The sequence below is a fragment of the Excalfactoria chinensis genome, chromosome 22 (assembly GCF_039878825.1).
Source record: "Excalfactoria chinensis isolate bCotChi1 chromosome 22, bCotChi1.hap2, whole genome shotgun sequence".
Classification (NCBI taxonomy): Eukaryota; Metazoa; Chordata; class Aves; order Galliformes; family Phasianidae; genus Excalfactoria; species Excalfactoria chinensis.
Genome location: NC_092846.1, coordinates 4244986 through 4792155, shown reverse-complemented (window position 1 = coordinate 4792155; position 547170 = coordinate 4244986). Strand labels below are relative to the sequence as shown.

The following is a 547170-nucleotide window of genomic DNA, read 5'->3' as shown; positions in this document are numbered from 1 at the left end:
ACTCCTGCTGGATATGGATGGGGCAGGAATCCCACTGCACGTGGATGGGGCAGAGATCCCGCTGGACGCAGTCAGGGCAGGGATCCCATTGGCCATGGACACGGATGGGGCAGGAATCCCGCCGGGCGCAGCGGGGACGGGGGTCCCACAGGACATGGACGCGGAGGGGGCGGGAACCCCGCAGGCCACAGAGGGCACGGAGCGGCCGTGCCTCAGCCTGGAGGAGCTGGGCGAGTACTTCCAGGAGTGCATCGAGGCGGTGGAGCAGCTGGAGAAGGAGCGCGATGCTCTGATCGAGGAGCTGACGCAGCTGCGCGAGCCGGCACTGCAGGACATCCGCCATGCGCACCAGGAGATCCAGGCCGCCTGCCGGCTGCTGGCCAAGGTGGAGCTGGAGCGGGACAACCTGAGGGACGAGATCCGTCAGATCAAGCAGAAGCTCTTCAAGGTGACCAAGGAGTGCGTGGCCTGCCAGTACCAGCTGGAGAGCCGCCGCCACGACCTCTCGCAGCACGCGGCGTATCGGGATGAGCTGGAGAGCCAGGCCGGGCGGCTGTCGGGAGAGCTGAGCCGCCTGCGGGAGAGCTGTGAGAAGGAGAAGGAGGCCCTGAGGCAGCGCCTGGAGGCCCCGCCGTGCCGCCAGGACCCGCAGTACCTGCAGGAGAGCCGGCGGCTGTCGGCCGAGTTCGAGAGTTTGGTGACGCGGAGCCGCCGCGGGCTGGAGGAGCACTACGAGCCACAGCTGCTGCGGCTGCTGGAGAGGCGCGAGGCGGGGACACGGGCACTGCAGGAGCTGCAGGGAGAGGTGCAGGGCATGAAGGAGGCCCTGCGGCCCTTGCAGGGGGAGGTGAGCCGGCTGCGGCTGCAGAACCGGAGCCTGGAGGAGCAGATCGTGCTGGTCAAGCAGAAGCGCGATGAGGAGGTCGGGCAGTACAGGGTACGTGCATGGTGGTCCCTATCTGTGGGTGCTGCCAACATGGGGGCGGAGGTCTGGTCCGTAGGGCCCAGGTGGAGCAGGGAGAGCAGGGAGGTGACATCGCTCTGCGGGTTCTGTTGAAGGCGCTTTTCTCCCTGAGGATTTACTCTGTGCCTCCGGATGAGCCCCGAAGGCTGAAGCTCAGTGACTCAGCAGCGCTGCGCCCTGCAGGGATGCTCACTGAGCAGCCCCCTGTGCAGAGTGAGCTTCGGGAAGGGCTCCACGCAGCAGCTGCTGCCTCCAGCCAGCAACACGCAGAGGCACCAAGGAACCCCAGGGACAGAGAGGAGGTGCAGTGCTGCACCGGCCCCGCGGCTCCACATCAGACGGAGCAGAGCTCAGGTGCTGGAACAGAGCTGTGGGGCCGTGCCAGGCCTCCCCGTGGCACCTCATGCAGGGAGAAAGCACAATTCAATATCCACAAGAGCCCTTTTGGCAGGGCAGCCCCACCATCCATCTCCAGCATTCCCGGCTGTTGTTGCCTCTGCCCACAGCCAACATCATCCCTGCGGGCACTGCTCTGCCACAGCCAGCACCTCGCAGGCACTGCTGTGCTGCACCACTGGGACTGGGACCCTCCCCGGCTGCCATGGTGCTGCTCAGGGGGCTCAGAGCCCCACCTCGCCCAGACCCGCAGAGCCCGCAGTGTGTCTCTCCATTCCCTTGTTTATCCACTAAAGTATTTTAGACCGTACAGTGCTGACAGCATTTCAAACGCACACCCAGCAGTGTGAGGGACAAACCCCGCCAGCAGGGAAGGTGAAGCACAACTGCACACAGCCCTGGCTGCCGCCCCGGTGGGGAAGCAGAGGTTTTCTGCAGGGGTTTCTTAAGACCAGCGCTGAGTGGGGCAAAGCTTCCCACATAACCGGGTTCTGTCTTCACCCCAGGAGCAGGTGGAGGAGCTGGAGGACAGGCTGAAGGAGCTGAAGAACAGCGTCCAGCTCCAGCAGCGCAAGAACCAGGAGCTGGAGGAGCTGCGGAGCAGCTTGCACCACGAGCTGTCCATCTACAAGTCAGTGTCTGCTCCGTGCACGTTGTCCTGCCCGGGCTCAGGCTGCAGTTTTAGCACTGTGGAAACTGCAGAGCTTTTGCCATGCTGCTGTGTCATGGAAAGTTGTGCACAGAGTGGAAGCTGGGGCTGCCTTCCAAGGGGCAGGCACAGCTACTTGAAAAAATAGGCACTATTTCTTTAGGAACAGCGGAGGGGAGTTGGGTTCTCAGTGTGAGAAGCTCTGCTGCAGGTCTTTATCAGAGGGAACAACCTTCTGCTCCCCACTCTGTGCTGCTGCTTCCACTCGGGGCTTCTCTCCCCCCTTTTAAAGCTCCAGAGCACACCCACGAGGCTGTGGACTATTTTACTTGCCAAACTTTGTGCTGCTGCATCAGTCCACTTCCCGGCAGTTTGTGCTCCTAAATATCTTCTGCAGCTTTAATGCTACCATAGAGTTCCATCTCCACCTTCCCCACTCAGACTCCCCTGTGTCTGCCCTGTGGGAGGACATTCCCCACCCCAACAGCTGCAGCTCTTCTCCCCACGAAGCACCGCAGTGAGGAGCCCAGGGAAGAGCCAACCTTCCCCTGCTGGTGCCACACCTCGTTGTTGCAAGTTTATTAATGAGAGTCGCTGCAGCATCTCTGCTGCGTGGGGTCCGCGTGAAGCAGGGGGTGCAGAGGCTGACGTTGACCCCCAGGTGCGGCCGCGGCCTCTTCACACGCTACAAATCGCCATCGCTGGGAGCAGAGCGCTGCGGGCTTCTGAAATGTCAGCTCAGCTTCTCGGGTTTCACTTTCGAACCGGGAGGCGGAGCGCGGTTGGGCTCCGAGCTGCCTCCTCGTGCGCCCCGCAGCACAATCACAGCCGCCTCCTGCCACGGCTGCGATCACGTTCCCGGCTGTCAGAGCCGCTGCTCGTGCCAAGCGCTGGCCGCGGTCTGTGCGCTCGGTGCCACGCACGGGGCCAGTTTGAGCACCGCCTAATTGCTTTTCCTTCACACCGGGAAAAGGGTTTTTTTTTTCACCGTTTTGTTCCACGCGTCCCATATTTAGTATCTTAAATTCACTTTCTACCCATACAGGGGCTGCTTAGAAATCTACGGCCACCTTTGCAAACCAGAGGAGAAGCCGGACCAGGAATGTTGAGATTTCCTGCTCACCAAAGGGCAGCGATGGAACCTGATGGAACCTGCAGGGACGGCTCCTGGGCTGCAGCTCTTGTACTGAACTGCTTTTCCACACACGAGCAGACAAAATGGTGCTGGTGCTGCACAGACACGGCTGGAGAACCACACGTGTGTGCTGTGCTGTGTTTGGAAAAGCACAGATAGAGCATATAAACCTGCCCGGGAAGGACCGTGATGGGGCTGAATGCTGACGTTTGCCTACAGAAGCGTTTCCTTTGGTAGCTCAGTGCCTGCTGTATTGCCATCCGCTCCCCGTGGCCACAGAAACTGAAGTCTGTGGATAAAAGGTTTCCACTTTATAGTCTCACACTGAAAATAAAGGTCAGTTGAAGGATCTTTTTATTTCTCAAAGCCGTTGTGTCAAAGGAAAATAAGCTCGTGTGTCAAACAGGGGCTGGGGAGGCACCCAAACGTTCACACTTAACAATATACAGAGAACAAACAGTCACTGCTGCTGTTCTGTGTGAGGGCTGGAGGCAGACCCAGAATGGAGGCAGACCCAGAACGGGGGCAGCAGTGCAGGAGGAAGGTACCCCCCCACTGCACCCGCCATCCCCAAACTGCTCAGTACTTGTTTCACAGAGCACACAGCAGAAATGAGGCTGCCCTGGAGAAGCGAGCCCTGCAGCCCCAATCTCTCCTCCTTCTCTTTGCTTCCTCAAAGGCTACGGCTGACCCTCATGGAAACAGTTAACGCAGAAGGAAAACGCCAGCACAGAATCACACATACGTAGAAAAAATTTATTCCATCTGAAGCACTTACACGCAGTTAGTGATGAGGAACGTGAGGAGGAACGGGCGGCTGGTGGCAATGGGCAGGAAGCAGCGGCCGAGGACTGACTCCCACAAAGGCGGTTTGCCCACATTCTGTTGGCTTTATGTGCACCAGCTGGCAGTGCTGCTGCAGGTGAGCGGGCTGTGCCGGCCGTGCTGCGTGGCTGGGAAAAGCAGACACCTTCACAACGATGTGGGCCCAGTTTTAAAAACCATTTCACAGAAAGGAAAGGTGTGAAAACACAGCTCAGGAAACACAGTAGGACAAGATGCATGAAGGGGAGTGACTGCAGGAACAGCTGCTGTCTCCAAAGCACCACCATGCAGGGATGGAAGGGGAAGGACAGAAGGAAGAACTGAAAAACCCAGGGTTACCAGTGAAGACAAAAAGGAAGTATAGGAACAAATACAACTCAGAATCTGCAGGTCTCTTTTATGTATCTGCGGAGGCAGACAGAGCCACGCAGGTACAGATTAACAGAGGGAAGCCCGAAGCTTCTGAGCTGCACTGAAAAGGATGAGACCCTCCCCCCTCATTTCTGATCCGCCGGTGGATTAACCCTGCACCATCTCCACTGGGTCAAGAATTCTCTGGCAGCTCTGCTGATTTCACTTCTGTTTAAATGAGGCAGGAGCCCGCAGCCGCAGCAAGATAAGGACAGAAAGACAGCAACAAAAAAGTTTGCTCTGCATGAGGAAGGCAGCTAAGATGGGCCGGCCGGCTCTGCACACAGGAGGCTGCTGTGGGAAATCTGACGGGGGAGCTGCAGCACAGCACTGGCTGAGCTGGACTAGAAGCCCTTTCTTTGGGGAGCACTGCCTGGGGTAAAAAGCACCGCTGATGGCTCTACAGAAAGATGGCTGAACACAAAGTCTACGTGTGTCTCGAAACCAGTGTTAAGTCAGTATCAGGGCTGAGAGGGAAGAGAAGGAAAAGGACTAGAAACAGGAAGGACCGTCATCTAAGATCCTTGACCTTCGGGATCCACGCTTCCTTCTGGGTCTTCATCATTGTATATGTTCTCTGCCTGCAAGTCAAAGCACAGGAGCTGTAGAAGCACCTCCCCTCACGTTTACCAGGACAGCACAGCGTGTCAAAATGTCCTGGCACATTTTCACCTGCAGATACATGTCACCAAAACCCCGGGGCTTTTCATCACTTCAACACACGCTGCCTTGCTTTGAAGTAGTGATGGACATCCAGAAGTGCTCTGATACTGCAGCTTATGGGCATGCGACTTCTTAAAGCAGCGACCACAGCAGGGCTTGTTTTGATTAAGACTACTGTGCATACATTTAATAGATCCTCCACTTTGCAGCATTGCTTGTCCTAAGCACTGTACAGATACGCTGCCAAGACAAAGCCTCCGTGAACCAAACCATAAATAAACCAAAATTAGAAGCACGGTCTTTTCAAAGGTTATTTGAGCTGTTGGGGATCGTTCTCCAGAACTTTCAGCAGCTGGGAATTAAACCAGCTCCTATTCACCACCACAGCGCCCCTCTGCAGCCACAGGGCACATCTGTGTCACACACAAAGAACTCAGCCAGTATGACAGCAACTAAGAGAAACCTCAGCTTCACGTTTGCAGTTGCTGTGGTTGGTGGTGGCTGGCTGGAGTTTTGCTGCTTGTTTATGAGCTGATTTCTGTTTGGTTGGCTGCTGTTTTGTCTGTTTTCATTCAAACATAGATGGGAAAATGTCCCTTCTACTCCACACACCACCACTTGGAGAGACACAAAACAGCTTCTCAGGATTTGTAAGCCAATTTCTACCCAATCTAAAACACATTTCACTGCCCGTTTGAGATTTAGGCAGTGCTACGTAGCAAACCCTTCTGGGACCTGTCAATAAAACCTGGAATGCTGACGTTCAGGCAGTTCAATGCTGTGTCTTATCCACCACTTCCTGCACTTCCCAACTTACCATTTGCCAGACTTGCATGATATTGTCTTCTGATACAGAACAGATAACCCAGGGCTCATTGGGATTCCAGGAGAAGTCAGATATCTTTGCAGTGTGACCGCCATGAATAAACTAGGAATGAAGGAAAAAAAAGGGTGGAGGGGTAGTAACACTTTCAAATCCACATTGCAGAGATGAGTAAATTGGACCAAACGATTAATGAGGCTCAGAATTTCTTACCAACAGCTCTGGGGGACCATCCTCAGCATCCTCGGGGGACTGCTCCTCTCCAATTTTACTTAAAAAAAACAGTAATAATAATTGTGGGTTTGGTTGTTGCTGCTCGTGATGCAACTCATCAATATTATTTCATTGGGACAACACAACTGATCTGGGATTTACCTCAGGTCCCAGACGTTCAGCCGGCGGTCAGTGCCACTGGAGGCCAATATAGTTTCATTGTGGGGAGACCACTGAACCTACAGACAAGAATGAATTTAGAAATGAAGTTAGTCTGAAGAACCCGTAACACGGCACTTTCGCAACATACAGTGCTGTACTTCATAGCGTGACAGCCTTATGAAAGCTCAAATCGTTATCACCTGGAAACAGAAACATTCCCAATAACAACATCCTAAGGATGCAAGTAGTTCTGTGTAAGCCCGTGTGCCAACAAAGCATCTGAGCACCAAAAATGGCTCACGTGCAGCTTCTCCTCTAACAGAGACCACATGTTACGGAGAATAAACAGCCCTGAAGACTATTAGGGCTATTCTCCTCCAAGAGAACTGCACGAATATAAACTCTGGATGCCTGAAATGGTAGGTATGGCTTACACATGAAAAGAAATCGCTGTAATTAAAGCTTAACTGCCCCAAAGCTCTCATTTACCATGACTGCTGGAGATAAATCTCTCCAAAACAGACCACTTAATAGGATCACAGGATTAGAAAATAAGACAATTCTTCACATTAGGCTGACACTTCAAGATTCTGAGCATGACTGCATTTAGAATTAACCAGCTTTTACGAAGCAATCCTTCGACAAAAAAAACCCTTCCACATATTTTTGTTCTGACTCCTGCATGAGCTGGAGATGGAAATATTCTTTCTGCTAAGCACATGCTACCAGTGATGCTCACTTTCTATATTTACACCAGCAAAAATCAGCTATTCTTTTTTGTCACAGGATGGTCCAGCAATCCCTTTTTTAGGGGCTGCCACCTCAAGCCTTCCTGCAGGACCAAGCTGGGAAGATGAAAACACTGCAGCCATTTCACTGTGCCTTGCTGCTTCAAATCTGCTGCCATGAATAATTCACATGCGCTGCATACTGCTAGTATTTCACCCCTAACACCGTGGATGAAGCTCTCAGCCATTCCCTTGTTACCTTCTGCCCCTGCTCTTATCTGCGCTGGAATTCCCCCTCACACACACAAAGCTCCACAACAATAAAGCAGAAAATTATAAGCAGATGAGAGACAGGAATGAGGTTTTTAAGCACAAGTACACTTCATGAACACACTGAAATTGACTGCCTCCCACTTTACCAGCTAAGTAGAACTAAGCTTACGTGCAGGGAAGATGCAGACATTGTGTTATACCTGAAATATTTCATCTTTATGTGACTCGAAGGAGTGCAGCTTCAGCTTTAGGTTCCTCAAGTCCCACAACGCGACAGTCTGTCAAAGAAAGAAAACCGTTTTTCCCCTCAAGTAACCAACACAACACACCGACTCCTACTCCAAATTCAATAAAAACATTTACCTTATCAGCTGATCCTGTAGCCAGGATAAACTCACTGTAGGGATTGAAAGAGAGGCAGTTGACTTCAGCTGTGTGAGCATCCACGGAATGGCTGGGTTTGGAGGTGTTGTTTGACCGCGTATCCCAGCTGGAAGGAGAAGGAACAGACTTGGAATGAAGGCTTACACCCCGTGGTACGGGCAGACCAGGGAGCAGCTGGGAAGACAAAATGGACTGAGATGTTCAGCCTCTAAAGAAAGCACCCCCCTTACATCATGAGCTTCTGATCATCAGCAACAGATCCAAAAAGAGATTCGTGCAGCAGGTGCCAGGAGACATCTTCCACTACAGCTGTGTGCCCTGTGAAGATGGTCTTTGCATCCACCACTTTACCTTCTTTTGGAACAGCACTTATATCCCACAAGCAAATGGTCTTTAAAAAAAGGAAAAACAAAACAAATAAAAATTGTATCTTTAGACAGGAATTCTCTGCGCTCCCCCACCTCCATCCCCTCAAACACAGAAACATTCCTGACCTTTGTCAAGGGACACAAAGTGCAGACTGCACCCCAGCTATACTTAAAAGCACTCACATGATCATCAGAAGCACTGAGCAAATGCCCACTCAGGTTTGGGTTCCATGACAGCCCGTAGCCTTCTTTCTGGTGTCCACGAAGACGCAGATCAGGGTTACACTCTCCAGAAGGGTCTGTAAAAAGGCAGTGTAAGAACTCCGATGCCTAGAATCGCTATCACGGATTAAAGTTACATACTATGCAACCCACAAAACTTTTCAGCCTCTTTTGTACCCCATCAACCTTAAGAAAAGGCTGTTGTGGATATTTTTGCAGCTCTGAAGCACAAAGGTGACAAAGCTCCAACCACCTGGTTTAGAAGGATGTTTGGTGTAATCGAAGACGAGGACATCACTGGATGGAGTCTTTGTAGCAATGATGCATGGGTTCTGTGGCATGTAACGAGCTCTGTTCACTTCTCCCTCATGGTTTATCTTGATTTCAATTTCAATTTTTCCGCTAACGGACCCAAAGCCTCCAAACTCTGAGGGAGAAAAATAATAGTTGTCAATAATTGGCCACGTTCATATCAAGACACAAAGACCCAGAGGCAGTTACCGGTAATATCAGGCATTTATCTGGGGGAGAACAGTCATAAGAGCAGGCAGACGGGATTCTTTTACTTACACATGGCACGTTGTTTTAAATCTATGCACTTTCAACATAAAATATCCACACTGTGGCTTAGCTCAGACATGATTAAAGACTGTTTCCTGCTGAAATAACACCAGACCAACATCGTTGCTTCCTTACCTCCTTTCTCACTATCGTAGTGTGAGGCATCAAACTGTGCATCATCATTAGGCAGCTGCACACTTGCTATCACGAGATGATTTTGTTCATCTGAAGTATGAGTCCCCAGGACCAACCGGTGAATGCTGAAATCCTTGCCCTCAGGCCTGGAAAAGAAGAAACTCAGGTGAGAAACACATGGAGTTTACACAAACATTGAGCTGAATATGGAATCTTTTGCTAACAGCTGCCAACACCAGTAACATCCTTAGAAGCTACCATTGCTCTCCTGCCCTGACACGGTATTTCTTCCTCCAGAGGAATATTTCCTCCCAACTCAAGATCTCAAATCGGAATTCTTGGAGCACAACAGCACCTACCCCCAGATACCTCCACCAGTTCCCTGCCCTCCTTTAAGAGGCTCTAACAGCCTCCCCAGTGCACAGTTTGAGATGCGTGAACATTCTTTGGAAGCAGAACGTTGTTGTGGAAGATTAGGATGAAAGAGCGCTTAAAGTGAAACTATATTTGGTTCTCTGTGGGGAGGAGGGCTTTGCATTTCAAACAGGAGAACGAAGCTGGAAGAAGAAAAGCATCAAAATCAAAGACGTGAAGCATTTTCTTGGTGATAAGCAGCACTTTCCCCAAATTAAAGGCGTCTCTGGGATTTGCAGACCCAACTTGCTGCTGGCGAGACAAGGAGGAGTCACACGGAGCCTTACTTCAGCAAGGAGCAGATTCAGTTTGCACCCTTACCTCGTCACATCAGGAAGCCACTGAGCAGTCAGGCTGGGCCACTCCAGAGCATGGGTCATTACCAAGTCATATAAGAAGGGTGTGTTCTTTTTCCATATTTTATACTCCTCGTTGATCACGCGTTCTTCCACCGCGTCATCAAAGGCTGCTGCAGGGTTATTCGAAAGCAATGCGGGATGTTAGCCTTTATCAGGACAGCCACCACGTACACAGAGCGGGCACTCAACAACGGGGCCCACCGCACGCAGCTGTTTACCATCAAACGGCGCTGCGGGGACACGCAGCCCCCACCGCCCGCGCTGCCCCTCGCTTCTTTAGTAACGACCGCCCGCAGTGTCAACGGAGCGGCCGGTGGAGGCCGTGCCCGGTAACCCACAGCCAGGGCCGATCCCGCGGCCTCCCGCTTTCCTCCACCACCCCCCGCTGATCCCAGCGCTTCGCCCCGGCCCCGCAGGCCCCACGGGACGCCCGCCGCCCCCCGCCCCCGTAGCGCGGCCCGCGTAGCGCCCCCTGCCGGAGCCCCCCCGCCAGCACTCCTCACGGCGCCGGCCGATGGAGGCGGGGGGGGGGGGCGGGGAGTGCGGCCTACCGCCTCGCGGAGCGCCGAGAGAAGGCCGCGGCGCCGAGGCCGGGCCGCCAGGCCTACCTTCCTTGTCCGCCATGACGGGAGCGGGGCGGCGGGATGGGGCTGGGCTGCGCGAGGCGGGCGGCCGCTGCTCGGCTCCTCTCCGGCCACGGCTCTATTGTTTCCTGCCCCCGCTGCGTGCCGCTCCGGCGCCGCGCACCCCTTCCGCGCGCACGCTGCAATCCGCACGCAGCCGGGCGCTTCCGCAATTGGAGAGGGCCACGCGAGGGGTCCGGCGAGCGCGCCACCGCCGGTCCGGCCCGGGAGTGAGGTGGCGGCTCCCAGCGGAGCTCCGGCCCGCGGGGCGGAGCTCCGCTGGGAGCCGCCATCTTCCGGGCGGAAGGGGTGGGCGGCGCGCGACCCTCGCGTGGCCCTTAAAGGGACAGCGCCCGGTGAGTGCGGGCCGGGCGGGGGGAAGGATTGTGGGGTGGCGTTGTGTGCGGGCAGCGCTGCGTGGAGCGGTGTGCTGGGATACCGGCCCGGAGCTCCCCCTGAGCGCGGTCCGGTTACCGGTTGCTAATGGGGCTCTGTGACCTGCCTCGTTCCCGGGTCTGTGGCTCCGTTCCCGTTCAGTCCGGTGCTCCTTCGGCGTTATTCCCTCCCAGGAGCGTTTTGGGCTTGCAGCCTGCACATCTCCGTGCTTATCTGGAAGCAGAGCCCGCAAATCCCACGTGGAGTCATTACATGGCAGCGGGAACCGCTCTGCTGGGAAAAGGCATGGTGGATTCACGGGGGATCTCGGGAAATAATCAGCCTGAAGTTAATGGGGCGCTGCAGCCTGTGTTACCTTTACAAGGGAACGGCGGTGTGGAATCGGCTAGTGGGTTCCACTGGGTGGGACTGAAGTGCCCCATAACGACGTGCTGTGCCCCATAACGACGTGCTGTGCCCCATAACGACGTGCTGTGCCCCATAACGACGTGCTGTGCCCCATAACGACGTGCTGTGCCCCATAACGACGTGCTGTGCCCCATAACGACGTGCTGTGCCCCATAACGACGTGCTGTGCCCCATAACGACGTGCTGTGCCCCATAACGACGTGCTGTGCCCCGTCGTGTGCAGTGACACCCAGCAGGCTGTGTACCCTGTGCAGTGAAGCTCTGAAGCCGAGGTTACCCGTGTAACTTACTGCAGAGCTGTTAGGATTATTTTCCTGTAGCTGCAGTATTTTCTTGCTGGGGGGTGATTCACACGGAAGGGTCGGGGTTCCTCCCTGCAGAGGCGGAGGTGCAAACTGTTGGTGCACTGCACGCTGTCAGTGCACTGCACGCTGTCGGCACAGCGCTGGGCGTCACTGCTGTGTGCCAGCAGGGTGAGCAGCACAGAACTGAACTCTGCCCTTCTAATCTTGTTTTCATGCACAGCCTGTTTGTAGCTGCTCCCCGCCGGCTGCTGGTGAGACCCCCAGCTGGAAGCAGCCCTCCTGCTCAGCCCAGCAGTGCAGCAGTGCAGGAGGCAGCGGCGGTGGCCATGTTCAGTGTGAGCAGGAAGTGAGCGCAGCCATGGCGGGCGAGGAGCGGGACTACAACCTGACGGAGGAGCAGAAGGCTGTGAAGGCCAAATACCCACCGCTCACCAGGAAGTACGAGTGTGAGTGACTGGAACAGCACTGATACACTGTGTGTGTGTATGTGTGTGTGTGTGTGTGTGTGTGTGTCGGGGCAGGAGGAGAAGAAGGAAACAGGAGGAGCTTTTTGGGTGCTCGTGGGGTTTTGTACTGTGCCAGTGGGGGCTTCTGCTGAGCAGAAATAATCCAAGATTTCATCTGTGCTGCTGTTCCTATGGTACTAGGAAATAGACACGCAGTTTTATGTCTCCAGATGAACCCAGTACGTTATTGTTGTAACATCAGTATCCAACGCTTTTAATCCTCTTTTGAAGCTCTGTTTGTTGATGTTGTGCCTTTCTTTTCTTTCACTCCTCAGATCTGGATCACACAGCTGACGTGCAGTAAGTATGGGCAGCCACCTCTGCTGCTCCCACTGCTGGGGGTGCACGGAACCACACAGCTCATTTCTGATGCACTATTCTTGTGCTGCTTCTGCTTAACCCTCTGTTGTTTGAAATCTCCTCAACTCCTGCCCTTATGGCGTTTCATCCCAGCAGCACTCCGTCATAGACATGCATTCGCATTACAAAGGGCATTCCTGTTGTCTGGTAAAAGGAGAATTTCCCTTTTTCTCCTAAGAAATTCTTCTCACATCCTGTAAGAAGAAAAATCTCCGTAATCTCCCCAAACATGGAAGTGTAGACAGGCATTTCTGTGCAGTAACCTCCTTTGCATTTGTTCTTACATTCATACTTCTCTCCTGTGTAGTACATTGGGATTGTGTGGTTAAGAGCAGTGAGTTACCCCGTGTCTCTCTAGGCTACACGCATGGGGAGACACTTTGGAAGAAGCATTTGAGCAGTGCGCCATGGCCATGTTTGGGTACATGACTGATACGGGGACTGTGGAGCCTCTGGACACCATCGAAGTAGAAGCAGAAGGTAAAAACTGCTCATAAACATGTTAAACGTTTGGGTGTTCTGGCTGGGACCATCAGCTGATTACCTTCTCTGCTTCAACCATGCAGGACATGATATGTTGTCCCTTCTCTTCCACTTCTTGGATGAGTGGCTGTATAAGTTCAGTGCTAATGAGTTCTTTATACCCAGGGTAAGTGCCGTGTTTTGTTCTATTTCCATTTGGCAGGACAAGCCTTTTCTCTGATAAGCCACTTTTGAATGCAGTGTCCTTTTAGGAAGAAAAGGGGACTCAGCAGATCACTTTGAAGCAGGAGAATAAGACACAAAGAGCTGAGAAGCAAACACTTAGCTTTGTTTCCAAGACTGCCAGTCATTAGGTGCCGTCATTAGTAGTAGTTCCTGGCTTTGAGATGCTCCAGTTCTCTGGGTTTAGATTTCATATAAACAGTGGAATATTCTTGCTAATGAGATTCAGTGCCCTAAGACAGAAGTGTTGGTGACGGGTTTTTGCACTTGTTTTCTCTGCAGGAGGTGAAAGTGCTTTACATCGACCGAATGCGATTCAAAATAAGATCTATTGGGTGAGTTTCAATGACCCATCGAGTAATTAATATCTTCCATGATGACAAAAACTGCCCTCCAGTCACCACTGTGAAATACCGTGAGGTGCAGAAGGTCACGGTTACTTTATACAAAGGAGCTCCTGCCCTTCCTTTGAGGTTTTAATTTGAGCCTAACCATCCAATGCTCACCAATGAAACCGGCTGTAACATTTGATTAGATGTTAACAATACAACCTTTTCTTTTTGCCTTTAAAGGTGGGGAGAAGAGTTCTCTTTACAAAAACACCCCCAGGTACGTCTGTATATTGCTTATGTTTTAGAGTAGGATGGGAAGGGTTGGGTTCTTCAAAATCAAACCTATCACAGGCACTACTGACTTCAGGTCTCACTTTCTGCCACGCTTTTTGAATGCATTTCTGAACTGTTGAGCTGATGCTTTCTCCACCATGGCAAACTATGCAGGTTTTGTGATGCACAGTAAAAAAGAGCCGCTCTGCAGTCAGAGTGCTCACATAGGTTTGTTTCTCACACTGTTATCACTGTTGTTATTGCTTGTCCAAACAGTATGTTTGGAACAAATACACTTACAACATATGGGGGAGAAAAACTGCCCTTTGTAGAAAGTGGTAAATATTATGTATCACTATGAAGTGCTACAAGGTGTCATGTAGAAAATCCATGCCTTGTGTCTTTCCTCTCTAGGGCACAGAGGTCAAAGCCATAACTTACTCAGCCATGCAGATCTGTGAAGAAGAGAAGCCAGAGGTCTTTGTCATCATTGATATTTAAAGCAAGTTTAACACGGTGGATACTTGCCAGTGGCTGGCAAAGTCCCTTCAGAACTGTGAGCCCTGGGAAGTGACTAAGGAATTAGCTAGTTCAAATCATAAGGTGGAGGGGGTTGTGGGGAATGTTATCCCGTGCTTTGGTGTGAAGGTGCTGAGCCAAACCAACACCAGCCTTGCCAGGACAGAACTGGTTGGGTCTGGGGGGGATGTGAGATGAGTCGTAGGGGATGGAAGTCCCTCCGATGCTGGTGGTTGGCTCTGAAGGCAATGAATGAAGTAAATAAGGAAATCAATGGAGCTGCCAAAGCGCTGCCCTTTGGTTGGGCAGCTGGGAAGTGTTCATCTATGTCATTTCATGTGACAGTTTAACAACTGTGAGCCGACGTCCCTCTTCACATACTCTGAAGTTTCCAGAATGCCTGCGGGGGGTCAGACCCGACGTGGGGCAGTTCCTGTTTAAATTATACCGATTATTAAACAAAGAATCACCTTCCTCAGGCCGCCAGGTGGGGCTGCTTTACTATAAATACGTTTCCAAGGGCTCCCTGTGCCTGGTCCCAGCAGCAGCCCATGGGATGAGGGAAGCTCTGCCCTGTGGTAAACCTATGGCTGCCTCATCTCTGATTTGCTGTAAAGGTGTTTTAAATCGGGTTTTAAAGGGATAAAATATAATTTTTTTTTTTTTAATTAGAAAGTTTTAGTGTTGAAATAAAGCGTTGACTGGTAGAACTTCTGTGTGAGTCATTATTGTTGGTGATGTTTGAGGTTAATCAATTGCATTCATGCTTTGTTCTCCACAACGGTGTGCAAACCCTCCTGTAAATGAGGCTGGAGATGGATTCGTTTGCCGAACATACAGAACTGAGTGGGGTTTTCACTCAGGACGAACCCGGGCGCCCCGCTGTGCTGCTGTGGGGACGGAGCGAGGCCCGGCCCTGCGCCGCCATGGCCAAGTCCTCAGAGTTGGGCGGGAATGTGCTCCGCCACCTCATTGGCTGGCTGGGTCAGGTGACTGGGAGCAGCCAATCAGGCGTCGAGTGTGAGGCTGCCTTCCACAGAGCCTGAGGCGGGAGCGCTGCTGTGGGTAAGGAGCAGCGCCGGGGCGGGCCGACCCTTTACAATGGGAGGGGAGGGTTTCTTAACTTCCTAGGTGTCAATTAGTGTCAACAAAAAGCTTTTATGCTTCTTAGATGCTTGCTTTTGTAAGACCTTTCCAAAGCAAATTATCCATTATCCACAGCCGTTTGTTCTTGTTTGTTTTTAATCTGTATGCTTTATAACCTTCCTTGTGGAAAAGCTTATTTATATATTCATTATGAACAGAAGCTCTGAGCAAAACTTGGTCAAAATGCAAAACAATTCTTCTAAATAGTTTCCAGACAGTAAATTCTGGGTATTTGCAGAAGTTACACTGCTGGATGTTTATAAGCACAAACCAATTTCTTTGGAGTCCATATTTTGCTTCTTGCAACAGAACTTTAACAGCACTTAATGAAGCTAATAAGCCAGTATTAGCTGGTAGAACACGAGTAATTTAATCTTGAATACAGCAGTAACAAATATACAAAACTATCTACCTAAGGTTTGGCTTCACCTTTTCGTCTGTCTCATCTGCAGCGCCGTCCGCAACACGTCGGACAACCAAATTATACGGCTCTTCCTCCGCTGTGTCGTCATCCGACTTCTGATCCTCCTCCAGAGCCCACCTGCAATGTTTGCTTCCCACGGAGCTGACAGGGCAGCGCTCAGCATCCATCCCCGCGGGGCTGCCCTGCAGGTTGGTCTCAGTCAGACACTTGTGGCACAGCCTGTAGCGCCGCGTTCCCTGCTGCACAACGCAGCCCGTCTGCTCGCTCACCTGGCGCTTGCACTTCCTGCAGACGAGCTTGCCAGCTTGATGTATCTAAAGGGGTTTAGAATTGGACGTGTCAGTGTTCATCCAATAACACTACGGTCAAAAACAAACACATCACTGAGTCACTCAAAGAAGCAAAGTCTGCCAACTTCAGTGAGTGAAGCTGTGCTGGTTGCAGCAGTGGCTGAGCAGCGGCACCAACAGACCCTCGTGCTTCTTTCCCCAGGCCCCCCGCGCTGCCGTACCGTCATGAAGTGGTTCCGCAGGTGCTCCAGCCGGGTGAACCTCTTCCCACACGCCTCACACGGGTACGGCCGCTCCCCGGTGTGGCACCGCAGGTGACGCTTCAGGTCCGCGCGGCGCTTCACGGTGTGTGTGCAGAACGGGCACTTGAACCGCATGCGAGGTAAGTCTGCAATGAGGAGCACAGGTCATGCATCAAACCACAGCGGCTTCTCAGAGCAGTTTTGTTATTTCTGAGCTTAAATGAGCAGCAGTTTGTTTGTCCTTTGGGTTGTCACTCAACAGGAAAAATCCAAACCTATAATCCCCCCCACACCCCAACACTACTAATTGTTCACTGAATATATTCGGTATTTGATGGTGCATTCTTTCTTACTCTGTGTACTTTTTAGATATAGTATGATCATAAACATGTAAGTGCATCATACATTGTCACCAGCCTCTTTCAGCAGCTAGTGCTTCATAACTATTGACCATCCCTGTGGTATATTAGGATGTGTATCATCATAAACTTGTGCTGTTATAATGAGCTCCGTTCAGCTCTGTTTGGGGCCAAATCATCAGGCAGGTCTTATTTGAAGCTCACACAGCACCTGGGTCAGGCTCGGATTCTAATCCTCATGCCTCGTTCTGGCTTTAGAGCCTCACGCTCTGTTAGGCACTACAGCAGAGCAGACCAAGGGAACAACAAACATCATGGAGAGCCTTAGGAAATTCTCCCATCTCGCTTCCTCTAAATAACAACAAACTGTGCAAAATCAAATGTACTTTTTACCTTCATTCCAACTACTCATTACACCTAAAACTGTGGGCACTGAGCTGTACAGTTCTTCTGCCTTTAATTCCATGAGCTCAGAAGTTTGTGACAGTTCTTCCAGTTGAGCAACAGACCACCTCTTGGGTGTCCCTTCTGATTCGGGATTATAGCCATCATCACCGTGACCAACGTCATTCTCGGCATCAAATTCAGCCTCCTCTTTAGCTCGAGAGCTGTGGTTGCAGTCTGATGCATTACAACCCTCAGCCCGCTCAGCTTTGTTTGCTTTGCACTGCACAAACTCACGTGTCTGGGACAGCCCTAAGTGCTTTCGGCGCTTCCTGGCCGAGCCCTGCTTTCTGCCCCTCTTTGAGAGCTGCGTTTCCGCCCGCTGAAGGATCACCTGTGAGGACAGATAAGTGCTGTAACTGCTCCAGGAATTTTCGCTCACCACATTGGCCTTTTCATCTGGAACGCAATAGGAGCGCCTTGGGTTGCTCTTTGCTTTCCTCCTTGAGCGATAAAGCGAAGCGTGAGCAGGCTCACCGGCTGTGCTTTTGGCCGACAGGCTCAGGTAGTGATCCTTCTCCTTCTCATTAATATCCAGAGACGACTTAATGAATGTCTTGCAGACGTTAAGAATGTCTGTCATCTGCAGGTAGCTGGCTGCAGACATCACTTCTATCACGTTCTGACCCGTTAAGGGCAATATTCCCGAGTACACGAAGTCCAGGATAACCATAAACGTCTCTGGAGAGAAGACCTCGAAAGTCGCGACAGTCGGCTGGCTCGTGTCCTTGGAGCTCTGCGAAAGGAGCATCTTGAAGTACCCGCTGCTGGCAAACAGCACATTGCGGTGCGCCCTGAACACCTGCCCCTCCACCAGGATGCTGCAGTCACAGAACAGGTCCTGCTTCCGCTGCTCGTTCAGCTGCTCCAGGAGGTGAAACTGGTGGGACGAAATCTCCATCCCAATAGGGGATCAGCGGGGAGTCCTCCTCTACAGCAAAAAACAAACACGATTGTGACGACGAAAAATGAAACAAATGGTACTGAATCCTATTTTAATGGATGAGCCCCGTGTTTAAGGATCCGAAAGCTCTGCATGTTGTAACATACCTAACATAGCTAAGACTCTATACACATCTCAGCGCCATACAGTAACAGACCACAGGAAATTAACTGTGAAAGAGCTGAAATGATTCTTCCGCACGAATACCGGGTGCTATAATACAGGACTGCAGCCTCGAACGGTAACGGTTCAGAGACCAGCACAGGGGAACGCGGAGCAGCGCCCTCGGCCGCCGTCCCGAGCCGCGCGCTGCCTTCGGCTCGGCTCGGCTACAGGCAGGGCGCGCCGCCCGCTCCGCCCGCCGTCCCGGAGCCCCGGCTCCGCTCTCCCCGCCCCGCCGCCCGCTGCCGGGCGCTCGGCGTGGCCCGAGCCGCCCCCGGTCCCGCCGCCCGCGCCGGCTCCGCTCGGCGGAGTCCCCCGCGCGCCCCTCCGCGGCCCCGCTCTCCGCGCACCCGCCGCCCGCTCCCGCGCAGCCCTTTGTTGCCGCGCCCGGCTTCTCGCCGCCGCGCCCGGGGCTGCAAATGGCGCCCGCGCGGCGCTGCCGGGGCTCCGCGGCCCGCCCGGCTCCCGGCGGCGGCTCCCGGCACGGCCGGCCCGCGGGCTGCGGATCCCGGCGGTGTCCCGCCTGCAGCCCCAAGCACGGGCTCCCTCCGCCCCGGCCGTCACTCACCGCCGGGGTTCCGCGGGCGGCTGCCGCTCGCTCGGCCGCGATGGACGGGCAGGCGGAGGATGCGGGGTTCCCGGCTCCAGTCGGGGCACACTCCGAAGCCCGAGCGGGAGAGAAACAAAAGGTATTTATTTGCTGACGTGGGCGTTGGACAGAGACGCCCGAGGGCTGGGGACACAATTAAAGGGGCAACGCACCGATTGCAGGCACAGCCCAGCAGCTTCCTCCGCCTGACCGCCCTGCAGCCTTCGCTGCCTTCCTCTCTCACGCCCACACGCCGTGCGGGAGGCCGCTATCTTAGCGCATATACACTGCACCGCTATTGTTAGCGGCTGGATAGCTTTCGTATATGGAAGGAAGGCGCCACCTGAATGGGAAATATTTGTAGTTCTGTAGAGTAGGATATATTTCTTTATTCAATAGGAGCATTTTTGTAACAGGAAAGTCTTGTATTCAAACAGCGGAGGACATCCAAAACCAAAGGACTGCAAATGGGTGTGCGCTGTTATGCTCAGGCATGCAAATTGAAAGTGATCCCGGCATCCAGACACTGACACCCATTCGGCTGTAGTTGCAGCTGGTCAGGCATTTTTGAGCTTTGGAAAGGTCAAATTGAATAATAAGTGGAGCTGAAGATCTGGTGCTGTTTGCCCCATTCAGAATATCTGAAGTTCAAAGGCAGGTGCTTTTGCCAACTACAAAACCAAAGCACGAGAAATGATGACACTGTCATGGCTGAGGCATGGAAGGCTTTGACAGTGACCAAATGCTTCAGGGAAGAAATGCTGTCATGTATTCCGTAACAGGTTTATACGTAACAGAAAAGGGTTTTGTACAAGCCTTTAGTGAAAATGAAGAAATCAATGAGAAGGATCCCAAAGTCCTGGAGGATGGAATGTTTAAGAGCCAGGAGGAAAGAAAGAATCCAGCGTGTAACAGGGTCGGTACCTGACAGCCCCCTTCTGCAGGGACTTGTGGTGCTCGTAACTATTTTCACAGCTCACAATAAATGGATGGTTTTGCCTTTTTTTCTCCTATCTGGAGCAGCGTATATCCCAAACGGGACAATGATACGTACAGAGTTTGAAAGGTTTGTTCATTTGGAGCTTTTTTTGTGGGGTTTATATGGTTTATATTAGCCAATGTTAGCAGAATTCAAAGCAGTTCTGTACAGCCTTCTTCAGCATCTAAGGATACAATGAAGTGTCTTTTGTGTGAGTTGGCAGAGTTCTAAAAGCAATATTCAGATCCATTCCGGGACAGTGAATTAAGTTCTTGGTAACAGCCCATTATGGTCTTTGCTTTCCCTTTTTGGAAAAAAAACTGTTATTTCTGCTAATGAATGGCAGGTGGTCCTTACAGGAGCGTGAAGGCGGCGATCACAAGATGCAATGCAAGGAGATTAAAAGAAAATAAAACAGCGTTATTTTAATTTAGAGGAAAACAAACAAAATATATGATTGGATACGTAAAATGAAGAGCATGGAAGATATAAGGCACTTAACATTCATCTTGTTTTGTAATACAAAAACAAGGAAACAACAACTTAAAGTAAAGCGGGAGATGTAAAATGGTCATCTTTTTAAATACAAAACGTAACTGAGCTGTGGGCTCTGCTCCAGGCTTATAAGATACTTTAAAAATGACTACAAGCATTCAGGGATGGCGTTGAGAATAATAAAGATGTATAAGAGCAATGAAACCCTGCTTCACCAGGGCAAGTCCGTCATTCTTTTGCCTGTACTTAATGTCTTCTTATGGGCAGATTGTTCCATTTGCCCCTTGTAGCCACTTCATGTCTTTTTTTTCCCCTAAAGAATCCAGTCCCACTATTCTTAGATGTACAATACCTAATTAAATTGGGTATTGATCCAGAAATCCCTTTGCTTCTAGAAACTCCCTGAAGTATACAGGAATTAATAGTGTCATCTTTGCTGTTCGCAGTTAAGGTTTCAGGCCTGGATTGGCACAGTTTTCCCCTTCATCCAGGCCAAATACAAGCAGGGATTTCCTATGCAGCTTTCCAGCCGTGCTGCCCCAGGCCTGTGGCAATACGAGGCGTTTTTGTCACTGAAATGCTGCACTCGGTCGTGTCAAAGCTCATCCCAATGGCCTCAGCTCAGCAATGCAGCCCATCCACATCCCTCCGTCAGACTCCATCTCCTTGTCCACGTCATCAGTAAAGGTACTAAACAGGGCTGGCCTCAACACCAACCCCTGGGGAGCACTGCTGGCTGCCAGCTGGATGGCACTCCATTCACCACCACTCTAGGCCTGGCCATCCAGGCAGCTTTTCACCCAGTGAAGAGTGCACCTCTCCCAGCCACGGGCTGCAGCTCCTCCGCAGTGCTGTGGGAGATGGAGCCAAAGGCTTTGCTGAAGTCCAGGTAGATTACATCCACAGATATTTGTATTAAGACAAAGTACTGTACAAATGGCTATAAAAACACATCTCAGACTGAATTCCCTGTTTTCAGAGGGAATAAATTTTACAAGAAAATGCTTTTCCAGTTACATGCTAAACATTTTTATATGCTTTTTCTTAATTCTTTGCCTAGCTTTCCTAATCACAATATAATATGAAGACTTAATGAAATTTCATGGAAAATTATCTTTATTTCTGAATGCTGAAGAGTAATTTACACCGGTGTGCAGCTTTTTTAAGCATTTAGACCTTACCTCTTTGAAAGAGGTTTTGAGAAGAGACTCACTGTACCGTAAAACCTCGTCCTTGTACTTCAGCCTCTGGGATCAGCCGTTACTCCATCGAAGGGCGCATTATTTCTAATGAAGCAAAGTATGGGTATTTCGATAGCAAAACTCAGGATGGACTCAATGATATGTCCATGAACACATGCAAGTCTGGGCCTGTCCAAGAGAAACCAGCAGGTCTCTGCAGGCTGGTGGAGGGCTCACGGGCAAGACAGGATTTCCACGTAAAAGGAATTCCATGCACTCGTGTTTGTCTCACAACTACCTAATATTTGGCTTTACTTCCTTCTCCTCTGCTTCATCCTCACTGTCATCAACCTGCTGGATGACCAGGTCAGACGACCCGTCCTCCACGATCTCCACATCGGATTTGTTGTCTTCCCCATAGTGCCACCTGGAATCCTTATCTCCGTCTGCTGGAAATTCAAGGGGCGCTTCAGCCTCCAAGTCAATGCGGATGCTGTCAATGCCAGCTTCAGCCAGGCACTCGTTGCAGAGCCTGTAGCGCCTGGTCCCCTCCTGCACCACCTGTCCCGTCAGCTCAGTCACGTGGCGTTTACACTTCCTGCAGATAAGCTTACAGGCCTGATGAATCTGGAAAATTGAGAGGAATCCATGTATATGGTATCAGAGAGGAAGCGTTTTATGATAAAAAGTAAAGCTAGAGTGACATCAAATGTTGGCATTAACTCATTCTGAGCAGCAGTCAGACATTAATCATGAAACATCCACAGGAGCTCCAGGTGTGCACTTCATCCCTATTGCAGAACTCACGCAGTGCAATGCCTTTGTGAGCCAACAAAGAAACTCATCCTCTTTCATTGGAATTATGCTCCAAATGGACTTAAGCAAAACCAAGTTAATTATCTACTCCCTCTTCTTTGCGGGAGTCAATGCATCAACCAGACAGGCTGGCACTGTGTTTAATCACACTGAGACAGATTCACACATCAAGTGAAGCTCACAGTTACCAACAATACGTACAGTGCGGAAATGGCTGCTGAGGTGATCCAGCCTGCTGAACCTCTTCCCACACGCCTCACACGGGTACGGCCGCTCTCCTGTGTGGCACCGGAGGTGACGCTTCAGGTCTGCTTTTCTTTTCACCATGTGGGTGCAGAATGGGCACTTGAACCTCATCCTGGGTAGATCATCTGCTAGGAAACAGTTTGATTTTTAAAAGAAGTCGTAACATACCCCTCATTTAGTTACTCCAGTTACAGAAAGCAACAGAAACAGAATAGAAAATCGCTTCTATTTAATAAACACTGTAGGTCTTTTCAGATACAGCTCTTGTGTAAATTACAACATCGAGGGAAAAGGAGCGGGCTATCAGCAACATTAAAGTGAGCATAAGAAACCAAACTGATCGTGACTGTGTAGCTCTTAGACACAGAGAATATGTACTTTGAAAAGCTAAACTTCACTTATTCATCATTCTCCAGGAGCTGATCTCAGCTTTCCAAGCCTACAGCTCAGGAAAACACAAAGCCCTTCCGGTAAATGCTCGCTCCTTCAGCACTGTGTGTTTCTCACTGACACAGCAGGCAGCATGGAGACTCCCTCCTACCTTCAGCCCAGCCGCCCATCACACCTACAATGGAGGGCATGCTGGGGTACTGCTCGTCCGCTTTGGGAGACTTGGATTTGCTGGAAGGACGGGGCGAGTCGCGCTCCTGCTGCGACACGGCTGAGCGCCTGGAGATCACGTCGGAGCCCTGGCCGTACTGAAACCCCACGTGAGGAGATTCCGCTTCTGTCTCAATCTGAACCTGGTCCTCAGACTGAGGAATGTGGCCAGCAGGCTCAGCAGCCCTGTCCTCGAGTTTGCTCGATTTATAGTGAGGAATGTCAGCAGGTTGCTGCAGTCCCGGGTGCCGGGATTTCTTTATGGAATCCTGCCTTTGGTCATGCTTGGACAGCTGCTGCTGCGTGCTTCTTTGGGAAGCTGGATAGTAGTTGAAGTTGCTCCAAGCGTTTCCCCTCATACACGTCCCTTGGTCTGGGTTTAGGTGTGGATGTGGGGGGCTGCTTTCTGCCCTCCAGCCCGCGCCGTACAGGCACGGCTGCTCCCCGCCATTGGAATTCACCTCCTTGTCTGAGAGGCTGAAGTAGCGATCCTTCTCCTTCTCACTGATGTCCAGGGACGACTTGATGAACGTTTTACACACACTGATAACGTCGGTCATCTGCAGGTAGCTGGCGGCCGACATGACCTCGATGACGTTCTGACCGGTGAGAGACAGTTTGCCCGAATACACAAAGTCCAGAATAACTGTAAAAGTGTCCGGAGAAAATGCCTGGAAGGTGGCAGTGGTGGGTTGAGTCATTTCCTTGGAGCTCTGCGAAAGGAGCATCTTGAAGTACCCGCTGCTGGCAAACAGCACATTGCGGTGCGCCTTGAACACCTGCCCCTCCACCAGGATGCTGCAGTCACAGAACAGGTCCTGTCTGCGCTGCTCATTGAGCTGCTCCAGGAGGTGAAACTGGTGGGACGAAATCTCCATCCCAAACCAGATGTGCTGTGCTCTATGAAACAAAGGAATTAAAACAAATTACAATCTTGACTTCCATGCTGAGCAACTCGCCAAGGATGGCAGACCCGATTTTACGGATATGCTGAAAAATAATCTTATGTAAACACACAAATATATTTAAATTACAAAACCCAAATATCCACAACTGCGCGTTGCAGTTCGAAAAGGATGCAATGAGTCCAGCTAAGGCTGTATCTGCTATTTGGCAGCGATGTCAGAGCTCCAACTGGGAGCAACCGCATCCTCAGGATGGGGGGGTGAGAGACGCGCCGGCAGCCGTTCAGCCCTCAGCCGTTCACCGTCACGGCGAGGAGACCGCCAGCAGCTGCAGCCTCTTTCCGTGCACGGGCTGCCGTTACCGCACCGCCCGGCTCCGGCAGGGCTCGAATCCATCCCCGCCCGAGGGACCACAAATGGGAACTCGGCGACCGGGCGGCTCCGGCCGCATCCCTCCCGGCCCGGGCTGCCCCGGCATTGGCCGCCGCCGCCGCCACTCGACGCGCCCCGCCCGCATTGGCCGCTCGGCCGCCGGCAGCCCGGTTCGCCCGGCGGCGCTGGGCCCGCCCGCCAAGGCGCGGAGCCGCCGCCCGGGATGCCGCGCTGTCGCCCCGGGGGCCGCCGCCACCGCTCCCGGCGCGGGGAACGCGGAGCAGCGCCCTCGGCCGCCGTCCCGAGCCGCGCGCTGCCTTCGGCTCGGCTCGGCTACAGGCAGGGCGCGCCGCCCGCTCCGCCCGCCGTCCCGGAGCCCCGGCTCCGCTCTCCCCGCCCCGCCGCCCGCTGCCGGGCGCTCGGCGTGGCCCGAGCCGCTCCCGGTCCCGCCGCCCGCGCCGGCTCCGCTCGGCGGAGTCCCCCGCGCGCCCCTCCGCGGCCCCGCTCTCCGCGCACCCGCCGCCCGCTCCCGCGCAGCCCTTTGTTGCCGCGCCCGGCTTCTCGCCGCCGCGCCCGGGGCTGCAAATGGCGCCCGCGCGGCGCTGCCGGGGCTCCGCGGCCCGCCCGGCTCCCGGCGGCGGCTCCCGGCACGGCCGGCCCGCGGGCTGCGGATCCCGGCGGTGTCCCGCCTGCAGCCCCGCGCACGGGCTCCCTCCGCCCCGGCCGTCACTCACCGCCGGGGTTCCGCGGGCGGCTGCCGCTCGCTCGGCCGCGATGGACGGGCAGGCGGAGGATGCGGGGTTCCCAGCTCCAGTCGGGACACGCTCCGCGCCCCGTTCCCGCAGCCCCGAGCCCTGGAAGCCCGAGCGGGAGAGAAACAAAAGGTATTTGCTGACGTGGGCGTTGGACAGAGACGCCCGAGGGCTGGGGACACAATTAAAGGGGCAACGCACCGATTGCAGGCACAGCCCAGCAGCTTCCTCCGCCTGACCGCCCTGCAGCCTTCGCCGCCTTCCTCTCTCACGCCCACACGCCGTCCGGGAGGGGGTGCGATGCCCCGGTTGTTTCCTTCTCACACCTTTATGTATAACACGGGCCCAGATGACCCAAATCCTTCCTTAACGTATCTGCAGCTTCCCTAGGAGGAGATGAAGTATCTTTTCTTCACATCTCGGTTGTCTTTGGAAAAAAAAGCATAACTCCCACAATCCTGCTACCTCAGCCTCTCGCCTTCTCTCGCTCGAAGTTTGATATCCTTCGCCATCCTCTTCTTACCACCAGCGTCTTTTCTCTCTAGACACTCCACTTACTTGTTAAAAGCATTCCTTCTCCCGTGGGAGCCGCTCTGCCTTAGCTCTATCCTCGCTGTCCTTTTAGCCTTCCCTTGCATAAACTTCAGACATTCCATCTTGAAACAATTTACGTTCCTTTCCCCGCCATAGCAAAAGCAGGAAGGTATCGAAAGGCTTTTTCCTCCCACAGTTACACTCTCACAGTCTCTCCTGTCTTCACATTCAATTTACGTCCATTTATGTCGGATCATTGTATTTCCCCAGTTTCATTCCCCTTTTTAATAAACTTCTGTAGTTTTCTCAGTTCTGCCTCCTTTCAAATTTTGCTGTTCAGGCCACACTTAAAACCCTTCATTCTGCCTATTGTGAAATACTGCTCTGTTCCTGACTGGCTCACATGGATCGTTCTGGAACATGAGAAAGTGTCTCAAATTTACCCAGCATTTCACATGGATTTCTTCACCATTCAGGACAATGGTGTTAATTATCGACCAGAAACATTTGAATCTGATGCATCCACAGCTGACCAGCTCCTTCCAGCCCTCCAACACTGCATCACCTGTGAGTGCCACACAGTTTATTTTGATGTACATCCAAGTCAGCACGGTGTGTCGGCTGAAGCACTAACAAGGCCAGCCCAGCAGTCGGTAGCAGCCCTCTTCACCCTCACCATTCCCCTTCCACGGGAATCCAACACTACTACTTAGTTCAACTAAGCAGCACCACTTTTGTATATGACATCCTACATGATGTTTTTCTCCCCACTTCCATGTCCCAAATATTTCTTGTACTGAAAAATTCCTTCTATAAGGAACAGATTGTGGGTATTTGTTCTGCACGACCCAGCTGACACTGCACAAACCAGGTGCTTTCCTGGCGTACCAGAGGGCCCTGAGCTCAGCGGTTTTATCAGTGCAAGCAGGAGTTTAAGGGTTCTCCACCTGCCAGAAAGAGGTAATAGAATTTTAAAACTAGGAGAAAAATGCAGTGATATCTCGAGTAAACGAATCAGCTTTTTAAACCTGTTACGAGTGCTCAGAATACTCAGAATACTTCAGGAAACGCCCAGAAATTCACCCAGTTCAGCTGGGAACAGCCGTGGAACAGACTGTGGGTTTGCTCAGGCACCAGGACTGGTTTCACCCTGTGCTGCACAGCAGCACATCACAGACATTATGCTCTGCACTTCTACATTCCAGTTACTGTTCCCAGCCAAGAAAGTTCCACTTGAAGTTGAGATACAGCTTGGAGAGTTTATCCAATGGAAGTAAACTTAGCAGCTGTGTGGAGGAGGTGCTTCCAGCAGCCACAGGAGGGCTGCTGCAGATGCAAGGCTGAGTCTGCTTTATAGAGAATGACTTTTAGAAGTCACTGCTAGTGCTGATACAAACGCTGCTAACACCTGTACTGCTGTCACCAGGTTTGGGCAGGAAATCCGAATTTGGAGCAGCCCACCTGGGTTACTGGGCCGATGTGCTGCCGGGCACAGCAGGGAACGGAACTGCTGGGAGCACATTAGAGGGCGCTGTGAAGTTAGACCAAAAAATCTTTAATGTCAATAAAACATTTTAATGATTAAAAATCCCCATTGCAGCGGCTTTGGAAACGTGAATAATTTTCAGGCTTCTCCGAAAGAAAAAATGTATAAAAGTAAAGAACCTGATAAAATAAAAGTGACCATATTTCACTGTAAGAAACAAGAGGGGAAGAAGGAAGGACGGCGCTGTGCTGTCAGTTGACAGCATGCTTTGAATTCTTCCTGAGAATCTCATCCTTCCTGGAGTGTGTCAGCAGAAATGGATGTGTTCACAATTGCAACACACCTGAATCTCAATCCGGATCCCCTCCGACTCATTGGGTTACCTTTCCAATGCTTACAAAGTAATAACAATAATAAAAGCCAAAGCAACCCTCTGAGAGTTTTATTTTCTAGACAATCAGAACGCTCCAGAATGCTCCAAGATCCACAAATATACTTCAGTCACTTCTACAGGTAAGATTTATGAGAATTCGTCACTTAAAGTAGGCCAAAGGACTCCAGTTATGAAACTGCCGTACAAAACATCAGTGATGACATGACCACATCTGCAAGATTTACAAGGTCTTGCACCAACAGGCAGAACGCACTATGGAGAGCAGTGCAGCACGTATTCCTTCAGTGACAGTGCAATTGTGTGCCAAGGATGCTAAAACGTGCTCCCAAACAAAGCCCTGACATGGAGCTACAGCTGGGAAATCTGCAGTCTGCGTGGCCTTTAAAAACTTTGAGATTACAGTAGAAATGAGTTTTGTAGAACCATTTTTCATTAAGCACCACATGAATGTTTTATAACAGCTACATCGCTTCCGCAGAGCTTGTGCAGGCTGCAATTACAGCGGAAGGTTTCAGGAAAACACCAAAAATCGGGGTGGGAAGCACAGCAAACACTGACATGAACATTTGGGCACAAGAACGTGGATCAACTCCATCCGCTTCCACTGAATACAAGAGCTGAAGGACTCAGCTGAAAACAAAGCAGCACAACATGACAGATCAACAGGAAACATCGATTCTGGTGCTCACTTTCGATCTGGAACGCAAACAGCACAGCCCCACCCCTACTCAGAGTCACACAAACCATAGCACAGCTCCGTTCTCTACGCACAAGACACAAGAACAACCTCTAAGACCAAAGAAAGCAGATAGCAGTAAAATTGCTGAAGGTCTCTGCAGTTATTCCCGCAGCTTTTACTACAGACTTTCACAAGAGCTTCACTTTCCCTCCTCTGAACACCTTTCAGTTTCAGAGTTGGCCGCGCTGCTGCTCAGCACAGCTCAGTGGGACAGGATCACCTCCTGACAGCTCCACCGCAGCGCAGCAGCCACACCACGCTCAGCTGATCCCAGCTCTCGTTGCCTCTACCAATATTTACAATGACTTGGCGTCGTCGTGCTAGAAGGACCAGTCTGGCTGCGCTGGGATGCCTGGTCACTACGTGTCATTGCAGGTCCCTATTTACATTCTCATCTCACTTTCATTAGTGAGCTAATCTCCTAACAAACACAGATAATGTCCCTTTTTGGGTGTCCGTACTCACAGAAATCCTTCCAATATCAGATAATCAGATATCAAAAGAATACGTTGTATGTACTTAACAAAAACAGAACAGCAATTCAAAATGCTGGTGCTCATAGGCTGCAGGTGGCATTTCCAAATATGCTGTCACCATTTACAAGGCAACGTTTTGTTCTGATTTCCAGAAGTGCTTCAGACCTAAAACTCCAGCCAAATTGTCAGAGGAGCTCAGCTCCAAGTTATAGAAAATAAATGTAGAACCTTCACGTAGAGGTGGGAGGAATTGCTGTTCATCAGCCATGTCTGGTTACAGCCTTCTGATCTTCAGCTAGAAAGACTCGTGTGCAAATTTGCCTTTTCCTTTGACATGAACAAAACTACCTGTGCTCGGAACAGCTTAAGCCAAAACTGCTCGTGACTAAGTGACATCAAGGACACACCTGAAGAGCTGCAGTCTGAGCTCTTGAAAGACAGATGGAGTAAAAACAATTTGGAAAGAGAAACTTGTTCTCTAAATACTTGTAAGTTAAGGATATGTGAAATGTGTTTATTCTTATTTTATGCTTTCATCAGCAGCATATTTTTGTTATCCTGACACACCTGCCCTGGTTTCCTGGTCACAGTAAGTCTATGAAAAGACGCAAGGTTTACAGTTTAGATAATGCTGTCCTAATGCAGAGAGATCACAACTTTGTTTAGAAAAGTCCAAAGTAAGGATGAAAGCCACATTTCTTCTAATTGAATCTTCAGAGAGACGATGGTGCCCCTTTCAGACCAGGGGTTAAGGAACACGACGTCATTATTTGAAGAAACCCGTGATCAAAACAACAGCGGTTCTGCCGACAGAACACCGCCTCCTCCTCCAACCCAGGAGGCAGAGACACAGCCAGAGACTGCTCAGATAAAACCCCTGTGAACCTCAGGCAGATCCTTCACAGAATTCTGGTGCACAGCACTGAAAACTTAAATGTGTTAAGAATTTGAATTCTTCCCATTCTTCTAATAAAAAAAAGAATAATAATTTAAAAAAAAAACAAAACCAAAACCAAACCAGCTCAGTGTCACCAGCTGGATAAATACAAAGTTTTCTGCTGCAGACCAACCACTGTCAGAGAGAGACTTTCAGTCCTCCCCACCTCCTCCCATTGCTACGTAAGTGTTTCTCGGTCTGCTAAGCTCCTGTGGACTTCCTGCTTGTCCTCAGCATCATCATCTTCAGCGGGATCGTTCTCCTCCCCAGACTCCACGTATATGGGCCAGTCATTATCCGTATCACCCTTCTCCTGGCCCTCTGATGGTGGCTCCATCAGACTGAGGTTAATGGGCATCGAGTCCTCATGCGTGGTGGTCACACAAGTGCAGCTGTCACACAAGCCGAAGCGCCGTAATCCTTGAGACAGGCTGCTTGTGAATGTTCTCCTGCAACCCTTACAGATAATTGGCTTGTTGGATCGATGCACCTGAAGTTAAAAATAAAACACTGTGGTAACAAAAGCAATCCGTAGCTTTGGCTATTTCTAGGGTGCTGGATTGCCCCTGTTCCTAAAACAAACATCTCAAGTTAAGCTACGGGGCAGCAACTCTACCACATCTCCAGCAACAGAAATCTGGGGCTACGTAAGGACTAACAAATCAAATATTAGTTCCTTAAACTTCTCATTAACAAAGCTTACCTCACATTGGCAACAATCTTTGTCCAAGATGTTCTGGGAAACGTGCTCAGGGAACAACAAACTCGGTCTGCCTTAAGAATTCCCCAATAATCCTCCACACTTACACTCAAAGCGTGACTGCGGAGGTGCTCCTGCCGAGTGAAGCGCTTCCCACACGTCTCACAGGGGTAGGGCCGCTCGCCCGTGTGGGAGCGGATGTGTCGCTTCAGGATTCCCTTCTGTTTAGCCGTGTAGGGACAGAACGGGCATTTGTGAAGCTTGATGGGCACAACCAACACATCACCTTTAGGAAAAGAACAAGGCATTGCATTAGGCAGCTCAGCAACGGTAGCTACGTTGGCTTCTTGTCCCCGCCGTAACTCTGAGTCAGGACAGTTCACTTTCCACTCTTTTTGTACTTGGTTTACCTGGAATTTCTGTGTTGTGCAATTGCAAAAACCTCTGATCCAAAGACTTAAGGGATGGGAAATAAGTAAGCAAACTGTGATAGAAGCTCTCACCTCACAACACGCCACAAACCACAGGCATGATGTTGTGGCTGCACGCTGGTCTGTAACTTTACTCTTTTGTTGACACTAAGACTGGATTTGTGACCACCAGAGTTATGACCTAAAAGCATTGGGAGAATATAATGCTTTTTTGGTTTTAAGATCATACTTGAATACTTGAACCAGAAACAACACGAAAGGGAGAGCTTGCTATCCAGAACAGAACATTCCATGAAAGATCATGGACCATTCAACAAGGTCCCAACTGAGACCATTTAGAGGGTCGCCAACACTGCGCTCCGGAACCTGTTTCAAAGAGACTGCGGAACCTATTCCAAATACTTACCTTCCAAGTGCTGCACTGAACAAATGAGTACAGCTTTCATTTGAAGTCCAGAACAACAGTTTATTTCACTATGGCATAACATTCAGCAACGCATTCCTGAACAAGAGAGAGTAACAGAGGTCACACGACCAAGCGGTTTCCTCACCAATCACGACTGACCCTCAGTCCTCTCACCTGTGTCCTCACCGTACCAGTCGCTGTGAATGTCCATCATGGAGCTCATGGCCACCCCTGCGTCCTCTGGCCTGCCCTCAAAGCCCCGAACAAAGTGATGAACGACGTCATCCTTCCTCTGAGCCGAGCTGTTGCGCAACAAAGCCTCCAGGAACTGCTTCATGTGGAAGTTATTGCAAGCCAGGTCCATCGCCTGCCCGCCGTGCAGCCCCTCGTCCGCCTGTTCCAGAGACAACGCAGTCGGGAACTGCTGCAGCCGCCCACCCACGTCCACCTCCACCTCGTCAAACTCCACCTTGGGTTGCACCCCCTTGGGCAGGGAGGAGTTGGCGTCATCCGGGGAGACGCTGCCCCCGAGCTCCCTCACCCCCAGCTCCAGGGGGTGGCAGCTGCTGCACTCCCCGCACGGAGGGTCGCTCTGGCATTCCTGCATCCTCTCCTTCTCCCGCAGGGCCGAGCTGCAGCTCTGCTCCTTGCTGCTGTGCGAGGGGCCTTCCCTGGCCGCGCCTCCGCTGCCGCTGTCGGCCTGGTAGAAGGCGGCCTCCCTCTCGATCTTCCTGCAGATGTCCAGGGAGGACCTGATGTAGGTCTTGCAGAAGTTGACCACGTCCGTCATCTGCAGGTAGCTGGCTGCAGACATCACCTCGATGACGTTCTCCCCGCAGAGATCCAGCTTCCCGGAGTAAAGGAAATCCAGGATGACGGAGAAGGCCTCCGACGTGACGATGTCCAGGGAGGCGGTGCTGTGCCGCCCGCTGTCCTGTATGTAATGGATCAGCAGGGCCCTGAAGTAGCCGCTGTTGGCGAACAGGATGTTTTTGTGCGCTTTGAAGATCCTGCCCTCCACGATGATGCTGCAGTCGCAGAAGAAGTCCCGCTTGCGCTGCTCGTTGAGCTCCCCCAGGAGCTTCGCGTAGTACGACTGCATCTCCATGGCCGCGGCTGCTGCGGGCGGAGGGAACCGTCAGAAGGAACCGAACGCGGAACCGCAGAGCGGATCCCTCCCAGCACGACACGACACGACACGACACGACACGACACGACCGGCAGCCCAGCCCAGCCCAGCCCAGCCCAGCCCAGCCCAGCCCAGCCCCGCTCGCCGCCCCGCTCACCGCCCCACGCCGCTCGCCGCCCCGCCGGGCCCTCCCGGAAACAGGAAGTGGCGCTCCCGGAAGTCCGCCCCTCCGCGGAAGGCAGGACAGAGGTGAGGGGTCGGTAAATATTGGTGACGTCACGCCGCCAAGATGGCGGAAGGGTGAGAGCGGCGTTACGGCGCAGGGAGCGCGCCGGGCCGGGCGGGGTCGGGCCGTGGGGGCGGAGGGTGGGGAGCGGGGCTGGGGTCAGTCCCGGGGTCAGTCCCGGCTGATGTGCGCGTCCCTTGGCAGGGAGGACGCGGGCTGGTGGCGGAGCTGGCTGCAGCAGAGCTACCAGGCCGTCAAGGAGAAGGTAAAGCGGCCCCGGGGAACGGCCGGGAGCGGGGCGGGGGCGGCTGCGGCGGGGGAGCCGGGATCGGCAGCTCCCGGAGCCGGGCGGTTTGTGCCCACAGCGTCGCGTCCTGATGTGCAACTTCTGCGTGTGACGGCGCTGCTCATGTTAATGATACGGGGCTCGTTGTGGGGCTTCTCCACACCTGTTTTTCTTCCGCTGCTTTTCAATTTTTGACTTAAAAATCCTCTGACCTGTTTTGGTTGTGGCTGTTTCCCGTTGTTCTGATCGCTGCAGTTTTACCCCTTGCACATTTGGGGTAAAGGCGCCTTGTGCTTCATTTCTGTGAGTGTGAGACGTTCCCAGAGCTACCACAGCCTTCATAGAGACCAAAAGGTCAGTCGGGCTGTTCGTTGTCTTCCTGCAGTCCACAGAAGCTTTAGAATTCATGAAGCGGGACCTGGCTGAGTTCACTCAAGTTGTGCAGCATGACACGGCCTGCACGATCGCTGCTACGGCCAGCGTGGTCAAGGACAGACTGGCAGTGAGTATCGAAGCAGTTCAGGGTTGCTGCTGTAGAAAGCAGAACGGGGTGAATAAAAGACGTACCTGAATCTGGCACATCCCTCCTGCCCCTGAGGACACAATCCTCCCTTGTAGGTTTAATGCTGAATGGGATTTTCACACTGTAATGTTGAAGAAGCTTTGGGGATCAGTGAGGGAAGCTCACCAGTGCTTTCTTGCTGCCTGCGTGCTGTGCAGGCAGGTTATTGGCAGCGTCACCAAGGTGTGACGTCAGACCCTTGCACAAGGTGTCAGCTTTGCTGTTTCTGTGCCAGGCTCTGAGCTCCCCTCAGTGCCCAGGCTCTGTTTCCAAACAACCCACTGTGAAGGACAACCTGCCCCACCACCACCTGGGGACAGTGGCTGCCACCACACCCTTTGCCCAGCCCTGGCCATAAGTCGTCTCAGCACATTTTTAGAGGGAGAGAAATCCTGCTTCAGGCACTGCTCCTTACAACTGTGTCACTGTGCTTCTTCAAGAGGACAGAAGCTTCTGGTGCGACTGAAAAGGTGAGGAAGGGGATCTCTGACTTCCTGGGTGTCATCTCGGACACTTTTGCTCCCTCACCAGACAAGACCATCGACTGCGATGTCATAACATTGATGGCAACGCCCACAGGTAGCACAGAGCCCTATGACAGTGTGAAGGTGAGCGTCCCCGCTCTGAGCTTCCCCTTAGCACTGATCCTTAAGCCTGTCCTGCTGTTACCCCTCTACTGACGGCTCTTCCACACATGTGTTCTCCAGGCTCGCCTCTACAGCCTCCAGTCAGACCCAGCCACCTACTGCAATGAACCTGATGGTACGGAGCCCTGGCAGCTCTGCTGAGGAAAGCTGGCCTGGTGTGGGGTTTCTCTGCTTTGACTGCACAGTGCTTGTGAATCCCCTTCCACTTGTGTGGGGTTTGATGCCACACGAAGGAGGTGTTCTCATCTCAGGGCTGCATGTCTTGTTGTCCTCCTGCCTTTCCTTGCCTGATGGTTGCTCACCTCATCTCGCCTGGAGCATCTTTCCAAAGAAGCTTCCTGAAACTCTGTGCCTTGTTTATGCCAAAGGTTGTTGTCTCTCTTGTCCTGTGCAGGCCCTACTGAGCTTCTTGAAGCCTGGCTTTCCCAGTTTAGCTTGGAAGAGAAGAAAGGGGAGATCGCAGAACTGCTGGCAACCAGCCCTTCCATCCGAGCTCTCTACACTAAAATGGTACAACCTTTATTACTGTAGCAGAAAAAAGTTCTGACCTGGGATGATCCCCACCTGAGGAGCTGGTGGCAGAAAGGAGAGTAGTTGCACGGCAGTGTTGTGTTCTGCCCCTGCTTGTTTTTCATGGTCCTGGATCTGTTCCTCTGTAGCTGTGTGTGTCTGAGCATCTGTTGGTGTGAGCCTCGTGCTTTGTTCCAGGTCTGTGTGCCTGGTGATGCTGGTGCCTTGTGCAGGTTGCAGTGGTTCCTGGAAGGCTCATGGCCTTACCCTTCTGTGCTGTTCCCAGGTCCCTGCGGCTGTCTCCCATTTGGAGTTCTGGCAACGCTACTTCTATAAAGTGCATCGCCTGCAGCAGGTAGGTTGGGTTTCTCTCACTGTGTGGGCACTCCAGCCAGAGCAAACTGAAGAGGGAGAAGGTTCTTTTGTGGGGCAGCAGGGCTGGGCTGCCTTCTGTGTCCCTGATGGTGCTGATGTTCCTGGGGAAAGAAAGGTCTGGGACATGAGCAGCTGCTGATGCTGAGTTCCCTGCAGGATGAAGTCCGGAGGGAGGCTCTGAAGCAGCGCGCGGAGCAGAGCATTCACCAAGAGGAGCCAGGCTGGGAAGAGGATGAAGGTGGGTCAGATGGAGGAGGGGGTGTGTGGGCAGCCTTGTGCAGATGTCAGCAGTCTGTGTTAGAGAAGGTGGCAGCTCCTCCTTGCTCCCACCAGGTCGGCTCCTGGCCCAGCTTTATCCAAAACTGTTGTGCTGTCAGTTGCTGCCGCACTTGCTGAAACATCTCTCGCTTCTCTTCTGCCTTCTTACAGAGGAATTCTTGGGGATGTCACCCCTGCCTTGTGCAAACGTGAAGTTTCCACAGGCAGCAGAGAAAGCACCGGCTCCTGCAGCCCTGGAGGGAAGCCACCCCTCTGTTCACAAGGGACCCTCAGAGGAAAGCTGGGCCATCCTCCCTCCTGAGCTGGCCCCAGCAGAGAGAAGCCCCTCTGAGAGCAGCGAGAGCGTCTCCCTTGTGACTCAGATTGCAAACCCTGCCTCTGTGCCTGCTGTGCAGCTACAGACTGGAGCGCAGCCGTCTGGGGACAGGGAGCTCTCCCAGAGGCTGCTGGAGGCCACCTCAGAGGAGCAGAGCCAGCTGCCAAAGCCCCCTGAGCCGGGGCGTCCCTCTGTGCCTGCCCAGGAGCCAGCAGCGTGCTCAGAGCAACCGGCTGTGACCGGGCACAAAGAGGTGGAGAGCAAAGCCCAAGGCAGGACAGAGACTCTGAAGGAAGAAGGACCAACAGATCTCCGGATCTTTGAGCTGAACTCTGACAGTGGGAAATCCACCCCTTCCAACAACGGCAAGAAAGGTGTGTGTGCACCAGAGCCAGGCCTGGAAACCTGCTGTGTGGCAGCTTGTGGGGAAGGGGCTCAGAGTCGGAATGGAAAGCAGGTGTGGGCTCTTGGGCTTGGAGCTCTGATGCTGGGCATGCAGACAATGGGGTCAGTTGGGCGTTTCTGACAAAACATTAAGGCTGGGGAACAGCCATCATTGACCTATGGAGAGATTTTCTGCTGTGCAGATCTCTGTCCTGGCCCATCGCTCCCTGAATTGCTGCCTAGAACGTATCAAAAGTCAAGTGCAGATTCTTTGCTTTTGTGACAGTGAAGGGAAGAGAAATCAGTGTGTCTGCTGAGCAGGGCAGCTTTTGCTTTGGCCAGAATGCCTGGAGAGCAAATGCAGCCCGGGTGACTCAGCTGCAGTGTTTGTGGTTCCAGGTTCCAGCACCGATATCAGCGAGGACTGGGAAAAGGACTTTGATTTGGATATGACTGAAGAGGAGGTGCAGCTGGCGCTGTCGAAGGTGGAGGTGTCTGGGGAGGTGAGTTGGAGGCGGCGATCCCAGGGAGCACCAACGTTTCATCAGCTCTGAGGGGACGGGGGCAGGATCAGCTGGAGCAGAGTGGCTCCGAGATGAGCTCGGTGAGGAAGGGCTGGCTGACATCCCTGTTGTGCGGATGTGGAGCTGGTGGTTGTGCCAGACGTGTGTGCCCCGGGCAGGAGGATTTCTCAGCAGATGGCTGCTGAGTCGCAGAATGTATTGAGGGATGTTATGCTTGTTTGCAGCTGGAAGATGAAGAGTGGGAAGACTGGGAATAAAGCAACAGCTTCCAGCTTACCACAGGCCCGTTTCCACCATCGAATGTGAATTAAACCACAGACCGGCTGTTCCTTTGTGTGTAACTGTGCTGGGGATCGCAGCGCGTGGCTGGAGGAGTTTGGCTCCTGCTGAATCCTGCGGGCAACTCAAACGACCCCTTCGGAGCCGGAGGAGGGGGGAAGAAGCAGGAATTTGCTCGTACACTTAAAGCTACTGGGGAGCTCGTCTGCTCAGGAGGTCTGAGAGAGCGGCGAGGCCAAAACTGGCAGCCCCAGCAGTGCCTGGTGGTGGCAGATGCGGTGCGGGCTGAGTGGGCGCTTGGGCAGCTGGTGTGTGTGTGTGTGTATCTGTGTGCAGCAGCTCGGAGCTTCCCGGGTGCTGCTCCCACTCGCTCTCTGAGCTGCTGGCCCATTATCCCCAATGCGGGTTGTGGCTGGGCCGGGGGTGCTGAGCAGAGATCCCACCTGCTGTCACACTTGTTGCTGCAATGGAAGGTGGTTGGCTTTTGGCTTTGGCCCGAAGCTGGGCTGCGCTGGAAGGAGCTGAACTCCCTGCCAAACCCTGCGCTTCTGCCTGGCTTTTTGTCTCGGAAGCTTCTTCTAATGGGAACTCCTGTCTCCTGCAGCAAGAGCAGCGGCTCCTCTAAGAGCAAAGGTCCCTCCGCAGCTTCCACAGCTGCGCTGCCTTTCTCTGCTGCGTTTTGTTTTGTGTACTTTGGTTACGTTCTCCAAGCTGAGCGCTCCTGGCTTGCTGCTCCCTGAGCTCTTCCTGGGTGGGCGCTGCTTTGGCTCAGCCTGGAGCAGCACCGAGCTGTAATGGTGCCCTTTGCAGAGCTGCAGCCCTCGGGCTGCCCTCAGCTCCTTTGGTTTCCTTCACTCGAGCTCCTGCAGCTGCTTGCAATGCTTCCTTCGGCCCCATTGCCCCTTTCTGGGGCAGTTCACTCTTAATGCCATGGATTGGAGGTTGCCCTAACGGGGCCGTTTGGCCTTTTGGGAGGTGGTTTGATACCTTTGCTCTTCTGCCCCTTCCTTGGCTGCTTCATCGGAGCTGTGGGTTTCGTTTCTGGGTTGCATTAGTGTAGGTGCTCTTGGAAAACTTGATATTCCCCCCCCCCATCTGGGGACATTTAAATGCAGCCACGTGTGTGTGGGTTGGTGGCGCTGACCCGAGGCCCATGAGAGCTTGTCTGTGCTGCAGCCCCGTGAGGCGCAGGGAGCAGCTCAGCCCCCACTGAGCACCCAGCAGAGCCTTGAAGGCTGCTCAGCGCTGCCCTCCCTGGGCTCAGGGTGACCCAGGCTGGATGTGGAGCTCTGGGCCGCGCTGCTCTCGTGTCTATTTTCCTTTAGTCCAACTGACCGTCTGGTTGTCTGTGCAATATTGTTTATTCCGCGTCTCCCGGAGCCTTTTCTAGCAGGGGTGGAAAACCAGGAACAATTTAACAGCTGGTAGTTTTGTAACAACGACTTTCTCCAAACCTTTTACAGACTTGCAGTTAACAGCAATTAAAGGAATTCCGCACTCACCACCCGCCTCCTCCTTTCTTTTGCCTGCCCTGGGCTGGGGGCAGCTGCCTCAAGTGAGGAGCAACTGCTTCACGTTTCTGCTTTCCTCCCCTCATCTCAAGGGAAGTTTGCTTATGGGGGGGGGGGATTTGGGGGTGGGTGACACAGGCCTCAGCCCTGGAACGACACGTGAGGCTGAAATGTGGGAAACATCCAAATTTATTGGCATCCTCGAAGCAATCCGTCCCCGCGGGGGGGAGGGGGCCGAGCGCTGCTCAGGGTCCGGCCAGCCAGGGGTGTCTGCTGAGCCGCTCCACCGACGGCCGCAGCACCATGTCCGGCTCCAGCAGCCTCTTCAGGAGGTCCTGGCACGTCCTGGAGACCTCCAGGTGTCCGGGCGGGGAGACGCCTTTCTGCTGCTGGCACAGCATCTGCGGGATGTTGGTGTCGTCGAAGGGCAGGTGGGCGCACAGCAGCACGTAGAGGATGACGCCCAGGCTCCAGATGTCGCCCTTGCGGCTGTCGTGGGGCACCCCCTGCAGCACCTCGGGCGCCGCGTAGGCCACGCTGCCGCAGAAGGTGCGGCTCAGCTCCCGGCTGCCGGCGGGGACCTGCTTGGCGAAGCTGAAGTCCGTCAGCTTCACGGTGCGTCCCTGCAGCAGCGCGTTCTCGCATTTGAGGTCGCGATGAGCCACCCCGCAGCCGTGGCAGTACCGGATGGCCTCCACCAGCTGGCGGAAGAGCTCCCTGGCGCAGTGCTCGGGCAGGGGACCCCGGTGTGCCACGTAGTCAAAGATGTCCCCGTTTTCGGCCAGCTCCATCACGAGGCAGATCTTCCCCTCTGCAGACTCCAGCACCTCGTACACGTGGATGATGTTCTTGTGGTCCAGCCGCTCGATGATCTGCAGCTCCCGGGGCAGGAACTTCTGGATGAACTCTGCCAAGGGGACGAAAATTCGCCCTCAGTTCCTGGGCCGCTCAGCCCCGGCATCTGCCCGGCTGCGGCCACAGGGTGGGAGCGAGGACGGGTTGTGCCAGGGTTGTGCCGGGGGTGCCCGGCTCCTCGCAGGGTCCTTGTCTGGGGGGGATCTGAGCTCTGCTGCTTTCGGCCACCTCGCGGCTGGAGGAGCCAGATGGACACCAACTGGGTTATGGCCCGGCTGGACACCAACTGGGTTACGGCCCGGCTGGACACCAACTGGGTTATGGCCCGGCTGCTCCGTGCTGCCCCCAGCAGCTCCCTGCCCTGCCTGCCCTGGGGTGGAAGGTTTGGGAAACTCATTTTCTGGCAGGAACCAAAAGCTTCCAAGGGGGGGTCGGTGCCTCGGCCTGGGAGCTCTTTGGGGGCAACTTCTTACCTTCCGGACTTGCCCTTTTATCAATTATTTTAATTGCTACTTTCTTCTGGTGCTTGTGGGAAAAGGCCTCCTTCACTTTGGAGTACGTTCCCTCCCCAATGGTTTGGCCGAGCTGGTAACCGCTGGCGAGCAAAAACTCCTCCATGTCCTCTCACAAGCCGGGCCGTTCAATCTCAGGTTTACCCCCAGCGACTCGACAACAGCATCGCAGCAGCCGGGGGATCCCCGTGCTCTGTTGGCACGCGTAGAGCCGCCAGGCCCTGCTCCTGCCCTGCTGGGAAGGGGCATCGAGGCGCCTGTTGTAGCACGGGCGTGTTATTGTGATGCAGCCGATGCTGCGTGAATCCCAGATGACGGAGCTGCATCAAAGTGGGCGACAGCTCGGCCGGGCAGGGGGCGACTGGGCTGTGCTGGGCAGGACCCGCTCAGTGGGCACCGTGAGCAGGGGGGGCTCTCGGGGTGGTGGAACGCGGGGCTGCCGGGCTCCTTCTGTTACCCTCCCATTTCCCCCGGGGCGGGTCGGGGTGCGGCAGGGGGGTTTTGGAGCTGCTGCTCACAGAACACTTTGCTGCTGCAGGGAGGGGACCCAGGCTGTGCCCATGAGCCCAGCGCAGGGCTGCGCTCCCACCGTCCCGCCGCGGCCTCACGTCTGAGCTGAGTGTCCAGCAGCTCCGGCGCCTGCAGCCCAACCAGGCCGGGCTGCTCCACACCAGGAGGGCGACGCGTGGCTCCACAGCCGGGATCGCAGCTGGGCCCCGCTGCAGCTCGCCTCGCTCTCATCTCCCCGCGCAGACACAGCCGGGCCGGCCATGAGCTCCCAGGAAGCGCCGCAGGCCCGGAGGTTCCCCATTGAGGCGGGCGACTGTTGCAGCGCGGCCGCAGCTTTGGAGGCACAGCAGCGGGTGGGCACGGCGTGGACTGCGGGCAGGTGAGGGTCCTGGGGGGCTCCCCGTGGTGCCGTGCTGTGCCGTGTCATGCTGTGTCATGCAGTGCCGTGCCGTGTCATGCTGTGCTGTGTCATGCTGTGCCGTGCCGTGCTGTGCCATGCTGTGCTGTGCCGTCCGTCTCTCACCCCGCTCTCCCTGCAGGCAGCTGCGGCGATGCCCGGCCAACCACTGCCTGACGCTGCCGCACATCCCCATTGATGTCTTCATCGCCATGGGAGGGAACTGCCGCCCACGCAGCACCTGATGCCGCCCCGGAGCAGCGCGGATCCTTTATGCACTTTGTAAAGAAAGGCCGTCCTACAGCGTTTCCCCGCCTGCTGTCCTCTCTGCTCACCGATCCACGCGTGGGGATCCGGCCCGGGCCCGGAGCGCAGCGCTGGGGATGGGGGAGTGGAGCTGCGGGCGGAGGGTCGGTGCTGAGGGAACCGGAGCGGGCGGGGCCGGAGGGGCCGGGACGGCGCTCGGGGCACGTGGAGGGAGACGAGGATCCACGCGGGAACCGCGGCCGCGGGAACCAGCTCGGCCCCGCCCCCTCGGCATCGCCCCGCCCCTTTTCCTCCCGAAGGGGGCGTGGCCTCCGCGCGCGGCTCGGCGCGGTCCCTCCCGGCCGCCGTCGGCCGCCCGCTCCCCGCCCTCCCGCTCCCGCCGCCATATTGTGGCCGCCGCCGCTCGGAGCCGCCGCCGGAGGAGCGTCCGTGCCGGGATCCGCGATGGGTGAGAGCGGCGGGGCCGGGCGCGGGGCGGTGGGGTTCGGCCGGGCGGGGCCGGGCCGTCGTGTCCTCACGCGGGCGCTGCCGGGCGCTCCGTCGGCGTCGCCGCGCACTGAGTCATCCCGGCGGGCCGTTGGGCTCCGAGCCGGACGGGGCTCATCGTGTGTGTGTGTGTGTGTGTGTGTGTGTGTGTGTGTGTGTGTGTGTGGTGCCGCTCACCGTGCCGCGCTCCGGGCTGTTGGCGCCGCTCCGCGGTTCCGCTCGCAGCCGTTTGTGCCGCTGCCGGTTCTCGGCTCCGGCCGCGTCCCGCGAGGCTTCACGGGTTGGAGGTCGGCGGAGGCTCCGCTCCGTGTCCGTCCGGTTCCGTCCCGCTCTGCGCCCCTTGTGCGGCTCCGGCGGCGTCCGGGACCTCCCGGTGTCCGCGTTGTGTCCGCGTTGTTCCCGCGCTGTCTCCGTGCCGCCCCGCCGTGTCTCGTTTCGTTCTGTAACTTTCCGCCGACTTTCACGACAATCCGGTTCTATTTCCTTTCCCCGCTCCCTCGTTGCACGGTGCTGCCGTCCCGGTCCCGCCGCGCTCCGGTCTCTGGCGGCTGAACGGCCCCGCTCGGCCGGCGGGTCCCGGCGGTTGTTTGTCGGTCTCACGCCGTTCGCTGCCGGCGAGGTGAGCAAACACCAACTGTGTGCGGGAGCCGCGCTGTCAGCGCCGCTCGGAGGCGGAGCAGCAACTTCCCGCCGTGCTGCGATCCGGGTCCATCACACCTGGGAGCTGCGGGCCCGGCGGTGCGTACAGCGGGCAGAAAGCCGGGCAGGAGGTGGAGATGGACGGTGAGCGGGGCACACGGCCGGCACACGGCCGGTACACAGCACACAGCCAGCACACAGCTCGCTGCTGGGTGCAGCAAACACAGTGTGCAGGGGGACGGAGCACACCCACAGCACACGGTGGGCTCGAGGGAGGCAGCAGGGCTGACACAGCTGGGGGAACGGCCTCACCTTGCTGCTCGTTTGCTGGAGCTGCTTGTTGTCCTGCAAGCAGAGCTGCCCACTTTTCCTTTCCCCTCCGCCATCTGAGCAGTTCTGGGGCTTTTCCTGGTCCTTTTCACTGCAGAACTATGGGAATTGCAGGGAGGCAAAACAAGGAGCTCCCAAGAACAAGTTTGTGTTCCTGGCTGGTGTCTGTTGGCTGTGACTGCGGCTGTTCAACTGCTTGGATGTATTTGCTGCTGCCGACTGGGTTTGCTCTGTGTTCGAGGAGCACCCATTAGTTGGGCTTTGCTTTCTGCAGCGTCAGCTGAATTGACTGCGATGCTGCGGGCGCAGCCCAGAGGGGAAGCAGGGAATCCCCGGTCAGTTACCGGGTCTGTGGCTGCTGTTGTGCAGAACCTTCATGGAACCTCAGTGTTGCCTTAAGAAGCAACTGAAGAAAGCAGTGATGTAACTGTGCTGTAACCTTCAGGAGCAGGTGAAGAGGTGAACCAGAAGTGCCCAGGAGGATCGCCTCCATCGGGGCGTTCTGGCTTTACAAAGAAGGGCCGTGGTGAAGCTCAGTGTAACTGTTTCTGTTCTGCCCCTCCGGTCTGACTCAGCAGCACCAGTCCTGATTTAGGCATGCGAGTTCCTGCAGTGACTCAGCTGGGAGCTTTAATCAGCAGCTGAAAAAGTCTTTGAAGCGAATTCTGTGATGCAGGGAGGTGGGAGGATCCTCATGGCAGGGAAGTGAGGTCGGGTTTCTGATTCCGTAGTGCAAAGGAGCCGGGATTTGCCCTATGGCCGAATGCTGCAGCTGGTGCTGGCTTGCAGACTGAGCCCAGCTCCCATCCAGCTCCCATCCAGCTCCCATCCAGCTCCCATCCAGCTCCCATCCAGCTCCCATCCAGCTCCCATCCAGCTCCCATCCAGCTCCCATCCTGCTGTTTCCTTCCATCCCTCAGGCAGTGAATACATCCGTGGAAAGGAGGAATCCCTGTGAGGGAAGTCTCAGCTCACGGGGCACTTGAGATCATTCCCAACATGAATTACTTCCATTAACGCCCGGCTTTGATTTAAGTGCGCTGTTTTTATCCATGATTTGATCCCAGAGGTGTCAGCACGCAGGACTTGCTGGCTGCAGCCCTTGTCCAGCAGTGCTGCTGTGCAGGCAGGTTGGGCTCAGCTCTTTGCCTGCAGCTCTGGGGCTGCAAATAGACTTTTCTGCTCCTGTGAAGGGGCGCTGCAGGGTGGGCGGCTCTGTGGATGCACAGACATTTGGTGCCGAAATGCTGCAGGTCAAGGCTCTGCACGTGCTTGCTGTGCTGTTCTGCCTGTTTGCACTTGCTACAGTGTGGTGCCTACAGCATCTGCTGAGCTCCCATAGCTGCAGTCTGGCGTCTGTGACATTCACCGGTTGCCATAGAAGTAGAATGGAGTGAAACAAACTGTTGTGTTGACGCCGTCGGAGCGTTGAGGTGGATGGTGGGCTGGAAAATGTCCATGGGAAGAACCTGAAGGCTGAGAGCTCGGGGCATGTTGGAACATAGTGGCTGTAGGGGTGGCGTGCACACCAGCCTTTATTGGGGATCACGTTGTAGCCTTTCCAAGTCAAGCTCTCCGCTGTTCTGTGTGTTGGCTGCAGGGTAAGTGCCCAAAGGAACTTGATTTGCAGTGTTCCTTTATCCGTTGTTTGTCACAGCAACGTCCCTGAGATTTTAGCTAAGGAATGAAGTCCCTCTTAGAAAACCACCACTGTGGAACGAAGGGTCTCCTCCGTGTTCAGTGTCTCTAGATCTCGGAATCCCGAAGGTGTTTCCTCATCATTCATCTCCATCACCTCTAGCATCCCCAGCTGAGCTTGGCAGGGCTCCGGCCTGGCTGGAGGCAGCTGATAAGTCAGGCTTGGACTCTGTGTAAGCAGTGTGGGTGGCTGGGCTGCTTCGGACTCAAAGGAGGAGACACTGATGAGGTTGGCCACAAACTTTCATGGGAAACTTCTTGCAGCAGCTGCGGGCAGGTGGAAGAAGATAAAGGTGCTGGTGTCCAGCTGGATGTCAGGGAGGAGGCGTTTGGTCTCAGGGTTAATTGGCAGTTTGCTGTGGATCATCATTGCTTCCTTCCTGTCCTGTGAAGGGCGTGGAACTGAAGTCAAGCAGCCTTTGTCATGAATGGGAGAGAGGGAGCGTTGGGGAAGCTGCGTGCCCAGAACAGGGGAGTGCAGCTGGATGCAGCTGGATGCAGCCGAGCAGTTGGTGTCTGCTGTGCAGGGCTGGTGCTGGCTGCTCCGTGTCACTGCCCTGGGGAGGAGGTTGGTGCTGGGAGTCAAGTCTGCAGCTCTGCCTTAGTGAGATACGGAGCAGCAGAAGTAGGTCAGGTGCTGAACACTTGCAGTAATCTGGCAGGACAAACACAGCCTGCGATACATGCAGCTCATCTTTCTGCAATGTTTTTAACTGGAATTGTAAGATAAAGGCCTGTTTACTGCGCGCTCGGTTGGATCTCTGCCACGTGTATATTTCTGTGTGTTGGTGCTCTCACAGCCTGCTCTGAAGCACCGCAGTTAGTGCAGTTACTGAGCGACTGTCTGCTTGTGCCCACAGCAGCCTGTGGTCGGTGTCTGAGTGCAGGGAAGGTGCTGAGGTGTGGGTTATGGTGAGATGAGGGAGATGGTGCTGGAAGCTGAACTGGAACTTGGCCTCCTGGGGACAGCAAAGCTGTTTGGGCAGAAGCTTTTCACATTGGTGATGTGCTTTAGTGCCGTCAAGTTGGATCCAGGTTCCTTTCAGAACAGTGAGTCTGCTCTGCTTCCTATAAACTCAATATATTAGTCATGGCAACACACCATTGGAGCTGATGTCAGGATCCCATTCCAACACAGTGTTTTAATTGGGAGAGGCACTGCTTCACCCGCCTGTCCTGCACCTCTGCTTGAAGGGGACACCTGAGCAGAGGAGTGGAGTGTGACCAGAAGCCTGGGGCTTCTTTTTCCTCTTCACAGACAACATGGCGAGTCCTGCGAAGGACAACTATCGAATGAAGTGCTACAAAAACAAAGCCCTCAACCCTGAGGAAATGCGTCGGAGGAGAGAAGAGGAAGGAATTCAACTGCGCAAACAGAAACGAGAGCAACAGGTAACTCTCACCTTGACTAGCTTGTGTACAGCCTTAACGCAATCAAGACTGTGCTGCTGCCTAACTGGAACCTTCAGGGATCTGTGCATTAAGGTTTGTTGGCAGTCCTTTTGTTTATTGCTGTCCTAAGATCTCTTTTCTTCTGTACGTGGTACAGAGCGTGGCTCACGTGAACAGCTCTCCAAGCACTTTGGGGTTCTAAAGGGTTTTGTTCACAGATCTTTGGTTTGAATTTCAGTTTTTGGTTTTGTTCATTAGTAAATGGAGCTCTTGCTCCAAGAAGCGCGACAAGCAGATGGATGGAGGTGTGGGCTGCACTTATTTCTGGACACTGAGCTGCTATTTTTTTTGGCTTGGAGGTCTATGAAAGTGAGAGGTGATTCCCGGGTGATGCACGTGGCTCAGGCTGAGTGGTTGCATCACCCACAAGCTGCTCTTTTCTTGCTGTTCCCAACTTGTTAGGCCAAATTCTGCACTTGCAAATGCCAGTGTTTCACTGAGCTGGGATTTGCATATCTGAGGGCAAGACTTAGCATGTTTTATTATTGGGGCTTGTGTGCCAAGCCAGTCCTCCGTGTGTGGGGCTGTTATGAATGGCTCCTTGTTTCTGATTTGGATTGCACTTAGTTCATGGCTGACGGTATCTCGTTTGAGGAGCAGGAACATCTAGTTATGAAGACTGTTAAACAAATACTGCTTTCTAATAACTCTTGTGCTGTTTCTCCACCAGCTCTTTAAAAGAAGAAACGTGGAATTAATCAATGAAGATGCCTCCATGTTCGATAGCCTCCTTATGGATTCCTATGTCAGTTCCACGACATGTGGGGTAAGGTGCCTTTCCCTGTTGCAATCATGCCTTCAGACCTCGTGCTGTGGACTGCATAGAGCTGACAAACCTTCACCTGTTTGTTTTCCCTGCTGTTGAATACGTTGCAAATGTTACTGCAACCAACTGGAGAAGTGTGCCAGGATCCAAACAGTGTGTGCTAACCTCAAATAGTGCATCTTTGGATTACGAGCTAAGAACAGAACTGTGGTAGGCTGTCTTGACTGTGATACTGAAATGTGACACGGAACCACTGTTCTGTTTCCTTTCCACCCTTTAAGGAGGGAGTGATCACAAGAGAGATGGTAGAGATGCTTTTCTCGGATGACCCCGATCTGCAGCTAGCAACCACACAGAAATTCAGGAAGTTACTTTCTAAAGGTAACGATACCATCCCTGCCGTGGGGTCTGACACAGCCTTGTCTTTAAGTGTTTGTGTACTTGCAGTGTTGTACAGAAGCGTCGCGTTTGAGGCAGGCTATAATCTAGAAACTTGCTCTAAGTTTGGATGAATTTTACTGGGAGCTGTTCTGGGGAGCTGCTGTGCCGTGCTCAGTACGGCTTGAGACCGCTCGGGTCAATAGTAGACTGTGCTTGTTATTCACCTGCATGAGACCTGTGCACTGTTCTGACACTGCGTTGCTATTTCAGAGCCAAATCCTCCAATAGACGAAGTGATAAACACTCAAGGAGTGGTGGACAGATTTGTTGAGTTCCTGAAGAGAAGTGAAAATTGCACACTACAGGTAAAGGGGACTGTTAAACCCTGACAGCTGAGCAGTGCGAACCTGTGGGTGCTATGGGAGATGGGTGATGTGTGGAACCCAACACATGTGGATTGTGTGATGTATGGTGAAGCATCTTCAATGCTGGGAAGGGGGGAAAAAGAAAAAGGCGGTTATAATTTAGGCTAAATTCAGCTCTTGGAAGTTGCAGCAGAGGGAAATGTAGCTTTTCCATGTCTGATGTTTTATGTGGAGCCACGGGATAAATGTGCTGGAACTGGTTGCACTGAATAGAACTTTTCATTCTGCGTATTTATGGGCTGTGCATCTTTGCTCTTCATACTAGAAAATGGTCACATGAGTATGGGGTTGCTTGCTTTCTCAACGTTTTTAATAGCAGATAAGGGAGCTTGTGGTGAAACTTAGTGGCAGATATCCTGCTGCATCTGGGTTGCTTTATTCATGCTCCTCTCATTTCTGCTTTTCTCAGTTTGAAGCAGCGTGGGCACTGACGAATATTGCATCAGGAACTTCCCAACAGACAAAAATAGTAATCGAGGCCGGGGCAGTTCCTATCTTTATAAAGCTGTTAAACTCTGACTTTGAGGACGTTCAAGAACAGGTAAGGTTCACTTCGTACACTGGGGTTAGGGGACTGACAGTGTTTAAAATGAGGGACTAGTGTGGCAGCTGGCTGCAGCCCGCAAGCTGAAGCCTGTTTCTTGGAGTCACAGGGAAGTGCTTTCTTAGCGTACCACCTTTTTTCTTCCTCTGTTCAGGAACTGTGTGAATGCTAAAACTGTTGCTATTTCCTTTCAGGCTGTCTGGGCATTGGGGAACATTGCTGGAGACAGCTCTGTGTGTAGAGATTATGTCCTTAACTGCGCTATTCTTCCTCCCTTGTTAATGTGAGTAGCCATGAATACTTGCCAATACAGTTCTTGAAGTCCCATTGTACTGCAGCAGAGCAACATTCGAGTTGGGCAAATAGATTCCCTAGCAAAGTGATAACGGGAATCCAACTATTGGTACCAGATGATAAACTGGCAGCTCAGACAAGTCTGATTCATAGTGGGACTTGGTAGATAACATGCCTTCTCACAAACCTTTACACTGCTCTGAATCTGAAGCGGGTGCTGTTGCAGTGTGCTTGGCTCTCTGAAGTCACAGGGCTTGCCATTTGTGTCCCTCAAACTGCCTGCTCTTTGTGCTTGTGCTGTGGATTTCACGTGCTGGTCTGAATGGACTTGTCTAGCACTGAGGAAAGGGAGCAGGTCTGCACATCACTGAGCTCTCAGGTGTGGTACGTTCTCACCAGTCAGATATGGCTGCTAAGAGCGTACTCTCACTGCTCTGGAAATAATTGCTTATTGTAGCTCATCCTTGGCAAGATGTTGCTTTGTCACAATTGATCTGGTCTGCAACTTGTACTCCTGTCAGTCCCTTTTTGGCAATAATTGCCTTTCTCAGCCCACAGGATGTATCACAGTATATGTGCTGTCCTCATTGCAGAGTAGAGGGACGGCGGTTTGTGTCAGTTGGTCACTGAGAACCATCTGACCTCAGATTGGGGTGCGAGTGTCTGGGCTGAATTTGAGTGTGGAACTGCATTTGATTCTCTTGCACTTCCTTCTGCAACTTATCTCACATAGTTTGCCTTCCTGCTCTGTGTCACTGAGCGTTAGGAAATGAGCCGGTTATTCTAGGAGCAGCTGCATTTTGCTTCTCTCCGTGCTTTAACTGGGAGCCTCAGGTGGCAAACAGTGCAGCAAATGGAACAGTGGTGTGACTTCCTTACAATTGTTAGGGTTTTTTTCTCTTGTTTCCTTTGCTGATTTCCAGCAACTTTATGCTCTGTGCTGAGGATATAATTCATGGTAATTGTCTCTTCAGGCTCCTTACCAAGTCCACCAGGTTGACAATGACACGAAATGCTGTTTGGGCCTTGTCAAACTTGTGCAGAGGGAAGAGTCCGCCACCTGAATTTGATAAGGTGAGAGCAGGTGCCTTGTTGGCAGAGGGGAAGGAGAGGCACCCAGTCAAGGTTTGTCTCAATTATTTTTGGCCATTGGACTTCTGCAGGGCGTTCTGGGAGGCAGAAGGGCCAGGTTCTTCCTGCTGAGGTTGATCTTACTGTTCAGCAGATGTTTGAGTGCCTGTGTAATATTCTGCCAGCCTGTATGCATGGCTCTGCTGGCAGCCCATCAGCTTAGCCCGGGTGAGGGGCAAACCTGAACTTCCATGCAGTACTGTGGGCTTCCCTTCTTGTTATGGACTGTGGAAGTCTGCAACTGTGCTCAAATTGCGACTGCAAGTTCAATTCTGAGCTGCCTGGATACTGCAGGATAAGGCCTCTGTAGCTACATAGCAGCTTTCCCCTTCCATGGTGCTCCAGTGGTGCTGACAAAAGATTCTGGCTCTTCAATTGCAAGTGAGCTCATCAGAGCTGGGAAGCCTACAGGGAAGGGGAAAATATTGAGTGTAAACATCAATACACTGACAGTACTTGGAAGTGTAACTGTTGGTGGCTTCTGCTCTGAATGGCTTTCCAGCCAGCACAGCCACGTGGTGTTTGTGAAGGTGCTGGTGGGGAACAGAGTGTGACTAACCTTGTGGGGTGGTACTGTTGTAGGTATCTCCCTGCCTGCCAGTGTTGTCCCGACTATTATTCAACAGTGACTCTGACCTGCTGGCAGATGCGTGCTGGGCTCTTTCCTATTTATCAGATGGTCCCAATGAGAAAATTCAAGCAGTTATTGACTCGGGGGTGTGTCGGCGACTGGTCGAGTTGTTAATGTAAGTATCTTGTCTTGCTGCCTCAGCCCAGCAGGTGACTGAGCTCATATCAAAACACATGAGTGTTCCCTGCCCTGTGGCTGTGGGACTCAGGTCCTGGGAGCCTTAACTGACTGCTGGAGCAGTTACCTAAGAGGGTCTGAAGTGGGTTGAGAGCTGCAGTTATTGGCCTTAGAGAAGGCAGATCTGTTCACTAGGAAGAACCAAACAGGCTCAGGCTGATAGTTAGACTGGACTGTAAATAGAGAGAGATCTGAGTACTGCACCAATGAACACAGTCTGTGATCAGGAGTGGGATGTAAATACTGAGATCTGTAATTATGCTTTAGATAAGCTGGGATGTAAAGGATAGCACTGCCTGTATTGTAAGTTAGTTTTAAGCCGAGGGCGCAATCCAACGTAAATAATGCAGATGGGAGACTGCAGGGCAGGTCTCATAAGCACCCAGACTCATGTGATCTGATCTGTTGGTTCTGCTTGTGCCATCTTTCATGCAGGCACAACGACTACAAAGTGGCCTCCCCAGCGCTGCGAGCGGTCGGCAACATCGTGACAGGAGACGACATCCAGACCCAGGTGAGGGCCGGGGCGGCCTTACAGGTGCAGCTGAAGGGAACACAACTCCTGATAATGATTTGTGGAAGCTGGGCGTTATGTCTCTTATGTATCTGCAGCAAGTTCTTAAAACCAAGGTTTACCAGAACGCTCGCTCATCCCGGGTTTTTGATACTGTAAACAATGTTGTTTTGGTGCAAAGAAGAGTGTGGTTTTGAGATGCAAAGGAGATGGAGCAGTATATGTTTCTTTATTGCACAGTGCTGCCTTTCCTTCCCTCTTCCCTAAAAGGTTAGGGAGAGAAACGCGGTGCCCGTACAGCAAACCCAGTGTGTGAAAGCAGAATATTTAGCTCTACCGGACATGGGTGGCTTAATTCCTGTTTTCTTTCTGAAAAGGTGATTCTGAACTGTTCAGCCCTGCCTTGCCTCCTGCATTTATTAAGTAGTCCCAAGGAGTCAATCAGGAAAGAAGCCTGCTGGACCATATCTAACATCACAGCAGGAAACAGAGCACAGATACAGGTACAGCATCGAGTCTGCCCTCGGTCACCTATAATAATCCTAGATTCTGAGTTCACCCTTGATAACGAGATCTTTTCAGCTACTTTTTCCCTTATCTGATGCTCTGGGGTGGTTTCTTGTGCATTCTTTGCTCTGACATTATTGCAGACTTGCTGTTTCTATCCATCTGCCAAATGAGCTTAAAAAAAGAAGCTAACTGTACTTACAAAGGCTGGGCTGGAACGAGTCTGTCAGGTTGGGTCATTATAAGAGATACAGCCCCGATTTCTCCATCCTCAATTAGAAGTATTCCTTTGAAAGGCTTTAGTTGTTGAGTTTTAATTATCCTTTTAATGACCAATGTACAAAGGCAGATAAATGATGAAAGCATTCCTGCAGTATTGATGCAGTAATAGGGATCATCTGCTGTGCTGGTTATGGACTCGATTGTGGTGTGTTAATGGGATTTGGCTGAGGGTTGTAATGGAGGAATCGCTGCAGGTAATAGCTTGAAGTACTTGCTGAATTGGAGAATGGAAGTAGAGGTTCCTTTCAGGTGCTCAACAGCCTTTTTAGAAACCACGGTGCCTGTTCAAACACTTGTTGCTGTTCTCTCTCCTCAGGCAGTCATAGATGCAAACATCTTCCCAGTGCTGATAGAAATCTTACAGAAGGCAGAGTTCCGTACAAGGAAGGAGGCAGCGTGGGCTATCACAAATGCAACGTCAGGAGGAACTCCTGAACAGATCAGGTACTCCCTGTGGCTCTGAGAGCTGCCATGCATGCAGACATTTCCCTTTCCTTCATAGGACCTGCTGAAGTAGTGAGGAACTCATTTGGGGAACCCCAGGGGAGAGATGCGTACCAAGCCAATTAGATCCTTGCTGCTCTTAATTTCAGTATCGCCTGGATGTCAGAAGGAGCTACTTATTTATTTTAGCTTGAACCACTTGCCCTGTTCTTTATAACTGAGCAGTGGTGGTACTTGCTGTCCTGAAAGGCAAATGTTCCCGGTCATCTCTTTTAGATACCTGGTCAACCTGGGTTGCATCAAGCCTCTTTGTGACCTCCTTACTGTCATGGACTCCAAGATTGTTCAGGTGGCGTTGAACGGCCTGGAGAACATCCTGAGGCTTGGAGAGCAGGAGGCCAACCAGGGCGGGACAGGCATCAACCCGTACTGCAGCATGATAGAAGAGGCCTATGGTAGGTTCTGTTGCCCTCGGTGCCACTGACTTTGAAAACAGTAGAATATACTGGAAGGTGTCTGCTAGTTTTGTTTGCTTTTCTGATGAGTGAAGGGGCTGCGTGTGCTCCAGATGAGCTGGTATTTGTTCCAATAATAGATCACACTTTGTAGAGGTTACAATACAGCATAAGATAATGTCAGGAAGTGAACACTACTGTACTTGTGATCCAGGTTTCTTAGACCCAGAGGCCAGGCTGATAATTGCGGCTCACACTGTTGGGAATATTAATCAATGTAAGCGGAGCTGAGTAAGACCCACTTCTTGGGTCTTTGATTTGTCTAATTGTCCCCAGCTGTGCACTGCAAATGCATGACAGAAATCCAGAGAGACGTAGCTTTTCCCTGGAGAGACCTAATTTGGTGCCTTTGTCCTGTTCCTAATGCTGTGAGGAACAGCTCCTATTTTGGTCTGAAATGCCCCGTATACCGTCAGTGTCTTTTTTAATGGTTTTTTCCTTTCCCTCTCACTGACTGTTACATTGTGTGTCCTGGTTCCTCCCGTAAGAATAATTCCTGACATTCCTCAGTGCGCAGTGCTTGGATTCTTCCCGTTCAGCAGTGGATTTAATTAGGGCAGCTAAAGCTGTTGCTGCCCTTCTGCTGGAGGCTGCTGGGACGGGCCCTGCTTCCTTCCCCTGCAGCTGCTGGATTGTTCACAGCCAGTGGTACAGATTTCACTGACCAGTTCAGTGCTTGCAGTCCTTTGCTGGAGACTTCCTGCTTAACTGCATCAGCTGAACCTACAACTGCAAAGATTAATGGTTGCTGATAGAGATAAAATCCACAGGCAGCTCTGGAGAAACGGGAATAGTTAGCTTTAGCTGTCGGTGCTGCTCACACAATGCTCACGTAACACAGACAAGCAATGAATAGAGGGAAGGGTGGAGGATGGATTGGGACAGCCTGAACGTTAGCATCTCCTGTCTCATCACATTGCGCTTCTGTCTTTTCTAAGGCTTGGATAAGATAGAGTTCCTGCAGAGCCACGAGAACCAAGAGATCTACCAGAAAGCCTTCGACCTGATTGAGCACTACTTTGGAGTAGAGGATGACTCTGCTTTAGCTCCCCAGGTAGATGAGAACCAGCAGCAATTCATCTTCCAGCAACCAGAGGCCCCTATGGAAGGCTTCCAGCTATAATGCGCCGCGGGCAAAAAGACCACCACAAATTTGCCAGAAAGCAACTGGGAGAAGCTGCTTATCCCGTTCCTCCTTGCAGACGGAAGGCTGGACGCTCACTCCACCTGTTAGGAAACAATTCTTCCTTCCAACAACTAGAAAGAGTGCTTTATCCTCATGAAGAAATGGGATGTCTTGCACGTTTTTTTTTCTTTTTGCTGCTGCATACGTGTCTTTAAAGCAGGCATCTGGGTGGAGGAAGGACACTGAGGTGACACACTGCACCTCTTGGGTTTTGTTTTTCTTTGTGGTGATCTCTCCCAAATGTCACTTCTTACCTCGGGTACTTAATTGAGGTTTCAGCATCGGGTTGGGTAAGAACAGAGATAGAAAGCGAGTATTCTGACAGGAATCATTCTGGAAACCTGGGTTGATCTATTTAATTTTTTTGCACATGTTACTCTTATTAAAGACTCTAATTTGCCAAGAGCAAAGTTTAGCCCTGGCCTTTCTGCGCTCCTCTCGCAGCGGACAGTCCCGGCAGAGCTGGGCTGGATTCCCCAGGCCGCGCTGAACGTGGTGTTAATGCCGACAGCAACATGGACAAAGAGGGGAGAGGTTCAGTGGGAAGGATCCTTCCCGTGTCAGATATTGGTTTTGTTTGCTTCCTGAAGAACGGCTTTAGTCATTTACAAGGATAAAAGCACCCGGACCCCAGAGCTGTGACGAGGGGCGGGATGCCGGGCTGTGGTGGAGCTGCGGGTCTGCCCAGCACCGACAGCCGCCTCCAGCTCTACTTGGATCCCACCCGGCTGTGCTGGATGAACCCGGCGGTGCCAGGCCTGAGTTTTCAGGTTGCCCCCCCGCTCACAGTCGGAACGTGTAAATTTCCCTTGGAGAAAAGAACCAAATCTCTGTATTTTTATACGACCTGTAGGTAGTTATTTGTGTAATGGGGCTCCAGAGGAAACTATGGATCGCGCTTCTGTACCGTGTGTAAATAGAGCAAATGGGCCGGTGACCTGGAAACCACGGCCGAGCTCAGCCCGTCCGTTAACGCGGGGCCGGCTGCTCCGCTGGTCCGTTCTCACACCGAGGCCGGGAATGGCGGGGCGGGTCGGGCCTGCGCGCCCGTCGCGTCGGGTTTGGGCCGCGTCCGGTTTGTGCCGCGACCGTGACCGGACGGAATAAAAGCTGCGAGTAACGGCCGCGCTGTGCGGAGCGTCTGTGTGCGGGGCGGGCGGCGCTGTGGGGTCGGGCCGTACCGGGAGTTGTAGTCCCGCGGCTCTTGCCGCTCTTCGTCGCCGTCTCCCGGCGGCCCCCGCGGCTGCTCGTCGCCCATTGGTCGGCGGCGCGGGGCGGCGCCTGCGCGATGCGCGCACGCCGCTCGGCCCGGTCCGGAGCCGCTTCCTTCCGCGCGGGGCGGCGGGGCCGGCGGGGGGTGCGGCGCCGCTCTGCCCTCCCCGCCGCTTCTCCGCCGCGCTGCCGGACCGACCCGCGCCGCCCGGACCGGGGGAGGCGGCCGCCTACGTCAGAGCGTACGTCAGAGCGCCGACGCTGACGCCACGGGGGTACGCGCGTGACGTCACGGCGGGGCCGCGGGAGGAAGGGAGGCGTTGCTGACGTCACGGCGGTCACGTGGGATGTCGGGGGCTCCGGCTCGTACCGGGGGGCGGCGCGGGGCGGTTCGGGGCCGCGCGATGCCGTTCCCGGCCCGGGGCGGCGCGGCGGGTTCCGCTCCCCCGGCTCCGCGCTCTGCCCCATCCCGGGGCGGCTCCGCCACGCGCGGCTTCAGCTGCGGCTTCAGCTGCGGCTTCTCTTGCAGCGCGGAGCGGCGCGGCGATGAAGAACCAGAGCGGAGACGGCAAAGCGGCCCCGCGGCACGCGGCCATGGGAGGCGCCACGGGGGACGAGGCTGAGCCGGCAGAGCGCGCCGCGGCCATGGGAGGTGCGACACCGGGCGGTGTTGGGCGGCATTGGGCACCATTGGGCACCATTGGTTGGCATTGGGCACCATTGGTTGGCACTGGGCACGGGGCGGCCGTGCCGGCACCGTTTCTGTATCAGGCCGGCCCGCTCTGCCCGCTGTTTGACTCGCACGGCGCTCCAGCAGCACGCAATGCCGGCCTGTCGCTGCTCCCACGTGCAAATGGTTCCAAAGGCGTCGCTGCTTCTCTGCAGCGCGGAGTCGTTTCTGACCTGGAAAGGCCGGGATCCTCGTTGCTCGGCCCTTCAGCCCCCCCTGAGCGATCGGCTCCTTTATCGGTGCTGTGTGACATTCATTCTCTGTAAGACAAGAATGGATAACCAGGTCGGCGTGGTTCAAGTCAACCTCGCCTTGTGCTCTTGTAACCGTGGAACGCAGGGGATGCACAGCAAGGGAGTGAGTTCAATAAGTGATGCTGTACGGCTCCACTTGGGAGGGATTCTGGATGCAGAGGAGTGCTGAAGGGCTGCTGCGGATGGGATGCACCCGGTCTGAGCCGCTACAGCTGCTGATATATGCGAGGAAAGAAGCAAACTCCGATTATAAAACCTATTGTTGTGCAGAAAGGCCGGCCCTGGGGATATTAACAGGCTGCTGCTCTGAGGGAAGGCTCGAGCACAACCTGCTTTCGTTAGAGGGTGGTGGGGAGGGGGCAGTTCTTGCTCTTGACAGATGTCAGGGGCTTGGTCATGCTCTTGTGATCAAAAGAGAGGCTGTTAGCAATGCACCTCCATTGTCAGAGCAGCTGGCTGGAGGCACAGCCTGAACAAAGCGGCTTGTGTGCTGCGAGTTTAGCCTGCTCTGGTGCACCGAGGTGCTCGGGGAAACCTTCCCCTCGCTGCGTGTTCGTGGAGAGCAGAGAATAGGCGGCGCGGGGAAGCATCACGCTTTTGTGCTTGTATCTCCAGCAGCTCCCCTTGCACAGGAGGACACAAAGTCCAACCGACCTGCCGTGCGGGATGTCTCTGAAGAGCTCAGCCGGCAGCTGGAGGACATCTTGAACACGTACTGCGTGGACGCCAGCCAGGAGGGTCCGGGTGAGGACAGTGGGCAGAGTGAGCCCGTGGAGCCGGAGGAAGTGGAGAAGGGCCTCAGTGAGTCCCCGAGGAACGGAGATCAGGAGTCAGGCAGCCCCGAGATGAATGGCGAGAAGGAAGGCACGAAGGGGACGGAAGAGTTTCGACCCGGAGAGGAGTGTGGAGAGCGGGATCAGAAGAAGGCTCAGGAAAAGAAGAAAGCCAAGGGCCTAGGTGAGGGGTTTCCTGCTGTGGTTGTGCTGCCAGCCTGAGAACTTTGGTGCAGAGGTGGATTTTATACTGCACTAAGTGCTGTTAGAGAAATGAATGCCTTAGGTGCGTGTTTGGAAATAGCACAGATCTTATTCTTGTGGTATGGGAGGAAACGTAGAGTGTTGCAAAGACACTCACCAGTCCTGAGTGCTGCTGCAGCCTCTGAACTGTGCAGATTTCCCCTCTGCTGGACACAGCGTTGTCTCGTTAGCCCCTTGGTGCTTCCCTACTCTGATAACCAGGTTTCTCCTCAGCTGCTTCAGTTGTTCACTGCTGCATGCAGTGAAATCTGGGGGACAAACCCCCAAATAGGCACTGGAGATGGGAACTCTGGGCTGGGGCGGTTACAGATGCGAGACCTGGTTTGTCTCTCCTGTCCTTACCTTTATAAGCCACAACTCTGTGTAACTGATGTCACCTTTCTGTTTAATCCTGTGTCTCACTCCAGGCAAAGAAATCACTTTGTTGATGCAGACCCTGAACACCCTGAGCACGCCAGAGGAGAAACTGGCAGCACTGTGCAAGAAATACGCTGAGCTGGTGAGTCCTCGTTTCTTCATTCCAGGCTCTGGGGCAGTGGGAGGACGCTGCTGCATCGAGCACTGGGACAGCTGGCCACGTGCTCAGAGCTCTGCTGTGTTTAAGCAGTGTATGTATGGAGGTCCTGAAGGAATGTGCACTTCTCACCAGTTCCAGTAGGATGCTAATTCAGGAAGGAGAAAGGCTGTGTGTGGGAGACCTTGGGTCCTGTATTCATCTGCCTTTGCTTTTTATTATAAAGCTCCTGTCCTTCTTTCAGATTAGTCAGAACACCTATTTGATCCCTGTGTGCCCTTATATGGGCACAGCATTGCCCTGGTCTGTTTTGCTGCATCTCTGCCCTGTGCTCTCCTACCCTAGCTGGAAGAGCACCGAAACTCCCAGAAACAGATGAAGATTTTGCAGAAGAAGCAGACACAGCTGGTGCAGGAGAAGGACCACCTGCAGAGTGAGCACAGCAAGGCCATCCTGGCCCGCAGCAAGCTGGAGAGCCTGTGTCGTGAGCTCCAGAGACACAACCGTACCCTCAAGGCAAGTGTCTCCTGGGATTGCTGCAGGAGCTGCTTCCTCCCAGACTCTCAGGTCACCTGCTGCAAGGCTGGTTTTTAAGAGGGGTTGCCCGCAGTCTGATGTCCAGTGCAGGACTTGAGTTGTGCTGTTAATCTGTTATCTTGCAAGGGATAGCAGGGGAGGGAGCTGACCCTTGTGGTCTTATTTGGAGGGAAGCGATGGTTTGTGGGCTTGCTCAGCTCTCGGGAGTGAAGGAGCTGCCATGCAGTGGCCTGCAGTGCCTTCCTGATTGATACCAGCAGCAGTGGGAAGTTGGGTGGGTCCAGATCATCACGGCCCAGGGAGGTTTGTTCATCGGCCTGCCCAGCACAGCGGCTGATGTGATGCAACGTTGCTGTCTGCCCTTCTGATACAGGAGGAGGGTGTCCAGCGAGCACGAGAGGAAGAAGAGAAACGGAAGGAGGTGACATCCCATTTCCAGGTGACACTGAATGACATCCAGCTGCAGATGGAGCAGCACAACGAGAGGAACTCCAAGCTGCGCCAGGAGAACATGGAGCTGGCAGAGCGGCTCAAGAAGCTCATTGAGCAGTACGAGCTGCGGGAGGAGGTGAGTCGGGCCTGGCATGGCCTGCTGTGGTGCACCCATTCTGCCCTGTGGAGAATGATTCCAGGGAAGAAACTGCTGCTGGAGGGGAGACAGAGCCCTTGGGCTTTGAGGTCGTTCCTTGGGATCTGTGCCACGTGGGTAGCAGGGCCCTGGCCTCGCATGTCAGTGACTGGTGGCATTTCCTTTGGCAGCACATTGATAAGGTATTCAAACACAAGGACCTGCAGCAGCAGCTCGTGGATGCCAAGCTCCAGCAGGCACAGGAAATGCTGAAGGAGGCAGAAGAAAGACATCAACGGGAAAAGGACTTCGTAAGTCTTACTGATTCTCTACTGGTTATAAGCACTTAGCTGTTTGCCCTGTTTCTTTGTGGAGGTTGGGTTCCTGAGTGCAGAGCCCTTAAGAGATCAGGCCATTCCAGCTATGTACGCAGCAGTGACCATTCCCCCAGCTGCTTCAGAAGCAAGGCTGGAGCCCTGTGCTGTTGGTGGTGTTTCTCCCAGCCAAGCACCAGCAGCGTATGGCACATTGAAAGCTTTCCCTGGCGGCAGTGAGGTAACTGCTTTTGCTCTTCCCTAGCTGCTGAAGGAAGCTGTGGAATCACAGAGGATGTGTGAGCTGATGAAGCAGCAGGAGACTCATCTCAAGCAGCAGGTGAGTTACCTGCTCTGTGTGTGCTCAGCCTGGTCATTCATTTTTTCCCTTCCTCCTTCAGCAGGGAATAACCTGCATTTCCTTCATTAGAAAAACACGGAGGCAGGATTGCTCTGGAGTATGATATCTTTGTGCCTGCGTGAAGCACAGTGTGAGATGAAACCTCCCCCAGTCTCCTTGTGAAAGGAAAGAGCTCTGGTTTTACCGGCGTGTTTCCCAGTGCTCAGAGCAGTTGTGTGATCACACTTTGCTGAATCAGACCCAGCAAGTGGTTCGTGCCAAGGCCAGGAGATGTCTGGAGAACACATTGCTCTCTCAGGGTGTTTCCCTAAGAAAGAAGAAATATCGTTCCACAATCTGCAGTACCCAGTGCTGGCAAAGCAGCCCCATGCTGCCAGTTTGTTAGTCATAAAGTCCGGTCACAAGATGACTAGCTCATTTCTTGGCTGACATCTCCCTGCTCCTGGGAAAGGCCATCAGGAGGTGCCATGGTGACGAGCTGTAATCATGTCTCTCCCTACAGCTGGCTCTCTACACAGAGAAGTTTGAAGAATTCCAGAACACCCTTTCCAAAAGCAGTGAAGTGTTCACAACATTTAAGCAGGAGATGGAGAAGGTAGGTATTGCCGTCACTGCCTGCAGCGTGTGCACGGGCCACCGGGCTGGGTACTGCCTTTCTCCTCACTTACACTGTGAGCTGGATAAGCGGCAGCTGTATTGATTTGCTGAGTTATGCTGGCATTAAAATCAGGCACAAACTGATTGCTGATAAAAGGTGGATGCTGGACTCGTGGGGTGATGGCTGTACCCCTGCTGGATCAGAGAAAGCAGTGCTACCACCATCTCCTGGGTTACTGTTGGTGTTTCCCACTGATGCAGCTGACTGCAGGAGGGCAAGGAGACATTTCCCACGACAGCAGGACATTGCTGTCTGCCCTGGGAAAGCACCTGTCCATTTGAGTATACACGAGATGCACCTGACTGCATTATTCTGGCTTATTTGTTCCCTTTTTGCCGCGGTTCTGCAGATGACAAAGAAGATTAAGAAGCTGGAGAAGGAGACCACAATGTACCGTTCTCGCTGGGAGAGCAGCAACAAGGCGCTCTTGGAAATGGCTGAAGAGGTGAGGAGGCTGCGGCTGTTCTGTGCTGAGGCGGGCAACTGAGTGGTCCTTCCACTCGAGCTTCCCTCCGAAGTTTCATCTCTCTTCCCTTCTGCCTTTATCCCCAGCGTGGTAGGTCTGAACTGCTTCTCTATTTGCAGAAAACCCTTCGGGATAAAGAGCTAGAGGGGCTGCAGGTGAAAATCCAGCGCCTGGAGAAACTGTGCCGAGCCCTGCAAACAGAGCGCAACGACCTCAACAAGAAGGTGCAGGACCTGTGTGCTCACGTGCCCCGGGCAGACGTGGACCTGACGGAGCCTCTGAAGGACCCATCCCGGGAGGGCTCCGAAGCAGCAGCCGGAGGTGCCCCAGCAGAGCAGCGTCTGGCTGAGGATTGCCTTCACTTGGGAAAGCCGACACACAGCACAGATCCTGAGGAAAGCCTTGGAGAACTGAGCATAGGAGCCCTGGGGCAGAGTGGGACTGAGGAAGGCACTCAGGGCGCTGACTGAGCCTGCTGTGTGGTAGGCAGAAGTAGGGTGAGGGAGGGTAGCATGAATGTTTCCAGGCTCCATCTGAAACCCCTCTCCTGGTCCTTGGACAGGTGCAAGAGGACGGCCCTCCTTGGGCTATGAAATTTCCTAGCTTAGGTTTTTGGAGGGTTTTTAAAATTTTATATATATATATACACATAGATGATGTGTGTGCGTGTGTGTATATATATATGATCTATAAAATACGTGCAGGGCAACATACACTTTATATATGAATATATATGAAACCTAGAATGACCCACCTCCCTGCGTGTGCGTGAATAACTAATATATGAAGACTCAACTGATTGTCCCTTTCACTGAAAGACCTTGTCATCGGCCAGCTGCGACTCCCCCAAGATGTAGTGCAGCACAGCAAAGCGAGGGCATGGATCAGCCCGAGCCCTCCAGCTCAGGGCAGTGGGACACGTCGCTTCCTCCACCTGCACGGCGATGTTCTCACATTGAGTGAGAGCAAAAGAGCTGAGCAAGGGAGAACGTCCGCATTTCCCAGCGCTGGATTCTGATCTGCATCAGGCAGGAGGTAGCTCCTGGATTGCTGTTGCTTTCTCACGCTCTGGCTGGCAGCTCTCTCTCGAGCAAAGCAGTCCGGTTCCCCTCTTGTATGGGTTTTGTGTACTGAATGGGGACAGAAAAGCAGAGAAACTGGGGACACCTGATTTGTCCAGGCCTCCTGCAGGGCCTTTGCTCTTCCTAGAACCTGCCAATGTTTCAATAGCCTTATGATTCACAGTTGCCTCTTTGCTATACGCACATGTGCACAAGTATATTAAACAGTTAATCCAAAGGTCTAATCCCGGAGTGTTTTGCACAAGCACGTGTGATTAGTTGTGCAAGGGGATAGGGATGTCCTTGTGACTGAACTCTGCCCTGTCTCAGGGCCAACCCTTGGTGTTGAACGGGGCGGTCTTGGAGGTATTCATGGAGCTGGGGCTCCACGAGGATCAAACTTGTGGCTGCTCCATGACCTGCTGAAGCTGAATCGCTGGGACCAGCTCGAGGATGGTGCCGTGGGCTGATTCCCTCTGCAGCATCAGACCCTGCAGACAGACTGTGCTGCTGCTGCCGGGGCCTCTCCTTCCCCTTTGCTTTTTCAGAACAGCATCTCCCAGGTGCTGGCAGTCACCAACACTGAGCTGCTGCCGCTGTGTCCGGGGGGTATCTTCGTATCCAATAGAAACACCCACAAACTCACTGCTGCTGCTTGTGTTATTTCTCGTTCGTTAAGGATCACGTTTGGGAGTGAAATTTGGGGTGCTGAGTCATGGAGAGGCTGGAGGAACCTTAAGTTGCAAAGGCGATGGCACATCTGTGCCTACAGGGAGGAGGATTGTGGCTGGGATGCCCAGCACTGGGCAGTTTGTTGCTCTTCCCTCCCTGTGATCTGGGGGTCCCACCAAGGGCCCACACTGCCCCCAGCCCCGTGGTTCTGAGTGCCAGAGGACTGCAGCCTTGGTCTTGCAAAGGCAACTCCTGCGCTCACACAAGTCTGGTGATGCTGAGGAGACTCATGGTGAACTCTGGGCGGTTTAAGGGGTGGCAGGCAGTGACATCCCCCCATTTCTACCAGGATGTTGGCAGGGAAGGTGCCCGGGTGCAGACCCCACTGCCTACCCCAAACCCTGTGTGCACACAGCTGCTGCATCTGCCCCAGCTGTGCAGAACGAAGGGCCGGATCCCACCTTCCCCATGCGATGCTGGTGCTGCGGTCCGGGGCCGTCTGCACGCTGTGGCCACCCCAGTGGGCAGCGTTTGGCGCTGCAAGGCAGTGTCCAGCAGCGTCCGTCCAGCAGGGGCCGGAGCTGCGCTGAGGCCGGAGGAAGGTCCCTTTCCCTTTAAATGCAAATCACAGCCCGAGGGCTCCGGGAGCACTGTCGGTCCGGCGGTCTCGGGGACGCAGCCGGGTGGCACCGAAGGCTGGATCAGGCTGTGGCACAGGTCAGTGTTTGCGTGCCGCTGCGGGGCCAGAGCCCGTAGACAAATGGGCTCCCGCAGCACCCATCGCAGCGCCCCGTCCTGCCACCGCCAAGGGTCCAGCGGGCAGGGGAGCTCGGTGGGGGGGGCTGAAATACACTGGGGAGGGTTTAAGGGTGTCGGGTCCCTCCTGTAGGCTCTGCCCTGGCTCTGGGTTAGGTAACAGGAATCCTTGAATCCTTCCCTGCCCCCTGGGGGCTGAAATCCTTTTTTCTGCAACTCTGGGAGAAAACACTGTAGAGTAAATCCCAGCGGGGAGCTCCACGGGTGTTTTTCAGAGCCCAGGCTCTGCTCCGTGCCTCATGTCTCTGTGCAGGCCGGGATAACGCAGCCTGAGCCCGGCTGCTGACCCCAGTGAGTGCGGGCTGAGCTCCGTCTGTGACTTCCCAGCTGCCGTGAGGACCAGGAGGCCCCATATGGGGAAGTGCTGCCCAGAGCTTTGTGTCCATCCTGTCCTGCTCAGGTGCTTCCCACGTGGCTCTGGGATTCCTTCTGGGATGGAGGAGCGGAGGAAGAAGCGCAGCCCCAGGGGTCAGCCGGCACCCACCAGGGCGTCACGGCTTCTGCCCACCAGCAAGAGCGCATCCTTCGCCCTGCCACTGCCCGCACTGCCCTCACAGCAGGCCAGGCCCCGGCGGTCAGTGCTGGGTTGGGTGAGACCATCCCTCGTGTCCCCTCTGGAACCGGGGGGATGGTTTGGAGTCACATTGTCCACGTCCTCCACGCAGGACAAGCAAGGAGAGGCTGAGGGCGGGGGCGGCACGGGGGGCTCCGCTGCAGCACAGCTTCCTCACCGAGGTGTCCGACGTGTGTGAGATGGAGGGCGGGCTGCTCGGCCTGCTCAGCGACTTCCACTCGGGCAAGCTGCAGGCCTTTGGTGAGGGGCCGGGAGCCGGGGGGAGCGGGGGGCGCGTCAGGGGTGGTGACGGCTCTGGCTGCAGGGAAGGAGTGCTCCTTCGAGCAGCTGGAGCACGTGCGGGAGATGCAGGAGAAGCTGGCACGGCTGCACTTCAGCCTGGATGTGTGCGTGGAGGAGCTGCCCGAGGAGCAGAAGAAGGTGGTGGCTGACAGGAACCTGGACCAGCTGCTGGCACACGTGAGTGGCGGCTCCTCACCACGAGCCCGGCCATGGAGCGCTGATGGGCGTCCTCGGCCTCCCTGACAGCGCCTCAACCTCTGCCTTTGCCTCCTGCAGCTGGAGGAGCTCAGCAGCTCCATGTATCCTGCACGGCGTGGGGGGGGATGGGGATGGTGATGGTGATCGTGATGATGGTGATGGTGGTGGTGGTGGTGATGGTGATGGTGATGGTGGTGGTGATGGTGGTGGTGCCGCAGGACACGTCCCGTCCCGCCTTGCTTTCCCTTGACACCAGCCCAGTCAGAAGCTGCACCTGGCGGAGAGCCCCAGCCCTGAGGAGGCCGCGGCCTGACGCACGGCCGGCTGCGGGGAGGCGGCCCCGCGGGATGGGAGAGGACAGGACCCTGCGGGGCCGATGGCGGTAACGCGGGGTCACCGAGCCGCCCCCCCCAACAACCCGCAGCCATTTTGGTCGTCCGCACGCAGCGGGGCTATGACATCATCAGAGTGCGCCGTGACGTCATCGGACGGCGCCCCTCGTCGCTACGGCAGCGATGGCGGCGGTCTCGGGTCCGAGGGAGGAGGCCGAGGAGCGGCGGCTCCGCGCGGTGACCCGGCTGCAGGTGGGGCCGCGGGAGGGCCGGGCCGCGCTTCATTAAAGCCGCACCTCGCTCCGTAGCCGGCCGTGCTTCTTCTTTCCCGCGGGGCCGCGATCCGGGCGCTCAGGGGCTCCCCCCGCTGCTCTGCCCGCAGGCCGGAGTCCGGGGCTTCCTGCTGCGGAGGAGACTGCGCGACGTGCGGGCGGAGTACGAGCAGCTGGTGACGGAGATCGAGGGGGACCGGAGCCGGCTGCGCTGGACCGGCCGTTATCTGCGCACGCCCGTCTTCCGCCCCGAGGTTCGTGCTGCCGCCGCTGTGCGGGCTGGGATGGGGCTGCGCTCCGTGGGGACGCTGTGTGCGGTGTGTCCGTGTGGCAGCGCCCTCACGGCACCGAACAGGACGGGGCGCTCACACAGCCAAGGCCCGCTGTGCTGCTCTGTAGCACGTTCCCATCCTCAGAGAAGGACCCGGGGCACGCAGTGGTTCAAAGCAGAGCGTGCCAGGTGCTGCGGTTGGGCTGCAGTAATGGCAGATCTCTGGGCAGGACAAAGCGCTGCCCCGCAGCACAGCTGCCTTACGGATCCTACTGTGCTTTGTTTATGTCTGTCTGTTCAGTTTCTCACATTTGTCTCCTAGGAGCCAATGAAGGAGAAGTGCTCAGCCTTGCAAGAGGCTGCATCAAGTGACAAGGGCAGCACAGAGAAGACGCAGCAGGAGCTGGATGTTTCTAAACCAGAACAGGACTGGGGCTCCAACAGTAGCATGAAACCAATGGCCCAGCTGCAGAGTGAGAAAGACCTGAGCTCCATGGGTGAATGCAATGTAGCAAGTCCCCCAGATCTAGGGGCTGTCAAAGGTAAAAGCACTGAAAAAAGGTGCAGTGCCCCAGCACAGAGCAAGGAGTGGCAGAACAGCAGCAGCATTTCATCTGTATGGGACAGCACTGACCTGGAACCAGGCTCCCTCAAAGCTTGCATGGGTAAGAGATAGCAGCCCCTGCAGGTGTGGTACTCTGCCATGTGGTTTGAATAACCAGGTGCAGGTGGTGAAGTAGGTCCTTGGAGAATCAAACCCTTGAGAATGTACTGGAGAGCTCAGAATAACTCATTGGAGGACAGAGAGATGCAATTTAGGAATTCTAGCAGTAGCTTCTTCCAATTCTTTGCAGAAATTCCACATGTGGATGTGAAGGAGCTTCCCCGAACTCGGCCTGGCCTCCAGTCCTTCAGAAATCACTTGATCATGGAACTGCTGTGGTTGCAACAAGCTATTGACAGCCGTAAAAATGTAAGGGCTTGTCTCTGCCTCTTGGTCAGGGGGTTCCTTCTCTGATGGGATGAGAGCTGGGGTGGTGACAGTCCAGTTTTCTCTGGGTTAAATGAAGAAGGAAAGCAGAGGTTGTTTAGATTGGGCTGTAAGCTTAGCTTCTGTCCTGCTACAGAGACGTTGCTATTTGATAAGCATTGTGTCTGTATAATACACTAACATACACCTAGGAGCCATCTAATGTAGCAAGCTCCTGTTTGCATTAAGGTGCAGTTCATGTGAATCTTGTGGCCAAATGTGATGACTTTGGCTAAACTGCAGGTGCTTTCCTGCTTCTGGGTCTCTGAGATTTAATTGTTAATATTTGGTTTTCTTTCTCTTATAGTACCTGAAGCTGAAACAGAGGCTGGAGTCTCCTGACAGCTAGGAAGGCATTCCTGAGCACATGGGATGTTTTTGGTCAAAGCAGGGACGAAGTGACTCTGTGACACTGAGGAGGTTCTGTGTCTTGGGGGGGAGTCTTCCCTCCATAAGAACCCATTCTGAGGGTAAATGGAGGCTGGGAAAATTGTCACAGAAGTCCCACTTTGACTGGCCTGTTGCTTGTGCTGGAGGTAAAATGCCTGAAGGCCACAGGTGCTTTGAATCTGTAGGATTAACTTCTCCACTCAACTGGCCCCGGAAGTTAGCATGGGGTGAGGTTTAAAGAGCTGTGTGGTTCCTGGTTGTTCTCAGATGGCAGTATTTGTTTGATGTGGCCTGGCCCACAAGTTCCTCCTGCTGCAGCCGTGGTGACGGACAGGAGGGGCAGCAGAACACAAAGGCAGCTGGTCAGAAAGGCGTAGGCTCAGTGGGAGATCTGCTGGAGCTCTCCTCTGTGCTCTGTGTCGGTCTGTCTGCATTCTGGTCAGTGAGGCTTGCCTGTCTCATGGGGAATGAGCTCCCGAGGCTTAGCTCTGGCTTGTCCAGCCAAGAACGTGGTGGTGTATCGCAACGGTGACCCCTTCTTCCGCGGGAGGAAGTTTGTAGTGAATCAGCGGCAGTTCCTGACCTTTGAGGCATTTCTGAATGAGGTGACCAGGAGCATTCATGCACCCTTGGCTGTGAGGAATCTCTACACACCCAAGCATGGCCATCGTGTTGCTGAGCTGGCTGACCTGCAGGATGGGTGCCAGTACGTGGCTGCAGGCTTTGAAAAGTTCAAGAGGCTTGAGTGAGTAGATGGTCCCTTTTGTCTCTGGGTTTGGTAGGCAGCTCTAGGTATTCTGAGGCGTAAATGTGTGTGTGTGAGTAAATAGATTAAAAGGATGCAAGAAAAATGTAGTGAGATTAGTTTCTTTTCCTAGTGGGATTTACTGGATGTATTTCAGGTTGCTTGGAAATGCACATCTTCCTGAGAAGGTCACCGACTCAAAAGAAAAAATGCTGGGGGAGATGTGCAGTCTCCAGCTGTCTGTGATTGGTGCTGCTTTGCCTGCCGTGCACCTTGTTGTGTGATGGGTGGGAGGTTCTAGCTGAGTTGCCAGCCACAGTTTCCGCTCTGATAAGTACTGTTTCTTTGGTTTAGTGGAGGTTTCTTTTGTTTTCTAATCCTGCATGAAGTAGAGCTGTTTAGGGTAGAGCTGTTTGGGTCCATCCTGAAATGTAGAGGGCTGAGAGATTCGTGGCATCACTTCAGTCTTGAGGGAATGTGTGAGGTGTGTGTGTTGGAGGAATTTGGCTCCTTGACCACATATTGCATCCTGTTGAGGTGGTCCAGGCTGGATTTAGCAGGAGTCGGTCCTTGTAACAGCAGTCAGTCCTTGGAGCCTTGAACATCGCTTAGCTCATAACAATAAAATGTTCTGGATGTCTTTACTATGGATATTTGAAATGGTCTGTGCTTGACTGGGAGTTTCTTAAATAGGCTTTAATCTGAAATTGTGGAAGCTTATGAGGTGGGAGTACATGGAGGGTTTCAAACGTGACCCGAATAATAAACACGCATACTGGCAATGAATCAAGACAAAGCAGTTAGTCATTTTCTCACTGCTCTTAAGTCATGGCCTAGTTGGTACACTGCAATGTCATCTCTTGTTCTCATAGCTATTTAAATCATGGAAGGAAGGAGTTCCATGGGACAGGCAAGAGCAATGGTGTGCAGGTGAGTCCTGAGCTGGGTGTGGGCAGGCAAGAACAGACTGAGCTAGGAGGTACGGCTGAGAGCTGGCACTGATGTAACAATAGTTGAGATTTAGGACTGCAGTGTGTCCAGCATGACACAGAAAATGACACAGCAATCAATAGGGTGATGTGTGAAACGACGCAGGGGCTGCTTAACAGTGAAGGGAAGAAGGATCTGCTCAGAGGTTCTGGAATGCATTGAAGTATGTGAAGAACCTCCCCAGGCCTTCATGTTGCTGACAACAAACCCCTCCTAGCAGCAGCGAGCTGAAGGCAGGGTGGGCACCTCCTGGTGGAGAAAATGGAACAGCTCTGGGAAGCTTTGTGCCAGAGCTGTCTGTTTTTTGTGCACTGAACTTGTCTCTAGACCTGTGCCGTAGCCCCCTGGAAGCCAAACACTGCGGTGCGACAGCAGAAGCCCACCCACCTTACAATACAGTAAGTGCCTCAGTGTTTTCTCCTGGGAAGGTATTTGGGAACATTTTGGAAGCTGAAGTAGGGAATTTCTGTGTGAGATCCTGAGAGTCATAGAATCATTAAGGTTGGAAAAGACTTCTAAGATCATCTGGTCCAACCATTTACTTACCACCAGTATTTCCTTCTACCAGAGCTATTTGTGGTAAATACTGTGTGAACGCCTGCTTTTTTCCTCTCTCTTCCACATACCACCTCATCAGAGGAAACTGCACAGAACTGCCTGTGGCTCAGTTACAGATTTCAAGGTGTCCGGTGATGCTGGAAAGCTGCCGGGGGCAGAGAGTTGATGATTTCACAACTGTTAGTAAACCATCTCTGCCCACACTCTCATGGCACGCTCTGGATTCTTTCTGCTGTAGTGTTTTTCGGAATGGGGATTTGTTGAGCCCTCCTTTCCAACTGATCATCTCCAAGAGCACTTTATGGCAGTGGGACACACTCCTGGCTATGCTGACAGAGAAGGCTGATCTGTGCAGTGGGGCTGTTAACAGGTGGGTATCTGGACAAGGCATTGCTGGGTCTGCTTTCATTATGCTCAGGAACACAGGCAGCACTTACTAGTGAGCAGGACCAAAAGTTTAGCTGCTTCTAGCATGTTTTGACTATTTCATTTGTTTTTCAGTTTTCCCATCTTTAAATGAATGAGAACACCAACATTCTTAGCTCTTATCTTGGTCTCATTTACTGCTTTGCACTTGTTTTCTTCCACACTGAGGGTCTGTTCTCTGTCTCGTGACTTCCCCTTGTTTTGCTCTGAACCTTTTGCTGTCTCCTTCCCGAGGCTCTGCAGGCTGGATGGCACAGTGGTGTCCAGAGGGGAGGAACTGGTGAATGGCAGCTACTATGTGGCAGTGGGACCCGAGGAGTACAAAAAGCTGCCGTACTTGGAGCTGCTGGTGCCCTCTGTGTGCAGGACGCTCTGGTACGTAGGCTATGGCTGAGAGGTTTAAAGAATCATCTCAGAGGTGGTCTTCAGCTGAAACCATCCTTCCCAAAGCCTTCCCATTCATTGCTGTCTGCATCAAGGGTTGAATTCTGCTTAATGAGATAGAAGTTTAGGAAGAAAGAATGCTTTGAAGCATTTCAGTGTAAGTGCCTGGGAGGTAAAAGCAGATAAACGCACAAAGGTGGAGGCACCCATTGATCTGGTGTGATAAATAATTTTCTGCCCTGTTCAGAGTCTCTCTAGTAGGGACTAGAGAACACAGCAAACAATAGTTGATAGCAATTGCTTGGGCAAGTCGTTTAGCTTTCTTGCTCACAGTTCAGAAATCACCGTGCTTCCCCATAGTCTATAAAGTTGAAAGTAACCACCAGGGGGAGCGTCAGAAACCAAAGCAGAGGGTGTAACTGCAGGGCTCGGCATTTTAGTAAGTCGAGAGGCTGTTTTCTGAGTCATGAACGTTTCCCTTCTTCTGGATTGTGAGAGTAGCAGCTCCCCACTACAGTAAGCATAAAAGACTTCCCTGGGTTTTGTTGTGTTTTTTTCTGGAGGGGTTCCTACTTCTACCTGTGCTCTGTAGAGACTGCAAAAGAACTTATACCAAAAGGCAAAATGATACACCACCGTATTTATTCCATGTAATGGTTCAGTGAGATGTGTAAGATCCTTCCTGGCTGTGTTTAGATCTCTTATGCTAACGTTCCTAGTTGTGACTTGATAGGCAGGACTTGCCTGTAGCCAGGTGAAGCTTTGAAGCTGACTTGTAATAAATGTGTTTTTTCTTCTCACTGCCCAAAGGCACGGACTGCAGGCAAATCACAAAGCTCAGGGAAAAGGGATGACAACAGTTCTGAAGATGAAGAGCACTGAATGATGTTTTCCTTGGCAGCAAAACTACTCTGAAGAGTTAAAAGGGCTGTGATGGCTTTTTGTATTTCCCTCCCCAGTGTTGCTGATTAATTACAAGAGTAACAAAGATTTTTTTATTTCTTTCTGTGTTCTTTCTCTTATTCCTTGAGGCAGCTGAGCCAAACGTGCTGCTGCTGAGCCAGAAGCTCCCCTCTTCAGCCATGAGTTACCTTTGAACAGGTCTCCTCTGCTCGCTGTGCCTTGGTCATGAACCAGCTACGCAGAGGGTGACTCCCAGAAGGGTGAGCAGCATCCCTGCCACAGCCCCTGCAGCAATACAGAATTGTGTTGGGAACATACACAGCTCAACCCCTGTCAGTCAGCCCCCATCACTGCTAAATACATGATTCTCAGCTGTAAGGAAAAAAGATAGCCTAAATCGATGTGAGCCAAGCTGGTACTTATTGTTAAGGTTCTATGCCTGGTCTCTTTCAGTTTTCAAGTTTCCTGTTATTTTCCAACTTTCTAGGCAGGATAGTGTTAGTGTATGAACATTTCTCTTATGGTTAAATACATCATTAGGTGAAGGCTCAGGCCTGTAAGTTCTGCTAGCTTAAAATAGCCAGTTCCATCCAATTTAAATTCACTAGCTCTACCCTCTTACAAGTCAGTTTCACTTCCTTTTCAGCTTCCTCGCACAAACTACTGCCTAAGCAGTTACCAGAAGGGAGCACACAGCATTAAAACAGCAAACAGATGCAGAATACAATGTGCCAAACGTTTTAAGTGTAACTTACTTTTACCACCAATATCTTCTCCCAGAATCCATCCAGTCACCAGCGTGACTATCAGAGCCAGGGAGTTACAGAGTGGCACTGCCAGGGACAGCTCTGAAATTGAACAATTGTGATACAGTTTGAAATGGATAATCCTATAAAGATTGTAAGACATGTCCTTCATTCGAAGACATCTGCTTGGTGTTTAGGGAGAACACAACATGAATCAGTAACACAGCTCCTCCCCAAATCCTGATCAACCCACTCGACAAAGCAGTGAGAGCTGACCTGCAGATGCCAAGGTGAGGTAGAAGAGGAGTGATCCACATTGGTTCAGCAGAAATGGCACCATGTACTGCAGAAAGAATACAGGCCCGTTGGCCACTGCATGGAAAACCATTGCGCTACCTCCAGCAAGCAGACCAAGGCTTCACAGCCTTGGATCCCCTCTGCAGAAGGCAGACAGGTCTTCATGTGAAACATGAGGGTTAATTACCTCCTTTATACAAGAGAGAAGAGCTCTGTAAGAAGAGCAGAACTACAAGTGAGTCAATGAAACGTTAGAGCATAAATAATAGTTCTGACAGATGGAAGGAACTGAGTGCAGAAAGCAGCAGAAAGGAACGGCCCCATGGCACCTCCCGAGCCCAGAACCCAGCTGGGGTCACACCTTGTAGTTGAGGCCCAGGAAGCTGATCTCGGCCAGCAGCTGCTGTAGGCGGCCCCGGCGCTGCACATCCTCCAGCCCCGCCGCTCCCGTCCGCAGGAATGGCCCGGAGCAGCCCCATAACGCAGCCACCAGCACCAGCGCCGCCGCCTCTCCTGCAGCACAGCGTCAGCTCAGCCCTGGGGCTGCAGGCCCGGCCCGTCCCACCCCAAAAGGCCCCGGCCGTGCACAGCCCTCGTACCGCCCCGCCAACAGCCCCGTTCCCACGGAGGACACCGCAGCCCACGGCCACGCTCCCTCAGCCAGGAAGGCCCGACCCGTGGCCAAGCGTTCCCTTCAGGGAACACCCCAAGGCAGAGCCCGGCCCACGTTCCCCCTCAGGGCCGCGTCCTTCCAGCCCCCCCGGGCACCGCAGCGAGGGCCGAACCCCCCGCCCGCCTCCCTTTTTCCCCAAACCCGGAAGCTCACCCGCGGTCGCCATAGCGACGGCGACAGACTTCCGCCTTGCCGCTCCCTCTGACCCGGAAGTGGTGCTCAGCGCCTCTTCTCTCTCGCACCGGTTCCGGCAGCGCCGTCGCCGCCATGGTGAGGGGGGGTTGGTGAGGGGGGGTTGGTTTGGGCCCGGGCGGGTGGGCGATGCGGGCCGCGATCGGGGCTCCCGGGCTGACGGCGGTTGGCAGCCTGCAGCCACACAGCGGGAGCCCCTGCCGGGCCCGAGGCCTTCCTCGGCACGAGCGTTAAATGGCGGCTTCCTTCACCCCGCGTGCAGAAGCCGATCCTGCTGCAGGGCCACGAGCGATCCATCACGCAGATCAAGTACAACCGCGAGGGAGACCTGCTGTTCACTGTGGCCAAAGATCCCGTGAGTGCGGCCGGGCCGGGGGGGGGGCACCGGGAAACCGGAGTGTGCGAGTGGGGGGGTAACGTGCGGAGATCGAGGAGTGGGGGATGAAGGAGCACAGTGAGCGGTGAGATGGTGAGAGGGTGAGAGGGTGTTCAGCTTCGGGTCTGATTGCAGATCGTCAATGTCTGGTACTCGGTGAACGGGGAGAGGCTGGGCACCTACAACGGGCACACGGGAGCCGTGTGGTGTGTGGATGCAGACTGTATCCTTCCAGCGGCCAGACCGGCCTGTCCTCTCTCGTTCCTTGCGGTGATTCAGCACGGGTGGGTTCTTTCAGCTGCTGTGCTGAGCACAACCTGCTGCCTGTGCAGTAATTGTTCCATTGCTGCTCCTGCAATGGAAGTTTCCCAAGTCATCTCTCGATGTAACACGGCTTCTTAATCTTGTGTACAAATACTCCCTGGGTATCTAATAATTGGTTTCTGGGGCTGCAAACATGCTGATATTCCTTAACTGCTGATCAAGGGGACACGCGACATGTGCTCACTGGCTCTGCAGATAACAGCTGTCGGCTCTGGGACTGTGAAACAGGTAAGGCTCTTCTCTTCCACATGGCTGCGTCTGACTCACAGCTCTGGCCTGTTCTGGAGTCTGTGTGCAGCGTGTGCCTGTTTGTGCCTGAAAGAGGCCTGAGTCCTTTCTTGGCTGTTTGGGTATTTGCCTCATTTCCAGTTTGCTCACCAAACACACATTTAGTGCTTTCCAGTCACAGAATCACAGAATCACAGAATTATAGGGGTTGGAAGGGACCTCTAGAGATCATCGAGTCCAACCCCCCTGCCAAAGCAGGCTCCCTACACCACGTCGCACAGGTAGGCGTCCAGGCGAGTCTTGAATATCTCCAGAGAAGGAGACTCCACCACCTCCCTGGGCAGCCTGTTCCAGTGCTCCGTCACCCTCACTGTAAAGAAGTTCTTGCGCACATTCGTGCGGAACTTCCTATGCTGGAGTTTCAGCCCATTGCCCCTAGTCCTGTCCCCACGCACTACTGAAAAGAGACCAGCCTCGCCACTATAGCTCCCACACCTCAGGTATTTATAAACCTGGATCAAGTCCCCTCTCAGCCTTCTTTTCTCAAGGCTAAACAGACCCAGTTCCCTAAGTCTCTCCTCGTAGGGGAGATGGTCCAGGCCCTTCACCATCTTTGTGGCCCTCCGCTGGACTCTTTCCAAGAGATCCCTAACCTGTTTGTCAGCTCTGCCTGATGCTCCTGTCCTTGCTGTGACTGGACTTTTATTTGATCACTCCCATTAATTTTTGCAATGCAAGACCAAGTGAAATGCTGGTTTCTGCACCGTGTTCAGGAAAGCAGCTTGCTCTGGTGAAGACCAGCTCAGCAGTGAGGACGTGCGGCTTTGACTTTGGAGGAAACATCATCATGTTTTCCACGGACAAGCAGATGGGTTATCAGTGTTTTGTGAGCTTCTTTGACCTGCGCGACCCCAGCCAGATTGGTGAGGAATCCGGGCCTGTGCCTGAAACTGGGAATAAGGGGAAGCGTTGGCTGCCAAGAACTGGTGCCACTCAGTCTGTTTGTCTCCATCCTTCCTTCCTGCAGAGAACAACGAGCCTTACATGAAAATCCCCTGCAGCGACTCTAAAATCACTAGTGCTGTGTGGGGCCCTTTGGGAGAATTCATCATTGCAGGACACGAGAGCGGGGAGCTAAACCAGTTCAGTGCCAAGGTCAGTGTGATAAGGAGGAGCATCACCCTCAGGCAGCAGCTCTTGGGAGAGGATGTTGCAATGTTCCTGTTGTGATCATGTGGCAGAATATGGGTTTTTTGGCTCAAACCAGTGGCCTTGAGGAAGGATTGTTAAAGTATGTGGCTCACTCCAGCAAAGCTGAACATATGTATGCCTGCCTTTCTGCTGACAGCAACACTTAAAGCTGTTTTTAGCAGAGAAGTTGTTTGTACACTCTCTTTGCTTGCCAGTGCACTGAAACTGCCTTGTTTACCCTTCAGTCAGGGGAGCAGCTTTCAAACATCAAGGAGCACACCAAGCAAATCAATGATATTCAGACCTCCAGGGACATGACCATGTTCATCACTGCCTCCAAGGATAACACTGCCAAGGTGAGGCCTCCTGGAGGGACTGCGGTGCATTGCTGACATCCACTTGCGGGACCCCTGCTCAAAGAAGACATGGCTGCTCAAAGAAGACATGGCTGCCTCGGTGGTTTCCTCTTTGGGGATTTGAGCAGGCGTAGAGCCAAGGCTTAGTGGGAGGGCTGATGTTTTGGGATTGTGGAGAAATGGCTTTGGGATTTGGATGCCCAGGAATGACTTTAGAGGTAACACCTGCTCATGTGAGGACTGGCAGCAAGGGGCTGGGATTTGCATGAGATACTTGGACTGCCACTCTCTTCCTTTTGCATTTTAGCTGTTTGACTGCACAACGCTGGAACATCTGAAGACATTCCGGACAGAGCGACCGGTGAACTCTGCTGCACTCTCCCCCATTTTTGATCACGTAAGCATGAGCCCACTCATATTAACAGTCTTAGTGCAGTTCCTGCATTGTCTTAGGCAGCTGGAAGGCACAGTGTCACCAGTTCAGCCTGAGCTAAACAATCACTGTGGGATGGGGCCAGGGGTCTTGACTGCTGTCATGGGCTGTGCTGGGTTAGTGGGAGGCTTCCCCAAGGCTGGGCTCCCTCCTACCCTGGCTGTTGTTCCACATATGGTGTAAGCAGCACGGCAGTGTTGTGACTTTCCTCCTTTGCAGGTCGTGCTTGGTGGTGGGCAGGAGGCCATGGATGTGACCACAACCTCCACCAGGATTGGCAAATTTGAGGCAAGGTTGGTGCTCTTCTCTGGCAGGGCTGAGTCTGCACTTGGAGTTCTGTGCTGCTCTCAGAGCATCTTGCTCTTGGCAGTGATTGGAGAGCTACTAGAATTGCAGAGCTTCTCTCAGGAAACCCTGATTGTGTCCCTAACCCGCCTCCTCACTTCTCTCTTCTCCCAGGTTCTTCCACTTGGCTTTTGAAGAAGAGTTTGGCAGAGTGAAGGGTCATTTTGGTCCGATAAATAGTGTTGCTTTTCACCCTGATGGGAAGAGGTGAGGATCTTTGTGGCTCTTCCGGCACGTTCCCACCAAACATGGTCTGTTTTGGTGAGGATATGGCTGGATTCACTCTGAATTGCAGTAGGGATGGAGCCTGCTCCTTCCTGAATTCTGCCACTCCACCCCTTTTGCCCCCCATCGCACTGTGTGTTGGCTGATGTTTTCATTAGCTTTTGGATTCCATCTCTTGCTAGTTTGAATCTGTACATGGTGAGTTCCTGACAAGATCGGTGACTGTCTTGTCTTTTCTCCCATGCAGTTACAGCAGTGGTGGTGAAGATGGCTACGTTCGCATCCATTATTTTGATCCCCAGTACTTTGAGTTTGAGTTTGAAGCTTAAAGGAGGATGAATTCTCTCCTTTCCTCTTCCAATCCATTGCTCAGTCCATTGGCTCCAGAACTCTTGTAAGGCCTGAAGTTAATCTGCTCCACAGGAGGCAGCAGGAAGCAGCACCAAACTCAGGGGTTGTATGAAGGTGGGAATCTGGAAACCCAACCAGCTCAAAATGGCACGAGTGGCCTGAAAGGAGCTGAGTTGGCTGCCTGCCTGCCCCTGTGGGTGCAGCTTCCTGACCTGCTGGACATATTTATACATCGGTGGAGGAAAAAAACATCAAGAAATAAATAGAAATCTTTTCTGAACGCAAGGAAAAGTGCCTCTGTTCTTTTGCTCTGGGACAACATTAACATGGCTGTTTGCTTCCCCTGCTCTGTTGGCAGTGTCTTGCTCTCCAGCTGGCAGCAGACTGCAGTGCTGGTGCTCCCTGTGCCTCTGTCCTCATGCACACGTTAACTCCTTCCCAGTGCTGAGGTGCAGCTGTTGTTGAAGTGCAGACGTAGCAGTGCTGGATGTGCAAACAGCCTGGAAGTTGCCAGTCATTGTTTTCCAGATGACACGCGCCCCGTTCGAGTGCTTTGTTTATTGGCTGGACTGACCCTGAGCCAACTTTCCTCACGGAACAGTTATTTCCTGCACTAGGAGGGAGGGTTGTGTTGCAAATCCTCATCCTTCCAGACCCCATCCCTCTGTCTTGCTGGCTGCCTGGCTGGAGGGCTGGTTTCTGTCCCTTTCCTTCCTTGAAACTGGGTTCAAGGGCAGATCTCCCAGGCTGGCTTCCAGCTTGGAGCAACTGACGTAACAACCTGCAGCCAGTGTGCACTTTATGGAGAGGCTGGTGTGAGCTGAGTGTGTCCTGCTGCTTAGATTTTGCTGTGCCAACCGTACCTTGGGCACAGGGCAGGGCCCACGAGCCAGATACACTGCAGCAAGAGCTGCCGGGCACGTGGATGTCCTGCTGCCGGGTCCAGGTATGAGAGCTGCTGCAATCCTACTGCAGAGCAAGAACAGCCCAGCTCTGACCAGAGAACACACATGGAAAGTAGGAGCAGAGGGAGATCACTTTACTGGGATGTGCTCAGGCTGCGTGGCTGACAGGAAGCTCAGTTGAGTCTGTCCCCTGTTCCCAGGGATGTCCCTACAGTTCTGGTGCTCGCAGGCTCCTCTGGGCTCTGCAGGGTGTGTGTCCTGCACGGCGCTTCCTGCAGAGCTGCAGCACTGCGTTGCCTTGGAGCACGAGCCCCTGGTGCTGGGGATGATCTCCAGGACGTGGTGCTCGTGCTGCTGCTCATCTTTCATTCTCCATCCGGGCAGTGGGGTCAGACAGTGAGTGGCTCAGCCTGTTCTCCGTGCTCGCCTTGACAGCTGTGTTGCTGCCCTCCACCAACCGCCATATCTCTGCCCACGCCTCATCCAGGTACTGGGATGAGCGGATCCAGCGGAAGAACAAGCCTAGGGGACAAGGGGCTGCGTCACCTGGGCCGTGTGCTGCTGCAGGAGCGACAAGCAGAGCTACTGCGTGCAACCCAGATGGGTTGGGAAAGCCTGAGGGTTGCACCCGCCGTACCCTGCCACAGCTGGATGCTCTGGGGCTCCACCGAGGGCCAGATGACCAGTGGGTTGGGTGAGTAGAGGGGGTTCAGGTATTTCTTCCTCTCCTCGGGCTGGTCCAGCCAGGCCCAGAGGGAGTGCGTGCTCTCCTTCACTTTGCACAAACACCTACAGGAGAACCGAGATGTGCTTCAGTCCCGGCACTGACCCGGGATGGTGACTGACCCAGGAGGGGTCTGTGCCTGTGGGTCAGGGTCTGCTCTGGGGCACAATGACGTTGCTCACGGGGCACTGCTGTCCCCACGTCCCAGCCACTTGCCTCTCCTTCTCATTGTTGCAGAGGAAAGTGCCGTAGTCGGAGGCGTAGGCGTTGTCGAAGAGGGTGAGGAGCAGCCCCTCACTGAACTCCAGCGAGAAGGGGAACTGCCGGCTCAGCTGCCACACGCAGTCCAGGAAGAGGAGGAAGAGTGGAGCCTCCTGCTTCAGCCGAGCGTGTGAGTAGGCAGAGTGGGCACAGCGCAGATGGAAGGGATGGCCAGCCTGCAGGACCCCATGGTAGCGGTAACGGGGCTGCAGGGGACCACAGGACCCCCCACCTCAGCTCCTGCTGCCCCTCACCTGGATCCACTCCCTCTCCAGCAGCCCCTGGAAGCCCTTCAGTGTGCGGCAGCCTGGCTCCAGGATCACCTGTGCCAGCGCTGTCACCAGCAGCGTGGTGTCTGTGCCCTCTGCCCCGTGCACCAGCACGCTGCTCTCCTCCCTGCAGGCACAGCCAAGGCGCTGCCAGCTGCACCCTGTGCACTGATCTCGGGGGGAGGGGCAGGATGCTGGGCCCCCTACCTGTCCAGGCACTGTGCAGCCACGCAGGCTGTACTGAGGGCTGCCTTCACGTGGCTCAGCCAGCGGCAGCTCTCCAGCCGGCCCAGCCAGCGGTCCATGCCCAGCGAAGCATCATTGCAGGCCTCCACCAGCTTGATGAAGCTCTCCTGCAGCGGGCGGCCTCTGGGGAGGGAAGGAGGAGAAGGGGAGGCAGCCTGGTGAGGGGCTCTCTGTGGCTCTCTGTGCTTTTGTGGGCTGGAGCTGAGAAGTTCAGCGCAGCCCTCACCGCTCCAGTGGCCGATGCAGCCTCTTCCACTGCGGGTACGAGGATTTGGGCTCCGTGCCCCCCCCCGTCATCCGTGCCTGTTTGGCCGCCTGTGCTGAGCGCGTGTCGATGATGAAGCCCCGCTCGCCCTCATCCAGCACCGACCCCAGCAGCATCTCATCCTCTGGGCAGCGCTTGCGGTTGGGGCCGGTCAGCGGCTGCCCGCTGCGGAGCATCACCTGTGGGGAGGGGGCTGCGGGCATCACCAGCGGGCATGGGGGTGGGAGGAGAGGGAAGGGGGGGGGATGTGGACTCACGGTGCCGTTCCTGGTGTGGTAGTAGCTGAGGACGGGGAAGCGCCCGCCCTGCCGGAACCGGGCCGCCCTCCGCAGGGTCTCTTCACTCACAGCCGCCGGCACGATGACGGCAGGAGGGTACGTGGGGCAGATGGAGAAGTCCTGGTTCACGTCACTCAGCCGCCACTGGTTGGTCTGGGGGTGATGTGAAGGTGGGACCCCCAGCCAGGAGTAAAGGACCAATCCAGTCACCCCTTCCCTCTCCTTAAGGGTGGGATGTGACACCCCCCCTCCCCCCAAGGCCAACCTGCGTGGCAATGTGCTGGAAGTGCTGCTCCATGGAGAGCAGCGGCCACCCCTCCTCCAGCCGCAGGCTCTGGGGCCGGTGGAAGAAGGGGTACATCATCATCACAGAGTCCACCGAGGAGAGGGCCTGCAGCACAGCACAGCAGAGCTGGGGGAAGGCTGGCAATGTCCTCCCTGCAAACCCTATCCGTGTTCCCTCCTGCAAGGCCTGGCAGCGCGGGTGCCCCATGCAAACACAGCTCCAGCAGCTGAGTGTTTACCCACGTTAATGGCAGACCCAGAGCAAACACCGTGGGCAGCCACCTGCTCCTGCCAACCCTTTGCAGCCCGGCACGGCTCACCTCGATGGAGCTGGCGATGTTCAGGCACTCCTCCATGCCCGGGATCTCCAGCTGCAGCACCTTCAGGTCCTTGCAGCGCAGCGTGATGGTGCCGGAGGAGCCGGCCAGCCTGGGGAGGGCAGCGGGGTCAGGGCAGGAGGGGCTGCACGTGCAGACAGCACAGAGCTGCCCCCTGCCTGGGGGGGCTGAGAAGGGCACAGCACTGAGCGGGGCTCCCGGTGGATCCCGCTGTGCCTGAAGCTGTGACTCCCACCAGCTCCCCTCTGAGCAGCCAGCCTTGCCCCACGGAGCTGCGTGAGGCCGGGCACTGCCGGGCAAGCTGGAGGAGCCGAGAGCACCTAAAGCCAAACCTGTTGTCCCGCGGGGAGCCGCTGCTGTGGGGGGGCTGATACCAGCCTACATTCTGCACTCTGGGGCACGGAGGAGAAGAGGAGGTCAATGGCCACTGCCGCAGGCCACGGGGAAGAGGAGAGAGGAGGCTCTGCGGTGCCGGGAGGGCGGCCGGGAATCACCCCCATCCAGGACGGGACAAAGAGGGGGCACAGGGTGCGAAAGGACCGACCTCTTCTCCACGGCGTCCACGTTGCGGATGAGCAGCCAGAGCTCCACGGCGCTGGGCTGCCCGTCGCCGCCGGGGCAGGAGGAGAGCAGCAGGTGGTGGCTGGTGATGCACAGGGTGCCCTTCACCGCCGGCTGCCCCGCGCACGACAGCAGCACGCTCTCCACCGTGGCCGTTTTGATCAGCTCGGAGAACTCCATGGCGGTGCTGGAGGGAGAAAGGGGAAATCCTGAGCGGCACAACCCGGCTGGAATCCCCCCACCCTCCCGTCCGTCCCCGCAGTGCAGCCTCCCCCGTCCCGTTCGTATCGTCACCTAAAGCCGATGCCGCTTCCTCCCTGCAGAGCTGCGCTGGTTTCCTCCCCGGCGCTGCTGTCACCGCAGTGGGGAAACTGAGGCAGAGACCCTCGGGGGGCTGTGGGTGCAGGGACGCTGAGCCCGGCGCGGGTTGGGGGGCACCTGGGGGGAGTTGGGCCGGCTGCCGCCTCACATCGGCTCCGCTCTGCGGGGCGGGAGGAGGAGGAGGAAGAGGGGAGAAAGAGGAGGAAGAAGGGAGGAGGAGGAGGAGGGGGCGGCGATCGGCTCGCACAGTGCACCCCAACAACCCCAACACCCGCCCATGGATCCACTGCTCCGGGGGTGACGGCCGGGGTGCACACGGGGGACACGCGGGGTGCGCGGCTGCGCAGGAACGGAGCCGCGGGGGGGGGGTTAAGGTGGACCCGCCGGTGGATGCGGGGCGGGGGAGTAAGGGGACGAGGGGAGGGGTCGCACCGGGGGTGCACGCGGGTTTGCAGCCCCGCAACGGGAGGAAGCGGGGCCGTGTGGGGTCAGGTGACGGCTGCGGGGGTCGAGGGGCTCCGGGCCGAACTCTGCCCGCCGGACCGCCGCACCCACCTTAAGGCCCCGCAGCGCACAGCTGTCCCGCAGCTGCCCGGCGCCCACGGCCACCGCGCGGCCCCGCACCCCGCCCCGTCGGCACGTGGAGCTGCTCGCTTCCCTTCCTTCGCCCTTTTTTAGCGGCCCCGGGCCCGGACGGGAAGTCGGTGTGTCACGCAGCGGAGCGGGAGGGCTCTGCCCGGCACCGCATCGCCGCGTCCTCCCCGCGCTTCCTCCGGGAGGACGAGGAGCCGCTTCCCAACCGGAGACAGCGGTGCTCAAATAGGAAAGAAAAGGGACAAAACAACAACAACAAAAAGCAACTTCTTTGCACGCCTTTGGATTAGCCAAGTTCCTGCCCGTTATAATTATCCCCAACCTTTATTGTTCCGGGGGTAGATAAATAGGCGGCACTGGGCGCAGCTGCAGTGGCTGCTCCTCGTCCTGCTGGGTGTGCTGGGCTCTGGGAGCTGCAGTTGGAGATTTGGGACCGTTTGGGGTCTGGGCTGCAGCCATGGCCCTGGGCCAGGTGACGTTCTCTGAGCTGGGCGCAGAGGAGCCGGCTGCAGGTGAGGAGAGCCTGGCTGGGGTCAAGGCGCTGACGGCCAAACTGAAGCTGCAGACCCGCCGCCCTTCATACCTGGAGTGGGAGGCGCGGGTGCGGGGGCAGCCCTGGGGCAGGCCGACCCCATGGGGGGCGAAGGGGACCTCAGGGCAGCCCAGGGCTGAGCAGGACGGCAGCATCTGTGGCTTCCCTGGTATGGAGGAGGCTCTGGAGTGGCTCAGGACGGAGCTGGTGAGTAATGCTGGGGGTGAGGGGCACGGAGGGGTGGTGCCTGACCCCACAAAGCAGCCGCCGGGGCTGCTCCTGCTGCAGCTCACGGCCCTGCTCCTGCACCAAGCACAGCCACTGTCTGTGGGGTTTTGCCCGGTGCTGCAGCTCTGCCCTCCTGCCCTGCCCAGCGCTGCGGGTTGTGGCTCTGCACTTGTCACCCCTCCCTGCTGCTTTGTGCAGACAGCAACAGCCTCACGGGTGCAAACCTACCCGGGCAGATCCCAGTCCCTGTGCCCAGACTGCGCTGCACACGTGGGCTCTGCGCTGATCCCAGCACCGTGTATTCCTGATTCCCCGAGGCTTTGTCACCAAGCCGTGCTGTTACAGCAGCCCTGCGGGCGCTGAGCCCCTGCCGGCTGCCCACAGCTCCATTCCCCCACAGCAGGAGCTGCAGGCTGCGGATCAACGCCTGGCACAGCAGCTGATGCGCCTGCGGGCACAGCTGAACTGGCTGAAGGTGGAGCAGGTCTGTCACCGGCACAAGGAGATGCTGGACGACGCCACCTTCGGCCTCGAGGGCTGCGAGGAGGACTCGGATCTGCTCTGCACCATCCCCCCCAAGGCCGCCTTCCTGCTCTCCATGCCGCTCAGGCACATCGGTGTCACCCGCATGAACATCAACTCCCGGCGCTTCTCCCTCTGCTGAGTGCAGCGGGGCCCTGCGGGCACCCATGGGTGCAGCCGGGGGTTGAGAGAGGCTCATAGGTGCCCCAAAGCACTGCAGGGACACCTGGCTCAGGGCTGAGCTCCATCTTGTTTGTGCTACTGGAGACGTGCCACCCGTGGATGTGCTGTGTGCGGTGGGGGGCGGCCGCAGGGAGGATGTGGGGAGCAGCGCTCGGAGGAGGAATAAAAGCAGGCGATGGTGAGAAGGAGCACTTCCTGCTGCGCACAGCACGGCGCTGCCAACCCCTTGGGGTGCCAGGAGGGGACCCGCTCCCAACGCTGCCCCGTGGGCTGGTTTTCTCAATGGTTTCTGCTTTGGGATGGATCCACACTGGGGAAAAAGGGTCTCTGCTGTGAGGACCCCCCTGCCAGCCCCTCCCCATGCACCCAGCTGCGATGGGTGTTGGGGCTGCAGTGCTGCAGGAAGTGCTCATTGCCAACAGCTGCCTGTCGTGGGGCCTGGAGGTGCTGGGGGCTGCGCTCAGTGCTGGGCAGCCCTGTGTTACCCCATGGCCACCCCAGGCGCTGTGGGCTCTGCCTGTGGCTGTCCTTGCTGCAGGGCTTTGCTTTTCCATTTATAGCCCCTCCCCTGTTCACACCAAGCCCTTTGCCAAAGGAGCTGCCACTCTTAGCATGTGATAGCACACATTTTGCAAACGCTGCCCCGGGGTGATACGGGCTGACCCAGGAAGTGGTGGTTTGGCTCAAGGGACCATCTGGGTACCAGGAGGAAACAGGGAGAGCTGCACGAGCTCCTGAGGCAGCAGCACATGGCAGGGCTGGCAGTGAGCCCTTGCCCAGGGGCACCCACGGTGCTGGGTAACGCGCTGGGTGTGGGGCTGAGGAATGTCCCCATAAAGGTGGCTGCAGCGCTCGGTGCCCCCCGGCACAGCTCGGTGGTTCTGCCTGCACTGCTGCAAAGCAGCTGGTGGGAACCTGCGGCTTTGCCTTTGATGGTGGAAGCCAAGACAATAGCGTTGTGGTTGCTCTGCTCAGAGCTGTCTCTGAAAACCCAGGGCTGGCGGCGTGGCACAGCCTGGGCACGAGGCGTCCCCTCCGGTCTGTCCCCATTTCAGCTGTCAGTGCAGCTCTTGGGGGACTGAGGCTTGGGGGGCGTGATGGTGATGGCCAAAGTGGGGCTGTGGGTGCAGGAGGTGTCTCACGGCCCAGCAGGGTCTGGTGGGGGTACGGCACAACCGGAGTTGCCACTGTGATCCCACAGCACTGAGCTTTGGGAAGGAGGCTCTAAAGGGACCGGGGGGCTTTAAAGGGACTGGGGGGCTTTAAAGGGACCGGGGGGCTCTGCAGCCTTTTGGGTGACAGCATCGCACCCATCACTGCCCCCCCACACCATGTGGCCTATTGTGTACCCCCACTCCACCCCAACCAAGGGGCTCGGTGCCCCCAAACCCACCCGATCCCAGGGCCGAGGGCACCTGGAGCAGGACCCCGACACACAGCCCAGCTGGGGATGGCAGGAAGCCTCGGGGTTTGTCACCAGTGCTTGCGGTTGTGCGCGAGCTGCGAAGCAGCTCCTCTAGAGTTTGCTCAGGAGGCAGGAAACCGGGGCAGGCGGCGAGCAAGAGAGAACGGCGGCGGTGGGGAGCGCACCCGAGTGTGGGGGGCTCAGCTGCACTGCCAGGGGTCAGCGTGAGCCCGCGGCCATGGGGAGGACGTGAGAAGGGACCATCACTGCTGCGCGGCCATGGGAGTCTGAGAGAGCTGGTCCTCGTTGTGCTGCCCACAGGTAACGGAGTCGGGATGGAGCTCTGCAGCAAGCGGTGCTGGGCAGGTGCACGTTGTGCTCACTGATGGTGCTCTGCAGATGGGTGGGAGTGGGGGCTCACTGCAGCGGGGCTGGGAGTGATGGCACTTGGGCAGCTGGGAGGCACGGATGGGAGCTCCCCATGCCAGGGGATAGCAGCCACTCTGATGTCAGGGCAGCCAGTCCCTGTTTGTAAGGCAAAGCGGGAGAACTGTGCCAGGCCCTGGCCCACCTGGGGATGAGAGCAGCAGTTCGGTGCCGGTCCATCAGCATCCCATCACGGATGGTTTCAAGCACTGAGGTGTGTCCGGTTTCGGTGCAGTTTTGGTGCAGACATCTCCGTGCCGTGATGGCGGCGTGGGGCGGCTCTGCCCTGCTGGCTCTGCACAGCATCCAGCGGGATCACATGGGGACAGGAACGGGGTCAGCCCAACCTCAGCCCCGCTCACGCTGACCAACCACCATCAGCCAGAGCTGCTCACACGGAAGGGCCTGCAGAGCAGCGAGAGCAAGTGACGGCCGTGCACTGGGGCAGTGGGGACACTGCGGGATGTGTGTGCACTGTTTGCATGCAGCCTTCGTGCAGAAATTCGTTTGCACAGATGCAGTCACAAAACCTGACTTCAAACGCCCCGACGCAGCGCGGCCCTCGCACTGAGCAGGTGGAACGGTTGCTCAGTGGAAATTATGCTGTGGCTTGAGTACATCAGAGAAAAAGACACAATAGCAGCACCTCCCTCTGCACCTCGGCTTCTCGCAGAGAGGAAAAAACACCTCCCAGGTCCCTCTGCTGTGGTGGAGCATGGGGGCTCCGTGTCCATGGGCTTGGGTTTGTGCTCAGCTCTGAGCTTTGTCCCCAGGGCCGTGGTGGAGCTGCTCCAGGACTGTTCTCAAAGCAGAGTGGGCAGAAGGGGGCAGCGGGGCCTGAATCATGGTGCAGGGGGCCCAGCTGCCCTCCCCTCCCCACAGCCTCCTCTCCCATCTGCCGCAGTGTTGTGGGCACTCCGAGGTGGCGCCCTGGGCACAGCAGGAGGGCGGCCCTGCCATTGCGCTGCCGTCTCCACTGTGGGGTGATGAGCGTGGGGTGCTCCCAGTTCCTGTGCATGGGTTCAGGGTGTGCTCAGTGACTGAGGGATCTGGTGGCACCCAGGGACACCACATCCCCCCTGAGATGAAGGTGACAGAGGAGAAAAGAGTGACACCGATGTAGAGATAATCACTGGCAGCAAGGCAGAAACTGCGCGGGGCACTGCCAGCACCGGCTGGGGACACGGGTTGGGGTTGTACCTGCGTGGGGACGAATCCTGGTGGCGTGGGTGTGGGGATTCTGCAGAAAAGCATTTTCCAGGGCTGTGGGCCACTGCTTGCGTGTGTCACTGCACCGGGGCTCCGACAGCTTCTGTGGGAAGGTGAGAGTCAAGCAGTGCAAAGAAGGCTCCCTCCATCCACTCGTGGCACCAGGGCTGGTGCTTGAGGTGGGTGTCTGGCACTCATCACCTGCTGTGCCAGGACAAAGGCAAGAGGAAATATGGCTGGTGACGGAGTCAGGGGATACCCTGCAGAGTGTGCAGGAAGGGCTGTGTGATGGGGCAAGTAGGAGAGACGGATGCAGGGATGGGATGGATGGATGTGGTAAATGGGATGAATGAATGGCTGCAGAGATGAGATGGGTAAATGTGGGGATGGGGATGATGGGGCCGGGGGGGGATGAAGGCTTTTCTCACTACTCTCCATAGCCACCATGGGCTGCTGCTGCAGCTCGGACTATGATGAGGACTGGATTGAGAACATCGACATCTGTGAGCACTGCAACTACCCCATTGACCCCGACAGCAAGCGCCAGGTGAGGGGGCAGCCACAGGACAGTCGGGGTGGTGTGGGATGGCCAAGCCCTTGGTGGCACGAGGGGACGCGGGGCCTGCATTCATGGGACCCCCCTGCTCCCTCACAGCAGCTCATCCGCAATGGCTCTGAGGTGCGGGATCCCCTGGTGTCCTACGAGGCCATGTCTCCGCCATGCTCCCCACTGCAAGGTACAGCACGGGGGGGGCCGCTGGGTGTACCCCATGGCCACCTCCATCCCAACACTGTGCTCTGCCCAGACAAGCTCGTGGTGGCCCTGTATGACTATGAACCCACCCATGATGGGGACCTGGGACTTAAGCAGGGCGAGAAGCTGCGCGTCCTGGAAGAGTGAGTGAGCTCCAACTGTCCCCATGTTCCCTTGTCCCCCAGCCAGGGGGCCGGGCTCAGAGGGGCTCACAGGGCTGTGTCCTTGCAGGAGCGGGGAGTGGTGGAAGGCGCAGTCGCTCACCACGGGTCAGGAGGGTTTGATCCCCCACAACTTCGTGGCCATGGTGAACAGCCTGGAGCCAGAGCCGTGAGTGGGGCCGAGGGGCTGCATGGAGCCGGGCCAGAGCAGCAGGGAGATATGAGAGCCCCCATCTCACCCTGCCCTTGTCCTCAGGTGGTTCTTCAAGAACCTCAGCCGCAAGGATGCGGAGCGGCAGCTGCTGGCATCAGGAAACACGCACGGCTCCTTCCTCATCCGGGAGAGCGAGACCTCCAAAGGTATCACTGCCAGCCCAGCAGCTCCTCCTGCACTGCAGTGTGAGGAGAGCCGGGACCCCAGCAACCCCGTGCACCTTCCCCAGGCTCCTACTCACTGTCAGTGAGGGACTTCGACCAGAACCAGGGCGAGACAGTGAAGCACTACAAGATTCGCAACATGGACAACGGGGGGTACTACATCTCTCCACGGGTCACCTTCAGCAGCCTGCACGAGCTGGTGGAGTATTACTCGAGTACGTGCTGTCTGCAGCCAGTGCTGCCTGCAGGGTGGATGTGGGGATGGGATGGGGTGGGATGGGATGGGATGGGATGGGATGGGATGAGGTGTGATGGGGTGGGATGGGGTGGGGTGGGATGGGGTGGGAGGAGGAGGACACCCCGCTACCTGCACCCAGGTGCAGTTCATGCCGGGCTCCCCACGCACACTGACACGGGCTCTGCCTCCCCCGTGCTGCAGAAAGCTCGGATGGGCTGTGCACCCGCCTCGGCAAGCCCTGCAGGACGCAGAAGCCGCAGAAGCCGTGGTGGCAGGACGAGTGGGAGGTGCCACGAGAGTCACTGAAGCTGGTGGAGAAGCTGGGAGCCGGGCAGTTCGGAGAAGTCTGGATGGGTGAGTCAGGGTGAAAGCGGGGTGCTGCCTCCTGTGAGGGCACTGCGGCATCCTCGGGTCCAGCACAAGTCCTGTGCAACTTTGGCTTTATACAAGGATCTTCCTCGTGCAGTTTTAGACCCCTCCCCTGCTTCCTCCACCACCCCACCACGTTACTGCCGCCTGCCTCCATACGTGCTCACTGTGGGTCCTTCTCTTCCATCACACGCTGCCCCATCTCCCCGTAGGCTTCTACAATGGCCACACCAAAGTAGCCATCAAGAACCTGAAGCAGGGCAGCATGTCCCCCAGCGCCTTCCTGGCAGAGGCCAACCTGATGAAGAACCTGCAGCACCCGCGGCTGGTGCGGCTCTACGCCGTGGTGACCAAGGAGCCCATCTACATCATCACAGAGTACATGGAGAAGGGTGAGGACACCCGGGTAGGATAACTGAGTCACTCAGGCTAGAGAATACCTCTAGGACAACCTCTGAGACTTGCTGCCTTCACTGCAGGCAGCCTGGTGGACTTCCTCAAGACCTCAGAGGGCATCAAGCTCAGCATCAACAAACTGCTGGACATGGCTGCACAGGTGAGGGGCACAGGGACACGGCGGGGGGCTGCCAGGGCTTTCGCTGCTCCACCTAATGGTGATTGTGATGGTTATTTTGACCTGCAGATTGCTGAAGGAATGGCCTTCATCGAAGCCAAGAACTACATCCACCGTGACCTGCGGGCTGCCAACATCCTTGTGTCGGAGGCTCTGTGCTGCAAAATCGCTGACTTTGGGCTGGCTCGTCTCATTGAGGACAATGAGTACACAGCACGGGAAGGTGCGCCCAGCCTGCTGCCAGCCTGCGTGCCCCATCCGCCCCACATCACTGCCCCCAGCCTCGGGGGGGCTGCCAGAGCCACCCGGCCCTGCTGCTGGGGGCTCACAGCCCTACCTGGTGGCCGCAGCAGGAACAGGCAACTGCGCCAAACCCGGCTCCTTCCCAGCGTGCAGCAGGACAAAGGCTGGCTGTGCTGCCACATCAGGTCCAACAGAGGGATGTCCCGTAATGCTCATTCTTCCCCCCCCCTGCTGTTTTTCAGGGGCAAAATTCCCCATTAAGTGGACGGCACCGGAGGCCATTAATTACGGCACGTTCACCATCAAGTCTGACGTCTGGTCCTTCGGCATCCTGCTCACCGAGATCGTTACCTACGGCCGGATCCCGTATCCAGGTCAGGATTTCCCAGCAGCTGCAGGGCAGCGGGGCTCGCACACACGCAGGCGCACACCCGCCATGTGTGCATGCACTCCTGCACGCACACGGCTCCGCCTGGCCCCACTGCCTGCAACGGTTCCGAGCTCTTCTCATTGCACGTGGCCAGCCAGGCCCAAAACCCACCGTGGGGGGGGGCTCAGAGGTTCACAAAGGTCACGTGCTCCCTGCAAGACAGGCTGATGCAGATTCAGCGCCGCTCACACTGTCCCCTTGCAGGGATGACCAACCCCGAGGTGATCCAGAACCTGGAGCGCGGTTACCGCATGCCACAGCCAGACAACTGCCCGCGGGAGCTGTACGAACTGATGCGGCAGTGCTGGAAGGAGCAGCCCGAGGAGCGGCCCACCTTCGAGTACATGAAGAGCGTGCTGGAGGACTTCTTCACCGCCACCGAGGGGCAATACCAGCAGCAGCCGTGAGGCCCCGCGCCGTGCTGGGGGCACGCTGGGACCCCCCGACTGCACGAGCCTCCATTGAGCACGGCCCGGCAGTGGAGATTTGTGCGTCCCACTGAGCTTTGCCCTGAGCGGTGACAGGCTGAGTGCGCTGTGGCCGTGTCACATTGCCGTGCCCATGATGTCCCCTCCTTGCCTTGCAGCCCCGCACAGCACGGAGCCCCCATTGTGGGGCAGCCCCTCGCGGCCTGGGCCGGGCTGCAGCACAGGCCTCGGGCCCCTGGTGGCTCAGGCAGGGCCTCAGGCAGGACCCGTGGTGCCCCTCAGATGGAGGCCTGAGGCCCACGGGGTTGGGGTCGCTGCCGACCGGGCTCTCCCTGCTGCCACTCCGGTACTCGGCTGGGCCGCATTCCCTTGGCTCTGCCCGCCGTGGGCTCCAGGCCCGGCTGCTGCCACCGCCAGGCGCTCACCGCCCCGCGCCGTGCCCCCCCACCCGGTCGGGAATGGTTCGGCCCCACCTGCTCCCCCCTCCGCGCAGAATGGTTCCGCCCCGCCCACCTGGCCCCGCGCCCCGCGGTGGTGCATCCCGCCGCGCCGCCTAGCCTGCTGGCTCCGCCGCGCCGCCGCCTCGACTCCTCATTGGCCGTCGGGCTGGAAGGGGTGGAGCGCTGCTTTTCGATTGGCCGCCGGGCCGCGGGGGGCGGGGCGGTGGGGCCCCGGCCGGTGGGGCGGGTTGCGTTGCGCTGCGCGGCGGTAGGGTCTGCGGCCGTGGGGAGGCAGGAAAATGGCGCTGACGCAGGGGACCAAGCGGAAAGTCTGCTACTACTACGATGGTGCGGGGCGGGGGGGAACGGGATGAGGGGGAGGGGGAGGAGCTTGGGGTAATGGTTTGTGTGAGATGGGGGCTGGGCTGGGGGGCTATAGGGGCGGGGGGGGGTCTGTTTGAGGGGGGGTCTGTGAGGGGTGGTCTGCAGGCCGTGCTGGGCCGGGATGTGCGGGGTGGGGGAGGGGCAGAGCCGGGGGCTGCGGGGGGGGGGGGGGGAGGGGCAGAGCTCGGAGGGGTTTGGGGGGGTCCGGGGTCCAGCGGGGCGGGGGGTACTGGGGGGAATCGGGGGGAGGGGGGCGGGGGGAGCCGGGGGGGCTTTGGGGCTGGGAAGGAAACAGGGGCGGCTCTGAGGGGTGGGGGGGGGCGGCGAGGGGAGGAAGGAGCTGTGCTGGGGTCAGCGCTGTGCCCGTGGAGGTGGGACGGAACGGGGGGCGACGGGGCAGAGCGGTGGTGCGGCCCTGGGCGGGCTGCCTGTGCTGTTCTGCCCTTCAGGAAGCTGGGAGCTTTCTGGCCTTTTAATCTTCCCTCTGGGGTGGGGGAGTAGCGGGGCGTTACAGCCTGATGCCTCGGGCACCACAGCTCAGCCCTCTGGACACAGCCCCCTCCCCTTTGGAGGGTGACCTCAGTGATGGATGGGTTTTTGTTGGGCTCTGGGATTGCTTTGTGCAAAAGGTATCGTGCAGTTCTCTGTTTCATTCTAGTTTTCCGTCTATGAAGTAAAATAAAAACTTTATTCCTTTTATTTCCCCCCCGGTAAGTGGATTTGTTCCACGCTCAAACAATAAAGTGAGCTCTTCTGAACTGCTTTCTGTGTTGGGCAGGTAGTGAGAGAAGCAAACACGAGCAGTAGGATTGCGTCCTGTGGTGATGGCCCTGTGTCTTCAGGCAGGCGGGGTGAGGAAGAAGGGATCAGAGCAGCAGAACTGCCTGAATTCAGCACACAGCCTGCCTCTGGAGCGCCCATCATCTCACAGTGCAGTGCGGTGCTGGAGTGCTGGGCTCAGTCAGGCCCAGTTTAAACTCAGAGTGCTGGCAGGAAATGGCAGGGTGCTGATTATGCACAAGCAACCCAGGTGTGGGAGATCTATATCCAAACGTCTCCCTCCGTAGAACCTTAACATGTTCACAAGGATACTTTCCAGTCTGTAAACAAACTAACAGCCTTCAAGGCATGAGATGGTGTGTTAAACACAGAATAAGTGATCGTATTGCTGTGAGTGCTGAGCAGAATTATATCCTTATGGTCCTTATTGCATGGTAACAGAATGAAGTCAGTGTTATTCCCCCTTGCCTGTAGCTGCCCTCACCCATTTACTCTGTGGGGAGGTTTTAGTGGCTGGTTTCCACTGCTCTTTTATGAGGGGCTGGCAAACATTCACAGGGGGGAAGTGTGCTTTATTTGTCACAGAAGGCATAATGTGCACTTGTGGGTGGGTGGTTCCTTAGGGCCTTTGTCACGCAGAGAGGTGAGAGCAGAGCAGTCTCTGGTTCCTGGAGGGAGGACTTGGCGTACAGTTCAGAGAGCTGAAGAAGAAAACGGCAGTGGAGATCATTGCCTGAGCTGTGGGGAAGGGTCTCTCTCTGAGCTGAGGTGTGCTGGGGCTGCGCATGAGGGTTTGAACTGCAAGAAGGGGAAATTCTCTTTTGTTCCAACATGGGGCTCTGCTTAACCCCAGCAGACAGGAAGAGGTCTCTGTTGAATTCTCACACTTACTATGCACCCATCAGCACTGCTGTGCGGCAGGACTTGTGGTGAGACACGTCTGGGGTCTCGCTGGCAGCCCGAGGGAAAGAAGGGAGGCAATCCATTTCCAAAGCTTTGTGTAGCTTTGTGTGTGTGTTTCCTAGATATGGTTTTGAACATCCCTAATGGTTCCCCAAAGCTTAACATACCCTGGGTTTGCCGTAAGGGGTGTTTTGGTGCAGGCAGAACCCACCGCCTTTCACTGTAGCATCACACAGGTAAACTCCAGCAGCAGAGTGGTTTGGGTGCGGGGTTTGCATCTCTTTTACATGGAAGCTCATGGCCACTGGAGGAGGCATCACAGCTGTGTGCTACGAGGAAGTAGCAGTTTCTCCTGTATGTTAAGATTGGTGATGAAATATTAATGCTCCCAGCTGAGTCACTGGTCAGACCGGGTTGAGTCTCTTGCTTCGTAAGCTGATGGGGAGCTGTAAAACTGTGCAAATGACTTGGTTTGATTTCTCAACAAAATGAGGCTTGTGCAGCGTTGCTGCTGCGTGTGGCTCAGTGCGTTCCCTGCTGTTGGCAGTGCTTCTCATGGCCACGTCAGGCAGGGGACAGAAAGTGAAATTGTGTGGGAAACACCACGGAAATTTGTGCCCTGGGAGAGGAGGGAATAAACTGGGAGACAGCAGCAGCAGCAGGTCAGCTTTTACTGGGTGGAGGAATATCTGCATGGGGAGCTGACCTGTGGGATGTAACTGCAAGGTGCTGACTTAAATGGACCTGTGTGAAGGATTTCCAAAGGGTTTCGGGCAGTAATAAGGGATGGGAATAGTCGGAGCTGTAAAGCTATAGCTGTGCTGTGATTTGCTTATTGACAGAATTGGCAGCTTGTATCTCATGTCTGCTGGGTAAATAGTAGTAAACTGAGGCAAAGCGGCTACGTGTGCTGGCTGATGAGTCATTGTCTGAGCTGGGATTAAACTCGTGTGCCTCCTGGCTTGCAGGTTTCTGCTCAGAGAGCTCCGAGTTTCTCAGGGAAGCTCTGTGAATGTGAGGTCCCATCATGGAGCTGAACCTGCAGGGAGGACATTGGAGAGCTATGCTTTGCTATGTGAGGACCAGCAGATGCGGTGCCCAACATCCTCCTGCTAGGAAGGCTGGAGCTCCTCCAGCTTCACCGCCTCGTGTCAGTCGCTCAGTGTTTAGCTGGGTTGCCTTCCCCAGAACTGCTGTTGAAATCCCCCATGCTCGGCCATACCCTGTTGTCCATAAGGCAGTCTTGTTTGGGTCTGGGATAAAGCTTTCTGATGGTGCAGATGCATGTGCAGCCCCTTCCCCCTGTGAACAGATGGGCTGCTGATGGGCACATGAGATGACAGATGTGGTTTGAGTGTGGTTGTATTTGAAGCAGTTTGTGTTTTTCTCTGCTGAAACAAAATCCTTTCTGTTCCCAGGTGATGTTGGAAACTATTATTATGGCCAGGGACACCCCATGAAGCCCCACAGGATCCGGATGACCCACAACCTACTGCTGAACTACGGCCTTTACAGGAAGATGGAGATATATGTAAGTGTGATGAAAAAACAAGTGTGTTGTCAGTTGTAATTTTGGCGCTTCAAGCTCTTAAATTCTCTTTGACAAGCCAAAGAGGAAAGTGAAAAGGGATTAAATGGTTGTGTTGACATATTTCTGCCGCATTCTGATTTCTTGCAGTGAGATGTTCTTTGCTTCAGATAAGCTTTGGAGTCTGGAAAATTGGTTTACTCTCTGTAGCTTAAATATTTTCTTTACCTAGATATGTAGTATGTTCCGGTCTCTGGTAATGGCTTTTTTGCCTTTGAAAATAAGTTTCTCTTACCCAGTGCTGCTGCTTCATTTACTTATTTTATTATTTTTGCTGTTTCTGGGAGTCAATCTGAGACTGGAAATGGGATGTGGGGAGGGCAGTGTTCCCAACCAAACCCTCTGTCCTTGCAGCGCCCTCACAAGGCGAACGCGGAGGAGATGACCAAGTACCACAGTGATGACTACATCAAATTCCTGAGATCCATCCGCCCAGACAACATGTCTGAGTACAGCAAGCAGATGCAGAGATGTAAGCTGTGTGTGTGGTGCTGTGTTCCTGTCGGTGCTGAGTGTTGTGCTTCTAGGGATCCTAGGCAAGCTGTAGGAGCTCGGGATGAAAAGAGCAGGAGAAGCCCTCAGGAGCTGCACTTCTCCAGACTTTGTGTTCTGTTTACCTGGTAAATCAAGGGTTTGGTAAATGGGTCCCTCTCAAGTCAGAGTGCTGAATGAGCTCAGGAGAACCATTTGACCCAATGGTCTTTAGCGGAAGTTCTCCTGAATTATCCTCCTGGGTTGAACTGCTCCTTTTATGAGCTGCATGTATTTGCTGTGATTGCTTAACTTAGAGCCAACTCCTTTAACCTCTGCAGTCCATGAAGGTGCTGAGGATCTCTTGGCAGCTTTAATGCTACAGAAACCTTTCTTTTTTTTTGGTCTGTCTTAAACTCTGAGGTGATGTTTTGTATCAGGTCATAAAGGCAAATAGAAGGGGAAGGCTCAAGTCTCTTTTAAACATTAGTTTGATCATTTGTACTGCATTCCTTGAGAGCAGGAAAAAAGAAAAGCCCACAGGATTCATTTATGTCAAATGTGATTTCCAAATTAAAAGAAATACAAGTCCTGAGCCTGCAGTAAGGGCACTTGAAAACCCGGTATTAGCTGAAAGGGACAGATGTTTAGGCACAAGCACATAATAGGAATGAATAGTATGGTTCACAAGTAATATACATTGAAAGACCTCCTACAGTAAATAATTTGACTTAATATACCAAAGAATATATTTACACAAACTGAACTGTTTACCCCTCGAGCTGATATGGCTCACAGACACCCACTCTCTATTCTATTTCCACAGAACTGTTTTTAACTGAAGGAGGCAAAATATGAAAATTAATGTTAAACACACAGGGCAGATCTTTTATTCAGCAGGGAGTAGAAACCCCTGCCTTTGTTTTCTTGGGAAGAACAAGCTTCTGCCTGGCTGAAAAACTGGCACCAGAGGCTCAGGGCAGAGGAGAAGGAGATTCGTTTCTTGTAATGGGAAGCATGCAGAAATTGAGGGCTTCGGTTCTCCTCACTTAACATGGAAATCTTGGATTAGTTATTCAGAGATTGCAGTTTTCTGCTGCAGCCATCACAATCTGGAACAGTTACTTCCTTCTGGGACTCCTGCTGGGCATTGTCCTTTTCAGAAGTCTCTGTCCTATGCTGGGAGTTCCCTTATCACACCTTCCTTGTGAAGGCTGTGTGTTGTTGAGTATCTCATGCTCCAAGAAAAAAAAAAGAGAGGAAAAAAAAGGGCCAAAATAGACCCCCAGAATGAACACCTTCCAGATGTTGTTACAAAAATACACGTTCTCTTTTTGCTGCTAACAGCCAAATGTTTTAAAATGTAGATTTAACACAAGCCTGCTGTTAGTGTGTTTAATGGTGGGGGGTGCTGCCTCCTTCCTGCACAGTGTGTGCATGGCCCTGCTGAGCAGCACCAGCTGCCAAATTGAGCCCAGCACAGTAAATGTGCCAAACGTGAGGGCCTGTGCAGCTCTCATGGATAGCATCTCCCTGCACGCTCCTTTCTGGGATGATTGACTGGTTCCTGCCTCCCTCTGAGCCTTCACCCGGTAGGTGGCGTGCCTGTCCCGCTGCAGCTCCTGGCACCTGCTGAGCTGGGAGCATCCTTCCATAGCAGCAACCTTCCTGCCGTGCAGGCAGTGTTGGTGGGACCACCTTCGTGTCCCTTCATTTGTGTGTGGTAGCTTTTCGGTTGATTAAAGTGCTTATCAGGCTAGTGTTTTTTAATCAGACAGGTAGTGCAAGCTTTACCAGTTCTTTGTGACTTGGTCTTACTAATCCTTCTGTATTCTTTTCAAGTTAACGTCGGGGAGGACTGCCCTGTGTTCGATGGGCTGTTTGAGTTCTGTCAGCTCTCTGCTGGAGGCTCAGTTGGTAAGCTCAGCCGTCATACGGTCTTTTCCTAAGCAGATGTACATCAAGTTGTTCTGCCTGAGAATGCTTTGTTGTAGGTGGGGGTGGGGGAGCCCTATGAGCCCATTTCTGACTTCCTTAGGTTGAGATTTCTCCCCATGCTGGAATTCCAGCTTTGCATTTTGACAGATCCCTCTGCGTTTGTTAAGCGTATCTTTATTACTCTGAGCTACTTCTTGGATGACTCCACAAAGGTGACAGACCGAACCCCGGCAGCAGTGGGGCTTTACCAGTAATAATTAAAAAATAAATGATGTGAGCTGCACAGAAAAGCAAAGGCACAGAAGCTGCTCGGTGTAGGTGCCAGCTAAAAAGCAAGAAAGGGTTACTTTTATTGTTCTTAGCAGAAAGCCAATGTCTCTGGCCCTGAGGCAAAAGCTGGAACGTTTAAAATACTTTGTTGCAAGGAGATGTGGTACTTCAGGACTGTGTTACTGTGCATCTACAGTAGGGCTTTGTGGCTGCTACTCCCACGGTGACATCTAGCAATCTTCGCTTCCTGTCTCAGAGTCCAGCAGTACCTACGAGTGCTGACTGCAGCGTTCTGGTGTTGTTTCTTTAGTAGCTGTGCTTTGTGATCCCGAGATTGTGCGTCCCCAGAATGTATCGCTTCTGTTAATCCTTGGAGACTTGCGAAACTGCAGAAAGTTTACAAAGGAGATGGGGGGAGAGAATGTTCCTTGTCTAAATGCGTATTCAGTGGCTGACCTAAATATATATTGGGTAAAACCTTTCCTTAAAGTCCGTTGTTTGGCACACTGGGAATTCTAGGCTGTCTTTGCGTGTGAGCTGGGCTAGAAAGCTGTGCACTTGTTTGTGCAGATCTCGTGCTCTGAGGTGTAGGTGGGGAAGCAGTCAAAAGTGTGTGCATGCGAAACAGAGGCTGCGTTTCTCTTCCATTTCCTTTGTTTGTTTGTTGAGACATCCAGTGTTTAAGCCCTTGGACTTGGGCTTGTGCCCAAAGCACACACAAACAGTGATGTGATGACAAGAGACCTGTGCTTCACCCCTGAAGCTCTGCCGTTGGTCCTTTGCCCTTGTGCTAACATTCTGTAATTCTTCTCCCAACAGCCAGCGCTGTGAAGCTGAACAAGCAGCAGACAGATATTGCTGTGAATTGGGCAGGAGGCCTTCACCACGCTAAGAAGTCAGAGGCTTCTGGCTTCTGTTATGTCAACGATATTGTCCTGGCTATCCTGGAGCTCTTAAAGTAGGTGCAGTCCTCCGAGTCTTTACTACTTCCCAATCTGCCGTTGTTGCTTTTTTTAGCTGTATTTCCAGGGAGGTCTTAATCATCCATATTTTGGGCTTGTAGTACTCTCTGTGCAGAAGGGGTGTGCCTAACTGTGACACTGTGCAGGAAGCAGAAGCTCGGAGCATGGTGTAGTTGCTCTTAGGCCCTTCTCCTCCCTCAAGAGAAGGGTGCACAGCTGTAAGATGTGTCTGTCTGCTGCTTACCACCCTGGCGGCTGTTGGCTCAAGGCTGAGCTCTGTCAGAGCTCAGCTGCAGCAGCAAAAGCCACTTTGTGGCTCAGGGATTCTGTTCCACTGCTCTGAAGAAATGCAGCATCTTGACTCCTTTCTGATCCTAGGTATCACCAGAGGGTCCTGTATATTGACATTGATATTCACCACGGAGATGGTGTGGAGGAAGCCTTCTATACCACAGACCGTGTGATGACCGTGTCCTTTCACAAGTATGGAGAGTACTTCCCAGGAACGGGAGACCTGCGGGTGAGAATGGAACCTTAGCAGAAAATTCCTCTGAAATGTGATCGCTTTCTTCTATTTGCCATCATACTGACTGGGCTAAAACCAGCACTCTGTTAGACTTTCCTGCTTTAAATGCCCTCAAAGTAGCATCCTTTTAGTGTGGATGGAAGTATATGTATGTGGCAACTGGCTTGGCACTTAGAGAGTGCTGTGGTGACCTTGTGCTCTGTCCTGTCTTTCTCTCTAACAGGACATTGGTGCAGGCAAAGGCAAGTACTATGCTGTCAACTATCCCCTCCGAGATGGGATTGATGATGAGTCCTATGAGGCAATATTCAAGCCGGTAAGTGTGCTGAGTGATTCTTTGTGCATCATGCTTTGTCACTGGGAGGCTCATGGAGCCATTCTTTAAGGAGACTCAGACTGCTGTTGTAAGATTCCTCAGTGGCTGTGTTCCTAACAATTGCAGCCTGTCTTCATTTAGCTTTTCTTGGTAAGAGCCCCAGTGTTCCCAGTATGTGGGAGTCAACAGCTGTGGGAACACTAGGGATGTCTTCACGTCACTTGCTGACATGGACATTACTGTGTTGCTGTGACACTGTCCTGTGGAGAAAGTGTAACAATGGGTTTCTTGTTTAGGTGATATCTAAAGTGATGGAGACATTCCAGCCTAGTGCAGTTGTCCTGCAGTGCGGGTCGGATTCTCTGTCTGGGGACAGGCTGGGTTGTTTTAATCTGACCATCAAAGGTAAGAATACAGCGTTTCCATCAAAATAGTGAGGCTGGGTTTGTGATGCCAAGAAGCCAGAACTGTGCAGCACAGTGCCTGGGCTAAATTGGCATAAGTAATCTTATTACTTTTCACTGCAAAATGGGTCTTTGTGCCATGGAGTTATCGCCTTTTTCCCTGCTGCCTTTGCTGCAGGTCATGCCAAGTGTGTGGAGTTTGTCAAAAGCTTTAATTTGCCTATGCTGATGCTGGGAGGAGGTGGCTACACGATCCGCAACGTGGCCAGATGCTGGACCTATGAGACTGCTGTGGCTTTGGACACTGAGATCCCAAATGGTAATTTTCCCCTGGAACCTTTGAGGCAAAACAAGGGACAGTGACTGCCTACCTGGTGACAGAGCACAGGGAGGAAGTGTTGCTGCAGGGAGGCAGGAACCGTGAGATGTTTCGTTAGCTCTTAATTGTTCCTGTGGAAGAGCTTTTTGGGTCCGTGGTTTGCAGTAGTTGCTCTTGTTTGCATTACAACCTTCTAGTTTTCCCCTCCATTGGGAGATACCCAGCAGTCTTGCTGTTGTGCTGAAACGAGATGACCTTCTACTGCAAGCTTTTGTGCACACTGATAGCATGTAACTGCCAAGTGAGCTTAGACTGCCCTGTTGCTAAGCCGTCTGTTTTGATCTGAGTTTGGGCTATGAAATGGTCAACTCCTACCCCTGGGAAAGTGCAGTTGTGCTCTTACTTAGCACTGAAATCTGCTGTATATGAGGGATGTCATTACTGGTCCAGAGGTGATTTGATTTTTGTTCTTTTTTAACTCTTCTGCAGAACTCCCATATAACGACTATTTTGAGTATTTCGGACCAGACTTTAAGCTGCACATCAGTCCCTCAAACATGACTAACCAGAATACCAATGAGTACCTCGAGAAGATCAAGTAAGTGTTTGCCCTTCTTCAAATGGCTGACAGCTTTTGCTGGTAAATACAAACGTGTTCCTTTGCTGGCTGTCTGTAGGCAGCGTCTCTTTGAGAATCTGCGCATGCTGCCTCATGCCCCTGGTGTCCAGATGCAGCCAATTCCTGAGGATGCTGTTCAGGAAGACAGTGGAGATGAAGAGGAGGAAGATCCTGAGAAGCGCATTTCAAGTAGGTGCTTGCCTCTGGCATGGCTGCATTGCCCTGCTGGGAAGTGCACTGCACACAGCCCGTGGGTGCCAAAGCTGGATGGGATCAGATTGCTGGGGAAGCATGAAGGCACCAAACTGAATTACCTCACTAAAGAGAGGATATATGATTTGGACTGACCTCAGTTTAGGAGTTCTTCAGTCTGAAGCCCGCTGTTCTGATGGGTTTTATAAGATAAAGCAATGATGCTGAGCTGCAGCACTGGCAGTTCTTCTCCTTGGGAGCACTTTTGTCAGACAGTTTCCATGAAGGAAGAATGCAGGCATCTGTGTGAGAATTTGAGCAGTTCCTGTGGCACGGGTGCTGTAGCAGATTTCTTACAGGGAGGCTGTTGGGTTGTCCCAGAAGTTGCCTGCCCCAGTGACAACGCTGGTTGTTATCCGGATCGGCCGATGGCCTTTAGATCTGGTGGCCAGATTTTCTCAGTGTGAGGCTGGTTAACCTGCTTATGCTGTCAAGTCTAAACGTCACCCTGCGTCTAATCCACGTCCCACACGTGATCTTAGATTAAGCAGGAACAGTCAGTTAAAAGACATGGCAGGAAGATGAAGTGTTTTCATTGTGGTCTCTCTGTGAGTTGTGTAGGTTTATTGGTTCTTTCCCATGTGTGTAGATGTGCACAGAGCGGTACATCTCCAGGCATTAGTGCGCAGTATCTTCTGACCTCTTCTCCCCTTCACTCTCAGTCCGCAATTCTGATAAGAGAATATCCTGTGATGAAGAATTCTCTGACTCCGAAGATGAAGGGGAAGGAGGGCGCAAAAATGTTGCCAACTTTAAGAAGGCCAAACGTGTGAAAACAGAAGAGGAAAAGGAGGAGGAGGAGAAGAAGGGTGAGCATGAGGGCTATGGCTGGAAGCCCTCCCAGCTGTGTAGAGCGCTGCCTGATGTGCGCTTCCCTGCTGCCCTCCCATGCCTTTTTTTTTCCTCCTAGATGAGAAAGAAGAGGAAAAAGCAAAAGAGGAGAAAGTTGAACCCAAGGGGTGAGCCCGGTGTCTCTTGGCTTGGCACTTCTCTGCCTGAGTTTGTATTTCCCCGTGCATTTCCCCATCCCCCTGTTGGGATGTTCCATGGCTTCTGGGGTTGGAGTAGAGTCATGGTGCTTTGGATGGCTTTGTCATGGGCTCTTAACAGGGGGAAGTTAGCATGGGAGGGATGGAATGCCTGGTAAAGCTCTGAGAGCCCTCGAAGAATAGGGCTAAGAAATACCGTGTGCTCTGTAAGGTGTCACTGCTTTTAAAGGGAGGTCGACATCAGAGCACGTTAAGGTGGAGCATCGCAGTGGCATTTTGATGGCTGCAGCTCTGGCTTGTTGCTGGATCGTGGTGCAGCCTGAGATTCCTGTTTAAACCAGATTTTCCACTGCTTCCTTCCACAGGGTGAAGGAAGAGGCAAAATCCACCTAAGATGGCTGCAGCTGGACGGCGCCCGTCAGTGCGTGGTTGTCATAGGTTAGCTTCTCCGGTTGCCTCCCATTCCACAGGATTTATATTTTATATATGTTTCTGTATATATTTCTATATAAATATATAAATGACTTGAGAACTGTAAATTATTCCTCGCTGCGCTCCGCTGGGAGTAAGGCAGGGAGGACTGCAGAGTAGAGAGACCCGCAGTGCCCAGCATCGAACTGGGAAGTTTCACTCTTTGCCTCCCACCGCCTCCTCAGCGTCTTTAAGAAAGAATCACTTCCTTTCTTTGCTGTCCTCTGAAGTAACCGCCCCTGAGAATGAGTAATTTAAGTAGAAGTAGCATCTGCATTTCAGGTTAGGTGGGAAGATGGCCATGAAGCTTCTGCTTTTTTCTGCTTCTTTTCCTTTCTCTCTTTTGTTTTTTGTTTTGTTTTTGTGGGAGACGTGAATTCCCAAACGAAGCCTGTGAGAGACGGAGCGTCCTTTGGTCTTCAGTCTGATTCCACCATGGCAAGTAACTGCAAACCGGTGCCGCTTCTCAGGGTCAAATAATGCAGTTCCTGGACAGAGTTGGCTACTTCCCTGCAGCAAACTTGTGGAGAGGTGAAGCAGCTGGCAGGTAGATCAGGAGTGAATCTGCCTGAGAGCCCTGCAGGTAGAGCTGGAAAATCCCCTGCTGTGGGGTCGGACGCTTCCTGGATGTGGCAGATCCCATTGGCACGGCAGCGCTGTGTGTCTTTGCACACTCGTTTCCTAGAGCTGTGCCCCTCTTTGCAGGGGGGAGGTGAGTTACTGCCCACCTGGCTGCCTGCTTTGCTCTGCTGCCGCCCTCAGCTACACGTGCTGTATTTGCTTCAGTGCTGATCCGTGTCCTTGCTGAAACCACAGCAGGACAGGACAGAGGGCAGGGCCCAGCTGGTGCCTCAGCTCCGCGTGTCACTCCCTGAGAAGCTCCTCCTGAAGCAGGCACGTTTTCAATGGAACCTTTCCTCTCTTTGCTCTCAAGGCCAGTAAAGCAGAGAGCTTTTTATCAGCGGGCTGCGCTGTTATCTGTACGAGGGAACAGCAGATGGGGCTCTGTGCGTTTCTAGTACTCCTCCTCTTCCTACTCCCACCCGTTATCTCACACCCAAAGGTCTTTTGTGCTCAGAGCTGCCCTTTCTCACACCTTGCTTTGTACAATGAGATGAACGTTCCACCAGGTGCTTCGCCGAGCTCCAGCTTTGCAGAAGTTTTGCAGGCAGCTCCGACTCGCTGCTCTCCTTTCTCAGGGGGATCCCTCTGTCCATAAGAGGGGCTGTACCTCCCGCGAGCTGCTGCTGCTGGTTTCAACTCTGATGATGCTGATAATGCTGCTAACTGAACACAGGTTATTTGTGAAATGTTTTATTTTTTTACGTGCTTTTCCTCCCCTTTTCCACCACGAGTTTTTTGTAGCCTCTTGGAACCCGAGTGACGTCTCACTCCCGCTCTGCAGTGTTTGTATGTGAAGCGAGAGGGATGGGAGCATCTGTGTGTCCTGGGGAGGGGGGGGGAATATATTGTGGTTTTTTAAAGATGCTTTTATTTTAAATTTGGAGAAACCTTTGTAATAAAACGTCCATTTCTATGGTTGGTCTGAGCTGGCGCCGCTTCATTGGGGTGGAGTCACAGGCTGCTGCAAGAGGAGCCTCCCCTTGGATGGGAGGAGGGCGGCGGATGTGGATGTGTTGGTTGAGTGCTGAGGGCCAGAGCGGTGTGTGGGAGCGTGCAGCAGATGGCTGCAGAGCCTGATGAAATAGCCTTTATTTCCCTCAATTTTATAGCACAGCCTTCAGCCCCCCAACACACACACACACACACACACACACACACACACACACACATTGCAATCACACGCGCTCTCTGCTCACTCCCATCGCAGCCCTTTGTGTGCTGTTAATGCTGCACTGCTCTGAAGGCAGCCACGTTCACCCAGAGAGGAGATGCTGGTCAAAGGATGCTTTAAAGCAGTTGGGTGTTTTTTCTCTTGCATGAGTCCCTGGGCTGTTGGGTTTATTTGCAATCTGCTGTTCGATTAATTAGAAAAATAACGATTAAATGAGCCGGGTGGTTTTGCATCGTGTGCTGAACCAGGCGTGAGGGGCTCATACGTCCTCATAAGGAGAGGAGGAAAAGCCTTGAGTGCCGCAGCCCTTCATTGCTGCAGCGATGCCCCAGGAGCTGCAGCTCACACTTAGAGCCCTCCCCTGTGAGCAGCCATGTGTCCCCATTGCACTCACAGCTCCGTTGCTGTCCTACACACCGACGTGCAGCTGCAGCCCTTTTCCCTCCTGGGCTGCCTTAAAATGGCTGCCACGTCTGCACGGCCGCTGCGCTCTGCTGGAGCTGCTTCAGCCCCGCGGCTCATTTGGGTGCACGGAGCCCAGAAGGAGCAACACCCTGACAAAGCACAGCGCCCACATTGCAAGCACTGGGCTTTTATCCCTCCCTCCACCATCAATGGGGATGGATCCCTCCTGTGTGTGGCCTTCTGTCCATAGGAGGATGTGCTGCACGCAGACATTTTGGCTCTTCTCTTCGCTCGAGGGCTGCAGCTCAGCACTGCAATCCCTTCCCTGTTGGGGGCTCTGAGCAAGCCCTGCTCCTCACCTCCCCCCACGCTGCCCCCAACCCCTCACCCTGCTTCCCCCCATGCAGCAGGGCAGCTGGCTGGGCAGGGTTTGGACCAGGCCTTGCTGTAGGATGCAGAGCAGGGAGCACAGCTCCACGGCACGGAGATGGCAGCACTCATGGAGATGGCAGCACCCGCTGTGCCCCCACGTCCCCTGGGGCAGGAAACCTCAGCACGTCCCTCCTGTCACCATCAGGCACAGAGCAGGACCTCACAGCACTGGGAGAGCACCCCAATTCCACCCAGCAGATCTGGGTCCCCCCCCGGAGCCCCCTCCATCCCCAGCTCCCAGCAGGAGGGATGAGCCCCCAGCAGCAGCATTCCATGCTGAGATCCTTTGTAGCCACAGCTCTGCGTCTGCTGTGAGTCAATTAGCAGGAGTGGGGCAATTAATGCAGCAGCTGCTCAGCTCCATAAGCAGCCGCTGCCCTCCCCGCACGGGACAAGAAGGACTCGAGCTCCCCGTGAAGGGATCACCATTTATTCCTTTCAAACGTTACAATAGAACCCAGACAGCCTTATTTGTTTCCTTCTTTTCTCTTCCTCCAGGAGTTAGAAAACTGCGGATCCTGTTGTGGCCATTAAAAAAATTATTTACAGAGGAGACAGCATCGCTTCACATCGTACAGCGGGCAGCACCACGACCCCCCCAGCCCCCACCGCAGCAGAATGAAACACAGCACTTACAGAGCGTTACGGTTTTTAAGCCAGGAGTGAAGAGTTGATCATAAAACCAACCGACCAACCCCAGCCACCAACCAGCCCGGGCGGATCAGCTCGAAAAGCACTCGGGTTCTATAAAAAAAAGAGCGAAATACTTGGAATGAACGACGGCAGAACCGGGGGGTGTCGATGGAGGATCCGAGCGGTGCGGGGCTCCGGGCTCCCACCGACTGTAAATCCCAGCTCTGGCCGCGGGCCGGGATGTGGCTGCAGCTGTCGGGGCTCGGCGGCTCCGAGCGGTGCCGGGGGGTTGGGGAGGAGGCCCCGAGGTGGGGGGTGGGCTCAGGGAGCGCCGTCAGTTCTGCGTCGGATGGGCGGTGTGGGAACGGCAGAGTCCGTGCGCGGGGTCACGGGGCTGAAGGGGCAATTAGTCTTAGGGCGGCGCGGGGCTCTACTCCTCCTTCTGCTCCGCCGCCGCCGTGGGCTCGGCCGCCGTGGGCTCGGGGGGCTGCTGGGCGGCGGCCGCGTCCCCCCGGGTCTCCGCGGGCGGCTTCTCCTCCTCCTCGCCCTGCCCTCCGTCGGCCCCTTTGGGCTCGGCCCCGCTCTGCCCCTCGCCGCTCCGCTCCTCCTGGGGGGCGGTTCCGCTGCCGGGGTCCTCCTCCGCTTTGGGCTCCGCTTTGCTCTGCTCCTCCGTGGGTGAGGACGCGGCCGAGTCTCCGTCGTCCTTCTTGTTCTTCCGGAAGGAGATCCCGCTCAGCTTGAAGGATTTCTTGAAGGAGAACTTCTTCTTCTTCTTGGGGGTCTCTTTGGGGGCCGCGGCGCCTTCGGGCTTCGCTTCCCCGCCGTCTGCGGGCGGTGCCGGCTCGATGGTGTCCTCACCGCCCGCCCCGCCCGTGCCGTCCTCGCGGGGGGGTTCGGCGGAGCCGGCGCCGTTGAGGGGGGGCGTCGGGTCACCCCCCGCTTTAGGCGTCATGTCCCCGTTGAGCCGCACGTGGCCGTTCTCCTGCGGGAGCAGCGCAGCGTTAAGCGCGGCCGAGACCCCCAGCCCGCATCCCTCAGCCGCGGGGCCGCCGAACCGAGGCGCGGGGGAGGAGGGGGGTCCCACCGGGAGGGGGGTCGTCGCGCGGCCACCGGGGGGCGCCCGCGCTCCGTCCCCGCTCCATCCCACCCCAGGGGCGCGGCCGCGGACGGAACCCCGCGCGGTACCGGGGCGCGGCTCGGGGGCGGCGGGCGGTGCCGCATCGCTCGGTGCCCCCCGGCCTCACTGCCTCAGCCTCCCCTCCTCTCCATCCATCCATCCATCCATTCTTCCTTTCCTTCCTCCCTCCCCCCTTCCCCACCGCCGCCTTTGTCCGCCCGCCCCCACGGGGCCCCCGCCTCTCCCTACCTGCCCGTTGGCTTTGGAGGGCTCAGCGACGGCTGCGTTCTCCCCCGGTGGGTCGCTGCCCTCCGCCTTGGCCGCCTTAGAGCCCTGGCTGCCCATGGTGCGGCGCGGACCCCCCACCCCCCCGCCGCGGCGGTGCGAGCGGCGCCGAGAGGCAGTGGGCAGAGCCCCCCACCGCCGCCGTAATAAGGAGCGGGGAGGGGGCGGGACGTTGTACCGAGACCGCCCCTGGGGCGGGGGGACAGGGCTGAGCCACCGCCCCGGTGGGGTCGGGGGTGTGAGACGGCCGTCGGCCACCTCGACGGCGGGGGGGCGGTGGGGAGGGGGAGCAGAGGGTGACTCCTGGAGGGTCCTCTCTCTTCACGGCTCCGTCGCTCCCCAGGACGGTCCCGTCACCCTTTTGTCGCTGCCCCACCGCCCCTGGGAGCCGCTTCCACCCCCCCGCCCCATCTGCCCCTCCGGAAGTTCCCTCAGGGACAGAACCAGAAGTTACACCCCAACCCCCCCCCGATACGACCCCGTGGTTTTATTTGTTGCTTTCTTTCTCTTTTCTCGCTTCCCGGAAAGGGGGAATTTAGGAGAAGGGTGACGAAGGTGATGGCCGCGCTGAGGGTCCGTGCTCTGCAGTGCGGCCCCATTTCCAGCACAGAACGGGGCCGGCTCAGAGTGGAGCCCTGCGGTGCTTTGGGCCGCGTTCAGCTCACCTGGCACCCAGGTACCACGGCTCTGAGCCCAAAGGTGAAAGGTTCGGGGTCCCCAAAGTGTGCTCGTTGGGGCCACGCGGGGTGGTGAACCAAAGCTGCAGCAGAGCCCCCAGAGAGGGCACCAACATGCAAGAAACACACCCAGCACCCAACCCCAGCCCCAACCCCAGCCCCAGCCCAAACCTAGCCCCCCACCTGCAACACCCAGCACCCATTTCCAGCCCCCAACCCCAGCTGCACCCCGCAGCATCAAGGCCGGCATCTCCAGGGGGTGGAAAAAACAACAACAAAGTGCTGCTGTGTGCGCTCCGCCAACAAGGTCATGTTTTGTCTCCAGCCTTCCTCCTCCCCCCGGCGCTCATCAGCTCAGCCCTGCTGGAGCAAAATCCCTCTGTTCATTAAAACAGGCGGCATCTTCCTCAATGACTTTTGGGTGCCAATTGATGAAGCCTTTGGCCGGTTGTCGGGCAGCTGCTGCTGCTGGAGCCATTCAGGAGCTGTGGGGAAGGCAGGAAGGGGGATGAGGGGATGCAGAGTGTTCCCCAAGTTGATCCACTCTTGGTTTTCGAGCACAGCGAAGCTGCCTGCTTCGGCCCAACTGAGCCCATTGAATCGGTCCCTGGAGGCACTGAGCCTCACGTATTTGATCTCAAGCTCCAGCCCATTGGGGAGCAAAGCCCCCAGACGGAGCGCCCCGGTTCTGACCCACCTGATCCCACCCAGTGCTCACCGTGGGGATGCTGCGCTCAGTGCTGTGATGGAGGAGTCGTGGGGCCGTTCCAGGGGTTACCAGGAGGGATCCTGGGGTTGGGGCTGCTGCCCATCTCTGCTGTGTGTTGGTGGAGGGGAGAAAGTGCTTCTCAGCGCTGCTGCCCTGCGATCAGAGCACGGAGCTGAAGGGACGGAGGTGACACTCCGTGTGGGTGCAGGTCGTGGTGCAGCCCCCACCAGAAGAAAGGCAGAAAATCCCACGTGTGCTTTCCTGGCACCTTTCATCTCACAGCACGCGCTGCTCTCAGCCCCATCTTCCCTTGAGATCCTCCTCCTGCAAAGCTGTGGCACAAACTGAGCCCAAGGGCTCCGTGCCACCTCCTGGGCTCTGGGAAGCGGTGGGGATTTGCAGATTATGGGGCTGTTTGCTCCCCAGCAGATGGACAGGCAGCCAAATCTGTCTGCTCCTGCCCAGAGGGCCCCGGGAGGAGAGATCTTCACTGATGTTGTTTTCCACTTTCCAGACCTACTTGAACCTCTTACTGATTATTCATTTACTGGGTGCTAAGAGCTGACAGCCTGCAGGACACGGCTGTGCTGCCCCAGCAGGAGGGGGTACCCCCACCCCACCCAGCGCCCCCCTGCCCACCCCAACACCGACTGTCACAGACTGCTGGATCAGGGAGCAATTGCCATACAGCCCTTAATGGGCCCCCCCAGCAGGGACAGCCAGCAGTGCTGGGAATCAAGCAGAGGGATTTCCATATTGATTTATAAATAGTGAAGGAATTGGCTAATTAGAGCTCTTCTGGGGAGAGAATTCCAGCAGGGAGAGTGCAGAGGGACGGGGAGGGCTGCTGGCAGAGCTGTGCATCCCATGGTGGAACGAGTCCATGGGGTGGGCTGGGGGCTGCGCTGCATTTCACCACGTGTCACCACGTGTCACCAAGTGCCACCAAGTGTCACCAGGTCCGTGTGCTCCCCAGCTCAGACTGCCCGGCCCGTGGGGATGTATCCAGATACAGGAGGAAAAGCTGCCTGGTGTGGTACCAGGGAACGTCAGGGGGAAGGGGTCAGCACGGACAGGAGGGGGAGGTGGTGACGAGGGCTTTTCTGTCCCTCCTAAGAGCAGACATCTGCCACCTCCAAACCTGTGACCAACTGCTGAGCCCCCGCTGAGCCCCCCCCTGCTGCCTGCAACTGGGAAGGGAGGTCCTGGGCCCCAGCGGGGTCTGCTCAGGTCCTTCCATCACTCTCATCCTACCCTGGGTTACCCCATCCCCTGTTGTGTGCTGGGGCGCTGCTGTGGGGCCGGGTCCCTGCTGCTCTCCCAGAGCTGGTTTTGAATCTGTCCTGCCCTGGGAAAGGCTCCAGCCCGGGAGGCTGCAGCGAGGTGCTGACTTCCCATAGAAACACATAAAAGGGCCCGTTCTTGTATTTGCCAGAGGCCTGTCATTTTTGGTTGTGAAGATCCCATGGCAACCGGTGCCTTGTGTAACTGCGTCTTCTATTTCTGGGGTTGCTTTTCACTTTGCTAACATCCTCCTCTCATCCCCCTGTCCTGCCCATACCCCATTTCCCACACCCCATATCCTGGGAGCACAGCTCTGTGCAGGCTGTGCCCCTTTGCCATGCACATCCCCAGAGCCACCTCTCTCATGTCCCAACCATTCAGGGCTGATTAACTGACCCTGGGCTGTGTGTGCCCACTTTGGCCAGGCAATGAGCGCAGGGTGCTGCCAGCTTTGTGTGGAGGGGAAAGGCTGTGTCCTGCCAGAGGGTGGCTGAGCACAGGGACTGAGCTGAGAGTGTGCTTTGGAGCTCCATCCTCGCTGGAAGGGAAGTTTATAATGGAAACAAAAGCCTCTCTCTGTCCAAGCACAGCTTTTCCCATCCCGTTTCCTCCGGAGGTGCCAGGAGTGCATGCCCACAGCTGCCAGTGAGGAAGCTGGAGGTGGTGCTGGGTCCAACCCCACCATGGGGACCAGAGCGGGGTTGTGGTGCAGTCCCTGGGTGGGCTCAGCCCCCATCATCTCTCCCCACTTTTGCCCCAAAGGACCTTGGAGTGGGGTTGTGATGCCCACAGTGCCATCATCCCTATGGGGTCCTGTGTGTAACTGGCACGGGCTGAGCACAGGCACGGCGACACAAGTCCCGTGCATCCCACACCAACGCAGCCCCCTGTCCCAGGCGGCCACCACCAGTGCAGACCCCAAGGCCAACCCTCGGTCCTGGTGCTGCACCCCCGGAGATGGACGGCGGTGACCGGGCCGGGGACAGGAAAGCAGCGCTGGGATGCTGCAGTCCCTGCCCCCAGCGCTGGCGATGTATGGGCCCCTTTCTCCCGGGCAGTCAATGTGTCTTTTTGTTGCGCTGCTGGGTTTTGATGCCTGCGAGCAGGGACAGACAATACGTCGCATTGTTCCCTTTCAGCAACATCTGACGGCCGGGCAGAGAGAGGCCAGCGAGGAGTGGGGGAAGGGCAGCGGGGCCGCGGGGCTGCGAGCTGCGGGGCTGCGAGATGTGGGGCTGCGGGGGACGGGAGGCGCAGTGCCGAGATGCCGATGTCGGTGCATTTCTGGGTGCAGCCCTGGGTGCGATTCCCAGCGCAGCGGCTCCGGGGCCGGACGGGAGCTCGATCCTCTGGGCAGCCGCGGGAGGAGCGGTGGGAAATCACACGGCTGGAATCGGCAGCAACTTTCCATCAGAAATCCCCTCCTTCCCCGATCCCCGCCTGGATTGCTTCACTGCCATTAGCAGAATTCCCCTCCGCCACAGAGCAGAACCGGTCGCGTTCCCGAGGCCACGGATCGGGCTCTGCCTGCGGGCCGGGGGAGCTCGGAGACCCCGCTGTGGGCCGAGGGGGGGGGGCCAGGAGCCCATCGTGGCGCTCGGTCTGTCGGCCCCCCACGCGCCCCCCGCCCACCTCCACGGCTCCGGACAATGGAGCCGGGTTGGGGTCGGCAGCCGCGAGTCGGGGTCGGGTGGCGGGTGGGGGCCGCGGCGGCGTGGGGGGGCTGCGGGGCCTCCCCACCCCCACCCGCGCGTTGCACCGCAGATGCATTTCGCCCAGACTTGCATGGCCGTAACCATGGCAACCGCTGCTCGGCGGCGGCATCCCAACGGGGATGGGGGCGGAGGGCTGAGAGGGGACGGGGGGGGGGGGAGGAGAACGGGGACGGGGTTGTGGCGCTGTGCCGGGGCTGCCGCTGCTGCGGGGCGGGCGTCACACTGGGACGGGATCGGGGGGCGCAGAGCTGGGCACGGGGCGGGTTCAGCCCGTGGTTGGGTTCGCCCCATCCCAGCTGCGCTGTTGGCGCTCATCCCACTGCAAACCCCGCGTGTCCGTGCCGTGGCACAGCTGTGCAAAGCGCTGCTGTGCAGGTGTGTGCGCCATCGGAGCAGCAGCGCGGTGGGAAGCGGCTCCGTTCCCCCCCCCCCCTTATCAGCCCGGGCTGTTTGCAGTCTCGCTGCCGTCCCATCCCACCTTTGTCCCCGCGTTAACCTTTAACCACGCGGCCCTCCTGCAGCCGCACCCGCAGCCCCGCACGCCGCCATCCCGCAGCTCGGCGCCGCACGGAGCCGTGCCCTCAAACACGGCGCGGGGCTGCCCGCATCCCTCCGCGTTCGGCTGCAACCGGCTCCCGGAGCTGCCGGGGATGGAGCAGTCGCTGCCGCAGGGTTCGGCCCCTGGCGCTGCTCCACACCCCGAACGGCACCAGCAGCCCCACGGCTTTGGCAGCGGAGCGGCTCAGCTGGAGAGAAGCCTCCAGCGCTGGAGTGACCCACTAACCCCCTTCTCCTGAAAAATGCATGAAATGCAGCTCGCTGCCTCCAGGGACACGCGCACACCCACGTGCACTGGGGCGCATTCGCGGCACGGCAGAGCTCGGCGTGTGCACCGGGGAGGGCTGAGCAGTGAGCAGTGAGCAGTGAGCAGTGAGCAGTGAGCAGTGAGCATTGAGCAGTGAGCAGTGAGCAGTGAGCAGTGAGCATTGAGCAGTGAGCAGTGAGCAGTGAGCAGCAGTGAGCAGTGAGCAGTGAGCAGTGAGCAGCAGTGAGCAGTGAGCAGTGAGCAGCGCACGGCCCCGCTCCGGATCTGGGGTACCATGAGGTGTCTGCTCACCCCCCCTTCACTGCCGCCGGGCATCCCGAGCACCCCCACCCTGCAGACGGCCCTGCAGGATGGCTGCCGTGCTCGGGATGGAGCTGCCTGAACCCAGATCCCACCCTGCCGTCCCCAGCAGCCGTGCCTGGAGCGGAGCTGTGCCGGATCCCTCAGCTGACAGCAGAGCGCTGCGCCCACCGCCCAGCCACCAGTGCAGCCCTGACCTCATTTCTTCTCCTCTGCATTAATACAGCACGACCAGATGGCTGCGAGCCCCAGCGTGTGGGAGCTGGGGCTGCAGGGTGGGGGGCAGCTCGGGGGGTGCCCTTGGTCCCATTGCTGTGGGCGCTGCGGGGTCAGCAGATTCCTGCTTCGTTTGGCTGGTTTGAATCTGGTGCATTTGCACGGCTGACGTGGTGGTGCATTAAAGGACTGGACTGTGTGCGGCTCTGCTCCATTGCGGGTGCAGCTCAAGCAGCAGCAGCCGTGCCCCACAGAGCTGTGCCTGCCAGTGTGTGCAGCTCCATGTGCCGGAGGGGTCTGGGGGGGATGGAAGGCCGAGCAAAACGAGGAGCTGTGTGTGTGGCTGCAGCAGCACAGGGTGGTGTTCGTGGCTCCACGTGGGGCTGCAGATGTGGGTGGGGGCCGTGGGAATGCAGCCGAGGTGCAGAGTGGTGGTGGTGGTGGTGGTGGTGGTGGTGGGGAGGGCAGGAGGGGGGTCTCTTTGGGTGTGGAAGGGGGAGAGGAAGCAGCAGCGGGACCAGAACATTTCTGAGTCCTTTTGGAAATCCCTGCGGCTTCCTGTGTGGTGCAGCTCATGGTTGTAGGGCAGCAAAGTGGAGGAAGAGCTTGAATCATCCGCAGGAAACCTCATGGCTGCACTCCAGCGTGGCTGCCCTGCACCGTGCCCCCGTCCTGCTCACCCCTCCCACGTCATCCCCCCCCCCCCCCCCGGGGCTCACAGCATTACGGTGAGCTCGGCTTCCTGCAGCTGTGTGTGCACGGGGACACGGCTGCACCTTCTGCTTGGCTGCACAGCTGCACGAGTGCACACGGGTGGGTGAGAAAGGGACGTCTGCGTTTCCAGCACGGCCTCTCCCAGCAATGGGCACACGGAGCCCCGGGGCAGCACTGCAGCCTTCTTAGCCCGATTCCTGGTTCTGTTTCACATCAGCCCGGTGCTCCGGTGCCAGCCAGGTGGCAGAGGAATCGGTCTCTCCGGCTAATTAACATAAATTGACACTGACTAATTAACCATCCCAGCTCATTAGAGCCCGCATTGCTGCGGCGCTGGGAGCAGCAGAGCCCTCGTTGCCCCGGGGGTGGGTGGAAGCTGCACAGCCGCGCTCTGCCCCGCGCTGAACAGCAGCGCCCCCGCCCCATCCCCTCGGAGCACGGCAGCCCCCCATCCCACTGCCCTCAGCGGGGCAGCAGCAACGAGCTCAGCCCTGATCTCTTTATTCCCGGCTGGAACCAGCCTGGTGCTGTCACCTGGGGATGGGGGCACAGGTGGGGTCGTGCTTTGGAACGGTGGGAGGGTGGCCGGCTCATGAGCTGTGGGATCACTGCACCCCGCCTGGGAACGCAGCGCTGCGACCCCCGGGGAGGGCTGAGCCTGCAGTGGGAGGTGACACCACAAATGACACCAGCGGTGACACCGCCAGCGTCACCTGCACGGCGATGGGCGGCCCCGGTGAGCAAAGCCTGCGTCAGCACGGTGTGACACAGAGCCGTGCCCTGGGACGGGGCTGCAGGCAGCGCCCTGAGCAGAGCCGGAGCGGGGGGGGGGGCTCCGTGCTGCGCTGACACCCACAGCGGGAAGGAAAAGGAAATTCCGAGCTTCCCTCCTCGCTCGGGGTTTTGGCTGCCCGGGAAGTGGGGCCCCGGGCAGGTCCCATCCTGCCCTGCAGTGTCACGGCCCCCCCCCGGGCCACCCCCACCCTCACCCCCACCCCCCCCTCTTCCCAGCGGCTGAATCACAGCGCTGCGCCCGACCGGTTGATGGGAACGGCCCCGTGGGGCGGCGGTGCCATCCCAGCACTGCGCAGCACAAGGGGGGATGGATGGGGCTGTGCTGGTGCCCCCACCTCGCTCACTGCTCCCCCCCCCCCAGCGCCAGTCCGTGCTCAGTGGATTGACAACTGGGTCAGCGGGAGATCCCCCAAAGTGGCCGCAATCAGGAGCTGCCGCTGATCGGCCGCACGCCCGGGGGGGACGCGCTCCGGTCGATCTGTGAAGCGCTGAAATGGAAGGAAGCTGGGAATGCTGGAACGTGGGGACCCGGCTCCATCCAGCTGAGCTGTGCGCTCCTGTGCAGGGTGAGCCCGGCTCCTGGTGGGGACCGACCGTCCACCCATCCGTCCGTCCGTCCCTCCATCCACGTCTCCTCTGTTTGATCCATCTCTCGGCCCACTCATCCCTCAACACAGCCACCCATCCTCGGGACAGGATGGAGGACAGCAGCACGTCGGGGACGGGCAGCAATGGGGAATGTGGATAAATGGAACGTGCCCAGGAGTGGGGTGGGATCCAGGGGGAAGGAGCTGCCACACGCCGGGCCGTGGGCTCAGCAGCAGCACAGAGGATGGAGCTGTTAAATATTTATAGGTAGCTGGGCAAAATGGCAGCGGAACGGAGCTGGAGGGGGCGGGGGGAGGGAGCGCGTCGCTGCTCTCCCTGTGGCCCATCTGGCCCCACAGAGCTGCAAATCACCATCTGCTCCCAGGGCGGCCCCGAGCCGTGACCAGCTCCATCCCACCGCTCGGGGCCGGGCTGGTGGCGCTGCTCCCTCGGCTGCGCCCATCTCGCTCCGGAGCTCCCCGCTCACCCATCGTCAGTCCCGGTGCGGGGCTCGGGGAGCGCAGCATCCATCCCCGCTCCTCCCCACGCTCTCCGCTCCCCGGTGTGAGCTCGTTCAGATGTGAAAATGAGGGCGTATGTCTGCGTGTGTTTAATTGCTAACGGGGACCCACACGCGAATTCAGGGCTGCCAATTAAGGCAGGTCCCGCTGGCTCAGGACGGCGCCTCGTGGGCCGCGTCCTGCCCCGCTTTCGGCCGGTTGAGCCCTGGGCAAGGTCGGGTGTGAGGGCCGCAGCTGTTATTGCTGCGCCTGGACGCCCGCAGCCGCTCCCCGAGGGATCCTCGTTACCTGCGGCAAAGCTGCCCCTGCAGCCGGCCCTAATCCCGGGATTAGGGGGCGGCAGACGGAGCCCCGACCCGCGGCTCACCGGGACCCGGGGGGCAAAGTCCCCGCCCGGGGCCGGCGACGCTCCGGCTGCTCCCAGGGGAATTCCCGGCCGGGATCTCCCCGGGGACGCGCTGGGGAAAGGAAAGCCCCGCAGCTCGAGGCGTGATTCAGAGGGAAGGAGAAGCGCTCCCCGTGTTCCCCACTCTCCCCACGCTCCCCGCGCTCCCCGCGCTCGGAACGACCCGGCCCCGCCGCTCCCGCTCGGTGAAGGCGGTCGGGGCGCAGCGCAGCGGCCCGTCGTGGTGCGGGTGTCGCGTTGGCGGCTCCGCGGTGCTCGGGACGCAAATCGCGGTTCGGCTCCGCTCGGGCCGAGCAGAGGGCGGCGGGCGGCCCCATCCCCCACCCGTAGGGCGGCTCCGGGGGTCGCGGCCGGGCCGGGGGATGAGGGGGGGGTCCGGGAGGAGCCGAACGACGGGGGGAGGGGAGGGGGAGGGACGCGTCTGCACGGCGAGAGCCCCACGGCTGCGTGCTAACCCCAGGGCAGCGCTCAATGGGAGGAAGGAAATCCTCATCCTCGGGAAAGGCCGAGCGCGGCCGCTTCCGCGCCGTGGGGAGAGGAGGGGGCTGCGGGCACCGAGAGCCGAGCCGGGCTCAGCCCCGCGCCCTTCTCCTTTCCTTTCCTTTCCTTTCCCCGCTCCCTCCTCCTCCTCCCGCCGCCCTTCGCCCCCCAGCGGCTCCCGGCGCCGCCCCCCGCCCCGCACACGCTGCCGCAGCTCCGCGCTCTCCGAGCGCCCCCTGGCGGCGGCTCCTAAAGGCACCGAGCTGGGACGTGCGGCTGCATCCGATCCCCGTCCCCATCCGGCACAGCTGCAGCTCTGCCGGGAGCAGCACCCCCACATCCCACAACGCAGCACTGGTATCACGGGCTCCTCACACCCCCCGGGACTCCATGAAACAAACACACCGACAGCTGCTGGGAGTAAAAAAATATGGTTTTTCCTTTTAATTACATCAGTTATCAAAGAAAAAAAAAAACAAAACACCAAAAAGCAGTGGTAACAAAAATACAAAGCTCTGAGGGCTCCTCGTTTGTTCTGCAATCAGTCAGTTTAGCTTCTGCTCTGAGTCCCTGCTGGCAGAGTACGAGTAGGCCTTGCCCAGCACCAGCCGGTCCCGCAGCAGCTTGAAGAAGGCGTAGTAATTGCTGAAGAGGATCAGAGCCAACGAGATGGTCTGGTGCCACTTCTCGGAGGAGATCAGCGAGTAAAGCTGGTAGAAGATGACGGCTCCTTCCAGCAGGATCAGGATGTTGAGGATCCTCAGAGGTTTGCTGAAAAAGAACTGGAGGAGAAGCTGCAGTGAGGCTGCAGTGAGGCTGCAGTGAGGCTGCAGTGAGGCTGCAGTGAGGCTGCAGTGAGGCACAGAGCAACAGCAGACCCTCCCAGCTCTGCTTTAGGGCAGGCACAGCTCGGAGTGCTGCCCTGCCAGGACCAGCCCCACACACAGCCCTGGGATGGGGCAGAGCCTCCCTCCTGCCAGCACTGAAGGCAGAGCAGCACTGACGTGTCCCCGCACACCTGCAGGCAGCTCTGCTGCTCACAACTCAGCTCCCAGAAGGAAATGGGATCTTACGTGGAAGCGGAAGTGCGAGACGTCCGACGGCACCGCCACGTTGTAGTGACCCACAGCCTTGTACACGTTCTTGCTGTGTTTCACCAGCACTCCCTGCGGCCACATGCACTCCTCCGTCCACCTGCAGTGAGACAAGCAGAGGGCTCTAATGTCTGCCCACAGAGCGGGACACAGCCTGAGGGGGATCTGCTGCCTTCAGCTGGGGGACACCCAGCTTTGTGCTGCAGTGAGCTGCGGCCATTTGTTAAGCAAAAAGAAGAGAGAGACACAGCTGGAATGCAAAGCTCCCTGCCCAGCCTCCAGACAAGGAAGGGGATAAAAGCAAAGCTCCAGCCCTCGTCCCAGGGGAGCTCCTTACTGGTGCTGCAGCACGTTGGAGCAGAGGGCCGGATCCACCTTCTGCCAGCAGCCCAGGTGTGCTGCAGCTTTGTGCAGCAGGTCGCAGTAGCGCGCAGGTAAGAGGTACTGCATCAGAATCACTGATGTGCTGATGGAAACCAGCAGGAAGAGCTCGCAGGACCAACGTTTGTCGTAGTACTGAGTGTTCTGCGGGGGGACCAGAAGGATGCGTGACAGTGTTTGGACAGGCTCACCCAACGCAGCCATCAAAACACGGCAGGTAAAGGAAGGGCTTTTCACACTGCTAGCAATTCTGCTCCTACAAGAGGCGCCCACATAACATGGCTGCTGTGCAGCTCCTGCACACACCGTGCTTCCCACCACCCAACATGGGGAGGTTGTTCCTAAGGTGCACACAGCCCTCTAACCCTCCCACGTCCCAGCCAAACAAGAGCCACACATCCCTAACCCAGCACCCCCCAGTCCTCCCCAACTGGTCTCATACTGGGAGGGGTTGGGGTGACACCCCGACCCACCTTCACGAACCAGACTGGCACAAAGGCCACGTAGTAGGCACTGAGCATGGAGCTCACCAGCACCTCTTTCATCCGCCAGTTAAAGTCCATCTTCAGGTATTCCACTTCATTTCGGATGAGATCTGGGGAGAGGCAGCAGGCGTGAGTGGGCATCGCCTCCATGCCGTACATCTGCCGTGTGTGCTGCTTCCAGGTTTCCTTCAGGACTGTCAGGTAGTCTCTGCCCCTGAAGTTCACCTCGCTGGTGTCTCTGGGGCCAATGTTGGCCACCTGGGAGAAGAGGTTTGTCTTCCGAAAGTCACAGTTCAGCTGGAGGAAGGGAATGTACATGCCAAACCTGCAGCAGCGGAGCACAGAAACGTGGTTACTTCCTACCAGCACTGCAGGCAAAACCTGAGTGTGCTACGTGCACACCAGCAGCACAGTGACTGCAGCCCACACTGACCCCAGGAAGGAGCTTCATCAATACAACCTCAACCACGGGGCAACCCAGGGCAGCCTCACCCACGTAACACCAAATCTCACATCGTTATGAAGCCTTTCCTCTCTTGTTGTGTCACCATGTGCTTATTTACACTCAAGCTTCACGTCACCCCAGTGACACCCACAGCACTGCAGCACTGTTAGAACTCACACACAAACGTCCAAAGAGATACTTACGGGTAGCAGAGGAACAGGAGATTAAGGAAGGAGTAGGTTCTGAAGAGGTGAATTATTGACCGACACAAACTCCAGCCTGTGCCAGTGAGAACAGCAAAGCGAGTGACCACCAGGAACACGGAGCGGGGCAGGGAGACTTTGCCACTCTGGGAAGCCTGCAGGGAGAGCAGAAAGAGCAGGGCAGAAGGAAGGCATCCGATCCTCCTCCAGCAGCACACAGAGATGGGCGGCACTCCATCTGTAAAGTCAGCATCACACTCATGAAGGGCGAAGGGAAAGGCTTCGTGTGACCCCCACCAGGGCCCTGATCTACAGCACCATCCTGCCCAGCACAACATGCCTCTGCAGCCAGCAGAAACCAAACTACGGCAGCTCCTCCTTGCAGAAAGCTGGAGTCAATAAGAGAACAGGAAAAGAGCCAAACCCGGTTCTTTGCAAGGAATCCAGCAGAAGCTGAGCAGCCTCATTGAGGGAGTAATTCAGAAACGCCTACAGAAGGGCAGTGAGAGCCACGAGCATTGATCCGAGCTGCTCACTTCTGGTCTTCCAATTAGAAAACATGTCCAAGTTTCTGGCTCAGACAGAGCCTGAAATTGAGTGGAACAGGACAGAAAGGCTCCGACCTGCCACAGGGACATTGAGCTCCACGTTCCAGCCAGGAGGGAAGAACGGCTCTGAGATCTGCATGCAGGCTTTACCTCCTTCACAATAGCAACTATCAGGCGACGCGCCAGGACGATCGTAGTCACCGTCAGCACGTTGAAGTCGATAAGGTGAAAATTCTGCAGCAATAAGGAGAAAATGGTTTCACTTCCCACCGGGCAGCAGAAATCCACATTACACAGAGAAGCTCCCAAGACACTCTGCTCCCTTTGGACTCTCTTCCAAGGTCAGGAAGAGAACGCCAAGCAGTGCAGTGCCAGGTGAAAGCCAGGTGAGCAAAACCTCCCGGGCTGTGGAGTCGTGTGCAGTTTGCACACAGCAGAGACAGAAAACATCACGTCTCACAACCCCAAAGCCCTGCAACCATCACAGGCAGCAGCTGCACTTACCAAAGATGTGTGTGAAGGCGGGTGGGACGGCGGGTACCACCACACGGTTTTGTAGATGTTGATGTAGTGGACAAACAGAGCGACCAGATGGCAGAAGAAGAGCTGGAGTTCAAACAACACGCTCCTCTCCACAGGCAGCTCGGGGATCTTACAGTGCCGCAGGGGAATGACAGCCTGAGTTGCCAGAGGTGGGCTGGAAAGCCCTGTACCTGAACCGCTCCTACGAGGCAAAGAGAAGGCAGCGTCACTCCATGAGACACAGCACTGCCCTCCTGCATGCACAGCACGCTGCAAAAGCAGGCAGGGTCAATAGCCACAAACTAGAGGTGTCAGCACCCCAAGGGTTCCTAGAACTGCTGCTACAGCGCAGGGAGAGCAGGAATTTCCCCAGGGAAAGCGAGATTTGGAGCCAGGCCAGTCTACAGCACCAGCTCATTCCATATTGAATCCCTCCTTGAGAGTCAGGTTGAAAAGCTGTGGCTGTGCTGTTCAACCAGAAGCCATTTAATTAACTGCAAGTGTTCAGACCTTGAGTTGCTATTTACATTTCTAAGTGCTTGAACATGAAACACAGAGCAATTAAACAGGAGCCCTTTCTCATTCTTTAACTTCTATTCCACTAATTGTGGAGGAAAAACAAGTTTAGTCAGAGCTGCGTATTCCTGTGGGAGCACGCACACAACCCCAGACACCAGCCCTTTCAATCAGAGGGAAGGGAACTAAGATACACTGATACATCTCTCCTGCTCTGCAGGCTCCACATAACAGCTCACAGGAATCTGGGTGTGGGTTCCAAAGGAATCAGAGCACGAGGTGCCAATCTCCTTCTGAAAACCCCAAATACAAACCCCGGTGGTGTCGGTGTGACTGCAGACTTCTGGCCCAGGGTTAACACTGATCAGTCCATGCTGACTGAGGCTGAGAGCACGAAGTGTGTGAGGGTAACTTCAGGAGCCGAAGCTGCGTGTCCAAAAGCTCCAGATTCTCCACTTGACAAAACGGATTCAGCTCCTCAGGACTGAGGAATCCAGCAATAACCTCCACTGCTGTACCCAGAGCAAGCGCTCCCTTTTCTGTTCCTCTTTAGCTACAGACACGAGGCCTCTTCCACAGCCACATGAAACCAAAGGCTGATTCTGCGAAGCAGCAGCACTGGGTGCATACACACAGATCAGCTCTTAGGTATTCAGAGCACAGGGCTGCACGGACTAATTACCCGGGGTGTGGCTTTGTGCTTCATTACCTACTTAGCGATAAGGCCCGTTGTGCTCTCACAGCACTGGAGGCTCATGCTGGATTGCTCCACTTTCGGTGGCCTTGCAATAACTTGTTTGAATAACTGTATCCACACGCATTCCTTGCCTAAGGTCATAAGCAGGGAGTACGTTAAGATGGGTCTAACATTTGCTCAGCAGTTATAAGGAACCTCCTGCTTACGTAGTTCTGTTTGCTTCTCTTTCCACCTCTCTCCCTCAGAAGCAGAAAGGCAACAAACCAGTCGGGCCAGAACCTGAACCCCCCTCAATGCAGCTGCACATCGGACCGAGCTGATCTCAGCCCTACAAATACCCCACCTGGCACCGGAGACACAACAAGCAGAACTCCGCAGACAGGCGCTGGATGCCCCATTGCTGCTCTCTTCCCTCCCCCGGGCGGTCCCTACACGCTCTGAACGCTCCTGTGGTCTGACAAGGCACCGGGGCACAGCGGAGCCCAGGGGAGGCAGCGGTGTGTGCCAGGAGGCTCGGGAGGCCTCACGTCTCCGTCCGGCCGGGCCGTACCTGGTGCGGGATCGCACGCCCGTGACGGAGGAGCCGGAGGAGTGTCCGGAGCCGGCGGCAGCGCCGGGTTCACAGAGCGGATTCCGGCAGTAGGAGGCGCGGTTGGGGCCCCGCCTTCCCCCGGCCATAACAACGCAGGGCGCGGATGGGCCGCTCCGTGGGGCTTCTCGGCTGCTCACTGCGCCGTCGCGCCTTCAGTCCTTACAACTGAAAGAGAAAAGCTCGTCAGCGGGGATGGGCCCAGGGAAGCGGCTCCGCCCGGCGCTTCTCACCGCGGAGCAGCCCCGCTCATCGCCAGAGCTGGGCCTGGGCTACGGACCCGGACAGACCCGGACAGACCCGGACAGCTCACACAGCTCACACAGCTCACACAGCTCACATTGCTCACACAGCTCACACAGCTCGCACAGCTCGCACAGCTCAGCTCTCACACAGCTCACATTGCTCACAGCTCAGTGTGAGCAGCAGCACGGAGCGGCTCCCCCCGCCCCGCCGCGCTGTCATCCCGCTGCACCGGCACCGCCTCCATTGCTGTCGGTCACTCGGCGGCACGGCGGGCAGCGAACGGAGGAGCTGCGGGGCAGGGCCGGGCAGGGCCGGGGGCTGCGGAGGCCGCGGGCAGCGACCCAGGCCCGGAGCGGCCCCTCAGCGCGTGGGGGCGGGGCTAACAGCGCCTCCCGGCCCCGCCCGCCCCCGGCCTCCTCCTCGCCCCGCTCCGTTCCGTCCCGTTCCGTTCCGCTCCGCCCCGCCCCGTCCCGCCGCCCGCCCTCACCCATCTCCGGCCGCCGCTCAGCCCGCGCAGGGGCACAATATGGCGGGCGGGGCCGGCGGTGGACGGCGGCCGTTAGCGGACAATCCTCCTCAGCGCCGCGCCGCCCGCCCCCCTCAGGCCCCGCCCCCCTCAGGCCCCGCCCCCCTCCGGTCTGGCCCCGCCCCCCCGCCATTCATTCGGGCACGGCGCCGCGGGAACCGGCACCGCGAGGCTCCGCCGCCACATCCGGTGCGCTGGGAAAGCCGTCCGCCGCCCCTGTGCTGCCCTGAGCCCCCCCCACGGCTCCCCGGTAACACCGTAACGAGCAGCAGCCCCGCGGTGGGAGAGAAACTGCACCGACTCACGTGTCTGGAAGCCAAAAGATCCGAGTTCAGCCTTTATTAGGATTATTAACATTTCCAACGCCAGCCACAGCCGGCTGTGTCACAGCGGGCCGCTCTCCTGCACAGCTCCTCCCAACACCATGCACCCCAATCTTAGCGTCCTCCATCACCGCCGCCTGCAGCGCATTGCACTGTGTACCCAAGCCGTGTGCAGCTCCGGCTGTGCTCCACATGGAGCAGTTCACAGTCCTTCGCTCGTGCTTGGTTCCATAGCCAGCTCCATGGGAAGGCTGCGCTTCGATGCCGCCCCTCTGCAGCTTTGGAGGCAGCTGGAGGAGCAGAGCTGGCACTTGGCTTCTTCCAACTGGCAGTAAAGCAAAGGGCTCCTGGAGCTCGTTCTGCAATGCATCCAATCTCCGTCCCGCATCACAAAAGGAGCAAAGTGAGCGTGGAAACAAACATCTCTATTGGAACATATGGCTCCGCTGAGCAACGACAGCAAAGGGTTCTGCTCTGCGCTCCCGGGATCTGAGCTTCCTGAGAAGAGGAATAACATCTACATTGGAGATGGCAGATCCCCACAGCCCCGACTGGCTGCAGAAATCCCTCCCCCTCCGAGCTTACCAGCAGGGCTCGTGTCCAACATCTCACCCGACATGCTGGAGGTTTCTCAGTTACGGCGGCATTTCCCTACGCTGTGCCTCACTCCCCAAAAGCACCATCTGCACTCACAGCCCTGTTGGAAGGGCTCTGCTATCGGCACCTCCTGCTCAGCTCCCAGCAGACGGGCACAGCTGCTGCCCTCCCCCGGGGTCTGTGCCAGCTGCCCCCTGCCCACGTGGGCTCCTCAGGAGCTGCGATGTGGGGCAAGGAAGGAAGAGGAGCACGTCTCAATGGCTCTTCTTGGCTCTGTCCGTGGTAGATGCTCTCATACAAATTTGAAAGCTCAGTTCTGTACAAAAAGAATCATCTGCTCCAAGAGCCGCGCAGGGGATGCAGCTGTGCTTCTAAACCTCAGCTGGACCCAACTTGCCAAATACGGAGTTTAAAATGACCAACAGTGAACTGTAAAATAAAGCTTGCAGTCATTTGCTTTATCGAATCATCTAAAGAGCAACGTGAAAGCAGCAGGTATGAAAGTTGTGCCTATTAAGAGAGAAATGGCCCTAGATTGGAACAGCCCCCATCTAAGCTGACGTTTCAGTCGCGTTGTAATGGAGATGCATCACACAAACAGGCCCCTGGATTCCAGATGCGATGCCTTTCCCTAACGGAATTACAGCTCCAGTTTTCAAGTTAAAGGCAAAGAATTGCGGGTAATCTCACTCTGCTGCACCATTCCCACACATAACCATTTTCTTGTTCCTAACGCTCTCAAGAGAAGCTGGTTGGGTAGCTCTGCATTTCCATATCAAATAAGTCTTATGCCCTTCTCTGTCCCGCTCCCAGCGCTTTGCACAGCGCTCTTTTGAAGCCGTTACACTTCTCCAGCAGCACAAAGGTTGGTTTCTTTGTTCTCTGCTTTCTGGAGCTCAGGCTTGCAGTGATCTCAAGATAACAGAGATCCCCAGAGGACGCGCTCGGGGCTGCTGCCTTTGGGGCCGCAGGGGAGACACGTCCTTGCTGCGTGAACGGGTCAGTGCCGCGTGATGCCGGAGCTCAGCACCCAAGCACAGCTCAGCACCCCAGGCACAGCTCAGCACCCCAAGCGCAGCCCCGCATGGCCTGCGAGCACGTGCTGCATTTCCAAAGGCGCACACAGAACGAATCGCTGCGGCCACCAGAGGGAGCCCCATCACCAGCGCTGCTGGAGGATGAAAATCTCTCCCCAAAGGGCAGCGAGAGCCCAGCAGTGCTGCCCAGAGCCCAGCAGTGCTGCCCAGAGCCCAGCAGTGCTGCTCAGAGCCCAGCAATGCTGCCCAGAGCTGGGGGGCAGCCAGTCCACGGCAGGGGTTGGGGCTGCACGGGCTGTAAGGTCCCTTCCAACCCAGCCATTCCATGGTTCTGCATTTCTGCAGGTTCCTCCTCGGGCTGCTCTGTTTTAGAGCAACAACTTCAGCGCTACCTTGCAGCTGTAAGAGCTCACATGAAAGCCAGCATCTCAGCCAGCAAGCAGCTCTAACCGTGACCTCTGCAGGAGCATCACTGATGGAGCTGGCCTTCCCAGCACTGATTTATCTGTGGGTACGTAAGGAACGTCTCCAATGTAACAGCTCAGATGGTGCCGCCCTCTCAGCCCACACAGAAGGTGTTCAAAGCTTGCTGTAAGTGGCACAAAGAAGCAGACACACTCACCCTCTGCGCGCTGCCCCTCCTCATCTTCACCCCTCGGTCCGCCGCGAGCCGCTCCGCGCTCCTGCAAATTGAAGGCATCCATCAGTCTCCTCAACACGAGCACAAACAGCAGCATAGAGTCCTGCATGCAATTACACAGGAAGGAAAACATGCAACTTAAGCTGAGCTCGGACCATTTCGCAGCCGGTGTCAATAGTGGGGTCTACAAAGGGCCATCGCGGTAGGTTCTGAACAGCTGAGCAGGATGCTTTGGCAGCAGCAGCACTATCTACGTTCATTTTACATCCCTTGGTATTTAAGCTCGCCGGTTCCTTTTTGCCCACGTTACATTACAGTGCGTTTCCAAAGGGCACGCTATTAAAGTTAGCGCTAATTATGCGTTACCAGGTGGTTGGTTGGTTGGTTGGTTTTTTAATGGTTATTTTAAACATTTTTTTTTCTTTCTTTTTTTTTTTTTACATGAAAATTAACACTTGGCGAATTGTCTCGATAAAGTTTATGCGAGTTGCCGTCACGGTTTAATGTAAAAGAGAAATGTGCTATTAAAATCAGACATTTAGGTTACCTTTTGGGCTTTGCGATGCATGTTAGCTTTACACATCCTGATTCTCCTGCGATAACTTTCCTTTAAAAGGGGGGCATAGGGTGATCTTTTCATCAAGCAAGACATTATGCCCTGAAAGCTGACTCCAAACCAGTGTTGAAAATGCAGTTATTTACACTTTAATAACAATCTACAAATACAACTGTTTGTTTTAAAGCACTCCCCTCAGTCATGCACTGCTACCAGCAGTTTGCTTCCTGATGCTCTATTTTTCACCCCCGAGCAGTTTTGTTCTCTTCCCCCTACGATGCCAGATCACTTTGCATTGGGAAACGCAAACAGTTTGTCGTGTCTCCCTGAGAAGGTTTAGATGTTTGGTTGTTTATATGCACACGCAGCCTTGGGAAGGATACGAGGAGTGACTGCAGCACCCTTCTCCAACAGGGATACGTTTGTAAGTGGCTCTCTGAGTAAATAAAGGCTGCCTCCGGGTAGGAAGGGCATCATCCCAGCCAAGGGGACGGGGGGGTTTACATGCACAGACAGCGAGCTCCCTCCTCGGATTTCTCAGCATTCACTTTGTCACATTACTTTTATAGGGGCCAATTCAGACCCAGCCTGCCTTACTCTGAGGCCACCTGCAATCCGAATCAGTAACTCAGCAGAGCATCAAAACCACTTTCCAGCAGACAGAAGCCGGCTTGTGGCCACAGCCCAGCACCAAACTGCCTTCAAACAACTTCCAGGGGGTGAAAAACAGGATTTTACTTCTTTTTTTTTCCCTTTTTTTTTTTTTCTTTTTCTTTTTCTTTTTTTTTTTCCCTTTAAATTAAACTGATTCGATGAACTTGATCAAACTTTGGGAAAGAATTGCAAAAAAATCAAAATAAAACCAAAAACCGCCACGTTTAGAAAGTCTCCACGTTTTAAAAAGACAATGAGCTTTAGCATTAATTTAAACTGATTGGAGGAAAAAAAAACCCAAAGAACGGCTGTTTTACTGCTCAACCAGAAAAATGACAATTCATCACATTTACTTTGATTAAAAAAGGACTAAACTTTATTGACAAACTGCGGCAGACATGTTGACAAGTTTTAGCTACCTATTTAGGCAGACTTACACATGTAGCATTTAATCTTCGAGAACAGGGTGGGAGGACCGTCTACGAATCCCATTAGGACTTTAACCTATGTACAAAGGGAAAATCGTCCTCATTTTTTTCAGCTGCAGCGTCCCTTTTTACGCAGAGCTGGTGTTGAGATGCACTTGTTCCAGTCAGTGGGATTGCTAACACTGAGCGCTTTGGCAGCTTAAAGCTCGCGCTGCATTACGCGCCCCCAGAGCTGGAGAAAGGAGAAGACTGTAATTTTAGAGAATTCAGGCCTATTCGCTTCATGCTGTGTTTTCTAATATCAAACACTGGGCAATCAGAGCCGCGCTTTAATTGGTTGCCCTCTCGTAAGTTCTCCACCCAGGACCGTCACAGTGGGACATCCCCTTCCCAAGCATCTCTCAACACCGCGTGGTTGGGGCTAGATTTCAAAACCCACTTCAGGAAAGTCAATTTTACAAACCTAATTTCTTGGTTTTTTTTGTTTTTTTGTTTGTTTGTTTTTTCCTTTTAGGTCAATTATCTTTTTGTTTTTCTTTTAAAAAAAGAAAGCTATTTAATTTGCTCGAGGATCCTTCGTATTAAAATTTAAACTGAAGATTCACCAGCCATCTGCTTTTAAGGAAAGTTGGAGGTCTGAGGTTACTCCTAAACGGTGGCAACCACTACCGTTACATTATCATTTTAGTGCTTAAAAACAGCCCTGAATTTTGAAATGTAGCCTACTTTGGGATTCTGCAACTACAGCTTTTATGGGTTCCTTAAAACCGAACTGAAAGGTTAACAAAACCTTCGTTTCATATCTGCTAAGCACGCCAGGTCACTTTTGAAACTAACATTTTAAACTGGTTTGTTTGTTTGTTTTTGTTTTTGTTTATGAAAAAAAAAAGGTACAGTTTTATTTATCTAAACAACAAGGAAAGAAAAGCAATCTACACACTCAAAAAAAAAAAGAAAATAAAATTAAAACCGGTGCTCTACGTCTATTTAACTCAGTTTAAAATACTACGTACAGAAGCCAGAATGCAGGGTGAGGATGGAGTGGGAGAAAAAGGGCCACGAAGAAAAACAGTTAGACAATTACTTGTCTGGTGTGGGCAAAGCAACAGGAATCCCGGGAGATACAAGAATCAGTAACAACTGTTTGCTCATAACTGCTATTTTTCCCTCATTTTGTTTTTAGTAACGTCCGTATGGGTGCTCTCTGTAGGCGCCCTTCACCGGCCGGGCTGGCGGGGCCTTCAGGGAGGGCCTGGTACCATTCCAGTCATCTTGGCCTGCAGAAAAGAGAGCGATAAATCAACGCTGGCAGCGAGCTAAGGGCCTGGCATGGCTGGTCCCAACAGGGATCTGCATGGGGCTGATGCGATGCACCCCTCGTCCCCCCCAGTTCTACATAGATCTCTTTTGCAGAACAGTGTTTTGGGAAGAGCTGTTAGGCCAGGATTCCCCACTCAGCCTCGGCTTGGACAAACCCAGTGCCTTTATGAGTAATTAATTTCAGCAGAGCCGCAGCCAGCTCTCAAGGCAGCCTTGGCAGCCAGCCCCATGCAGGCCCTGCAGTCGCAGCCTCTCGGCCGTCAGCACGGACCTCCAGGCCCAACATGGCTGCAGGTCGTGTTCCTCCTCCTGGAGCACCAGCCCAGCCTGTTCTCGTGCCAAAACACACCCAAACCAGGGGCCTGTTTGCAGCCATAGGGAGTGCAGCATCTGCTTGGCTGCAGACCTGCATTCTTGTGCCAGCGCTGCACCAGCACTGCACCAGCACCACTGGGACAATGCACCGAGCAGGACAGCCACGAACTTCTGCCACGCACAACTGCTACCGAAGCAAACAGAGTTTGCATCCCACTGTCCCCAAGCTGCCTCAAGCCCCAAACAACTAAGCTCAGCTTTCAGTTTGGTGCTTGCATTATCCATACTGCTGTGCCCGCCGCTCGCTGCAGTCCCCCCTTCACCAAAGCAACCTTCCAAACCCCAAGGCAGCCGGCTGCTATTCCTGCTGCCATGGAACATGCTCTGATTTTCACAGGTCTCCAGCCTGGTTTGACAATTTATTCTTCTGATTTTGTTTTCATGAAAGCAGAGACCAAAGGAAATGACTGTGGATAAACAGATTAACTGTGGCAACTTCATGCCAAGCGTACAACGAGCGTTTTGGCCTTCATACCCCAGACAACACTGCTCTCCTACCACGCAGGAGGTACAAAAGCCTCTTTGTGCTGCGTGACTGACACAGGCAGCAACCCAAGCCATCCCAGAGCCATTCTGCACAGAGGCACGAGATACCCAGCACTGCCGACAGCAGCTGCCTATTCACACCCACCTCAGACTGGAAAAGCAGCCCCGATAAGCACCTGAATTTGCCCTTCTCACAGCTCACGCCCAGGGTGCACCCAGAGGCAGGTCTGTCTCTGCTCACAGCTCCCCATAACAGCAGGGCAGAGGGATTCCCTGTTTCTGAGAATACCGGAATCCTCTCCATGCTGGTCATCACGGCTGCCAGCTCAGTTCGCTCACACCCTCAGGCGACTGACGGATGCTTTGCTGCAGGCACTGCCTTCAATACAGCATATTTCCACACCACTGAGCAGCTCACTGTGAGCCTTTCACTGCTTACGGAGGAAGGAAAATGAGTCTTTCTTATTGCCGTATGCAGATGCCACTCATAAGCTCAGATACTTAAACTAGCTTAAAAAAACAATGCAGTCACCTAATCCTTTATTGCCAACACCTCAAACAGAAGGCCCATGGCTTTCAACAGCCTGTGATTTACATAGCTGTGCTCAAATTGGCCTCCCACACTCCTCGGTCTAGCCTAAGTTGATGGCCTTAGGTAATGCACATTAGCCAGACTACACAGACTACCTGCAAGTCATATCGAACAACATTTTCCCACCTAGTCAAGGGAGAGGCCTTCATATGACATTTTAAACCATTTCTAAAGCAAATGCGTAGTGCAGGCAGTGTCAGCTGGAAGGGTTCTGAGGATAAGGAAGCAGATGGAGCCATGCATTCATGCAGCTCAACAAAACATAATTCATGAAACCAGACTGCAGCAAAAGTAGTGCTGTGGGTGGAAATCCATAGCTCTTAAAGTACTCTAAAGCTACCAGGAAATGGAAAGATATTTCCATAGTTAAAAATGGAATTTTTCATCACCTTTGAGACAACTGAGCTAGATAAGAACCTCAAAACCACATCGTGCCTTCAGCTTCTGATCTGCGTAATCCATAGAGTAAAAATATTCTACCATGAAAACTATTTGAGGTCTTCCTCAGTGTCAGAAGCTTCTGCTCAGAGCGTGGAGCAGCACTGGAGACCAGCTGACCTCTACAAGCAATTCCCAACCACATACAGCTGCTACGCGCAGGCAACTCCCAGCTACGTGCAGCCCCTTCCCTACAAAAAGAACAGGATTCCCAGACATACCATAAGCTTCATAGGTTTCCTGTGCCTCCCCGTGTCCATAATCATAGTATTCTGTGTCCCTGGAAGAGTAATTACGCTGGTTACACACGGCGCTGAGATCGTATTCCTGAGCTGACACAACCTGCACAAACACCTGAACAAGACGGGGCATCTTTGCTCTCCATGGCCATGGTGTGCATTCGCTGCTTCAATACATCTGTCAGCAACACGGGGACACTCCCCAAGGGTATTTCCCAGGGACTCCAGGATTACAGCAGAAGAGGGCATTTCCTTACAGCTCACACTCAGAAATAAGCGCTTCTATGCTCTTAAAAGAGAAAAGATCACGCATCACTTTCCCAGTAACAGGTGGGAGACTTACCCTTGGCCCTGGCTGTAGTAGCCTTCGTAGCCCTCATAGCTCTGGTCTGCATATGCATCATCATAACCCTGAAATGGATGACACAAATGGTGTTAACGGAAAGATGGAAGGTTAACGACTGACCAAAGGGAGCAGCAAAAGTGAATTCAGGTTACAGGAGTTTTTGGAGCAGCTCATGAGTCCCTGCCTGCCGCAGGGAAGGGATTAAGCAGGAAAATGAGTGGGCAGCTAAAAGCTGCTTGTGTGCTGTGTGTGGCAAGGAATGAACCACACTGATCTTTACAATTAATGGATTAGAAAGTGACTTACATGTCCAAGGCTACAGCTTGTCTACAGTGCAAATCCATGCACTGGGAAGTCTGTAGCTGTGATATCCCATACACAGATTTAGAGACAGACAAAAGCCAGTCCTGGCATCAGAAGTTCTGCTGGGATGGAGGACAGGAATTTTTAAAGTTGCCTTATTTGTGATGGTTCCCCGAAATGCTGCTGTGCACATTTCACTTTTATGCTATTTCTGACACTAGCAGCTCCTTTTGGAGCAGGCAGTCGCCCAGCACCACACCGGCGTTTGCACTACTGCTCCCTGCTTCAGTGCAGTACTCATGGCTGTAGCCTTTAGGTCCAGAAGGTTCAATAACTAAATACAAGACCAGCCATGTGGAATAACACCCAAGGATAGACAGAATCCTTACGTATTCCTCGTAGGTTTCTGGCGCGGGAGGAGGAGGAAGCGGTATCCGCTGGATGCCGGACGCACGTGCTCTGGGTGCAGGAGCACCCCGGACTGCTGGGGGGGGAGGCACTCCACGGGCTACAGCTGCTCCCCGGGCAATGGCGCCCCGCACCGGGGCTCCTCGCACCAGGGCTCCCCGGGGAGGAGGCGGCGGAGGGGGAGGACCAACACCGCGCCCCCTGGAAGGAGAGAACGGCTGTGAGCTGCTATTGCTGTACAGCTGCTTACAGCAACCCTAGAACACAACTGCTTGATAAATACATTTGGTTACCATTCGTTAAGCTATGGATTATTTGTCAAGAATCAATTGTTAATCTTGTATTGCATCACTTCATAAAAAAACACCCACTCTTCTGGGATGGGAACACCGGTGCATTACGTGCTGTGCAGGAATAAATCCAACACACAGCATTGGCTGAGGAGTTTCTCAGAGCTCCTTTCCAGCTGCCCTCTGCCATTGACCAGCAATGACTGCCACATCTACAGCACTGCGAAACCATCGCTGAGGGGAGCAGGGACACTTCTGGGATGAACGGTCAGACAGAAGTAAAGGCCACCCCTGTGAAATACGCAGTGAAGCAACTACAGCGACGGAGCGTTACCACCAATTCATCTCAACGCCTCGACAGCAGTGGCAGAATAAAACCACCCTGTGACTTTCACGGGAAGGTCAGTTTGAACTGAAAATACGTATTCTGCTGGAGGTTGCAGAAGCAAACAGAAACACAAACACAAACCATCTGCACGGCATTCTGTGGCAGACTTTCTGTTTAAAAAACAATCTTCTAGCTATTCTTTCCATTTTTAATGGTTACTTTACGATGCTGATGATTTCAGACAGCAAAAGTAATAAAGAAGACATCCACTGAGCTAGATTATAACTACCTTAACTCCAAACATGCAGAATATTTGATAGCAGCTTGCTAGAGCAAGCCTGCAAAACAAGGCTAGAAAGCTCTGGCCAAAAGCCAAGGTCAAAGTCAACAGCTGATGTACAAGAATAAGCAGCTTAACCTGATCTCGCAGCACCACTCTGAGCAAGATGCAGCATTTCCAGGTCCATGCTTTTGGGAAAGGTACCTTGGAACAGGTGGAGGTGGTGGTGGAGCTGCTCCCCTTCCCCGCACAGGGCCTCCTCGGCCACGAGTTGGCTCTGGTACACCGTTCAGGTAGGAGAGCTCCAAGAATTGCTCCTGACAGATATCATCCATCATATCCTAAAGAGGGGAGAGAGTCAGCTCCAAAGAGCAGCTAACTAGAGTCTCTGCTTCAGGGTACCACAAGCCACCGTGCTGGAATAAACACGACCTAACGGCCCTACATGAAAACCTGCTGGCTGGTTTCCCTGGGATCTTCTCAGCAGGCAGCAGCACACCAATGCCAGCTTACTCCAAAACAGCTGAGAAGAGCACAGTACGTTGTGTGTGTGCTGCAGATGGTCCATGGGAAGAGGACCTGCTTGTGGGAGCTCTGGAGGCATCCGACACTCAGCACCCCAGGGACACTGGCAAGATTTGTTTGCAAATGTTGGAGAGCTCAGAGGTTACGTCAGGCAAGATATATCTCCCCACAAGCACCTTACACTCCCATTTAGAGGCAGACAGGTGGCAATGAGTCCACATAATGTATCAGCATACTGCTGTGTTCCTGACACGCTAAAGGAACAGGAGAGGATGCAGCCTGACGAAGAGTAAATACCAGTTTGCAAATGCAGCCTGTCTTCTCGCAGTCTCATGAACACAGAAAGCTTCTGCTCTGTGTGTTTTTATCACCCCAGGGGATCCAGCTTCAGGAATTAGCTGAGTCCCTGGTGAGCCATCAGAGGTCCTTGCAGCCCACCCCTCCCTGAGCACACAGAGGGGATCTTCATGCTGCCATGGCAACTCCACAAGGCAAGGAGTCTCCTACCAGCTGCGTCTTCACAGCACTGCTGGCTTCCATAGTGACTGCTCTGACAATTTTCACAAGTTTAACACATTGTTTGAAGGCACTGATAGATAAGACTCTTTAAATAGCAAGGCTGCACGCTTGCCTTCGCAAGGCAGAGTTCTGTACATCCAAGGGTCTCCTTGAAGATGACCTCTTTGCTTCAAAGGCTCTTCACACATTCATCTCTCTGTGTCAGACTCATGGAAACCACCCAGCCACCATAAGCTCTGCCACACTTCCCCATTACCTTCAGCTCTTGGATTCCACCCGCCCTTTTTGTTTCAGACTGAACATCTGAGCTCTCCCATCTCAGCCGAGCTCAGCACAGCACGGTGCTGGTGTGCACTCAGCTCTGCCTGCTGGAGCTCTGAGTCACAGGCTGGGCCAGCCAGAAGCTGGGAGCTCTGTGCGCTTCATCCCCATCTTGTTTTCTCCCCAATTTGGTGAGCAATACCTCCATTTCAATAATGCATGTGAGACTCCTCCAGGCTCTGCAATTCTAGCTTTGTTGCATTACATAATGTAAGACTAACACCAAGTTGAACGTGAAGGTCTCAGAAACTTCACCAGCAGAAGAAATCCCCCAAAAGACAAGAAATGTCAGCCCTCACAACACAGCACACACCTCTGTGTACAGAGCTTCTGATCTGACCAGCTCTATGGAAATCTCTTCCATGCCAGACATAGACAATTATTCACCTGCTAACATTGACATACGAAGCTGGACAAGCTCTCCATCCCACGTTCATAGTTAATACTGCAGAGAACTACCTACTTCAGGTTTGTTGTGCTACTGCCCTGGTAGTGTTCCACTTTAAGACTCATAGTGCACATCTATCTCCTTAAATAAGCAAAGAGCAGCAGTATACATACTGGGACAAGGAACTTCTTGACTTCTTCCATGGCATGAGCCATCAGAGCATATGCTTCACAAGGGGGCCCAAACACTTCAATGAAGACATGCAAATCCATATTTAGATGAGCATATTTAGGATCTCCCCCTTTACGCAGCTCTTCCTCCTGAAAAAAAGCATATCAGAGAGTCCGAAATTAAACAAGACGTAGAAAAACTGCTTTTCTTTTCCTGTTTCCTAAGCCTTAGTAGGCTGAAAAAGCATTTTAACCGTGTCTGCTCATATCGATCATGTTCACACCCTATGCACATGACTGTACAGTTTAACAAAAAGCCACCAGCACACCCTGCAGGCCTCCTCCAGCTTTTTACAGCTGCCTTTCCAGGTGACTGCAATGTCAGGGTAAACGCAATGATGCCAGGAACTTTTCCCACTAAGCACGTGGAAGCGATGTTCTGTTCTACACCCCCTACTGCCTGAGGTGTTCTTCGCAGTGGAAGCGAAGTCTAACATCTCAAACACTCGTGCTCTAATTCTGCTCTTGGATACCTGTTATTCAGCTGGCTTTAAGAAGCTATAAATAAACCGGAGTGCGAAAACTTCTCAGGCTGCTGAAGTAAAAGCAGAAGGAAGTTACAGCCCCACTGACTGATTGTGAGCTCAATTTTAGGAGCAAGCAAATAAAAAATAAATCCATTATTTTTCCTGCCCTGAAAACCTTCTGGCTGTTTGTGATTCACTGAAGATCACCAGCAATGCACCGCTCCAAAGTCTTCCGTAAACCATGAGAATTTACAGACCTCAGAGGGGACTGCTGGAAATGGGAAATGGTGGGTGTTTTTCTGAAGGGGAAACTTATTACTTCAGCAAATGACATTTCAACAAGTAGGTAGAATTGGTTCTTACTTTAAAGACCTTGTTTATCACCTTCCATATAAGCTATCTGTACACCCGAGGTACAGTACATCAAAAGATGACGGGTTTCTGCAAGTATTGCTTATGGAGAAAGCATCCATCACACTGCTCTCTCAATTGAGAATGCTCCCAACAAGCACAGACCAATTTCAGAGAGGTGACTTCCTACCGCCTTCGCTTTTCAATTCTGGTTTATAAAACGCTTTGGGAACATCTGCTTTTCACATCACAGTGAAAGGCATTAATGTATGCGTATGGCTTCAAAGGGGGAGCATTACCTTTGCCTTATCTCGCATTGAACCCTTCCCGAGCACAGAGATCTTAGCACCAGTTTCTTCCTGAAGCCTCTTGATGGTGTTACCTTGAGGTCCCAAAATCTTTCCAACAAAGTTGAACTGTAAACAAAGAAGAAATATTTAGCTCCAAAACTCAGTAACCTCAATGAAAGCTTCTCTCAACGTTAACCCGGATTACAAATTCAGTCACACCAAAAGTAATTAGGCCAAAAACACACAGGAAAAATTAAATTCCAAATTAAAATGCTCCCCCGGAATATCAAGCTAAATGAACTCACAGAAAACGAGCTTAATTCTACCTTCTATTCTAGCAGATTTACAGGCAGTCTTAAGAGTTAAACGTGGCCTTAACTGTAAAACACAGAGTCTATTCTTGTAAAGAAACATCACAACTGCGCGTCACCATTTAGCTTTATCCCTAGACATTCTGGAAACGTAATACATGTAATATATTAGAAATAAGATCCTGCAGGCTCGCACAGGAAAAATTCCACAGCGATAGCGGCACACTGGCATAAGTCCTGCTGACACACCGACGGCCACTATCTCTAACATTCAGCCATAAAATCCATAGAAAACAAGCAAATCACAGAGATTCCGTAAGCTGTTTTCTGGCCCTCACCTTGGGGTACTGTTTGACAGGTATCAGAACTCGTTCTTTCAGTTTCATATTCTTGTGAGAAAATAAATCCAGGTAGTTCTCTTCCTCATCCTTCTTTGTTGTTTCACCCTTCTGAATTTTTTCAATTTCTAAACAAGATAAAAATAGGGCTGCTTATATTCCTCAGACAAGCATCATTTTAGCGTTGGAATCGTACCAGGATGTACCACCCTCATCCTCTGTCAACACAGGAACATCGATCAGATTAATTTGTACGAATGGGATCTGGACAGACAGGACAGCCTATGTGCTGGCCCAGCTCACCTCTCCTTCCCTTCACACCTAAGGATTCCAGAAGGCCAAATGCAGGACAATGAATGGGATACCAGAGCAGCAGGGAATGCCCTACGATAACCTCATCACTCAGGGGAGGAAACTTAAGCAGCTGAGTGCATCACTTGTGCTGTGCCTCCTGCTGTCCGGCCCTCCCTCCAGGAATGCACCTTCATCACCACCAGTTCTCAGCTTGCAGCAGGGAGCCCTGAGCACACGAGCCATTGAGATGCCCCAACTTGATTCAGCCAACATAACCACAAATGCTGACTGTCAAAGTAAGAGGCTGACTTTTAATTGTAAGCTAAGAGTTGTGGGGGCCTGGAAAAGGAAAGGCATGGGGCTGGGCTGAGTGATGTGGAGGCCCATTGCAACCTTGGGGGGTCTGAGGAAAGGCCTCCTCACCTTCTGGCAGCGGGTCATTAAGGGAGATCAATTAGGAGGCAGCATGCAGCACCTCTGCTGATCTGACTGCAAATTAAACTTGCTCTGAGATGGCAGGAGGTGAAACCTCAGCAGACTGAGGACCACCCTCAAGGCTCCCACAGCCACCCCCGCTGTGACACACCTGCCTTCAGGGAGGCAAACACCCAGAGCTCTGCCAAAGCCCCCAGGCTGCAGTGGAGCTTTTTCTCTTCCAGGCTGTCTGCTCACCACTGAGTTTTATTTAATGGCCAACAACAAGATCTCAAGTGCCCCCAGATTCAGAGTCAGCGCCTCAGCATCAACCCCAACTGAATGACTGCTATGCACTCCTTGATCCAGCCCCCCCCAAATGGATGAGTGAGGACCCCTCCTTAAAGCTGAAGCTCGCCATTTCACCAGCAAACCCAGGAGCTATAAATATCTCTTCTGAGTCCAGAAGTGCTCCAAATACGATTTCCCACAGCTCAGGGGGGAAGGAGCCACTTTCACAAGATCACACACAATTGGATTAGAGCTGCAGGGCAGCCTGCTCCGTTACCAGGATCTGCAGAGGGCAGCCGCGCTATCTCACGTTTCCTGCTATTCCTGCCCATGCATCATCTACATGCTCTGCATTAAACGCTCATGTTTCCAGCTCTCAAAGGCTGGGTACCGTCAGATGTTTGGCACATTGTCCACCCAGTAACAGTCTCAGACCCCAAACCCAGTCAGGACAGCGGGTTACAGCCATGCAGCCTGCATGGAGGCAGCTGGCACCTTCCAGCAGCCCCAGGGATGGGGGCTTCATACACACATATTTAGAGATCTAAGCACATAACTTAGTTATTACATTGCAGGATCAAGAAAAAAAAGCCTAATTTCTCAAAGTTCTCCTTGGAGCAGCTCCTTGGATCACTCCTAAGTGTGTCACCAGGACTCCTCATAAAAAACAATACAGACAGAACACAATTGGCTTTGAGGAAGATGGGTTGATTTTTACTCTGCAAAGAAATGATCTCCTGAGGACAGAACACAAATGCAGCTGTGTCAGATCTGTAAAACAGACCAAGGAGATGCCTGGGTCAGCTTCACACACAGCCTTGTCACTGCAGCTGTAGGAGCACATCAGAGAACTGGGATGTGGAACAAGAGGAGCATGCTGCTGGGCTCAGCGTTGGGTAAGCACAGCTTTAAATCCTACAGTACAGTGGGACTCTCTCTTCAATACTTGGACTCTCCAAAAGCAGTAAGAATATTTGTAAGAGCATTCTGCATATGAACAAAAAGGACTTTCTACGCACACACAAGAATAAAAGCACCCTTGGGCTGCCTTGCCAATGTGATCAGACACCAGCCTCTGAAAAGCAGAGAATCGCACCCACAACACACAGCAAAACCTGATGCAACAGCAGCAGCGCCCGGGAATGAGGCTGGGGGAGCAGCAAACAGTTAAAGCTGTGCTGAGAAAAGCCTCAGGTCCAGCATCACCGATACTGCAAGTGAAACCCAAAACCAGAGAGAAGAAAAATCCCTGACCCAAAAAGCAACCCGCAAAGCTCTCCGGCTTTCATTTGTGGGTCAGTGCAGGTGGCCTCATGGTCTCCTTCACAGCACAGAAGGAACCCAAAAGCCTCAAACAGGTGTGAGGAAGGAGCAGCCCCACACTACCCGTGGTGTGTCCCGCTGCTCCGGGTCTGCCTTGCCCCTTAAGCTATGAACTGGAAGCAGCACTGAAGGAGCCGATGAGCGGAAGCAGTTTGTCGGACCACTTACTGATATGCAGCAGAAGCGTACGTACACCTCGAGGGGTTAAGCATGCCTCATTTCAGTGCTGATTTTTTAAGGCCGTGTCAGAGGTGCAGCAGAAGGTTACCTTCTTGCCACGGGGAATGTCAGCAGGTTGGCAGCATGCGTGGCAGTGGCTTCTCGGACTTCATGGGGGCAGTGATTGCTTTGTCTCAGAAGAAATCCTATGGGGCAGGTAAAGGGGGGTTGGTAATGCTGCTGCATCGCATGAAGGAGGCTCAGCAGCCACAGTGCCACTCCTGAGCTCAGCCCAAGCTCTTCCCTAGCAAAACCATACCAAGTGTGGACCTGCAGCACACTGTGCTCTGCCCTCCTCACCATCCCGCGTTCCTGGGAACATGAAGGACCTCCAAGATGCTACAGGTAAGGTGCGAGCGGAGCACAGGCAGCTCACTCACACAGCACAGGAAGCTCAGAGATTAAATGCCAGCTCTGCTCAAGGAGAGCATCTCCATGAAATGAAAACAGCCCAATTAATGCAAGAACCTGGAAAACACCTCCAGCTGACTGACACGGCACCAGATGCCTCCTGACTTTCCCCAGTGCCTGGAAGCAGAGGACTGTGCCCCATTGGGATGTCAGCACCTCCAGCCCTGCAACCACAGCAGCCAGAGCATGAATCAAAGCAAGGAAAAGGAAGCTCGTGTAGATCCTGAATCACGGCAGTGAGGAACCTCAAATTCCAAGGGGCAAAAATCCCCGTTTGCAACGTCTGATCAGGGCGCTGTGTAACAGAACCCCACAATCGACACACTTCACTGCTTTATATCACACAGTGCATTGTCTGAGGATCAGCGTTACGTCACTGTGTGGCCTTTCAGCTCAATCCCAAACAATGCTGATTTTTCTTTAGAAACACTCAACAGCTCCAGAATTCCAAAGGTACTTTAAGGCTACTTTGAGACACCATTTGAAACTCCCCAAAGCCCCAGTTCTCAATATACCTGAAGCAAGCACTTCTTCCAGTGCGACATCTCACAGAGCTGCAGTTTACTATTAGCAAATTTCAAGTTAATGAGTTAACCTCATAAATCCTTGTTAGAGAGCTCAGCAAACAAAGCTGGGCAAAGTGGGCTGAGAATGCTGCTCCTTCTTTGGGAATTAACACACTCCTCACTCCTCAGGTTCCGTGTCACTGGAAGCCATTACCACAGAGCTGTGAGCGTCAGCCGGCTAAATGCTTTTATTAATGAAAAACATTAAACTGATGGCAAATTGGATTATAAAACTGATTTATTTAGATCGAGATGTCCACAAATGATGCCAAGTTACCCGTGACGACGTACCTCAGCTATCTGCATAACAGGAGACAGCAATTCTTAAGAATTATTTCCCACGTTAAAGGAGGAACCAAAAAAGCCTCGAGCACTGCGACAATTATGGCAATATCCAGCAGTATAAAGACCTGAAGAATCATTTGGAAGCAGAATGACAAAGGGCAGAGCACGGAGCACTGTGCTGGTTCAGTCTGCTGCTATCCCTGTGCTGGCACCACCTGCTCAGCACTGCACGCATATTAAGCTCAAAGCGGCAGCCAAGGTTTTAAGCTGTTCCTGTTTTAAGCTGCCTGTGGGCTCTGCAGGTGGCACTGAGATTCGGGAACGAAACTCGCCAACCTCGATGACAGGTCAGACAGCTGACATCGCTCTACTGCAGCGCTGGGTGCAAGGAGGATGGCACCTCCAAGTGTGCACATCCAGGAGTTAAAGCACATTGATTTCACGTGTTTTAGACATGCAAATGTTGATGCGTAACCACAACGTGAGCGCCTCTTCCTAAAACTGCTGTATTTATTACAGACAGCTGCTGACTACATTCCTAATTAGTACTTCAATCTTGTTATGGTGCCTATACTCTCAGCCCCTGCAGGGCACAGCGTACCTCCCCACAGCTCATGGAATGTTCAGGCTCTGCTGTTAGGCTCCAGCTGTCCTGCTTATCTGGGAAAAACAACCTTCCCGAGACAGAAGGTCAGTTTGCTGAAGGGTCTGTATGAAATGCTGAAGGCTCCGATTTTATTGCCAGGTATCAGAGGCAGCTGAGCCCACCCCACTCGGCACCGAGAGCGGAGCAGCAGCTGCACGGGGAGGGAGATGGGGAGGAATGAGAGCCGGCAGGCGATTGGACAGCGGCGGTGTGGAAGGAGAAGGCTGCTCCGGGCACAGAACAAAGACTGCCATTTCCATTCCCTATTGAGGTTCATCAGCAACACGGAACAAGCTCTCTACGTGTTACCCGAGTGCAAAATCAGACAGATCGCAGACCCCGATCTGGCCGCTCAGCTCGGACCGCCCCCTGGGGACCCCCCCCCCCCCCATGGATGACAGCGGCCAACCTCACCACGCCTCGCTTTAAAACGAACCTTTGGCTCCGAGCTTCCCCTGCCCCGTATCTCACATTAGACGCGAGCCCACCGCTCCAAAGAGCCATTCCCGCAGCGGGGCCGCCCCCGTTCCCCCCCCCCGGATCCGCCCCACCGAGCCCCGCGGGCCGTTCGGTACCTGCGCTGAGGAGCTGCATGGCGTGCGTGAAGGACGGGTCCAGGCTGTCCTTCTCGGCCATCAGCTCCGGCAGGTATTTGTTCTCGGGCTCCATCTTGGCGCCCCCGGGCAGCAGCGGGGCGGGGGAGGCAGCAGCGGGGCCCTGCGCGCCCGAGGAGCCGGCGGCCGCCCCGCCGGTCAGCAGCGGCTGCGGCTGCTGGGCCCCGGCCCCGCGCCCCCCCCCGCCTCGGGGAGACCGCCGCGGATTGGGACCCCCTTGGCGGGCGCCTCCGGGACCCCCCGGCCCCCGGCCCACGCGGGCGGAGGAGTCGTCGCGGCGCTGCATGCGGGCGGACGGGCGGGCGCGGAGCGGAACGGGCCCGAACGGCGCTGCCACACCGACCGCCGCAGCGCTGGGGCCGGAAGTGAGGGGCCGGAAGGACCGCCCCATCCCTCACAGCCCCCCCCAGCCGTTCCCGCGCGACCACCCCACGCGCTTCTGCGCCTGCGCCGTCAAGCCGCCTCGCTGCTGGCGGCACGCCGCCCGCCGCCCCGCAGAGCGCATGCGCGGAGCGCCGTGGGCGGGCTGAGAAAGAAACGGTCTCCTTGTGCGCATGCGCAGTGCCGGGCGTGCGATACGGAGAGCAGCACGTGCGCGGGAGGGGCCAAAGCGCTATCCGTCGTGAGTGCGCATGCGCAAAGCCTCGAGTCTGGCGCCGCTGCGCATGCGCTCTGCGCAGTCCTAGTGAGGTGGCGCGGTGCGAAGGGCCTCGACGGCTCGAAGCGGCGGGTGCGGTGCGGGGCCATGCGGGGCCCGCTGGGAGATGGGTCCGCTCCGGGGCTGTGCGGGACCGGACCGGACCCTGGTGTCTTCGTGCTGCTCTGCTCGGAGGACTGTGCGGTGTGGGCCGGCTGCGGCCTACTGCTGAAGTAAGAGGAAGAAGGCGGGTGGGCCGGGCTGTGTGAGGATCCGCTGGGTTCTATATCCAGCAATAAAATCAGTTCATTCAGACCCTCCAGCGCTGCCTGGGGTGGTTGTTTTCTCCTGCTGAGCTGGACAGCTGGAGGCTGTAAGCCGAGGCCTCGTGCCATGAGAGCTGTGGGAGCTGTGCTGTGCTGTGCTGTGCTGTGCGCTGCTGAGCTGCTCGTGGTGCAGAGGTTGAGACGTTCCAATGAGACGTTCCAATGTTACAACCTGCGGAGCCCGCAGAGCAGCTCGGCGCAGTGCTGGGCTGGGCCGGATCCTCCAGGTGCCAGCAGAACAGTTCCTGGGTGCTCACATGGAGGTGCCGGGTGATGGGCAGCGGAGTGACGGGCTTTTCTCTGTCTGGATGTAGGAGCTGCGCTGCTTTGGGGCTGGGTTTGCTGCCATCCCTGCTCCCAGCATTTACAGGAGCACCGGCTGTGGATGTGACCATCCCCACTCGCTCCCTGCTGAGACAACGGGGTGTCAGTCGGCGAGCTCTGATGAGCAGCTTTTGTTCAGCCGCAGAAGAGGCTGCAGAGCTCCGCGCTGTGCGGCGGCTCCATCGCGGCTCCGAACCGCGGCAGCCGTGGGAACCGTCGGGGATGGGGGGGGGAGGAGGACTGTTCCACCGCCCCTCCGCGCGGGGGGGTGCAGGCGTGGAAGGCGCTTCGCACGTGGTGCGGGAGGACCGGTCCAAGTGCGGCGGGGGGAGGCGGGGCGTTTCGAGGCGGCTCGGCCGCCCTGGGACGGGGAGAGGCGGGCCGTACCAATGCCGGCTGTCCTGTGGGGGGGGTGCGGGGCGTTCCGACGGCGGAGGGATGGAAGCGGCGGCTCCTCGCGGTTCGGGGACGAGGCTCAGCCCGCACCTCGCGTGGACCCGCGGCGGCGGAAAGCGGCTGCGCTGCTCGCACGGCCCGGCCGGGAGCGGGACGCCCCCCGCGAGGGCACCGAGTGAGCGCTGCCGGGGGGGGGGGTTGGGGGCGGAGCGGACCGTACCAATGCCGGGCGCGGGTGTGCGGCGCGCCGTGCCAATCGGCGCCGGGCGGGCCGTACCACGGGGCAGGGCGGGGAGGGAGCGGCCTGTGCGCGGGGAGCCGAGTGGCGGCGCGGCGGCTCTCGGGTGTCTCCGCCGGTCGGGCCGCAGCGGGTGTCGCGCAGCCCAGCCCCGTCACGGGCCCCGCCGCTCCGCGCCGCCGCCGCCGCCCCTTCCTGCCCCCCTCGCGCCCCCCGGCCCGCGGTGTGGGAGGCGCCGGGTCCGCTCGGAAGAACGGCGCCGCGCTCAATGCCCGGGGTGAGGAGCCGGGGGGGCTCCGGGTGAGGAGGAGGCCGCGTGTGAACCGAGACCCGCCCCGGGGCGGGCCTGGACCGGGGGGCGGCTGTGGGGCGGGCTGGGGGAGGGTGGGGGGCTTCGTCGGGGCGCCCCTGGCCGGTGTGGGGCTGCCCGGGGGGCGGGGGCTGCTGGGGGCCTCGAGGAACGCGGCCTTTGTGCTCGGTGGGACCCCGCCCGGCCGGGGGCTGTTCGCCGTTCCGGGGGCTCCGCTGCCCGGACTGCGCCTCGGCCGTCCCGTGCGGCCCTTCCTGGCGGTGCTGCTGCGGTCCGTGGCGCAGGGAGGTGCGTGGGGCCGGGGAGGGCCGGCCCGTGGGACGCGGCGCTCTGCGGCCTCCTCTCCCCGTTCCCAGCGCCGTGGGGCTGCGTTGGGGGGATATCGGCCGTTGCCGGAGTGTTGGGGGGGGTCTCTGGGTGAGGGTGACCCGACCTGGGCTCGGGGGGTGCTTGGTATCTGTGGGGTGGCGTTTATTGGGGAGGTGGGGGTGTGGGTGGATGGGGGGTCTTGGCCTGGGACAGGAGCGTCCCAGGGGAGGGGGGTTTGTGTTTACTTTTGTGTTTGCGCACGGGTGGGAGAGGGTTTGGTTGAGAGAGGGAAGGAGGCCCCAGATGGTGGCGGAAGGGGCTGCCCGGTGTTTGGCCTGGAGGTGGGCTGTAAAGGATGGGGAGATTTTCCGGGATCCGGGCTGGAAGTGAAGAGGAGAAAGCTGGGAGCGGTGCTGGGGGGCTCCCTGCAGGCTGGGGGTGGAGCTGGGGAGGAAGGGTGTCCAGGATGTAGTGGCTTTCCTGGGGCCTGGCAGAGGGCAGGACCTTCTGGGTAATAGAGGGACAACCCTGCGAGGCCCGGGGAGGGGGGACGGGGCAGGGGCTGCAGGGAGCGCTGAGGGGGACTGTGGGGTGCTCTGAAGCAGGGAACGCTGTCCTGTAGGGGCTGCTGCTTGGGGCACGCTTTGGGGGGGATAGGAAGCGTGGTGATGGAGGGGGGAGGTGGTGGTGGTTGTGGGGGTGTCACCACGTGGGGACATCGCAGGGGTGGCCCCTGCTGGGCGGTGGCTGTGGCTCCTTGGCCATGAGCTGTGTCCTCCCGGGGCAGCTGTGTGCTCATTGCCTGCAGCGTGAGGAGGCAGAAAGTTGGCTTTTAAAGGCTGCTGTATAAATGGAAACCGGCTTCAAAACTCCCCAAATGAGCCAGTCAGGTTCTGACTCAGAGCTGCAGTTAGTATTTAAAGGAGGAAAAAAAAAATGATAAAAGCACCACTGGCAACAGCCAAAAAACTCTATCTGCTCATGACTCAACGTATAGAAATACTTTGGTTTAGTGAACTCAGTTGTTGGAAAGAAATGATCAGCCTTACTCTGAGTTCAAGTAGCAGGCGGTGGATGCTCTGAGGATGCAGCCCTTGCCCTCGGGCTCTTACCTGCCCTGCACCCCTCGCTGTGCCCCGCACAGGGCTGAGCTGTGGGTGCAGCTGTGATGCCGCACTTTGCCCCGTGAGCAGCGCGGTGCTGGCTGGCCTTGGCCCGAGGCCGACTGGGCCCTGCCTGCCCTTGGCTGCCAGGCACGGCTGAAGGCAGCTCCTGGGATGCTGCTGTGCGAGCGGAGCAGTGCTGAGAGCGGCACAGATCGTGGGTTTTGATAATATCTTTGGAGGAGACTTGTCAGCGATACACCCTGCTGAGCCAGCAGCGCGGGGCCGTCTGTTGGGCTCGGATTAATGAGCAGCGTGTTTGCCCATTAGAGAGCTGGAGGTGTAGAACGGCTCTGTCTGAGCGCTGAGGAGCAGAGCCATGGGGCAGTTCGGTGTGACCGCTGTAAGTCCTGTGGCCCTGGGCTAGTTGTGGAGGCTGAATGCGGTCTTAGGTCTCTTGATCCCTTCTCAGTGCTAACACTTGAGATGCCGATCTGCTGCCTCTATTCAGGTCACTTTCAGCTGTGCCTTTGTTTTGTTACCCCTCCTTTCTCCTTTCTGTGCTACAGAGTTACATTCCTTCTGGTGACTGCACTGAAAGTCCAGCACCGCTTGGAATAATGGCCCCTGGATTTTAACAATTGCAACCTTGTGTGCATGCGCTGAAATTCATCAGCTTAAGTTTCAGTTGTGGGGCCGAATGTAGCTGCTGCGGGAGCGGGGAGGCTCTGTGCTGTCCTTCTGCCTGCAGAGGTGGGTGGCAAATTCAAAGCAGCGAGATGAGTAAGGTGCAAGTAATTCAACTCTGGAGCTCCACGGGATGCTCTCCCTGCTGCCGTGCGGTTTGAAGTTGCTTTCAAGTCCTGCTCGACTCGTTAATGCTTTCTTTTTTTGTTTGAGATGCTTCATCCCAAAGTGTGAGAACGTTCCCTTGGCTGCCGGGTTTGCTGACGTTCAGGTGGGACTCGGTTCAAACCCAGCAGGTGCTGCACCTGAACTCACTGAGTTGGAGCGATGGCTTTGACGTCACATAATCACGGGGTGTTGTCTGCAGTTGCTCTTGACTGTGTGTACTTGAAGTTAAATGGGCTTTGACGGCTGGAAGGGTAGAGCAGCAGGTTTGAATCCCTTCTGTTTGGGGGAGGGGACACCTCTGGTTTTCACTTCGCTTTCAGGAACTTTTTGGGCGTGCTGTGCAAATAATATTCAAAGCTCTTCGGAAGTTTTGGGTTTTTTTTTAAGCTCGCTGGTGGGTGGGGAAGGAGCTGAGAAAGTCCCAAGTGGCAGAGCTGTGCTGTGAGCTGCAGGAAGGGGCAGCGTGGAGGGCTGTGTGCTGGCTGCTGTTGGGGTGGTGGTGAAGCTCTGCGTGGCACCCAGCTTTGGGTTCTGGTATGGAACTGTCCTCTTGCTGAGCAGCAGTACATGCCAGAGGTGGCAGCTCTCGCTGTTTCCTGATGTGTCGCTTCTAAATGGAGGATTTTGTTTTGTTTTTTCTCTTTTAATCTCTCTGGGGCACACTGATATCTGCTGCTGCTCGGCACGGCTCGCAGCGCCTGCGTTTGAGCAAAGGAAATGCATGAGTCAGTGCAGAGCGGGGCTGGGAGCGAGCTGCAGGGTGTGCTGCATTGGAGCGCAGCCCTCGGGCACGTGTCTGCCCCAGCAGCTCCTCCAGCACAGGGACCTCATCCAGGAGTGCTGCCTCCGGAGTCTGTATGCAGCAGAGTGTGTGAGAGCTGGTGGCCGTGTCACTGATGTGCCTTTCTGCTGCGGGAAGGCCGACGGATCTGGGGGTCTCACTGAAGTTTTGCGCTTTGAAGCAGCTCATGCTTGGAAGAAGCCAATCTTGAGGATGCTTCCCAGCGTCTGTTGGTGGGATGTGGGTCGTTCAGAGGGACAGTGTGGGACGAAGAAGTGGATCATAGCGGGTGGAATGGCAGGAAAAGGTTCATGGGGCTGCAGTGTTGTTCAGAACAGAGATCTTCCTGGAGCTGAGCTCTGTGCTGGCAGTGCTGTGGCTGTGAGTGCTCAGCGCCAGGACGGCTTTAGGAAGAGGAAAATAAAGCAGCAGCAGTTACCGACTCATTAACAGCCAACATGAATTCCCACTTACGGGGACGAAGTGAGTTTGAGGCAGTTTCAACATGCAGACCTTCAGTATCCTCACACAGTGACAGATGAGCTTTGCACCACATCCTGTGCTCCGGCTCATGCTGGAAGGCGATCCCGGTGACCTTTTGGAGGTATCTGTGTTTTGCAATGGGTGGGAGCTGCAGCTGTTGAGCTGTTTCTGTGCAGAGAAGGAAGCGCTTCCAACGGCGCACTTTGCAGTGAGGGATTCCTGGTGCTGTGTGTCCCATCAGCTGTCTCCTGTGCAATACAGAGCAGTGAGCTGCTTGCTGCTTTAGGAGTCACTCTGCTGCTGGTCGGGACAGCTGCTGGATGTGGTTTTGTTGGTGCCTCTGTTTTACTCAAGGTGATCTGGAATGAAATGACTTTCAAGTCGGGAATCCATTTAAGCATTCTTTCTCAGTTAGTTAACTAGCCTAAATAAACAAGCAGAGGTGATGACTAGGCCTGCCCCGTGCTTACATTTTAATCATATTTGTGCATGTTTGTAGTATTTTGAAAGGCATTCCTGTCCTACTGGCCTCATTAGGGCTTTCTCAAGCTTGTTGAGCTGAGTGTGAGGGGTGGGAGCTCAGGGTGCTTCAGCTGTAACTCAGGTTAGTCATGTCTGTAGGTGCAGAGACTGCGACAGCTCACCCAGCCTGGCCATGGAGACAGGCATCTCGATGCCTTGTTGTTCCCTGCTATTTAAGTTAAATGACCATTGGAGCTCACTGACTTGCCAGGCATGTCCAGTGCTTCTCAGATGTATGAACTGCTGCTGGCTGTGCTGGTCCTGCTGGATCCCACTGGGCTGCAGCTCTCCATTCACAGCATCTACACCGGCTGCTCCCATGGCCATGTAAGACATGTCATCGTTCTTTGGTTTCCATCCCTGTTCTGTCTCACTTCCCAAGTACAAAAAGCTGAAGGTTAATTGGCTGAAAAACTGTCCCTTGTTTTCTTTATGTTGTAGATAGACTTTGGTGCTGTTTACTGTCATCAGTTGGGTAGTGCTCAGGTCTTTGAAGTGCAAATTGCTGACAGGAGGAGGAAGAAATCCGACAGCACTTACCTGGGGAGTTCAGGAGGTTCAGATAGGGGGTTTTCCCTGGGCTTTCTAATTAGAATCCCAGTCTTCCTTACTGAACTTCAGCGATACAGTTTGCAGTTGGAAGTCACAGGAGGAAGGGAAGTGTCAGAAATGAAGCTGTTTTAAAAACAGGAGCGGATGCTGCATAAACTACTTACCCTTCTGGAAATCAGTGTTCAGACTTAAATACAGCACTTACGTTTTTAATCACTCCTGAGCCATCATTAGCTAATTAAACAGTGTACGCCGTGCCTTGGGGAGGCGCGGTGCTGTCACTGCAGTGCAGGCCGTGTGCTCCAGGTCAGGGCTGTGCAGGCTGGGGCTGCTGGCGTCCTGTGGGTGCTGAGGTTACAGGAGGTGCCGCCTCAGTGCCTCGGTAAATAGTGATTCTAAAGCACCTTCCAAGTAATTGTGTTGAAGTTCCCTCACTGATTTGCTCAGGGGAGGAGAAGTGTAGCTGCAGCGACCTGATGTGTTGGGACACACGGCTCCGGTAGCGCTGGGTGAGGCTCTTCCAACAACATTATTGGTGCTGCAGAGAAAAATGTCTGACGGATTTGTTTTAAGATGCCATTCTTTGCCTTGGGACGGCGTACTTTGTAACGCTGTGAGCCTCTGGTACTCCAGTCCAATCCTGATCTCCCATGCCAAGGTCTGCTGACGCTGTTTGTGCTTTGAATGACCCTGCTGGGGCCTCAGGGTGAGTTTTGGAACTGTTCCTTTGATGTAAGGCTTCAGGCTGCTATCCAGGGTGCATCGGGTGATGTCAGGGTGTGCTGAGCTGGGGGACCCATTGCAGTGCCTATCAGTAAGACCTTGCATGGCATCCTGCAGCACTTGGACACGTGTGGGTGCTTGGCTCAGTGTGCCATGGCTGGAGCAGGCTGTGCTTCGAGAAGGCTGAGCTTTGGTGGTGTGCATGACAAAGTTATGACAAAGAACTGGCACTTATAGGACTGGAGTCTTACCCGTTCAGAGGGGCCCTTCCAGCTGGGCTGAGCCCTGATCCCAGTCACCGTGCTGGTAAATTATCCCTGGATTCCTCTGAAATGGGTATTTGAGTCACTCAGAGGAAGAACTGCTTTGAGGTTGGGGGTGGTTATTGAAACCATCTTTGTTCTTGCCTCTGGCAACCTAATTAATGCATTTTTTTGGCACTGAGAGCTGTTCTTTAAGGAAATAATTGCTGTTCTTTGGGTGATTTTTGACTTCATGTCAGTGAAAGAGGTAATTCGGCAGTCCTTAATTTGACTGTTTTGAAACGAGGGTCTCATTAAAGCGCTGAGTGCTGCTGAGGTTTGGGGTGGGAACTTGCAGGCGTGTTCCTAATTGCGCCCATGGCAGTGTGCTGTGCTGACCTCCACGCGGGGCACAGTGCAGCTCCTGGGCGCAGCTCTGCATGGCGCTCTGCTGTTCACTGCTGTCTTTAACAGGAGTCTCGCAGTGATTCTCTGGCTTCACACTTACTTTAAGGCTCTGTTCCGGTATTCCAAAATAGCTGATGCCGTTTGATGAAGTTTTTTTCCTGCACAGCAAAGCTGTTTTCCTTCTCTTTTGGCCAACCTGCGGTGCTCTGTGTCGTCTTTGTACCCCCGGGAGGTGACGGAGCTCTTTGTTCCAACGCCTTTGGATGTGACACATTGCTGACCTACTTAGGTTTGCTGTCACCAGATCCAGGAGGGCTGCGTTGCGAAACAGCAGGAAGTGAGACGTGGACGTCCTGTCTGCAGTTAAACTTCAACCTGCTGTGATGTCACATCGGAGCGGCACCTCCTGGGCTGTGCTGCATGCAGAGCTCCATCCCACGCGGCTGCGGCCTCACCTGTGTGCAGGGAAAGCTGCTCTGCGTGCGGGGTCAGCTCTGGGTTCCCAGTGTTGTGTTGGCATCGGTTCGCTCTGCTCCCGTTCCCCCAAAGGCTGTGGGAGAGCTGTGCTCTTGTGGCTTTTCTCGTTGCTAAACCAGCTGTGCTTTGAATCCGCCGTGTTAAGGTTGGGAGCTGCTGGCTCCATTGCGTTTGGGATGGCAGATTCTGGGGGTTCGGGGTGCTGCGGGGAGGCTGGAGGTGCAAGGCTGGAGGTGCTTCTGTGCCAGCAGCAGCTCCCACACGTGGCACTCACACCCTCCTCTCTTTTCTCATTCCAAAAGAAGCTGTAGCACAGCGTGGTTCCCAACATGTGTTTGGTTAACGACGTGCAGCAGAGAGCTGGGAAGGAGCTGGAACTGTCACCGCATCAGTGATTAAAGTCAGGGCTGGGGAGCAGCACTAACAGCAGCTGCTGGTTCTGCCTCCGTGGCTGCACCTCTGCTCCTCTGTCCCTGTACAAAGCGTTGGCTCCTGTTTGCTTCCTGCTGGTTGTTGCCTTGCTGGGGGTGGCAGTCACTGGTTGGTCGGGTTGTTTTTTTTATGGGGGCAGTTGTAGTCATCCTTGTTTTCATAAATAGCTATAAATGGTACAAGCTTGATTCAGAGGTACGGTTTGTTTGGGGAGGATTGGTCTGCTATTTTCTCTTATGAAATGTTTATGAGCCTCAGTCGCATGGAGGCTTCTTCCGAACTGTTTATTTTCGGGGCTCTGGGGGCAATGGTTGATCAAAGTCTAAAACTGCATTTGATCCGAATCCTCCGCAGGCGGGGAAGGAGCCCTGTGTTGTGCTGCACCAACACAGCGATGATGTTTGCATCCTCCCATCTCCCCCCATACTGTTTGGTGCCCTGGGTTTGCATCCTCTCATCTCCCTCCGTGTTTGGTGCCCTGGGAAGCTGCCCCTGCTCTAACACACTGTCCTTCTTCTCTCCCAGGTGTTCTGGTGGGATTCACGTCGCACATTTATGGCGATACTGAGCGTGAGGGCAGAGTTCTGCCAGGCCCAGCACAGCGCCCTGGCCGACAAGTGAGCGCAGGGCCTTTGTGTTCCACACCTACATTGCCTTGAGGACACAGCGAGCACACTCAAATATATGGGATATCTCCTGCACTTTGGAAGCATATTCCTGTTACTGACTCTAGCAAAACTAAGCGTCAAGAAGACAAAGTGGAGAGAAAACCTGCCCTTACTTTTTTGCCTCACCAGTGCCTAAATGTAGAACGGGCTGCCTAGTCTTGCACACCGAGCTGTGGAGCCTGAAGGAAACCACATGCAGTAACCGAGGCCGAAGTTGAATTCAAGTGGATTCTGAAAGCAAACCTGCTTTTGTAGAAGCGAGATCTTTAAGGAACAAACACGTCAACGCAAGCTCTGATCAATCCCAGCCATTTTCGTGGTCTTTTAATGTTTTCTGCTGTGAAACGTTTCCAAGGTTATTGATCTTTTTCTTTTCTCATTTTTTTTTTTTAATTTTTTGGCCCCTCACACTTTTTGTTGCCATTATGAACCGTCCGGCCCCCGTGGAGATCAGCTATGACGGTATGCGTTTCCTCATCACTCACAACCCAACCAATGCAACCCTCTGCAGGTTCATCGAGGTAAGGCGTCCCATCAGCCTCATCCTTCCCCCCTCACCTGCTCCTGCACCACTGAGCAGCCCAGAAGCACTGTGCTGCCTTCACACCTCCTGCTCACAAAGCTCTGCTATGCGTTACTCACAGGTGTTGTTTCCTTACTATATAACTGGTATTCCCTTAACTGTACAAGAACTCACACGAGTGCAGCATTTAGAAAAGAGTAATCAGTAATTGAGAGATTGGAGGAGTTTCCATTTTAGAATGCAGACCTGAATCTTTGCCACTGTTGTTGTCCTGCCTTGGAAAGGACTGCATGTTCTCTGACTCAAAGTGTTATTTTTCGTTAAATAATACATTGCTTCTAACATGTTGCTGGTCTTTTGGCTTTGCAATTAGCAGTTGATGGGATTATAACTGGTTTATGATCTTTGCTGTCCCTAAAATAGGGTTCGGTGCAGTACTTAGGCAGGTGTTTTGGCTCACAGGATGTTTACTCCAAACTCTCCTGCTCCCACAGCTGTCAGGCATTTCAGGTACCAGAATTTATCCCTGAGAAGTGGCTTCAGGAGGCTTCGGTCTGAACAGATATTGTTGCTCACTGGCCCAAGTTGCAGGGGTTCGGTGCAAACACAAGAGGAGATTCTGCTTGCTTTATGAACCTTCAAAGTGAACTGGAACAGCCTTTGTTTGATCTTCTGATGATTTATCAGGCACAGTGTGCTGCTTACGGTGTGTTTCAAGGAAGCTGGAGCACAGTGGTGTGTTCTGCTCCTCCCTGCCTTAAAATGTCAGCGCTGGCTGAAGCCAACAGTCCCAGGCTTCTATTTAAAGAGAAAAAGAAGCTGTGTGCAGAGGATACGCGGCTGTTTGAATTTTGTTCTCACACTCATTCTTTTTTTCCACCCTGACTTTCCATTGGAGAGGAACAGTTCTGAGGTGTTTCACACTTAACTCCTGTCACTTGTAACCATTCTGCGGGTCACAGCTGTTCCTGGCTGGCCCTCCTTTGCAGCGCAGTCACCTTCTGTCCATGTGATAATGTTTGTTTTTGGAGCTGTTGTTTTGTTTCTCCCCCTCCTGGTGCACTCATTTGTATTTCCTTCTTAAAGGAGCTGAAGAAGTACGGAGTGACAACCTTGGTGCGAGTCTGTGATGCCACCTACGATAAAGCTCCTATCGAAAAAGAAGGAATCCAAGTTCTAGTGAGTTGCCTTTTAAAACTGTCTAAGGTTGGAAACCACTTGTGGATGAGGGGTGGGGATGGCCTTTGTGTTCTGGGAGGAGCTGGCTGTCTCAGACTGGCCAAAAGCTGTGTGATCCCTGCAGCAGACAGAGCTGGCTTTGAGATGCTCACTGTGCCTCTCTGAAATATACTTGCTGATTCATTTCTACGGCTTCACTTGGAATAGAAATGTCTATTCCTGGGTTCGTTGAGATATTTTGGGTTGTGTTTTAGTGACTGGGTTGATACTAATCCAGTGTGAACTCGCAGTCTGTGGTCTATTCAGCCTTGTGTTTTATGCAGTTCAGCTCAGTCCTTTTCCCCTGATACAGCACTTGGCACGGCTGTTGGCCTTCTCAGGATGAAGATAAAGCTCCCTGCTCTCACACGTTTGGTCCGCTGCCCTATGAGACCACAGCTGACACGTTGAGAGGCTGCTGTATGTGTAAGCATGAGGCTCCAGCAGCTCCCAGGAGCTGGGTGCTGGTGGGCAGTGCTTCCCTGCTCACCTCCACGTGCAGTGCTGCCCTGAGTTGCTGCTCTCACAGTGAGCATTGCACAGTGGCTGTGCTGTCTGCTCCTGTTTGGTGTTTGGGGCAGGAGTTTTGGACAGCTGTGTGCTCACACTGTGCTTACAGGAGGTATTTTTCTAGGCAGTACTTCTGAATTATTACAGGGCATTAGATATAATCAGTTTATTTTACTGGAGTAACACTGTTGTGAGGCCAGAAATTGCACCTAACCTTCTTGCAGGTATTCCTATTGGTTGTGTGTGCTGGTGTTTTGCTTTTTTGTTTTTAATGGCTCCATTGGAGGAAAAACTTCACAGTTTTCCATTAGGAGAGAAACTTGTACCCTGGCACAGCTGCAAAAGCTGGAAGCTCCACGTGCAGGTCAGTCAGGTTTCCTGGCTCCAGGTCCTCAAGCACATTTACTCCAGTTCCAGGCAGCCACGTGTGTCTGTGTTGTTGGAAAGATCAGCCATTCAGGTTCCATTGGCTGGATAGTGGAATAGCATTTCTGCTCACTGCAGAGCTGCCCTGCATTTAGGCAGCGCTGTGTGTTCAGGCACTCCAGCTGTGATACTCCTGGGGTTGCCAGAAAATGGAAGGATTAAACGCGTGGTGTGTAAGCCATCAGAGCCCTCCCCGTTCTGCTAAGCAAAATTCTCTTGAAGGTCCCCTCACTTTGAGTAACGCACGCAGTCATGTGCCTGCGCACGTTTGCCTTCCCACGTTCAGTACAGCGCAGCTCTTCTGAGTGTTCCTCTGCTGCAGAACGGGAGGGTGTAAATCCAGCAGACATCTGTTGTGTGCAGCAGAAGGCAGGAGGCGATGGGAGGGTTTGCTGCCAGTGTCATCGCTGCTGATCCCAGTCACGATGCTGTTAGCAACTCGCTGTACTGCAGCGGTGTTTTGGTATGTGAGAGAAGTTCAGCTGGCTGCTGACATGGCCACCTCCTGCTTTTCCTTCCTGTTAATGCGTGCTTCTCCATAACTGAGTCCTGTTGCTGTTCAGCAGCAGTGTTGAATTACCGACCGGCTGAAAATGTAACACGTTGCTACTTAGAGCTGATGCGCTCATAGAAACAACACGGATTAAAAGCGGAGCCTGAGAAATTAGAGTCTGTTTTGAAACTGTTGAGGTCGGAAGCAAAGGGAAACCCCAGAAAATGAGAGCATTTCAGCAAGGCCTGCTCTCGTGCCGTGGTACAGTGCTGTGTGCTGGCAGGAGGGTGGAGCAGGGAGATGCTTTGGCAGATGGCACAGTGAGAAAGTGGAGAGTGAAAGGCTCTGTGCTTGGTGTAGAACTATTGCACACGTGTGTTTATCAACAGAGATGAAATCCAGGAGGTGGGGATGGGTTTAGTTCCTGTGGGTTCCTGTGCGGTTCTTACAGTTGTGCTCATGTGTGAGGTTGCAGTGTAGAAATGTTACACCAGTAAAACTTGCTGTTGTTTCCTGAAACAGGGGAGCTCAGGGGAGGTGGGTTCCTGCCCAGCAGCTGCACGCAGCATGGCCCTGGGGCTGCAGTTGGAGGTGGGCAGGTTCCACATCAGCAGCACAGCCTGGTCCTGTCCTGGGAGCACTTGGGAAAAGGGATCTTTGTTGCTGAAATCCTGCTGCAGCTCCTCAGTCATCTCCATTCTGTATTAGTGGTGCTGCGGGCTGGCAGAGCCGTGCTGCTCAGCAGAGTGCTCCAAAGGGGGCACCAAACCTAACCACCCCTTTCTTTCCTACCTTCCTTCCCAACTGCTGCAGGGTGGCACAGCCGAGCTGCGTTTTCTGTTTGTGCAAACCTGATGCATCATCCTGGTTACTAATGATTGTTTTGGTCGTGGAGCCTAGCAATTTGTTTTCTGTGCTGACTGACAGGAATTCAAAGGGGCTGCTGGCAGAACTCATAATTAGCAGAGGAAAAACTCGCACAACTTTGTTGCTATTACTCCTGTGGTCCCAGCATTATGCGTGTTTCTCATTCTGGGCAGCATCCTTTCAGTGCTAATTTGCTGTTGGTGCTGTGCGAAGGCGATGCTCTGTGAGGAAACGAGGGCTGTCATTAATTCAGAGCAGCAGAAGCCGCGTGTGGACGTGAGGATTGACACGTAAACAAAAGCAAAATCGTAATAGGAACATCCTGGATTTGGGCTGCAGGATTTCAGACCGACCCAGAGCCGGTGTGAGTGTGTGAGCAATGCTCCATCTCTTGGCTGCCCACACACCTCTTCCTGGGGCTGTGGGTGACACTGGGCTGGACTAACACCGCTCACAGCGTGTGATGGAGTGGAACTTCTTGTAAAAGCCTTTTATTGGGACAAACAAGATTCACTTCTCTGGTTTCTGTAACCTTTTATCTTGCCGTGTTGTCCCAGGTAATTGCATTTGCTTCCTTCCTCCGTGAAGGAGTTTGCAGCACAGACTCCTCAGACTGTGTATCTTTCAGCATTAATCACATACAAAGTTATTTCAGTAACTTGGAGCTTCTGTGTTTGTAGCTGTAAGAGGCAGAGCTGCTCCTCACGGCTTCTCATTGCCGTGTGTCTGTGATGCACTCCTGGGCTGCGATCCTCCATGCTGCACAGCCATGTCTGCTCTATTAGGGTGGCAATAAGTGCATTCCAAGCTGAGAAACATAACGATTTTTAGGCCCTCGTGTGTGTTCAGTTTCCCTGTGTTCTTGCAGCCTTCAGAGAGCGTGTCTCAGTGTTAACCTGTTCTTAAGAAGCTCTGGTTATGAGTCTCTTTGGTAAGATTGCCTTGCAGGCTGCTTATGAAGGTGCCAAACAACTGCAGAGTCTTCCTTCCCCTGCGTGGAGGAAAGTGGGCAGTTGTTGTGGAGGACCTTCTCCATACAGAGGCTGCGGTACAAATAGTGTTATAAAAGGTTGTCACAATCACAGGCAGCGGTCTGTTCTCATGTGTGTGCATCTGCTGCAGGTGCATCAGGAGCTGACGTGTTCTTCCCTTCCAGGACTGGCCGTTCGATGACGGAGCGCCGCCCCCCAGTCAGGTCGTTGACGACTGGCTCAACCTGCTGAAAACCAAATTCCGTGAAGAGAGTGGATGTTGTGTTGCTGTTCACTGTGTTGCAGGGTTGGGAAGGTTGGTGTCCTGTAGCGGAGCATTAAACCTCAGCTGTGGGAGGTTGATGTATCTGTATCTTTAAAATGACTTCTGAGATTTCAGATCGGTCCCCTTGGAGAACGAATTGCTACTTATGCATGTGCAGGTCTGCAGTGAGTTTTCTCCTGAGCCACTTTTTGTGTAGCTGTACAAGCCATCCGAGTGCTGACACCTGCTTAATCCTTCACTACTCTTGTGCCTGCAGCACCTGTGTGTGCTCAGCAGAGTGAGATCCATCCAGGAGCTTGTCAGTGTGCTCTGTGACTTCAGCTTGTTTGGAAAGCTGGCTCCTTGCACTTAACTGATACCCAGAAATGAGGATCCCAAAGTAGGAAACTCTTACTTCATTGCTGCTGGAGCACCCAGTTATGTGTACAGCATACGTTAAAGGTTTATCTCTGGAAGCCATCCGCTGAATGCTTTGTGCATCCACCTCATGCACAGCTAAACCTGCTGTGTTGTACGAAGCAAAGTGCATCCAAGAGGTATTGCAGACTCCTCTGAGCAAAGTAGAGAATTAGGTTACAGTGAGATGAGAGAGCATAGAAATGTAGGGTTATTCTTTCATGCCCCAAACACTTAAAGGAGCTGTGGATTTCTGTGTGCACACTGCAGGCAGAGCTGTCTGCTAAAAGGTTCTGCGTTAAATACTCAGCAGGCAAATGTCTTCCTGTAGATAACATTCAAAGGGAGGATGTTTAAGCTATTTGTTTATGGCTAGATTTATGTATTTGGAGGGATTCGGTGTAGTGTTTCTTTGGGTGTTCATTACATACTGATTTCTCCTGCAGGGCTCCTGTCCTGGTTGCACTTGCTCTCCTTGAATGTGGAATGAAGTACGAAGATGCAGTTCAGTTTATAAGGCAGTAAGTTGAACTTCCTTTTCTCAGTTTGTGGTATTTGGACAACATGCATCTTCAGCAAAGTTCATGCGATTTCTGACTCATTTTCTTGTTATGAACTAACAGTAACAGACATGAACTCGATGCGATTGCTGAGGCTTTGGCCCTTTCTGTCTGTTTGAAGATGAGGTGATGTCCCCCATCTCTTTTTTTTCTTTCTGATTTATTTTAAATCTTGGCTTAGACATTAAGCCGTTGTACTTAAGACCCCAAAGCTCCTGAAGCTGGGGGAGGGCTGGGGCTGTAAGCTCTGTGGTTGGAGCTGGATGTGGATTGATTGCTCCTTGCTCAAATAAACAGGGATGGTTTGGGCCCCAAGCAGGGCGGTTTTCCCAGTGAGTGCCAGCCCTCCTGCGGGTGTTGTGCACAAGTGCCGTATCCACTCAGGAAATGTCAGCAGCCCCTTATCTGGGAAATAGCAGAACTGGTAAAGGATGAGGCTGCAGAGCTCTGCTGGTCACCGATAACATCGGATCTTGAAATGAAGCCCAGCGGGTATGATGATGTTGAATGAGCTTTGCCCAGAAAGCAATTTGTCTCTTTATGGATTCCCAGGGTCTTTGGTTATCTTTGTAAACTATATTGCTGTCAACAGATTTTTCTGAACTTTGCCCTTCCTTAAATTCCTTTTTTCCCTCTTCCTACATACAGCACCTTTCACACTGAGAAGTTCTTTTCTGAGTATCAATCCTATATTTCTATCTGGCTGTCACGGGCTTGCCCAGCTCATATAAGTAGCACATGCATCTGCAGGGAGAGGGTGACCTTGTGGTGCTCAGCGGCTGCTGCTGCTGATGGAAATAAACTCTCCCAATGCAAGAAAATATCCCGAAACCTGCTAACAGGATTTTGGTTTTAACATTGGCACGTAGGTAATGAATGTAGGCATGTGCTGGTGCAGCTCCTTCCCTCAGGTTGCCAGTGGGTGCACAGCTTCTCCCAAACACTATTTTATGGATACAGAAAAGCTTTGAATTGTATGAATTTGAGTAGGTGTGTATATCAGTGATTGAAGCGGTACCTTTGCCATTGACATCAGCTTTTGTTCTGTTTGTTTTAGGAAAAGGAGGGGAGCTTTCAATTCCAAACAACTGCTTTACCTTGAGAAATACCGACCCAAGATGCGATTACGCTTCAAAGATGCCAACAGTCACTGCTGTGTTCAGTAGGAAACCTCAGACCAAGATGGCACTGCTTTCTGGACTCTTGGCACCTGGAAATGTGAATCTGGAATCAAACTGCGTCATCCAATTAGCGGTGGAGTCGGTGCTCCCCAGCCCCTGTCCTAATGATGGTGATGATTAGGAAAAATAAAGTAAACAAAAAAATTAAGAGAAGCATTTCAGTGAAGGATTATTTTCTCCTTAAGCTGCAGTTCAAACACCTGCAAGGAGAAAATCAGTTTCCGAACCCTCTGTATTTTTAACTTTTTAAGAAAAGAAATAAAGTAAATTTTATGTCTAAGGAAAACCAGCAGAGCGTTGGCTTGTGCAGAAACTGTGTTCTTGGTCTGAGGAACGTACCCCGCGGTTGGGGCCTGCTGCATTACTGCCAGTAGGGCTCTTCTACATAGCGCTGCCTTTCTTTAGCAGCAGGCAGATGTGAGAAGCCTTCACAGTGCTGGGGAGGGACCTGCTGCCTTCAGCCCCATCTGGGCACCCTTGGGATTCCCGGCTGGTTGTGTTGGGTGTCTGTGCGGCGTTCAGAGCTGCGGGGGGAACCAAACTGACCCGTGTCCAGCACAGTGTTGGTTCAGCACTTGAACGTAGTGCAATAAAGTTCTTGCAGTAAAACGTCGCTTCCCTCTGGCTCTTAATAAATTTATCGCAGGTCATTAACGTTAAATGCTCTTCTAAGGTCTGTAAAGGCCTCTGGACAAGTTTGTCTGTGCCCCATGTGTTCCTAATCATCCATCAGTGTGACGTGCCTTGCTCTTGGTGGTGGCTTTGCAGCTATTGGGAACTGCTGTGCTGCCTCGGAGGGAGCAGTGCTGCAGGAGATAACGGCTTGCTTTCTTCCAAACGACTTGTTTGAAAACAACAAGAACGCTACTAATATCTTTGGCAGGATGTCTGGGAACGGTCAGGCTGCAAACCTTTCTGTTGTGCACTGGACAAAACCAGACCCTGTGCTGCCTGCAGGTGCTGGGTCAGGCCGTTGCCTTGGGGTGACTGTGAGTCAGTTTGCAGCGCTGCATCCCGGCCGGTTCCTCCCTCAGCTCCTCTCAGCTGAGATGCATTATGGATTGAAATGGCATTAAGGTGCTATTTTCTGCCGTCGTAGATATCAATCCAATCAGCTTTGCTTTGCTGCCATCAAAGAAACACGTTACTAGCAGATCAGTGTCGCCTTCCTGGCGTTGGTCAGATTTTCCCACCAGTGTGCGAGAACGAATTTCTGGTCCCTGTTGGCAAGGAGATAATAAAGTGCTTTGACCACGAGGCTGGAAGCAGCGGCTGTCGGGCTGCGTCTCCTCTTGCAGTGAGGACGGTTTTGTGCAGCCAGGTGGGGTTTTGTTGTTCCCTTGGGGATTTTAACACCAGGCTCTTGCTTTGTCTTGTCAAGTTCCTACCTTTGCAGTTACTGTGCAGTGAAGGAGCATTTTCTTAACCAAGGGCTCGTTGGTATCAAAATGCCTCCGTTCCAATTACGCTTGTGGTGTCTCCATATTATGATGGGAGCTGCTCGTTTCTCTTGGTAATTCTTTTCACTCCTATCCAGGTAACTTCAGTTACTGATACTTCCTTTTAGTGGGGATAACTCACTCCCATGCCTGTTTCTATTGGTAAGGTGGTCCTTCTGCTGAGCATAAGCAGAAGTGGGGTGACTGCGTGGGTCGGAAACCTGGGCTCACTCCTGTAATAGTGCAGTTCTAACAAACTAGAGACCATTCCCCGTATCTCCAGGTTGTGCCGCTTGTGGCTGGTGGGACAGAACAAAGGAAGGTGTCTCATGGAGCTGCTGCTCAGCCGGCAGTTGGTGCAGGTGCTGCTCACTGCCTGCACTCTGCTGCCTGGGGAGCACAGGGCACAGCCTGGCTGGGGTGGCACTGTGTGAGCACAGCCTGCAGTGTGAGGGGCAGCGCTGGGCCAGGCGGGGGGCTTCTGTCCTGGAGGGGTGGCTGTGGGTGAAGCACGGAGCTCGGGGGGCTTTATTTGGGCAGGGCAGCTGGGGTTTGAGGTGGCTGTGACTGTGCGCTTTCTTACAGGGCTTAACTTTGTAGATGGACGCAAATGAGGGAAACCGAGAGGCAGCGCTGGGAAAAAATCCTGATCCAAACCTGTGGAGGGATAAGAACATCTCCAGGGGGAAAGGAAACAGGTAAGGAGCTGCTTCTTCTCTGCCAACCAAGAGCTGAGTAATGCTGTGACTCCTTTAGGGCTGTGCTCTGAGTCAGCAGTGGGGACAAAGCAGGTCCAGGCCGTTCTCCTGTGCTTCTTGGTGCCGCTTGGTGGGGAGGCTTTGCTGAATGCAGAGCTGGAGCCCGTCATAGAAAGGCCTGTCCCCATGCTGAGCACCCTGCAGGGATGTGCATGTTGGAGGCTGTGGTGCTGGGAGGGCCCTGTGCTGCTGCTGCTGGTTGTTGTGCTCTGGAGTGGGGCGCAGCGTGATGCCCTGCCTGGCACCGTGCTCAGAAGGACATTGCATGATCCTTGGCAAGGCCGCTGTGCCGAGCTGCTGACCTTCCTGGGCTACTGTTTTGTCTCTGCTTTGTGTTGGCCTTGCTGTCATCCCGTGGGCTTGCTGAATGATGTGGTCCTGCTGGTTATTCCAACTGGCCAGACTCGGTGCTTTGGGGTTCGTTGTGCTGCAGTGATTCTCCACGCAGCCTGAGTCTTGTGCCACTTTGTTCTGTGATTTATTGCCATTTCAGGTTTCAATTTACAGCAGTAAAAGGGCAGAGGACGCTCTTGCGTGAAATATAAACAGCTTTAGGGCCGAAATAAGGGCATTTTCCTAGAGAAAAGGACAGCAAAACCCATCAAGGCTGGCGCAGACGGGGCTGGAGGAGATGTTTGTGCAGCACCGGAGGGCTTCTGATCTCACTGCTGTCTGTGAGCTCAGGTAGAAGAGCAAAGTGCTGGGAGAGCAGCAGCCTCCTGCTTTTCTGAGGCTGACGCAGGGATCGATTTGTTCCTGCAGAACGCTTCAATCCCGTCCTTGCAGCGTTTGGCAGGGAAGGGAGCGTCTGTTTGGCTGGAGGGTATTTCAGCAGTCCTGACACGTGCTTTTCGTGTTGCTCGGGGGCAGCAAACCAGTTGTGGGCATGGGGAGCTGGGTGCAGGTCTGTGGAGCCAGGGGGGGCTGCCTGGAGGGCTGGAGCAGTCATCTGCAGTGCTGTGTGGCAGGGATGGGGACGGCTGGCGGGGTCTGTGTGAGCCGTAGGATTCCTCCCTTCTCTCCTTGGGCACTGAAAATGAATTGACCGGTTGTGAAACGCAGTCGGGCTAATAGGGAGAAAATCCTGGAGGAAGAGCTGCAGGATGCACTTCGTTCTGATTGCTGTTAGTGAGCTGCTCTGCTGCCCTGTTTGCAGTGCCTGAGACAGGGACCCGACGGGCACTTCTTTGTGTGATGCTCGTTCCTATTGGCGCTATCTTTGCAACTGGGATTCCGAGTCAGGATTCCGAGCGAGGCCTCGTGGTGCAGCCCCAGAGCGGGGAAGGGAGGGGAAAAGAAAAGATTCCATTAAAAAAAAGAATGTTGTCAAGGAAACTGCTTTCACAGCCCCACTCCGAGCAGCCAATAAGGCACAAAGAAAAGTCTCACCACGCAGAGCTGCGTGCAGCACGGGCTGGGCTCCACAAACGTAATTGAGACAGCAGGAATTCGGTGCTAACTACAAAGCCTTGTTTTGATTACCGTGTGGACTCCATCCCAACCTACTGTAGTTGTTCTTTGTGCCTCCCTTAATGAGCCAGCCTTGCTTTCCTTTCTGCAAAGCTAGCCAGAAATTTTAAGTAGGAGAGGGGTCAGGGGGAAGGTGTCGGAACTGACTGCATCTCTCCTTTGGTAGCAGTGTTCTCCCTGCAAGGATAATTACTTAAAGCCAGACGAATGCTCCGCGTTTCAGTTAACTCCTCTCCAGCCTCCATTAAATCCATTACGGGATGCCTCACGTCTGACATTTGCGTCTTTGTCCTTAATGATGACAGTAAATCTAAACACCCCAGGAGGGCTGCGCCGCGCTGCCAAGGCTCAGTGTGCTGCTGCTGCTCAGCCCTGCCGTCGCCCCACGGCTGTGAGCTGCTGTGCTGGGAGCAGGAGGGAGCTGGTGTCTCCCACACGCTCACATCAGAGGTGGAAGCTGCTCCTGCAGAGCTAGGAGTGACGCTGATAAGGCACGGTTGCTTCCTGGTTGCCGGGTAATTGCACTGTCCCAGGTGAATCCTTCGTGCCTGCAAAGAGGTGATTTATCACACGGCTTTCGTCTTTGTGTTCTGCTGAGCTGGATCCAAGCCTTCCATTTATTTTGGGACCTCAGTAAGAAATGAAAGCAGGGTTGCCAAAGGGTGGCAGAATTCAACTGTTTGCCTTCGCTTGGAGATGGCTCGAAGTGATGCTCACAGCACTGAGTCTTCTAGCAGGAGCTGGGCTGGGAGGCAGCTCTGGGTGGTCGTGCTGCAAACAGCACTCGTGTCTGCCGGCCCTTCTGCCCCATGGCTGTGACAGCTGACAGCCCCAGTGCTCCATAGTGCAGCCGTGTGTTAAGCTGTTCCAGCTCCGAAGTCCCAACCAGCTCTATAGTTCTGGGGCACTTCCCTTCTGCCCCCATTGCTGCTGAGGTTCCTGCCTGAGCTCGGCTGTCTGCAGATCTGCTGCAAAGAGGAGCTTTGCTGTGGGCCTGGCTGCTGGCACTGCTGAACCGAGCAGGTCTCCCAGCTGGGGATGAAATGCCACCTTTCCTCCTCCTCTCATGTTTATGTATATGTACTATATGCGCTGCCATTACTCCACCTGTTTGATGATGGTGTGTGTTTGGGATGGAGCAGCTGCTAAAGTGGCACGCGGGGCGGATCGCATCAGCAGGTGACATTTTTCACTGGGTTTATCTTCGCCAACAAGCTGGGCCTGCAATAAAGTGGCTGCTCCTTCATTTACTGGAGGACAAAGCTGCCATTATTCAGGGGCAGAAGAAAGCGAAGCCCCAGGAGATGAGCGGGGTGTGTGTGTGATATCCTGCCCGCCTGTGTGCAGGCATTAATGCGAGAACTCAAGGTCAAAGGCTGCCCAGCTCGGAGAGGCAGGAGGGGCCTCCAGAAGGAAGAAGGGTTTATTTCTTTGTCTCGTGGAGTCATGCATCAATTATCCGTGGCGTCTGGAAGCCTGCGGAGGGAAAAGCTGTGCTGCTCTTTCAGGGAGTTCTGCGTGTGCCGCTCGTTTGCTGGGCAGCAGCTTCAGACCGCATGGCTCAGACCGGGGCCTGAAGGCAGAGATGCGATGCAGCCCATGAGAGGGGGAAGGTGGAGGGCAGCAGCTTTGCTTTGGGTCCCGGGTGGTCCCTCTGTCTTTCATGAGGCAAATGGTGCCGATAATGTGGATCAGGGCAATCTGCTGCGCGCTGCTCTGCAGGGAATGCTGAGAAATTGAAGAAGAAATTCCCAGCCCCGTGTGACAGAGCTGTGACGGGCTTTAAATATCAGACCGGCTCCGGTCTCTGAGATTTAAAAAGCAATTTCCTTGTGCTTTTATGTTTAAAAGAACAAAACCCAAACCTGCTCGTCCCTGTGTCCTATCAGGACACGACAGCTTTCAGCCTCCAGCCCCTCTGCTCCGAGGGGAGGGAGCTCTGTGCTGTGTGTGAACGCTGCTGCACCCACTGTGATAAACCTGGGGGATGAGCCCGCACACCACCCAGCAAAGCAGCAGTGGCAGCAGGAAGGCACAGCGATGGGAGTTGGAATGGAAGCAGCTTAACGGCTTTCTGCTGAGCACAGCAAGTGCTGAACATCATCTCAGCCCCATCCCTCGGGGGATCCCGTGGTGATGTGCTGAGCAGGAGCACAGCTGTGCAGTGCAGGTGGACCTGGGCTGCACTGCAGGTGTCGCAGCCTGGCTGGGGCTCTGTGGGAACAGGGCAGAGGCTGGGGGATGGAGGGATGCTGAGGCAGCTCCCTGGCCTTGTTGGGGATAACTCAGGGCTGTTTCCATTTCCAGATCAATTGCAATCAGCTCTTTGTTTTGAGGAGAAAACATGTTCTGTTGTCGGAGTCCTCAGCGGTGAGCTGATTAGAGGAAGCAGTTGTGCAGCATGAAGGGAACTGCCTCTCAGCTAGACAGCACATGGGTTTGCTTTGCTGCCTGCAGTCCGTGTGCATGCTGCTCACCTCGCTCCACCACAGCATCAGAGCACACTGCTTTCCTCCCTGCCCCGTCCAGCTGAGCGCATGGAGCCCAGCCATCCGCGGTGCCCTCGCTGCCCTCCATCCAGTTAGCAAGTTTTGGCAAGGAGGATAAACAGAGATCGGCCTCATTTTGGACGTGCAACAACACAGAAAGCAAGTCGTGCTTGGAGGCCCTTGAGGGCTTGTGCCTGCTGTCTGCTGGGCTTAATGCAGCAGGGAGCATCTCCTAATAGATGGCAGCACTGCTGCCCCAGAACAGTGACAGTGAGCGCCCGCAGCCATCGGTACGTGCTGCAAATGGAGCAGGATTAAACCTGTTGCTCCTCAGAACCTCCCCGACAAGTGGGAGGGATGTGACTGCAGGCTTGGGAGGCGATTTCCCAGCTGGGCAGTGCTCCTGCACTGAGCAATGAGTGCCGTCCCATTACCGCGCTGCCACCGTCGTGCCGTGTCTCCACGCTTCATAAAGCTTCTGTCATCAACTCCAGGCTCCCTCATGGCTGAAAACAGATGAGAGCAGCTGTGGGAGCTGAAGGCTGAGGGAGATCCTGCAACGTGGAACCCGGCGCTGCTTTCCAGTGGGCAGAGGGCAATAAAGCACCGCAGCGTCGGTTCAATGCACGATTGCAGCCAATGTGAGACAGAGGGGATTCCGGGTGGCTGCATGGGCAGAAGGCAGGAAACGATTCTTATTCCCTCGAACCCAGCACTGCAATGGTGAGCTCCGCCAAGGTGGAAATCTCCCATTTCTGGAGCCTTTCCTACCCTCTCTGCCTGCTGTGGGACGGGAGCTGCTCCCCGGGCAGTGCCCTGCAGGATGGGTCCCAGCGCTGCAGGAAGGTCGGGCTTCTTCTGTTTGTTTTTTTCCTGGGAAGCAGCCGATCGCCCTTTAATTAACAGCAGGCAATGCGTGTTTGTTCGGTTTGGGAAGTGTCCAGACCAGCTCCGTTCCAGGCTGCTTTGCCCCAGGGCTCTGGTGCTGTGTGTGAGGATCCAGGCGCTGCCTCTGTGTGCGCATCGCGCTGCCTTTGGTAGCAAGCTCTGAAGGTTGGCCTCGATAATCCATAAATAAAGAGGGAGCTTCAGCAGGGTCAGAAACAAATCCGTGACACTTTGCATCAGCGGGGAGAAAACAGAATTCCATCCAAGGTTTTATTCAATAGAGAAACTGATAATAAACCTTCCAGCCTCCAAACCGGCCGTTGCCGTGGCAACCAACGTGCTGGGATGCAGGGATGGATGCGGAGCCGCTCGGTGGCTTTGCTGGGGCGGCAGAGGGGTGTAATGCTGGGACACGGGGATGCTTTGCTCTTGGACAGCCCGGGTTCAGCCCAGCCTGGGGAAGGGGAGATGTGGGCAGTGCTGGTGGGGGTCTGAGCTGGATGTGTCGGGTGGGCTGTCACTGTGCACGGCCCATCCTGGCAGACAAGGGGAGGAGGAAGGTCCTTTGGGTCAGCAGGCAGCCCACGTTGGTTCTGTTGCTTTCTGTTTGTTTTTTCCCCCCACTATTGGCAGGAGGGTGCTCACTTATACATCTCCTGGTTGTTCCTCTGGAGGTGATCGCAGGGACCAGGAAGGCAGAGGTGCTGTCTTTACTTAACACCTGTTTGGTGCTTTACACCACGCACCAGCATGGACATAGGGCAGGGCATTAGAGCTCCACATCCAGCAGGTTGGTTTCCTGCCTTGCAGAGGCCGTTGCAGCTCTCCCATCTCCTGGGGGTGCAGATGGATGCGGCGGGTTTTCCTGGTCATTATTTCATAGCCTGCGGGGCTCCCTGTGATGGCTGTCACTGCTGTCCTCATTGGAGAGGAGATCTCTGAGCTCCCCAACCTGTGGCAGGGAAAGCAGGCTGCTCTGTGTCCTGCAGAGGCAGTGCTGTCATCCAGAGTCGGGAGGGAGAGCAGATGGTGACCCGCTTTTGCCAGTGAAAGAATGAAGCTGGGAAAACACCGTGGAAGGGAGGACGTGGGGAAGGAGCCTGGCAGTGCTGTAGGTGAAGGAGGCATCGCTTTAGCTGGGCCCAGCATGAGGCTCAGCCCAGCCTGGGGAGGAAGGCTCCCACCACAAGGGGGTGATGGTTGAGCGCAGGTCTCCACCGTCCTTTATTTTAACCCACGATGCTCCGTGTGTGTGGTGGGATGGGGAGCACGTGGCCATTGTGCATCTCCAGTTGTCCACCCCACCAACAACAAGACAGCAACCAGACAGAGCTCCCTGCTGACCTCCCAGCCCCATCCCTGATGGGGATTTGCCCAAAGCCTGGGATGAAGATGTTTTCCCCCTTTTTTTCCCTGCCCGCTGTTAACTATTGTGAGATGATGCAGTGTTATGCGTACCAACATATGCTTCTTCTTGGAGTGCTGCTGATTTCTTGGCTTCAGCTGCTTCTTCTGGGAGTTTGGCCGCGGTTGGTTCGTGTCGAGTGAACAAGTGCTGTTAGTGCCTGTTGCTTTGTGCGGGGTTGTGCTGCGGGGGGATGGCGGTTGGGGCGGTTCGTTGCAGGCTGGAGAAGCTACAAAGCAGGTTGGGGTGAACGGATGTGCAGCCCGGCTGTGCAGGGAGGTGGGATTCACGAGAGGCTCCAGTAATTAGGATGGGATACAGGCAGGAGGGTGAGTCACCCGGAGATTAGGTAAATCTCCACGGGATTATTATTATTATAAGGGAAAATCCTGCAGATGCTGGATTTCAGCAGCTTGAGAATCACCTTCAAAGGGGAACTTTCCAGGGCACTGACCTTGGAAAAAATGGCTCTTGGTTTAATGGGGATTTGGGTTCAATGCTGGGCCAGGGTGCCAAGCAGCTGAGAGCCACGGTGAGCGCCCCGGAAGCTTTGGGTGCAGGGCTGGGAGGTGACCCCAAGCCTTCAGATTCACATCCCATATATTTCTCTGGTTAATGTCTGCTGTGACACGAGGGAACAACTGACGGTGATGCTGTGGGTGCTGCTCTGCTCCCTGGGATGCTCCTCATCCCTGCTCCTTCTGGCTGGGCTGTTAACTTTCAGGACATGAAATGGCAGCTCATTGGGCAGCAGTATGGGGTGGTAGCTCCAAGGCACAAGAACTGCCTCTGTGTTCTTTATGCTGGCAAGCTGTCGGGATCCTCCGTGCCTTTTGATGAGCACAGGCAGGGAAGAAGGAGGCAATTGGATTACAGTGATACCCACAGCCTCTACAGAGGGGCTGCGCTGTGATGGATTTTGCCACGCAGGCGGATGTTGGAGGAGTGCTGCACTTCAGCCCTCTGCTGTTAACCCTTCTCCTTGTCCCTGCAAGGCTGTGCATTAGCCGGGTTTAGCCTGGCGGGGCAGGGAATGCCCCTTGCTGTTCTCCTGCTGGTTCCCAGCCCTGTGCTGGGTGGGCTGAAGGCACTGCTGAGCAGCAGCCATCACTGAGGTCTGCAACCCCGGCCCAGCGCTGCCTTCCTGGCAGTGATCCTCTGGTGCTGAGATGCTGCAGCAAATCACGGAGCATCCTCAGGCAGCCGTCGACCTCTGCCCACCGCTCCTGTCCCTCCCAATTAGTAGGGCCTCGTTAGCGCTGCTGCGCTGGTGTGAGTGCATCAGTGCTGCTGTGCTCCAGGTCCATCGCAGCACAGACTGCTGCCCTGAGCACGGGGCTTCTCAGTGCAGCTCTGCAGCAGCACAGGGGTTGGGGAGGGGGCTTCTCTGGATCTCAGCCCCACACCGCCCTGCCCCACCATCAGGAAGCTGACTGGTGCTTCTCTCCTGCTCTGCCCCCAATTCCCCCTGCGGTGGGTGAGCAGCAGTCCCATTCCCAGCGTGGGCCCTGGGCTCACTCTGAGCAGATTAGACCTTAATCCTAAAAAGATAAGGCAGCACTGAGGGATGCTGCGGGGAGTTCTCCAGCCTGGGGAAGGGAAGAGCTCACCCACAACAGCAGCCAGGGCTTGGGCAGCAGCTGATGGTGCCAGCCCTGCTCACAGTGAGCGTGGTCACTGCGTGGTCACTGTGTGCGCCGTGCTGCCTCTGTGCTGTTAATGAGCCGGCAGTGTGAGCCGTGGCTGCGCCTCTCCAGCAGTAATGATTTTCCTCCGCTGCCCACACCGATGTGGAAGGAAGGTTTGGGGAGGTAAAGATTTTAATTGGATGCTCACACTCTGAAATGCCTTCAGCAGGAGATCAGAGCAGCGCTGGCCCCGTGCTCCTGCTCAGAGCCTTCTGCGTTACAGGGAGGGGAGCTGAGGTCTGTGTCTCCGTGTTTGTTGGGGTCGTGGCAGAGGTGCATTCAAAGGGAGCCCGGTGCAGGGCAGGGCAGAGCTGGAGTGGGGTTATGTGCTGTGCTGGGGGGGGCAGAGCAGCGCACGGGCAGTAACAGTGCACAGCTTGCTGCTTCGTGAGAGCTGCGTGCAATTAGCGGGCAAAGCCCCACGTCTGATGATGCTCTCCTTAAACGTGAAGGCAGTGAGACCTTGTTTGGGCTGTGATTGCCATCCTGTAGCACGGAGCTGCTGCTCTGCAATGCACACAGCAAAGCTGCTGCTCGCTCCAGGGGAGGTTGGTGTGCCTGGAACAAACCCAGAGCTTCAGTGCCGTCCCTCCCCAGGTGGGAGCTCTGATGGGACCCCTGAGCAGGGCTCTCAGTGGGCAGGCTGTGGATGTTCTGCTTCCCACTGTTTGTTTCTGGTCTGAGAAATGCGAAGCGCGTGGCCCAGCCTGCAGGAAGGCCACTTAATAAACGTCAGAGCTAAATAATAGAGATTAATAGCAATAACAACCTTGGTGCTGCGTTGCTTGCATCGGCCTTGGGTAAGCCTGAAGGGCACCACATGAATAATAGTGATAATCTCGTGTAGTTTTGCTCCTCCGGCTTTAAAAGCTGGAACTCGGGAGGTGCTCGGGGTGGGCTCTGAGGAGGTGGAGCTGTGAGCAAGGGGGCAGCGTGGGGGACCCCAAGGGAGAAGTGGCCGCAGGGTGCCCCGTGTCACAGCCCTGGGAACGGCAGCAGTTTGCTGCCCTCTAGTGAAGCCCAACCGCCTGCCTCCTTCTGGGGACCCCATGGCACCGCCGTGTCCCTTTGTGGGGCCATCAGGCCTGGGCACATCCCTTGGGATCCCCAGGGCAGGGCACGTCCCCTTGCAGCCATACAGTGGGTTCTGCTGCACCGTGTCCGCTGCAGGCTTACCCAAAGCAGCCGGCATTGCCTGCAGCACGGCGGGACCCTGCCCTGTGCCCCTTGCCCTGTGCTATGGGCTGCAGCCCCACGTTGCCCCCCGCCCTGGAGATGCACTCCTGGTGCCACACAGTGATGAGACGTTTGCTCCGACCTCTGCCCGGGCAGCTGTTGCTGTGTGTAAATAATACAAATCAATTAGCAGGAAAATCAAAGCTAGGCACACTTATAATTAGATAATCCACCAGCCCCTGATCTAATTAATTACGTTAATAGGGCTGCCCGCAGTGTGGAATCGGGCTCGCTGTCCTGCCGCGGGGGATCTGTGTGCATCCCTGGGGGGCTCAGCCCCATCCTGACCACCCTGGGGTGTCCCAGAGCCCACCACGTGCTGTTCTGGCTGCCCGGGTGCGTTGGATCCCACGTTGTGTCTGGCTGTGCTGGGGGCAGAGCTCGGGGTGGCAGCGGGGCTGGGAGCAGCACCTGGGACTGCAGCACTTTGAGGGTCTGCACGGCCTCCGGGGTCCCAGCCCCGCTGCCCGGCCGATGCTGCTCTAATCCCAGGTAATTGGATTTACAGGCAGCGCTGTATCCAATTACAGAATCCTAATTAACGGACCAAAGTTACAAGTGCGGTGTGCCTTGCTTTCAGCAATTATGATTAATTTTGCCAGAATACACACGCAGACGTTGATTACAGGATCTGCGGGCAGGCGGGAGCTGAATGCTGATAATTGAGCCATCAGCGAGGAGGAGCTCGGTGGCGCACGGGGTGATGCCGCGACCCCAGGAAGGGAGGAACCACGAAGCAGAGCCGGGTTCCCGTGGGGACCGTTCTCTCCCTGCTTCCTTTTCCTATGGGGCTGCACGGGGAGGTGGGGCTGCTCCAACTGGGGAGGGGGCTGTGGGGGCTGCCGTACTGCTGGCCATCAGACCGGGTGCTTGCAGCAGGGCTGGGGCTGCTCCTCACCTTGCCAGGTGTGCACGGGGACGTTGCATTCACTGCACGGCACAGCAGAGCTGGGGAACACCGTGAGTGTGTCAGCAGGAAGCTGCGTGCTGCACTGAGCCAGGTGTGTGCCCTGCAGCGCAGATGGGCTCTGCTGGGTTTCCCTCCTTTGGAATCAAAGGGATCCCTCCCACCATCCCCAGCTGAGCAGTGCTGGGCTCTGTGCTGCCCTGCACGATGGGGTTCGCTGTGCCATCACGTGCTGCTGTTGCTCTCCCCTCTTGGGACGTGGATCCAGCACAAGGCCGAGGCTCATCCAGTGGGGAATCTTCCTTGATCTTAAACAAAACACGATAAATCCTCTGCAAAAGAAGAGGGGCTTTCATCTCCAAAGGGCCCATTTTGGTGCTGTTGAGTGATAAAGGCTCTGGCGCTACGTCTTCGTTTGCTCCACGTTTGCTCTGCAGGAGCCCGAGCTGAGCACCTTCACTCTGCTCTCCTTCCTTTAAGGCTGCAGATCAGTGGGGAGACCCCGGTGTGGGGAATGGCTGTTGGGTGCGAGCCCGGCCCTACTGCTGCTCACAGGTGGGAGCTGGGGGCTGGAGACGTGCTGAGGAGCGGAGAGAGCTGTCCCTATGGGACACAGCCGTGCTATGGGGTGTGAAGGGATCTGGGCACACACCTCACCGCCTCCTTCCTCCTTCCTCCCTCCTCTTCCTCACCCCTGAGCCCTCCGCTTCTGTTCCTGCGCTTTGATCTCCTCTGGAAAGCCCCTTCCTCGCACGGAGCCGCGCGGAGCCTTATTAAAATAGATGAAGAGCCGCCTTTGATCCGCCGCGCCGCTCCGAAGACCTTTCCCCACTGCGAGGCTTCAAGCGAAGCCGGCCTCCTTTCATCCCCAAACCACGTGGAGCTGCTGCCCGGCCCGGTGTGGGCGGTGGGACCCGGTGCTGTCCGAGGGGGGCTGTGCTGTGGGGATGGGGGCACCCAGCGGGGCTGTGGGCTCTCAGGGGGTGTTGCTGAAACGCTGGGGATGGCAGAAAGGCAACGGGAAGGTGAAGATGGAGACAATGCCGGGGGAAAATAGAGAGGAAGCGAGTGTTGCTGCCCCCCTGGGCAAAGAGCTCGTCAGACCTTTAGAGCAACGTGTCTGAATTGGATAAAATGTGAATAATTAATCCCCCCCCGTGTGGGTTGGGCTCTGTGTGCACGTGAACTTGGTGCGGGCGCAGAGCAGTGGGGGAGATGTGCTGCAGGGATGGGGCACAGAGGGGTGGGGAGATGTGGATGGAAGCGCAGGGATGGGGATAACCCGGAGCATTGGGGATGTGGGGCTGCATCCTTCCCACCTCCATCCCCACCAGCGCTCTCTGGACAAATATTTGCCCGAATGGTTCGAACGAAGCAAAGCCAACCAATCGCAGCAGGTTGCCTGGCAGGCATTGCCCGTCACCCCGTGGCTGCTGCTGTCCCAGCAGGGTCTGGGGACCCCCGAGCCCCCTCCCCGCCAGGCGCCATGCCCCCCTCCTGTCCCAGCCGTGGATACGGGCCCTTAACAGGCCGTGATTCACACACGGTGCTTAATTAGCAATTCAGTTAACGGTTTGTAATTCAGGCACGACCCTGATTGCATCCGAATGCTACTTTATTTCTTCTCTGCCGCTTGCATTCTGAGCACTAATTATGCCTCTTTGGATGCTAATTGCTTCCCAGCCCTCTGCCGCTGTCTTTCCCGAGCAACATTTATTTTTCATGCGTCCATGTGTTTAAACTAATAAAAGCCGGAGGGGAGGAGGAGGGAGCAGCAGCGGTGCGAAGCTTCGCGGAGATCAAACATCCCGGGAAGGTGAGCGGGGACACGCTGCCATTGCCATCGCATTGGCTCCTGCAGCCCCTGCGTCCTTCTCCTGGGACTGGGATGCTTTGCACACCCGGATGCTTTGCTGTAAGAGATGCTTTCCCTCTCCTGGGCTGACACAGGGCTCCATTCTGCCCCTCCCCGGTCCAAAGCACTTCGTGTCTGTTTCCCCCCCCCCCGGGGCAGCGGGTGCTGTGGGGCTGATGGGCACATCCTGGGGTACAGCTGAGTTCCTGCCGGACCCCCCCGAGGGTTTTGGTGGCCTCAGAGCTCGGGGAGCAGTTGGGGCAGTGGCGGTGGGTACCCGAACTCCACGTGGCACACGCCTGATCCCAGCTCCCTCCCTCCGGTGCTGGCTGCGCAGCCAATTAAGCTGCAATTACTCCGCAATCAGCGCTGCCGACGCCACGAGGAGGAGCGGAGGCGCTGACCCATTCTGGCCCTGCGCGGAGGGCTGCGCTCGGGGCTCACACCGCGGTCCTGAGCCGGGCGGTAGGGAGCCCAGAGGCTGCTTTTATTGCCCTCGGTAATGACTGTATCGCTAACAGGTCTTTAATTATCGCAGTCGCTCTCGTTAATGGCCCTGTGAGCTGCGCTTATGGCACCGAGCGCGGAGCAGGCGGCGTTCTGGGGCTCTGTGCCCCCACTGTTGGCTCTGTCCCGCTCTGTGCCTCAGCTCCCCACATTTGGGGTCCAGCTGCTGCTTAAGGGGTCACAGCCGTGTGCCTGCCATAATGCAGCCTCCCCCCCCCCCCCCCCACGGTCCATCGGAGTGGGAGGAGCCGCTTGCCACGGGCTGAACCCATCAGCCCATCATGTGCAGTGAGTGGTGGGCGATGGGGAAAGGCCTCCACAGCACCGCAGTGCCTGGGTGTCCGTGCTGGGGATGCAGTGTGAGGGTGGGAGGTAACGTGGGGACAGCAGCAGCAGGGCTGTCTGTGCTGGAGCTGGTTGTGGCCTGGGGGCACCATCCCGGCCCCCCTCCTTTCCCTGCGCCGTTCCGGAGCTGAGCCCCATTTCCCAGGATTTTCTCGTGGTTCCGATGAATGATGATTCCCGATCGCTTAAGGGAGGGAAGCGGAGCTCTCTGATATGCAGAGAATCTGAACCGCGCTTTGAGTGTCACAATGGAGTATTATTAGAGCGGGGCGGGTGGGGACGGCGCAATGAAAGCGGAGCGGAGCCCTGAAAGCCGCCCCGAGCTGTGAGCTGAGCGCGGCTCTGCAGCCCCCAGCGCTCCGAGCGGGGATATTTTGGGAAGGAGACAAAGATTTCCATTATTTGGGGGTGTTTTTTATCCGGTGGATGAACTCGATCCGCTGCGTCTGGGCCAGAATGAAAAGCTCTGCGGGGGCTGAGACCACCCCTCTCCGCAACCTTCGCCCCCCGCCCAGCAGGGCCCGGCATGGGGGGAGTGCTTTTAATTGCCCTTAACGAGACGAGCGGCGTTAGCTCTGCTCTGCTATGGAGCTCCGGAGCTCCGCCGTCTCGTTCTGCAGCGCTTTGGGGAGGAGGGTGCAGCTGTGCGCCGAGACCAGCCCTCAGCCTGCAGCTCCCAGCCCCCCATGCTCCCACCTCTCCCCATTTCCAGGCTCTGGATCCTGGATGTTGCCGTCTCCATCCCCGCTGGTGTTTTGTGCCCCAGCCCGGGGCTGCTGAGCGGGGATTGTGCCGGAGGGGAGAGACGAATTGGAATTATTCTTAATAAAATGGGGATCGTTTTTAATCACCTTTAAGTTATTTTTCTTCCGCCGCTTTGCGCCGCGCGGATTTCCCTGAGAAATGGGGATCTTTCATCTCTCACCACTTGGAAATTAATTCCTCTCTGACAGCCGTGGTGCTTAATGGAGATAACAGCTATTAGTTCTGCCCGGACAGCGCAGCCAGGACGGGGTTCTGCCCCACAGCAATGTGGGGCTCCAGGCTGAGTGCTGTGCTCAGTGCCCCCTTGTGGCACTGGGGTGGGCACATGGGGGTCCCTCAGCAGCAGGTGATACTGAGCACCACCTCTCACCCGTCTTTGTGTCCCTGTCCCTTCTGCTGGGGGGTGGCTGTGATGCCCCCCCGGTGCTTGCATTGCTCTCAGTGTTGATGTGTGGGTTCAGGCCCTGCAGGACCGGTTCCTACATCACCCCCAGCTGAACACATTGGCACCTCTATCCCCCAGGGCTCCGGATGGGGGCGGGTGCTGCAGGTGGGGGCTCAGCATGGTGAAGCAGCTCTACCCACCCACTGCTGGGGCTGCAAAAGGTTCTTTTAATCAGAGGCAATTTGATGCGTCGTTAATATCAGGGCTGATTATAGGGAGTGAAAGTTCATCTCCCCTCCCCCCTGTGATGTGCAGCACACGGGGCTGTGGGGGTGGGGAGTGCATCTGTGGGGTGAGGGAGCATCGCAGCCCCATCTGTGGGATTTGGGGGCTCCTTGCACTCCAGGTTTGTGTGTGAGGATTATTCACCTCCTGTGCTATGACTGCTCTGTGTGTGATTTGCTTTTGGAGCCTTTCTATATCCACGGTATCTATGTCATGATGGGTCCCGGTGCCCATCGGTGCCACCAGTGCTGCCCTGGGAGCAGCTCATCCCGGGGGGCCGCAGCTCCATGGGCTCAGAGGAGCTGTGTGTCCCCCCGTGGGTGCTGCTGATGAGCGTGCAATAAATTACGGCTAATTGGATCCGAGTGTCTCAGCGGCTTTGTTCCCTCGCTGCCATTCGCTGGGTGGGAGTGTGAGCACAGCTGCAGCCCCAGCTGATGGCTGGGGGGGGCCGAGGGGATGGGGTGGCAGTGGGGATGGGGGGATGTGGGGGGACATGGGGGGGCAGTTCTGTGTCCGTGTGACCTCGGGCCTGCTCAGCACAGCACCACAAGGTCTCATTAGTCCCCTGAGCGTTAACGAGGTGTGTGTTTAATTAAAGTCTTCTTATTCCCCTCCCATTTTCCCTGTGCAGGAGGCTGTGATTCAGCTCTGTTTGTAACTGCCAGCCCCGAATTTTACAGTAAAGCCTGAAAAGTGCAAAGTTCTCCTCTAATATCAGCTGTAACGAGATCAGCGTAATTGAACGATTTGACGACGCCGTCCTCATTTCCCTTTTTAATTAGGCCCTTCTTCCATCGCAATGCCAAACCGTATCACTGTGAGCCTCCAGGATTGCAGGGCTGGGAGTCCGTGCTGCAGGGGAAGCAGCGCTGCAAGGCCGGGGGAGCGCTCAGCCCTGCGCTGCCCACCCGTGATGCTCTGCAGTTGCGTCGCTCCCACTGGGCTGAGCGGGAGGAGGGCAGGGATTGTGCACGGGGAGCACTGAGTGCATTAGCAGCCCTTCCCGGTGCGCAGCCTGCCTCGCAATTAATCATTCATACGGCTCAGGGCGCTGGCGGTAATTACACCTCTCGTGCTCCTCTTTCTCACCGCAGCCCCGGCCCAGCAGAGAGCAAAGTTTGGACAAGTTGATCAATGAGGGCGGCGGTGCTGGCTGGGAAGGAAGGAATTAGAGCAGAAAAAGGGGCCTGAAGGATGCGGGCCTCCCTAATGGAGCGGGTAGCTCCGTGCTGGTGGGAGATGGGGATAAAAGCCGGAGCGCGGCGCAGCATCGCATCAGCACGGCAGAGCTGCGCCCGCGGCCACGAGTGGGGTTGGTGCCCCATCCTTCCCATTGCATCGCTGCGCTGGGCGGGCAGCAGAGCAATAGCGAGGGAAGGAGCACCACGAGCACCGCTTGGGGTCCCGTTTGCTTCCCCCGGCCCCGCGGGGCGGGCAGCACGGCTCGGACGTGGACGGCATCCAGCCGTCAGCCCCAGACCCAAACATCGTTAGGCGACAGCCGAGCGGTGAAAAACCCTCGGTCCTTAAAAATGCAAATGATGCCGAACGTCCTCGTTTGTCTGTAATTGCAAAATTCTTCGCCTCAATCAGCCAAAGATAAACTGTGTTATTTAGCGGCAATTTGGAAGCAGACGCATTGAAAACAATGGGGCGGATTCGGCTCTCGGCACCGAGCGGTCCCGGGATGCATTTTATAGCCCACCGTTTTCCTGGGCTGTTACCGAGCTGCTGCTCGTCAGCCTGAATGAGGGGAGGGGGCTGCGGTGGGAGCCCCGCACAGCAGGGGGGTAATTCTGTTACAGCGATCGCGTTTCCCTCCGTGCTCAGACCTACAGGGTCCCCTTCGGCCGCCTCCTTCCCCGCCATCCATCACCGCATCCAGACTTTATTATGCTCTACTCTATATGTTATAAATTACGTTTTAATGATAAATGACGCACTCCCGATGCAAACTGCGGCCTCCCGTCGTCGTTAAAAACAATAATAGATTTGTAGAAAGCGGAAAGAGGGAAATGCATATTTATGAGGTCGGGCAGTTTGGGGGGAAAAAAAGGCAATTGTGATGGGAAATATTGGGATTTATGAGTCGCTTCCTGCTCTAAAAGGGCTTTGAGGCTCCTCGCCTCCAAACATCAGTCAGTCCCGGTGAGGGCTGGGTGCTCCGTGCTGGGCAATGCTGGGAGCTGTTGGGACAGGGACACTCTGATGTGCAGGGATGGGAAAAGCAAGGAGCAAATGGGGTGAGCGATGGGCTGGGGAGCAGGGAGCCCCCAGGAGGTGAATTTAACCCCGCAGTGCTGCTGTAATTAGGGTGAGTGCTGGCGGGGAGGGTGCCCTGCAGTCTGTGGGCTCACAGGGATGGCTGCAATGGTGTGCTGTCCATATTAGTGTGTGTCGGGACAGGGCTGTACGCAGAGCAGTGTTGGGATGGGGCTGCCCCATAGAAACCAGCACCACGTCAGAATGGGGCTCTCGGGGACAGCATGGAGCGGGGTGGGTTCATGGGGCAGGCAGGGTGGGGATGTGCCATCAGCTGCCAACTCAGTGCTTTTGTCTGCAAACCCATTACTGGAGCAGCTTTGGACTGCAGCACAGATCGCATCTCTGGCCTTCAGCAAATGGCTTTTTCAAGGTGAACAGCAGCTTTCTGCCGGAGCTGGGGCGAAGGGGAGCTTTTAAAAGAGCATCTTTTATTCGGCAGCAGCGTCCGGAGGCCCTAAATGGGATCAGGGCTCCATGCCATGAACCCCCCACAGAAACTCCCAGGGAGGGGGGAGCTGAGGGCAGGAGCACGTGGAGAGGAGTGAGGCGGGGGGGCAGACACGAGGCTGGGCCATGCAGAGTGCCATGCTGTGCTGTGCCATACTGTGCCATGCTGTGCTGTGCCATACTGTGCCATACCATGCTGTGCTGTGCCATACTGTGCCATACCATGCTATGCTGTGCCATACTGCGCCATACCATGCTATGCTGTGCCATACTGCGCCATACCATGCTATGCTGTGCCATACTGTGCCATACCGTGCTGTGCTGTGCCATACTGTGCCATACCATGCTGTGCTGTGCCACTCTGTGCCATTCTGTTCTCTGTTCCATCCCACACTGTGTTGTGCCATCCCACCCCCCGTTGCCTTGCCCTGTGTTGCACTGGCACAGGGGGGGGCATGCAGGAGCACAGCAGGCTCACATGTGAGCACCTGAATAATTGATGGCGGAGTGCTGTTCAGCTCATGCACGAGTGCCCAATGCATTTCTGCATGGGCACCCTGGGGGCGAGCGCATGATTGCACACTGGGTTGGTGTCGTGGATCCCCTCAGCCCCCCCAGCAGCCGTGGAGCTGCCCCAGCAGTGCAGGATGGGACAAGTGCAGCCGTGTGGGCTTCAGGAGCACAGCACATGGCCGGGCTGCTGCACTGCACTGAGGGCGATCATCCCGAGCAGGGCTGGAGCACAGAGCTGCTCTGATGGGGGTTCAGGTTCTGTGCAGGTGAGAGCTACTTCCAGGCAGGGAAAAATCCTGGCTGAGGGGATCGGATCCGTGTCAGTGTGGGGCTGAATGGGGGCAGCGCCTGGGGGGCGGGATGGGCAGTTTAGGACCCCTACATCCCCGGCACCTCCTGCCCCATGCTTGGGGTGTGTGGATGCAAGGATGGGGACGGGACTGAACGAGATTGAATGGAACGGGGTGGTGTGGGATGGGGCAGGTAAGGGCTGAGCACCGCGGGATGAGGCCAGCAGGACCGGGTGATTCCCCCCACCCCTCCCCGCCGGGCAAAGCAGCAGCACCTGGCCGGCTATATTTAGGAGGAATGTAGGGCAGCCCGGAGCATCCGAGGCGATCGCCTTCCCCCTCTCATCCTGCACGGAGCGGAGCACGTGGGGCCGGGCGAGCGCTGCCCTCGGGCTGTGGCTGCTGGGGGGGTTGTGGGGGGCTGTGGGGGTATCCGTGCGCTCAGCTCCTTCCAGCCGCATCAGAGCTCGGGAAATTTCCTCCCAAGGCGTTTTCTGCGGCTGGGGCTGCTGTGCCGGGGGCGGCACGTGGCGCTCGTGGCCGATGAGCCCCAGTTCTGGTGATGCTGCGGCCGTGTTGGGGGGGGGGGATAGGGATGCTCCCCACCCCACACACAGTGAGAGCTCTTTGTCTGGCTGCCGTGCCGCCAGCTGTCAGCGCGGTCACACTGATCTCCTCTCAATAGAAGCCTTTGTTCCGCCGCACAGGAGATGTTTAATTCTTCTTATTGCCATTAGCATAAAAGTACAAAGAAAGGTGAAGAGAGAAAAATCACCCCCCATCCGATTCCCCTGCGGCGTAGTGAGCAGTGGGGGGCCGAGCTGCTGTATGGGGGTTGGTGCTGGGGGGGAGGAAGCCCACAGCAGGAAGTGGGGTGCACTGAGGAACAGAGCCCCCCCACCACGAGGCCTTGGGGCCCCCCAGCCCCATGAGGCCGCTCCGTCCCCGTTGCCATGCTGCTCCCCAGCAGCACCACGTTCAGCCCACATGGGATCGGCACAAGCTGCCTTTGCAGCCCCCAAATCACCCCACGTCCCTCACTCCCATTGCTTTGCACGTGCTCTGGTGGGGCAGAACCCCACGTCCCTCTCCCTGCAGCAGTGGCCATGCAGCTCTGTGCTGCCCAACTGTCACTGCTCCCTGCAGCAACTTGGCAGCTGCCGCCCGCCTCGCTGTGCTGCCCTGCTCCCAGCACGGCTTTCTTCCTCCTGCTTTTAGGCCTCGCTGGCACAGCCTGGCCTGGCAGCTTTGCTGCTCCCTCCTCCTGCCGCCATCCCTGCTGCTTTGCTGCAGGGTCACCTCAGTCTGCTGTCCCCACAATGCTGCTGGGGTCCTCTCCTTGACCACCATCATCTCGGGGGATTCATTGCCCCTCTATGGGAGCCGTGCATTGGGACATTTCTCCTTTTAGGCCCACAGGAACTCGGCAGCCCCCTGGCAGCTGGAGACAGCACTTGTGGAGCACGGCCATGCAGCTGTGTCAGAGCACTGGGAGCTGTTGCTGCCCTGCACATTGCAGGCCGTGCTGCAGGGCTGTGACTGCTGGTGTCTGCTGAATTCCCCAGGAAGGAGCAGCAGTGCTGCATAGGGCTGCAGTGTGCTCACACCGTGAGGCTGCAGCAGACAGGGGTGGGGGCAGCAGCAGAAGGGGGGGATGTCACCAGGGCCATGTGCTCAGCTGGGTGATGGACATCTTCCAGCACAGGGATGGATGGGGCCGGTGGGTGCTGGATGCAGCTTCCCTCCCTCCCCCCCTCTCCAGCTCCACCACCCTGGTTTGGGAATGCAGATGCTGCCGATTGGGGCATTACATTTAAAGAGCTGATTAAGTGCAATGAAAACCGTGTCAGCCGGTTGTCAGCGAGGAGAATGCAGCAAGGCTGAGGATTAGAGGCTGAGTGACATGCAGGGATTGCGGGCAGACAGGCGATCAATCACTGCCCGGCTGGAGGGGGGCTGGGGGTGCAAGGCACGGAGCTGTGGGTGCCATTGCAGCTGGTGGGGGCTGTGCCTGAGGCTTTGCCCTCATAGCTCTGTTCTGCCCGGGGTGCTGGGGGTCGGCAGTGGGAAGCACCGGGCGGGTGGGCGATCCCTTCCTTTGGTATAAATAAGAGTGAAATGATTGTCTGCTCTTTGGGGAGCATCCCGCCTTCCCTTCCTTCCCCCTGGTTAATTAATTTAATGGTTTTATGATTGCGAGGAGATCCGTTAGGAGATATATCATCTATATATAGAGGCGTAGAGGGGGCTATAGATAGTGCATAAAGGAAGAGAGCAGCCCCCACACAGCCAGTGCTGGCAGCGTGGGGAGCATTGCAAGGCCTGGGGCACTGTGCCATCCTGCAGCACGTGGCCATGGGTGTCACATGGGGGGGGGACACACCACGCTGCCATCCCCGCTCAGCCCGCGTGCTGCCATCGTGCTCCAGTCTCTGGAGGCAGCGAGCTGCAGATTGACTTTGACAAACACAGCCCAGGAGCTGCGTCTCAGTGGATGCAAATTATTCAGCAGCTCCGGGGAAACGCTGCCGACACCGCAACGGGGGGAGCTGTGCTGCAGCACCCAGACATGTCCCCTCCCCGGGGACAGCTGAACAGCATCCCTGCTGCCACCACCACCCCTGCAGGCTGCTGGGGGAGGGCTGCAGCTGGGCAGCTCCAGATGTGCATCAGGCATGTGGCTGTGTGTGCACCCAGTGCTGTGCGTGCACCCAGTGCTGTGTGTGCATCCAGTGCTGTGTGTGCACCCAGTGCTGTGTGTGCACCCCCTGCACACAGCATAGTCGGTGTCCCACCCGTCACACAACGGCATCTCATCCCCAAGGCTTTGCTGGAGCAGGAGATGAAGCTGTAAGTGTGGCTGTGGGCTCTGCCAGGAGCTGATAATGAAGGAGATGAAGATCTGGAGATGTCTCCGGGGCTGTTTTACAGATCTGATTTGCCAGGCACTGGGCAGGTAGATCGTGCAGAAAAGCCTTTGGCAGCTGAGATTCAATTTGCACTCAGAGATGAGCAGCAGTGGCTGCGGGCAGGGCTGTGCTCCATGCAGGGTGGTGGTGTCTGTGGGTCTGATGGTGCCACTGCCCATGGGGGCTTTGAGCCCACTCCCTGCCCATCACGGTCCGGACCCTGAGAGATGAATTCTGCCCTGTTTCTGGGCTCTGCAAAGCCCAAATCTTCTCCAACAGACAAATGCTTAAGGGGAGATGGGGCACAAGTGGCAAAGGGAGAGGACACCTGGAGCCAATCCCTTCTGGAGGTGGCATTTAAGCAGACGGAGGAGCGGAGCCGGCGGTGCAGCCGTGGCTGTCTGAGGAGGATGTGATAGAAATGTGTATATGGAGAGGATGCTGCAGCTCCCACAGCCACACAGAGATGGTGCCCCCCGAGATCTGGGTGACAGCAGCTCCCAGCAGCCCCTAGTAGCCCCCATTGCTCCTCATTGCCCGGCGTTGGGGAGGCTGAGCGGCTGCGTTGGCTCCTCTGCCTGGAATGTGCTCACACCGCGCTGAGCCCTCGAAGCACAGAGCTGTATTTTTATTCCTGGAGTTTTGGCATTAATATTTATCTATCAGCAGCTTGTAATTAGGCCTTTCAATGATGCTCTTGTAGCTGGTTGAAGGAGATAAATGCGGATGATCTGTGAGTGGGGTGGCGGGTTTGCCTGGATGTGCTTCACGTCCAAATCGATAGCGTGGCTGCATGAACACCTTCCACGATGTTCTTCATGGTGCTGCTCCTCCAGGGATGCAACGCAATGGCAACGGCTGGAGAAGGACATTTCCATCCCCATCATCCCCATCATCCCCATCATCCCCATCATCTCCATCATCTCCTCCCCATCCCTGCTCACCTCTCCATCCCCATCCCATCCCCATTTGTCCCCATCTCCCCATCCCTGGGTACCACCCTCCTGCTGCTCACCATTCCTGCTGCACATCACACCGGTACACAGCAGCTGTAGGGAACATCCCCCCCTCTTCCTACGGCGATGCTGGAGCAGCGCGTGGCTCTGAGCTGACTTCCTGGCCTCATGCAGCTGCTGCTGTGCCAGGGGCCGTTTGGGTTCCTCTCAGCCCTGTGGTCTCTCTCCTCTCCGCTTCCCATCTGCCGTATTATTTCAGCATTTAATTATTTACCTCGGGCTGTGTGGGCGGTTGTGCAGAGGCAGTTATTGCTTAATTGAGCTACTTGACTCCGGCACTGCCAAAATAATAACACACACAAAACTGCACCCCTGGCCTGGGGGACGTCACCCACCCTGTGCTCAGCTCCGTCCTGCTGGGCTCTCTCAGCATCCCAGGCTGGGAATGGGGAGGTGTGCGGCGTTTCCCTGCTCCTCAGTGGGACTCATCCTCAGGCTCTGCCAACCCTTCTGCCACCCATTCTCCACGCCATCCCATCTGCTGCCAGCACTCGGCATCCCCAGCACTGCTGTGCGGGACCCCTGCCCCTCTGCTGGCGGGGAGGAGGCTCCATCCATCCCAATTTGCCGAGCTCCACGGATGAGTGCTCGGGGTAATTGATATTATGATGGGATCCAGCAGGACGCAGATTGTCACAGAGCAAACATCTGCCTGCTCCTCTTCAGGGAGCCCCGCGGTGTGGCCGCTGGGGGGGCTGGGATGTGGAAGGAGGAAGCAGGGGAGGTCCTGAAGCTGTGCTGGGTGCACGTTGTGGTGTGCATGGCCGCGTGGGTTTGCACATGCGTTTGCACACTTGCATGCAGACAGGTGCATGCAGCTGGGGGAATGCTTGCACCTCCAAGCGATTTGGCTGCCTCTGCAGGCTGCTGTGCTGCGTGTGCCAGGAGGGAATGGCTTCTGGTGGGGAAAGGGTGGCAGCCACAAATGTGCCCCCCAGTGCTCCATGGTGAAGTGACGAGTGGGGACCTCCATTGGCTGGGTGCATCCATCACCAGACCCCACACTGCAACCTTGTCCTGGGCTGGGGGGGATAGAGGGGGCAGAGGGGGCAGCAGAGGGAATGGGGAGCTGTGCTGCAGTTGGGGACAGCTGGGGGCTGCCACCAAGGTCACTGAGCCCACCATGTGGCTGCGGAGCCCCAGCTGAGAAGGACGCAGTCAAGTGCGTGTTTGCCACTGGTCAGCAAGTGGTTGTGTGCAGGGAAATAAATTAATTAAAGCCATCAAATAAAGCAGCACAACAGCCCCAGTGGGATCCCCGCTAATGCATTCACTGCCTGCACCGAGGTACGAATACCCTGACAGGAGGCCTTTCATTATGGCCCTTCAGCCCAGCTTTCTCCCCACAGGGAGGCTGGCAGCGTCCCCAGTGCCGCCCGTCACCTCATGTCACCGCGGTGGCACCTGAGCTCTGCTGTGTGTCCCCATGACTGACATCACGTCCCCATCCCAGTGCTCCCAGTGACGCCGGAGCTGCGGGGAGCGGGCTGGATGCTCTGTGGGTTTTGATAAGCTGTTGGTAATCGCGGATGGCGGAGCAGCTCGTGGGATTTCTTCTTTATTCAGGAAAAGAGGCGAATGCAAATGTGTGAACTTCAGAAGCCTCAGTCAGCTCGGCACCACGGAGCAGAGATCTCTGCCCTGCACGGAGCGCTGCGCTCCTGGGGGTGGGGATGGAGCGAGTCTGTGCCAGCACTGGGGCTCTCGGGGGGTGGATGCGTTGGTTAGTGCTGCAGGGGGTGCTGATGGGGGGGTCCAATGCATGGCGTGACCCGGCACATCTCCCTTGAGCTCCATTGGTGTGCATTCCCAAAAAGGCTTCTCCCATCCCTGCTGCTGCTCTGTTGCTGTTCCAGGGTTGCCCTGCCAGCGGCTCTGCCTCCTTGGGACTGGGTCTGGCAGCAGTACATGCACAGCTGAACCACCTGTTGGGGGTCAGTACTGCGGCTGATGGGTGCTCGGAAATGGAAAGAGGAAAGATAAGCGAGCGCCATTCGTGGGGCTGTTATTTTCAGCATCCTTCAAAGCACCAAAGAGCGGCTCCGCAAAGAGCCCAACTCGGCGCTTTCTCTCCGTTTCCCATCGCTGAGCTGGCTGGAACAGATCTGTGTGTAAATCACATTCAGTCCCTCCTGCCGCCCGCGGAGCCGCGCAGGGCTCAGTCTGACTCAGGCATCATCGCGGTGCTGAGGAGCCGGTGCCGGAGCTCCGTTGGCGGCTCGATGGTGATGCACGAAGCGGAGCGCGGTGCTGCCGGCTGCCAGGGACACAGAGCTGCTTCCCACTGCCCCAGTGCACCAAGAGATTCTTACTGCAGTCGCTGTACTTCCTTGGGACACGCTGATGGATTCTTGTTGCAGCCTTCCCACGGGATGCACCAACCCCAACGTCACAGCACCACGGCACGGGACCGGGGGCACCATGGTGCCAGAGTGCAGCCCATGCAGCTCCTTCTCTTTCTGGACGTGGTGCATCACTGAGCAAGCAGCTGGCCTGGTTGCTCTGGGTGGTTTCCATGCCCTGTGCTCTGCCAGCTGCAGCGTTGTTTGCATGCTGTTTGTGTGCAGGATTCCTTTTACCTGCAGGCTGCCAGTTGCATGCAAGACCTCAATAGCATGCAGTGTCCTGGTTGCGTGCATTAATGCCAGTTGCTCACAGGGTCCCCGCTGCATGCAGCTTGCTGGTTGCATCCAGGTGCTGGTTGCATGCTGTGCGCTGCCTGCACCAGCCCCGTCCCACTTCAGGCTCTCACAGCCCCTGTTTCCATCCTGCCCCTCCACGAGCCACGTGGTTTTTGCATTGGATTCCTGCACTCAGAACCATCTCTGTGCCCCCAGCCCCATCCTGCCGCCACCAGCACCACAGCAGCCTTATGGGTGTGGGTGCAGAAAGGAGTGATTGATGCTCGTGGGTCCCTCCGTGCCGCAGATCTGCCCAAAAAACAGCTGTCAGCGCCGCGCTGCGCGTATTTCCCCACCAATAAACTTCTGCCACAATTACCCCATTTTTTATCTTTATGGCCTTCGACGCTGCGGGAGATATTGGATCCATATCAGAGCAAAAGAGGACATGAAAAAAGCTACTAAAAGCGGAGAGGGAATCTGTCACGCCGACGGGTGAAATACGCTCTTTTGATGAAGCATTCAGCAGGTATCCCAAACAGAACGAGTGGCAACGGAGCTGCTGCAGGGAGCAGTGGGCAGCCCCGGGGGAAGGGATTTAGTGCAGCCCCGTGGGGTCTCCAGCACAAGCACAGCTCCACTGCTCAGCCCCCTTCCCCGGGCAGGGCTGGTGCAGCACTGAACCCCTGCAGGCAGTGCTGGGCCTTGGAGCAGGGAGAGGTGCCTGAGCTGTCATGGAGCATCAGTTAATGAGCTCTCCCAGTGTTATGTAAATTTGCTCTTCTCTTTCACTCCGATGAATCAAATAAGATCAGGTGCCCTTTATTTTATCATCGTTCTCCTTTTTACCCTTTCTCTTTCAATCTCAGCGCAGATCCTCTTGTCTTTTCTCCCTTACCCTTTCATTGAGCAGCACAGTGGCGGGGATATTGCCAAAGCAAGGCACAGATGGGTGCCAGCCGCACCTCAGCCCTTTCACATTTGCCTCCTTTCTGTGGTTCTTCACCCATTCCTAAAGAGGAAGAGCTGCAGCACGTGGGAGCATGTTTGGTTCTAAGCTCTGTGATACATGAGAAGGTTCTTTGGGGTCTTTGAGGCCTCTGGCTGTGGGGCTCTGGTGCCCACCCATCTCATGGCAGCATCTCTCCATCCCTTCTCTTGCTAATTGTTCTTGCTATGAGGAAGCAGCTCGGCAGCTCTGAGGCCTGGGAGGAAACGTGTCAGTCATGGAATGATTTTGCTGCTGTTTCTCCCCCTTCCAATGAAATTTGGCTGATGGTTCATTTCAGAAAAAAAAAAAAATAATTGCCACTGATTTCTCCAAATTGCAGAAAATGTATTAATGACACTTTTCAAGACAGAAATAACACAATTTGCATTTAAATGTGCCCAAGCTTTGCAAACTCCACTTGGTATTTTCTTGTAGACGTACAAAATACCCGGCGCTGCTGCACGTGGGACTATGGAGGAGCATCGGTGGTTGGCAATGGGGCACAGGTGGTGTGGGGCTGGGGGGCTGTTGGGTGTTGGGGTGGAATTGGGTGTCATTGTGCTGGTGCTGGGTGTCATTGTGCTGGTGCTGGGTGTCACAGCGGCCTATAGGGGCAGGGGTTGTTCCCATCTCCACAGTGCAGCTCCAGCTCCGGTCCCAGCTCTGCACGGCAGCGACGTTTAAGCTCATCTGTAGGGATTTACCTCTCTGCGGGGTGGTTTAATTCTGCATTAGGTATAAATGCGTTTAGTTTTACAAGATTAGAACGGGCTCAGAGCTGTTGGAGTTGGACTTCCCCTGGCTTTGACTGGGCAGAACCGCTGTGCTGAGCTGAGAGCAAAATCCCCGCAGCGGATCCATCAGGGGATCAAGGGGAGCAAAGACATCACGGCGATCGGATCTCGCTTTTCCCCATGCTGATGTTGTGGGGCTGCTGGGCCCATCCTGGCCGGGTTCTGGAGGTGCTGTGCCCTCCCCAGAAGTGCACTGTGGTAGTGGGCGCAGAGTGCTGAGGGCAGTGGGGTTGTTGGGATGCAGGTGCAGTGCAGCCATAACACACCGTGCTTTATGTGCAATGCGCTGCCATCCTCCCCGGGCCTCAGACTCCATAAAAAGCAAACGATTGCCTTAAAAAATAAAAGGAGGAGGGAAAAGCTGTCTGCTCTTCTCCCCGCTCTGCTCTCTCCTCTCCAGCTCCACATCTCCACTCTCTTCTCCCCCTTCCCCAGGGACAGACCCTTTACACTCACCCTGCAGAGGCCTTGGGATGGCAGTGACACACTGAGCACCCCGTGCTGTGCCATGGGGTCAGGACTCATCCCCACGTGCCCCATATGCTGCCATTCCCCTCCGATCCCCACGTGCTGACCTGCAGCTCAGGGACCCCCTCCAGAAGCTCATCTTCTGTTTCCCTTGCAAACAGCTTGCCTTTGAAATTCAAATGTTGCTTTAGCCCTTTCTTCACCCGTTCCAGGAATATCTCCCTTTTCATCTGAAAATAATTAACAAATGAGAAAAATTCCTGTGTGAAATTAAAATTCATGCCCAGATGTGACCTTTGAAGCCCGGCACTCGCTGCTGCTGAGCCGGCTCAGGTGTTTTCTGCCCTGCCCCAGAGGGGTTTGTTTACACATCCTGTCCTCTCTCTTCTTCATTGCATTAAATGCAGATCCCCCAGAGATGCTCTTCCTGCTGCCTGGGGCTCCCCAGCCCTGTCCTGCCCCACATCCCAGTGCCAGCACAGCGCAGTGCTCACAGTCCCTGCTGTGGCCACGATGCAGCCCTGTTTGGCCATATGGCAGCTCGAGGTGAGCACAGTGGAGGGTAATTGCTGGTAATTGGTAACGAGGATCCTCCAGTGGCTCTACTGCTGCCTTCACAACATCCCACAGGGCTGCAGACATCGCACTGCTCCTTTTGAGCCCACCCTCGGTTGCTCCAGGCTGTGCAGGAGTCCCAAACACCCTCCCATTGGGGTGGGAAGCCCCAGCAGCACCCAAAAGCACAGGCCCGTTATTCTGGTCTTCCTTTGGATGATGTCGTGTTTGAGGAGTGGTGATGTACAAGTGAGCAGGGCTGCTGGGTGCGCCCACCCTGGGGGCTGTGCCAAAGGGAGGAGAGGAATGCCCATTCCCTGCATGGGCTCAGCTGGTGTTGTGTCTGGGTGGATGCCATCCCCATGCATTGGGTGCTCGGCTATGGGCTGCTTGGCTGCAGGTCTGCAAGAGTGAATCAGCACACGGGAGCACTCCTGCAGCCCCTGCCCTGCAGCATGGCTCTGGGAACGGCCCCCCCTCCAAGGCAGCAACCGCCCGTAATTAAACCAAGTGGGAAAGGTTGCCATGGTACCAACAGCAAAGAAATGAAGCTGCACCTTTATGTTGCTCCGGAGCCTCTGGGTGGTGTGAGCCACTTTGCCGGGTGTGGTGAGGCGCTGTGGGGGGGGGGGACCCCTCCATCTGCCCCCATCCTCTCCCCATGTCTGCAGTGTTGGGGTGGGACACACTTCTCCCTGTACCTGTGGTCCCCGATGGAGCCGACTCCATCACATCCCGTTGTCCTGGCAACGCGCAGGGATGCAGCCGATGCTGGGCACCGGATGGCTCAGGGGGCTCTGGGAGGTCCAGCATTTCCCATGGGCCCCCCCCAGCAGGAAGGCTGCTCTTGGTGCTGCTCTTGGTGCTGCTCTTGGTGCTGCTCTTGGTGCTGTGCCCAGGTTGGGTGTTATTATACTTTAGTTTTTGCCTGTGCCCCATATTTTGAGCTCATTCCTCGCCCTTTCTCTGGCCTTGTCCTCCTGTTGTGTCTCTGCTGCAGTAAAAATAGCCCAAGAGGTGTTAAAATAGCATTAAGGCACTTCAACATGCAAATGCTATTTGCGGCTGCCCCACTGTCTCCTTATATACTCAGCAAGAGGGATGCAATCCCTGCCATTCCCACCCTGGGGGCTGTTTTGGGTCAGGGTGAGGAGCAGAATAGAGGGGTGACCTGGTGGACCTCCCCCAGCTGCCCCGCTCAGTGCTGCCTTCTGGTCCCAAAGCAGTGCCAGCCCATGGCAGTGCTGTGAGCTCCCGGCTGTCACCTCTCTGCATGGCTCTGAGCACTGTGAGCACCACCAGCCCCGGTGCAACAAGAGCTGCTGGTGCCAATTGTCACCTTGTGGGTGATGGGAGCTCCGGGTGGAGCTGCACCCAATGGAGCTCCCACACACAGCAAACATTTACGTGGGGATATTTAAAGCCTGGCCGGGTGGGAAGTGAGGGAATGCGTTTCCCAGGCTGGGGGGGCGGGGTGTTATTTATGTATATGATTGGATGTGCCGCTTAAATCTGGCCCTGGGAAGTGAAGGGGAAGAGGGTGGGGAGTGGGAATCACATCCTGGTGTTGTCATTCAGTGCTGTGGGGCAGCGGGAGGGCAGGGGGTGGCTGTGGCTGTGCTGCGGTGCCCATAGGGCAGCAGAGCGGCTGATCCCTCTCCATCCCTCCTGCCCCTGCCAAAGGAGCAAGCAGCCGGGGACTCGCGCTCTCCCCACTCCTGAGCCGTCTCCTGTACTTAATTAATTAGTGTTTGTAAAGCTCCGGGATCCTTGGCTGAAAGGCACTATTAGAAGTGTGAAGCCTTATTATTAATCATTTACATAAGCCGTGCCTGGCTGCGGCCGCTCAGCGCCCAGCGGGACCAGCGTGTGATGCTCCTCAGTGCCACGGGGTGGGCTGCCCTGGGAACCCCTCAGGTCTGGGGTTCCACCCGTGTTGTGCTGCTCGTGGGCTCCCTGTTCACTCGTGCTCCTGGTGCTGGAGCAGGGGCTCCTTCTGCACTGCTTGTTAATTAAGTGGATCATTCAGAGCCACTAGTAATGTAGTGTGTTGTCTTATAATGGCTGAGATTCTGTCCCCGTGCCAGCTTCCATTAGCAACAAAACCCACTTATCTTGTTCCTTCCTATCTCTTCCCTTTATATTTTTATCCTTCCCTTTCCCTGCAAGTCTCTCTCTCCTCTGTTTTCAGTCCCAGCACTGCAGTAATAATTCTACCAGTCGTCATCTTGGTTGACAAAACACTGTTGATGTGACAGCTCCGAGCTATGAAATCTCCGTTACCGCTCGATAATTAATTTACTAATTGCGTGCGCTGCCTCGCCACGCGGCTCAGAGCCAGCCCTGTGGTTGGCTGTGCCATCCTGCCCTCGTTCTGCCGGCATGGCAGAGAGATGGGGGTCTGTGCCAGCAGGGAGGGACGTGGGGTGGGATGGGGATGGGAAGTGGGAAGCCTTTCTGCCCCGGTGTGCTGCCCTCATGCCTGGCTGTGCTCTAATGCACTCAGGCAGCCGCCTGCATCCTCGTGCATCACATCAGTGAGAAGGTTCCCAACTTGGTCCAGCATTTCGATGGACAGACCCTACATGCTTTGTCCCATTGGGGATCTGATGCTCCCTTCTCCTCTTGCAGAGAGCAGGAGGTGCATCCGGCCTTGCTTTGCCCCCAAAGCCACCACGGCATCACCTTGAGCACACCACAGCCAGCCAGTGACCTCCCCAAGTCAAAGCCCCAGCGCCCAGCATGCAATGGAGAGCTGACAGAAGGGGGAGAGGAGCCATTTCTCCTCCTGCCAATTAGTTTCTAAGTGAAGTGGAAGGCGCCGTGAGCACAGTGCCCGGCCGTGCAGCAACACGCAGCCAGCGAGTCGGGGCTCAGCAAAGTGGCTGTTTGCTGCGTGGGGATTTCTGTAGCTGTGAAATGTTTTGATTTTCCTTGATTGTGAGAGTCAGGAGGAACAAAGCCTTCTGGAGCCGGCGGAACCAAGCGGCATCTCTCACTTTGACACCACAACTTGTTTCATTTCTGGAGGGAAGCGGCGCGTTTTGCTCCGTTTTGTTGCGTGTTTGTTTTATCCCTTTGACGTCTCCAGCCCCAAACGATGCGTTTCCATCTGCACAAAAGCTTCTCCTCCCTCAGCCCCACTTGCAGTCTGCATGCAGCGCTGCTCAGCGTTGCCCGGTGCTGCAGCCATGGTCTGTTCTCATCACGGAGCAGCACCAGGATGGATTTCCTTCACTCTCCCATAGGAAATAACAACATACAGAGGATGAAGTGGTTCAGAAGCTGATTCAGGCCCAAACCATCCCAGCACTCACACAGCTCTGCCCAGTTGGGTGCTCACAGGACGAGAGTCCCCGCGGTCCCGGTGCCAGCAGCCCCCCATGTCCTCACCCCACAAATAACTGACAGCTGGGTTGGAGCTGAGCTCAGAGCCCCCCCTGTGCTGCCCTCCCGGGCTCGGTGCTGGGTGGAAGTTTGGGTAGGAGCCGTGGGAAGCCCGGGCTGCTTGGATCAATGAGCGATGGGCTCTGAGTGCGGAGCTGTGGCTCTCAGCAGCTTTGGATGCTTTGGGAAATCCGTCTTTTTGACTCGGCGAGGTGCTCACGCGGGGTGGGAAATGCATTACAAGTCAGAATGCTTGGAGAGCAGAAAGGAAACGTGATGCTATTCCAGCCTCGTTCCTCCCAGCGAGACGAGCCTGATGAATACAATATATGGCATTCCTCGCATCCCTTCACCTCTCAGCACTGTGTTTATAAATATACTCATATCCCCGTGCTCTCCAGCAGCCCCAGCTGCAGGGCACTGGCTGGGAATGGGGCTGGAGGTCCCCTGTATTGCCCCAACCATTGGGCCCCATGTCCCCATCCCCGCTGTCCCCAGGGAGATGCCAACCCGGGAGCTCAGCACGATGCTCCAGGACTGGAAAATAGAATCAGCGCTTGTTTGTTCATGATAATAAATGGGAGCAAATTGCAAACAGTGGGTAAGCGGCTGACAAGCGCTGGTGTTTTAATGTCCTCACAAAAGACCCGTGTGTAAGTGGGACTTTGCATGAGTAATTCCATACATTTTTCATGGCGGACCCTAGGGGAGAATCAATCACGCTGCGCATTTGAGTTTCCCCGATGCAAAGGACGGCACAACGCGATCAGTTCGGGAGGGTTGGGAGGCTGTGAGCTGCAGCAGCCCGCACTGCTCCCCTCAGCAAAGCCTTTCTGGGGTCCCCTCCATAGGAACACCCTTTGGCACAGCCTCCTGTCCCCAGTGGTGCTGTGGGCTGTGCATGGAAGCGGTGCACACAGCTCAGCTCCAGCACAGAGGTGCTCTCCCTGCTGGTTCACTTGGGCTGGGAGCTGCATGAGGGCTCCTGGCTACTGGGCTCAGGCATGCTGGTGCTGTGCATCGCTCCCTGACCTTGCAGGGGGAGAGCTGGGTGACAGGTACAGCTCAGAATAGCTCACAGGGAAAAACACCCTCATTGGTATTCTGGACAACAGCGGTGCCATTCATCTCCAGTGCCAGGACGCTTCATAAATATTAGTGGAGCCTCCCCACTGTGAGCAGGAGGGAGTGGTGGCTGTGTGGGCAGCAGCACCCATGGGGGGCACATAGCAGGGGGCAGCCCACCCCCCTCTGTGACCACAGTGACCCAGGGATGTGGGTTAGGGTTGTGGTTGTGCCTGTGGTTATGATTAGGGTTATGGTTATGGTTAAGGTTAGGGTTATGATTCAGGTTATGGTTAAGGCTGTGGTTATGCTTAAGGTTAAGGTGATGGTTAGGGTTAAGGCTAGGGTTAGGTGGCCATTGCCACACGCTGCCAGAGATGGCTCCGATCTCTTCTACCAGAGCACACGGCAGCCTCGGCTCTTTGTGATGGAAATGCAGCCCTGCGGGAGCAAAAGGCTGAAGAGCTCCGGGTGCTGCTCCAACTTGTGCCGGGGATATAGAGCACCTCATTGACAATGATATTTCTTATGCTGAAATGGAAGAAAGCAGCCACTATCTGTACAAACAAAATTAGGCCAGAGGAGGAAAGTAATTTTGTAAAAGAAATAGGGAGATGCAGGGAGAGATGGATGGGAGACAGATGAATAAACACAATCTACATAGAAACTGATAAAAATTCCATTTCTGCTCACACTCGTCCCGCTCTCACTCTCTCCCTTCCTCTCCTCTTCTCCGGCGCTGCCTGCAGCCCTGCTGCATCCATCTGTGCTGTGGGAGGCACGGAGCCCGCTCTGCCTTCAGCACTGCGCAGCCTTCCCTTCTCACCATCACGCTCTCATCCCTCCGCTTTCAGCCTCAATATCTTCCCCTTCTGAGGGCTGGGTGGGAAAGGCTGAGAGCTCACCCTGCGCCCATGGGACCCCGGGGGGGATCGATGGGTTCAGCTCACCCTGGTTCCTGCTGTCCCCATGAAGCCGGGGCTGTGGGAGCGCTGGGCTCTTCCTTTGCTTTTAGAGCACGCTGAGCTCTGGTGGCTCCAGGTTACTAAAAACACCTCCCAAATTCCTCCACATTATTCATGGGGGCAGCAGCTCCGTGCACCCCACCCCGGTGTTGGTGTCGTGGCACTGGGAGGGCTGTGCTCACTGTGACCATCCCCACCAAGCACTGACAGCCCAGATTGATGGACCCAATGTGTGGATCCACTCAGAGGGCAGAAGAGTGTGTGTGGGGGGCTGCCCTGTGCTGAGCATCCCGTCTGGGAGCATCCTCATGGCACAGCATCAGGGGGTGGGCAGCGTGGGGGGAGCAAAGGTAAAAAGGCACTTGAGGACAGATGGGTTGGGAATAAACAGGAGAGGCTTTGGAGCTGCATTCCAGGAGGCTTCCAGCAGCAGCGCAATGGTGGAGCTCATCAGGGGCCAACCCTGCAGCGTTCATTGGGGTGAGGCTGTGTGCATGCCATGGGGCCCCTCCTTGCTGTGCCCCCCCATGTCCCCAGGGCACACACAGACCCCTGCATGCCCACATCCCCACATCCACGCCCACATCCCCAGAGCACCCCCATGTCTCTAAATGCACACCCACATCCCCGTGCACACCCACATGCGCAGAGGCTGAGCTGAGCTGGGGGTTGGTTTCCATAGGAAGTGGAGCAGAGCCCCAGTTAATGCTGGGAGGTGCTGGGAGGTGCTGGGGAGCTCTGAGTCGTGGTGCACCCAGGGAGCTGCACTGCCCCAGCTGTGCTCAGGGGGCACCAAGTGATGGAGGTGGCAGCTCTGGAGCAGCCCGAACTCCCAGGCTCACACAGGGCAATAGGACAATGCATTTTAGGGCTGATGGCAGTGACCTCAGCTGCTCTCACACCGTGCAATGACATGCAAGGGAAGAGAGCGGCTCCTCAGCCTCACCCTGCGTGCTGCCAGCGTGCCAGCCCTCCTCCGCCTCTTCCTCCTCCTCCTCTTCTCCCTACACCTCCTCCTCCTCTTCTCCTTCTCTTCCTACACCTCCTCCTCCTCCCCCTCCTCCACAGCCCACCAAGCCAAGAAGCTGCGTGCTCCCAAAGTTGATGGTTCCCCTTCAGGCAATTAAAAGGCAGCCATTGCTCCTCAATCAGCCGTATTTGAATATGGAAATGATTTTTAATTACTCAGAGTCAATATCGTTTTATCACCGAAATGTGTTTGAACGAGGTTTGCTGTGTTTGCAGGGAGTCCAATAAGCTGAACTCAAATTCGCCCCGATTCAGTTTTTAAGTGTTGTTCTTAGAGGGGGGTGCTGCCCTTTGGGGGGCTCTGCAGGAAGTGCGGTGCCCACCGTGCTGTGGGACATGGAGATAAGGGGACCTGGGGATGCGGGGTATGGGGTTATGGGGACAGACGGCCACCTGCCCAGCGCTCCTGGCCCTGAACATGCCCGGTGTTACGGGGTCAGCTCCAGACGGAGCAGTGACAGCTCTGCGGTGTGACATCCCCAGCTATTGTCTCCTGATTAATTTGCTAATTATGTTCTGCTTTTATCCAGGGGCCCGGCGGCACCGCAGAAATGTCAGCCGCTTGTTTATGCCCCGGGTTGCTGGCACAGTGACAGGAGGAAGGTCCTGCAGGGCTGCCCTGTGCCGGAGCCACACGCTGAATGTCCCATGTTCCCATATCCCTCCCATCAGCTCCCCCCATGGCTGGGGTGGGGATCCCCCACTGCACCCCCAGAGCGGTAGGGCTGCCATGCCCCCTGTTGCCTGCCGTGCCCCAGGAGATGCCGTCCTGCTGATGAAGGACTGGGGAAACCATCCCAGCAGCCAATCTTCGGGCTCTCCTGCTGTGCAAACCCATCGTGTGCCTGCATTCAGCTCCGGCGATGCTGAGCAGCGGCGGTACCCTCCCTGCTGAAGGCTTAAGCCGGGCTTTCTGCAGCCTCATGTTTATTAATCGAGATGAATATTGATGCAAAGTTTGCTGCTCAGGAGCGGCTGTTGGTGTGCAATACTCTGAGTGCTGCTTGGGGACAAAGCGGCTCCGATGGCCACAAAATGAGCTCAGCCCCTGGGTGGGTATTCTCCCATTTGCCCCCATTTCTCCCAGGTTCCCCATGAAACTCTCCTTGCTGTGCCCAGCCCAGCATGCCAAGTCCTGTGCCCTGCCCTGGTGACACAGACACACAGCTGGTCCAGATCCAGCCTTCAGCACACAGAGCACTTGGAAGCAAACACAGTGATGATGCTGAGCTCAGAACTCCTGGGCAGGAGGGCAGTGCTGGGGGGGTCGGGGCGTTCTGGGGTCAGCTGGTGGCTCAGCCCTGCAGCAGCACAAACCCCAACGTGGCATTTATCACAGAGCATCCTCACATCCCGATCACACACACGGGCTTCCCCTGCTTCTTTCTCTTTGCTTTCTCACCACCACTTGCATAGGACCTCCATGTTATACTGCCTGGGGGTGGGCAGAGGGCACAGGGCTGAGCCGTCCACCCCAATGATGGGCATCTCCCCGCTCCTCCCTTTCCTGAGTGCTGCCTGGTCCTGAAAGGGAGAGATTTGAGGTCAGGGGGGTCTGGTGACCCCCGTGCTTTGCTGGGAGCTGTGGGCACAGCTGGCGGTGCAGCGGCAGGGGGAGGTTTGCAGGGATGCAGCAGCAAAAAGCAGCTATGGAGAGAGCACCCAGTTGTCCTGGTAACAGTGGGTGCCTCCAGCTCCTGCAGCTTGGGCCCCTTGCAGCACGTGGATCTCTGTAGGATGGGTGCTGGGAGCCAGGCTGGGCCACGGCAATGGCACCCAGAGACCCACAGCGCTCACAGGGCGCCTGGAGCTGATGATGTGGGGATTTGGAAGCATATCAAGTGTGCAGCCCCAGTCAGTGCGGGAGCAAACACCCAGCGGGAAGCAGAGAGTGTGACCTGGAGAGCTGTGGGCTCAGGATCGCCCTTCTGCTCCCATCTGCACTGATGTGTATTTACAGAGACGGGCGGGGAATATCCTCCAGTGATGTCTGAGCCGCCACTGCTGCTCTCCCTGGTGTAACCAGCAGCCCGAGAGCTGCTGTGCTTCCCTTCAGCCTCCACCCGGAGGGGAAGAGCGTCTGTCTGGGGCCGTGGGGTCAAGCACCAGCAGGCTGCAGGGAAGGGATGAGGGAGGGCTGGAGGGAGCTGCTGGGCACAGTGTGGGCACGGCCCTGCGTGCAGCTGCACAGTGCTGGGCTGGATGCTGCCAGCAGTGGTGGGTGATGGGATGGTGCTGGGTCAGTGCTTGGTGGGCACAGTGCTGCTCTCAGACCCCCATGGGCCACTGAGATGTTGAGATTCACCCACAGAGCACAGAGCCGGGGGGGCACACGGAGCTCCTGCATCTCCTGCATGTGTGCGGCTGCAGCTCTGCAGCTCCCTGCCATCCTCCTGCAGGACGTCCTCGTGCCACACACACTTGTTGTACATTCGTGCACACACGGTGTGCTCCAATCACACTGCTCACCTGACGAGGTGCTCCCTGTAACCCATCCCATGCAGATCGTGCTCATGCTGAGCTTCGCACACACATGCAACACATCTGCTGCACAAGCACCCTGCACAGGGCCACGCTGTGCACGCACAGCACCCACGCAGCAGCGTGCTGAGCACCCAGCTGTGCACACTCATGCACACAGCCCACGCCGGTGCGCTCACAAACCCAATCCATGCGTGTGCACGTTGCAACCCGTGCCCGTGCGTGCACGGAGCAATCCCCACCTGTGCACACTGCACATCTGCACATTGCACGCTCCTGGTTTGCACAACAACCGTTTGCACAACAACCGTTTGCACATGTGCACTACCCACCCCCCAAGCTCCGCGTGCACGCGCACCCCCCCCACCCCCGCACTCCCTGCACCATCCCAGCGGCCGCCCCCTCCCTTCCAGCACCGATAGGGGGGGACACCCCCTCCTCTCCCCCCTCCCCCTCCCCTCCTCCCACCGCCCGCGGTCTCCTTAAGGCGGCGGCGGGGCCGCGCACTCCGCCATGCCCGCTGCTGTCACACCGCCCCGCATGCAGCAAGTGCCCGAGCCGCGCGCGCCGCCGCGTTCCTCCGCCACCACCGCCGGGGCCCGGCGCTCCGCGTGCCCGCTGCCGGCCCTGCGCGCCGCCGCTTCCTTCGCCGCGCTCCCCCGGGCGCTCCCGGGCACCGGCAGCCGCCGCCGCCGCTCGGGGATGGCCATCCCGCTCTACGCCGCGCCGCGCCGGGGCTCCACGCGCTGCTGACGGAGCGCAGGTAAGGGCGGCACCGAGAGCCCCCCCCTCGCCCCCCACCCCCCCCCAACCGCTGCACCGAAACCCCCCTCCCGGTGCGCCGACCCCCCCCTCCCGGTGCACCGAAGCCGTTCGCTCCGTTTCACCCCGCCGTGCTCAGCCCCGGGCTGCGCTGCGCTCGGCGGGGGCGGCAGCTCTGCGGGCTGCGGTTCCCGTTCTGCCGCTTGGCACAGCCCCCGCTCCGCCGCGCTGCGGGAGCTCCGGCCCCGGGGAACTTTCCCGCACCGGCGCCGGGTTGCGGTGGCCCCGAGGCGGCCCCGGCCCTGCTGGAAGTTCCGGGGCTGCGGCGCTCGGTTCTCACCGGGCACGCCCGGGGTGCGGGTCCACGGCGCTGCCCCTATGGCACAGAGGTGCCCACGCGTGGGTGGGCGCTGCGTGGCACTGTGGCATCGCATCCGTGGGGGTTCGGTTGCTTGAGTGGTGTCCTCGCCAGCCCCGGTGTGGGCACACGCGTGCTGCCAGCCTGGCACCCGTGGGTGTGTGGCGTGTGCCTGTCCCCACGCCGGCACCGCGGTGAATGGGCAGCGTGGGCACGGCGCTGGCACCGCACCAGGGACAGCGTGCGGCCCTCCCTGCGCCGGGAGTTGTTTGGTCAGGGGGCAACAGAGCCCCCAGTGCAGCGCTGTGGGGTGAGCGGTGCCTGGGGAGCGTGGGCATGCAGTGAGGGCACACACGTGGGCACCGAGAGTGTGCTGGCATGGGCACGTGCAGCGTGCAGGTGGCAGGAGGATCTGGGGGAGAACAGGGGGAGATCTTCCCTTCCCTTCCCTTCCCTTCCCTTCCCTTCCCTTCCCTTCCCTTCCCTTCCCTTCCCTTCCCTTCCCTTCCCTTCCCTTCCCTTCCCTTCCCTTCCCTTCCCTTCCCTTCCCTTCCCTTCCCTTCCCTTCCCTTCCCTTCCCTTCCCTTCCCTTCCCTTCCCTTCCCTTCCCTTCCCTTCCCTTCCCTTCCCTTCCCTTCCCTTCCCTTCCCTTCCCTTCCCTTCCCTTCCCTTGGGACCTATGGGCTCAGAGATGTGAGGATGGAACGATGCCACATGTGTCCCTGTGTCACTTGTTGAAGCTCAGGAGGATCAGTGCAGCCCCATTCTGGCAGTGTGTGCTGTGGCTCGCGGTGTGTGAGCAGCCCTTTGCTTTTCTAGGTCATGGCACTGCTGCCTGTGCTGGATGGCGCCTGGCACTGCTGACGTGGGGATTTGGCCCCAAGGAGGTGGCCCTGGGGTGGCCAAGCTGTGCAGTGCTGAGCGTCTGGCCGTGGTTTTGGGGGGTGATGCTGATCGATGGGGCGCATGGTGTGGGACTGGTGCTGAGTGATGCTCAGGGATTGCACTGGGGGCAGTGGGGGCTGATCCCTGCCCTGCGATGGCTCGGTTTGGAGCCAGGCTGTGGGGAGCCAGTGTTGCTGTTGATGTGGTCCCAGCACGGAGGCGGTGGGGAGGAGCGGGGCGGCCACGGCTGTCGTCACTGTCACTGTGGCTCTCGCTTGGCTGCCCCCTGGCCGCCCTCATCGGGTTGCTCAGAGCCCCATTCCCCAGTGGGGTTTGGCACCGCCAACACTGGAGGCAGCTGCGAGGCAGCGTCAGCCCCTCTGTGCTGGAGCCTGGCAGCAGTTCCTCCTCGAGGCCTCTCCTTCCCACACACCGCTTTTGATCTAAGGAGTTCGCCAGGAGCTGGGATGCTACAAACCTCAGTCTGAGCTGGAGAGAAAATGGACACAGAGCTGTGGGTGCTGCCATCATCGCCTGCATCCAGGCTGGTTCTGTATGGAGCCGTGGGAATAGATGTGTTTTTCTTCACCTGGGCTGCCCCCATTGCTGCTGAGTGACGGATATGGGGCAGGACAGCCCCATCCCCACAGGCTCCCTGTGCTTTCCCTGCCCCACAGGAGGGGATGAAGCAGCCCCGCACTCGGATGGACGCACGGACCTTTTGGGACCTGCCTGCTTTGACGCCTTAATGCTTCTCCAAGGGAATTTGGACCAAGGCCCTGCAAATTCACTTCCTACCACACTGCCATCCTCTAATGGGGACAAAGCTGGCCCGGAGCCACCCGACTCGGTTGCCAAACATCAAGGCTCCGTCTTTCCTCCTTGCTTGCGGGGGCCACCGCGTCCCTCTGCTCTCAGCCCATCTATTCATTCTCAGTGTCTGCTGAGAGCAGGATGGATCCAAGCCCTTCTCCTCCCCAGAGAGCAGCACCTCGGAGGCTCCTGACACGTCCATCTCCAGACGAGACCAGGGGCTACTGAACCTCCCCCCCCCCCAGCATGCATCCACTTACTGCTGCTGCCTGAAGGTCTGGAACCCCAATTTATCACCTCCTGGAGCCCCCACCCCTTTTTTATTGTGGGGGATTGAAGGAGGCAGGAGGGGTCTGTGCAGTAAGAGCAGCATTCAGTGGCATTCGGATGGCAGAGGGAGCAGCCCAGTGCCGGACTGAGGGGACCCCACTGCCGATGGGGTGTGTGTGCACCATTCCCTAGCAGAGCGTAATCCCTAATCCCGGTGGAGATCCCACCACGCCGTCTCCTGGCCTTGCTTCTGGAGTGGAGTTTTACCAACAGCAGTTAAGTAGAATAAATAAAAAGGCCTGTGCTTGCCAGTGGTAGCGCGGCGCGGCCACTGATTGGCAAAGCGGCCCCATTAATTACGGCTCCGCGTCGCTGCCAGCCTGCGAGCTTCAGGAACGGCCGTGGCTGAGAGCCGGGAGGCAGCGAGCCGGGGGGAGGGGGCAAAGGGGGGGAGTGAGCGGGGAGAGGGGCGGCAGTGGGGGCGGGGGGGGGGGGGGGCTGTGCCGCAAAGCCGACCCCGCGCTGAGCGCACACGTGTCCGTGTTCGCGGCGGCTCCAGCACGCACACGGCTGGGCGCACACGTGTGCACGTGCGTGCTTTGCAGGGGGCTGCGATCCGGGGGCTGCGGGGGGAAGGCTGCGCGTTCCGTGCCCCGCTCTTTCATCTGGCGGAGCTCAGAGCGTTAAAGAGGGATGGAGAGGCCGCGCCGGCGCTGGGTGCGGGCGGCAGCTGGAGGTGAGCGCGGGGGCGGCTCTGCGGCTCCGGCTGCCTTTGAAGCAGAAGGGAAGATCCCGGGAGTGGGAAATGGGCAGCTCACCTCGAAGGGGAAGAGCTCGTTAGAGAGCTCTGAGAGCTTTGTTCGCCAAAGGGCAGCTGTGATGTGCGGTGATGGAGATGGCAGCCGCGTGGGTGCGCGTCCCACTCCTCCTGCCGTCGCTTTGCAGCCCAGTGTCCCGCTGTCCGGTGCCGCAGCGCTGCCCCAGTTCATGCCCTGCCCTGGTCCCTCACCTCCCCCAGTCCCACAGACCATGCGTCTCATTCAGCCTATTAACAGAACACTGCCTGGCTAAAAAGCGTGTCACCTAAAACCCAAATCTCCTTTACTTCGCTATTAATCGTTTCTCAGATTATTACTGCCAGCAGGGTTTGGTGACGCCCGTTTGTCACTTCTGGGGTGGTGTCTTTGTTTCTGCCATTGCGTGGCACAGAGAAGCTTCTGCTCCCAGCAGCGAGGCTGCACACCGGGCAGGTGGAGCTGTGTGGGGTCCCCCAAAGAGCCATCATTAATGTGAAGATGTTAAGGGAGGCAGCCTAAAAGCACAGCTGGGCTGTCATGGTGCCGGGCGGTGCCTCCTCCTGCTGCTGGAGCCTGGAGCAATGCAGGATGCTGGCAGCAGTGGAGAGATGTGGGATCCTGGTGGTGATGGAGGGATGTGGGATCCCGGTGGTGATGGAGTGCTGCCCACTCCCCGACGGAGCTGCTGCTCCTCCCTTTGTGGCACAGCGCTGTCATTTCCATGCAGTCGTTTCCCGGCTCTGTAATGGTTCTTTAAAAGCTTTAATTAAAAACCCAGCCCTCCCCTCAGCCCGGGAGGGGAACAAAGGGAGATGAGAGGGGCTGGAGCAGGCTGCAGTGTTCCAGCAGTGCCAGCGATGCCAGCAGTGCCAGCAGCAGCCTGTGAGGTGCTGGGATGCAGCGGATCTTTGTGGAGCAGCGGGGACCCCCAGCTCCCAGCATGGCGAGGTGTGTGCTGGGCTCTCCCCTGCACGAGGGATGGGGCAGTTTTGGAGCACTGGGACGGCGATGCTGCATGGTGCGACGTCCCCACGGCGGCACCAGGTCGGGCTGGTGACAGCCTCCATGTCCCCGAGCTGCTCTGCAGCGCTGTGTCCCCGCGGGTCACTCGGTGCCCCAGCTGTTCAATATCTTCTCGGGCTCAGCGTGCGGCCCAATGAAATATTTTCACTGCAGCAGCAGCAGCACTCGCTGCGGGGAGCAGGGCTGGTGCTTAACAAGGCCCTCGGCAGCGGCTGTGCGCCGGAGCTGGGAGCATCCTGGCTGTGCTGCAGGGATGGGGTGTGGGATGCTCCCGCAGGGCAGCGAGGTTGGGATGTGGGGAGCTGTGCCGGCTGTGGGGCTGGAGCGTTCCCTGCTCGCTGCTGCCGGGTGAGGGAAGCAAGCACCATCTTGTGTCCCTGCCAGGCTGCGGGAGCCCCGCGCTCAGCTCGCTGCAGAGTGGAGTGTGTCCCCATCTGACCTCCTCCCCCCCTTCCTCCTTCTCCTCCTCCTTGCCAGCCCCAGAGCTGCACATGGTGGGATCCTCCAGGGGACCCGCTGTCCCTGATGGTGTCTGTAATGCCTGCTGAGCTCTGGCAGGAGCACGGTGCAGCTCGCTGCTTGCGGGGTCTCCTGTTGAATGGGGCTGGAGCAAAGCAGTGCTTCTATTCATTCCCCCCCATTTTACACCTCGGGGTCCCACCTCCATCCTGCCCATCCGCTGCCCGCCGTGCCTTCCTCCCCGCACACGTGCTGCCGGCACTGAGCCCCTGTGCCTGTTGCATGTGAGCTGGATTATTTTTAGCTCCCTAATGTGCCCTGCACCGCTTCAGCGCAGCCTCAGCAGCAGCTCAGGCTCCTGCCCTGTGCAAGGGATGCCCAACTGCCAGCAATAAGGGCAGGATTTGGAACGTGGAAGAACCTGAGGGCAAAGGGGCACCCCTCGACCCTCCCCAGTTGTCCCCTTGCCCCACAGAGAGGTGCTGATGAGCGTTCGGTGCCCTTGGCCACTGTAAAGCTGCACTTCGCTCCTGCTTAAAAAGGCCATTGCGTGCATTATTTTGTTAATGAGTAATTAAAAAGCCATCGACAGTGATGCTCTGCATACTTGGTGTGATTCCCAAGAAATAGGTGTTGGAAAGATAGCTTGTCCAGTGCTGGGGTCTCAGTGTGGGAGGAGGGGATGCCATGACAGTGGGGTGTCCCACTGAGCTGAGGGTTACAGGGGGGGGCTGCAGGATGAGGCCAGAATGCTGTGCCTGCTGGGCAGTGCTGGGCAGGATGGATCCCTGCAGAGGTTGTCACTCTCAGTGATGTGCATGGAAATGGGATGGCAGTGGGTGGAGGGTCCTGGGTGCTGGGGTCTGGTTCAGTGCCATGTGCTGCCATCATGGAGGTCACCACAGTACAGGGGGCTGGGGCAGCACTGGGTGAAGACTGTCCCCTGGGGTTGAGGACACCCAATGTGCTGACCCTCCCCATGCATCAGCTCCGCACCCCTGGTGCAGCTCCCAGTGAGCATCCATCTGCCTTCCCATTTGTCTCCTCTGCTTATCCACCCATCCATCTCTCCCACAGGGCAAATGCCATAGGATGACCGCTGCTGGTCCCCTCTTACTGGCTGTGATATCGTCTGTCCTGTGGCTCACGCGGGGCTTTGACCCGGCTCCCAGCGCCTGCTCCGCTCTGGCCTCTGGTGTCCTCTACGGCTCCTTCTCTCTCAAGGACCTCTTTCCCACCATCTCCTCCGGCTGCTCCTGGACCCTGGAGAACCCCGACCCCACCAAGTACTCTCTGTACCTCCGCTTCAACCGTGAGGAGCAGGTCTGCACCCACTTCTCGCCCATGGTGCTGCCGCTCGACCATTACTTGGCCAACTACACCTGCGAGCCGCGCGCGGAGCCCGCCAGCCCCCCACCCTCCCCACACCCAGAGGAGGAAGAGGAGGAGGAGGAGGGGGAGGAAGCTGAGCTGGAGCTGTGCGAGGCCGCGGGGCCCTTCACCTTCCTGCACTTCGACAAGAACTTTGTGCAGCTGTGCCTGGCAGCGGAACCCGAGGCTGCCCCGCGGCTGCTGGCCCCGCAAGCGCTGGAGTTCCGCTTTGTGGAGGTGCTGCTTATCAACAACAACAACTCCAGCCAGTTCACCTGCAGCGTGCTGTGCCGCTGGCTGGAGGAGTGCCTGCAAGCCCCCGGCGTCCGGCGCTGTGGCCTCACCCATGCGGGTTGCAGCTGCCAAGCGGAGACCCCCCCGGCACCCCGGCACAACGGCACGCGGCACCCCACCACCCGCACGCCCGCCCCGCCGCCCGCTGCCACCCCCCAGTGCTGCCCCCAACCTGAGCTGCATTCTGCCAGTGGCAATGAGTTCGAGCTGCCTGAGATCCCCCACGGTGAGTGGGGTGTGCTGGGGGTGGTGGGATGGGGCTGGGGGCTGGAGGCAGAGTGGGGGCAGTGCAAAGGGTGAGTCTTGTTCATGCACACTCCTGCTCCTAATTGTGTGCTGAGCAGGGAGAATGTGCTGTGGATGGAGCCTGACCATGCATGCTCCTCGGGAATGGAAGTGCAAATCCACGTCTGGGTGTGGAGCAGGGAGATACGCAAAGGATGGATGCTCGTGCTACACCCTGAGATGCGGGGGATACAAAATGGGCATTGCACTGAGCAGGGACACCACGCAAGGGATAAATCCTTCTGTGTACGCTCCCTGAGACAGGAGGGTGCACACCATGTGCTGCACATGGAGCCATGAACCCCTATGAGGGGTAAATCCCTCCCTCACCCGCTCCCAGCTCTGGGTGCATCTCTGAGCAACAACACTCTGAGCTCCCAGAGCTGCAGCTCGCTCTGCCCAGCCCAGCCCCTGCGCTTTGCCACGGCTCTTTGAGCACAGCCTGTGCAGCCCCAGGGCCTCGCTCTCCTCCTGCGCGGTCGCGCTGCTGCTCGCCTGACCGCGAGCCCGGAGCAGGAGCGCTGTCACTCTGCATTGGTGCAGACGTGGAAAACAATTTGCAGGTAAAATGACCCTTTCCCATGGCAAATTACCCTTGACTGCTGCAGCCCGTGCTCTTGTTATTCCAGGCAGGATGGCACGGCCGGGCTGTTAACCAGGCGCAGCGAAGCCATTTGCTCAGGACGGAATTGCGGCAACAAATTGCAAGCAAAGCAGCCGTGCTCCCCCCTGCTCTGAGCAATGGGGCCAGGCTGCTGAGGGGCCGCCCGCTCCCTTTGCACGTGGGGCCGTCCCTGGTGCTCTGGGAGCACATCTGGCCAGATGTTCCCCTGTGCCAGCCCCAGGCGACGCAATGAGGAGCTTAGCTGCTCGCGCTCTCTATCCAGGGCACTGCTGCTCCCAGCAGATTAGGTGGTGGTGATGGGCTGTATGTATATATATAATTTCATTGGGCTTTAGCATTTATTTCAGGAGCTAAATGTCATTACGGGCAGATCCCCCAAAGAAATCCCCAGTCCGTTTCAGCTGCGTGGCTATAAATCGCCTCATCCCGAGGGGAGCTCCTTGATCTGATCTTTTTTTCTTCTCCCCCCCATCCCTCCCCACTTTAAATGCAGCTCTGCATGGGAGGATTAAGAGCTCAGTGCCGGCTCCAGGTGCCATCTCACTGCACTGCATCCCCGTTGCATTGCATCCCCGCGCACACCGGGCGCTCACGTGCGTCACTGTGCCCGGAGCACAGAGCATCCTTCATGGCAGAGAGGGGTGCTCCCACCTGGCCTCCCCTGCGCCCCCCGGGGGGAGAATGGGCTCCTTTCAGGGCAGCAGTGGGGCTGGGGCTGAATGGCGCCTGTGAGCAGAGCTTGGCGGGTGCCCAGCACTGATCTCACCGGCTCTCCTCCTCCGAGAGCCGCAGCCGCTCAGGGCTGGCATTGGCCCAGCAGCTCCTGGGGCCTCCCCGTTCCCAGCCACGGTGGTGCCATGGGGTCCCCGTCCCCGGCGCTGTCCCCTTTACACTGTGGGAGCCAAAGAGATGCAGCCCCGTTCCCAGCTGTGATGGTGCCATGGAGTCCCCATCCCCAGCACCATCCCCTGTGCACCACACACCCAAAGGGATGCAGCCCCTGGAGCGCAGCATCGTGTGGGTGCACAGAACTCCCCCACCAGGAGGGTGGAGGGTTGGGGGCATGGTGAAGTGACTGCATGTGTCACAGCTGTGCTGTCCATGTTCCTGACAGTGTGGTCTCAGCCCTCCAGCTGTGCAGCTTATGGGGCTGCAGTGCCCTGCCCGCTGAAACCACTGCCCCACAGCAGCCACCACCACCACAGTGATAATGGGATGGGGCTGTGGGCTCCCGACCTGCGGGAACACGGCTGCCATGGGGGGATGAACTGAAGGACCCTCCCCTTGCAGCTGTGGTGTTATGGGGAATCCCAGGTCAGGTGCTATGGGGGCAGCAGGGCTGGGCACGGCTGCAGTGAGAACTGGGGATTTAGTGCTCTCCAAAGGAAATTGAATTTGGTGTCTCTGTCGAACACAGCTGGGCAGAGCGCCCTCGTATATCCTCAGGATTTATGGCTTCCCCAGACTCTCACGGGGATGTGTGTGATTGTGCCGCGCTGTTCTCAGGGCCGGGTGGCCCTATGGCTGAGCAGCACATGGTGGTCCTGTATCCCCATGTGCCACGGAGCGGTGCACGCAGAGAGGGGCTGCATCCCAGCGCAGGGCAGAGCCCGGCAGGGTCACACACCGAGCTAAAGGCGAGTCAGTAAATTGGAGTGTTTGCTGGCACTGCTAAGTGTCAGCACAGGAGGTGCTCCCCGCCTGTGGCTGTATATCACCTGTGTGCATCACACTTGGAGCACGGCTGGGAGCTCCACGTCCCCATGTCACCTCCCATCCATCCTGCAGGGACGTTGCTGTGCTGAGGCAGTCATGCCATCCCAGCATGGCAATGGGGTGCCATGGGGCTCTGGGCTCTGTGTGCCACCTGCATCCAGCTCTGCCCAGGAACATCAGCAGCAGCTCCATCCCAATGGCACCTCATCACTCCCACTGCCTGGATCCGATCAGGGTGTGGGGACACAGCGGGGTCCCAGGAGGGTCTGGATGGGGAGATGGGGTAGGGCTGCCCCTGTGCCTCTCTGCTGAGCCCTCTGTGTGCCAGTTAATTTCACGCCAAACGCTCTTGATGGATCTCTTGTTATTTTTGGTGAGCTGAGCCATAAATTTGTGCCACCTCACTGCAGCAATCTGTTCGGTGGGGAAAGGAGAGCAACCGCTGCTCGCTGCCATTTGGGTACCCAGGGGTGCACTGGGGACATCAGTGCCCCGGGATGCATGGACTGATTTCAGCCCGCATGACCAAAACACAGGGGCTGGCAGAGGTGTGTTGCATTTTGGAGCTCTGGGTGTGCTCAGCCATCTGTGGCCCTCAGGAAGCCACGCAGCACTCAGCACGGGGCTGGGCATCCTCATCCCACTTCACAGTGTCCCTACAACATCCCATCCCCATGCCTGTCCCCTACCTGCCCTCAATGCAGCCCTTCTCTCTTCCAGGCAATGCTGTTGAGGAGAACCAGAAGGTGAAGACGCAATGGCCACGGTCAGCAGATGAGCCGGGGGTGTACATGGCCCAGACAGGTAGGGGTGCTGTGCAGCACTGTGCTGGGTGCTGGCTGATGCAGACGGAGTGACTTCCTTTGCTTCCAGCCCACAGACTGACTTCATTTGTTCCATTTATACATTTTCGCTGCGTCTTCCTCCCAGGGTTGGAAAGCACATAAAAAAAAAAGAAAGAAAGAAAGAAAGAAAAATCTATTAATTGTTCCGTTCATATGTATTTATTTGGCAAATTCATCTGGGTAATTGGAGCGCTGCGCTCCCCCTCCCCAGCACCTCCTGATTGATGGGTCTGGAGTCAAGTGGGGAGATGGATGGGCCCCAGCACTGCTCTGTGTGCCCAGCATGCAGATCTCCCACAGCCGGCTCCTACCCCATGGATCTGCTGGGTGCAGCATGGAGCACAGGAGCACCCACTGTGGGGGGCACCCAGCCCCACTGCCAGCCCCAAGTGGGACCCCGTGGGGGGGACGGCCCCATCCCCCCATGATGCAGCAGCTCGGTGGGAGCAGAGCCTGCCTGCAGCACGAATTGTCCCCTTCAGAGCCCTCCCCCATGTATTCCTTTTTAATTTAAACTGATGGCCTTTTCTTCTGGCCTGTCCGATAGCTTCAGATGGATCATCAAGCTTCATCAGAGCCGGGTGCTCGCAAATGTCAGCAGTGTAGCTGTGCGGGGAGGGCGGGCGGTGCTGCGTGTGCCACAGCTCCCCCAGGGCACCCAGAGCTCGTGTGGGGCTGGGACTCCAAACAGGGTCAGATCCGTGCCAGGGACTCCTAGAGGTGTCCGATCCTGCGCCCTGGCCCAGGTTTGGGAGCAGCAGTTCTATGGTGGGGGCTCCTTCACCCCCCTTGCATCCTTGATGTGCTCACACTCACTGTGCCTGTGGGTGCTGCCCATCTCCAACCCCATCCCCACCCCCAGGGGGTCCGCATAGCTCTCCCCATCCCTCACACCCCGTCTCCCCCCAGGGGACCCCGCAGCAGAGGAGTGGTCGCAGTGGAGCGTCTGCTCTCTGACATGCGGGCAGGGCTCCCAGGTGCGGACGCGCTCCTGTGTCTCCTCTCCATACGGGACGCTGTGCAGTGGGCTGCTGCGGGAGACACGCACCTGCAACAACACGGCCACCTGCCCAGGTATGGAGCACGGGGGGTGGGGGGATGGCAGGGGGTGGGGACAGCAGTGTTGTGCATTTGTGGGATGGGGGGGAAGCGAGGATGTGGCTTTGTGCAGCTGGTTTCCCAGTCATGTCGCCTTCCCTATGGCAGTGGCTCCTGGGGAGCACTGTGCCTGGGGAGCAGTGCAGTGTGTGTGCCCCATGGTGTGGGGCTGAGGTCAGGAAGCCACCCACTGTGGCTGATCCCAATCTGCACATGGCAGGAGGTGGCCAAGCTGCCCAGTTCTCTGCTATGGATCGTGGGCAGGAGCAGCAGGATGGATACTTGCTGTGCCCTGAATGGCGAGGGGTACATGCATCTTCTGCAGGGAGCAATGCAGCTGCAGCAGGCAGGCTGTGCACTCCATGACATGTGGGTGCTCCCCTGGGTGCAGGGGCTGATGGGGACATTTCAGCTCACAGAGCATCCTTTAGGATGCCTGGGGAGTTCGTGGTCCTTGGCTGCTTCCATGAACTGAGCTTGTGTAATGTGATTTGTGCAAGGGAGGGGCTGTGCACATGTTTTGGTGCCAGGGTAAGCGGGCACGGTGTGCACACACCATTGGGAACCCAGCAGGGAGGATGGAGCCAAGCAAAGAGCCACATGGCATCACTGCTGCCTGCTTAGGGCCAGTAGGGCACAGAGGTGGGGAAGGTAGAGCTGTGCCATGGGGCTGTGCCCAGCGGTGCCCCCGGGCACAAGGGGTCTGCAATGTCCAGGACCCCTCAGTGCCAGGAGGAGGGGACTCAGGGAGGCTGCAGCCCAGGGGCAGGTGTGCCGTGACGGCCTTGTGCTGTGTTGCAGTTCACGGTGCGTGGGAGGACTGGTCCCCGTGGAGCCTGTGCTCGGTGACCTGCGGGCGAGGGGCCAGGACCAGGACGCGGCGGTGTGTGGCCCCGCAGCACGGAGGGAAAGCCTGCGAGGGCCCCGAGCTGCAGGCCAAGCCCTGCAGTATCGCGACCTGCCTGGGTCAGTACCACTCCCCTCTCCCCCTGCTCCGTGTCCCCAGCCCTGGTACAGCCAGGAAAAGAGCTGAGGGCGAGAGCTGTGCTCCCAGTGCAGGGGCTGCAGTGATTCGAGGTTCAGGCATTGCAGCCATGGGGACATGGGACAGTGTGGGGACACAGGGCTGCGTCCCATTCAGGGGTCCCCATGGAGAGCCAGCCGTGCTGCAGGGCCCAGAGCCCCCACCACAGGCATGAGGAGCCATCCCTGGAGTGTGATGGCACCTGGGGTGGCACGGGGACATTGTGGGGCACTGAGGAGGTGCTGCTGAGGGCAGTGAAGGGCTCTGGCTGTTGGCGTTTGCCCAGATGTTGTGTTGGGACCGTGGGCTGCAGGGACACCCCATGTGAGGCGCAGTGATGCAGGAGGAGCACGAGGTGCACAGAGTGCACCCAACATCCCCACCATGCAGGGCTGCATCCCCACTGCACATTGTGGCTTTTGTCACTCGGAGTGCTGGCATCTGTTGGAGTTGGTGGTGCAGAGCAGTGCTGGGGCATTGCTGTGCTGTAGCAGCAGTGCTGTGTGGGCAGGGTCGGTCCCAGTGACCAGACCCAGGTCAGATCATAGCTCGGTGCTGCCAGCTCAGCTTTGGCACACAGAGCGGCATGTTGCTAGGTTGGACCCGTTGCACTCAAAGCGTGGTGCGGGTGGTGGGCAGCCGGGGCTGGCACTGTGTGGGCACTGACCCCTTTCTGTCTCTCTGTCCCTGCAGTGGAAGGGCAGTGGTTGGAGTGGGGCGCCTGGAGCCGCTGCTCTGTCACCTGCGCCAACGGCACACAGCAGCGCACGCGGAAGTGCAGCGTCTCAGCCCATGGCTGGGCAGAGTGCCGGGGGGCCCATGCTGACGCCCGCGAGTGCTCCAACCCCGTGTGTCCCAGTAAGGCTCCGTGTGCTTGGGAGGGTCCGGGAGGGATGTGGTATGATTCTGCCTTAATGCTGCTGCGGTGTCGGTGTTGTGAAGCTGCTGGCATGCTTGCGGGGTCACCGCTGTGAATGTGGGTGCATGGGGAGCGGGACCAGAGCACAGTGCTGGGGTGCAGCAGCCGCCCACCTCGCACTGGTTGCACCCTCCAGACGTGTCCTGTCTCTGTGCTGTGCATCCCTGCTGCTCCTTGCGCCGTGCTGAGTACCCATTGGTACCTGATGGCTGCAGGTCCTGGTGCACAGGGCACTACGGTGGGACCAAGATCTCACCCCGTCCCACTGCCCCACAGGGTCCTTGGAATCAGGAATAGGGATGTGGGGCTAAAGGGTGCGTCCTGCCCTCCACCTGTCCTTCATCTCCTCCTGCATCAGCTGCAGGTGTGGAGGGAGGTGGGTGTAGGGTGAGGTGGGTCTGCAATGCACCTGAGTGCCCCTGGGCTGCCAGCAGCAAGCAATGGGCCTGCAGGGTGGGGATGTTTCTTTTGTTGGAAAGAGGTTTAAGTTATTGATTCTGGACATTGAATACCCCACGGGGCTTTCAGTCAGCAGCGCAGCAGGAGCGCGCCAGCCCTGCCCTGTCCCCATCCCCACATGGCACTGGGTGTCGCTTGCCGCGCTCAGCAGCCCGGGGACCCCACGGTGTCCCTGTCCCCACAGCTGACAGCAAGTGGGGCCCCTGGAACCACTGGAGCCTCTGCTCCAAGACGTGCGACACGGGCTGGCAGCGCCGCTTCCGCATGTGTGAGGGCACCGGCGTGCAGGGCTACCCCTGCGAGGGCACGGGCGAGGAGGTGAAGACCTGCAATGAGAAGAAGTGCCCAGGTACGGGGCAGCCCCCAGCGCCCGCCCAGGGGCCGGGGCTGTGTCTGACTGCCTTCCTTTCCCACAGCCTACCACGAGATGTGCAAGGATGAGTACGTCATGCTGATGACCTGGAAGAAAACCGCTGCGGGGGACATCATCTACAACAAGTGTCCCCCCAACGCCACAGGTGAGGGGTGTGGGGTGAGCATCTCTCCCAGCCCTGGGGCTGCTGCCATTGAGCCCCCAGCCCTTGTTTCCCCCGCAGGGTCCGCCAGCCGCCGGTGCCTGCTGAACCCCCACGGGGTCGCATACTGGGGTGTGCCCAGCTTCGCCCGCTGCATCTCCCACGAGTACCGATACTTGCATCTCTCAGTAGGTGCACGCTCCGTCCCCTGTCCCTGTGGGTCCTCAGCCCCTGTCCCCTGCTGTCCCCATGCACCATCCCCCTAGCACTCTTCCTGCTCCTCAGGGAGGTTATTTCATTGCCCTGTGGGTAACCATGTGGGGAAACTGAGGCAGGATGGGGAAGGAGGTCACCGTCCCACAGCCAGGAGATCCCGCGCTCACTGTGTCCTCACAAAGTGACTCTTGGGATGTAAAGACCCTCCGGGCCCCCTTTTCCTGCTGCTTCCATAATTAGTCTGATTAGTTCTGGGCATGGCGAGGGATGATGGCACGGTGCTGCCCACCAGGTGACACCTCCCTCACCCTGATCCAGCTGCGGGAGCACCTGGCCAAGGGGCAGCGAGTGCTGGCTGGTGAGGGCATGTCGCAGGTGGTGCGCAGCCTGCTGGAGCTGATGGCCCGCAAGACTTACTACAGTGGGGACCTGCTCTTCTCCGTCGAGATCCTGCGCAACGTCACCGACACCTTCAAGAGGGCCACCTACATCCCATCCTCCGAGGACGTGCAGGTAGTGGGATGAGGATACGCGGGACGCTGTGGGGAGGTGCTGGTGGTCCATCCCCGGTGCCACTGAGCCCCGTCCCCGCAGCGCTTCTTCCAGGTGGTGAGCTACATGGTGGATGCGGAGAACAGGGACAAGTGGGAGGATGCACAGCAGGTGAGCACTGTGGCCGTGTGTCCCCACTGTATCCCCACAGTGTCCCCAAGGTGCCCCTGTGGTGTCCCATGGAGGGATGTACCCAGAGCTGCCTGCTGCCCGCAGGTCTCTCCTGGCTCCGTGCACCTGATGAAGGTGGTGGAGGACTTCATCCACCTGGTGGGGGATGCTCTGAAGGCGTTCCAGAGCTCACTCATCGTCACCGACAACCTGGGTGAGCAGCGGGGGGGCAGGTGGGGGTGCTGGGGTGGAGGTCCCGGGGGTGACACCCGCTGTGCCCGCAGTGATCAGCATCCAGCGGGAGCCCGTCTCTGCCGTGTCCAGCGACATCAACTTCCCCATGAAGGGCCGCCGGGGCATGAAGGACTGGGCACGCAGCTCTGAGGACAAGCTCTTCATCCCCAGGGAGGTGCTGAGCCTCGCCTCCGCCGGTACGGGGCTGGGAACGGGAGTGAGTGTGCACACGTGTGAGTGTGTGACAGTGCACATCTGGAAGTGTGCATGAGTGTGTATGTGTGTGTTGCATGCCCATGTGCAGGAGGTCGGTGTGTGCCTGTGCTGCAGGGCTGCGTGTTCCCTCCTGTGTGTCCCAGCAGCTGCGTGTACCTGCTGGGTGCGTGTGTGCAAGGTGTGCACGTGTGTGCCGGGCAATGGCTCTGCACCCCCTGCACTGCAGCACCACTCTCCATCCCCCCTGCAGAACTGGATGAGTCGTCCCACTTTGTCATCGGGGCCGTGCTGTACCGCACGCTGGGACTCATCCTGCCGCCCCCCAGGTCAGTGGGGCTGCCCCATGTCCCCATGTCCCCATGTCCCCCTGCCCCTGTGTCCCCCCGTCCCCACCGCAGCTGCCTCCTCCCCACAGGAGCCCACTGGCTGTCACCTCCAAAGTGCTGATGGTGACGGTGCGCCCACCCACCAGGCCCTCTGAGCCCCTCGTGCTGGTGGAGCTCTCCCACATCATCAACGTGAGTTTCCCCTCAGCCCCTCTCCTTCCCCATCGCTCCGTGCCCCATGTGGGGATGGACACCCCATGGGGCCAGGACCAACCAGTCTGTCTATGTGTCCGCAGGGCACATCCCACCCGCAGTGTGTCAGCTGGGACTACTCGAGGACGTGAGTGGGGTGCAGGGATGGGGTGGGGGGGGGAGGTGCTGTCCCCATGGCCCCAGTGATCCCACGCTGAGCCCCTCTGGCTGTGGGATAATTTTGCCGGTGCGGGTATCGATTTGCTTCAGCGTGATGCTGGAGACAGATGCCTACAGCCTGCCAGATGCAATTTGTTAGCACAGTGCTCACCGCTGTGGCAGGAGAGAGGAAAAGTAGGGCACGGTGAAGGGGGGGCTGCGTTGTGGGGTTGGGAACAGCACCCCCGGGCACCCTGCACCTTGGTGTTCCTGGTGCCAGGAGAGCCTTGCTGTGGGGACAGGTGCTGGGGGACTGGTGCTGGCTGGAGGTGTGCCGTGGTGATGGCTGTGGCTGTGATGGGTGTGATGGGTGTTCCCAGCTGTGCCATATAGACCCACAGCTCAGTCCCCTCTGCCCTATGAAAGCAGCACAGCGTCCCCATGGGCTCCCCATCCCAGCACTGCCCCTCCCCCTGGCTCCCCCCCCCCACTCCAGCCTGGGTGGGATGATTGCAGACTGAGGCTCCAGGGGGAGATCAGCACTTTGTGCCATGCTATGCATGCCAGGCACTCACCCTGCAGGGGCGAGCGAAGGGTTAATGCGGAGCTGCGAGGGGCTGTGCGGTGTTTGATCAAATTGCTCTCTCCCTCTTGTGCTTGTCCCATTAATCAGCGATGCTGGCTTGGGAAACTGGGACACAGAGAGCTGCCAAACCCTGGAGACCCTCCCGGCTCACACCAAATGCCAGTGCCGCCGGCTCGCCACCTTCGCCATCCTTGCACAGCTGCCCAGAGACCTGGTAGGGGACGGTGGGTGGGAATGGGGACAGCAGGTGGGGATGGGAGTGTTGCAGGGCATGGCCAGGTGGGTGTCCTGGGGTGGAGATGGGGAGGTGTTGCAGCCGTGGCACTGAGGGGGGCGTGTGTGCAATGGGGGATGTCAGAGCTTGGGGGGCGGGTTTCCCACTCTTTGGGGTCCTGGAGCCTCAGGGTGTTTAGAGGAGGGGTCTCAACCCTCGTGGCATAGGGCCCCCGCTCTATTGCTATTCTGCCCACATCCCTCGTTGGTATGGAGATGGGCTCTGGTCCCCAGGAAGGTGTTTGGCTGCACCATTGCCACCGCCCACCCACTCAGGGGGTCCCCAGTGGGAGCAGAGGGGTCCAGCAGGGAGCTGCCACGGGGGGCTGGGCTCAGCTTCTCCCTCCTTTCCACTTCAGGCCATGGACCCCTCAGGCAGCCCATCGGTGCCGCTGATGATCGGCTGCGCTGTGTCCTGCATGGCCCTGCTGACACTGCTGGTGATCTATGCTGCGTTCTGGAGGTGAGCATCCAGGCGGGTGGGGATGGTGAGGGGCTGGGGGGCACCCAAGGTGTGAGAGAGGTGGGGAATGGGGTGGGAAGGGGGGCACAGCGTGAGCTATGGGATCAGCTCAGTGTGATGCCGTGCAGGGAAGGGGCTGACACTTCGGAGACGTGGGATGGGGAGGGGATGGGGAGGTTACAGTCCAACCCCCAGCGCCATGCCTGTCTGCCCCCAGGTTCATCAAGTCGGAGCGCTCCATTATTCTGCTCAACTTCTGCGTCTCCATCCTGGCCTCCAACATCCTCATCCTGGTGGGGCAGTCCCAGATGCTCAGCAAGGTGGGCACAGCGCCGTACCCCCCGTGCGCTGCGTCCCACCCCCAGCCCCCAGATTGGATTTGGATTAACTCAATCTCGGGATTAAACGCTTTGTGTGACGGCTTTGGCACAGCCCTCACCGCGGGCACAGGATGTTAACCGCCGCCGTGCCGTGTCCCCTAAAGCTCCCCGTGTCCCCGCAGGGGGTGTGCACCATGACGGCCGCCTTCCTCCACTTCTTCTTCCTCTCGTCCTTCTGCTGGGTGCTGACGGAGGCCTGGCAGTCCTACCTGGCGGTGATCGGCCGCATCCGGACACGCCTGGTCAGGAAGCGCTTCCTGTGCTTGGGATGGGGTAAGGGCTGGGGGGAACAGAGGGGTGGGCACCATGCACCTTTCCCATTCCCCACGGGGTTGTTGGAGCCCTTGTAGGGAATGGAGGCACGGTGCAGAGCAGCGTGGCCCCACTCTCTGGCTTGTGGTCCCCTAGCTGTGGCCGCAGTCCCTGTCCCCATCCATTGGGGCTCTCATGGAGGGGGTGCCTGGGGGCACAGTGCTGCCTCCCCCAGCTGGGCCCTCCCTCCATCCTCTAGGTTTGCCAGCCCTCGTGGTCGCCGTCTCTGTTGGCTTCACACGGACCAAAGGCTACGGGACGGCGAGCTAGTACGTGGGGATGGGGGACACATCAGGCTGGGGATGAGGAGTGGGAGGGCCATCCCCTCCCCACACCCCTGACCCCCCCGGTCCTTACAGCTGCTGGCTCTCACTGGAGGGCGGTCTGCTCTACGCCTTCGTGGGACCCGCAGCCGTCATTGTGCTGGTAGGACAGACCCTCACGGACCCCAGACCCTTCCTGTGTGTTGTGGGGGCTGTGATGCCCTAATGCCAGCTCCGCTCCCCCCAAGGTGAACATGCTGGTGGGCATCATTGTCTTCAACAAGCTCATGTCCCGCGATGGCATTTCAGATAAGTCCAAAAAGCAGCGAGCTGGGTAAGTGCCCTGCGCCTGGCGGGGCTGTGCAGGGCCGGCATGGAGCCCCCTGCCCTGCTGTGGGGCTGGGGGCTGCGGGGGCTCATGGGCGTGGGGTGAGCATGGGGCAGAATTTATCACAGCGGTGGGAGGTGGGACTGAGGCTGGAGCAGCCCTTTTGTTGGGGGCAGTGCATGGGGAGGGGGCTGTCACCCCAGGGAGAGGGGCTGCGGGCCCCCCTTGCTGCCGCTTGGCCACCGCTGCAAATCATTAACAGCCGTGCTGCCCCAACTAACCCTCTTTCTCTTTCTTTTTCTCCTTCCATTTGCTTTCTGCCCGTGTCTGTCCATCCATCCGTCCATCTATCTATCCCTCCCGCTGTCCCCTTGTCTTGTTGTCCCCGCCTGCTCCCCCACGTGGCCCGGTCCTGGCCGCGGGGTGCCGGGGGGGTGGTGGGCACGTAGCTCGAAGCCCCCCCCCTGCGGCAGCCTGCTGCTGAAATGCACCAAGTGCGGCGTGGTGTCCAGCGCGGCCATGACCTCCGCCACCGCCAGCAGTGCCATGTTAGTGCCCGCCACGCGCCCGCTGCGCCCCCACCCCGAGCACAGCCTGTACCGGGGTGGGAGGAGGGGGGGTCGGTATGTGGGGTGGGTGCTGGGCACCCCCGTGGGGTCGGGAATGGGGCATGGGACAAGGCTGTGTGCTCGGGGCGGCCCCGGGCGCGGGGTTGCGTGCCCCCCCACAGCCATCCTCCTGCATGGCATGGCTTCTGCCATCACCTCATCGCCGGGGTTGGGGCATGGGGGCTCCGCTCCTCCTGCTTGCAGTGTGGGGATTGGGTTGGGCAGCATGGGAGCCCTTTCCTGGCACTGAGACCCCAGGCGCTGGTGGGACCCTCATCCACCTGACGTCCCTGTTGCAGGGGATGCAGCCCCAAAAGGCAGCGCCAAAAACCTCCCTTTGTTCTGCGGGAGGCTGAGGGCCACCCCGCGTCCCCCGGCACGCTGGGACTGATGGGGGGGACAAGGAGCTCCCATGACCCTCACCCTCACATGGGTGATGCCACCGGCACTCACCCAGCACCGGACTGGGGACAATGGGCCAAGAAGAGGGGAGCCAGGGGAGTGCTCGGATGCTGCACGTGTGGGCAGCCCTGGGGGCAGTGGGGGGGGCTCGGGGCTGTGTCAGTGCACCCCAGCGGTGGGCTCACCCCCTGCCCTCTCTCCCTGCCCCAGGGCATCGCTGTGGAGCTCCTGCGTGGTCCTTCCCCTGCTGGCGCTGACCTGGATGTCGGCCGTGCTCGCCATGACCGACCGGCGCTCCATCCTCTTCCAGGTCCTCTTCGCCGTCTTCAACTCCGTCCAGGGCTTCGTCATCATCACCGTGCATGGCTTCCTGCGCCGAGAGGTGGGCCGGGGGCGCGGGGGCACCCCACTGCCTGCAGGGGACCCCCATCACCGGCTGTGTCCCCGCAGGTCCAGGACGTGGTGAAGTGTCAGATAGGGGTGTGCAGGAGCGAGGAGAATGAAAACTCGCCCGACTCCTGCAAGAATGGGCAGGTGCAGATCCTGGTGAGCGCGGCAGCGCTGGCGCGGAACAGGCAGGGACCCCCATGTGCCCCGCAGGTCCCCAAGATGCATTCACTTCCCCACCTCTCCCTCTCTTCTCTCTTTCTCTTTTCCCTTTCCCCCTCTTTCTGTGTTTTTATAGACAGACTTTGAAAAGGACGTTGACCTGGCGTGTCAGACAGGTGAGGGCTCCCCTGTGCCGTGTGCTGGGGTTGGGGACATCACCGCTCCCTGCCATGGGGTGGGCATGGTGCTGCTCTGATGCCAGCATGCAGGGCCTTGCTCCTTGTCCTCCACCCACCCGGAGGAACCCCTCCAACCTTCCGCCTGCCCGCAGTGCTCTTCAAGGAGGTGAACACTTGCAACCCTGCCACCATCACCGGCACTTTGTCGCGCATTTCGCTGGATGGCGACGAGGACCCCAAACTCAACACCAGCTCGGAGGGCAATTTGGGCTTCTCCAGCCTGCCGGGCAACATCCCCACCGCCAGCATCCTGGTGCAGGTGCCCAAGATGACGCCCAACGTGGTGGCGGGTTTGGAGCTGGGCGAGCCGCCGGCACAGCTGGAGGCACAGGGTCCTGTCTACCTGTGCACCGAGAGCAGCCTGCGGCCCCTGGAGTACGGCTGGCTGCGGGCACCGGAGCCACCGAGGGAGAGCGATTATATGGTGCTGCCGCGCCGCAGCCTGCAGCCCTTCCAGCACGAGGAGGGTCCCAGCACTGAAGAAGGGACCCCCCATCCCACTGGGGCAGGAGAGGGGGATTCCTACCCTGGCTTTGTCTCGGTGGAGCACGTCAATGTGAACCTGAGCCAGCCCTACGGGACGGTGAAGCACCCCTATGGGCTGCAGTTCAAGCAGCACCCCACGGTGCGGCAGATCCTGGCGTCGGAGCTGTCGGAGTGCAGCCGCACCATGCCACGCACCGTGCCCGGCTCTGCCATGAAAGTGGGGTCCCTGGAGGTGAGCAGGGAGTGAGGGGAGGGTACAGGGCTGGGTGTGCAGGGGGATGTGTGTGCATGGGGAGGGAAGCAGCTGGGAGAGGGTTGGTGAGCGTGTATGTGCACATCCGTGTGTGCCAAGGGCTGCAGTGCTGCCCTGTTCCCGTGTTCCCTGCCTGGCACTCTGTGTGCTGTGTGGCTCCCAAGGCTCTGCCTTGGCCTGCAAAGACCTTTCCCTCTTCTTGTCCCTCTCCTCCCCGCTGCTCTGTGCATCCCCCACCAGAGGAAGAGGTTGCGGTACTCCGACCTGGATTTTGAGGTGAGCAGTGGCAGTGGGCTGTGATGGGGTGGGGACCCTCAGCTGTGCCATGTGGGGCTGATGGGGCAGAGCCAGGCTGCAAGAGCATCACAGTGGGCACTGCAGAACACTGACTGCCCATCAGATCTCCAGCATTTTGCTTTGGTGAGAGGGGATGGCGCTCACAGCCGGGCTGTCCCTGGGTGTCCCCACATGGCCTGGGCACGGGCAGCTGTGCACCCATGGGTGTGGGTGGGTGTGCTGAGGGCTCTGCTTTCCCCTACAGAAGGTGATGCACACACGGAAGCGTCACTCTGAGCTCTACCACGAGCTCAACCAGAAGTTCCACACGCTGGACCGGTACCGGGCACCGGCTGCCGGCACCATCAAGGTGAGCTCTGGGCTCCAGTGAGGTGGGACACTGGGGGACGTGGGATCTTGTGCTGTGGGGTGGCTGTGGGGTTGAGTGCTGCCTCTTTCTGCAGCGAGAAAAGCGATGGAGCGTCTCATCAGGTGGTGGGGAGAAGAGCGTGGCCACTGTAAGTGCAGGGACTGCGTGGGGACAGGGACGCGTGGGTATGGGTGGCTGTGCCCCCTATGGGGCTGGAGCTGTGCAGTGCCGCACGCTGCAGCCCCGCTCACCCTGCAGGACACAGCCGGCCCCGAGGACCCGCAGCCTCCAGCCGCACCACCCAAACCCTGGAGCACATTCAAGGCAATGACTCTGGGCTCACTGCCCAGCGCCCACCGGGACCGTCTGGAGCTGCGCTGTGCAGACTGGGAGGGTCCCTGCGCTGGTCTGGATGCGGCTGATGGGGACTTCCAGACGGAGGTGTGAGCCCCGAGCAGGACCAGCTCGGACGCTGCGTTACTCCGTCCTCCTCTGCCCCTTGGGATGGGGTCCCATCCGTCAGAGCCATCCCTGCGGGGGGGACCGCGCACCCCACACTCACCCACCGATCACTTGCGCACCCACCCGGCCCCCCCCACTGGGCAGGACCGGCCATCCAGGCCCTGGCATCTCCGTTCTTTTCTACCAGGATGTTTCTTCACGCAGTGCACCGTGTGCACGCGCGCGGCGGCCCCGGGCACCCCACGCACCCCACGTCGGGTGGTGGAACCGTGGCCGGGTGCCCTCGCCCCGTGGCCGCCCCCTCCCAGCCGTCCCCACCGTCCCCACCCCACGGGGCAGGTGCTGTCGTTGTTGGAAATAAAAGTTCACTCTCTGTGGTGCCGTGGGGCCGCCATGTGCTGCTTCATGTGCCACCGGAGGGGTCTGGGGATGGCACCCAATGGGGACACGTCTGTCCCAGCTCTGCTGTCCCCCACGCCTCCACGTGCTGCTGGCTGTCACCCACGTGGCACAGTGGGAAGGGATTGGTGCCCAAGGGAGAGGGGGACCCTGTGCTGGAGCTGGCATGGAGAGACCTTCATTTTGACCCCATGAGAGTGTCCAAAGTGCAGAACCCAGTGCCTCTCCAGCAGCTCATTGTTTCCTGCTGGTGTGGGACTGCAGTGGTGGGGGATGACTGCAGGCACAGGAGATGCACAGGCAAGGGGAGCTGCACAGAGGCACGTGGGCAGGATGCAGACCCCCAGAGCCCAGGTCTCTCCCCTGGCCATCCCACTGAGCACTGACTGCATGGCCCAGCTTATCCCAGTGCTGACTGGTTTGGGGTTGGGGCTGCAGGCTGCGTGCTGGGAGTGAGGCAGTGCTGGGCTGGGGCCAGCTCCAGTTGTGCAACACGAGGGGACCAAAGCTTCAATGCAGGGATTGCAGCTGGGGTTTCCAGGGCACTGCTGCAGGATGGGGGCATGCAGCCACCCCGATGCTATTTGCTGCTCCCTGGGACACAGGGCTCATTGCTGAGAACAGCAGCCATGTCCTCACGCTCTGCTTGCTTGGAGTCCTCTCCACCACCCCACATCCAACCTGGCCCAAACTTTGGGGCTGGCTCCGGGTCCCGTCTTTCCCTTCCCAACCCCAGGCAGCAACAAGCAGCAGCGGCAGGCAGTCCTGGGGCATCTGGTGGCAATTAGCAGCTTTTATTACTCATGGAGACGCCATATGGGTGAGGGAATGGAGCCCGCCCTGGCGGTGCAGGATTGCAGGGGGATGGGGGGGGGATGCATAGGGGAGAGCACAGGGGTCTTCAGCCCCAAATCCCAATGGTGGGTTCACAGTGTGTGAGCAGCGTGTGGGGGCTGGAGAGCCCCGCAATCGTTTTCCATCTGAGCTGCTGTGCGCTGCAAAGAGCTGGGCCAAAAATGTTTGGTTTTGGGGGGCGGAAAAGATGGAGCAAACAGTCAGATGCTGAGCAGCCGGCACGGAAAGTTCCTCCGCTTGGGTTCCAGTGCCTCCGCCTTTCTCTGGCAAAGCACTTCCACCAGAAGAGACAAAGCTGCTGCTCCAGCACCACAAACCCGGAATCCACACCGCAGGAATTCCGGGTTGGCACGAGATGGGGCTGGAGGCGGGGAGCCCCGCGGTGATGATGCTGCGCCGCATGACGCTCCATCACAGGCAAATTGTCTCCAGCTTGCAAACTGCGGCGCTCTGCTCGGGGTCGGGTTTCTTGGCTGCCAGTGCTGCTGTTTCTTGGAAATCCAGCTTGCCTCGGCGCTTCCTGGGGCCTGTGGTCTCGTCCCATCCTCGCTCCAAGGGGATGCTGGGGGGATATTTGCTCTCTCGGTGGAGCTCGAGGCCATCGGCCCAATGGAGTCTTAGGCAAAATGGGGTAGAAAGCCATCCCTGAGCCTGCCCAATAGCTGGAGGAGCAGGAAGCAGGATGCAGCCTTGTGCCCCACGTGCTGGCATGAAATGGCACAGAGCTGCACTTATCTCCGTGCTGTGGCTGCCCCCAAGCTCTCGATGCCAGCAGGGTCACTTTGTGCCACCGCACCGGGAACAACCAACCGGAATGGGGGGAATTGAGGCACAGTGGGAGCAGTGTGGGGGATGGCTGCTACCCTCAACACAACCCACAGCTGTGCCAGCACCACCAAAGGGCGAGAGGAACGTGCCCAGGCTGCAGCGAGGTGCCCAAGCCCTGCTTGAACCCGCACAGAGCAGCCGGGAGGAGAAGAGAAGAGAACAGCTCGGGGTGAATAATCACCCACTAAAAAGGAATGATGAAAGTTTCGTGATGTTTCGTACCCACTTGCTTTAATTAGCCTTAATTGCTACAGTAGGCAAGACTCAGATGAACTGAGCGCTCCGTCACCGCATCTCGGGGGCTGTCGGGTGGATAAACGGCAGCGCACAGCACTCCAGCAGCAGCACTGCCTGCTCTGCCCCAGACAGCTTATTTACTGCGGGCTGAATAAATATCAGTTGTTAATTAGAGCGCGTTTATTGAGATGCATGCGTCCCTAACACACATTTGTAAAGCTTCAGTGTAAATAGATTCATTCTAATTTGGGAGGGAAGCGCTGGAGCAGAGTTGCGGCGGTGCCGCGTTGCAGTGGGGGCAGAGGGGATGCAGGGGATGCGTGGGGCTGATTTGCAGCCCTCGGCTCGTGTGGGGCAGCGGCTGAACTGTGGGTTCAGGGAGGGGGCGATGTGCTGCTGCCCGGCCTGGAGGGAGAGGAAGAGGAGGAGGAGGGGGGCGAAGGAGGGCGGTGGTTCTGCCCCATCCCCCCGCCCCGTGCAGGGGAGGAGGAGGGCGGGCAGCGGCCGGGGGCGGCTCGGGCCCCCCCGGAGGGAGGCGGGGAAGGCGGGGGCGGACGGACGGAGCGCAGCGCTCGGAGCTCAGAGCCCGGCCCGAGCCGCACCGAGCCCGGCAGGTGAGCTCCGGGCAGCGGGCGGTGCTTCGAACGGGGATTTGCCCTCATAGAGGGAACGGGGAGCGGAGACCGGGACAGGACGGGGCACGGCAGAAGCCGGGCTGCTGGGCTATGAAGTCGGAGTGCAGGGGGATGATGTTGGGGAAGCGGTAGTACAGAGTTGGACTGGAGCGGTATGAAGTCGGAGTTTAGGGGTATAAAGTGGGGATAGAGGGGTATAAAATCGGGGTGCGGGGGTAGAGGGTTGGAACGCAGCGTGATAATGTTGGGATGCAGGGTTATGAAGTCGGGGTAGAAGGGCAGCAAACCGAGACGCGGCGGTGTCGGGTCGGGCTGCAGCGCTGTGAGGTTGGAGCGCAGGGCTACAAGGGAGAGTGCGGCACCAGCAGAGCCGAGGGTGTAAAGTCGCAGCGTATGAAGTGGGGCTGTGGGGAGTCCTGTGTGTGTCCCATCCGGCAATGGGGAGCAGTGGGGAGGGGGGGCTGTGGTGTCCTGCTGTCTCACAGCCTTGCTTCGTGGCAGGAAGCGGGCGGAGGGGGGGGGGTCAGGTCAGAGTGACCCAAAGGGCTTTGGACCAGTCCAGGGAAGCACGTGGGTCCGGGAGGTAAAAGAGGATGAACTGAGAGTTCCTTTGGGGTCCTCAGCAGGAAGCACGTGGAACTCCGGGGCACCTCAACCTGATTTTGGGGTGCATCTGTGTGTTGGGGTTGGTGAGGGGGGGGAGGGGTCCAGCAATGGGTGGGGGGCCTCAGTGCAGCCCCAAAGGCTGTGGGAGCTGTGGCTGAGTGGCTCCTCCATGCTGGTGGCTTGCAGGTGGCTTCCCAGTGTGGGGAATGGCCGGGGCCTACCACCCACCCACCTGACTGCCCATCTCCCACCTGCAGGCAGCTGAGTTGGCCCCAAGCTGCTGCCATGGGCACCATGAGGGGTCTCTGGGCCTTCATCCTGGTGGGCCTCATCAGTGCCTGCGACGGGATGGAGATGACAGCAGAGGAAGGTAAGGGGCACGGGGAGTTGGGGAGCATGGGGTCTGCGCCCCCCAGGATGCTCCCATCCCTCCTTACCTGTCCCTGGGTGTTCAAGGAGGAGATGAGGGAGCAATGCTGGAGCCATGAAGCGTGGGGCAGAGGTGGCTGGGGGTCACCATGAGCCATGCTGGGTCCCCACGTGCCGGCAGCAGGGCTGGCTGTGTGCTCCCTGCTCTGACTGCACGGGATGTGGGGCTTTGCTCAGCATCCCAGGCAGGCTCAGGGCCAGTGAGAGCAGCGCCAGCACCGTCGTGGGGAGCCAGACCGGGGACACCCCTCTTCCACCCACGTCACCCCTGCAGCACTGGAAACACCCTGCAGGGAGGGAGTGGGCTTGGCCATGCTTTGTTTGCAGGTGCTGGTTGCCAGCTGGCTGCTCTGTCCTGTAGTGGGGCTGCTCAGAGCTCATGGGGCAGTGTGGCTCTGGGTGCAAGGTGGGAAGGGGTCTGGACACAGTGCATGGAAGGAATGGAGGCATACGGAGCTGTGTCCCTGCTCTGGGGAGCAGTGGGCATTGGTGGAGCTCTGAGGGTCCCCTTTGCAGTGTCCTTGGCTGTGTGTGGGGCACGGTGTGGGGCTGGCTGTGGGGTGAGCTGCATGCGGATGGTGGGGAGGAGCTGCTGGCAGCAAGGCTGTGGTTGCATCAGTCCTTGTGGGGGTGGAGCTCGTCCTGGTGGGGGGTGCAGGGGCTGCAGCCTCTTGGCACATCCAGGGCATCCAGAGGGCAGAGCACCATTGTTGGCATGGCACCGTGAGGTCCTGGAGCAGTGAGTGGGACCCCATGGCCGGCACTGGCAGTGCTGCTGCGGGCTGTTCATTAGGGAAACGAGGGCTGGGATGGCCTCAAAGCAAGCAGCGCCCAGGGTGAGGTGTTCCCCCTGCCCTGAGTGATGATCTCAGCACTGCCTGCACATGGAGCTGTGCTCCAGCAGCACAATGTGCTCCAGGGCCAGCGCCAGCCCCACAGTGTGAGTGAGTGGGCAGTGATGGGGAGAAGCTGTGGGGCGGAGGATGACCCGGCGCTGCTGCCTGCACTGAGGCACAACAAATCCCTCTTTCAATATCCCCTCGTTTCCTCCTCTGTCTCGCACCTCCCAACATCTGGCAGCATCCAGCGGAGGTGGATGAATGACGTTGGAGGGGTGATCTGTCAGCACTGGCTTTGATGCAGTGTTTCCTGCCTGCCCCCCGTCCCCTCGGTGCTGCTCACCCCTCACCTGGCAGCCCTCATGCCCACCCCACGTGTTGCCAGCTCTGGGGACGCAGCAGGGCAATGGGACGCCGTCTCCCCACACTGGGTGGCCGCGGCGCCGGGCCCATCTCCTGATGGTGATTCCAGGCATGGGGCTGCTCCAGACAAAGCACGGCTGGGGAAGGCATCGCATGCAGTGACCTCGCCGTGGGGAGCCAGGGCTGGGCTGGCCGTGTTCCCCCTCACAGCACGTGGCTCTGCTCCTAGTGGGTGCTGTGCTGGAGCTGCCGTGGGTGCGGGGCTGTGTGTGCTTCTGCTTGTGTGTGCGGTTGGGTGGTGGTGATGCTCTGCTTTGCCTTTGCAGGGACGCCGTGCCCACGGCTCTGGGATGAGGACCTGGTTGGGAACAAATATGAGAACGTGACGGGTAAGGAAATGGTGACAGGGCCCGGCTCTGCAGGAATGGGCTGTGTGCCCACAGCGGTGCCCACAGCGGTGCCCTCACCCCCTCCATCCCCCAGGCTTTAACCTCATTAAGCGCTTCGACCTGCTGAAGATCTCCTCCATCAAGAAAGTACGTGGCTCCCGGGGCACGCTGCTGCTGCGGCTGGGGGCCGTGCCGCTGGTGCAGCCCACACGGTGAGTGCAGCCCCCCACTCCCAGCCTGCTCCCACCCACCCCTGCGGCAGCCCCATGCGTGGACCTGGCCCTTCCAGCCCTGTCAGCGAATGCAGCAGGACTGTGGCACCCATGGGGACGTGGAGGTGCCAGTGCTGTGTGCTGCCTGCTTTCCTCCTCGAAAGTAAATCACTCTGGGCAGTGGGGACGCAGCCAGCCCTTACGTAACCGCTGTGCTGTGGATGCGCTGCCTTTGCTCTCCTGAACTTGGCAGGCTCTGCTCGGCGTCAAGCTGAGCCCAAAGCGCTACACAGCTCTGGGTGCAGGTTTGCCGTGCAGAGCCCAGCCCTGATGTCTGCATCACATCCTGTCTGCCTGTGCCCCAGGCTCTGCTCCGGCTGTGCCAACCCATGGTGTCAGGGCCAGCAGCTTCACTGAGCCGCCACGCTGGCATGGGAACATCATGGGGTGGGAGAGCATCCACGTGCTGGGGTGCAGTGTAGGAAGGGGATGTGCTTTGCGCTCCCTGAGTTTGGCAGTGGGGAGAATGTTCAGGGTTTGGGGGTACCTTAGGGTGAAAGGAGAGCCAGCTCCTGGCCTGGCCGGCTGAGTCCTTAGTTGGCTTTTGGAGGCTGTAGGCTGGTGTTGCTCTTGGCTGGGTGCCTGTTGCAGCCTGGATGCAGTTCTTGGGAACGCTCAGCACGGTGGTGGCACCGGCACCAGGCACCCGTGGTTGTTCCTCTGCCATGGCCTTGCTCCACGGTGCCCAGCGATGACAGCCCTGCACCCTGCAGCTGGGACAGCCACCCTGGTCCTGTTCCAAAGCGGTGGTTGGAAAATTGCTGCTGTGGTGGAGGCTGGGAGCTGAGTGCATCCCAAAGCAAATAGCTGCAGTGATGGAGCGGATGGAGAGTGGGGCACTGCGGCTGCCTCAGCACATCGCCTCCGTGGGAGCATCCATCCTGCACAGCCTTCAGTGTGGGGATGGGCTCCTGGCTGCAGCAATAAACGTTCCTGGGTGCTGCACCAGTAGGGGATAGGCCAGTGCTTGGGGTGTGAGGTGGGGTTGTGCCATGGGGCAGGGCTGGGGACAGAGCCCCTGCTACAGGCTGGGCTGTGTGTGGGCACGAGGATGCTCTGTCCTCATCTCTACGTGCACTTCTGGGTGCTGTAAGAGCTGTGGGGCTGAGATACGGGGCTGCGGGGTTGTGCTTTGGGAAGAGTAGCACTGAGGTCTGTGCCCCACCAGGCAAGGAGGGAGCAGCTCTGATGTTTATCTCCTGTTCAGCTCCTTGTTGCACAAGTGCTGGCATCTCCCAGCCAGAGCCCATTTGTGTTCCAGCAGAGATATAAACAGCTCCTGGTCCAGCCTTGTCCTGGGGCTGTACTTCCCAGCCCAGCCCTGCTGCATGGCACTGGGACCAGATCTGTTCCCGTCCCTGTGAGGAGCAGCTTTGTGGGGCTTTTGTGGCTGCTGGTGGTGATGTGGGGGCTCAGGGTTGGTGTGGATGGAGCTCACATGGGCCTTGCTGACGCCTTTTCCTGCAGGCAGGTGTTCCCCCACGGGCTGCCCCCTGAGTTCACCCTCATCCTCACCTTGCTGCTGAAGAAGAACAGCACCGGGGAGCACTGGTACCTCTTCCAGGTCACCGACCGCCACGGCTACCCCCAGGTACGGCTGTGGGACCGCGGGCTGTGGGGACAGGGGACCTCCAGCCGCCGTCCCTGAGCGCGGTGTCCCCTCTCTGCCAGCTCTCCCTGTCAGTGCACGGCCCTGAGAAGAGCCTGGAGTTCCAGGCCAAGGCGCCGGGAGCCACGTTTGTCAGCTCGGTCTTTATGGGGAAGGCCGTCTCGTCGCTGTTTGACGGGCGGTGGCACAAAGTGGTGCTGGCGGTGCAGAGCCAAGCTGTGTCCCTGCACGTGGATTGTGGCTCCATCTCCTCCAAACCGCTGTCACCACGGCGGGCGCTGATCCCTGAGGGCAATGCCTTCATGGGGCTGGATGCCGTGCACGGGACCCCGGTGCGGGTGAGTCCTTGTGGGGCTGCGGGTGCAGGGTTTGGCATAGGGGCCATCATCCCTCACCTTGCATCCCCGTGGTGCCGCAGTTCGACCTGCAGCAGGCGCACATCTACTGCGACGCAGAGCTGGCCCGGCATGAGGGGTGCTGCGAGATCTCAGCCAGCGGGGTGAGTGCTGCAGGCAGCGCCTCCATGGGGCACGCTGCAGGAGGTCGGGGATGCATCATGAGCACCACGGTGCAGGGCGCATCGCTGTCTCCAGTTGCATCAGCTCACAGCCCCCCGCGCCCTCTTCTCTCCCATCAGTGCCAACCCGAAGTGCCCAAAACGCGGCGTCAGGCAGAGCTGATGCAGAGCAGCAACTTGATCGAGATCTCACCGCAGCCGCAGGGCCGGCTGTTCACACGCTGCTTCTGCCTGGAGGAGCCGCTGGGTCCGGTGAGGCGGTGCTGGCAGCCACAGTGTGCAGCCACGTGGATTCGGCCCCTGGAAAAGCCCTGCCTCACTTTTTCCACTGCCTGCAGAGCTGGGATGGAGCTCCACACAGGAGCCGGCAGCACTGAGTGCTGGGGGGGGTGGGAGGATGGGGGGGCTGCTGGTCCTGTGGGGAGGGTACATGTGTGGGGTGGCATTGCCCTGGGGTGCAGCTGTGGGGTAACCCAGGGGGGGCACGGAGCAGCATCACCCCAGGGTACAATGTCAGGGTACCTCGGGGATGCACACAGAGGCATCACCACGGGGCGCTCTGCTCTCTCCCCAGGAGCCAGTGAGAGAGAAGAGCAGCCTGAAGGGAGATCGTGGGGAGAAGGTGAGATGAGGGTGGGCAGGAGCCCCCCGTCCTGCTCCCACATGCCCTGTGCTGCTCTTCCTCCTCCTCCTCTGCCTTGGGGCCGTTCTGCCAGAGCTGCAGCACTGCAGTCAGGAAGTGGTGTGTCTGCTCCCCCGAGCAGGAATGAAGGCCCCATTTGCTCTCTGCTGCTGCTGGAGCAATCCCAACCGCAGCTCAGGGCCTCTTTGTTCCTTCCAAGCAGCCGCAGAGCTGGGAAACATCTCCAGCACAGCCCGTGCCCCGTCCCTGCACCGCCCTGTCTGGCTCAATGGGATCCCATTGGGCATCCCTGGGGGCACAGGGACCCCTTGGCATGGGCTGTGGGGTTCAGGGGGCTCTGAGCCTGCCCGATGCTCCTTCTCACCTCTGCGCCGTGTTGCTTCCCACAGGGCTACAAGGGGATGCCCAGCGAGGAGGTGAGGCTGGGGGTTGTGGGCAGGGGGGACCCCTGGGAGCCCTCAGCCATGTGTTCCTCAGTCCCATGGCAACGGGTTTAAGTGGCTGCTTTGGCTCCGAGGAGCTGTGGTCAGCCACAAAGCCGCAGGGACAGCCTGTGCCAGGCCACGTGCCTGCCCCCTCAGGGCTGGAACTCTTCCCTCCATTTCCCCTTTCCCACTCCACGCATCCCCATGGCTCTGTGGGTACAGCTGCCCTCTCCATCTCTTGCAGTGCCCGCCCTGCCCGCCGCAGATGGCTCCGACAAATGTGAGTGTCCTGGGGCTGCACGGGGCTCTGGGTCCACGTTCAGTGTCACCTGTGGCTGTGCCAGGCACTGTGACACTTCTGTCTCCTCTCCATAGGTGACACTCGGTCCCCCAGGTCCCAAGGTAGGTTTGTCCCATCAGGACAGCTCCAGCAGGGTTTGGCTGTGGAGACCCCCAGCTGTGCCCCAGGCAGGGTGGTGAGGGGTGTACATGGGCACAGGGACAGTGGTGTCACCTCTTGTCACCCATTCTCTTGCAGGGTTTGAAGGGAGAGCGTGGCCTGCCCGGTACCCACGGCACCAAGGGGGAGAAAGGCGACCGTGTGAGTGTCCCCAGTGGGGACCCCACTGTCCCCCCGTGCCATGGGGCTGCAGAGCTGTGTCCCACTCTAAGCCACCTCCTCCCCTCTGCAGGGTGCTGACTGTGTGCGCACAGACCCCAGTGGCCCTGTGCAGGTGAGACCCCCCCCCCCCCATCCCACACACCCCTTTGCCCCATATCCAACCCCATCTCATCCTCATCCCCATCCCCTTCTGTCCCCAGTGTGCCGAGGGGCCGCGGGGCGAGCAGGGGCAGCGTGGAGAGCGGGTGAGTGGGGCTGGAGCTCCTGTGGGTACCAGTGTTGGCACACACACATCCTGTGTGCGATGTAATTCTATGTGTGCCTGGGGGTCCCGCTCACACTGCCCTCTCTCCCACACAGGGGCTGCCAGGGGTGGCCGGTGCTGATGGGCAGAAGGTGAGGATGTGGGCTGAGGATGTCTGGGCACAGCGTGGTGACAGAGTGCTGGGAGCTGGGGGTGCCAGTGTGGGGTTGGATGCATACAGAGCACACGGGGACCATGAGGGTTTTGTTGGGGGGATGTGGGGAGGTGGTACTGGGAGCAAAGAGCAGCCGTGCTGGGGAGGTGAGGAGATGATATTGCAGACATGGGGAGGCAAAACTGCCCTCTCATCCCTGAAGTGTCCCCAGTGTCTGCCCAAGGGAGGTGATGCTGGTGACGTCTGTCTGTCTGTCTGTCCCACAGGGCCAGAAAGGCGAGAAGGGTGATGGGGGACTTCAGGGCAAGCCGGGCCGCCCGGGTCGTGATGTGAGTAGTGCTGACTGCGGGGCAGGCTGTGGGGCACCAGCATCTCCAGACCTGCCCATCCTGTGCCATGCACGGCACTCACCGTGCGCCCATCCCATCAGGGCCGGCCTGGAGAGATCTGTGTGGTGGGTCCCAAGGGCCAGAAGGTAAGTGGGGTCTTGGGGGCATCTGAGAGCACCCAGGAGCGATGCCATGGACACCCCTCCTTCCCTCGCAGGGTGACCCAGGCCTTGTGGGACCTGAGGGGCTGGCAGGAGAGCCGGGGCCACCAGGGAAACCAGGAGCACCAGGGATAGGCTTTCCAGGGAAGCCGGTATGGATGCTGTGCTGTGGGCATTGCTGCAGGAGGGGCAGTGAGGGGATGCTGCCCCACGGGGTCCCATGGCTGCCACGCAGCTGATGCCATCCTCTGCTTTTCAGGGTGATCCTGGCGGACCCCCAGGTCCAAAGGGAGAAAAGGTGAGTGGGGGGGGATAGGGGGTGTCCACCACCTCCTCCTACCTGAAAGGTCAGTGCGGGGCTCATGGGATCCACTTGGATTGTGTCATGGTGCCGTGGCTTCATTGGAGGCTCATTCTGAGGAGGGGCTGCTCAGGAGGTGCTGAGAGCCCTCCATGGGGGCTTGGCAGCTGCTGGGGTCTCCTGTAATAACTGGGGACATGGGGGAGGGGCTGATTCCAATCCCTGATTTATGGAGCTGGAGGGGGGCGCTGGGGCGGGGGGAGGATGCTGGGTTGGGGGCAGGGGGCTGAGGGGCTGCAGCTCCCACTGTGCCAGGCTCACACTGCCACCTCTGGCTCCAGGGCAGCTCAGGAGCTCCTGGACCGGGCGGATCTCCTGGGACACCCGTGAGTACCAAATGCTGCTCTTGGAGCCAAACCGGGGTCACTGACGGGTTCCTTGGCTCAGGGTTGGGGCTGCTTGGCCTGAGCCACAATGGGATCCAAGCCCAGGCGTAAAAAGGGCTTGGGATGGCCGGCAGCCTTGCTGGGGGCTGGGATGGAACCTGATGGAGGTGCTGAGTGCAGGCAGACAGAGGAACCCAGTGCCCTGTTGCCATCCCCTGCCTTCCTCCTGCAGGGACCACGCGGTGTCCTGGGGCCCAAAGGAGACAAGGTGGGTGTAGGGTGCTGGGCGCAGGGCTGTGCCTTTCCCAGGGCTTGGGCTGCTCGGGGCCCCTTGGGGAGCCCCCACTGTGGGGCTGTGCCTCACTGTCCTTGTTTGCAGGGTGAGCCGTGCCAGCCATGCCCAGCTCTGCCTGCGGGGATGCTCAGCACTGCGGGGCTTCCTGGGAAGCCTGGACCCAGGGGGGAGCCTGGGACACCAGGCAAGGATGGAGTGTCGGTGAGTCGGGCTGTGAGCTTGTGGGAGGGGGTGAGGAGGGCTCGTCTCTGCAGCTCTAAATACTGCCTCCCCATCTCTCCACCTCCAGGACAGACCCGGCCCTGTAGGACCCAAAGGGGACAGGGTAGGTAACGCAGGGCTGAGCACGCTGGGGTGGGATGGTGCTGATAGTGTCAGCTCCTCTCCTTCCTTCCCAGGGAGACCCCGGCATCAATGGGATCAAAGGGGAGAAGGTGAGTGTCCGTCCTGCCATCCCCCATCCCACCGTCCCTTTCACCTGCTGTGGGGCCAGCCCTCTCCTTGCCCCATAGACAGTCCCACAGCCCCCCATGCCCCTTGCAGGGAGATTCCTGCCTGTCCTGTGACCCACATGTCCTCGCTGCACTGCTGCGGGAACCCCCCGAGGGGCGTGAGAGTGAACTGGGATCACTGGTGAGTGCATGGGGCTGAGACCCCCAGCCCCACTGAGACCCCATCCCCATGCTGGCACGGCTGTGTGTGTGACCACATGTGCTGACAAGCAGGACAAAGGAATCCTCCCTGGGCTGGCTGGCATCAAGGGCGAGAAGGTGGGTGACTCCACATCCCCCTTTCTGCCCACCCCATGGGCTCACAGAGGCTGCCTAACCCAGACCCTGACCCTGACCCTGACCCTGACCCTGACCCTGACCCTGACCCTGACCCTGCTGTCTTGCAGGGAGCTGGCGGCCAGGAGGGACCTGCAGGCAGACCGGTGAAGCAGGGTGTGGGTTGGGGGCTCGTGGGGGTCTGTGAGCTCTGCAGGCTCATCTCTGCCATCACAGGGGCTCCCTGGGAGCAAGGGTGATCCAGGCGTGCGGGGGCTCAAAGGAGAGAAGGTGAGTGCTGCGCTGTGTCCCCAACCTCACAGCCCCATCCCTGAAGTGTCCCCATGCAGGTGGGCGCTGGGATGAGGCTGGGGGTCAGTCCCCCTGCCCAGCTCTAAGTGCTCTGTGCCCCGCAGGGTGAGCCATGTGGGCAGTGTCCCTCAGCTCCGCAGGCACTGGAAGGAGCAGCAACGATGGTGGCTGTGCCTGGAGCACCAGGACCACAGGGCAGGGATGGTCCCCCCGGCAAAGCAGTGAGTGCCCCCATGTCTGAGGGATGCCTGTCTGGGGGCCCAGGGATGCTCTGGCCTCATCAGTTCCTCCATTCCCACAGGGCAAGCCTGGTGATGCTGGTCAGAAAGGGCAGAAGGTGAGAGGGTATGGGGTGGGGATGCAGAGGGAGCTATGGACACCTCAGTCCGAGGGGCTGGGCAGTGCTCCCTGCCCTGTGCCAGACATTGCCTTCTTTGCCAGGGGGATATGGGCAGCCCTGGGGACCCGGGCATACCGGGCACAGATGGACTGCCAGGGCTGTCGGGTGAGCCAGGCATCAGGGGTCCGGCCGGCCCCAAAGGCGAGAAGGTGAGGACCCTGCACTGGAGTGGCTCAGGAGGAGACCCTCATCCTGTCACCTCGTCCCAACCTCCCCTCTCCGCTCCATCCTCCGCAGGGAGACGCCTGTGAATCCTGCCCCCCACTGCAGGGGAACTTCTCAGACGTGATCGGCATCCCAGGAAAGCCCGGTGCCAAAGGGGAGCAGGGAGAGCCGGGCATCGGCCAGCCGGGCAGAGCCGTGAGTGCCCCAACCCACGGCAACCCGCCAGCACTGAGCCATGGGGTGACCAAGCTGTGTTGTAGGGGAAGCCGGGGCTGCCGGGGATCCGAGGTCCTGCTGGGCTGAAGGGGCTGCAGGTGAGTGGGGCCATGGGGGTGGGCACTGGGGGGTTCTCAATGCCTCTCACTGCTTCTTGTGTCTGCAGGGTGAGCCAGGACCGCCGGGCATTGGCAAGCCGGGACCACAGGTGGGTGCCTGGTGTGCCGTGCCGTAATGTGCCGTGCTGTGCTGTGCTGTGCCAGGCAACTCTGCCACCTTTCTGCCTCTGTTTTCCCAGGGAGAGCCCGGGAGCACTGGGCAGCCTGGGACCCCCGTAAGTGTCATTCTGGGCTCCCAGCACTGAGATGCAGCAGCCTCCAGCCCCACAATTCCTACACATCCCCCGTGCAACTCCCCTGTGCTACTGGTGACAGCACAGTCCTGGCTCTGGAGTGGCCTTGGGGACAGTGCTGTCACTACTGCTGGCTGAGTGGGATGGGTGGGGAGAGCTAACAGCAGCTCCTGCCCCCAGGGACCCCCCGGACCCCAGGGACCTCCAGGACTGGCAGCAGAGAAGGGAGACAAGGTATAGGAACATGGCACTGAGCCGTGTCCCCCTGTGCTGCCTCATGTTCCCATGCTCTGGCAGGGGTCTGCCACCGTGCACCCCCAGCCATGGTGCTCCCCAGCTCTCTCTGCCCACCTTTGCCCTCAGCTCCTGCTGTCCTTTCTCTGCAGGGATCTCCAGGGCTCAAAGGTGCCATGGGCCCCCCTGGGCCACCGGGGACCAGCGTCACTGGGCCACCAGTAAGTGCAGCCCTGAGGGGGACATCACCGTCACTGTCCTCTTGGTGCTGAGCTCTGAGCTTCCTCGTGCTCCTCTTCCTCGCAGGGCCCTGAAGGGCAGCAGGGGCTCCCTGGGGTTCCTGGCTCCATTGGGATGCCGGTAGGTGTGTGGGATGTGGTGGGGGCACAGTGGGGCTGGGGGCCACCTGCTGACATCCATCTGTGCCTTTCTGCAGGGAGAGAAGGGAGCCCGGGGTGAGAAGGTGAGTGGGTGCTGGGGTGAGGATGGGGATCCACCTCTGCTGCCATCCATCACTCTGCTCTCATTCTCTCTTTCTGCAGGGAGACCCCGGGGAATGTGCCTGCCCCCCCAGCCCACGCCAGGACCCCAACCACTCTGGGATGCCAGTGAGTGCCATGGGTCCCATCCCCATTCCCACAGCTCGGTGCCATCCCACTGAGCATCCCTCCTTCCTCTCGGCCCCAGGGAGCTCCAGGACTCTGGACCGGGACATCCTGGCAGCCCCAGCCAGGTCCCCAGGTGGGTGCTGTCCCTGCATGTGGCACAGCTTCCAGCTCACACCACTCACTGCTCATTTCCCTGTTCTGTTTTGGGGTGCTGTAGGGTCCCCCTGGAGCGCCTGGTCCCCCCGGTCCTCCTGGTGCCCCAGGACGCCAGGTGAGCAATGGAGAATGGAAACAAGGGAGTGCCCAGCAGGGTTGGATCCTGGCCCTCGTTGAGCAAAGGGTTTCAATAGTCAGAGCTCTCTCCTTGGCTTTAGGGGGTCCCAGGACACAACGGATTGCCAGGGCTGCCTGGGCCGGCAGGAGACCTGGTAGGTGGTGGCTGTGCTGGGCAGCATGGGTGGCCTGTGGGCATCCATCGTGCATCCCTCCCACGTCCCCTCCGCATCCCTGTGCATCCCTCCCTCACCCCTCCCTCATATCTTGCAGGGACCATTGGCTGTCATGGCTGAGAGGAACATTGAAGTGCTGAAGGTGAGAGCTCGGGGTGGGATCTGGGGTCACTCCAACCCCTGAGCCCCTTGGGGAGCTGCTGACCCCCCCCCCCACCTCCTCCCAGAACATCTGCGGGGACTGCGCCCAGCTGCAGGCGGCCTTTGGAGCACCCATAAGCTTCAAGGGGGAAAAGGGAGACCAGGGCATGCCAGGAGCCCCCGGCAACGAGGGCTGCGCACGTGTGAGTATTGGCACAGCTCCCACCTGGAACTGGTGCACCTTGGGTGAAATGCAGAGATGCTCCCGAGCACCTGGGCATCAGCTTGTGCAGCAGGCGTGCAAAGCAGCAGTTGTGCAAAGCAGCAGGTGCTTGCAGGGCTGGGCAGGCTCTGGGCACGCTTCCACACACAACCAGCACGGGGTGCCCCATTGGGACATGGGCTGATCCTGTACAGCTTGGGAGCAGAGGGTGCTGAGCGCTGCTCCCAGCTCAGCCCCTGGTGACTCTGGGTTTTCTTGCAGTGCTTTGCCCAGTTCCCAAGAGCTGAGGAGGCTCGGGTGAGTGACTCAGGATGTGGCCCTGCTCTGTTGGGGTGCTTGCTGGGGTGCTTGCTGGGGCTGGATGCTGCTGTTGGGCTCCTGATCCAGGTGCTGATGTGGTGCCATTCCTGCAGGGTGACAGCCCGGACACGGACTGTGCAGGTGACCCTGGGCTCCCTGGTGCCCCCGGTGTCCCGGGTGAGAGAGGCGAGCAGGTATGTTCCTCTGGATCCGGGGCAGGGCCGTGTCCCCATGCCATGGTCCCATCTGACGGCACCTATCCCTCCCCAGGGCTTACCAGGACAGCGGGGACCCCCAGGGCCACCCGGCCCCATTGTAAGTAGCCATGCTCAGAGGCAGAGGGCTGCGTGGGCATCATGTCACAGCACTTTGAGTCACCAAGGAGGGACCTGGTGCCCTGCCATGAGGCCACGGTGGCAGAGAGCACGGAGCGGCAGCACCAAGATGGAGCAGCACCCTGTTATAGAGCTGGGCTGGGGCTGAGCTGTCCCACACCACCTGCTGTGTGGCACCCCAAGGGCTCAGCCCAGGCCCTGCTGGGCACTTCCAAGCTGTGACCTCCCCATTTCTCCCCTCAGGGCCCCCCAGGCTTTCCTGGCACGCCTGGCGCACCCGGACTGCCCGTAAGGACCCAGCAGGGCTCCGTTCTGTGCCGTCTGTCACTGCTGCTTGGTGTGGCCGTGTCCCTGTCCCAGCTCCCCAGGAGCAGCCACAGCTCGGCTCTGCCCCTCTCCATTCCTCACACCTCCATCCATTCATGCCTTCTGTCTCCATTCAGGGGCTCTCACTGGTCTCAGGCTCAGCAGCATCGCCCTGAGCTCAGGGTGCAGCTCCCTTCTGCCATCCGCTGCCTTGTGCTGGGTCCTGCACCACGGCAGGATGGGCACATTGCACTGCAGCCCCATGTGTGCGCTGGGTGTAGCCAGTGGCCCCCAACCCATCCCCTCTCAGGGCCGGGGGGATGCAGCCATGCAGCTGCTGAGCTCGTCCCCACCCTCCATTGGTCCCCAGCACCTCCAGGGTCATCCAGCATCCACCACCATTTCCATCTGCATCTTCATCATCTTCATTCCCACCCTCCTTCCATCCCCGCTCTCAGGAGGTGGCTGTGGGGTTGGTGGCAGTCCCACTCCAGTGGCTCTGGGAGGATCCTGCCCTCTCCTCGTCCTGCTCCCATCCCCTCACCTGCTAACGTCACCATAACGTCACCATAACATCACCATAACGTCACCATAACGTCACGGTCTGTGTGGGTCTGTGTGGGTTGTTGCTCTGTGGTGTCAGCGTGTCCTGTCCAGACTCCACTGTGTCAGCACCACATAACCCCCACTAACCCCCAGCAGTCCGTGCCACCGAGCCCAGGGGCTGCTGGCTGTCACCTGTGTCTCATGTCACCTGTGTCACCTGTGTCACCTGTGTCACCGTGCCTCGTGTGCTGCAGGAGGATGGGCAGCAGTGGGTGCCCTAACCAGGCTGGAGCTGTGCTCTGAAACATCCTGGCTATGGGCACCCCTGTGTAGTGCCCCCCCTCAGGTCTGCCCTGGCACTGGGGGGGTGGCACAGGTGGTGGTGCCCCTACACCCAGTGTGCGCCAAGGGATGTGCACTACAGAGCTGGGGGGCAGAGCACAGCCCCCCCTGCAGCTCCTCTTTTCTTCCCCCTCCAAAGGGTCTCCAGGGGGAGCGAGGCCCCGCTGGGCTGGCTGGAGCCAAAGGGGAGCCGGTGAGTGCCATGGGGGGGGGGGGGGGACAGAGGGACACTGCTGTCCCTGTGCATTGGCCTGGGCTGCAGCTGGCTTAGCACCACCCTCTCCCTGTACAGGGACCCCCAGGACAGCCCGGCTACCCTGGTGCCACGGGACCCCCTGGCCTTCCTGTGAGTAACGTGGGGAGCCCTGCAGCATGTGCCAGCCCCCCGCCACCTCCTACGTCCCCATGCCTGACCCTGGTGCTTGCTTGGGCCCCTGCACTGCCAGGGACAGGTGGGAGGTCAGGGGACCTGAGTGGGCACTGAGTGCCACGTTCCTGCAAGGCTCATCCCTGCCCCGTCTGTCCCTTGTCCCACACATCCCCAGTGCCCTGTTGATTCACTGTGCCACGTCCTTTCCCTCCATCCATCCCTGTGCCACATTCATGACCCACCCACATCCATGTCCCATCAGTCCCCCATGTCCCATCCATGCCCTGTGTCCCCGCTCCACCTCCTTCCTCCTTCAGGGCATCAAAGGTGAACGAGGCTACGTGGGCCCACCGGGAGAGAAGGGGGAACCGGTGAGTCCAGTGCTGTGCCCAGCTGTGTGGGGCAGAGGGCTTGGAGGCTCATCCAGGTTGCCCCTCATTGTGGGGTCCTTACAGTCGCCTCCACCTGAGCCCTGTCCTCCCTCCCTCAGGGTCCCCCCGGTTTGGATGGGCTCCCCGGTGCCACGGGGCCAGCGGTAGGTGTGGGGCTGTGGGGAGGGAGTGGTGGTCTGGTCCCAGGGACCCCACAGGGCTCACACTTGGCTGTTTGCAGGGACCGAGGGGTGAGCGTGGGCTGCCGGGCGGTGCTGGTGAGAAGGGTGACCAGGTGAGATCCCCAGTGGCTGGACCCTACATCCCTACAGCCCCTTCCCTACAACCCCATCCCCACACCTCTGTCCTGCTGGCCTTGTTCCCTTTGGGAAGAGGACCCCTGGCCACTGGGCAGGACCCAGCTCAGCTCTGTCTCTCTGCAGGGTTTCCAGGGCCAGCCTGGCTTCCCAGGGCCACCTGTGAGTACATCCTATAGGGCAGGGGTTGGGATCTTCTCCCTGGGCACATAGTATGGGGCAATGCAAGAAGATCATCCCTGTAGCAAACCCATTGCCGTTAATTGGGGGATGAAGGGATGCACTATGGGGGCATCTCGTTCACCCCTGGGGAATATTGCTCTCCTCCTCAGGGCCCCCCCGGCTTCCCAGGGAAGGTTGGCCCCGCTGGGCCTCCAGGACCTGCAGCAGAGAAGGTGAGTGCCATGGGGGCAGGGCTGGGTGGTGGCACCAGGGGACACCCTGACCCTGCTGTTGTTCTTACAGGGCAGTGAAGGTGTACGAGGGCCCACAGGGATGCCAGGGCCCCCCGGACCCCCTGGACCTCCAGGCATCCAGGTAAGGGCTCCCCCTGCCTATCAGAGTGCTCCTGTCCCTGTGCTGGTCCCTGGGGAGCTGCTCTGGGCTCGTCACCCCCCGAGTCCTCTCCTTGTCCCTGCAGGGTCCTGCTGGCTTGGAAGGACTGGATGGCAAGGACGGCAAGCCGGGGCTGCGGGTGAGGTGTTGGGGTGTGCCAGGCTGTGGGGGGCAGCACCAGCCCATAGTCCCTATATGTCCACAGCCCGTATCTGTCTCTTTCTTTCTCCGTAGGGTGACCCTGGCCCCCCCGGACCACCAGGAATGATGGGTCCTCCGGTGAGTGTTGGCTTTTCCAGAGCCCAGACAATCCCACAGGCTGCACCAGTGTCACCGCTGTGGCAGGTGCAAGCCCTGACCCCAACCCACCTCTCCTCTTCCTCCAGGGCTTTAAGGGCAAAACTGGGCACCCGGGGCTCCCGGGACCAAAGGTGAGTGGCTGGGGGGTCCCTCGTCCCCAAAGCAGTGATCACCCAGTGGTGGTGACAGCCCCATGTGAGGGTCTCTATGCACTGCACTGCCCGCCCTGTCCCTTTGTCCTTGCAGGGTGACTGTGGCAAACCTGGTCCTCCCGGCAGCACGGGCCGTCCTGGGGCAGAGGTGAGAGTGGGGAGGGGACAAAGAAGCCCCATGCTGAGTGATGGGACCCGCACCTCTCCCTTCATCCTACTGCCTCCTGCAGGGTGACCCCGGCCCCATGGGACCTCAAGGCCGGCAGGGACCCCCGGGACTCATTGTAAGTGGCTCCGTTCCCTTGCTGTGTGCTGGGATGGTGTAGGGAGTGCTATGGGGCCATGTTCCCAAACCGAGGGGCACTGTCTCCTGCTGAAACCCCTCTCTCTGCCCCCAGGGTCCCCCTGGCAGCCCAGGGCAGCCGGGTCCTGCTGGCCTCGCCGGAGTGGTGAGTACTTGTGGGGCTGCCCCGTGGTCCCCCTATAGCCAAGTGGCAGGATGGGGACAGGGATGGGGAGAAAGAGTGGGGCCGTCCCCATCTCTTGCTGCATCCACACCACAGGGGCTGAAGGGTGAGCGTGGCTCGGCGGGGGACCGAGGTCTGCCGGGATTGCCAGGACAGCCAGGGCCACCAGGACACCCAGGGCCACCGGTGAGAGCAGTGGGTGGGCACAGGGGACAGCGAGCACCGTGCCAAGCACACCTCATATGGCCCCACTTTCATCCCACAGGGGGAGCAGGGACCGGACGGACCCATTGGTAAAGAGGTACAGGAGGGGCAGTGTTTGCTGGGGTGCCCCCAGGACAGTCCCACCGCCCCACTCCTCTCTGTCCCCCCAGGGCCCCCCAGGGAAGCCTGGCACTGCGGGACCTGCTGGCCAGAAGGTGAGAGTTGCCACAGCTCCCCCATGGTGCCCCCAGCCCTAAAGCACACCGGGGTGCCACGGTGAGAGCTCTGCTTGTCTGTGTCCCTGCAGGGTGAAGCCGGGTCCCCTGGAATGCGAGGGTACCCTGGGGAGAAGGGCCGTGCTGGTTCGCCTGGGGGGCCGGGGAAGAGCGGCTCCATGGGCCCCATAGGGCTGCGGGGTCCTGCAGGAGAGAGGGGACCCCCCGGCTCACCAGGACCCGCAGGCAGCCCCGGGCTGCCGGGACCCCCCGGGATGATGGTGAGTGGGGGGGCAGCTCGGTGGCAGGAGCCTGAGTCCAAGGTGCAGATTTGGGGCTCAGTGGCCACGTCTTTTCCGTGTCCCCTCCAGGGTGACGTGGTGAATTACGACGAGATCAAAAGGTTCATCCAGCAGGAGATCAGCAAGATGTTTGATGGTAATGGGGTGACAGGGACGAGGGTTTGCTGCTCCTCCATCCCCCCGCTGAGCCTCCTGTCCCTGCAGAGCGCATGGCGTACTACACCTCACGGATGCACTTCCCGGTGGAGATGGTGGCAGCTCCAGGCAGGCCGGGTCCCCCGGGCAAGGATGGGCTGCCCGGCCGGCCGGGACCCCCAGGATCCCCGGGGATGCCAGGGCAGATCGGCAGAGAGGGGCGGCAGGGTGTGCCAGGCATGCGGGGTACGTGCTGCCCACCGGCCCCAGGTGTTGGGGTGTCCCCTATGGGGGGTTTCACCATTCACATCTCTCCTCCAGGGGAGCCGGGTGCCAAAGGAGAGAAAGGGGAGAAGGGCTTGGGGCTGATGGGGGACAGTGGCCCTCCAGGACCCCCAGGTGAGCTCCCATTCCCTTTCTGTTCCTGATGATGCTATCAGCTCGGTTCCACCTTGCTCTCTTTGCCTTCCAGGTCCCCAAGGACCCCCAGGCTATGGGAAGATGGGTCCTCCGGGCCCCGTGGGGCAGCAGGGCATCCCTGGCATCCCCGGTCCCCCGGGTGCCACAGGTCCACCAGGCAAAACAGGGCACTGCAGCCCGGCAGAGTGCATGGGTGCTCTGCCCATGGAGCAGCCACTCTTCCAGCCCAAGAACGCCAAGGGTCCCTTCGGCTGAGCCGGCCCCACTGCGCCCCACTGCTGCTCTTATTCTTGCCCCCGTTTTCCAGGGGGCTGCGCCGGTCCCGGGGGGGGGGGGGGGTGTTTGGGTGCCGTCTGGTTCCGTGGGTGGTTGTTGTAGGGCAGGTGGATCCTGCCCAGCCCAAATACAGCCGTGCTGCTGCCCCACATCCTGACTGCTCTGCTGTGGTGTCTCATCTGAGCAGCCCTGTGCGTGGGGCTGAGCTCAGCGCCCCGCTGCTGCCATGGGGATGGGGATGGGAGGGGTGATGACACCATTGGTGATGACATTGACGTTGGTGATGATGGCGAGGCCAGCGATGTGATATTGGCAATGGAGATCAGAGAACATCCCCAGTTGGTCCCATAAGGAGCGCTGAGTCCAACTCCAGCGGTGCTGATGGTGGAGATGATGATGGTGATGGGACGATTCCGGCCCTGTTGTGCTCCTGGTCCCGTTGTGCTCCTGGTCCCGTTCCTGGGGTCTCCCCGCCCCGACCCCAACCCAGCCACTCTCGCAGCGCTCAGTGGGCCCCACTCTGCCCCCACCCGGCATCGCCGCTTTAAGCCTCTCCATCACATGACCCACATCACCCAGGGTGGGGCGGGACTTCCGGGCTCATCCGTTCGATTTGACCAATAGGAGTCGAGAGGCGCCCGCGACAACCGGAAGAAGGAAGAGCGGGGGCGGAAGCGGAGCCATGGCGGGGTTCCCGGGGCAGGTGCGGCCTGGGGGGGGGGGTCCGCGGGCGGGTCGGTGCGGGGCCGGGCCCGGCGCTGGGCGCTCCCTGACCGCGCTCTGCTCCCACCCGCAGGGATACCCCGGCGCGGGCCAGGCCGGGCCCTACTGCGGAGGCCCTTATGGCGGCGGGCAGCCCTACGGAGGAGCCGCTGCCGGAGGTGAGCGGGGCGGAGCGGGAGGAGAGGGCCGGGAAGGAGGAGCGGGCCGCAGGCCGAGGAGGGGTAACAGGCCGCAGGCCGAGGAGGGGTAACAGGCCGCAGGCCGAGGAGGGGTAACAGGCCGCAGGCCGAGGCCTCTCTCCGGGCTGCAGCCGGTGCCGTTTGCGTTCAGGCGGAGCTCCGCCGGCTGTAGACCCCGAGGCCTTGTCGTGGTTCCAGGCGGTGGACGCGGACCGCAGCGGTTCCATCTCGGCGCAGGAGCTGAAACAGGCGCTGCTCAATTCCAACTGGTCGGCGTTCAACGACGAGACGTGTCTGCTGATGATCAGTGAGTCGGGGCTGCGCCGCCCCCCGGGGCTGCTCCGTGCGGGCACAGCCAGGGGGAGGAGCCCAGGAGGGTCCGCGCTGCCCCCTCAGCGCCCCCCGTGTGCTCCTCTGCCCCCAGACATGTTTGACAGCAGCAGGTCGGGCCGCATGGACGTGTACGGCTTCTCAGCCCTGCTGCGCTTCATCCGGCAGTGGAGGAGCCTCTTCCAGCAGTACGACAGGGACCGGTCGGGCTCCATCAGCTTCAGTGAGCTGCAGCAAGGTGGGTGACAGGCGGAGGCAGCACAGCTGGGCTCTGCAGGGAGCGCTGCCTGCTTGCTGCTGATTTGCAGTCCGGCATAGAACCATTAAGGGGCTCTGAACCACGGCCCGCAGTGCCACATGGGCACGTTCTGTGAGCACCCCCACGGATGGTGACTCCACCGCTGCCCTGGGCAGCCTGTGCCAACACACTGATACAGCCTGTGCCAACACACTGATACAACCTGTGCCAATACCTGACCACTCTTTCAGAGGACATTCCTTTCCTAATAGCCAACCCAGAGACCACCTGCCCCCTTCCTGCCCCCTTCCTGCCCCCTTCCTGCCCCCTTCCTGCCCCCTTCCTGCCCCCTTCCTGCCCCCTTCCTGCCCCCTTCCTGCCCCCTTCCTGCCCCCTTCCTGCCCCCTTCCTGCCCCCTTCCTGCCCCCTTCCTGCCCCCTTTCCTGCCCCCTTTCCTGCCCTTCTCTCTGAGCTTCCAGGTGTCCCTGCATCACACTGAACCGGCCGTACTGTGAACTTCCTTAGGGAAAGCCCTTTTTTGTTGCCCTTCCCGATGGTGTGTGACTAAGCCCTGTGTTCTGGGAGGAGCTCCTGGGTGTGTGTGTCAGATGGAGGGGAAGAATGTCTGGAATTCCCGCCTGGATTTGGTTCCTCCCTCTCTAGAACCCTGCCTGCACTCAGCTGCTGGCAGAAGCCCTTGAGGAGCAGGCAGTGGGGAGGGCACTGTCGCCCTTCTTGCAGGGCTTTAACGTGTGTTTCTCCCTCCCAGCGTTCTCCCAGATGGGCTACAACCTGAGCCCTCAGTTCAGCCAGCTGCTGCTGTCCCGTTATGCCCAGAGATCCCCCAACCCCAGCATCCAGCTCGACCGCTTCATTCACATCTGCATGCAGCTGCAGAGCCTCACAGATGCCTTCCGTGAGAAGGACACGGGGATGGTGGGCAACGTGCGGCTCGGCTACGAGGACTTCCTCACCATGGTGATGACACGCATGTTGTGACACTCAAGGTGGGGGGGTGGCTGTCCTGGTCCCTCACTGTGCCCCCAGGGTCCCATGCTGCAGACAGGAGCACAGAGCACAGAGCCCTGCTGGCAGCTCCCTGCTCCTATTCCTCATCCCTACTGGATGGTGGTGGGTGCCTCTGTGCTGCAGCATGGCTCTGCTGTGCCACAATGAGCGACAACCAAACTGGGAGTGAGTCTTTGCCATGCTGTGATTCTCTGCTGTGGCTCTGGGGACGGTGCTGTGCCCTTTGGGAGCACCTGGATCTTCCCCTGCCAGCCACAGAGTCGTACCAAAACCCGGGGCCACCCTGTGCTGTTCACAGGCAGGATTGGGTCCCTCATTGCCAATGTCTGTTCTGATTTCTTTCTGCCTGTGGAAGCCAAACTTGGAAACGGTTTCAGCTTATTTTTGTAGCTCTAATAAAAGAGCCCTGGCACCATTTCCTGGCTGGTCTGTGGGGCGATGGCTGCGTGCCTCAGGGAATGGAGCGCTGTCCTTCTCCTTCTGAGATACAGCCACGAAAGTGAAGGCCAACACTGAAAAGGTTTGGGTTGTTTTTCTTCCCTGTGCTCCTCAAATGAGGGTTGTGTGGTTGTTCTTTTAATTGGCTTTGATGAGAAGTTCTGTGCCAGCTCTTTCTCCTGTCAGGGTAAAGGGGGTGTTTCCTGAAGGAGTTAAAACGTTTTCTGGTGCTCTTAGGAGAAATACCAGCGCTGTTATTTGTCTCAACTTTGGCCCCAGGTGGGACTTGGTGAGGACTAATAACAATTCCAGCAATATTTCTAGTTCTGTTCTGGTGAGTAAAGCCGCTTCTGCTCTATTTTTGGAGCTGACTTTTGTGCTGTTTCAGACAAGGCTGCAGCTCTGGCCAGCTGGCAGCAGGCGCCCAGCAGGGGCTGTGTGAGATCACACACACCTCCTGTCTGCGTGCATTGAGGTACCTGCATGTGTGTGTGAATAGGGGGTGAGTCTGTAGGGCCAGATGTTTAGGTAGAGCTGCGTGTTTCTATATGGTGATGCATACGTTGGGTGTAGGGCAGGCTGCAGCCACCAGGTGCCGCCCCACTCCGCGTTGGGGCGCAGCCAGAGCTCAGAGCCAAGGGGAGGAAAGGAAAACAGGGAATGCAAAGGGGAAGCGTTCAGCCAAGGAGCCAGACGCAGCACTGAGGGCTGCTCTGCCCCCCTGAGTGAACGTGGGGTGGATGTGGGTGCAGAGCTGAGCATGGGAACTCAGTGGCTGAGAGCTGGGCTGCAGCCGAGCTTTGAAAGATGAAGAAAGGTTTGATTTCCAGTTTGTTTGTGCAGCTTAGAGCTGCGCGAAGGATCTCAGAGCGTGATGTTTCCTCATTGCAAATGATTATCATTAAAGTAGTTTTAAAGGGCCAATGCTGGTAATACTGATGTAGGTGAGCAGCGGGTCCCTTCCACCCCATATGCTTGTGTGACATGGATACAGACCTGAGCACAGGCACGGTGTGGCACAAGGGCAGGAGCTCTAGGGACAGCCCCCACCTCCTCCCTGATGCTGTTGGTGTCCCTCCCCAACCCAAGCCCTTCCAGCCTCCCTTCTCCCAGAGCTTTCCCCCCCCTTTTCCCAGCACAGACACCGTGCTGGCCGTACATCTACGCGTGCCTGCAGCCCCTCCAGCCCATGGCTGAGGTCACACAGTGCCAGCAAAACAGGAAAGCAGACAATGTGCTCCTTATCAGCCCTGAGCAGCACTTCCAGGTGCTGACCCCGCTCCGGGATGGGGAGGGAGGCCGAGCCTGCCCCTATAAGGATGGGGCTCTTGGGGCAGCGGGGCCACGTACCCACACCCAGCGGTGTGGGAAGGAGCAGAGCTGGATGGGAGGGAGGAGATCCAGGAGTTTTATTTACAAATATTAAAAAGCAAAATAAATACCAAAAAAAAAAACCCAAGTTAAAAGTACAGCCCGGTGTGAGGGGGGGGCAGGAGGGATGCAGGTTAGGTGAGGCTGTGCGGCAGCTCCAGACCCTCCTGCAGCCCCACAGAAGGGGTGGGGACACAGGGGGGGCATGGAGACCCCAGGGCTGGTTGCAGGGGCCGATTTCCTGCTCTGGGGCATTAGCACCATGGGGACGGGGGGGAGGGAGCTGCAGGGACCCCATCCCCAGCTGGCAGCACCCAGCCCTGGGCTCCTCCATCTTTGGGGATCATTTCCCCCCCCCACTTCCTGCAGGGCTGCAGGGGCTGTGCTGGGTCCTGGGGGTTCTACAGCTCCTGCTGCCCTATGTACAGGACCAGGGGGGGCTCAGACATCCAGGCAGGGGTGGTTGCCTTTGAAGAGCCCCCGGCTGCCAACAAAGCTGGCTGAGCCCAGGCTGGATTAGTGACTAAATCCTCCATCCCACAGGCACTGCGATGCCCCCCACCCCGGCCCCACGCCCCGTGCACGGCCCACTGCACCCGGCTGCTGCATCAGCACCCGGCAGCACGAGGGGTCCGACCCGGGGTGTCCCTGCTGGGAATGGGGCAGGGAGGGACTGCAGGGCAGGGACAAGGGCAGCTCCGTGGGGTCTGCGGTGCCGGGGTGCTCACTTATGGGGCATGTCCTCCACGCTGACGCGGCCCCACACGCCCACCACGAAGCTCTCCACCTCACACTCGTTGACGCCGCGTGCGATGCGGAAATGCCCGTCCTCACCCCACGCTCTGCCCCACGAGTTGGCTGCCGTCTGCAATGGGGGCACTCAGCACAGGAGGACCAACCAACCACCACCACCCCAACCCCCCCCAGCACCAACCCTGCTGCTCACAGCCCCCCCATGGTGCAGCCCCCACCCAGGAGGCAGCTGATCTCAGTGCTACTCACCCAGTACTTTTGGATCTGGCCATCGGGCAGCTGCTCCTCACCCCACCTGCAGCAGGAGGGCAGTGAGCTGGAACTGCATCACCCCACGGGGATGCACCAAGGGGGGCTCATAGCACGCAGCCCCCACACCCACCGGGGAGGGCAGTGAAAGCAATTCCCACCTCCAGCCCCTTCCCAAGGGCCAGGAACCCCTCTGAGACCCCGGCACATGGAGCTGTGCCTCCATCCCCCATCCCAGCCCCACTGCTGAGCGTGGCACACTCACACCGTTCATAGCAGCAGCCCCAGTGTTTGCAGTGCACCCAGCAGCCTCCTGCCCTCCCCGCTTCCTCTCCCTGCCCCGAGGAAGGTGGACGCCTTTCCTCCCCCTAAGGAAGCCTTTCTCCAGCCCCGAGTGCTGCTCTGCACCCCCCCAACACCTACCCTGTGATCTTCACTGAGTGTGTGCCATGACGCTGGTGCTTCGGCCCCTTCCCCTCAGCCACGGCCGTGTGCTGGTAGACCCCACTCTTGTACAGGAAGAAATCCTCGTGCACCTCCAGGATGGCTGCGGGGATGGGGACAGGGGTTGGTTGGGTACCCAGCTCTGCATCCCCCCCCCCCCTGCAGGAGAGGGTGTGAGCACAGAGGACACAGGGCTGTGCTGGGGACATGGGACAAGGCTCAGCTGCACGGGGGGAGGAGGATGAAGAAAATCAAATCAAATAAAACCAACGGCCAAGACAGAGATTAACCCTGGGAAGTTAATGAGCAACAGGTGCCAGCGGGCAGCTCCCTGGGGCTGCGTTAAGCATTAAGCAGCAGCAGGGGGGGATGGAGGGGGGGGGTGCAGGTCCTGAGCTGTCCCAGTAGCACCTGTGCCCCCCCAGTCCCAGCTCAGTGCACCCCCAAGGCTCAGACCCCACTTGTGCAGTGCGGTGCCCCCAGCTGCTCCCTACCTTGCACGGGGCCGTTCTCCATCAGCTCCTTCATGATCTCCTTCTCCTGCAAGCACAGAGCTGCTACCAATGGCCCAGGTCCTCACCTGCTGACCCACAGCACCCCAGGGACACCCAGCAGGGTGATGCCACCCCTCCCTCCGCCATCTGCAGGGGCGGCTCCACATCCAACCCCAGCATCACATCCCTCCGCTGCTATTCCCCCCCCCCAGCCCCATGGATACTCACACTGGGGGCCAGGCGGTAGGCGGGGGTGGACTGGTAGATGTCGTTGGCGTGGGTCTGGGGGTTGGGGCAGCGTGCAGTGGCCTGTCGTTTGCCCCGACCCGTGGAGCGGCTGTGCATCATGCAGGGCTGTGCGGCGGGCTGGCTCTCCTGGCTGGTGAAGGGGTAGCACTCATCTGTCACCACCCTGTGCAAGGGATGGGGATGAGAGGAGGGGAAACCTGGACACGTCCCTGTCCTCATCCCTATCTTCATTCCTGTCCAGTCCCATTCGCTGCCCCATCCCCATCCTGTTGCCATCCCATAGCCGTTTCTATCCACACATCACATCTAACTGCCATCACCTCACCCATTCCTTCACCTTCCTACTCCTACTGCCACCCCATCCCAGTCCCATCACCATCCAACAACCACGGCCACCCCATCCCTATCCCTATTGCCACCACCATCACTATTATCCCCATCACCACCCCAACCCACCCCCGTACCAACTGCCATTGCCATGGTACCACTGCTGCCATCCCCCCCATTCCTGCTCACCCCCTCCTGCGCAGGTACCACCAGGCTCCATCCAGGCGGCCCCCGCTGCAGCCCTGCTGGTTTCGTGTGTCGCAGGACAGGAGGTTTTGTGGGGACAGGGAGGGCGTCATGTGCCCCATGGAATGGATGGAGATGCGGTCAGAGGCGACGGCTGCGGGTGAGCACAGCGGTCACAAACGGCAGCAAGGCCTGGGGGTCCCATCCCACTCCCACCCAATGCAGCCCCCATCCCACCTGCTGTGGAGAAGGCCCAGGAGCCGGCGCAGTTGCCCTGGTCCAGGGGCTCGTGGATCATCCCGGGCCATTTTGTGGCTGCATCAAAGTGGCGGGGCAGCACCTCGTTGGAGTCCATGGCCATCTGTAGGGACACGGCCTCATAGTGTGGGGACCCCCATTCCAAGGCACCCCTGGAGCTGTGGTCCCATGTAATGCCATGCGGTGCAGCCCAACCCCAGCTCAGACTCCACAGCCGTGACGTGGGTGCTGCTCTGAGGAGCAACCTGTCTCAAGCTCTGCCAAATTCAGGCTCAGCAGCAGCATCTCCAGCATTGAGCATCCGGCCATGGGTGCCAGCAGGGCCATTGGGGGCCCCCATTGTGTGCTCTGCTCCCGGGGCTGACTCACACCCGGCATTTCCGCTTGGGGGCCGCACACAGCACAGCCCTTCTGGGGAGGTCACAGCACCCAGTGCAGGAAATGCTGCTAAAATTAAACCTCGCTGTGAGTCAAGGCCATGCGATGGGTGTGCGCCACGCGCTCGGCTCATCCTGTCCCCATGGAGCATCCTTTGGGGTCACCGTGTTCTGGAGGACTTCAAGTTCTGGGACAGAGCCACAGGGTCCCACCAAGACGTCCCCATGGACGCCCCACAGAGCCCACTATGGGGTCAGCAGAAGGTGCCCTATGGGGCCGAGTCTGGCTGCAGCCTGAGGGCATCCCGCTCACACAGCTCTGCAGACTCAGCAGCTATGGGGCCGGCTTTCCTATGGGAACCCAGCAAGGAGGGACGGGGCAAAAACAACACTGGCAGCGCAGGGATTGCGAAGGGGAATGTGCTGAGCTGCTGTCTCCAAAGAGCGGGGCAGCCCGCAGCACACAGCCGGCACGGTGGCTTTGGGGCTGTGGGTTATGGGATCTGTGGGGTCCCACTCACGTGCATCTCATTCATGTTCATGACGGTGGGGGGTGGCCGGAAGGTGCCCAGGCGGTAGCGCATCCCGTCCTCCAGTGTCATGCCCCAAAACTGGCTGTAATTGGCTGCTCTCCACCTGCACAGAGCATGGAATGGTGTCGGCACACCTGCAAAGCACCCCTGCCCCACTCCATCCCTGAAGTCACTTACAGCCCTTACCCATAGTTTCCCCTATTGACGGCATCGATGAGGTCCCCGTCCATGAGGCAGGCGTGCTCCTCACACTGCCACTGCCCTCCAGGGCTGCAGGTGCTGTGGGGAGGACACGGTCAGCAGGTGGGGAGCAACAACCCCCCAGGAACTGGGGACCCCCCGGGAGCCCCCAGCTGTGCTCCCCCCACATTCCCAGCAATCCTCAGCATCTGGCCCCGCTGCCTGCACCGTGAGCTCCCGACACACCGTTCCCTTTTATGGAGCCGAGTTGTGGGCAGAGCAGCCCTGCTTGCCTCTCCCCATCCCCATCCCAACCACCCCACTGTGGTCAGAGCACCACCCAGACCCCAATTCCCAACACCACCCCCCCAAGAACTGCCCCACGTCCCAGCCATTTCCTCCAGCCCCACATCCCTGCACAGGGGACAAATCCCAAGGCCCCATTTGGAGCACACAGCACCAATCCCCCAATATCTGCTCTCCCCAGGCACTGTGAGGCAATGGAAAAACCCCGTAAGACGCTTCCCGAGCCTTTCACCCCTCACTGCCCTGCTTGGCCGCGGCTCTGGTGACCCGGCTGCTTGCTGTTAACTCCTTGGGCACAGGCTCTGAGTTGCCCAGCTGTCAGGGGGGCACACGTGGGGTGCAGCCAGGCAGAGCACCCACAGCATCACCCCACACCCCCACTGCATCCCCCATCACATTTTCCTCCCATTCAACAGCCCCAGGTCGGGGCAAGGCACAGCAGGAATTGCTCTTTGCATTCCAAGTGCGGGGGAAGAAGATTTGGGGTGCAGCAGGGATGCTTTCCCAGCACAGAGAGAGCACGGGGGGGGGGGGGGGGGGGGGCTGGTGTGCAGCTCCAGATGGAGCTTTGCCTTCATCACCAGTGCAGCTCTGCTGGTTATGCTCCTCGGCTGCAGGTTCCAGGCTCCCCATCCTGCAGCGCCGTGTTGGAGCCAACCCCGGTGCAAACAGCGAGCTGCTGGCATGCAGCACTGAGCTGCGTGGGGCCGGATCCCCACCTGGAGCAGGACGGGGCTTGCTCGTCCCATCAAGCCGGGGCAAGCTGGGCGTGGGCACAGAAACCCCAAATATGCCAGAGCAAAGGCAACCTGCATCGGGCCCCACCAACCAGCGCGGCCCCACTCCCACCACAGCTGGGGTCGGGCTCAGGCTGCCCCGTTATGGGCACAGGGACACTCACCACAGGTTGCAGTTGTCCCGGTAGGTGGCCCCGCTGGGATAAGTGCGACCGGAGCGAGCGCAGCCTAGAAGGAAGGGGGAGAGAGAGGTGGGCACGGGGAGGGTTAACTGCAGGCCGGGACGGGATAAAGGGGCCACTGATACCCGGAGCTGGCTCTGCTCTGCGGGGACTTCTGAGAGAGCCTTGTGTTGCAAGGGGGGGAAGAGCGTCCCCGGTCCCCCCTCTCTCCCTCCCATCCCGCCCCCGCTGCCCACGGGGTGAAGTCGGGGACGGCGTGTCCGTGCCCCAGACACGACCGGGGCGCCACCCGGCCCCGTCCTGCCCCACAGACCCGTCCGGACGCGCTCATCGCATCCCGCAGCCGCGCACCGCTCCGGGAGGTTCCGCCTCACCTGGAGCTTTAGGGAACGGGGCCGGGACGCCCAGGCAGTACTCCCAGAAGTCGGGGCAGCAGTCGGACACGGTGCGGTTGCAGAAGAGGTCGCAGTAGCAGATGGTGTCGAGGTAGGGCACGGTGCAGCCGTCGTCGCGCCCGCGGCAGCAAACATCCCCTCGTTGGCAGTAGGACCCGCCGGCATCGAACACGCCGTGCTCGTACAGACCCGGGGACAACTCCCTGCGCGTCCGTGCCCGGGCGGCCGAACCCACCGCCGCCAGCAGCCAAAGCAGCGCCCAGGGCACGAGAGCGGTGCCGGCCATGTCCCCGAAGCCGCAGCAGCTGGATGGGATGGGGTGGTTTGCGTGGGGACCCCGAGCCCCCCCGGGGTCGCCTCGTTCCGGGCGCTGGGGGCACTTCGGGGCGGGCTTTGCGCCGGCATTGGGGCTGGGACCTTCTATGCAGGTGACGCGCAAATCCTTCGCATTCCTCATCTCCTGCCCAACTCCTTAACGGAGCGCCCACGCAGCTCCGGAACGGAACGAAGGTCTTTAGCCGCTCCGGGACACCCCCCTCCCTGCCCGGCTCCCCCTCCCCATACGGCCCCGCGCCCACGCACAGCTCAGCCCTCCCCCTCCCGAAGCAGGGCCCACGCGGGACGGGGCGACCTCAGAGCACAGCAGAGGGGCTGCGTGGGACACCCACACCGCGCAGCGGCTGTGCCTGATGGGGAACCGGACCGGGAGGGGAGCGACTGCCCGGGGGTTGGGGGGGCTCGGCGGTACCATCGCTGCGATGAGTGCCCCGATCTCAGCCCACGGCTACCAGGGAAAGGGAGAGGAACACCGCCCCGAGAACCCAGGCAGAACCCTTAGGAACCCAAGGTGACCCCGAATGGAACCGAGAGGGCACGCCCGGAGCGCGCCCTCTACCCGCCCCATACCTGCCGCCCCGCCGCGCACCGCTCCCCGCCGCCGCTTCCGAGCGCCTCCTCCGGCCCTGCCGCTCCCTTATAGCCGCGCCCCGGGGTGGGGGGTGGGCACGGGGAGGTGCCGGGGGCATCCCGGGGTAGGGGCCGGGCCGCTCTGCCCCACCCCGCGCCCAACGAGTTCGATACCGCCGCCCCCAGAGCCCCTTGTCCTGTCCCTGCGGGGGTCCCGAGTTCTGCTGAGGGTGGGGGGGGGGAGCCTCGGAATGTTGGGGCCAAACAGAGCGCCCTATAGAAGCTCTGTGCATCCCGACCCGTCTGCCACAGGGTGGGAGTCCCCCGACCCACCAGCACGAGGCGGGGAGGGGAGGGGGCCGCGTGCGTGTCCCTGTGCTCAGCACCGCATCGTCCGGGCAGGAGCAAGACCGTCCCACTGCTGGGGCACACGCTGAGGGTCAATGCAGGCAGCCCCGTGCACCCCCCCCCCGACCCCCCCCAACCCGCAGCGCTTCGGTTCCTCTCGGGGAGTTCTGGCCCAGAGGGGATCCCCGAGATGGTCCGACGGAGACAGCGGGACTCACGGGGCTGCTCCGGGCACCCAAAGGGGATCCTACAAGAGGCCCCCCCCGTCACCCCCCCCCCTCGGCGCGGTGCTCCCCGAAGTTTTTCCTGCGCACGCGGCCTTGGGCTGCCGAGAGCCTCAGGAAGGAACTGGGTCCGTCCCGGAGCCCGGCTGTCTGCGGACACACGGACAGGAATTCGGAGTGAGTCACGAATTCTCCGAGACCCTCCGGGGACGGAGCGAAGCCACCGCGAGGGGGACGCGGGACATCGGCTCTTCTGCTCTGGATCCTCCTGCTTCCAGCCCCCCCCGGCACAGCGATAGCAGCAGCAGCACCCGCAGCCCCGCGTTCCTCCCGCAGGTGCCGTTGGGGGCCGGCAGGACGCTGGGGCGCATTCTGTGCGCACTGAGGGCACAAGGAGGGACTGCGGACACCCCCCTCCGCCCCGAGAAGCGGTGCTGCCATGTGGGATCAGGGCGGAGCAGAGCGGGGTTTTCCTGCTGGTTCCGACCTGGCTCTGCCTTCAAAGCAGCCCCGGAGGTTCAGCAGCCGGAGCTGCGCCGCCAGCAGGTCGGGGTTCCCCGAGGATTGTACCCCACAGCCCGAGCGCTCGGCGGGGCCACACAAAGACCTTGTTCCGACGCAGCCCCCCGCAGCCCCGCTGCCCTTGTGGGGTCGAGGGGGAGGGCCGGGGGAGCGGCAGGGGGGGCTGCAGCGGTCGCCCCGTCGCTTCGTGGCCGCTGTTGGCGAAGGGGCAGCCAGGAAATGAGGCGAAGGAGCGGCCAAGAGTCCGGCTTCCTCCCGGCAAAGGGCGGTCCTGGGACACTGCGGGCGGGGGGACGCGTGCCCAAGGGGTCCTGGCACACGGGGAGGGGGAGAAGGCTCTGACACCTTCCTGGGGGGCTGCAGCTTTGCGAGGATGGGGCTCGCACCCACATCTCGCCTGGAACACTCCTGGGGCCGCCGCAGTGCCATGGCCAGCTGGGGACGCACCGCTAGGGGACACCAACACCCCCCGGGAAAGCACAGCCCCTCTGCAGGCCGAGGTGGGGCGGTGGTTGGGGGGGGGGCAGCACAGCGGGGGTGGCGGGGGATGAGCGCTGGGTGCTGCGGTGGGGATGGAGTGCCACCTCTCGGGAGAGCAGGGCAGGAACCAGGCGGGCAGGCGGCGTCTACTTCAAAGTTTAATGAAAGAAATAAGTTAATAAGTTAATAAAGTGAGGTAACTACGGACGGCTGGGGGGAAGAAGGGGGAGCTGAGGGGCCCAGCCAGCCCCGGGGAGGGGCCCTACGGGTTAAGGACTGAGCGGGGCTGGGGGTGAAGCTGTCACATGCACCCTCGCTCCAGGGCCGGGTACCCACGGCGTGGCTGTGCATCACCCCCTGGGCACCCCCGGCCCCACGGCACAGCCTGGGGGGCTGCGAGCACAGCCCATGCTGCTCACATGCACTACAGAGGGAAAGGGGGGGCTGGGGGCATCTCCGGGTGCAGCCCTGCCGAGAGCAGCAGCAGAGTGGGGTTAGGATCCCCACGATTCAAAGGCAAAAGGGTCCCACGAGCCCCCCCGGGAGGTACCAACAAATTTTGGCACTACTGCGATGGGGGACTGGAAAGCGGCCCTGATGCAAGCAGCGTGCAAAGGGCGCCGCCACCAACACGCTGTCCCCACCCGCAGTCACCCCCAGGGGACAGGGACGGGGGCAGGAACAAGCAGGGAAGGAGTCCTCCAGCGGGGGCGGGGAGGGATGCTCCTGGTGGACCCCCGCCCCCTCCTCCTGCCCGGCCCCACAGCCTCGCGACCACCCTCTATGGGTCTGAGCCCCCTGCGGAGCAGGACGCGGCCCCTCGTGCTGGCAGGAGGTGCTTATTGCCTACGTACGTCCCCCCGGGTGGCTGTTCCCGGGGGTGTTGCATATTAAGACATTATTGCATATCTGTCTCCTACGGATATAGATAGATACTGCCCTGGGAGCATGCAGGGGCAGAAGGCTCTGCTGCACTTCTGGAGGGCGATGGGGTGAACCCCCCACCCCGACGAGACCCCATGGGGTTGTGCCCAAGGGCTCAGCTCCGGAGCTGGAGCCTTGCATAGCTGTGCTGGTCCCAGTGCAGCTCTGGGACGTGCAGGACCCCCCCATAGGGAGGCAGATGCCCCGGGCTGGGGGCTCCCAACCCCCCTGGAGAGCACAGAGCGCAGCCGCTGCCCACCCACAAGGACACCGAGTTCAAGTAATGCAGAGAGGGGCGCAGCTCAGTGGGGCCGGGTGAGGCCCGGGGGGGTCCCCACATCCCCACGCCCCCCCATGGGCGGAGCCGTCCCAGCGGCCCCATCCCACCGCTCAGTCCATGTTGGCGCTGCCCGACCTGGAGATGCTCAGCGTCTGGGCTGAGGCCGACACGTCCTCGTGCTCCACGGGGCTGTGATAATCCGAGGTGATGTCGGGCTCACGGGGCAGCGGCACGGCCGCCAGGCTGAAGGAGTTGGCTGAGCCCTTGCGCAGGCACTGCGAGTAGAGGCCAAGCAGCAGGTCCAGCTTGTGCTCGATGGACTGAACCTGCAGGCATGGCATCAGCGGGTCCCCATGGGATGGCGACACGGTGACACACACGGTGACACACACGGTGACACACACGGTGACACATCCCCAGGGCTGCCCCCTCCAAACCTGCCGCTCCACCTTGACCACGCGGCCCATCATACTCAGCTCATCCACCAGCTCAGCATCCAGCACCGCCTTCTCTCCCTTCTCCCGGATCTTCTTGTCAGCAGCAGGACCCCCCCTGCCCACGATCTGGTCCACGCTGCAGGGAGGGGACACGGCGCATCACTCCCAACAGGACACAGGGCAATGGGGCTGGCAGGATGTGCCCCACATAGTTGGGGACCAGCAGGACCCCAGAGCCCCCTCCCACCCCCAGGGCCGTCTCACCGTGTCTGCAGGCTCTTGATCCTGCCCAGCATGTCCAGGTGCCCAGCCGAGTACTGCTCGATGACGTCCTTCACATCGTAGGGCCGCAGGGTCTCCTTGAACTTCCTCTTGGCCACCAGGAACTTGAGGATCCTGAAGGCAGGGGGGGATGGAGGGGGCTGGATGCAGGCACGGGGCGGGCAGAACGGCCAGCCCCCGGGGTTAGTTGCTATGGGGTCGTGGTGTGGACCCAGCCCCCGGGGGTCTGTTAGTTGCTATGGGGTCGTGGTGGGGACCCAGCCCCCGTGGCTCTGCACGTCCCGGTGCACGGGGCGGGTTGCGCTCACCGCACAGCACGGATCAGGGTCTTCACTGCTGGCATGATGTCCTCAAAGGTCAGGTCGCAGTGGGAGCCCTTCTCCTCCCCGCTGTCCTCCGGTGGGCACTCTGCTGGAAGGGTGGGGGTGCGGCAGAGCTCTCAGCCCCCACACTCAGCCCCCCTTGTCCCCCCTTGTTCCCCCTCATCCCCCCCATCTCACCCTCAGGTTGCGGCCGCGGTTTGAGCCGCAGCGACGCGCGGAAGCGAGTGCGGTCGTTGAAGCTCCAGCTCTTGTGCACCTTGCTGGGGCTGGGGGCTTCGGGGACGGCCTCGGTGCTGGGGGAGCGGTGCAGGGGGGGGCCCAGGTGCAGGCGGCCGCGGCTGCCCAGGCGCTGCGGGGAACCCAGGCGGATGCGCTCCTTGATGCCCATCTTGGTGCTGCAGGGGGGTGGATGGGGGCGGAGGGGGCAGAATCAGTGCCTGGTGGGTGCCCGGGGAGCAGGGATGGGGCCGGGGGGTGGGAGGGATGGGCAGCCCCCAGCACATGAACTGGGAGCGAGCTCAGGCTGGCAGCAGGCGTCACTGCATGCCCGTGCAGAGCAGCCTCAAACGCAGCTCCTGAGAGCAGAGAGAGGAGACAGACGGATGGCGGAGGGACAGACAGAGCTGGGGACACGCAGCAGAGCGGAGCACGGAGCAGCCCCCTTCCTGCTGACACGTGGGGCTGGACGTGCCCTGCCATCCTCCTCCTGCAGGCTGCACCACCATTCTGCTCTGCTCCTGCAGAGCAAACTGCTCCCAAACCAACCGCTCTGCTGGCTCGGGGGGGGTTGGAAGTGAGGGGGGGGGAGGGGGGAGGAGCAGACATCATTTATGTAGGACCGACACAAAAACACCACCTGGTGCTGCCTCTGGGGGGACTGGGGGGACTGCAGGCACAGGTTGGGACGTGAGAGGAGGCCAAGCAGAACGGGACCCAAGAGCAGAGGGAGTCAGAGCTGTGCAGGGCTCAGCACACAGCACAGGGCAGGGAGACTCCTGCTGCTGTGCAGGGGATGCCATAAAACATGGTCGGAGGGAGAGCTCCACGGATTCCCTGGCCAGGAGCTGGGTCTGGGCTGGCAGCACACACAGGATGGGGAAATTCCTTCCCCAGAGGGGGGAGCGGGGGGCGGGGGGGGACAGTGGGTCACACTGTCATGGGGTTACCCTGTTTGCTGCTGTCGGACATGGCACAACCAGGCTCACTCACGCTGCACGCAGAGAAACTGAGGCACAGCCCAATGTGCCCAAGCCGGCTCCCAGCCCAAGCCATGCACGGCCCCCAGTGCTGCATCACAGCCCCCCAATTCCCCGTGCCCAGCAGACCCCCCCCCCCCCTCCATGCACCCGGCAGCTCCTGGGCCGCGGTACCTCCGTCTCCACGTGGCCCACGTTCTCAAGAGCCTCCGCTTCCCACCACCCGCCTGGCTGGGGGCAGGGCAGGGACACAGAGAGAGAGAGCATCAGTGAGCTGAGCTGAGCCGCTGCGCCCCACAGCGTGCCTGACCCCCACGTGTGGGCACGGAGCCCCCCGTTGTGGAGGTGAGAAGTGTGAGCACGTTTGTGTAGGTCCTGCATAAACACTGATGGCTGCGGGTCCTGGTGGCGGAGCTCTGGGTGGGTGCACAGCGGTGGCACAGGGCAGTGCCCATAGGAACGGTGCCGGTGTCCCCGTGGGAGGATGGCACAGAGCGGGCGGCCAAACCAGGGCCACGTTTTGGGGCGAATGTTACCTGAGGCTCAAGCACTTGTGGGGCTGCACGTCCTCCTCCTTCCAGCTTCGGGGTGAGTGGGGCAGGGAAGGTGTGGGGGGGATGGAGAGCGGAAGGTGAGCAGGAAGAGGGGAGGGGAGAGAGAGAAGATGAGATGTTATGAGAGGTGATGCTCGCGGTGAAGCCGGGGATGGGACCGGGAGCCCCCAGCCTGTACTCACCTCGGAGTGCCCGCAGCCCCGCAATGGGGCCGCCCCACAGCTCAGCACATCCCTGTGCCGCCCCGGAGCCACATCTCTGGCACCGCAGGGAGGCAGAGCGGAGCCGTTGGCCCCAACTGATCCTGACCCAAAGAGTCACTGCCCTGTCCCGGTGGCGCAGCGGGGACACCGGGTGCCCTTCAGCCCCTGGAGCCGGGGACCACGCTGGGTCCCCCCACACGCAGACACACACACACAGGGGCAGAGCCGGCTGCTCCCTACCTGCCCCCGGCACACGCGGCGGGGATGGGGCTTTTCTGGCCAGAGGTGAAGAAGGGCTGATACGGCGGCGGGGCTCCGTCAGGCCATTTTTTCACCTCTGAATTCCTAAATCCTCCGTTGCGGGCTCGGTGCAAGTGCTCAAACATTAGGAGCAGCTCTCTGAGGTTGGGGGTTAAATAAAAACATGGAGAAATTAAAACTTCCCAAAAGAAACCAGACGAGCAAAACCAAGATGGGGCAGAACCGGGTCCTCCGTGCGAAACCAAGCGCCAAAACGGAGCCAAACAAGAAGCAAAAGCAGAACAGGTGCTGGCTTCCTACATCCAGCTCCTCCACAGCTCCCAGTGCAGCAGGACCGGGACCCCCCGTGGGGGCACAGCTGGTAAGAAACCTCCGCCTTCAGGAAAGCAAAAAGGTGAAACAGAACCGTCCATCCGCCAGCGGAGGCAGAGGAGGGCAGAGAGTGCGGGGAGAGCTTCGTGGTGTGAGCTGTGACTGGCCCAGAAGTGATGGTGGGTGAGATGGTGGTGGGGTGGGTGCTGTGGGGTGGTTGGGGGGCTCTGGGCAGCCAGCAGGCTGCAGCTCGGTGTGCCATCGTGTGTGCTCACTGCAGTGCTCACCCTTCAGCCACGATGAGCCCCCCTGTGCCCCCTCCCCTACCTGAAGGAGGGCAGCAGGCTGTCGTAGTAGCACCACGTGGCCGTCAGGTACCCCCGGCTGGCATCTGTTGAGTACAGCCGCCAGGCTGCCTGCAGGGGGAGGTAGGCCACGGGTCAGCCTGAGCTCCCAAAGACCCCCATCCATGGAGATGGGGCAGAGCTGACCACCACCCATTTCCCAGCCCCCAGGTGAGGATCCGGGCATCCGTCACAGAGGGCTGGGGCACCGCAGGAGGAGATGGGTGCAGATGGGGTACCTGGATCAGGTTTGCTGCTGGGGTCCTCCTCTTCTCAAAGTGCTTCTGCCGGTGCTGCTCCTGCACCTTGAGGGCGAAACCGGAGCCCAGGATACCCTGGGGATGGGGGGAGGATGGGGCACAGGGGGGTCACCGCCACAGGGGCAGATTTTACCCCTTTCTCCCAGATTCCTGCCCTGCAATGGGGCATGGAGAGAGGGGACCCCTCCACCCTCACACTCACTGCGGGCAGCGCAAAGAAGGAGATGCCAAGCAGAGCAAAACCGGCTGCCAACATCCGTCCCAGCCACGTCTGCGGCGTCTTGTCCCCGTAGCCAATGGTGGTGAGGGTCACCTGCGCGGGGACAGAGCACGGGGGGCCCTGCACGGAGCTCCCCCCCCCAACAGCCCCCTCCCACCCTCCCACCGCTGAGCTTACCGTGCCCCACCACAGAGAATCGGCGTAGGTGGCGAACTCCCCGTTGGTGTCTTTCTCGGCCAGGTAGACCAGGAAGGAGGCGAAGATGAGCACCAGGAAGCCGATGTACCACGCGGTGATCAGCTCCTGCGGGCAGCGGGGGGTCAGCGGGGCCGGGGAGGGGTCGGGCACGGGGCGGGGGCTCACAAGGGGCCGCCCCCCACCTTGCTGTGCGCGTACACCACGGAGCCCAGCAGCTTCCAGGTGCCGCCGCGACGATCCATGCGCACCATGCGGAGGATCTGCAGGAAGCGCATGCTGCGCAGAGCGGAGGTGGCGAAGATGTTGCCCTGCGTGCCGGCCGCGATGACGGCCACTGAGGCGATGAAGACGATGAAATCTGGACGGGGATGAGGGGCAGTGAGGGGGAAGCACCGGGGAAGCGGCCCCCAGCCCCCAGCCCACCCCCCCCGGTGCTACCTATCACACAGAAAGGTTTCCGGGCGAAGCGCAGGCGGCCCCGCCAGCCCCGATAGCGGCAGCAGCAGCCGGCCGCCCAGACGCGGATGACGTACTCCATCCCGAACACCACGATCATCACAAACTCCTGCAGGGAAAAGCACCGGGTGGGCAGCGTGGGGTGGGCGCTTCGGGATGGGCCGAATCGAACATCCCCCCCCTCCTCCCCCCATCCCCCCAACCAGGACATCCCCGGCTCGGCGGCACCGAGCAGAGCCGGGTTCTGTTCCTCCTCCGTCAGCATTGTCCTCCGGCCCAACCGGCCCCGTTCTGCTTACTTGCGGGAAAGTCACAAGGACCTTCCCGATTTAGTCTCCATCACTCGGGAGAACTCCGGCGTCAGCCCTTTGTGACAGTTTGGGGGGAAACTCGGCCTTTTCTTAACACCCCCCCCCCCCCCCTCCGCCACCTCCGCTCTGCTTCCTCCAGCGCTCTGAGCCCCTCCCCCCCCCCTCACCAAGATGCTCACAGAGGGGTGAAGAGAGGCTGAGGGGTGGGGGAGGGCTGTGCTGGACAGTGGGTGCAATTTGGGGAGCCTGAATGCATCCCTCACTTACCAGGATGAAGAGGCACTGGTTGGCCAACTTCTGGTGCTCCTGGATGGTGGAGAAGACAGACAGCACCAGGCAGCTGAAGACGAGCAGGAATCTGGAAGCAGAACATGGAGGGTTGTGGTCAGAGGCGCTGCCCATAGGGGGTGGCACAGAGTGCTGGGCAGGGCTGACCCACAGCTCCAGCCCCAAAACCCAACTCCTAACCTTGGGAACTTCCTGAAGGATTAATTGTGAGTTCTCATGGAGCCCCACCTGGATCTCAGCCCCCACCTGAGCGCTGCTTTCAGCTCTGGGCTCCAGTACGGGGACGTGGGGATGCTCAGAGGTGGGAGCAGCTCTGCTCTGGGTGATGCTGAGGGTGAGCAGCACGGGAAAAGCCCCAGGGAAACCCCACACCTGCCTCCCCCTGGAGCCATGGAAGGAAAGGACTGAACCCCTCTGTGTGCCATGGGGCAGCTGATCCCAATGGTCCCATTCCTTGGGATTGGGATGTGACCCCGGGCCACCCCGCAGCACTTGGAGGAGGAGGAGGAGGAGGAGGAAGGCCGGGCTCCAGCAGCCTTGTGGCTGAGCGCCAGGCTGTGCCGCAGCCCTGCAGCCTTTCCCCCGGCAAAACTGCTGCTAATGAAAGGCAGGCAGGGAGCCCCACAGCACGGCCGGCTGTGCTGCTACAGAGCAGGACCAGCGTCTGCTGCCCCACTGCCACCGTGGGGACTTGGGGGGGGGGGACAGAGCTCGGGGTGGTGGATGGGGAGCTGCCCTGAGGCCGTGCGCCCCGAGAGCCAGCTGAAGGCAAAAGGGGCTTTGGCCCATTTAAAATAAGGAAAGGAGGGGAAAAAAATAGATCCTGGAGCTGAAGCAAACGAAACTCTCCAAAAATACATTTTTTTTCCCCTGATCCAGCTGTTCTAAAAATGGAAAGCGAAGGGTTGGTGCCACTGTGCCACGTGATGGTGTGAAGGGCCGGAGCCGCTCGGTGTGACTGTGAGGGGCAACGCGGCCACAGGGTGGGCACTGAGACCGTGGGGATGTGGGAGGGGGCTCAGCACAGAGCGCTGGGTGGGGGGCACTGCGGGCTGCTGTGTGGTGTGAGGGCAGGAAGGAGCAGGAGCTGGTTTGGGACGCAGGGATGCTGGGGAGGGGGCAGCTGGGGGGGATGGAAGGGCTGGAGCTGAGTGAGGAGTGGGCTGTGCTGGGCTGTGCTGGGCTGTGCTGGGCTGTGCTGCAGCAGCTCTGCCCCCCCCCCCCCCCCCGGGTGCTCATCCCTCTGTGCCCACCCCAGCACTGTGCCAACCCTTAACACAGCAGCCCCGCTCCCCTCTGAGCCCCAGGAGCAAAACAAGGTCTGGAGGAGCGGCCCAGGGCAGCACCTTGGTGCACCATCAGCAAGAAGGATTATCCAAGCGGGATTTAGCCGGCAATTACACAGGCAGCGAAGCACAAAGCAGAAGAGAATGCAGAAATCACCCTGGCTGCAAAGGCTGGTGCTCCTCACCCAGCCTGGGGTGCGGGGATGGGGGGGTCCTTTCTTCCCTGAGCACCATTCCTAGCAGCAATGGGACCACGCAGGTGAGGGATGCCTGCAGGCCGGCCCCATGGGGGGATGCTGGGAGACACCTGATAACCAGCAACGCATCCAGAGCCCTCAGCAAAACCCATTCTGCATGGGGAAGGCTGTTTAGGGGTGGCACCCCCCTCAATCCCCCCCCCCCAGCCCTGGTATAGGACACAGTCATGTGAGCCCCAGCGGTCCGGCTGGGAAACAACTTGCTGGGAATGCATCACCTGCTGGGAATTAACTCACAGAGCTGTGAACGGCCCGGCCCGGCTGCTCCTAAGCGGCTTTAGGGCACAGCCAAGTGTTGGGGGGGCCGGGATGAAGGGGCTGCCCATAGCCCCAGGTGGGGGGGACACGGCATTGCATTGCAGTGACACAGCATGCAGGGCAGCTCACAGCCCGCAGGCACAGTGTCTGCCTGCAAGGAGCATTTCTCCCTCCGTGCCCCCAGATCTTAATTAAAACCCATCGGGGGGGGGGGGGGCCCTGCTTGGAGAAGGAGAATCTCCTTCACATTAATCTTCATTAGAGCGGCCTCGGCCATATGCTGCCGGCTGCACGGGAGGGGATGGAGCAGGTGAGCTGGGAAAGATGCTGAGGTTGGGGAAAGAGGCGCCGGGGCAGCCCTGGTTGGCAAAGGGCAGTGTGGGGTTGGGGGGGGGGGAAGTGATGGGGAGGGGGCAGCAAGCTGTGCTGGGCAGGAAAACAACAGAGTGCCAACAGCTCAGAGTGGGGATGGGTGGGCATGAAGGACCACAAGGGGAAGGGGTCAGTGTGGGACAAACCCACCCGGCAGCTCTGGGAGGGGATGGAGATGGGGATGGGGTCGGGGATGGGGTCGGTGCTTTGCTGCTCCTCACGGCCCCATCAGCTCAGCCCGGGCTGTATAAACAGCGTGTCCTATAAATCCGCCCCGCAGCCTTCCAGGAGAGCCGGGCAGGCGGCCTGTCCGCCCCGGGATATAAATAACTGTGCTGTTTGCAGGGTAACCATGGCACGGCTGCCCGCCCCGTGTGCCCCGCGCTGCAGCAGGACGGGGGATGCAGCCACTGCTCCCCACCGGCACGTGGGGCTCCATATCAGCCCCCTCAGTGCCCAGCAGTGGGGTGGCAGCCCATGGCCCCAGCAGGCCATATCTCACCCCCCACCATCACTGCAGATGCTTCACACCAAGCAGCCACGAGCCCCATAGACGGCCACACAGCCCAGCACAGGGGGCTTTGCTGGTGACCCTTGGGGCGCGGGGACATCAACACCAATGGGAGCCACACCTGTGCTGGAGGCGGCAGCTTCCGGAGCAGCAAAAGGGGGAAATTAGGGGAGAAGAAGAGGAAAAAAAAAAGGCAATCGATGCGGAGTTTCGTGTTGCGCCGTCGTCGCTTAATTTTACGCCCCAGCGACAGCGCGGCGGGTTCAGGAAGTGCTGCGCCGTGCGGGCAGTGCCCCAAAGCAGCTCCCATTTCACAGCAGGGCAAGGTGAGAGCACCACGGGGACGGCCCCACTGGGGGGCACAACTCCCCCCCCGACCTCAACAGCCACCCCATGGGCAGCACCCGAACACTGAGCCGGGATGGGGACGCGTCCCTCCTGCTGAAGCCCCACGTGAGACGCCCTGGGCTGCGGATGAGGCCGCGTTAAAGCTCAGGGCTGAGCTGGTGGAGGTTCTTAGCGCTGCGGGCAGCACAGAGCGGGGGATGAAGCAATTTCCCTGCACAGCCCCCGGGCTGCGGCCCATTGAGCGGCTCCGGCTGGGATTGCTGCGCTCTGCCATGTGCTCAGCGTCGAGCAGAGCGGCCAAAGGCTCCGAGTGCAACCCCGGCATCACAGGGAAAGCTGCTCATCCTGCTGCCGTCCCCATCGGCAGCTCCTGCACCATTGCCATGCCCAGACCATGGGGGCTGCATTTGGAGCCCATTGACTCACTGGGCTGTGGGATGTGATCTGTGCTGCTGCCCCCAGAGCAGCTCCAACACAGCCGGGTCCTGCTGCACCCAGCAGCTCCAGGCCCTGAGCAGCTCATCCCCATAGGGCAGCAGCACCCTGCGCTGAGCTCCGCGTGCTGCCCCCGATGCAGCACTGTGCACGCAAAGAGGAGGCTGGAAAAGGAAGTCTGCATTTGCCTCTGGCTGTAAAGCTTTAGGTTAAGGCTCCAGTCACGCTCCCAGATTTTCTCTGTAAGCTCCGGGCCTGAAGCTCTGATAGAGCTGCACCAGGAGCCCAGGCACAGAGCGGCCCCAAAACGAGGGGATGGAGGGATGGGAGCAGCCCCACTGCAGGTCAGCTTCACAGCAAGCAGGGCTGGGGGCTGCAGAGATGGGGCGGTGATAATCCCCCCTGCGCTGTGCACCAACAGCGGCTCAGACGGAGCTATTTGGGATCAATTTGGCAGCAGAAAGAGACTGGACTTCTCCAACAGGGGGGCTCAGCTCAGCCCTGCTGAACCACTCGGGGGGTGGAAGAAGTGCTTTGCTTTGCAGCGGGATTTCTATTAGCACATCTTGGTGCCAGAGCCGGGCTATGGGGAGCTGCCACTGCCCTGCATTGGGTCCATGGACCGCAGCGCTGCTCTGCGCCCCGGTGTCCCCGAGCAGATGGGGGTGAGCCCTCCTTGCTCCCAGCCCGGTGCTGGGACACACACAGCTCAGCCCTGCAGACCTCATCGCCCAGCAGCTCACCTCCATCCGAGGGAGACAGGAACGGGGCAGAGCCGTGAGCTGAGCTCTGCTCCCATAAAGGCTCCATCCAGCCCCGCAGGGCGCTACGGGAGGGCCGGGCCGTGGGCTGGCAGGGAAGGGGCTGCTTGGAGCCACATACAGCCCCAGCGGGTGCACCCATGGGAGCCCCACGGTGCCCAACGTGCCCCTCACATTCAGTGCTGCGTGGCTGTTAGTGGGGAAAACGCACACTGAGGAGGATCCCTGCCAAAGCGCGGCGAGCACCCAAAAGCCCGACCCCCCCCACCTCTCTTTCCATGGGGTTTCGGCTGCCATCCTTAATTAAAGCTCTTTCGAGGGCAGCGTTTGCAGCGCAGGTATTATTTCCGATGCGCAGCGCGGCTCCCCGGGGAGCTCAGGTGCGATCAGGTGACGGCCCGGCCGGACAGATCTGCGCGCTCACTTCGGCGAGACCCACTTTCCAAAGCAGCCGCCTTCCTCGTGGCACAGCCGGCCAGGAGCCGCGGCTTCCCCCCACGTCACCCCGTGGTCCCCCCGCAGCCGCCCGGAGCGTTTCGGGCCCTCGGCGCAGCCGGAGCCCCCCGAGCACAGCGGCCCCCGTGGTCCGCACGGCTCAGCTTTGCCGGAGCGGCCCGACGCGCGGCGGGGAACGGACGTGAGCCCGGAGCATCCCCGTGTGCAGGGCGATGCCGTAATGCCGGGTTCAGTGCCCGCTGCCATCCTTCACGCTCAGCGCAGCCCCGTTACCCGCCGTCGGCAGCCCCCGGTCCGACCCCGAGCCCTCCGGAGTCCCCTCCTCTCATCTCCGGGTCTCCCCCCGCGCCGGGAACACGGGAGAGACGGGGCCGGAGCGGGACGGTGACCGACGGGGCTCCGCGTTCGGAGCAGCTCCCGGGGCTCAGCCGCGCTCCGCACGGACCCCCCCGACCCACGGGCCGGACCCTCCCCGAGCGCCGGGAGAACTTCGGTAGGAGCATCGCCGCCCCGCGCCGCCCCCCGCCCCGTTCGCACAGGGGGTCCCGCCGCGGCGGCACTCACATGAAGGCGTGGTACACGAAGGCCCACCCGCGGGGCCGCTCCAGCACGTTGTACAGGCAGTTCTGCAGTCGGCGGCGGCAGCTCCGCGCGGTCCCGGCGGGGCGGGAGGCGGCCGCGGGGCGCGGAGCCGTCGGTCCCCCCCGACGGTTGAGGGGAGCGCTGGGAGGGGGGGTCCCGTCTTCGCTGCGCACCGCCGTCAGCGCTGCCCCCCGCCGCCCCCCGCCGCTCCGCGCCGCCCCGGCCATGGCGCGCGCCGCCCCGCTCACCGCCCCGCCGCCTCCCGCCGCATGGCCCCGCTCTGCGGAGCGCCCGGCCCGTCCGTCCCGTCCCGCCCTCCCGCCGCCACCTGCCTTTAGCCGCCCCCTCGGGCCCTCCCCCGCCGCTCCCCTCGGCCCGCCCCGCAGCACCTGGCCCCCGCCCCCGGCACCGCCGCGATGGGCGCCCGCGGGGGGCGCGGCCCCGTCTGGGGCGGAGGGGAGGGGGACGCCCTCGGGGGGACGCCGCTCCCGGGGCTCCCGCCGACCCCGCGTTGGCCGGGCAGTGTACGGCCGAGGGTCGGGGAGCGTCCCGGCGGCGAGCATCCCACAGCGCGGGTGCGGAGCGTCCTGCCACGGGAATCCCCGGCAGCCGAGCTGCAGCATCCCGGGAACGGCGGCCCAAAAGCTGCAGGTACGGAGCGAGCCGGCAGCGAGCGAGCCGACCCCGCGGTACCCGACGCCCCCCCGAGCCGCTCTGCACGCAGCGCTTCGGCCCCGCGCGTCCATCCCCTCCCGGGCTCCGGATCCAACGACACGTCCCGCACTTCGCTCCCCGCTCCCGGCCGGACCCGCGGCCCCGCAGAGGCCGTTTGCCCCCGGCCCACGGAGCTCCCGCAGAGCAGTTACAGCGCGGGGCGGTGAATTATTTAACGTGGTTGGAGATCCTGGCACCGCCGTGTGCCCCAGTGAGCACTGCGGTATTCGGGAGGCGCAGGGCAGCACACAATAAATGGACACTTATGTTCATTTGGGCACGGGGGGGGGGGGGGACATTTTCCACCCCCAAACAGCCGTCCTGCCTTCACCCCCCCAACACAAAGCCCAGCGCAGCAATGAGAGCTGTATCCACAGAGCTGAGGTCCTGCAAACCCAAAGCAGAGCTGTCCGGATCCCTGCGACCCTCCCAGTGCTCCCCAATAGGACCCCGATGCCCCTCAGTGCTGCGGGAGCTCCCTGACCTTCACTGCTGCCTTCGTGCAGCGCCGGGCTGCGCTCTGCAGGGTTGGGTTTCACCTGGGGACAGATGGAAGCTTCAGAGCTAAGGTGACCCCAAAGGACCCATGTGGGCTGTGGGGTCCATTGAGAGGGGGCTCTGGGGGGGGGGGAACCTCACAGGAGGTGGGAATTGCTTCATGCTGCTGCTCTGGGGGTGGATGAGCCGCCCGGCCCGACTCTTGCTGGGGAAGCATCAGGAGAGCTGAGTTTGGAAGCAAAGAACCACCACTGATTTATTTCCTAACCACAGACGTCACTCCTCCAACTTGTTTGCCGGGCGCCGCGAGCTGCTAATAAATTAGAGGGTCGGAGCAGAGCCACGGCCCAGCACTGCCCTCAACCAGAATCCCATCCTGGTCCTTTCGCTTCTGCAGATCGCAGCCAGACCTGCCCCAGTGCTGCAACCCTGCACTGCTCCATAAGGGCTGCAGGTGCAGCCGTGCCCGAGGGCTGAGCTGCACACACACAGCAGGGACTGCAGCGGCACCTCCAGCACTGCTGGGGCTGCAGATGGAGCCAGCTGCAATCCATGGGCACAACAGCAGGGATGGGGCTGGGGAAGCCAGCGGGCTGTGAGTGCTGCCCTCCTCCTTTGGTCTGGCCCTAAATGAGAGGGGAGGTCTGCGTGCCTGGAGCCTGCTGCCCTCTTGGGATTGCAGCTCGAATTCCTGGCACGGATGGGAGGCCGGGATTTGCATCTACAGGATTTCCAGTAAGTTTTGCAGCCCTGGTATGCAGCTGCAGAGCTGCCGGCTGGGGAGGGGGCGGGCAGGATGGGGGCACTGCGGAATGGGGGGGGCAGAGCAAAGCGCCGGGTTGGTGCCCTGGATGGAGGTGCTGGGGGGCACTGGGGCTGATATCATGGAGGGGAGGATGTGAGCAGCTCACGGTGTGAGATCCTGTGCTGGGAGTTGGGACCCGGCTGAGCTGCAGCACAAGGACCCGCAGAGCCCCCAGGTGAGGGTTGGAGCTGGAGTCTGGAGCTGCTTGTGGTGCTCAGAAGGGAAGAGCCGGAGCACGAGCACCTTGGAAAGGCCTCAGCCACGTCAGCCACGCTCCTACGGACCCCATTTCCCACCGTGGTGGCTGGTCCCTATTGGGGCAGCATCACTGAGCTCTTCTCCATCGTGCCCCTGGCAGCACCGCGACCTTCACGGCCGTGTTTTCCTCATGCAGGGCAGGCTGAGATGTGCTCCCCGGGGCAGAGCAGCTGCCGGCAGCACAGCACAGCCCGCCCCAGCATCAGCTGCCCGCTCTCAATGGCACCACGGCTGTGCTGAGCTCAGCCCAAGGAGGAGACACAGCAGGGAAGCGCCGGGTTGGGGTTATAAGGCGCCCACTGAGATGGGTCTCAAACCATTTCTGAGCCACCGCTCCTACCAGTGGGGACCGAAGGGATGGGAGCAGCACACGCGGCCTTATATGGGAGATCTGGCTCTTATTAAGGCCCGGGGTTTACAGTACCTGTGACAGCCAAATGATTTCAGCTATCTCCATAACACCACTGCTGCTGGAGGCACTGAGGGCACTCCTCTGGGAGCGCAGATGTGGCCTTATCTCCATGATGAGCTCAATATTAACACTGCCAGCTCCGGCGTTACCTGCACAGAGCGGAGCTCCCGCAGTGCTGGCTGAGCTGATTGATTCCAGGCAGCCCAGGGGACGATGCCGTATGGGGAGCACAGCATCCTCAGCACTGTGCCCTGGGGATCCCACAGCAAAACACCCTCCTTCCTCCCACCCATCCCTGTCCTTTCAGCAGGACCCAAGAGATCCGTTCCTCTTTTTCCCCCCCCATTCACATTTAAACTCTCCCCAGTAATGTGGCACAGCCCGCAGCTTTGGGGAACGAGTTTTGCTTTGGAGGAGCCCAACGTGCAGCCCCGTGAGCGGGGCCGGGGGTCTCCCAGCACACAGCCGCCCGTGGGTGCCCTCTGGTGGCCGCTCTCACCCCGGCTCTTCCTCCCCATCTCCATCTCCCTGCTCTGCGCTTTTCCCTCCCCAGCAGCGGTTTCACACCGCTCAGCTCAGCGCTTCCACCAGCAGAAAAGCGGAGCTGCCCGTCCCAGCTGTGCCAACAGCACGGAGCCCTCCGGGACACAGAGCCGGGTACGTCACACTGCCTGATGTCAGACACAGAGATAAGAGCTGCAAAACCTCACCCGAGCTCCAGCCAACAGCTCAGCCTGGCTGCCAGCATCCAGCAGCGCGGTGCTCCTCACTGACTGCTCCTCACTGCTCCTCACTGACTGCTCCTCACTGACTGCTTCTCTCTGCTCCTCACTGCTGCTCCAGGCTGATGCTGAGCTCTGTTCCTCAATGAAAGGGCACACGTTATCTTACAAAGGACATTTATTTCGTTTGAGGAAGCTTATATTACATGCATGGACCGAAGGCAGAACAACAGCAAACAGGCTGGGGTTCATCCAGGCTGCCATCAGCATTTCTGGAACAAACCAGGTCAAAGTCGAGAATCATTTTGCCCTTAGAAAATACAGCCATCGTACGAGGAATGTTTTTGTTTTCACTTTAATTACTCTTCCCCTGCTTCCTGCCCCCAAGCTGCATATATTCAATGCTCCAGCTTACCAAAAAAGGAGGCAGGAGAGGCCAACCGAACACACATACACGCCCCCCCCCCCCCTCCCCCCATAGCAGACCACTGAGATGGTAGGACTGAATCTAGCTCTATTCAGGGAGAAACACAAACAGAGCACAGGAGTGAAGCTCTTACAACAAACCGCACGCAGCACCCTTCGAGAATGTCACCGGATCAAAACCTTTTGCACGTTGTCCAATGAGATGCCCCAGATCCCATCAGTTCCCTTCAGTCTGACGGGCTTTGAACAAGCAGCCGAATACGCTGCAATATTGACTTCCAAAAATCAAACTCTTGCACTCTTGTCAGTGTCTGCTGGATACGCGCTCACACCCACCGGAGGAAGGCGTCCAGTGCAGCACAGAGCGCAGCCTGCTACAGGCTTATTGTCAGGTATGGAGACACAGAAGCAATGTATTCCTCAGAGCAGGTTGGTAATGTGAACGTCGGGCTGGCACGCGTTTGTTTCCCCACACAGTGACCCTGCTCAGTCCCCCGTCACCTGCGTGGCTTGGCCATCCGAGCTCTGGTTGGTGGACTGGATGAACATGGGCTGCGCGATGTCCTGGCCTGCAGGCATGGTCACTTGCTGGATCTGGTAGAGCTGCTGCCAGACAGAAGCAGGGGAGGGGAGGTCAGTTCTCATCACACGCAGCACGGCTCCCCACGAGCACAGTGTGAGCCCAGAGCAGCTCTCAGGTCTGTGTGAAATCTGCCCTCAGAAGCACACCATGAATTGCCAGCAGACATTTATCACTACATCAGAAAGAAACCTTGTCAATTTCTGATGACTGAGCTCGTGCTGCCTCCACAACAGCCAGCAGCTACACGTTAAGACCTTTATTTGTAAGTTGGTTAGGACTAAAATGGACTGCATTCATCTGCAGCAAACGTGCAACACTGAAGAATCCACCTGAATTAAGAGTGGCACGAGATCCATGACTCTGCCTCTGGTTTGGGTTTGGCTGCAGTAAGCAGCGCTTTGCCTGGAAGAGCTGATGTGCCACAACACACACAAACCCAAAGACAGCCCTTCCAGCTTTGAGTCTGGAGGGATGCAGCACCAGCACACCCTGAGCTCTTACCTGTCCGTCTGTGAACTGGCTGAACTGCTGCTGTCCTTGTTGGACTTCTGTCTGCGTTATCTACAAGGGCAAGAGAAGGACAATGAGTGACAGAGCTTTGGAGTGGGTCAGAACCCCACAGACACTGCAGCCCTCCAAGAGCTTTTCCACTCCTCCAAACTTCACTTGCCCACCATGCGGTGGGACGCATCCCAGGCCAGCAGCCTGTGGTTGTGCTGCTGCTGACTGTAAGTCAGGAACAAAGGACGTGGGATTGAGTCCTCACAAAGCACGTCCTCTGGCTCTCACAAGGAGAACGTGGCCTCCGGGATCTCAGAGAAGCAGCAGCCCTCCTGTCCTCTGAAGGCAGAGCAGAATCCCTTAATGAGCAGCCCCAAAGATCATGAGCCAACTTGCTGGCAGCAGCGCTGGCCTTGATGTGTCACGGCTGCAAAGCTTTCTGAGAGCTCACGCTGCTGCTCCTCCCTCACCCAACCAGAAGAAGTAAAGAGAAGGTTGATGAACCTGCAACCAGCTCAGAAGCAGCAAGGGCTTTACACAGCAGGGCACACACACACACACATGCAGCTTCCACATACAGGTAAAGGAAACATCCGCTGCGCTCCTTGCTTTATTATTCTGATGAAGGTAGACAGGAAGAAAAGAAACTCAGGATCCCTAGCCCAAGAGCTGATAAATTGCACCAGAATTTGCAGTTTCAGGAGGTAGGGAACAACACCGTTAACAGTTAACGCCAGCCCTGCTGTTCGAGTGCATACCTGCTGTGCATTGGTTGCAAGCGTCTGGATCTGCCCCTGGACTACCTGGGTGCCTGACACAGGTTGGGCTAAGCGGATATACTGCAGCTGGCCAGCATTCAACTGAACCTGGAGACAAGCGGAGGGGGCAGGGAAAGAAAATTAAACAGGTAACTGTGTAACCTGAAACACACAAACTTGCCTTCTTGTTTCCACAACAGAAGCCAGGGTAATAGATGACACTGGGGAGCTCCAGCTGATCGCCGGCGGGGGTGAGGAATTAGCACAGGCCCTGCCAGGGCAAGAGCCAAGTCCACAGAACTCCTCCAGGTTCTTGAAGGAAAACCTCAAAGAAGCACAAGGACTTCCTCCTCCAGGACAAGAGGCCAGTTAGTAGCTAAAGTACATTAAGTGCTGTGTTCCAGAGCATCAGGAACACTTATTTGCCCTTTCAGTCACCAGAATGCAGCTCCTGCTTGGATCTATCATTTGGCACACAGACAGCTCTTCCAAGCCAGCTGCACAAAACTCAGAGATATCACAAAGATAATATTTAGGACCCTTAAGTGCAACTCTTATTTACCTGGCAAAGGCCAACACGTTGTGTCAGCCCCGCGTGTCACATTCCAATGCAAGTTCATTTATTTCCTATAGCCCAGATCTTGGATGCCTGGGGAGAGGAGTCTGAGCAGAGCCATCGCAGTAACCTCAGCTCTCAGTTTGGGTTTTCTGTGTCAGAAACAGCTAGTGGGACTGAGGCACACTGAGAAGCAAGAAAAAGGCCACCAGATTGATGCTACCTCTGAATTCTTCGTGCTGCATTATTTAACTTCAGAACATTTTGATTCGCAGCCCTCCAGGGCGTCACATACCTAAATATCTGGAGGTAGGTTCTGTCTTTAAGGAGGGGAAAGGCAGGCACACAGCACACCTCAGCACCACTCAGTGACCACAGCTGGAGTGCCTGGCACACAGTCCTGGCACTGCCACCCACTGCTGCCCTCCCAGCTGTGTCTGAAAGCACCGATGTCATTTCATGAGCAAACCAACTCCACACCAGCAGACGTTTCAGTAGAGGACCCATTGCAGCACTGAGCTCTGCCTGCTGAGCACGTCCTCCACACTGCAGCTTCCTGCTTCCATTTCAACCACCCTCCCAACAGAATGGATGCAAGCAATTCAGAGACTGTCCTTCCAGAGATGAGAGCAACCTCCAAAGAGTCGTCCCAGCAAGGTCAAGGAGAAAGCATGGATGAAATTTAACACAGAATCCACGTGGGCAAACAAATGGCTGCTATGTAATGGATGTTCCACTGCGTTCCTTCCAGCTTCACTCTGTTTAAGAAGGCCATTCTCCCAATGCTCCTACGTTAGCAGATGCTATCAGTTCTGTGTTTCAGCCTTTTGCATTTGTGTCAAGGAAGATTTTGAGCTGAACCTCAACAGACAGCAGAGTGAAAAGAAGAACTGCCAGAAGGTAACAATAATTGCACCAAGACAGGAAGGAGACTTAGGGGAGAAAGAATAAAAGAGGAGCAGACGAGAGCAGCAGTGAAGAGACCAAGGACTGTAACTCTGTGAATGCACACAGTGAGTGCTTCCCAGGCTCTCTGCTCTTGTGGCTCCGTGCTCTGCTGAATTTCACTTGCTGGAAGCAAAGAATGGAAAGGTGTTTCCTCCAGCACAGACTGTGGTTCTTCAACATGCTGCGATTAAGAGGGATCACATTAATTACTGTCAAGGCAGCACTTCTCCTAGGTACTGAAGTGAGAACTGCATTTCATTAGAACACCCCTCCTGAGTTACTCTGTTTTATGGTCTTACACTTATTAGGAACCCAAGCACTCCCCATGACAACAGATGCCCACTCAGGCAGCAGACAGCTCCGTCCCAAGCTGCAATACCAGCAGTGCCTGCGGACAGCCACAAGGCCCAGCTCTTCCAGGCTGCCAGGCAGGATGAGGGTGGAAGAATTCTCCTGGCCATAACCAGGTGCTAATTAAAAAGCCCCCAGTGGCTCGTTCATAAAGCACATCATCAATTACAGCAGCATCACCCATGTGGAGAATGGCATTTCCTGCAGAATGCTTCGGCCCCTTCCAAAGCTGCTTTATAAAGAATTCTTTCCGCAGATCTCCAGGTCCCTTCCTGCAGGGACAAACAGCCTTCGCTGGAGATGACTGGGAAACGAGCTTGAACTTCTTTTATTGCCACGCTGTTATAACAGATTCACACAGGCAGGGGTAGAAATATCTATCCAAAATGCTTTTAAGAAGCATCCAAGAGAGACTTCCATAAAGAAAAGGAGGACAAAAATGCAAGAGAAAGGCAGTGAAGAATGTGGAGAAGAAAAAAGGCTGCTGGTGGTAAAGCGCCATGTTCAGCATGCAGTGCACATCCCTGCTGATCAACACCTGGTGTAGGAATCAGCTGAAGGCTTCAGAGATGAGCAGAAGAGGGAAAGGAACTGGGAGAATGTGGCAGCATGCACAGCCTTAACCTGCCTCGAGATGCTCTGTCAAAGCACAACCATCAGCCAAAGGGAAACCGAGCAAACCTTGACAAACAAGACCTGTGTGAGAGATCAGCTCTGCACGGCTGGGTAAGCCTCATAACAGCAAGAGGAATCACAGACAAAGTGAAGTGCTCATCTTGGCCACCTGTCTGACCTTTGCATTGCTGGTCAAGCAACTGGAAGGATTTTATTGATTTTTACTTTAAGGGGTGTGAAATCTTTCAGGTGGGAACCCAAAGGCTCCATTTTGTTGTCATTAGAAGCTACAAAGAGGGGGAATAAGACATTTTTGGACCCATGTGTTTATCCAGAACACGTGCCAGAATTTACGACTCACTGCGTGCTCAAAATCCCATTCTTAAGGCACAGCAGCCTCATGTTAACGTGGAAGTGAGGAGGTATCTTGCGGTAGCACAAAGCCTTCCCTTCCATCAGCTCAAAGTACTTTGCAGAAACATTGTTTTGTAACATAGGGGTTGATTAATAACTCACAGATGGCTCTTTTCCCACTCAGTCCGACAGGTCGTGGCTCCAGGTTGCAGAGGCAGAACCAAGTAAAGGCAACATAAGTTAATCACGTTTTATTGAAAGCATGCTGTAGTGGAGAACTAATTTATCCAGGAAGTACTTTATGGACTGCTTCCTAATAATGCTATTTCACCCATGGGGAAGCACTACATGGCTTGGATTTATTTCCCCCTTCACATCACACCTGGGCCATTTTCTCTCCCAGTGCAGGAAACACACTCAGTCCAAACTTCCTCTTGCAGTTCAGAAAGCACACACACACACAGCCCCACGCGGAAGCAGCTGCACACAGCTCACTCCCAGCACCACGATGGCTTACCGGGATCTGCTGGATCTCCCCCGTGTTGGTGATTATCTGCTGCATGACTTGCATGGTCTGCCCGGTCCCACTCTGTGCCTGCTGGCTCTGTCCTTGTGGCTGGGCCTGAACAATCTGCACCTGCTGGCCTTCTCCCACCTGCATTGTCACAGGGGTGGTGTCTGCATTCAGAACGGGGCTGAGGCCACACAGTGCAGCACAGCAACAGGCGGGCTGCAGCCGAGCCCCACTGCTCCTCACTGATGCTTCAGACACCACAACAAGACCCAGGTGACCCTGGCTATTAAGGCATCCTGCACGCTTTACAATAACACTTTGAAGAGAGAGCATTATTTTCTGGTTTTACAGACAGCCTCTCTTTGACACAGCTCCCCAACAGACACGCCAAATATGTTAAAGAAAACACACGCATTTCAAATTTCTATAGCCTGTTGGCAGCAGTGAGGACAGGACACTGCAGTGCACGACACGTGGGTGAGCCAAGGGTCCCTGGCACAATGCACAGCCCCGAGCTCTGCTCACACTCACCTGCCCCTGCTGTGGCTGTGCGATGATGATCTGCCCTGGCTGGATGGTGGTTGTAGACGTCGTGGTCTGCTGTCCTTGCTGCTGCCCCTGGACCTGCACTGCAGCAGGCTGCTGAGCAAGTGTGAAATAATACTGCACGGGTTCAGCCGGGGTCACAGCCTGACGCACCTCTTCCTGCAGCACAGCACAGAGTGGGTAAGTGGGGAGGGAACCCGCAGCTGCCCAGTGCAGCCACCACTGAGCACCCCCACAAGCATGAAGGTGTCTTCAGTGCCTCCTTTGTAACACCTTAACTCGAGTAACCCAGAAATAATAACTCAAACCAGGTTTCCTCATTTATGCAGCTATAAGGAAATCAAAACCATTTCCATTATCCTATGTACAATAATGGAGTCACCAATTTCATTATGAGAAGTAAACGTATAAAATTACCACAGCTGAAATCCACACAACTTCTCATCAGCAAATTCCATCATCACCTGCTATCTTAACATAGAATGAACTGCAGATGCACCAGGAAGACTTGCAAAGCCTCCTCTCTCAGCAAAGCCTTCTCCTTAGCCCATGTGCCCAACACAAATCTCAGCCCAGCTCTGTTGTCAAACCCCTGGGAATAGAAGCCCTGCACTCGATGCACGCTGCAGGGCCTTGGTTTATTTATTTAAATCCAGCTTTTCCAGAATAATAACAACTTTGTCTTGTGTCGTGGCTTGACAGCCCGATTCTGCAGGGAGCAGGGATATCTCATGAATGTAAAGGAACAACAGCCTCCAGCTTGCTGTCAGAAGCACGGGCTGGAGTACTGCCATTTTATTTCACCTATTGATGTCTTTGGAAGAGAAAAGCGCCTTATAATTCTAGAGATCCCTACAAAGAAGTAGATCTGGGGCAGTTATCCTAAGTGACAAGTGGTTAATGCCCAAGAATCACAACTCTTGAGCTCCCAGAGGAGCACCGGACCTTGCACCCAGCAGAGGACACAGCTCACCAGATGTTCACTCCATGGCAGAAGGCGTAAACAATCCTCTCCCAGCCACCTCGAGTTCACAGCTGAGAGTGTAGGATGTTTACACATGCTACAGCATGGCAGGGTCCATGTCACACAAGTCCACTTTACTCCCTTGCATTAGAAGAGGCTCACTCACGGCTTACCTTCAGCGTATCCAGCTGGGCAGAAGAAGAATTTCCATTAAACAAAACATACACTGCCTAGATGGGCATCAGGCTTGGGTGGCAGAGCCTCTTCCTTTCAATGCTCTGCTCTCAGAGGGGCAGCCACTCAACGGATTTCTAACAGCACACCAGGAAACAACACCCCAAAGGTTACACTGTTGGCAGCTGGCTGTAATGAAGAAGTGACTCCTGAGCCTGGCTCTCAGCATTACCCCACAGTACTGCGGTCACTGCAGTCACGTACAGCACTTCCTACACACAGCAGCACACGATTAATTCCTACTCGCTTCATCAAATCCTCTAGAGGAGGGATTAATAATAAATTTAAGTCTATATTCTACAGGACAAGTCTGCAGCTAGTCATAAAACTGCAAGCATGGAAGAGCAAAGGCTGCTTCTGTAAAGCCCCATCCTTAGGTACACTATTTCTATAGAGCTCCTATCCTGCTGCTAGCTGAACCCTCAATTAAGGACATCAGCATCTATTCCAGGTCCAGATTTTCCTTGCTGTATGCAAAAATGACTTTAAATACAAATCTGCACCAAGTAAGCTATAATCCATTGCTTGACATCTTTTATTTCCAAGCCGTAGCTTCAGTTACCAGAGCAACATAACAGTCGTGGCTCCCTTCTCAGCTCTTCCTCGTAACCAACACTAAGTTGTCAAACAGAACTCCCCGTGGTAAAGCACAGATTGCACCCCCAGCCAAGGAGTGCAGACCTCCAGCCTACGGGCAGCTACTCTTCAGCACCGTGGAGTAAGAGGAATATTTTCCACTGTAAAGTCCTAAGCTACGTTGGATTTCTCCATCAAACTTCTCCTGCCCTTAGCTGTATTTCTCACAATTCAGCTGAGTGAATCTTTTGGCATCTCTGTGTCAAACCAAAAACAGACAAGCTCCCACTGCAGTCACTTCAGTAGAACTGTGAGGACTTAGCAGGGTCTGTTGGGATAGGAGAAAGGGAGATGGTTTCTAGTTTAAAAGAAGGAGATATGTGGATTGGATATTAGGAAGTCTTTTTACAACAAGGGTGGCGAGGAGTGGCACAGGTTGCACAGAGAGGTGTGGTGCTGTGCTCCTGGAGACTCCCAAGGCCAGGCTGGAGGGGCTCTGAGCACTGATGGAGCTGCGAGGGTCCCTGTCACTGCAGGAGAGCTGGAGCAGGTGGCCTTTTAAAGGTCCCTTCCAATTCAAACGATTCTACAGTTTCAAGACAAAAAGTGAAACAGCAGCTTCCAAACTCCAGGCCCACACTGGGAGCACCATCTCTGCTCACAGTAGGTACTTTCGGCATGTTTGATTTATAGTGGAATACAAGAAACACATCAAAGCAAAGCTTTCCAAGTAAAGCACTTGCCAGAAAGCTGTTTTACCGTTCTCCAGTCTTTCCAGTAGCACTCGGGAGAAGACATTTTAAAGACCACCTCGAACCTTCCAAAGACCTCCAAGAGTATCTAAAAACCAGCTGAAGGAAGCAGGCAAACACAGCCCAGCCGAGTGCTGGATCTGTCTCTGTGCACATCAAGCAGCACGACTGAACTTCAGCCCCACCTCGCTGCAGTTTGGGCACTGCCTCACACACGAGCTCCTGGAGCAACATCTGCTGGCTTCCATGGAACAGCAGCACCCAGGTGACTGCAGCAGCCTGCAGCTGTAAACATCCGACTGAAAGCTCCCACTGACACCTCACAGCTTCCAGTCAAGGATGTTTACAGCAGCGATGACTGCCCCGAAGGATGCGGGAGGTGGAACTGCTGGGCAAAGCCGCCTGGATTCCTTCATGGCAGCCACAGGATGCAGACTCAGCACAGATTTTAAAAGTTCGTTTCTTAATGGTGGCAACGTTTGTTTTCAGAGCTGTTCAGAAACGTTTCTGTCACCTCATTAAATGCCCAAGTGTGGCTTCTGTCATCACCCCTCAATTTCCACCAAAAAAAAAAAGAGAAGAATCTGAGAGCTACAGAGAATAAACATGCATCAAATGGGGCGCAAACATGCTTAAGTCTGAGGCCCTGTACAACCTGATCAGCTCTCTGACAATGAGAGTGAAACCAGCCCACGGAAAGGACAGCCAACAGGGCAACCCTTCTGTCTCACCTGACGCTTCGGAGGCTTCAGTTCATCTCTTGGGACGATATCAATAAGAAAGTCAAACTGGTCGAACTTTGTAATTGCCATGGCAATGTCATTCCTCTGGAACAGCAACAAGAAAAAGGTTTTCAGCTTTAGAAGCATGTTTTGTCATCAGATAAATAAAGCAGAGCTTTTTAATCAAAGGTGTTCATTATGCTTCAGCATTTACAGAACCTCCCCTAGGCAGAATCTACACGTTTGGAGAGAAATAGTATCACAGGTTCTCAACCAAAAGAAGAAACCCAAACATGAGCATTAGGTCAAAGTACTGCAGACCTGAATAGAGGCAGCCAGCGTAAGGCACCACTGCAGTGGGTGTGCTTAAGATCTCAAACCTCCCCACGATTAACAAGAAAAAAAGACTGAATGTCTTAAAAAAATGCAGTCATTTTAACATTCTAGCGAGCCGTCTTGAAAAGCAGGGCTAGCTCAAGGAGCTATTAAAAGCCTCATCTTCATTAACTGAAGGTAAATTCGTAAGGCATTTCTAAGAACTGGAGTTGAGACAGCGATGCCTGCACTGCCTGATGTGGGTAACATTAAGAAGACCATCAATCCTCACATTTCAGGCTAGCTGACATTTCCAAACCCTGCACTGCCCTGGCATTTAAGTGCAAACAATGATCACGCAGAAAGCACAAGAGAGACATCTCTGCTGTATTGTAACAGCATCTTCACCAGGAAGAAAACTTTTATTGAACAGATATCTCTCCTACTTCATTCTCCGTGCCGAGGACTGGATTCAATCCAATTTCCTCCCATAACTCAGACCTCTCCTCTGTAAATTTTTTCCCAAATACTTGATAAGCAGAGGCTGCATTCCTCCAGCTGCACTGCCCATGCGGAGAGCAGCTGTTCTAGGATGGCAGCTGCTGGGGAAGGCAAAGCACTCATACATTAAAACCTGCGTCAATTAAAGATCTTACACATTAGGATCAGGATGTAAGCGCAACTCTGAAATCAGAGCTTGAAAGTTGTTAGCAGGACGTGCCTGAGTTAACACTTGCTGCTCACACAGCGCCTTGTCCTTGGTACACGTGTCACATACATCCTTCCCACAGGAACTGCATTAAAACCCAGGTTAAGGAAGTGGCTTTGGCCTAAATTGAGTGGTCAGACACCCGCCCAACAGGAAACCTTTGGGCTGGAATCAGTCTTGTCTGCTTGCCACTATGGCAATCCCTGCATCAGACTGTGCAGGAGAACCATTTTGTTTTTCATCTTTGGACATTTATTGACACAAACTAACATCCACAAACCTACCTTAGGAGAACTACTACTGAAAAAGCAGACCAGCTGCAAGTCCAACAGATACAGACATCTTCAGCAATTAGAGCAGGTCACAATTAGCAGCCAGCTGCAGCTTTGGGCTTTTTTGTTTTCTTAAATATGGCCACTGTTTGTTTTTAAAACCAAGTTAAGCAAAAAGCATTTAAGTAGCACAACCACAGTGGGCGATGCACTTTGTACCCAGGTTCCTAGTGATAAAAGACACTGTTTACAAAACAAACCTCTTATTATGAAAACAAAGAGTTGGAAACAGTTTCTGAAGCTGCTGAAGGCCAGGTAGGAGCCGCTGTTACCTGCAGAGTCCTGCGCTTGTTGTCTTCTGTGTGGATCCAGGCTCGTAAAGTCAGTTCTGTTATGAATATCTGAGCTGCCTTGGCGAACAACACAGGAGCCTCAGCACTAATCATCTGTAATTAAATGCACAAGTTTTTTGAAGTTACTACCAAGATTCCGGTGCAACAAAGCAGTAGTCAAGGTAACTGCATAATGTTACTCAGATCTGAATGGCTGCGCTGTTTAACAGTGAGGTTTGGGGAATTTCCCCATCAGTGGATCCATGGGTCTGACAGCCCAAAGAGCCTCCAGTTAGATGTGGTGCTAAGAGTACTGATCACATAGAGTTTGCCTTCAAAGCCTGCCTCGCACACACCTGGTCAGGTGCTACTCTTTGTGCTGGGTTATGTTGAGCCAGCAACTTGCAGCTCTGAACTGCATCAAGGCATACTCAGCTGTGAGCATCACCCAGCAGCTTCTGCTGGCAGTGCTGGGCACACGCAAGTGATCCTGAACCAGGGCAGAAGCTGAAGAGAGCCTGGTCCTTACTTCATAGTTGTACCATTAAGATAATCTGAAATGAATGCAGAAACTGCAAAGGAGGTTTGGAGACACAGATAAAGACCATGCGCCTCACCAAATTCCTTTCCCTTAAAAAGCATCCCGCTCAAGTTTTGCTCACGTTGAGCAGTTTCATTATTAGCTGGTTTGGCATTAGTGCTGAATCCCAAGTACAGGCTCCTTCTTAAATAACACCAGGAGGAATGCCAAAGACTCTTTTCCCCCTTAAATTTCACCTTCCCTTCGTTATCACAAACCTGGCATTCACTCGCTTCAGACAGTAAATTGGGACCTGAGGGGGTTGGGTTCCTTGCGGCTGCAGGCTGAAAGAATAGCTCCCTTGGACAGGAAGACAACACACACCTTTTTCTGACTCTCATTTAACATTTAAAGGCTGTCCTAGGAGAAGGATGGTGTCACATTGAGAATAAGAGTGCAAACCATTCTTTTTCTCTCTTAGGAGAGCCACGTCTAATGGACTCTTCCTATTTAAACAAACAGGACTGCTGGAACAGGGGAAGACTCAACATGCACGTGGTTTTCCTCCCCTTCCTTCTTCTACTCTGCTAACCTTTCCCAGCCAACTTTATCAGACACACGTCAAAGATTCAGCTCAAATATCAGTACCAATCCAACGTTACCTACCTAAGTTATTACTTTTCCACACAACAGTGCAGCACATTTAAGTGCTATCACTATCCACGCTGAACCACCCACAGCTTTGGGAAAGGAAGAGTCAAGAAAAACAAGGAAACATGAGAAAAGATGGTTCAGCACCAGGAAGAAAAAGCCAAGAAACCAAGAAATACCCAGAATTACGCAGCAGGTTGATATTTAACAACAGAAAGCAGAGCTGAGAAAGTCTTCAGCAAAGATCCCAAGTGATCTTGCTTTCCCAGCTCAGTTTAATTACACCAGGGCAGCTAACAGTGCATTCTGGTAATTGTTCCGTAAAGTACCTTAAAATAATGATAACAATGACAATATCAAATAATGAAGGAATTGTAGCTACAGTGTCCACCAAAAGGGTCATAAACACTGAAGACAAAAGCCCTGAGAGTACCTTCACATCTTCATCTAGTTTCATTATCTTCTTAATCCGAGCCAGGGGCAGCTCCTGAACCCTGAAGTCTTTCTGCAGAGAGATTCACATTTGAGACTCATTAGTGCCACTTAACTGAAAACAGAGGTAAGAAATGTTAAAACAAATTGGTGCTGTCTGAAACTGAACCGGCTAAAACTCGATAGAAATAACCCATTTTCTTTCAGGTATGGCAACTCCTCCTCAGATCTGAGCATTCCCATCCGCCTGCCTGTATTTCATACAGCACAGCTGTACTTCAGCCTCCTGTCAGACACTTGCATTTACAGCTTCACCTCAAAGTTGAAGTCCTTCTGAGGAACAGAATGTTTCTGAAGTTATAAATAGATGCAGAAATGTGTATTTGAAGCAACTAATTCAATTAGGTGTCTTAGGACCGAGAAAGCAATGGAATTTGCAAGGACTCGCTAGAGGAAATGAAGGCAAATAAGAGCTGTGTTGCCATAGGATGAAATCTCTGCTCTACTTGCACTTCCCTGCTGCCCAGCACCAGTTTTAGTGTCAAGAGCCCTGCAAAACCTTGCCTACTCCTGTTTTTAAATGGATTTCTTGCCATTTCCCAGCAAAGGGAACTGCTGACTCAGAATGGTGTAAGGATGGTTTGGGAGGCAGTGAGGAGAGGAGGCCATCACTGCAGTGAATCACCCTGCCCTGCTTGCTGCTTGCAGCTGCTCAGCAACGGAGATGCACTGAGACTCTGTGTGGGTTTATTTTGTTAAGCTCTTTCCTTTTTAAAGCGCCCCGTGAGCTCTGGGCCTCAAGGAAAGATGACGACAAAATCCCTAATTTGTGACTCTTAATGGTGATAATTATTCCACTTCCACAAACAGAAGTGCAAGCAGACACTTGCAGCTACGAGTGCACTGCACAAGCACAACCCTATTAAAACCATCAGAGAACAGAGACAGTGGGAGAAACCAGAGCAATTGAAAGCGCCTTTATTCCTTTAAGGCTGACAGGCAAATGTCACATAAATCAAAATCAATACGCAAGTACCACGGTGAAGGGAAGCGTGACCACTACTGGCTACTGCCCAGCACAACTGACTGCAGACACCAATTCCTCATCTTTTCTTTTTTCCAAATTAGGTCTCAATGTTTTCTCAGGCCATTTCTCGCTCACCGTGGAGCCGCAGTGCTTGTTTCAGCCTAATTCTGCTTCCTGCTTCTCCAAGAGAATGCTACAGCCCCTTTGTCCTGCACGACACAGGACAGCCCAGTGATCCCAGCTCCCACAGAGCAGCTCCCTTGTTTCTTCCCTGCATTCCTGCTAGTGACGGCACATTTCAAACGCCCCAAAGCAGGGAGCTGTGCAAAGCAGGCCTTCCATCACAGCTGCTGTCACCTGCACAACAACACAGCGCACGCAGATGAGCTCTGAGGTCACTTCCACCCACGTGCACGGCAGCACAAGATGTACACACATTTCAGGATTTGATTGCGCTGGGAACAGCCCCATTCAGATGTTCTGCACTTAATCTTTTTCCTTGCTATCTCTGGTGTCTCCAGTTAATTTCCAGTGACTTCCTACCTTGCCGTGCAATAAATAGCTTCGCATGGCAGTTAAATATTAAGCTGCCCATGCTTGATAAGCTGTGGAGTAAACCCCTTTCATGTGAAGACAAAGACAAACTACAGCTCTTGAACACAAGAGTTCACCACAGTAAAAGAAGAAAGTAATTAATTCTGGTTATGCATACAAAATTCCACATCTGTTCCTGCAATCAACTATCTGCACGCAGGCAGAAAAAAAGCAGCTTATCTTCCAACCACTGGATTGGGGTTTTCACTTTGAACAGCCCATCTTCAACTGGAGTTCTTTTGTTTTCACTTGCATTACAAGCTCAGGAGTGTGCCTGCAGGTCTGCTGCATCACAGCCATCTCTCCATCTCCATTTTCATTACGTGCCCTTGTTCTCAAGCACAGCTCTTCTGGGGATGGAAAAATAGAAGCTACTTGGTCCAATTCCTATTCTCAGCCTCTATGTGATTTTCTTTTTTCTTTTAATGCAATGTCTTTAAATTAATAAGGCATGTGATAACGATGCACTTGGCATTCAAGTGATTTTCAAGACTTCAGGCTTGTCAAAGGAGGCGGTTCTCAAAGAGCACAAGTGTTCTATACAGAAGATGAAAACCAAAAATTCATTCACAAAATTGCCACTGTCTGCCAATAGCCAGATGTTTGAGTTTATAAAGGAGAAAGGGAGGATTAAGAGTCGTATTTTGATAAGGGTAGTGGAAGTAACTCTTGTCACTTATTTTGCATTACTGAAGTTGAGAAGCAGTAGAGCAGCCTGTGCATTACAGCGTGAGTTACAATCCCAAATCCCTCAACCTTCTGTTAGCTCGAACCACTGAAGGCAGCTCCACTTCCACCTGCAGAACATTCTGAATTCCATCACAGGTTCTTTCGAAGCAACGTGACCCACTGAGGCACTCACCACCGTGAGGTTGCGGATCTCCTCCATGACGCGGGGCCAGAAGGACTGCAGGCTCTGCTGGGCATCGCTGCTGCTGCCTGTGCCGAAGCTGCCATCTGTAGACATGCTGGAAACTGGGAGAAAACAGAACAAGCATCAGCAAGCAGGGGGGGATGCAGGCATCCAGAGATCCCCTCCAAGTCCCAGGAACGCAGGGAGGGCCCAGCCTGGCCAATCACCAGGTAATCATCCGGGTATGCCAGGCTGTGTCTCAGCAGCCACGTAAAGATACTCATAACCTCTGAAAGTGGTTCTGTATGTTGTTTTGTATTTTCCCAACGACTACAAAACAATATATAACAAAAAAAGGAATTGAAAACAAAAGTACTCTCCTCATTCCCTTATTAGAGTTCTGCCTTCTCACAGGGACTTACAGAACACAACCAGTGCTCGGTCACAGCCCACACTGCAGTGTGCACCAACTGTAAAGTCATTTACTCTAGTGCTTCTTACAGCCAACAACAGGGCAGAACACAGCAGCGAATCCCCTCAAGGTGAAGAGACAATGTCAAGGTCAGCCTGATATTATTTCTAAAAAGCTTAATTAAACAAATTCTTCTGTGCCCGTTAAAAAGGTGTCAGTGTGCACAGACTGCACTCTCTGGAAGCACAGCGGGATGCCCAACGGGGACCATGGAGCAGGCAGCCATGCCCAGCTTGGTGCAGGACCTGCTGCTCCCAGCACAGAAGCATTTGGGCAGACACCAAAGGAGCTGCTGAGCACCTCTTGAGTGAGCACAAGCACGGAGCCCCACGTTCGTGATGCTAAACACTCCTGGGGACACCCCAAGCTGCTCTGAGGTCCCCACAGGATGACATGGATGTACAAAGAAGACATCCCTGAGCAATCCTGCAAGCATTGGAGGAAGACTGTAAAGAAAACAGAAAAACCCAAACTTCCATGCAAACCCTCAGTGTTGGCTCTGTGAAACCAACTTTAATAACGGAACCATTCCTGCACCATTAGGTAAGTTCCTTCACCCGGGGGAACTGCATTCCTGTGCTTTAAGAATGCCTCCTATCAGGAGAAGCACCAGCAGAAAAAACACCGCAGTGCAGAGCTGGAGATAAACCCCCCGGAGCTAATGGGAAGGCAGCTCCTGTGGGCTCGTGGCATCAGCATCTCACCCTGTTTGTCTGCTTCGATATGCAAGGAGCTTTGACAGCTTCCTTCCACTTTGCCTTCCCCACCCCAGCACTTCCTCCTGTGGATCCCCACAAGCTCCAGGCTCTCCCACCTCATCCTGCTGCTGAATAACAGAGACTCAAACCCATTTCACATTAGACACAAGCAAACAAATCCCAAAGCCCAAGGCCTCCAAAGCACACACCAGGTAAGAAATAGGCATGTAAGAATAGCAGAGTGAGCTGCACCCACCCCGACACCAAGCACCCCCTCTGCACAGCCCCAGGGTGCCCCATGAGGGATAACATTCTGTTTCCAGACACAGGGAAAAGGAATGGGAGGCCAAAATGCTGAGGCCTGGGCATAAAATGCCTGGAGGTGATTACAGAGCAGATTAGCCAGCACATCTCAAGAACTAAGGCAGCAACACTTTGCAATTAGAGCTTTTCTGCTCACCAGAGCAGAACACCTTTTGCAGATGTTAAACTTACAAAACCCTGTGGCAGCTGACAAGTGCTTAAGGACCTCACTTCCTAGGAGCAGCCATGAAGACACCGCTGCTGTCTGTGGTTGCTTTGTTTTTAAATAGAGCCCCAGCAAGGATCTTTCTTTAATGCCTGGGAAGGAGAAGCAGCCAAACAAAGCTGTCTCCCCCTGGACGCCTTGATGCCCACTCAAGCAATAAGTTGCTATTGGAAACACAAGCTGCAGAACAACTGCAAACTAAACTCAGAGCTCTGATCTCACAGTTCCACTTGGAGGTCCTCAAATGGATGGAAGCAGCCATACAGGGCAGGAGATGGGGCACTGCCACAGGGCCAGGCGTGAGCACAGCCTCCATCTCCCACCTCCAGCCCTAAGTTGGCCATGCCCAGCAGCAGCTGAACAAACCGGGTGGGTGGAAAGCAGATCTAAATGCAATTTATCCAAATAACTGAAGGGATATGCAAACTAAGAGCGCCAGAGGGACGCACTGAGAAGCTGTGAGGCTCTTGGGGAAGGAGGAACCAGCTCCCACCACCAGGCATCTGCTGCTGGGCAGAGCTGCCAGGTGCTTTGCATGGCACAGCGATGTTCCCAGGCTGGCTTGGTGAGAAAGAGCCCATCCTGCAGCGTTCCATGGCAGCAGCAGCACGTTCCTTCCCAGCACCTTCAGGATGTGGCTCAACCTGCAGCGAGATGGAGGCTGCAAAGAAACAAGACAGAAGCGCAGCCAAATGCTGTGCCTCAACACCCTCAACTGCAGGTACAGAAGTGTTTAACTGAAAACTGCCATTGCGTGTCCTTCCCCCATAAGAGTCTATCACCATTCCACTGTGGAATTATGGAATTATCACCTCTGCAGACAGGGCTTTGAAGATCCACCACCCCAAAAGCCACCCGACTCTGTTGGTTTTACACTTCCTATCACACAAACCCATGAGAAGCCTAATTATTAGGAAGGGGCGTTACAGGAACAAAAGCAGCAGTGCATTTCCTTTCATCTTACTAGTTTTTGACATGGCAAAGAACAAAAAGCAATGCCTCTGCCTGCATGCAGCAGAACCCTGAAGTATGAAGAACGGATCCACAGAGCTGAAAAGTGAGTATCTGGAACAAGCACTCCTCTGACATTCAGCACTACTTCCAGCGCGATGCTCTCACTGCAGCGCTCTGTTTTGGGAGCCTGTCCCTTGATTAAAAAGTAAGATGTGCACAGCCCACTTGCATATCTAAAGAATGAGCTCTTCGTAGCAAGAAGTGCCAGACACCTGATCCTGCCCAAATCAGGAGGAACAATCTAGCAATGCTGAACTAGTTTCACAAGAGGCACATACAGGTTTACACGAATCCAGTAACACATTTCTCTAAATGGTGGCAGAGGAGTCTTCAATGTATGACAGCCACGTGCCAGCAGCCCCTGCAAGATCCTGCTCTCATTATGGCCATTAGGATATCTGAGGGAGCAGCAGAGCCCCAAACAGAGCACCAGTCCAGTCTGGAACGGGCTACACCAACCATGGGACTGGGCGGCCTTTGTGATGGCTGACGCTATGCTGACAGCACATCTCCGTGCTGTGAGGAGCTGCGCTGCTTTGTGTGCCATCACACCTCGTGCAACCTCACTATAAAACAAACCTTTGGAAGTCATGCTGAAGCGCTGCCACTGAGCTGCCTCAACTCACTGCACAGCTCCTCTGCTACGAGAGCCACTCAAGGTAACACACGTCACCTTCTAACTCCCACCCAAACCTCCTTTCCTGAAATAAGGTCACGTTTATTGCAATTCTAACATCATGCTTAGATGGTTTTTGGGAACCATTTATCCGAGCGATGTGGGAACTCTTCTCCATTTCCACAGAGCAGCCCTGCAGAGCCTTGCAGGCAGTGGGAAAAGGCCACGCTCACAAACCTACAAAGATCCTCAAGTTCTGCTCTCGATGAAAACAAACTTCCAACCTCTTCTAAGTAAATTCCAGAGGTTTCTGCCTAACCACCATAATTCAAAACAAGCACTTCCTTCCAGCGTGCCATTATAAGAAGCTTCTGCAATCCCCTGGTTTATTTTTAACCTCTCCTTCTTGCAGCACTGCACACACAGCTGGTACCGTAACCCCGTGATGTCGGCATGGAGGATCATGGCAGGCTGGGCAAGGTGTGCATCTGGACACTTCTTGTGTTCAATAAGATGAAAACTGACCACGACAGACGGGGGAGCTGAATGCTGGACTGCTACCTGTGGAGGACACAGAGCACACCTTGCTGCAGGTTGGTAAGAGAAGGCTGCACAAACAAGTCAGAAAGGGCTGAGCTCGAGTTGCTCTTGCCTTGGGGCAGAAAAACAAACAAGATGACCTCTTCAGGTGCCTTCCAGCCCTTTCTTTTTGAACTATTTAGCAGTATATATTTTATCTTCAAAGCGCTGTTTGAACATTAACTCCCTCGTACCTCTGACGTGTTACTTGTTTTCATTCCTGCAAGGCACGGCGTTTGATTTAAGCCCAAATCAGCCACAACACCAAGGAGAGGTTCTGGATCTGTGCTTCCACCAGCACCCAACTCCTCAACCCCGGCTCCAGTGGGACTGCGGCTGGGCTCTGCCCACATGCCCCATCCACCCTGCACCAATCCTGTGCCCCTCGTACTCCCAGCACAGCCACCTGCTTTGTGCAGGCTGGGGCCGGAGGAGCACAGCTGGACTCAGGGTGGTGGTGTTGCTGTGGATCCTGCAGAGGGGACACAGAACAGAGAAGCCCACCAGCTTCATTCACACAGCACAAACTGTGCATGTGCTCAGAGGATTAGCACCTTGCTTACATTCGTACAGGACACAGCATGACCCAGCAATGACCATGACAGGCAGAGGGACACAGCAGTCTCAGACAGGCTGGCTTCACTCCTTCAGGACAGGAAGAGTGACAGCAATCACACTCACTCTTACAGAAACCCGAGGTCACTGCAATGCATGAGTGACCTGACAGCACTGCTAAAAGCCCAGCAGGGCCCATCCTGAGCTGTGCACACAGTGCTGCTATCACAACCCCCAGCAGCACCGCATGGCACAGAACTGAGCTTCAGCTCGAGAGCTGCCTGCTCACAGCTGCACCGAGTCCAAAACTGGGCTGCAAACCTTCAACCACCACGTGGAAAAGAACGCCGGCACAGTTTTCTTTTGGAAGGTAAAGCAAACAAGATAATCTGAATTGCTGTTTGCACTGGTTATTTTACTTCCCTTTCTTCTTTGAATGAAAGAGCACAAGGGTCATACTTGATATTTGGATTTTCAACAGTTAAACATTATTAAATAGTTGCTCATCTAGGGCAGTTATGCTCCGCTTTCAATGCAGTCTTAAGCGCTGTGTGTTTCTTTGCTCTCCTGCTGCACTTTTAGGCTCAGTCACCACTGTCCTGCCAGAGGGAAAGGCAGAAAGAAGGATTAAAACTACACCTAAACAGCAGCAGAAGTGTGAATGGCAAACAGGAGGTGATCACAAACCCTTGTGACAGCTGTAGGCAGAGGGAAAGGCTGCCCCAGCTCTAAGCATGGCTTCTGAGAACTCTGCTGCTCTTGGTAGAAAGATGAAATGAAAATGCAGCTTCTAGGGGCTGCAGGGCTCTTTGTCCTGTAGGGATTATCATAATGCTTGATGTTCTTATTTCCTTCTTGACTCAATCATCAATTAAATTAACAAACAGCATCCCGCAGAAATTACAAGTAATCATTTTCATAACACAGCCATGAGCTTTTTGCCTCCCAAGGTCAGAAAGCCTCACTTCAATGAAGCACAACCTGCAGTGCTCCACGGGCAGGCAGAACGCTGTCAGGAGGCTTTCACTTCATTTTATGATCTTGTACTGTAAACACCCAAATCTACACTCTTATGGGTCACCTTTGGTGAATACAGACAGCCTGAAGTGACCCACTTTGACTCATCAGGCAGCGACCAAACAGGACAGCGAGCCATAGACAACAGGAGAAAATCCCTACAGAGAGATCTCAGCATGCAGAATTGTTGGGTTCTGAGCAATACACAACAGGAGCTTCCTCAGCAGTACCCAGCGTTTGCTCACACTGACAATGCCCCCGTAACAGATCTTTGGCCTCTCTGAAGCACAATAGCACAACAAGAAAGAGTTGAAGTTAACCGTACCAATCTGATTCACTTCCAGTGCAGGCAGCCCGATAAGCTGCTTCCTGTACCCACACCACTGGAATACAGATGTCACGCTGCATTGTATAAATATCAGATCCCAGGCCAATTCAAGGAACCCAACAATACAAACACCAACACCAGCTCTGAAGGTGACCTCCTGCAGGCCCCCACCAGGCTCCGAGTGCCTCAACCAGCTTCCCACAACAACCCCACGTCCTCTGTGCCTTCTTTGCTTATGCTGCCAGCTGTGTTAGTACAAGAAATAACCATTGAGCAAGCTCAAGATCCGAAATATGATGAACGCTGGATGTGATAAAGACTCTGGCTACCTCTCAAAAGCATGGAGCAGCTGAATACATCCAAAATACATGGAAAAAGCAGCTTAAAATGGCTCATCTCTACGCACAGAGGCCAGCAGTGACCTTCTTGCTAGCGGCAATGCCCAGGTGAACCACAGCCACTTCAGGTGCTGCTGCTGCCCCACAATGACCTGGAGCAGCCACTGGTACCAACAGGGGATGGTTTCCCTCTGCCCCGTTCAGACTTGCAACCACATGAAGCCAAAGAAAGCTGAGCCTGAGGAAGGACAATGCTTTTCACCAGTGACACTCAGAGGCTGCAGCAACTCAGGTTGCAACCAGAGCCCAGTGTGGTCCCTCAGTTACAGGTGGCATCACCGAGGGTTGAGCTCAGGGAGCGCGCCCAGCCCTGCCACAAGATGCACAACGTAATTACCTCCAGTTCTGAGAACAGCGATTGTGAAGCCAGCAATCTGGAGCTGGAGAACAAAAAGCTCTGAAGTGGGCTCAGCGCACCGACTTGTGTCCTGCAGCCCCACCGGCACTGCAAGGACATGCCAGCAGCAGCCAACATCCCACTGCGTTGCAGGGTGAGGAATGCCTGCAATGTGCACTTCATTCCGAGCTGCACACCGTTCCCCGTGCCCGCAGAGCTCTGGGTGAGGGGAGCAGCTTCATTTTTCAACTTGCATTCTTTTTTGTTTTCCATTCCCGGCCAAAGTGCCGTAAACAAACTTTGTCCTTCATTCTGGAGGCCGGGAGCCGCGGCATCTCAAGGTCACTGCTGCTGATGTGGGGAGGCCTCACTCGGGCACTCGGCTGCAGCTCAGCACCGGCTCCAGGCCCGGGCCCGGGTTCCCCCGAGGCTGCCCTCTCACCCATGTCGCTCTCAGCTCGCTGGCCGTGCTGTGTGCCCAGCAGTGCTCGGCCTCTCGGTGACCTTCAGTGTTCGGTGGCAAACGGGAGAGAAAACAAAGGGCCGCGGGCAGCGGGCAGGAGCCTGGAGGCGGCTGGGGGCCCGATGCCTCCGGTGCCGTTGGGCCGCAGAGGCCGGGCGTCAGCGCCAGCTCCCGCATCCCCCTTTATCTCCTTCCCCCCACCCCCAGCCCCACGGCACGGCGGGCACCGGGGAAGGCGCTGCCATTTTGTGCCCCCCCCTCAATCCACGCTCCCGGTTGGCGGCCCCGAGGCGGCGCAGCGCTACGCACGGCTCAGCCCCGGATGACCCCTCCGTTCACCCCCCCGCACCCCCTGCTCTCCTCCAGGCCGGGGCTCAGCCCGGGGCGCAGAGCCGCGCCGGCAGCTCCTCCATCCGCGCGGAGCGGAGGCCCCGAGCGGGGCCGGGCGGTGCCGTCGCCGCGCTGTCACCGGGCCGCGGCCGCCCCCCGCCCAACCCGCGCGGCCCCCGAAAGCGCCACCGACTCACCGAGCCGCGGGGGCCGCCCGCCGGGCTGGACGGGCCGGTGCCGCGGGGCGACGATCCCCGGCTGTCCCGGGCCGGTCCGCCATTCCTTTGTCTTTGAGCTGACCCCTGCCTGCCGGGACTCCGCGTCCCCGCCGGACCGGGGCCCCGGCCCCTTTAACAGCCGCCGCTCAGCCTACCCTGCTGCGCCCACCCCGCCGCGCCCATTGGCTGAGCGCCGCCGGGGGGAGCCGCGGCCCCGAGCGTTGATTGGCTGCCGCCGGCGGCTCGGCCCGGCCGTCCGCTTCCTGCTTTAAAGTTACCTTGAGAGGCAGCGCAGGGGTCAGAGCGGCGCCCGCCAGCGGCCCCCTCGGCGGCGCGGCCTTACGCCCTCGTCTCCCGCTCGATGACGCTGATTGGCCAGCCGACACGCGGAGGGGGCGCGCGGCGCTACCGATTGGCCAGCGCGACTGTCACTCTCGGCAACGCCCCGCCCCCTCCTCCGGCGGCGCGTCACGGGCCGCACAAGTGGGCGGAGCGCCGAGCCGTTCCCGGGGCAGCACCGGGCCGGGTTGGCGGGCGGCAGCTCGTGGGAACCGATACCGGGAAAACAGCAAATACAATGGAAGCGGCGGCTGCGCCCGAGCGCTGCGTTTCGCATCAGCGGTACCGGCTGCACCGGCGGCCACAGCAGCGTCACAACAGGCTGCGGGCGGCTGTCAGCGATGCACCGCGAGCCGCGGGACGAGGCTCAATGCGGTAACGGCAGCTGTTGGTCGCTGGCCGCGCTCCCGTCCTGCCCTCAGCGGCCCCGTTTCCGTTCAGGACCCCGCAGGGTCCCGCACCGCACAACAGCTCGGCCCGCACCACGGCCCGGTCCGCCTCGCACTGTCCCCTTAAGGCGTGCGGAGCGAAAAGGCGCCCAACCAAAGGACCGGCTGTGGGTACCGAGCGGTACCGGACGCGGAGCCCAGCTCTCCGCACGCGGCCCGGCCGAGTCCCGCTCCCGGCCGCAGCCTCAACCCGCGCTCCCCGTCCTCTCCCCGGTCCGCCTCTCGGCAGCCAATCAACGCGCGGCTTCTCTCGCCCGCCTCCCCTCCCGTGGGCCAATCAGCGCGCGCGGCGCGTCTATGCCAATCGGAGCGGCGCCGCCGAATGGGGGGATGGGGGGGGGGAGAGCCCCTCGCGCCGCCCCCGCCCCACGGCCCTCACTAGGCCGCCCGCCACCCCCCGCCGCCGTCCGACCCGCCCCTCACGTACTCACCGTGCCGGTCGGCGCCGCGACCTCCGCCTCCTCCGCCCGGCGGCCACGCTGCCTCCGGCCCGGCTGGCGGGTGGCGGGAAGGAGGGGGAGGGGAGCGGCTGGAGCCAGAGAGCGCGCCCGGCGGCCGAGAAACAAGATGGCGGCGGAGCCGTGAGGCGGCGGGGCGGAGACCACGCCCCTTTCCCTTGGGCCGCTTCACCGCGCAGGCGCATGACCCGGGGCCGATCTCGCGAGATCTCGGCGGGGCGGGAGGCGGTGTGGCCGGGGCGGGAGCCAACGGGCGGGGCCTGAGGCGGGAGGCGGGACCGGGACGGCGGGGCTGGGCCGCACCGAGCGGGGGAGCAGTGCGAGCCTTGAGGGGGCAGCCAAGGCCTTGGGCTGGGCCTACGCTGGCCTCGTGCGGGCCTGAGGCCTCAGGCGCGGCCTTGTGCGCAGCCGGGCCCGGGGAGCCGCTCCTCAAGGCCTTGGGTGGGGAGATTCCCAGCCCTGCCGGTGTGAGACCCGTTAGAGCGGGGCTGCATCCCGGTGGTGCACGAACCGGCTGACAGCTAAGAAGGTGCAGCAGCTGTGCAGCTCGCTGTGTGCCCTGCGTGGGACGAGGAAGAGCAATGGCTTTGTAGGAAACAGGACGGAGCTCCTTGTTGGGGTGTCAGAGCCGTGCTGCCCATAGGACTGCATGCAGGAGGCACCAAAAGGCAGCACGTTCACACGGTTTTATTGCAGATCTCGGAGCTCTGGGGACACTGAGGAGGCGCAGCAGCCGAGAGCAATAAGAGACGGGCCACAGCTCTTTAGAAACAACTGCTTTCCCCCCCCCCCCATTCTCACTCTTCCTAAGCTGGTCTCCGTTTGTTGCAACAGCCACGATCTGCAAAGCAGCCCCTTGCTGAAATGACTCATTGATAAAGCAATTAGCCGGAACTGCTGCTGACTGCCGGGCCCAGCTGCACCACCAGCCAGCTGTTTCCGTGCTGAAGGAGGGCGTTCTGTGCAGCACCCAGCCCTGCTCCTGCTGACTCCCTTCGTGTGCCGTTGCCCTGTGATGCTCCATTTCCTTCCCACCTGCTCTGGGCAGCGGATTGGCTTCCCCAAGGATCTCAACCATCTGCAGACACAGAGATGTCCGTGTCAGCCTGCCTGAAACACAGAGGAGCCAAGAAAAAAACAAGCAAAAAAGCAAGAAAACAACAACAAAAAACCCCACCAACCAACCACTAAAACCCCACAACAGCTTTTTTTCCGCTCGCTGGTTCCTTGGTGCCTGTGTGATTCCTTGCTTTGTTGATTTCGCACTTACTGACATCTGCTACCTGCTCATCCGGGGCCTCCTGTGCCAGCAATGGGACCCAGAGGGGCTGTTCTGCACACAGACTGCAGCTTCCAGCCGGCTTTCAGGAGGCCTGGGTTCGTTTGGCACTTAAGGAGATGGGATGCTACAGCAGAGGTTGCACTCCTGGCCTTCCTCCCAGCAGTCAGCCCTCTCCCGTCCCACCTGGCTCCCCTTACAGCAGCCCTCTGCACCGATCCCAAACCAGCTGTTGCTTTGGGGCAAGCATCCCCAAGCAAAGAAATGAGTAAAGAAGAAAAAGCTGGATGTAAATATTGAGACCCACCTGAACACGCAGAGACGTTGCCTTGTAGAGCTGGGAGAATCAAAGGACCATATGGGGTCAGATGCGGGGGCTCTGTGGTCCAGCAGGTCACCTCCTTTGGGTGCAGAGAGCTCCTGCAGCAAGCAGCTGAGCCCACTGCAGCTGCAGGACCTGAGCCTGCTGCCCACAGCCCTTGCAACACCATAGAGCTCAGCCCCACTAATCTTCTTAAGTCTCCCTTATGGGAGTAATCACATTAAACAACTCCTTCCTCCGACACGGCACCAAAACGCAAAGGAGAAGGTGGTGGGAAGCCGACAAAGCCGAGCTGCTCAGTGACTTAAGGAGCAGCTTTCCACCATCAAGGCGTTGTGTTTCCAGCACCTCTTCCCCACAAACAACGTGCAACCAGAACTGCGCCGTCCCCACAAAGCCGCAGATCCGCTTTGATGCGATTGCCTTTCCCAAAGAGATATTTCCAGCCAGTTTTTCTAAATATTACTCATAAAGGCCCCCTCCAGACAACCTCTCTCCCTCCCCGACTTTGTTTATATGCTTTGAATTCTGTTAGGAAACCGGCTCCCTACTTCAGCTCTGTTTTATCCAAGTTTCCATATTTAGTTCTTTCAGCTATTCCTGCTCCTTCCCCAGCCTTCCCGTGCCCGGCGCTGGGACCTGCCGTATCCCTGCCGTGTCCCCACTGCCCCATTCCCTCGCAGCACCCCATTTTCTCCCCCTCCTCTCTGCACCCCCATTGCACTTTGCTACCTGCAAACCCCACATCGCTCCCTGGACACCAACAGGGTTTTGCCCACCAGCGCCGGGACCCCCACTCAGTGCAGTGGGGAGCGCAGGGCAACCCGAGCCAGCTGTTATTCGAGGGAGAGACAGAGTTAAAGTGGCTGAAGGAGGGTTTCCTCGTGGCACGTGGCTGCCATGTCAAAGGGTGCGCAGCCCGCGGAGGGAACGCAGGAGGAATTCACCATGAGTGAAAAGAGAAGCTGCTCCAGGGGACGTTAGTGTTTGCCTTTGGGGAGCCAAGGTGAGTCCAAGGGCAGCGCGGGACCACCGCAGCCCGCCCCGCTCCAACTGCCTCCCTCCTTCAGAAGGAACTGGGGCACAAAATGCGCCCCGATCCCCGGGAGGGCTGTGCTCAGGCACCAGGCAAAGCCCGCAGATGGTCCCTGCACATGGGATGGTGGCTGATGATTTGGGGACACCATATCCACCAGGGTTATCCTCCACAGCCACCCATGGGCTGACAGCTGCAGGCATGGCCGGAGGCTCTGGGGGTGCTTGGTGGGTGTGGGGCCCGCTGGGGGCTTCGGGTGATGGAGAATGAGGTGCAGCTGGGGGCTCTTGGTCTTGGTGCTGGTTCCTGGGGTCCGGATGGTCAGCTGGACAGCTTGGGGGTCCAACCAACGGGCACGGGGTCTCCTGGCAGCTCTTGGGGTCTGTCTGCCAGGTACAACGTCCTGCTGGCACCTCCTGGGGACACCAGTGGTTGGGGACGGGGTCCGGATGGTGGTTTTCGGGGTGCGGGTGACACATGATGAGGCTCAGCTGGGAGCTGTTGAGCTCCGGGTGGTGGAAGGAAGGTCACCGCGGCATCTCCCGGGGTCTGAGCGGTGGGCACAGGATCGGTCCGGCCGATGACCAACGAGCCCCCCCCGGCCGCGGGCGGCACGCAGCCGCGGGCACAGCGCGCTCCCCCGGCCGCCCTCGGGCTGCCCCCAGCGGCCCCGCTCCCCGCGGCTCCTCCGGCTCCTCTCCGCCGCCGCCCGCTCCGTCGGGGCTCCCCCGCCCGCCGCTCCCAGCACCCGCCGGGGCCGAGGGGAGGAGCGGGCACGGGCGGCGACGGCGGCGGCAGCGGTGGGTGAGTGCCCGCGGGGTGCGGCGCTCCGGGACCCGGCGGGATCGCACCTGCCCCGAGCGTCGCGGGCGGCAGCGGGGCCGGGGGGGGGGGGGCGGAGGGGGGGCGGCGCGATCGGGGGATGCTCGGGGAAGGGAGGGACCCCCGAAGCGAGAGGGCTGCCCGGATTGGGGGCTCCGGATCGGGCGCTGCTGGAATCGAGCAGCGGAGCTCGGAACCGGCGGGGGCAGCGCTTCCCAGCGGCTCGGGACCGGGACCGCTGTCCCTGTGCCATCCATCATCCCCGCTGAAAGCCCGTTGACGTCAACCCCGTCCGGTGCCAACCTGGCCCCGCCGCTGGGGGACACGGGGGCAGCGACCGGCCGAGGGGGGGGGGGGGGGGGTCCTGCTTGGAGAGGGGGGTTCACATCGCAGCCCCCAACAGGCAGAGTGCCGGCACTCACCTCACCTCGCACTGCTGCTGTGTCCATCCGTCCTGCTCGGCTCTGTCCATCAGTCCTGCTGTGCCACGTCCATTGGTCATACTGCCATGTCTGTTGGTCCCGCTGTGCCCTCTGTGCACACACGACCAGGTGCTGTGGCTGGTCCTGAAGGGAAACCCCTTACAGGTTTGCTAAGGAGGGCTGAAATGGTGCTGCAGGGCAGGCAGAGGCCCCTCTGGGGCTCTGTGTTAGGAGGAAGCCGTGGGCATCACTCCGGCCCCGCAGCACAAAGCGGAGCTGGTTGGTGTTGCTCAGGAGCAGTGGGAGCTCTCACAGCTCAGCAGAGTCCCCAGGAGTGGAGATGTGGGGTCATGGGCTGGGTGCCCACATTGTGCTGCAGCCATCCCTGCTGGGTTCCTCACCCCACATACAGAGCGTTCCCCAGGACCCCATGCTATGGGGTGGGCCAACATCCATCTGTTTGGTGCTGCGGCACACAGGGTATGGTGACTGCTGCAGGGAAGAACAAATGGCAAACAGAGCCCTCAGCCCTAAGCCAAAGGGCACGGCAGCCCTGGGGCTGTGCAGGGTGCTTCCTTCCTGCGTGGTGACCGTGGGGTCCTGCAGCTCCCCACATGCTGAGGACATGGCTGGGGTTTGGAGCCTCAGGCCGGGCTGCCACCCCGAGCTTCTCCCCTCCATCCCCAGCACTGTGCCCATTTCCCCCTGCACCAACACCTCTCCCAAACCAGCCCTTCTGCTGCACCCACCATCTCCCCACACTCCGTGCCCTCTCCACCATCCATTTGCTGCTCCAGCTCATACCCTGACTCACAGCTCTCACTCCGGCCCCATTTCAGGCCCATCCTGCATTGTGCAGGTAGGGGTGAGACCGCAGAGCCTCCATCCTTCCTCATGCGTCCCAAATCAGGGACAACCCGCTCCATCCCCGTGCTGTCACTTCTGATCCCACCTGAGCTGAGCGCACTCCTGCTGTGCCACAGCCGCGTGGGAGCATCACAGTGATGCACAATGCAATTTCAGGTTATGAAAACACCACGTTCTCCTGCTTGTTAGAGCCGAGCAGCACGGCACCATCTCCTCGCATCCATTTCAACGCGCTCCAAGATGTTGTGTCACAGCATCTCTAATAGCAGGGAAGCAGGCTCACGTTGTCACCGTCGTAGTGATTTAGTGCAGGATGGACGGCGTGGCTGATGTGCTGCATGGCTGCCTTCCCCATCCGGGGGTCCCACCTGCATCGTGTTGCTGTGCCATGGGGATCTGTGGGATCAGGGGGGTGCCCTGGAGCCCCTCACCTTTTGCAGGGGGACCCCTGGAGCTGGGGGTGCTGTCCCCAATGAGGCTCTCATGTTGGGGCAATGCTGGGTGCTGCTGTGGGCAGCTCTGTGCTCCCGCGCTCTGCTGGCATCGCTCCGGCTCACAGAAGTCTTCCTAAAGCAAGCAAGTTTTCTGCTGATCCGTCCAGCAGCGGGGCTGGAATTGTGCAGCCTTAGCATTAAAAACACAACAACTTTTCTGCAGACGCTGCACCTGACCCGCTGGGCTGCGGGCAGTGCTGGTGCAGCCAGGAGGGACCCCATGCTGCCATATGAGGCCGTCCTCAGTGCTCTGAGCTGGAGGGGGGGGGGCTTCCAAGTGCTGCCCTCACGACCCCAACTCATTGCACTTGAGCATCCCAGGGTGCACCAGTGGGTGCTTTGATTCCCACCTGAAGGGGTCTTGGCAGCCCACATGGGGTGCAGCCCCGAACGGCTCAGCGCTGGTGGCTCATTTGGCAAAGGAAGGGGGGGCTGCTGGGGGCTGGCTGCCAGGGGAAGGAAATGGGATGTTCTCCGTGAGCGCAGGAGTGCTGCTGGGAGCAGCAGAGCAGGCGCAGCCCTTCCCCTGGAGGAAGCAGCTCCATGAAATATTGATGGGATTCGCGCAGCTCTCAGCGCTGTGAGCTGCATTGCAGAGCTCCGGGCCGTGCGGCACCAAGGCAGAACCTGGTGGGGATGGGAAACGCCGTCAGCAAACGGCCCTTCTGTGCCCATCGGTACCCGCCCCACTGCCGACCCCGTGGGGGCAGCGCTCTGTAAGATGGGCAGCCCCATAAGCAGCGGCTCTATGGGGAGCGCGGCCCCACGAGGGGTTTGGGGATGGGGGCCGAGCACGGAGCAGTGGGGCTGCACGATGTGGTCCGTAGAGCATCACCGCCCCCCACCGCAGCCCCACCGGGCGGCTTTGGGTCCTCTGATTCCTCCACGTTGCCGTGGAAACGATGGGATTCAGGCAGATCTGATTTAACCGCGTGGCAGACGTCACACAGGGACACGGGGAGAGGGACGGCGTCTGGGGGGGGGGGGCTGAGCACAGGGGCAGAGCTGGGTGCCCCCACCCACTGACAGGCCAGCTGTGGGGAGGTGCTTTGCTCCCGGTCCCCCATCCCGGTAATGCTGTGAGCCCCTATGGGAGCTCCGTGCTACCGGGGGGCCGTGGGTGAGCTGTGCGTTAGGGCTGGGGAAGAAAACCCCACAGCCACAGCGTGGTGTGTGCACGGCAGGACCGAGGAACACGCCTGCTCCCATATGGGACCGTCCCCTCCAGCTCCCCGTTGTCCTTACCTGGGCTGCATTGCGCTGGTTTCCAGCTCAGGTGCTCTGAATGATACCCCTCACTGGGCAGTTAATCTGGGCTGAGCAACCACCTATCAAACCTGAAGCATTTAATTAGAATTAAGTACTTTTAGGGGAAATGGAGCCCTGCTTTCTCCCCAATGCAAGGAGGAGCACATGCTGGTGAGCCACGCACAGAGCCTTTATAGCAGCTCCCCTCGCAGGTGGGCTTCTCCCTAAAAGCATGAGCTGAGTGCCCCCACCTGCTGCTGGAGCTCCTCCCCCACAGCCCCAGAGCACGGGGAGCCCCTCTGCATGGGGACAACCAGCCCAGGCCACCAGGGCCACCCCCAGGCCCCTCTGTGCCCTCCCTCATTCCCCCTTTTCCCAGCTCCAGTGTCCCCAGCAGGTCTGGGTTGCCCGCTGTGTTCCATGGCATCCCACCTCACCCCATCCATTATGCATCCCATTGCATCTCCCTGCCACATCCCACCACATATCCCCCCTCATCCCATCATAACCTATTGCACCCCACCGTATCCCAGCTCATCTCATTGCATCCCATTGAATCCCACCTCACCCCACATCTCCCACTGCCCCTCTCCATGGCACCGCCCCTCTCCCCCCCCCCCACACTGGACCACCGCCGCGTGCCCCCGCTCGCTCAGGGCTGGGAGGAGAACTGGGTCAGCCATGTCACCATGGAGATGCTGAAGCAGCGCCGGCACAGCCCTGCTATCCAGAAACGCGTGCAGCGTGCCCGGGCTGCCGCCCTCCTCCCATAGCGGGGCCGGGGGCTGCGTGCCGGGTGTGGGGGGGGTCCGGGGGGTGCTGCCTGGTGCAGGTAAGGGACCTCTTCCTATTTGGGGTGTGTGTGCGGGGTGGGCACGGGACGCGGCACGGAGCTCATGTCGGAGCCATCGCGCATCAGTGCAGGGATGCCACGGCCATGGCAGCGCTCCGGGCCCATCGGGGCTGCGGGTCGGGGCTGTGGGGCACGGAGCGGAGGGGCTGCGGCTGTCGGAATGGAAGCGCTTTGCCGTGCGGAGATGAGATGCAGGGGGTGGGTAAAGGGGATCCTATAGCCACAGCGCTGTCACCATCTCATTTGCACCCAGCAAAGCTCTGTGCCGAGTGGGGAGCACAGCAGTGGGAGCCCTTTGTGTGCGGTGGGACACGGTGGGTCCTGCAGGGCTGCGGGGGAAAGCAAGGCATGGAGCTGGGAGCAGTGCGCACAGAGGGCTGCTGGGGGGGGCGTTTGGGGTCCCTTCCTCATGGCCGGAGGCTGCCGTGCCCCAAAGCTCTGCCTAAACCGAGTGCTGTGCCGGGTGCTGCTGCGTGACGTTGGTCCCGTGGGGGTCCGTGTCCCTTCTGTGCTGTCTCCTTCGTGATGCTCCATCCCTGTGCTGCCCCGCTGCCAGCTGCCGCTCCTGCTCTGTGTTTGTGGCTGCGTCTCTTGAAAGAGAAATATTTTTCCGGGCGCTGCCTCCATCCATTATCCTAAAGTGGCTTCACTTGGCCCGCGGTTCATCATTCACCTCTGCCTGGAAGATGGATGCTCCCATCCCGCCGCGCTTTAAATATTCATGGGGAAGGGAAGCAATGAGGGCCGGGAACCAGAGCGGTGCTGGGCGTGGGGCACAGCCAGGGATCGGGGTGGGCACAGCCATGGCCACGGTGGGGTTCGGGCTGTGGGGCTGGGGGTGGTGCAGCCGCAGGGCACACAGTGCGCCCCATCGCCCTGAGCATCCTGCCCAGCTGAGCGCCCCGAGGGGAGCACGGTGCCCCCCCTGACCCACCCCGCTGTCCCCGCAGCTGATCCCACCCCGCATCACCCCACCATGTTCAACGGGGACGCCGGCCCGTCGGCGGGCAGGAATGTGGTGCGCAGCTCCAGCATCAGCGGGGAGATGTACAGCGTGGAGAAGAGCGTGCGGGGCAGCGCCGACTCCGTCAGCATCATGGCCAGCAAGAAGCGGCGCTCCAGCCTGGGAGCCAAGATGGTGGCCATCGTGGGGCTGTCCCAGTGGAGCAGAAGCACGCTGCAGCTCAACCAGAGCGGTGAGCCCATCCCTGATGCTCTGTGGTGCAGTGGAGCAATGCGTGGCTCCCTCTCAGGGCTCCTGCAGCTCTGCCACCGCCTTCCCCGCTCACCTTAACAGACCCCGACGAGCTGGTGGGTTCCTACAATGACAGCGGTGATGGTGGCGTCCTGCCCACCAGGGATTGTCCTGATGGCACTGGGCAGCAGTGAGGGTTGGGGATCTCCACCCCAGGGCACGCTCCTCCCTGTGCCATCTGCCACCTCTGGGCACACACAGCAGCAGTGGGGTGCTGGCACACCAGGCAATGCTGCTCAGTGCCTCCTGGGGACGGTTTGGCCATAGACAGGATGGGGTCGGCACCTGTCGGTGGGACCTGGAGGTGTTGATGTGGGGCTGGGATGGTGCCGATGCCCCACGGCTTCATGAGCTCACCCCACACTTTGGCTTCCAGAGGGCGGCCCCAAAAAGCTGCGCAGCAACATCCGCCGCAGCACCGAGACCGGCATCGCGGTGGAGCTGAGGACCAGGGTGACCCGGCAGGGCAGCCGCGAGTCCACCGACGGCAGCACCAACAGCAACAGCTCCGACGGCACGTAAGGACCACAGGCACACACACACACTGCGGTGGCTGGGGGTACCCAGGGCCCCGTTGGCATCTTTTGCTCCATCCCACACAGGTTCATCTTCCCCACTGCACGGCTGGGAGCTGAGAGTCAGTTCAGTGACTTCCTGGACGGGCTGGGCCCGGGGCAGCTGGTGGGACGGCAGACGTTGGCCACCCCCCCGATGGGTGAGTGCTGGGGGTCTGGGAGCTGAAGCTGTGCATGGCTCAGATGAGGGAAGGGGATGTTCCTGAGCAGCACCGAGGGGCATGGCTCAGTGGGCATGGCAGGAACGGGCTGATGGTTTGACTTGTTGATCTTAGCAGTCTTTTCCAACCTTAATGACTCTTTGACTGGGGCTGCCAACCTTGGAGGTGGCTTCTCCCAGTGGCTGGGGAACAACCGAGCCTGGCTCACCTACAATGGGAGGTGGGTGCTGGGAGGATGCTGAGTGCAGTGTGTCCCTTCCCCTGCCCAGGTGATGTCCACGTGGGCATGACAGACCGCAGCGGGCAGCTGGAGGTGGAGGTGATCCAGGCACGGGGCCTCATCCCGAAGATGGGCTCCAAATGCATCCCCGGTAGGTGGCCACAGGGGGATGGGGATGGCTCTGTGCTGGGACACCCCCAGGAGCTGCTCTGAGTCAGTGCTTCTCTCCACCGCAGCCACCTACGTGAAGGTTTACCTGCTGGAGAACGGCGTCTGCCTGGCCAAGAAGAAGACCAAAGCTGTGAAGAAGAGCTGCGACCCCTCCTACCAGCAGGCACTGCTCTTCGAGGAGAGCCCCCAAGGCAAAGTCCTGCAGGTGACCCCCCCGGCAGTCCATGGGGTTGGGATGGAACAGAGGGCGGCCACCCGTTGTCCTCCTGGGGGCGTCCCCACTGATGCCACCTCTGCCCCACAGGTGATCGTGTGGGGCGACTACGGGCGCATGGACAGCAAATGCTTCATGGGCATGGCGCAGATCGTCCTGGAGGAGCTCGACCTCTCCAGCACCGTGGCGGGCTGGTACAAACTCTTCCCCACCTCCTCGCTGGCCGACTCCAGCATCGGGCCGCTGGCACGCCGCCTCTCCCAGTCCTCGCTGGAGAGCTCCACCAGCCCCTCGTGCCCATAGCCGGGCAGGGAGAGTCATCCCGACCCCCAGGACTGTGCGTGGATGGCTGTAAATAACCCATCCTTTTTTTTTTTCCCTATTTCTTTTTAATTTTAAAGATCCCCTTCCCAACACGCCCTGCTCCCGGGCTGAGAGCACGGAGATGCCGTCCCCTTCCCTTCCTTCCATCTCGCTCCTTGCCCTGAGAGGAACAGGGAGCAAAAAAGAGACTCAGCAGAAGAATCCAACTCAGCACTATTTTTCGTTCCAAGGAATGTAGCATCTTCTCTTATGTAGCTTTGCCACGTGCTAACGACACTCACTGCAATACCCGACAGGCTCCGGGACGGGGCGGGCGCAGCCCGTTGGTTTCCCATCAGCGACCCAGCAGCACCGGTGCCCGTTTTCCTTCCTTTCGATATCGTTTCACCTGTGACATTGCCAAAGTGACAGCAGCGCACCACGGTGCCCCCAGCTCCCCTCCATCTGGATGGGGAACATCTCAACAGCAGCTCCCGCTGCGCTGGATGCGGGGTGACGGAGAGGCGCCGAGCAGAGGAGCAGCGCTCGGTGGTGCCGATGGGCGTTTGGGTGTTTGTTTGTTGTCTGTCCCTTGTGTTCCAGTTCTTTGTTTTATAAGCAGCATTCCGGTGCCCACCCCCACCCCCCAAATCCCCTCCCCTTTGGGGATCGGTTCTTGTAGCAACACCGAGAATGGCGGAAGCTTTCTTCTTCTTCTTTTTTCGTTCTGTTTCGTTTTGTTTTGTTTTGTTTTTGAAGGTGCCTAAATGAAATTTGCTGACAATACTCAGGGGAGACACCACTAAGAACAGCTCTGCTTCCTTCGTGGAATACACGGAACACGAGGACTGTCCCGAAGGATCAGAGTCCGACAGAGAGGAGAAAAACAAAAGGGAAAAAGAAAAGAGAAAACCCCAACCATGACACCGAGAGAGGAGGAACGGGGGATCCCCAGCGCCCCACGGCTCTGCCTTCCAGCTCCTGGCACACAGCAGCTGCTGGCGCAGGTGGAGTGGAGGGCGCAGAACAGCCCCTCAGTTTAATGTGATTTGCTTTGGCAACTCGACTCCAATGGGGACAAAAGAGAAGGAAGAGCTGATCAGCAGCGGGGCAGCAGTGGCTCGGCACTGGGTTCTGGCACACAGCGCTGCAGAGCTGCTGCGTTCTGGACAGCCCTGCACCAGGAACATGGAAACCCAGCAGCCCTGGCTTACTTCTTATTGCTGATAACGGATCGTGGTGTAGGCAGGATGGGAGCAAACAGCTCCCCAGCAGCACACCCTCCCTTGCTGCAACGCTGCGGGTGTGGGAGTGATTCCTGCAGCCAAGGCTGTGCTCACATCACCACGTCCACATTGCTTGTTTCCAACCTCCTGAGCCCCGTGCCAGCCCTGCACCCAGCCCTGTGCAGCACACAGCTTGCCATTTGTAGCCCTGCACTCCAAGCTGCAGCTGCTTGCTGGGGAATGCTCATTGCAAAGGGCATTCCTTGCATGCTGCGAGGAGCAGAGGATGGCTGGTTGGACCCAGTGTTACACGTGAGGTCAACACACCTTCCCTCCCCCGGGAAAGCAGATCCAGGCCCTTCTCCTTCCCACATATTTTCCTCTAGAGAAGAAACGAGCATCGAACAGAAGGGGCTCAGTGCTCTGCTCCCTGCCTGGCTCTCACAGCACCCACCTGGGATGTAGAGGATCTCACTGCAGCCCAGCTCACAGTGGGGACAGGAGCCAGGGTCCCTCATGAAGCAATGAGGATGGATGTTACCAAACCAGCCTTGGAGTCCTGGGGCAACACGAGGAGCGAGCAGCTCAGTGCATCAGCTCCATCTGCAGAAGCAGTGCTGGCTCCTGGAGCACCTTCCCTTCCTTTCCACTCGACTCAGATGCTTCTCCCTGCATTGAGGGGAACAGGGAGTTCCCTGAGGTTGTGCATCTGCATTTTGAAGGCCAAGGAGCAGCACCCAGGCACCGTTCTTCATGGCTGCACCCTCCAGGCTGCCGTTGCCTGAGTTCTAACAGGACCTTCATTCAGAGCCAGGTTCACAGCCCAACGATGGCCCTTGGCACAGCTGTTTCAATGGGAAGTCCTCCTCCTCCAACACATGGATGACACAGGGAGTGCCTGGGCTGGGTTGTGAAGGGGCAGCGGTTACAGCCTGGATCTGGAAGGAAGGTTGGAATCCCATAGAAGTGATGGGCTGCAGGAGAACCATCTGCAGCAGCAGCAGGTGGGCAACGCAGCGGGACACCGAGCAGCGGGTCAGCAGGGGCGGCAATGCTGCATCTCAGCCGTCGCTCTCAGCTGATCCTGATGCTGTGAAGATGTTGGTTTCACAAGCAGACTTGAGAACTAAAGTCCAGCAAAGGGCACGGGGTTGTCCTGCTGTCCGAGGAACCGCCGCACTGTTACAGCCAACCCTGAGCCAGGACTGAGCACAGCAGCAGCTGGAGCCCAGGATGGGGGTCAGGATGCAGCTCTGGTGATTGGAATACCTCATTCTTTCCACCCTCTCCCCCCCACTTCCTATTTTCCCCTCTTTTAAGACCTTCATGCACTCTGCCACATTCAGGTTATTTTTTTGTTGTAATTGTGCAATGAAGAGCAATTCCTAGTGCGTGTGTGTGTGTGTGTGTGTGTGTGTGTGTGTGTGCTTCCCTGCTCTGTGCCACCCAGACAGCCAAGGAGCAAAGTGAAGGGATAGCACATGGGGCAGCAGCATCTGCTCTGCTCCTGCACCCCACTGCCGCCCCATAACCCAACCTGGGGGTGATGCAGCCCTCAGAAGGAGCAGCTGTAGGGAGCTGAGGATGCACACAGCGCGCTGCCCTGCTCGCTGAGGCTTCATGCACTGCACAGGGATGGCTGCGGAGCTGCAGGAGCTGCAGCCTGGGGGGGGGGAACCCCACATTCCCCTCGTGCAGTCCGGGCCCCGTGAATGTTTGTTCGCACTTTGAAGTTGGTGGCCTTGTTTTCTGAAAAGGGCTCGATCTTTCCATGCAGTTAAATCTTAACTCACCTTTCCTTCCCCATTGCACTGTCCTGTTGCCCACCTCCAAACCCAACCCAGCAGCAGCTCGGCTGGACAAAGCACCGCCAGGGCTGCAGGATCTGTCATTAATCTCAGCAGTTTATACCCGTGGTACGACACCGGACCCGTCTGGCTGAGGAACAGCCATAAAGGGAGCAGCGGCTCGTGGCCAAACTGAAGTTTGTCCTCCAATCCAACAAGAGCAGAACAGCAGCACTGAATTCAGACTCCCAAACTTCAAGACGTGAAGGGTTTTACCTTGGACTCTTTACACACAGCCAATGCCTTTGGAACTTCATTGTCCCCCCCGGAGGAGCTTTGCTTTCCATCCCTGCACCACACACATCTCCTGTGTGCATCCCACACCTGATGGGGCTCCTCTGGCAGCACAGCACGGAGCAGCCCTGCCTAATGACAGATCCCTAAGTTCAACATCACCACCTTCAAACAAGGAGGGGGGGGGGGGGCTGGGGGCTGCGCCCTGGCTCCATATTCAAGACAAAGGGAGGATGGGCTTCGATGGGTCCTCGAGGAAGGTGATAGGATTTAAAAGAGAAACAAACAAAAAAAAACACACAAAAAAAGGCAATTTTTTTACTTGCGTTCCGTACCGTTTTCTATGTGCGTGGTCTTTCTTAATGTCAAACTCCTGTATGTTTGTGGTTTATATGCAGCAGGACTGAGGGCTGTGAGGGCGCACGCTATTTTGTAAGATACCCCGATGCCAGTTTTCCCCAGGGGGAACAAACTGACACACTCACATTTCCATTGCCTTGTAGCTGCATGTACGGTATGGGGCAGCAAGTAACGATGATTAAAGCCAGCTTGAAAACCCCTCTGTGCTTGAGTTGAGCGTCACAAAGCAGGAGTGCAGCTTAACCAAAGAACAGCTCGTGTTGGAAGGGACCCCAAAGGATCACCAAGTTCCAACCCCCCCCCCACACTCTGCTACCAACCAGCAGCTGCAGCTCTTCCCCACAGCAGGAATGCAGCATCGCAGCCCCCGGCTGCAGGTTTCTGTTGTATACAGAGCTGTCAACTGACCTGAACTCACCCTGCTGAGCCTGGCGCTGCCCTCCCCCAGCTCACAAGCACTTCTCCATGCCCAGCACTGGGACACAGCCCTGCTCACAGCGCACATAGGCGGCCTGCATCCCCCCCATAGCGCTGCCATAGGAAGACGAGACGGACAGTGAGGTTTCACCGCAATATTTTATTGGGGGATTTACACAGAGGCAGGAAGGAGCAGCCTGCAGAGCTCGGGCTCCTCGCTCACGCCAATGAGTTGAAGCAGTGGTGATCTACCAAAAGGATGAGAAAAGAAATCTGATCCGCCCACTCTTGTGCCTGAATTCAAACGGCTGAAGCTGGGATGAGGTGCCAGGGATTACACGGGAACAAAAGCAAATATGAAAAGAGTATAAATTAGGATGTCATCTTAAAAGTGTAAGAAAACTCACGGCGGGCTCTCAGCCCTTGATAAGTTAGAACTCTCCGTTAGTTAAAAGTTAAATACATCCATACCACAGATCGGACAGAAAAAAAGCCACTCTGAAGTGCAAGGTTCACATTCTGACAGCTTGCCCCCACAGTGCGCGAGAATCCTGCTTGCTCATGGGGGGGAGGGAAGGGGGTCTCCAAATGCCTTTGGTTCCAACGAGGGTTGGCGAGCCAAGCACAGCTCCAAACTCCGCTCGAGGAAAGAGGTAGCAAGGCTCGCTTGCCCCTGGGCTTGGGCTAAAATCCAGTTCCTCAGCACCAAACACCGTTCCCACCCTCTGCTAACCGAAACCCCGACTAATACTGGAGTTTTAAGTGGTTCTTAACAGGCCTGAAATGGCAGGCAGTAAGAAGGACAGGTTTCCCCATTCCTCAGTCACACCTCTGCTAAGATCCCAGGACGTCAAGTGCTACCCAGAAGCGTTAGTGGAGGTTTGTGCAAGGAGGGGGTCCACCCCAAAGTGTGCATTGACTGTGCTAAAATAGAGGGGAGCTCACGTTCTGGTCACCGAGGTCGCACCGTGTGTGACAGTGACGAGGCAGAGGTGGGTCTCAGTTATGGAAAGAGGCTCTGGCCGGGCAGCCAGCCTGAAAGAAAAACCCTGAATGTCTCATGGAGCAGTTTTGAAACGGAACAGAAGGCAAAAATGGTCACAACGTGCGGGATCATTTCCACAGCTGAGTGCTGAGGGACTGATTGCTTCCCTGGGCACCTCCTCCACCCATGGACTGTCCGTATCCCATCACACCGTTGGCTCCGTAGAAGTTCATCCCAGCCATCTGCTGGGTCATCTGCAAAGGGGAAGAGAGGGAAGTCAGAGCTTCACCAGGCAGAAGGTGCTGGACCACAGCTGTCAGCTGCAGCACGCACCCAACACGGCAACCTGCAGCAAGACCTCATAAAGAGTAACAGCAAGAAGAGGCTCAAATGAGACAATGCAGCTTCACTGAAGGCCACCCTGAAGGTCAAGCTCCACTGCCATCAGCCCAGCAGTTAGAGCCACAGAAGCAGACTCCCCTCATGATCCCTGTATGCCAGCAGTGTCAGCACGCCTCGCCCGGCCCCAGAACACAGGCTATGAGAGCACAGATGTCACAGGCTGGATTCAACCTCACGCCTCCTCTGTCCACCCTCAGGTCAGCAGGAGCCAAACCTCACCTGAGCGATGTTCCACTGAAGCTGCTGTGCTGGCTGCACACCATAGACAGGCTGTGGGACCGCTGCCATGCCAGCTACATAACCAGCCTGCTGCGCAGCCATCATCCCGTTGGGGACACCGATGACGGCTGCCTGCACGTTGCCCACGTATCCAGCAGGGATGGCCATGGGGGTCACCATCCCCGCAGCTCCAGGCTGGGCCATCACACCCACGGACGGGGCCATCATGCCTCCCATCATGCTGCTGGATGGGGGCACTCCTGGGAAGCTCGTGTAGGCCGCTGCAGGATACGCCATCTGAGCCGGGGCCATGAACATCGCTCCTGCAAACAGGCAGAGAAGTGATGAAGGAAGAAGGGCTGTTTGGTTTGCTGTCGGGGTGGGAATGCTGACCTTCAAATCAGACTGCGGCGCTCACTTGGCTGTGCCATCCAGGCTAAGCAGCTCATCGTGCTCCCCACCAGCGCTCACCAAGGACCACCCACACTCCCACACCTCTGCCTGACAGCCATCAGGACAGCCCACCCACTCAGCAGCAGCGTGCTGCTCTATTCTGAGCTGCGTTACCTTGCGCAGGCAGCTGAGGTGTCTGAGAGCCGTACAGGGAGAGGATGGAGTCCTTAGAGAGCTGCTTCTTCCCCGCTTCCTCCCCTTTGCCTCCTGGCTCAGGGAACAGATTCAGGTTTTCAGGAACAGAACCAGCACTTCCAGATGTAGGCATAGAACCGGAGACCTGAGAGGGAAACAAGTACAGGTGGAGCAGCATCCAGCACAGGGGATGACAGACTGTGACCCCTCCTCTCCAACACCCGCCCTCCTTTGGTGAGCACTGACGTCCCCTTCTCACCTTCCTGGAGTCAGAGTTCAGTCCCACTGATGCAAAAAGATCCAGGTCCTTCTCCAAGCTGCAGGGCCGGCCGTTGCTAAGGGCGCTCGGCACAGGAGCATCTGGGAGAGACAAGGAGGTGACAGGGAGGGAAGTGAACCACTAAAGGGACACGGAATTCAGGAGACCAAACACTGCCCTGAGGGTCACTGCAACGAGCACAGCCAGGTCTGGGGTCTCTTACCAAGTCCAAGCAAGTCTATGACGGGCTCAGGAGATTTGGGTGAATTTTTCCTCGACTGCTGCGTTTCTTCTTTCTTTTGGGGCTGGGGAAAGAAGAGCAGAAGTCTGGTTCCAGTCATCTTTTAGCTCTGATGTATCGGAGGCTTTAAGGAGATTAAACCCTTCAACATCCCTCCTATCCCCTCTGGACAGAGAAGTATTACACAGTTCTTTGTCCCATTCTATCAATATGAATATGCACGCTCTAAACCAGAGAAAAATAACAGCCCAAGTCTGAAAGCCAAGCAGGGAGTAGCTGGATTCCAATCTGCCCCGTGCTGCAAAGCAGAGCACATCTGGTCAGTATCTGCCTGAGCGGTGGAAAACAAGCTACTGCCATTAGTGTGACTCAAAGCATCCACTGCTATGACTGAGGCCTGAAAAAATGCTTCCATATGAAGCTGGATTGCCTCCGTTCTGTGTGAGAGCAGCCCACAGCCGACCCGCGGCCATAGGCTTACCAGCTTCACCTTCTCAAAGATGATGGGTTCCAGCTTTCTTTCTGATACTGACTCGTTACTCTTCTTCCATTTGTCATCCTTTTCTTTCTGTAAAGGCAAACACTGATGTGAGGCTCAAAGCTCACACGGCGAAAACATGAACCAGGTTTTATTTGCTGTTGTCAGCCTAAAGGACCCCCATCTTTTGCCCACATCTCAGGTGCATCGTGGACAGACCGACATCTGAAATCAGTTCTGCTCTAAGCACAGATTAGAGACAGAATCTATGGTTCTATGAGGGACTCACCCTGAACGTGACGATGTCAATGCTGCGGTCCATGTATTTCTTCTTCTCATACTTATCACGAATGAAGCCTTCCACAGCTCTGCGAGCAGCTTGTTAAGGACAAACAACTCAAGAGTGGAAGATGTGCACAGCGCTGTTGGACACGTGGCTATGAGGTACAAGCTGTAACTAAACTAATGCTCGCCTAACAAGCACTTTCAGCAGGAACTTAAAATAATACAGTCATAGTTTCAATGACTTCAGCTACTCAATTTTGCCCCTCTGGGCTGTTCCAAGTATGATAGTGCTAGAAAAGGTACATCAAAGGGCTTCGTTCCCACTGCCCTTTTTTTCCTCACTGTATATTTACTTTGACCATCACCTAAAAGCAAAACCTGTCAGCAGTGCAAGAGACAGCGGTCAGGAATGGATCCCAGCCCTGCAACCCAGGAGCTCCTTCTCACAGCTGATGCCCAGACATGAGAAGCAGAACCTCCCACACAGGGAGGGCAGCTGTGAAACGAGACGGACGCCCCCCCAGCAGCACAGAAAGGATGCTGATCCGTCTGAGGCCGCCTGAAGTTCTCAGGCAGGAAGGCTTCATAAAGGCGATTTGCTTTTCCGTTCCCCATCTCCTGCATGCACTGCAATTCAAAAGAAACCTTCAATGATCCACCTGAGGCAGCCAAAAGGCACATACGGGCTTCTCAAGTCTGCACACAGCAGCCCCTCTTCATGCTTTTGCTGTAGCTTCCAGGCTAGAAACCCCCCCATGCAGCACCCTGACCCCTGCACAGCCGGCCAGCCCTGGGTGTTGCATCACAGTCTCTATTCTAAGGCAAAATAAACACCACCTTAGCAACCAAGCATTCAAAGTTCAGGATTTGTCCTCTAGAAACCTCGAGGAGAGGAGGTGGGCAGCAGCTGCCTTTGGCAGATGGACAGAAACTGGCAGTGTTTGCACTTCCCAGTGTTTGCTGAGGCTGTTGTCAGGACATTTCCCCTTCCAATCCTAACCAGGCCTGGTAACTCGACCACCTTCCCACCTCCTTGGTGTCTGAAGACCCTACAGCCTGCTTCCCAGCTCACATCACCACTAACAGCCACTAACAGCCACCCACCTGCCTCCCCTGCCTCACCTGTATTTGTTCCTGCGTCCACTGGTCGAGGTTGACAGACTTCACCCTGGATATGTGGACACCCAGGTTCCTGTGGATGCCAGCACAGCGGATACAGATGAAGATGCCGATGTTCCAGGATGCCCATCGTGGTCCTGCAAAGAGATGTGGGTGTTCACAGCGTGCAGCCAACCCACTGAGAAACTGCACCCAATGAACCAGGACTGAGGAACCCAGGGCAGAGCTTTGAACCAGACAAGTTCAGGGTGCTGAGAGATCACCTCCCTTATTTATTGAGTCAGTATTTCATTGCCTCCCCCTCTCATTGTGAGAGCTCTGCACAAGAGGAGTTCAAAGAGGAAGAGGGAATAAAGCAGGCATCCCGTCACCCCAAGCCTCCAAATCCCCATCTCCTTCTGTTTAAACCACCGTGGCACAGTGGGCTCCTGCTGCAGCAACAGAAACCTTCCCACTGCAGTGGGGGTTACCTGAGGACGGGCTCCAGATCATTCACAGCTGCTCTAGGAAAGCAGCACTCAGTGTTGAACACACAGGATGGTGTGGCTGAGGAAGCAGAGCAGCTCCCAGCCCCATAGCACACAGCCCCATAGCTGTAAGGAGACATGCCTCCTTGCTGCTGCACTGACCAGCACAAACCATCCATACACCTCTATAGGAGCTACAGGTGCTGCTGCAGAAGGGGGGGACTCAGCCATTCCTTGCCAGAGTTCAAACAGGAACCCTCAGTGCTGCAGTGGGAGGAGGGAAGAGGAGGAAGTGGCATTTCAAAACCCTAACAAAGCAGCGGTGCATTTCACAGCCATCCAGCATGGACACAGCTTTGATGGGGCTGAGCAAATCACTGCCCTGCCCAGAGCAGCTCCCAGCTCATCTTCACTGCTCCCGAACACCACGATGTGAAGGCCTGCCAGTAGGATTAAGCACGAGATTCAAGGTTAGATTTAACTGTAGATATATTTAGCTTTGACAGGGCTAAAAGGATTAATAGTCAGCTAGATACCCCCATCAGGGCTGGGGTAATCAGCTCAGCTCTGTCACATGGGCCACCAGCACCTCCCGCCCGGTGTGCTCTGTGCTTGCTGATTGCAGTGCAGGATCTGGAGCAGCCAGGGCTGAGTGCTGGGCTGTGGCTGCAGCACTTTGGGGTGGTGGGGTCACCTTGATGGCCAGGGGCTGTGCTCACCATTCCCCAGTGATGATACAGCCGTGCATTCACAGCACGTTTCTCACGCAGTGGCAGGTCCCACAGGCAGGGTGCAGGCTGTGCAGGTGTAAACAGGCCTCCCACTTCCCCTTTCGAGGCCACAACGAAGGAACCCGCTCTGGAAATCCCACGGGGAGGTGCCCAGTAGCTGTGTGGGGGCACAGCTCTGTTCAGCCATCCCCCCCAGTCACACATCCTATCTTCAATACGGCTGATGTACACAAGGACGCATCAGCTGCTGGAGCAGAGCGGGCAGCTGTATGTGAGAAGCTCTGCTATGCAGGCAGTGCCCCCACGAGCCAACTGCACGGCCTGCTTTATATCCAGCACATCCAAACAAATGCTGCCCACACCAGCATCCATGCCCAGAGCAGCAGTGCCTGCAGGGACCTCGACCTGCCCTGTTGCAAAGGCTCCCAGGTCCCCTTAAAGCCAAGCTCAGCCTGGCCAGTGTGTTTCACATCTCCCCTTGCTGGAAGTTCACAGCCTCGAGTGCCTTTAACCAAGGAGTCTCCAGTGGATTCACAGCTCGCCCTTTACTCAGGCATTCCATTTTGGCTCGAGCTACTCTTGCAAGTTTCTCCAGTAATAACCATCCAGAAGGCATTTAAAAATAAAACAGAAATTGGCTGCAAAGCCACCGCTCTGCTGAGAAAGGGGGGGGTTGGAAATCAGGGTAAAATAGATGCTTTGACAGGCAGGAAGGAGAGCACAGGGCTGGTGAAACCCCCCCAGTTCAGTGCAAACCAATGGCTGGGTTCCTGCCTGGGGCAGCACAGAGGAGCCCAGCCAGAGCTGGGATGTGTGCCTGCAGCCCTTGCAGTGTGAGCTGAATGCAGGGATGGGGCAATGCTCCTCACAGAGGGGAGGCCCCAGCAGTGAAACATCCTTCTGCAGCATCAGGGTACCTCGCAGCGAGTCCAAGTCGGTGCCAAAGGAGGGAACAGCCAAGCATCCAGCAGCTTCCTTCCACCCGCGGCTTCCTCATTCTGGAAGGAGATGCTTGACAACTTACTGACATTCATTCCGTACATAGAAAAGCGATGACAAAAGCTGCATTGCAAAACAGCTTCCTCTGCTCTCGAGTGCAGATGTCTGTTCTGCAGCTCAGCGCTTATTTAGGGGGAAAACGAGGCGGGTTCTGCTAGCAAGTGGACAGGATGGTTAATGTCAGTGTCAGATCTCTTGGTTACAGCAGGCAGCCACCAACACCGCTGGATTGTGCCCTTCTGGGGCATTATCTGGAGCTACAATGAGCTGCTCCTCGCTATCTGCCACCAGAAAGGATGAAACATCCGTAACAAAGGAATATAACTGAGCCAGAATGGGACAGAGCACTGTGATGGCCCATAGGCAGCACAGGTAAAGCCAGCTCTGCAGTCGGAGTTCCAGGGCAGCTGCTGACAAAGCTCCTCCTCCTCTGCCCTACATTGCGTGGGACACATGGAGCAATCACTGCTCTGGACAACCTGAAGGAGACCAAAGCTATTCTCGACTCGAGCTGCTTTTGATAACCTACTTGTATACTGAAAGCCAAATTACCTTAAGACTGCAGAGGCACCTTCTAAAGAGGCACGAGCTCCTGAAGACCTGCTGCCTTACGTAACTCAGCTGGCAGTTACTATAGGAACAAACTTCCAAAGTTACAGCTATGATGGGGAAAAAAAATCACATGGCATTTTTTTGGGCCTTCGATTTACACCCGTTGCTACACAGACACTCACACAGACCCAGCTGGTAGAGAACAACAGCATTAAAATAGACACAGCTTGCCAAGATGGCCCTCCACTCCGAGGAGTATCTTTGTGACTCAGCTCTGCCCACCCTCTCCTAAAGGATAACTTCCAGTAACCCTTTACTAATCACAAACCAATTACAGTCTGGGTTTCTGAAGCAGGTGAGCAGAACTCATCACCATCCGCTGCTCTGCTCTCCCGCAGTCATTACTTTAATCAAGCACTTTTATTTCAGACACTCGAGGTGTTCCTCAGTCAAAGCAACACGAAGGGAGCATCCGTGATTCCACAGCCTGCTGATGGAGGACCTGAGTCACAGCGGGATTTATTGGCTATCTGCAGTGTGTTTTATGTTCATACTCACTCAGCGGACTGACCCAACTGTCAGGTTGGAGGTCCCTGCTCCCTAATGGACCCACCACAGCTTCTATCCCTATCCCATATTTAACCATCTCCCTGTGGGCCTCAGCAAAGCCCCATCCCTCTTCCAGGTACAACCAGCTGAATGATTAGGTCAGGGTTCAGGCTGTGTTTGTTAACAAATCCATCCCGTTATGAGGACAGGGTGATCCGGGCATGGAACCACAGCTGTCCTGAGCAAAGAGGAGGCCGAAGGGGTGACGAAACAGCCAGGGTGGTGGGTACTCCTCAATGGGGCTCCCTGTGCTGGAACCGACCGTGTGTGGTGTGAGCAGCCTGCTGGGAGGGGAGGGCAGACAGGAATGGTCTGGGAGAAGGAGAGAAGCAACCAGCATGAGCTCTGTGTTGCACAGGTCCAGCATGTAGATTCGGTGAGAAGAGAAGAACCCGGCTGATTGAAGTGTTACTCAGCACAAGGCAGTTCCTGGTTACTGGAAGGCATTTAAGTCACATCCAATTTCTGGATTGCATCACATCCCTCCTGCAGCCACGTCACTGCCCGGCCCCACGATCACCCTCATCTTCAGCACTTTGGCATCTGACAATTGCCAATGCAGTCACACACCGATATCTCACACACGTGGCACAACAGCTCTAAGAACCAATGTGCCAACAGAAGGGATCCCCAACGCCTTGTTCCTCTTGCAAGCTTTGCAATGCAAAGAGGAAGAAGCACGCCGCACATCTGGCCCCACTTCCTCAAAAACAAGGTCCTCTAACCGCACCGCGCTGTTTGTTGCTGCAGAAGCAGAACCTCCCTGTGCTCGTTTCCCTGCTTTTATTTCATCCTCCAGCAAATCACACGTGGGCAGCATTGAGGAGCCCATAGGGACGCTCCAGGGAGCCAAACTCAAACAACAGCACAGAGGGGGTCTGTGAGGGTACGTACGGTTACTGCAGCTGGCACGGCAGGTACTGAAACCTCGTTTAGATCTCTATATAGAGTTAGGAGAAAAAAATAATACAGTAATGAAACCCAGCAAGCAGTTAGGTCATTGGGAACACGCATAATGGAAGTGTGGGTGGCATCTGAACAGGCTCTGCTGTGTGTCATGCGAGCTCTGAAACACTCAGATCAGGCAAATCAGTACGAGATGCAGGAAGCTCAGCACAGCAGCACAGCCAGGGCTCACAGTAAGTGCTTTCCTGGGCGCTGAGCAAGCTGCAGTGAGCTCCCGTCCTGCCTTCCCTGCAGTGAGGCTCAAGCAGAAGTCCCAGGGACAAAGTGGGGAGCAGCAGCAGAGCAAGGAGGGCTGCAGAGCTGCAGGAGAGCACTGAGAAGTGACCTTCTCAGGAAGGACTCAGTGCAACAGAATGTCCCCCGGGCAGCTCCCAGCTTTGGTGCTAACGTTAAACTGACACACGTGCATCAGTGACTGATGCACTGCACACCCAGGACAGGCCGCATCACCGCACCAAAGCCAGTCAGGAGACGATAAGAGGATCTGTTCCCACACTGTGTACATTGCCTCACAAGCTGCGATAAGGCAGCTGTGCGTGTCCTTGAACCAACACAGGAGCCAAGAGATAAGAGACTCACAGCGAGGGGCACCGCTGCTCCCCGCCAGCACTGCTGTGTCCCACTGATATGGAGCAGCACAGCTCACTGCTGCGGGGACACGGAGCTTCAGGGCTCCCCCAGGGCAGCACACAGAGCCTGACGGGAAGCATTAGGGCTCAGCTTCCAGCAGGGCTCTGCAGCTGTCAGAGGGCACCTCGAGCTCCTCACAGCCCATAAGGAGCCCGCAGCCCCCCCAGACCCTGCTCAGCAGACATCACTTTAACCCTATTGATTCAGGGAAGCAAAGCAGGGAGCAGAGCAGCACCCACCACCCACCCAGCGCTGCTCCTCCTCCCCCCCCTCGTTAACCCGCCTGCGGGGCCGCAATGCTCCCCTTTAGGGGCTTCTTTTATACGTGGGATTGAAAAGGACGCGGCCCTTTGGCTCCTTTATTCCTCTTTCCCCCCCTATTTCTGGCTGTTTATCCACCCCCCCCCTTTTCTCTACCCCATTCTCCTCTATTACCCTCCCACCCCCCCCTTCAGGCCGCTCGGATCCCCTCAAGGCCCGGTCCGGCCCACCCGGTACCTTTGGCCTGGCAGTCAGCGCAGTACTTGTTCTCCTCCTCGCTCAGCAGGCTGCCCAGCACGGCCTGGTACCGCTCCACATCACGCACCGATTTCCCCGTCATGGCGCGGCCGCCGCTGCCCGCCCGCGGGTCACGGCGCCGCCGTCGTCTCGGGCACCGGGCCACTTCCTGCTTCCGGTCGGTGTTGTGGGCGGAGCGACGGGAAGAGGAACCAATAGGAGGCGGCGGAGGGGAGGTTGAAGGCCGCCCCTCGTGACGTCACTCTCATCGCCGGCGTTGATTCGCTGAGGTGCGTCAGATCCGCGGTAGCCAATGGGAGCGAGGCGGGGAGGCGGCGGGGGAGGTATGAATGGGCGGTCACGTGGTGCGCGGGGAGCGTCGTGAGGGGGGGGATGCAGCCATGGGGGGGCGGTGGGTTCCTGGGGGCTGCTGGTGGGTTCTGAGTTATGAGGAGGGCTGGGGGTGATGGGGGAGAGCGTGGGGGGCTCATCGTAATGGGTCTGGGGGCGGCTGGTTGGGTGTGTACGGAGGGGCGCGGGTGAGGAGGACCCCGATCTCCCCAGACCCCCCCCGACCCCCCCCCCCAGTAATGAATCAGCTCCATTGGCTCTCGCTGCGGACTGAGCCGTGAGGAGGAGGAGATGCGGCCGGGATCCACCGGGATGGGGCGGGACACGGCGGGGTCCCGAACCCCAACACCCTCCCGGTGCCCCCCACCCCTCCTGCTCCATGCTGGGGGCTGACCCAGCGCAGACCTCGCAGTGCAGAACAGAGTCCGATCCCCCCCCCCCCCCGTCCTCATCCCGCAGCCCCTCGCCCCAACAAAGTCCCTTTGTGCCACCTCCCCGCTGACAGCCGGCCCCAGAATAGCAGCACGCTCACCTGCAGGGGGGGGGGAAAGCGCCTGCCCTCGTCCCCCGCTGCTCCATATTAATCAGCCCCTTCCTCCTCCTCCTCTCCCTCCTCCTCCTCCTCCTGCCGGTCCCTCCGCAGTCCGGCACTCAGCCCCGCTCCCGGCCATGACCCACCGCGGCCCCACGCTCTGCCTGCTGCTCCTGCACGCCGCCTGCCTCTGCCTGGCCCAGCTCGTGAGTGCTGCGGGGGATGGGGGGGGTTGAGGGGGGTCCCGTTGCCCGCCGGTGCTGATCTGCCCCTGGAAGCTGCCAGCCGGCTGCTCCCCGCCTCCCCTGGACCCCCAGCCCCGCTCCCACCTCTGCACCCCAAACTCCGTGGGATGGGGACAGGGATGGGGCTGAGCAACGGGGCTCAGAATTTGGGGGTCCCAGCTCTGACTTTGGGGCTCCAAACTTCAGGGCTCAGATTTTGGGATGACATTTCTGACTCTGGGATTTGTTATCCGACCTCTCCATCTTCCCATTGGGGCAGAAGGGGGGGATTTCTCCACTCTCCCCTTCCCTGCAGCCTCCTCTTTGCTTCCCATCATCTGGGAAAAGGAAGATTTGCTTTGCTTTGTTGGGATGCTCCGCTGGGCTGTGGGGGCTCAGCCTTTCCATGGGGGCTGTCTGAGATCGGGGGGTTGGGGGCCAAATGTACCCAGAGCATGAATAGGAGAGAAGGGATGAGAAGCCCTTGGCTGCGTTGTGCTGAGCAGAGAAGGCTCTGACTGCCCCATGGGGACCCACATCAGATTTGTGGCACAGAAGGGAATCAATGCGGAGTGCCCCCATGGGTGGGGGGCCCACCAGGTCTGCCAGTAGAGCCCCCCGGGGCTGCCCTGGTGGGGGGGGGATGTGGGAGCCTTTGGAATAAAGGAACATTTGCAACCAGATGGAACTTGTTGGTAACGTCTTACGGGGCCGTGCAAAAAGGTGCCGTTTGTGAGACATGGGGGGACACACGTTTGATCCCAGCCTGTGGGGTGAAGCTGAGCTGAACCACCCACCGAACCTCCCATCCTCACACATTGCTTTGGGAAACGAAGAAGCCTTGAAGGCAGCCGGGCTGTGGCTGCCAGCCCCACGTCGGGCAGCTCCCCCTGCCAGGAACGGCACAGCTCTGCGGGCAGCACCTCTTCCCTGCAACGCCCCGTTCCGATAACAGAGATTTCTTTGCAGCACTCGGAGCTGGAGGAGGGTCAGGCAGAGCTGCAGAGCTGGGGCTCCCCCGGCAGCTCCTGAATGCTGCTTTTGTGTTTAGCAGCAGCACTACACCGCAGTCCTGCATGCGGCCCGGCTGCGTGCCAGCACGGCCCACCTAGAAATGGGGCAATGCAATCTTGGCTGTGCTTCTAGAAATGCCACTGCACCCTAAACAGTTTTGGGGGGGGGCGCCCTACAAATGCTGCCCTCACCCCACTGAGCCCCTGCTCCCAATTGGGGCTGGATTCCCCTTGGCATCAACGGGCTGGGGGTGTTTGTGCCCCTGGTGGGGGGCAGTGTCCCGAATTGCTGTGTTTCTCCATTCATACCTTTGCTGGGGGGGCACCAGGGGATGCTCTCTTGGGGTGCTCACTCTGTCCCAGCGCTGCAGAGCTGTGTTCCCTGCAATATCCCCTGACCTCCAGCATCTCCTGGGGTCCGGCTGCTCCCTCCTGACCCCCATCCCCTCCCTCTCTCCCCATAGCGGGGGCCACCAGGAGAGCCCGGCCCACGAGGACCCCCAGGTCCACCAGGAGTGCCGGGAGCGGATGGCATCGATGTGAGTGCGCGGCGGCGGGGAGGGGATGGGGCAGCACAAAGGGGACATTGTGTGGGGCCGAGGTGCGATGCCGCGTGGTTCCTGCCCTGCGCTGCTCCGGGGAGGGGAGAGCCCCCCCCTGCGGAGCGAACCAGGCTTTGCACGTAGCAGCGGTGGGCGCGGGTTGGGGACCCCCCAGAACGTCTTGGGATGAGGGGCCTGTAGGACTTGCTGGGGGCAGAGCAGCAGTGCGTGGTGCTCAGGTGGTGCGGGATGCTCCGTGCTGCAGGGATGGATGCTGGGGGGCAGCAGGACCCCCATTGGGTGCCCGCAGAGCACTGACGTGGCCAAGGGTTGTGCTGAGTGGGGACAGAGCCTGAACAGCAATCCAGCTGAGTGCCCTGCCTGCCTGCTGTGCCCCAGGCTCCTCTCCAGCCCCCAGTGTTACCCTGGTGCCATTTATACCCCATCCTACAGCGGCACCAAAGCTCTCTCTCCTCAACCTGAGCACCCACAGGGTGACAGTCCCCATTTGTAACCTTCCTCCCTCCCCACAGGGTGACAAAGGCTCTCCCGGAGCCCCCGGCTCCCCGGTGAGTATGTGTCCCTCTGTGCTCCCTGATGTCTCCCCTCTTTGGGAGGAGCTCCTTTTAATTCCCCCCTACTCAACTCTTCTCTTTTAAAGGGTGCCAAAGGGGAGCCTGGAGCCCCGGGTCCAGATGGGCCCCCAGGGAAGCCAGGCTTAGACGTGAGTACCAGCCTTTGTGGCGAGCCTTAGGCACAAAGAGGAGCCCCCCCTCAGCCCCTCCTGATGGAAGCAGTGATAATTCCATGGCTGAAGAAGCACTCGGGGCTGGAGGAGATGGGCACGGTGCACACCGACCCCCTGCTCTCTCCTCTTGCAGGGTCTTACAGGAGCCAAAGGGGAGCCGGGGCCCGTGGGGGGGGCAGGACTGAAGGTGAGTGTGGGGATGGCCAACCCCCCCCCCCCACCCCTCCTGCTGTGTTTCACCCCTGACTGTCCCTTCTGTCCCCCAGGGTCAGCCTGGACTGCCGGGGCCGCCGGGGCTCCCGGTGAGTATCTGCCTTGGTGGTGGCACGGCATCGCCCTGCTGACAGCAGTGATGCTGGGAGGTTTGGGGGGCTGCAGCCTGGGGGCTCATTGTGTCTCTCTCCTCGCTGCAGGGCCCCTCGCTGCCAGGACCACCTGTAAGTGCTGGGCTTGTGGGTCTGAGGCACGCTGCCTCAGCTCGGATCTGTGCACCCCCCAATGGGGGGCTCGGCTCAGCCCCTCTCCCTCACTCGATGTCTCTCCTCTCTGTAAGGGTCTGCCAGGCCAGGTCGGACTGCCCGGGGAGATTGGAGTGCCAGGACCCAAGGTGAGGGGGCAGGAGGGAGAGCCCCCAGCCCCAGGGTCTGCCTCCCATGCCGCCATTCCCAGTGTGACCCTGTGCCTCATCACCCCTCTCCACACCAGCTTTGGCAGCTCCTAAATCCCCCCCTCCTTGGTGTTGTTCTCTCCTAGGGTGATCCTGGACCCGATGGCCCACGGGGCCCCCCAGGTCCCCCAGGGAAACCCGTGAGTATCTGCCCAGGGGGAGCTCCAACCTCTCTGCTGGCACAAGAGCTGCAGTTACACCCTGTGTACGTATCAGCACTGGGGATGCTGATGGGCTCCTTCTCTACAGGGACCCCCAGGACACATCCAAGGAGTGGAGGGAAGCGCAGATTTCTTGGTGAGAGCTGCCATTCCTTTTACCCCCATCAGGCTTTAGGGACAGCTGGCAGAGCCAGTGCTGCACCGGCCTCAAATAACCACTGTCATTTGGTAAATGGGGCTGGGGGAGCAGGATCCCAAAACACGGTGGTAGGTTCCCATGTAGCCCAGCTTGGATGCTGCGCACGTGAGCTTGTCCTTCATGCGGTGGGCACGGCTTTTCTGTGCACCCGCATCCTTCCCCAACTCATTCCACACTTGTTCTTCCCCACCAGTGCCCAACCAACTGCCCACCAGGTCCCAAAGGCCCCCAAGGACTGCAGGGATTGAAGGTGAGGAATCCCTTCCGCCCCCCCAACATTCTGTGGTTCTGCCCCTTGTGTTGCTGGAGGAGATGGGAGAAGGGATCTCCCCTGGTCTGGAGTTGCAGGCAGCTCCAGATTGCTGCCCAGCATTGGGGGGATGCACGCATGTGGGGCTGGCTATGGGGTGCTGAGCCCCCCGTGCACCTCTGCCAGCTGGCACTGAGGGATGTGGCACAGTGATGCTGTGCTGCGGGTTCTCACCTCTTCCTTCTCACCTTTAGGGACACAGAGGTCGGCCCGGTGCCCTGGGGGAGCCCGGCCAGCAGGGCAAGCAGGTGAGTGGGGTCAGCCCTGCTGAGGGTTGGGGCACTGGGGAGGGAAAGGGGGAAGGCAGGGAAGAGGTCGGTTGGAGGGAAAGGGCTGGGAGGAGGAAAAGGGTCGGGGGCTGATATTCCTGTGGAGGATGGAGCTCTGTGCTCTCCCAGGAATGTGGCCCCATCCCTATTGCTGTTCCTATCACCATCGCTGTTCCTATCCCCATTGCTATTCCTGTTGCTGTCACCATCCCTCTTCCCATCTCCATCCCACCCCCATTCCCATCCCTGGTGCTCACCTCTCTGTTCCCCAGGGCCCCAAGGGTGACGTCGGTGTCTCCGGAGAGCAAGGTGTCCCAGGCCCTCCAGTAACGTATTTATGTCTCTTTGCTGCTCTTCTCCCTGAATGCTGGGGGTGCGCATGGCCACCAATGTGGGGGGGCACGATGCCATTATGTGTCCCTGCTCACTGGGACCGGGACAACACCATCATCTCCTCCATCTCCTTCTCTATGCCACTGTTTGGGGGTCACAAAGCACAGCCCGGGGGGGATTTGGGCTGTGGCACCTCTGACTCATTGACCCGACTAAGCCCCCGGTCCCTGCTGAGCCCCCGGTGTCACGGATGGGGCTGCGGGGCCCGGCTCACTGCTGGGCTGTGGGGATTAAGCTGTGTGAGCTCCCCGAGTGCTTTGAAGCTGCAGAGCAATTACCGGGCTGAGCCCTTCGGTGCAGGAAGGGGCAGAACTGCTCCGTGGGGGAAGCAGTGCCCGTTTGGGGCTGTTGCTGTTATTGAACCGACAGCTGGAAAAGGAGCCTGCTGGGCTCAGGAGCTAGAAGCCTTGAGATGGCAAAAGTGGCTGATTTGCAGTGTCAGCTTTTGCTCTAATTGTGGGCAATCCCCCCCCACAACGAGCACTGCCAGGTCTGTCCCCAAGCTCAGCGGCTTCGCTTCCTTCCTCAGGGTCCTCAGGGCCAGCGGGGGTACCCAGGGATGGCGGGACCCAAAGGAGAGACAGTAAGTGCTGGTGGGACACGGCAGTGCTCACTGGGTGGGCACCCCCAGGTGGGGTCCCTCCGGTGGGGCTGGGATAGGAGGAATCACCTTCTCCTCCCCGTCTCTCTCTGCAGGGTCCTGCTGGCTACAAGGGGATGGTGGGGACCATCGGTGCGGCTGGGCGGCCGGTGAGTGTCCCCAGGCTGCCCCAGGTGGGTGTCCCCGTGTGCCCCTGCTCAGTGCTGTGCTTCTCTCCTGCAGGGCAGGGAAGGCCCAAAGGGACCTCCGGGGGATCCAGGCGAGAAGGGGGAGCTGGTAGGTGACACACAGCCCCTTATCCCAGCGGCTGCCTGGGTGCTGCTGCCCTCCCCGTGCTCCATCCCATGCGCTGGGAGCACTGAATGAAGCCTTTTTTTCCCTCCCACTGCAGGGTGGCCGTGGCATCAGGGGCCCCCAGGGAGATATCGGCCCCAAAGGGGAGAATGTGAGTATGTCCTGCATGAGCCCTGCATGGGGAGCAGCCTCAGCCCCCGCTCAGAGCAGCGTGCACAGCTCCTGGCTGTGGGGCTGGGGGCTCCTTCCCCTCCTTTCCTCACCCCTCGGAGCTGTCAGCCCTGACCACCGTTCTCCTTCCTCAGGGTCTGCCTGGCATTGATGGCAAGGATGGCACGCCAGGCATCCCGGGTGTGAAGGTGAGGAGCCGACATGCGGTGTTCTCCTTCCTGTGCCTCTCTCTGTTCTTCTGACCTGCGCTTTTTCCCTGCAGGGCTCTGCAGGACAGTCTGGCCGCCCAGGGCCCCCGGGGCACCGTGGGCAAGCTGTGAGTATGAGGGCAAGGAGCCCCATTGCAGATGAGACCCCAGGGCAGGGGGCTGCGTCTTGCACCATGCATGAGGTCTGACCCAGCTCTGTTCCTGCAGGGCTTGCCGGGCCAGCCAGGAAGCAAAGGTGGTCCAGGAGACAAGGTGAGTATGGGCTGCTGAGCAGCCACCCCAACCCCTTCATCCACACCACATCCCTGTGGGGCACTGGGGACCTGTCCCTGAGTGCCTGTGTCTCCATTCACAGGGTGAGGTGGGAGCTCGGGGGCAGCAAGGCATCACCGGAGCCCCGGGGCTAATGGTGAGTACAGCACCCCATGCCCCCCATTTTGCTGCCCCAAACTCCTCCATCACCCATGAGATGCAGCTCAGTCTGCAGCATCACCTTTCTGATGCTTGAACCTCCCCATGCCTGCGCTCTGCAGCCAGCATCCACCCCTCCCTGGGTGCCACCCCGGCCACGTGCCCCTCTGCAGCATCCCCAGAAAGGATGAAGGGCTGCAGGGGGGACGCAGCCACCAGGAGGCAGCTCCCTACCCAGCACCATTAACACAGCTGGGGATGTTTTCCCCCCTAGGGTGAGCCCGGCCCCCGGGGTGAGCAGGGACCGCAGGGTGTCCCTGGGCCGAAGGTGAGTGGGGGGCGCAGGGGGGGCTGCGGCTGTGCCGAGCATTGCCCCTGACTGCTCTTCCTCCCCAGGGTGACCGGGGGGAGCGTGGCCCTGTGGGAGCCCCCGGCGAGCAGGGCAGAGTGGTGAGTGTGTGGGGAGACCCTCTGTTCCCAAGGAAGGGGCAGGAGCTGCTCTCTCTCAATGCTTTGGGGATCACGCTGGGGACAGAGGGTGTTCCTATGGGCTCTTCCCATTCACTGCTTTGATTTCCAGGGGCCCAAAGGTGAACAGGGTCCCCCAGGGATCCCAGGACCCCAAGGCTTGCCAGGAGTCAAAGGAGACAAGGTGAGAACTGCTGCGGGAGGCAGAGGGAGCAGCCACTTCCCCTGAGGTTCTGGCATATCCCTGCAGACACGTTGGCAATGCAGCAGGAGATCTGTGTGGCTGCTGTGGGGGGTGGGACAGATGGATGGATAGAAGTGTCCCCTGCGGTGCAGAGGGGGTCGGGGCAGGGGTCCATGGGGAGCTGTGAGCTGAGGTTTTGGTGCACATCAGATGTGCCCGTGGCTGGCTGACCCCTTCCTTCCCTTTCTCCAGGGCTCCCCAGGAAAGACCGGTCCCAAAGGCAGCATTGTGAGTATCCCTGCATGCTGGGCAAGGGCTGACCCCTGTGTTCAGCACCCACGCTGGGGGGGCTGACACCCACTGCCTTAATACCCTTCAGCACCCAGGCTGGGGTTGAAGCTGCAGGATGCCTTTGTCCCCATGCACTGCAAGGACCTGATGGGGGACCAGGGGACAGCAGATGCAACGTGCCAGCCCTATGGGCCCCCCCCTGCTCCAGCACCCCTGAGTTGTTGCACAGAGGAGCAGCAGCTGGAAGGCAGCGGGATGCAGGCAGCAATCTCACTGCTCCTGTCCTCTTTCCTTTAGGGAGACCCCGGTGTCCACGGCCTTGCGGGGGTGAAGGGTGAGAAGGTAGGACCCTGCAGCAGGGCTGTGCTCCTGGGGCTGCATTGCACCCCACCACCTGAGGAGGGGCACAGCTGCCTCCCCCCGCAGCACTGCTACATTTGTTCTGCTTCCCCATCACTTTCCTCATATCTTCCATCCCCAGGGTGAATCGGGAGAGCCAGGACCAAAGGGACAGGTGAGTGATGGGGTGCTGGCACCGTGTGTCCCCAAACCCCACTGCTGCTCTGCGGGACCCCCACCTGGGACCCCCTATGTGAGCTCACCTCCGACACCTCTCTCCTTTCCCTACAGCAAGGCATCCAGGGCGAGCTTGGCTTCCCCGGGCCCTCAGGGGATGCAGGCTTACCTGGTGTGAGGGGCTACCCAGGTCCCCCCGGCCCACGGGGGCTGCTGGGGGAGCGTGGTGTGCCGGGGATGCCGGGGCAGCGCGGTGTTGCAGTGAGTACCAACATGGCATCCATCTGTGGGGTGATCCACATGCATTGCACCTTGCTCCTTAGCTGACAAGGGGGTGTTGAGCTGGATGTGGGACTCCAATGGCGTGGAAGGGAGCAGCTCTTATTCTTGCTGAGTAGAGCAGCAGGTTGAGCTCAAAAGTGCGTCCCTGCAACCTGCTGGGGAATGGGATTTTTCCACACAAGCCTGATGTTAGGGTTGCAAAATGGGGCTGCAAAAAGCTGCTGTGGTGTGGAGGTTGCAAACTGACCCGAGCACCTAAACCTGGGATAAAGAGAAAAGAAGGGTGAGGAATGGCACGGGATGTGCTCTGGGCTGGGACTGAGCCAGGAGCAGCCCCTCTGGTGCAGAGCAGGGGAGGAAGGTGTGATCCCTCCTCTTGTTGCCTGCAGGGACGGGATGCTGGAGACCAGCACATCATTGACGTGGTGCTGAAGATGATGCAAGGTGAGGGGGTGACCTGCACCCAGTGTGTGGGACCCTGCTGGCTGTGCTGCCCCATCCCATCCCACACTGGCCCCTCTTTACCCTACAGAGCAGCTGGCGGAGGTGGCTGTCAGTGCCAAGAGAGCTGCCCTGGGTGGGGTTGGTGCCATGGGCCCCCCCGGACCCCCAGGGCCTCCGGGGCCACCTGGAGAGCAAGGCCCCCATGGACCCATGGGACCTCGAGGCGTTCCTGGCCTCCTGGGTGCTGCTGGGCAGATTGGCAACATCGGACCCAAAGGTGGGCAGCACGTGGGGCTCGGTGGGCTGTTGGGCATCCTTCTTGTGGGGCAAAAAGCAAAGGCTCCTCTGGAGGCTCCTCGTGAGCCCGTCCCTCCTCATTTCATTCCCTGCAGGGAAGCGTGGGGAGAAGGGTGAGCGGGGAGACGCCGGCCGTGGGCACCCGGGGATGCCGGGTCCACCAGGGATCCCAGGTAAGCCCTCAGTGTGTGCTGACCATTGCACCCCTTCCTCATCCATGTGCTTCAATCCCATCCATTGTGCTGCCCTTGATGGCCGTCATGCCCCTTTCCAAGCAATGGATGACACTTCTGCTCTATGCTGGCCAACCTGACCAGTTTCATCCTGCACCTCTTCCCACCCCATGTTGCCATTCTTGCACTGCTGGTGCATCCCCCACCTCCCCAGCAGTCAGAGCAGAGCATCCCCAGTGCTGAATGCTCACATCCTCTGCAGGTCTCCCCGGCATCCCTGGCCACGCATTGGATGGCAAAGATGGGGAGCGGGGCCCACCTGGAGTCCCAGGGGATGCTGGGCGCCCGGGGTCCCCAGGCCCTGCAGGGCTGCCGGGTTTCTGTGAGCCAGCTGCCTGCCTGGGGGCTTCTGCCTACGCCTCAGCACGGCTGACAGAGCCGGGCGCTGTTAAAGGACCTTTGTACTGAGCACAGCACCAGCAAGCACTGCAAACCCACGGGAAGGCACCTCCACCAGCCACAGGAGGGACCCACGGCACAGCGGCGTGGGGAGGAACAGAGGGACCTCCATCCCTCCCTGTGCCCATCCCACAGAAATAAAGCGGCTCTGATCCAAACCCTCTGGCGGCGGTCGGTCCTTTTGGGGCTGATTTCCTGCTCCTAATTTCATTGGGTTTCTTTTTAATGACAACGAAATGGTGGTTGGACTATTGGAGACGTGCCGGCGCTTTGTTGGCTGCCGGGCGCTCACAGAGATGTAAATCTTTGTCGAATAGGATTTGTTTTTACGAACCACACCTCGAACATCAGCAGCAATTTACAAACAAAACCAGCACAGACAATAAAGCTGAGATGGATCGTTACCCAACAGAACCTGTGAGTCCGTTTCTTTGAGGTTCCTCCTCTCTCCCACCACCAGACCCAGAAGCAGGATGGATCCACATTAATTAGAGGGCAGACTCCTGTTGCTGCCCATGAGTGCCCCATTGCTGCAAGATGGAGGTGGTGCAGCTGGGAGGTGCTGCTCGCTGTGCTCGGAGCATCTGCAGGCATTGATTTGCTGCAGGCTCCGTGCTGTCCTGCAGCTGCGTGTGCACAGAAGCAACAGGATGGGGAACATCGGCCCCACCAGCTCTGGCCCATAGCTGAGCTCCCAGCTCTGCGGCCTCATGAGCTGGCAAGGCCAGCCCTGGGGAGATTAAGAAGATTATGTTTTAATTACAGCACCGAGGAAGCAGCTGCCCGATCTCTTGCTCTTTTCTTCCCCACCTGCTCCTGCCCGAGTTTCACACCCCTGATTCTCCGTGTGCCTTTTCCCACTCCCCCCAAAGGAAGGCAGATCCGTTCCTGGGGTGGCTCAATGGGGTTTGGGGCCAGCAGCCAACCCAGCCCCACATCCCACCCAGCCGGGCACTGCTGGCCTCGTGGTCACTGAGCACAGCACCCCCCCTTCTGGGGTCCCGCAGCATCGCACTGCGGAGGGGGGAAGGAACGTGCTGACAAAAGGCTGATTTAATTACTAGAATTGTTCTGATTACAGCCTGCAAACACTGTTATCTTGTAATTATTGCCAAGAACATGCCATTAGCACATGATTAAACACAACGTCTTGTGGGCTGCTGGCTGATTGTCTGATGCCTTATGAACTTAATTACTTCACGCTGGCAGGAAACGAGGAGAAGGATGGAGGTAAAGGATGGAGGTAAAGGATGGAGGTAAAGGATGGAGGTAAAGGATGGAGCCCGGGGACACACAGCCCTTCCCAGGGCCTCCCCTACTCTGCTGGGTGCCACCTGCATTGAACTCATCCTCATACAGGCTCCAGCTTCACCCTGCAGCCTCTGGTCAGCCAAGAGCAGAAGCTGAGCTGCACTCACTGCACAGGATGGGATGGAAGGTGGCACAGCAGCTCCGTACAGGAAAAATCCAGAACCTTCCAGGCTCGGGGTCCCTTCGAGCAGCTCTCACACCCCGCTGCTCGGCCCACTCGACAAGGGCACACAAACTAATCCTGACGTCTCATTAGCAGGATTAATTCTCGACCTCATTCTCCTCTCAACTGAGACACTGGCGCTGCTCCATGCGGCTGCACCGAGCCCTGCTCCCTCTGCTGGGGCTGAAAGCAGACAGCACGCTTCCCTCCTCCCATAGAACCTCACACCAAACAGGGCTGGGATGTGCCCTCAGTGCCAGCTGTGTGCACCGATAGCAGAGCAGCCCCAGCTGTGTGCTGTTGGCAGCTGCCCTACAGGTGCAGCCACCTCCTGTTTGTTCCTATTCCCCTCCCTACCCCACAGCTCTCAAAGCTTCCAATACGGAGGTAACCAACACTGCGCTTTCATTGGAGATGCTGCAGCCGGGGGGCAGTGAGGGGCTATAGGGGGCTATAGGGTCTATAGGGGGCTGTAGGGTCTATAGGGTCTATAGGGGGCTGTAGGGTCTATAGGGGGCTGTATGGGGCTGCGTGGTGCCGCTCCCCGCCTCAGTCCCCGCTCTGCCACCAGATGGGGCCAAAGCTCCGCGATCGCGGCCGTGTGGCTCCGTTGGGCGCAGCGCATCCCTGCATGCAGACACAGTCCTACATGGGATCGGGGCTGTCTCCTCCCTTTGCAGGTCCTGCCGTGGAATGGGGAGCCCCACATGGGTCCTTCTCATCAGGATCCAGCCCAGCAATGGGAGAGAACAATTCAGAGCCATGCAGGCACACAACACTTCTGCCTTGGACACAGAACAGCTCATGGGATGCCTCCGAAACACTTAAAAAGGAGCTGAGAAATGAACCTAGAAATAGCCTTATCCCTAATGACGTACCTCGCTATTGCAGATGTCCTTTGGCTTCGTTTTCTTCTTCTTTTTCTTCCTTTTCCAGCTCGGTTTGCACACACCCAACTGCTGCAGGAGGTGATGGGGTTGTGGTACCATAGGGCTGGGGCTGATGGGCTTATAGTGCCATAGGGTTGGGGCTGATGGGGTTATAGTGCCATAGGGCTGGGGCTGATGGGCTTATAGTGCCATAGGGTTGGGGCTGATGGGCTTATAGTGCCATAGGGCTGGGGCTGATGGGGTTATAGTGCCATAGGGCTGGGGCTGATGGGGTTATAGTGCCATAGGGTTGGGGCTGATGGGGTTATAGTGCCATAGGGTTGGGGCTGATGGGGTTATAGTGCCATAGGGTTGGGGCTGATGGGCTTATAGTGCCATAGGGTTGGGGCTGATGGGGTTATAGTGCCATAGGGCTGGGGCTGATGGGGTTATAGTGCCATAGGGCTGGGGCTGATGGGGTTATAGTGCCATAGGGTTGGGGCTGATGGGGTTATAGTGCCATAGGGTTGGGGCTGATGGGCTTATAGTGCCATAGGGTTGGGGCTGATGGGCTTATAGTGCCATAGGGCTGGGGCTGATGGGCTTATAGTGCCATAGGGTTGGGGCTGATGGGGTTATAGTGCCATAGGGTTGGGGCTGATGGGGTTGGGGCTGATGGGGCCGTGTTACCATGAGGCTGAGCCATTTCCAGCCCTGGGTTCTGTTGGGGAAGAAGGATCTTTTAAATGCTGAATTAACATACAAATGTAAAATAATAACAATAAATTAAATAAGAAGAAGAACCCCAAACCCTGTGAGAGCAGCATGAATATGGAGGAAAATAATTGTGCATTAATGCTAATTGAAGCAGTGAGGGCCCCACTTCCACCGTTCTGAATATGCATCAGTGGAAGAGAGAATTAATGGGACTTAAAAAAATAATCCCAACAACAAAAAACCCCCGTCCCTTATTCCTGGAAATGTCGTTAAAATGCACATTTGGGGAATAAATACCTGCTTTTGGACTGAGAATTAACCCCAAATCGCTGCGAGTGCCTGGAGTTGATGGTTCTCATCCCATTGCCCGGGATGGTGATGTTGAAGCAAAGAGAGGTGGGGATCCATAGGGCAGAATGGCTCTGTGATGGTGTCCTGATGGCACTGGGGGCTCCATCCTGTCCCCATCCCGTCTTCGCCTCTTCCTTCATCTCTATGGGGAATTCAAAGCTGTTTTCCTCTGACCTGCGTGTGGCCGCCGGGCTCTTTTAGTGCGAGCATTGCTTTCAATTGGGAACGAATTTGCTGTCGGGACAACGAGGGGGCATTGAGGGAAACTGTCTGCTGAGCTCCTGCAATTACGAAGCTGCCACAAAGTGACGGCTGTTTGCTACAGAAATGTTTTCCAGGAGCTCAAATAGCGGCAGGAGCAGGAAAAAAAAAGAATCAATAGCTCCGATCCCATTGGCTTGGCGTTACCAACGAGCCATTTGTGAAGCAAAAAGGCTTTAAGGCAACCAGAAACGATTCTGGTGTGCTCAGGGTTGGGGCAGAGCACAAAGTCCTGCACGATTCTGAGCCTTTGGAAAGCAAACCTGGAACTCCATGCAGCTTCCATGCATGGGAGGCCCCATCCTGCAGTGCTGGTGGGCAGAAATCTGATGGAGTTTGGTGCAAAGGGGCCCTACCCGTCCCTTCCCCATTGAAAGGAGCTGCTGGTTGGGGGGCACAGTGCCCACAATGCCCCCTGTTTGTTTCCTGGTCAGCAAGAAGGCATCACACCTTCATGGTACAGAAATAAGTGCTCCAACTCCATGCAAGCATCAGTCCCACTCAGGCTGAAAAGCAGCTCGATGGCAGACCTGCCTCATGCAGGCTGCAGAGTGCACAGCAGCACTGCGTACAAGCCACATGCACAGCCCTCCCCGACCCACAAGCTGTGGAGCACTGCCCCATTTCTGCCCCATTGGAGCACCTGGCTTCCCTCCTCACCCACCCCCTGCATTGCATGGGTGCCCCAAACAGGCTGCTATTTATCACAGGGTAACGCTCACTGCTTAACAACGGCATGAGGATATTACAGGAGCTGTGCAGAGCTCATCCATCACCTAAATTACATTCCTGACCATGACGGTGCCACGCGTGTTGGGAGCCGAGGAGGCAGAGATGGAAACGTTGCAGAGCTCTGCCATCACCACAGCCCCATTGATCCCATTGCACCCCAGAGGAAGCACATGAACCTCAAGGGCTCTTCTTCTCATTTTCTGCAGGGTGGAAAAAGAAAAGGCATAAAAAAAGGCATAAAAAAGGCACAGGCAATGAATGAACCCATATGCAAAATGACTTTTCCCTTCTTTTGTTTCTAATTGTGCATGCAGCTCTTCCTCTCACCACCTCATAACGCCTGATTCACAGGGATTAAAGCTTTGGGTGGGGAAGAACGACCCCAAATGTGACACAGTGCCCCACACCTCAGGCAGGGGCTGGGGCTGCATGTTGGGGATGGGATGAGGTTGGGGGGCTGCTCTTCTGTGCACAGGAAAACTGGTTTTGGGGAAGGAAAGACAAACATCTCCTGCTTATCGTGCTCTGGGTTCCGCAGTCTCCGGGCAATACCAGGAAGAGCTGATTATAAAACCTGAGCGGTGATTTTGTCTTTGAGCCGTTTCTTTGCAGTCACCTGCTGCTTTATCACCTGGGACTGCCGGGCTTTGTGTAAACAGAAATGAATCCTGATGATGCTGCTGGAGGCAGCTGCTGTGGTTCCTCGCTGTAATGCACTGAGGTGTGGGGCTGCCTTGTGTCTGCACTGCACGGCCAGGACACAAAGGCAGCAGTGGGGCAGCAGCACCCCAGAGCCCCCCCTGCTCCCTCCAAGAGGAGGATCCTGGACACGGAGGGGTGTGCTGAGCATTAAAGCCTGCAAGCAACGGAACCGAACCAAGCAGAGCCAATAGATGCCATTAGGATAACACACCAGAGGAAAGCAGGGCAGTCAGTGTGAAATCAATGCCTCTGGCCCTGCTGGAAGGATTCCCAAAGCACAGGGAGCCCCGAGCACAGCTCTGTGAGCTGCTATGGGAAACACACAGCACCTGTGGGCACCACGTTCCCCTGGGTCAGGGTGCAGGGGGAGGTTGCCTTGGAGCCACCCAGTGACGGATGGCAGCTCTTTAATTCCCCTCCTCATCCACAAACCATGATGCCCATCCAGAAGAGGCACCTCCACCACCCCGACCCAAAGGCAGAAAGTGGAGGGGGATTCCCAGCAAGAAAACCTCAAAGTTTATAGAAGGAAAACCTCATTGACGGACGCGGGGCTGCAGCACTGCTGACAAGAAGGCATTTCAATGGGTGTATTAGAGCCGGCACGCTGTCAGACTCCCCCGTTCTGAACGATTGCATTTCCTCAGAGGACGCACAGAAGCTCCACGCTTGAAAATCACGGTTCTCCTCTGCTGGAGCCAACAGGTCTCATTATCACCCTGATCTGCCGCGGCCGGCTGCTTGTCAGCGCAATGTTATGGCATAATTAAAGCCTCGCTGTTCGGGTGCAGAAAGAGGCAGCTTCGCATTATAGTAGGTTTTCTGACTTTGGATGTTTCCTTTCAGATGTGGGAGAGATAAACCCGCCGTGTCCAGAATGGCACCAAAGCTGAGCAAGGAGCAAAGCGCGGAGCTGAGCGCTTCTGCAGTGCTGGAGCAGCAGAGAATTACAGAGACTTCTTCTTTTCAATGGCAAACTCGTTATTTCACCTTGGATGACAGTGGGGTGTTTGTGGGTCTCTAAAATGAATGGAAAGCAAAGCGAAGGAGCAGAAACCAAACCCAGAAACTCACATCCGACCTCAACAAGAGGGTCGAGGGTTGCAGACAGTCCCACATCCCATTGAACCCAATGAGGAACCACAACCACTGCGTGGTCCTTGGGTAGATATAAAGGCAGAAGGCATTTGTCCTCATTACGCTGCCGTGAATGAGATGGGTTGAGGCATTTCTGGGATGCTCAGGGAATGTAACGAGCATCACAGCACACAGCAGTGAGAGACAAGGAAGGAAACCACCGAGGGATGGAGGCAGCAGCTGAGTTAATGCATTCAGCTGCCTCTTACACCCAAACAACACACAGAGCTTTGGCATTCGTTGTGACAGCTCTGGTGACCCCCTGCAAGGGGCTCAGGGACCTGCAAGAGCTGGGGATGTCCTTAGGAACTCAATGGGACTTGGTGGCATCAGCAGCACCCCATGGCAGAATGGACATCCCATGGCAGCAACATCCCATGGAAGAACCAACATGCCATGGAAGGACCAGCATCCCATGGCAACACTGATACCCCATGGCAGCACTAACACACGTGGTGCAGCAGGGAAACTCACCTGCAACAGCCCTGCTGCAGCACAAGGGCTCCATCTGTGCCTTCTTCCACCAGCTACAGAGACACAATTTGGCCTAAAATATAAAGTTGCATAACCTAATAGTGCATGTTAAATTGCCATCACTTAATACAATGGTGATTCTCATCTAATTTGGATGAAGTCAAGGGTAAAATTCTCATTAAATTACCCGACCAGAAATAGGTGTTCTCCTTCGCAAGAAGCTTCTATTTTGTTCTTTCATTTCGCGTATTAACACACCCATTTCTTTATCTTTACACTGCAAATGAGTGCAGCTATTCCTCAATTCAATGTTATTCCTTCACGTTGAATGGCAGCCTGCTCCCAGGGGGGGAGGCATCGGCTGTGCCTGATTCCTGGTTATGCTGTACCCACCCTCAGATGGTATCCAGAGCATCGCACTGAGGATGCCTGCCTCATTCTCCTGCTCTGCCATCCCACAGCACGGATGGATCTCCCAGCCTTGGCTGCCTTGATCCTGCAGGGGGTAACGGCCTTCCTGTGCTAGAAGCAGATCACATTGCCTTGCCAAGGGCTGAATTGCAGGATTCCTCCCCCAGCCGATCAAAGCGTTTCTATCATTTCCCATTCCAAAGGGCTGCGTGCAGCTGGATGGCAGCAGAAGGAACTCGCCGCTCCCTGCACAGCTCACCCCCTCCGAGGGCTTTTTATGCTGAAACCTCTGATCAGGAACCAACTTCACCCAGCGGGGCAACCGAAGGATGCCACCACGCTGTTAGAGCATCGCCTCCCCCGTCCTTTCGTTTACACTGAGGAGTAATGGAGGGGAAAATCAGCCCCAAGGACCCCAAAGTCGGCTGCGGGGCTGCGAGCAGAGGATGCTGCAGGAAGTCTCCCAGCATTAAGCACGAGTCCCTGAGATGTGCCGCTGCTTGGCAGCTCTCGGATTATTTACGGCCTTTTATGCAGAACAAACCTGCCTGCCTCCACAGGCATCCCCATCCGCTGGCAAACAAGGTGACATGAAAAGCGTTATGAATAACACATGGAAACAGAAAATAAGGCAGATATTACAAGGCAGGAGCGAGGAGAGCAACCACTTAAATAATTCTGCTGCATTGCCACCTGTCATCCATTATTGAGCAGGGCAGGGTGCAGCTCAGAGCATGGACTGCTCAGTGACAGCGTGAGGCAGGTGCAGTTCTAACGCTGACATGGAATCATACCCTCCATCCCAAAACTGCTCTTCTTGAAAGCCAATGGAAGGCTCGGTGGGAAGATCAGCTCAGATTGAAGGCGAGGAGCTCAGCATCCTTTGGAAATGCATCTCCCAGCCACACTCATGCACTGACATGCAGTGCAGCACAGAGCTGGGCCAGCATCAGCCCAATGAGCAGCAGTGCTCCAGCCAACCCACCCAGCGCCCAAAGCAGAGAGAATGAATGCAACCATTACCAAAACCAAACAAACAACAATGAAAAGCATCACTTAATTTCATAAGCAAGACTGTGACAGCAGTAAATGTTATCATCTTCCAGCAGAGATTGCAACTAAATGTAGTTATGGACCAACTATGGCCAAACATGCCTGCACTGCCATTCATTGACATTGCTGATCCCCCCCAAGCATATGCTGCAATTCGATGACACCCAAGCAAAGCTGTTTGCCAACCACCGAGAGCTTCCTTCCATTCTATGACTCCTTTTTTGTTACCGACACAGCCATCAGATATAAATATTTCCAACCATCTCACTCCATAAAGCCAAGGGCAGCACGACCCTTCCTGCCTTCCAGCCATTCCATTCCAGGCTGCCATCCTGCTGGGTGCTCTACACCTCCCATGCTGGGAATGGGCCCAGGTGGGATCCCCTCCATCCCATCCCATCCCCAGCCAAAAGAATTGTGTCGTGCTGCCTCATTCCGACTCTCGAGTGCCAAATCTTCCTATAGTGATATCAGTAATCTCAGCTGCAATATTTCTCTTGCCAGATTTCTCATTCTTAATAGCAGGGCATAATTAGCGCTAATTAATATGAAATGCAGTTGAGTAAGAATTCCACTAGTTTCCCCTGCTGCTTTATCTCATCAACTCAGACTCACTGCAGCGATGGCTGCTTCATCCACAGCGACCAGGGCAGGGGATGAACCAACTCAGGTGGGCTCAGTTGTGGGCTCAGCTGTGGGCTCTCCCAATCTTTTCTAGTTGCTGGTGTTTCTTTTTTCCTTTTCTCAGTCTTCCCAAGTCAAGAGAAATGAATAATGCATTTCCCCCCATAGCACTGAGCTGGAAATTCTCCTTGCAGTGCTTGAAACGTTTCTGAAGAGCAGAATCACCCCGGCTGCTGCTGGCTCCCAATTCCCTCCCCTTAAGCTGCAAATCCTTGCTTAAGTAACACCAAAATGTGTCACGTTTGGGTTCTTCATTTAGGTGCAGATCTCCTGTGGATGCTGCTCAGCCAGCAGCCCCCCATGCTGTGCACAGGCCCAGGGTGAGGGTTGCACACAGATCCAATGGAGATCCTATGGGAAACCACGACTTGTAGGAGCTGAAGGGCATCGATGTGTGCTGAGACCGTCCTGCCTTGTGGGTGCTGATGGGGATGGAGCAGCAGGCAGAGCTCAGCCCTGCTCCAAGCAATGCTGATCTCCTCCCAGCCCGGTCCCAGCCAGCCCCGCTCCCCTCCATGGTTAATTATGGCAGCATTTCATTACTCACCTCACTTGCTTCCTTCCTTTCTCCTCCACTGACAAATGAATTTCCAGGTGCTCTGTCGGGTGCTGTAGAGCGTAACCAGCACAGCCGCTGCGTGGCCGTAATTTGCTTGGACAGCTGCATCCTTTCCCCCCCCCACCTCCAACAGCAGCAAAAGGACCTTCCTCCCATCCCTCATCCTCACCCTGCTCACTCACAATGCTGAGCCCCAAAACTCAGTTGTGTGGGGCTCCCAGCACAGCAGGATCGAATCCCTGGTGGGTGAGTAAATAAAAGGAATAAATAAAGTAAAATAAAGGGATAGAAGGAATGACATCACGAGCCCCAACACGAGGGGCTGGATGAGGTGGGGCAGGATGGCTGCTGCACCTAATAGGGGTAATGAGGGAGGTGTTCCCATCCCTGAGATGTGCTGAACAGCCAAAGAAGCCACAGTTGTGGGTGGGGAGTTACACATGGGGCAGCCCTGGAGCTGATGGCTCCTTTACAGAGCGCTGATAGGAATTGCTGCTCATTAGCAGTGCTGGCTAAATTAGGGCAAAAAAGGGCCAGATGAGCCAACACGGGCTGATGTTCTTCATTGGTTTCTAAGGTGGGCTGTTGGGAAGTGCTGGGAGCCCTGAGGTGGGTGAGCTCCATCTCTTTCAGTAGTGAGGAGGAGATATAAACCAGCTTCAAGGGTTTTGTTTGTCCCTCGGAGGTTCTTGTTTAAGTAGCTGTTTTCAAAGCAGCTTTAACTGGGGGATCCGTGGGCTCCCAGCACAGCAAGCAGCCATAAGCGCCCTGCTGGGGGTGAGAGGAGCAGCAATAAGAGCACAGCTGGAACCGCATCACAACTGATCAGTGCAGAGCAGGTGAGCAGAGAGGAGGGCACTGATGGGCAGCAGGCAGATGTCGGCTCAGCTCAGCTCCTCGTGGATGAGCCCGTGGTGCAGAATGAGTCCAAACAGGGGCTGCCCTCCCAGGGCATCACTTGGGGATGGCAGAGAGAGCAGAGCTGAGCTGCTGCAGCACAGAACCTCCAGCCTTGCTGTGTCCCAGCCATGCATGGCGTCAAGTGCAGCTCTGCATGCAGGCAGTCCTGGAAGGGAACTTGGACAGCACGTGAAAAAAAGCACCAGAAAATAATAATAATACTAATATATATGTATATATATATATATATCTATATATGTAAGAAAAGCAATGCAAAAATTTATAGTTTATTTTAATTCAAAAATTTAAAATAGCTTTCAAATTCAGTAAAGTATGCCTGGACACAATGAAAAGCCTCATATACAGAGACAGATAAATTAAAGTGGATACATAGCAGACAAGCCGAGTGTACGCCTAGATTACATATTTACACCGTCATGTAAACCAGATTTATACATTGGATTACCTTTACAAAAAGAAGCTGATCCTCCACTGCCGCTTACTACAGGAATGAAAAACCATTTACATTGTGTCTCTTTGACTGTACAAACTTTTGCTTCATAAAAATAAATCTCTGTACAAAAGAGTTTTTTTTTTTCTATTTTTTTTTCTATTTTTTTTCTATTTTTTTTCTATTTTTTTTTCTATTCTTTTCTATTTTTTTTTCATATTTTTTTTTTCCTTTTTTTTGGCTTTTTCTTTTCTCTTTTGGAACACAATGCGAGTCCTCCGGGCACAGGGATGGCTGTTATGAATGGCACACATCTCAGCCCAGCCAGCCTGCAAAAAAACGGGATCAGACCCCTCTTTCTCTGCCTTTGTTGCTTGGGAACAGTAGAAAATGGTACATAATAGCAGCCAATCTTGTGTAAGGGCAGCTCCTGCTCTCCCTGCTTTGCTGTTTGATGCATCTCGGGCTTGTTTCACACACCTTGACACGAGCTTCTCCTTGCTATTACATTGATTGAGTGGGATCGCACCGAGGGGCAAATTGAAGCCCTGCTGCTGTGGGATGCTGCAAGGTCTGTGCTGACACGGGAGCCAGGATGGTGCAATCATTGGCACAGGGGGCTGCAAAAGGGTGCAGCTTTAAGGACTTGTTGTGCAAGGGAGCCTGGTCTGTTCCCTGTTATGGGGACCTGGCAAAGGCAAGGAAGAATAGGCTGTGGGTTTGGATAAGGGTGGAAACCAAAGAATAACTCAGGTTTGGGAGGGGCCTCTGAAGTCAAATAGGGAACCAGAGAGCAAAGGTGAAGCCAGGAACCAGCTGTATCTCTGCATACAGGAAGAAGAGAACCAGGGAAATGTCCTGATCTCAGTTACATCAGTGAAAAGGAAGGGCAGCCCCCAACTTCACTGCAGCAGATCAGCTGAAGCAGAGGAACTGGACACAGCTGAGCCCTGGCCCCCAGACCCTCACTCAGGGATCCCTCTTCTTGCCCTGGAGGCTGCATCTTGTGAGCTGGGGATGCTCAGGAAAGGGCAGCTATCCATCCCAGCAGCCCCTCCTGGCTACCCAGAGGAGCTCAGGCCCAACAAGCAGCTTTCTGGTTACCTTCCTCACCTGGTTGTTTGGCACGAGTTGGGAGAAGCTCTGCAGCAATGCAGGAGTGACCCTGAGCTGTCTGTGCACCCACTGCAGCGTGGGCTCCAGCTCATGTCTGCTTCCACCCACCTCTCAGGTACAAATCACAGCACCTTTGCGATGCTTGGAGGAGCAGATGGCATTTTTTGGCAGGCTGGCTGTTCAGACCATAGGCTGGAGAAATGCTGCTTATTCTAAGGGCACTGAATGAGAGACAGAAGTGGAAAAACAAAACCAAACCAAAACACAACCCAATATATATTTATACATACACACACGGTAAAAGAATAAACAACACATAAAAAACTACCCTGTGGTTTTCATCAGACAGAACCTCAGCTGACATCAGGCAGGGAAGAGCCAGTGCTCAAACACAAGCAGAGATGTAAACACCACTCCATTTGTTTTAATTATTTTCCCTTCAAGTTTTCTGTAAGAAAAAGCTGTTTCATTGACTTACTGCTTGAAGTCAACAGTATTTCAGAGAGGTGCTCGACTTACAGTGTGGTAAAATGGCACTGTTGCCTCCTTGGACTCCAGCGTGGTTCAAGAAACAGTGACTCAAAGCAAACAGACTAAACCCCTAAATCAACAGGAGCAGCTCTCCTCTTTATTAGAGGAGGACATCACAAAGCACCGCTCTTTTATAAGGGAGGAAAAATGTCAAGTCCCCTTATCTGTTCTCATGAAAGCCAAGCCAACCTTTCCGCCCCTGGGAAATAAAGGGAAGAGCTTTGGATAGAAATTAAAACTCTTATTGCGTTGCCATTTGGAGGATCAATATGGAAAGGGCAAAGGCTTTTGAATGCAACTAGTTTTGAGGGGGGGGGGGAAGATCAGTATTTGTTATTTTTAAAGAGGTTTTTGTCCCTTCACGTCTGTCAGCAGGTTTCTTATGAGGGTGTTTGGGCACAGCTGACGTGGGCAGCCGCCTGCAGGAGCCAGGGATGGAGGGATGTTCCCTCAGCAGCCCTTGAAAGCGGCTTCAGGCTCAAAGAGGCTTCGTGTAAATGGACACGAGGGCAGAAGAAACCCAAACTCAACAAAAAAAAGTACCCAGGAAAATTAAATATAAGGAAGGGGAGAAAGGCTTGAAAAGTTTTCCCATTGGAAAAGTCCCACCTGGAAACTTCTGCAAACCAACAGATAACTGAGAAAACTAAAGACAAAGCAAATGCTCATCTTGTCCCCACACTGCTATTTCCCATCACCTCCAGTCAGCACTTCGTGCAGTGCAACCCGGCTTCCTCCCCACCTGTCCAAGATCCTCCAAAAGCGGAGGAGGCCCCACGTACCCCCCTGCTCCCTGCAGCACACTGAGCCCATCACCTCCCTTCCACGGCCCTCCACTTCCCCAGGTCTCACTACCAAGCTGGTGCCCACTGGGAGGGTGGGAGAGAGGAGCTGTGCAGAGCAGATGTTTGCTTGGCTTCGTGATCCATGGCAGGACGTGGAGGGTGGGCGAGGATGATGGAGCAGACTCTCAGGAGTTAAACACAAAGTCCAACAAGGTGTAGCAGCTTCTCCACAGCCTCAACAAGATCGGAAGGAGGGAGATGGGAGGGAATGGACGGAGACTTGTGAGGTGAAACACAATCATTTGCTAGATACCGACCCTGCAGGAATCTGGAACAGTGGGAAGGGTGAAAGAAAGAGTTTGTCAGTGCACACAGGAATGCTGAGAGAACCCACAATAGCTTTGTTATCTCTAAGTGGGAACTTGCCAGTCTAAAAGTGCCCCCGAGGGCTGCCTGGAGCTTTTGACTACAAGCTGCTTAGTCCTCTATGGCCTATGTGGTGGAACTTCCAGCCCCCTTGGCTCACCCTCCTCTGTATCTTTTGTAGCACTGAACAAAATGTCTGTGACCGTACAGTGCATGGTCTCCTATAGAGATTTGTTTCTTTGCTCTCATCACAGGGATATTTGGTTTGCCATTGCTTCCAAGAGGCCACGTTCCAGCTGAGCACCAGACCCCAGAGATGGCAATTCTGGTTTGGGCTGTGCCCAGGGCAGAGATCTGTTGTGCAATCCAAAGCACAGAGCACTCCTTTGAACCACACTGATCCAGCTTAAGGCAAACACAAGGCTCTGACAGCCTGACAGTGAGAAGGAGACACCGTGGGGGTCAGCAGCACCCAGACCCCCCCCAACAGAAGAGCAGGCTTTTATCCACAACCAGTTTCCCCAGGCTGAGCTATGGGTGGCACCGTTCCACTCTCATGTCCCCTCCGTGCCCACTCACCAAGCAGGGGATGAGTGCTATACAGCTGTGCACACAGTGCTGACTGTGAACTCTGTCTCGTTGGCCATGATGTCTGTGGGCTGCAGGTTTCGGTCGTACATGGGGTTTTCAAACGTCGCTCTGACGCTGGTGTTTTCATGGCCCGCGTAGCCATTGAATGGGACTTTGGGTCTTCTCCTGTAGGGTGCCAGAAAGAAAAACACAGAGAGGTCACGGCTGCTCCTGCTGCAGCCCATGGGATAGCACTGATGAAGTCAATGGGAAAGAAAAAAGCTGCTTTTGAACAAGGTAAACACCTGCGGGAAAGGCAGGAGGGATCTACAGCAAATTGTATTACAGATGTGTGGTACAGGAAGCTCTCTGGGCTTTGCCATAGTCCTGCGTGTGCTCTTTCTGCACAGCATCCAGTCCACACAATGCTTTAAGTGCAGTAACATTCCCACAGCAACGCACAGATCAGGAGAAAGGAATCATTTACAACATACGCAAAGCCCAAGTATGAAATTTACTTTGCCTTATCCTCCTTAACGTTGCCACAAATCTCGCTGATTGCCATAAAAGCCCTCAGCACTCTGCTCTCCCAACACCCCTTCATTTCTGGGCACTTTTGCTCTATTACTTCTTTTCCTTTTTTCCCCTCTTTCTGAACTAAATGAGAAACCGGGTCCGGAGGGAGAGCTTTTAAGACAAGCTCACAAATACTTCTGTCAGCCCTCTGATTTTGTTTCACTTACCACGTCGTTCCTGAAACCCACCTGTGTTTGTAGAGATAAAGCACAAACCCTGCAATAATCAGGGCTATGAAAGGCACAAGAATGGCAGCTGCCACAGAACTGCTGTTGGATGCAAAATGGTGTCCTATCGATTCCGGATCGTTTTCCATCATGCTGACGTCTGAAACACAACAAAAATAACCAGGTTTCAAAGCAGTGCTGCAGGAAGTGGGGTTTGTTTGAGTTACACCTTCAACAACACAACTACAGGGTTACAAGTGGTGCCGTGAAAGGTAAATCAAAAGCTTCTGACTCGCAGGAAGAATGGGTTGGAGATCGAGCCCAGCTTACTTCATCATCATTTATTGAAGGGCGTGATTAAAAACAGATGTAAACGGATTAACCTGACTGATTTGGCCCAGCAGGGTTGAAAATTAATGCCAGGGACAGTAGAAACGTTTCCTGCTCCGTAACCTCCACTGCCACCACAATGCAGCTGTCAGCAATTAAGGCAAGAAGAACAAGTAGTCACAGGAAGGTTACCCAGTCTCTGAAGACCAAACTGCCCGAACCCTTTGCCACGCACAAAGCCCTGGTACACAAACGTGCCGCTGGATGACTCTGATGAGACCTGGAACGACACGAGAGCGGAGATAACAGATCTGATCAACGCTTCCCTGGGGTCACAGCACCCATCTTGTCAAAGTCTCTTTCAACTTCACGCACAGCAGTTAATTTAATTCCATTCCCTGGCAAAACATGACATCTTTTTAGAAGTCTAACTGCCCAGCAACTTGTTAAGACTCTCACATCCCGAGGGGAGAAAGCATCTTGTTTGTGATAAGGAGCAGAATGTGCTGCTGATTCAGCAGGGATAGCGATGCCCTGAGCTACAGCTGACCACGGGTCAATGAGATGCACGCTGCCTGTGAGCTCCAGTGGGTCTCTCAGGGCATGGGAAGCTACCAGGCATAGAAATCGGGCTGAGAAGCTGCCTCCAAAAGGAAAGATTAGCTCTTCTAATGTGATGCTTAGCAGATATAAATGAAATGAATTGCGTTGGTTTCTCCTCTGGTGTTATCTGGAAGACCTGCAGATAACCAGGCACAGATAACCGAACACACAGCTGCAGTGCGGGAGAGCTGACTGCATGTGGAACATTATCTCACTACTGGAAGGATGCAGGCAGGTCACTGGAGGATAACAGCCTCATTTGGGGAGTTACGCCCCCAGCTGCAGTGAGAGGAAAGCTGGGGTTACAACAGCAATGACAAGAGTTGGGTGCACATCCTATATGAGGTGTCCAAGCACTTACGTGTCCATCCAGAGCCCATTTATCATTTTTGAACTTGTTCACAAAGATCTCCAGTGGCCCCATAATCTGATAGACCTGGAGGAGCAGGTGCACCTCTTCTTTCTTGTAGATGCCTGGAAAATAAGTGCCTTTTAACCACTGGATCACAGCGTCTCAATTCAAATTTGAAGCGATTCACTTTCTCAGAGTGGGCAGCAACTCTTCCAATGCTCTTCAGTGGGATCACCTGGAACCACACCACAAGTTCTCAACCTCACATCTGTCCCCCAGGATACTGAGGACATTTGGCACGTGAGAAGCAATTCAGCTGTGAATATTTCGTATGTGACACCAGATCAGTGACACCGTGTCCCTCTGGGGGGTAGAGACAAGGGGGATTCACACCATTTAATTGCATGGATAACGTTACAGGTCAGTGTTGTGCTGCTTTCCAGGGTGAGTCAAAGCAAACTCAGGCACAGGATTCGTTTATCTGGGTCCACTCAAAGACTGGAGACCTCCCACTTCTGCCCAGCTCTATCACGAAGCCCAGACCACTCAGAGCACACTGCCCCCTGCCCAGCAATACCATTAACTACAGTGCAGTGAGTGTAAATCCCAACAAACAGCCACGTTGGTTCCCTCACCAGAAACCTGGAGCTCCACGCCGCTGTGGTCTATCAAAGTGGCATTGACTTTACTGGTGACAGGGTCGAAGCTGGTGACAGACAGCATTGCAGGCTGCTTTTTCCCCATGTATTCATAGGAGCCTTTCCAAAGGGAATTCCTTGCAAACACGTCAGCAGGCACTACAAAGCACAGCAAGAGGGGACAGAGAAACACCAGATACGATCATCATACGTTCCTATGATCACTGCCAGCTGTTTTCCTTTCTCAGAAATCAAAATGGAGAGGAATTCTCCTTGAATTCAACAGTATGTCTGTAAATAGCTCCAATCCCACCCGTTCTCTGTGCTATCATCACCGAGTACAAAGCCAAAGAGAGGAGAACAAACGTGCTGCTGACTTTCATTTTGGTGTTTTGACACAAAAAAAAGAACCCACCCAAGTTTTAAAAACAAACAAAACCCCAAAACAGGTTCCTAGGAAAAGCCAGCACAGACCTGCAACAAAGCAAAGCCAAACACAAAACCAAAGCTTGAAAAAAGCTCTGATGTAAAATATCCCACAGGGCTTCAGCCTGGTGAGAGCAGCGATGCTGGTGCTCCACTCCTAAAGGTGCCTGTTTCTCTCCAGCAAAGCATGAAGGAAGGGGATGGGGCACACAGGCTGCTCCCACCAACCCAGCAGTGTGAGGTGTGCAGGATCAGCTGCTTTGCTGGCTGCTCCTTTGCCATAGAGCCAGCCCTGCCACGTACCTGACAGCTTGGAGAGCGGCGGGTCCCGCGCAGTGCCCACCGGGCGGCCACTGGGGCGGATGTCAGCTGGAAGAGAGGAAGGAACCCAGGGCTGAATGAACATCGCTGCACCTGCCTCTGCTGGGACATTCATGCTCATAAAGGACAGCCTCCACCTGACACTGCTTGAGCACATAACTGGGCTATCCACCACACAAGAACTTCAGATGGGTTCAAGACTGCATGATCTTGAACCAAGAGTTGAGCTTCAAGGCACGTAATGCATAGGTAAGGTACAGACCAGGTCCAGCTTATGCAGATGTTTCTAAGTCCAAAACATCAAGCAGAAAATCCCCTCTATTCTGCCTGTTTGCTGGGATCCACGCTGTGGTTGCTGCAACCAGCTCAGCCACGCCAACCCATGGCTTCTCTATACACCCACATAACTCTTTTCTCTCAGGCTACAAATCTCCCCTCTGCAGAGATGGAGGCCAAAGCCAAAGCCATGATGCTCAGAGCTCTTACCGAGACAGATGGGAGGCTTCCCCGTCCAGCTGCCATCTGCTTTGCAGGTCCGATGCTCAGACCCTCCGGTGAGGTAGTACCCACTCTGACAGGAATAGATCAAGGTGTAGCCCAGAGACGGCAAATCCAGAGCCCCGACGTTGGCGTGCGAGGGGGTCTCAGGCTGCTTACAGTGGTGAGCTGCAAAGCACAAAACCAGAGTTGTGATACAGCAGGCAGCTACACTCAGAAAGGCAGAAGAGTCCCCAGCAATGTCAGCTGGGAGACAGAGCTCTCAGAAGGGAGTTCTTCAGCAAAAGCTTTCTCTGCTCACTGAGGGACACAGTGCCATGCCTGGATTTCTACCAGCCAGAGGAATTAATGAGACCATTTCCCATGCTTTGCTGCCAGATTGCTCTTCCTATCTGAAGTTCTCAGGGGATCCTACACTCTGTTCCAGCCTCTATGAACTCAACATCAGGCTCCATTATCCCTCCCCTTTTCAGGAAAAGAAGCCAAAACCCAACGATGCTGAGGACCTTGTGCCTGACACGTGGAGGAGGAGAAAGCTCTGCTCACCTTCTCAGAGCTGTGCGGGAGTTTGAGCCTGTGATTAGATGGCCATTTCTGCATCCCAGCAGGGATGGGAGTGTTTGTGATGCCATCCCTTGCAGCTGCAGGGTCAGGAATAGAAACTGAGCAGCCGCTTTCCTCCTCCCTTTTAACTTTCATGGACTAAATGCAGCCCTGCAGGAGGCCCAGCAAACTATGCCAGCAATTCCAGTGGGTGAACCACAGGTCTGCTTTTGGATAACCTCACTTCATAGGACCATTGTCCTACTGCTAATTTGCACCTACTTATCCACAGCATCACACAGCAAGTCCTCAGGAGTGTGCAATAACCACCAATTCCTATCACAGCTCAATTAGTTCCAGGATTTGGCCACAGGGATCCAGGCTGAGCTCGTCCAGCTGCTGCCACCAGAGAGCGCCTGGCTGTGCTGCTGGTAATGTGTCACCACTTGTCCCTAGAAGTTATGGCCCAGGGCTCATCAATCAGGGGCCAGGAAGCTCGCTCGCACCCACGCTGTAAATTTCCCCTTTCTGTAGCTCTCAAAGTGCCCATGAATGAAAACAAATCCTCAGCAGCCTTCGCGGGGTATTATCTTCATCCTCGTTTTACAGAAGATGAAAAATAAAACCCAGAAAGGCTCAGAGAGTGATGGAGCTCACACAGCCATAATGCTGCATCCCACAGCCCCACACTGTGTCAGCAGCGACCACATCCAGCTCCATGCTGCAGGCGTAGGAGGCAACAAGTCAGCAGCACGAGGAGTACAAAACACCTCCTGTTTCAACGCACCTCGCGCCAGGAGCACAATCCCATTCACACTCACAGCTGCTGTGCAGCCCTGCCATCTTCCCTGCAGTGAGTGGTGAGGAAGGGCAGCTGCCTCCCAGCAGCACAGCCTCTCTTCCCCAGTTCTGCTGCTCAGAGGTTTTAAAGCCCCCCCCGGCTGCTCTCATGTGCACCCCTGGGGTCTGTTCACTACACACATCTCACCACTATCCCTCACAAGGGAGAGGGAGAAGCTTTGTAATGCTTATGATACAGAGGGCACCGTGGATATTACAGCTTAAGTACATTAGCTCAAATTCCTTCTGGTATAGTGAGGAATGAGATGATGGACAGCTTAAAAGGAAGAGCAACACGTTATTAAAGGCAGTGAGAACACGGTTCTGCCAGGGAGCCCTTCTGGCTCAGTGTTAACTGCAGTGCCTGGAGCACCAGCTCACATCTCGGCCATCAGATGTGGTTTCAGCAGCACAAAGCAAAGTCTCACCTCAAACCACGTCTCTGAGGAAGGGACGAGCTAAAAAAATACCTCATCTGAAAGCAGAAGTGGCTGCTGGCATCATCGCGTCAGCAGAGAGATGACAGCACCGGCTCCCTTCTTCTTCAAGACTGGCTTTTTTTTCGAGCTCTTCCAAAAAATTACCAGCTCTTCAGAGCCAGCAATTCACAATGCCATCTGCAGCACCGACTGAGTGTGCCAGCAGTGACCAGCGTGCCCACAGCTCCCAGCACTTACGGACGCAGTCGGGCTGCACGCCGCTCCAGGTCAGGTTGGGCAGGCAGGTCCTGGTGGTGGAGCCCTGCAGCAGGTAGCCCTTCTGGCACTTGAAGAAAATCATGCTTCCCACCTGTTTCCATAGGAGACAAAACATTGAGCTTGCAATGTAATTCACCCGTGCTTACCCTGTGCCCACCGTCCTGCCAGAGCCTGCTGTCACACAGCTCCCAGAGCAGCTGGGAACTGGGCAGAGGGTTCTTCCGTTCAGTGATAAAGCTGCTGTGCCTCGAAAGCACCCAAAGCTCGCATCAGATTTAGCAAAGCCGGAAATTATTGCCAAAAAGGGACATTCAAAATAATTACCACCAACAAACAGCCCACAGCCATGGTATAAATGCCAACTTGGATTGCAGACTGCAAAAAGGATCACAAAGACTGGGAGGTGACTCCTCGACACTCGTCAGGTGGGTTCACTTTCTGCACACTGCTCACTTCTTTGTTTTTGGATTCAACAGGACAGCGGAGCTCACTCCCTGCTCCAGACAGACCAGATGTGTCACTGTGTGGCTGTGAGCTCTGCTACTGCAACAGGATTTGCTGTTAAACCTAAATACACTGGAATAAAACTGCCAGGGAGGGCTTTGAACATCCTTCCTTTCTCCCTAGCAATGCCCCTTCCCCAGGGCACCACGTTGAGGGCACACCTTCCCCTGTGCTGCATCCCATCGGCAGCCCTTACACAAGTCGGGTGTGGGTTGTCTCAGGGTTAATTAAAAACTGTGAGTAATACAATGCAAGAATTAAAACCCAGAATTAAGATAATTAATTAGCAGCAAAACTGAAAGGTCCTGGCGGGAGCATGGAAGGCAGTATCCCAGCCCTGCACCCAGCTCTGCGGCAGCAGCAGCAGGCACCCATGGGTGCAGGCTGGGCTGACCCCCTCCTTCACACTGTACAGACTACAAAAGCCACCGATGGAATTTAGTCTGACAATGAAAGGAAACTGTGTCTCTGATCTGAATGCTAATTACGTGATAACTATTAATTAGCATCATAATTAATACCATAAATAACGCATTCTTAGCTAACGTCCTACCACCGCTCAGTGCACACAGGGCACCGTGCGATGCCCTCTACCCACGGCAGCCCCAGCAGTACCTGATAGCCCTGCGAGTTGTTCTGCATCCCAAAGAGTGGCACGCCGGGGTCTGCACACGTGGTCAGGGTTGGGTCTGGGGGCAGAGCAGAGGTGGTGTGTTAAGGGAGCAGCTCTTGGAAGCCACACCAGAACTTGGAGCAGTTATGTCACCACAGAGCCCAGGAGTTCAAGACTGCAGCCATAGTTTTCAATTGGCGCAGAACACCGCGACTAATTATCATTATAGACCTCTCCGAGGCTTCAAAGGATTCTGGGAGCCCCAGGAAACAGTCACATGAAGCATGCCTGGAGATTTCAACCTGAATACCAACATCATAGCCAGGCAAAGCAATCTGTAGGACTTCATCCTCTGTATACATCAACCTTCATGTTCTACGAGCTGCTGCTCTGCCATTCTGGATAGAATTCAAAGGCAGCAGAGAACACAGGAGCTCTCGTGTGCACATTGGGGCAGAAGTGCTGTCAATTCCACGTTCAGGCCCAGAAATGGGACTTAAAACCCAGAAATGAAAGAGAACAACAGCAGCAAACCGACCCACCTTCCTGCAAACGAAAATGCAGACCAACACTGCTCCACCTGCAGGCACAGGCCAGAGGAGGTGCCCTTACCTATGCAGCTGGGCTGGGTCCCACTCCAGGTACCGTCGGACTGGCAGAACCGGCGTGCTGAGCCCACCAGCACCATTGGGGCCAGGCAGGAGAAGGACACAGAGGAGCGGTACGTGAAGCCTCGATCCTCCCTCCGGCCCTGGGCAGGGATCCCTGGGTCTCCACAGAACACAGCTGCAACAGCAGAGAGCAGGGGGTGGTGATAACCTCCCCGAGAGCAAGCAATGCTAACACACCACCAATAGGTCTATTAATGGGCCAAAGCTCGCTGCTCACTAGCACAGAGCTCAGCGACTGACCAGGGGATGATTGGTGGCAGGAGGCGTTGCTGGCTGCTTTCCTTCTAATTCCCTCTTTTTGCCAATTGCTGTTAATTAACTTCCACTTCTCCCCATCTTTTTCCCTTTCTTTTTTCCCCCCCTAGCAGCACGCTTAGCTTTAAAACATGTCCCTAATTGCATGATGTCAAATTACTACATGGTTCCGTGTCACACAGAAAGCCCACTAATTATACGAGATCCAGGGAAGGGTGCAAGGAACACAGCGAGGGCTTTGTGTGACTTAATACGAAAATGGCTATTGTGCAGCTGCCAGCCATTCAGCCAAGAAAAGAAACTCAAATCTGCCTTTATCACTATGAGACGTTTAACTAATTTTTTTGCATTAGCCATTAAATGGAGTACACAGGTTTCCAAGAGCCAAAGCTCCGTCTTCACAAAACGACCCTCATTTCTGCTGCGACTCCATGGTGCCCTTTGCCAAAGAGCTTTTCTCACCACCTCTGACAGTGATTTCTGAACTCAAGGAGGCACGTGGATGAACAGCCACGAGTTTGAAGGATGCTACAGGAGCACAAACACGCAAGGAGCTCACACCTGTCACAAACCTGACCTCACACCTACATATAAAGGGATAGAATGAATGCATCCAGGTGGTTCAGCCCCATCCCTCTCCCAACCCACCCGGGGTGTGCAGGGCTGCCTACTCACGGAAGCATTGGGGGATCTCCCCGCTCCAGGTCCCGTTCCCCTCACAGGTGAGCACGGCAGGCAGGGAGAGCTGGTACCCCTCCAGGCAGGCGTAGCTGATGCTGGAGCCCCAGCTGAAATCCGAACCCACCACTTTGCCATTGGGGATGGCTTGTGGGGATTTGCAGACGATAGCTGAATGAAAAACAACGGCAACATGCAGCTGCTTCTCAGCAGAGTTATTTCCATTAACAAGCAAACTCGTGTAGGATCAAAGTCACGCGCTGCTCTCAAAGATCACCCCCTGGGACGGCCCTGCAGGGGGCTGTGCAAACTTCCCCAGCTGCGTGTGCAGTTGTGAACCCTCGGATTTTACTTTGAAGCTTGGAATTAATGGAATCCCAGATCTCTGAGCCTGTGTTCGCTTCCAAGCGAAGGAAGGATCCATCCTGACTTAGTGCAAAAACTCATCTAAGGCTCCCTGAAAGATTCATGCATTTTGGACAACCTGGCTGAGTCTCAGATTAGCAGCTGAATCAATAACCAGTCTGTATTTCATTCACTCCAGGGTGTTTTAATGTGACATTTTTGCAGCGCTTTGCTTTTCAGCTCAGGGGAGCACTGGGAAAGATGCTAAGCTCATGTAAATCAACCTGACCTCCAAATGAGACTGTGGCCACACTCTGTATTACTCCTGCAACATTAGCTCAGTGGTGAGAATGAAAGAGGAGTGTGAGAATTGCTCTTTACAGCCTCCGAAGGAACTGGAGTATATTTGGAATATAAACGTGGTTTGCATACATCAGAATCATGGCAGGTGAATCTTCCAGATTGCAAAAGAAGAACACAGATGCTGCTACAAGTCTTATCTACACGTGGTGGGAGAGTAAAACACCAGCAGCAGAGATCCAGCATGTTCTGCAACTGTTCTATTACTTCCCTTTCCTATCTCTGAATTACAGAGGCAGTCTCAGAACGGAGAAATAATGAAAGGAGTTTGAAGAAACATTCTTCAGACTTCCAGACGATGCTCAAAAAGCGTGTGCCTGTGAAACAGGAAGCCCCCATTGGAGCCTGATCTGTGTTCTTGTGAAGAGTCACTTAGCTCTCAGCACTCCACTCTTCCTTTTCCCCATAGGGAAGATAGCAATTCCCACCCTCTCAGGCATGTTGTGATGACTGATAGACCTAAAGCTGGCACGGCCTTCATGCTCTGCTGACAAATTGGGTGAGTGCTGTAAACATGGGAGAAAGAGTGAACGACAGGACCAAGCAACTCCCAGGTGTGCTCGGGCACTGCGCTGCAGCTCATGGAACCACAGAATCATTAAGGATTGGAAAGACCTTCACAGCCTGTACAGCTTACACCCTCCACCATTTACACCAACCAGCCTTACCCTTGCAGGCAGGTTTGGTGCCGTTCCAGGTTCGGTCTTTTGTGCACATCAGAGAGGATGCTCTGTCCGACTCCATCATGTACCCAGGCATGCACTGAAACACCACTGTTTTGTTGTAGGTAAAATCACTGCCCAGCCTAATGCCGTTGGCTGGCACACCTGGGTCACCACAGTTGATCACTGCCAAAAGAAGAGAAAGAAGCATTTCTGGCCTCACCATCCCTCATCTCATGGTCCCAAACACTTTTCAGAGCAGGATACAACCCCCTCATTGCAAAGCAGGGCTGCAGCAGGTGGAGAAAACTTAGAGGGCTCCCTTCAGCCAGCGGGAAAATACAAACACAGAGCAAGAGTTTCCCATTAGGCAGCCACAGGGGCTGCAGGCAGAGGGATGGCCGACACCAGGCAGCTCAGCTGAGTTTCTGTGAGCACACAGTGCCCAGCATTTCCCAGTTTGGCACCCAGGGCTCCATCCCAGTGCTCACCTGTGCACTCTGGGCTGGTGCCGGTCCACGTCCCATTCACTGTGCAGTGCCTGCTCAGCACACCCGTGGAGTAATAGCCCTCCCGGCATTGGTATATGATGGAGCTGGAGAAAACCAAGCCGTCATTAAATAGAACCCTGGCGTTGCTGGGAGTGCCTGGGTTCCCACAGGAGATAACTGGAAAGCAAAACAGCAGAGTTACTACAAGGCTGAATGAATGAAAAACCAAATCAACGGGGCTTCCATCCTGCAATCAGTCGACTGTTTGCCATAAAAATGAGACCAGCTGGTGGACCAGAACACGTGGAGCTGACTCCATTCCCAGCTGGACCCACAGCTCTGCCCCACAGCACACCCTGGGGGTTGGGTGCCCCTCTGGAGCCCATGGCTTCATAGACCTCAAAGGAGTGACAGCCCTGACCTTGGAAGGGAACTCCCTGCTCCCTCCCTCCACCTGTGGTCCAGATGTAAAAGAAGCTGTAAGTGTAAGGATGAAGAGGCTTAAACTTTTAAAATCACAGATTAAATATATATGGGATCGAATCACTCAAGTGAGCAGAAAGTGGGTAAATAATTCCCTTTGGCTTCAGTGGGATATGAAAAATGAATGAGACCCCAAAAGGAAACTGGTTATGGTACTGTTTTCTAACTGAGTATAAATCCTAAAGACCCTGGAAGTCCCCCAGTCATATCTACTCACATCTCCCGAAGCATTTCAAACCCAATCATCTTCAAACTGAGTCACATTTCAAGAAAATAACCTGAAAATCAGCTGCATCAAATGGGGATTTCTTGGAGCTGCTGCTTCTTAACAAGTGAAATGTTTCAACAAATGATTATTGCAGAACTCCCCACCGTGAGGTTTCTCCGTTTGCTCCTTTATCAAAACCAGATTTGGTTCCTGCAGTTATTTTTAGGATGTCTTTTCTGTGCAAACCCCTTGCACAGCTTGCTGAATGCACTGGGTATCTCTGCCAGAGATACAGCGAGCACCCTGTGCCACGAGGAACACCAGAGAGAGCATTACCAGCTGCAAAGCAACTGCTGCCTGCTGACCAAGGGGAGCTTGGAGCTGCTGGGGAGATGCAAGCCTGCAGACAGAGATGTGATCACGACCCAAAGACCATCCTGCTGCAAGAGAGGGGAGCACCATCCCCACCAGCACGTGCACACCTCCAATGTCTGCCCACAGAATGGGATTTTCCCATTCTTCAGGCCAAAGAGAGGGATGAGAACTCGGGTTCTGAGCATCTCTAACAGGAGGTGGCACAGAGGGAACCGAACACCTGATTTCGATACCAAGGAGGAAGGTGCCTGCAAGGAGCAGCATCCTGCTCCTCAGAACATGCAGGAGGAAAGGCTGGGAGCTGCTATCACAGGGCACAGTGCATGTCTGACTCTGCTCGTGTGAACACCGTGTCCTCTGTGCTCCCCTCACTGACCTCATCTTCACCACATTGATCCTTCTTCTGGGCTTTGCTGCCACTGGAGCAGCCGGCTGAGACGCTCTCCTAATGATGTCTGACACAGCAGGCACAGCCTGAGGGGCCTCACAGCCTTTGCTCCAGGGCTGGTAATTTCCATGCTGTTTAATTTAACCAGTAACCCACATTCCACCTCACTATGCAGAAAGAAAAACAGCAGCCTGAGCCCAAATCCCAGCCCTGCCACCTCCCATGTACTCAGCAGTCAGATTGGGATGAGGCAAAACTCAGCTCCTTCCCTGCGTTATCGCTTTAAATGAACACATTTATGTCTCCTGGAATTGAGGAAGAGCAGCCAGGGCTGCATCTCATTTTGGATGCAGCTTTAATTCATCTGGTGAAACAATAAACGTTATAAAAACAACTATTCTGCTCAGCTGAGAGGGAGGAGGGAGCGTACAGGAGAGCACAAGCAATGGGCCCCTCCTGCACCGCCCCTGGGAGCATCAATTGGGCAGCAGGAAAAAGGAGAAGGAAGGAAAAACTCCACAGTGAAATTTCCATCTTCAAAACGTGCTGGAAATGAGGTAAATGAGGCCTGAAATCTGTGATTTTTAGGAAGCAAAGGGAGCTGCTCTGAGTGAGCACAACAAAACTGGAGCTGCATACAACTGACTGAAGCAGAGTCTCACGACGTGTCCCTCCAATTAACTTAATTGGAGACTATTTGTACATCACACCGAACCAGCTGTGGTTCCCTCCTGTTTCCATATTCCTTTGGCTGACACTGAAATATTCCAGCAGTGGAAAGGCACCGATTCCTTCCACCCACACTGCAGGATTTGCACGGTGTCCTCTGCACCTCCCTGCACTTACACGTCCATCTGCAGACCAAGCAGACCGAGCCCCTGTGCTCACTTTGCAGCTGATCAGGAGAGCAGTTTGCAGTGAGACCCGGTGTGTGCCAGCAGCCTGCAGAGCCCCATCAGCTCCACCTCTGCTCAACTGCAATGGCTGAGAGCTGCACACCCAGTGTCTGAGTGGGACGGCTGATGCCCCACGGAGGCACTGGGTGCTGAGCTGGGGCTCCTCCACTCCCCCTGAGTGCTCTCAGCACTGACTCTCCTTTGCCCTGAATTCAACCCCCAAATTAACCCCTCCTCTCCCTCTCCTACAAATACCTGTTCCATAAAGTTGAATGCAACACTGGAAAGTGCAGCCAGAAGAACACCTCGCAGTGCCTGCAGCTTGCTGTGAATGCAGATGATGGAGACACAGCCTGCTGCTCATCGCTGCAAATTGCTTTCCTATATTGGCCAGTCAGCACTTAACATTAAATGACTACATTATGGGCATAATGTTATTATTATTCATAAAGTATGAAAAAGGAATCCACCAGGGATCTGTATTTTGGTGCCTCCGGAACCTGACGGGTTATTTATGCTGAGATTAATGAAAAGAACCTTTCTACTGAAAGAATGGGGGAAAAAAAACCCACCCCAACCACCAAGACCTGAGCGTATTAATAACATGATTCAGTGTCTTTTCAATCAAGAGCTCCATCAATTTGGAATAAATTTCCAATTCATTTACAAGCTCTCTCTGAGCTTTTGGCTTTCATATCAGCAGGAGAGAAGCACTTGCCCAGGTCTCCCTGCATTTGGTATCCTGCTTCCTTTTGGCTTTTGTTCTCTCCCCCATTTGATTTTTAAACACTCTCATAAAACAGCAGCAGTAAGCAGCACAGCTCAGAGAACCTGGCCGGGGGTTTATCACATTGGATGATGGGGCCTTACTTGATTCCTTCAAATAGGAAAATAAGGGGTTTGGGTTTGGTTTTTTTTTGATACAAAAATCTGCTTACTGGTTTATAATTTGCACTCTGCATTTCTGCTCAATGCAAATGACTCTCACACGTGCCAGTTCCAGCTTTAACACAGGCTTGAGGCTATTCACATCATTCACTCGGATGCATTTCTTTGATAAAGCATCAATTAACTACTTAGAGGTGCTAAATCCAGCGTGCCCTACAGATATTTGGGACGTGAGGAGTTGAGGCTGCCTCACGACATGGATAGAAACGGAGTCATAGAACCACAGAATGGCCTGGGTTGAAAAGGACCACAATGATCATCTCATTTCAACCCCCTGCTGTGTGCAGGATCGCCAACCACCACACCAGGCTGCCCGGAGCCACATCCAGCCTGGCCTTGATGCGTTTCATGGTGAGCAGCCTGGCTGGGATCAGTGCTGGAGCTGTACCTTCACACTCGGGCTGCACGCCGCTCCAGGAGCCGTTGGCTTGGCACGTCCTCTCGGATGAGCCCCGCAGGGTATAGCCGGGCTCACAGCTGAACCGCACCACGCTGTCCACACCAAACTCATCCCCCAGCCCGATGCCGTGAGATGGGATCCCTGGGTCGCCACACACACCCTGGCTGCCTCCTGTTAATAAGAAGAGAGCACGACACCATCAGAACAAGCAAAAGCTCAGGGAATGGCTCTCCCCAACCCACCTGCACTGTCAGAGGACCAACACAAGGGTTATCACGTGGCTGAGTCGATTTAACTCCACGTGACACATCCCCTGACTTTGGGAGCCCGCTGCTTGTAAGCAGGTTGCAAAGTCTGGCCATAACTCCTGCATCTCGAGATGGAGTCTCACCAGCTGGAGCTGCTTTTTGAGGCAGCTGCTCCAGCAGACAGCAGCTCGATTGCCAGCATCAGTCATGTGGATGGTTTCCCTCCAAGCAGAAATTACAACATGCTCCAGGCCACCTCAGCGAGCCCTATTGTATTTGCAAAACAAGAAGCTGTTGGGTTTGGAGTGCAGAGGCGAGAGGGATCCAGCTGAGAACCATCGGCTGGTACAAGTTGTGAACACTTTGTGCTGCTGGCTCCGTGTCTGGGGATGGGAGGAAGGGAGCAGCTGGAGCGGATGCCTCGTGGGGGGCTGCTGGAGAAGGCTGGATAAATGCCCACCTCCTTGCTGCCTGGTTTGGGCTCGCACCGTGTACGCCTGCTCTTGGCTTTCTCTGCTAATGATCTGTGTAAACACAGTGAGCCCCAAGCCAGGAAGGACTATTTCACTCCAGCAGCTCGCAATGAAGGTCCCAGCTCCTGGCCCTGCTCCGATTTGCTGCAGGTACAACCTTTGTAGCGTAACATGTAATGTAAAATATAATGAACATATTCATCATCTGGGGAAAAACACTCGCTTTTAGAGAGAAGGGGGGAAATGCTCCGGGCTCAGCACTTTCCCTTCATGCTGAATTGTACCAAACCCTTTATTTCACCTTGCAGAGGCTGTCATCACACTGGAGGGATCTGCAAACCAGAGAACCTTTGGCAGGAGGTTTCATTACTCACTGCTCTGGTCACCAAGTCTGGTGTAAAACGAGGGGCCCCATTCTGGCTGCTGGGGAGAAATCCCCAACCCTGGTTCTGAGGGTGTTTGTGGGCTCCCAGTGCAGGGAGGACCCACCAGGACCCATCAGCACTGCTCTAACGCTGCTGCCACCATGTCCTTATGAAATATCACACACAACAGATGTCAGGAGGAACCCATCAGGGTAACGCTGAGCATTCCAAACATCCACCCAAAAAGACTGTAGGAGAGACGGTGAAAACCACAGGGGGAAGAGGCATGAATTAGAGCAGAAAACCCTTCAGAGCAGCTACAGATCAAGGACTCCACTCTGCAGATACAGCTCTTGAATAGGAGGCCGACTCCGCCTGATTTCGTTTTCCAAAGAAGAGGTTAAACTTGGTCAAGTACAGCTGCTAAGTCGAAGTGGCACAATTAAAGATTAACACTTGTCCCAACTGCTTTGTTGCAGCTAAGTTCGCATTTCATCTGCATCTGTGCTCTCTGCAGAACGACCGGCAGGATGGCACGGAGAGGGCTCTGCACAGCATCCTCCAGTTATTCAACATCTTTCCCCTCCACTGGAGGCCATCAGCTGGGATCCCAGTGGCAGCACATCCCTTTGTGTCCCCCATGACTCTGATTTATCCCTGCAGGGACATTTTGGCTTATCAGGATGTTTTCAGTGCAAGACCCTTCCTCGCTGGCACGGGAGCAGAGAAGGAGTCCTGATGCCAAGCTGCTTCCAGCTGATATGCTGAGACCCGGGACAACTTGTGGTGCCTCAACAGCAGATGTCAGGCCCTGGAAAAGGGCCACACATGCTCTTTTACTGGAACCCATGAGAAGGAGGGTTCAGATGCTGCATTCAGATGCAAGGGCCCAGTTTTTCACAAGACACGTTCACCATGTACAGACACCGTGCAGAGAAAACTGTAAAGCAGCAGGCTGCAGTACACCTCCTGCCACAAACATTTGCTGCAGTGATTTATTCCTCCTCTTGCAAGCTGAGTGCTTTACACTCTGCCAGTGCTTATCATCCAACTTGCAGGAGACCTGATAGCTCAGACAGTGATTTTCAGCATTCCGCCATCCAACCCCTCCCTTGCAGCACTCACATTGCTGCAGCTCAGCTCAGCTGTCGTGCTGTCCCCTCTCAGGATGAGGGCTGCAGCCTGTCCCCATGCCCAGCTCACCTGAGCAGTGCGGCAGGGAGCCGCTCCAGCGCCCGTCCAGCTGACACATGCGTGTGGAGTTGCCGATCAGAGCCCGCTTCCCCAGGCAGCTGTAACGGACCACGGAGCCGACGGTGTATTTGTCACCTGAGATCTGAGCGTGGGGTGGGGAGCCTGGGTGCCCACAGGAGACCACTGCAAGAGACCAATGTGACAGCCTCAGCCACCAGGGAACCGCCTGCTTGGGGCTGCCTGCTGGCACTTTGGCAGCTCACACTCACAGAGCTGCCCACCAAACAGCAGTGCCCAGCCCCAGGGACGGGCTCACACTGCACTGCCTCCTTCTGAGGGCACATCAGGCCCCACTGAGGGTCTGCACATCGGTGCCTTGCCCTAACACTGACAGGCATCTGCACATCCCTCAGAGAACCCTTCTCCACCTCAAACCATTCCATGCACATCCTCACCCTGTCCCGGCAGCACAGAGCTGTAATCGATGCTGTGTCACACCTGAGCAAATTATCCTGGCGGATTCCGAGCGCTGCTCGCTCAGCCATCGCCAGTAAAGAAGCACCGCTAACAATAATTAATAGGTTTACTTTAGCTTGGCAATCAAAGTGGAGACAGCGAGGGTGTTGACAAATATACCAACAGATCTAGGGGCTATTAGACAGGTCTGGATGAGCATTCTCAGCCTAAGGAGCACGCATCGCTCGGCTGCTGAAGGAAAGCATCCGTAACGGATATGTTCTCTCCCTCTGCTAGAGTCTAAAAATACAAATACTGGCATTAGGTAGAAAACATGATGTATGCCTCAATAAAAGGAGAGCACGCTTCTGTTTGGGCATGTGGGCGTTGAAATATATTGGCGCAGAGCTGTGACTAAAACCAAGGACGCTTTGCAAAGAAATGGGTTTGATAGCTAATACTTAAACTCACACTGTAACTAACAATTTAATAACAGATACTCCAGCAGACTCAGCTAAGCTTAAAACCTGTGGCAGCATCGAGGTTTTTAAGGGATTTATGGACACAGCAGGGAGACTGCTCCTTCTGATGTGCTGGGCTCAGCTCCCGTGTGCTTTCCTTCCTGGACTTCTCTCCCACCCTTCAAAGGAGATCAGCTCTGCTTTATTCCCCCCCAAGCCAGGCACGAGGCAAAATTCCCAGCATAAGCCTTTCCAGCATCAAGCTTCTTGGCTTCTGTTTTAAACAGTCCCCATTAATTTTGGGTTCCCAACTATAAACAGCACTTGGAAGGAATCCGGGTTTCAGCACTGAGCACATCCCAACTTTGACACAGAGAAAACAGAGACGTGCAAAAATCTCTCCAAGCCATTACGGCTGCAGAATCCAGGTATCAGTTGTAGAACTGACCTGGCTTTCCAAAGTGCCCATAAATCCACCAAATCAATGGATGTTCAGCATTTTAGGGAAGGAGATCAGTTGCCTTTACAAACCAGGAGCAGCCTGAGGAAGCAGACTCTTGGTTTGTAAAGGCAATTGCTTGCCTGGAGCCCCTGCAGCTGTGTTAACACGTGGTTATCACTTGTCAGTTCCTCACGGCCTGTGCAGGGTGCTGTAAACACGAGAAGGTGGTATGCTGCTAACAAAAGCAAAGGGAAATGTGCCAAGGTCTATTGCTTCTAACTCGGTGTCAGAACAAGAGAAAAGAATCAGTAGTGGCTTTGGAACAGCTCAGCTGATTCAAACTTAAGAAGCTCCATTTCTGACTGCTTTAGTGATTTGTTATGCTGGGTGACAGAAGATCACAGTTGCTTTAGTCCCTAAGAAGGAAATACCAGCACAGCCCCACGCCTCTGTTCTGGCATTGGGTTTTTTTCTTCCCTGCTTGCAATACCACCCTCATAAAACACTTTCATTTCCTCCCAGATAACTTTCACGTCCCAGGAAAGCTCCCCATGCTCTGCCTTGGGCTGCTGGGTGTCACCTGCACTGCTCCTCAGGCCAAACCCCCTGGCTGCTAATACTGGGGCCAGAGCAGAGCTTGTCCTGTGCTGGGTGCAATCCCACTGCCATCTTCCATTCAGTGCCCATGGAGCTCCTGGATGAGGCATTACTACTTCAGTACATGACCCACATGAGCATTTTGTGTCTTCCTACCTGTAAGTCCTGGAAATAACCCTTAAGCCAAAATCACTGCCCTGAACCTCCCAGTTTGCACTGCAAACCGCAGTGGCACACGGGGCCAGGATATTTTAAGAAAGGCCAAGAAACGTAAAGAGTCAAGGAACAGATCTCCTCTCTACCACCTGCTTTGCAGCAGAACAAAGTCTGGGTGTTTTTCACAACGCCATTTCCCTTCCCCAAAGCCACGGGGATGAGTGGGTGGAGGGAAGCTGCTGCTAGATCAATAAATTCTGACCCAGGGGCCAGAACCATTGCCATGGATTAGAAAGGGCTCTGGGTTCAGACTTTCTTACAAGAGCTTTCAGCCAAGTGAGCACCAGCAGAGCCGCATGGAATGAGAACGTGTGACAGGTTTGCGGAGCGGGACTGGAAGCCCTGAGAGAATGGTATTTACTCTGAAGAACTTACAAAGACACTGTGGGAGGGCACGGTCCCAAGTGCCATCCCCCTGACAGGTAAGGACGTGTGTACCCAGTAAGTAATATCCATGGCTGCACTGATATGAGACAGTTGTTCCAAAGCTGAATCTGTGAGGACCACTCGGCTGCACTTGACGGATGCTGTTTTCCAGGTGCCCGGGGTCAGTACAGTTTACAACTGCAAACAAACAACAACAACAAAACAGTACAAAACGAAGGGTGTAACAAAGGATTCTTCCAAAAATAAGCAGGGAAAGGGGAAGAAACCACAAATCACGTATTCCACAATTTTCGGGGGCTCTTTGTTTCTTTTTTCAGATTCTTTGGGAGCAGAAAAAGAAATCTTTATTAAAAGAGAGAATGGAGGCGGCGCTGCGGGCTCACAGCCTGGCACACAGCCTCACTCTCCAGCCCCAAATAAGGACTCACACATCCACCTAAAGCTGATTTCTTGACCCACACAGTGACAGTATCAACAGATACTGAATTAACAGAATAAAGACAGAGGGAGTGAAGGGAGGGGAGGGAATCTGGTAAGTGGAATTGGGGCTAATGTCACTGGAAGTAGGGCAGCATGTAAGGAGAAAGGGCTCTGCGGCAAAGAACAGAGTGTTTGCTTTCAGTGAGCTGCCCCAGGGTTATCAGGATGACCTCTGCTAACGGTCCAGCCTGATATTTTCTTCTGTACACCCCACTTAAAGCAAATAATTCGATGTCTTGGAGGACGTAGGGCTGGGCAGAGCCCATTAAGAGAAGCCCAAGGGAAAACTGAGTTTGTAACATTTAAGAAGGCCCTTGGAGTTCCAAAATCACTCGCATGCTCCTAAGGAACCACGAGGTGTTTTACATGAGCTTAGGGCAGCTTCAAGCTGCATTTTGGGAACGCAGAGCAGCTGGTGGGGGTGGGCAGAGCAGACTTACCACGGCAGGCAGGCAGGGTGCTGCTCCACTGCCCATTGGCCAAGCACTGTGACTGCGCTGCTCCTTCCAGGCGGTACCCGGTGTTGCAGACAAACTTGGCCACGTCGTTCAGGTTGAACTGAGTGCCTTGGGTCAGGCCGTTGGCAGGGTTGCCAGGGTGGCCACAAGTGATGGCTACGATTAGAAATTGGAGACGTTACCTCTTTGCTGGGAAGAAAGTAAATTATCCGGTGGGAAAAAAATAAACATCTCAAGTAAAGAGAGCACGGAAAAACCCGCATCAACTCTGAAACTCAGACGGACTTGAAAGATCTGTGTCCAGCTCTGTGACAATACTGAATCAAGTTGAGGATACGGTAACTTTATTCATCTTACTGGTGCAGGAAATTCTCTGAACCACTCTCTAAGCAGCAGAGTGCCAGCATCTTACTGACTTATACCGTAAATCCCCAGAGCTCCTCTTCAAAAATCCCAGCTACTGCTATTAATCTATTGCCTTACATTACCCTGGGCATCACAAACGCAGCCATGAAACCTGATGTTTTCCTCCCCCTGCCTGGTGTAAGTCAGATGCTCACTGCAGTATAAAGTTACACCTGGAGGGATAGTAAAAAGAGAAGGAAAATCAGGTTTCGAGCGTATGGCCTAAAAAGCTTAAATCTTCCTGCTTCGGTCTGAGAAACTTCAGGGGAAAACCTTTGTAACTAAATCCCTATAATGAGGATTTTTGTGTAGTTCTTTTTCCCATGGCTGGTATAAGCTCAGGCCAGCCCTGAGCTGCTCCAGCGTTTCCTGGGGGAAGCATCAGGTGGGGAAGGCACAGGGAGTGGAGCAGCAGGAGCCCAGCAGCATCGAACACCTGCAATGCTGAAGTTTAAAGGACTTTCACCTGGGCTGCTCTGCTGGCAGAGGTGGGGCTGGGAAGGATGGAGCAACCCGGGAGACTTTTGCTTTAGGCACGGCAGCAAGTTCCATCGTGCAAAAGCAATGTCAGGATGCTCCATACGGAGCTTTTCGGCTGCTTAAGGAATGTGACACCTTCTGACAGCTGAGGACAAAACGCTATTGATTACCGTCATGCTGAAACTGGGTAATGGCCCAGCAGTAGAAGTCCAGCACTCAGCTGCATGGCTGCCAAAGCCAGAAGCTACGAGGGGAAGATGAAATTCCCACAAAAGATCCATAACGCATCTGACTGCCAGGGCTGGACTGTACCACAGGGATAGGAATTTATTCCTTATGCAAGCTGGTGACAGGTACAGGTTTAAAAAATATGAAGCAAGACGGCATTTCAGTGCTACAGGAAGCAGATGTCAGATTCTCGGAGGGACTTCTGAATACAATTATGCACGTTTTGAAATAGCTGATGGATTCTTTCCCAGAAAAAATGACAAAAAAAAAAGGCTCCCTCCAGTTGGCGTGGATCAAAAAGCCCAGTTCACATAGAGCAGGCAACTGCAGCAGGCTTAAAGAGAACATATCAAGACAGTGGGAAATGGTAATGTGGTAACACACAGTACCATGAGCTTATTCAGAAGGTGATAAAGCCTCAATCCATCTAATTTCAGAGCTCAAGAGTGGTCTGCTTTAATGACATTACATTTATGTTATCCATAAGGCTTAATGTAGTGTAATAACTTCAAGGCCAGTTTCTGTCTGGGACACCTTTGCAGGGCTCTGCACAAAAGCTTGCTGGGCTTTCAGGTGTCGGAGTGGGAAGCCAGCACAAAGCTGCACCGAACAAAGGAACTGCGTGCAAATGAGCCCAGCAGTGGAGGGATGGTTCAGTACCAGAAGACAGACACAGACAGGCCTTGTTCTGAAGGGTTTGGTCCCTCCTGAAAGAAACAAGACGATGCAAGAAAATGGATGCTTAAAAAATGCTCCATTTCCATAAATCTGCCTGACAGCAGTCAGCACTCTATCAGTGTGATTCCCTGCTCCAAGGTTACAGTGTGTGTACTCAGCAGGTGAAAGGGAATTTAAACTTTTTCAGCTGAGCATCCTCAGACACTGAAATAATTCACACCTGCCTATAGAACCAGAGACAGCCTTCCCAATAGTTCTTCTCCTAAAAGCCCCAGGAGGAATCCTAGCCATGAACACCTCCAATGTTAGGAGCCTCGGGCAGACTTTACAGCTTGAGTCTGTTTCTTACTTTTAGGCTGACATCTGCATATTCATGCATTTGCAGGTCGTCCTTACCTCGTATCTTGCTGGTACTATTGTGCCTCAGTACACAAAGCCCTAACCCAGACATCAGAGGTTGGAAGTAAACACCTGGAGAATCGTGATATGAAATGGATTGCACTGTCCAGCGATAAGAACCTGCTTAAACTTATTAACAACTAAGGCTCTAGGGACTTACTTAATTAGCTTATTTACTGGAAAGATAAATGAGAAGGTTGTGCAAGGTGACTCATGAATGTTCATCAGAGAAAGAGAGAAGCTGACCTCTGGCACAGAGCATGGGTCTCATAAGGAAGGTGAGAGCAGCAGTGTGCTTGGTGGGGACCATGTCTGCCTCCAACCTCCCTACAGCCCAATGAACCCTCGTCACAAAGCACACCTTCACCTGTGCTCATCTACTGGAAACTCGGTGTGTGAAAAACAGCAAAATAAAGTGGAATTTATACAGCAGAGTGGAGAAGCAAAGCAGCTGGAACTGCCAACTCGCCACTGCTGCCATTCCTCAGCTCTGTCCTGTGCAAACCCCAGAGATGTTCACACACCGTACACTCACTGTGTGCATGCAAAGCAATCTCATACAGCCCGGGTATGAAATGCTTCGAGAAGCAGAAAAATGAGCAAAGCAACCTGAAAGCCCACAGGTTGTTCCTTCCCAAACCAAGGGTGGCTGCCTACAGGACCTGCCACTCCAGATTTGTTCCCAGCAGGACAGCTGGAACCAACTTCATCTTTGGGCTGCCTGGAGAAATACCGGGCTCACTTCCAAGCATTGGCCCTTTAGGAAACCTGACTGTGTTTCTCCTGATCTCCCAATGTCATCTCTGTATCTGGTCTCTGAGTACACGGTATCAGTGCCAGAGATGGCTGTTCTCTTATGGAGAGTGCTGCTATGGACTGCAGAGCTGCCAGCAACACGTCGGGCTGATCGGGAAGGACCGCTCTGTGCAGAGGGGAGGGACTCAGCTGGTGCTGTCAGCCTGACAGCACTTGTGTGAATGAGGAGCGTTTCTGAAACAAAGCTGAACTCACCTCCCAGAGGAGCAGTGATACGGGGGACCACTGTTTCTCAGCTGAGGGAGCCTGCTTTGGAAGGGGGGCTGGACTAGATGATCTCTAGAGGTCCCTTCCATCCCCTACAATTCTGTGTAAGCCGGGACTGACAGGTCCCCCTCCTCCAGTTCTTCATTGCTGTAAACTCAACAACAACCTCTGTGTTTCCTCATCCTCTGAGCACAACCAGGGCTAAAACACCTGACAACATACTTACGCACACAGACAGGCGTCTTCCCGGACCAGCGGTGGTCCTGCTGGCAGATGCGCACGGACATCCCGATCAGGCGGAACCCGGGCTGGCACTGATACACCACACTGCCACGGTAGTTGTAGTTCTCACCGTTGATCTGCCCGTTGACAATGGGGCTGGGAACGCCGCAGTGCCCAGCTGCAGGAGGGACACAGGGGAAGCAGTCAGAACGCCCGCCCAGAGCCAGCGCCCGCCGACCTGTCTGGGTCGGGATCTGCAGTCATAAATCAAACCAGAGCGGCAGCAAAAACAACAGATCATTTGTAAAGCTCTCCTCTCCGATCCCAAAACATCTCACATCTGCTAAGCAGTACGGAATCAAAGCCTGCTTCCTTCTTACATCTACCAACAACCCCAATGCTTCAGCTCGGGTTCTTTCTCATATCAGTATTTAAACCCCTGCCCCTTCCAGCATGCAGTCTGGGCTCCTCCAGCACCAGCACATACCCAGACACCTCACGTCAGCCCCGCTCCACAGCCCGTTGGCCATGCACTCGCGCACACGGGAGCCCACCAGGGTGTAACCAGTGTTGCAGGAGAAGATGGCAGTGGCCCCATAGCTGGTCAGCGTGCCGATCTTGTTCCCATTGGGAGGTGTGGGCAGGTCTCCACAGGAGATAACTGAAAAGGATCCAAGAGCGCAGTAAGAGGGAATGGTCGAGGTTATATATATATATCCATATATATCCATATTTAATTTTGTTCATTTGTTTTAACAGAAATGTGACTCTCGTTGTCACAAGTCATTACTGAAGGCAGAAATGAGTAGAAAAGGTTATTAAAGTTACATGCACTCTAGCAGTGACTTCCAGGATAGGGCTGCAGTGTCCAGACCTGACCCAGAGAGGACACCCAGATGAGAGCCTGGGATCCACCTCCTCTGCTGCAGCTGAAGCTGAGCTGGGAGCCCTTGGAGATGCAGCTCCAGACATAAAGTTCAGCTCTTTATTTCACCTGCCTTAAAGATCTGCAAATCCTCTGGGAGTTTTCACACTCAGCAAGAAAACAGAGCCTCGCGCTGGGTTCCTCTGACCTCAGTGCACTGCCAAGTTCCTGTCATTTGAATTTATGTGGCAATAACGCAGGAGAAATAAAATGGGGTCAGGCTCACGCTCCTGGATCTGGCTGAAGAGCTAGCGGGGGTAAAACTACATCTGTCACTGAAGCTGGCAGTCACATCTCCAGAAACAAAGAGAGCCGGGAGGGAAGGGAGAGCTGCCATTCCAAGGGAGAAATCCTGCTGCCTCTATCTGCACTCACAAGAAGAAAAACTCCACCTTTGACAAAAGAGGAGATCCAAAGCACTGAAGTCGTGTCAGAACGACTGAGTGCTGCTTGTTTGCCAGGAATGCTTTTGATTTACAGGTGACTCCGTTACCCTCATAAACTTGGCATTTGCATCAAACTGGAAGAGGTTAGGTTTTAAATCAGAATTTTTTATTTTCTTCCTTAAAAGCAAACTTCAGAGCATCTGGCACCGGTGACAGCGAAGCTGCTGGGACCTGACAGCGACAGATGAGCTAATGTGCTTGAGTTCTTGCAAAAGTGTTTAAATTAAACCGAGAATCAGATCAACAGACGACCTCTCCCTGCTCCCAAACTCTCCTTCAGCAGCGCTGTTCTGCAGCTGCCCTTTCAGGCTCTGCCAAGAGCACCCAGGGCTGTGTTTGCACACTATCAGCAGAGCCCGCACCCCTGCCCCGTGGCAATCACAAAGTGTGATCCTTGTGAGACGCCCCATGCAGCACATCAGCCCCTGGCAGGGCTGAGCTCTGATCTTACTTTTGCAGGTTGGCATGGGCTCGCCAATGCTCCACTTCCCGTTGGCCTGGCACCTGATGACCCGCTGTCCTGTGTAGTAGTAGCCAGGGTCACAGATGAGCATCAGCTGGGCGTTGTAGTGGTACTGGATCTCGTAGGTCAGCCGCCACCGGCCGTGCTCCACAGCAATGCTGCTGATATCGGGGCAGGTAACAGCTACAAGTAAGAGAAGGAAAGGAGACAAAGCTGGTAAAAGGTGCCTTGGGGTATCTCAGGAAGCATGCTGGCTTTTTAAACGGGGGGCAGCATCAATATCTCAATCACAAGTGGGGAAATGAAGCACCGGAGGCACAAGTTACACAGGCTGAAGATCCTTGTGCACTAAATGTTGTACCTGATGGAGCAGGCCAATGGTGCTCAGGGTACTCACCCACACAGGGTGGGGGTTGGTTGCCGTTGCTCCATTGCCCTTCCTGCAGGCACTCGGTGCTGGAAGGCTCACCAGGAGCCAGCTGGAAGCCCTGGTCACAGTGGTACACAGCTTTGGTCCCCACTGTGTACTCCTTGCCAAAGACGACGCCGTTCTTTGGGGCTTTGGGAACTCCACAGGAGAGAGCTGGGAAGGAGGAGAGCAGAACCCAGCTGAGCAATCAGGCAGCTCCCGGTTTTAATCACATCTGTATGTAAGTGAGCTGAAACCCTGATCCCAAGCTCTCCTGTTTACAAAAGCTCCAGCGCTCTGTTGAACCACAAAGCTGCAATGAATGCCCACTTTAACAGAGGATCAGATTTTCAGCTCTTTTCTAAGGGTGTGGTAACAGCAAAGGCAGCGCTCAGTACCACTGTCTGCTGGAAGAGACTCTGGCTCATACTCTATATTATCTGTAACACAAAATGCATCAACACAGTATTCAAAAGTTTTCACACACAGATAAAGGATTAGACAGCAATAATGGTTTGTATTTACATCCCACAGCAGCGGCAACCCAAAACCCTTTTCTAACAGCACTTCTGGATTGCAGTAGGCAGCAAATTCTATAATTATGTAGTGCCAGAAGGAGGGATAAATTTAGCATCATGGTTGAGAAGGTGGAGGGAAAAATTCAGGGGGAAAACTGATAAGGAAGCACAATGGCAAATGGCTGTGCAGGACAGCAGCACCTGGGAGGAGCTGGGCAGGATGGGGCCAAGTACATCCCAGCAATGCAAACGCCAGCCAGACACAGACAGGCTGGGATCACACTCACTCATGCTGTAGGAGTTTCACAAGTTGCTGCAAACCCTGTTGCCCTCCTCCCTAATGCTGAGAAAACCAGCACTGGGAATCTGTCATTCAAATCTGTCTCTCCCAGCGCTGATGAGAGCTGAGAAATCAAACCCAAGCTGCACCCATCCAGCTAATGCATGAACTGGAAGCTGAGCCTGTGACTCCTGAGCCCCAAGCTGACTTTCCTGTTATTCCCCCTGCAAGCAAACAGGAGCCAGGAAATCATCAACCTTAGAAGTTACCTGCTGGTGATGCGGACCCTGCTGAACACTGAAGGAGAAACCAACATTCTCATGTACAGCATCAGCACAACCACTGGAGCTCGCTACCACTCAAGGTCCAGGACACTTTTATCCCACTGCTACTCCATGAGTCAGCCAGAGCCCCAGCCTGGAGCACAATTACACAGCACCTCACAGATGCTGGTGTTGCTAATAGGTGTGAGTAATTCAGCAGGCTCGTATTAGCATGATCAGGCATATCCCTGGTTGAAATGATAATCACATGTATGTCACTTCATTGAGCTAAGGAGCTCGGCGAATCTCTTCACAAGGCTGGGTGTCTAGACAAGCAGCCACGCTGAATACCAATGTCATTCTAAGGCAAAAGGAGGCCTGGGAAGTCTTACCCTTCCACTTCTATCCTGCAGTTCTCTTGCTATTGCTTTCTGATGCTGCACCCTATCCAAGAGGATGGTAGAAATCTGGCCCCTTCGCTTGCCATTGCCCCCTGCAAAGCCTCCTCCTCTTTCTGGTTCAATTCTCTGCTGCTCCCAGGGGCTGGAGAAAGAGATCCCAAAAGCAGCAGCACTGCTAGCAGTTAGTGAGCAACAATACACAACTTCTGGGCCAGAAGTAAACTAAAACGTTCATTAGTCCAGCTTTGGTTCTGGGGTGGCAATAATGCTGCTCCAAAGAGCATTTCTGAAGCTCAAATTCCGGGCACTGAAATCTCCAAAAATACAAAGATTAAAGACAGAAGCTGTTCCAGGGCAATCAACGTTTGGCCAGGAGAGACCCACTGAGAGTGAGATGCAGGGAAAAGGAGAGCTTATGGGGTGCAGAGCTACAAAAGCTCAGTCTGCAGGAAGAAAATGTGTGAGGAAAAGGGACAGAGGCTATGAAAGCAAATCTGCAGCTGGGATTCCAAAAACAAAGCAGCTTAAAAATAGACAGCGGGGACAGAAAAGGCACATTAGATCATCTTGTGTTCTCCTCCATTGTGCCAACGCAAGATTGTTCCCTGTAGAATATTCTCTGCTGCTTCCATAAATGTCAGTGAGGACGGAGCACGTAGTAAAGATTATTCAGAGGGGATCGGGAAGGGGAAGAGGATTATGTGCTGGCAGGAAGAAGCTGTGGGAAATGTCGTTTGTTAACTAGACCATGTGTTTATGGGGACCCCGGTTCTCCTCCTCCTGACACAGCTGATTGTGTGAGCAATTTATGCTGTGCTGTGGATCGAGTTCCCAAATCTCTGCTATTCGGTTCTGGCCACCAGAAAGGATGAGAAATTGAGCAGAGCCCAAAACAAAAGGTTGCCAGTTGGCTTTGGGAACAGTGTATAAAAAAAAAGAAGTGCTGGATTTTCTGCAGCTGACCTGAGCTTGGAGAGCTGTGCCAACCCCACTCCCAGCTGCTGGGAGGCAGGGGGAGCTGCGTTGCCATGAATTCTCCACCAGCTCTGTTTGCTGCTGCTCGCCCACCTCCTACTTACAGCTGAGGGCATTCGGTACCCATGGGCTGCTGTTAAGATCCCTGATGGGTGAACAGAGAGAGAACCTGTGTGAGCTCCTGAGGAACGTTCTGCTCCCCCCCCTCTATGCAATGCACTCCCAACATCTCACATCCTCTCTCTGTCCATCCCTTTCTGCCTCTGTGTCTGAAATCCAACAGCTGGGGGTAAATACAGGCTTTGGAGCTGAATGAGGCTCAGGTGGCATTCCAGCACACCAAGACAGTAAGTACTCAGCAGCGTTAGTACTGTTCTTCGTTGTGTGATTTTCCTCAAAAACAACAGACCCAGTGCATCAGAGAGATTCCTTGTGCTGGGCTAAGGATTCGCAGGCACAGTTGCCATGACAGCCCAGTGCATGCCTGGCTCATGGTGTTCCTCGGCAGTCCCAGCTCAGCTATTGCTGCAGTTAAATCACTACCAGAGCCTGTGCCCATTTCCCCAGCTCCCCCCCACCAACAGCACCGTGTTTTGGTGACGGAGGATTGGTTTACTCTTTTCCAGTCACCTTTACATAAATACAGCCTTGAGAGGGCTCCATTAAGCACCCCCGTTGCAGAACATCCCTCTGGGGGCAGGATTGCACACAAGCTGTGTGCTTCCAGAAGGGACTGAGCCATCAGTCATATCATAAAGATTGGAAAAGACCACTAAGATCATCAGATCCAACCACTGACCCATCACCATCGTGCCTACAAAGCCATATCCCTAAGCAGAAGGGAATTTTCAAGGTTCTTTGGTACCCGACTCCTCCACTAAATAATCCTGCTTTTCCTTAAGGCTCGGGCTGGGTGACGATGCAGACAGAGCAATGGGATTTTGCCTTTGCTGTCTCAATTCTCTGGCTGGTTTCCAGGGAAGTCAATGCAATATTAATCCCCTGTGTTCAGTTCCCTTGAAACTTGGAAGAATGTTCAAAGACACTGAAAGGTTTCATCTGAATCAAGACGGTCGTCTTATCAACACAAAGAAGCAGGGATGATTGGTGGATTCTGAAGAAGGTGCAATCAGAAAGTGCACAGAAAGAGAGGAAACAGCGTGAAGGCAAACCTGCAGGCACACTGCCCTGTCCTGCCCTCTCTCCCACGCCTGGAAGGAGCCATGTGCTAAGTATGATATGTCATAACGATTACGGCTAATTAGGAGGTGATGCGGAAAGAACAACGGCATGCCTGAATCTTATATCAAGCCAACAGAAACTGGGCACCATCTGAATCCCAGGAACTCTCGTCCCACATTGACACACACAGAGTGGATTTCCTGTAGTACTAAAGCAAATTCCAACCACCAAATCGCAGCAGGATTCACACTGCTTCCCTCCCTTCCAGATTCTTCCAGGCAACAGCTCCTCCTGTCCTTAGCTGGGGCTTGGCTGTGCCTTTTCTGAGAATTCAAACACTGCTACAGCAGAAGCTTCTGCACAGATGGACTTTCTCTCACCTGCCCCAGAGCAGACAATGACCCTCTGCTCCTCAGCAGCTAACTCCCTTCCTTCCTTGCTCATCTGTTCCAAGGACTTGGATATAAGAGGATCACCTCTCACTGCCTCCACGCAGCTCAAAGCCTCAGCAGGGAACCGGGGGGAACGACAAGAGCCTTCCATTTTTTACCCCTTTTACTCAGTTCTTCCCAGGACTGCCAGGTCCTCGTTAAGGATGCAGCTTCTCGCTCTCACCTTGGCACAGCGGGATCGCTTCGTTCCAGTGGAAGTAGCCCTGTGGGTGCTGGGAGCAGGTGGCAGTGCTGTGACCCACCAGCCGGTAGCCGCTGTCACAGCCAAAGCGAACAGTGGAGCCGGGCTGCAGCCCCGTCTGGCTGAGGATCAGCCCATGGGCTGGAGGCTGCGGGAGGCTGCAGTAAGGAGCTGCAAGAAGGGCAAAGAGAGGTACATAAATCAATGCATGGGCTGCAGCAAGACAAATCCCTTTCCTGCTCTCAAGAATCACGTGGCTCTCCTGGCTTCGGCTGCTTACCATAACCTGAGGCTGTACAAGAAACAGAACCAGGGATAGATAAATACAAAGGCAAAGGGGGAAAGAGTGCAGAGCTACTATCTATGTCTCACTCAGCTCTAGAAATAAAAAGTAATTTCTGATAATTAAATATTACTTAATTCATTTACTGAGTAAAGTCATAACTTATTTATGACACGCTGGCAAGTTCTCAACCCAGTTTTATAACTTCCATTAATTAAGACTTGCTAAGTTCCAAAAAATAGTAATTCACTTTCAGGAATTCTCAGCAAGCACTCAGCACACTGCAGAGCTTTTGTGCTGAATGAGCAGCCAGGAATCCCTGGTTGTCTGTGCTTATACATTCTGGTTCTGACTGCTAAGGGTAGTGGAGGAAGCCCAGTCAGAGCTGCTGGGCTTTGCTGGAGGTAGAGCTGCTTTCCCAAGCCTCACAACAAAGGCTTCGTGTGCCCTCACAAGGCTTTGGCACCTTCTGTGGTCACAGGTGGCCTCTGCCCCTCTGCAGCAACTTTGTGGAGATCTGTAGCCGAAGGGATGACCACTCTGCTGGCAGAAGCATGCAGCCCTGCCGGGCACTCACCGGAGTAGCGGATTTTGAAGCCTTTTCTGTTGTAAGCATGATCAGAGGACCAACGGAGATAGACTTTGTTCCCGCTGCTGGTAACAGTCAGAGGAGCAGAGTAGTTCCCACTCAGTGACAAAAGCAGTGGGCTGTGGCCAGAGGGACCTGGAAGGAAGGAGGAGTGTGTAACAGCCAGGGCTGGCACACAGAAAGCATAGCTCATGGGCCCTGTGTGCCAGAGTGCATTTCTGCACGAAGAAACAGGTGTGCTTTGGAACAGCAGTGTGTGAGCTTCCACTTCACTATGAGCTCATGCTCAGTGCTTGCTTTGTCAGCATGAGCTCCACTGAATACACCTGGCTCCCTGAAAACCAAAAGCCCCATTGACTGCAGCAAGACCTGGATTCTGCTCCAAGCGAACACGAGGGCTTCAGCAGAGCAGCTGTATTCTGCATTTGGCTGCACAGCTGTGTCCTTAGGAATACTGATACGTTTGCTGGCAGTTTGTCCAGGCCTACAACACCTGGTCAGCAAAGGCTTTGAGGATGGGACTCACAGCTAGCAGCATTGCTGTCTCTTCCCTTTCCCCTCAGGTTCCATACAGGTGAAACTGGTGAATCTCTTACCATCAAAGATCTCAAACTCATCGTACTGCTTCTCGCTGAGGAAGTACTCGATGGTGAGGGAGATGTTGTAGCCAGGCTCCACCTTGACCACCCAAGAGCAGGTCTGGAAGTGAGGGTAACTCCCCAGGAAGCTCTGACTGAGGATCACACCAGTGGAGTCCGTCATCACTGCATTCATGGGGCAGGGCACTGCAGGGAACAAGGAGGGACCACAGAAAATGAACACCAGATTTCAAGGAAGGGGCAAAAAGCAACAACACAAAAAACTTCAACCATCTTGGCACCATTTCACAACGAACGGCACTGCAACCAAACTGCTGTTCTCAAGTTGCTAAATGCTCCCTTGGAAGCCCCTGGAAACTTCATCACCTGGGGCAGAATAAGGTGGGGAACGATGGACTTATCCCAGGGCACTCATTGAGTTGTCAGCCAGGACATAGGAACTCCAGTTCATTTCTCTCACCACTGCAGCCCCCACCCAGAGGAATTCTGGACATTTTCAACACAGCTGAAAGCCCTAAATGAAAAGGCTGGCAACTACACCCCAGGAGAGGAGGCTGACACACAAAGTGAACAGAAAGCATAAAAAGAAAGGGATCTTACTTCATCCATAATTGTCTCTAAAACCCAGTGCAAACATTGCACTTGTATTAATAGAAAACAGCCAGAACTATCCAGAAAGAACACTGTATTCTTTCCAAATCCTTAATCCCATCAGTGATTTTTTGACCTCTGTAAATTGGTGGCCAGATGTAATTTAAGGAGTCCCTTTACCCCCAGGCTAACAACCATCAGCAAATAATTGAATGACCTCCCTTTCTCTCCTTCAGTCACGCTATTTCAGAGAGAATAAAGCTACAGAAAAATATCCCATTATATGGTAAAAATGTTCAGATAGGAGGGGATGAAGGAGATGAAATAATCACAGTTGGAGCGAACAGAAGTACCAGCAGGAACCCAGAGGATAAATAAGGTAACATGGCAGCACGGAAACATCCCTGGGATCCCTCCTGAGCAGCAGCAAGGTGCACAATGCGCTGTGCTTGGGGCACTCGTTTCTCTTCCACATCAGACATTCCGCAGCACTAACAGAGGCTGTTCCTCGCAGGAGGAGCACTGAGCTGCAGCCTGCTCTGCCCCGCTTTGGCTGTTCACGTCTCACTGGCAAACTGTCAGGCACAATTCCTCCCCCCACCCCGGGTAAGGACGTCTGGGTGACTGCTTTAATGACTTCACGGAGGCAGCCAGACACACTGTGTGGCAAAGCTCCATCAGCACGGCTTCACTCAGTCCCACTTCAGCAAGCCCGAGCTCCAAGTGCCTTCCTGCCTTCAGGCTGTGGGGGGTAATTTGGCAGCACCAAAAAGAAGAAGAGCCCTTCCATATGGTGCTGAGAGCCCACAGATCCCCAGCAGGAAGTAGAGGAAGTTCCCTATCGTTTATCAGGGAGATGCTGCAGTGAGTCACCCAGCACATCCCTCATCATTACTTAGCTGCTGCTGGCTGAGCCCAGTGGAGGTGCATGGTCCAGTGTTGCAAGGCAGGTAGGGGAGCAGCCCTGCCCCATAATCTTGCAGTATCAGGAGCCTAGAAGTCAGAAAATTAACCCCTCTGCTGCAGCATTTGCTAGTAAACCTCTTCCAGCTGCCACTCAGCTTGCTACATCCCTTAGCAAGCCTTGTGCCCATGGCAGCCGTCCCTGGACAGGAAAGCTTTGGGTGCTTCATGGGGTCCCCAGGCTGTACCTTCACAGGTGGGTGGAGGTCCTTCAAACTGTAGGTGAGTGCCCAGTTTGCAGGTCAGGATTTCGTTTCCAATCAGCGTAAAGCCAGGAAGGCACCTGTACCTCACAATGTCACCTGCAGGAAGAAACAGAACACATCCTGACCGAGGAGAAGGATGAATTGTGCCCTGAGAAGAGGGTCAGGAAGATGATTTAATGGTGGGTTGTTAGGGTAAGGGTAGTATGGTTGGGGTGACATTGGACTTGATGATCTTGAAGTTCTTCTCCAACCTCAGCCATTCTATGATTCTATGAAGTGTGGGGGGTTGTGTATGATGGCTGTTAAGCAGGGTCACACATCAGACAGTGTCACATGGGAAGGGGTCTCCTGGAACCCAGGACTTGGGATTGACAACACGTCATGTCTTCTCACAGATGCTGCCAGCAGCTGAGGACAGCAAAGGAAGGAGGGCTCAGGGACCATGAGCCTACCTATGTTAAACTCCTCGTTCTCAGTGATGATTTCTGCATTGGGAACCATGGTTGGAGGCTGACACCTGAAGAGCTGGTAGGCTGAAAAGACAGCGAAGGAACAGCAGTAAATTTTAAGCTGGGGATGAAAGCAGCCATGGCTGTTTCAGTGCCAAACACAACAGACATCAGAGCAAATCCTACCCTGACCTACAGAAGGAATTGCCAGGAATGCAACCAGCCCTTTCCTCTCCAAACAGCACAGAAACGGCTCCAGTTACCTGCATCCCAGAACAGCCATTCTTATTTTGCATTTATTAGGAAACAGATTTTCATCAGCCTGTGGATCCAAAGGTGCCTGGGCTCCATTGGACTGTTTGGATGAGCACTGAACGGTAACTGCTGGGTGCTGCCATAAGGCAATGTTACTGTCCTTTGGGATACCACGAGAAGACCCTGGTGACCCTCACTGGGGTTAGGTCAGCCACACAAGAGGAGAAGTCTCAGACTGCTCCAGCACCAAGTAAATCACAATAATCTCATCTTGACCCTGAACAAAAACCTCAAGGACTTATTTTTAACCCTGAATGATTCATTAATTTCCCCTGCAGATAACTCCAGGAGTGCAAACGTTTTCAGCTGCAAACTCTGCATGTAGCTCAGGTCACAGAGCAGCCCAGCAAGGCTCACACCAGGCAGAGCCGTGCAGATGTTGTGCAGTTCGGTGTTTCTTTGGAGGCACCAGGTGGTTGTATGGGAAGGACTCCAGTCGAGGAGCAGAAGATTTCCTACGACTGATGCACCTGACCAAATGCACTGCAAAGAGCACATTTTCTATCAGAAATTGAAGATGAGCAAACACGGAACAAAACAAACGTACTGCAGACAAGGAGAGGGGTGCAGGAGGTTTGAGAACTGCTCTGCTTATGAAAATAAACACACAGGAGCTGCGAGCATGGCTAAATTGAAAAAAAAAATGGCACTGGGAACAAAATGAATATTAATGAAAGACATTTTCTGCTATTTGCTCAGCACTTCTGTGCATCTTTGCTCCCCCTGCACCTGACCCTGGACAAGCAGAACTTCCTCTGAAATTTATATCAGCCCTTTAATTTAAGATACTGGAGCTCAAGCTGCCACTGAATATTAATTCTTACCAACTCCGCTACGTCGAACTCTTCACACCACAGCAAAGCTGGCGGCAACCTTAATGAGGCTTATGATACTGCTTAAATACACATGTAAAGAAGCAGATTTCCCATCCTCTCACCCCAATTTCCCTACCCCCTAAGGTGGTGCAGAGCAATAATGCTGCAAGGTCAGCATTGCAGGCACAGAGCACTCTGTACTCCATGACTGTACTGGATCCAAGAATGGGGCTCTGCTACAGCTCACTGGTCCCTGAGACTGCATGGCATCATCAGCATTGTTATCATCACCTCCCCTGTGTGTGCAGGAGGGGAGAGGCAGCGGATGGGGCAGTGGGGGAGAACCCTTCTGCTACGCAGCCACAAGCCGGAGGGACACACTTGTTTGCAATCTTTTAAACAGATGTTTGACAGCGGGGGAAGGGGGAATCCGCAACAAAAATTTAAATTAAATGCGATTTAAAAAGCACTTGACAGCATCTATTGAAGTGGAAAGATAACCCACATTTACAGCATTAATCTCCTCTCCTTAATGGGCCATATTTCAATAAAGAGGTGCGATTAAGAAGGCTTCAGCATATGGGTGATGCAGCACTGGCAAAGCTCCTTTCAACAGCACATCCATTTGTTCTCACCAGGACAAAACAGAGTCCTGTCCTTGAAACCACAGTGGGACCCTCTGAGTTACAGTGCCATAAACCCCCCCCCCCGCCATCACACTCACACTTCAGTTCGCGCTGGCACCTGAGCTAACCCATTTAATAATAGGTGCCACATCATCATTTTTCAAGGGCTGCTATTCAATCTCCCAGCTCTCTAAATCATTCTTTTGTTTCCTCTCCTCCACCCTGAGGAAATGTTTCTTTGCAGGCATTTGAAAGAGCAATGGTTCTCTGACAAGGGTGCTGCCGATCTGCATTGCAAGGCAAAAGACAATTTAAAGCTGAAGGAGGGTGTCAGTGTCCTAGATCTGCCACCGTGCAGCTGAAGGAATGAAAATACACACTGCTACAGATCCTGAGGAAATCCCATTTCCTGCAGTTACACCCCAAAGAGCAACGGCAGCACTTCAAGTGACTGCACTGTGAGATCCCGGGATGAACACATCTCCCCTTTCTCCATCTTCCCCTGTGCCACGAGGCTCCACATGCAGAATGAGAGGAAGCTCACCCTGCAGGCAACCACCTCAACCAGTGAATCTCTGGGGTTAGGCTTTATACTAATGCCCCATGCTTAAAGGGACCAATAAACCAGTGAGCTGTGATTTAATAAAAGGCCAAGAGCGCCCATCTGGGAAACGGGCTCCAAAAGGCTGCTGGCTGACACTGCTCCCCCCAGCACCACTCCAAACCTCCTGCCTGGACAGCCCAGGGTGGCTTCAGACCTCAGAGAAACCATGAGCTACAGAAACCTCGGCATGAAGGGCTGTCAAGCCCAGAGAACAGCAACATGTGCTGATGGGCTTTAAGCACAGCAAAGAGAGTAACTAATTCGTATTACGAAAAGAAGCATTTGCTCAGCTGCAGCAGCGTTCACCTACTGCTCATTTCTGTACCAAACTGCCTAACTCCTGTTTTTTTGCATAACTCCTGCATACACACCATGGTCTGGTAATATAAATCTTGCAGTGTTTTGCAGCAGTAAACCAATTCCCTCCGAAGCCTGGCAAGCACTCTTTAAATTCAGCCTATCTGTATAATTCTTGCCTTTTGGAACCGACCGTAAGCTGAAATATTCTGCACAGATTCATCTTGTAATTCATGTTAGACTTCGCTGAAGTTGCTGCAAGCAAATTATCAAAGCAAGAGGAGGTCTCCATTTGCACCTTCCAAAACCCCAGTACTGCTGTAGTAACTTGTTAGCTAATCCAATTTAAAACTGGGTCCTCTTTTAGAGGCGGAAAGCAAATGCTCTCGTTTTGATGTAATACCCAACACATCTCTTTGGTCTCACTCACACCAAAGAATCCCCAAATAATTCAGAGATTTACAAGAATCGTTTTCTTCCCCATGGAAACAAAGTCACCTCTCAGCTGGAACACAGCTGTCATTTAAAACAGGACAGCAAGATGACCCAATTGGTTTAGCATGGCATTGGAAAGACAATACCGTATCCAGCTAAAATTGCAGAGAGGGAGAGTTTTAAGTAAGCAGAGTGGAGCTATCCATAATGGGATCTGCCACGGAGAGGACAGTATTTACAGCATCACCTTGAGAGAGGCGCGGGATCGGCATGGCTGTTAGTGCGTGGGCTCTTTGCTGTGCTTGAGTTATCACAATGTTACAGATGGATTTCTGCATCTGCCCAGACGGTGTGACCACTTGCCAGCACTTGATTGCACAAGAGACCTTCAGTCTCAAACTTCAGAGAATTGCACTCCATTGCAGAAGACTTCAGGTAAAAGCCTATTTCTTCTACATATCGTCTCCCCCGGTACTAGACCTCCCCACAAGAAGCCACAGCTGACCCATGACCCTCTGCATCCCAAGGGCAGACACAGTGCATCCATCATGCAGGAAGCAATACAGACCATAGAAATAAATGGCAAAGATCCCTCCATTTGCAGCATCGCTGTGGAATTTCACCAGGACCTGATTGGAAGAGCTCTGGGCTGACTTCTTAGCAGAGTTGCCAGTGAATACTCCAAGCTGCGGGGCTGTTTGTTGTGGACCATCCCTAAAATTGTAGGTGAGAATACAAGAAAATAACACCAATACACATCTTTAATCCTAGGCAACAACCTTCCTCCTATACCACACATACAGAACTCCCCCCATGTTTCAAGTGTGCCTCATTTTAACAGCTGACAATCACAGAAGACCTACTAAGTTTTAAAAGAGCCGTCCAAAATCCCACTGTTCCCAGAGGATGCTTCCTCCTGCTCTTAAATACAGCACTGCCCACACACTGCAGCAATGGGAGCACTCTGTCTTTGCAAGAGCATCTTGCTGGAATGGAGTTGAAGCAGCAGCTCTGGTTAGTCCTCACACCTTTGCTGTACTCACCAAATTGTGATGAAATCATTGTAGGGCTCTGTTTGCAGCAGAGTGAAGTTGAGATGGATCCCATAGCCCACAGGCACTGTAAGGAGCCACGTGCAATCCTGGGAATTGGGGTACTGGTTGGGAAAGCCAGGAGAGTAAACTGTCCCATTTTGGGTGGTGACATTGCCCCCACAAGGCACTGCAGGTAACCAAACAAACAGAGACCTAGTGAAGAAATATCCCCCAAATCAATGACTTTTTAAATATCTTTTCCATTTTCCTTCCTTTTTTTTTTTTCAATAAAAGCAATTCCACACACAGGTGGATCCAGCCCCAAAACCTGAGCCTACCTCACAGCGAATAGTTCATGCCTGTCACAACTACCCCTAACCTTTTCAACTCAATTCCATTACAACAAATTTGTTTAGTGCTCTGGAGCTGAAAGGAGACTGTGAGGCTGTTTTGTACAGATGTGATGGCCAGGTGCACAAATCAACTCCTTCTTACAGCCAAGTACGAGCCTTTGGGGTCCACCAGCTGTTTGCACCCATGCATAGTAAACACAGCTCCTGACCAACCAGATCACACCGGTGGGCAAATCTATGCACTTGCTTATACAGCCTGGCTTGGACCAGAACCATTGAGCAGCTGGCTTTCCACAGATCGCATCTGAGCAGGAGGGAAATGATGATTTATTTGTACAACAGCAGCATCGACTTCATTAATCAAGACGACAGCTCTATTGCACCAGGTATCTTCCAGGTCTAAATGAACCTGGAAGCTACAGGGACATAATTAGAAACAGCCAGGGCAGTGAAGAAGAGAGACAGAAAGATGACATCCTGCTGAAGAGCAGGAGGGCCACAGCAGTCCTGAGGTCCATGAGTGCCATGCACAAAAATCAGCTTCTGGATCTCTCACAGGGTGAATGCAGATAGTCCCTGGCCTGAGCCAGATCCCTTTTAGAAGCCACACAGCTGTGTTAACCCTTGGCTTAGGTTAACACATTCTTCCTCCCAGAGCAACTTAGTAAGTCAGGCTTAGCACTATACTATATACTATATATGTGGCACCACACTCCCCTGTTCATAGAGGAGTAGCCCCACATATATGTACCACTCTGGATATTACTTGATGTGCCAGATGTGAAGTTAAAGCCAGGCTCCAAATATTTACTGCCTGGTTCTGCTCTGCTTTCTCTTGTGGTTTGTCAAGCTGAGAAAACCCTGTGTAATTATATGAACCTGTACACTTACTTTTCTAAACAAACACCCAAGAAATCTTAGGGGCCAAGATCCTTTCTGCCCTGCAAAACAGGCAGCCTGCTGATCAGCAGAAAAACTTCTAGGAGTGCTGCTGGAAAACTCAGCCTCTGTGCCTTTAGTTTGGACTACAACTTCTCTTTTAATTAAATGGGCTTTCAGCTGTGACCTGTGTGGGGAAGGTGAGCTGGTTAGCCTAAGGCAGTGCGTCACTGCTGCTTGCTGGTATGCAAAAATGGACCACCCGACTCAGCTGCATTTAAGGAAACAGCCAGAAATGGAACACTCTGCACTGACTTTAACAGCACTAACAGCCCAGCAGATGTGCTTGCACAGGATAAAAAGCAAATGGACCAAAATACGCCTATCCTCTCACCTCTCTGTCCTATCACAAGTGCTGCAGAACAGAAAAGCTACTTAAAAACACAGTAAAGAACTAAGGTCTGGATGGTTGCAGCTGGCAGGGCCGATTCCTGAAGGAAAGGGCATCATCCTGCTACCATTACTCACCAGTCCTCCCAGCAGCACATAGCAGCCAAATGGTTTCCAACTCATGCACACCTCTGCATTGCTGGAGTCACAGGGAGCACAGCTAGGATCCTGTTCTTTGTGCTTTCTGTTCTTGGAGTTCAAGGACTTAGGACTTAAAAGAGGGAAAGCATCAGCCCTCCTGCTCTTTCCCCAGTGCAGACCAATTGCAGAAGGGAGGCTGGGATAAAGGTCAGTGCACTGGGAAGTGCAGTGGAAATCTTCAATGAGCAGCCGTGAATTTCTTAAGGGTTCATGTGAAACCCTTCTAAAGGAAACCTCACAAAACTCAGCCCACCGGTCCAAAGGATAAAAGACTGAAAGAGCCCCATTCTGAAATTGATAAGATGGAACTTTGAAGCCTGGAACACTCCTTAGGAATGCCGAATCCACCTGGCACGTGTGTGCAATATTAGTGAAGAGCTGTTGGATTAGTTTTGAGATGTCGTCATTGCCATGCTATGGAAAACTGGACAGGGACCCAACCTTCTCACACTGAGTGTCCCCAGAACTGCCAGAGTCTTTTTACAGAGACTGCTAGGGGCAAAACAGCAACAGCATACAGTCTGTGTGCTCCCTAAAGAAGTGTGTGAATTTGTGTGTGTGAAGTCTTGATTTCTGGTCTGGCCCTGAGTTCTTTAGCAAGATTTGGGAACTCATTTCACTCCTTCCTGATTCTGTGTCTATCAAGAAAGACAGTACTGACCTCTTGCATAAAGAAACTGCATCAGCTAGAGAATTAGGGCACACAAGGCTCTGTAGGAGGAAGGCAAGCTCTGTGGATCAGCTGATCAAAAATGCTAAACTGATGGAAGTGGAACACAGCTGAAGAAATAAAGCAGACAAAAGATACTACTGCAGCAACCCTGGACTGCCTCACTGTGAAAGCACAGCTCCCACTGACAGCAGTGAGACAGCCCTCACCCATAACAGGAGACTCAAACACTCCACCTCAAAAGATTCACCTTGGTTTTGAACTGTTCAAAATGTTCGCCTTCACTTGGCTGAAACATGTTGAAACATCAACTTAGTGAGAACATGCTTCACCACCTCAGGGGCTGAGGCTTTATGTGAAAAGTGCTCGATCCCAGCCTGCCTCCAGCAACGCTTTTGTTTCCAGAGAAACTTTCAGCCCAATCACAGAACAGTGACAGAAAAAATGGCCAGAACTGAGAGCTGAGGCCTTTTCTTTCTCCAGCATGACAGGCTGGGTGCTCTCAGGGTGATCCCAAAGCCATACCTTCACACCTGGGCAATGGGTGATCCCAGTTCCTGTTGGTTCCGTGCTGACATGTCAGGACGGGGTGACCGATCAGCTGGTACCCAGGCAGGCACTCAAAAGAGATGGACTGGCCAACGTTGTAACCAGCTCCTCGCACAACACCGTTGGCAAAAGGCTCAGGGTCAGGGCATTCCTGCAGCTCATATGCTGAAATAGAAATAAATAAATAAAAGGAGGAATGTTTCATACCTCTAATTTTCTCATAAAAGCAGGAACCGTACGCTCACCACGCTGCTCAGCTACTTCCCCTTCACACAATGACTTAATTGAAAGAGATAAAACTTTAATGAACCATGCATGCATCAGCATGGAGGATGAGGGGCAATCCCGGGCTGCCTTGAGGTAACCTCAGATGTGAGCACTGGGACCCACTCTGCTCCTCTGGCTTATTGGAGCCTGCACTCACAGGGTGACCCCACACTTCACTTCTAATTGGGAAATTGGCCTTGTTTTTCAACATAACGTGGACAATTCTGATGATGAATGTAAGTCAATTGGTTACCATGTTCCACCTGGCATTATAAATTATTGGTCAGCCTTGCTAGAGCTCATTTGCATAGCAATTTCCATGAGATTACCCAGAATGCCTCACAGAACACATTCCTTCCTAAATTGTGCAGTAGCGCATGAATTATATGGGGCATGAACAGGACAGCCGAGACAAAATTAATGTTTTCAATTAAGTATGAGTAGTGGCTTTTATTGCTATTTCTGGGGAGGCAGCCTGTTGTCAGTCCTTGGCTACAGCACACGGCTGGAGACATGCTCCATCTTTCCCACTCCTCAGATCTCCCTCCCAGGCAGTACTTGGATCACTTGGCTCCCAGCTGCTGCACAGCAAAGCCCGTCCTAATTATCTTCAGTATGAAGCACGTGATCTGCCCTTGGTGTCCTTTGCCTACATTCCCATACACCAAAGCCAGGTGGACAAAGAAGTCCAAAGGATGTTGCTAAAGGCAGAGCTGTGATCAACAGGACCAAAAGTTCCTCCTTCAACAGGATGAAGTCTCACAGGCAGCCCCAAGCCCCACTGCCATACTATTTAGCTATTTCCTTATTAGCTCAGTCCCCTCCACCAGCCTGCCTCAGCACAAAGCTAAGCTGCAGCTGAGGATGGAAGGGATGTGTTTGAGAGTTCTCAAACTGGACTTCAGCTGAGACCAAAAATTAGCTGCAAAATTTCAGAGCAAACTCACAGCTCTTTGCACATGACAGTTGACAGAGCCAAGATCTAAGTGAATTCGGCTGGAATTAATTCAAAGACGGCTCGCTGTCACAAAGCACTCTAGGAACATTTGCTATTTGCCGTAGGCATAACTCAGGATGAACAGATCCCAGTTATGAGGATTAAGCATGGTCTTCATTTAACACCTTTCCACTCATCTGGATTAAGTCCTCATGGAACAAATGCAACAGAATAGCAACAACTGCGTCGTGCACCCTATCCCCCCCACCCTCCCCACTAACACCTGGGGACAGGATTGTCCCACTTCTGCTTGTTCAGCGGCCTCCTTACCTTGGTACTCCAGCTTGAAGCCTGGCTTGTTCTGCGAATGGTCGCTGTGGAAGTACACAGTGGTTTCATGAGATGTGGACAGGAGGGAACCTGGGATTTCGGTGCCGCTGAAGCGCCCGATGACGTTGCTGGTGTCGTACGGCCCATTGCGCACTTCAACGAAGTCATGGTTTGGCTCAGTGGAGAAGTTTAGGAATTGAATGTGAGCACCTGGGGAGGAACAATAAACAGTTTGCCTTCAAAGATATCCACAAGCCTCGGCACATCAGCACTGCCCAATACAGCCTGGTCAACTAGAAAAAAAAACATTTACTGCACTGGAGGAAAAAGGTGACTGTCCTGATAGTTTCAACCCAGATGAGGCTATAAATGCTGTGGTTCCAGGCTGCTTGAATTCCAGTGCGCTCTCGTCACTTTGCCTGACAGCAAAGGAATTATAAAGGCAAACACACAGCTACACAGGCCCCTCTCTTGCCAATCTGCACGTAGCCAGCTCACACCAAGAGCAACAGCCTCACCAAATCCCACTGGCAGCAATATCTTCCACGTGCAGTCCAGGTTGCTGGGATAGTTTCCTGGAAACCCCGGGCTCAGGAGGACTCCTTCCATCTCCTCTGCTGTTCCTCCACACTGGGCTGTAAAATCAACAGTGTTAATGGTCAGGATCACTCGCGGGTCTCTCTGGACAGCGGGTATGGCCCATCAGCCATGTTGGAAATAGAGAAATCAAAACCTTGAGAAAGAAAAGAAAGCCTGCCCTTGAACTAGCACACACTTGCCAGGCACTGAATGGCGGCATTACTATTGCATGTGCCTTTCTTCTGTCCTCAAGATAAAAGCCTTGACCTGGAGATACACTTTTGGTGACCACAATGGGAGAGACAGATTCAAGCAGCAAGGGGAGACAAGGACGGTCTGCTCTCCCTGTGGACCCCATAACAGTGCATATCATGCACACTGCACTTGTGTGAATTTTTAACCACCACCGAAATTACTGTGAAGAAAAAGACTGATCTTATTTTGACTCCATTTACCTCTGCTTTATCTGGTTAACTCATCTACCTTGACTGCTATACTTGTCACTCTCGAGGCAATTACTGATAAATATAGAACAGCATGTTTGCACACTGACTGAAGCAAATTCCCTACCAAGAAGTGATCCAGAGATGACACAGCACACAAAATATGTTTACAAAAAGCATCACATGAAGCACAGATAGCATCTTCTCAGGTTTATCTGGATGACCTCTAGCTTGTTACAGTAATACCACCTAAAAGAGTACACCCAGGTGTGCTCCTAACACATTCTGACAGCAGAAGTACAGCTTCCTTCTGTCCAATATCTCTCTGTCTGCACTTGCTACTAATGAGGCTTTTCCCAAAAGTTTCTTCTTCCTTTTAATGGCTCTTTAGTAGCACTACTGCTAAATTATTTACGAGTCAAGCATCTGGATGAAGCAGACAAAAAGAAAATGAGTCCACTGCCAGGGAGGCAAGGAGTTCTCTGAGCAGGGGAACAACAAAGCCTGGGTTCCTGCATAGCTGGTTGGCAGCCAGCGTGGTCTGGCAGTATTCAGACACATTGATACACAACTCACAAAGGACAAGGAGCCCCAGTGCTGCTAGCAGCCCCTCCAAGGACTATGTCACTCGTAATGATCCGCACTTGGCTGTGGAGATGTGTTTATGCGTCTCTGAAGCTGGATGACCTTTTTCAGTCAAGTGTGATGCAAGCTAAGAGATAGGAACAGACAGGCAGACAGGTGTTTGTATCACTTAACCACGACTGCCCCAAAGCAGAGACCCTGAACTAAATTGTACTGGTGTCTACACTGTGACATTGCCTACCAGGCACAGCCCAGCCAGGCAGAATCCAGCTGAGCAGCATGACTGATGCTGATCAAAAGAAAACAGAAGAAAACACGAAATTTGTAGTTGCTCAGCTTGCCATCAACCCCCGGTGCAATACCAGGATCCTCCTCCATGCTGCTACCCCCTACCTTCATGCTGAGCTGAAGGGCTTCTGGTTTCTCCTACAGCAACTCCCAGGGGCGTGAGCCCTTTAGCTCAGACATTCTGCTGTAACTGTCTCTGCACTTATTGCTGGCCTGAAGATCATCAGATGAAAGAGCTGTTAGCTCTTATAATTACTTTAAAGCAAAATGATGTAAGCTAAAACAGCAGGAGCTTGAAATAACTGTTAACTAAAGCTATTAAATGCATAAATGTCTCTCTCAAAGCTGTAAAATGTGCAATATGAATATTAAATATCTAGATTTGCTAAAAGCAAAATACTGCTTGAAGATAATCCAAAAACTCCAGCAAGTTCCTTTCACCTTTGCATCTCTTCCCTCAGGGTTTGCTTCTGCCTCAGTGGAAATTAATTGCCTGGTCCTCCCTTCCCAGGGCCTGAAATGCTCAGCAGCCTCAGCCCGTGGGGTGTAACAGGCAAACAGAAGACCCAGCCCTTAGTGGTCACAGAGGAGCTGTAGGCACCAAAGTGAGGCCAGCAAGGCACCAGGTGGTGCAGTTTGGAGATACTGGGAGGAGAACAGGAAAAGATGCAGTTTTTGGTGACATCAAAATGCTTTTCCAAAAATGAAATGAACCCCAGCCTGCAGATCTTCCCTTGACAAGTAAAAAAGAGCCAACAAAAACAAACAACTCTCAACCCATAAAGACAATCTGCTTCCAGTATAAAGCAGTTTCAGCTTTTCCCTTTTGAATGAGTTTTTATTGACAAAACCATTTTTGTGTTTTTACACTTTATACCATAACCACATTTTAAACATTTAACATTAGGCATTCTGGTCGCCCCATAGGTTTGACTGCTGAAATTTCCCCTTGCAGCTAATAAAGATTTTTTCATGCTTTATCTCACTTCAAGAACAAGCTGCATTTCTCTGACTCACACCTTCACAGAGCTCCTGTCCTCCCTGCCACTCCAGCAGCCTTCAGCCAAAGGGCTGCACTTGAAAGAAAACCTACTGTACCGTGCTCCTGGCCACTGTGCTGCCCTACCATGAAGAGGATGAAACCATCAGTTGCAGCACACTGTGGTTTATACAGACACTTTTAAAGAACCTTTACATGGTAGAGCAGGCTGAGAACCTGAGTGTGTCAGGGAATGCAGAAGGTTAAAGCTTGAAGACATCCTGCTCTAACAATGCAGATGGTCATCCTGGGCAAGAAACCTTTCCCAATTTCATTAGCATCTGATTTACAGAGATTTTTAGAAGGGCATGATAAATATCTGCTAGGGAAGAAGAACAGGAGGAATCTCACCAATGCAAAGCGGAGGGGGGTAGTTCCAGCGCCGCACAGTGCCTGGCATGCAGGAAATGTGAGAGTGTCCCTGAGGGAGAGAAAAAAACAGACAAAATGTGGATGTCTTCCTCCCAAATGTCTGTCATTATCCCTTGTGTGCAAAAAAAAAGCTCCATTCCTCTACCTGCAGTGCATAGCCTGGCTCACACTGGAAGGAGACGACGTCGTTCACCAGGTAGCGCTCCCCAACCTTCAGGCCATTCCCAGGAACTGGGGGCTCCGGGCAGCTGGACAGGCCAACAGCTGAAAGGCAAGAGAGGGTGAATGCTGTGGGAGCAGGGAAGGGCAGATGGGAGGAAAGCACACGCCTTCACTTCACCCCAGGCCTGATTACCAACAGCCTCTGACCAGCACTGACACCAGGTGAAAAAGTCAGGATTCTTCCCAAAGACAGCCCAGAGGGATCCTGGACACAGCGGTATATACATCCATTGCCTCCCTTTCATCTGGAACACACTGTTCTTAATGAAGGCATCACTAATCATTTTGTGATTAATGCTCAAATCCATTTCTGACTGAACGTTAATGGCTCGACCAATGAGCTGCATCTGCATCAGCACATCCATTCCCAGGGCAGGTTGACTCATTCTCAATGGTTCAGGAATCAAAACTCCCATCACCAACCCTCTTCATCAGATGTCTGTATTCATGGTATGCTGTGTATTCCTTTTCTGGCCAGGCAGCATTTGATGAACGACTGGGGAGGATGCATGAGGGAATTACCCATGTTGCCCCTTGCTGGCAATTTAAAGGACATATTGTGTTTGCAGAATGCAATTTGTCCCTTCCTGGGTAAAAGCTGCTTAGTTTCATTCTCCTACCCGACTCTCCCTGCTTTCATCTACAGAATGAATTTCCAGGTGACACAAAAAGCAGTAAGTGAGGCCAGACTTTGACAGCACCCACAGAACAGCCCACAAAAATGTCATTCAATCCCATTTCCACCTGAGCTACGATTCTGATCAGGGAGATCCTGCTGCTGCCACAAGATTACCTCTCACACCTCTGCAAGGCTAGCGCTCTGCTCCAGCTCCTGGCTGCAGGCTGAGTCCAAAGCAGGTGTAGAAAAGAAGGAGAGAGGTGACGGTGATTCTGCTTCGAAAATCTGAGTCATGCTTCCCAGCAAGAAAGCTCTCAGTCCCTGCCCCCCCCCCGGCTGAGCTGCCTGACCTTCAGAGAGACGGAGAAAACAGCCCTAAGCAACTTCCCATTCTGATCAGTAGACACTGAGCTTCATTCAGTCCTATATACCATGAAATTTCAGCCGTACAAGCAAAGCAAAAATTGCATTACTTTCCATCTGCCCTGAAAATCAACACCTATTAATTTTCTCAGCCAAGAAACCAAACAAACCTGGCAATCCCAAGCCTCGCAAAAACCTGAATGTGACTGTTGCTGTGTGGCAACACAATCCTCACAGAATTTATTGGTTGAAACAGAAGTGGGGAAGAAGCAGAGCTGCAGCAGGAGGATTTCTGTAACAACACACATTTCCCAAGCTCCCAGCGAGCTCTCCAGTGCACACCTCTCTCAAATCTTCTCGGCTGCTGTAATTTTGCTTGAGCCATTAATATGCAAGGTTTCCATCTGCAAACACAATAAACCTGGAAAGCTTACTACTAGTTGGCCCTCTAAAAGCACACGCAGTCCCTGTAGTCAAACAGCTCTGCCATTTCTGTGGATGTTGTACAAAACGAAATGCGCTTTCAAATCTATTTTCTACTATGGAAAAAATAAACAGAACACTGGCTGGCTTCAGAGACGAACACAAGATTTGTGATCAAAAGCAACTGTCAGACTTGGTGTCCAGCAAGAAACAATTATGTTTGCATTGCCCCAAGGAAGTCTGCATGAACACAATGGCAGTCCCAGCACATCTCTTATCGGCTCAGCATCACTGCTACCAATGCAGGAACAGAGCCGGCCCAGCGCCATGCATTAACCAGTCCTCTGAGAGTTGCATGTGCACCAGTGGAACAAGTTCAGCAGGAAGAGCTCCAGGATGGCCAGGGGCTGCAGCACTGATTCTGCCATGAAAGGCTGCCCAGAATGTTTGTGCAGTCTCCATCTTTGGAGTTTTTCCAGAACAGACTGCATAAAGATGCAAGTAATCTAGTTTTATCTCATAGCTGACCTTGCTTTCAGCAGGAGGCTAGATGAGATTACCTCCTGAGGTCCCTTCTAGCCTGAACAATCCTATGAAGATCTGCCTAGCCTTGGTACGCCACTTCCTGCAATGACAAATACTGAATGCCTAGAAAGAACCATAAAGAGCCAGCAGTCCCTCCTAGAATCTGGCAAGCACCGTTTAGGCACCTTCCAAGCTACGATTACAGCACTGTGTTGAACAGGCAAACCCCACATGAATTTTTAACACTTTGGCTTCCACTGCTCCTGCTGTACTACAACACAGGAACAAAACAGTGTTGCCATGCCACTCTGTGACCCCATACATCCTCTTCTCCATTTACACTCACTACCTCTCTGCAGTCTGAGGGGGACCTTAAAGCTCACAGCCCCTTCCCCACTCTATGCAGCTTCCACTTCTACAAGGCAACAGCTCTGTAGCCATTTCCCCACTACCCAGAGGAACTGTGAGATCAAGGCTGCATTGCTCTTACTTTTGTATTCCAGGTGAAAGCCAGCAGCAGAGACGCTGATATCCGAATAGAAATGCAGATAGAGCTGGTTTGAAGTGCTGTTCAGCAACGCAGGCACTGTAGTTCCTGGGAAAACAAGAGGTGCACAGAGATACTGAAGAGGATTCTTTTTTCCTCCTTCATATCCTCAGAGACTTGCTGCAGAAGAGGCTAAGAACAGAAAGTCCTTTAACTTAACAAGCTCTGTTGGTTTTGATCAGGTTCTAATGAGGCCAATTGAGAAATACCCAAGGCCTCTCTGCAGTGGCCTTTTCAAAGCATAATGATGAATTTCATCATGTGAAGTTTTACCACTTACAGACCAGACAGACTAAAAGCACCGAGAAGGAGCTGCTGAAGGGAAACAGTGTGGGTGGAGCTCCAGATTCCTTCTCCAGCTTCCTTCCCTGGAAGCCACAGCAACAGATCAAGGCAGTTCTATCCAAAATGCAGCTCTGGGAGCAGTGTCTGCCAGCTGTTATGCACGACTCTCCCTACCAGCCTAAAAGCCCTCTGAACCTGTGCTCATTCAGCAATCAAGAATCAGGGCCATTGGTTGGCAAGTGGTTTTGCTATTTGAAAGCTCCACAGTGCTTTTGGGCTGCTTGTTACTCCCTGCTCTGCCAAAAGCCACAGTTCCCCAGTGTGAAGCAGGAGAAATGCTGCTTTGCAGCCCTTGCTCCATTTCGGTGCAATCAGCCAGGTAGGTGAAGCTGCTTGTGCAAAGCTAGCGCTGTTAGGTCTCCACCCCACACTTCTTGCTTTCCTTTAGGCATCTGATTTTGTTACTGCAGCATCCCACTCAAAAAACAAAAACCCCAAAGCAATGGCTTTGTTTCCAAGACTCTCAACATCTCCTGCAGGCATAAAATGTTCAAATGCCCAATTCAACAACACATATGATTCCCTTTAAGCACATGCTTAAATCTGTTATGTCTGCGAAGCAGTTAAACATATGCTTAACTTTATGTATGCACTGTAGTCCAGCTGATGACAATTGAATTGAAGCTTGCACGATGCATTTAACTGAACACGATGTTGAACACATACCAGAGAAACTTCCCAGCATGGTGGCTGTGTTATCTCCTCCATCAAACACTTCCAGGGAATCCCAGTTCTGCTCAGTGACAAAACTGATCACCTGTATCTGAAGGAATAATGGAAACGGAGGGGGGAAAAAAGAGATTCCTGAAGACTTTTGCAGTATTTTCATGTGAAAGCAATCACTAACCACCAAGAAACCACTACAAGAAGAAGGAAACCTCCATTATATCACAATATCTTTTAATCCAATGAAGCTCTTTGCAGTTGTCTTGCTTCCCAGCTTTTAATCCTATCGCTCAAGTTGCAATATCAAGTTTCCCACCTTTCTCTGCTATGCACAGTAGGGTTTGAAGGTTCATACAAGCCACTTGACTCCACGAGTCAGAACTTCAATACAAACTTTAAATGAGTAACATCATGGTATCGCATAAATCTGCATTTACCCCAAAAAGCAGTTCTTGTATTTGAGTAATGATGGAGATGTAATTGCGCGGTAGATTCAAATGAATTCTGCCTTTATTTCCAAGTACTGGTTGCTCAAAGTATTCGGTGGCCCAATATGAAAAACAAGCTGTGCTGTACATCAAATTTGGTGAACTGCCTAAGAGGGTCCAACAGCAAACCTGAGAGAGAGCCAGGATTACATGAAAAAACCATCTTGAATCTGCATGCTCTAAGTGAAGTTTTCAGAGTCTCAAACTTATTTTCTAGGCCACCAACCTCTAAATGAGGTTCTTAAAGATGATCAGAAGCACAGAATAGGCCCCTGACTAAAGGCTCCATTTCCCTATGGCAGTGTCAGTGCTGCTCAGTACCACTCTTGGGTTTGGGGAGAAAGGTTTGGTAGCTCCAGCAGGTAGATGTGAGTTTACACCCACCCTCACATATCTGCTTACTGGAGAGCCTCCATTCTTTGAGGTCTCTTTGGATGGAGATTTCCTTCTGAGCCTGATGCTTCTGATCTCAGCAGACCTGTTGAATTCAATAGAATTACTCCCTTAAGCACTGAGCTCAGCAGGGCACTTTTGCTGGACAGAACTCTTGGAAGAGACTTCAACACGCTGGAAATCCAGACAGCATGCTCACATGTGCACTCATTCTCTCCTCTCCCCTCTCATTCTGTACTTACACATCTACTCCAAAAACCCAGTTTCCTTTTGCTCTGGTAAACACAAAACACATGAAATAAAATCCCAGGATTTCTGCCATTTTAACCTTCTTTCTCATTGATTTATTCTGAATGATAAAGCAGACACACACAAAAGAAAAGTTCCAGCAAAGTTTCTTTCAAAAGGAAAAAAAAACAAGTAAGTGTTCATCTAGCAGAAATTGCAATGACCCCTACAGGGCCATTACTGCTGGCACTGACCACGTCAATACCTTTCAGCCTGTATAATTACACTCCTGTTGTGACTAACATTACTGAGAGGCCGTGGACTAAGAATGTGCATTTTGTTTGCTCTTACATTTTTTAAATTATTTATCCACCCCCATGTCCCCAACTTAACGGAATAAACATTTTTAAGGACCTAATTCAAGTCTGACATGTGGATTCACAAGGGATCTGCATCTATTTACTGCCATGTATATAAATTAATTCACCCAGGAAGGTTTGCTACAGGAATGAATAATTCATGGCAGAAGTGCTTGCTCATACACTGATTACATAAAAATCCTACTAGTGACTCTCCGCTACTAAGAAAGCTTTAATTTCACCTCCTCCTCTGATTTACAGCTGTTTAACCTTTAATTGTTGTACAAAATGAGGGTAAACTGATGTTTGAATTAGTATCTAATAACCCAGAGCATGTTGCATGCAGCAGTGGATGACCAGGGTGGTGCGTGCAGGGCGAGCTGATCGCAGCAGGCCACGTTCTTCCCATCAAAGGACTTCCACTGGAAGTATCAGAACTAGTCTGCTGTCAGGGAAAAGATCACCCTGCACCCTGCCCATGTGTAAGGACAGAGCTGGGTAGAGGGTACAGCTGGGATTGGGGTTGGACACTGCAGAGCTACCCAGAACTAGAACTGGAACAAGAACACTACTTTAGAACTGGAAACTCAGCTTCGGGTTTGACACTCAGCTGCAGGACGCACTCTTTCTTGGCTATTTGCTTGCACTCTTAGATTTCCAAACATCTACTTCAAAACCTTGTATGTAGCAGGAGGGAAGAATCCTTTAAAATGCTTCTTTGACATTACGTTTTCTACTTCTACATGCAATAGCTGCATTTGCACAGCAAAAGAGGTGAGAAACAAATGCTTTTAGCAGCCTGCTGTAATAGCTGCTTTCCTCTAAGCTCAGCAGATGTACACAAAACCGGCTCCATGGGCTGAGAAACTGGCAGCAAGGGTCTACATTCAGAACACAGCAGTGCAAAACACGGACATTTATTTACATCACTTTAAAAATTAAGTGAATTATCACCTCCTGATCCCAGGAGTTGTGAGCAACTTGCAAACTGCCTCAACTGCTGAGACGTTTAGCTGAGCTAAATGGATCCTCCTGCCATTTAGGGGTTTGAAGCATGGCTAAAATTTCAGATGAACAGAAAGAAACTGACAATAAGTGCTGAGGGTTTTGAGAACAAACAAGGTTAAATGGCTTCAAAAACAGATGAGAGAAAATGGGAATTTGCTGGACCTGGCAAAGGGCACAAGCTGGTGTTTCAGGCTTGGCCATCGTGCTCCCCAGCTCTCACTTCAGCTTGGAGTTACACTGGTGACATCACATAAGACCATCCCTGCAGAAAAGCAGAACTGCAATCCAACAGCACAGAGCTGATGTTTCAATATAACTGGTGAGAAAAGCACAATATGGCAGAGAAGGAGGAATCCGCCTGCAAGTCTTTTGGCCAAACACACGATAGAGAAATAAAAGCACTTTGGGAACAAAACCCTCGCAGACAAAGAAGTGAAAAGAAGACAGAAACCCTCTGTTAATGAGAAGAATGAAGCTATTAAAGAATCCATCTTCTCTGCATCAACTGATGCCAGTGTAACGCATGGTGAGATACCTTCTGTAGGGTGAAGTGCACACATGCTGAATGGGAACATAATCTAAACCTTGGTCTCTAATGTTGGGCTTAATTCTCACCATCCTCTAGCAGGCAGGACTCTTTCTGCAGAGAAACGATAAGGACCACACAAAACCTGGAGAGCCCATTTACCTGGAGACAATGAACAGCAAAGCTCTAATTGTATAATCATACTGCTGTAACTCTGCTGGCAGAACAAAGCTGCACCGGCAATCTGAGCAAGCTGCTCTTCCTTGGTACAGCTTACAATGCTTTCAAGGTTGCGTAATCAAAGAGTATAAAGGTATTTGCCCAAAATATCGTAATTATTTTGTTACAGCAGAACAGCCACATGGTTCCAACTATTTCCCATGGAGAGTGCCTCCAGGAGGCAAAAATCCATAGGAATATTTCCCATTTATGGCAGCTGCAGTGTAAATGAACATCTGATTCCAGAGAATTACACGTTCAACCCATCTCAGCTTCCTAGCATGAAGCCTCTAAGTGCACTAGATGCTGTGTTTTCTCCTTTCTGTATTGTGCTGCTAACTCAGTACCTGGATTCCTGCTCCCTCGGGGACTGATATCTTCCACACACAGTTGAGGCTGTTCAGGTACGGCTCTGGGAAGCCAGGGGAGAGGATGGTGCCTTTGCGCTCAGTCAGATTTCCACCACACGGCACTGGAATGAGCAAAGCAATGCTTGAACATGAAAGGGTTTGGCTTTTATACAAGAACATCCTCTTTAAAGTATTTATTCGTTGGAAAAAAAAGAAAAAAGAGAAAAACCACAAGCAGAATTGGATCACGATTTAAGGACATGATTTGTAGGAATAATCTCTTTTCAGTAACTCTCCCAGGTAACTTCTATCATCAGCTGCAAGCAGTCCTGACATGAGGGCAGCACAGAGTGTTTCAGCATGTGACCTTGTTCAGGACTGCTCTCCTCTGAAGAAGAGGAAAGCATTTTCAGATCCTGTTTACACTACATGTTATCCTCGGTTGCAGAACTGAGAACTGGATCCAGTTGTCCTTTCTCAAATATTCAAGGCTAACCACTCTTGTTCACAAACAGGCCTGTTTGTACGTGCAAGGTAAGAAAGAGCTTTCTTGGTTTTCTTCTAACCATCCCAAAAGCTGTCGCTTATTTTCCTAGCACAAACTGCTGTATCATTTTACCTTTTGCTCACCCCCCAGGCCCAGGACACCTACCCACACACGTTGGTACAGAGACGTTCCACTGAGCCAGAGCTCCAGGCATGGTGAGGCACTCGATGCTGCGGGAGCCCTGCAGGACGTAGCCGGCGCTGCACTCAAAGCGTACCACAGCCCCCACTGCAAAGTCGCTGCCCAACCGCCGGCCGTAGCGTGGCTCTGGGACTGAGCTGCACTGCGTGGCACTGGTGCGAGGAACCGCTGGCGTGGCACAGGAACCATCAGCAGATGAGTGTGCAATTGCAAAGCAAAGGAGGGGAAAAAAAACACACACAGAAAACATGAATAGAATGGTTAAAGCAAATGTATGGGAAATGTGAAGTGTCCAGATTGTAAATGCTCATCAGTACATCAGGAGAGGAGTATGGGCAGTTAGATCTGTGAGGACAGAGGTCAGCTGTTGGCTCTGCATTTACTCAGCACAGCCTGTGCCAGAGCACAGCAAAGCCCATGGTCAGGACCAGGAAGGGCAGGCAACGCAACCCTGCAGATGCAAGTTACCTTTCTCTTGTTGTCAAGTTAAAGATCCAACAAAAATAAGACAGGAACTTGATGATGGTAAAAGCCCAAAGAGTGGCTGAATCCAAATGTAACCAGTGGGAAGGAAAAGAAATAACACTGCAACCAAACTTCTGTCAATTCAAGTGTTACTTGAAATAAAAGCTTGTTTAAAAATCAGAGTATATACTATTAGATCCCAGCCAGGAAGGTCAAAACTGGGCATTCCTCTTGCTTTTACTATTGCAGCAATCACTGAGGAGTGTGCAGCTCATAACTAGCACACAGGAAGGAGGAAGTAATCTTTACTGATTCCATTAAAAAATTCCTTCTGGCAAAATCTGTAATGATCACTGTCAGAACTATGGTTGTTTTATAATAATTAGGTAGAAATTAAAAAGAATGTAACTCTGGATACTACAAAATCCAAAACATGCCTTACTTCATCCCTGGAGAAGGTACAAGTAGTCCCTGCTGCCTGTGGCCCCTTTTACAGTAACACATGTGAATGCTTGGCTGAACCACAAGTAGACAAAGCATGTGGGTGAGAAAAACACTTCTGTTTTCCCACACTTCTGTACATCACTTTCTGTTTACTACTTTAAAATCTCTAAGTGGGACTCACTCGATGCAATGCAAGCTGTTACTGAAAGGATCAAAGGGCAAAAGTTTGACAGCAGGGGACCTAAGCCTATGACACGCAGAGAAGAAGGATTTTACAGAGCTGCTAGACAAGTGTTCAGCTGCTTACGCTGAGAAATATGATAAAATGCCAGTGGGAAAAACTGCTTGGGTATAAATCTCAAGAACTCACAGTGTACGCAGGCATGATTCAATGAGATACTTCTGATACTAATCCTGGGATGTGCGAGGGCTGAGGATGAGTGAGAGTGGAAGGTCTGAATACTAAGTACCTCCAGGAACCACAGACACCTGCAAGCCCCCTGCTACCCTCTCCTTTGGTATTACCTGTTCAGACAGAAAGTGCACAATGACCCACAGATGCCAAAGGCAGTTAATAATGTCTGCAACGCTTGAAGACATATTTTTGACCGTTATCTCTTAAAACCTACCCAAGGACACCTTCAGAACACAGCTATACTCACCTTGGTAGACAAAATGAAAGCCTTTGGCTGTAGATTGACCCTTGGAACTAAATTTGATGAGAATCTGGTTGGTGGTGGCTAATGGCAATGATTCACCTGGACGGGGAGAAAGAATAAAAACAGAGAAGACGGATTACAGCATCAGCTATATCGGTGGCTTACCAAAGCTTCTCTAGAGCTTGCACACAATACTGTTTTGCACAGAGCAAAGCATTAAAGATCAGACTATCTTTTAGCCTACTGTTTTCCACAGAAACAAGGGCAGGTCCCTACCTGTATGAGAGCCTGAGAGGGAGCTGAGCAGCCGGGAGTGCTGGTTGGGACCATCGTGAACCTCAATGATGTCGTTGAGTGCAGTCTGGAAGAAGGCAAACTGCCCGAAGACCACTGCAGAGAGAGACAGCCCATCAGGCAGGCCAGGCCATGCTGCGGCCTACACAGCCAGGCCCTGAGCTGAGGCCTACACGGCCAGGCCCCAAGTTGAGGCCTACATGGCCAGGCCCCGAACCGAGGCCTACACGGCCAGGCCCCGACTTGAGGCCTACATGGCCAGGACCTGAACTGAGGCCTACACGGCCAGGCCCCGAGTTGAGGCCTACATGGCCAGGCCCCGAGTTGAGGCATTTCAGGTGCTTTTATTTCAGGAAACTGGCAAGAATAACAAGGGCTTGACTGACAGCCCCGGAAGGTGGGAGTCCTTTATTTATCCACAAAGTCAGCATAACAGAAGCAGCAACCAGCCTCCCCCGTGTTTGTCTGCCAGTACGCTTTAACACTGATTCATAGGCCAAAAGGGACTGCTTTCTGAATCATCCCATTTGCCTGCCTACGTAACGCAAGGTATATAATTTCACCAACAGATAATTATTTATTATTTATATTGAGCCTCTGTCGTGAACTGGGTCCCCACTGCATTAGGTATTGTACAGAGCCTGCACAAAACAACAGTCTCTGTTCTGAAGGAATTAATTTCTAGATTGTGCCACTGTGGCCAGGAAGGACCACAGTAAGGGAGGAGGACACTCACAATTTTACAGCCAGCCAGCCCTAGGCCTGTCTATGGAGTCTGCTAATAAGGCCATACAGTGCTCTGGGTCTCACTGAGCACATTGTCAGTGCACCTGTGGGCATGCAGAGTTATAAGAAGGGAGTTAAAAATAATGAGAGGATCAGAGGGTTGCTTCTTTGTTTGTTTGTTAACTAACACAAAAAACTTCAGTTACTTATCTCTGTTTTTCAGGATAAAATAACAGGTTCTTTTCCTCCCAAATCTGCCCATAGAAGTCTCACCCCCTACCCCACCTTTCTCTCCTCCCTTTGCATTTTCAAGTTATAAGAGCCCAGTTGCAGGTTCACAGGCTGAGAGGTCTCGTGCTGTGAAATTCATCATTCGCCAAGCTATAACATTTGTTTCCTGCATATTCAGGTTTCCAGCACAGCTTTGATGCTAGGAACACTGAAAAAGTGACGACAGCACACCCTGATGCCTGCTGTCCACAGAACCAGCAAAGTGAAGGAGATGGGAAATGCATAACATTTGCTACTAATGGTTTTCAGGGCTGCTTTCAATGAAGCCACTGAAAGGAAGCGGGTGGAGAAAAGAAACTAATTTAGCTGTTATCCTATAGCTGGCAGAAATCACACTTGCAGATCAAGACTGCCTAGCCCATTAGATACTGTGTTTTTTAAGACAGAATCAAGGCCAGCTGGAGTAAAGCAGGTTAAGAAGTGTGAATGCAGAGTATTATTTCATCAGTTAGAGCCAGGAACTTAAATGTAACCCAGATCCATTTGGGCAGAAGGGCAATTCAAGTCAAGGGAGCTTAAAACTGAAGTGAATGGCATCCTTATTTCACATCTTGCTATCTTAGCAAAGAAAATCATAAACAACTGAAAAGGCCACAGGGACTGACTAGAACAAGATCAATATAATGCACTGAGAAACTATATCAAATAACAGAATTTAGAGACCTTCATCTGCCAGAGCTGTCAGTGCAAGTACTCTTCCAGAGCTTTGAATTCCCTTGAAATAAGAAAATATGTTAACCAACACTAATACCCATCAAGTTACCTGCCTCAAATGTTCCTACAGTGTCCACCACGCTTTTATCCTAACTGACCAAAATTAAGTGGCACTGGAGTCTACTAAAAGAACGATGATCCATTTAAATGAGTCTGACTTTAATGTGCGTTTATGTCTCAATTCAGCAGACAGACTGAATGAACAAATAGATGCAGAATATCAGCTCATTCAAGCATGCCACCAAAACACAGGTGCTGTCAGAACTTCATTTACCAGCAAGCTTTCCCTTCCCTCTCTCAGAAAATGCTTTCCTTTAATCTGTAAATGTACCATATTCATCTAAAAGCGTATCACACACACGTCATGATGAACATACAAGAAAAATAACATCTACAGGGAAGCTTTACTCAAGCCAACACATTTCATACTCTCAGAGTCTGCTGTTAGTACTAAGCACCATGAATTATCTTTCTTGCTGATTTTCCAACTCTGCACAATTGGATACAGCACAGGAACTGGAATGGGGATGATGGAACCGTGGTTTTTCTTAGATTTGGTTCTTTTCCTCATTTTTGATAATTCTGAAATTCAGAAATTTTCCATAAGCTCCAATGACCTCAAAGCACAATCAGCATGCAAGAATGCCATCTTCCAATTTCCCTTACACCTATTTACATAGGCATTTATTCCGCTGCCTCATCAGAACAAAATCAGGCATCTGAAAATCCATCAAGAAAGAACAATACCGTAGTCCTTCGGCACGACGATGAAGTACAAGCAGACTTGTCCACTGGTGTAATTCTGGGGATAATTTGGAGAGAGGACGACACCATCTGAGCCTGAGTACTGACCACCACAGGGTGCTGTAAGACGAAGACGAGAGGAGAACACTGATCGTACCCCTCCCACAGCCTGTCCAGAACCACCAGCCTTTCTCCTGCAGCTCTCAAATCCATCTCTGCACACGTTTTGTAATTCTATGCAGTGTCAGCTGCCCCGACCTATGATCGATTCCGTGCTTCAGGCATTGCAGCTCTCGCTGCAAGTTCTTATTAAGAAAAATAAGGCTTATCCTAACCTGAGTTCATGCCTGCTTCACATTTAATTATTAAGACCATGCTGAGGCTAAGGGATGCCATGTATGGTATTGTAGCCTAATGGGTGATTTGCATTGCTCTCCATCTGCTCTCAGAGCTCAGGGCTTGACAGCATGAGCTCCTGCTCTTTTTGCCTTTCCCAGTGGCAGAAGCCTAGCTCTGATGGGAGCCCAAGGTCCCACTCTTCCTGCAATCACTCTACAGCTATCTCTTCTGCCATTCCTTATGCTAAGAAGGTCTAACTGCAAAGCCATCATTTAACCATTTTCTCATTAAGCCAGAAAACAACACATACAAACACAACACTGAACATCTAAGAAATCTCAATTATGACCCCGCTCAGGACAACACGTGCTTAAGGGCTTTGATTAGCAGGGAGTCAGTTAAGCAAATGTTTAAGTAGGCTCCTGAATGCGGAATGAAGTCAACTCCTCCTGACCGCAGGGTGTTTGAAATGAGAGAATTATGGAACACACTGCTATCTCCCTGCAATCAGTTCTACACCAAAGTAACACCAAGTGCTGCAATGGAATAAACTGCTTTAGCACTGGGCCCTTTTTCCTTACCTGTACAGGTGGGTCGGGGTTTGTTCCATGCAGGTTTCCCATCCTCTCCCATTATGCAGGTGAGAGTGGAGACCCCTTCGATATCATACCCTCCATCACAGTAGTAGGTGATTGTAGATCCCAGTTTCAGATCTGTACCCACTCGCGTACCATTTTTAATTGATCCAGGATCAAAGCATGATTCCCTGGGATTTTCTGTAAGACAAAATAGCCAACATCTTTACTGGTCTGGTACAGCTGCTTTCCAATTGAGGACAATGACATTATTTTTGCTGCAGATTCTCACTTAAGCATATCACAAACACCGACAGCACTTGCAGGGCTTAGTTTTCAAGCACTCTCTGGATCTGAGGAGTTATTTGGGTCAGATTCTGGTCCAGATCATTCAGTGATGCTCAGCTCCAGTACCAATGCACTGTAAGAAGGAAAGCTTTGCTTCACACGCATTAACAGGTACTCAAAATCCAATCAACAAGGCAACTATCTACACTCACCCTCCCTCTTCCACAGGAGGTTGCGGGAAACTCAGCAAGCCAGGACATATTGAACACAGATTGAACATACACTGCATTTCAGATGTGCTACATCTGTTCACATTATCTCATTGGCACCTATCATGTCAGTATCTGAGAGCTGTCTGCTCTCCCCATGCAGCGCAGTGCCACGTGCTAGCTGGTTGACTCTCCAGATGTGCAGCATGGTTGCAATTACTGCACAATGATTACAAGTAGTTAGACAAAATGAAGGCGCTTTTCTCTCTGTTCACTGTGCCCTGCAGTGTTAAAAATCCCATTAACATATGAGAATTCCCATTAACATATGAGAATTCCAGTAAAGACTAAGAGGTTTCAGGACTTGGATGTTTCCTTCTTCTGAGGGTATTTTTTTTTCTTTGCTTCTTTCTTTTTCTTATTATTTTTTTTTATCCTGCACAAAATATAATTAGAGGCTCTGATTAATCCCACTCTTCTGTCGTCTGGAAATTGCTCATTAAAGATGAGGGTTTTTTCTGAGAGCAATGGGTTTGCGAACAATTATAATGTGTTTAAGCATTAAATCACGGGCTTTTAGTATTTGGGGAGGGATTGGAGGGAGAAGAGAAAAACAACCAAGCCCCCAGGTCTTGTTTTTGCTCATTTTTTTCTCCCCAGTGAAAAACAGGATTCACTTCATGTCTGCCTTTACACAACAGCTGTCCCAGAGATCCCATCAGCAGGGCCCAAAAGGCAGCGAGATGTTACCACCACCAGCAGCTGCCACTTGGTTTATTCCTAGAACAACCAGCTCCCCATTCTGGGAACTGTTTCTTGCATCAGCCAGCTGGGCCCTGAGGATGAGCAGGGCAGATGTGCAGCCCAGAGCCCACTGCAGCACACAAGCCCTTCACAAGAGTAAGTGCTTCATCCTCACTTCCAAAACACTTACTCATTCTGCAAGTCTTTATCTCCCCGAATTGCTAACGTTCACTTTTAGACCCTTTCATACAAAAGCTGCACCCGACCGTTTCTTATGACTGCGTTATGCCTCTTGTGTTGCAAGAAACAGCCTTGCTGCCTTTCATCTCACAAGCCGATGTGGCTTCAACCTGGCAGCCATCCTCCCAGCCAGCTGTCAGATGTCCAGGCCATGTGCTTGATCTCAGCTTCTGCTCCTTCTTTGAGAAGCTGCGATGCTCAGCGCTGGAGTGACTGCAGGCTGCTCCAAGGAGTGCTGGCTGATTGCTGAGATGGCCCCGCTGCTTCTGATGTGTTCTCCTCATTCCTGACCTCTTCTCTGCTCTCTTGAGGGTCTGTGCCTACTGGGATACCACTCACCTCCTGACACACCAGCACATCTCTGCTGAACGGCCCCACTCCTCCTCAGTGGTACAAAGGGAGGCAGGAGCTCAAGGAAGCACTGGGCTGCGTGTTGACAGCAAAAGACTCATAGAGGGATGTAGAAAAGCCACAGCTAGAGCAGCCTTTGATTTATTGGGCTACAAAGTGAGAACAGTGCTTGCTCATTTAGAATTAATGCTTTATTTTCAATCACCCACTTTAGAAGTTGAGGACTTCACCACCATGTCCCAATTAACATGGAGTCAGGCTGCCAAATGTTTAGAAAAGAATCGAGACACAAATGCCACGAGAATTGGCTCATTAGCCCATGGAAAGCAGAGATTTTCTGCACTTCCCCTCTTCTTTCTCAAGGAAAACTCAAAGCCTGCAGGAGCTCCTAGACAGAGAGGTCAGGCTTTTATCAGCGCCTTCAGAACAGCTCCATCAAAGAGCATTGTCTGCCCCGCACATCACCAGCTCCATGCCTGCGAACACATGCAAGCCTTTAATAAGCGCTAAGCCTTAAAGCAACACCCGGAGAAAATGCTTAAAAGAGTTTTTCACAGCAGTCATCACATACTGAAGAGAAGACAAATTACATCAGGATCTCCCAGCCCAGGCGCAGCGCAGCCTCCTCCCACTCATCCCAGCAAACCAGACTGCCTGATCCAAAGAGAACCTCGATACTTCCCCATGACGTTGTTTCAGGCTCAAGCATCGTTTCCCATTTGTTTCAACAGCAAACAGCACTAGATGGTTTTTAAACAGCTCGCCTCGCAACACACTGTGCTCAGCAGTGTTTCTGCGAGGAATTTCCACCTTAAATAACCCATAAGTAATGCTGAGTGCATGTTTATAGGCTCGGGATGGGCAAAATACTTCTGGCAAAATAATAATGGGTTTGAAATAAGGTGAGGTTTTTCTGTTCTTTTCTTTCCCCATTCCTCCGGATGGGTGAAAAGTAATCAGTTTTGCTTCATTTGCTTTCAATTTCACGCCTCTTCACTTTTGGCCTGAAACAGAAACAGGAAGCACTAAAAAAGCAGGAGAAAACCTCTTGCTTCGGAGCACCTCACGTGGGAACTCCTTCCCACTTTGCGCCCTACACATGAGGAGCCAGACCTGAATGCACAATGCAGGCCCTGCTCAGCAGCACAGCATCAGTGCACGCCGTTGGGATGGAGGTGGAAAGCACTGGAGGATATCTGGTGGCATCCCCTGGCAACAGCAGCTGAATGGGAACCCCTCACACACAGGGCTCCTTTAAATGGACTGCAACCAGGTTTGGGGACTGCTCTGCAGCCATCAATCTCCCAGCTATTACTGAGGCACAGAAACGTAATCTTGGTTCAGAAGCTAATAAATACGGAGATACTGAGATAAGGACTTGAAAAATATTCTTAAGCAACCACTGGAACAAAAGATAAATTTTAGGAAATTGAAAGCAATGTCTTTCCTGTATTTAAGCTTTTGTTTTGTCACTGTCCTTCCTATTGTGTAGCGAAGAACTTATCATCCGTTTGCTTTGCTAGACTAATGCTTGTCAGGCTCCAGTGAATCTGCTACGAACAAAGCAAGCTGCTTGCAGTAACAGCAGCTCTAACCAAGCTGGGGTTGCAAAGAAGCACTTTGTTAAGGACTGTGATAACATCTGCAGACCTTGATGGGATGCCTGAGGAGAGGACTTTTCCAGCCCTAAGCCAGAACCTGCTCAGCACAGCTTATTCATCCCAAAGGATGCAATTCCTCCCTGGCTGCAATCCCCCAAACTCTTGCACTGAAGTTCCACCTTCCTCTCTGAACCCAGCCAATGCTTTACATGGACCATAAACCAAACCTCGCTACACTGAAGTGTATGTGCACTTATGCTTTTTGCTAGTAACCTTAGTTTGATTTTTCCTTTTGCTCCGCAGCTGACACTGCATCATGGATACAAAGCAGAGATGTGTCCTCATCTATCAGAAATCCCTCTGGGATCGCACATCAGTGTGGTTAAATGGGGATCCAGGCGAGCTGCTGAGCTGCCCTCCATCACCTCTGTGGCACTGCTGCATTTCCACTTCATTCTCACTGCCACAAAAATCAGCATAATAAAAGCCAAACTCATTCTTTTCCTCTGTTTTCTCCACTCCTCCCGGCCCCAGAGGACAACTTTCTCTAGAAGAGCCATTGCCCCTGAAACAATTTCAGCTGAAGCATCCAGGCTGTTTGAAATTCACCCCACACGCCATAGCTGCAGGCTAGCAGCACAGTCCCAGTCCCAGGGAAGATGCGGGATTTCAAGGAGGGGCTGACAGATGGCTGCTTTGTTTTTCCACCCAAATATCACCAAAAGAGGACTACAAAACCCTTGGTAATTAACAGCGTTTCACATAGAGCTGATGCAGGTCACACAGGGCATGCAGGGAGGTAGGGGCAAAAGCCTATGGTGTGCTGCAGCACTGACCATGCACAGCGGGGCAGCAGTGGGGCAGCGTCTTTGAACTGTACTTGGGATCCCACGCTGGCAAGGAGCTGAGCTCAGTGTTTGATTTTCTTTCACACTCGCTCCCCCCTGCTCTTCTTTTCTTCTTCCCTCAATTCCCATAAGTTCTATTTGCCGCTGCTTATCGGACCCGAATCCCGGGTTCCTTTTAAAGTGTGGGGAAATTAATGAGCGAACCGAAAGCCTCATTCTTTTCTCCCAGCAGTTTGGCTTTTTGGGAAGCATGCAGGCACAATTAACACTGTAGGAGTGTTTAGGAGAAAAAGGCATCGCACAACAACCCTAATTTAATGAGATTTCATTTGTTAACCACTTTATAACTGCCCAAAAAGGAAAAGAAGAGAAACCCAAGACTTAATTGTCAGTGAAATTCATTCTAATGCTAGCAGGAAACTTTTAATCTCTCTGATCTTAAGCAGTGCTGGTCATCTTCATCCTATGATCCCACACCTTTACTGCAGGGAAACCCATCTGTTCCTGTACGGGTAATAGGAACTGCCATTTTGTTATCATTTAACCTTTGGTCAGGTGAACTCAATAGCAGGAACCACTGATGGAAGTGGTACTGGAAAAGGGAAGTGCCCGAGCACACTGAAAGCACAGCAGCAGCCCATCAGCTCTCCAGCACAGCCCATACAGCAAGCTTGTAGGTATAGACCACATATAGACCACATAAGCCTGAAGAATCATTTCTTCATAGCTCCGTTTTTTGCAGCTCTTATTTTTCCCTGTCTTGCATAATCCTGGCTCATGAGATCCAGTTTTTCAGAGCCTGTTTTTAACGCCAGTGTGTAACAACTCTATTCTTCTGCCTACAAACAAGCAACAGGCTTTGCCAAAGCCTCCCTTTTGCTCTCTTGTCTCCTGGAGCAGCAGTGCCAGCTCTGTCAATCTCAGCTTGCTCCATCAACAGAGAACTCATAGCATCCAGGGAACACTCCAACCACTGCCCGTGTCCCCCACAGTGGGAGCTGAAGCCACCAGAAAGCAGAGGCTTGCTCCTTCCTTAAGCAAGCAAGAAGAAAAGCGAACTCTTCAGCAATACACAGAGCCAAGAACCGAATCTTGTGTTCTTTTTACTGATTATTACTGAATTTTTAAGTAAACGCTTCAGAACCTTAAGCAAAGCAAAACAGATTTCAGGAGAGCTCCATTGATTCCAAGAAAGCTGAGCATCCAACCTCTGTGATCCTCACCTCCACCCCCAGTCACCCAGCTGCTCTTGAATGACTTACCAACGCTTCAGATCGAGATCCCAATACAGGGTATGCAGGTCTGCACCTCCTTTCTCAGACAAAGCTGCTTTTGCTGCTATGAATAAATCATACAGCCACGGCATTGCGTGGTGTTCCTAACAACCCTTCAATAGTTTGATCATTTCTGCTGCTCAAAGCTGAAATTAAATGGCATGTTCTGCTAAGGGGAGGACAGAGCTATTTCAGTTCGCTGCGGTCGAACCCCAGGTCCTGTTAGTTAGCTGGGCCAGGCATCCCTGGGCAGCTCTTACCTGTGTATTCAATGACAAATCCAGTATTGCTGACAGAGGCATCGCTCCGGAAGGCGAGGAAGAGGCTGTTACTGCTGCTCTCTATCCTCTCAGGTAGCTGGGAGCCATAAAAGCTTCCAATCAGGGGACTGAGAGAATCGGGTCCGTCGTAAATGTGAAGGAAATCATAGCCAGGCTCCAAACTGAAGCTGCGAAGAAAAATAAAACAAAAAAGGAAGGGTGTGTGAAGCATCAGCATGATGCAGTGGGAGCCCCTGGGAGAACAGCAGGCTGGGGTCTGGGTGGGCTGCACCCCAGCCAGCTCCCCAGCTAAGGACAGGACACCTCTGCCTCCATTCAGTACATATATAAGCATCAAGGAGTGGTGATACAGTCAAGTTTGTGATGCTACAGGGGTTTCCTATGCTGCATCAGTGACACGGTTATATTCGGGGCCAGTCCTACCAGCTCTGGGTTGCTTCCTTCACGGAGCCTTGGATCCACAGGCAGCCCAGAGCCAGGCAGTGCCCCAGGGACAGCATCTCCCCCCCAGCCCACAGAAGGGAACAGCTCTGGGGTACGTACATGTTAAATACCAGGGCAATGACATAATCAGGGGAGACTGTCAGCTTCCAGTCGCACTCCTTCCCCGGCGGGTAGGGCTCCGGGTACTGCGGGGACAGGATCACCCCTGCTGGTCCTGTCAGGATCCCTCCGCAGGGAGCTGAAGGCAATCAGGCAGAGTGAGACATTACAAATAGCAGATGAGATGCAAGGAGGGAGGGAAAAAAAGAGAGAGGGGGATGGATACGGGGACAGAGAGACAGACTGCGAGGCCATCAGGTGTTCCAGGTGCTACACAGAGAAAGAGCTACAGCTGCTGCTACCATCTTCATAAGCTACACCAGGACCCAAAAGGAGACAGAGCTACTTCGTGCTCTTCTGCTGTGCAGGCAACTCCAGGTAACGTCTGGCCTGTCGCTAAATAAGTGAAAATGCTGTCTGGGACTAATGATGTGATCGCGTTTATTACGCTCACCAACACATTAAGTGCCAAGCTGATAGAAAAATCAATTATTACCTTTTTTAAAGGCTGAAAGTGCCTGCGTGTATTTCCACAGCTGCAAATACTCAGGATTGATTTATTCGTCAGCCTTTCCACAGTTCCTTCGTAAGAGTCGATGCCCTCAAATCCTCCCTGCTGCTCAGATCAATCCCCCCCCAACACTGCGGTGGGGTGAGCAACCAGCAGCCTACAGCACTGCACACACCTGCTGGGAACTGAGTCGTGTGGGGCAGAAATATGGGGGGGAACATCAGAGGGCTTTGGCATGAAGGTCTGTATGTGTGTGTGTGTCTATATATGTGTGTGTGCATCCTGCAGCCCTCACTGCACACCTCTGGGTAACAGGTAGCATTTCATGGGGCTGCGCTGTAACAGATCACACATCATGGAGCAAAATAAACACCCTTGGCCCAAAGCAACTTCTCTAATGAAGGAGACCGCAGGCATCAGATCTGCCACCCATCCTGAACAGAGAGCTTGAAGGAACCACAAGCAAGTAATCCATGTCCATCCACCTTCACCTCAGCCTGCAGGGTGCCCTGCTCTACCAGATGAACGTTATGGGAAAATTGAGAAGGAACTAAAACACGCTCATTTCTGAGCAGCTGATGGGAAACGACTGCTTAACACCTTCTAATTTCCTTTGAAAATCCCATAGTCTCCAAAGGATTTGGTCTGGAAACTCATTCAATTCGCAGCTATTTGGATCCAGCCTTCAAATGCCCCATATCTCAAGGGTTTATTTCAGCGGACGTTTCGGTTCAGCCCACATTGTTTAGCGACCTCAGAAGTTGTACAAAATAGATGTGAAAACGTATTTGAAATGCTAAGTACAGTCATCAAACCCAAGCCTTCAGTTAAACCCCATTTTCTCCATCAGCTCTAACCAGGCCGCCCGTTACGCAGTTACCATACAGCTGGCATTATCTGACTACTGAGCATTTCTCCAAATCCTTTGCCAGCGAGGGAAGGGAAGGAGCCAGACATGGCTTTCAGCTTCGTCACAGAGCTCACATCTAAAACAAGGCTGCTCAGCTCAAAAAGGACCCATTGCAGATCTCCGTGTCAAACTGCCTGTGTGAAATGATGCACGAGAGATCCCGTACCCAGATTAAGGTTGCGCAGCTCCGAGAAGGACTGCGAGCTCAGCTCCTGGAGTGCAGGAAAACTAAACAGGAGAGGGATGATGAGATGGGCATGACATGCACTTATAGCTCCAGGAAGACCAGAGGGACCGCCCCCATTGGGCTGAATGGGTGCCACAGCAGATCATAAGGACAGTCATTCAGAAACGGAGTCATCCTGGAGGGAGCACAGATCCTGTGTGTGCTGCAGAACCTTCTTAGCTGGCATTAAACCAGATGTTAGAAGCACAAGTAACTGATTTTCCTTTCTTGGGACAACACCACACCAGAAGGAATGAAGTTACAGGATGAATAATTTGTGGCTACCGTTTAACAGGCCAACACAGCTGATGCTCATTGCTCCCATGCTCTTAGCATGACTGCTTTTGTGTGTTGTTGACAAAGGGGAGCTTCTTTGATCACTTTATGAGCTCAAAGAGGACGTCAGAGGGTTCTCTCTTTGGAGTCTGTTATCTCCTCATGCAGAAATCATTTACCCGTGACCCCAATCTCCTCCACCAACCTGAGTTTTCAACAAGCCTTTCATTTTGACTTGTCAGGTCACATATTATCACTTACACTGCAGCACGTCCTATGAGCTTCCAGCACTACCTACACTCACATTGCCTCAGACACTGCAGGGATGAACCTGACGTGGCTGAGACATGTACCTCCATGTACATCTCTTCAAACCAGGTGGGACTCGTCCCCTTCAGACGGGGACATCTTGCAGTAAAACCATGCAGGGAAGCCAATGCAATGGGAGGAGGGATGCTGGCTCATACCTGTGCAGGATGGAGGGTCCGGCTGCCAGAAGAATCTGTTCTCAATCTGCACACAAGTGATTTTGGCCTCCCCTTGTAAAGCATATCCTGGGTTACACTGGAAGACGATGGAGTCTCCTGCCTCCTTGCTGTCACCACTCCGGCTCCCGTTCTGGGGGATCCCTGGGTCATTGCAGGAGGTGGCAGTGGAAACTGACGAGTATTAAAATGCAGATTTAATACAAATACATTTCCTCTTGCTTTATACCATTTCCCATTGCAAAATGAAGAACCTTGCTTATTTCCAACGCTTTCACAACACATTACGTTCCATAGGGGAACGCCAAAGCTCCCTCCCTCTTTGCTACAGGTTAGGAAGTGCTGTAAAACATTATGCAGACCATTGGTTGCCAGGTAAGCTGATGAAGCTTCCTTCCTTCCCGGGCACTGCAGCACTGTCCTTAAGCAGAAACCCTGGCCATGGCTTCCTGCTCCATCCTTCCTCCTTCAGGATCTCCTCAAGTCATCACACACACAAAAGCTGCCTTTAACTTTACAGTGAACATCTGCCACTCCAGCTGGTAGAGGCTCTGGGGAACAGCAGGTTCAAGAACACAACAGAGAGTGCAAGTTTGATGCGCAATTGTGCACATGCGTCTTTATTTACCAAGTCCAGCCATCACTGATCTTACATGGCACGTTTTAAAGAATCCTATGTATGACACACTGCAAAGTAAACTCATCTGCTAGCACTTCTCACTTCCCCTGTGTGGGAGGGGAAATTTTGCCTTTAGCCCTGTAAGCATCATGCCTGACCTTTTGGAAACAGACCTGCCTTGCTGCCATGTCCCTGCAGGCTGTGAGCTGAGCCCTGTTGGTATCCCAGCCCTCCCCAGGCAGCTGGGGCAGGCAGCACAGCTCCATTTAACTGCAGGGAAAGTCTTGGAGTCACACAAGTTGTGCAAGCTTATATAGATCATTGAAGTTCACAAGATCCAAAACTGTCAACTTCTAAGCTTAGGGCTGGCTGCTTAGTCACACCTTGTGAACAAAGGCTTTGAGCAGAAGCATTCAATAAAGACCAGCTCTGTATCAGGCAGCAAAGCAGAGCTTACTTCCTGCTATGTTGATACGAGCCCATTACACCTAGCTGGTTTACAGCAAGCTCTTCTTAAAAGAGCCAGAGGAAATCCCTCTCTCACTTTCTGTGCAGCTGAAGATAAGGGCAAGGCAGCATCCTGGTCCTCCCTGGCAGACAGACACGAGCCTGGCATGGAGCAAGGAAGGCAGAGCTCTCCTCTGCCATGGTCTCCCAGAAGCTCTTGCAGCATTGCCAGCCTTCCCCCTAGAGCTGATTTGCTCTCCAGGCCACCCAGCAGAGCCAGAACACAAAGCTGTGGGCAACAACTTGGGAGTGACAGAATCAGTTCTGCTGCTTTGATGTGCTGGAGTCCCAGAGAAGCTACATCACCATTTCAATAGTTCATCGAGCTATTTACTGCCATCTCCAAAATGGGCAAGTGCTGGTTGGGTACTGAAAAAGACAGTGAAGGCCTGGAAACCTCTTTGCATATTGAAATGTATTGCCCTAATGTAATTGGAATAAATGTGCTTGCAAAGCCAGGTCTTAGGCAATGACCAGCAGGACTCAGGCAATGACAAACTGCAGTTGCCTTACAGGTCATGCTGCTGCTTGCAATGACATCCGTACAGCAAATAGAGCTTCTTGGGATCTGCATCTCAGGGGACCCAATTTGAGGCATTTTAAATAGACTTGGTTTGCAGAGGCTGCTGACCAACTGCTCTCAGAACACCCGGTAGAAGCTGCCTGTAATGCTGATGTCTCCAAGGGAAGTGCTGGGAATATGTTGGAAAATATCTGTAATTCCTTCTGTGTGTTCCACCATGTGCTGCTCTTTGCCTTGCTGCCAAACTCACAGCAGCAAAAGGGAGCACAGAATTTAATCACATTGCAAGGAGAAAGTGTGAGAGTCTTCTCTATGCGTGGAGACCCAAAAGCACAAATAGCCACAAGTTCTTGCTGCTGCGTTCAGTGCCACCTCGGGTACAGAAATCACATGCAAAGACAAGCTTGGACAGCACTGAGGAAAGAATGCAAAGCTTACCTGAAAACTGAATGGCGAAGCCCTGCTTGCTTGTGAAGAAATCAGTGTTGAACTGCAGGATGACAGAATTGAAAGTACTGTGGACATCACTGGGCAGAACGGACCCACTCATCTCCTTCAGGAGGATCCCATTCTCCACTGGGCCGTCCCAGATCCTCAGCACATCGTGGAACTCCTCAGTGTGGAACACCATGAAATGGAGTCTGTGAGGCAGAAAGAACAGGAGGTCAGACCCAAACTGAGCTCTGCCATCATTGCTGGGAGGGTTACAACAGCACTTATACCAACCTCAGAGCCACTGAATAGGAAACGTGCTCTCCTGCTGTCTGTCACTCCAGCTTAAGTCCAATGCTGCTTTCACACTGCGTGTGCTCAGACCTTACAGTGGAAGCTGCCACAGACAGAGGGCTCAGCCAAGGACATACAGACAACGTGCAGCAGGGAGGCACAGAGGCTGTGAACCGGAGGACAGAGGCTTTGCCCTTGTTTTTACTGAGCTCTATTACAGATAACCACCGAAGGACTGAGAAACTTATTCCAAAAGGAAAATTATCAGTAAATGCGTTCAGGTCCCTCCAGACAACTGATGGATTCTCGTGCAATTCACACATTGTCCCTGCAGTTGCACACAGCAACAACCTTGGCCGTCCTTTGGCTTTTTTTTCTTGCTGTCCTACAAGGAGCAGCTTTTTGTCTACCGATAAAATGCATTGATTTTTGTTACCTGCTCTCAGATCAAAGAATTTGCTCGTGGCACCGAGCAGATCTTGTACACCAGGGGGGGAAAAAAAGGAAAGGAAAATAACACCGCTCTCTATTTAAATAGTGTCATGCTGGAAAAGAAACCCTCAGCAGGACGTGAGGTGCCCCAGGGGTTAATGAAACAGGGCAGCAAAGTAGGGTGGCAAACAGCAAGTGCAAACCAGGGAGTGTGTGTGTCTGTTCACACATGGGCACAACTAATCCCCTCTCACAGCACAACCCTTTAACTTTCATGGCAGTAATGGACACACTCGTTTCCCTCTCTCATTCCTTCCTTTCCTTCTCCTCCTTCCGTGCAGATACAGCTTTATTCAAAAAGCTGTGGTGATTAATTTTAATGTAGGTTATAAATGAGGGCTTTATACAATTACATCATGCGTGAAGAGGATTATTTTTCCAATGGATTACCATAAAAATGAACTTGCTGAGAATGTGCTCTCAACTACCCAGAGATCATCTGTTCTCCTGTGCCATCAAATAAAGGAGCAGAAGAAGGGAGCTTTCATCTCTGGTGACAAAGGCAGGCTCTCAAGGTGCACTGCCATACACGTGCCTGGCATCACTGCATCCCTTCATTCCAGCCCCATCCCCTTCCAAGAAAGAGGAGAATTCAACTGGAAGCTGCTCGGGCAGGAGCTGAGCTGGCTCTGCTCTTCCTTCTACGAGCAATATCAGAAAGCATCCGCTATTGAGCCGCTCTGAGAGCACACCTAATGGAGGGAATTTCTCCATTAAGGAAGAAAGAAAATACTGAACCAGGTCTATCCCCACAGAATCTATTGACAAAAGCACCGCAGCGCTCAGCAAGATGAGCAGTCAATGCTGAAGAGCAGATGAGTGCTGATACAGCGAGGGCTCCGTGGTGAAGGCAGAAGTGTACATTCAGAAGCCATCCTGAGCCTTTCCCTTTAGGAGAGCAACCGTATTTTATCTGTTCTTCTTATGATTAAAGCCATAAAACAGTAAGATTAGAAGATGAAAGCTGGGTGTTGGGCCTCATTTTTCCAGCTGGGGACCCCCATGCCTCGCCATTCATTCTCACAAGTCCATTTTGGTGCTAACTTACTCCGACACTGCAAATGGATCCATCCATCCAAACCGGATCCATCGCTGCCTTCCATTCCCCTTTCCTGGGATGTGATCTTCCAAGCAATTCTATACAGGTAAAAACCAGCACAAAGAGCTTCTACTCACCCTATCGTGCAACCAGCTTCTGCCTCTATGGACCAAATGCAGTTCAGGTTGTGATCGTAGGGTGTGGGGTAACCAGGGGACAGAATCCGTCCTGACGTCTCTCCTTTGATAGAACCCCCACACTCAGCTGGAAGAGACACGTGGGTTAGTGAGAAGATTCACTGCGTATCAGGGCTCCTACCTGGCAACAACACGAACCTCAGCCTTGCAATACAACAGAGGATTTGTCCCCATTTAAAGAGATTCTTACAGCCTACCAGGCAAAGCTAAGGAGTCGCTGCATTCAGCTAAGGGAGAGTCATCAAACAACAGCACTATGTTCCCACATGCTCATGAAGACGCGACCATTCTTGTGTACGTCCAGCAAGCAGGATGGAGGCAAACAGGATGGATAAATGACAGAAATTTGTCTTTTTCCCCTCAACAAGCAAAGCTAAAACTCAGCAGAGCTGCGGCACAGAACCCCAATGGGGGAGAATTTGGTGTGCCAATGGCTGAGCATCACATGGAAGCAGCTGCTTGAGAGCTCCAAGAGGATGAAGGCTGTAAGAACTTTGCCGTGCCCTGGAAACCCTCATTACTGACATGGATTTGGGCAGGCGCACTTCATTTGGATGCACAAAACTCAACAGCAGGGTTTTCTAAGCAGTAAGATCCCCATCTGGAGAGTTACAGCTAAAGGGGAAGCCAGGACTTGGCGAGGAGAAGACTGAGGGAATTAAAATACCCGAAAAACTGGAATGAGGTGTCATGTAGCTCTCAAGTCAACATGGCTCTGATGTGTCAAACTCCAGGACACGCTGCTGTCTGCCACTGCCAGGCAGTGCTGCTGCATTTAACACAATGTGTTCATCAAGTGAAAGGACAAGGACTGCAAAAGCAGCAGCCTCCTTGCAGAGAAGCACGAAACCTTGTCCAATCTGTGCTCACAGCAGTGCTTCGTGTTAACATTGCCTGGAGAAGTTTGTTTTGCAGCTATCGCTGCTCTCGATCTGAAGATGCCTTACACGGGATCCTTATCATTACCTTTTGATGTAGATGGCTGCAATCAATATAAAGATAATATCACACGTAGTAGCTACAGAGAAAGGAAGGGCGTTGGTGCAGTGCCCACAAGCAAAGAATGCAATGGAGGGCTTTCTGAAAGCGAGAGCTCTCACCCACACAGGTTGGCAAGGGCTGATCCCAGGCTCTCCGCTCCCCAGTCAGACAGACCAGCACTCTGCTGCCCCGCAGGGAATAGCCGGGGTCACAGCTAAACGACACGGAGCTGCCAGCAAAGTGCCCCTCATCGTGGACCTTGTAGCCAAACTGCGGGATGCCGGGATCCTCACATTTGATGAGTTCAAAACCTGGATGGGAGAAATGGCGTCAGCTCTTCTCAAGCGTTCAACAGTCAGAAGGTGTTAACACAAAACCACACCGAGTCTTTTCCTCCTAAGAAGATGCTCTGATGGAAGAAACAGCCCATGCAGAGTTCTGTTTCTTGTAGGCAGAGCTCCTCTCCCCTGCTCAGACTCCACTTCAGACTACAAGAGGACCGTGTCCCTCTTCTCATGCAGCTGTAACACAGAGCCATACAATTACACCTCAGATCTGGGCCTAAGACTTACTAGTAAACTGCAGCTCAAAGCCTTTGCTGGTGTTCTCGCTGTTGGTGATGAACTCGAGCCACATGCTGCTGGAAGTGCTGTTGATGCTGGTGCTGAGCATTTCCGAGCGGCTGAAGGAACCCAGCAGGCGAGCAGAGCTGTTGCTGCCATCATAGACCTGGGAGGAATAAAAGACACATTCTAGAAAACACCTTTTATTGCCAATTTAGGGGTCAAAACCAATCCTTCCGTGCACCTCAACAAGGACAGAGCCGTTCTCTGGCTTTAGCACAGCAGAACACACCTTGTGACATCAATTCCTCCTACAAAACCAAGAGCATCAAATTCCTTTCAGACCATGAGCTTGTTAGCATCACCGCCCTTCATTGCAACAAAGAGTTACCTTGAGGACATCTCCTGCTTCCAGTTCAAAAGTCCTGGCTTTCAGCTGGATCCCCTTTCCCGGCTGTGTCTGGATGGAGTAGATGCACTCGTGGTTGTTGTTGTAGTTTATTGGGTAGTTGGGGGACAGCAGAACACCTTGGGTTCCAGTTACAGATGAACCACATTCAGCTACAGAAAGACACAGAAGCACCCTTTAATAACCCACGCGTGCATTCGAGCCATACAGCACATGCAGGTGATTCCTTCACATGGCCACGGATGCTCACTCCTTCCTACACCCATCTGCTAACACAGCCATGAACTTTACTTCCAAGTGCTGCTACTGAAAACCAACCCCCCAAACAGCACAGAGCAACCCCACCTGAGAGAGGGGCAGGATGACGGGATAAGCTGCTCTTGCTTTCTAACCAGATCCATCCCTAGAACAGGACCTGAATACGATGTGCCTGTGGGCTGCCAGCAAAAGCAGATCTCTAGGGCCTTAGGAAGGAGGTCCCCAGTTTCCAGCTGTACCCTTACATGGGCCTGAGTGTGCAGCAGGGGCATCGTGGAAAAAGCTGCCACCAGAGCAGTGCACAGATCACCAGACAAGCAATCCAATCCATCACCACAAACCAGCGCGCTAACTCTAAGCCAGCTACTGCTGAGATCTGGGCACATGGAACTCGTGTGTCCATTTAGGGATGTCTGCAGGGCAGCCTTAAAGCCGCGTCATGATGCTTTTTGATTTCTATTCCCCTGATGAGCTTTCTCTGCAACCTCATTATTATTCATGTCCTGAAGAGGCTGCTTGTCACAGCAGGATGATGCAGCCCTGTGACCTAGGCATTAAACAGTGCTGGGAAACGCATTCAGCATGACAGGACTCAACAGCAAAGCTCAACAGACTGCGAAAGCAAACCGGCTCTTGCTGGGACGTAACATCCCTCAAGGGCCACAGATGAGGAACATCCACCTAGCAGGCTTTGCTGGAGAGATACCAGGTATCAATGTGGTCTGTCTGATCTGCACGCATCCCCGTGCTGCTCCGGGTGACCCAGGCAGCAGCAAAGCACTGCATATTGTACAGCAAACCCAGGAATACGTTCAATCTTCCTTCTGCAAAAGCCTGAGGCGCTGGCAATCCTTCTTCCCTCCTACTTTTATTGCTGTTACACTGGTACTCCTGTTCTGTTGTGCTCAGAGGGCACTGTGGGCAGCTCACCAGGCAACCCGCAGCCCCTCTGCATTAGGGCTGACAGCCAGCAATTGGCTCAGTGCTTCAGGTGACCTCCTCCTCTCCTCTCCCCTACATGTCTATTTATTAGTATAAATAACTGCAAGAGAGATTGCAAAAAACGAACTTGCAGTGGTTGGAGGAGGAAGAATTGAAGGTGGAAGAGACAACCACACTGAGGTGAAACCTGCGTTCCTTAAGAGCACCCACCCTGAAGCAGCCTTCATCTCCAGCTTGTTGTGTTTCACAGCACTCTGATTCGAAGGGAGGTTGGCCCTAAAACCACACTGCTTTACAGAACCCATCCCTAAAGGGCTGCCGGAGCTCCCCCAGGTTGCAACTCACTCACTGAGGACCCCAAACCACCACACACCGTGTGTTCCAACCTGAGAGTGGGCTGCAGCCCTTCTGCCCAGCCCTCCCCTTCCCCACATCCAGTTAACAGGACCGAAGCTCATCCCAGCTCCCTCTCCCCAGCCCGGAGGTGTCCCTGGGATAACACCACGCACTTCCCTGCCCTGCTAACCGCTCCAGCACAGTGCAACCAGCCAAGCAAAATGAAAGCACATGACCACCTACCAACACACCTTGGCAGAGGCGAACTCCACACACGCCGTCTCCCCCCGAGGCAGGTGATGCGCGCCGTGCCCTCCAGGCGGTACCCAGGGAAACAGGAGAAGGTGAGGACATCACCCACGCCAAACTGCAGCCCCTTCCTGATGCTGTAGGCTGGGACCTCCGGCTCATCGCAGGGCTCCAAGTCGTATTCTATGGGGGGCAGATGGGCGGTTATTGCACGGCACTGTGATGCCTCGTACCCCATCCTCCCCAACAAGGGCGCTCCGAGCCCCGTGGGTTGTGATCCAGATGTGGGTCAGGTCTGGAAAAGAAGCACTTGTGCAACACATACGACCTGTTAGATCAAGAACACCAGAGCCCGGCTCCCACCAGATAACTCACTTAAACCAGTCCTTATTTCCTATCACTGCTGCCAGCCAAAGCAGAAAGTGACACCAGCGGTGGCAAAGCACGACGGGGGTTTGTCATCCTCCCCCTGGTTTAGTAAAACGAAGATGAACTGATCCGGGTGGGATTTCTGTTGCCTCTACAATTACTAATCCTGGAAATGAGTGAACGCAGCATCCTGCTTGGGGAATGCAAGAGAACATTTAAGCTGCTACTAAATGAAAGGTCATGGAGCAGCATGGAGAAGAGCCAAACGTGCGCCTTTGGCCACAGACCATTTTAAAGGAAACCTCTTTTGGGGGTTATTTGAACAAATAAGAGAGCTGCAAAATACAAAGCAGTGCTTAAACAAATAAAGAGAACTAAAATACATAACTGGCTCCCATTTTCATTTTGTGAGAAAGGAAATAAGTCCCCAAATACGCTGAAAGTAACAGTTATGATTGGACAACGTGAGGCAATTTGTTTGGACAAAAAAGCCATTTCTTCCCCATCAAAATGAAAGTGAACTGGAATCTTTATGTCTAGTTTTCACAGTGTACCACATGGAAATCCACGACTTCAGAGGGCAGGACAAAGGCAATGGGAAGCTTTTTGGAGCTGCATCTATGGCAGCAGATCTGTGCCTCAAAGACAGCAAACACATCAGCACACAGCCCCAAATAACTGCAGTCATGGCCCTTCCTCACCTCCAGGGATGGGGCACCCACAGCTTCTTTGGGGCATCCAGTTCCAAGAACTGCAACCGCATGAACCAATGGGAACCTATTCCCAAGATGAGTGCTGAAGTGTAAAGGAAAGGGAAAGAATGAAGTCCGCCCACCTCTGTCCTTACCTGAGAAGGTGATGTTGAAGCCCTCATAGGACATGGAGAAGTCCGAGATGAAGCGGATTTGTGCTGAGAAGTTCCCAAAGAGCCCAGCACTGAATGGGGCAGGCAGGCGGGAGCCGGTGAGCTGCTTCAAGGGCTGAGCAAAGCTGGAGTTCTCGGTGATGAGGAGGTAATCGTGGCCGTTCTCCAGGTGGAAGGTATGGAAGGTGAAGAACACGCCTGCAGGAGAGAACCAACAGCACCTCAAACCAAAGCTCGCTGCGCTCCCTGCAATGACACCGGGCTCTTTTTTCCTGTTTTCCACTAATAGCCCAAAGGAAAAGAAAAACCATACTGAAAACAGAGGGCATGCTTAAGATACAAGTGGAACAGAAGAGTACAACTGGCCATCAGCACCCCGAGCTATATGGGCAGGCTGCATAGCTGCAATGGCCTTCACACTACTCACAAGCCCTGAACCCAACAGGGCTGCTATGCAAAGAGGCTCCTCCTTGCACACACAGGTGCTGTCATTGCTCTCCATCAGTCGCAGTCTGATCGCTGCTCCTTGTGTGCAATGGGAATGCCCATTGGCATGACCAAGTTCTTGCATTTAAGTCAATGACTAACAGCACAGAGACTGCCAATCTGGGGAGACCCGAGGGCTGTCTCACTCTGCATCCCATCTCTGCCAAAGTGCAGCACCAGCTGCTTGTAGGAAATCTGTAAATAAGGATCAGAGGAATTACCTCCTCCTTGCTCCCCATTCCCCATTAATTTTGGAGATCGGCATGAGATCAACCCAGAGACTGATTAAAGCTCTGGAGCACGAGCTTTAAATCCATCCCAGCAGAATTTCTGTCAGCATCCAATGATAACTCTGAATATTCCACTATAAACTGGCTATCCAATGCAGTTTCCTTCCCAGGATAGAAGGACTCGGAGGTGGCTGACCAACACAAACCCATCCCATGGCCGTGTCCAGGAAGGTGCAGGGAACCTCAGCTGTGTAACGTCTCCATGGCAGCACATCCCTTGTAAGCATTAGCTGGAGCCCGGCAGAAAATGTTTACTTCATCTGTTCCCCTCTGTGGAACTCCATAAAGGCAGGAAACTTTTAAACGTTCCCAAACGTTTATTATCCATCCCAGCAGTACAACTGATTCGAAGCTGATACGAACTGCTTCGGCGTGAAATCTCGGTGAGACGCAGGGAATACAAACTGCTGTAAGCGTTTCTTGTTTATCAGCTGACAGTAGATTTATACCCGTGCCTTTACAAAACCCCATCTAAGGGAGAGAAATGTCACACCTCCCCCCCTCCAACACCAACAGAGCTCCATGCCTGCAAGAACAGCTCCCGATTGCAGGGCTTCAGAGATAACGAACCCAACCACACACACAGGGCTCTCCAGCAGCAGAGCCCACCAAGGGCCGGGTAGCTGGAGCAATACAGGCTAATTACAAACTCATTTTAAAGGACGTGAGACTCTGATTAAACCTTTGCACTGGTCTGCAATTTACCGTGGCACAAAATGTCTCTGTGAATGCAATTGGTGTTGGTTTGGTTTGTTTTTTTTTTTCCCCTCGGTAAAAAGAAACAACAAAACAAATTATAGGGAAAAGAAATCACTTCCAAGTTCCAAGATGAAAAATAAGAGTCTCTTTTTAAGCGTTCGAACATCTTCGAAATTAAGCTGCTTTTAAAGATGGATTGTACAGCCCATGAGTCCATAAAGTCAATCTGTCTGCAGTCACACAAAGACAACTATTATAACAACCAATGTGTTTCAATCGGGGCTCTCATGGGCTGCCCACATGCAAGAAGTTCACAAAGATCTGGGAGTAACCTGAGCTTGGCTTTTACAGTGCAGGCAGATCCATTGGGTCAGCAGCAATAGCCAAAGCAAAACCCCAACGCTACTGTATGGGAGATTGGTACTCACAGCCTGAACCTCTGATTAATCAGCTGAGGCAAGTATGGGGTCAGCTGTGGGAGCACAGGTGAGAGTGATGTAGCTGTGCTCCCGGGAGGGGTGGAGCTTGACTCCATCCCCTCTGAGACCTCATTTAAGGGCTGACTCCCACTGGAGCAGTATCTCTTGGAGATCGCTCACCAGTGAGGACTGCCCCAGCTTCTTCAGCCAAGGCACCACCACTGGTGAGTTTTTCCTTTACTTATTCATTTATACCTTCTGTACATTTTGTTACCATCTGTACATTAAAAACCAATACAGCTACTCAGCCACCTTGTGGGATAAGGGAACTCACAACCACAGCAAGAAGAGTTTCCTGCTGTGTGGGCATTCCCCCACTATCTGAAAATGCACAGTCCTTCAAGCCTTGCTTAGTTGGACCAAAATATCTTCTGATATTAGCAAAAAGAAACCCAACAAAGGTGCACAGGCCATCCGTTGTTACACCTCCTTATATAAAAGTGTCAGTTTGCTGCATTGTGCTTAGCTTAGCAACAGGATAATGCAGTGCCTCGTCACAGAGCTGAATCCAAGGCAGAGTGGATTAATGAAGAGTGGATTGCTGCTACTCAACTGAATAGTTTTCACAGCATGTGATGGTTCCCTTAATGCACTGTGCTGTTCATTGACAAGTTTATTTGCTGTAATACAAATGGCATCGCAAAATTGGCTCATGATAGCTCCCGTTGTGCTGATAGCCAGGATGAGACAGTTACATAACGGCGCATAAAGTTACATAAAGGCTGTACCCTGGGTGCTTACCCCAAGAGCATCCTGACTGCGTGATGAGACCAAGAGTTGGACTCAATGAATGATCCTTATGGGCTCGATCCAACTCAGGATATTCTATGATTCTACGAGACAAATACCACCCTTTTTTCCATATAGAATCTGTTCTCCGATTGTCAGTGATACACTTCCCTGAATTTCTCCTCCAAGACACAAAATTGGCTTGTGCCATGCAGGAGATTGGACTAAACAGGCCCCATGCATTGCCACCATAGCTAGTGGAGCAATGAGAGCTGCAGAGCTGAAGCCAAGGAGGCAAGAACAAAACCACCTTTGGCACCACTCCCTTCCTGTATCAGCATGGTGGATGCCAGTGGTTGGCAGCCCTGGGAGGTTGAAACCAACTGATGTTTGAGGTCCTTTTCAACCCAGGCCATTCTGTGATGATGATGATTCTGAAGATTTCTCACCTTTTCCATGTGATGTTTCTATTGTCCAAGTGCAGTTCAAGTTATTTGGATAAAAATCAGGAAAGCCTGGGGATAAGATTGTACCACTGGAACCACGAATGTAACCTCCACATAGAGCTGCAGGGAAGACAACAAGCAATCAGCTCTTCTGAAGGTCCAAACAAAGCCCAACCCATGAAAACCAAACTGAGCACCCACATCAAACATCATTGCCAACGTCCCAACTGCTGCACTTTGCAGTTCAGTGCTTGCCATCTCCTGCAGATGCTTCCTTCTGCACTCCTTACCCTCGCAGCTTGGCAGTGGCCTGCTCCATTGGAAGTTTGGCTCACACTCCAGGGCTTCGTTGTCACTCAGGGTGTAGCCGGAGTCACAGCTGAACGTCACCAGTGCTCCCACATAGAAATCATTCCCATGGCGCTGCCCGTTGACAGGGATCCCCGGATCCAAGCAGTGGTCAGACTGGAGCTTCACAGCTGCAGCAAACAAAGCCAAGGTGCAGTGATTGACATGGAGGAAGGTCTTTGATTGAGCCCACCATGAACAACTCGCACTTACTTTCATATCGGATCTGAAAGCCAACATCAGAGTGGCTTTTGTCAGTGGTGAAGAGGAGGTAGAGGTAGTTGCTGGTACTGATGAGGAACTGGGGCACCTGAGTCCCATCATAGACACCTATCAGTGGGGAAGAGTAGGACCGGCCGTCTCGCACTTCCAGGGTGTCATAATTCACCTCAGTCTTAAACCTGCAGGAGACACAAGAACACGCCTGAGACAAAGCACAACAGCACTGCTAATTTTGCTTGGTTGTAATTCCAAATGTGCACTAACCATGAGAAGGCAGCACGGGCTGTGAGATAACACACAGGCATAGGGATGTAGGGTCAAACTGGTGAGAAATGCCCACCTGTCAAATGTGATCTTGATGGGGTACCCTGGCTGTGCCTCGATCACCCATGCACAGCTCAGGGAGTCCTTGTAGAAGCCAGGCCAGCCTGGGGACAGGATGGTGCCACTGGGAGACGTCAAGTGGCCCCCGCATGGAGCTGCAAAGAGGAAAGGACACAGACAGGTGTGTGTGTGCCCCAGTGTGAGCTCTGCACGAGTGCTGTGGGAAGGACACCTTCTATCTATCAAACCTACGTCCATTTTATGGTCAGCTGCTTGTAAGAGAAAAATTACACAAGAAAATAAGTCCCGCTTTTCTCTCCATCAAACTTACTGAACACAATCAATGCCTCTTATTTCAGTTTCCAAGACAATGGGCAGGACTGTGCGTGCTTCCTGTGCTCATCCATTTGAACAACCCATGGCCAATTACCAAAAGGATTTCTCAGCATTCAAGCACTTCTGTTATCAAAGTGCTGTAAATACCAGTGCAGGGCATTGCTCCTCCGACAGCATAATACAGACAAAGACTTTTCACCTCTAACGAGCAATTTCTATTTTTTTTCCCCATTTCTTTTCTATGATAGAAGATGTAAAGGACTCCGAAAAAGCTCAGAGATCTGTAACAAAGCCTTTAATGCACCCAATTCATTTCCCCCCATTCCTTTACTGGTTATTGCAGCAGTCATGGCAAGGAGATGCAGATACAATTTATAGCTCCTGATTGCCAGAACCAATTAGAAGGGACTGATGTACCACACCAAGAGACATGCTGACAGTGTGCGTTTGGATGACGGCAGCAATAAGTTCACTTCTCACAGGGAAGATCTGCACCTTTCGTTACATAAATATTATATAATGTATTTTACATGCACCAAAAACCAGGACAGAAGACGTATCTCCACCTGTCCTCCATTCTCTGTTCTCTAATTCCCTTCATGCCAAGAGGAGCGGGGAAGCTTTCAGTCATGGGTAAATCAAAGCTTTCCTTTACTGCTATTAGAAAAGCACCTGTTTGAGACGAGCTGAGCAAATAAAATAACCTCCATCATTCATTTTGCAACAACAACAAACAAATCAGAACTACTGAGCTCAGAGCTCATTGGTTGTTGTGTGAATGGTGCTCCCTTCTAAGCAAACTCTTCCATGCAGGCAACTCCCAGCCTTGGAGTGATGGCCATAACTGAGAAACTGAGGCTTAGAATGGACTTCCAACTCTTAAGTTTACCTTCACATCTGAGCACGGCGTTGTTCCAGACCACGTTCCCTTCCTTCAGGATGCAGGTGATGGTCTCTGAGCCGTGGGTTCTGATGAAGCCCTCATCACAAAGGAACGACACGGAGCTGCCGAGCTGCAGGCTGTCCCCAAAGCGTTTCCCATTCACGGGCACGCCGGGGTCTGGGCACTCGTTGTGCCTGAATGCTGGGAGGCAAAGAGGACAGTGAGCTTCCCCAGCCCTCTAAAAATACCACAGTGCATGTGTGCATCTACATAGATGGGACATCAGTTACCCATTAAGCACACCGTGTGATTCACTGCCGTGCGGTCCCCAGCCTTCCTTGTCACCATTACTGGGATAAAAGCAAGGACACAAAGCCATTACCTTCCTACGTGTTGCAAAGTTAAGGATGGAATTGCACAGACACATTGCTCTGGTTAAAGGACTGCCCTTTTCCTGCAGCTAAAGCTAGGACAGCCAACCAACCAGAGAACGAGCCCATAGCTTTAGCTTCCCATTAAGTGCCTAATTATGTACTATATCTTCACAGGCTCGGAGGTGGTCTTCCGAGATGAACAATATATAAAAGATTAAAGCCTCCAGATTCATTACACCCACATGCTATCCATTTCTTTAATGCATTTGGCCAAGCACAGTTCTGGATTCCCTACAAAGCATCCTCTCCCTTACAATAACGTGTTACCATACACTGCTGAAGGGGAAAACACGGGCTGAATCTCTGCCTTGTGCTCCTGGAACTTGTAGCAATATGTTGTCTCCTGTCTCCTACCTAAGAACAGCAGGATGCCTGAGAAAGGCTCAGCAGCTCCCTTTTGGAAGCTCATGCAGTCAGAACACATAAACTCAATTGTAGCTGCGTCATTTACAATAGGAAAAAAACCCAACAATCCACCTTAAAAACATCTTCATAGAAGGGCCAACCACAGCTCCCAGTATGGCTACAGAGAGATCCAAACTGCCTCCTGCACTGCCAGCATCCACAGGAGAGCTCCTGACTTCACAGCACCCAGGGCTCAATCCTGGCTACGCAGCTCTACCCCGTGATGCTATTCCACATGATGAGCCCCCAGCCTCCTCCGTGTGGCCAAAGATTTCTTAAGACCTCTGTATTATTATTATTATTATTATTTTTAAATAGAGGATTTGCAATCAGAAATGGAAAGGCTATTAATTTAGCGGTGCCACTAAAGGCTATTAGAAGAAAATTATTTATCAGTTCTGCTGAATAGCTTTAACAACGCTCTTTAGGAAATTACAGGACAATGCGAGGATAAAATTACCATAGCATTCATCTGAGATTTGGAGACTGGACTTAAGTGAAGCCAAACGTCCCTGGGGAAGTTTCAGTGCTTTAGAATATAACACAGAGCAACACGTTTCCTTCAGTGGTTAAAGGCCTGCACAGGGACTCAGCAAACGATGATGGTGCTGATGGATGGACTCAGCCATCTGGGTCCCAACAGATGCATCTGCTGTCCACACAGTGGGACGGAGGGGAGGCAGACAGCCCCAGGCATGGGGCAAGCTGGAGGCTGATGGGATGCTCCACGGACAGATAAGTCCGATTTATTGCTGGACAAAACAGCCAGTTGAAACCTGTGCAACCAGCTCTGAGCGTGAAACCAACTCTCTGTCACCCAACTGCACTCCAGGCGTGATCCCCAGTTTCCAGCCTCACTCTGTATTTGCAAGGGTTTTGGTACGGTCGGGCTTTGGCCAATAGGTACCCATTAAGAATTTGGAGTTCAGGATGAAAAGGATCGAGCTCTTACTGGTGAAGGTGATGTTGAAGCCTCTCTTCTCCATGGAGTGGTCAGTCTGGAACTCCAGCCTGGCGACGTGGCCGCTGCTGGTCAGCGAGGAGGGGATTTGGCTTCCTGAGAAGGTGCCCAGCACTGGAGACTCCGCGGTGCCACCATCCTTCACAGCTAGGAAATCAAACTGAGGCTCCACGTCAAAATCATTGAAAGCCAAATGAATTCTGCTCTCAGGTTTAGCTATAATCAACCAAACGCAGTGCAAGCTGCTCCCGTATTCCTCAGGGTAATTCGGCGACAGCACGATCCCAGACGGGGTGGTGAAGTTGAAAAAGCAGGAAACTGCAATGAGAAACCAGCATCACTCATGCAGCTCCCACACGTTGCTGTCATGTTCCCTCACCTGCCCCCCGAGCTCCTGCAAACTCCCAACACAGCTCCGGTTACACAAAGGAAGGGCTCAGTGCTCCATTCACTGCTGCTTGTCAGTGATTTATTTGCATGGGGAAGAAGTGACTTGGAAGTGGCCCCCAGTCCCTGCTTTTGGCTGACGTGTTGTGCCACTGCACAGTGGAACAAGTTGGTTTGACTCCACAAAGGAAGTGCTGCTCAGAACAGGCAGGGATTTGATATTTTGCAGGAGAATTCTGCTGCACGTCCCGGAGGAAAAACCTCCTGGAGAATCCAATGTGGAACTGCAGCCACTGCCAAACAAGATTATCAGCTTTAGAAGCTGCAATGGCCTCTGCTGTGAGTGCAGCTCAGTAAAGCCGACAGCAGCTGCCATCCCAGGACCTGCAGGTGCAGCCCCGGCTGCAGGTAGCCCAAGGCCAGCATCGACCTGCAGCTCCTTCCCACTGCAAACCAATCACTGACTTCTGCTGGGCCAGCAAAACGAGGCATCCAAGCAGACCGCCGTTCCCATGGGAATCATGGAAAGCAATCTTCAACTGAAGCCGAGGGGAAGTGTGCGTATGGCAAAAGCAACTTCACGTCCCACGAGTTTTCAATATATACTGTATTTCAGCATGGCAAGGTCCATGAATTTGAACAGCCAAGGCTGCCCAGTGTTCTCTATACCTTATGTATGTGTGCTCTGCTCATCTTCTTCCCCACCACGCGCCCTTGGGATAAAACCCATTACTTGGAACACAGATCTCACTAATTCCTGGCAAAAGGACGTTGCATGGAGGATAAGATTGGTTTCAGTTTGGCATTTATACAGTTCTTTGCTTCAGTGCTCACCCTCCCTCCATTATTTTCCCTCTGTCTTCCTTCAGAGCTTAATGGCTTCGGATCAAACAGGACGGACATTACCACGACGTTATCAAGGCTAAAAGCTACACAATCCATTTCCTGCTCTCAGCAACAAAGGGAACAGATTAAAGAGAACACAAACTGCAAAAAATATCCTCAGGATTTTGGCTCTGCGCTGAAATATCACGGGATGCTGTCAAACAATTCTGTCAGCGTAAGCTGGGTATGATCTGCCAACAAGAACTCCTTGCAAACAAATGCAGCCGCACAGACGAAGATGTGAGCAGGAGGAGCTCCTCGCAGGTGTGAGGTTTCTCCTGCAAGTTATTTAAGTCCAAAGTGGTAAATCAGCATCCACGGCGCAGCAGGACCCCATGGGACCCCACATCCCACTCCCAGCTCGCCCTAAAGGACAGCCAATGCACGAGGTTTGCTACCAAAGCCATTCTACCTGCAACATGAAGGAAGAGGTTTTCTCTTTGGGATAAGGGGGAGGGGAGGGCCAGCATGGAGGGCTGTGATCCCACTTCAGCCTCCCTGCTTTACCCCAATGCTTTGCCACCTGGACGGACACTACAGTACAGCAAGGACACTGAGAGACGCCATCAGAACAAAGATGACAGCGAGCAGGAAGGGTGGAAGGCAGCTGAGCATTACCTGCCTCATGCTGCTCTGAGCATCAGTGACAGCCAGGAGCAGCGGGGCCCTGACAGACACACAGAGGTCAGCGGTGCTGCCCGCAGCCCATCCATCAGCAGCACTGATACCTGCGGCTCCGCGGCCTCGAGCTAAGAGATTTCAATTAATATTTATTACCGTTATTCTTAAACGTTATGAGAGGCACATTTCATTATGTGCGCAGCGTAGGATCAAATTTATACTGACCTTTCTCAATTATTATTACCGAGGAAGTAAGGCAAAAGCAATTAGAAAAAATGCTCTTATTAAATACAGCAGAATAAATCACGGCAGAGCTCGAGCAGCGGACTGACTGAGAAAGCCAAACGAGACCCACATCATTAATGGATGAACGTCAGATGTTTATTCATATCGCTGCAAACTATCAACATTCTGCCTTCCTTCCGAGCACTGAGAAAGTGAAGCAGCTCACGCCGTTCTGAAAGCCAAGGGATGCACGGCTGTGCCCACAGGGCTCTGCCCCACCATCCCCATGAGCGATGCTCAGCACAACACAAAGCCTATCTGGCAATTATTCTCCAGCACAGCTGCTTGTTTCTGTGCTTTCAGCCTGGAGCTATTTCTGCGCTGTCTGGTCACTCTGAGCACAACTTGCTTCTCTTTGCCTTCAGAAGCTGATGGCTGCTGTTCATCCTGCTATGAGAACCCTGGGCTGATGCTGGGGAGAGCACACACCTGCGGCGGGTGGAAGGGGGAAAGGCAACAGGTTCAGGAGCTGAAAACAAAGCAGGGAATCGCTGTAACGAGTTCAGTCTCCATGGAAACAGCAGAAAAATCCCAACTTCTCTCTCAGCTTTCGGATATCGTTCCCACAGACTGTGACCACTTGGGACAGAGCCTGAAGACAGGAACATACTTTCTGCCTTGCCTTTCGTTTTTAAGTAGCTCCTTCCTTGAGGCATAACTTGATGATGGACTGGAAGAACAGGACCTCAGCAGGAGCCTGGTTAATAACTGATGGCTCACGTTGGGAAGCAGACATCCCCAATAGCTAACAGGACTGGAAGCTCAGGGCACTGGCTCCAGCTGTGAAGCAAAGTGCTTTACTTTGTGCATTTTCCTTTTTCTCTAGCTGCTCCTTCAGTAAACACATCTGCATCACAATGCATTCTCCTTCTTCAACCCTGAGGCACCAGCAGGGCCAGTGGGAGGCGAAGGAACAGAGTCTGGAGCAAAGATTAACCAGAACGTTTCTGTACTGCAAAGCAACAAGCTCTCCAGCTCGCTCTGATGGAGGAGCTGTCAATGCCAACGTGTTGGCCAGGGGCAGGAGAGCAGGTATGCTGAAAAGCAAGAGGAATGGGCAGGCTGTGGGCACCAGAACTTGTGAAAAATATCAACAGCACACTTAAAACAGAGCACAAAGAAGCCTCTGAATGTGGCAGGGAGTTACAATGCCAAAGCAGGTGCCGTTTCTACCCACTCGACACAGGAGCAGCGACCGGGTGGGTTACTGGGAACAACGAAAGCTCTTCATCTTGCTGGGAGATGCCGAGCAGCATCGAGCCGTTTGCCTGCCAGGGTGTCTGCAGCCATCTGCCGATCAGGAGGAGCTCCAAGGCTCCTGCAGGAAGGTGAGATCCTTCTTTGGTGCCCCTGAATGTTTCAAAGGGAATCTCCCCCCTTACGGTGCTTCAGATCTGCACCGTGCTGAGGTTTCATCGTCACTTTCTGGCAACCCCCCACAAGCAGCCCAGCACCAGGAGTGCTGGCAGTGATCTCGTTACACACCTTTCCCTTTTTGCTCCTTTGTGGTTTAGCAGAGCATCCTCCCCCTGCTGCAGCACCGGGAGCCACCTGACAACTGCTCTGTTTGCCTCCTGCAGGCTGCGTGCTGCTGTTTGCACAGCAGGGCAGGACGTGGGTCTGCCTCCACAGCCCCCACATCTCTGCACACAGAGCGGCTGCCTCAAGACAAGGAAGGGCTCTGCATGTGTGCAGCTATAGCATGGGTTGTGATGGCTGCACGGCTGTGACAGATGGCAAGGTGAGCTGTGTGGGAAGCCTTGCAGACTCATACATCAACCCCACCTGCAAACTGGAAACGTCCCGCTGCAGCTTTCCCAAACATCGACCCCACGTGTGAAATATTGCTGTCAAATAAGGCAGACACGAGGAAACTTCTCCGCAGACTTAAATTAAAGGCAGCAACATAACCCACATCCCACTCCCGTTTTCTGGGCATAGGAAAAAAGGGAAGGAGATCAAGATGACCTCCATGCTGATAAAAATCAGTAAGTGTAATTTCAGACTCGGACTCACATGAAGAAAGACAATAAGAAAGACAATACATCACGCTGTGAACTGCAGTCAGGAATACAGACAGATGCCTTGGCACGGGACAGCTCATTTGCACCAGCATGAAACCCTATCAGGGTAACAGCTCCACTGGCTCCATCAGGAAAACAACAAGCACGGAGGCAGCCCAATGAAGTGCATCCTCCTGATGAGCAAAGAGAGCACAGCTGGAGCCAGGCCCTGCCATGCGCAGGCTGCTGCACTGCGAGCATCACGCTGCAGCTGGAGAGCCCGCTGTGCTGCTGGAGCATCAGCAGCCCAGCAGTCAGCAGGCTCAGCTTTCAGGCTGAAAGCACAGAAATGCAGCAGCTTCATCTCAGAGCGTCCCTAAAACAGGATGGCAGCACAAAAGGAAGCTCCCCCGGGCCCCTGCCAGACACCAGGAAAGCACGCAGAGCAGCAGGCACAGCAGGATGCTTGTGCTTCTGGCTCTCCAGCCATTAACAGAGCCCAGTGACCGAGGAAGAAGGCAGGCTCTGGTTGGACCCAGGTGGAGCTTGGCTTTCCAATGGAAACACAACAACCAAAGTGAGCAGAAGCAGGAGGTCCCAAGGAGAGCCTCGTGGAGAAAACAAGAATGCCATTCACTGTAATTAAGGGGCTTAAAGTGCATTTCTGTCCAGCACAGCACTTAAACATATATGTCCACTTAAGCAAGAATTTCAATCTCAGTGCTTTGATAAACCCAGCCCGCAATACGGAAACAGGACTTTGAGGGAATGTGACCTGCTTAACTTTAAGAACAGGATGGTCTTACATGGCTGCAAACGTGAAACGAGGTTCTTAACAAAAGCTACAAATCCCTCATGTATACAGAGATCACAGTAATCCTACTTTCGTTTAATTTGCTTCACCTACTGCTGCAGAATGGCTCTCGGTGGCTCAGGGGAGCAGCTTTAGATACGGAGCATCTCAGCAGATTTGCTTCTTTGAACCCAGCCGAGGTTAATGGTGAGCAGAAGGTGTTAACGGGTCCTGAAAGATGCACATCTGTGCGAAGCTATGAGCCACCTCAGTGGGCAGCAGGACCCTTCTGAGCTGCACAAACCCAGAGGGTGAGCACTGCTCTGCTGCAATGAGAGCAAACGCATTACAGTAGGATGAAGTGACCCACCAGCTCCTCTCCCAACCTGCCTGGCAGAGGTAACTAGAGCATCCCTCATCACGTCAGGATCATTGTATCAAAGTGCTTCAGAAAAGCATCATTTACAAAAACAAATCCGACCAAACAAAGAATACATGGTAAAAACAGCTTGGAAATAAAAACAACCCCTGCGCTTCTTCCAAAATCCACTATGAGCAACTGCACCTCCCAGCGGATAAACAAGCAGAGAAATGAAACCATGGGAGAACCACGGGAAGCAGAGCCCAAACCCAGAGTGCACCTGGGGATGGGTGATGCACCACAGATGTGGTGCCAGAAGTTCTCAGGCTCCAGTGCAGCTGTTTGAAGTATCTCAGAGCATCAATCCAAACCCACACAGCAGGACCAGCGATTCCTTGCTCCGTAAGGGTTTGGAAAGGACACGCACCAAGGAGCCCTGCAAGGTTCTTCCAGTAACCCACGTACTCACCCTGAACAGTTAAAGGATGCAATGACAACAAAGAGGATGAAGATGGAGGTGCTGTTATCATGAAGGCACAGAGTCACAAACTAAGAATTCATCACAATAAGCCAACGCATTACTTGAATTGCTTTGTGTTGCTTTGTCATCACAGCCCCAGGAAATGAGCTCTCCACCACGAACTGTCTGCTCACAAATCACTTGCTCAGGACAGCAGGATGCACCGCAGCACGCTGCTCAATCCTCTGCATTCATCATGTGTTTGCAGGCAGCATCAGAAGCACTGAACTGTTTGCATATCCCAACCAGCAGCACACAAAGCAGGTCACCTTCTTTTCCTGCCCGACACCCAGCACCCCTCACGGTCTCCCAACATTTACAGAGAGCTGTCACTAATTCCACTGCAGATTTCATGCCAGGGTACACATTTTGTTACGCCACCTCTTCCGGTTCACAGACACCAGTACGACACCATCTAGAGGAAGCAAACTCAAAGCCAGGGGAGTAAAGGTGTAAGAAAGCAACATAGTTTTCCCATGGCCTGCACGTTGCCACCTCGACTGATGGATATCCAGTATTTGAGGGTCACAGAGAACAGAATGCAATGACTGGTATTTAACTAAAAGCTGTATGCCTTCACTACGCTGCTGACTGCTGGCCATTGGAGTTGATGCCCTCTTTCAGAATCTACCTACAGAAAAAAGACAATCCTGCTTGGTTGGAAGTCTGCCCTATTGCTCCTAGGAGAACATCACCTCACCCCCACTACGAACAGCACACCACAAACTATCAGTAAGAACCTCAGCCAAACTACCAGCTGTTTATATGAGTTCATCTCCTGGGAAAGCTTCTTCTGGAGCACAGCGATGCCCTGACACCACCCTGGGAAACTCCATTTACTTCATCAGCATCTCTAGCTGCATTGCTGATTGAGAACACCAAGCTGCAAGAAAGCCACGGCATCTAGAAAAGTAAAAGCTCTGATGGTAATTGCTTCCCTTCCCCCAGCAGACACACAGAGATGCTCAGAGGTCCAATCACAGCTTGCAAAGAGAGGCGCTCACTTAAAAACTGATGCCCACAACTGCCCAGAGCGGGGATGCTGAGCCCCTGCAGCTGTGCAGCCCAGACCCAGCTGTGCAGCAATAGGGTTCAATCCCCACTGGCTGCACGATGCCATTGGCACGGACTGATTTCTGCCACTCTACAAATGAGCGCCTTACAGTGCAGTGCCCAACCCTGCTGCATTTCCATGCACAGGGAACACGCTCCTGGAAATGCCCATTTCTGCTCAGGTTGCCCACTTAAACCCAAAGGGGGACTGTACACATAACACCCATTTGTATCTGCAAATGTTACCCTTAGTCACTACTGGGAGCGTAACATCCTACTTCAGCTGGGAACTCATGCAACAGATTAAAGACTGAGGACCAGCAGCAGGGAGCCTGAATACCATCAGATATAATGAAAGAAAATCAAACGGCCAAGATAGAATGTAATTCAGTAGGTCTTAAATTTCACTGTCGATGACCCATCTTGGCTACAAGAAGTGCTTCTTCCTCTCCAGAACGAAGCTGCAAAGACTGGGAGGGCAGTGGGTGCACAGGGCTGTGGGTGCACAGGGCTGTGGGTGCTGCCCCCAATCCCTGCCCTGCTGGGAGCACTGAGCCACGACTGCCTGCAGCTCTGCCATCCCAGCACGGCTCACAGGCAGCACCCTCACCACACACTGAAAGCATCTCAGAGCCGTCTCCTCACTGACTTACAAACACAGACAGGTTTCTGAGCAGACCACTGGCTACTCTTTTGGCAGGTAATTGTTTTCTGGCCCTTCAGCTCAAAGGCGGGCTGGCACTCAAACTTCAAACTGTCCCCATGGCGAAATGTGGACCCCTCTCTTCTGCCGTAGGCTGGAATGCCGGGATCCCCGCAGCTCCCCTGGTCGATCTCTGAAAGAAAGGACAAGAGAAGCAGTGAGGGATGGCTGTGACCTCAAGCAGGGCTGTGTGCCTGCCCATGTGTGCCTGGCAGCCACCATGAGACCCCTAATGAACACAGCCACAGCCAAGGAGACCTGACTGCGCCTTGCTTCCAGGGCTCATGTTGAACCTGACGTACCATGGGCAGACCCTGCAGCCTTCAGCCATGAGCACGAGGGCTCAGAGCATTGCAGGACTGCTGTTTGCTCTCTCCAATCCCCCCCCCTCCCATCCATTCCATTTCCACGTGTGGTCCCGAGGCTGACAGCTGACACCTTCCTCACTGTGCACATAGTGTGACTTGATGTAAGCATGGGCACAGCCTGCTGTTATCTGCTGCTCCATATGATTCCATTTCAAAAGGGTCCCCTGCTCCGTATCACCAACACTGACAGCTCCCCATCCCCTCGCAGCCATCTCACTGCTCAGCATTATTCATCTGCTTCACATTCAGCTCTCCTTGCAGCCCCCCCTGCTTTCTATCCCCATCATCTATGATCAGCCCCGCTGTCTCCTCTCCCCGTTTTCAATTTCTTACACCAAATTGGAAACTTCTTTTATGACATTTTCTTTACAGAAGAGAATCGCATAATCCCAGATTTGCATGACTCCATCTAATATCCCAGTTTGGTTTGAATAACAACAACGGCCTCATTATTATGCTGACTTGAGGCAACTTAGATACAGGTGTATTATGAATAGAAGTCACGACGAGGCACCTCGCTTCTGCTACCGCTGTGTGCATCCTGAACTAGAAGTCACTGCCAGGTAATGAAGCATCCCCAAAATAATTTAACATAAATGAATAGTAATAGAAAAGTTGGCGTGAAGTGGGATTCTTCTTTCTCCTGTCAACCTGTGCCCATGGCTGTATAGAGCCACGACCCACAAGGCTTACAGAGCTCTGCCACTGGGTTCCAGAGGGTGAGGGACCATCCCAGAGCTGAATTCAGACCCAAATGCCTTCCCTGGAGGGCAGTGGCCATAGGAACTGCAGTGAGGGGCTGTGCAGAGATGTGCTGTGCTGAGCAGCTCCAGTCACTGCGGAGGGCAACAAGCAGAGCTACAAGCATCCAGCAGCCAGTGCCTTTGTGAGATCAGGTCATGCTCTGGCTAGCAGGTACTCAGGAAAAGAATGCAGCCGAGCAGAGAGAGAAAATAACTCCCCTTTGAGCCTCTGCTGAGAAAGAATAAAGGTAACAAAGGTGCTCTTGAGGTGCTGATTGAATGGACTCCCCCACACCATGCAAACCCTCTCATCTCCAGAGTGAAAGCACCAATGCAAGAATGGCAGAGAGATGAAGAATTGGGGCTAACGTTCCATCCTGTGCGATCCCACCGTCAGCAAACAGCGCCAGCCCAGCTCCTTCCATCACAGAGGTCTGGAAATGGCATCTCTGCCCTGAGCAAATCCCCCGCTTCCTACTTTTATAATCATAAACTGTGTGAGATATTTGGCAGAGCTGAAATTCCAGCAATGAGTGATTCAGAAACATCAAAACATGTGACTGGGCTGAGATTGAAACGTCCCACCTGAAGGATGTTGAAGCGCGGTCGTTTCCCCATTAGAATAATACAAGTCAAAACCAAACAAGAACATCCAAATCAAGTGTTTTGACACTATTGAAACGAAACAAGTTGAGATGAATCTTTCAAAATCCTCTCTCAAATATCACACTGTGTGGATCGGTTTTTTTTTGCCAAAACAGTTGTTTCTATCAGCAAATGGTTCAGCAGGAAATTCCCAGCTGCTCTCCTTGCTGTGGGTGGATGGTCCAGCCTGGCCTTAAATGCCTGCAGGGATGGAGCATCCACAGCCTCCTTGGGCAACCTGTTCCAGTGCGTCCCCACCATCCATATAATGTGGGATTCGTGAGCACTTGGAAGGAAAGGAAATCACACAAATATTAGCTCTGGTCTGAAAAGCCCTTAAGAGTATACTTAGTCTTATACACACAGTATTGCACCTATATTACCTTTGCTTAAACTAATGAAAGCTAATAGTGTTAGGAATCCATCTTTAATGAGCCAGGAGCAGGGAGTTTCTTTGCTCTTTGAGTTGATTCCAGCCACGAGGAAAAAAAAGGCTCTAATGAGGAAACAAGATGAGAAGGAGAGGATAGAGCAGGAAGGAAAGCCCCTTCCTTCTTACTGCTTTCCCACCACATCCCTCCCCCCGCAAGCCTCTGTTGAAGGGCAGATGCAGAGATGGACCCTCCAGGCTCATTAAAGCCCCTCAGAGAGATGTCAGATCCATCCCACTGATCTGAGGTGAAACTCAAGTCCAAAGAACATGACCTGGGAGCAGCTCAGGCCAATGCACTATCAGCTAAAAGCCCTCACATCAGCCAGCTCAGCAGTATTTTATGGCGTGAGTCGATATATTGAATGGAAACACGCCGTGGGAAACCAGCGCTGCTTCCTGAGTTCACCACGAGCCCAAAGCAAGGCATGAGGCAATGCAGAGCCTAAGAGAGATACACAGCAGTGTGAAACACCTGCAGTTAACCAGCAGCAAGGTGCAGCCGTGTGTGGGGACAGAAGGACATGTGCATGTCAATGCCTTTAGAAGCAGCTTGAGTGCTGGTATCTACACAGAGTTCTGTACTTACATCTTATGCATATGCACAAAGAAACGTGGCAGCCCAGCAAGCTCAGCGACCCAACGCCTCGGGCAGCACCAATTTGATTAAAAGCAGGAAGGTCAGGAGAGGAGATCTTCAGTCTGCAGCTCCTAAGCCTCTTATAGCAGCACAGCGCTCCGTCTGAGCTGCAAAGCTGAGCTCCCCGCAGCCAAACACTTCGTCAGCATCCCACCAACAATAAATACTGTTTAATCATCCCCTGCTGCTGGTGCACAACGCAGACCTCCGCCAGCTCTACCCACACTAACCCAGAGCCAACTGAAACCCAAACCGTATTCGTGCTCCTGAGGGTCTGTAAATGTAGATCTAAAACTGAGATTATTAAGCACCTTTTCTCAATATGGGAGCCTGAATCCTGCCCAATGGACCCCACATTGCTCAAGGAGTTTGGAACACACGTTACCTGGAGGAACAACTTGAGGAAAGCCATAGGAGGGGAATGGCTTGGGAGCTCCCAAAGAGCTGCGCCAATCTATGGCTGTGGAACAGCAGCCTGCCCCAAGGGGAAGATATTCTCTGAAGCTGTCATGGATTAAAGGGAGAAGACCTGGGAACCCAGGAGGCTGCGAGCTCTCCCACAAGCCAAGCACTAAATTGCAGCATCAATCAGCCTGCTATGGTTATGAGAAGCAAAAGAATTCTGCAGCAAAGTGGAGCTTAGTCCCGATTTCCTCCGACAAGCGCTGCAAGTCCAAAACCATTGTTCACTATTATGAGAGAGTATCTGTTTAAAAGGATAAGCATGGCTGCGGTTGAGACATAGGAGATTTAGAAGTAATCTTCATGAACATTAATGAGCCAGATCCTCAGCTGGTAAAGACTGACACAGCTTAATTGAAAATCAATGCTGTCACACCGATTTGCACCAGCTGAACATGTGTTCCAAAAGAATCCAATCTTGCCGTGCAGGCTTGGAAAAAAATACAGGTCCCAGATATGGTATGGTTTGTATGCTCTGCCTTTACCCACCAAGGAAGGCTCCCCCTCTCCAGCAACTCCACATTAGAAACCTGGTGGCACATTGCCCTCCTGAGCACGTCCCCTCCAGCAGGCCCTTCAGTCCTTGCACCAATAAGTCTCCTAGGTGTAACCACTTCAGCACTAGCAACTGGCTTTATGGCTGCATTATACCTAAAAGGGACACTAAAACTCGCATGTTTTAGGAAGCATGGCTATTTAAATGTACTCTGTAAGCAATGCTCTGCTTTTCTAGGAGGCAGATTTTGGTCCTGACTTTATATTGCTCCATTAGCTGTAATTTTCCCCTTGCAGTTAGGAAGAAGTGTGCCCATAAAACTGGCACTGAATGTTGTTAGTAAGTTAGGTATAATTTCATAAGGTATTTGGCAAGTGCTAATTGCCTCTTACTTAAATGGATCTTGCTTTGCGACTCAAAGCACTTGCAAAAATGAAATGAATTTTATGGAGCTGGCTGCTCTGAGGTCAGCTTAACCTCAGGACAGGGCCAGGCACACAACTGTATTCTTGTTCATGCAGAAATCCATTTTGCAAGGTCACAAATCTGCCATACAAGGACTGCAAAGACACCCAGGAAAAGAGAAAGGGAACAGGCAGCAATTCCTAATGCCTTGCTATAGATGAAGCCACCCATAACATCTCAGCAAGTCAGAGTGGGGAAAAGTCAACTCCCCTATAGATCCACAGCACACAGAAGATGAGCAGCATAAACCATCACAGCCACAAAGACTGAAACAGCACCATTATGATGCTCCCTGGACAATCAGGCTGGATTTGCCCCTTTTTTCCTTTCATTTCCATTATCTTTTATCTATGTCTTTAATGACTTTCTGCTGACCTGGTCATGCAATCCTGTCAATAGTGGAGCATTGCGACCCAGTTCCCCTCCCAGGCACTGCTGGTCATGCTGGCATTTGGTCTGACCAGGTTTTCTAGTAGGTCAGGTCCCTGCAGGCTCCTCACTGACGCTGCTTTAGCATCAACCAGCAGCGCTATGAGGGTCAGCTCCTGGCCCAGCACAACATGACACTTCCCTGAAACACAGCAAGTCCAAGGGAAGCGTTTTAAAATATGAATGAATACTAAAGTGCACCGAGGGCCCCTGAGAGAAACAGTCTGATTTAAACCTTAACGCTGTTATCAGCTGCTGCTCAGACCTTTCATCACCAGCCCCCATGATAAAGTTTGGTATCCTTGCTTTTAGGCATCAAGGCTGACTGAGTCACCTCCAGTATCAGTATACCAAAAGGAAGATGGAAGCGTTCCTGTGCTGGGGGCTGCATGGTGGCAACAAGCTCAGTGTAGGTAACAAGCTTCCCCTCTGCAGGTGGGAGCCCACCAGACAGAAGTTCTCTGGACTTGGAATTAAGGAGCACTTCTTACTTTCTCTAACTGTGCAGATACCTCCAGCAGAAATGATAGAAGTTCATAGCAGAGTTCAGCATTCCCATCCTAATTCATTTGGAAGGGTTTCTTTATAGAAGCCCCAGAATTACTTCTCCTTTCATTTGTAATACTCCAGATTAGCAGCTCAGACCGCTGATCTACTGGAACCACTGACAAGTCCATCTCACATCCCTGCACAGCCCGTTGCAGATGTCATCACTCAGCTGAAGTGACTCATCCAACAAAGCAGACGAGAGGGCAATGAAACATCAACCATCCAGCCTGCTCTCATGGCAATGAAATCACAGAAGCTGTTCTTATCGGAGCACAGCTTCAGTTTTAAGGAAGATTCTGAAGAGCTTCAGCGTGCGGAGAAGCTCCTTTCTCACAAGCAACTGAACCCATCTCGGCTCTTTTTAAAGGCAGACATATTCTGAGAGACACCTGAGTTACCTTCGTACGTTGCTTTGAATCCCAGCAGGTTACTGACACTGTCTGTCTGGAAGAGGAGCCACATCTGGTGCTGTGTGCTGACAATGAGGTCGGGGACTGTGGTGCCTGTCAAGCTGGACAAATAAATAGAGACATGTCAACACCCTACATGCACCCTGCGCCTCCGTTCTCCCACCACAATGCAGGTTGCTTACACCAATGTGGGCCAGGATACAAGCAGAACAAGGCCACCACAGCAAGGCAGAGCAGGGCCCCAAATCCTGAGAGGTTTTCAAGGCGGATGATGCGCCCACCCCACAAGGATGCCACTCTGAGAGTGGTGAGACTAAGAGAAAAGCCACCAGTATTAATGAGGCATGTTTGTCACACTCGGCCTTTGGGATTAATCACCTCGCTGAGGTTCAACACAGCTTTAGAGCTTTATCCCCCACCTGCACAGCACCCGTGCAGGCACTTACATGCACAGATGCCCACTTGGAGCACAGCTCTGCTTCAGAAAGCAGAGTCCCAGTGAGTGGGAAGGGCTCATTACTCCAGCCATACGAGTGTTCTGTTGTCTGTCCTCGTGGCAGCGTTTAATGCTATTACATTATTTCTGCTCAGGTAGCATCTGAGATAAATTTGTAAGTCACCGTAAGCACAACTACTGCGAGTGGGTAGGAGGTTTCTTCTGCAGTGCTTGCTTAAATCTAAACACATACATATGTACAGATACAGCTTCTGCCTGCCACCGTTCTCAAGTATGACAGCAGCACCTGAAAGACTTGATAAAATGGAACCCCGAGCTCTCAAGGCAGAATTACTGCAACCCAGTGCTGCAAGGGAACGAAGCCAGCAGCTGTGTGTTGATAGCATCCTGTGAATAAATGTAACTTGCAACCTCCAGGCACCATTATGGCAATTCTCACTTTGCTGGGTAATTGGAGGCACCATGGCTGATCCGCCAGTTACAGTTTGCTCAGAGTGAAGCAAAACGAGGCGAAGGGTTGTGCTACTTATTTTACCTGCTTGACACCCTTAAACTGACTGCCTGCTGAGTCCAGGCTCTTTCCCACACCCACACAGGTACCCAGCATCAGAACTGGGACCAATGATGCCATACAAATGCATTTCCCCCCCTGCCCCATCCCACAGATTTCCTCACCACTCACATAAGCAATAGGAGCCACTACAGCACCTGAAACCATCACCTCTGCAATCTGCTTCCCCCTAAAACTGCATCCATCTCCCACAGCTCTGCTCCATCACTCCTCACACTTCCATCAGGCCCGTTATCGATCCTAGTCAGTTGCACGGATCCTGTATCTGCTGCTAAATGAGGAAGTGACCTTTCCTTAATTACTGCTTTTCATCCAGTTTGATGTGGATGGGAAAAGATGAAAAAGTGCCATTGTTGGTTCTTCTCATTTAAGCAGCAAACAGACAGACAGGAACAGGGAACAGACCAAGAGAAAAACCTTCAGAAAAAGGGTTTCTTAACAGTTTTTTGCATGCCTTCCCATTGCACTCTAACAAGCCGGATGATTGATCTGGGTGCTTGTTACTTTGGGGAATAAAATCCTCACTGCAAGTCAGGAAGCTCAGCCTAACAATCTGTTACGTTCTCTGAGATGCGTTTTACAGGCACGAGAGCGAGACTGAAAACAAATGGTCCTTTATACCTCAGTTTGGGATAACGTCTGCTGCTGTGAAAGTCGACTCAGATGCCTTTATTGGTTTCTCAGTCTGCAGGACTGAGTTCCTCTTCAACAGCAGCGAATAAGCAACGAGTAATAAGAAAATTGGAGCTCTCATTGTTAACAGGGTTGGTTTCCTGCAGGGGGGGTCCTTAATTGATTTTCAGGTTTTCCTCTCAGGTAATAAGGAAATAAATTCCCTTCTAGGATCAGCAATTGAATGGGAAGCATTAGCCAGCAGTGGGAGGAGATGCCACAACACCACTGCAGTCAGTCACAGGGATTGTGTGTCTGCATTAGCATGGCACTGAACCCCTCATATACATGGAATGATTAAATACATGGAATACATGAGAAAACATGGAATGATCGGAACAGAATCTGGGCCTCCATCCATAGGCCTCAGGCAAACAGAAAGGGGGGGGGGGGAACAAGAACAAGAAACCATTTCAGCAAGTTCTTCCAAACGATTCCCTCGGCTGCAATTTGCACATTTGGCCCAATCAGCTGTGAAATGTTCTGTGACACTTTAATTGCACACACTTTTGCAATGATCAGGCTTTACATTTCTTCTATACGTCGCAGGCTGGAGTTTGTGACTTTCAGCATCGCTGCTGTTCACGTCCTGAGAAGAGCAGCAAAATGGAGCTCGGAGAAATGGAGACTTCAGAAAGACAGCAGACATGAAGGTGGGTGAAAGCAAAGTGGATGCAGATTCATAGGGAATGCATTCACAGCCAGTCTGCACTGTTAAAATCAGCTGCTCGAGAAAGGCAGCACAGGAGAGAGGTCCAAACTTTTCAGCTCCATTTGCATTTCCTTTGCTATCTTAATTTGAATCCTGCTCCCCCAGCTCCCTGGGCAGCCTCAGCTTCTCTCTATGGGGTCCTGACAAAAGGAATTCAAGAGAAGAGAAGCAAAGAGGTAAAAGCCTTTCTGTCAGCTGAAGCCTAAGAGAATGTGATGAGAAAAGAAAACACCAGCAATAGTCAGCTTATAAAACATTCAGTGAGGAGCAGCAAGCAGAGCGGGCTCCTTCATCCAACCCCATCTGCTAAATCTCAGCAGCAGAACTCGGACACGTTAAGGACACAGCACTTACACGTAGAGCACAGACTTCTGGTCTCCCACTTGTCCTCCATCCCCGACCGTCAGAGTGTCGTATCCTCTTTCCAGTTCAAATTCTTCAAAGGTGAGTTTGATAACCTGGCAAAGATGCAGCGTGTTAATAAGGACCAACGGCCAAAGCAGCCAGCAGACCCTCCCACCTTGCTCGTTCTGCTGCTCAATCCCAGAGCGCTTCATAAGATCATTGCTATCTTCAGGACATCACCTACGCTGACCTCACTTTTTAGAGCCCCGTGGCACATTTTTCAGCACACAAGTTAAGCTGCTCTTACTGAAGCCGCCTATCAGGTTTTCCTGCTTTATCTACTGATATTCCAGGTGACTCTTTCATTCCCACAGTAAGTGTTTGCTTGTGTTCTGTCTGTGCATCACATTGTGCCCATCACCTGCTGCCCTGCAAGCTGCCACACACTGCCTGCCCACAGCTGTGCATCCCTCCCCAGCTCAGTCCCAGCCAAGGGACAGGCAGGATTCATGGAGCTCTGTATGCACCATTTGGGAGCACAAAGCACCTTCCAGGACCAAATTCAGCTTTGCATCACCCTATGGTACCTAACACACAAAGCTACCAAAGCAGGACCGAGGCACACACAGTGCCTGCTGCCTGGGGAGAGGAATTGCAGCTGCCACCACAATTCCACCCCAGTCAGACCCCAAAGCAACCATAATGGATGCGTACAGAGTTCAAATTGAACTGCCAGGTGCTACCACCCTCTACACACAGATGCAATTAAGTATTATTTAAATGCATCTAAAAGAAAAGCTGATTTGGTGTTTGACTGAAGTGTGTTACCCAGAGGTAGCAGGATCTCGGAACAGGAGCCTTTGTGGTCCTTCGCAGAAGCTTGGAACCATTAATTTTAGTCGGTAGTATCAAAATATTAACGCGTGCAGATTATTATTAAGCCATGTAATGATGGAATAATGTAATTAATACAAAGAACACAGGGCTGTAAAACAGCACACATCATTAGTTAAACCACTCGTTCAAGTAAACCGCCTTCTAGGGAGTCTGACCCTAATTAAATAACTAATTACATTCCAGTATATTGAAGACTAACCTTGTGGCTCCGGAGCAGGATGCTGAATATAATACTTATTTATCCGTTTTCCTTTCCTATTTGGGCTATGGGCTGGAAATTACTTAATGATTCATTAAACAACAAGAGGCCCAACCAGCACGTACAAACACACGGCTGACACAAAACCTCAGTTTTAAGCTCCTGAAGTGACAGGAAGCAATTAGCAAAGTTGAGAAAACAGGCTTCGAATGACACCTGATTCTCAGGCTTCACGTACCGCAAAGTGATTTGAAATGCAGTCACATCCATAGGAAAAAAATAAAGCCCCACAGTCGCTCTCTCCATGGAGTACAGCACCTCTTGCAGTCATATTCAAATGCTTTACAAGCTCACATTACTCATTCTCCCCCCGTCCTCCCCCGTCTCGAGCATCCATCCTCATCGAGATGAATCATCCCCTGGAGAGACCCATCGCTCTCCATCGATGACACAGGAGCTTGGACAGAGCTTTATTTGGCGAGCCGGGCTCCAGGTGAGAACAACCCCAGGAGAAATACCAGCCAGTGACATTTGTTATGTCAAGAAGGTTCAGAAATAGTTTTGATGCAAATGCACCAATTATCACATGCATTTCTCAGTTCCCCCGTGATTTATTTTTTTTCCCAGCGTGGTTGAAATTAATTCCCACGGCACCAAAGACTTGGGGGGCTAAAAAAGAAATCCATCAGCCCTCAATATTTCCCCAAATAGCTTTTCTATGTCAGCCCCTGTATAGGAAATAATGCCGAGTTGACAGCTGCAGAGCACTGTGCCCCTAATGCTGTTTATGTGGGTTTCTGAGCAAACTTGGAGGGGATTATGTAGCTCACAGAATCTGGCTCACAGTTCTTCTCCAAATATAGAACAGATGACTTGCAAATGAGTTCTAAATTCAGCTCGGTGGTTTTCCCATTGCTCATATTAAAAGCTCCATAGAACAGGACCCGATCCAAAGACCACTCAAGTCAATGAAAAGATTACCACCGACTTCAGCAGGCTTCAGCTCTGGCCCAGAATGCTTTCATCTTCAAAGTATTTTACAGGCATTTTAATTCATTCTCCTTCCACTCCTCCCTCACCCATGTTGGGGGGATGCACAACGATGATATCAACCCCTGCATGAAAGCAACATGAGTCAGGGAGGTGAGCTCGCCTCTTTAGCAACATGTTTCCAACATGGGTCTTCAAGTAAGAGCTCTGCGTGTCCAGAAACAGCACGAGTTGATTTGTGAGGTGGGAATTGCAAGGACTGAGCAGGGATTGGAACATAGATCCCAGCTTTACATGGGGCTGTGCTCACCTTGCGGCACTGTGAGTGGCCATAGCAGCCCACAGGGATTGCTGGTTGGATGAAAGGAGCTGTCTGTGCCACTCAACCGACGTGGCATTCTGTACATTCACCCGTGAGATAAGGTCCTCTCTGCACAGCTTTGGTACCTGGAGCCCTGATGAACTCTTTACACGCTCTTATGGCAATAGATTCCGTGCCAATGGTTCCCATTTACTCCAGCGCCTTGCCTGGGCACCCACAGCCATGCAGAGGAGAGCTGTCAGGTTGCAGTTTTCTACAGCTCCAAGTAATGTGAGCATGCAAAGCATCGTGCAATGACCACGCATGCACGGCAGTGCCCTTCCCAAAACAATTAGTGCATTTCTCTCAGCCTTTGCTTCAAAGAGACAGAGCCTGCATGTAAATCAAGCTTCCAGGATGAAACACGCAACAAACAAACTCTCTCCGAAACCCTTTATAAGCTGATGTTGCTAATTAACTATTTATCACTTCAAAGAAAAGGAAAGCAGCCGTCTATTCACAGACAGTGAACACAAACTGCTCATTTATCCATCCATCCCTCTTATTTCAGTTGTGCTACACCTCCACGCAGTGCATGCTGCAGCACAGAGCATTAGTTCCAGGTAACCTCTGCTCAAAGTTATTATGAACTGAAAGAAGGAATGTTGACCATTTCGGTTTATGGCATACAAAAGCCAAGGAACGGGTTTGGTTTCCTTACCAACAACTTGAGACCAAACCGCTTTCAAAGCTCAAAAGGAACCTAACCAGGGGAAGAGGAGCAACTCAGGCTGTAAGTAGGAATTAAAAGAGACAGGGGGGTTCTGAATAATGAGGCAGCATGCCCAGGAAGCTTCCAGAAGGAGAAGTTTATCCTATGGCACTGCTGAAGAAGCAGAGGAAGTTTTGCTGCTACCATCTGGGCTGGGCACGAGGCTGGCAGAAAAGCCAGAAAATGAACAGATCTGAAGATGAGACTCCAAAAACTCAACCCTAAAGCAATGTGAAAAAGGGTCAACAAAACAGTCAGAACGGCCTGTAATCATTTCTTGGTGTTTAATTGTTTCCTCCTCCTTCCTAACCTGTAAAGTCAGTCTGCCCCAAACCCAGGGAATACCCAAGACGACCCTCAGTACCATTTCTTTCTAAAGCCAGGATTATTTTATTCAAGAAATTGGGATTTTGCTCATATTTGAAAGACAAAGATGTCCAAGAAGGAAGAGATATAACGCACACATCACAGCCTAAAAAGCTGATGTATTCAACTGCCTGTCCACACAAGGGCAATGCACACCTGAAGGTCTGCAGACACAGCTGACACTTGAGCAGTACTGGCTGCAGTTACACGTGGTCTGCACATTACCCTGATGAAGGAGGACCTCCTGGGTCTGATTAACCAGTAAATCACTCCTAATAAATGAGTACTGGAACAGTATCCTGATTCCACAATCCAGTTTCCCAGAATCTGGGTCGTTATTAGGCTCCTATGCAGCCAAACCAGCTAATGACAGCCCTTTAAATACAAACTCATTCTGGAATAGGAACATAGGAATACCCCTCATTAAAACTGCAATCCACCGACGACGTTTACTTATTAAAGGCTTCAAACTGAGGTCAGCGGGGAGAAAGCAGCAGAACTCAGCAGCCAATCCTGCCCTGCTGTGCTGCAGGTGAGTGCGCACAGAGCCATCCCAACAGTGGCAGAAAGCAGGCTGCAATGTGGATGGCTGCCAGCATCCCTCCAGACTGGAACAACTTCTTGTGAACGATCCTGGGATACCATCATGTCTGTGAAATGACTTCCTTGGATCAGCAGCAAGAAGGCTGAGTGCCAAAACGAAAGGCTGTCTGGAGGCAAGGACCAAGAAATAATTGACTGGATAAAGCACATGAGCTCAGTGCCTTGGAATGCAAGGTTTGCTCCTGAACTAATGCAAATTATGTTAGGAGGAATCCAGGCACGGAGAAGAATAAAAACTGTTTTCTTTCAAGAGCAGAAGTGCTGAATACCTCGGGGTATTTTGAGCTACGCAGCAACAGAGTCCTCTTTGTTTTTATTTCCCATACAGATCTGGAGGAGGGGAGCAGGCAGAGTTTGCAAGGAGGGAAGAAGAGATAAGAGGCTCTGAGCCTCGTTTTCCTGTGCCAGTGGAAAATGGGAAGGACTTCAACTTAAGAAAGCCAAGGCAGGAAGGGCCTTGGATGGATCAGTGAGTGTGAATCTGAACTCTTCCAAACTGTACATGTTGACCGACAGGGACGAAAACATCACCTCCAACGTTCCAAACAGAAGTAACGACAGAAGGGACTTTTTAATTAACTTTAAACACAGGCATAAATGGCAGTGAAGAGAAATACTTGTTTGGGAGCTGAAATCCCTGTTGGTTATGGGCCAGCTATCATCCAGAAAGAAGTGGGAAACAAGGATTTCTGGCACAGCTTTCCTGCCCCAGCTGAGCACTTGCTTAGGGGAGATGCTTCACTAAGCTGCTCAGTGTTTCACCACCATTCTCGCCTAGATATCAAAGAGGTTTCAATTCAAAATAATTACACTGGCTTCTAATTGCCTCCTTTAATGAACCGATTTGTCAGCACCGACAGGATGGCACACGACACAACGCATCTCCAAGACCTACCTTGGCTGGGTTGAGCGCGGTGATGACCCACACGCAGTAAGCGTTGTTATCGTATTGGACGGGGTAGTTGGGAGAAGTGATCACGCCGCTGGGACCACGGAGGTACATGTCACACATCCGTGCTGTGAACAGAAAGCAAGGCAGACGTGTGAGGGAGATCTGCTACGTTTCCTTTCCTCGTTGCAAGCCTAAAAACAAAACCGTCTGTATATCAAATATTCATTATGTGAGGGCTGACTCCGTTCTGATACAACTTGGCTCAAAGAACGACGACGGCAACTCAGCTTCACATCTCAAAAACATCTTAGGTGAAGTAAAAGCTGAAAAGTGCTTAAGGGGGAATTTTTTTTTGCTCGTGGTGTTCCTTTGATGCAATATTTAATCAGGAAATGTGAAGAACAGCATCTTAGTTTTGTAACTGCATCTGCTGCTGTAATGGATCCTCCAGATTCATCTCTCATGTTTCAAATAAGGCATCCACGAGGCTTTTCCATTCCTAAACCAGAGTGAATCATGGCCAATGATCTCCTGGTTGACCACAATGTTTGACCACATGGCAGATCTGCATTCTGCATGTGTGGCCCAGCTCCTGGAGGCCATCACACCAACCCTGTCCTAGCTCACAGAAGGAAGCAAAGCCTTCTTATTCCCATCTTAAGAGTGGGCAACAGGAGCACAAAAAGATTAAGAGATGCTCCCTGGACTCACAGGGAGCCTGCTGCAGATGGGGAAGCTGAAATGCAGCCTCCAACACAGCAGTAAGATGCTCCATTACCACGCATTAGAAGACGGCAGAGTCCAATGGGCTCTGAACTGGCTTATCAGGCACGCTGCGAGCTTAAAGAAACCCAACAACAAAACGAAGACAGAAAAAGTGCTTCAGATCTGAAATAAGAAGCAAGTGGGAAACTTTCTGCAAAGGAAAGAAACAACCCAGAAGCTGATGGTGGGAAAAAAAAAATCAGTTGATTCATAGGATCGTAGTAATGCAGGCAAATCCTTTCTTATCTCTTGCGAGAGGACACCATACATTTCCTTTATAGTGTCACATATTTATGCCCAATATCCTCTTACACTGATTCAATTTATTCTACGCTTGTTTCAAGAATTGGATGGGATTCCAAAGCCTTGAAAACCTCCGCAGATGAAATTAAAGGAAAAAAAAAAAGAGGTGGAAAAAAATAATACCAATTGATGACTTTAAGAGCTTTGGATGGATTTAACTTCAAATATTACAAGTTGTTCATTATTAGCATTACAAATAGCACAATTATGCGTGTACAGAGAAAGGATGGAGTGAAAGAAAACAAAACGGCCAAGGGCAAAATGGACACCAGATCTTATTTCGTTGCTGAAACGAAGCTCCATTTGCTGATGGCTCCTGATAAGGCCACCAGGTGATCAGTTTGATGTTGGTTTCCAGACCTCCACATTGTGTCTTCTCTCCTTCTTAAACCTTAAGGAGAAATATCTGGGGTGGAGCAAAAAAAGGGGCAGAAAGCACTGCTGAAAGGTATGGACACGGTACACGAAATATGCCTCACCAGCAGCACAGCAAGTAGCTACATGAAGCTCCACAGCTAACTGAGTTTTGTTAATTCCAGTCCACTGGAGAAGTATTAAGATCTAATTGACACGAAGCTGGCAAGACCAAACTCCCATTGCCAAGAGCACAAATGCTCACAGTGCAGTGCTGACCAACCAGCAGCACGGAGCTGATGTCTGACAGCAGCTTGAGAGCACTGAGGTTGCTCTCCTGGCTGCACCTCCTGTCTGAGTGAGGGTTATGAGAACAGCATATAAACACAATGTTCAGCAAAGGCTTGAACCGTTCTAGGATTGCCCGACAACATATTTGACTTTGAAAGGGAAGGAAATATTGAGCCAAACAGAAGCTAAACAACAGGGATTGTAGGAAGCTGCCTCTGAGAGGAACCAGAGATGGTTTTCCATAGGGCAGCCAGGATGTGCAGCCTGAAAGCCTCCAGTTCAAACATTGCCCTGAGAAGCAGAGCTCGAAGTCAAAAGGAAAAGGCAACAGGGAGCAACCAAGTGGGGACAGACTCAAGGACAGAATGGGTGATGGATGACCGCGGTTTTCTCATCAGCCCTCATAAGTCAGTACAAAATAACACCGCCTTCTTACCTCTGCACACCGGCCTGTGGTCACTCCAGGCAACAATGATGTCGCTCACTCTCTTACAGGTGATGCTTTTGGACCCCTGTAAATCGTAGCCCTCGTTACAGGTGAACTGGATGCTGGAGCCTAACCTAGCAGACAGAACAAAGGGGGAAGTCAGCAGCTGAGATGCTTCTGCAGCAACAGCTTTGTCTCTTGCTTTTTACTATCCAAACTGTGAACAGAGAGAGTTCACCGGCCCTCCAGGCAACAGTGGAAATGAATGAGGGGCCAGCTCTTCCTCGTTCATTTCCTTGTGCTGGGCTCTGGTTGCCTGAGGTGGTGAGAGTCCAAGAACAGGTTTGAGTCTTTCAATACAACTTCAGTGGGAGTTTTGTTCAGTTCAGGAGCTCAGTCCCAGGAGATGGCAACGTTCTCATAAAGAACAAAATCTTTATCTGCTACTGATAGATCTGTTCTTTGTTCTATCGCTCCAGATCCTTTGCTACTCAAAGCAGCGCTGCCTTATTCGCTGAGACAACACAATGCCAGTTTGGCAGCAGCTGAGAATTTATCCTATGGCATTTAGGGACTCTATTGGGAATTCTCCCTTTCCTCCACCCTCTCCTCTAAAATGTTCCCTGCATTTCAGGAGAGTTTGATAGACGCAGGTTAAACTGAAAGACATCTTGAGTGAACAAAACAGCTATTGGCAGCAAAATAAGATTAAATATTGATTCACCATTGCTAACAACAGGCTGATTCATTCCTACATGCTTTAAACGAACGCTAGCAACTACAAGGGGATCACACCATCATTTTAAACTTGATAAGAAAACAATTATCCAGCACCACATTTACTTATTGACAAGGAACTGTAGCACAGCTTCAGGAAGTCACCTGAAGTTCTCTGGCCACAGAGCTGTGCTGGGACTTGGGCTAATTTAGAAGTGATGCTGTTGTTGGTTAAGATGGTTCTTTCTGTGCTTAACCGGAGAAGGGACTGACAACAAATACAGATCACAGCAGCGTGGCCAGGAGCCCATGTGGTGGTAAGGGAAATACTCTCCAAGAGAGATGATGACAGATAGATTGCACACACATGCACATTTAGACACGCTTGTTCTTCTGCATCACTGGCGCCTCAGCAAGCTTTTCAGACACGGCACGATGATATGTGCAGAGGGGGCTCTACAAACAGACCATGTAATGCCAAGGAGAACACACAACGGTTGTAACAAAAGCTTTGCAGCATGCGTAAACACACACATCAAAGGCTCTTACCTAAAATCGTTGCCTATTCTTTTGCCTCTCTCTGGAATCCCAGGGTCTGGACACATATTATGTCCCTGGGACACACCAACCTGAGTTACTACAAAGCAAAAACAGCACATACAGAGACAGAATAGCAATAGAAACAGTCTTTCATCAACTATCTTGGTGGATGTGGAGAGAAAGATGGCAGCTGGTAGCTCGAAAACCTGAACACGTTCCATTTTGTTTGGCAAAAACCAACAACCAACCCAGCTTTGGAAACAAGTTTAACTGGAATCATTTCAGCTCAGTTTAGACACCAAAGTGTTTTCTAGGAAGCGCCCGCTAGGAACATCGCTTTCCCTTCTGTTCTGCTACAGAAGTACCTCTGAAATGAGAGATCTTTCATACTGCAAAATGGCACCAATTAAGCAGCCCATTCCCAAAGCCTGTGATTAAAACAGCCACCGGCACCACCGCGGGGACCGCCTGCCCTCCCCAGCCAACCCAATGAGGAGGTGGGGTGTGATACCAGGGGAAAAACAGGCAGAGAACGAGAGAGAGAGGAGAGGGAAATGTGAGTCTAGCATTCTAAAGCAAGTAAGTAGTTTGAACATGAAGAACTGCATGGAGCAACCTTAATGTGACTGCCGACAAACATGGGATCAATGAAGCGGTGATCAGGCGTCGAATAAACATCTGCCATCCTGATGCTCTGCTCCCCGTTCCCACCTTCCCTTTCAGCCTGTCAAAGTGGCACAGCCGAGCACTGCTTGGGATGGACAGAACTCTCTGGGACGTGAGAGATCTGGCAACTTGTTGATTTCTATTCTGAATTCCAGCGACTACCAACACGTGGGATCACTCAGGACAAAGGGGCAGCTTTGTCACAGAGCTGTCAGCGTTGATGCAATTCAGTTTTCTCCCTCAGGACGTAAGGAAAACACACCATCATCTCTTGTCATCAAGGCTGAGGTGGTGAAGCACGAACCTGAAGTGAGAGTGTTCCCTTCTACCCCTGCCTATCCCCTGACTCAGGGAATGATCTTGGTGCACAGAGCTGCTGCCAAGTGATATGGAGGCTTAGGCATGGAAGTATTACATGAGCAGATAAGCACATGGGGTGCCTACACAGACACAGGCTGCAGAGCACCAGCACCCAAAAGGCAGGGCTGTCAGAACGTTATTCATTTGGTAATGACACCTCGTGCAAGTCCCTCACTACAGCTGGAAGACATAACACTGTACCCAAAAGGATGGAGGGATCGCTGCTTCCATCTGAGCACCTACAGCAGTGCTGGCTGAGTGCTGAAAGCATCGCAGCTCATAACACCTCCTTCATCCCATCCCTCCCCTTCCTGCTGCCCCTTCCCCAGCAGCCCCTCAGCACAGCACTGCCCAGCCCTGCCCCTCTGCTTCAGCCTCCTCCTCCAGGCAGAGATACAGCTTGATGGGAAATCAGCCTCCTAAGAAACTGCTTTCCCCGTTTTGCATATTCATAACCTCGCATTAAGCTCCATCACGTGGACAAGCAGAGATGCTGGCGAGACAGGAGCATTAAAGCAGCACACAGCATCTTCTGATGGCTGCGTTTTGTAGCTACAAAGCTTTGCTGCCACATTTCCCAGGCTGACAGCTCTGAGTTGGAAGGAAGGAGCAGAGCTGTGCTACCCTCAGAACACTGGAGCAGCCACAACCAAACCCCACTCCACGAGCAGCACCTCCAGCATCCACCACAGCTGCACTAGAGCTTGGTGGGTTTGTTCCACTGAGATGGATTCTTTTGGCCTGATCTATTCTCTATTCTTGAATACGCACATCAAATGGAAACACGCCAGCATTGAAACACCCCTTCCTGCAGAGCACACCAACAGGTTGCCTTTCCACATTGCATCCTTTGCTCAGACGACTACCAGACAACACCAGTTACACCATGTTGGTTATCCTGAGCTGCTGTCACAGCCATTTCTTATGTCCCAGATTGGATGACGGCAAACCTGATCCATGGCTTTGGGAGCAGACAAGGCTACAGATAACCAGCAGAACCCACAGGCAGGTTGCAAATCACCAGTCACACCTCTGAAGACTAAAACCAGCTCTTCTCTCATTACCTAGCACTTTATCAACACCCATACAATACGTATACATAAACCAGTGAGCAGATCAGATACAAACAGAGCGAGGAGAAAGGAAAGGCTTCTCCATAGCATCGGACAGTTTGCTTTGTCAACACGAAGGAGAGCAAAAGGAAAGCAGAGGATGGATCAGATGGGCACAGAAACGTTTCTTCTTCTGCCTTCTAAACGCACACACGGGAATGGAACTAAAGCAGAGTTGATAAACCACATTTGTTATGCTGAGAACATGCAGGGGGTTTTTTAGCCCTTACAGGTTGGGAAGTCCCTCCCTGCCAAGCAAACATTAAACATTTCCAATACCTCTGTGATACAAACCTAGACCTTAAGCACTCCCATGCCTAGCTAGCACTAAGCAAGACTCAGGCTGAGAGAGCCTAACATTGGAAGTGACTGCTTCCAGCTGGGATTTCTATGCTGTTATCATCTGGGGCATTCTGAACCCGTATTTCACACCTTGTCGCTACCTACAAATAGTTCCCATGTATGTGAGAGTTTAAAATGTTACAGCCCTATGGATTTTAGGCACTTTGTTTGCAGCACAGCCCACTGGAGCCCAGTCCCCCTCATTGGGGAGTTCATTGCTCCTCTGCCCCACACTCACTGCATTGCTGCAGCACAGACACTCCTCACACCTGATGCACAAAGCAGGCTGGCTGCACCGCTGAGCCCAGCAGCTCCCATAAATCTGGCTGAGACCAAACTGGATCAACCCTCCAAAACAACCTTCATATTTGTATAATTAGTACCAACGGATACATCCCAAGGCACACTGAGCTTCACACAACCCCTTCCAGCAACGTTTTCAGGTGTGCCTCATTCAAATGTCACAAAAGCGACTCCGATGCTGTTTTGCAATCAAGATAGAGTGTTTTCCCCACTGTATGCACAAGGAACACACACATTTACGTATTGCATGCAATGCACTTCCTCACCGCTTCAGGAATACTGCAAACACAAAAGGTGAGCCCCTCAGTTACCACCAGAAATAATCCTCTAAACCTAATATCTAATATTAAGCTGGATTTTGATAGCTTGCTCCCCAGAGCTGTATCATTTTTCCCCTAGAAATGATTAAAGTGAGATGCCCAATTAATATTAGGGACGGTGAGCAGTCTGAAGCACTTGATTTAAATTTCAAGTAAACAGGTTTGACTGCAACTGAACACAGTTAGCAAATCCCCCACCAAATTCCATGGTTTTATATCAATATCTATATATATATCTATATATATATCCTTTTCCTGAATGCAAACAACTGTGATGTGAATACATTCTGCCTCCATTCAGACACGTGAAACGGGCTTTAATCTGGCACGTAACCACAGCATCCACTCAGCAGAACTGAACTCCTCTGATAGAACCTGCAGGGCAGCAAGCATGGAGCTGCAAGCTGCCCTATGAGACAACAGAGCCCTTAAAGAAGGAGCTGTACTACCTGAAGAAGGGCAAAGACCACCAGAAACCACAGCGGGCAGGAAAGGGTTTGGAAATAAAGCACAGCACAGCTCTTGCTTGATGGAATGGCAAGAGAAATACTATCAGACTCCAGAGACCTTTAATCAGCCTGTCCCACCTGCATGGTCGGCTGTGATGCACAGCTCAGAGCTCATGGAAGTTACAGAGAAGAGCGGGCACAGCCAGCTGAGCAAATCAGAACAGCAAGGGGAAAAGAAGATAACACTTTGGGCTCCATTTTCTGAAAGTAAAGCGTTTTCTGGTGATGCCTCCTATGGAGTCAGCGTTTCTGAAGCTGAAAATTCACTGTAACAGGAGTGTGACAGCAGAAGGCTGTGCGGGATAGAGGTTAATCGGGGTTTATGATGCAGACGTTGCTGAGCGCAGTGTACATGGAAGGAGCCAAAGACAGGAAGGTTGTGGCAAAGCCCATGCTGGTAACAGAAAGGGATTTGGGCCACAGTTCCTCCGCCATCAATACTCCTACAGCTCAATAACTTTCAGGCTAAGCTGCCTTCCTGCACTGCGTTTTGCCTTAGCAAATATGACATGATTAGTGCTACACAAGATGCTGAAGTGGCAGCATTCAAGGCTGGAGCCTTGCATTGGGTGAGGACGGGCTGGGCAGAGGCACCAACAACTTCCAGCAACTTCATCCTCAAAAGCAAAGCACGGCTACAGCACAGCACGACACACTGAAAATACACCAAGGACTAACGGGTTGAAAACAGACTGCCATTTTTCACTTGGGGAAGAATCCCTGCACGCACCCCAACATCCCAGATAGCACCAATCCCACGACCAACACAACCTCCCATCTCACGGAGCTCCAATGCTCACTCAAACAAAGGAAGGAGTATTTTCTATCACCTCGGTTAATTTACGTCCTGCTCAGTTACCTCGTTGGACTTTTCTCCCGTGTAACTGCAGACTACAAGCACTCACGTGAACCTGACAGTGAGCCAGCATTGAGCGACGCTTTAAATTCAGTTCATCCACTTTCCTCAACTGAATTTTGCATCTGAAGTTCAGGCGAGCGGAATGTCCAAACAGCACCTCTTTGATGAGCGTAATGGGCCGTGCAGAACAAGTACAACCTCTCCTCTAAAAACTACTTTAATTTACTCTACGTTCCGATCCTATTTAAACCCCTGTAAAATATGCCGTGGAGGTAACTCAGATCCCTCATGTTTCATCTCAGAGCCCCCTCAGGAGCGCAGCCATCTGTTGGGTCACGTGCAGAAGGAAACGATGAGCGTCGCTCCCTGATCTGAATAGGACCTCATGTAAAGATGAATGGATCTAATGGGTTCACTTACAGCCAGAGGAAAACGCACCCGGTGACAACGCGACGCTGCGAGCATCTCCCTAACAGACACCAAACATCAGATATTCTGAGCGCTGAGAAACTCATACAGAGATCACAGAAGTCGGTTGCTACAAGCTTTTGCACACTGAAGTGGCACGATTGTTCTGCAGGGATGAATAGTTAAATAAAATGCAGAGAGGAAAAACAAAGGCTGCTGTTGATTTCTGCATTTCTGACAGGTCTGTTGGTTTTACTTTGGTGGTTCCTCACCCCTACCCCTAATTTTACAACAGAAACATGAATTCAGATTTCCAGATTGGTGACACTTTGACACTTTCCACACTAGAAGAAGACAGAAGAACCCCAATCTGTCACTGAATAGGAAGCATACAGTATATATTAAATGCACACACACCGATCCCCTGCATACCCACTTCAAGGGGTTAGTACATGCTTGTGAATAGAGCACTGGGAGGGAGTGATGCAGTAATGCAAAGGGAAGAAAGGGTAAAGCATTAAAACTTTTTAAGAGTGACAAAGTTTTAGAGATTACTGGAAAGTCAAATGGGATGTTCAAGGAGACCATTGTACAAAGAGAGCACGTGGAGGAGTCAGAACACTTACACACTGATGTCTTCTGGTTGCTGTTCTTGCTTGGCATTAGCTTCACCCCTCTGGATTTCAGCTCCATTTGCTTTTTGACTACAGAGACAGAATTAAAACAAAAAGAAGGAGAACATTTAGAAAACCACTGGCAACAGCTGCACATCGCCCAGATGTTTGGGCAGCTCTTCCTAACCCCTCAAAGCCATCAGGTTCCCCCCATTCGTTTACCTTTGTTAGACCTACTACTGCCTTCGTAGAACTGAACCAAGCTGACCCAGGGCATACGACCCTCAACACTCTGATCTCCTTGTTGGCAACCCTGCACACAGCAGGGGGTTGGAACTGGATGATCAATCCATTGCCAAAAGAATCCCACGCAATACAAAGATGACCAATGAAACTGAGCAATTATTTGTCCCTATTACCCGGACTTGGCCATACTGAGGCTCTCTCTGCACAAACCCCACCTCACCAAATGAGACACAAGAGGTTTCCGAGTGACACACAGCAGAATTTTTACTGGCACGTTTGAAGTTAATGTGGTTAAAGAATAACTTCACATAGGAAAGCACGTCGTCCATATTGCTTTATAGGACCCTTTTTCTGATGAGCCAGTTCTCATCTATGGAGAAAAGCAGCCCGTCTTCCACTTCAGACTGTTCTTTTCTTGCTCTTTATCTCATCATACTTTCATCTCTAAATTAGCACATTCCGAAGACAAAGTTGTCAGGAAAAATTACCAACAGAACCGACGAGGTTTTTTTAATCATGCTTTTTCAGCTTGAAAAAAAAAAAGAAAGAGAAAAAGCTAATAACATCTGTTTGCAGGGGCTTCAGACAAGGAGATGTCAGGCATCATTCCTTGAAGCTCACCCAAGGTAGTGCTTCTCTGTGCTCGCTGCTACAGCTTTTTGCCTTCTACTTAAATAAAGCATAACTTCAAACTGAGGGCTGAATTGCCTTAGAAAACATGCAAAAAAAGCTGATGTTGCCTGGTATGAGCACCTTTAATCTGCTGGGGGTTTGTTGCCTTTTTCTTTCCCTTATTTTTTAATTAAGTAGGGCAAATAATTAACAGTATGCCAATTCCAAAGCAAAGACGTGCTTGTTTCCTTCTGATGCTTGTTTCCTTCTGACTGCAAATCCATCTGCAAACGCTCCAAGAGAAAGGCAGCAGCTCCCAGAATGCCCAACAGCGCTGCTTTCCTCCAGGTGATGTTATGTTAATTCCAGGACATTTGCAGCCTGATCCCAAGGCTTTCAATACAACACTGGGTCAAGGATGTAAAAGAGGCCACAAAAGCTGAAGCCTCAGGGGAAACCTGGCACCTATCCCTGCCTCTGCTGGAAGGACACCTCTCAGCCAGAATTAAAGCCTGTAACAAACATCAGAATTCTCCTCTTTTACCCTTTTTTTCCCCAGTGTTGCCCAAAGGACTGAATGGTTTGCACAGCACACCCCATATCCCTGCACACCCTTTGCAGACCTGCCAAAAATTAAGCCTGTGTGGATATACATAGGCTTAAAAGCCATTTAGGAGGTGCAATATGTGCAAAAGAGCTCATGAGGCCGTTATTAAAGATGACAGGTCTGCCAGTATTTTGCATTTTGCTATAGGTTGCAACTCACCCACATTTATCTTTCTACCTGAGAGTGAGTGGAGGACAGAAAGGGAACGGGGAGGGCAGATCAATGGAAGATGCAATTATGCGTTGGTATCTATCAGCTAAAAAGCAATTTGGGGCCCTACTTAAGTAATAAAATATATGCTGAAGAGATGGACTACACCAGCCGGATCATTATTTAGATCTGTTTAGCATCATTTTAAATTCAGCAGCCTTTTCATTACCTCATTTACAGCACCTCATCACTGCACTGAGGTCAGACAGAGACCCCTGGCTTCTCACCCTTACTGTCACCTGCCCCAACCAAGGCACATCCAGTCTCTTATCAGCTGCGGGTACACAGCACCCATTGGGGAATGAAGACAGAGGCTAGGGAGAAAAGATCAATGCATTGATTTATCTGTGGTTCCTTTCATTTGCTTTCACAGGATGTGGAACGCAGTATTTGCAAGAGTGCAAGATTCACCTTACATAAAAGAGACAGGAAAGGGAAAAATATTTCCACTCTCTCTGCAAAGGAATAAATTTACTGCATTCAACATAAAGAAAACCTGTACATGGGCTGATTCCATCTAACCTTGCTTTTATGTTCATAAAGAGATTTCTAAACTGGGGCATGGATTAGCAAGAGCTGAAATGGAGCGTACTAAGATGGAGTTCTGCTAAACCTAAGTATCAATGTTAAACAAGTTGGAAGGGAAATGATTTTCTCATAGATTATCAGCAGAGCCAGGTACATCTCAGAGGAAACAGGATGCTAATAAATGGAAAACCAACAACAAATCTGATTAATCCTAACCTTCCCCCCCGCCCCCCCTTCCTTCTCTTGGACAACCCTGAGGTTTGCTTCTATCTCCACTGCTAAAAAACCACATTTTAGCTGCTCTACTTTATAAGGCAATCCATGTCCTATTTTGTATCTCCTCATTTATTTATCCCCATTAAAATATTTATGCTCAAACAAAGCGATGTCTCTCTGAAAGGGTTATGCAGAGTTTTCTGAAGCCCTATTGGCATTTGGAGTGCCCCGTCAGCACGGATTCCATTGGCTGCCAAAACTCTGTGCCCCGAGCTGCTTTGTTGTTGCACTGTTTGTTCTTTGCTTTGAAGCATCATGGAGATCTTTCCTAACAGCTGGAAAGGACCTTCACAAACTGCAGAACATCCAGCAAGAGGCTGAAGATTGGCTATCAGGCTCCCTCCTGCTTCAGTGGTGTTCCAAGGGCACGTGTTTAAGTTCGTCTTTTAAATGCTCGATGCACACAGTTCATTATGTCTAACAAAAGGGTTTCCAAGGAGCGTGCTAGATTAGAATCCCCCTGACATTAATCTAATCAAGGGGAATTATAACATTAATCTCTACTTTTCTATTTAGGACAAAAATAAGGATGATTCAGACAGGTGTTTCAATAGAAAGCAGCAATCGTGGCTGCAAGGAAAACGCCGTATCAAGAGCCATCAGCTGCATCATCCTTTGTGTTACACAGAAGAAAGAAACCAAAAGGGCTTTAATTATAATTCAAAATAAAGGAACTGATACATGAGAGGAACACGAGGAAAGTTAAGAAACAACGGTGATTCATAATGCAAAGCTCTTTGCTGAGGCCATGACTACACTGCTAAGGCCAAACAAACAAGGAACCAACAGGGTGAGATTACAGACTGATGAAACTCATCTCCCTTTCACTGTGCTGCTGTCAGTCAGTGCTTACAGCACCTCATCCTCCCCCAGGTCCCATTTCTTCCCTTTGGGGAAAGCTGTTGCCTCTGGATGTTGGACATGAGCTGGACAGCCCCTTCCAGCTCCTTCTCTGCCTCAGTTTCTCCCTCCCTGATGCTGCCCTTGGAGCTGATCCTCCCTCTGGGTCCTTTCCGTTGCACACAGGATGCACTGAACTGCATTCAGCGCAAAGGAATTTGCCAGTAACTCTCAAGCATTCCTATTTCCAACACGTTGCCAACAGCAGCCCTCCATACAACAACCCAGGTAGAAAATGAAGGTTAAAAACACCAAAGAATCACACAGAATTCAGCTGGACGTGCTGTGGGTGCTCACCTTGGTACTGGGCGCTGAACCCCTTCTGCCTGTGGTTGCCATCAGATGTGAAGTGAAGCCGCAGCCAATTTTTACTGCTGATAACTGGGGCAGGAAGATTCATCCCAGTGAACCTGCAAGAAACCAACCAAGAAGAGCCAGGTGTTATTTTGACTGTGAGTTACACTAAGAACCAAACATCCAACCACAGCCAACCCTCCTCAGTGCACATGAGGGACGTGTCTGGTTAACAATGCTCAAAGGACCAACAAATGTTCATTTTAGCCCAGTCAAAGCAAAAGGATGTTGAGAACAGTCTGCTTTCATTGGAAACTGCCAGCAAAAAGTAATGATTTATGATCTACCCCAACCTGGAGGATTACAGCCATCAAACATGAGGTGCAATGCTCCATAGCCATCAAACATGAGGTGCAATGCTCCACAGCCATCAAACATGAGGTGCAATGCTCCACAGCCCATTCAGTCCTGCTCTCTCCATACCATCTTATACCTCTTTAGCAACAACAAAAGAAACAGCATTATGCTGTCTGCTTTATTAAACTCAGCCCTGTTTCTCAGCAGAGGTGTCACGTGCCAAGTCTCAGACGGGAACAGTGTTTACCCAAGTCACAGCACCCTTGAATTGAGGTGTGTAATGGGAGCATTAAGCACGGTGAGGGAATAACACTACCATGACAAAAGCTATTATGGAATCCTATTATTGTTAACTAAAACCCATTTAATTTTTTAATCATAGACTGTCACTGACTTCAAAATTATTGGTACTTTGGTATCCATGCTTTCTTAGGTGAAGGTAAAAGCGTGCCGTATATCTCTTTGATTCAAAAGGATGCTTTAAATTCCACAACATTCCATTTGCAGCAGCAGAACCGACAGCCCAGAAAGCATTTCCAAAGTCCTTCACCCAAGTGACACCTCCAGAGGTCACAGCTCTCCCATGTTCCCAAGGCAAACAGCAGGGAGCTGAGATGATGCTTGGCAGATCTGCAATGCACTCCTGCTCCACTCACTAATGAAGCAGCAGAGATGATGATGCTGCATAGCTAATGCACCTCTGCCACCTACAGTACAGGCTTCAAACCTCCTGCATCCCGTGGGGTGAAGCCAACTTCTGCACAATTAAGAACCACGACTGAACACATCCTGTACGCTGCACATTGGTTAACATTGCTCCCGAATGTTTCACTATTGATGATTTTAAGTCAGTTCTGCAGAACCTTTTGAAATACAAACTCCAACTTGGCTGAGATCAAACACATCTTTGGGGCTGAGATCAGACGTGGGGCACCTAAAAGCAATTCCAAGGAAGTTATTGTGGCTGTTTGTTATGACAACGTGTTGAAACTTAACACCCTTTTCCCCATGGACTGCTTTATGATTTATTCTGAATTCAAAGTCAAACTCCTCATAGAGAATCCTGAGGTGTGCGGAGCCAAATTCTGCTTTCAGAACTGCGCAGAGCTGAGTAATTCAATTACCTGATTGAAGAACTGAACAGTGAAATCAACCTGCCTGCATGCAGCAGCTTCACCCTCCTCCATCTCACCCTTTTGAATACATGTGTGTACTTTGGAGAAGTGGATGCAGCAGCTGCTGACTCATCATTCACTTACACACACACTGACCTGTAGGTACACCAATAGTTCACTATTAACTCCCAAGAATCCCACATACCTGCAGTGAAAAGCCAGATACCTGCCAGCCAAGTGAATTTACACTTGAGCACTGATTAGAAAATTAACAGACAGCACTCCTTGCTACCTGTGCAAGAGCACAAAGCAATTACTGAAGGCAAAAGCAGAAGTTCAGAACAACAGCCATAACCAGAGTGTTTTGCACTGCTGTAGAGGACTACAGAAGAGTTGGGGTGAGAGACAAAGTCTCCCCAAATCTCTGCATTGAAATCCATCAGCACCACATGGCATTTGCTTAAGACCCTGACAGCCCTTTGAAAGGACTCAATCAGCCACAAAAAGCCACTATCAGGTCTTCATTTCCAACACGCTGCTGCTCGAGCTCCCAGCACACACACACTGTATTCTCCAGGGCTCCAGTCCAGCAGACTCCCTTTTATCTTCCCACCCCTTTATTTCTGCACTGAAGCAGCTCATTGTTAACATCAGTTACAGGATTCAGATCCCAGGACGGCCACTGGCACACACATCTCAGCAGCTCCTCCTTCGTGTTCAGCTCCCAAAGGCAGCTCATTCTGGCCCACATGTGATGAAGAAGAGCACCAGACAGCTGCCTTGCTTGGGCTTCCCCAGTGAAGGTTGGTGATGTGTATTGTGCACATGGTGGAGAAACCCACAGTGCTAACAGAAAACATCACGCTCACCTGCCGTTAACTACTACTTTTTCACAACGAGGCTCCCACAGGTTTAAAATAATCACTGGAAAGCATTAATGGTTAATTGATAATGGAATATTTAATTACAGGTAAACACGGTTGAACTGAAGCAGCTGCATGGTCTCTGAATGCAAATACCCCAGGATGCTGCTGCTGAATTTCAGCCAGTGCAGGGAGGATGCTCAGCACAGAACCTGCAGAGCACCCCGAGCTCCCTGCACCCCCAGACACTGCCAACACCAGGAGCACACCCAGCACTGCCGGAGCTGCAGCACTGACAGCAGCTGCAAGCAGGACAGCACACAAAGGCACTGTGAGTGCTCGCAGAGGTGCTGCTTGAATGAGGATGGAGCCCAGCGTTCGTACCTCAAATTTCTCAAGGTCTTGTTTTTTGTTCTATAAACCCAGCGCTGCTTTGTTCCCCTCCCCTCCTTTCCTGCTGCCGTCAAGCAGGAGTTATGAATCACTTGACTCAATATGCAGCTTCCCGAATGTGACAGCATGTTAACTGGAACTCCAAGGCCCTGCAATGACTAACCAGAAACATAAGAATTAGGGGTGTTTTTTCGTTGTTTTGGTTGGTTGTTTGTTTTTTTTTGGAAGTAAAATCAATACCCATTACTCACTGATAGGAATTCAGTGCCCATTCTGCATGAAATAGCTCTGCAATCCAGCAGGCTCTGAACACAGCTGCTGTAATCTCAGCTCTCCTCTGAACAATCAGGGTCAGCTCTGCCCTGGGATCCCATTGGGTCCATTTGGGACCATTTGTGGTGGACAGAAAGGTTAATGGGATCAAAACTTCTGAGCAAAAGGCTGAAATGTGGTTTTTCTCCACTGCACTATTTTCCCTATTTCTTCTTTCACTCTTGTATTTCACATTGGATTCAAGCATTAAATATTTATACCGCTCATTCATCCATTCCTCCCTTGGTGCAATTAGTATTATTGTACATGGCTGGCAATGATTAATCTGCATTCACGCACCATTATCTATTTACAATCCCAATTCTTGCTTTAATTTTGTTCCACACGGAGAGAAAGCAAGAAAAATCAATAAGACATCAGAAAGTGAGGTAGGAGCTCTGGAATAGAGGAAGGAGATATTTGCAGGCAGAAGATCCAACCCTAACCACCCTGCTAGCTGACGAGCATTGAGTTTGACCACAGTGAACCCAAAGATGATGGGGCAACTCATGGCCTGGACATCACACAGATTGACTGTAGGAGAGCACGGAGCCAAAGGTCACAACTGGAGTTAAGAACTCACCTTGGAATCCCACTATGTCAAGTGCAGCACTGGGAGGCAATGGATTTAATATCAACTTGAAGGCACAAGGGCTACGGTGAGTCTCAAAGCGCTGCATAGGATCCCTGATCTGCATGGCTGTACCCACATACAAGTGCCTGGAAGAGACAGCAGTGTGGCTGGAGAGCTATTTTTCCTTTCAGTACAACCAGGGGACACTGCTGTATCTGCATGCATCCTTCACCCGTACTTCTAACTTTGAGTCCAAACCCCTGCTCGAATGATCGTGAGAGCTGAATTAAGTACCATCAATTTAGAGCATCTTATTTAGCACGTCAGGTCTCTTAAACAAAGTATACTTAAGCACCTCTACACCTCATTTTTTGGTGACAAGAGACATCCCAGCACAATGGACTTTTATATGGAAAATGAATAATTAGATTAAGTTATTGTTCCTCACTAAATGCTGCCGGGGATGGAAAGAACACAGCTGCATCTCAATGACAGCACTCTCCTGATGAGGATGAGCCTCTGATTCTCAGTCCCTGGATGCAGCTCTGTGCTGAACTCCCCTCCCCATAACCAGGCAGTGCAGCCTGACCTCAGATGCTCCACTGCTGCCTCCTCCCAGTGGAGCTGCACTCACCTTGCATGCCAGGATTCAGCTCTGGCTCCAAGAGCACCACATTGCTCCCATTGCCTTCCAGCAGCTGTGCTACCTGCCCACGCTGCTCCCGGGTCTGCAACCCAATGAGTTCATCACTCCTCTCACTTCCTCTTTTCTCCTTCTTTTTTTCTTTTCCTTTTGCATTCCATCAAAAGATGAAAGCGTTTCCACGCAGCAGCAAAACTCCACTCATCGACATGGACTTTAATTACTGCCTGCTCCCAGATAAATTTGCCTGGCTAAAAACAAATCGATACTACTTTTATTTTGCAGGAGCCTTGACACCGAAAGCCTTAATTCCTCAATTCTTAAGTGACATTTCCCCAGCTCATCCTTAAGAGAGCAGAAACCAAAGGCCTGGATGATCCAAGGTGACGTGGCTCCGCTGCAGACAACAGAGCCAAGCAAATTGACACCACGCTCAGGACCCGACAACCTCATTTCTCTGCTGTTTTCTTTAACCCATGAAACGTTTCGGAATCATTGCAGTCTCATTAGTCTGAATTCTCTTGGATCCTTATTCTGGATTAATGATGGGCACTTCATGAAGGAATTCATTAGTCTGTACGCATTGCTGAGGTGGAGCAATCCAACGGATACAGTGGTCTCTGGGGAGTTCTTATTAAGCTGAGCAGTGCTTATGCACACACCCACCTACTGCTAATTGGGTTCTTACTTTAACACAGGCGGTATTGCATACATATATATACACACATGCATATGTAAGTAGGCGTTAAGATACACACAAGCACGTGGCTTATCTCACAGGTACATGGTTTTCAAGGCATTAATCAAATGGAGATGTGCATCTCTGGAATAAAATTCAAGCTGAAGGCACAATTTGACATGCCACTCACGGCAGCAAGGAGCAAAATGCAGATGGTGCACAAAGGTAACCACAAGGTGCTCCATCTGGCCATGAGAAAACGTCTCAGTGGTCACCATACTAAAGCCACGTTACAGCCAACAGGGAGAGCGTGGGGACTTCATGCAGGTAGGCAGAGAATGGCTCATTCCCCTAAAGCAAAGGGCCCTTAATGCAGCCGTAAACTGATTTGAGAGAATAGAAGCCAAATGCAGAACCAGAGCGTGGCTTTTTGGCTCAGAGCAGGACTGCAAGGACACAGCACTGAGCAGGAGCTGCTGCTGGAGCCACACTGTTCCATGGAGCACCTCCCACCATCCTGCACAGAACCAGGACTCAGCTGCTGTCACACCAACAGACAGGTAGCAAACGTGATTATATTTATTCTATTCAGGAGACAACAAACACTAATTCAACACAACAGAAGAACAGCTAATGCGATCGAAGCTTACTAATGCCGCACTGCAAATCCCCCAAAGAAATCTGCTACAGCTTTATTACAATTTCCTATAAACCCCTTCTGCCTTATTATCAGTGTCACGGAGATTGTTTTTCTCTGTGCAGGCAGAGTTAGATGCGTTGATAGCAAGAGACACTATGTTTATTACTTGATAAATAGCAGCCATTTCCATCACTGCGTGCATAGATACGCTCATGTCTCTGTCAGACTAACGACGCTCTTAAGTTCCATTAAACGTGGACTCTGCTTTAACAGATGAGGCTGGAAAGCCATGGGCTGTGTTGGCACAACAGTCAGCCCACAGAATTCCAGAGGCTGAGCCCCAGAAACCCAATGAAACTCACATCTCAGCCTGCTCAGGTTGTTCCATTTGGGAGCTGCTGCTTGACCAGGTTGAGGCACCTGCACGTCTAAACTCATAGAGCTCACAGAGCTGATGCTGCCTTCCAGTGTCCCATTAAGAATGGAAGATGCCAAGCATCAGTTACAACCAGAGTCAGGGCTGGAGCCCCTCCATGCCTGGCCCAGACAGGAGCTGCCACCTGGTTCAGGTTCTGTAGTTTCTACAGAGGCTCCTCTAGGCCAATGGCATCCTGGCTTGTATCAGGAATGGTGTGGTGAGCAGGACTAAGGAAGTCATCCTGCCCCTGTACTCGGCATTGGTGAGGCCTCACCTCGAGTACTGTGTCCAGTTTTGGGCACCTCAGCACAAGAAGGACATGGAGGTACTGGAGCAGGTCCAGAGAAGGGCAACGAGGCTTGTTAAGGGCTTGGAGAATCAGCCCTATGAGGAGAGACTAAGGAAGCTGGGGCTGTTTAGTCTGAGGAAGAGGAGGCTGAGGGGAGACCTTATTGCTGTCTTCCAGTACCTGAAAGGTTCTTACAGTGAGAGTGGGGCAGGTCTCTTCTCACTACTGACTTGTGACAGGACGAGGGGAAATGGCCTCAAGTTGCGCCAAGGTCAAGTTTAGGTTGGATATTAGAAAGAACTTCTTTACAGAAAGGGTGGTTAGGTACTGGAATGGGCTCCCCAAGGAGGTGGTTGAATCGCCATCCCTGGATGTGTTTAAGAGCCGCTTGGATGTGGTACTCAGGGATATGATTTAGCAGAGGTTTGTTGTTGTGGTATTGTTTTGTGGTTGTTTTTTAAGAGATAGGCTACTGGTTAGGCTGCGGTTGGACTTGATGATCTTCAAGGTCTTTTCCAACCTGAGTAATTCTATGATTCTATGATTTGCAATCTGGGGCTCAGAGAGCTGACAGCTCAACGAAGACACGCGAGAATTACAGCAGTCATGGCTGTAGGAATTACAACAAAATGCAAAGCAGCCTCAGGATGAAGAAAGCCATCACAAATTGCAAGTTCTCCGAGGCAGAGAGTATTTAGCACTGTAGGATCTGAATGTGACTGGAGTTTCTATGTAGCACTGCAACTCAATGCTGATAATAAATAATGACAGAAATACACCACATGCAGAAAATCCATCTTCACAGGCACGGTGCTGCCACGGCCCCGTAAAGCAGCAGGGAGCTGATGGGCTGTGCAGCACATGGAGATACAGGGCTGCTCCAGCCATCACCAAGTGATGTGTGGTACCTTGCTGCAGGCCGAGGGCAGCCCCACATCCTGCTGCCCTCCTGCTAAGCCTGAGGCAGCTGAAGTTTGCATTTATTCCTGTGCTGTTTTGACCATTTTTGCAGTGTTTGAGGCACGGACTCAGAGGTGGCCTTGGTTCTCATGCTGTTTATCTTGCTCCACAGCTGCTGCTCTGAACAGCTTTTCTTGTATTCCCACACATTTTCAAGTGCATGTGAACTTGGGACGATGGCAATGCCCCCCAAGCCAAGGGACAGCCAACACTGATTGCAGTGTGTTCAGTTCCTACAGCCACAAAAACGAGCTGCAGTCACCTCCCAAATGGAGCAGGGACAACCAGAGCTGTACCCCTGGGTGCAGACATAGAGGGGACACTTCTGAATCCTTCAGCAGACAGAAGAGTTCTGAGCTATCACGGTCAAGACTGTTTACCAGGAAACTTCCAACTGCAGCACAGTGACAGTGAGACATGAATTTCTGTTGAAAAGGGCTCAGTGGAACCATCTGCTTATTTACTCTAGATATTAATTTAGCACGAAGCCCAAAACTGAAGAAAAGCTGCACGGTGGCTTCCAGCCAAATCCACAGAAGCCACGTTGTCCCTAAATTCCAGCCTCAGCACTGCTCTACATTCCTTAAACCTTCGTGTATCTCTATGCAGAGAGCATCAAGTGCAGATGCTGCTGAGCTGGTGCAGCGCTCTCAGCAGTTCCCAGCACTGAGCATCACCAGCTCCACATGCCAGCAGCTGGAGACCGAATGCCAAACCAGGGACTCTTGCTGGAAGTCCAACCCCAGGATGGGATCTCCTTTGCAACAACATCCAGACCTGAGATACAACTCCACTGAATAAGCAATGCTAAGGGTGCACCCATGAGCTACAGCTGACAATGCTGTGTATTTGTGCAGCTGGGATAAGAGCTCCTCCTGGAACGGCCCCATACGCACACACCGACCTCTATGTCCTCCCGTATCTCAGGTCACACATACAACATTCCTGCCCCAAACTCCTTCCAGGTGCAGGACTGATCAGGGCTGGGAGAACAGCCACAGTGCTCAGGCAGGGCTAATAAATAAACAGCAACCAAAGAGATGATCTGTGGGATCACCGGGAGGAGCTTTTATGAGGGAGCGAAGATTCGGTAATGATGATGTTGAAGAAGTGGTTGTTTGTACAGAGTGGTCCCCGTGGTAATTTCAGCAGTGACTACAGAAGTATAATATATAGGATTATTGCAGGGAAATCTCTCATAATGAAGCAGATTCTTAACTCGGTTTGACATTGTCATTTTACACTCTACTATTTAATGTGGGACCCACACAGTAATAAATACTTATTCTGCCAGGATACCAAAGCCCTGTGAGAGGAGCAGTATAGCACTTACAGCAATGAATTGTTAAGCCAGATTCTCATTTTTGCACTGAATACTTCATTGTCCTTGTTGCCTCTTTAGAAAGAAGAAGAGCTACCTGCTTAAATCACGCCGGAAGATTTGATATTGCGTTCCCTGATAAGCTGATGCTTGAGCCTTATTGTAATATGGCAGTGGAGACAAGGAAGCATCTTCAGCAGCGCCCAGACAGCAAAGCTATGGAAAAAATAAGGCTTCTTTCCCCCCTATGCTCACCCCAACACCTTCCATCCCAAGCCATCATTAATGGCTTTGGCTCTTCCTGTCACAGGGCAGATTCTGAAGAGGTGCTTGTGAGATCGTGTATATTCACTATCACTATCCTCTGTTAAGGATTCCATTGCTCACCACTTCTCTGCTCTCTGGGGCCTTTGTGCTCAGGACTTCCCAACCTGCAGCCTTCACATGCAACGTGCACCTGAAGGAAGAGCAAACTTCTTATCCTTACTGTGTTCTCTCCAAAGACATCATGGTTTCATCTTCAACAAGGGGATGGAAGGTCTGAGTATTGCTCTTGCAGCATTAATCACTCCACAGTAATCAAAGGCATGAGCAGGTTTTGAAGACAAAAGGACTTGATGGACTTTGGGAAACACCTGCGACTAAGCCGGTGGTTCCCTTTATCATGCAAACCATAGTGCTGGAAAACAATCACAGCCCTTTTAATGTGATGCCTGCAGAAGCCATCTGAAATGTTAAATTGGCTGCATTTAAGAAAACATTGCAAAAAATATCATCAAAATCTCCATAATGCAAACAATTCCTGTTATATCCAATCCGTCCCTCAGGACAGACCCCCGTGGCTATGAGCCATGAAACTGCGGTGGCACAACCTGTTATGTCCCTAAACAACAAGCAAAGGAGGACAGGGATGAGCCAAGGTCACAAAAACGGATTGCAGCAAGCTGTGTAGGAGCAAAGCAACACATTTCAGAAGGCATTTAACATACAGAACACACGGTAGAGCTGTGCTGTCCTGCGAAAAGCATTGTGCTATTACAGAGCTGCACTTCGTGTTGTGCTCCAGGTCATGGCACAGAATAGGGCGATATGGCCATAGCAGAGCTGTCCCCAGTGCCCACCCAACCATCAGCCCCTAACCAAGCTTTCAGCCCAGAGCCCATTCATTCTCTAGGCAGCCTCACGCAGTGACTCTTTAATAGTATTTCTTTCTTCCGTGTCATAAAAAAACCTTCATATTGCAATTACTTCATTTAATGCCACGTAATGGCTGAACGAGCTTGTCAGCTACCTGCACGAGAGGAAAGGCAAAGTATGGTGTAATTGCATTAAAGTGGAAAACACGAGTAACTACTCATATTAAAAAGGAGCAGAAATAAAAAGGCAACACAGTGTGAATGATGGAGAAAATAAATACTTCATGACATGGCAGCTGAACGAGGGACCACATTGCTCCCATTGACCTCACCCTGCAGTCAGAATAGTAACAGGGAAAGAAGAGAGAAGGGGGGAAAGTTGGAAGCACACACCTACAGGGATGGAAAGGGGGTAAAGTGGGCTCGTATACAGACTCAGGTGGAGGACGTGGTGGTGACGCACTGGAACAGGTTGCCCAAGGAGGCTGTGGATGCCCCATCCCTGCAGGCATTCAAGGCCAGGCTGGATGTTGGTTGGAATTGGGTGAGCATTGGGGTCCTTATCAACCCATAACACTACAGTATTGCTACAAGGACACACGTGTACACCTCAATAAAATCAAACCCTCGACCTTCACTTCATGCAGCTCAGACCACCTGAACCTCTCGCAAATGCAAAACATTCACCAAAACATCAGATCACAAAAGGGAACGCATTGCTTCTATTAACCCGGTGGCTTTTAAGGTATTTACCACCTCGAGTCCTTTTTCCTGCAGTCACAAATCAGACGAAGAAAGGCTGCAGGAGAGGAGGCTTTTAAAAGTATCTTTAGATTCACGCTGTATAATTACGAGAGCTGACAAAGACGCTGAACCTTTTACTTCCCCCTGCTCTGCTATAAATGTAGGCGCTCAGACATTACACAACGTCACCCCACTCCACATCACACCCCACACAGATCCTCACCACGGCTGATCTTCCCAAGCAAACTCACAAACGTCAACATTCATTTACCTGGTAATTAACATCATTACGAGCGGTGACGTTTTTTCTCATCTTCCTGCTTTTTTTTTTGTGCTCCTGTCAAGGGGCTGCTTTTCACTTCGATTTTTTAAAGAAATAGTAAAAAAAAAAAATAACCCACCCCCAAAGCTGGTCTGTCAAACTGACAGATAAGAGACAGCAAAAAGATGGGTGCTGATAAGGGAGCAGCTCCCAGCAATGAGCTCTGATGTGCTGCAGCCACAGGTGGAAAGCCAAGGGTTCCCCCCTCTGTCCAACACTCATTAATGAATAGCACAGAGGTTGGGTCTTGCATGGGTGAGACACTTTGGTGGCCAAAGCCATTGAGTGTTCTGTCATTGCTGCCTTTATTCTTCAATGAAATGCCAAGTATTAGAGGAACATTATGACGTGTTATGTATAAGCTTCTGCTTCTCATAGGGACTCTGAGCAGGTCCACAACACAGGTTTTCTTCTGCCAGGACTGATGGCAACGTCTCTTCTTCACAGTTAGGTATCTGCAGCCTCAGATGCATTTCTAACTGCTGCACTAACTACTAAAGCTGAGCAAAGTAAAGCTGAAATATTCCTTTTTGACGAGCAGATTGGACTAACAGAACACCTACACGTCAATACAAGCATGACAATTGGACTATGACGGTAAGGAATACAGTATTATTTGAAGGCTTAAAGCATATTCTTGCAAAGTAGGTGGGAATTGTAAGCTAACAGAAACAGTATTCATAACTTTAGCAATACATGAAGGAATTCTGCCTATAAGATCAGCACTGCCTTGCATCTCAACTGCTGACCAGCCAAGCACTGCTCAGACACAAAGAAGCTGCCACATCCCAGGGCCCAGAAGGAAACTCATCCTGCAGGAAGAAGTCAGGCTGCTACAAGAGATAGGGCAGAGCTCTTCAGCAACCACTGTCAGATGAAAATAAAGACTGGAAGTGTATTACAGCATGGAATGTCTCATCCATTCCGTGCTTGAATTTCCCTTAGCGAAACACACAGCAAACTCAATGCACCTCACCACGTTATCAGGAAGAGACAGTCATTTTTAAGCTACAGCTCCCTATGAACTCATATCAGATAACTCTTTTCTCTGCATTATTGTGATGTTCCTGACTTGTGCATGGCAGTGGTGGATGGGGAGCAGCATCCTTGCAGCCATTCCTCACTGCAGCCTCTCCAGAGGCACTGGGAAGAGCACAAAGTGTCCTCCTTAGCATAGGGGCAAGAGAAACACAGCATCACCTCCACACCAAGCCCTGCTGCAGTGCTCTGCAATGGGAGGGACAGCACTGGGGGGGCTGAGCCCCCACTCTGGCTCTGACCCGTGTCCATTCCAGCACTCTGAGCCCAGGATTTATGTGACCAGAGCTGGCCTATTGTGATGAATTATGGAGGTAATTCAGGGACATGAGCAAACATTCAACTGACTTCAGATTAATGGCCTCAATTCAAAGCGAATTGTAGACCCAAACCAAGTGGGACGCAGGCAGTCTCGTGTGCATTTTAACACCACGCGCTCCTTAAGTCAATGTTACTGAATATTGTCAATTGCACATTTAAATGCGATTCCTGGGGAAGAGCACAGATAAATGAGGCTAAATAAACCAAAGCAGGGAAGGAGCGAAAGGGTTTTATTTGTAGCTCCTGAACTCTGGGAATTGGGGAAATCTGGAAAGTCTCTCAGGCTGAATTATTGAGATAATAAAGCACCTGCTGAAGAGACCTCTAAATGCTGTAATGGAATTATATCATTGCCCCAGAATAATCACAAATGCAGGTTTCTCTTTTGAGACCAAAAGAAACAACGGAAGGGAAAGCAGATAGATAAGTGGAATGCAAATCACTCGCTCTGCTCACAGTAAGCAAAAAAGCCCCGACATGAAAGGAGAGAGGCCCTGTGGCACTGCAAACAGGTCCCAGTTTTATTTACTTGTGTGGGGTCACTTGCAAACAAGGGAGAACAAACACAAAAGGGAACAGGGAAGCACTGAAGCAACCCCACAGTCGAGTGTTCTGCCTAGGTTTGATGGTAAGAACATCTGAACTGGAAGTGGGGTTTTACCACAAGCTTCTATGTAGCCTCTATGACATCATCTGACCCCAAGCTTGGCATAATTACTTCACAATTAGGTCATCTGACCCTTGCTCTGACATCATTAAGCAACACAGCTATTACAGAAAGCCCTATTTGCTACAAGAGAATCATGCAACAAAAAGCTCAGCAGTGAGACAGGGATGCTCCCTGCTTCCAGGTCTCCATTCCCCATTGGCTGCCTTTCAGAAGGGCACGATCCACAGAACCAGCATCTGCTCCATCATGTAACACTTACACAGTGTTCCTGCTCTGCATGAACGTTTAACACCACTGGGAGCCTCACTAAGACACCCCATACCTACAATGAATGCTCAGCATTGCAACATGCTTTATTTGCATGCATTTATTTGCACGCCTGTTCTTGGGCACAAGAGCTCTGAGAGGTGCAGGAAAGCTTCCTGCTCCCCAGGAACAACAGACGTAACCTTTAGAAAACAAGTAAACAAAACTAAGGGGAGATTTCTTCTGTTCCCACACAAACCTGCAGAACCTTATTACATTTTCATTTACTAAAAGGTAATTAATGATGGCTTTTACGCCCTCGGAACCTTTCAAATTAATGAAAAGTCCACCCAAATAAATTAGACGCGTAGCCCAAGAGCTGCAGATTTAAATTATAGTAGTTATCCTGACAGGAACCAAGAACCAGCTGTCACATACAATTATTTTTAGGGCTGCTACTAAACCGTTCTCACATTATGAGCTGCCACCTCTCAGCAGCAAGCAGCAGCTCGGCATTTCATCACGGCAAAAAAAATGAGAGGCATCCACTTATCTCCTTGGATAGGGCACACATTGCTGGGCAGCCAGCACTGCATCATGATCGTGATGTCACCTCCACCATGTCATCGTCACCACGACATCATCACAATCCACAGCCAATAGGGTTGAAGGAAGCAGAGGAGTGACTCCGTGAGTCACAATGGCACAAGACCTGCTGCCATGATGGGGCCGTGAGCAGAGCATGGCCCGGCCGCACTGCCCTCGTCGCCTGGTCTTCTACGTGTCCGTCAGGAAGAAGAGCAAGAACAGCTTGACTTCTGCTGCTGGCGTGGAGAGCAAGGAGAGGTGGACAGACATGCCCAGGAGGAAGAAAGAGAAGGCTAGAGGCAAGCCAAATTCTCTACGGAGAGTGAGGGCCCGGCAAAGAAGAATGGGTGCCTTAAGGTCAAGGAGGAAGCCGCTTTCTGCCTTCTTCCTCTACATGGAAGAGCATCGTCCCTACCTCCAGAGAATGAATCCACACTGGACAGCAGCAAAAACCGCCATCAAGTTAGGGGAACAATGGCAGAATCAGCCGGAAAGGGTCAAAGAGAAGTACAAGAAGGAGGCTGCAAGGCTGAGGAGGCAAAAATAAGAAGAGAAGAGCATAGGTGAGGGCAGCAGCTCGGAACAGCCAAGAAAGGAGCTTACTAAAGGAATAAATGAGCAGAAGTTTGGAAATGAAGTCTGCAATGGCCCACGTTGCTGATAAGGCCACGACCTGCCACAATCCCACCTCATTGCTGGTGCAGCTGCAGCTCCTTGCAAACTTCTAGTGCTGTTCATCATAAGCCTCAGTAAAAATAACTGCAAACGGTAGATAACCGCTGCTTTTTTGGACAGGGCAATAATTCAGAGTTAATATAGCTGGCTCCATAGTGATGGCAAAGGGAGGGTTTGTGAAGCCTAGAGATGGATGTTTCCTGCTTATCCACAGTGAAAATAGCAATGAGTCTCCTCTGCCTTCTCTCTTCTTTAAGCAACTCTGTTTCATGTTCTCTCCTTTGGCTCAACCAAAGAGAAGCCTAAACTCAATCCAAAGACCACATCCACTATAGAAAGGCTGACAGCCTATCCTATTTAGCAGCTAAAGCAAGATAACCTCTTGCCCAAGCAATGCTTGCTGGTTATCTGGCTCGTAATGGCATCTTTGCAAAGGCTGCACTTTGGAGAGGAGGTCAATTGCTTTCCAGCATCCAAAGTCTCTGCTTGCTGTCTCAGCTCCAGCATTCTGCCAGCCTGTCTCGCCCACAAGCACAGCCTCCCTGTCCCTCTGCTCCCTGACTACCAACTTCTTTCTTTTCTCTTTTGGAAGACGAAAGAACAGCAGGAAAGTAGGGAAAGCATTCCCTCTTAACTGCAATCATGTGTATGAAGCTGCTGTTGTCTTCTTCCACATGCCATTTTTTTCTGAGCTTAAAATCCCTTCTAGGTTAGAATTTGATGAGGTTTAGCCACTCTCAGCTCCAGATGAAGTTCCAATGGCAGTTTTCCCACCTAAAGCACTGCAGGCACACAATGAAACAACAAGGCAGTGCATGGAAGCAGAGAGCCCCCAAAATATTTCCACACATCCCAGGCTGGAGTGAGCCTGAACACAGCGCATCAGAGTGCTGCAGTCAAATGCTGTCCCCTCTCACTCCCTGTGCACCAAGGGAAGTGCTTTACCTCAAACAGACACAAAGCCAATGATGCTCCAAAGATGTCCTTGCTCTTTACTCCACACATATAGATGCTGGAGCTGAAGTCAGAGGTCAGAAGCTCCCACTGCTAAGAAACTCAAAACCCCAGGACACAACTCCAGGCAGCTATCAGTGCAAAGGTTGACATAGCAAGTAAAAAATAATGCTGCGCTGCGACGTGATAGCAGGGACAAGAAATATCACTTTAATGGTTCTCATGACTGCACGGCTGCTAACAGCTTGACAGGATCCATCAATTAAAATCTATTCCCAGCTGCACTAGCGATGGCCACACCAGACTGTGCAGCTATTTTTGGCACGTCACAACTATGAAGTGGTTAAAACAGATGCATCAAAAAAGGCCCAAGATATCATCCATCCAATTATACTTCATGGGAAACCTTTTGTCTCCCATCCCTCAACTTGTGTGCTTCTTAAACAGGAGGCACTCAGGTAAAACCATGACCTGGGAAGTTGGCACACAGGCTCCGCTCGATTTAGCACATCACAACCTGCTGGTGAGTAATGTCTCCAAATACCTGCAGTGCTGCCTCAAAACATACACCTCTTTGCAAACACACACTCTGCTCAACTCCCAGGATGGCTCCTTCTATCAGCTGCAATAGACAGCTGAAGGACACCTCTGCCTGCCAGCTCAGAGCATGCAAGGCAATTCCAGCTGCCTGCAGCAGGAGAGCAGTGCACGTGAGGGTGGTAGCATTTGCCCATCAGTATCTGTTTTCACACTATTGTCCCATAGAATATAGATGGAAATAGGTGTTAGAGCTGAGCACTACCAGAGACAAATAACACGTCTGGAGATGCCTTGCAGTAGTAGCAAGGAAGCTACTATGATGTGTGAAGATCAAGTGGATAACTGATGGAGAAAGGAGGGTAATGATTACCATGGCTGTTAGGAGGGAAACTTATCTTGGGTGGGATCCTCTTCCCTCTGCTTTGCAGAGCATAGCAAAAGCACACAACAAAACCTTCAACTGAAGCCTCTGGGTTTTTTGGTATCAGAACGATACAGGCTCACAGCAAGCCATTGCACGAAAGCTGTTTCACATACTTTTCATGTACTCAAAACTAATGATAATGACATTATAATGGATCTGGTAATATCATTTTTATAGAGCTTAATGCTGCCTGTGTTGTCACTGCTAAGGGGAAAGATGAGTAAAGAATACCTTGTAAATTCTGCAAGAGAAGATTAGCTGGACTACATTGCCTCCAAGCCAGCTAAATGGATTCATCAGGAGAGCTGGCAGGGACAGGGCTTGCTCTCCCTCCCACCCTGACACAGGGGCTTCTAAGGGGTGGAGGTTCAGAGCAGAAAAGCACAGCAAGAAGTATTCCAACTTTATCCAAAGCCTTCAGAAATCCACTTTGCTGTGCTCTGATTTGGGGCACAAACGCACATCTGCCACCACGGCTGCACTCATCCACGTTGGATCACAGACACGTCATGCACCCAGGTCAGGCTTCAGAGCCTGCATAAAAGCACACCCAGCCACAAGCTCAACTTTTACATATTTCCCCAGGAACAAAAACTGTCTGAGCACAAAAGCATGCACCTGCCATCAGTAAAGTGACCTCATGCTCCTGTTGACATCAGGAGAAGCCTATGGCTGCAGATTATTGCCTCTTGTTCAATGGGAACAACAGCACTTCACCCTGTCTCCTTCATTTAGCCTCCACTCTCCTCACTGAAGCAGCTTCTTTCCATACAAGAAGGAGACAGTCCAAAAGCTCTCCTAGTCCAGCAACAGCAGGGGAAGTACTGGAATCATTCTGAACAGCACATCTATTGAATAGATGCTCCTTGCAGTAATGCATTGCTGCCTGCAACACAGACACCAGGAGCGATGCTCCCAGAGGTCACAGCTGCACTGGGTGCACCCCCAGCCTGGCACTGCAGATCCTCTGGCAGTTGCAGTGATCCATTTGCTGCAGCTTCCAGACTAACACACTGCACAGCCCTGTAGGAAGAGCCCCGTTGTGAGTTAATTGAGATCTTACAACTTAAACGCTCAGAGAAATCAGAACCTGGAAGTGTTCTTTGCTCATTAACTGGCTGGTAAAGAATCTCTCTGTTTTAGAGAATCAATAACTTGCTTTTATTCACAGCTTGATTTTAATGTGACGAAAAGGCACCAAGTTACTCAGACGCTACCAGCATTATCTGCGGTGAAGAGAGCAACAGCTTGCTTCTTTTAAGTCCATCTTGCAACAAAGCACAGATTGAGCATTACAGATCACTTCTCCATCTGCACAGATCTGAGAGGCAGCGCATCCTGCCACCCTTGTTAGCTCTGATTTACATCACAAATCGCTGCAGTAACAAACTCGTCCTCTGCGTGCCCCCTGCAACATCCAGCGCGGTGCAGCCCCGCTTCGAGGACGCTATAGCTAATTTGGCTTAATTAAGTGCTCCTCTATTTCCCTCCCCGTCCAACAAGGTAACGCATTCAGCGCAGATAATGCCTGTTGACCTCGCACTTCTTGGTGAGAGGCATCTTCATTCAAATTCGAGTGAAGATAATGAACACATCCTCAGCAGCTCCCCACTCCCACTGAACTGCAAACCCATCTGCTTCTTTGATTCGATAATGGCTACCAACAAAAGCCAGGTGCGAAGTTATTAGAAGTGCAATTAGAGCAGCAGTTTGACAGGCCCGATTTTGTTTCCTCCCAGAATTCATCTTTCAGATGGATAAAATAAACACCCGCTCCGGCTCTTTGCAACCTCACATGAAGGCATGACAGGTTACGTTCAATCAGGCAGACAGATAGGTGAGGCTTGCAGTTCTCTAGGGGGTGATGCATAAAGTAAAACAGCATACGAGCAACATGCTTCAAATACCAATTCCTCTTCCACTGGAGAAATAAAATCCTCATCAGATTACTGTTCAGGAGACCCACAACTGCTGGTTAAGGGAATGTTAAATGCACTCCATAAATCACCACCTGATGCGCCCAAGTACATTTGCCATCACGTAGTGCAATCTCCTTAGCAGCAAACAGCCCGAATGCAGGGAGATAAGCAAACATCGAGGCTTCCCCAATAATTTGGCATAAGAATTAAAATGGTTACTTCTGTTTTTTTTCTGGCAACTTCTTAGAATCAGATCTTGCACGAGAAGGAAAAGTGCCAAAAGCAAAGCTCAGCCTGGCATCACGGCGCATTCGGAATACATTATTTTGTCCCTTTGGACTTAATTAGTTGAAATTTATGAGGAATGACACCCATAAAGATGTTAAACATTAACAAAACTTCTGTTAACTTGCTTCAAAATGAAGTTTAATTGCAAGCTCTGTTTTGTACATATTTCCAGGGTTGCGCAGTTTAATGAGTGTTTCATTCTCTGCACAAAAACCCCGTTAGATGAATTTCATGAAGTCCATGGCTCCTTACAAGGCTTAGGAACAGAAAATATCAATGACATTGACACTGACCTCTAATATTTGGCTGAGATCTTCCTATTTCTGAAGGTCATTTTTTGTTCCCTGGGGAGCAGAGGAAAACAAAGATCCTCCTGCTTAACTGCTCTCACCTTAGAGAACAAAAGGTGATGATGCAGACACACACAGGACAGGATTGGTTTTAAGCATGCACAGCACCCAGGACTGGGCAACACCTGCTCCAAGCAGCCCCATCCCAGATGGGCATTTGGGTCACAGCTGTGGGGCTGATGCCATTCATATGAGCTGCTACAGCCTCATCTCAGAGCTCCTTGGTGCCAACTTCCAGCCTGAAGCACCTGTAGTTTTTCCCCTTTCAAGAAGAGCTGACTTATCAAAAGCACGTTTTCCTAACAGAAAACCACAAGCTAAGGCACATTATTATAATTGAAGCAATTAATTACTTTTATGCCTTTCTTTTTAAGAGATCTTTAATGCAGGTAATTCTGACTAAAAGCTCATTTGAACCGCTCCATCATTTAAAGGACGATTACAAAAATTAATTTGGAAAGCACAAAATGAAGGGAAAAGGGAAAGCAAGGGGAGAAATGGGCAGCTGCCCGTGCTGCAGCATCACACCCAGCCCTCACCCCAGAGCTGCAGCATCACACCCAGCCCTCACCCCAGAGCACCCTGATGGCTGATGGAGCACTCAGGTCTAAGTCTGCAGGCACACAGCACTCAGCACCCACATCACAACCCACTCCTGGGTGCTCCAGGCTTCCCCTCAGCACCGAGCTGAGCGCAGATTGGAAAATACAGCCTGATGAATGGAGCTTCAACTGCTTTTTGTGGAAGTGAGCTTGTTTGCATTGATTACACCAGAGGCAGCAGCAGGGAACACAATTTGCCTTTTTCAATTGGTACATGCAGCAATTGCCTTCAAGAAGAAAAACCCACACATTGGTGGAGAACCACAACGGCTCCAGTTCTCCAGAGGCTTGGAAAACTGTGGCCATCAGACGTTTGCTGCTGACAGAGTTTTGCCTATTACTAATGCTCCCATATTTACCGGTGTCCTGGCACCTTCCTGCTCCCTGCCATAAATCCAGCTACAAAGAGGTCCCTGCGAGGAGGAATCCAAACACCCAACGTTGTACGGCAGCCAAGTCTGTCAAAAACAAACTCGGTGTGAGCTAAAGAGATCGTGACCCGCCATGACAAAACAAAATGTCACCGAAGGGATGAAGCAAAACACATTTGCCACATGAACCCCAAACGCATTATTTCCGTCCACCATCCGGGCTCTCAAAGATGGATTAGATCTCAGCACAGAAAGCATCAGAGCCATTAAGAGGCAAGATATTGGTACCAAGTGCCTGCTTTTAATAACTGATATTCCTAGGCTTACAGCGAGCAGCGCGAGATGGGAGACGCGGCGCTGCCAAGATCTGTCAGCAGCACCATCTCCCAGAGGGAAACCCTGGATGCAAAACACAAACAGATGCCAAGGTGGAAGAAAACCCACACAACCCCCATGAGGCTCCTATGGCCCACAGCAGAAAGCAGTCACATTTCCACCCGCACAGCCCCCAGCACTGGGCTCTCCATCCCACGCTGGGCTGGGACAGCCTGCCTGCTCCCTGCTTCTCCTCCATCTACTATCGATCCCTGCCACGGCATCCTTATCTATCTTTTAAGGCAGCTCGGGTCTGCAGTAAGCAACCAACAGGAACAGAAGTCAATTTTCTCTGTTTCAGGTGAAAGGTTGTTATTCAACGGCCAAAGGCCTCTGGGGTTCTGCTGCTGCTATCACATTACAGCCGCGTGGCTACAGCAAAGAAAAACCACCCCACACTTGTATATATTGCTGTACTCCATTGAATTTGTCAAGACATACATTATAGATATGTCAAGATATAAATATATAGAACTTGACAAATTCAACGGACCAGCTCTGAGAACACACTTCATGCTGCTTAAACTTGAATAGCTCTTCCACCTCCACCGCTGCAGCTCTGCTGTTCTGGGATCTTTAGCGCAATTTCTGCCATGTTTCACAGCACGGGCTGTTGGTGACCTCTGTCGTGCTAAGGGACACCATTACCTTCACCAAACCAACCTATCCTGAAGATGATTCAAGAATTTCCTCACTGCATTGAAATATTTCTAGGGGGAAGCGGAAAGGTTGGACAGATGGGTACAACCTGAGAGTTATCAGTGTGAAAATAACTGACTTCTCCACAACCTAAGCTTATGGAAACCATGAAAAATGCGATTCTTCCCCACCTTCAATGAATGAACACACAACACAAACCAAACGGAGCCACAATTTGATCACAGTATGTGATAAGCTGCCATGGGATGCCCCAAATCAGTTCCAAGGAGAGCAATCTGAACTCGGCACCAAACGGGACCCGCATCAGCTGCAACCTCCCCTCAGAGCAAGAACTGCAGAGGGGGAACACAGATGGGTTTGTGCTCTCAGAAGAGAAGCACGGCTGCTGAGACCCGAGGGAGGAAAACCCAGAAGGCAAAGATCATTTCAAACGTTATTTTGTGAAGCAGGTGACATCTGCAAACAAAGCGCGCGTTCTCTATCGCAACCTGGAAACATGAAAGCAGCTACAAAACAAGTCCACGAAGAAACCCCGGAACAAAGATCTGTGGAAGCAGCAGAGCAGCTGCAGAGGTGTCTCTGCTCCTTCACTTTGAAGCTGTAGATAAGGGCAGGCAGTGGAAAACATGACTTATCAGCTCTGGCAGGCAGATTTTGACATTCAAATCCAATTCCCTCAACGTGGTGAATCTCTCCGCAAAGTGAGACCTGCAGCACACACACATCTTACCCAACAGCAGCTGGGATCCTCGTGCAGAACGTGATGCACGCTGGCTTCTGAGCAAGAGAGGTGAGCCAAGCTGCCCCACACAAGGCCCCTCATATGCTCCAGCTGCTGGGGGCACCTCTGAGCAAAGCCAACCTGCCCCTTCCCACCAGCTGCTGTCCCAATGCTTGCTCCAACTGGGAGAGCTGCGCATCCCACCAGCACAGCACATGGGAGGCATTGGGGTGCAGCCGTTTACAGTAAGGTTTCCCACCAAGGGCAGCTTCAAAGCTTTTGTAGAGTTTCTAATTAAAAGCGCTATGAACTGTTGAACAGAACAAAAAGAAACTAAACCACGCCAGTCAAACAAGGCCATCTATTTCCAGATCCCGATCAAGAAGTAACTGACATTTAAATAGGGATTTCAAAAGCCATTTCACACACATTTTCCTTTCCCTTCCTGTTCCAGTGGGAGCCAAAGCCAGCTCTGTGTGCTGAGTGCGCTCCCTTGCAAATGCTGTCATCATAGATCGCTCCGGAGCTCAAAAATGGATGTGAATTACATGAAACTCAGTTCTGTTTGTTTGTGTACATCTCAGGACCGGATTAAAACTATTCGGAATGCTGGAGAAATGAAATATTCAGCTGCGAGGCTCTTCCATTGAATGGTTTATCTGGCTGCAAGTCTTTCTGCTGTATTAACAATAATTAAAACTAGGTCTTCATAGACGGGGGGGAAAAGGGGCTTTTAGCTCTGTTTTCAAGCTGAATTGTATCACCATGTTTAAAGAGGAGATATGAGCTCTATTTATTCTTCCTGTGGGCAAAAATTATTTAAAAAAAAAAAAAAAAAGGGGAAAAATGAGTCATCTGAATTTAATTATCGGGCTGTTGAGCTGGGAAGGCCAGCCTTGAAAAATGAAATTTATAATAAGACACGCTGCAATTCCGCTTCTGGGACTGGAAAGGTTGACTTTGAGAATAGCAAACAGGGTCCCTTTGAATCGGTTGGTGCGTGTTGGCTATTGGGGCTGATGGTTGGACTCGTGACCTTAGAGGTGATTTGAGCCTTAATGATTCTACGATCCCATTGCACGGCATTGCAGGAACGCAGGATGAGCCCCAAAGCCCCAAGGTGTATTTTGTGGTCATCCTGCTTACTCTTCTGCCCTCTATGTGTCTACCACTGCAACTTAAGGGGTTTCATTTCCAAAGACTCAGTTGCCACTTCTGAATTTCCACCACGGAGTATTTACGGGTAGTTTGTTCATTATTTGACTCTGACAGGCATTGTTTTGTTTCTGATACGACAAGACAGGAGGCTGCACTGGCAACACCTCCAGGCTGAATAATGTTTCTTAACTACTTACATTCATCTTCACCACACACTGCAGCTGACTGATCCTCCCTGCAGTACGTAACGACTAAGATGTAAAGGGGCCCTGAAATATTAATGCATGCTAATAAAAACAGTTTTGTTTTTCCTTCCCCAACATCTTATTTTCAACGGGGTCTCGGGAACGGTAAGCAATTGGTGGATGGTAAATGGTTCCCTCTCATTAATACATTTGGAACATTCAGATCCACGCTATCAGGCAAGTACAGATTACCTAAACAAACATTATTTGTGGCAGCGAGAGAAAGCACGTGAGTAATGGTAACTTCACTTCTCATGGATAACCCCAAACAACACCTAAAACACTTTGTTTTTCCAATCCAAGGATGCTGGGTCTAAGGTGACCTCCTCTCCTTTGCTCATGGTTTGGGACTCTAATGCAGTGCAGCCCCCTGGCTGAGCACATAGGAAGCAAATTGCCAAATGCCCTTTGCGAGCCCTCAACTTTGTCTGGGCAGCTCTTGTATATGGGAGGAAAAGAATCCACGCAGCATTTATTATACATAAAAGCAGAGCTTCTGAAAGCATTGCTCAATCAAACTTAATGGGATGCAAGGGGTATTGAAATTCCACGCACAGCCGCGTGGCTGAAGAACAAACTGATCTGCAGGAACATTTGCCAGAGGTTCATTAGCAGTGAAGTCAACTTGTCAGCAGCATATTTAGCAATAATCAGAAAACAATCAAGTAAAAACGTTGTTCTGAGCGTGGCAATGTTTGAGTTGTTCTGCCTGGGTTTGATTGCTACAGCTACACTGTGACATCCTACAGCAGAGGTCTAAAGAAGACAATGGTGACCATAAGGTATACCAAGCAAATAAAGGCATCAAGAGCCCCATCAGAAGGCAGCAATGAAATCTGGGCTTCATTGGGAACCACCCAACACAAACCCTCAACATCACATGAAAATTCAGCTGCTCATATAAGATGATAAGGACAATAATTAAACACAACCAGAAACCTACCAGAGTGAAGATCCCTCTGTGCCAGCAACCTCTAAAACGTCGTATCCATCTTCCAGCTGAAAATCCATGAACACCAGAGCAATCGTGTCTCCAGGCTCAGCAAGAATAGTCCACGTGCAGTCTGCATTATTGCCATACTCCAAAGGAAAGTGTGGGCTTGAGATAATTCCACTCTGTCCCCTCAGCGTCCCTCCGCAAGCATCATCAGCTGCAAACAGAGAAGGCAAATTACGACGTTGCTGTGCTGAAATGCATAAGCAGTGAGTCAGAACAAGGCCCAAATGCAAAGCACGCCTTTGAAGTCTTCTGCAGTAGAATAAAGCCTTTGGATGGCTGGTTTGCATGTTCTCTGTATGCCATATTCAGGATAAGAGAAAACTTTCTGATAAGATCCTTTCTGTTGTTTCTTTGCTATTCTCGTGGTGGGTGGTTTGTAGTTTTAAGAAGCAGTGCTGATGGGTATGAATCAATGGTTAAATCTGACTGCAAAAATCCAACAAGCAGCAATGTATAAAGCCTAGCATCAGATCAGCACCAATCTCAATGCCCTGCCTTATGTATCTTGGTTTCTGTTTTATTTAAGGTAATGACTGGGTAGTTACCAAAATCAGTGCTAAAACAGAACAGTTTATTCAGGAAATCAAGCTGTGACATCTCCTGGCTTTGTACTCATCTCCTCTCTGCTGCAGGTCCTTTCATTTTTGCAACCTGAATTCCATCAACAGGAGCTTTTAGAGCAATTTAAGGAGGGGGATCTAAAGAAAACACAGGCATGAAGATAAAGGAAGCCAAGCGTTAATTTGACTCAGATCAGAGCAACTCATGGCTTCCCCACCTCCAGCATCAGCCTGGAGTTTGTTTGGCACATCGCTCAGAAAAGCCTGTTAACCTTACATGTGTTACAGAGCAGCATTTCTGATGCTTTAGTCAAGGAGCTCGGGGCTTTACAGCATAAACACTTCCTTTCATTACCAACTTGAAGAAAAACCCAACCCTTCACAACTCAAATTTAACACAGGTGGGAATACCCAAGAAATGCCTCAAACTTTGACCCAGGATTTGAACCTCCAAAGAAGGTCCTTTCCAAAAAGTGAAAGAGCTACTTGCAAAGCCCTCTTCTCCTACAGAATAGAGTGAAAATGCTTTTAAGAGGATGAGCGGTTTAAGCCAAAGAAGATCAGCATAAATCACCGGTTTACTGTATGTTCACATTTTAATATCTCATGAACAAGATCCCCTGTAAATACTAGGAAGAAATACATGCAAAGAAAGATTCTTAGCCCGTGACCTCTTCCAGATCACATGTTTAACCAACAGCTGCTCCAGCAATGCGCTGAGATCTGAAGAAGCCCATGTATTCTTTAGATACCTGCCCCACTGGGGTTGCTAACACCAACTCCATGTGTTACACCAACAGCTGCAGGTACCCTCTCACAACACCACTGCACACAAAGCTCTGCACCACCAACCCAGCCTCTGGACATGAACCCCACAGCCTCCAGGGCACAGCTGCATTGGTCAAATGAGCTGCTCCTCTTTTGCTCATGCACTCTTGCAGCCCAGGTCGACACAGAACTCACAAACACACCCAAGTGCAAACCCTTGTTGCTTTTGCAACAACCTTCTCCTACAGGCAAGTTCTCAAGCCACATTTACTGCTGGAGGCTTAGAACTTAGGCAATATCCGCTCCTGTGTAGAAGGAGAAATGGGGACTACACTAGAGAATTTTGACTTGCTGCTGTATTAGAGATTTGCAGAGTTTTCTACCATTAAAATATGTTCTATGATCTTCTAAAAGCCTTCTTGAACAGCCATTCAATTATTTCGGGCACGGTACAATCTAAGCAGCTGTTGGAGTTATAAGAAGACAGACCACTTTTAATGAGATTATGCATATTTGATACCCTTAAAATGTAGCTTTGCAAATGTTCTCAACTTCTCAGCTGGCTCACTGAATTTTTACTCAGACGCCTACCAGAATCATAAACCTATCAGTTCTACTTAAATTCAGCAAACAATCTGGGCAAGACTTTTCTCTCCACATGCCTGAAAGTACTTTTAGAAACAGACATTTCAGAGCATCCTTTCAGAGCTGCAGGAGTCCCACCCTGCCTCATTTGCAATTAACCCATCCAGGTGAAGGTTGTTCCTTCCAGGTCTGCTGGGGTTGTGCTTCCAGCACACCCAACTGCCAAGATAAAAATATAGCAGGACTTGGATGATTCAGTTGAAGACTCCATTTAGACTATGAAACTAAGCCCCGTTTCCTTCTATAGCACTGCTGAAAAGGAACTGGGGGTACTGGTGGATGGCCATGAGCCAGCAATGTGTCCTCACAGCCCAGAAAGCCAAGGGCTGCATCAAAAGCAGTGCAGGCAGCAGGGTGAGGGTGGGGGTCTCAGTGAGGTGATGGTCTCCTCCTCCCTGGAGACATTCAAGGTGAGGCAGGATAGGGCTGAGCACCTGATGGAGCTGTGGGTGTCCCTGTTCACTGCAGGGGAGGTGGACTAGATGGCCTCTAAAGGTCCCTTCCAACTCAGAAGAAGATTCGATCCTATGTATGGGAAACTGTGCAGGATATGACACACAAGATGCAATAGGGAAGCCATACAATACCCTGACACACTACAGATGGGATAAATGCCAGCTCATTGAGGACGTCCAGTGCTCGAGGTGTGTCTGCAGGCTGCTCACGTGCTCCCAAGCACAGCCAAGCCTCTCCCCTGGGACCTGCCATCAGCGTGGAGATGCCACCCGCTGCTACTTCAGTGCTCCCAGAATTAGATCACCACAGTTTTATTCCTTCCTGCCACATAAGCAAGAAACATAATTCACCAGAGCAGAGTGTGTGTGCCGAGTGATTTTTAGCTCAGAGTCCAAGAATCAATTCTGATATAACTGTGCTTTCTAAACCACAAGGGAGCCGCAGCACCACTACTTCCATCGGTCTCTGCAGAGCAGTGCTTCACCACTCCACTCCTTCTGCATCTGGGATTCCTTCCTGCTTTCCTTTCTCATTAAGAATACACTTATCTCTTATAAGAACAGCACTTCTAAACTGAGAGATGGGTGAAGGGATGCAGACAACTCATGAAGACAGAGCAGCTGAGCTACAGCACTCCTCTCCAAGCACTGCTGAGCTCCAGCTTCTCAAGCGCATTCATTTCTCATCCTTTTCCTACCGTGCATTTCTTTACATCTTTGATTATTTCAATGCACGAGGGCTGGAATGGAGACAAGGCTACCAAAATATAGAAAAGGATCTTACAGACAGGAAAGCAGGTACAAAGACAGGAGCATAAAGGAACCAGAGAGAAGGTATTGATCAGCGTGGCAGGAACTCTCCTGCTGATTCCTGCACTTGTCTCCCACCTTTGCCCTTACAGCGGGAGGGGAAGGAGCAAAGGGCAGTCCCTGCACTGAATGTGGTGACATCAGACAAGTCTATTCCCAAGACAGCTGCTCCCCAGACTGTAACACCTGCTCAGCTAGAGGGCATCTTTCATCTCCATTTGTCTGAACGTGACCCAGCAGCACGACCCACCTCCAGCCTGCCTTAGAAAGGAAAACACACATTCATTCTACAGACTTTCAGACAAAAAACACCAGTAGGCCAATACTGGCACAATTAATTACATGCTACACAAGCCACAAAGATCCTCCATCTCTCAGGGAAACACATATTCCTATTTGGGGGGTAGTATTTCAAACGTGATTATCCCTGCAGAAGAAGGCACTGAATCTGCCTCTTCACCCCTTGCAACAACAGGATTCCACACCACCAGTTTATCAGCCAAGCACCAACATCTGCCTGCTGAAACCCACTTCAGGTAGGAGCGCAGCTGGTTTTCAAGCTCAGCAAGTCAATTTGCAGATCGTCTTTGCTACTTTCTGCCTTCCTGAGACGAGGCATAAATGTTACATGAGAAGATTTCTGGTTCCTGCCTCCAAAAGAAAAAACAACACACGCCATGGAAGTTTCAGTGCCAGCTTTGAAGCAGCAGGATCCAATGTTTCAGGAAGGAGTGCTGCACCTCCAGGAGCCCGCAGGCACAACAGCATCACCAGCACAGCTCAACAAGCCAACGCTTCCCTGAGATCAGAGCAATTCACACAGCACCGTTTCAAGCACCATAGAATTTAATATTCCTTCGTTCTGAAGTACATCAGATGCCTCCATCATCATTGCTGGATTCAAGATTGAAACAGTGGCGTTAAGATTGAAATTGAGCTTGGCAGTGCAAGGCAAAAAAATGCAGGGATGGTCCTTACTCCATCTGCAACGGGGATCGCATTGAAATTAGAACCGTGCCAACCTTCACGTCTCAGCACTTCAACACCTGCTGGGGGCAGAAGTTAATCCTTCCCTTATTGCAGACTACTACACAAACACCTGAATAATAGCTGGGCTGTGGGAAGATGGCACACTTCCTTTGCAGAGGGGTGAAGGATACATGGAGCCATTCAAGCACAGAATCTGTTCTCTTCTAAAAAGGCCATTGGTTGCCTTGTGTGCTCTCAAAGCTGAATGCAGGCACACACTGCACGCACTTCACAGCTGTTTTTGTTTGTTTTTAACTTCATTGGTTTGTTTGCTTTTAAGGTGACAGTGATTCAAAGGAAAAGCACAGACTCATAAGCAGTGACACCGAGGTGGCAATGGCAGCTGTCCCTCTGCAGCACAGCATGGCTGGGTGAACCTCCAGCGCTCTGATGCCCTTGGCTCCAAAGCAGCAGGTAAGCACACGAGAAACACACCACGCTGCACACATCCCTGCTGTGCAACTCGTTCAAGAAAGCATTAAAAACACGCCGAGCAAACAATATTTGTCCATTTAAAATTCAAGATTTATGCTACAGCTTAGAACTGCTAATTGATTGCACAAGCAGAGTCAATAAAAAGAATCAATAGAAGATGCTCTGCTGAAGTACACAAGGAATTGAGGGGAAAGGACTTGAAAGCAGCAGCAACTGTTCTGGTAAAACAACACAGACACTTGTATATTTACAGCCTTGCCAGTCCCTCGTGGCTCCAGAGCATTAGCAGGAGGAAGCCCTCTGTGCTGATAAAGGAATCAAAGCTGCACTGCCCCAAAGGGCCTGCAGCAAAGCTGCCCATCCCTGCCCAGGTGTCACCCCCAAATCTCCCCTGTTGGAGGCTGCAGCCTACAGCGCATCTGCACAGACTCCCTTGTCTTTATAGGCAAAAAACCTGCTGAAGGGGACCTGAGCTTGGATGGGGGGGAAGAGCAGAAAATCCAGCCTAAATTTCCCAGTATTTGATCCAGAAGAATGCACGATCTTAGGAAGGTGCCTTATTGCAATGGGTAATGGGGCTGCTGAGGCTTTTTGGTTGGTCGGTTTTTTTTGGCTTCTATTTAAACAAAGAAATTGGAGTTAAAGCAGCGGTGCAGCATTTTGAATACCTTGAGCACTTCATAACCTTCCCATTAGTCACCCAAATCCTGGCAGCTTTAGGGAATCCAATAAAAAGGAACCTCAATATCAACTACATCATGTTTAGCTTGCAACTCTTTTAAATCAAGCTTACGGTCCATGAGGTTTTACCCAACCCCAAACAGCTCGTTCAATCCCTCTTCAGAAGAAGGGAGGTCACTTTACCTCTGCAGAAGGGGAGAGGAAAATCCCAGGAGGCTCCATTCTCCATGCTGGATTGGCATGTGAGCAGCGCGTGGCCCTCCAGGAAGAAGCCAGGGTTGCAGCTGTACCTCACTTTATCCCCAATGTTGAACGTCGTTCCCTGCTGAACACCATTCTGCAGCCTGCCTGGGTTCCCACACGTGTGACTGGGTAGAACTGCCAAAGGAAGGTGATTCTGGTTAGGGACAGGGCAATGGGAGAGAGGTATTGACAGGTGGGGAATGCAGAACTCCAAGTGAATTTATTGCTTAAACCATAAGAGCAAATAACCACACGACTGAACTTAAGTCATGAGGCTGGTGATGGTCGCCAGCCATGTGGACAGCAGCGAGAGACAGGAAGGACTCATCTGTAGATATGGGGTTGGCCCTCAACCCCACTGCTCTGCATCCCAGTTGGGTCACTCAAGGACCTGAACAGTTCTGTGCTCAGCAATAACTTCACATCAGAACAGCAGTGGCCACGCAGACTTTGCAACTGGGCGACGCTATGGAACAGGTCAGATGGGTTGAAAAGCAGTGCAGAACTAATGTTTCATTTTCTGTAATGATACCGAAAGCCCCAGTTTAATTAAATTACCAACGTCGCTTTAAAAAAATATAAAATGAACCCAACTCTTGCTTTTATGCTTCGTTCCTTTCAAATTAATGACTAGAACTTCGCTATAAATAAAGATCTATCAGCTTTAAAAGTCACTCCAACACTGGCTGCTCCCGTGTTAATGAACTGTGGAGAGTCAGACAACCCCAACCTGCATCGTAGCTTCAAATCACACTTAAAAAACCAGAATCTCATTTAAAAAAATTCTGCTACGTTTGGCTGCCTTAACTAACACACACTGCACTGCAGGACAGACAGCACACACGTGCCTTTGGGGGAAGCAACATTAACTCCTTGCTGGCTCTGGATTCAATGGGGCTACTGAATGAGTTGGTTTCCAGGTTAACATCAGCAGCAAAACCAGCTGCCACAGGAGGATGCTCAGTCACAGCCCTGAGGTCTGCACACAGGTGACCAATCCTTCACCACAAACATGAGCTGGTGATGTGCACCTCCCCCTGTGCTCCTGAGAAAGCCCAGCTGCATCAGAGCCCCACAACAGAGCTGAAGATGGGATCCCAAGCCCCTGGGGTGCCCCTAGGAGCCCAGCAAGGGATGCAGGTGCTTTGGATTTAGGGCCAACCCCAACTCACCAAGCTGGGGCAGCAACTGTGTTGGCTGCAAAGGGATTTGCAATTCTACTCCAACGCTCCTCAGAAGAGATAATATTATTGCTCATCCTTGGCTGCCTCTAACAGCCAGACTCTGATTGCTTGAGAGATTAATAGGACTGTATTATTTACATCAGATGTCGCACAGAATAATATTATTAAAGCTTTGTCTTACCCATTTACCAATTCCACTGTAGATTAGTAGCACGGATTTTTTTTCATCCCCATAAAAGCTTTGTTCCTGGCAATCAACATAATACTTTCCAGTGATTGTATGGAAATGAATGCAGCCACAGACCAGATTGGTGCAGATGAATAGAATGTCCTGTTAGTCATTTTGTAGCAAAGTCTGTTGCTTTCCACGATGAATACAGAGCAGTTTATTTTATTTGTCTTGATTTGAAAGGCTGCCAAACCCTCACCTTATTTTATGTCAGAGGAGAGGAAATAGGGTTATTCCATTGCAGTTGCACCTCATCAAACCATAAACACCAGCGTCCCGAGCACTCCCTAAGCTGACAATGCAGAGGAACCCATCCTCTGACTTCCACTTTGAAGCCCATTTGGCTTTGCCCTTTCTCAGCCCCTCACCCAGAATCACTGCACTGCAAAGTCCCAACATCAGAAGCTTTCAAATCCTAACACTCATCAAAGCCACGTCTCCCCCGTTCCAGTTCATTCGAAATTAATTAGTAGTTTTTAAGTCATTAGATGTGACTCAACGCATCCTTGGACAGCATCCCACCATCAAGATAAATTCAGGCTAATTACATCAGCCTTTCCTAAAACCCCACGGGCTGTTTTTTGTCAGGAAAAAACAGGCAAAAGACCCAGAGATGCTTCTCATCCCACTCATCACACTGAGACGTTTGAGTTGCGTTAACAGCTCAGGTGCTTTTAAACCAGCACTCAGACCCATCCCTACCTTGCTCACCATTCAGAATAGGAATCCTCCCTGCTTCTGCAGCTCTATTTTCTCTCTGTATTGTTTGAATATAAACCAACCCCAACATTTAACACATCGAGCTACCACATTCCAGTCTATTACCCTATTTACATAGCTAAGAGGAACATTTTTATGGCTTGAATCATCTGCGGTAGTTTATGGCAGATATTTCAATGCTATCATTGTTGTAACCTTGAAATCTTATCAAGGAGCACAACTTTTACGATATGAGATCATACATCATCTCCTCACTCAAAACTGATTTTCATTCCTGAGCTTAAAGAAAAAAAACAAGCATTGCAAGCCAATGCCAGAGCAGGCACTTACAGCTCCTGAGTGCAGCCGCTACAGCAGGAATAATTGATAAAGCCCCATGAAAGGATGCTGCGCAGGCAAAGCAAAATAACAAAACCATTGACCTAAACCAATTGGCTGAGCCAAGACTTATTCCCAAAGCTCATCTCCAATATGCCTTTCTAAGGTCTCTATTTGACTGCACTTCCCAAACGGAGCAGTGCTGCATCACCCAAGCCCAGTGATGGATCCCTCCTGCCCATAACTGTGGGGCTCAGCACCACAGGGATCCTCCACCAACCTCCAGTACCTCCCCACCAGTGTCTCAGTTCAATCTGTTTTAGCTCCGGAGAGTTGTAACCTTCAGGATGTATGTCCAGTATGTGCTACAGAAAAAGGAAATAAATGGTATCTTCTTCATTTCATTTTATCCTTTTTTATGTCATGATTCATTTCCACTACTGCCAACAGAGATAAAGCTAAATGGAAACTATTTTTTCCCCTCTAATATTTCTTTGTTCACTAAAAAACAGCTAGATAGTTACTTCTGGATAATAACAGACCAGAATGATTCATCATCCATCTCCTTTGCAGTAGTAGTTCTAGGGCTTTTTTGGAAATTCATTTTCAGTTTTCAATTTCCCTTCCTGCAATGCACTACAGCAACCCCAGCACAACTTTCCGGAGCATCGAGAGAGAGCTGAGAGTGCTTCAGATCTGATTAATCACCCCGCTGCAGAAACGGCACAAGATTCAAAACATGAAAGCAATGAGATCACGGCAGATGCAGCCACGAAGCCCCTTGCCCATACAGCACCCAGTAGCAGCAGCCCTCCTCTCTGCCCTTGGGGCTCCCAACACGTCGTATCATAGAATGGCCTACGTTGAAAAGGACCACAATGATCATCCAGTTTCAAACCCCATTGCTATGTGCAGGGTCACCAACCAGCAGACCAGGCTGCCCAGAGCCACATCCAGCAGGGGTCCCTGCAGTCGGGACTCAATGCCACTCACTGATGCTTTCAGCTCTGTGCCAGACCTTGCTAAGCATGGCAGAGGACACCTGGCCAGCACAGCAGCATGGACACAGACCTTGTCCTCTACCCCCAGCCCAGGATGCTCTCCTGCATCAGCAGCCTCATCAGCAAGCACTTGAGGACGTGCTCATCTTTGTGAGCATGTTCCAGCCCTGCTGCTTCTACGTGCAGCAACACTTGAACGCAAGCTTAATTTAAAGTATGCGGTTAAGTGTTTTGCTTAGCAGGAATGGATTTAAGTGCATGTTTAAAGGCTTCGTTGAACTGGCATTTGCCAGCTGCAGAGCAACATGAAAAGACTTCTCCCAGGAGCAGGAGGGTGACTGTGTTTGTGTCCTCTCTTCCTCCCTGAACTAAGGTTGACCATTCCTAGGGAGATGTGGGAGAGGCTTGGCCCTCTCCTATCCAGACACTGGGTGCCAGTGTTGATCCGCTCTGCGTTTTGCTGGAGACCATCCCTGGACGGAGAACAATCTTTGTTCCGTTAAAAAAAAAAAAAGCCACTTCCAACTATAGAGCCTGCATTGTTTATCTGCGTATTGATCTTCTCTGCCTATTGGCTGATTACCCAGAAACAGGAACTGGAGCCAACTACATCTGTTCCAATAAATATTTCATAGCAGCAGTCAGGCTCCCATCCCGGGCATCACCCCACAGTACCAGGGCTGCCACTGGGCCCTGAACACCAACAGCCCTACATAGCAGCTCCCACCCTTCCAACCCAACCCACATCAGCAGCTCACTGGAGCCCTCAGAGGACCAACCAGGATGGCACCACGCTTCTGCAGGGAACAAACCACGTAAACCCACAGCTATGGGGCCAGAAACACCCATAACTCACACTTCCACTCCACCTCCATCAGATGTCCAAAAGAAGCAGACCAACCTATCCATGCTTAAACCACTTCATCATTTGTTTTCTAATTTATTACCTTCACAGCCCTGTGGTTTTGTGCTTCTTCAGGAAGCTTGGCTACTCAACGCTGCATGATGGCCAACACTGCAAGCATGATGAACTGGGACAAAAACCTCAGAGCAGCACATCAGCCAACCAAAGAGGTGAAACTGCAGCTCATGGGGAAATGCCCTTGAAAGCTGGGAAAGTGAAATATTAAACTGCTGAGTAGAAGAGTCAATAGCAAAAGCAGCCAGGACTGCTGAGCTCAGTGCACAGTGCTTACTGATCACCAGCAAACGTGGCTTAAAGATGATGCCATGACAGAGCCACATTAATTGTGAAGCTTTCTGCTTTTTAGCACTACAGGTGCGCTGTTAATTTGCAGTAGTAAATGATTAAAAATATATATATCTAAAGGTGAGTTTACCCTCTTCTCTGGAAACAAAGCTAAAGTGATCACACACACATCCCAGCCTATGTCACAGCCACTAAAAGGGCACTTACACAAGCTGACATTAAGGCAGGCAGGGAAGGCAGCAGTGGTAGTGCCCTTAAGACCAATTAAACCTAAAAGCCACCCCACCACCAGCCAGAAATCACAGCTGACACGACCTGCAGGGACACGGACAGCCTGCTGCCACATTGGATCACAGACATCACTTCAGAGACCTTATTTCTGGTGTGGGTGTTTGAGAGGGATGGAGAAGCGCTCTGTCACCGCAACAGCAACCAAACATGGCTCAGATCTCAGCCAGAGAAACAACTCATGGCTCTCACTGTACCCTCAGCAGAGCTATGCAGCTCTGGTTCCAGTTAGGGAAAACAAGGCTGGGATAAAGGGAAACCTGCAGGGACCCATCCGCCAGACAAGGAACGGTGCTGCCCTTCTATTATACACAGCAGAAATGCTCCTCCTTCACTGCAATCAGCACAGGTTGGGCTGATGGAGGCTGCTCACCTAAGGCCAATCCTGAGCAATGTGATGGACAAACTCCTCAAGGAGACTTCACATATACCAGGAGTGAATGCAAAGAGGTGCTAGAAAGGAAGAATTCACATAGATGTGCTGCATGAAAGACATCTATTGTATAAATATTGTCATGGAAACAATACAAGATTGTTTTAAAGGACACTCAGAACACATTAACGAAAGAGAGAGAACTGGGAACGTGGGGAATAAGATTCCAGCATCTCAATCTGAATCCTGTCCCATCACTAGGAGCAAACCTATGCATTGATATCTATTAAAGGTCAAATTCAAGCAGAGGGGTGATGTGTTGGCCTCGTGCTCAGCAGCAACTCACTGGAACTTGTCAGAGATTCATGCAGTGGACTTTTCTATGACTGCAGCCACAGACTTCCCTACAGTAGCTGTGCTGAAGCAGATATTTTTAGGCTGAAGTCCTTTATGAGCTGTTCATCTTATTACTGCTTCATTCCATTCATTACGTTTTTAATCATGTCCAAACAACTGAGCTATTAAATAAATTCCAAAGCAGAACAGCAGGCTGTGGCTTATGCAAGCTAAAGATCTGAGCAGCAGCAGAAAAAGGCTACTTTGGTTGGGGATTAAACCTTCCCATTCTTAAAAAGCACAAAGCAACCGCTGGACTCAACTGCCGCATATTCAGGATTATGGCCAATTCTCAGTCCTGTCTCCTGCTGACATCTTAAAAGGCATTCAGGACATGGTTTGCTTTTATAGAAGTTACAGGCCTGCCACAAAAGGAGGGAGAAAGTTATATAAGTATCCTTTCAGTAATGAACTCCGCACTGTAACGCTTCTGTTGGCCTCCATCAGAGCAACTGCCGAGGGTTACATTTGTTCAGTGCAACACTGGAAGCTTCCCAGACGCTGTTCAAGCAGCTTCAGCATCTCATAAGCTGTTTTGAAGGGGAAAACCCCAACCCGTTGGGACCACAAGGCGTGGAGCACTGCTCCCCATCCACCGCTGGCAGCAGCAACTGGAAGTGATGGTTAAAGGCACCCAGCAGTTCCTCTGTAAACACAGCAAGGATTTACTGAAACCAGGGAAGCTGCTGTACAACAAGCCAGAAGAAAACCATCACAAGATCAGAAAAAGAAACCTCCTATTGGCCTATGTGCATTCATTTCTGGTACCATCGGTCTCACATGAATAACACACAAGGTTGTAACAATGCACACACAGAGGCGAGGGCTTATTTTAAGCTGGATTCCAGACCCCAGGTCAGGCAGAGCACCAACAGTTGGAAAAGTCATCATCTGATATATAAACCAAGCCACCGATTGCAAAGTCACTGAAACAGAATGAATAACATAATTCTTTTGCTACCTTTCCCTGCTACAGATGCTCTCTAAGCTCCCAAATGGCACAGCAAGCAAGCTGCCCATCTGTCAATCAGACAGCACCTGCAAAGGGTCCATAATTGCACTGGGACCCTTCCCAAGCTGCATGATGGCAGTGCAGGCTTTGCTTACTGAGATGGGGGAACTTCTCCATCCAACTCAGTGCCACAGCACAGCACTCCTGACTCCTCTCCATCTCCACATGTCCTGAACTCAGCAGGCAGCCCAGGGCACTGCCACAAAGCCAGGAGCAGAGGAGGGTTCTGGAGGACAAAATGCATCCAAAGGAGCACACACGTGCACAACCCCGTCATGTAGTCACAGCAGAGCACAACTGCTAATGAGATTACGATATGAAATATGCTACCAAAAACTCATTTTCCTCCCACTGTGCGTTTCTGCAAGGCTGGTCTAATTTTATAGGATGAGAGGTTACGTGGGAGGAACACGACGATAGCGAGATCAGCGGCAGCAAGAGATTTTAATTAGCATAAAGGCTTTCTGTGTTAGTTGGCAGAACTGAGAAAGCCCTGCAGTGTCTGGAAGGTTCATTTCAAGGTAGTTCTGTGGTCTGGATCTCCAGCAGCACCGACAAATACACAAAGAGGAATCCCTGACACAAACTGCCTTCCTGAAGAGCTACAGGTAATGCTGGAGTTCCTTCATGCCACCTCCAAAGGTGGGATATATTGCTTGTTTAGACCCACCTCTTTCTTTTCTTGAGCTTTTTATGCTAAGCTGGAAATTTCCAGATACCCCAATGGTTTGTGGAAGTGATGACAGAAGTGCCAAACTCCCCCCTCCGTCCTCCTTTGCTGATCATCAAGAACATGGGCCGTAACACTGAAGCAGCAACGGGTATTTATATCTCATTGGCAGAAAGCATCACTTTGAGTGAACCTCTCATGTTTCCCAGTTAGAGATGGATGCAAAGAGGAGCTGAGGATCTTCGTGCTAAATACTAGATTAATTTTTTTGTCTCCTTAGTAACAAAAGCAACTCTTCTCCCTGCTTTGGCACATCTCAATAGACTGAAGGGCCAGAAGTTGATGCAGGGTGTTAGGAGGGGGGTTTCTGGAGCAGAAAAAGCAGGGATGTGCGCAGAGGAGAAGGCTGTGATCCGCCACCTGGATTCAGTAATGCTCAATGCAGGAATACCCAGTTATGATAACCTGAACCATCAAAAGACAGCCATCAGATTTACACCAACACTATAAAACAGCGCTCACTGCCAACGTTGTAAACCCCTCTATTAAACTCAGGACAAGCTGTTATGAAGGCAGCACGAAGTAAAGCTCTGTGAGAGTGGGGCTGGTGGGGCGGGGGAAGCCTCAGAGAAGCACAAAGGGATAAACCCAAGTGCTCAGTGATCTCTCTGCAGATGAGATCTCTATGAAATCTCCAAGATAAAGCACAGCACAGCACTTCCCCGGGGGCAGGAGGCAGCCGCCGCGACTTTATCAACTAAGTAGTTATAATTTTCATGCAAATAACGAGAATAATCAAATGACTATCACAGCTGTGTCAGCCTGGAGAAAACACCATCTCCGAGCCGATCAAAGCAAGCAGCTGACCTCACAGCGTGCATGTTTCAGATGGTATCTATCCTACCCAACCTTCTGCAGCTCGTTCGCTTTGGTGGGGAGCTAAAAATAAAGAATCAGCTCATGGGCTGCCTGTAACCGAGGCGTTATATTGCATGGATGGATGGAGCAGCGACCTGCAGAGCACACCTTGCACGTGCTGGGCAGCAGCCAAGGGCCATGGCCACGCGCGTCCCATTTGTCTGCATGTGCTCCATCTTTGCTGGCACAGAAACACGAACGTGCAACTGCCATCCCTGCAGGATAAATAACAAAACTAAGAACCAGGCAAGTCGGTGTGTTAAGGAATGGATGAAGCAGCTGAACAAATGAGGACGAGATCAAACAGTCTGGAAGGGCTGGGTGTTGGGTTTTGTCTCCTTTGCCTTCCAACCCACTAGGATAGCAACACAAGCACACAGAGCTGAGCTCTCAGCATTAGCAGTTCTGCTGCTTGTTTGTTTTTTAAAGAACAAGCAATCCAACAATTACTTTCTACTAAGCTATCATATCTTCAAGACACAGAACACCCCTTCCAAGGCTCGGTACAGCTCTGCTACAAAGAAACACGGACCAGATCCATCAGTACCTCCACACAGTGACAGAAAGCCAGGTTGTATTTATTTTGCTCCACATTTGAAGGATTACTGATTGACAGGCCCTATTCTTATGAATAATAATCATATCAACGAGCCTTTTTCTGCTTGAATAATCATTGGCTTTGCTCTGTAATAGCAGGATGTGGTTGAGGTGGAAGACTCAATAGCATGAAGCCATCATGACCTTCCTCCTCCACAAACACAGAGCAATGGGAGCAGCCTTTAGCAGCTCCATCTCCAGCCACACGCTGGCCTGAAGGGTGAGAGGAGCAGCAAAGTGGGGCTGAAGACAGCACAGCTTTTGCTCAGCCTTGCAGAGCTCTATGTGGCATTTGCCTAACGCAATTCACAAACACGTTCCCCTCTACCTGTTGCTCCAGACACAGTAATCAATAACAAGACTGTGAAGGCAGCTGATTCTTGGGACATGAAGGAAACAGTAAATCTGAAGGAAAATATTTTAGTGCACAGACGCTATTTGTATATTGGAAGCTGAGCCATTCTCAGCGTAGCTTATCTCTGCACAAAGAGTTATTTGCAGTGAGACAAGGAAGAGAAAAATGAGTATAAGAAATCAGGGAGCTGCTGAGCCCTATCAGGGCTGAGAACAGCACATCAAGGCCAAACCCCAAACGCTGCCAATGTCCTCCGATGGGGAGAGCTGTGCCAGGGGCAGCCTCATCCAGCTGCACTTATCCATGATATGGGGACTCACTAAAAACCCAATGAAAGCTGAGCAGTACAGGAATCCTTACATCGACCCCTTAATGCCACTGCGAACACAACTAATGACTTTCCTTTCCTTTAACCTATCCTCAATTTGCTGGAGCACCTCCACAGTGCCTGCACCAAAACATCACATGCTCTTCCAGCTGCAAACAGCTGTGAGCAGGTCCATCCTCATGGCCTTGACCATTAACAACCTCCATCGAGCACAGCGAGCACAAAGAGATTTGTCTGGGGGGGGATGAAGAGAAGGAGGTGGGGCTCTTTTTTCCCCAATCTCTAATGGCTGACAGCTAATCACAGCGCTTTCTGAATCAAAACATGAGTCAAGGTGAGAATGCACAGTAATCAGAGGCACAGATCACCACGTGGCATGTGCTTTCGCTTCTGGAAACGGAGATAAGTTAATTAAATACTCATTTAACTTGAATTAAGAAGGATTCACTCTATATGAGTCGATCAAAACCTAAACCAAAAGGTGCGCTGCACACAGGAGTAGCCCTTTGGTGTTTAAGCATTCCTGAAGGCACACCATGTAGCTGAATACATGCACATAAGCTTCTTATGCTAAGACGTGCTTCTTTCCTACTCCAAACAGTAAATCAGGCAACAAAAGAATAGGAGACTCCTGTCCTGGTCTCTGGGAGAGTCAATGGTGCCATGATGCTGATCTGATGTTGGATCAGTCCCTCACCCAACCTCAGTGCGTCACACTGCTCAGCTCCATGCTATAGTCAGGTTCTGCTTGGACAGATGACATTTTAATCTCCAAACTGTAAAGAAACATCACCTGGTAAAGAAAAGGGGAAGGAATCACCATCCACAGAGTGGGTAGATTTGAACGGATTGAGAGGAGATGTCTCTCAGGAGCTTAGATCCAATCAGCACATGTCAGAGGATTTTGTGGGATAGGTTTGCTGTTACTCAGCCAAGTAAGTTTTCCCCCCAGCCCCTCTGCAAACTGCTTTCTGTTTCCCAGCCATTGCTGCTACGAATGATGAGTTCAGATCAGGGCAAGCTGCTAAAAGCAAGGCTGGTCAGCCCAGCCACCTCCTTCCTCCCCTCCTGCAGTAATTGCCTTGCCTGCATAATCAAAAGTCAGCTAGCCTCCTCCTAATGGAGAACGCTAAGCTTAAAGCTAATTTTCCATATCTAAATTGCTGCATATAGACAGCTTTAGCCTGGATTTTCAGCTGTTCCCCATAGAAGTTCTTCTAAAGTCAATCCCATCTGCATATCAGAAGGGACATTCACGGGCTTAAATTGGGATGGAGACATCTGAACACTTATCCCACTAAAGAAAAAAAAATAACATTAGAGACCACTGTAAGCAGTTTAAGATGAGGATTCTTGCCAAAGTCTCAGCTCATATAGGAGAGACAAAACAAGCCCTTCAGCCAAGGATCAGTCTCCACCACCACACATCAAATGAGACAGAGCAGGGGCAGCAATAGCAGCAATGGGACTTCAGAGTACAGAGAGGCACCCCCAGACCTCACCTCCCCCTTCACTGCCATCACAGCCATCCCTGGGCACAACAGAACGGCAAGGAAGGACAGACAAGCCTTTTAACCAAATTGCCTTGGCAGCAAGTCTGCAATTTTCGCACAGCTCATTAGTGGTGACTTTTTATGGAAATGTATGCTGAAACAAAACCAAACGCATCTAACAACTACATGTTCTGCAAATAGATTCCCTGATTGAAAAGAAATGGCTCTATTATATGCAAAGGGGGGGAAAAAAAAAGGGGGCGGGGGGAGCAAGAAGGAAGGAAAATTAAGGTCTACCAAGAGGGAGCCTGGATCCGAGACCTTCCCAAGCATCCTCATGGGGATGTGCAGCTCTTTGAGGTGCTGCTTTCAGCTCCTGCCCAGCACCTCAGGTCTGGCAGCACCTCCCACCACCAAAGCAGAGGCAACAGGAGATCTTGCAGTTCTTTTTGCTGCACTTCCACACACTTATGTCCAATAAGAGAAGCTGTGGTTAGGGGAGAACAGTGGGAACTCCTTGACAGCAAAGTGACCCCACCTTGTAGCTGAGCAAGCGTCACTCGGTGTTTGTCTACACGCTTAATGCAGCATCCTATCTGCAGCACGTTATTTCTGCTCTCCTGCGTCCGCACTGATTGATCTCATTTGCATATGCAAATCAAACGCCAATATGAGACATTTAATATGCTCTCAACTTCATTTAGTGCTGCAGCAACGCGGGTCAATATCTCACTGCACGCTCTGGTGTGCAGGAGGGGAGGGCTGGCGCTGAGTCAGCAAATGCTAATGAGCTCCACAGCTTTCAAGTCTTAAAATCAATTAGTAGTAAATTAAGGCAGACTTGCTGGGAGCTCATTTAAGCAATAAAAATCTTTTGTATAGTTAAAAAGGGAAAGAAGAAGGAGGTTGGTTTTTCCTACCCCAGCTCCCTTGAGGGGGTGCTACAATTGGAATAAAGGGGGCCCAGCTGCCATGCTGGGTGCTGAGGTGAGTCCTGCTGGCTGCAAGAAACACCCAGCCCTCATTGCAAGTTTTATTATTGACCTTGGACACAGTTAAACTCAATGAATGGGTCGTGCCCTGCCCCCTGTGTTAATGCATACAGTAAGGGGAGCTCAAACCTCTGCTCCTGTGCTCACATTCTGTCCATTGAAAAACGTTTTTAAAGCAGCTCTTTGTCTAAAATATCACATCCTGGATATCAGAAAAAATAACAAACAACCGATTCCTCAAAGGAACAAAATCCCTGCAAGGCTGCCAGCAGCTCCATGGAGCTGGCACAGGTCAGAAGAGAAGGGCTGCAGGAAGCCTGGGCAGGCTGGAGGGGATCCGAGCACCTGACAGAGCTGTGGGCATCGTTGTTTGCTGCTGAGGAGTTGGACCAGATGACCTGCAAGGGTCTCATCCAACTCCAACGATTCTATGATTGTATGCAAATCACTTGTGTGCAATCTGCATATGGTACATTAAACGAAACAGTAGTTGCACATTGCGAACAGCTGATGACAAACAGGGACACAGCCACAGAGTCGAGAAACCCTGGACACGTTCCAAAGAGCAGACAAAAATCTGAAGCCATACAATGTGTAAACCTATTGCCAAGCACATCTTTTGCATTCATAGAAAACACTTAATTGGAGACGGAATAAATCCAATGCTATGCTTAAAATCTAATTATGAAGCAACCTCCCCTTCTAGTCGCTACGCTGCATCAAACAACCCCGTCACTCAATGTTATTGACAATACTGCCTTGCCTTACAGCACGTTTGGTGCCTTGGTTTATCATGTACTCCAAAATACCAACAGTGCACAAGCAGGAAGCAAAGCACAGCACGGTGTGCTGACTGAGGAGCTGCAGTTTGGCACCGCTCTGCCTGCGTTCTCCGAATGCATTTGTAAGTGCGATGCTATGAACCCCCAGAACAACAGCAGCTTGGAGATGCCTCACTTAGTTTAAAATCTATCAGTTCATTTCAAGCCACTGGGAAACAGCAGCGTGACCCAAACAAGTCAATTTAGCCGTGAACCCACTAAGTACTGCTGAGAAGTGCACAGAGCCAGCATGGCCAACCAAGGATCTCAGCTGCTGATCTTTTTGGCTGGCTTGAGCAGCTCTAAGTGAGTTACTGCAGCAAAATAAACTCTAATAGAGCAATTAGAATGAGATGAAAACTTCTGGTTCATCTGCTGCTGTCCTCTGCTACTTCACTGCTTCTCCATATGGTGGGCTACATATAAAAAATTAGCAAATTATTTTTAAAACAGATTAGCTGAATTGCATTCAGACCTCGGGTAGGCATTTAGATCATATTTAAAACATTGCTAATTCCATTTAGCTTAAATCACTTTTGGAAGTGGATCAGCCCATGAGCTGCCTTCAGCCTGACCTCATCCACCGCTCTGACTCTGCAACGACAGCACAGAGGCAGCAGCAAACTTACAGAGAAGAACAGGCAGCAGAGCAGAACCCTGAGCTTCCATCCTTCCTTCTGCCATCAGAGCAAGGGTTAACCTGTGCTCTGCTGCAGGACTCGTGTTCCTCTGCCTCAGCCTGAAAGAAAAGCACCAACTAAAGAAGTTTACCAAGCACCCAGAGCATCTCTGCTATGATTCAGGTACTGAAAGAGATGGGACCCAGCTGGATGTTTAAATGAACCCAACGCGGTGTTTGCTCAGAAAGAAAATTGGCGTAAAAAGTACATCCTGTTACAGCTTGAAAGATTTTAGCCTATTCAGTACAAAGCTGGCAGTCCTGACGTTTATTTTCCCAGATGGAGAAAACACTCTGAGCAGTTCCTGTGCAATGAGGGTCACCCCACTGCCACCACAACCCCCCCGGGCAGCTCCCACTGCCCCTATGGGAGCCCCGAGTTGAACAACCAGAAGCTGATTTGAACAGCTTGAACTAACTCTGCATCCTTCAGTGCTTAAAGACAAATCAGACCGAGTTGTCCTCCATGAATGGGGCAATTGCCACTGCGAAGTCAATGGGAAAAGGGAGACACGGAGCACAGTGACAACACATCCAGAACAAGGGTCAGGAATTGCCCAACTTCAGGACAATCAATGGATAAAGATGGACAGGACCCAGTTTTAAACTGTGTTATCTAAATACGCACACACCGCTCCCCAAACAACCCTCTAAAGAATGAAATATTTGTGCTTGAGAAAGAGGAGGGTATTTATTACGAAGGAAAACAGTACCATTTACTTGGGGTTGTTTCCCTCTGTATTTAAACGCTTCTAATTTCTTAAAATAAGCAGTGTTCTTCCAGGCGTAATTGTTTCTTTTCAATCAGGCACTCAGTGTTTGCAGCTATCAAATTTGTTGCAGCTGTAATCAAACACGATGTCTTGGGAAGGAAAAAATCTTCACCTACTGTTCCATCTCACTGCATCACGCAGCAGCTTTGGATGCAGAGGAGTCCAGAGTCCAATATGCCTCAGTCCATTCCAGAACCTGAGTTTCTACATGAACTTTGCTTTGGGGGAAAGAACACCAATGGTCTCAAAACATCATCTGTATGCCTCCTTGTCTTCTTGTTCTGCTCACACCCCCAAGCACAGCATTGGGATGGGCTGATGGTTGGACTCAATGTTCTTTGTGCTCTTTTCCAACCTGAGAGACTATGATTCCATGAAACGCCTCTGGCTTCTGTGGCTACAGTGCACAAAGCCAAGGCAGAAGTACTTTAAAGCAGTGCTCTCTTCAGTCATACGTGATGAAGAGCAGCTTAAGGTACCTTTCCTCAAGTCCTCTGCCATTCTTCATCCCCTCAGTACTAAAGCGAGGCAGCCAAGAGGTAATGGTTTACAAATAATAATGTAATGTTATTTTATACCCACATTAATAAGCTAAAATAACCCGCCCTCTATTCATCATGAAGTGTTATTAGTACTATTGAGGAAGTGATGTGGGATGTATATCGATTTCCTCTTATTGTAAAAGACTTGCCCAATTTATTGTAAATGCCAGCTCACTGTGTATCCATCAGGTGTGCGGCAGCAATGATTGCAATTAATTTCACACTGTAATGCAGGCATGCACCTTAATATTAGTTTCAGACATCCTTCAGGGGAAGCAATCAATGGAGGCATTGGTCATTTTTGGCTACTCATTCCCCAAGAATACTTTTCACAAGACAACATGGTCAAGATTCACACCCCATTACAGCAGTTGGGAGCTGTGCTGGGGAAGCATCACATCAGCCTGTTTGCCTTCCACAGCAGGAAAACGAATGTAAAATCCTTAGTGTTTATACTGGGCTTCAAAATAACAGTTGACATCAATAGCAAAAAAAAAAACCAACAAAACAAAAACAATCACAACAAATACCAAGAGACTGGAGAGCAGGAGGAATCACACAATGAAAACAAACAAGCTGGCAACACACAGCAAACCAAATGAAGAAAGATGAGGAAGTCAGAGGAAGAGAGAGTTAAGGAATATCTCTCTAGCAGCACTGCACAGGCAATGCAATACAGCACAGCAGCCCTGCAGCTGGCAGCTCCTCAGATTCCAGTGCCCTTCTGGCACCAGCAATACCTGGGGGCTCACAAAGGGCTCTGCAGGCTCTCAAGAAATGTGCTTTCAGCCCATCTGCTCTTGTAGCATCTCTGCATGTTCTCAGTGGAAGCATTCTGCCACCCATGCATGCAAGTGCTCCCTTACCTAGTTGAAGTGCACAGCAGCTTAAGTGTGTTCTAGGGCAGCCAGAAATGAATAAACGCATACACAGATACAAGCAGATGTTTGTTGTTTCCAATAAATTGCTTATAAATGGTCTTCATCACGCATACTCATACTAATTAGGTAAATAAGGAAGACCTTTGCTTAGATAAAGCCAACCTCAATTTCTTTGCTTCCCAGATAGAGCAGACATCAGCCTAAACGCAATGTATTCCTATCACTCCAATGTCCCCATATATGTATTTCCTCCCTACCTTCCATTAGAAAAAGGGCTTCCCGAGATCTCTTGTTACCATTTCCCAATGCCTGCTAACAGGGAGGATGCAAATAATGAGCGTGCTTCGATAGCAGATCATGAAGGAGCCATTTACCAAAAGGGCTCAGATGCATTGTTCTGTCCTTAAGCATGAATTATCGAATCACGAGCTATTCACCAAGTCGTGGATTACCAACGAGCTGAAACAGCACTACAGCAGAGCACGTATCTCTTATCAAACGCTCGCTTATCTCCTCCTGTACTGTGAGTTAACTACATGTTAACTCAGGTCCTTTGTCACGCTCATCAAGCATAATGATGGATTCCTTCCACCAGAGGTGCCATGAATGGGAAGGGATCACTTTGCCATGTGAACAACCAGAGCCTGCTCTGAGCCAGACAACACAGCAGTGCCAGGTTGCTCACATCACCTGCTGAAACACCAACCATTGGGAGGAATAAACCCCCCCCATCCCTGCCTCAAGGCAGAGCAAAGTGTTTAAACAGAAATTAGAGAGTATTTAAACAGAACTCTCCTGAACCTGAACAATTGTCAAGTGCAAAAAACACCGTGAGATCAAATCATCATCTAAATGAAGGCATCTGCTTGGCTTAATGTATTGGGTAATTGGCCAGTAGGACTCATTACCAAAAATTACCATTAAGGCTGAGATCTTAAGACTCCAAAGAAAAACATTTACAGGGACAGAGACAATATTCAAGGTTCAATAATTAACGCAAAAGTAACTCCAATTTAGGCATGGTTAACCTGTCCTTTATGCCATAAGAGGACGCACATACGATTCAAGGCAGGTATGTATTGGGCACTTACCTTCATAGTTTGCCTGGAAGCCTTGAGCACTGACTGCGTAGTCACTCACAAGCCACAAGGACAGCACGACCCCTGTACTCACAATAGGAGCAGGCAGCTGGAAACCCGTTAACCTGCAAGAAACCAAGAGGAAGATTACACTCACCAGCACTGCCCTAAATGGCAGTTTTGCTAAATGGCAACTGTTAATTTTGTTACGAACCTTAGTTTTGTTATGTTTTATTTGTAATGCTTTATTAGATGGCAGACACCAAATCCCTCTCACTATATTGACACAGCGCAAGAACTAATGTACATTTCCTACAAACAATCACAGTTTTATAACTTATAATCCATCTCCCCACACTTGGCTGAGGTGATTTACATAATAGATTTACATAAGGTATAAACGTGCTACTGTAACAGAAAGTCTAATCCTTCTTACACACACAAGTGCTCATCCCACATCTTTTATACAGCACTTACATCCTTTTTTTCCTTATCCATGAGAAAGATGCTTGCAACACACAAGCGATGCCTTAAAAGTACACCTACAAAGATCTTTTCCATTCACCTCCTATATCACAGCTCCTACTGAACAACCCTTAGCACTGGGGCCACCACTCTCACCAACCAGGCACCAGCACAGCCAGTCCCAGCCCAGCAGCTTCTCCTTCAATCTGCCACCAGCCAACTTATAGAGACAGTAAGTGAACCTCCTTCACTGTTCTTACTCCGTCCCCAACTCAATGAATTCAAATATTTATGTCAAACAGATTGAACTGACTAATGAAAGCTGACACGCTCTGCCTTTGGAACCTTATTAAAGCAAAAATGTTCAAGTTGCTGGCGAAATCCATGCAGTTGCCAACGATGGCAGATGATTTGATGTCAGCAAAGAAACGATTCCCAGCTCCCAGCATAAAACCCATTGTCTACACAAGCTGAAAGAACAATTGCTGCTGTTTATTACAGATTTAAAGCTTCCAGTTTTTTCTTAGGATTCAGACAGTTTTGCTGTGCACAGAACTAAAGGAGAGTGCCAAAGTTTTACTGTGTAACTTAGCTGAGATGGAGACCCCAAAGACTCCAGGCAACACAAAGACCAGTTTTACTCAGAACACGCAACAGAAAACAGAACCTGTTGGCTTTCATCCCCAGCAACATCAGCTCCCAAAAGGCTTTTGATTCTTAGCAGATCTGTCCTCTCTGAGTGAAGGTTTTTTTGCATCTCAGATTCTGCTCGCAGCATTCACTGAGACAACTCCACTCTGCAGATGTTGATTTTAATTCAGGGCAACATTTACATGTCTGCTTACCTGTAAGCAAGTGCACACGTCCCAGAGGAGATGATGGGAATTAAGTACTACCTGAAACAAAATTGCCCTTAAGCATATAGTCATGCTTTGTAGTTACAGGGTGCTCAAAGAGAAGGATGGCCTGTGCACAAGGGCATGACATTCTAGCAGAAGTTTGGCCTCAGTCTTTCCATGGATTGCACACTATTGTGTGGATTGTACAGCAACAAGAGAGAGAAAAGCTGCAAACACTGTTCCTTGTTTTCATTAAGGGCTGGAACAAGAAGGTGAGGGCAGTAATAAGAGCACAAATTATCTCCCGTTCTTTCTGTACCTCTGGCCAAATGGGTTACTGAGTCATTATCCCCTTAAGTTGCTTGGGGCCAACACTGACTGCGTGAGCTTTTCAATGCGTTTTCCATTGGCTTCATTCTGCTCCTACAGTGGGGAACCAAACTAAAGCAGTGCCAGAAGCACTTGCTAAGCTAAGCACACAGCAGGTTGCTGCACCAAACCCCTCCTTCTGCACGTGTGCTCACCTCCACCTGTTGCATATTATCCTGCTCCATTGTACCAAGTACAGCAACATCACAGACTGGGACGCAGGCTCCCACTTTGGAATGCAGGTGCCATAATTAAAACAGAGCACATTATTTTTCTGGTAGGATGCCCACCATCAGCTCTGACTGCAATCAAAATAGTTATTGCAGCTGGCAATCCAACAGCCTTCAAAGCATAAATGCTGGAGAAGCGTCTCAGAACACCTAATGAAAATGCATTGGATCGCATCGTTTAAACCAGCATTAAATTACACCACACCATACCTCAGTGATTTTTCTCCTGCATGTAATCTGAAGGCACCTATTAAAGAGATTTCCCATCAAATGAACCAGTCTGCTCATCGTATATACAGTCAAAACAAGATGTGGGCTGGTCTGTCCCCCCCCACTTCTTGCCCCCAGGACAGTTTTCAAGTCCAGTTGGGGTTTTTCCTCCTGAGGCAGCACGGAGTGCATCCCTTCAGCTCCTGCCCTCTAACAAATGCTACACCCCCATTTTTCATGACCTTTGCCTACCCTTTGCAAACAGCCCTCAATCTGACTTGATACAATCAACCCCCACACGCCAACGTGACTTAAGAATCAACTGCATTTTCCCTTTTCCAAGCCAAGGATAATTCATCAAGCCACAAGAGTCCTCTGCTTACCTCTGACACTGACAAAGGCTTCATTAACTAACGCTGTCTCCAGGGATGGTCACAGGGCTCATAAATTCCAGCCTGGATGGATTTCTCTGCTCATTTAAAATGAGTTTTGGGTGAATTCCCACTAGAAAAGTGTTATTTATAGGGCCTAAAGCCTGCACAGCCATCTCAAATATACAGGGCTTTCACGGCCCTCAAGCTGTGAACAGGAACTAAGCATCAAGCTTCAATAAATGTCATTTTTTCCAATGTATGGGGAAAAAAGCAAAACATTCCCACGTTCACCATTTTCCCATCATGTCCCTTTTATGCACATCTTGCCTTTACTCCCTCCTGAGCTCCAGCCCTCGGGTTCAGCAGCAGACCAAGCCAGGAGACTGAGTGGCTCTGGGTCACACTGCAACAACTGCAGGCACTGCTAAGGACAGCAGTGCTGTAAAGTAGGCTGTAGCTCATAAAGCGAGCGGGTGTTTTGCTCTGTTTTCATTTCTTGTCCATCCAACACAGAAGGTCTTTGCCCGAGCATCTGTGAGTTTGGCTGTTCCCTTTTCTGGAGCAGCAAAATGTCAGTTTGAAAAGAGTCTGACGATCAGTTCCATCTAGCCAAGAAGATGGAATGCTAAATTATGTTTCTAGCCAAAAGAATGCACGCATTGCAATCAATAACGTCAAGAGAGTATTCTTCCCTTTTGGGCATTGGTACAAATCCATTTTAAAAAGAGAAAAATATTTTCAACCCCAGGCAGTCACTTCATTTCCCCAACAGATCCCTGTCAATGATTCAAAAAGGCTCCTGAAGGACAAAGCAAAGCAACCCACAACAAATGCTGCACAAGGAGGACATCACCTGCCCTTACAGGACGAATACCTGCTGGTGTGGGAGTTGCTCTGTTCTCAATCCCTTCCAGCAGGAGCTGTGCCCAGCTATGCAGCACACTGAGCACATCACAAGCAGCACCCTGATGGAGCAGCAAGCTGATGCTCCGGGAGCACAGCAACTTGAGCCTCATGTTTCTTCCATAGCAAACACAGGATTTCTTTCCCCAAGCATCATTTCTAACCTCACCGTTTAACAGAGACCACGGGATTGTTATCCTAAATCCACTAGGGGCAGAGAAAGGCTTTCGCTGCTAAGTGCCAGCAGCTAACAAGGCCAAGGAATTCTCAGGAACATTAAGTTTTCCAGACGCAGGAGCTGAAGGCATCTTAAGGCTGAAAGCCTGTTTAACCACATGAATAATCCCAGAACACGCTGGGCATCCAGGAGGGTGAACGTATGGAGGCATAATCAAGCAAAAACTTTAATTATGGCTTTGTTAGCATCGGTACTTACCGCCCATGCAGCCCCGTTCCTCCTGCTCTCCCCATCTGAATCTCAAGAAGCTGAAGCCACACAACTGTGAAGAGCCAAAGCTGACATGCAGAGCGGCTCTGGGTCTCAGCTGCCAACTCCACGCATCCCTCCGACTCCTGACGCATACACAAGCAGGGTTCAAACTCTGCTTCAGACACCGGTCTTCAGAGAGAACCTTCACTTCTCCCAAGTGAATATTAAGCAGCAGCAGAAGGGCAGGCACTGTTCTGCCCAGGTGACCCCAGAACAGCAGCTCTGATCCTTCTGGGGATGGCCACAAACTACAGCCTCACTATTGACCAGAGAACAGCTATGCCTCCTCAGAATTTAATCTGTAATTGTACACAGTCATGAAACTTAACAGCAATAAGAAAGAAGGAATCAGTAGAAATTTGCTTTCTATAAACCGAAATCAAAGGGGAGCATCCAGATGGCACCAATAAGCGATGCAAGTTGGCCTTCATAAGCAGTGCAGTGAAAACGAGCCGACAGAACAGGTTAATAAGGAATGCAATTCTCAGATGTGCCGTATGATGAAAACAGCCTGAAACAAAAAACAGTTTCTGATGATGAAGATCTCTCTAAAAAGACCACAGTATTGATTCACATCATACCCAATTCTCTGCTCACTTGCACCTTCTGTGAATGCTGAACACCAAGCAGGGATGAGGTGAACAATGCGGATAAATGCTGGTGTTTAGCAGGAGATCCCAGCTCCAGAAATGCTGGATGTGTTGGAGGCAAAAAGCCTCAGTCCCAACAGCATCACAGCTTTCACTCTGCATCAGCAACTTCTGCTTCCACACCCCTCCTCTGCTACCAACACATGGACTGCAAACAACTCCAGCATGAGGCTGTCATGCCACACACAGTAATCAGCTGCAGGACTGTGTGTTACAAAGTAAGGGAAGATGTCAGGGCAATTACCTTTGGACAGCAGAAACCTTTATGTCTTCTGAGCAGTTTTGAGACTGCAAACAATTATACTCGCTATGAAAAAAGACCAGCCATCAGCAGCCTTGTGCCACACCAAAACACAACTCTGAAGAGCCTGAAGGGAGTCAGCCCACCCTCTGCTGCCCAACAGGAGCGTAATGAATTAGACTCAATGGGCACTGCAGATTTGTCAATTTTCTATTTGAGCCTGCAAGTAATAGCGCTCCACAATTCCATTGTATCTTCAATGATCTAGTAAGATTGTATCATCTCCTGTAGTCTTTCATTAATTTTGATCAAAGAGAAATACGCATTGACTGGAGAGGATGCTTTGCCTGAGAAACTCTCAAGGTCAGACATTAAAGTGAAATAAAATAATTCCTTGACCTGGAGACTCAATGCATCCAAAAATGCCTCCCTAAGGGAGGAAGGCACTTGAAGGCACAGCTTGTTTTGTGCTTTGAGCCTTTCCCCATCCCAGCAAACAGACCCTCCAAGGGAGGGGGAAGAGTGTTAAGCATTCTACAGCTGCAACTTCCACAGATAAAGCTGAGCCATTTTACAGATGGAAATAACTAATAACCAACAGCTGATGACACACTGCCATGCCTAAGGCAGCTCTCACCTTGCCCATGTATTTTACCTGGAACACCAGTTCTGGGCACTGCAGGATCTACAGTGGTGATAAATAAGACCGCCTTCAGATCTCACAACACTCTGCTTCTGTCACCTCAATGCTATTAACACTCAGCCTGAAGTTCTTGTATTCAAGAAACATTCAGATGTTGTACTACAGGACACGCTCTAGCGGGGAAATATTGGTGGTAGGTGGAGTCTTAATTAAATCTATTAGATGTTACCTAATTATAGAAAATCCTTCTACGCTCAGCTTACCTTAATAAGAAGCAAGAGTCATTGTCAAGGATTTCTAGTAGATTTTTACCCATAAACACCATTAATCAGCAGTTTAGTGGGAAAACAAACCATTCACGGTTTGGATAACAGTGAGGCTTTAAGGCTGAGCCACAGAGAGCCCCTGCACTGAGCACACAGCAGGAACAGCCATATCTGGAGAAAATCACAGTCCAAAAATCCCCCTGCCCCAATCCCATCGTCAGCTTTTTACCACCCATCACAATAATAGGACCTAATATAAATGCAGAGTATGCAAACAGCCCAAAATGCTGCTGCATTCACCCCATCAGCTCTCCAAAACTTGAAGACTTCATTGCAGGACCAAGAAAAACAGCTATTTGTTGGATCTGCAAACAGGTCATGCTGTGGGTAACTCGCCTCTTATCACCGCTATCTGACACTTGTAAGATCAAACAAAATATTTTATCTTGCAGCCTATTAAATATGGCCAAAGAGATGTGTTGTAACTACATATTGCTGACATCCTTCCCCTCAAGAAAGCACTGCACATCCCAGCCCTTTGCCTTTCCTAAGAGTCTGCAGAAGGAAGAGCACAAATCTCATTGCTCAGACCTATTCCGAGTGTAAACTCCAACAGCTTCCATCACAACAAACAGGACTATGCACGTCAAACAGCTGACTTAACAAACACACAGCAAACACACTTTCCCAAACACACTGCAAACACATCATCTTAATTACTTGAAGTCTCAGGCCTGCACTAAGTTAGTGACTAATTGAAGATCCTTGCATTAATTACAAATTACCAGCACCAGATGAAAACGTTTGAAGACGGCACGCGGCCTCACTTTGCTACTTCTTTCTTTCTTGTCAGCTACTGTCTGGTTATGTCACGTAACCACAGTCAGATATGAAGAGGTGCAAAGCGGCTCCCAAACCCCACAGCAATCTGAGATCCAAAAATAACTGCAAATATTCAGATTTCAGTCAGGTCTCTGCTGAGCTGCTAAGCCCGGCACGGTGGGAAAGCAATCAGGAAAGGAACCTGATTGGAGCATCCCCTGCACAATGACAATCAGTGGAGCACAATGGGAATTCACAAGAAGTATTCTTGAGCAACTGCAGTTCTCAGATCCAACCTCCAGCAGCAGCTCAGGGACTCAAAGGACTCCAAGGATGGGCGTCTGGGACAGCCTGGTCTGATGAGCACATGCAGGAAAGCCACGTCTGGCCCCAAAGAGAAGTGACAAATCTTATCTAATGGTTGAGAACACAGCGCTCCTATGTGAGCCAAGGATAAAAATCCAGTTCCCCACATTCTTAGGATCCAAACAAGATTCTGCCTTGCTTGCGGTGCTTTCACTGCTAAAAGCCAAGGCACAGTGTGGGGTAAAAGCAGAATCATTTAAGAGGCTGAAGAAGGAAGGGCTCTAAAGCAAGCTCCCATTTTATCAACCACAGCAAAGTCATACAAGAGATGGCAAGATCCCTGCACGTCTAAATTAAGACACTGAAACGCATTTAATATTCACATACTCATCACAAACACGCAGTGCAAATTCCCTAATATACAGTAAAGCAGTTTATTAGCAAATGTCTCATTGGATTAAGTCTGCTCTTATTCTATTAGGGAACTTTCACACCACATTAAATTGCAAGACAACAGGGTGTTCTCCAGCACACGATGAAGGCAATTATTAACCCTTCCTTAGGAAGGCACGGGCAAAAGGCACAGATCTGACACAGACATCAGACCAGGGGGACTCTTAGCAACATAAGCCTTAAATGGAACTCCAAGGTTTTGAGAGAATGTGAGCATCCCTCATCCCTCAGCACACCAACACATAAGCCACTCATTTATACCCAGATCACTCAGTTCTTCCCAGTCAAGACCTACTGAAATAAATCAGCGATGCTCAACAATACAAGCTTGAGTGGGAGAAACAGGGAGGCACAGTTTCTGTCTTTGTTGGCTGTTTTGTTGATAGGCCTTGAACAACAGTGAACAAAGCAGTTACCTTCACTATAGAAACAGCTTTTCTTTCCCTTTTGTATGCTTGCTTACAGCTTATTATGGCTCACCTCCTGGTAGCACCAGCTTTGATGAATGATGTGTGGTCATCCATCTTCAGGTGCTGCACTTCAGTGATGAATAGAGTACATTTGGAAAGCAGTCCAAGAAAAAAAACAATTGATAGCCAAAGGGGGAAAAAAAATTGAAAAAAAGAAGAAAAAAAGTCCAGTGTTGGGCAACAGCTTCAGAACTTAATGAAATAAGATGGATGTATGAGAAAATATGAGCTGAACAAAGAGATCAGACAGCAAACAGCACAGAGGAGCAAGATCCAGGTCTTGCAATCACTAATCTAGAAATGCATAGGAGAAGAACACAAGTGTCCATCATGTATGAGCCCACACCTCATTTACTACTATAAGTCCTCTGTGAGAGCTGTCAGTTCTCTAGAAAACCTCCACGATCCCTTTTTCTGCCCATTTCCCTTCCCTCCGTGGCTCACCACTAAGGCATCATCCACTCATTAGAGATGAAATGCTCACATTGCTTTGTGCTCCTGCATCTTGTGTGCGCTTCGAGTTGTGCAAAGCATTCATTGGAGGATGTGATTTGTCTCCTGCAAGGTCACACATTAAAAGGCAGCAGCCAAGCTGCACCTCAGAGGTCTGCTGTACCAATGGTCTGTATCACAATACCCTTGCTGGTACTTCTGCACATAACATATCATGCTTAAGAGTAGTTCGGAGCAATAGCTGGGCACAGTTATTCTATGGTGTCTGATTTACAGTTGTGTTGGAGAAGATACTGAGGTCAAAGGACTCACTCAAATAGCTGGAAGTAAAACTTCCAGAACCGTCCATGTCCAGCATCCTAACCAGGATTCTAACACGGGATGCCACCATTGCTCCTTCACTGAGCACATTACTATCAGATATCAGCAGCAATCAGACACCACATCACACAGCAACAGGCATATTGTCAACAACATACAGGAGTCATTACTCCTCCAAATGCAGAAAACTGGCATAATGTTTAACAGCTGCTATACAGTAATGCACCATTTTCCATAATCAGCCTCTCACTGACTTTCTATTAACTTCAAGATGGTGCCCTGAAGTCTTAGAAATCAAACTCCATGGAGGTTCTCCATACTGAACTATCTTACTCGATAAAGATCCACCAGTTCAGCCAGAAGTGAGAAAATACCACCCCAATCCAGCTGATGGGCAAGCCACATCTTGAGTCATTTGGGTAATTGCCCACATAGCATTTGGCAGAGATGCAAACTGAAACCCATTCCTTATCCATCCTCCCACTCAGAATCTCCTTCAGATTGAAGGAAGCTCCCTCTGCACATTAGCTTTGCTTCCCTCTTGCTCCATTTTCTAATTAACTTCTCTGGATATCTAGAATGACTTTTGATAAATCATTACTGTCAGGCATTCAGAGAAACATATCAAACTTTATCAGAGATAAGAAAGCAAAGGAGCTGTAAGAACTGCTCATGAAGAACCACAGTTTATTGCAGGATGTATCTGCAACCTGGATGCATTTAATCCTACTGGCAGAAATAGGAACAGGCTTACAAACATCTCTATCATAGACAACATACCTTGTTCTCAGGTTCCCCTGCTGAAGGGGTCCATCGTAGATAGATAAGACATCAAAGTCTTCCTCTAATGCAAAGGACTGGAAAAGAAGCTGTATCCTGTTCTGCTCCTCAGCAGTGATTGTCCACGTGCAGTTTGCATAATTTGGATATCCATATGGAAAGCCTGGACTCTGTATTGTCCCATTGGGGCCGTGCAAAATGTGACTGCAGTTCTGGGCTGGTGAAAGAGAAGACAAAAGTACAAGTCAAATGGTGCAGAATACAAGTTCAGCATCATCAAAACAGACCACATAGGATTCTTCCCACTCAATCTGTTCTTCCCCAGGTCATAGTTGAGCACACAAACACAGTGCCTACAGGTTGCACTGTTTGTCCTCCCTGCATGAACTCAGACCCCACAGGCAATCTCCTGTATTTAAAGCTGTGCTCACAATCCTTACACCCCCCAGCTTGTCAAGGTTGCCGTGACTCAGGTGCAGAGCACTTGGATTTGCTGAACCTCATGAGTTCACCTGGGCCCACTGCTCAGCCTGTCAGGTCTCCTTGGATGGCATCCCATCCCTCAGGAGCACTGACTGCATCACACAGCTTGGAGTCATCAGCAACATGCTTAGGGTGCAGGCTAAACACACAGCAAACACCTCCCAGGCCACATTCCCAAGGCACTGCCCTGACTCCACAGCTGAGGCAGAAGCCCCATCCCACATCCGCCAGCTAAATACTTAAAGCCTCCCCTCCATCAATTTCTCCTTCCCCAAAGCACTACCTGTGAGCACTCCATCCCAAAGATAAAGATCAACTGCCATGATGCACAATTTCTGGATATATGAGACTTTTTTTTTCCTCTCTCTCTTTCTCCCTCTCAAGGGAAACTAGTACATAAATATGTGCTGGGGACAGCCTAAATGACAAATTCTCCTTAGTGCTTTCCTCTCTTCACTGCTACTTTACTGGAATGTCTTTTGAGGCACAAAGACAAATTCACTCATACAAACCTGGATATCCCTTTGCAGCTCGAATGAAATAACCCCCCCTTACCCGCACCAAAATGAAACCACAGACAGTTTGCAAGGCAACTGCTGTGAAACCAAAAGCAAAGCTTCATCTTTATCCTATGGCAGCAAACCTGCTGGTCAGTGCTGCTACAACGTGGGCTGGCTTTTCTCATGGGTCCTGCCTTGCTCTCCCTGCTTATGCATCACCTGTGCCAGTCGAGTTGAAATGAATCAGACTAGAAATTGCTTCTTTGATTTCTCCTTGCTTTTTTAAAGGCAGCAATGGCATTTATACTTCTGAGTGCCAACCAGCTACAAAGAACTGCAGAGTAAGGCTCATTAAAAGCCAATCACAATTAAATTGACCTACTTTGGTGTAAAACTGCTCAGTGAAACTCATCTCTGTAGGATGAAGCTCACACCTTCATGAATCTAAAATGGTTAATCATATTTACTACCCAGAGACTCCTTTTGTATCCTGTTTATTACATCAGCGAGAGTTACAACAGCCCTAGAATCCACGGGGGACTGAAGCTGAGCTAGGCACATCACTCACTAACAAGGCCAGACTCCAGTACTTTGCATTGCTGCAGCACCTGGCATCTGCCTCTCTCAGTGCAGTTTGTCAATATAAATGAATACAAGAGTGAATCCTTCCTCCCTCCTCCACCTTAGATCCATCCCCTTTGCAGGATGTTGAAAAGCCAGCATGGGTCTGTGTTTGGTTTAGTGACTCAAAGACTGCCAAAGGCCCATCACTTCCAGTCCCCTAGAACTCAATCACAGCCTCCTCCCTTCACCCAGCCTGGCACACAGTAAGCAATGCGGCAGTTGAATCTCCATTTACTGCACGTTATTTTTTTTTTTAATCTTAATTGTAAGTAAATATCATCAGAACAATTTAAGTGGGGAATTAAAGAGGCTGCATCTCTCATTTTCCTGATGGCATCAAAGCCACCAGCACTGCATGAGGTCGAGAAAGCAAATTCAAGGTCAGAGATGCTGCGTTCCAAACATTTCCAAGGTCACATGAAAGACAAGATGTAAGATCAATACAGATTTATGCTATCCTTGCATAATTAGTGATTAAAGCAAAGAATAAGGCCTCAAACCCAGTCGAATCCAAACGAATACGTAAGAGAAAATGAGGACACGGCTCTATGACGTATCCAATCAATGCACTGAAATAACTTCACGTTCATGATTCTGACCAAGATGTGCCACGCACATAGTTAACAAAACCACTCATCACAAAGAAAAATTAGTTTCCCAAAAAGCTGACAATCTGAAAAGCAATATAGACTTCATCAACTGTGATGGTAGGGAGCTTCGTTTATATTGGACACTGATGGAAAAGTCAGCAGGTACGGGAAAAGAGAACCTGGAAGCCCAGGAGAATTTATGCATGCTCTGTAATTTGTTTTCAGGTATGAGTTAGCTCAGCTCAGGCTTGACTAACAAAACCTTATCTGAAGTACATGACAAGGAAACACACCATTTCTCCCCTGAATACTTGCAGAAACAATTCTCTTTATCCCTTTGGCCCGGGAGCACGAACAAACAGAGAGGTTTACAAGGACGATGCCAGTCGGCGCTGTGCAGTTTAGATGAATTCACCTTTGGCTGAGGACATTTCCCTCACTGCCCCCCACCCCACTGCAGCCTGACACCCACCCAGTGCCCCCCCAGCACAATCCCACATCCCCCCTCTCCCTCTGCCACACTCCATCCAAAATACTTTTAAGCACTGCTTGATTTGCCATCTAGGTTAAGAAAAAGGTTCCTTTTCCTAAGGTTTACTGTTCTGAATGATTTACCTGCAAGTGACTGTGCCTTCCTATGCAGCAGACCTCTGGATCTTTCAGACTATCAGAAATCAGAACTAATCTACCCATAGGCTGCCTTTCATTCTCTTGTTCACACAATTCAAGTGAACGCACAGGGAAAGTACCCTCAGACTTCATAAATTAAGCCTTGTTTCCCTAAGCATTCACCTTTTCATAGTTTCAGCTTAACCTGCAGTCTTATATCAAAGCCCACAGGGTAATAAATAATGCAGAGGCATTCCATTAACTATAACTTTTAATCAAAAGCCACTGGATTCAAGAACATCATCAAGGGGATGATTAACATCTCTGATAGCCAGTGCCTTTTTTTTTCCACTGTGAATGCATGAAATGAAGAACACAAGGGCAAAGAAAACACATTTTACCTGAATCTAGCTCACACCCCTACTGCCAAGTCCCAGAAGGATCACAGCATGGGCCTCAAATCCAAAGCAGGGCACGAGTTCCATACTACAGCAGACTTGCACAGTACTGTGGGGATATCACAAACCCAACACACCGTTCCCAAATCCAGCCCTGCAGTTGCAAGGCATTATTTCCTCCCATCCAACATCCAAAATGGTAGAAAGTACCACCATAGATGAACACAACCTGCTCAATGCTTCCTTGTTCAATGATGTGTCTGAAGCCCAGGCCAGGTTCTACACAACCCAAGCCCTTCCACAATGGTCTGAAGCCAAGAATTGGTCAGAATGCTGCAGTTTGGGCAGAGACTGAGTGGATCTCCTCCCCATCCATACAGATGGGATGCTGGTTGTCATCCCTGCTTGTACATTTCTCTCCTCAACACCAAGCTAACCTTCTCCCTTGGAAGGAATGGGAAAAAAACCATAATAAAGCTGAAAAGACTTATTTTTATGCTTCATGATTGAACCTCAAAAGGGCATACAATTCCAGTAGCAAGATTAAAGGAGTTCTGCCCATTTCAAGCAACATCAAAAGCCATCGCAGGGCAAAACTTAAATCACAAGACAATGCACGTATGTCTGTCTTACAGCTGCACAGCAGCCTCTGACATGTTGAGAGGCCAGAGACTTCAACTGCTGGAAAGTAATGCCTTGTTGGGTTAAGACAAATTGCTGCAGTGAGTACATGGGTCATGGCAGCAGCTGCCAGATCATCCCCCGAGGCTGAAGCTCCCTGTTTCTAACAGGACAGGGCAGCACGGCAGCTGAAATGACACAGGCTGTCCCCTGCCCTGGAACAGCAGGGATTTAGGGCTTCAAGACCTTTATTAGATTTGTATTTTAAAAGCAGATTGCTATTAAAAGGGGGGGCCTAAAAATCACACTACACGGAGCGTAGCTGGTAAGGACTTGAACTGCACTGTGAACACCACAACACACGTCCCAGTTGGGTTATCAGAGACATTGCTGTGCCATGCTGCCTTCCCCAGGTGCGTGCTCTATCTTTCTCAGTTACTTTAGCAGCACTTACCCCAGCAGATTTATATACCACTTTGCTATCTGAAATGCTTACAAACTAAACAGAACCAAAGCAAGCTAGAGAACAGGACAGGCCTTTAGCAGAAGATTTGCACCAGCATCTTGGAGGTGGCACAACCAGCAAAACTACATCATCTTGTGTTAAGGGGCTGCACTACAGATGAATCACTGCATAAGTTGATAGACAAAATGATGTCAATATACTCTGTTAAACGCAGCAGGAATGCATCTACTTTTAATCATCGTCTAAGAAAAATCCCTGCTATCAATGCTAAATAATCTAAGCAGTATCAAAGTAAATGGAGAAGTCCCTGTTTATTCAAGATACATAAATTTATTTTGTACCAGCAATCTTACAACACTGCTCTCTTTAAGCTAGCTCAAGTTCACTGGCTGGAGGCAGATGGGACACACATCCCTCCATACACATCTGATCCAACAGCAATAGATGCAATGTCAGACAACATCCCCAGTAGGAGTAAAGCAGATCTCTGCCCAAGATGATGCTGACAAGGAACCTGAGTTACTGAACTACCAACTGGTCCACAACGCAGCACCTGTTAGTCAAATTCCAGCTCTCACCATCTTCCCTGGAAACAAGGTGACAAAGAGCATCGCAATGACTGCTTCATCTGGAAACTGTGAGTAGAACAAAGTAGAGAAATGGGTCTGCCTGCAGAGCAACAGGAGAGATTGTTTCCACGCTCTGCTGACCCCCAGAGATGGCATCCAGCCAGGCAGTTTGTTGATGCAAGGAGTGTACACAGCAAAAAAAGAAAACCCTGAACCTTTTAACAATAAACAAAGAGTAGGGATCCCATCAGCAAGGGCAGTGTACTATAGCTCAGCCAGGGAGCAGGGCTTGGCTTCAGCACAGCTACCACTGAGGATGTGCCACGCTGGTATTGCTTCATATTGGTGTGAAACCAGAGCAAGGGACTCTGTGTAAGATCCCTCATGTAAACTGGGAGAGTGGGAGGAGATGCTTGTTGTACAAAGATCCACATCACGCACCCAAACGCAGCAGTGCAGCTCTGAGCTGCATTTGTGGTTGGTGCTAAACACAGTCAGGACCATCTTACAGCCCCAGCTCCAGGCTGTGCTCTCTGCTAAGGGCTGATGCTCCCCTCCAGTCCTTTGTAATCTCCTGATGAAACTAAGAAACTCGCACAGACCGCCCGTTATGGGACATCACCTGCTCAGCTGAGTGCAATCAGTTATCCCAAATTCAGCCCCAGCGGCCTCTTCTCAAGGGATGCAATTTTCTCCCTTCAAAAACTTTCCCTTTCAAGATCATCTCTTAATCGATTCTGACTGCTCCCTGCGCACCACCACTCCTCTACGTTGCCATTGTCAGCATAATAATCACCCCAAGCACTTATACATTTATTTCCATCTTCAAAGCCCTCCACAACCATTAACCAATTAATGCATATTCTCCTCACGCTGCCTCCAGAGCCAGGTTCTCCCACCACTTCCCTTCATGGCTTTTTGGTTGCCCAGATATCCTTCCCAAACACCGCAGCCAGTCTCACACTGCTCAGGTTCGTGTCATTCTCCTGTTCTACACCTGACAGCTCAGCTCATCCCTGATGTGGAAACCCACAACAAGGAAACCGACCTGTCAAAAGCATCTGCATGAAACCCAGGCTCCACTCGCAGGCAGAATTTCTACTCTCCTGATTTATGTGGTGCTAATCACGAGCTCTAAAACCAAGTTTCCAATCTCTATTTCAATTCTTTGCCAGTGAAAAGGATACATGAATCTTAACAGGCAATCCGCGGTGCTCCAACTCGCTCGTTAGGATTCCCTTATCTCCAAAAAAAAAGGGGGTAAGAAAGGTGAAATAATATTCAGGGTGAAATCCATCTCACAAATCACACTGCGGGCCTCATTTAAGGACTTCCCTATGATAGATTTGCATCAGTTTCCATTCCTCCTTTTGCCAAACCCGCATCACCATGAGAAGACCTGCAGTTCCTGGGCTGTTATTTGCCTTATCAGACATCAACAAAGCAACCTGGTTATGTTTTCATCTGCCTGTAATTCCCTGGAAAGCCAGGAGCTGCACCAATCTGCGGTAATTGCAGGGCAGCCAACAGTCCTTTCCAGCACCAGGAGCTCAGAAAGAAAAGAGACAGAAGTTCTGAAGAAGAAAATGACACAGAACAGACTTCAAATACTCATCTAAAGCCATAACCAGCAAGTTAGCTGTCAGTAGCGACCAAGATCTTACTAAGCCTTTGGATAAAGAAATAAAAAGCCCTCATCCCAAATAAGCACATACTCCACTTCACTCTTCTACTGCACTCAATAGAGAAATGTGCTCCACATTTACAAGTGCATTGAGATCTTCCAACAAAACACACTGCCAGGCGTTTGCATTGTAACAGCTTGCTCTTCTGTTATTGTATTTGAATTACAAAAAGCAGCAAACAGAAGGCAATTTCTCTCGGGAATTTTTTGTTGGGATATAAATCCATTTGTGTATTTGATTCTGTTAGCAGCACTTTCGCATTCGCATCCTTTAAGTAGAGCTGCGCTTTGTATTTACTACCAAATGCCTACTTGTCACCTTGAGAAATCAAAGAAAGTCACCAGAAGCCCACGCTGCACAGACCTGACAATTCACTTTGCCAAAGGAGCCAAAAATCCACCCAAAACCAGGAGTGGTGGCACAGACTCATGAAGAAACAGCTACAAAAGGTCCCTCATGAATCAGAAGCAGAAGAAAAAAGCAACCACTTGAAACATTGCAATTATATCCAAAGCTTCATGCCTTTCACATAGACTTTCCATGTCCACACGTAACACCAGCAACCAATCTATGCCCTGAAAGCAATACCAGGCTTCTTTTTCTCTTGTTCTAACTCAATTTGGAAAGGTTCTCACAGTAAGCCCCAATATGAGACACTCATTGTACAACCCCCAAAGCACCTCCATACAGTTGCTGTGTTCCACGGCCTCCATCCATGCTAAATGCCAAAAGCCTCAGAGCTGATTTCCAGTACATTGTACTATTTTATTTTTACTTTCTGCTTGTCCATTCATTTAAAAACTCATTTTCACCCTCGGACTTTCTATTTAATCTTAGTTTTCAATCCCAAAAGCAGATCAATACCTTTCTTCTTCAATCTACATAGCTCTCAATCAAAGAGTTAACAAGGGGTGAATTGCATCGACTTGTAGGCTCAAATTGGGTGGGTTTTTTTTGGGGGGTAAGAAATCCCATTTGCTAAATGCAGGCATGAAAAAGGAAAAAACCTGCCCATAACAGCCCTTAACACCAGGTTCCTAGGCAAAAAAAAAAGGTTATAATTTGTTCCCTAGTTTAAGCCTGTCGCTGCACTCAATAGGAACAAATGACAGACCCTCCCATAAAACATCATTTTCTGGAGCACTTTAAATTCAGTGAATTAACTCGCTGTTGCTAAGCTGGCTTCCATCAGTTAGAATTGATTTGGCTATTTACGAAGAGACTGTGACAGCACAGGCTTGCAGGACCTTTTCTGATGCCCTAATCCTTGCCAAAGGTACAGCAAGCAACACCACTTCCCAGCAATGAAAGACCTGTGGGTCTGAGACACCTGCATGGAGCTACTACAGCTCTCTTCACCACGAAGGGCCAAGAAATTCATTCAACAAAAGCCACACAAACCATGAGGTTTCGCTGTGCTTTACCTCCAGGCTTTAAGCAAAACACGGGGACCGTTTCACACATTGTTCCCTCAACAAACGTGTACCTGCCAGGTTGTTTTCTCAGATGTTATTTTCATTAAGACACCCTGCCAAAACACTGGAACTCCAACACAGTTGTGTTTTACCATCATCTTGCAAGAAGATGAGAGTCAGCACAGCTTCTAAAAGCAGAGCTGGAGCCCTCGGGGAAAGGGAGAGCCCTGCAGAGGATTCAGCCTCTTCTCAGTGCATCCCAGGACTGGTTCCTATGGAGGCTGTGTTAAATCCAGCTTTAGAAGAAATCCCAACAGGGACCAGTTCCCTGCTCTTCAAACACTCATTTCAGCAGCTGGATGCTTCTTTTCTCTGTTAACACCGAGGTTTTTTTCAAGTGGTGCTTAACTTTAATGGAAACAACCCAGGATCGTGGCTGACAGATGCGCAGGGTCCACAACCAGCATCTAACCTTCCCATCATGGAGACAAAAAACACAATGGAGGGATATAAACAATATGCTGCACGATGCAGGTAGCATCATGTAAAATGGCACTGGCTTTGGGAAACCTCATTACCCTTCTGAGGAAACAGATTTCTTTTTTTTATGGAAGGATGGATGTTTTTCTTGGTATCATTATCCAGTATATCCAATGGGAAAGGAACACTGAATTGGGCCTTTGTTGCAGAAGAAACGAGCTGCCATTTTCTGCACCTCCAGCTTGGCAATGGCTGCTCAATGAGCATCACATCAAGCGCCTACCTGACAAAGGACCAGATCCTCCCTGGCCCTGTAGCAACAAGAGGAGGAAAGAATCCTGCTGAACATAATGGGGTGACAGAAATGTGAAGGAGGAATGGACATATATACATGCCAAAGGTCATGCAAGTAATACAGCACAGCCTATAGAAAGAGCCAAGCAAGCTGTGCTGGAGCAGAAGCTGCATCACACTCCTGACTTTTTTGCCACGAGTGCTTTATTTCTTGAAGTTCAGCAGCAAACAGACAACCTTCACCTTCACGTCATTCCCAATTAATCCCAAATTGTACGTGAAATGATTGAATTCGCTCCGTGCAATCAAGGGAGAGAACCAAGAGCATCAAAACCTGTGAGGCTAATCAACAGAGCGCAATTTGTATCTGCCGAAAGCCTATCGCAAACAGAGCCAGATCTCTCCGCAGAATAAATCTGTAAATCATTTCAGCATCCTGCAGATTCTACTCGCCCCCAGTTGATAGAGATGGGAGTGAAACAGAAGGACAAAGGCTCACACCCTCAAGGACTTCCAATGGCCATGAAGAAAAGCAGGAGCTGGGCTGCAATGACTCCTTCAAGTAGAGAAGGAACACAAACAGGAGAGCACTAAGATCCCCAGTGGTGGACATCTCTCCAGCTATCAGTTCACCTTTCCCAACTCCCTATTGCAGTGCTCTTGCATCTCCTACAGCACCTGGCTCTGGATGCTGGTGAGACCATTATTACCAAGGTAGGGGTAAGGAGATTCCTCCATGGTCCACATCTGAGCTGGCAGCCTCAGAAACAGCTCAATTCCCATGTCAAAAGCAACATTTGTGGAACAAAGGCAGGAGGATGGAACCTAAATGAAGCCATTTCATTAGGACATAACACACTTAGCATTCCAGAGTGCTAACACAAGCCAGAGGCCAAAGGAACCAATCTTCTCTTCTTTCCGTTTTTAAATGTCCTGGATAAAGACACCTTTATTGATATTCATTGTTGCTTTATCTGCCTTGAAATGGGAACTGCAGACATTTTGATAAATGGATTGAGAAATTGTTCTGTTTCAGTGTAACTACAGCAAAATGCCTTCAGATTCGCTAGTGCAGATACAGCTCAGACCTCATCCTCAGGGAGAAGACACCTCATAAACATCTCCTCTCTCAGCAGCAACAGGATGGCACTCATGGGCTGCAGTAACAGGAGAAGTCCTCTAAGACTCAAGAACTACACCCAGCATTGCTATCTATCATTTGGATCACTGTCTTCCAGGCAAGGGTTGCCTCCAATGTGATGACCACGTAGGGCTGGAGCTCTGCTCACCCACACTGCTGCAGCCATACTACAAAACACATTGCATGGGTGACACAGAACACCCCAAGTCCCCTTCCTTCACTCTCTGAATACAACAAGCTTGCCCCCAAACCTACACATCGTTCATTTTCAAGTAGATTTTTACTTTATTTTTTTGCAGTCAATAACATAGAGAGATTATTTTTTTTTAATTACTTTTTTATCACACATCTCCCTGGCAACCATTGCTGCTCCAGACCTCACAGTTACAAATCTTCCTGCACTTCTATGAGAGCTGTAGCTCACCAGATCACCCTGTTGCACAATGATCTGAGCCCCACAGCCATGCCCAGCAGCTGTAGGGCTCCTACAGCCCCTGTTCCTCCTCCCCCCAGCAGTGGCATACAGTGCATCACAGCAGCAATGCCTGCACCTCAAAGACAGATCATTACTGCAGTCACTCCTGAGAAGGGCTGAAGCGAGACGTAGCTTAGACTGGGAAGAGAAAAGGAACACCATATTCAGTCTGTTGTGTGAAGCAACGTAAGGAAGCCACAAGTCAAAAAACCCTCTGATCCACTTCCACACAGGGCAGGTAAAAGGAAAATGCACACAAGCTCACTGCAGCATGCCATCTCCATCCTGGCTGTGTCCATGGTAGCAAAGACTGAAACGGAGTTAATTTGATTTCTTTAATCAATGGGATTTTCCCAGTTACACATTAACCACTATCAGATCAGTCAGCCACTGCATAGCATGGCAGAAGCATATTTATTTTGCAGATTACTGCACTGCATCATGTTTATAGCAAGTAAAGTACATTGATTTCCATAATTGCACTGTACTTCACTCCTCCAGAAACACTGTGTAAACAGACACTGTGAGGGCTACCATCACCAGAGCATTGGGGGTTTTTTTTTGCATTTCTATCTTGATTTCTTTGAAAGCAGTTTTAAGTACCTACACCTTAAAGTCCCTCTTTGTCCCTGAAAACAGATCAATGAGGCAGTTGTTCCTGTTTAGGAAAAAGCATTCTCTACAGCAGGAATACAGCCTATGCTATGAATACGCTACCAACAGCTCAGCTACACCTTGAGCCTTGAATCACCTTGGCAAACAACATCTCCACTGGGATCTGTGCAGACTGCCTGGATCACGTTTCCTGCACCCATTCTGACAGATGCATTCTTTTGACAGAAACTCATAGACAACTGGAAGGCAGCCACCGAGGATCAGCAGAGCAGACATCCACCTCTGTACCACTGCAGGCTGCCTCGGCTGGGAACCATCAGCCAGCTGAATACAGAATTTCCCTAGGAGCTATGTGACATGACAGACCGGCTCTGCGGCAAGGAAAGCTTGAGCTTGGATGTTCTTCAGCAGCACCGAGAGGCCATGACAAAAAATAGAGTGATGGGCAATGGGGAATCACATAGTAAAGGAAAGCCTAACGTACCCCAAATGATGGACTCAATCAGCACGAAGAATGAGAAGGCAAAGAATGAGTGAGATTGATTGCCAAGGGTCACATAGTGAGGCAGCACAACACACTGCAGTGCTCCCAGTAAGGGCTCCTTCCCCTGCACACCTCTACCTGTTGTATGGGCACGTGCTTCCATGGAGAAGACCATGATAAAGGCAGACACCAGAGCACCAACCTCCATGAAGAGGGAAGACAACAAGTTCAGTGTGCTCCAGCCAAACCAGGGTGCCACAGCTGTCCAGGTACACATGGACAGGCACACCAGCCTGATCCCAAGCAAAGAGCTACAACCTCTACACGTCTGCCAGAACCACCTCCCCCTCCTGTAACAAAAGACATCAGCAAGACGTGAATGAGTAAGTGGGAATCATTCATTCCATTTAGCACTGATATCTACACCGCCTCAATGCTGGTAGTAGGACTCATACCGAAATGATATGCTCAGCTACTATCATCAAATGCTGTCGTTTCATCAGATGCCACAATCAAATGTAATCAAGCTAGCAACCCTTCCCTCCTACACAAACATCCATCCACTGCTTCACAGAGTTCATATCTCACATCCTTACCCCCCACAAAAACATGCTCTGAGGGCTTCACAGCCAAGTTGCTTCCCTAGCAGAGCAACGATCCCTGAATCTCTCTTCATCCCATGCAGATTTGAAAGAATGGACCAAAAAAGGGTGGTTTACAATGGAGATACGTACACATGCATCAAAACTCAGATCCTTCTCTTCAGAGGAAGGATTTGCCAAAACTCTTTTTCCATCAAGAACAGAAAACTACAGCGGGATTAAATTGGTAAAACCACATTGCAACTTTGTTACTCAGGACAAAACAAGATGTTGACTGGCAAAGCACAGTGTGAATAACAACATCGAGACCTGCTTCAAGTGGGGCCTTCCAAAGAAGCTGCATGCGTGCACCAAACACACTCAGCCAATGCACACACACCAAATGCACTGGTGCCAATGCACTGCTAATTACCCAGCAGGGAACAGAAACATCCTTATGAAGACCACCTGTTTGCACAAGCAAGAAATATCAGCACAAGATGCACTTTATTCCTGAGCAGCCAGACATGAGCCAGTCTGCTCCCAGCCAAAGACCCACTGCCCTCCTCAAACCCAAAGGCCATCAAATCACCACAAATAAAGGGAAACCATGAACCGCTTCCTTTCCCATTAGCTCCCACCTTCATAACAAACTTTGGTGGACGGTAGAGCACCTTCCTACAGCTGGTTCAGCTCGCTGCGCAACAGGAGCTGCCTCACCTTGCTTCCCCATGCATCTGAAGGAAGCACACATAGCAAACAGCCACGTTTTAGAAGGATGCTGTTGGGCAGCAGGACCAGCTGATGTGATCTCAGGAGGATTTCTTTCCCTTATATATCTATTTTTTTCCAGCTGGCCAGAACCACTAACCGGTAGTTTATATATTACATACAGCTCTGCTGCCACACTATGGGTATTTGTGGTTATTACTACCCACACCAACCCCAAAAACTGGCTATATCAGAACTGAAGTCTCTGAGGAACTTTGCTCTCCCAATGATCACCGCCTGCCCAGTAAAGGCAGCAGAAGCCCCCCATGCACAGCCAGCTTCCTTCCTGGGGTCAGGCCCCAAAACTGCACCGGGTTCTGCACCGAGGTGGCTGTGTTTGCCTGGCAGGTGCCATCACTGCACTGTGAAGCTCCTGCAGCGAGTCAGCACCGGTACCAACCAAACCCTGACAAAAAGACCATTAATGGGATTTCAGAAAGGAAGAGCTCGGAAAGAGTCCCCATTGACTGCCTGATTCTGATGCAAATTAAAAAGAAAACCCGACAGCAACCTTGCATCTGAAAAGCTTCTGCAGATTGACTTGCAGAGGAAAAAACAGAGCGCTGACCATTGAATGAAGGCATCAAACAGCACTCTGAATGTAGGGATAGAGCCAGGGGCCTGGAAAGAAAGGATTAAATACCCAACAAGCAGGTACAGAAAGAAACCTGGAAGATCTAGTGTGCAAAAAGCTACAGATAGCCTGAAAGGAGGAGAGAGAGCTGCAAAAGCCTGGCATAATAAATCTTCTTTAGGTATCTCTGCATCGTTCTGTTCGGATCAGGAAAGCACAACAGAAGCTGCTGGAATGGTTCTCCCTTGTGGACAGGCAAAACGCTCCTGCCGAAGAAAGGAAAAGAAATAACCACCAAAAATAAATACTCAGCCCTAATTATGGCTTGTGGGTTGCTGGGTGGTTCCACCTCCTTCCCTAATAGATGCTTCCAGTTAGCACAACTCCTCGCGTCCACTGCAAGAGCACTCGGGAGGAACAGTTAATTATTCCAGCTCTCTTTGGTGAAAGTCTGCCTTACATAATAAAATGAGTGTTGCATCCTAAACGACACGAGGATTTCAAAAGAGAAAAGAAAAGCTTTTATCCACATGAACACACACACAAGCATGCATTCCTCCAGCCTGGGATGCAGCAGACAAGACAAACATTACTCAGAAACTCTTGGAAACCAGGGCACAGCAGCGATGAAAGAAGGCTGCCAAGCACAGCTCTCCCACTCTTCCCCCTCCCACAGACACAAGGACAGTCCCCTAAATATTTGCTGTTTGCACCAGAAATAAACTTCAGCCCGTAGATGTGCTTTTGCTACAAGGTCAGCTGCAGAAACCGGGGAGGCGACGTACGCACGCGGCCCCCAAATGGAAATCTCCCTCTTCCAAGTCAATACATGCATTTGTCACTAAAAACACCGTGCTGAGGCCAAGGAGCTCATCTGTAAGAGCGTATCAAGTTCAAATGCAGAGGGGGGGAAATAGGAGGAAAGTGCTTCCATTTTCATTCAAGGAGCGCAAACCTATTTTATCAGCTATGGTCAAACGCTGTGGGTACAGAAATAATGAATTAAGATGCAAGGGGGAAAGCAATGGCATTTCTCACAGTCATCTTGTGTATCATACAGCAACCCTGCACTAATTATTTAACCCATCAGAGAAGGAGAAATACTCCGGGGTTCTGTGTGATATTACATCATTTGAGACAGTTTCTCTCCATCCAGCCTCTGGGTGCAACAATCTTGTCTGAAGAAAACCCAACACTCATTCAACACTACGGGGAAGAGTGTGCTGACATACAAGCACACACACACATACACACACACACACCAGAGTCCCCTGGAAAGAGGATTAAGAGCAGTCCCAGGCTATAAGCAGCAAGCAGGGAAATGCCCCAAACTTGCCAGCCTTCCCCAGCATACACTCACCGTTGGTGGAGGCAGCCAGCAGCCCCACGGAGAGCAGCAGCACCCGGCTCCAGGAGCTCACTTCCACCGTCATCAGAGCCAAGATCCCCAATTTTCCCCAATTCCTTCCGAGGCTGCAGCTGCATCCCGGCCGGTCCCATCCCAAGGAAGGTTGCATGTCAAAGGACGGCAGGAATGGGGCGTGCTGGGGGTTGGCTGCTGCTGGATTTTCCCCCTTTTTTCTCCCCCTTTGCGATTGGGATAGTCCTCGGCTCGGCTGGAAGAAGAGGAGAAAGGCAAGAAGGGGGGGTGGTGGGGGTAAAAAAATAAATAAATAAAAACAAAAAAAAAGCAGGTCAGGCTTACGACTTCTTATTTTTTATTAGTATTATTATTTTTTCTCAGCCCAGGGAAAAAAAAATAAAATAAAATAAAATCCCACCGCATGGAAGGCTCTGAGCTTCTGCAGCTGGAATGAACCAAGTGTGGCAGCAGCTCGGGGAGAGGAGAGGCGAGGAGAGGAGGGCTGGCTCGTCCCTCCCGGTGCCTGTCTCCGAGCCAGCTCTCCGGCATCAGCGGCGCGCAGCCCCCGGGGATTTATACTTTTTTATTAGCCACTTGATTAATCGCTCCTGTATCTTCGTTTCTCCTCTTTCTCTAAATGCTGGGAGGGGGTTCGGGCGATGCCATGAGGGGCTGCCGTGCAGCCAGCCAGCAGATCTGCCTCGTTTCTGCTTCCTGGACCCAGCGCAGTCCTCCCACCAGCCCCCGCCCCAGCACCACCACCAAGCTGCAAATTACGCTTTAGCATGTTTAGGCATTTGTTTTTAATGCACGCCACAGGTTTCTGGCGTGGCAGCCGGCCTCGCAGCCCCCCCCCCCCCGTTTTGCAACGAGCACAGCGTGCCCACGGACACACATACAGCATCTCCGCTACAAAGACATCAGCCGGGGAGCAGCGCAGCTCCCCCCCCCCCCCCCCCAACACCCCCACCTCCCGGTAAACAACTTGATGATATTGACACGATTTTGGTGATGAAGCAAAATTGGGTAAACGCAGAACACAAGAGGGACAGCCCCGGGCTGTGACCCGTCCTGGGCATCGGAACGGGATGAGCCACCCCCCATCCACCCCCCCCCCCCCGGGGACCGGGTGTGTGCAGGTAGCACAGCGCTGCTGCCCCTCTGCGGGGCTGAGAGCAGCATCCTCCTCTAACCCCCACCTTGTTGGTTGTTTTTTAAGCGTCTGTTAGTCCATTTGTCCCTACGGCTGCATGCAAGATGGGGGGGGGGGGGGGGGGAATGCGGTCTTTAAAGATACAGTGAAGAACTTAATGATCGTGGCGATGATGCGCAGATCCGCGGACAAGAAAAACAACAACTACGTGACACTACAGCTTAACAGAAAGGGGAAAAAAACACCCTGAGAAGTCGTCCGTTTCCCCCCCCCCCCCAAATTCCCAGCAACCCGCTGCCCAACGTCCGCCCCTCGGCCAACAGCAGCCCCGTCCCGCAGCACCGCGACTCGCACCCTCCCCGACCCTCCTCGGGGCCGCCCCCAACCCCCGCCCTGCTTTTGCTGCAGTTGCTTTGCTGCAAAACCCCTTTCCTTCTTCTTGGGGCTTGTTCCGGTTGCCCTGAATGAGCTTATTTGACAGCTAAAAACAAATGATATCGAGGGCTCGCAAATCTGCCCCTCCGCCCTCGGATCCAGCCTCTCTCTCGCTCCCTTTCCCTGTGTCCCCTCTGCATTTGAATCCTTCCACTGCCTACACTGTGAGCCAATGCCAAGAGCCAAGGCAACCAGCGCTGTTACATGAAAGAGTTGCTTTATGTCTGCTTAAACTGCAGTGTCCTATTCAAATAGACCTTATTGTTCAAAGGCACAGATCCAAATCGAAAAGGATCAGAGAACAGGGTACCACACTTGACAGCTCTATACATTGCTTCTCCCTTACACAGCCATCCACCTCGGCCCCCCACCCCCAGGCTGTAGCCGGAGATGCAACTGGGTTGCTGCACACAGCAGAGCGCAGCCGAGCCAAGGTCTGGAGCCTCACACCGGGAGCAAGCAGCCAGCATAATCGAGTCATTGAGGAGACACAGTCCCACTTTATTCCTGGGCAATAACGCCATACCTATTGCAAATGAAGGGCTCCCAACCAAGCAGGACCCCACACCTAGCAACGAAAGCTTACTCTCTCTTTAAGAAAGAAAAAAGTATTTATTTGCTAAATACAGCGTGATGAACGTAGCAGAATCCATCACCATAACCAGCATCTATCACTGCAACTCACCTCTCCTCCCTACCCAAACAGCGAACCTGAGAGCTTGGCAAGGGCACATGGAACAAACGCCAGTACCAGGCACAAACCCCAACCCATGTCCCATGGACTCTCCTTTCTCTCTTCCCCGCAGTGAAGATCACAAACACAACCCTTGGTGATGAATGAGGAACCACAGAACCATTCACACTTGGGGAACAATGCCAGAAATTGAGACTCGAGTTTCACCACTAGTCATCCAGCATAGGAATGCAAATCACCTTACTAAGTACCACATGTTTTACTCTTTCTTAACCATATCATCACTATTGGTAGGGAGAAAATAACATTTATCTGGGCAGAGCTATGAGTTAGCAGAGCCATGTGCTCTTTGGAGCTTCACCTTTGCATCAAATGGAAGAGGCAAAGCTCCAGTACAGAAAGAAGGGTGCAGGACACCTGAATGCTGACCCTGGAAAGACAGGAATCTAGTTATAAGGTTTACGAGAGGGGCAGCTCCCAGCTGTGCCAAAGACAAGCAGGTATTTCCAGTTACCAACTGCCAGGACCTGGCGTTCCGTGGTTGCCACGGCTCTTCTTTCCGTTTGCCATGTAAACAAAACATCACTCCAAAAGATAGCCTGAATGCAAAGGGGCTGAAGGATGCTGACCAGCGTGAACGGGTTTTCAGCCTCAGCAGTGAAATCAGAGGGGTCGTTCCCACTGGGGCCATTCCCAAGGCACATCTGGATCCACGACAACACGCCCCAAGATGGGCTGGACAAGGCCTGCCATGAGATCTGGAAACGCATGCAGAGCCCCCCCGGAGAGCTGCAGCCCATCATCTGCATGGACCCACAGGGTCCCCCATGGAGCAGGAATGGTGCCCACAGCGGGTGAGTGACCGCCAGCACTGCAGGACAAGGGGATGCTGCCTTCCCTTCAGTGCTTGACTCAACAGAGCCCTCATAACCCCTGGAAACAGAGAGCTGGAGCACAGGGGTGCTGGGTTGGCTTTGTGCAGCCTTTTAATGGGACAGAGTACCTCCATTTCTCCCACTATAACCAGTCTTTATGGGAGAGCGTGTCCCATGAAAGCCAGCTACTTGAAAATCTGAAGCACCACAAGCAGCTGCTGCTTTTGCTTCCCCACAACATTTAAAGAAAAACAACTACACACACATCAAAATATTTACAGGAAGAAGTGAAAGCAGCATTCAAAAGGAACAAAATCGAAAATTAAAGTGTTATAAGGAAGCTACTGTAAACAGCTGATCTTTACAAAGAGAAGCTGAATTTAGCACAGGAAAAATGATGCCAAATCATGTTCTTCGGGACAAATGGTGATAAGGGAGGGAAGGATGCTCTTCAGATTAATGGGATAATATTTACTATATGCTCCTGAAGTAGGAAAAAGAGTGAAATTTACAAGTCCAGCTGTCAATCAGCAAGTTATTAGCACGTGTCCACTTGCTTAAAGCCGACACAAATCACACATCTCGCCTGATACAGTGAAAAACAGCAATTGAATCTTTTAAGACTGACTTTACAGACTGAGAAAGCTGATAATTCGATGCTTTTAGCTGAAGACATGGAGGAGCAGAAGGGGAAATGCCCTATGCTGTGTCACTGAGAAACCCAGGGAGTACAGCTTGGAGTCCTGGCTCTTTCCCTTTCCCTTCCATATCCATAACAAAAACAGTAATAACTGAACTAGAATAAATGCACAAAGTGAAGCCAAACAACCCAAGAATAACCAGTGAAGCCAAGGGACTTGCACCGGCATACAGCACTAGGTCAACTTATGCTGCTGAAACATCTTGACAATTAGCAAGTGCTCAGCCACATAACATGGTCGTGCCAGAAGTCCAAGCAAAGAGATAAGGTATGAAGCACTGAACTATTAACAACTACAAGAGCAGCATAAGCAAAGCTACCATTAGAAATATATAGGACTAGTTTTTAGCAATTAATCTAATGCAGTGACAGGAGCCCACCCTGCAGCCACTGTAACGGGGTTGAGGAAGCAGATGAGAATGGCTTGGGACAACCAGCAAGGACCTGTGACAAACTCAACACCTCCAACTAAGATGAAATTAAACAGCCAGCAAAGCGCAGCGGCTAAAGCACCGTCCTCAGGGTCAGAGAAATGATTCATTGTTCTCCTGCTGATCTCTGAGTTACTTTGGGCAGCTGCTCTGACCCTTTCAGCCAGCAGCATTTTCCTGCATTCAGCAAACAGGCTCTTCAGCAAAGAAGTGCCCTCTGCATACACTCACACAGTGCAGTTCATTGCTCACCAGCTGTTCAAAGACCGACCCCCCCCCCCCCCCCCAGACACTGAACCTTCCAAAAATACCAAACCTGAAGCACTGAAACCAAATTGCTGTACAGAATTCAAGGGAACTTCCTTAAAATCTCTTTGGGTGAGGTCAGGTGTCCATCTCCAGCCTCGGAGGTGGCTGCAACCACCAATGGAGAGAGGAATCCCAGTGAAAGATGGGATAAAGCATTGTAGAAAATAAGCTTTGCTTTGGAAATGACAGCAATCTTCTATTTTTAGGCCCATAGTACAAATTTGTTGAGGATTTTAAGGTATCTGTTCTTTAAAAATAGGGAGAAAAGCAGCATCCTGCCAATTATGGTGATCCTATGATTAGAGATAATTAGCTACATTTAACTATCCAGATTTCACTAATATTAGCAATCCATTTATGTACTATATATGTATCTGCATAGTGCTTGCATGGAGCATCGCTTCCCCTTAAGCTAAGGAGAGTAAATGGATGATGCACTAAGTTATTGAACATACCTGGCTGTGAAAGAGCAACGTGGAATTTAAAGGAGGATTTTGAGTAGGGAACCACTACAAGCACTGAGGTGTGCCTCAGAGACACAGCGTTGTTCAGCCCACTGTTAGGTCCCAGAGGACTTCATGGCTTCCTATCTGAAATGCCATCACCCAACTTCAGCTATTCCCAAATAGGTGGGTTAAGTTCAGATTTTGTTTTAATTTCCCCATTTTATGTGGTTCTTGGGAGAAAAAACAGTGTCCTGGAGGTAGGTTTTGTTCCGGTTGAGAAGGAATACTCAAGGCTTAAACAGAGCATAAATGAGATAGAAATGCAAGGCGTAGAAGGAGCCAAGAAAATGAGTTCAATCTAATGTCAAGCTCTGAACAGAATCCTTATTTCACTTTCTTACAGGGACTGGTTGCTAGATGAAACAGAGGGACTTGAAAGTATATACAGAGCAGTGATTGGAAACAGGGAAAGAGAGATGAAATTAAGAGCTCTCTGCGATGCTCAGCTTTCTGCTAAATCCACCATCACCAACCTCTTGCGTTCAGCAAGCTCTCCCAGGAGCTCCAAGGGGCTGGGGGACAACAGTACGACAGGTGCTGGCAGCACGGAGGGCAGCAAGCTGGGGATGCCATTGCTGCTGAAACACACGGATATTGCCAAAGGCCCAGACAGGCAGCTCATGGCTGAGGAAAGCAAGACAGTCAAAGAGTTCCTCCAGAATGGCACTCTCAGTGCTGCAAAGAATAGCGCAGCTGTGCCAGCTCTGATGGCTGAAAGTCAAACTGCAGGACAGAAGCAGCAGCTCTCAACAGTTGCCAAGATTTGCTCCAGACCTGACTCCAATGCAGCCACAAAGGCACTGCAGAATCCAGGTATGCATCAGGGCACAGTTTCTTCTTCCCAATCTCAGATAGTTTTGAGCTCTGTAAGAACAAACCAAGAACCTTTTGCCCCATTCCAGTCATTCTTACAGCTCAGGAGATTAACTTCATTCCAGGTCCTGTGGGTTGGGGTTTAATGGCCCTTACATGTGAATTTGAACTGCTCATTTCTAAGCGTGGGTCTCCAGAAATACAGCCTGCAAAAGCGTCTTTAAACACTTTGCTCACAGGGAGTGCATCCCCTTAGCTGCAAGTGCTTCACAGTTTAATGAAGGGAATGCTTAATTATCTTCACCCTTGTTTTGTTTTACAGTAACTACTGCAGCGTTGGATAAAAAAATAGTTATATACAACGCCAGCACTTCCACTCCACACTTTCCTGCCACTACAACAACCACAACCTTAAACCAGCCAATGTGGCCGAGTCTGAGCTTCCCTCCGCTTCCTCTATTTCCAAACCACCCAAACTTCCCACCCTTTCAGGTAAGATTGAATAGACCCACATTTTAAGGAGAACATTTCCAGGCTCGTACTGACAAGCTCAGGGCAGCAACTACTGCTGCTATGAGAACTGCTTGCTGATTTGTAGGGTAGAGCCTAAAAGAAACCAGGCTGCTGTCCCACAATGACTGATCACCCTGGTTCACCGTCGGAGTATTAACATCCTATGTAATGCAGTCCTCTGAGATGGCTGTGATCAAAGGATGATGTTCTATTGACATATACTGAATGCTGACCTCTCTTGGCATTCATTAGTTTCCATGTTTATGTTGCGTTTACAAATATTTATCCTGTATTACAAATATTTTGAGCTAGTAATTCATTAGGGATACTTCACTTGGTGGCTCTGTTTGCACACTGGGATGCTGCTTGCTTTCTTTGCCTGGTGAAACAGGACCTCAAATCAAAGTGAAAAAGCCAGCTAGGATTAAGACAGCAAATGCTTAAGTCAAAAGGAATGAAACAGTAGGAATTGTACATACCTGTGGTTTACAGCCCAAGAACTTCCCCATTGCCCCTGAAGCCTACAGCTCAACCTATTGAGCACAGGACAAGTGCAGCCCTTCCACCCCCAGCATTCAGCCAGGATTTGGGCTTCTCTGCCTGGATGTAACTGAAAGGAAACGCCTCTTCCAAAAGTCTTAGGAAAACAAAGGGAAGACTTTCCCAAAGCTAAGAAGTTAATTTACTTCAACCTGGTTTCTCTGAACGTAACGTCACACTAAAAATTTCATGCAGAAGAAATAATAATTAACGGAGCAACTCAAACTGTTTTAAAAGTCTTGCTTTACATTCGCTTAACAGGGTCCATACCAGCGAGCAAGGATCCCTTTCCAGCAAGCTCTGCACCCTTCCTTTGGATGCTATTCAAGACAGGTGCGTTCAAATGGCTACAGATGTGCTTCAGTTTGCAGAGCACGGATGCTAAGCACAATGGATTAGTCGGTACTGTTTGTTCTATGCCAAGACTGACATTGATGCTATGACAAAATCAGATCTGGGGACAAGATGCTGAGCTGGGCTAAGTTCGTTTAGTTCTTTGGAGCAGTATGTATTGCAGGATAGCTCAGGAGATGGCCCTGAGCCTCTAACCAAAGGGATCTACTACATATGTTCAAGTTTTGTACCAAATAACTTGTCTGTCTTCTCCATTCAGACTGCACATCATTAGGACTTACACCCACCTGCAGACTCACCCCAGTCCCTTGTGCTTTCTTTCTCTCTCCTCCCCAGGGGGCTCCATTCAGCCCACAGATGTTCCGGTCACCCTACACTCCTCTGCTGAATTACATCCCCCTGGTCCAGCCTGGCTTCCCACACCAGAGGGCCCCAACTCAGCTGCCCACCAGCATCCAGGATCTGCCAGCAGCACGTGATGGGACGCGGTTCACATTTCCTCCTCCCTATGGGTATGGCCATGCAGATCTGCTTTCTAGCTTCAGTGCCATCCTTTACTGCACACCTTCATGGAACTCGCAGTCTAATCACAAACTGGGTTTCCCAGCTCCATTCTCACCCAGTGCCAAGTCAGAACACAATATGGAGTATATTCCCAATAGAAACTTCTCAAGTAGGCTTGATACAGGAACAAAGTAATTTGTTTTAAGCTGTAGGATAAGATCACACCTACAGCTTTCCAGTCCTCATGGATAAAGCATGAACTTTTTGTAACCTAGCAGAAAGGAGATGCTACAGCATGATAGAAACCAAAACGTTTTGACACAGAACATCATGAAAAGATTCACCTCCATAGGCTTCTATAATAACCAAGGATCCAGCACCTAAAGGACTGACAGGGATTGCACAAACTTCCCCCTAAATCCCCTTTCCAGAAGCCATGTTGTGTGTCCTTTAGAGAAGTTATTCGTGGGTTAATGCAATCTCCCAAAGCCAGACTGAATGTTATTTCTTGTTTTAGGTTTGCTGCTGTGCCTGGAGGAGCTGTGAGGCCCACACACCATTACCCCCCCAATGGGAACTGCGTCAACTTTTAAGAGAACCAGTTCTCCTATTGCAATAGCACCAGATTTTTGTGTATATATCAGGAGCCCTAGGATCCCATAAGAACTTTGTGTTTCCCCAAAGAGAAGATTTCTATCTTGAATATAAGTCCGTGTGACTTACATGTTAAGAAACAGCTGCGTGACAAATCAGAAGTAATTTATTGTTGTTGTTGTTTTTTAGGATGACAGAAAAAGGGGCTTTTTCCCTTTTGGAAGACAAAGCCATAATAAAAATGTTTTATTTATGACAGATGCCTGAACACTTAAAATTGAATGTTGGTGCAATAAAGACTGTTTGGGGAAAAAAAAACAAGAAGTTCTGGCCACAAATTCCAGCTACGGTGGTTGTAAAGTGTGCATCCAAAGTAAGGGGAGCACTGATGCAGTCATTGGCATCCCCATAAGCAGGTGTGTTACTGCACCAGTTTGGGCTAGAAAAGAGCAACCTGTGATCCTGCAGGGAACTGAAAACTAGCCAGGATGTACAAAGAAGTTCCCTCCTGCAAGGAATGGGGCCATAGGATTGTTACAGCATCAGTGGTCTGACCACAGCTGGAGCCCCAGTCAATAACACCAGCGCACTCAGGCAGGATCACTGTTTCTTTAGCAGAGGATCAAAGGCATTAATGAAGATACTTATCAATGTTTCCTTCCTTAGCCATTACTCAACACTGTGAGCCCTGTTTTAAACACATGAGTATCCCAGTGCTCACCAGCTTCCTCCACTCCGAAAACCACAATCTCATTCTTGCACAGAACTCTTGCCCTGACTCTCTTAGAAGCAGAGAGAGTGAAATTACCTCAATTTCACCATTAAAAAGCTGAACTTTAGGTTCCCATTTTAAGGGCTCTAATGGCTGGCAGGCAAACATTAAGAACACAGATCAGTCTCTAGAGGGCACAGCACTCACATACACTTTTCCATTGGTCTGACCCTTACTGCCATTCCCTTCCAGTGCATCCCACTACTCCTTGATGTCACGTGCAGCTCCCTGACCAAGTCCTCACTAATAAGAGATCCAAGTACTGGAATTTTCCAAGTTCCTCTTACAACTCCTTCCTCACATCCTATTCCGTTTGTATACAGGCTTCTCATACGAATTTTAGGGTAAGATTTTTACATATCACTTTTGTATTTCTCTTTTGCCCAAACCCCAAACAGATCAGAACCTGCTTTGGCTACACTCAGTTACATTCAGCCCCATAAATTCCCATTTTCTCTCACTAAAACACAGACTTGGATTTTTCTGCTGTTAAATTCACTGACTGTTTTTCTCCAATATTCCTAATGCAATTAGCATAACAAGATAAAGGAATCAAGTCCTTTCCCATTTTTCTTCCTTTGCAAAAGGACTGATGACAAACTGGGAATCAGAATCTGTATTGAATTACATTTGCCACAAAAGAGTTCATTAAGTAATAGTACATAATAAAAATCATCTGTCAACTTGAGGGATCGAGCAAATTCACTTAACCAAACAGCTGGTTATTTTCTACAGCACTCCATAGCCCAAATGGTCAACGTGAGCAAGAAGGACGGCTGAGAAAAAGGGAAGGAAGGAGCAGCTCTGTTGTGTGCATGCTGTGCCCCAGCTTCAAGGCTCTTCTCTTCTGCACAGCCACAGCCTGGCTGCAGCAGCACTGCCCCGGTGCCTTGATCTCCCCTCATTACAAGGACGGCAGCAGCTCTTTTCACACAGAAGGGCACAACAGAGCATGAGATGCTTCCCCAGCTGGAAATACCACAACAGAGGCAGGCTTTCCATCCCACTCAAACACATCAGCCAGTCCTGGCTATGATAGAAGCTTCCTGCTCCATGCATGAGGTGAAGCAGCATCACCACTCCCAGCCTCCCAAAGAGAGAAACTCAATGTGAAGCTGTTTGACTTGCAAAGTCTGTGCTCCCAGCAGCAAATATAGGCAGAGAGCCGAGTGCCCACCTAACAAGTCACACTAACTCCAAACAACATTTACCTCTCCCTCCACATTCAGCTCGCTCACTGAATAATCCAAACCCCTGCACTGCTTTGGCTCAAGGGATTTGTTCCAAGCTCCTTGAAGGCCCATAACATGCCACTTACAGTAGGAGTACTACAGGAAACGCTCTGCCACAGAGACAGCTCTCTGGGAACAGAGGTCATCGTGTACATGGCATTGCTACGCGCCTCCAGTGCCCTTCCTGCATGTATTTAACACAACAGTCTCAGAAGAGCAGCCCTCCTTACAAGCGGTCAGCTTCATTTTCATCTTGTTGACTCTTTGCCACTTAAGGATTTGCTACGAGTCACTCTCAGCGGTCCCAGCCTTCCACCTACCTACAAGAATGTCAGATTTATTCAGCTCCATGCAAGTCGGTCTCAGGAGCGAATGGATGCAGAAGGCTGTGCACTACATCCTTCTTGGGCAACCAACCAAAACCAATTGTGAGCGTTAGAAACAGAGCAGGTGGGTTTTAACAATCTCACACCAGGACACAGTCAGGATGGAAACACCAACCCCAGGTGATGGAATCACTTACAGCTCTATGGAGTATTATAGAGCCTGGAAGAATTCAACAGACACTTGGATTTGCAATACTGGAGACAGCACCATCTCCATCGGTGGGCACAGAGCAACTTCTCTCTCTTTCCTCTAGAGCCTTGCACTGCTCATCTTGCAATCACTGCAGTTTTCCCAAAGTAATTTAATCCAGCTATCCAAAGCAAACTTCTAGAAAATTAGCTCGCTTGTTTCCTAAGTCCATTATATTTAACGCGTGGGGAGGGGATGGATTGGATCGCTATTAATCAAAGGATGGGTTTTATTCCTGTGATGTCATAAACTGCACAAACTGAGCTCACACCGTTTATTAAATTAAAGGAACGTCAAGGAAAAATAGATAGCTCTAATAATCCATTTTTGCCTATCTGCTGTGTTTTATATATAGCTTGTAGAGGAGAATTTAAAAGTTTTCTACCATATACAACTTAAAAAACAGAATAGATTCTCCTACTAATGCAGAATACAGTTATTGTAGGCAAAAACGTTTCTTCTCTCACCACCATTTGAGATTATGGCAGCTCAGAGCCTGGGGGAGAGGAAGAAGATTGCTCTGAGATAAGGAAGTCTGTGCTTAAATACATAAATACTGTAGATGAGAAAGAAAAGCAAGTACACCAACATCCCCTACAGGCAGCCCCTCTGTACAGGGGATCAGCTCAGCAGGCACACTGCACAGCACTACCAGCACCCCAGTCAAGTGGATGCTACTGGAGCTGTCAATGGATCCCAGCACATCACAGCAGCCGGGTTGGTGGAAGCATTTAAGAGGAGAGAACTAGGACAGAAATCTGCTCTTTGCTGAAACCCGGCCCAGCCTGAGAAGTAGGATGGCACCAGACTCACCAAGGTCAGAAGGCTCATAAAACTGTTTCCGTGAAGAGCATCTCTGCCTATTATTCCCAATCCACTCTTAAGCATTGACAGCCTTTCTTGTTAGCTGCTAGGTTTTTTTTTTCCCCTTTTAATTAACAGTTCAAGAAGCATCCCTCTACACAGTTGCAGGCCCATCAGAATCTGACACTACCTCATTTTTATTCTTCTCCCACCATCCTCCCTCCTCTCATCTCCAGGACTTTCCTGTGATTCAGCACAAGCCCTTCCCAGCTCCCCTTGCAAGCTGCAAACTGAGTCATTATTGGATGGAAGGCTTCCAAGGAAAGTGCCCAAATGGTGTCGATGCACCAAATCCTTCCTCTGGGAACAGGGCTCACAGGAACGCTGCCATGGAATGCTGTGCTGCAATTCAAGATGTGGGAGCAAAGCAAGTCAGAACTAAATTCTGAACTCCAGGCTATTAAAAAACTGTGACATTTACAATAAAAGTCTGAGGTGAATCATTTGTGTTAAGTCTTCAGTTTCACATTGATCTTGCAAAGACAGACATGAGTAAGTGTACTGTAGTGCTATAACCTTCTATGGAGCAGGCCACGTAAAATGTAAATGTATCAATAGCTGCAATCACATAGGGCAGGGAGAAGCTGTCTAAGGGATTTAACAGGTAAAGCCAACTGACAGAACACAACATGGAGGCATAGCCCAAGGTGGGGAGAAACAGAAACCTAGGAACGCATCTGTCACATTGGTAGGAGAACTTGACCTCACTATCATATTCATTTCTCAGGGCTGCGTCCCTCTTGATCTCTCACGGGTGCTTCTGCAAAGGTAGGGCTCATCAGAGCTGAAGCATCTTATTGAACATGCACGCCTTTCTCACCTCTGAAAGCAGATTGGCTCCTGGGAGGAATGAAGTACCCAGCCAAGGATGCAAACAGCAGGGAGCAAAGTGTACATTTCAGTGCTTCACACTGCTCTCCTGCTCCTCTGGAGCACTTTGCTTTGGCAGAAGTGCACATGGAAAATAAGGAGGAAAGTACAAAGATCACCCAGCACTCCTCCCACCCCAAGGCAGGATCTGCATTGTGCAAGATGCCTGTCTAGATAAGGTATCCGTGGTGAAGCAGGTGAGCTTCAACCTGCCTTGAGCAGTGAGCCAGACTGGCTGGCTTGTTGCACAGAGCAAAGTTTATGAGCATAGCCTCTTAAAAAGGAAAGAAATGTTCCAAACATTGGCTGCCAATACACCTCATCCCTATACTGACAGTGACCAATAAGACCAACTTCTGCCTTATCTGTTGAATTTCCTATATAGGTCCTATAATCTACCATGGTGTGTGTACGATTACTGCCCTGCCTTAATGGGATATCTTGCATATAACACAAGTCACTGATAAATGCCTGCTTGCTGTTGCGTCTGCACTTCACCATTTGTATGCTACTGAATTAATCCTATTAGGAAGTATAATATTCAGAACATTTATTCCTTACTTCCTTTCATTTGTATAAATATGTTGCTCTGCCATGTTCTAATTGCTTAACATCTGTTAGAAGGAAGAGAAAATAAACACATTATGGCAAGAACAAACTGTAATGCCCTTTTAAAGAGCAAAAATGGGCTGAGAAAACCAGGAATACCAAAGCCTGATAAGTGGAAGCCATCCAGCCCACCAGGCAAGAAGTTGTTGTGCCCAGTGCTAGCAGTGGGCTGAATCACAGCCACTGAGATAAGTCAGTTCACTTTTAGCTTCTGATTAAAGCCTTCATTTACTCAAAGCGGTATTTTGGCCATCGTACAGCACATGTGAATGCAGAGAGGGGTGAGAAACGCTTGGAACGTTTGAGAAGCATGCAGGCAATGCTACGAGATCCAGGGACAAAGCAGCTCTGTGAGGGGAGCATGGGATCCCCTGTGGCTCCCAGCTCAGGATGGTCTGCAGCTCCAAGTGTGTCCTCCAGTGCAGTTGCCACCAACAGCTAAGAAGCCTGGGAGCTTCAGGCTCCAGCCTGCCTTGCTTTGCAGTTTACAAGCTCATTGAAGCAGCTTATTAGCATCTCCATTAGCTTAGTGGGAACAACTGTTAGCAGTAAAAAGAAATCAGGATAATTGGCTAGATCTTCCCGCTGTAAGGAACAAGAAGCTGAACAGACACAGAGCTCCATTCACTTGATTTTACCTGCCCAAGCTTAAATCTTTCCCCGCCCCAACCTGCATTTTTAACTCGTGGCTTAAAGAAATCTAAAGCTTGATACTAAAACACCATGAAGCCCCGAGGTCCTTAACCTGCTGCATGCCTCTTGTATACCTGAAGGGCATTCTGACTCAGGAGACAGTTACAATCTATTGTATGAATTCCGGGATGACTGTTAATCACAAAGAGCCCTGTAAATAGATACTACTAGGAGTTCTGTTGTGGCTTCTGATTGTATCCCTCAGGAATGCACAGCATTACACATGTCACAAGCCTTACTGGCACACAGATCCAAGCTCACTGTTCTCTCCTGATGATCCCCCTTCACACAAGGGCCCATCTGACAGAGCCAAAATCTAACATTTTCAAGAATAAAAGACCTTGTACAGGGTTTCAGACCTCCAGAAACGCAAGTAGATAATGTAGTGGAGATGCCAAGCTAGAAGAGCCCTTAATTTTCTAACTGCAGCAGGGAGAGGAAAACACAAATGCACATTTGTTATTTCCAGTGGGTTAGCATTTCCCTTCCTTGAGCTGGACAGCCCATCTGAGCAGAGAGGAGGCAGCACTGCTTTCAGATGTTCATTTTTAATGAGCAAAAATACATTCTGCCTCCGCTTTGCAGATGCAGCTGCAAGGTAACCACACAGGCAGGGCTGCGTCCTGACAAAAAGCCATTAAGACAAGTCCACGCAGCGTTCATGGAACACATTATCACACACCTGGAGACTTCTGGACCCACAAACAAAAGGGGGTGATTCCCCATTGCCCATCGTGCTGCACAGAAGTGCTCGGTGGGTGCAGCAAAGCTGCCCAGCTCCCTGCAGCACCACCAGCCTTGAGACTTGCTTTCTTTCCAGAAAGCCTCCCCAGGAGCTGGAAGCCCTCAACCAGCACTGGCTGCCACCGTGCTCACCACAATCTGTGGCTTGGCAGCACTGTGTGCCTTTGGACAGTTTTCCTTGCCAAGGGACAAACCAATTCACACGCGGAGTTATGGATGCAATCATCTCCTTTTTAAAGCCCATTTCTATCCTTAATTGTATGCACACAAAGGCATCTATTCTCTTGAGCACGTCAGTGATATTATTAACACTTAGGAACACAGAAATAGCTCTCTCCCTCCATCAAGGGGGACATTGGGTCTTTAAATACAGACACACCATTTCAGCTTAAGTTCTTAGAAAGTATCATTTGCTGAAACCCAACTGGATGTTTGTTTTCAGTTTGTTTTCCTTCGATAGATCTCCAGGGGAGGAAAAATAAATAAATAAAGACACAATCCTTTCAAATCAGTGATGAATGGAAAACACCCTCCAGAACACACAAAGGGTGAAAATGATTTACACTTTAAAGCCTGACTGATTTGAAACACTTATCTACGTGGAAATCCCTTTCTTTAATAGGGAGATATTGATGACTGAGCTACTCTACATGCTTAAATCAGCAGGAGATAACGTGGCACCTCAGCAAGTCCTGTGAATGAGTTTTAGTCTCTCTACACAGAGCATGAAACACTCCCAGATCCAACTTCAAGGATGAAATTAGGACAAGTCACCTCCAGTTTCAGGACAGCCAACATGCTCTTTCCCTCCCAGATCACACCAGTCTTTTACCAGGGGAACACTTACCCTGTGCCTGGGCACATCCCTCCACCAAAGCTGTCACTCTCATCCCTGTGCCACAGAGGAGCAGCACACAGCAAAACATCTCCCAAAGTCTAACTCTGAGCACAGCCAAAAGTCAACTGCAACAGCAGAATCAATGCATTGTTGTCCAGACATTATAAAAGTAACAGACAGGAAAGAAGTTTCCCTGTTAGCCTGAAGGTTTGTCCTCTCTGCACGCCTGGGAGGAATTCACCTTCAGTTTACAAATGGCCACACAATGTGGAAAAAAAATAATGAAGCATGAAATACAAAATCCGCATTTGAACCAAAGCATTAAGCAGTAAAGGCAACACAGCTGGATCCAGGTCAAGTGCACTTATCCTGACACAGAGTACAGATCAGCCTGATTTAGAAGCCTGGCCAAATCACCCCATCCCAAAACATCCCTTTAGCAAGGAAAAGGATTCAGGGCAGCAACACGCAGGGGCTGACTTCCACTCCAAGCTCAGTCAGTTTAAGCTGTACTGGAGGTACAATGTGGAGAGCATTTGAACAGCAACCACTTGCACCAGATTAGAAGTTAACTCTTGGCAGCAGAGCAGCAATTACAGGAATTTTCAGCCAGCTTTAGCTCAGTTGTTCCTGTGGAAACAGAGAGCAACTTCAGGGAAATTACCAGGATAATGCTAAGGAGAAACACTGAGAGCTGAGTTCTTCAGAGCCCAGTCAGACAAACATAGAGCCTCATTTAGAACCGCTGCTCTTCTACAGTCATTTGCGAGTTTGCAGAGGCTCACAGGAAACAGTAACATTGTTCTGCTGAAGATCTGCGCTTTGGTTATCCTTTGGATACCTTCACAAACAGCAGCAAGCGCACTCGCAGGTATCCAAGTCTGCTTCAGATGCTGTAAGCAAGAGAGGGCCAAGAAGAGCAGGTGTTTCTTCAGTCACTTCTATTTGCCGTAGCAGACACTGATTTGGGATGAAGGGAGGCCAGGGAGGCTATTTGGATCAGACCCTGCAAGGTGGCCATTGGCTCGGCCACCTGGCACACTGGGAACAGAAGCAGCCTCCGGCACACAGCCAGTCCCTTGGCAGAGCGTAAGTGGGAATTGTTTTAATTTATTTTTTACTGCTAGTACGGATGGGACCGGGTTGGCAACCGAGAGAGCAAGGTTTACACAGGTCCATCATCCATATGCTGTGGACATCAGTGCTGTCCAAAACACAGCGTATTGCACAGAGCTCAGTGCATCATCTGTACCTCTCCCAGCACTTGAGATGCTGGAGTCATTTGTGCACCTGTGCTGCGAGTTGTACAGTCTCTGGAAGCACTCAAAAAGCTCTCACTTGGGTTAAGACTCCTTCCATCTCCTCCTGCTAGATAGAAACAGTAGCTCTGAGCTATACGGCCATGCTGCCCCTGTCTCCTGCTCCAGTGGTGACAAGCAGGTTTGGCACAGAACTGCTGTGCTGTTATACGCCCTAGGTGAGACCATCCCAAATACCCAATGAGCCCAGAGCAGCCTTGAAGGGCTGTAGATGCATAGAATGGGGTCTAATGACCTGAAAAACCACGTGCACGTTTTTATAAAAGCATATTGCTCATCTGAATTGGATCCAAAACTCTTCAACCACTTTATATTTAAAATGCAGCTTCCCATTTCTGAAGCAAATAGCATCGCCTGCCTTTCAGTACTGCCTGTTCTTGAAGGAGATCGGATATCAGCTATCAATTGCAGTAGCAAGCATCTAATTTGACTTTGGCAGCGAGATGACAGTGTCTTGAATGCTAAATTACATCTGCAAAAAGGTCAAAGCCCGTGGATACCTGAGCATTTACATAATTCAAACAGCTCATCATCAGTTGCCTCCATTTTATTTTATTTTTTTCCTTTAAGCTACTCCAGGCAACAATTTTGATGTGACTTTCAGGAAAGGGACTTTTAGTGGGTAATGTTCTTGGGTTTGACCTTGTTTCTACAGTGTTAATTACTGTCATTACCAACTGCTCGTACCTTCAGGAGGGGAAAAAAAAATAGGCAGCTAGTGATAGGAATGGGCCCTCCCCTGCAATCTTTGTAATAAACCAGAAACCCTGCCATGGAATGAGCAGCGTTCAGTGATGGAACATCACCTCCCAGCCCCTCCTCCCAGCGTGAAATAACACAGAGCTGTTCAATGCACTGCTGCATTCGGTTGGTCAGCTTCTCAGCTGGTGTAAGCTGCCAAAAGACACCATGGAACACAGACAGGGCACCAGCCAGCAGCCCCCCTTCCCCACCTCCCATGTCATTTGAAACATCTTTTAATACAGAAAACACTCAGGGTAATGGAAAAGGATTTCCATCACCCATTTGCAGCAAGGAGCAAAGTCAGGCCTTTCAGATCCTCATCTCTGTTTTTCTGGATGACAGATGAGGCACTTTCCCCCTCACTGCCTCAGTTTCCATTCCCCTGCCCAAAGCTCCATCTGCTTGGCAGCACTGGCTGAATTCTTGCTGAACTCCTCAGCTTGCAGGTCTCCTAAGCACACCTCATTACTGATAACCTATTCTAGCATTCCTCGTGGTTTATATTCCGCAGATGAATTACAGCTTCGTAATTAATCTTCCTCCTTATAACTCTATATGTTAATTACCATGATTATTTCTGGTAATTCCATTTTATAAACGCTCCTAAAAAGTACGAAGCACTGACTGCACTATCTGAAATGAAATCTCTGTTCAGAAAACACAAGGAGGAAGCAGAGGGTGCAGGGCACAGTCTTTAGAAGCCGAGATGAAACTGTATGAGCACTCGGTTCTTCACTGGACTCCTCCTGCCCCGTAACTCCTCAGCCTAATTACCATCTGTCAGCACAGGAGCATTTTGATCTTGTCTGCTCATAAGGCAAGAGATCACTTGCTGATGGACTATTCCCCTTCCCCTCCCATCTCTGGCAGAAAATAAAACAGAAAGTTTTGCTTTGAGCGAGTGCACTCGCTCCTCGCTTTGGAAGAAACCTTACAAACAAACATACCCCGGGTTCCAAACACATTGAACACCTGTGCCATCAAAAGAAACCTGTCAACCAGCTGTCTGCCTCCCTCCTCAGGCATCACTGCTTGTCCCATTAGGCAGCACTTGTTCCAGCACCAGCCCAGCTTCAGTGGTCGGCCTGATTAGCCAGCTTGCTGCTCCCTTCCCAGCTCATTTCTCCACTTAAATTCTCAACCTGAATTCCAAGGGATGATGTTTTCATTGTCTAAAACTTGTAGCCACAATAGAGAGACACGCTTAGGGTTAATAAGCATCTCTATCAGTAGGATATTCGATCAGCATGAATAACCATCGTATCTCTCCCCACCCTTCTGACTGATGATAGCTAAATTACTTCTAAATATAGCCCTTAAAATCAGCATTAATCCTGTCTGCTTCGAGCACATTGGGTTTATTGACAGCATGAAGATACAAGCCAAGCACCTGCACAGAACACAGCCTTATAAAACAGGAAATAAGAGCAATCCAGGTGAAGTGCAGCTTCTATTAACCTTGTCTTTTTGGTTTCCCTTCTCTAAAAGCAGACTACCACCAAATAATCTCACTGTGGACAGCTCTGTGCTGCAGCCTAACGAGAGCACCGTGCAGCAGTACCTCTTCCATTCATATCTTATTACTCTCCAGCCTGGAGATAAGTAGCCAGAACGAGAGCTTCCTCTTCATCTAGGAATGAAGAGAGCTTATAAAGAATAGCAATTTGTTGGAGTTTCCAGTGTCCTTCTCCTATAAGAGCAGCGCTCCTAGTTGGTGCATCCAAACACCACAGCCAGTGCAAGCAGTTTTCATCACAGCAGAGAACAATCCAACTTACAAACTTTGGGCATTCCTGTATGAGCTAGCAGGAAATGTTGTCGTGCTCTGCTTTCTACCCTGCTATCCCAACCACATGGCTGCAAAAATTGCTTTTATTCCTTTTGTGCCCCTGCTCTCGCTCTCACCATTCCCTCTCTACTACTTTATGGCCTGCAATACTCAGCACTAAATCAGAATTGCAGATATTTAAAATCGGATTGATCCAAAGTTTCAACATCCATGAATCAGTTCTCTGTATAAACTCACCCTAAATCTTTAAGCAGCGGAATAAGCTGTTTCTTCTAGAGAGAGAAGCCATCGGGTTACCAGCGAATAGCTGATGGGTAATACTTGTCCCTAGATGAAACCAGTGGAATGCTGAGCTGTTCATAGTCATAAAATCCTTCATAACACATTGTAGATTTATGAACTAGGTGCAGAACTGTGTGTGACCTGAAACCCAGCAGATTTCAGAGTGAAAAATCCATCCATGTCGAGCAGGCTTAGGAACCCCAGCCTCGTGATCAACCTGATACACAGACATAGACCTGAAGTGCCAGAAAAAGGTCCCTTCATAGGCTATTCAGATCACAGGGATTCAAAAAGGGAACATCGGTTACCAATCTTCCCATATGGTTCCCTTCCTTTCAGCCCAAGACAATTTCTCTCAAGGCCAAAGCAAGAAAGAATAAAATAACACTATTTTGCTACATCCAGTAGAGTCTACAGAATGATTTACATTGCAGCCAAAACCAAGGAATATTCCACAATGAATTGACCTGTTTAAAGCAAGCTTTCTGGAAGGCAAATAGAGGAGCTGGTAAGACTGCAGCCTCTCCTCCAGGTACAGACACCTGGTACAGATACATCCAGAGCTGATTCTGTTTTGGTCCAGTGTAAATTACAAATAACTCCATTAATTCCTAGAGTTACACCAAAGCAAGAGGTAAATAAGGCCCTGATCGTATCCCCTCTAAGGACAGGCTGCCCATCACACCGTGGGTTAATGTACTCT

General features: G+C 53.4%; 33 protein-coding genes across 84 annotated transcripts in view; 18 read left to right on the top strand and 15 right to left on the bottom strand.

The window, feature by feature from the left end:
* SYNC (syncoilin, intermediate filament protein) overlaps positions 1–3493 on the top strand; it is a 5166-nt gene extending 1673 nt beyond the window's left edge. The window contains exons 2-4 of the mRNA XM_072355190.1: positions 1–937; positions 1867–1991; positions 3055–3493. The exon at positions 1–937 is cut by the window's left edge and continues 495 nt beyond it. Of these exons, the coding sequence (XP_072211291.1) occupies positions 1–937; positions 1867–1991; positions 3055–3118 (1126 nt within the window). The 3' untranslated portion in view covers positions 3119–3493. The remainder of the gene's footprint in view (positions 938–1866; positions 1992–3054) is intronic.
* On the bottom strand, positions 3489–10450 carry RBBP4 (RB binding protein 4, chromatin remodeling factor). The gene is made up of 12 exons (XM_072355205.1): positions 10294–10450; positions 9648–9795; positions 8913–9058; positions 8470–8643; positions 8178–8293; positions 7857–8017; positions 7606–7732; positions 7443–7520; positions 6242–6318; positions 6080–6137; positions 5861–5971; positions 3489–4961 (listed from the first exon to the last, which is right to left on the bottom strand). Exons 1-12 carry the CDS (start codon positions 10307–10309, stop codon positions 4896–4898), a joined length of 1278 nt encoding a protein of 425 aa, XP_072211306.1. The 5' UTR covers positions 10310–10450; the 3' UTR covers positions 3489–4895.
* A 130-nt stretch (positions 10451–10580) lies between these two features.
* ZBTB8OS (zinc finger and BTB domain containing 8 opposite strand) lies at positions 10581–14825 on the top strand. 2 transcript variants are annotated; one of them, XM_072355217.1, is made up of 8 exons: positions 10581–10664; positions 11638–11863; positions 12199–12223; positions 12642–12763; positions 12850–12932; positions 13271–13323; positions 13561–13597; positions 14008–14825. In XM_072355217.1, the coding sequence occupies exons 2-8, from the start codon at positions 11776–11778 to the stop codon at positions 14092–14094; spliced, it is 495 nt and encodes a 164-aa protein (XP_072211318.1). In that variant the 5' UTR covers positions 10581–10664; positions 11638–11775; the 3' UTR covers positions 14095–14825. The 2 variants fall into 2 exon arrangements, with proteins under 2 accessions (XP_072211318.1, XP_072211317.1); XM_072355216.1 differs by having other exon boundaries at positions 10657–10987.
* Positions 14826–15355: 530 nt separating this feature from the next.
* LOC140261595 (zinc finger and BTB domain-containing protein 8A-like) lies at positions 15356–18963 on the bottom strand. 3 transcript variants are annotated; one of them, XM_072355197.1, is made up of 5 exons: positions 18691–18930; positions 16967–17948; positions 16194–16360; positions 15952–15996; positions 15356–15864 (listed from the first exon to the last, which is right to left on the bottom strand). In XM_072355197.1, exons 2-5 carry the CDS (start codon positions 17916–17918, stop codon positions 15667–15669), a joined length of 1362 nt encoding a protein of 453 aa, XP_072211298.1. In that variant the 5' UTR covers positions 17919–17948; positions 18691–18930; the 3' UTR covers positions 15356–15666. The 3 variants fall into 3 exon arrangements, with proteins under 3 accessions (XP_072211298.1, XP_072211297.1, XP_072211296.1); XM_072355196.1 differs by having other exon boundaries at positions 15356–15996; positions 18691–18780; positions 18885–18926; XM_072355195.1 differs by having other exon boundaries at positions 15356–15996; positions 18691–18963.
* A 953-nt stretch (positions 18964–19916) lies between these two features.
* Positions 19917–25307, bottom strand: ZBTB8A (zinc finger and BTB domain containing 8A). Of its 2 annotated transcripts, XM_072355199.1 has the most exons (5): positions 25259–25307; positions 25040–25159; positions 22970–23928; positions 22384–22556; positions 19917–21993 (listed from the first exon to the last, which is right to left on the bottom strand). In XM_072355199.1, the coding sequence occupies exons 3-5, from the start codon at positions 23904–23906 to the stop codon at positions 21661–21663; spliced, it is 1443 nt and encodes a 480-aa protein (XP_072211300.1). In that variant the 5' UTR covers positions 23907–23928; positions 25040–25159; positions 25259–25307; the 3' UTR covers positions 19917–21660. The 2 variants fall into 2 exon arrangements, with proteins under 2 accessions (XP_072211300.1, XP_072211301.1); XM_072355200.1 differs by lacking the exon at positions 25259–25307 and having other exon boundaries at positions 22384–22553; positions 25040–25232.
* Positions 25308–27135: 1828 nt separating this feature from the next.
* On the bottom strand, positions 27136–32492 carry ZBTB8B (zinc finger and BTB domain containing 8B). 3 transcript variants are annotated; one of them, XM_072355203.1, is made up of 5 exons: positions 32447–32492; positions 31630–32279; positions 31335–31554; positions 30431–30609; positions 27510–30113 (listed from the first exon to the last, which is right to left on the bottom strand). In XM_072355203.1, exons 2-5 carry the CDS (start codon positions 32266–32268, stop codon positions 29802–29804), a joined length of 1350 nt encoding a protein of 449 aa, XP_072211304.1. In that variant the 5' UTR covers positions 32269–32279; positions 32447–32492; the 3' UTR covers positions 27510–29801. The 3 variants fall into 3 exon arrangements, with proteins under 3 accessions (XP_072211302.1, XP_072211303.1, XP_072211304.1); XM_072355201.1 differs by having other exon boundaries at positions 27136–30113; positions 31335–32279; XM_072355202.1 differs by having other exon boundaries at positions 27136–30113; positions 31335–32276; positions 32447–32482.
* A 56-nt stretch (positions 32493–32548) lies between these two features.
* BSDC1 (BSD domain containing 1) lies at positions 32549–38179 on the top strand. Its single transcript, XM_072355204.1, has 11 exons — positions 32549–32589; positions 32720–32780; positions 33187–33303; positions 33804–33971; positions 34071–34125; positions 34405–34520; positions 34807–34875; positions 35052–35133; positions 35325–35864; positions 36274–36377; positions 36623–38179. The coding sequence occupies exons 1-11, from the start codon at positions 32579–32581 to the stop codon at positions 36653–36655; spliced, it is 1356 nt and encodes a 451-aa protein (XP_072211305.1). The 5' UTR covers positions 32549–32578; the 3' UTR covers positions 36656–38179.
* Positions 38180–38428: 249 nt separating this feature from the next.
* TSSK3 (testis specific serine kinase 3) lies at positions 38429–40245 on the bottom strand. The gene is made up of 2 exons (XM_072355208.1): positions 39517–40245; positions 38429–39095 (listed from the first exon to the last, which is right to left on the bottom strand). The coding sequence occupies exons 1-2, from the start codon at positions 39659–39661 to the stop codon at positions 38434–38436; spliced, it is 807 nt and encodes a 268-aa protein (XP_072211309.1). The 5' UTR covers positions 39662–40245; the 3' UTR covers positions 38429–38433.
* Positions 40246–41037: 792 nt separating this feature from the next.
* On the top strand, positions 41038–54282 carry KPNA6 (karyopherin subunit alpha 6). Of its 2 annotated transcripts, none has more exons than XM_072355188.1 (14): positions 41038–41177; positions 45141–45367; positions 46005–46100; positions 46382–46481; positions 46752–46846; positions 47316–47447; positions 47645–47733; positions 48719–48818; positions 49458–49621; positions 50119–50197; positions 50575–50700; positions 51303–51430; positions 51707–51885; positions 52884–54282. In XM_072355188.1, the coding sequence occupies exons 1-14, from the start codon at positions 41174–41176 to the stop codon at positions 53066–53068; spliced, it is 1704 nt and encodes a 567-aa protein (XP_072211289.1). In that variant the 5' UTR covers positions 41038–41173; the 3' UTR covers positions 53069–54282. The 2 variants fall into 2 exon arrangements, with proteins under 2 accessions (XP_072211289.1, XP_072211290.1); XM_072355189.1 differs by having other exon boundaries at positions 41041–41177; positions 45141–45274; positions 52884–54279.
* A 147-nt stretch (positions 54283–54429) lies between these two features.
* TXLNA (taxilin alpha) lies at positions 54430–61489 on the top strand. Of its 3 annotated transcripts, none has more exons than XM_072355192.1 (11): positions 54430–54585; positions 54873–54995; positions 55943–56284; positions 56772–56863; positions 57224–57394; positions 57789–57983; positions 58175–58294; positions 58563–58637; positions 59161–59253; positions 59666–59761; positions 59902–61489. In XM_072355192.1, the coding sequence occupies exons 2-11, from the start codon at positions 54890–54892 to the stop codon at positions 60250–60252; spliced, it is 1641 nt and encodes a 546-aa protein (XP_072211293.1). In that variant the 5' UTR covers positions 54430–54585; positions 54873–54889; the 3' UTR covers positions 60253–61489. The 3 variants fall into 3 exon arrangements, with proteins under 3 accessions (XP_072211293.1, XP_072211295.1, XP_072211292.1); XM_072355194.1 differs by having other exon boundaries at positions 54430–54618; positions 55946–56284; XM_072355191.1 differs by having other exon boundaries at positions 54430–54618.
* Positions 61490–62115: 626 nt separating this feature from the next.
* CCDC28B (coiled-coil domain containing 28B) lies at positions 62116–63842 on the top strand. The gene is made up of 6 exons (XM_072355215.1): positions 62116–62232; positions 62732–62905; positions 62997–63145; positions 63210–63364; positions 63464–63486; positions 63647–63842. Exons 2-6 carry the CDS (start codon positions 62766–62768, stop codon positions 63696–63698), a joined length of 519 nt encoding a protein of 172 aa, XP_072211316.1. The 5' UTR covers positions 62116–62232; positions 62732–62765; the 3' UTR covers positions 63699–63842.
* On the top strand, positions 63831–65730 carry IQCC (IQ motif containing C). 2 transcript variants are annotated; one of them, XM_072355212.1, is made up of 5 exons: positions 63831–63969; positions 64100–64243; positions 64583–64925; positions 65115–65233; positions 65598–65730. In XM_072355212.1, the coding sequence occupies exons 1-5, from the start codon at positions 63901–63903 to the stop codon at positions 65637–65639; spliced, it is 717 nt and encodes a 238-aa protein (XP_072211313.1). In that variant the 5' UTR covers positions 63831–63900; the 3' UTR covers positions 65640–65730. The 2 variants fall into 2 exon arrangements, with proteins under 2 accessions (XP_072211313.1, XP_072211312.1); XM_072355211.1 differs by lacking the exon at positions 65598–65730 and having other exon boundaries at positions 65115–65278.
* A 417-nt stretch (positions 65731–66147) lies between these two features.
* On the top strand, positions 66148–69787 carry DCDC2B (doublecortin domain containing 2B). 2 transcript variants are annotated; one of them, XM_072355210.1, is made up of 6 exons: positions 66148–66425; positions 67298–67355; positions 67743–67813; positions 68212–68343; positions 68643–68774; positions 69594–69787. In XM_072355210.1, the coding sequence occupies exons 1-6, from the start codon at positions 66148–66150 to the stop codon at positions 69667–69669; spliced, it is 747 nt and encodes a 248-aa protein (XP_072211311.1). In that variant the 3' UTR covers positions 69670–69787. The 2 variants fall into 2 exon arrangements, with proteins under 2 accessions (XP_072211311.1, XP_072211310.1); XM_072355209.1 differs by having other exon boundaries at positions 68634–68774.
* A 47-nt stretch (positions 69788–69834) lies between these two features.
* TMEM234 (transmembrane protein 234) lies at positions 69835–71625 on the bottom strand. Its single transcript, XM_072355219.1, has 5 exons — positions 71556–71625; positions 71091–71242; positions 70709–70775; positions 70442–70534; positions 69835–69971 (listed from the first exon to the last, which is right to left on the bottom strand). The coding sequence occupies exons 1-5, from the start codon at positions 71566–71568 to the stop codon at positions 69910–69912; spliced, it is 387 nt and encodes a 128-aa protein (XP_072211320.1). The 5' UTR covers positions 71569–71625; the 3' UTR covers positions 69835–69909.
* Positions 71543–75710, top strand: EIF3I (eukaryotic translation initiation factor 3 subunit I). Its single transcript, XM_072355207.1, has 11 exons — positions 71543–71672; positions 71857–71949; positions 72106–72193; positions 72457–72522; positions 73296–73445; positions 73550–73677; positions 73959–74069; positions 74377–74466; positions 74722–74795; positions 74962–75054; positions 75320–75710. Exons 1-11 carry the CDS (start codon positions 71670–71672, stop codon positions 75399–75401), a joined length of 978 nt encoding a protein of 325 aa, XP_072211308.1. The 5' UTR covers positions 71543–71669; the 3' UTR covers positions 75402–75710.
* A 118-nt stretch (positions 75711–75828) lies between these two features.
* LOC140261591 (myotubularin-related protein 9-like) lies at positions 75829–80194 on the bottom strand. 2 transcript variants are annotated; one of them, XM_072355186.1, is made up of 12 exons: positions 79850–80185; positions 79539–79742; positions 79327–79386; positions 78977–79085; positions 78637–78762; positions 78351–78524; positions 78055–78272; positions 77790–77951; positions 77568–77709; positions 77269–77489; positions 76966–77117; positions 75829–76850 (listed from the first exon to the last, which is right to left on the bottom strand). In XM_072355186.1, the coding sequence occupies exons 2-12, from the start codon at positions 79733–79735 to the stop codon at positions 76687–76689; spliced, it is 1725 nt and encodes a 574-aa protein (XP_072211287.1). In that variant the 5' UTR covers positions 79736–79742; positions 79850–80185; the 3' UTR covers positions 75829–76686. The 2 variants fall into 2 exon arrangements, with proteins under 2 accessions (XP_072211287.1, XP_072211288.1); XM_072355187.1 differs by lacking the exon at positions 79327–79386 and having other exon boundaries at positions 79850–80194.
* A 277-nt stretch (positions 80195–80471) lies between these two features.
* On the top strand, positions 80472–83658 carry FAM167B (family with sequence similarity 167 member B). 2 transcript variants are annotated; one of them, XM_072355214.1, is made up of 2 exons: positions 80472–81209; positions 81634–83658. In XM_072355214.1, the coding sequence occupies exons 1-2, from the start codon at positions 80928–80930 to the stop codon at positions 81892–81894; spliced, it is 543 nt and encodes a 180-aa protein (XP_072211315.1). In that variant the 5' UTR covers positions 80472–80927; the 3' UTR covers positions 81895–83658. The 2 variants fall into 2 exon arrangements, with proteins under 2 accessions (XP_072211315.1, XP_072211314.1); XM_072355213.1 differs by having other exon boundaries at positions 80475–81209; positions 81631–83655.
* Positions 83545–88982, top strand: LCK (LCK proto-oncogene, Src family tyrosine kinase). 12 transcript variants are annotated; one of them, XM_072355185.1, is made up of 13 exons: positions 83545–83661; positions 85416–85522; positions 85634–85712; positions 85782–85872; positions 85961–86059; positions 86147–86250; positions 86334–86483; positions 86708–86860; positions 87088–87267; positions 87355–87431; positions 87519–87672; positions 87935–88066; positions 88327–88982. In XM_072355185.1, the coding sequence occupies exons 2-13, from the start codon at positions 85421–85423 to the stop codon at positions 88527–88529; spliced, it is 1524 nt and encodes a 507-aa protein (XP_072211286.1). In that variant the 5' UTR covers positions 83545–83661; positions 85416–85420; the 3' UTR covers positions 88530–88982. The 12 variants fall into 12 exon arrangements, with proteins under 12 accessions (XP_072211286.1, XP_072211284.1, XP_072211283.1 ...); XM_072355183.1 differs by having other exon boundaries at positions 85631–85712; XM_072355182.1 differs by having other exon boundaries at positions 85631–85872.
* Positions 88983–89160: 178 nt separating this feature from the next.
* Positions 89161–101719, top strand: HDAC1 (histone deacetylase 1). Its single transcript, XM_072355198.1, has 14 exons — positions 89161–89338; positions 92476–92588; positions 93000–93117; positions 94959–95033; positions 96144–96282; positions 96665–96806; positions 97036–97128; positions 97425–97533; positions 97711–97851; positions 98341–98449; positions 98529–98659; positions 99385–99531; positions 99633–99681; positions 100077–101719. The coding sequence occupies exons 1-14, from the start codon at positions 89290–89292 to the stop codon at positions 100102–100104; spliced, it is 1443 nt and encodes a 480-aa protein (XP_072211299.1). The 5' UTR covers positions 89161–89289; the 3' UTR covers positions 100105–101719.
* A 1509-nt stretch (positions 101720–103228) lies between these two features.
* Positions 103229–104986, bottom strand: MARCKSL1 (MARCKS like 1). Its single transcript, XM_072355431.1, has 2 exons — positions 104814–104986; positions 103229–104429 (listed from the first exon to the last, which is right to left on the bottom strand). Exons 1-2 carry the CDS (start codon positions 104907–104909, stop codon positions 103878–103880), a joined length of 648 nt encoding a protein of 215 aa, XP_072211532.1. The 5' UTR covers positions 104910–104986; the 3' UTR covers positions 103229–103877.
* A 9508-nt stretch (positions 104987–114494) lies between these two features.
* On the bottom strand, positions 114495–120396 carry TMEM39B (transmembrane protein 39B). 6 transcript variants are annotated; one of them, XM_072355405.1, is made up of 9 exons: positions 120294–120396; positions 119522–119728; positions 117741–117960; positions 117387–117470; positions 116689–116843; positions 116086–116365; positions 115512–115699; positions 115154–115274; positions 114495–114862 (listed from the first exon to the last, which is right to left on the bottom strand). In XM_072355405.1, the coding sequence occupies exons 2-9, from the start codon at positions 119647–119649 to the stop codon at positions 114626–114628; spliced, it is 1413 nt and encodes a 470-aa protein (XP_072211506.1). In that variant the 5' UTR covers positions 119650–119728; positions 120294–120396; the 3' UTR covers positions 114495–114625. The 6 variants fall into 6 exon arrangements, with proteins under 6 accessions (XP_072211506.1, XP_072211501.1, XP_072211504.1 ...); XM_072355400.1 differs by having other exon boundaries at positions 114497–114862; positions 116029–116365; XM_072355403.1 differs by lacking the exon at positions 120294–120396 and adding an exon at positions 119928–120280 and having other exon boundaries at positions 114497–114862; positions 116029–116365.
* Positions 120397–120641: 245 nt separating this feature from the next.
* KHDRBS1 (KH RNA binding domain containing, signal transduction associated 1) lies at positions 120642–139186 on the bottom strand. 4 transcript variants are annotated; one of them, XR_011905754.1, is made up of 11 exons: positions 138737–139186; positions 133713–133840; positions 133073–133189; positions 131899–132045; positions 130111–130313; positions 129056–129275; positions 128361–128428; positions 128000–128058; positions 125652–125844; positions 122912–122972; positions 120642–121153 (listed from the first exon to the last, which is right to left on the bottom strand). XR_011905754.1 is itself a non-coding variant. In XM_072355226.1 (9 exons), exons 1-9 carry the CDS (start codon positions 139164–139166, stop codon positions 125747–125749), a joined length of 1470 nt encoding a protein of 489 aa, XP_072211327.1. In that variant the 5' UTR covers positions 139167–139185; the 3' UTR covers positions 124496–125746. The 4 variants fall into 4 exon arrangements, 2 of the variants coding, with proteins under 2 accessions (XP_072211327.1, XP_072211328.1); XR_011905755.1 differs by lacking the exon at positions 120642–121153 and adding an exon at positions 121550–121568; XM_072355226.1 differs by lacking the exons at positions 120642–121153; positions 122912–122972 and having other exon boundaries at positions 124496–125844; positions 138737–139185.
* Positions 139187–140836: 1650 nt separating this feature from the next.
* On the top strand, positions 140837–156605 carry PTP4A2 (protein tyrosine phosphatase 4A2). Of its 2 annotated transcripts, none has more exons than XM_072355228.1 (6): positions 140837–140973; positions 148419–149082; positions 150171–150263; positions 153755–153885; positions 154698–154772; positions 155869–156605. In XM_072355228.1, exons 2-6 carry the CDS (start codon positions 148987–148989, stop codon positions 155975–155977), a joined length of 504 nt encoding a protein of 167 aa, XP_072211329.1. In that variant the 5' UTR covers positions 140837–140973; positions 148419–148986; the 3' UTR covers positions 155978–156605. The 2 variants fall into 2 exon arrangements, with proteins under 2 accessions (XP_072211329.1, XP_072211330.1); XM_072355229.1 differs by lacking the exon at positions 140837–140973 and adding an exon at positions 141158–141294.
* Positions 156606–194824: 38219 nt separating this feature from the next.
* ADGRB2 (adhesion G protein-coupled receptor B2) lies at positions 194825–217367 on the top strand. 4 transcript variants are annotated; one of them, XM_072355435.1, is made up of 31 exons: positions 194825–194976; positions 200658–201471; positions 204592–204675; positions 205626–205790; positions 207532–207696; positions 208401–208565; positions 208633–208734; positions 208813–208919; positions 209266–209460; positions 209542–209610; positions 209716–209824; positions 209895–210041; positions 210311–210386; positions 210476–210578; positions 210683–210726; positions 211411–211537; positions 211956–212059; positions 212277–212379; positions 212562–212712; positions 212951–213020; positions 213111–213177; positions 213263–213348; positions 213792–213890; positions 214563–214734; positions 214803–214898; positions 215038–215077; positions 215233–215858; positions 216120–216155; positions 216421–216525; positions 216620–216673; positions 216784–217367. In XM_072355435.1, exons 2-31 carry the CDS (start codon positions 200673–200675, stop codon positions 216970–216972), a joined length of 4455 nt encoding a protein of 1484 aa, XP_072211536.1. In that variant the 5' UTR covers positions 194825–194976; positions 200658–200672; the 3' UTR covers positions 216973–217367. The 4 variants fall into 4 exon arrangements, with proteins under 4 accessions (XP_072211536.1, XP_072211535.1, XP_072211534.1 ...); XM_072355432.1 differs by lacking the exon at positions 194825–194976 and adding an exon at positions 197288–197306; XM_072355434.1 differs by lacking the exon at positions 208401–208565 and having other exon boundaries at positions 194850–194976.
* Positions 217368–219836: 2469 nt separating this feature from the next.
* Positions 219837–238844, top strand: COL16A1 (collagen type XVI alpha 1 chain). Of its 3 annotated transcripts, none has more exons than XM_072355551.1 (72): positions 219837–219920; positions 220805–220917; positions 222505–222567; positions 222662–222779; positions 224307–224430; positions 224511–224786; positions 224867–224947; positions 225086–225217; positions 225540–225587; positions 225998–226024; positions 226278–226313; positions 226409–226435; positions 226572–226634; positions 226726–226767; positions 226856–226900; positions 227016–227051; positions 227341–227403; positions 227505–227549; positions 227621–227716; positions 227824–227862; positions 228207–228251; positions 228484–228519; positions 228631–228747; positions 228836–228871; positions 228945–228980; positions 229090–229179; positions 229272–229316; positions 229445–229480; positions 229551–229604; positions 229730–229846; positions 229927–229962; positions 230067–230174; positions 230263–230385; positions 230451–230504; positions 230573–230614; positions 230705–230740; positions 230939–230992; positions 231145–231213; positions 231299–231352; positions 231429–231455; positions 231535–231600; positions 231680–231733; positions 231818–231871; positions 231975–232028; positions 232147–232191; positions 232277–232393; positions 232675–232710; positions 232827–232907; positions 232984–233028; positions 233292–233336; positions 234382–234435; positions 234535–234588; positions 234930–234983; positions 235103–235147; positions 235225–235278; positions 235427–235462; positions 235633–235695; positions 235766–235837; positions 235941–235994; positions 236090–236134; positions 236242–236286; positions 236402–236455; positions 236538–236591; positions 236706–236756; positions 236871–236960; positions 237040–237075; positions 237149–237193; positions 237286–237474; positions 237565–237631; positions 237700–237876; positions 237952–238029; positions 238103–238844. In XM_072355551.1, the coding sequence occupies exons 2-72, from the start codon at positions 220833–220835 to the stop codon at positions 238303–238305; spliced, it is 4878 nt and encodes a 1625-aa protein (XP_072211652.1). In that variant the 5' UTR covers positions 219837–219920; positions 220805–220832; the 3' UTR covers positions 238306–238844. The 3 variants fall into 3 exon arrangements, with proteins under 3 accessions (XP_072211652.1, XP_072211654.1, XP_072211653.1); XM_072355552.1 differs by lacking the exon at positions 219837–219920 and adding an exon at positions 219996–220093; XM_072355553.1 differs by lacking the exon at positions 232675–232710.
* An 89-nt stretch (positions 238845–238933) lies between these two features.
* Positions 238934–241240, top strand: PEF1 (penta-EF-hand domain containing 1). The gene is made up of 5 exons (XM_072355576.1): positions 238934–239029; positions 239123–239207; positions 239380–239535; positions 239653–239796; positions 240566–241240. Exons 1-5 carry the CDS (start codon positions 239009–239011, stop codon positions 240793–240795), a joined length of 636 nt encoding a protein of 211 aa, XP_072211677.1. The 5' UTR covers positions 238934–239008; the 3' UTR covers positions 240796–241240.
* A 1417-nt stretch (positions 241241–242657) lies between these two features.
* TINAGL1 (tubulointerstitial nephritis antigen like 1) lies at positions 242658–249344 on the bottom strand. Its single transcript, XM_072355561.1, has 12 exons — positions 249211–249344; positions 248284–248609; positions 247892–247955; positions 246691–246783; positions 246493–246607; positions 245574–245697; positions 245340–245490; positions 244803–244986; positions 244575–244620; positions 244060–244183; positions 243637–243682; positions 242658–243499 (listed from the first exon to the last, which is right to left on the bottom strand). The coding sequence occupies exons 1-12, from the start codon at positions 249327–249329 to the stop codon at positions 243359–243361; spliced, it is 1533 nt and encodes a 510-aa protein (XP_072211662.1). The 5' UTR covers positions 249330–249344; the 3' UTR covers positions 242658–243358.
* A 1585-nt stretch (positions 249345–250929) lies between these two features.
* Positions 250930–263126, bottom strand: KCNQ4 (potassium voltage-gated channel subfamily Q member 4). 3 transcript variants are annotated; one of them, XM_072355558.1, is made up of 14 exons: positions 262882–263126; positions 257613–257703; positions 257017–257143; positions 256761–256936; positions 256558–256683; positions 256363–256473; positions 256140–256235; positions 255884–255972; positions 255224–255382; positions 253208–253425; positions 253016–253118; positions 252690–252821; positions 252426–252561; positions 250930–252314 (listed from the first exon to the last, which is right to left on the bottom strand). In XM_072355558.1, the coding sequence occupies exons 1-14, from the start codon at positions 263124–263126 to the stop codon at positions 252099–252101; spliced, it is 2025 nt and encodes a 674-aa protein (XP_072211659.1). In that variant the 3' UTR covers positions 250930–252098. The 3 variants fall into 3 exon arrangements, with proteins under 3 accessions (XP_072211659.1, XP_072211660.1, XP_072211661.1); XM_072355559.1 differs by having other exon boundaries at positions 253016–253115; XM_072355560.1 differs by lacking the exon at positions 255224–255382 and having other exon boundaries at positions 253016–253115.
* A 3348-nt stretch (positions 263127–266474) lies between these two features.
* On the bottom strand, positions 266475–290343 carry NFYC (nuclear transcription factor Y subunit gamma). 8 transcript variants are annotated; one of them, XM_072355569.1, is made up of 10 exons: positions 290187–290342; positions 281423–281535; positions 278941–279012; positions 277337–277450; positions 275718–275813; positions 272446–272619; positions 271918–272055; positions 268577–268684; positions 267819–267878; positions 266475–267337 (listed from the first exon to the last, which is right to left on the bottom strand). In XM_072355569.1, the coding sequence occupies exons 2-10, from the start codon at positions 281525–281527 to the stop codon at positions 267221–267223; spliced, it is 984 nt and encodes a 327-aa protein (XP_072211670.1). In that variant the 5' UTR covers positions 281528–281535; positions 290187–290342; the 3' UTR covers positions 266475–267220. The 8 variants fall into 8 exon arrangements, with proteins under 8 accessions (XP_072211670.1, XP_072211669.1, XP_072211672.1 ...); XM_072355568.1 differs by having other exon boundaries at positions 266475–267340; positions 290187–290341; XM_072355571.1 differs by lacking the exon at positions 290187–290342 and adding an exon at positions 289246–289349 and having other exon boundaries at positions 266475–267340.
* Positions 290344–290483: 140 nt separating this feature from the next.
* RIMS3 (regulating synaptic membrane exocytosis 3) lies at positions 290484–304324 on the top strand. 4 transcript variants are annotated; one of them, XM_072355567.1, is made up of 7 exons: positions 290484–292820; positions 298507–298752; positions 299188–299329; positions 299414–299526; positions 299817–299918; positions 300004–300143; positions 300243–304317. In XM_072355567.1, the coding sequence occupies exons 2-7, from the start codon at positions 298533–298535 to the stop codon at positions 300453–300455; spliced, it is 930 nt and encodes a 309-aa protein (XP_072211668.1). In that variant the 5' UTR covers positions 290484–292820; positions 298507–298532; the 3' UTR covers positions 300456–304317. The 4 variants fall into 4 exon arrangements, with proteins under 4 accessions (XP_072211668.1, XP_072211666.1, XP_072211664.1 ...); XM_072355565.1 differs by lacking the exon at positions 290484–292820 and adding an exon at positions 293607–293654; XM_072355563.1 differs by lacking the exon at positions 290484–292820 and adding an exon at positions 293615–293650.
* A 355-nt stretch (positions 304325–304679) lies between these two features.
* Positions 304680–314764, bottom strand: SMAP2 (small ArfGAP2). The gene is made up of 10 exons (XM_072355562.1): positions 314568–314764; positions 309119–309252; positions 308538–308623; positions 308001–308079; positions 307715–307801; positions 307216–307297; positions 306993–307093; positions 306713–306878; positions 306146–306468; positions 304680–305778 (listed from the first exon to the last, which is right to left on the bottom strand). The coding sequence occupies exons 1-10, from the start codon at positions 314668–314670 to the stop codon at positions 305653–305655; spliced, it is 1287 nt and encodes a 428-aa protein (XP_072211663.1). The 5' UTR covers positions 314671–314764; the 3' UTR covers positions 304680–305652.
* A 142-nt stretch (positions 314765–314906) lies between these two features.
* COL9A2 (collagen type IX alpha 2 chain) lies at positions 314907–325188 on the top strand. 2 transcript variants are annotated; one of them, XM_072355556.1, is made up of 33 exons: positions 314907–314911; positions 315562–315656; positions 317152–317226; positions 317763–317798; positions 317891–317953; positions 318111–318164; positions 318244–318279; positions 318391–318414; positions 318531–318584; positions 318731–318784; positions 318894–318941; positions 319198–319254; positions 319509–319562; positions 319856–319909; positions 320506–320559; positions 320673–320726; positions 320800–320853; positions 320969–321022; positions 321177–321230; positions 321305–321358; positions 321459–321503; positions 321607–321660; positions 321937–321990; positions 322059–322112; positions 322243–322314; positions 322567–322602; positions 322903–322947; positions 323087–323119; positions 323236–323382; positions 323793–323847; positions 323936–324124; positions 324240–324317; positions 324580–325188. In XM_072355556.1, the coding sequence occupies exons 2-33, from the start codon at positions 315588–315590 to the stop codon at positions 324783–324785; spliced, it is 2070 nt and encodes a 689-aa protein (XP_072211657.1). In that variant the 5' UTR covers positions 314907–314911; positions 315562–315587; the 3' UTR covers positions 324786–325188. The 2 variants fall into 2 exon arrangements, with proteins under 2 accessions (XP_072211657.1, XP_072211658.1); XM_072355557.1 differs by lacking the exon at positions 314907–314911 and adding an exon at positions 314993–315000.
* Positions 325189–335391: 10203 nt separating this feature from the next.
* Positions 335392–527289, bottom strand: CSMD2 (CUB and Sushi multiple domains 2). Its single transcript, XM_072355231.1, has 72 exons — positions 527133–527289; positions 526712–526967; positions 511977–512193; positions 502704–502816; positions 485773–485967; positions 480150–480357; positions 456299–456411; positions 452635–452712; positions 447139–447226; positions 445882–446006; positions 443736–443857; positions 438722–438825; positions 435944–436056; positions 430269–430451; positions 422699–423025; positions 420914–421108; positions 419705–419843; positions 419356–419543; positions 419085–419273; positions 418798–418914; positions 415648–415863; positions 414426–414614; positions 412629–412798; positions 412247–412403; positions 411794–411985; positions 410634–410760; positions 408678–408880; positions 406573–406764; positions 404183–404321; positions 403619–403806; positions 397810–398004; positions 396893–397009; positions 394397–394510; positions 394124–394219; positions 392517–392720; positions 391862–391986; positions 388294–388390; positions 387226–387330; positions 384729–384847; positions 384563–384632; positions 381796–381912; positions 381278–381487; positions 379720–379908; positions 376711–376888; positions 376236–376381; positions 372579–372659; positions 372109–372222; positions 370364–370552; positions 369756–369902; positions 368878–369066; positions 364632–364817; positions 364223–364417; positions 362888–363061; positions 362405–362578; positions 358948–359121; positions 358016–358204; positions 355478–355651; positions 353177–353359; positions 349491–349667; positions 349006–349185; positions 347630–347803; positions 346641–346814; positions 346031–346104; positions 344891–345002; positions 342819–342998; positions 342315–342380; positions 341583–341744; positions 340957–341069; positions 340185–340272; positions 339684–339822; positions 338929–339105; positions 335392–338311 (listed from the first exon to the last, which is right to left on the bottom strand). Exons 2-71 carry the CDS (start codon positions 526866–526868, stop codon positions 338946–338948), a joined length of 10794 nt encoding a protein of 3597 aa, XP_072211332.1. The 5' UTR covers positions 526869–526967; positions 527133–527289; the 3' UTR covers positions 335392–338311; positions 338929–338945.
* Between the last annotated feature and the right edge of the window lie 19881 nt (positions 527290–547170).

What these genes read in the sequence shown, in the direction of transcription:
- TXLNA (XM_072355192.1), top strand. Translation starts at nt 54,890, where the DNA reads ATGAAGAACCAGAGCGGAGACGGCAAAGCGGCCCCGCGGCACGCGGCC. An exon ending in GAAGAAAGCCAAGGGCCTAG is followed by an intron (nt 56,285 to 56,771) that starts GTGAGGGGTTTC and finishes GTCTCACTCCAG; the next exon opens with GCAAAGAAATCACTTTGTTG. An exon ending in ATCAACGGGAAAAGGACTTC is followed by an intron (nt 58,295 to 58,562) that starts GTAAGTCTTACT and finishes GCTCTTCCCTAG; the next exon opens with CTGCTGAAGGAAGCTGTGGA.
- IQCC (XM_072355211.1), top strand. Translation starts at nt 63,901, where the DNA reads ATGGCGGCGGTCTCGGGTCCGAGGGAGGAGGCCGAGGAGCGGCGGCTC. An exon ending in CGCCCGTCTTCCGCCCCGAG is followed by an intron (nt 64,244 to 64,582) that starts GTTCGTGCTGCC and finishes TTTGTCTCCTAG; the next exon opens with GAGCCAATGAAGGAGAAGTG. An exon ending in CTCCCTCAAAGCTTGCATGG is followed by an intron (nt 64,926 to 65,114) that starts GTAAGAGATAGC and finishes AATTCTTTGCAG; the next exon opens with AAATTCCACATGTGGATGTG.
- KCNQ4 (XM_072355558.1), bottom strand. Translation starts at nt 263,126, where the DNA reads ATGGCCGGGGCGGCGCGGAGCGGCGGGGGGCGGCGGGGGGCAGCGCTG. An exon ending in ACCAGTGCCTCTTCATCCTG is followed by an intron (nt 257,144 to 257,612) that starts GTAAGTGAGGGA and finishes TTTTCCCTGCAG; the next exon opens with GAGTTTGTGATGATCGTGGT. An exon ending in ACCCTGATCCGTGCTGTGCG is followed by an intron (nt 252,822 to 253,015) that starts GTGAGCGCAACC and finishes CCCTGCCTTCAG; the next exon opens with GATCCTCAAGTTCCTGGTGG.
- LCK (XM_072355174.1), top strand. Translation starts at nt 85,421, where the DNA reads ATGGGCTGCTGCTGCAGCTCGGACTATGATGAGGACTGGATTGAGAAC. An exon ending in CACAGAGTACATGGAGAAGG is followed by an intron (nt 87,268 to 87,354) that starts GTGAGGACACCC and finishes CCTTCACTGCAG; the next exon opens with GCAGCCTGGTGGACTTCCTC. An exon ending in TGAGTACACAGCACGGGAAG is followed by an intron (nt 87,673 to 87,934) that starts GTGCGCCCAGCC and finishes GCTGTTTTTCAG; the next exon opens with GGGCAAAATTCCCCATTAAG.
- TSSK3 (XM_072355208.1), bottom strand. Translation starts at nt 39,661, where the DNA reads ATGGAGGAGTTTTTGCTCGCCAGCGGTTACCAGCTCGGCCAAACCATT. An exon ending in TAAAAGGGCAAGTCCGGAAG is followed by an intron (nt 39,096 to 39,516) that starts GTAAGAAGTTGC and finishes TCCCCTTGGCAG; the next exon opens with AGTTCATCCAGAAGTTCCTG.
- KHDRBS1 (XM_072355226.1), bottom strand. Translation starts at nt 139,166, where the DNA reads ATGGGGCGGTCCTTCCGGCCCCTCACTTCCGGCCCCAGCGCTGCGGCG. An exon ending in CATGCAGCTCCTCAGCGCAG is followed by an intron (nt 133,841 to 138,736) that starts GTACCGAACGGC and finishes TATCTTGTTTAG; the next exon opens with AAATTGAAAAAATTCAGAAG. An exon ending in TCAAGAAGTTCCTTGTCCCA is followed by an intron (nt 130,314 to 131,898) that starts GTATGTATACTG and finishes TCCCCTCTTTAG; the next exon opens with GATATGATGGATGATATCTG.
- TMEM39B (XM_072355400.1), bottom strand. Translation starts at nt 119,649, where the DNA reads ATGGCCGGGGGAAGGCGGGGCCCCAACCGCGCCTCCTACTGCCGGAAT. An exon ending in TAGTTGCTATTGTGAAGGAG is followed by an intron (nt 116,844 to 117,386) that starts GTAAAGCCTGCA and finishes CTCTCCCTGCAG; the next exon opens with GCTTCCCAGAGTGGCAAAGT. An exon ending in TCCAACGTGCTGCAGCACCA is followed by an intron (nt 115,275 to 115,511) that starts GTAAGGAGCTCC and finishes GTCTCACTGCAG; the next exon opens with GTGGACGGAGGAGTGCATGT.
- TINAGL1 (XM_072355561.1), bottom strand. Translation starts at nt 249,329, where the DNA reads ATGCCCCCGGCACCTCCCCGTGCCCACCCCCCACCCCGGGGCGCGGCT. An exon ending in TGGTACCTGCGCAGGAGGGG is followed by an intron (nt 244,987 to 245,339) that starts GTGAGCAGGAAT and finishes TCCCTTGCACAG; the next exon opens with GGTGGTGACAGATGAGTGCT. An exon ending in CACTCAGTGAAGATCACAGG is followed by an intron (nt 243,683 to 244,059) that starts GTAGGTGTTGGG and finishes CTCCTGCTGCAG; the next exon opens with GTGGGGTGAGGAGCAGCTGC.
- ZBTB8A (XM_072355199.1), bottom strand. Translation starts at nt 23,906, where the DNA reads ATGGAGATTTCGTCCCACCAGTTTCACCTCCTGGAGCAGCTCAATGAG. An exon ending in GATGGGCGGCTGGGCTGAAG is followed by an intron (nt 22,557 to 22,969) that starts GTAGGAGGGAGT and finishes ACTGTTTCCTAG; the next exon opens with CAGATGATCTACCCAGGATG. An exon ending in TCAGCAGCCATTTCCGCACT is followed by an intron (nt 21,994 to 22,383) that starts GTACGTATTGTT and finishes TCAATTTTCCAG; the next exon opens with ATTCATCAGGCCTGTAAGCT.
- CSMD2 (XM_072355231.1), bottom strand. Translation starts at nt 526,868, where the DNA reads ATGCAACCTTCCTTGGGATGGGACCGGCCGGGATGCAGCTGCAGCCTC. An exon ending in CCACAGGCCGGTGTGCAGAG is followed by an intron (nt 443,858 to 445,881) that starts GTAAGAAGGCGG and finishes TTCTGTTCACAG; the next exon opens with CACGGATGTGTGACATGTAC. An exon ending in CCCCCCTCCGCTTTGCATTG is followed by an intron (nt 381,913 to 384,562) that starts GTGAGATTCCTC and finishes TTGATTTTACAG; the next exon opens with CCCAGTGTGGAGGAACAGCA.
- EIF3I (XM_072355207.1), top strand. An exon ending in GTGGTGTGTGGATGCAGACT is followed by an intron (nt 72,194 to 72,456) that starts GTATCCTTCCAG and finishes CTGCTGATCAAG; the next exon opens with GGGACACGCGACATGTGCTC. An exon ending in ATTGGCAAATTTGAGGCAAG is followed by an intron (nt 74,796 to 74,961) that starts GTTGGTGCTCTT and finishes CTCTTCTCCCAG; the next exon opens with GTTCTTCCACTTGGCTTTTG.
- BSDC1 (XM_072355204.1), top strand. An exon ending in GAGCTCTCTACACTAAAATG is followed by an intron (nt 34,521 to 34,806) that starts GTACAACCTTTA and finishes TGCTGTTCCCAG; the next exon opens with GTCCCTGCGGCTGTCTCCCA. An exon ending in AAGTGCATCGCCTGCAGCAG is followed by an intron (nt 34,876 to 35,051) that starts GTAGGTTGGGTT and finishes AGTTCCCTGCAG; the next exon opens with GATGAAGTCCGGAGGGAGGC.
- DCDC2B (XM_072355209.1), top strand. Translation starts at nt 66,148, where the DNA reads ATGAGCTCCCGAGGCTTAGCTCTGGCTTGTCCAGCCAAGAACGTGGTG. An exon ending in CCCACCCACCTTACAATACA is followed by an intron (nt 67,814 to 68,211) that starts GTAAGTGCCTCA and finishes TTTCTGCTGTAG; the next exon opens with TGTTTTTCGGAATGGGGATT. An exon ending in TCTGTGTGCAGGACGCTCTG is followed by an intron (nt 68,775 to 69,593) that starts GTACGTAGGCTA and finishes CACTGCCCAAAG; the next exon opens with GCACGGACTGCAGGCAAATC.
- HDAC1 (XM_072355198.1), top strand. Translation starts at nt 89,290, where the DNA reads ATGGCGCTGACGCAGGGGACCAAGCGGAAAGTCTGCTACTACTACGAT. An exon ending in CAGCAAGCAGATGCAGAGAT is followed by an intron (nt 93,118 to 94,958) that starts GTAAGCTGTGTG and finishes ATTCTTTTCAAG; the next exon opens with TTAACGTCGGGGAGGACTGC. An exon ending in TTTTAATCTGACCATCAAAG is followed by an intron (nt 97,534 to 97,710) that starts GTAAGAATACAG and finishes CCTTTGCTGCAG; the next exon opens with GTCATGCCAAGTGTGTGGAG.
- ZBTB8OS (XM_072355217.1), top strand. Translation starts at nt 11,776, where the DNA reads ATGGCGGGCGAGGAGCGGGACTACAACCTGACGGAGGAGCAGAAGGCT. An exon ending in GATCACACAGCTGACGTGCA is followed by an intron (nt 12,224 to 12,641) that starts GTAAGTATGGGC and finishes GTGTCTCTCTAG; the next exon opens with GCTACACGCATGGGGAGACA. An exon ending in CATCGAAGTAGAAGCAGAAG is followed by an intron (nt 12,764 to 12,849) that starts GTAAAAACTGCT and finishes TCAACCATGCAG; the next exon opens with GACATGATATGTTGTCCCTT.
- KPNA6 (XM_072355188.1), top strand. An exon ending in CGACTGGTCGAGTTGTTAAT is followed by an intron (nt 49,622 to 50,118) that starts GTAAGTATCTTG and finishes TCTTTCATGCAG; the next exon opens with GCACAACGACTACAAAGTGG. An exon ending in CATGATAGAAGAGGCCTATG is followed by an intron (nt 51,886 to 52,883) that starts GTAGGTTCTGTT and finishes GTCTTTTCTAAG; the next exon opens with GCTTGGATAAGATAGAGTTC.
- SMAP2 (XM_072355562.1), bottom strand. Translation starts at nt 314,670, where the DNA reads ATGACGGGGAAATCGGTGCGTGATGTGGAGCGGTACCAGGCCGTGCTG. An exon ending in CGCTGACTGCCAGGCCAAAG is followed by an intron (nt 309,253 to 314,567) that starts GTACCGGGTGGG and finishes ATCTCTTTGCAG; the next exon opens with GACCACGATGGGCATCCTGG. An exon ending in GGACGCAGGAACAAATACAG is followed by an intron (nt 308,624 to 309,118) that starts GTGAGGCAGGGG and finishes TTTGAATTGCAG; the next exon opens with TGCATGCAGGAGATGGGGAA.
- ADGRB2 (XM_072355435.1), top strand. Translation starts at nt 200,673, where the DNA reads ATGACCGCTGCTGGTCCCCTCTTACTGGCTGTGATATCGTCTGTCCTG. An exon ending in ACCGATACTTGCATCTCTCA is followed by an intron (nt 208,920 to 209,265) that starts GTAGGTGCACGC and finishes ACCCTGATCCAG; the next exon opens with CTGCGGGAGCACCTGGCCAA. An exon ending in GGCTACGGGACGGCGAGCTA is followed by an intron (nt 213,021 to 213,110) that starts GTACGTGGGGAT and finishes CGGTCCTTACAG; the next exon opens with CTGCTGGCTCTCACTGGAGG.
- PTP4A2 (XM_072355228.1), top strand. Translation starts at nt 148,987, where the DNA reads ATGAACCGTCCGGCCCCCGTGGAGATCAGCTATGACGGTATGCGTTTC. An exon ending in AAGAAGGAATCCAAGTTCTA is followed by an intron (nt 150,264 to 153,754) that starts GTGAGTTGCCTT and finishes CTTCCCTTCCAG; the next exon opens with GACTGGCCGTTCGATGACGG. An exon ending in GCAGTTCAGTTTATAAGGCA is followed by an intron (nt 154,773 to 155,868) that starts GTAAGTTGAACT and finishes TGTTTGTTTTAG; the next exon opens with GAAAAGGAGGGGAGCTTTCA.
- COL16A1 (XM_072355551.1), top strand. Translation starts at nt 220,833, where the DNA reads ATGGGCACCATGAGGGGTCTCTGGGCCTTCATCCTGGTGGGCCTCATC. An exon ending in CAGGCAAGGATGGAGTGTCG is followed by an intron (nt 228,748 to 228,835) that starts GTGAGTCGGGCT and finishes CTCCACCTCCAG; the next exon opens with GACAGACCCGGCCCTGTAGG. An exon ending in TTGGCAAGCCGGGACCACAG is followed by an intron (nt 230,615 to 230,704) that starts GTGGGTGCCTGG and finishes CTGTTTTCCCAG; the next exon opens with GGAGAGCCCGGGAGCACTGG.
- RIMS3 (XM_072355566.1), top strand. Translation starts at nt 298,533, where the DNA reads ATGTTCAACGGGGACGCCGGCCCGTCGGCGGGCAGGAATGTGGTGCGC. An exon ending in GTTGGCCACCCCCCCGATGG is followed by an intron (nt 299,527 to 299,816) that starts GTGAGTGCTGGG and finishes TCCCCTGCCCAG; the next exon opens with GTGATGTCCACGTGGGCATG. An exon ending in CCCAAGGCAAAGTCCTGCAG is followed by an intron (nt 300,144 to 300,242) that starts GTGACCCCCCCG and finishes TCTGCCCCACAG; the next exon opens with GTGATCGTGTGGGGCGACTA.
- ZBTB8B (XM_072355201.1), bottom strand. Translation starts at nt 32,268, where the DNA reads ATGGAGATGCAGTCGTACTACGCGAAGCTCCTGGGGGAGCTCAACGAG. An exon ending in CTGGTACGGTGAGGACACAG is followed by an intron (nt 30,610 to 31,334) that starts GTGAGAGGACTG and finishes CTTTTCCTAAAG; the next exon opens with GTGATGTGTTGGTTGTGCCC. An exon ending in TCCGCAGTCACGCTTTGAGT is followed by an intron (nt 30,114 to 30,430) that starts GTAAGTGTGGAG and finishes TTTTAACTTCAG; the next exon opens with GTGCATCGATCCAACAAGCC.
- CCDC28B (XM_072355215.1), top strand. Translation starts at nt 62,766, where the DNA reads ATGGAGGAGCGGAGGAAGAAGCGCAGCCCCAGGGGTCAGCCGGCACCC. An exon ending in CAGCAGGCCAGGCCCCGGCG is followed by an intron (nt 62,906 to 62,996) that starts GTCAGTGCTGGG and finishes TCCTCCACGCAG; the next exon opens with GACAAGCAAGGAGAGGCTGA. An exon ending in GGGCAAGCTGCAGGCCTTTG is followed by an intron (nt 63,146 to 63,209) that starts GTGAGGGGCCGG and finishes CTCTGGCTGCAG; the next exon opens with GGAAGGAGTGCTCCTTCGAG.
- PEF1 (XM_072355576.1), top strand. Translation starts at nt 239,009, where the DNA reads ATGGCGGGGTTCCCGGGGCAG. An exon ending in CGGAGGAGCCGCTGCCGGAG is followed by an intron (nt 239,208 to 239,379) that starts GTGAGCGGGGCG and finishes GTTTGCGTTCAG; the next exon opens with GCGGAGCTCCGCCGGCTGTA. An exon ending in GACGTGTCTGCTGATGATCA is followed by an intron (nt 239,536 to 239,652) that starts GTGAGTCGGGGC and finishes CTCTGCCCCCAG; the next exon opens with ACATGTTTGACAGCAGCAGG.
- NFYC (XM_072355568.1), bottom strand. Translation starts at nt 281,527, where the DNA reads ATGTCTACAGATGGCAGCTTCGGCACAGGCAGCAGCAGCGATGCCCAG. An exon ending in TGAAGCCTCCGAAGCGTCAG is followed by an intron (nt 272,620 to 275,717) that starts GTGAGACAGAAG and finishes GCTGTGCTGCAG; the next exon opens with GAAGAGGTGCGTCAGGCTGT. An exon ending in TTGCAACCAATGCACAGCAG is followed by an intron (nt 267,879 to 268,576) that starts GTATGCACTCGA and finishes TTGCCCTTGTAG; the next exon opens with ATAACGCAGACAGAAGTCCA.
- RBBP4 (XM_072355205.1), bottom strand. An exon ending in CTGAACGTCTGGGACCTGAG is followed by an intron (nt 6,138 to 6,241) that starts GTAAATCCCAGA and finishes GTTTTTTTTAAG; the next exon opens with TAAAATTGGAGAGGAGCAGT. An exon ending in TCATGCAAGTCTGGCAAATG is followed by an intron (nt 4,962 to 5,860) that starts GTAAGTTGGGAA and finishes TTTGACTTGCAG; the next exon opens with GCAGAGAACATATACAATGA.
- MARCKSL1 (XM_072355431.1), bottom strand. Translation starts at nt 104,909, where the DNA reads ATGGGCAGCCAGGGCTCTAAGGCGGCCAAGGCGGAGGGCAGCGACCCA. An exon ending in CCTCCAAAGCCAACGGGCAG is followed by an intron (nt 104,430 to 104,813) that starts GTAGGGAGAGGC and finishes CTGCTCCCGCAG; the next exon opens with GAGAACGGCCACGTGCGGCT.
- LOC140261595 (XM_072355195.1), bottom strand. Translation starts at nt 17,918, where the DNA reads ATGGAGATTTCGTCCCACCAGTTTCACCTCCTGGAGCAGCTGAACGAG. An exon ending in AATGAGTAGTTGGAATGAAG is followed by an intron (nt 16,361 to 16,966) that starts GTAAAAAGTACA and finishes TCCTCATTGCAG; the next exon opens with ACTTACCTCGCATGCGGTTC. An exon ending in TGCGGAACCACTTCATGACG is followed by an intron (nt 15,997 to 16,193) that starts GTACGGCAGCGC and finishes AAACCCCTTTAG; the next exon opens with ATACATCAAGCTGGCAAGCT.
- TMEM234 (XM_072355219.1), bottom strand. An exon ending in CCTCACCTTGGCATCTGCAG is followed by an intron (nt 70,535 to 70,708) that starts GTCAGCTCTCAC and finishes GTTCAATTTCAG; the next exon opens with AGCTGTCCCTGGCAGTGCCA. An exon ending in AGAAGATATTGGTGGTAAAA is followed by an intron (nt 69,972 to 70,441) that starts GTAAGTTACACT and finishes GTATTGCTGCAG; the next exon opens with GGGCTGTGGCAGGGATGCTG.
- LOC140261591 (XM_072355186.1), bottom strand. Translation starts at nt 79,735, where the DNA reads ATGGAGTTCTCCGAGCTGATCAAAACGGCCACGGTGGAGAGCGTGCTG. An exon ending in GTGGACGCCGTGGAGAAGAG is followed by an intron (nt 79,387 to 79,538) that starts GTCGGTCCTTTC and finishes TCCGTGCCCCAG; the next exon opens with AGTGCAGAATGTAGGCTGGT. An exon ending in GGCTCCCCGCGGGACAACAG is followed by an intron (nt 79,086 to 79,326) that starts GTTTGGCTTTAG and finishes TGCCCTCCCCAG; the next exon opens with GCTGGCCGGCTCCTCCGGCA.
- COL9A2 (XM_072355556.1), top strand. Translation starts at nt 315,588, where the DNA reads ATGACCCACCGCGGCCCCACGCTCTGCCTGCTGCTCCTGCACGCCGCC. An exon ending in GCCTCTGCCTGGCCCAGCTC is followed by an intron (nt 315,657 to 317,151) that starts GTGAGTGCTGCG and finishes CTCTCCCCATAG; the next exon opens with CGGGGGCCACCAGGAGAGCC. An exon ending in CAGGCATCCCGGGTGTGAAG is followed by an intron (nt 321,231 to 321,304) that starts GTGAGGAGCCGA and finishes TTTTCCCTGCAG; the next exon opens with GGCTCTGCAGGACAGTCTGG.
- FAM167B (XM_072355213.1), top strand. Translation starts at nt 80,928, where the DNA reads ATGGCCCTGGGCCAGGTGACGTTCTCTGAGCTGGGCGCAGAGGAGCCG. An exon ending in AGTGGCTCAGGACGGAGCTG is followed by an intron (nt 81,210 to 81,630) that starts GTGAGTAATGCT and finishes ATTCCCCCACAG; the next exon opens with CAGGAGCTGCAGGCTGCGGA.